Source organism: Lithobates pipiens, unplaced genomic scaffold, assembly GCF_037356315.1.
Source record: "Lithobates pipiens isolate NorthernLeopardFrog02 unplaced genomic scaffold, aLitPip1_a1.2 Scaffold_19, whole genome shotgun sequence".
In the NCBI taxonomy this organism is placed as follows: domain Eukaryota; kingdom Metazoa; phylum Chordata; class Amphibia; order Anura; family Ranidae; genus Lithobates; species Lithobates pipiens.
In genome coordinates, this window is record NW_027507764.1 from 180,931,174 (window position 1) to 181,501,293 (window position 570,120).

The window sequence follows — 570,120 nt, forward strand, 5'->3', positions numbered from 1 at the left end:
GGGGCGGGGACATTTGCCTGCTATAATCGGATGTGGATGTACCACTAGCAGAGTTCCCGGAAGCACTTGGCTGTGACACACCTAATTCTACACCTTCATTCCTCTCAGAGCAGGTTTCAGAGAGGACTGAAGGTCTAGTGGGGTTAGAGATGCCAGCTGATGAGGAGCAAGGAGAGGTCCGCTTTGTTCTTTGGTGTGGGTCTTTCAGGTACGCTTGCCAACGAGCTGCATGGCAGGTCAACATATGTCTGGTCAAGCATGTGGTGCCCAAGCGGCTGATGTTTTGGCCACATGAGATACGCTTGAGACATATGTTGCAAATAGCAGCGGTGCGATCTGATGCACTCGTCTCAAAAAAGGCCCACACCAAAGAACTTTTAGAATAACGCGCAGAGGAAGCGCTCTGCGCAGGCGGAGCTCTGCGGTGTGATTCCGTCGGTGTGCTGCCCCTAAGCTGGCCCCCGGAGGGCATCCTGCCTCGTTGGACATGTGCCTCCTCCTCCTCCTCCTCCCTCCTTCCAGGCACCCACGTGGAGTCAGTGCCCTCATCATCCCCTCCCTCTTCATCGCTGTAGCAAACCTGGCAGTATGCTGCAGCTTGTGGAACATGACTACCAGATTGCTGTGCTTCTTGAGCATCCTCTCTCTCTGCGCTCACGCTACTGCCTTCCTCTAGCTGAGTGTCATCATCAGAGCCCACCAAACACTGGGCATCCTCCTGGAGCATGTACCCAACACTGTGCTCAAAGAGTTCAGGAGACTCCTCAGGAGGACGTGGTGGGTCTAGGGAAGGAGTCACTGATGATGACATTGAGAGGAGGGACGACGATGTGTTGGCAGCTGCTTTTCTACTACCCTGAGACTGGGTGAGAGAGGATGAGGAGGATGAAGAGGGCTTGGTCATCCACTCTACCAAGTCGTTGGCATGTTGCGGTTCAACATGTCCAGCTGCAGAAAAGAAGGACAAGCATGTCCCATGGCCACGTGCTGATGACAATGCACCGCGTCCACGACCAGCACTGTTGTCTCTAGACACAGAGCCTGCTTGCCCTCTTTTATCGGCTCGCGCCTGTCTGCCTCTCCTTGCTGGCCTTCCAGACATGGTAATGGCCTGAAGGGAGTTGGGTAAAACAGTGGTTGGGTAGTTTATATTGTGCTGGAGGCACACAACACCCACTAACTCCTGCAGATGCCTTTTTTATAGAACAGCAGAGTTAAAGGGGTATATACAGATGTATACTGTGCTGTGCTGGAGGCACACACAACTTCCAATAACTCCCGCAGATGACAATCGGGCCCAAATAGAGAACAGCTATGTAGGTGGATAATAGCGGTATGTACTGGGTACAGAGCACGCACACAGCACGCACTATCTCCTGAGTGACACTACTGACTGCAAGCTCTATTGTTAAAGATGGACCACTAGCTATATAGGTGAGGTGAATATCACGGTGTATACTGCGGTCAGGGCACGCAGACAATAACCAGAAAACAGCAGAGTTAAAGGGGTATATACAGATGTATACTGTGCTGTGCTGGAGGCACACACAACTTCCAATAACTCCCGCAGATGACAATCGGGCCCAAATAGAGAACAGCTATGTAGGTGGATTATAGCGGTATGTACTGGGTACAGAGCACGCACACAGCACGCACTATCTCCTGAGTGACACTACTGACTGCAAGCTCTATTGTTAAAGATGGACCACTAGCTATATAGGTGAGGTGAATATCACGGTGTATACTGCGGTCAGGGCACGCAGACAATAACCAGAAAACAGCAGAGTTAAAGGGGTATATACAGATGTATACTGTGCTGTGCTGGAGGCACACACAACTTCCAATAACTCCCGCAGATGACAATCGGGCCCAAATAGAGAACAGCTATGTAGGTGGATTATAGCGGTATGTACTGGGTACAGAGCACGCACACAGCACGCACTATTTCCTGAGTGACACTACTGACTGCAAGCTCTATTGTTAAAGATGGACCACTAACTATATAGGTGAGGTGAATATCACGGTGTATACTGCGGTCAGGGCACGCAGACAATAACCAGAAAACAGCAGAGTTAAAGGGGTATATACAGATGTATACTGTGCTGTGCTGGAGGCACACACAACTTCCAATAACTCCCGCAGATGACAATCGGGCCCAAATAGAGAACAGCTATGTAGGTGGATTATAGCGGTATGTACTGGGTACAGAGCACGCACACAGCACGCACTATCTCCTGAGTGACACTACTGACTGCAAGCTCTATTGTTAAAGATGGACCACTAGCTATATAGGTGAGGTGAATATCACGGTGTATACTGCGGTCAGGGCACGCAGACAATAACCAGAAAACAGCAGAGTTAAAGGGGTATATACAGATGTATACTGTGCTGTGCTGGAGGCACACACAACTTCCAATAACTCCCGCAGATGACAATCGGGCCCAAATAGAGAACAGCTATGTAGGTGGATTATAGCGGTATGTACTGGGTACAGAGCACGCACACAGCACGCACTATCTCCTGAGTGACACTACTGACTGCAAGCTCTATTGTTAAAGATGGACCACTAGCTATATAGGTGAGGTGAATATCACGGTGTATACTGCGGTCAGGGCACGCAGACAATAACCAGAAAACAGCAGAGTTAAAGGGGTATATACAGATGTATACTGTGCTGTGCTGGAGGCACACACAACTTCCAATAACTCCCGCAGATGACAATCGGGCCCAAATAGAGAACAGCTATGTAGGTGGATTATAGTGGTATGTACTGGGTACAGAGCACGCACACAGCACGCACTATCTCCTGAGTGACACTACTGACTGCAAGCTCTATTGTTGAAGATGGACCACTAGCTATATAGGTGAGGTGAATATCACGGTGTATACTGCGGTCAGGGCACGCAGACAATAACCAGAAAACAGCAGAGTTAAAGGGGTATATACAGATGTATACTGTGCTGTGCTGGAGGCACACACAACTTCCAATAACTCCCGCAGATGACAATCGGGCCCAAATAGAGAACAGCTATGTAGGTGGATAATAGCGGTATGTACTGGGTACAGAGCACGCACACAGCACGCACTATCTCCTGAGTGACACTACTGACTGCAAGCTCTATTGTTAAAGATGGACCACTAGCTATATAGGTGAGGTGAATATCACGGTGTATACTGCGGTCAGGGCACGCAGACAATAACCAGAAAACAGCAGAGTTAAAGGGGTATATACAGATGTATACTGTGCTGTGCTGGAAGCACAGCACAACTTCCAATAACTCCAGCAGATGACAATCGGGCTCAAATAGAGAACAGCTATGTAGGTGTATATAGTGGTATGTACTGGGTACAGAGCACGCAGACAGCACGCACTAACACTACTGACTGCAAGCTCTATTATTAAAGCTAGATCACTAGCTATATAGGTGAGGTGAATATAGTGGTGTATACTGCGGTCAGGGCACAGACAGTAACCACTACACAAGAGCAAAATAGTAAATCAGCCAAAAACGATTGGTGTGTAACTGTGTTGAAGGTACACAGAACACCCACTGCTTCAGATGCTAGCAAGCACTACACGAGGCCGCCTGAAAGGCGGCTTTATATAGTGTGGGGCGTGCACTACACAGGCTGAGCTATGATTGGCCACAGGCAGGATGCCTGTGTCCAACCATTGCTCTCCTCGCTGCTGGCGCTGCGATTGGCCAAGCATGCGGGGTCACAGTGCATGCTTGGCCAATCGTGAGACAGCAATGCATTGCGCCATCGCAGTGCATTGTGGGCCACACAAATTTTGCCGCGAACGGCCCAAACGTTCGGAATTCGGCGAACGCACGAACGACCGATGTTCGAGTCGAACATGCGTTCGACTCGAACATGCGTTCGACTCGAACACGAAGCTCATCCCTACTAAACACAAAAGGTTGCTTGCTCTGCATGAGTTTTATTCAGAGAACACTTTGAATTTTTTCAATGAATGCAAAGTGTTTTCTGACAAGTGGAGCTTGTGACGTCACCTCACCAACTCTCCACCTTGTCCAGTCAGAGAACGCTTTGCATTCACTAGGAATATGCATTTTCTGAATGTGCTCATGCCAAATGAGCAACCACCTCTGTTCACTAAGCAGGAGAGCAGCCACTCGGCACGGGACACAGAAGCTAGTGAGGATCACTGGAGTAGTGATGCCTACTACAGTGATTTCCAGCTTTTGCAGGGATCGGGCAGGCATGGCACATACATAATTACACTGGTCCAAGCTGGACCAATGTAAGGCCTCATTCACATGGGGTGACGACACAGCCGCTGCTCCCAATGACACCCCTGTGGGTGCACAGCCCCAAATGCACCCAGGGTGATGTTCTGGGATAGACATGATGGGGACTGCTGGCACGGGGATGCATGCATGCAATGTACGCCCGTGCCTGTAAAATAAGGCCCTGCCCAGGGCACCGATGTACAGTAATTGCCCATGTGAACAAGGCCTAGATAGAAATTGCCATACCTGAACTTCAGCTTTAACAAGTATACAGCACTAGATACAGCAATACTATAAATATTACAAAATTTATTACAGTGAACAACAGTTTGATGGCAGAGGAATGACAAAGTTGTTGCTGCCACAAGCAGACGAATAAATTCTGAAAGGTAAAGAGCAAGAATCTCATAAAACACCCAAGCAATGATTTTTTCCTATGAAAGGTTTGGCTATTTATCAAAGGTACGGCAGACATAAAAAGCAATTTCCGAGAACATTTATATAGAAAGCCTTGATTTTGCATGTAGAGTTAGTATTTCTTGCTCTGATATGTCACCGCAGATTGTGACAAAGAAGCTCAGGTATAATCAGCTCAGACATACACCAGGAATTTAATCACACCTTCAATCTGCAGCCTTCCAGCTCGGCTTTCTGCTGGGGTCAGGCAGGCCACTTCGACATCCATGTTTCATACGATTACTTGTCAGACCTCTGGCCCGGTATTATTTTCTCCTTTCTGCTCTGGAGTTACTTCAGCTATGAGTGTTAATGTGATTCATGAGGCAGAGATAGGTGTTTATAGGTTTAGGCAATTCACAGATTTCAGATCCATTAAAGGAAGCAAGTTATCAGGCCCAGTGTAAAGCTGTCTGCGCAGGTGTGCGTGGCGTAGATTGGGAGCCATTTTTATTTTATTCACAGTAGATTTATTTGTTTTACTTAGACTTAATACATTAGGTATGACAAGGCGTTTACCTCTTTTTCTGTAGTGAAAAGAGTTGCACTCCTCATATCTATATCCCAAGGGCTCCTTCACAACAGGGGGTGCGCTTTGATGCGATGTTACAACATATTGTATTGCTTCCTTTATTTCTCTTTTCTTTTTTTTAAACTTAATTCTATGGGCTGAACAAAAATGAAGCACATCTACATTGTTCCTTAGCACATATCAACACACTGCTTTGGAGTGAACAGGACACATTGAAAGCAATAGCGTTTGCTGTGTCCTTACCTTGAGCAACTCAGACCAACGCAGGTCAAGGTCCTGACGAGGGCGCTATTTTTTTCGTAACGTTAAATTGCCTGAAGCCACAATTGGTCTTCAGGATTATTTCTCTAAATTTCTGGTTTCAGTACCAGTCCAGTTGGGTTGCACTGGGTTCTCCTTGACTGCAGGTGTCACTGTCACCGCCGGCAAGAGTAGAAACGCAGTCTAGCTGAATGCATTGAATGCCACTTATCTCTCGGAACCAGCCCAGTGGGAGTGTTTTCCTGCTGTGCATTCTGGGGCGTGATATTTAAGGTACCGACGCCATGTTAGAGGGGGATTACTTTCTGCCCGTTTGGTTCTGGTGGTCCTCCTGACCAGGGCTGGACTGGCCTACCGCTGAACACAGAGCCAATCAGCTCTGTGTGATCCATAGGAGGAGATGCCGCCCGTACAGCCCGCCCTGTGTGCCACAGTGCCTGGATAGGAGGATCGAGGAGGGGGGGGCTGCATATAGAGGAAATGAGCTTTCTATATTTCTCCATGCAGTCGCTGAATGCTTGCAGGAGTGAGAGGAGGAGAATCAAGCATTCAGCAGCTGCATGGAGGAATACAGAAGGCTCATCTCCTCTATATGCAGCCCCCCTGCCAATCCCCCTATCCAACTTTTTTTCACTGCCCCCCATGTTCACCTTGTGCTCGCTGCCCCCCCCAGTGCTCTTCTCCCCCACCACACTCTCCTGCCCCCCCCCACAGTTCTCTCCTCCCCTGTTCTGTCTGCCCCCCCTGCTCTCCAGCTCTCCCCATCCTTCTCTAGCCACCATCCCTGTGCTCTCCCCCCCCCCCCCCCAGTGCTCTCCACTTCACCTGTGCTCTCCCCACCATGTTCTTCCCCCCCCCCAGTGCTCTCCAGCTCTCCCCATCACTCTCCAGCCCCCCATTCTCCCCACCCCTGTTCTTTCTGGCCCCCTGGTGCTCTCAAGCTCCGCCCATCGCTCTCCAGACCCCCAGTTCTCTCTACCCCCCCGTGCTCTCCACCTCTGTTCTTTTTGCCCCCCCCCCCCCAACACTCTCCACTCCCCCCTACATTTTGCCTCCACCCATGTGCTCTCCAGTCCCCCGTGTTTTCCACCCCTGTTCTTTCTGGCCCCCACTGGTGCTCTCAAGCTCCCCCTCATTGCTCTCCACTCCCCCCTGCTTTTTGTACCCCCCAGTACTCTCCATCCACTGTGCTCTTGTGTTTTTCTGCCCCCCCAGTGCTCTTCGCCACCGACACTCTTAGCCCCCCCAGTGCTCTCAGCCTACCGTGCTCTCCACCCCTGTTCTTTTTGGCCCCCCCAGTGCTCTCAAGTTCCCCCCCAGCGCTCTCCACTCCCCACCCATGATCTCCACTCCCCCCTGCTCTTTGCCCCACCCATGTGTTCTCCAACCCTGCCAGTACTCTCTGCTCCCTCTTCTCTCCAGCTCCCACCCAGTGCTCTCCACTTTCCCAAGACCAGAGGACAGGCTGACTGGGGCCAGAAAATGAGGACGGCTGAAGGTGCAGGTGGCCAGGGACCACTTCATCTCACAGCAAGCAGATCCTCCGGAAGGAGCACCTTCCCCATCCAAAACGAGAACAGACCCTGCCTGCTGCTGGCCGTCATGGATATCCTGCTAGCATGCAAGGTACCGTACAGAACATCAACAACACACCTTCCCACAGACAGGGACTGCAAACAGGGACATGGGGCACAGGAGGGGCTGCATTCATGGGCACAGTGAGACTGCATTCACGGCACAGTGAGGCTGCATTAATGGGCACAGTGAGGCTGCATTTGTGGGCACAGTGAGACTGCATTCACAGGCAGAGTAAAGCTGCATTTGGTGGGCACAGTGAGGCTGAATTGATGGGGGCACTGAGGCTGCATTTAAAGGGCACTGGTGAGGCTCCGGTATTATGTCTGCAGTCTATGAGGGAGTCTGGAGAGGAGTCAAGAGTGGGAGCGCCGCCGGGATGGGGGTTATGGGAGAAGTCAGACTTGTGTGGACTGTGGAGAAGAGACTATAGAATAAAATCAGAGCCACCAAGTTGGAGCCAACTGACTGAGCCCTGCACAGTGCATCTGAGAGAAGGTCAGTGACAGCAGCGCCAGGCCAGTCGGGGGGGGGGGGGGCACTGATGTAAGTGGGGAGTGAATACGATAATGTAAGGGGGCACTGATATAAAGGGTTTTCCCCTTATATTAGTAACCCATCCCCCCTTACCTTAGTGTATTCTTTCTGGGGAAGGTGGTCCCCCCCACGTTCTGAGTTCCTGGGGTCCCCCTTGATGATTGACCACTTTTAACTGGAATTTGCATATAAAGAAAGCCCTATGTGATTTAATATCTATATATAATACACTCTTCTTCGAAAGGGCTTTAAAATGTATGGTTTTCCCTTTCATGAACATGAAAATACTGACGTTATGCTGTTGGGCTGGTATGAATTTTTTTTCCAGGGCTGGTTTTTATTCCCAGTCTGGTCCTGCTCCTGGCCCAGCCCCATGGCCCTCCTGGCCTGGGGTGCGGAAATATGCATCCTGTGTCTCAGGGCCGGCTGGCCCGAGGCGACGCAACTGAAGGGATAGGACCAAGCGAATTCCGGGGCCTACTGATCCAGGGATGGTCCGGTGCTGTCTCATCATAAGGGAGAGGCCCAGCAAATGCAGAACCCCAGGGGAGGACTCTTTCAGGAGAAGACCGTGCGCAAGGCTGGTTTCTCTGTAGGAGCCTAGAGACTTAGTTGAAGGACGCAAAATGGATCAACACTCATACGGTATCGCCGGATCAGCTGAGAGAAACTGGTACCATATGTCAGTTCTTTAAATTTATCCACATCCCTCAGTAACGCTCAAGTGTACCTCACAAGTCTGTGGCAGAGACTTTACAGAGCATCCCACCGGTTGCTAGGCCTAGTGAGAGAGGTCTATCCGGGGGTTGTTGAATCCAGTTGTGAAACTGTTTTATTTTTTTGGATTCTCTCAATACTTTCACCTTACAATCTAAGTGTCTAAACTCACCCCTAACCCTCTACCCGAGACTTTGTTCTAAATAAATAACCCAAAAGAGGATTCAGTGTCAGTTTCAACATTCTTTGGGCCATTTACCACGGGATTCCCAAAACGGAGAAGCAAGCAGGTGAGGTAATGGTAAGCCTAATTCAAACCAGCAGCTCCTTCTGGGTTTAGTGCTACATGTGGGGTCTCGTCCGGGATTTGCCGTTACCTCTCGCAACTAAAGAGAACTGTTTGTGTGGAATTTACACGGTAGAGGTTTTTTTTTGGACTGCGCCATTTTTACAAGGGGTGAATTGCGGGCCACTGCCTTGCACGTAGACTGTGGGCGGAGTTGAGAAAAGCCTGCGAGTTGCGTGAACGAGGAACCAGTGGGAGGAGTCTTGCCTGTTCTTTTCCTGCACGAGGCACTGCGTGAGTGTGTCGAAGGAGAAAGAAGGAAGAGTCTGATTCTTTTCTTTGCTAAAGAAAAATCTTCTGGATGCCAGGAACACTGTCCATCATGGGACGAATTAATTGTTTAGATTGTAAAGCTGGGTACACACTTTTATTTTTATTCAGCCATCAGCACAAACAAGTTGGATGAAGGATTTCCCCCCACGGAGACATTTTATTCTGCAGCCACTGATCGAAAAACGTTTTCCAGCTTGTCACCTTGGGGAGCGGGGGCTGCTACATTGGGACAGTTCAGCAGGGATCAGTGCATGGCCAGTTTTAGGTGGTTGTTAGTTAATCTGAACGTGAGCATAAAATCAGATTGTAATATTAACGCACAACCTGTGATGCTAATTGAAAGACAGGAACCACAGAAATGTGAAGACAACACTCGAGTAACCAATGCAGGAATATGTCTCTTCCTCTAGTCAGTCCTATCCCCTCACACACACACACATTTAACCCCTTGATCGCCCCCTAGTGTTAACCTCTTCACTACCAGTGACATTTACACAGTAAACAGTGCATTTTTATAGCACTGATCGCTGCATAAATGTCAATGGTTCCAAAAATGTATCAAAAGTGTGCAATCTGTCCGCCGCAATGTCGAAGTACTGCTAAAACTGCCATAAATCTTTCCCATAGTTTGTAGACGCTATAACTTTTGCGCAAACCAGTCAATATACGCTTATTGAGTTTTTGTTTTTTTTAACCAAAAATATGTAGAGGAATATATATTGGCTTAAACTGAGGAAGAAATTATTTTTTTACAAACATTTTGGGGATATTTATTATAGCAAAAAGTAAAAAATATTTTTTTTTCAAAATTGTCGCTCTTTTTTGTTTATAGCGCAAAAAAAAAAAAAAAAAAAAAGCAGAGGTGATAAAATACCACCAAAAGAAAGCTATATTTGTGGGGAAAAAAAAAAGACATCAAATTTGTTTGGGTACAGCATCGCACAACTGCGCATTTTTCAGTTAAAGCAGCGCAGCGATGTATTGCAAAAAAATGGCCTGTCATTAAGCAGCCTAAACTTGCACCGTTTAGGAGATATTTACTATATACACCACTGCTGACGTCATCGGTGTGTGCGCTCTGAAGGAACAGCTAGTATGTGATGCATACTAGCCCATTATGCCTTTTTCTTACAGGTTTATTTTTTATGGTTAACAACCTCTTTAACATCAGGGTCAATCAAAGGGTTAAGTGTGCTCCTAGGGAGTGGGGGGGTGGCTTAAAGTGATTGTAAGGGTTAATTTTTTTTAAATAAAAATATACCTCCACTGTGCAACTCGTTTTGCACAGAGTGGACCCGAACCTGCTCTGCTGGGGTCCCCTGGCAGCTCTCTTGGCTCCTCCCCGCCACTGAAGGTATGACTCGTCCCGCCCCCCGGTGCCCCTGTCATTGGATTTGAGTGACGGCAACGGGAGCCAATGGCTGCGCTGCTATCAATCTATCCAATCAAGAGCCGAAAACCCCGGGAAAAGAGACAGCTTGTCCCCATCGGTTCAAGTTTCAGGGCTCAGGTGGTTAAAACGTGGGGGCTGGGGGGGGGGGGGGGGGGCGTCAGTGACTGCCAGTTTTTTTTTTCATAGGATGCATTAAGGTGAAAAAACACGAAATGTTTACGATCCCTTTAACTGGAAGAAAACAGAGATCCGTGTTTCTGCTTAGCAGAAACACAAGATCTCCATTTTCCTCCCTGACCGACCGCCGCTCTGCCTCTCCTATTAACAATCAGCGAGTCCTGGTGGACCCGCTGATTGGCTCCTGCTGTGTCCAATCACAGCAGGAACGGGTGGCCAGTGGCGGGCTCCCCAGATCCAGAAGAAGAGACAATGTACAGGTACGTTGTTTCACGCAACTGGGCCGCCCTCGCGCAGTAAAGATGCGGTGGGCGGTCCGGAAGCGGTTAAATCAGTTTTAAACTCAAATGTTTTTTTCACTTTAATGTATTATCTGCATGATGGTAAAAAAAAAACCTTCCCATATTTGTTCCCTCCCTATACACTTACCTAAGGCCTCTCACACTCCAGTGCTGCTCTCTCTTCCTGGAATCACATGATACACTGGGAGCAAGGGGAGCCACAGGCTCCTGCTGCTGTCAGTAGAATCCTGTAAGGAGGCCGAGCCTCGCTGTGTGTCAATGGACCCAAACAGCCAGACTCGGTAGCATGCCGCACAGGTGCCCCCATAGCACACGGCTTGCTATGTGGGCACCTGCAAGAAAAAAAAAGAGCAGGGGGGGGGGACGACTCCAGAAGTGTAAGAATTTTTTTTTATTATAAATGACGCTTAAAATTAATATTGGCTGTGCAAGGAGGATTACTAGTAATATTGTCTACTCAGCTGGATACTATTTGAGAAAGTACAGTAACAAGTGACAGAGTTTATTACATTTATTCCTGTGCAGCACTACCAGATAGTTTAGTAATGCCTACAGTGGTTACTCCGTTTCAACATCCACCAGCATAAATTATTACATTAGGAGTGGATTTATTTCTCATGCTTTTGGGATGGTTAGTGACTTTTATACATCTTTGCCCACACCGATTGTGTTTCTTTTTTTATACTTTGGCTTCCATTTAATCTTCTAAAAAAAAAAAAAAGTTGTTTTTCTAAAACCAGAAAATGTAACAATTTTTTTTTTAACAAAACAGTTTTATTGATACTATAAAATTACATTAGCACACAAAAAAATATACATAAATACATAAATCAGCAAAACTGTAATGCTCTTTTGCAGTAAATTATATATTCCAGGAGGTTATTTCGTAGATTAATGCTTTAAGTTGTCTGGATTCATAAGTGACTGTATTCTTGCCGATGTGCATTCTCTTCTCTTCCAGTGGTTGTTCAATTAAAGCCGTAATATTTTTACCATAAACTGAAAATACAAAATATTAACATGTACAAATTCCCAGTATGCGGGGAAAAAAAAGTCTAGATTAAAACAACTCATTCACAGGATTTGGAAAATACAGCTAATCTGTCTAACCACATTAACCATGAGTTATGGTGACAGGAGATTGTGACTGGTTCCCTATGAAGCCGGTTCACATAGCTCCATTGCGGCTGCAAAGCGGCTTGCACAGGTGTCCTGTGCATCTTTGGCTCAGTTTCAGGGCCAATGTCAGGCAAAGATTCGGGCCCGATTCATCCCTAAAACGGAGAACAGGGATGTTCCAGACCCCTGCTGTGAGCCTCATCCATCGGGGGTGTGAACCCAGCTTAATACCTTGTACACACGGTCGGAAATTCCGACGGGAAAAGTCAGATCGGATTATGTTGTCGGAAAATCCGATCTGTGTGGGTTCTAGCGGGCTTTTTTTGACGGAAAAAAATTTGAGAGCAGGACCTAAAATTTTCTGACAACAAAATCCAATCGGACTTTTTCTGATCGTGTGTATAGAATTCCGACGCACAAAGTGCCACGCATGCTCAGAATACATTTTGGGACAAAATCTATGGCTACTGGCCTCTACGTAGTCCCGACGTTTTGTACGTCACCTCGTTCGGATCGATCAGATTTTCCAACAACTTTATGCGACAGTGTGTATGCAACACAAGTTTCGGCCAAAAACGATCAGAAAAAATCTGACGGATTTTGTGGTCAGAATGTCCGACCGTGTGTACGAGGCATAAGGCTGCAGAAGCAGAAAAAACAACTCAGGTTAGCCCATATTAACTTTCTTTATTTATTACTCTAAGGCAGGCAGGCTGCATATACAGTATCTCACAAAGTACACCTCTTACATTTTTGTAAATATTTTATTACCGGTATATCTTTTCATGTGACAACACTGAGGCTCGGTTCACACAAGGGCGACTTGTCCAGGCGACTTCGCCGCCTGACAAGTCGCCCCCGTTCTGTACTACGGAACCGTTCTAATAGGAGCGACTCGAGTCGCTCCAACTTAGAAAAAAGGTTCCTGTACTACTTTTGCGGCGACTTCGGGCGACTTGCATTGACTTCTATACAAAAGTCGTTTTGCAAGTCGCCGCTGAGGTCGCGGCAGGCCACGGTGCTGCAAGTCGTGCCGCGTCCTGTGTGAACCGAGCCTGAAGAAATGACACTTTGCTACAATGTAAAGTAGTGAGTGTACAGCTTGTATAACAGTGTAAATTTGCTGTCCCCTCAAAATAACTCAACACAGCCATTAATATCTAAACCGCTGGAAACAAAAGTGAGTACACCCCTAAGTGAAAATGTCCAAATTGGGCCCAATTAGCAATTTTTCCTCCCCGATGTCATGTGACTCGTTAGTGTTGCAAGGTCTCAGGTGTAAAAGGGGAGCAGGTGTGTTAAATTTGGGGTTATCGCTCTCACTCTCTCATACTGGTCACTGGAAGTTCAACATGGCACCTCATGGCAAAAAACTCTGTGGATCTGAAAAAATGAATTTTTGCCCTTCATAAAAATGGCCTAGGCCATAAGAAGATTGCCAAGACCCTGAAACTGAGCGGCAGCACGGTGGCCAAGACCATACAGTGCTTTAAAGTGGAGTTCCACCCAAAAATGGAACTTCCGCTTTAAGGGAGGTGACCCCGACATGCCACATTTGGCATGTAATTTTTTTTGGGGGGGGGGGCCAGGTTCCCTCTTTTTAGGGATTCAGCTTCCACTTCCTCCCGGCGCACCGCGGCACTGGAAGGGAGATTACCTCTGCCCCCTCCATCTCGGCAATCATCTGTAACATATCACAGGTCTCAGATGATTGCCCAGCCTGTCACGGCTTGCGCATGCGCAGTGGGTGCCTGGCTGTTACAATGCTGGCGCCACAGAGAAGAGGGGGGGGGGACGAGCGAGGCTTCGTTCCCCCGCATCGCTGGATCCTGGGACAGATAAGTGTCTGATTATTAAAAGCAAGCAGCTGCAGTATTTGTAGCTCCTGACTTAAAGCGGGAGTCCGCCGGGAGTTCCGCCGTTTTTTTTTTTTTTAAAAGCCAGCAGCTACAAATACTGCAGCTGCTGACTTTTAAAATAATGACACTTACCCGCCCAGCGCGCCCGCGATGTCGGCACCCGAAGCCGATCTTTCGATCGTCTCTCGGGTGCTGCCGCCGCCATCTTGGGTATGGGAATTAGGAAGTGGACCCTTACGGCTTCATTTCCCGGTTCCCTACTGCGCATGCGCGAGTCGCGCTGCGCAATAAGGATGGTCCCCGCTGTCTCTGGGATCCGTGCGTTTCCCAGCAGGCAGCTGGGACTTTTGGAAAGGGGCGTAGATTCTGCGGAAAGGGGCGTACCTTCTGCAGAATCTACGCCGGAAGTGGGTGCAGATACCTGTACTGTACAGGTATCATCACCCCCCCCCTGAAAGGTGCCAATTGTGGCGCTGGAGGGGGGGAGGATTCCAATGAGCGGAAGGTCCACTTTAGGGTGGACCTCCGCTTTTTTAAGCAGAACTCAGCTTTAACAGTACAGGTTCCAATGAGAACAGGCCTCGCCAATTTCGACCAAAGAAGTTGAGGGGTGTACTAACCTTTTTGAGACACTGTACAGTAAGCCCTGATTCACACTACCGCAACTTTGAATCCGACATCCTTGCGTGACTTGACCGTGGCTTGCATATAAATTCTTTTAACAGAATTCAATGCAAGTCATGTTGAAGTTGCACCAAAATTAGTGCAGGGACCTTTTAATAAGTTGGAACGACTTGAGTCGCACCGATTAGAACGGTTCCATTGCCGTTAATGGGGTGCGACTTGTCATGTGACTTTGAATTCACAGGTCGCATGACAAGTTGCCACTGTGTGAACCAGGGCTAATACTTGTTTATGTTATTTCTTTTTACTTACCGTGTGCCACACCAAAGGTTAAAAATGACATGTACAGTAGTATATGCAATACATTTGTAATATTTAACTTTTTGCACCAGTCTACCCAGATTTTCCATTGCTTAACAAAAGTGTCATGTTTAGAGGATGTAGGAGAAAGTAGGTATTTGTCTTTTTTTTTTTAGTATAATACTACTTGCTGCCAGAAAGATATGTGTGACAACATTGCGGTATGGGGTATAATACCAACAATTTGTTACTTTTTGCATTAGTTCCCAATGATTGACACAGTGTGTCGCTTTGTATATAGAATATACAGCTTTTTTGTAAAAATTTAAAATTTAGATTGTAAGCTCTAATGAGCAGGGCCCTCCGATTCCTACTGTATTAAATTGCATTGTAATTGTACTGTCTGCCCTTATTTTGTACAGCGTTGCATAAACTGTTAGCGCTATATAAATCCTGTATAATAACAAACTTATAAATGGGCCAGTCTCCACTAATATAAGGGAGCACTTTTCCACTAACAACCTATGATCATTTTGTACTTTGTGTTTCTTTTCTGGACATTATTTTTTGATTTCATTGTTATTACTGGAAACTATTTAGTTACATAGTAGGCGAGCTTGAAAAAAGACACATGTCCATCAAGTCCAACCTGTGTGTGTGATTATATGTCAGTATTACATTGTATATCCCTGTGTGTTGCGGTCCTTCCGGTGATTATCTAACAGTTTCTTGAAACGATCGATGCTTCCCGCTGAGAACACCGCCTGTGGAAGGAAATTCCACATCCTTGCCGGTCTTACAGTAAAGAACTCTCTATGTAGTTTAAGGTTAAACCTCTTTTCTTCTAATTTTAATGAGTGGCCCCGAGTCTTGTTAAACTCCCTTTTGCGAAAAAGTTTTATCCCTATTGTGGGGTCACCAGTATGGTATTTGTATATTGAAATCATATCCCCTCTCAAGCGTCTCTTCTCCAGAAAGAATGAGTTCAGTGCTCGCAACCTTTCCTCATAACTAATATCCTCCAGACCCTTTATTAGGTTTGTTGCCCTTCTTTGTACTCGCTCCATTTCCAGTACATCCTTCCTGAGGACTGGTGCCCAGAACTGGAATACTCTAGGTGCAGCCGGACCAGAGTCTTGTATAGTGGGAGAATTATCGCTTTATCTCTGGAGTTGATCCCCTTTTTAATACATGCCAATATTCTGTTTGTTTTTTTTTCGCAAAGAACAGCCCTGGTTATCAAACTATTGCAAAGTGTGCCTCTTTAATTTGTGCCTCTTTCTATTCTTAAATCTCAACTCACGCTTTACTCTAATGTACCGTTACTTGTAGACATAATTATTAGCAGGGGTTCCCTGAGACCCTAAAGCTATTGCAAGGGTTCTTGTTCCTGTTAAAAGAAACACTTATGCGAATGGTTGAATACATATGTGAACTTTTGATTTACCAAAGGATTTGTAATTCTGTTTGGCCAGTCATGTAATGCAGGCACAGTAAAGCCAGGTCAGTGATCCCACTTTTTTCACAGCGGAAAGCAATACAGTTTGGTCACTGGGCAATAAAGGGGCAGCAAGTTACTGGTGAAGTCATCACTTGCTTTCTACTCCTGCTAACAAGCTCTGAGTTGTTTAACTTGCATCACTGAGCAATGCAGACAAGCCTGACAGGCAGTTCTGCTCATCTCTCTTTCACCCTTACTTCTGCAATACAGGTATATTATAAGAAACTAACAGGTCCTTGTACTAGTATTGTAAACACATTGAGGGATTTTTTCTTTTTAATTGAATGCATAGACAATAGTTCTGTATCTGCTTGGAGTTCAACTTTTAACATACAATATTTCAAGCCATGCATGGTTATCTCGTTGCCCGGAAACTTACTTTCACAATGTTCCAGAAATTGAATGCACTCATAGACGACACCGTCCTGGAGCATGATCATGTGCTTTGCCATATTTTCTAGCAAGGAGAGGAAACATCGCTTTGCATAATACCATGTGTCTGTTCCAAGCTGAAAACCAATAAATACAATAATTGATTAAATTACAATCCCTACCAGTCACAGACAAACACACATCAGGGCTAGTTTAGTGGAAGATGATTGGTTTTGGATTCTAGAAAAAAAATTAAATCCGTGGAAAAAATCCCCCCCAAAAAAAAGACGTTTGAGAGATTATATATATATATATATATATATATATATATATATATATATATATATATTTATTTTTTTGCTTTTAAGTGTAAATGGGAGATCCAAGGTCTTTTTGACCACAGATCTCACATTATAGAGGTCCTGTCACACTTTTGTTTTATTACAAGGGATGTTTACATTCCTTGTAATAGGAATAAAAGTAATCCAATTTATTATTATAAAAAAAAAAAAAAAAAGAAGAGCAGTGTAAAAAAAAAAAAAAAAAAAGAAGTAAAAGTCACACCCACATATAAAAACGGTGTTCAAACCACACATATGACTCAAGGGATTTGGTAACTGGAGTAGGAGCGGCCTCCGGTACCTCTCGCAGCTGTATAGTGGATGGGTACTGAAGTCCTTCATGGAACTACAGGCTGAGTTTGACATCCCACGTAGGGATTTTTTTAAATACTTACAGTTACGTCATGCGCTACAGACACAGGCACGAAGTGTGCAGCTTTCCCTAACGGATCATCCTGTGGTACAGGGGATATTCATGCAGACTGAACGTAAAGGTATGATTTCTAGGGGATATGCTGTGCTTCTTGACGCAGTGCAGGACCCGGCACGTCTTCCATGTCGGCAGAAGTGGGAGGCGGACCTGGGGCCCTTGGACGCGGAGACCTGGAACCTTTGTTTATCCTCCGCTCCGTTGGTGTCGGTGTCGGCCTCCCATAGGCTCTCCCATCTATACTTGCTACATAGGACTTATAGGACACCAGTTAAACTGCACAGTTGGGGTGTTAGGGGGTCTCCCCTTTGCCCTAAATGTATGCGGGACCATGGGGATCTCATGCATATGTTCTGGAGGTGCCAGAAACTCAAACGGTATTGGGATGGAATCCTTGACACTATATCTTCTGTGTTCTCTGTTGGTATTCCGCGGTGTCCGTTGGTCTGCCTGTTGGGGGCCCTGGATGAAGAATCGTTGACGCCCTCGGTTCATACGGCCATTATTAGGCTGCTATACGTAGCCAGGAAATTAATAGCGCGATTGTGGATAACACACAGGGTTCCCACCAGGCAGCAATGGACGGAACAGGTGAACCAGATGCTGATCAGGGAAAAGATAACATACCAACACAGAAATGCACCGCACAAATTTAACGCTATGTGGGGGGGATGGCTCGAGGTTCCGGGACTAGCTCCCCACCAACTTATACAGGACAGACTTTGACAGGGTTGACTGAAGGTCCAAGGACATGTGCATGGAGGTATATAAACACTTGTGATCTCGGTAAGGGGCTAATTCTATGTCTATCCCTCACCCGGTATTTGTAGGGGGTGTAGGGAGACACCAGTGGGACTGGGTGGAGGGATGCTGGCCGCAGTGCATAATTCGGGTACTTATGTGGTTGTCTCCTGGTGCGGTGTGGTCTCTGAGAGAATGTTACTTTTGTTTTTATTCTTGGTTCCTTTTTCTAACTTTTTTTTTAGTTTCATTGACATTTTCCATGTCTCAGCGGTCTACAAACCGAGCCTATTTGTACTTTGTGTTTCCTGTATACCTTTGGATGTAAAAACCAATGCAGCTGTACGACTGTACTTTACTCCTATGTTTGGTTTGTACCATATGTGTTTTGCAATAAAAACTTATTTGATAAAAAAAAAAAAAAAACACACATATGAAATATCACCACGATTGCTAGAGCGAGAGCAATAATTGTAGCACTAGACCTCCTCTGCAACTCAAAACTGGTAACCTGTAGAAATTTTGAAACGCTGCCTATGGAGGTTTTTAAGTGCCAAAGTTTGTCACCATTCCACGAGCGGGGCACAATTTTGAAGCATGACATGTTGGGTATTAAATTACTCGGTGTAACATTATCTTTCATAATAAAGAAAAAATTGTGCTAACTTTACCGGTTTCTTATTTAAAAAAAAAAATAAAATGTTTGTAAGGCCACTGCGCCAATATGGTGTGACAAAGTATTGCAAAGATCGCCATTTTATTCTCTAAGGTGTCTGAAAAAATATATATAATGTTTAGGGGCTCCAAGTAATTTTCTAGCAAAAAAACCCCTGCTTTTAACTTGTAAACAAGTGTGAAAAATAGGCTTGGTCCTTAAAGCGGAGTTCCACACATTGTTTAGTTTATTAAAAGTTAGCAGCTACAAAAAGTGTAGCTGCTGACTTAATAAAACAGACACTCACCTGTCCCACAGTCCAGCGATGTGGCCGCCCGAAGCATCGCTCCTCTTCCTCTCCTCTCCGCTGGCACCGTCATGGCCACTGTGGGCACCCGGACGTGACAGCTTTTGGCTTCACGGCAGGGCGGGGCACTGCACTCTGCTAATGCCCAGGCAATCTTCTGGGACCTGTCACGTGTCACAGAAGATTGCTAGCAGGGAGGGGCCACCTAGGGGAGAGGAGGAGTCGCCTAGGCTGCAAAGAGCAGGAAGAAGGAAGTGGGATAGGAAGTCCCACTGTAAACGAAGTACCCACCCACCCCCCCCAAAAAAAGGTGACATGCCAAATGTGGCATGTCAAGGGGGGAGGAGTGCTGAAAGCGGAAGTTACACTTTTGGGTGGAACTCTGCTTTAAGTGGTTAAAACTTTAAATACTTTAAATAAAGATAAATAAATCATAAGTGAATGGTACAGAGTTACGCATTTAGTTACATACCATATTCTACAACTTATGGTGGGCAGGGCTGGGCTTGAAAAGCTCTGCATCTCTCTGGAGTTGTTGGGAGCTTTGCCATACATATGAGGCTGTAATCTCCAGTAGATTTACATAAAATCTCTTTTGGTTTTACAGTTACTGCCCCTTTATTAATACTATTGATACTAAACTGTTGCATTATATGTCTAGTTAAGTATTCTATAAGCAAGTATTTTACATTTAGCACAATAGAGTAAGGATTGACCAGACAGCAGTCACTTTGACTCAGCTGGCCAGCTTGATCATGTATTGCAATATACAGTATGTGAACCAAGAATCAGTTTTTTTGCAAGTTTGCTAAAAATATATATAGGGGGTATAGCAATGTACAAAGCGTTATTTCAGTATCTTCAGCGTCATAATGTGGCCACATCGCTTTAGCCCCTAATGTGTTTTATATCTATGCAAGTTATTTAAGGTTTGAGCACAAAACATATTTGTTTGCACTGCACCAATACTATACACAACTTATACTTGCCTTTTTATTGTATGGTTCAAGGCTTTTGATGACTCGGGAAATACCAAATTCATAGTTTCCTTTAGCACAATAAAGAGTCCTGTTAAAAAGTAGCAAAAATAAAATATTCAGTGTAAGTATCAGTATTAAGCTGGCCATACAGCTTTTTTTTTTTGCTTAGCCTGTGGGGTGAATGAAAAAAATATCACCAATTCCTCCATCCTTGCTTTACAGCATGGATGGACGAATCTTGCCGACTGTCAAAATACCCAAACAATCTGATTGGATACAGCCACTCTTCGGCCAACAACTTTCTGCCCAAGTGAGAAGTGGCTGACAGGGCCACCCAACTAGGCAAATTCATCAGGAACCAGACAAAATTCACATTGTGTATGTCCAGCTTTATTATAAATATCAGAAAAAAGATAAAACTGACCAAAGGTAAACCATGTACCTATTCTATGCCAGTGGCGGCCCGTGCATTGTGGGGGCACGGGAACCGCACCCTATCCCTGCTGCCACCTCCCTTTCAGGATGCTGGGTGCATGAATTTCTATGGCGGGGGTGTTTCCTTTTGAAGCACCTGATTAGAGCCAGAGGCTCTGATAGGCTTCAAAAAATGGTGGGTCCGGGGTGATGTCAGTGGTACCACAAGTGGGGGTGAGGGGATGATGTCAGTGCCACAGCACTATCTGGAATGCTGGGCTATAAACACTACCTGTATTTCTGGGATATATACACTATCTGTATTTCTGGGCTATATATGCACACTATTTGTATTTCTGAGCTATACACATACACACACACACACACACACACACACACACAATCTGTATTGCTGGGCTATATACACACACACTATCTGTATTGCTGCTCTCTATACACATCCGGGGTGGGTGATCCACCCTTGGACCTCTGGCAACTTCATATGCTGGGTAAGATGGGTGTTTCGGGGGTACGCATAGCAGATACTCTTTTTCATATTAAATCAAACTTCAGCATGTTTATTATAAATATTGTTATCAGTTTTTTGTTTAACTAATGTATGTCTCCTTCATCTCATAGTTACATAATAATTGTCTCTTAAAAACTTCATGTATGTACACTAAATCTCTTGAAGAAGCGGTGAATGTGACCCGCAAAACATGTTGAGCAATTAATATACAGATGATGTAAATCTAGTTGCAACACCCTAATGTGATTTCAGAATTAAGAGTTTTTGTTGATAATCATTGGAGTTTTAATATTTAAGCGTTATATATATATATATATATACACACACACACACACACACACACACACACACACACACACATATATATATATATATATATATATATATACACACACACACACTTCTATTTGTAATAAAAACCATTAGTCCATTATAGCCACTCCCTCTCTGACCCTTTTTCTGTAAAAATGGAAATGACTGGGATTGAAGGTTGGGACCTCATGGAGAGCACTTAGATGGAGCTTCATTTATAGGTTCACTTTAAGATACATTGAGCATCATTTAAGGGTGCAGAAGCACTTATCAGAACTGGAAAAGTTTAGTACAGGGCCTCATGTTGTACTATTTTTCTTCAAGCAAACAAAACAAAAAAAAACACTTACCCAATAACCAAGTTAACTATGCAGAGATGATAGATTTTCTTATCAGGGTAATCATAAGCAATCTGTTCCTCCTCTTTTTCAATTTTTCTCATTAATTCTTCTGCCTAGCAAGGACATATGTAAAGGAATATGTAGAAAAAAGTGCAGCGCTAAAATACACGAAGAAAGTTGTTGGGCACAACTTACAAAAAAGTGCAAATCACTGACCATATAATGTGAACAGTGTTACCATAAATCACATATAAAACAAGAAAATGCTAAAAACTGCCAAAAACTTGCATATAAAAACAAGAAAATGCTGAATACTGCCAATAAGTAAAACTAGCATAAATCAAGAAAAACTGAGACCAAGACCAAAAGATCATACATATATGTATATACACACATATACACACACACACACATTATATATGTGGAGAGTGCTATAATAAAAGTGCAAAAAATATGGTGAAAATAATATATAGTAAATATCATAAAAAAAGTTCATAAAAGTGACAAAAAAAATCTTCATATGAATATGTGACTTGATGTGATTGTTTAATAGGTGAACAAAATGAGCTGCGCTAAAAACAAAAAATTATATACCTAAAACCTAATCCAGAACTATACCGATAGATATAGAAAAGAACAATATTAAGTGACGAAATTATAATTAGTAAACAGTATACATAAATGTTATCATATCATCATATAAGTGAATATAGTGTATACTAGATCTAAAATGAAGTCAACATAAATCCTAAAGAAACCCCCCCCCCCCCCACAAAAATTAATGTATATTAAAACAAAAATTGTGTGTGCTAAATCTAAACCAATAAAATTAGCAAAAATAGTATTTCAAAAGCAATAAAGAGTTCATATATAATGAAGAAAAAATTGTCCAAAAAGTATTGTTGATTCCTCAAAAATGATATTAAGGTGCAAAAATATCCACAAATGTGTGTACATAGAAAATAATCAAAACAATCCTCCACCAGTGAGAAGAGGGGCCGCTTACCAGAGTTTTAGATCCCAGTGTTAGTGAGATCAGTAAGGCAACAGCACAGAGGTTTCTGGATAAACCGTCACAGGCACCACACCATTTGCATCTCCAATACGAAGGTTCCAATCGGGAAACGAAGGTATCGTAAATTGCTGACACCACGCTGCTTCTATCTCCAATACGAAGCCTCCAGTCAGGAAACGAGGGTATCGTGGATCATGTATAAAAAATCAAAGGCACTCGCATAGCGTAAAACCACTTGGTTTAATGAAATAGAATAAAAAAATTTACACTCACATATGTATAGAAAAAACGATCACATAAAAAGCGAGCCGGCCGGACTCGTGTGTCGCCCGCACTTCCTGGTTGGGCGTAGAACGCCGTCCCGCATCCCGTGAACACGTCCGTTCGTGACGAAACGCGCGTAGGGAGATAGGCGTTCTGACGTCTCCGCGTTCTACGCCCAACCAGGAAGTGCGGGCGGCACACGAGTCCGGCCGGCTCGCTTTTTATGTGATCGTTTTTTCTATACATATGTGAGTGTAAATTTTTTTTATTCTATTTCATTAAACCAAGTGGTTTTACGCTATGCGAGTGCCTTTGATTTTTTATACATGATCCACGATACCCTCGTTTCCTGACTGGAGGCTTCGTATTGGAGATAGAAGCAGCGTGGTGTCAGCAATTTACGATACCTAAATCATTAAACCAAGTGGTTTTACGCTATGCGAGTGCCTTTGATTTTTTATACATGATCCACGATACCCTCGTTTCCTGACTGGAGGCTTCGTATTGGAGATAGAAGCAGCGTGGTGTCAGCAATTTACGATACCTTCGTTTCCCGATTGGAACCTTCGTATTGGAGATGCAAATGGTGTGGTGCCTGTGACGGTTTATCCAGAAACCTCTGTGCTGTTGCCTTACTGATCTCACTAACACTGGGATCTAAAACTCTGGTAAGCGGCCCCTCTTCTCACTGGTGGAGGATTGTTTTGATTATTTTCTATATACACACATTTGTGGATATTTTTGCACCTTAATATCATTTTTGAGGAATCAACAATACTTTTTGGACAATTTTTTCTTCATTATATATGAACTCTTTATTGCTTTTGAAATACTATTTTTGCTAATTTTATTGGTTTAGATTTAGCACACACAATTTTTGTTTTAATATACATTAATTTTTGTGGGGGGGGGGGGGGGTTTTCTTTAGGATTTATGTTGACTTCATTTTAGATCTAGTATACACTATATTCACTTATATGATGATATGATAACATTTATGTATACTGTTTACTAATTATAATTTCGTCACTTAATATTGTTCTTTTCTATATCTATTGGTATAGTTCTGGATTAGGTTTTAGGTATATAATTTTTTGTTTTTAGCGCAGCTCATTTTGTTCACCTATTTAGCTTGATATCGGAGTATTACGATTAGGGTTGCTACTTATAGGTTACTTTCTTTTGCTGTTTGAGTAGCGCGGTTTACCCTTTGTACCGTGATGTGATTGTTTGACCTCGCGATACCCGTCACCGCTAGTAAAAGGAAGGCTTACAGGACCGTCAGCGACCCAATTTAAAGGAATGGTTTAAAAGACTCCGTGATGAAGATGGGAACCCTAAATTACATTACAACTTTTAAGGTTTTTTTCCCCACTTAATAGTGGTTTAATTTTACTGCAATTCTAGGTACTATAGTGTGGCACCGAGGTACCAAAGAGGAAGACCCCACTGAATTTAAATCTCCACAAAAGGGCAACCAATCTAAAAACACTTTCAGCAACTCTCACATCAACAGCTGTATTATTGCTGTTAGTAATGTGATCTTTATGGCTTTGTATAAAAAACACTTTCAACATTACCGAAAGTGCAAAATAATTGTTCCATGGAATGCTTAAGTAGATCTATAAAATAATTATTTATTACAACATTATTCTGTCTGATTCTAAAATTTGTGCGCTCATGTTTGAGCAAGGAACAAAATGTTGTTGTGATGCATATCCTATGCTTAGAGCTTCTTGTGTAAAGGCCTTTTTACCTCTACAACTTCAAGGATGCACGTGAAAAACAGGTTAATGGATCACACTAATCCACACACTACCAGTTTCACCAATTTTTTGGAGGTTCACATACACATAAGCTAATACACTAATGAATAAACTCCTCATAGTGTCATTGTGCAAAACAAAATCAAATGAAGAAGTGAGTGAGAGAGTGATACTTTGCACAGGGCCATCATGAAAACAGATAAATAAAATAAATAACTGTAGGCTTTGAGACTTTGTGTTCAAAAAGTAAAAGAGAACTTTGGACCTGTAACTATTTGTGTGGAGTATTATGCGCACAATGGCCATGGCTAATGAAGCCATTTGGCCATGGCTCCTGATGAAGCCATTTGGCCAGATGTGTTAGAAAAGCAAATGAATATTTGCTTTTCTATCACTGAATCACCTCTCTGCCAATCAGGTAGCGCGGGTATGTCACGCAGTTCCCGAATGGCTGAAAGCTTAGGTTATCCTATTGGATGCTTAGGAGAAGGGGAGGAGAGGCACTGCGGAAGCCACCATGATCTCTGATGAAGATGCCATTCTGCTGCAGCCTGTCTCCCCCTGCCCGATGATCCAAGCCGATCGGGTAAGTGCTGGTGGAGTGGCAAACAGTGGGGGGTGAGGTGCCTCGGGGGGGCGTTTGCCACCCCCTCAAACAAAAAACCATCACCAGCCACTAGATCCAATACGAAATGCAAGTAGAAGGTCCTCTGTACCAAAAGCTGTATAGAAATATGTAAAATACTGGCAGTTTAGAATCAAAACATAATGACAGTTATAAATACTACTAATGAAAAAAAAATAATAATGATCACAAAAAAAAGCATACCAGATCATTTTGACTTGTCATGATGTAGGAAACACACAAGTTTGCAAGAACAATTGCACTGACATTCAAGATCTGAAAAAAGGCAAAATAAGGATACTTAATTAGAACTTATGTTACATTATTATTAGGAAATAGTATGTATACAAAAGATATCATGTAGACAAAAACAATGAACATGCTATTGCATGAAGGGCACTCACAAAGCTAGTGTTTCATCTTAAATTAGTAATACACTAAATACAAATAATAAATAACACAACATTATAGATTAGAAAATACATCAATTTGAATCTCATATGTGTATGAACACAAAGCCAGGATTTATGTTTCTACATTCTGGCGGCAATATGTTGCCACTGCAGTCACTGATATCTTATTTCTACAGATGTTACATTGATACACTGAGAACTCCCTCTAGTGGATATTATACAGCTCTTTATTTTTACCAATAAGAATCTTAAAAAAGTAAACCTGGAAATGTGTAACTCATATACAGATTGCATGTAAAGTTGTTTAAGGCCTTATACACATCTTTGCAAGTGCAGGATTCGCAGCGATACCCGCATCCACCTGTATTCAAAACGCGTGGGGCTGCCATTCATTCTTAATGTCCTCTCATGCATCTACAGTGAATTTGTGGGTGTGGGGACTCCTGGGAAAACACCATGGTGTAAAAGCACCATACGATTTCCTGGCTGCTACATTTTTAAAATGCTGCATGCACCTATTTCTGCTGGAAACACTGGCATGGCAGCCCATTCAAATAAATGGGTTGTGCCATACCCCCGCAAACCCACATAGATGTGACTAAGGCCTAAGAGGTAGTCCAGAAAAATGAAGAAGGAACAGTCGTGTGTGAGAGAAAGAGCAGGACACTTGAGTGTGCAGGGTGGACTAGCTTGGGACTAAGATTGCTGAACTGTAAAAATCACCTCTTTGGGACTCCTGAAGCAGACAGGAAACCTCAGACCCCCGTGTGGGAGCAGTATAGTGCCGGAGAGCCATACTCCTCTTTTCCATTTTACCAGTTATAAACTATTTTGTGTTTGCTTGCTGAAGAAAGTGGTTTTGTTTGCAAGCTCAATAAAAACGGTCACTTTCACAAGCGGGTAGCAGTGCTTCTGAGCCCCGTATCACAATATTTATCTATCTATATATATATATATATATATATATATATATATATATATATATATATATATATATATATATATATATATCTCAAATTACTGTTTTCTTAGAATGGAAGCGCATGTCCCATTCTATCACATATCTTAAAATAAGAGAATTATTCCCCAATTCAAATTCAGGACAGTGGGTAGAGTCGTATGGTGCATAGTGCACGTATAGCCTAATATTAGAGCCATTTATTCCAAATTGCATAAAGCTGTTTTCTGACCATCATCAGTACACTGAATGCACACTAATGCATCTATGGATTTGGGCTTGGGACCCAATGAGACAGGAAAACCAAAACGGTCACAGTGGGAAGAAACTTAGGCCTCACACTGCCAAAGAAGGCCTGTACAGCGTGGAGAGGAGTGACAGTTGTTTGCATACTACTGCTGAACAAATCAATGACAAGCTGCGACTGTATGCATGTCGTTGTACATTCATCAGATGTGCCATGACTCGCGTACAGTCAATAATGAAAATAAGGTAGGTGGGGTTATAGGACGTCATCACAACCAGAAGTCAGAGGTCGCCATATTACTGGTATCTCTCCCATTGATGTTTATCCTTAGGGGGGCAATGTTTGGAAACTTAAGAGGGCGCTTCCTCTTGTGCACTGAGTTTCAGTGCAGTCTTTGTGAGTGGATATTTTATTAATGTGGGAATACTACACAATGAGAATTTTTTTTATCTCTTCTCTCTTGCTTAGTGGGCTGGATCCTGGGTGAATGGTGACTAAGCTCTTGAGCCTTCAGATGGATTGACCCCAGTTTTCACTGGGAATGCGCATGGTGACCTTACCTGTGTCTAGGCCTGTCAGAAACCATGAATCAGACCGAGACAGAAGTACAGTTAAATCACACTTGTTTAATAATAAAGGTAAATAGAACAAATGTAGTCAAAACACAGCCAAAGTTCAGTAACCGGAACAGATAGTCAGACAAGTCTGGAAGCCAGAAATTAGCATAGTGGAACAGCAAGCAGGATCTGGAGCCAGAAGGAATGTCAGCCAAGCAAGTCTTTAACAGGAGCGCAGGAGAAAGTCTCTGTGACGTTGACCAAGGTGAAGGCAGAGATCATCTGGGCTGGACGGCTTATGTAAGCAGGACTGACGAGCAGGATATCATCAACAGGTGAGTCACTGTGGAGAGATAGGAGCTGGCAATTAGCCGACAGCTGAGCAGCCAGCTCAGAGAAAGAAAGGCCAAGCCCAGCCCTGACAGTACCTAATCCTCACTGACCCCTCCCCCTTGGAGGACCACCAGGCTTGAGGGGAAAACGTCTAGGGAAATCACAGAGGAGGACATGGGCATGTACGTTCGAGGATGAGACCCAAGAGTGTTCCTCCAGACCGTACCCTTTCCAATGCAGGAGGTACTGTATGCATCCACAGGATCTACGGGAGTCAACAATGGACTGTACTTCATACTCCTCATGGTTCTTAACCTGTACGGGATGAGGACGTGGCACTGAGGTGGTAAAGCCTTTGCAGACCAGGTTTTAATAAGGAGACATGAAATACATTTGAGATACGCATATTAGAAGGAAGGTCTAATGCGTAAGCCACTGGGTTAATCCTGCGAAGAATATGGAAAGGCCCAATAAACCGATGTGTGAACTTCGGAGCGGGAACACGAAGTTGGAGGTTGCGAGATGACAGCCAGACCCTGTCCCCAGCCAGGTAGGAAGGCGCAGGCAGGTGTCTGCGGTCCGCATGGAGTCTGTACCTATCATTAGCATGTCGCAAAGCCTCCTGGACCTAAGCCCAAGTGGAACAAAGACCACAGAGATGCTCTTCTAACGCAGGAATACTCTGTGGAACAAATGAATCAGGCAACATGGAAGGTTGGAAACCATAGTTCACCATAAACGGAGACAATCAGGAAGCAGAATTAAAGGCACTATTGTCAGAAAACTCTGCCTATGGCAAGAGGTTTGACCAGTTGTTATGATGGTCAGATATATAACATAGGAACTGCTCCAAGGACAGATTGGCTCATTCTGCGGCCCCATTAGTCTGCGGGTGATACGCAGAGGAGAAAGCAAGCTGAATACCCAACTGTGCACAAAAGGCTCACCAGAACCGGGACACAGACTGACTACCCTGTCCGAGACAATCACCTTGGGTAGCCCTTGTAAGCGAAAGATCTCCTGAGCAAACATGGAAGCCAGTTCCTTAGAAGTGGGCAACTTCTTAAGTGAAATACAATGAGACATTTTCAAGAACTGTTCAACCACCATAAGGATAACTGTGTTGCCCTGGGAGTTGGGTAACTCCACAATGAAATCCATATACAGGTGGGTCCAGGGCCTCTCTCCATTGGGTATGGGTTGTAGGAGGCCCACTGGAAGGTGTCGTGGAGTCTTACTCTGAGCACACACAGAACAGACAGCTATGAAGGCCTGTAGAGAATGGTAAGTCCGGAGCATGGCAGTACGGAGACTCTCTGGGGCAAAGCCGTGGTCATAAGGTTTCTCAGGAGGAGCATGGACCTGAGTGGCAAGAATTTTGTCACCCAAAGGAGAAGTGAGACTGGTGCGAACCGTAGCCAGAATACGATCAGGAGGAATCACAGGAACCGAAACAGAATCCATGTTGGAAGTGGAGGAAAAGTGGAGGCAAATTGTTGCGACAAAGCATCAGCCCTTACATTCTTAGTACCGGGTAAGAATGAGACAATGTAATTGAAACTTGACAAGAAAAGAGCCCATCGCGCCATTCTGGGAGAGAGTCGCTTAGCCTCAAACAAGAATGTTAGATTCTTATGGTCAGTAAGAATGAGAACAGACACAGTGGTACCTTCAAGGAGATGTCTCCATTCTTTCAGGTCTAAAATGTTCGCTAACAGCTCTCTGTCCCCAATTTTGTAATTGCACTCCGCAGGTGACAATTTCTTGGAAAAATAGCCAAAACGATGCATAGCGCTTTCAGAGGTAGGATGTTGAGACAAAAGCGTGCCAACTCCAGTCTCAGAAGCATCAACCTCAAGGATCAGGATGTGCCAACATAGGAGCAGAAACAAAGGCAGCCTTGAGACTCTCAAAGTCCTTAATGGACTCCGGAAACCAACTCTGTGGGGTACCGTCCTTTCTGGTCATATCAGTATTTTTGCTATAATACGGTACATATCCCAAGAAATATAAAAAACTACATTTATCCATCAGTTTAGGCCGATATATATTCTTCACAATAGGCGTAGATTGAATAGACAAAAAAAAAATTGTAATAGGTGCAAAAGTTATAGCGTCTACAAAATAGGGGATAGATTTATGGCATTTTTATTATTTTTATTTTTTTACTAGTAATGGCGGTGACCTGCGATTTTTAGCGGGACTTAGCCACTGAATACTGTGTAAATGTCAGGCAGGGAAGGGGTTAACACTAGGGGGCAATCAAAGGGTTAAATGTGTTCCCCAAGTGTGTTCTAACTGTAGGGGGGGATGGGCTTACTGGAACATGACAGAGATCACAGTTCCTGATCACTGGGAACAATAGATCCCTGTCATGTCACCTGTGAGAATGGGGAATCGCCTTTGTTTACAAAGGCAGTTCCCGTTCTGCCTCTGTAACGGGCGATCGTGGGTCGTCTGTGAACATCAAGTCCGCCCGACCCACGGGCATGCTCCCGCAGTGTGCAGCGGGTGGGAGACCACTATCGCACCTGCACGAGCCATTGTACAGCTACAGTGATTTGTGCAGGAGAGTCTACCTGCCACCGTATAACGACAGCGGCTGGTCGGCAAGCGGTTAACTTTGGATAGTAAAACTTTTTTTTTCTGCCAGTAAATACCTTATACAGCCCACTTCCTCTTTCTTGTCTAGTTATTAGCCTAGGCTTATGTTATCAGTCATAGCTCTCTCTCTCACTCTCGCAAGAGTTTGCCAGGAAGGGGGGGGGGGAGGGGTGAGTCATAAGAATGAGAGCTGCAGAGCTGATGGTGTGCCTCTGTGTGTCTGTGTAAATCCAGGAAGTGAAGAGTAGCAGCTTTAGCTGCCCACAGTTAAAATGGCTGCAGCCAGACTTAGTGGAGGGAGATTTATGCAGCATATTTGGCAAGTACAGAATCACAGCATATATAAAATATTATGCAAAGTGGTTGGAGGGAAGCTTCAGAATGGCAAAGATTTTTTTTATTACAAATTATGTCAGAAAACTACAGTTCCTCTTTAAGCTCTGTTTTTCTTTTTTATTTATGCTTTCTACATTTTTACGTAAACACTTTTTTAGACCAGAATAGGTTCAGTTTAAAGCTGTTCTAGAAAGAACCAAAAGCTCCTGGGATAGCAGAAGTAATTCAAACGGTTCATACCTTTTTTCCCCTCATCTACAGGGAACTATGAAGCAGTCTCGAATTTGTGGACACCCTGGCTCAAATGGTACTCGGAAGGCTATAGCTTTTAATCCCATATATATGAGCTGCTAGTTGTGGTCTTGAATTATTACTGAATAAGTATAAGGAGAGTATAGCAAGCTTATTATGATGCAATAGGACTCACAATGTCTTATTTATAATTATCATCTTTCTGGCTTTTATGTTTATCTTATGTTATTCTATTTTATCTTATTTTAGTTTTATTATTTTTAATTTTCATTTATGTTTCCACTCTGGTACATGAATTCTAAGAGCTACATGATTTGTATGTCTAGTCAGGCTTGTACTTTGTATATATGTGTATATATATATATATATATATATATATATATATATATATATATATATATATATATATATATATATATATATATATATACACACACACACACACACATACACACACATACACACATACACACATACATACATACACACACACACAAAAGTTTTCCAAAACACAGCTCCTCTAAACCACAAAAGAGATCATGAGTTGGCCTAACAAATAATCTTTCATTATACTACACAATTTTTTCCTCTTTGAAGCGTAGCACAACCAGAAATATATAATTATCTTATAAATCGTTGTTTGCTAAATATAACTGTAGTGCACCACTATGTTGTATTGTATTTTGTTCACCCTTTCCCTTTTGTCCGATGAGAAATTCAAATAAAAATTATTGAAACAAAAAAAAAAAAAAAAATAGTAATGTGCTTTCTCTGTTGAAAAGAAAAAAAAAAAAAACTAGCGCTGACCATTTTGTTTGCAGATAGCAAATAACGTACAAAAAGAATAAACCATAATGTGTCTTGTTTCATTTTTGTTCGAACAAAAAAAAAAAAAAAAAAAAAAAAGAAGAAGAAGAGGGCTGATCTTCAGTTCTGTATATTTTATGGGGAAGAGTGCATTTAAAGTAGAACTAAAGGCAAAACTTTTTTTCTAATTTTGGACAGAGCAAAAGAGGACTATCAGACTTGGTTCACACTGGGGCAACTTGTCAGGCGACTTAGCTGCCTGACAAGTCACGCTCCATTCTGTACAATGGAACCGTTCTAATAGGAAAAAAGGTTCCTGTACTACTTTTGGGGCGACTTCAGGTGACTTGCATTGACTTCTACACAGAAGTCATTTTGCAAGCCACCGCTGAAGTCGGATGCAGGTCGGATGCAAGTCGTGCTGTCACAGTGTGAACCGACCCTAACCCTTGTTGTTTTTTTGTCATCTGCGTACCATAATGCCACGTACACACGACCAGACTTTTTGACAGAAAAGGCCCAACGGAACGAGTCCGTCGGACAATTCAATCGTGTGTGGGCTCCATTGGACCTTTGCCTGCCAAAAATCCAGCAGACTTTAGAAATAGAACATGTTTTAAATTTTACCACCGGAACTCCGCTGGACTGAGAAATCCGTTCGTGTGTATGCTAGTCCGATGGACAAAAACCGACGCTCGGGCAGCTATTGGCTACTGGCTATGAACTTCCTTATTCTAGTCTGGTCGTACGTCATCACGTGTGTGTGGCCAAGTCCGTTTATTCAGAAAGTCTGTCGGAACTCCGCCGAAAGTCCGTCGGAAAAACAGTCGGACTTAGTCCCTCGAAAAGTCCAGTCGTCTGTACGCGGCATTAGAGATATTTTTATTCATTTTCTGTCTCATAGCAAAAATGAAGTGAGAGAAAATCCCTCCAAAGTGAGGAAATCCCTGGCTGTCACCGGAACAATTGCCCCTATTGGAAGATTTCTTCTCTATTCCAGTTCTGGTGGCAACCCAAAACATGAGATCTTCACTTTTATTCTCGGTGAGAACAGTAAACAGAGAGGGTGAACCTTTGTGACAGGGGCACAGACGATCTGACAAGTGTTCTAATCCCTCTCGACTCCAAAACTGGGGAAAAAAGTTTTGTCTTTATTTATACTTTAAGTACCGGTAACAAAGGAGTGTTTTTTATGAGACCAAATGCAACACCCTTACAAGCAGCATAGGCAGGGCCAGATTAAGAGTATCATGGGCCTGGTGCTGAGGATTTTGATGGGCCTTTTTATGGAAATAAATAAAATGAAAAATTGACACTGTATGCGCAAGAGAATGAGTCCTTAATTTTTTTAAATTATTTATTACATTTTTTCTTCATTATTATTTGTTGGAGTTTTTTTATATTTTTTTCACAATACTTTTTTGGGAGAATGGAGCAGTGGAAGGTGCCAATACTGCATACACAGGGGGAGCCCAGAGCAGGGGGAATCTAATGGACAGTCTGGGGTGATCAGTACGGGGGGGGGGCGCAATTAGAAGCACTGATCTCCCTCTAGAGGAGGTGGAGTGGCTTTCAGCTGCTTCATGGAGAGTCATAGAGGGACGGTGATGGTGTCGTGGTGATGGTGCATGTGATTGCCCGCCGCAGCGATCACCCCCGACTTTGAGATTCCCCTTGCTGCAGGAGGTACAAGGAGCGTCTCATGCAGTGCAGTATCCAAATGGTCAGTCCGTCCCTGCTGGGCCTATATTAAGGTAGGGGCCTGGAGCTGCAGCTCCAATAGCCCCTACGTTAATCTGGCCCTGATAGGTAAGGCAAGTAAATTAAACTGTTCATGAAAAATTGACTTACTATACCTTCCATCCTAAGAAAAAAAAAATGCATATTATCTATACAGTAACACAGTCATTATACAAGTCCACTATGAGAACCATTTATACAGATGACACCAGGCTGTGATAGACAAAGTGCATACTTGCAAGCCTGAGAAATAGCAGCACACAGTACAGAGACAAGCACTCTGAAAAGCCATGCAACCAAAGCAAAGGAGAAAATATTAAAACAAAAACGACAAACGCTCAGTTTACCGAAACTTTTCTCTTGCAAGGACATTCTTCAATGTTACACTGTCCCAGCTGAGATGCACAGGAGAAAAATTGTGCAAAGATAATGCATATGCTTCAGTAAACAGTAATAGAAAGAGAGCATTTGCCAAAGGTTGAGTTAAGCAACGGATCAATCTCCAAATATATGGTAAGCATTAAATCTGATCTTCAATTGTTTGGTTTAAAAAATGGTTGAGAGTAATGAAAGAAGACAGCAAAATGCTAATGAATCAGAACATGGCCTGTGTACCCTTTTACTTTAAAATGTGAGCAGAAACATCTTAAAACTAAACTTCAGACCAACAGCACACATGAACCCACCACAGAGTTGTATGGTGCCCATTCATTCCTTTAAGTGGAGCGCCACCCAAAAGGGGAAGTTCCACTTTAAGCATTCCACCCCTTTCCAATGCCACATTTGGCATGTTATTTATTTAAATTTTTTTGGGGGGGGGGGCAGGTACCCAGTTTTGACAGGTACCTGCTCACAATTCCACTTGGGCATCCTAGGCAACTCAAACAGAAGTTTTCCTCTCCCGCTCCCATCTTCTGGGACACGTCACAGGTCCCAGAAGATTGTACGACCATAAAGGAGGTGCAGTGCGCACCCGGTTGTGAGGCCGCAATCTGTCACAGCCAGGTGCCCATACTTGTAATGCCAGTGTTGGGGAGAGAAGTGAGGGTACGGGCTGCCACATCGATGGATCCTGGGACAGGTGAGTGTGAGTGTGTTTATTAAAAACCAGCAGCTACAGTTTTTGTAGCTGCTGACTTTTAATAAACACAAAAACGTCTGGAACTCCGCATAAAGCCTTGTACACACTACTAGTTTTTTTTTTTTTTTTCGTTCAACCCAGAGGCTAAAAATCCAAACAAAAAAAAACTGACAACTTGGGGAGGAGCCGCTGTACTAACAATGGAATATTAGTATAGCAATCTCCCCCGCTGAGCTATTGAGCATACACGCACACACATATTTTAGTGTCTATATAAATTAGGATATTTTAAAGAAATATAGCAAAAAAGTGCAAGTGAGTTAGGCTTGGTATTCTAGTTCTGTTTAAAGTGGCAACTTATCTTACACATAAAATCTGTTTGCAAATTCATAGTAGTAAGCCTGAAAGTTACAGGCACAAGTACACGTGCAACTAAACTGTGAAATACATTTTTTCTTCCCACCAGATTTGCCAACGTCCTTTGAGGGCTCATTCAGATGCAGTGGGATGCACTGACTGCCAATTCCAGGTTATCCTATGGGCATAGTTCACACTATTGTAATGCAGTGAAAAAAGTACAGCATGTTGCATTTTTCTACACTTAAAATGTACAGAAATACAAGCAAATTCATAGAAATACAAGCAAATGCATGTAAATGCACAAAATTGCACTGCAATACAGTGAAAGGCACATAAAAGCCCAAAGAAGATGAAAACATAAGTGACCTCACAGGAAATGCAAGCTTCGGTAAAAAGCATCGCAAATGCACGCAAATGTGCATAAAAATGCATGTCCAATGGACATCACTTTGCATGCAAAAATGCGCAGTAAGCGCACAGTTTCTGGTGTGAATGGGCCCTAATTCAAATGTTTAAAGGATACCCTCAATAAATGGCTACTCAACCAGTTGGATGCTCTTGCAGTGGTATGGAGGCTGCTCCAGTCATGGGGTGGAGACAGCTCTTGCTCTTGGGAGGATCCTGCTTGTGGTTTATGTTGAGGTGGAGACATCTTTTGCAAAGGGGTATGCTTTTTAATGTTTTATCCATTTATGCTACACCCTTCCTAATGGTAACCAGCCTAGCACTTATTTAGATTTGCTTAGGGTGAGAATTTATCTTGTAGACACCGCTATTTTATTTTGCTACATTTAAAATAATGATAGGTTATGCTTAAAAATTGGTTGTCTCTAATTTACTCAGAGGAGATATGGAACAGGTAGTCTATAGAAAAGTTGGCCACACACATAAATGTCTACACACACAAAGCTACCTTATTTTAATCAGCTTAAAACAGTGCAACAAAGAGATTTTTTAATTACAATTACAGTTTTTAATTGCTAATTGATCAAAAACTTCTGCCCAAAATTCCCCCCCCCCCAAAAAAAAAAAATCACATAAAAGATAATAGCCCAAGTATTTCAGTTAATACATTTTGTATGCCATACATATTCTATTGACCTGTAATGGTTTAAGAAAAATCATTATTTTGTTCCAAATGAGACAGAAGTTTATAAGTAGTTACTAATATTCATACCTGCCCAATAGTTAAAGTGGTATTAAACTCTAATTTTACACTTTACCCTGCAGGCAAGCTTATAAAGCTTATCTGTAGGGACCTTGGAAATGGCCTAAAGTTGTATTGTTTAGTTGAGATTCACATTGGCTATAGCCGATGATGTCACTGGCGCATGCGCAGTACACTCAGCATTATCAGCACACTGAGCCTGCCGTGACTGCAGAGCTGCCTCGATGGCGACTTCTAATGTGAATGTCCGACCATTAAAGTGGCTGGAGAGCATGAATTTGGAAGGAAGAACAGGCGAAGATGGAAGCGTCGGGAGCAGTGACAGCTCAGGGCTAGAGGGCTCTGTTTCAGAGGTAAGTCTGTCATAATGTGGTATATGCTCTGCATACAATTACATTAGGGCATAACCACCTGGGTATCAGTTATAGAAAAAAAAAAAAAAAGTTAAATATCACTTTAATAGCTGTGGAAAATGGGGGAAAAAAATCTAATTAAAAAGCAGATACGGTAATACTTACATTGTCATAGTGCTTTTTAACAATTGGCTCATAGAAACCAATCGCTTCTTTATACTTATTTTCCTGCATAAACAGAACATGAGCCACATTCAGCTTCCACACATCATGCTCATTGCAGAACTCCACTGATTTACGGAAAGTTTGTTCCACCTCCTGGTAGTTCTCCATGTTCCAGTAAATTTTTGCCTGGGCCATCAAAACAGGTATATATCTAGAATAAACATTAACAAGAAAATATCAAAACACTGTTCCAATTGCATCACATTGTTAAAGAGGAAGTAAAGGCAAAAAAAAAAAATCTAAAAATAAAAAACACACCCTATAAGGCAAAGGCATAACGAGCTAGTATGCATAGCATACTAGCTCATTATGAATAACTTACCTGAGAACGAACCCCCCGAAGCAGTCCTCCGTCTTCCTCTTCGCCGCTGCCATGTATCCCGGAGCGACTTCCAGGTCTCGCTGCTGTGGCGTTGTGATTCGCCAGAGCCGCGAAGATGTCACTCCCGCGCATGAGCACGGGAGCAGACACTCAGGGCATATCGCCGCGATCTGCGGCCTGCCCAGTGCGCCTGCGCGCCGCTGTCTACGGTGCATGCGCCGTAGACAGCGGTGGTTGTCTTCGGGTAAATATCTCCTAAACCGTATAGATTTAGGAGATATTTCTTGGACCTAGATCAAAGTGGTTTGTAAGGGTTTACAACCACTTTAAACTTTGTAGTTTCCAGGGGAAGAACAAATTAAAATGGAACTAAAGCCATTGATTTAATGTCCTAAAAAGTTATATTCAAAGCATGCCGTGAATGATAACTGTCACAGTTGCTTAAGCTCTTAACTGAACTGCCAAACCACCAAATGGCTGGTGTCATAAATGATCACATGTGCATCACATGGCAACTGTAGATCAGAGGCCAAGACAGCAGCTACATACTGCATAGTGAGAACCACTCAAGGGGGCACTTACGAGACTACGAGAAGCTACCATTTTGTTCACCACCTCTCTAATCAGTTACAAAAAAGCAAGAATGTCAGTCGCTCTGCTCTGTTTGCAGCTAGACATGGAAAGAGTTTTTTTTTTGCTGGCTAGATTGAAAGTGTGCTAGTACCTTTGTACCGTTATATCTTCAGTTAGGTCCCCTTACATCTACTGGTTACATAGTTACATAGTTAGTAAGGTTGAATAAAGACACCAGTCCATCCAGTTCAACCTGAGTGAGTGTCTACAATTATCCCTATCCCTGCACATTGCACACTCACATCAGTCCCTACCCTCAAGGAGCCCACAATCCAAGGTCCCCATTCATATACTAGGGCCAATTTTGGACAGAAGCCAATTAACCTACCTGCATGTCTTTGGAGTGTGGGAGGAAACCAGAGTACCTGGAGGAAACCCACGCAAGCACAGGGAGAACATGCAAACTTCAGGCAGGTAGTGTCGTGGTTGGGATTTGAACCAGCGACCCTTCTTACTGCTAGGTGAGAGTGCTAACCACTACACCACTGTGCCTGGTTGATAGAGTCTCCCCCATATTTAGTGATGGTGGGGTGAAGAGCACAGGAAATGGTATCAGGCACTCTCACTCTTCCAGAGGATTTAGGCTCAGTTCACACGGCTGTGACATGGGATCCGACTTGTGAGACTCCAAATCGCGTGACATGTCAAATTCGACGTTTCCCTATGAGAGCCGTCTTAACTGATACTACACAAGTCGCTTTGGCTTTAGAAAAGGTTCCTGCACTACCTTGGTCTGACTTGGGTGCGATTTCAGCCCTTGTACAGGCTCCTATATAGCGTCCAAGTCAGATCAAGATGGAAGGAAGTCGCAGGAAAAGTCATACAACTTTGCCATCGCAGCAGTGGTAACCGAGCATAAGTGCCATCAATCAGTGTACAGTCCCTAGCTGCTCTACACTCTATAGTTCTTTTATTACAGAGAAATGTTAAAATTAATGATTTACACAAATCAATGTTTTTTCTTCAATCTAATAATCTTCCTCTATTAAAGGAAATGGTATTCTCCATAAACAATGAGTTTTGGGCTCAACTGGGCACATTGTGGGAAAGCAGATACTTTTGGCGTTTTTTTAGAGCCATCCACTTTGCATCAAGATGTCTCTTCTGCCTTCAGAAATCGCAGGAACACCAAGCAAGCTGGTTCATAAAAACAGTACTGAGCATATATGTATATATACACATATATACACACACACACACACACACACACACACACACACACACACACACACACACACACACTATCTCACAAAAGTGAGTACACCCCTCACATTTTTCTAAATATTTTATTATATCTTTTCATATGACAACACTGAAGAAATTACACTTTGCTACAATGTAAAGTAGTGAGTGTACAGCTTGTATAACAGTGTAAATGTGCTGTCCCCTCAAAATAACTCAACACACAGCCATTAATGTCTAAACCACTGGCAATAAAAGTGAGTAAATGAAAAGAAACAAAACCGCGCTATGGTAATTATACTACACTAAGGTTGCTGCCGCCCCTATACTACACACCTCCCGAAAGAGATAGTGAACTACAACTGCTATAAAAAGATATATATCAAGGGGTCCAGGAGCTACCTATAATAGATGTATTTAAAGCAGGTGAATCCTAGATAGCTAGAGTGATCTAGGTTATGGTTAGCTCCTTGTTGCTGATGTTCCTTACATAAGAGAGAGAAAAATGTGCCCCATATCATTGGCAAAAACAAACAAGAAGGGGTGGTCACAACCTATATATGTAGGCCACTATGGGGGTACGCTATATTAAAATTCTATGTTCCCAGGCCTAAGTAGGTTGCCTGCTGCCCTCTACTTAGTATATATGTAAGTATTCACCTGTGGGTGTACTATATGAAGATAAGAAGCTCAGACTTGATACAGTATCACGTATAAGGCCAAAATCAATATCTAACCCCCATTAGGAGCCGAATATAGAGGGTCTGCATGACTGTCATCCCAGAAGGAAGCCTCTTCTAAAGATAATGCACAAGAAAGCTAGTTATCTGAAGACAAACAGACCAAGGACATGGATTACTGGAACCACGTCCTGTGGTCTGATGAGACCAAGATAAACTTATTTGGTTCAGATGGTGTGAAGCGTGTGTGGTGGCAGCCAGGTGAGGAGTACAAAGACACGTGTGTCTTGACTACAGTCAAGCAAGGTGGTGGGAATGTCATGATTTGGGGCTGCATGAGTGCTGCTGGCACTGGGGAGCTACAGTTCATTGAGGAAACCATGAATGTCAACATGTGACATACTGAAGCAGAGCATGATCCCCTCCCTTCGGAGACTGGGCCGCAGGGCAGTATTTCAACATAACAACCCCAAACACACCTCCAAGACAACCACTGCCTTGATAAAGAAGCCAAGGGTAAAGGCGATGGACTGGCTAAGCACGTCTCCAGACCTAAACCCTACTGAGCATCTGTGGGGCATCCTCAAACAGAAGGTGGGGTAGTGCAAGGTCTCTAACATCCACCAGCTCTGTGATGTTGTCATGGTGGAGTGGAAGAGGACTCCAGTGGCAACCTGTGACGCTATGGTGAACACCATGCCCAAGAGGGTTAAGGCAGTGCTGGAAAATAATGGTGGCCACACAAAACATTGACACTTTGGACCCAATTTGGACATTTTCACTTAGGGGTTTACTCAATTTTGTTGCCAGTGGTTTAGCCATTAATGGCTGTGGGTCGAGTTATTTTGAGGGGACAGCAGATTTACACTGTTATACAAGCTGTACACTCCCTACTTGCATTGTAGAAAAGTGTAATTTCTTCAGTGTTGTCACATGAAAAGATATAATAAAACATTTACAAAAAAGTGAGGGGTGTACTCACTTTTGTGAGATACTGTATAATAAATAATTTGGCATTAATATTAAGGCTTATTTAATAAAATATCAGGCATATTTAATAAGATATAACAACTATAGGTATAGTGTTCAATAAATTAATTGTAATAGTTGATTGTAAGGGACATGGATTAAAACCGAAAACATCAATTGCGCAGAATTCAGGCTTTAGCCAGATAAAAGGGTAAAATAATTAGCTGTAGTCTGCATTATATTAAATCTACACGTACACATGATATCAGTTACTATGAAGCAAATTTCAGTTTTCCTCCAAGCGCTATAGATAGACAGCTCAATTCTAAGTGTTTTTATGGGTCACTGGGCAATATTGCAATTTGTATGATGCAGTAAAATAAATGGAATTATTTGCCAAAGTAAGCATCAACACCAAGGCGATGTAACCCATAGGTTAAATATCAGGGGTCTTTACAAAATTAGCAGAGGCTACAAACTGGGCAGTGTGTATTTTTTTTAATATAATAGTTTCATTGGGGTAGGCAGAATTTCATAAGTCAAAAGGTATATAACATACACTACAAGGATGATGACCGAGAGGAAATAAAACAAACTAGTGATCCAGAGACACAACTCCTTATCTGGTCCTTCATAAACCACAGCGCATACAGCATACAAATGAATTCATCAGTGAAATATATATAAAAGTGAAAAAATTTATCCTTTACGTATAAAGTCCATATAAGGTGAAAATATATATTTCATAAACAAATCCACTCCGTGATATAATTCTTAAAATATGTCCCAAAATAATGAAGTCCTCACTGGACCTTCTTAATCTAAAGTTCTCCGTGCTCAACTATAGACCAACAAAGTGCTGTAGTGCTCCAAAAAAAAAAAAAAAAAAAAAAAAAAAATCACACTGTGAAAAGTGCCACTCACCCCTTTTGTACCCCTACTCACCAGAAGGCAAGGACCCTCAGCTTTTCAGCCTAAAATCCAACACGCTCACTCTGGTGAGGTGGTGCTGGGCAGCTCTTCTTTTTTTATATTTCTTTATTTTTGATATTTTCCAAAATATACAAACAACTATAATTCATATAAAACCCATTTCACATACCGTATATACTCGAGTATAAGCCGAGATTTTCAGCCTCTTTTTTGAGGCTGAAAGTGCCCCCCTCGGCTTATACTCGAGTCATCGCTGTCTGCCCGCTCGATCAGCGTGTCGAGCAGACAGACAGCGGCCATTCTATCATTCAAAAGCCGCGCCTCCGGCTCCGCCTTCGCCTGTGATAGGCGGAACACTGAATTTCCCAGCAGCCTGTGTTCCGCCTATCACGGACATCGTATCATCCTCGTACTACGGACGAGGATGATACGATGTCCGTGATAGGCGGAACACAGGCTGCTGGGAAATTCAGTGTTCCGCCTATCACAGGCGAAGGCGGAGGCTTTTGAATTTTACAATGGCCGCCGAGGCGCTGACGAAGAGGGCACGGGACGGAGGCAAGGCAAGGCACGGCACGGGACGGGACGGGACGGAGGCAAGGCAAGGCACGACACGGGACGGAGGCAAGGCACGGCGGCAAGGCATGGCACGGGACGGAGGCAAGGAGGCAAGGCACGGGACGGAGGCTCGGGACAAAGGCTCGGGACACAGGTAGGCTGGACACACACACACACACACACACACACACACACACACGGATGGAGACACACACACACAGGGATGGATGGATGGATGGAGACACACACACACAGGGATGGATGGATGGATGGATGGAGACACACACACACAGGGATGGATGGATGGAGACACACACACACAGGGATGGATGGATGGATGGAGACACACACACACAGGGATGGATGGATGGATGGACACACACACACACAGGGATGGATGGACGGACACACAGGGATGGACGGACAAACAGGGATGGACGGACACACAGGGATGGACGGACACACACACAGGGATGGACAGGCATGTCTCACCCTCGGCTTATACACGAGTCAATAAGTTTGCCAGTTTTTTTGGGGGTAAATTGGGGGCCTTGGCTTATATTCGGGTCGGCCTATACTCGAGTATATACGGTAATAAAAAAAATACATCATCATTTCTTATAAAGGTTGTCTTTCTTTTCCCTCCCCTCCCCCCCCCGCCCACCCCTCTCTCACTCGGTCCTACTCCATGGGAATCCTTTTAACTAACTTTCCACCATCTTCAAATAGTTTTCAGTTTTACCAAATAGTAGCCAAAGACGCCATTTATTCTGGTACCTTTCCTCTATATTATCCAGTTTGTACATTGACTCCTCAATAATTCGTATCCTTTCTAATCTTTCTACCCACTCCCTCATCGAGGGAGGCTCAGACCTTTTCCATTTTAGCGGTATCAATGATTAAGCAGCATTTAATAAACAGGGGATTAAGGAATACCCATACTCCCTCTCTCCTTTTTCTATATCATGGAATAGGCATACCCATGGATCCCTCCTAATCCTTTCCCCTGTTACTTCAAAGATAGTTTCTATTACTTTATCCCAAAATGTCTGTATCTTAGGACAAAGCCACCATATATGGGCAAATGACCCCGTCCCCAAACAGCCTCTCCAGCATAACCGGGGGGTCGCGCTACATATTTTATTTCCTTGTTGTGGAGTTATGTACCATCTTGTCAAAAGTTTATATGACATCTCTCGTGTTTGTGAGTCTATGGCAACCGAATAAGTTCGTCTAATTATCCTATTTCTATGATAGTCATTACTTAAGGGCCCAATTTCCCTTTCCCACTTTTCAAGATAGGGGGGGTAGTTTTGCTCTATTCTTTCTATTAAGATTTTATAAAGTTTTGAAATCCTTTTTTCAAGGCACTGACGATTCGCTAATAACTTCTCCAATGGTCTAAATTGTTCCTTACCCCGTAATGGCTGTGGTAAAGCCTGAGTAAAATAATATAATTGATAATATCTCCATTTATCTAATGGTTTGTGACCCCATTTCCCTATAATTTCCTCATATGTGCACATCCTATTACCTTCCATCACCTCCAATAACTTAATGTTATCTTTCTTAACCCATCTACTATAATATAAATATTCCTCATGACCTGGGATGAAAAATGTAGTGTCCAATAGTGGCATTAATGGTGAGTTGTGATCCCAGTTATGTCTCTTATTTATTGTGTCCCATATCTGAAGTGAGTTTTTTGTCAGTGTGTTTGTGTTAAGGCCTAATTCCCTATATTTTGCAGGTATCCATACTATTTCCCCTAATTCCCTTCTACTTAACTTAATTTCTAATTCAACCCAATCCTTACCCTTTTTATTGTGTATCCAATCCGGTATTCGTGAGATTACTATAGCCTCATAATACTTTTGAAGATCCGGCATTGCCAGCCCTCCCCTCTCTTTACTTCTTATCAGGATATTCCGTGCCACCCTCGCCACTTTTTTTTTTCCATATAAATCTATTAATCAAAATTTTGAGTTTATTTAAGTAAACCTGTGGTAACACTATTGGGATCATTTGGCATGTATAGGTGAAAATTGGTAAAATAAACATTTTAACTACGTTTATTCTACCTGTCCATGATAGAGCTTTATGTTGACACCTTTCCAGATGTTGTTTAATTTTATTTAGTATGGGTATATAGTTGGCATCAAACAGATCCCTCATCTCCGATGTCAACCTTATTCCCAAATAGGCCAATTCCCTCTCACACCATCTAAAGGGGAATTTAGATTGAAGGATGCTCTGCTCTGTTATTGGGGTATTTAAGTTCAAAATTTCAGATTTAGATATATTAACCTTGAAGTTAGAGACCTTCCCATAATCTGATAATTCTTCCATTATTACTGGTATGGAAGACCCGGGGTTGGAAATATAGAGCAAGAGGTCGTTCGCAAATGCTGCGACCTTAAACTCCCTCTCAGCGGCCCATATCCCATGAATGTTTTGGTTCATCCTAATGGACATCAATAGGGGTTCAAGCGACAATATAAATAATAATGGGGATAACGGGCAGCCCTGTCTTGTCCCGTTAAACAACTCAAGGGGGCAAGACAGGGCCCCATTTATTCTTATTTTAGCTTTAGGGTGGGTGTATAGGGCTTCTATCCAGCCCCTCATCCGCTCCCCCAATCCATACCTTACCAGCACTTCAAACAGGAATCCCCACCCCACTCTGTCAAATGCCTTTTCCGCATCTATTGACATGAGTACCGTGGGGGCACCACATCTTACAGCTTCTTGGCATAACATAATAGTCTTTAGTGTGTTATCCCGACCTTCTCTCCCTTCAATAAATCCAACCTGATCCTGCAGTATCCACTCTGGCACATGTGGTCTCAATCTTTCAGCCATAATTTTTGCAAACAATTTAATATCTGAGTTTAGCAAGGAAATTGGCCTATAGCTTTCTACTGCAGTTGGGTCCTTGCCCTCTTTCAAGATCAGGACCACATGTGTCAAGAGTGCCTTTCCCCACTGCATTAAAATAATCGCATAATTTTGGGACTAGCTGTTTTTGGAATTGCCTGTAATATGAGATCGGGAAACCATCGGGTCCCGGGCAACCTCCCTTAGCTGTATTTTTAATCGCCATCTCAACCTCCCCCCTTGTTATTGGAGCTTCTAGTACTTCCATTTCTAATTGCTTGCCCCTGGGGATATCTATCCGATTTAAATAATCCTTTATTTCCTCCCCTACTCGATTCTCTACCTTATCCTGTTGCCCGATATTATAGAGGCCCTGGTAATATGTAAAAAATGTATTCACAATATCATCTGGCATATTTTGTAAATCCCCCGCAGCATTTCTTACTTTTGGGATGAAAGTTCTATTTTTCTTTTCCTTCACCCTCCTAGCCAACCATTTACCTGATTTATTCCCCCATTGGTACCTTTCTCTTCCCAGAATATGGTAGGCCATTCTCCTATCCTGCTCCAAATACTCTTCCAACTCTCGTTTTTTTATTATCAAATCCTGGGTGTCCCGCAGCCCCCATGGTCTCCTCGTCTGTTCTAATCTCTGAATTTCCTCATATAGTAGGGTTTTCTTCCTCACCCTCTCTCTCTTTTTCCCTGCACCGATCCCTATTAATACCCCTCTTATAACTGCCTTGTGTGCTTCCCATAATACAGGGCTGGAGGTTTCCAGTGTGTCGTTCAAACTAAAAAATTGTGCAATCTCCTGCTCAATCCTTTCTACTGTATCTTTATCCTGTAATAGAGATTCATTCAGTCTCCAATTCATCCTCGGTCCATGGTCCCCCCCAATCTCCAGCTGGATCCACACAGGTGCATGATCTGAGACTGTTCTTGTCTTTATTTCCGCCTTCTTAAGTGACCCTAAAAATGAGTGTTCCAGAAAAATATAATCTATTCGGGAGAAAGAACCATGGACCGAGGAGAAACATGTATAATCCCTATCTTTTGGATGCAGTGTTCTCCAAGTATCGTATAATTGATATAACTGAGAAACCTTCTCTGTTTATGTTCCGATATCCTAGGGCCCGCCCCTGTGGTATCTATTTTAGGGTTCATACTCCAATTGAAATCTCCTGCCAGGATTAATTTCCCTTCTTTAAAGTCTTCAATTTTATTCAATACTTTCTTCAGGAATCTCCCCGTATTCTTGTTTGGGGCATAGATATTAACAATTGTACATTTAAAATTGAACAGCCTACCTTTTAGGCACAGGTAACGACCCTCCGGATCCACCAATCGCTCAACTAAGTTAAATGTAGTTGTTCTACTAAACCCTATCGCATCCCCTCTCGAGTAGGGGGATGGGGAGTCCCCATAGAACCACACCGGAAAATTGGCCGAATTCAATCTAATCCCAGAAGTACATGTTATATGCGTCTCTTGAAGACATACTATATTTGCATCCATGTATTGCAGTTCGTCATTTATCCTATATCTTTTCCTTTTTGAATTTAAACCCCTTACATTATAAGTGGTAACATTAAGGACTACCATACCTCTCAGTCCGGGGTAATTCCCCCTCTATCTTTTTTTTTCCCTTTTTTTTTTTCCTTTCCTTTTCCTTCCCTTAAGCGTCTGGTGGGTCCGGTGTTACCTGTCCCCGCCAGCCCCATGGGAGGACCGAGTGAGAGCCCCAAAAACCAACAAAAAACCACCCCCCTCCCTCTCCCTCCCTCCCCCCTCCCCCCTCGTCCTATAACGGCACGTCTCGTAAGACTGGGTAGGATATCCCCCTTCCCGTTAAGCCTATGGCATTGGTGGGCCGATATTTGTGTTCGCCTCACCCCCATAGTGTCCCTGGGGCTCATACCCTTATCTGCCCGAGGCCTCCCTCGCCTTCACTCCCCCCCTCCCCCCCTCCCCCCATCTCCCCTCCCCCCACACTCCTCCGCTCTCAGCGTGGCCTATTAATCCATCTCACTTCCAAAAATCTACTTTCGACTCCAACTGTTCGGTCGACCATGCCTTTTCCTCCCCTGGGTGCTGTTCCCCTCCCCCCCTAATACATCTTCACCCCCCCATTCTATCTGAGGGGCGGGGTATATGCCTAACTGCTCACAAAATTCTGGGAGGTCTTCAGGGTAGCGCAGAACTGCAGATCGACCCTCTTTCTTCCCTATGAGGCATGCTGGAAATCCCCATTGATATGGGATGTCCGCCGCTCTCAGTAATTCAGTGAGTGGTTTTAAGCATATCCTCCTTCCCAATGTTTCACCCGCTAAATCAGGGTAAATCTGCAGTTCCGCGCCCTCATGGACCACCCCAGGCTGAATTCTCCCTCTTCTCATTATCTGCATTTTTTCTGCTACATTATGAAATCTCACTATGACGTCTCGAGGTGCTTCTGTTCTAATCCCCCGGGGTCGAGTCATTCTATGTATTCTATCAATTTTCAATGGGGCTGTAACTTCCTTGTCCAATAAGGGATTAAAAATCTGTTGAGCTATCTCTCCCAGGGCGGACCCACCATATGTCTCGGGGAGACCTTTTATCCGTATGTTCTTCCTCCTACTTCTATTTTCTTGGTCCTCCAACTTATATCTAATTGTTCTATTTGATCTCCGGAGGGCTGTTATCTGCTCTAAGATTCCATCCATCTTACGCTCTTGGGTCTCGACTCTGTTTTCTAACTCCTCAACTCTCCCCAATACCAAACCTATATCGCTTCTTATTGTTGCGATATCCGCCCTTAGAGAGATCTCCATTCTCGAGAACATCTCAGAGAGCATCTCCCTAATTTGTGGGGGTTGGGGGGTTTCATTATGGCTATCCGGAACCATTTCTTCTGCCTCTCTGTTAACCACCTCCCCCTCTCCCCGGGGGTTATTCTGGTCTACTTCTACATTCTGTGGGTTTACTCCGCTTTTTTTTTTAAGCTCACTTGACTTTATGGCAGGATTTTTTTACCCCCCTACCCTCTTCCCCCTTCCCCCTTCTGTCTACTTGGGCCCGAGCGGATAGGTTTTTCTGTTCTGGGGCTATCGGACCCTTCATCCTCTCTTATATTAGAATTTGCAGCCAGATATTTTTGAATCCCGACCGGACTTGTAGCCGGGGTGACTGTCTTGTTGACTTTACTTGTCTTTCCCCTCATTTTGGCAGGACTGAAAACCCTCCTCCCTTTATCTAACACTCACCAGGTGTTCCTTTTTACTATCAACCCCCTCTCTTTTCCTTCCTTCCCCCTCTTCCCCCCTATCTCTAATATACCTCCCTCCGAACCACTGAAAATCTCCCAGAGGCCTAGAACCACCCACAATGAGGTACGATTAAATCAGGGGTAACATCAGCAACGGCTAGCTTACTCTCAACCCCCAAAAAAAAAAAAAAAAAAGGGGGGGTGAGACCTAGTTCAGCTGCTTTCCACGCCGCAGATATATCCTCTATCAGAGTCCATACCGTCTAACTCAACGGTATACCTATAATGTAATAGGCTAAGCAGCGAAAAGTTATTGATATTAATATTATTACAGCTGTTATACTGAGTTCGTCTTACATTGATGACAAATTTTCCCACCCTAAAATCAAAAAAGCAAAAAACAATATCAAATATATCCAGTCCTTTAACTGTTAAATGGAGGCAGTCAAAACAGTCACACAGCCAGAAAAGGTTTTAGATGAGTTTTTCCTGCAAAAGAAACTCTTGCGTCAGATATCAAAACATCGAGATGCATCCAACCTCAATTGTTCACAACAGCGCAAACTTCATCCTTTGGTTATATACATACTCGTTCAGTTGTAATTTTGTGATCAAACAAAAGAGGGTTTAGCAGATAAAGCGAGTTCCAGTAGCAAGCAGATTATTATTCTTCCTCTTATTATAGCTTCCCCTTCTCCTCTCCACGTACACTTATAATCTAGCAGCGGCAGGTTTAGGGTATGCAAAGAAACACTGTCCTTCGAGGGTAGACCTTCCAAGACATTCAATAACAGCCTTCTTATGCCATTAAAGGGAGGGGGGAGGGGGGGTACTCACAGGTGAGCCCAAGCTATAACCAGGGGGAAAGGACCCTTCCTATCAGGTATACTGTCTTTAGCCACCTCCAGCTTTGGGCTGCCCCCCTCCCCTTCTGACCGCTTGTCTTACCGCTGTCCTGTCATCATAGACCGACCGCCAGACACCGACAGGCACAGACACAGCTCCTTGAGTACACGGCTCCTCTCCTGACACCAGGTTTCGGATACAGCTGTCTGCTAGTCAGGGGGTCTTCATCACTGAGGGGTAGGCATCCGCCAGATCTTCCGCCGATTCGCCGAGCAAAGGGTGGCTGTCAGTGTTTGCACAGTCCGCGCATATGCCAAGATCACGGGAGCCGCCGCAGCTTGGTTCGAGTCAGCGCGGCGTTGCTGGAGCTCTCCGTGGGCCAAGAGAGTTGCGCACCGCCCAGCATCGAGAGCGTGACGAGGGGGAGACAGAGTGAGGATCTCGGGAGATCCGGCGTGCGGCCGCTCCTACGTCATGACGCTCCGCCCCCCAAAAGTCGGGCAGCTATTCTTTATCCGCCTAAGTAGCCCACAAACTTGTACCATGAGACAGGTGGCTTTCCATGTAGCGGTCACTCATATTTCACCCAGATCGATACAGGGAGAAAAGCTTTCATAGTGTAGTAATTCTGATTTCTTTTTAAACGTGTATAAAAAACACACTTACAATAAAGTAGACTTAAGAAGGCAAAATAATCAATCATCAGTGACCTATGCATGTCTTCCGGGTTTGCCTAAGCTCCGCGTGCATTCCACAGACACAGGATGTGATGTAGTATGACGTATGGAACCGGAAATTCAGTCGACACCTTTCGCCCCTCCCACAGGGCGTTATTAAATGGTACAAGTTTGTGGGCTACTTAGGAAATATTTTTAGGATTATATCATGGAGTGGATTTGTTTATGAACTATATAATTTTCACCTTATATGGACTTTACACGTAAATGATTAATTCATTTTTTCATTTATATAATTCATTGATTATTTAATTTGTATACTGTATGTGCTGTGGTTTATGAAAGATTGGTGAGGTGTTGGCACTTTGAGCAGCAGCAACAGAATTTGAGCAGAATTCCTTAGCATGAGTTTTCATGATTTCTGACACCTCTAAATGAACTCTAAAAAAAAAACATAACTCACAAACCCTAAGCCAGTGATGGCGAACCTTGGCACCCCAGATGTTTTGGAACTACATTTCCCATGATGCTCATGCAATCTGCAGTGTAGTTGAGCACCATGGGAAATTTAGTTCCAAAACATCTGGGGTGCCAAGGTTCCCCGTCACTGCCCTAAGCCATGAAAATGCTTAAAACCACTAAAATAACACCCACTTTATAGGGGCCTTAACCCTCAATGATTCAATTATTATTTCAAAGTGGGGTCAGACAATCTTCAACAGAGAAAGGCACCCATGCCTATCATCAAAACAGCAACATCTAATAAAGGAAGTAGTAAACTAACCAAAAAAACTAAAAAATTACATATTAAATCTCATGTAATAATAAAGAATGTGTCAGGTGCACAGTGAAAGTAAAAGCAGTTAACTGTCATTGGTCCCTAGTGGAGGGAAAAAAAATGAACCAAAGAGTAATGGACTAAAGGAAAAAATAAAATAAGAACTAAAGAAATAAACAACAAATCATTATGTCTACCAAAACATCATAAAAAATGTAATTAAACCCAATGCGACAGCCAGTGGGGGACAGCAGGTAAGTGGAGGTAGGGAAGGCATGTATGACTGCTTCATCAGGAGACAAATTATTGGTTTGTAGTCAGAACTACAATTTGCAGTGGAATTGAACATTATACAAACACTTTATCTATTGTCTGTATCCCTAGGTGCCAAGCATTTCTATGTTAAAATAAAGTTCAGAAAACAAACTGCCGTGTATAACAAGTGTAAATATACATAGAGGCATAGAGTAATTGTATGTATACTATAGTTTAGTGTACGGTGCAAAAATCATTAGTGATACAGTTGCAAAAATTCTCCATGAGTTATGTTTCCAGAGATCCTTATCAACACAAATGTAGATACATTCTATAACTTACTTTTCTAGGACTTCATCATAGTCATTCACAGCCTTTTTAACTGCCTCATCATCACGGTTATGCCTTGCTTCTTGCACCTTTACAAACAAATTAGCAAATGTTTGAACTGCATGTATAGCCATTATTTGAGTAGAAAATAGTTAAAATCAGTATCAAGTTAAGTGAACAATGAGTGTTTCTTTTCATCAATAACACAAAGAACACACAATTCTAAGCACCGCACAATTACTCTATTTTGGAGTACTTTTTGCACTGCTTAGGATGTTTGAATTGGCATTGCTGCAGGCATCATGGTGTGCTTCCAAGTGGGCTGATACTCAAGTAATCACACATTTCCTAAACGCCCTGATCACTTGGATGAGTGCAGTATCCTACTGTTATGAGAATTGCAAAAGAGTCAGTCATCATCCTATATGGCATGGCCAGGGATAAGGCCAAGGCTAAGGTTGAAGTAGTATAAAACCCTCTACTTTTTTTAAACTTACCGGTACATTACCCAGTACATTTTTACTTAATATGTGTCCCCAAAAAAATAAGGTACCCCACTGCTCACCGCTGCCAGCCCCAGGTCCTCAGTGCTGCTTCCCCTGAACTTCTGAACTGCAGAGGCATGGTAAAGTAGAGACAGCGTAGGCTCCAGCCTCTGTCAATTAGCAGTTAGAAGGAGGAGCAAGGGTATGGCTTGATACTAGTCAGGGTTCCATCCCCTAGGCCTATGTGGGTACTGGGATCTGGCTGTACCATGAAGCCTAGGTTTCTTTGTTGTTTACTTTTAACATAAACCTGTGGCCAGGCTATGGATTTTTTTTAAAGCATTTATCTATTTTAGCAAGCGATAAATTTGTTTTAAAAACAAGCTGTGATTAGCTGCAGGTACCATGGAGTTATTCATCCTCAAAGATTACAACAGAGACTCTGAAGTTTACCTGCAGTCCATTTCTCAACAGTTTACAGCAGGGATATGCAATTAGCGGACCTCCAGCTGTTGCAGAACTACAAGTCCCATGAGGCATAGCAAGACTCTGACAGCCACATCCATGACAGCCAGAGGCAGAGGCATGATAGGACTTGTAGTTTTGCAACAGCTGGAGGTCACCTAATTGCATATCCCTGGTTTACCGCATCTTTACATTTGAAGGCTGGCAGACTGACCAATCCCGAGCGGAAAACTCAATGCCTCTGCTGTAAAATTTAAGGATGAATTTCTCTACAGTGACTGCAACTACACCAGGTCAGCAAGGGCTTATTTTAAAGCTCATTTACTACTACTGCCAAGAATATCTAGAAATGTTAACGTGATCCCAGCTTGGCTAGAGGTTCACTTGAAGTCCCATCATTCCCAGCACTAAGTTGTTAACCTAAACAGTAAAAACTCTGGCATCTGACAGTTGAATGACATTGTGCAGGCTTAGTGTCAAGAGGAAGCAACATTTATTCTCATCTTGGAAAATAGTTGAAGCACTTTAAGGGACTTCAAGGGCATACAGGGATCACTTGATGACTAAAACACTACCACTGTGTTAGTGTGAAGCTAAAAAGCAAAGTAATAATATAATACTAATATTTTGATAAAATTTTAAATGTGTACAGTATATATTATCACACTAATCAAAAATTAGTTTAGCATTTTTAAGATTTCTTATACGCAGCTGGTTTCAGTGGTATGTTATAGAAAATGTAAGAATATTTCCAGTTCTTACCTGTTTTGTTAATTTTCTTAGCTGTTCTGTGAGCATTCCAGCCAGTTGTTCAAGCTTGGCATAAGCCTAAAGGACAAAGTAATGAGATATATTATCATTATAATATAATAAGAAGCTGCAGTTAAATCATACTGTACATTTAAGATTTAAAAAAAAATCAGCTTCATAATAACCAAGAAAAATGTATAGTATCCGGATAGTTTTACAGGAAATTTATTGCAAACTTCTAATTACATGTTGAGCTTGAAGGAAAGCTCCACTTTTTACCATATTTACCATTAACAGCTTTTCCATTTTTTTTTTAAACATATTTAAAGTGTCGCTAAATCCTTATCATAGAATACTATCAATAAGTCACTATGAGATTTGTTTTCTGAATTCTGCAATAAACCTGGATCATCCTACTGCACCCTATCTCCCCCTTCTGTACATGTCCCCAATTCAGCTAGGGATTTTGCAGCTGTAGTGGCAACTCTGCACATGCTCAGTTTTTTGAGTGAGTTTCTATTCTGAGCATTTCCTTCCTATCTCTGAGCAGTCAAACATATGAGTGTATACAGAGTGGGCTCCTTGAGGGTAGGGACCGATCTGAGTGTGCAATGTACAGGGATAGGGACAATTGTAGACACTCACTCAGGTTGAACTGGATGGACTGGTGTCTTTATTCAACCTTACTATGTAACTATGTAACAGTGGTAAATGAGAGCCCACTCCCTTACCACCCCCCCCCCCCTCCTCAATGCCCACTAACCAGCTAAACACAATGGGGGTGGGATATTACATGTAAATTAGTCGAGGCTTTGCCTCCCTCTTATTCTTATTCTAAGACACAGGATAGCAGGGCATGACACATGACACTGGCAGAAATCCGCCCACACCATGTTACTGGCAAAAAATAATAAAGATATAATTCCAATATATATATATATATATATTTATATATATATATGTGTGTGTGTGTGTGTGTGTGTGTGTGTGTGTGTGTGTGTGTGTGTGTGTGTGTGTGTGTATATGATGACAATTTAAAACAGTTTACTTATATCATTTATTTATTTTTACTCTGTATTCCAAAGGCTGTTTTTTTAACATGTGACCAGCAGCAGAGGACTAGAAGCTCCTAATGCTTATGTTTCCCTGCAGATAGGCTGAGAAAGAGCTGGGTCATGCGACAGCTGTATATCGATTAGGGAAAAGGTACTTAGATGTTTTTTTTTTATAATTACAATGCCATCATTCACATAGAGAAAGAGAGGGAGCAATGGAAATTAAACAGTGTGTGTTTAGTATCACTTTAAATTACAGATATCCTCTTATTTCTCAAGTGAAGTATAATAGGCCAAGCAGCCTATGAAATAGGTTTAAATTTAACATTAACAAAATCGCCCCTGGACTTTAAATAAGGTGAATGCAGTTAGCCAACAATTGACAGAGTAAATGCAGTCTCAAAATGTATTAAAATTGTCATGCAAACATAAACAACATAAACAACATGAATCATGCGTTTGCGGAGCGGCCCCATTCAGTTGAATAGGTGATACTCGACTATAGTACTGCACGTTGAAGTATAAAACTTTTGCTGTGCCGCACCACAACTGTGGCAGAATGAACTAACATTCAGATTTGGTAAAAACTGAGGCTTGACCACCTATTTTTACCACAGGTGGTACGGAAGGAAGCTGGGATAAAATGTTTTCTGGTCATGAAAGGTAGCAGCAGGCACTTTTGAGGCATGACTTATTTTGAAAAAGTTTTAAAGGTTTGCTTTATCCCCAAATACTAAAGAAAGATGGATGAGAAATGTGACCCTGTGCCTTCCAGCCAACAGAGAAAAAAAAAAAACTGACAAAAAGCGCTACATCACTTTATGTTGTATGATAAGCATGAAATGTATGTGACATACCTCTTCAGGTGATGTTTGGCATACAAGTATTGCATCCAGAAAACTGTATAAGTACTGTAATGAAAAGAGAGAAAAAAAAGTTATGAAACATTTTTTTTAATATTGCCAGTTTTTTTGCAAACGGTACTGAAGTAGTAAGCAAATTGCTAGGGTTGCCATGCAAACAACTAAGTCTATAACATGTTCAATAAAAAAGACTTGCACAAAATTGCTTATGAGAGTTTAAAAAAAGCTATAAACAAATATATTATACACTTTACCCAAAGCAGAACTTAACTCCCAATATTCGTTTCTGTTTCCATCACAAATATCTTTTTTTTTTTTATTTAAGGATTTTTTTTTTGTTTTTTGTTTTTTACTCTGGCCCTGTCCCTTATTACTATTCTGATCTAGGCCAGAATGGCATGTTCCTGGTCTTGCAGCCTCCTGGGATATGAAATTAACATCTCCAAGGAGGCTGCAGGACCAGGAACATAGAGTGGCTATGGTGGGTGGGCCCAGCATGTCATTGGGAGTTTGCTGTGTGAAGAGGCCAAGATGGAAGCGTGGGAAGTGGGCCTTGTCACTCAAAAAAGTTGATTACAGCAGGACAGTATAAATATATGTTTGGAAGATAACCTGGAAATACAGGTGAGGGTAGAAAAAAAAAAAAAATGGGGGGGGGGGGCGGATTAAGTTTTGCTTTAGCCACTTTCAGACCGGACCATTTTGCTGGCTTATTACTGATTATTACTGACAATTGCGCGGTCGTGCGACGTGGCTCCCAAACAAAATTGATGTCTTTTTTTTCCCCACAAATAGAGCTTTCTTTTGGTGGTATTTGATTACCTCTGCGGTTTTTATTTTTTGCACTATAAACAAAAATAGAGCAACAATTTTGAAAAAAAACGCATTATTTTTTACTTTTTGTTATAAAAATCCCCCAAATCCCCCCAAAAAAAAAAAAAATATATATATATATATATATATATATATATATATATATATATATATATAAAAAAATTCCCTCAGTTTAGGCTGATACGTTTTCTTCTACATATTTTTGGTATAAAATAAATAAATAAATAATCGCAATAATCGATTATTGATTGGTTTGCGCAAAAGTTATAGCGTTTACAAAATAGGGGATAGTTTTATGCCATTTTTATTAAAAAAAAAAAATTTCACTAGTAATGGCGGGAATCAGCGATTTTTATTGTGACTGCGACATTGTGGCAAACACATCGGACATTTTTGACACATTTTTAGGACCACTGTCATTTATACAGCAATCAATGCTATACAAATGCAGTGATTCCTGTGTAAATGACACTGGCAGTGAAGGGGTTAACCAGGGGGTAGCAGTGTAGGGGTTAAGTGTTCCTAGGGGCGTGTTACTAATTGTGGGGGGCTGGGCTTTGTGTTAATGAACACTGATCTCTGCTCCAATCACATGCTACCATTTGGTTTGTACAATGAAAAAACATTTTATTATATCAATTAGACCCCTTTCATACTGGGGCGTTTTTCAGGCGTTTTTCATGCGCTTTAGCGTTAAAAACTGCAATCCCAATGTAAAAGCCCGAGCGCTTTCACACCGAGATCCCTTTCACACTGGGGCGTTTTTCAGGCGCTTTAGCGTTAAAAAAAGCGCCTGAAAGAAGCTGCAACTGCAATCCCAATGTAAAAGCCGGAGTGCTTTCACACTGAGGCGCTGCGCTGGCAGGGCGTCAAAAAAAGTCCTGCAAGCAGCTTCTTTGCAGCGCTTTTGGAGTGGTGAATACAACGCTCCTAAAGCGCCCCTTCCCATTGAAATCAATGGGAAGCGCCTGTAAAACGCCTGAAAAACACTATTGGCAGCAGCGTTTTGTGGGCGCTTTTAACCCTTTATTTGGCCACTAGCAGGGGTTAAAAGCGCCCCAATAACGCTCGAAAAATGCTGGTAAAGCGCTGCTAGTTTAAGCAGCGCTTTTAGAGCGTTTTTCGGGCACTGACATTGTGAAAGGGCTCTTAAAGCAATTGGGCTTTCACATTGGGACTGCAGATGAGGCTTCTTTCAAGCGCTTTACAGGCGCTTTTTTTAACGCTAAAGCGCTTGAAAAACGCCTGAAAAACGCCCCAGTGTGAAAGGGGTCTTAGGGAACAGAAAATAAACAAAAACAAAAAAAATAAAATAAAATCAAAATCAGTTTTGAATACTTTTAAGATGAGGATATATGTTAAAGTGTGCAGAGTTCATTTTTTAAATGCCCTTTCCTGTAGCATCAGTAATGCAGTGAGTGATGTGCTGGGTCAGTGGCTCAAATATTATGACAACATGGTAAACACAGGTAGCATTTTCAGGAGCAGAGCTTACCCTGTTTCCCCCGAAAATAAGACCTAGCATGATTGTCGGTGATGGCTGCAATATAAGCCCTACCCCCCAAATAAGCCCTACCCTGCTTCCCCAAAAATAAGCCCTGCCCTGAAAATAATACCTACAAGAACTTTAACTAGGGCTTATTTGGGGGGTAGGGCTTATATTGCAGCCATCACCGACAATCACGATAGGTCTTATTTTCGGGGAAACAGGGTAGTAATGGTATACTCCAAGTTTCACTCTTAAAAGGTTTCCTTTAATTTAAAAAATATTCCCCTACTCATAATTTAACAAAAGGTCCCGGTTAACAACTGGGGATGCCTGGGCAAGTTGAGCAAATATGAATACAAAGTGACTTAATTTACCACACTGTTAAAGAAATACTTACCGGAGTTAGAAACTTGTATGTCAGATGGGCATTTTCAGCCAGTACGTCTGCTGCAAGATCAAAGTACTAGAAAGAAATCAAATATCAATGCATTATAAGTAATTTACTAACAGATTTTGGGCTTGTGTTCATGGCATCAGTTTGTCACACTTCTAAGATTATTCAGGATCCACTGACGGGTATATGTGACTGCATTTGACCTGCTTTAAACGTTAAGTTCACCTTTTTTTTTTTCGTCTAAATTCCAGCTCCCCTATGCACCAATATACCATTCATGTACTTTTTTGGCAAAAATATCAAAGCTTTCCATAAAATCTACAGACACGTACTTTACTGTCCTCCATCCATGATTCCAAACATATCTATTGCTTCTGTCTTACGCCCTTACAGACTGTAGGTTATGACACAGGAAGCAGTTGACCAGCTGACCTCATTAGCACAACCCTGTATCATCCACCCTCCCATTTCCAGCTGCACAGTTTTTAAATGAAATGCAATCAATGATCACCCTTCTCACTAAATACACAATCAGATTGCATAGTGTATGACCATCTTTATACAAGTAGATAGGAGGGAGTGGACAGAAACACTCAGCTGTCAAGCCCCGTTCACATCTCTGCATAGCGGGAACTTGCTTAGATCCGCCTGAAAAATGGACAGGTGGATCCGAGCAGGCCGATCGTGTGAAAGGGGCCTTAGGATAAAGGTTTTACATGAATAAATAAAAGCTGATCATTTAAAACACCCCTGCTAGTGTAAAATGGTTTGCTCATCCTTGTAAACTGATACAATCGGCAAGAGAGCTTATTCTTTTTAAAAAAGGAAAAAACAAAAAACAAAAAAAAATGGATTGACTCACTAAATGAAAATAGAAGAAAAAAAGCCTAAAAAAGAAAATGAATGCAGCCACACATCTAAGAACTGGTAAGCTGCAAAAATAAATAATAAATGTCTGCTTTTGGATTTAATACTGCTTTAACATCATTGCTAAAATTACTACTTATAAGTACAAGTACGCAGTCATCTATAAACATTCCAATTTCATTGTAAACCCATAAGTGGTAAATAACATTAGTAGGTGACTCTCTGAATCTTTGTTAAAAATGTTTAATTAAAATGAATGAAAATGAGGCATTTGGTACTTCAGGTTTGAGTGCTATCACATTGGCAGCTTACTCACTGTGCAGTGAGCACACTCACCACAAAAAGCCTTGTCACCCATATACGTAAAGCTGCGGCATGTGGGAGTTAAAGCCCACCCTTGTTGCAGCCGCACATATACATTACGTGGGCAGTAAGAGTTGAAAGTGGCTGTAAACCTAATTCATGAAATCTGACTTGGGCACATAAATCTGTAGTGTTTTCTTATCTCTCTCCAAAGACCTAAGTCTTGTGTCTTTCTGCTGCTCCGTTCCTCGGTTATCAGCATGATAAATTCTGACAAGTTCCCCGACACAGATAGAGATAAAAGCAGCTGGAAATTTGTGTCAGGGAGCTTAGAGACAGATAAGCAGAGAGCTTGTCTATTCACAGCACAGCTCTGCAAGTATCTTTGTCCCTCTGCCTATGTAGAAGGGGGAGGGGATGTGCCTTTCCTCCAATCAGCTCTCGCACAGTGTTTGCCCAGACTCCCCTCCCACTGTTGAAACAGTAAGAACATTTTCTAACACAATGTGCACTTTCTAAAGAGTCTAGAAAGATGAAGACTGCAGATATATATGTAAAACTCATGTACGGAGATTTGTTTCATCTCTGTGTATCATCTGAGGCTATTCACTTCACCAGTATATGTGAGGGTTTACATCCACTTTAAGCCAAAAGATACTATTGGTAAATTAGGTTTTGTTACTCATTGCTCTATAAAAGAAACAGTACCTGAATCTATTATCTTTCAAATAGTTATGTCCAGCTCTTTGTATAGGGAATCAAACTTGCACCATAATGTTTTAAAAAAATAAAAAAAATAAAAAAATTAGGATAAAAATAAAATTTTAAACCTACATAAGTTCAGGTTATACCTGCTTCATATCTTAGGCTCCATTCACACCTTGGAAATTTGAATCGTGTCGCTACGATTCTGTACATGATTCCAGAATCGTGGCAAAATGTGGAAAGCATTTGCAATGCCATTACTTGGTAATAGCGCCCCAATCGCGTTGCGATAAATCACGCTGCAATCCTAGCAAAATTGCACCGCTGTCACCCAAAAAGAAGCTCCTGCTCCTTTTTGGGCAATGAGCTCTGCACATTGCGATTTTGCTGCAATTTTTATCACTTTTTTTTTAAAATCAATTTTATTAAACACCAACCGTGGCAAAATTTCACCGTGATTGGAGTGTCTTTAACAAGTAATGGCATTGCAAATGCCTCCCGCATTTTGCCGCGATTCTGGAATAGTGGGCAGAATCGCCGGCGATTCCACCCACAGTTCAAATTGGCCAGTTGTGAATGGAGCCTTACAGTTTCTATGTAATTAGAGGTTTATTTTCCAAACTAAGCTGATAGCTAATCACCAGCACGGATTTTGAATGCGTCAGCTGTGCCTCAGTCTACTCATATTTATATGGTGAGGTCTACATTAGTAGCAGACAGGTGTTATCTTGAACATATATACATATACATGAGAGATATAGATATATATATATATATATATATATATATATATATATATATATATATATATATATATATATATATATATATATATATATATATATGGACATTATAAAAAAAGTGAATACCTAATGAAAAAAAAAGTAGTAGTAATCAGGATGCACAGCCTTTCCACAGTAAAGCAATACAGTTACATCAACCAATCAAATAAGCAGCAAAGGTTAAATATATCAATGGTTTATCAAAATTAAAGAGGAAGTAAACCCTGCAAAGGTAAAGCATAATGGACTACTATGCATCACATAGTAGTCCATTATGTGTCACTTACCTGACACAGGAGCCAGCGAAGCCTTAATCTTTTACCTGTAGGTCAAAGTGGTTTGTAAGGGTTTACAACCACGTTAAAGAAAAATGCAAAGCAACCCCCATATTAATATGGTTGTAATTTCAGCACCTCACATTACCTCATATTTGCAGTATAATAGTAAGAGATTGCCAAATGTTTCAGGAGGAAAGAGGTTTTGCTGCAACAAAAATTGCAGTTTTTCGAAGCCATCAGTAGGCTTAGTATCCATATTCATCAGTGCCTGATTATGAAGAGTGACCGGGTCCAGTTCCTGAAAAAGAAACAATGCTTTACTACTACACACAGGTTTTGGAGCAGATAAGCCTTTTACAGATACAGAAAATCAACTTTTACACCAAAGATTTACAATGTATCGACAAGAGTAAAATCAGAGCTTTAAAATGAGGCCTTTTGAGTAAGGCCCCTTTCAGAAGGGGGACCAATCAGGTCTGCCTGTCAGCTTTTTATTTTTTTATTTTTAGGACGACCTGCTCAGAACATCCATTGCCCTCTATGAAGCGGCAGGTGTCAACGGACTTTTGTTCGTTGACACCCGTCGACATCTGATCCAATCCTATCCGCTAAAAACAGACAGATGGGGGAGATCCGTTCCCCATCCTCCTGGCGGATCAGATGACCATTGGATGTAAACGGATAGGTGGTCTGTTTCCATCCAACCATCCATAGAGAAGAGCAAGCTGTGTCCATGTCTGCTCTGCTCTGCATCAGCGGAGTGGACACCAACCTGTCTTTTGCCTGCTCAGTGGGGATCAGCGGAGAGCTGTGCAGGCAGATCCGCTGGCGGACTCTGCCAGTGTGAAAAGGGGCTAAGTGTGATCCAAAGGTATACAGAATTTCACAAGATAGAGCACAATTCTTTTTTTTTTTTTTTTAAGTATATGTAAATCCTCACTTTGTAAAACAACTCACTCAGTTTAAAGAAATGAAAGGAAAAACATTTGTGTATAGAAATATATATAAAAAAAAAAACAAACAAAAAAAAAAACACACACACATTATAATTTTCACATACCCCCTGTTGCCTCTGTTCTCAGCTGCATAAGGAACTCAGCCAGTTAGGGGTGGAAAAACAGCAGCTCTATTGTCTTAACAGTAATTGCCTGTGCAGGGGTTGGGGGTGGGACTTTTCAACACAAGTTTGATTATTGGAGGAGAGCAGTGAGTTCCCAGCACAGCTAGAGAACTGACCATGCTGTGCTCTCATGCATAGTGTGGTCAGTTTTTAATAGAAAAACAGAGGAACTGGCAGGAACACCAGTGGTTTCACACAAAGGAAGCAATACAAACAGAAAAGGATACCTTTTCAATCAAGTAAATGGTACAGCAGGCACATAATCGGGAATAAGAAATGGGTTTACATACTCTCAATGTACAATTTGAGGCTACCAAGTCTTAAAAATTTAAATCCAGTCAAATAACTAAATACATAATTAAAATGTATATTTACGAACTGTTTTGTGAGTGACATTATTTGTATGTAATTCAGTTTAGCCCCTCTTGAGATTCACTCATCCCCTCCCAGACACCACCTCACTTTTCCCAACTGAATTTAAATCAATACAGCTTTGTTAAGGACTCATTTTAGACTGCAAGAGGGTGCTGAAGGAGAAGCAGCACACAAAAAAGGACATCACTTTGCTCTCCCCTCCTTCCAGAGGAGTCCAATATAAAAAATAAATTGATCTATATAAAAATTCATTTAAAGGACAACTGTATTTTCATATTAGACTCTTCTGATCCACACCCCCTAGTAATATAGTCTGCACTAACATTGCCCACCGCACATTTTGCTGCAATGTTTTCTTCTACTTGGGCAGAAGACTTGCATGGGGCAGTTGTGGGCACCTGGTCAGCCCTATACAAGTCTATGAGGGCACAGCCTGCAATCTCTTATACTGTCCATGTTTTCAAGCATACTTGTCTCATGGAATTCATATTGACTTTCCATTTATATATATAAAAAAAATGTGCTTCTAAAAATTGCAATATTAGAAAAATTACTATTAAAAAAGATGCTTCTAAAAACTGCAATATTAACAATATACCAATCACACTAAGATCCCCATGAAAGTCCAAAAGCAATGTCAAATTTAGTATAGAAATCACATTGTGCCAGCATCTTAAAAGTTTACAACATTTTCATACCATGGGCAGGAGATCTCTGGCATCTTCTGCACAATGACAATTCTTTAAGGCATCTTTAGAGTAATTACTTACTTACTGGGGTGAGATATGTTCTATATACAATGTTAATTGTATGTGAGCAAAATGAACATTTTAAGAGCCGTTCATCTCACTGTTCTTGGTGTATTTTTTCTATTTCGCCTTGTTGGTACTATGCTATTTTCAACAGAAAATTACAAGAGATCTGATATTTTATGTTTACAAACCATAGTATTCAACAGGGGAAAATTTCAGCTACGTTTTACCAGTTCAAAAAATTCCTAACCAGATAGTGGTAGGATTAGTAATTCTTGTCCTGTTGCAAAGTTGTTTTATTTTCCCGCAGGTCTTACACATACAAGAAGATATAGTGGAAGCCTAAATTAATATCTTTTAGGGCTCCCAAAAGGGCAAATTAATGTGAGGCATATGAGTCAGGTCAGTGTCTGAGGACTTCTGGTCACTTCCTGGTTAGAGTCCCTTTGGAGCTCCCCCATAGTGGCTGGCAGCCATCTATCTCCCTGTCCTTGCTGGATGTTTGACTGGAGATCAGCACACTACATTTTCTCTCAGCTTGATAACTATCCATTACTACCTGGGATTACTGCTTGGCACCATGTATGGTTTATTTGCTAACTTCAATAAAACTTGACATCTTTCTTGGGCATTATTGTTTTATGTGGAACTTTCTTTAGCCCAAGACTGTGTGGACATCCTTTGAGCCCAGCTATTACATTTCCTATATACAACAGTTTTCTGTTTTTTTTATTTATATATATATATATATATATATATATATATATATATATATATATATATATATATATATATATATATATATATATATATTTTTTTTTACACTGTTTAGTGTTCTTTCTTGCCATTTATATGTTCCTCTAACCTAGTGGCCACTTTCAAGGCTGCCCGAAGCTACCCATGCACCTGGCTTTGTACTTGGCTGCAGTTATTGTCCAGAGGAATATGAGGGCTATTCTAATTTCATCCTAGCATGTTTTTCAAACCCTCTAAAATCCCTTTAAAATTATTTATAAGCTTGTTAAGTTAGTAAATGTATTGCGTGGTATCCATTAGGGTTGCACCAATATGATACTAATATCAGTGCCGATACCGAGCATTTGTACGAGTACTTGTACGAGTGCAAATGCTCCAATGCTTGACCCAATACCTGAACAGTCAGGGACGATCGGTGCGGCGGAGGAGGGAGTTACAATCACTGATCTCCCTGTGTGGCTTTCAGTAAAGCAGCTGACAACCGCTTCTCCTCCACTCCCTCCTGCGGCTGTCAGATGCTTTATTGAAAGCCACACAGGGAGATCAGTAATTGTAACTCCCTCCCGCACCACACTGATCGTCCCTGACTTTCCAGGTATCGGGTCAATGTGATTGTAACTCCCTCCACCGATTGTCCCCCTCTGTGTCCTCCGCTTGCTCCCCCCGTGTTCTCCTCCCTTTGATCCTCTGTGTCCTCCTCTGGTCCCCCTCCATGTCCTCCTCCGTGTGCTCCTTTGGTGCCCCCTCCTCTCTCCATTCATAACTGAGCATGTTTATGATGCTTCAGTTTATAATTGGAGAGCAGCGGCTGTCTCCTGTTCATTCATCTTCAGTGCAGCTGAGGCTGCAGAGAAAGGGACTGGGGAACCTGTGTCCTCAGTCCCTTTTCCCTAACTCAAAGGGGAGATATCAGGGGTCTGTTTAGACCCCTGACATCTCACCGAAGCCCCCCCACCCCCCCCCCACAGGGTAGATTAAAAACAAAAATAAAAAAAGGAAACAATGTAATAAATAAATATTTAAAATTAAAATTGTAAAAATAATATGAAATCAAAAAAAACACTGACCCCCAAAAAAGAAAAGCATTCTAAAAGAATATATATATATATGTATATATATATATATATATATATATATATATATACACACACACACACACACATATATATATATATATATATATATATATAAATTTTAAAAAATAATAAAAAAAATAAAATAAAAATAGAAAACACTGACACAGTCCACACCTCATCAGTACCACCTATCAGTGCTGCATATTAGTGCCACTGTCACATGACATTTAAAAAAAAGTATCGGTAAAAGGCGAGTTCTTGAAAAAAGTATTGGTACTTGTACTCTGTCTTATAAAATTGGTATCGGTGCAACCCTAGTATCCATACTGGGGCGAAAGACATATAATAACCGAATTATAATAATAAACTTAACTCTCCCAACTAATGCAATTAGTAGCTTACATCATAAGAGGTATATAGGTGTCTATATTCATAGGCATGTTTATACGAAAGTACAAAAAACTTAATCTAAGAGATATTTAATACAGAGAGAAGTGTATGTCGGGAGGCTTGTGGGGACTTCTATTGATCTTTGGTCAACATGATAACTGTACCTCTTCAGATCGTGGCGGCATATCTGTTAGCGCTTCCTGTGCCGCGTCATCTAGGGAACAATTCAATGAAAATTTTTTATTTCTACGCAAATTATGATACACAACAGAAAAACTGTTTTATAAATATAATATGAGAATGAATGATAATGTACTGTCCCTATTTACTACAGTAAAAATTATTCCATCAACTATGACTAAAATGCTTACATTATATATACTAAATAATTAATTTGCTATAAGGCTGCTTAGTTTAGCAAGCATTCCTGTGTCATGCTTTCACTCTTTTCAGCAAAAAAATAAATATTTTATAATTTATGTTTAACATCTGAAAGTTCAAGGGCCAAAGCCTGCAAACTGAAAAGCACTGTGTTATAGTATAGATCTAGTTAAACTTACATGCAACAGGATCACATCTGACCTTATATACAAAGTGAACGTCAAAATTGAACAGGGTGATTTGAGCAGATGTTTTGCTCTGCACACACAAAATTCTTGAAGTTCAGAAAACGAAACCACACTTTTCCAGTACCATTGGGAAACGTTCCAGGTACGAAGGAAAAAGGTTCCCGTTCACCCTTAGTTGATTGTTCAAGTTTTGAGTCAACGTGCTGACTGCCATGATCTCTGGCTAGAGATCGGTTCAGCCTTGAAGTATGTCAATGTTCAAGTTGTTGGGTATCAACCCTGGGAACCCCTAGACGTGGAAGAGCAGGCCAGGAGAAGGTAACTGGTAAGCCCAATAAGTCAAAGCCGCCCTGCGGGTTTGTGGCCGCTACACTGGATTATCATTATCAAAAATAGGTATTGTTTGTATTGCTTTTACAACGCTGATGTAATAAAATAAAAAAAGGGTATGCTGTGACCATAGAACTCATTTAATGTACAGTTGTATTTACATCTCAGGGCTGTTCAAGCTGCTAATTCTCCAGTGGTGTAAAGAACCCTATCAATTGCCCTTTGAACAAAAAGTGCCATGGTGTCTTCTGGACATCTTTTTATAAATTTTTTTATAAAGGTGCCATGAAACTTACTTATGTATTTAATAAAATGTTATTATTATATACCTACTGCAAGCAGATATATTCTTTATATTCTGTCCACAGTAATATGGCTAACAGGTCTGGCTACTGCACAGACAACTCTGCTGACCGCAAAATTTAGAGGTGGAAGTCTCTCAACATATACAGAGCATTGGTGGTGTAACCACAATGTTTATGGAGTGTGGCTAATGGTGTCTGTGGTTTATTTTGTGCTTAAAACGATAATCAATAAACACTAGTCTTTCATCAAAATTTACTGGACTTACTATTTTTTAACTGGTATTCAATGCCAGCTTTGAGGTTAAAGGCTTCAATTAACGCAGTTTCATGCAGCACCAGGGTGTTTCCAACACTGCGCACATCAATGCCTTCTGTTGTCATGCCAACCCCGAGCTCTGGAGGGAAATACAAAGAACTACATTTCTAGATGCACAATAGAAAAAAAATGATAAATGAAAAAGACAACAATAAAGCTGAACATTTCCATTGGAGATTTAGCACATAAAAAAAAAGAAAAGAAAAAGGAAGGGGTAGAGAAGGCATGTGTAAACATTATGATCATTATACAAGAAGGATACAAAAGATGACTTGCCTTCAATCTGGAGCAAAAACATACCACTCCACCAATATACAATACAATGTATGTGGACATACCGAGAAGCAAAACACATTGCATTTTGAATCAAGAGAGGAAAATACTCTGACTCCACCCAAACAGAACTGCTGGAAAGCATTTCCCAAATACAATGATCAGTGTTGTGGGCTAGAGCTGGCAGCGCTGCTCATTCGGGAAATACACAACAGGATGATTATTCCTATCGATCAACTTCCAACTCCTCACCCAGCCCCCCGAGTGGTTAGCAGGTAAAAGCAGCCTCAGCTCGATTAATTCAGACCACAACTCCAACCCAAGTTATGGTCTAGATGAATCGAGCTGAGGCTTCTTTACCTGCTAACCACTCGGGCCGGGTGAGGTGTGCGGCAGCCAGGCTATCCCTGCCTCTTTCTGCAGTACACTTTGGATTTGGATGGACCTTCCTTCAGCCTGCACCCTCACTAGTCTACGCATCCAACTCGTTGGACCTTGAGGAGAGGAGAGGAAGGGAGGGAGAGGAGAGGAAGGGAGGGAGGGGGGGAGAGAGAGAGAGAGAGAGAGAGAGAGAGAGAGAGAGAGAGAGAGAACATACATACAGTGCTTTGCGAAAGTATTCGCCCCCCTTGAACTTTTAAACCTTTTGCCACATTTCAGGCTTCAAACATAAACATATAACATTTTTATTTTTTGTGAAGAATCACCAACAAGTGGGACACAATTGTGAAATGGAACGAAATCTATTGGATTTTTGAAACTTTTTTAACTAATAAAAAAATGAAAAGTGGGGCGTGCAAAATTATTCGGCCCCCTTGTGTTAATACTTTGTAGAGCCACCTTTTGCTGCGATTACAGCTGCAAGTCGCTTGGGGTATGTCTCTATCAGTTTTGCACATCGAGAGACTGAAATTCTTGCCCATTCTTCCTTGCAAAACAGCTCGAGCTCAGTGAGGTTGGATGGAGAGCGTTTGTGAACAGCAGTTTTCAGCTCTTTCCACAGATTCTCGATTGGATTCAGGTCTGGACTTTGCCATTCTAACAGCTGGATACGTTTATTTGTGAACCATTCCTTTGTAGATTTTGCTGTATGTTTGGGATCATTGTCTTGTTGGAAGATAAATCTCCGTCCCAGTTTCAGATCTTTTGCAGACTCCAACAGGTTTTCATCCAGAATGGTCCTGTATTTGGCTGCATCCATCTTCCCCTCAATTTTAACCATCTTCCCTGTCCCTGCTGAAGAAAAGCAGGCCCAAACCATGATGCTGCCACCACCATGTTTGACAGTGGGGATGGTGTGTTGAGGGTGATGAGCTGTGTTGCTTTTACGCCAAACATATCGTTTTGCATTGTGGGCAAAAAGTTGGATTTTGGTTTCATCTGACCAGAGCACCTTCTTCCACATGTTTGGTGTGTCTCCCAGGTGGCTTGTAGCAAACTTTAGACGAGACTTTTTATGGATATCTTTGAGAAATGGCTTTCTTCTTGCCACTCTTCCATAAAGGCCAGATTTGTGCAGTGTACGACTGATTGTTGTCCTATGGACAGACTCTCCCACCTCAGCTGTAGTTCTCTGCAGTTCATCCAGAGTGATCATGGGCCTCTTGGCTGCATCTCTGATCAGTCTTCTCCTTGTCTGAGCTGAAAGTTTAGAGGGACGGCCAGGTCTTGGTAGATTTGCAGTGGTCTGATAATCCTTCCATTTCAAAATGATCGCTTGCACAGTGCTCCTTGGGATGTTTAAAGCTTGGGAAATCTTTTTGTATCCAAATCCGGCTTTAAACTTCTCCACAACAGTATTACGGACCTGCCTGGTGTGTTCCTTGGTCTTCATGATGCTCTCTGCGCTTTCAACAGAACCCTGAGACTATCACAGAGCAGGTGCATTTATACAGAGACTTGACTACACACAGGTGGATTCTATTTATCACCATCAGTCATTTAGGACAACATTGGATTATTCAGAGATCCTCGCTGAACTTCTGGAGTGAGTTTGCTGCACTGAAAGTAAAGGGGCCGAATAATTTTGCACGCACCACTTTTCAGTTTTTTATTTGCTAAAAAAGTTTAAAATATCCAATAGATTTCGTTCCACTTCACAATTGTGTCCCACTTGTTGGTGATTCTTCACAAAAAATTACAATTTTATATCTTTATATTTGAAGCCTGAAATGTGGCAAAAGGTTGAAAAGTTCAAGGGGGCCGAATACTTTTGCAAGGCACTGTGTATTATTTATATATATATATATATATATATATATATATATATATATATTCTCTCTTTCTCTATATATATATATATATATATATATATATATATATATATATATATATATTTTAAAATACTCTTTTCCCTCTTTTTTATAAGTGATCACATTCCCTCTGTTCTCAGCTGCATAAGAGGGGAAGGAGAAGCAGCAGTACACTGAGCTTGCCAGTGAATGGTTGTGCAGCGGGGGCATGTCAGGACAAGTCTGATCACTGGTGGAGAGTAGAGCACACCGAGTTCCCAGCATAGCTAAAGAACTGACCACACGGTGTTCACCTGCTTAGTGTGGTCAGTTTATAATAGGAAAGCAAGGGGACTAGCAGGAACACCAGGGATTTCACATAAACAAAGCAATACAAAGAGAACTGGATACTTTCTCATACAACTACATGGTACAGCAGGCACATATCAGGTACCGTATATACTCGAGTATAGGCCGACCCGAATATAAGCCGAGGCCCCCAATTTACCCCCAAAAAACTGGAAAACTTATTGACTCGTGTATAAGCCGAGGGAGACATGGCTGTCCATCCCTGTGTGTCCGTCCATCCCTGTGTGTGTGTCCGTCCATCCATCCCTGTGTGTGTGTCCATCCATCCATCCATCCATCCATCCCTGTGTGTCCGTCCATCCATCCCTGTGTGTGTATCCATCCATCCCTGTGTGTGTGTGTGTGTGTGTGTGTGTGTGTGTGTATTCATCCATCCATCCATCCCTGCGTGTGTGTGTGTGTGTATCCATCCATCCATCCATCCATCCCTGTGTGTGTGTGTGTGTGTGTGTGTGTGTGTGTGTGTGTGTGTGTCCGTGCAGCCTTGTGTGTGTGTCCAGCCTACCTGTGTCCCAAGCCTCCGTCCCGAGCCGCCGTCGTCCCGAGCCTCCTCTGTCCCGTGCCTCCTCTGTCCCGTGCCTCCTCTGTCCCGTGCCTCCTCTGTCCCGTGCCTCCTCTGTCCCGTGCCTCCTCCGTCCCGTGCCTCCTCCGTCCCGTGTCGTGCCGATGGATCGCCGCTCTTCTCGGCGGCCATTCTACGATTCAAAAGCTGCGCCTCCGTCCTCCGCCTGTGATAGGCGGAACACTCAATTTCCCAGCAGCCTGTGTTCCGCCTATCACGGACATCCTCTCATACTCGTCTGTAGTATGAGAATGAACGGATGTCCGTGATAGGCGGAACACTGACTGCTGGGAAATTCAGTGTTCCGCCTATCACAGGCGGAGGCGGAGAAGGAGGCGCGGCTTTTGAATTTTAATGTCCGCCGTCTGTCTGCTCGATACGCTGATCGAGCAGTCAGACAGCGGTGACTCGAGTATAAGCCGAGGGGGCACTTTCAGCCTCAAAAAAGAGGCTGAAAATCTCGGCTTATACTCGAGTATATACGGTATATGAAGCTTTGGGGTAACAAACGCTTTATAGTTTACCAAGAAATTATGATAGGGGCCTTCACTGGAGATGAATGCAGCATTCTTATGCACTGACTTTGATGTTATTATAAACTTAATAAAAATAGATTTTATCTTCAGTGGAGGTGCTATACATTTTTTTTTAATGTACCTTGTATCATGGCGCACTGATCACAGTGGAGGGAACAAACACATTTTGGATGAGCTGGATTGACTTGTTCTAGTATTCCACAATTATTTCTGTCTAAACATTTGCTGGAAAGGGTGTTCCCTTACTATTGTTCTTGCAGAATTTTGAGAATTTTTTTTTACTAGTCTTTCAGAGCATTTAGCTTTTTTTCTGCCAAAAAACTGCTCTCAAAAATGCAGAACATGATGTTTTTTTTATCTGCCTCTAAATGCTGAGCTTAAAATATGCCTCTAAATGACTTAATGTGCATGGACATATAGGATAACATTAGTTCCTTCTACAGACAAAACGCTAAACTCCTTTAGGAGCAGCATTTTTTTAAGCCAGTGTGCATGGACTCGTAGAAGGAAGGGAAACAGAAAGCTCTCATTAGTAAGCACAGTTAGAACATTGGAGTCTACATATTGAGATTCTTCAGTTAAAGAAATTTAGATAAGACAGTTCTTTAAAATGGATAGCTGAATTTCATATTTAATATATACTGTATTTATCGGTGTATAACATGCATTTTTTTCCCCCTGAAAATCAGGTGTAAATCGTGTGTGCATGTTATACGCCGATCCCTACTACTCGGAGTGGAAGGAGGGGACGAGAGCCACTAGATGACACAGAGCTGCGATCTCCTGTGTATTAGGCGCTGTCACACACAGTCTCACCCCCCTGGCCCGGCATTGGACCACTGCTCTGTCCATCATATGAGCCAGGACTGTGAGTGACTAAGCACCAGATACATAGGAGATTGTGGATCTGTGTCATCCAGCACTAGTGTGACTGCAATCATCTGCAAAGGTGAGTCTGCAGATGTATACTAAACAGGCTGCAATTATGGGCATGTTAGAGGCTGCAATAATGGGCACGTTAGAAGCTGCAGATGGGATCTAAACAGGCTGCAATAATTGGCATATTAGAGGCTGCAGATGGGCATAGATCAGGTTGCATTGATGGGCACTGGTGAGGCTTCAGAGCACTGACCCTTATTTCAAAATGTAAGGTTTTTTTTCTGAAACTTCCCTCCTAAAGTTAAGGTACGTGTTAATAGCCGATAAATACTGTACTAAGCTTTAACTTTAAACCGCTGCCTTACCTGAATTTCTTTATTTAGAAATGTTTTCATATTAACACTGGCATAGACAAGCAGCTTAAGGGTTTGTAATGCATAAAAATCACAGAGATAAGATAAGAACATCTTATACAGGTGGTTTAGCAATAATTATGTGGAATATGAGAAAGTTATGTACAGTACATTAATTAAGTTTGACAGGGTCAAACAAAGGTCTGCTTGTGCCCTCATTAAAACTGTTAAAATACATTTTAACACTGATATGTGTGTGTATTAAAAAAAAAATATATATTTTTTTTTATGTAAATAATACAGTACTTTTGCACATAGAAGTGTATAGTGAGAAACGTTAAGACATAACACATTTAGTGGGGTTATTGAAAGTTAAATTCTCCTGAAGTCTTAAATCTGTCTTATCAGGACAAGGAGGGTTTGATTTAACACAGTTGGGTGCCATAATGTCTCTATACAGGTGTTTTAAATTTGACAAAATGAGTTATAAATCACTTTAATGAACATATAGGAATTCTGGGAATGAATACGTTTGTGTGGTTGTAGAACAGGTGTCAGATTTATGGTAAAATTGACATAAATCTTAGCGACCAATCATATCTAGGTGAGATGGCTAAGATAAGGCTCGTAAAAGGGTATATCAATTCAAGTTCTACAATTGTTAGACAGACAAGTCAGATAAGAGCTCATAAGGCTGAACTCTATGTATGCTGCCCTATCGCACGAGTCATAGAGGTAAGAACCAGTGGGCAATTATCTGTTCAGATAGGCGTCTATCAGGTTGACTGTTTGTCTATGCAGCCCTATTGCACGGGTGACAGGTAGTCAGAACCAATAGGCAAATATCTGTCCTTTTGTTGTAACTTGTCTCCTTGTACGAGTAAAATAAAGAAAAACTTCTTAACTTGATCCAGAGTATGGTCTCAGGTGAATTTTGCTCACACCCTGTAGGGGCTGCTGAATGTTGTCGTACTTCTGTCACCCTGCCCAACCAGGCGCACACTTTTCAAGCATCCAGGGACGTAAAAGCAGTCCTTGCACTTTTTTTTTGTATGTTATTGGAGGGGAATTTAACTTGGATGGGGATAGGAAACTTATGAGATGCCCAGGTAACTGACAATCAAAATTGTCAGACTGGGGAGCTCCCTCATACGCCTCGACAGCCTAACACTCCATCTCCATCTTCCACCCGATATAACTCCTCCCCCGCTGGACTGACCCTGGGTATTTAAGGGGGCCTGCCCCCTGCCAATCCAGATTGAGGATTGGTCAGGGCTCCGCAGAACACCGCAGGCAGCTCCACCTCTCCTCTCCACCTCTCTTTCCAAAAAACACCAGAACATTCTGGAAAGAAGTAGGAGGCCCGGGTGATGCTGCGAGTCACCCAGCACTACCCCGAGTCACTTCCAGCCCAGCCTGGAAATTTTACCTACTCAAAGCACAAAAAACAAACTGTACTATTCACTAGAGGGTGCTACATGTGGAATGCCACAAAGAACTTATTCCCTACACATGGAGTAGTTTTTCAAACAAATCTGTATAACGTAAGAAATCTGTATAAAGTAAGATTTCAGGAATCCTCATCACTGTTTGCAGCCTTTCAGTTATTGTGATCTACTGGCCATGAGTAGAAAATGATGTAATCTCTAATTACACTGCGACTGATCATTTGTTAATAGGAGACAGACACTCCTACATGAGGACGTTATTAATGTTTCTGTATCGACAGAACACAAGCATGTAAATCAGGTGCAATGACATTTGCTAAAATCTTAGCAATGGATGTAATGTACCTGGGGATTATTTTTTAAATAAATAAAAATAAAAAACAGTCTGGAACATCTATTACTTTTAATTATACAAAAGTTAGTAAATTTACCTGGGTGCTCTCTGATGCCATGTTCTATTATATCTGCAATGTGCTTTAAAGCTGGTGCATATTGTTTCATACTATAGTAACACAAAGCAATGTTGTAAGACAAATCTGTCCAAATAGGAAAAAAAAACAAAAAGAGAAATTTAATTAAACAATAGATCAGTCACCGTTCTTCAATTGCCTAACACATTCTAAATCAACTGCTGCAAAACCACAATACAAGAATATTGAAAACAAGGTAAAATGGATTTGGGCTCCAGATGCAGAAGTAAGTTAAAGTGATTGTAAAGTCTTTTTTTTTTTTTTTTAAACAAACATGTTATACTTACCTGCTCTGTGCAGTGGTTTTGCAAAGGGCAGCCCAGATCCTGCTCTCCTTGGGTTCCTCTTCGGCTCTCCTGGCCCCTCCCTCCTGGTGAGTGCCCCCACAGCAAGCAGCTTGCTATGGGGGCACCTGAGCCGAGTCACAACTTCCTGTGTCCATTCAGACATAGAGCTGCCATTTGGCCTCACCCCCTCTCTCCCGTAACTAACTTGGATAGACAGCTGCGGGAGCCATTGGCACTGCTGCTGTGTCTCAGCCATACAGGAGGGGGGAGACCCAGATGGCCGAGGGACCTGTGGACATCGCTGGAGATGGGGCTCAAGTAAGTAATTAGGAGGTGCTGGGGGGGCTCCTACACAAAAAAAAAAAAAACTATCACATAAGCGATTTAAGAGAGGAGCTTTTGGGCAGATAAAACAGTTGATGTCAGACTGATTCCATAAAAAAGTTACTTTTTTGTGGCCATAAGGGCCAAAGTGTATGTATATCCAAAACTTTTGCTTTGCATAGAGTGGAATAGGTGTGCAGCCTCCCCAAATGCTATTGCAGTTTGTTCCCCTATTGGGTCCATTCACCTTCTCGGTCTGTCCTGCTGATCATTCTCACCGTAAAAAGAAAGTGATGGGAAATCCCCAAATTTTACAATTGTCAAACAGAAGAGGAGATGAGGGGCAATCTACATAACAAGGCACCACAAAAAATAAGTCAGGGTTTTCAACAACCCCCTATGCTATAAAAAACAAAAAAGCTAAAAGTTTTGGTAAGAAATCACTTTAAAGTGATACAAAACTTAAAAAAGCATTGCTTGCATTAAGGTAAAAAACGTTTTCAGTTTCCCTGTGCCCCCCTTACTTGTGTGAAGGGGAAGAGAGGGGAAGAGGGGGGAAGAGATCAGCGCTGAGTGTGGCTTCATCTATTCTTCCCTCTCTCCCTCTTCACACAGCATTCAAGTAGCAGCAGGAGAAATTGCCTCTTGCTGCTGTCAATCAAATGCAGTAAAGTGGAAGTGGGGGGCGGGCCTAAGTCTTGCCATGTAAGCCTATAAAGTGTGGCTCCATAGACACATAGGTTAGGAGTGAACACACACCATGTGTCCCCATAGCTAACAGCTTGCTATGGGGACACACAAAGAAAAGGAGGAGCCAAGATCGCCGCTGGGGATTCAAGAACAGGAGGATCTGGCTGCTCTAAGCAATACCACTTCACAGAGCAGGTGAGTATAACATGTTTGTTCTTTTAATTTGAAGAAAAATGAAGACTTTAGTAACACTTTTTTTTTTAAAAGGTGTTTATTTTAAAATATTTTTGAACATACATACAGCATATAAGGCAAACAGTACACAAGTCAAAGAGTCTCCCTCCAGAGGTGAATACAGAGGCATCAATAAAGACGCCTCGTTGGAGTAAACCAAACTGCTACCATTATATGCAAAAACACAGAAAAACCCCAACAAAACAAAGATACAACAACAGACATACCAACATTCGCACACACACACCCATCACACTCACACCTGTCACCGTCCCCCTATGCAGTATCATTTCAACATAAATAGCTGCCACATAAGGTCATACAGTAGCAGATTACCACCTCGTTTGGTCCCCCCCCCCCCCCATACCCGGGACTACCATCCACAAAGCCCGAACCTCCGGCCCTACCCCCACAGCCCCCCCAGGGGGTCCTGCGAGGATAGGACCGTCCCCCAAAATGAACCAGAGACATCCAACCATGGCTGCCACACCTTATGAAACTTTTTCAAGCAAGCTCTGTGTTTATACACTATTTTAAAGACTTTAGTAACACTTTAATGTGCACAGGCACACAGACAGAAGCAAGTCAAAAGCAGCATGCTTTTAGGTTGGTGAAATGTTTCAGATGTATTTTAAAGTAGTTGTAAACTTCAGACATGAACAAAGCATAAACCTCTATACTTGTCTCAGTTAAGCTCTCCATACCCCTTTTTCTGAACAATCAGAAAAGCTTTAAAAATGTAGCACTTTGAACGGATTTAGAGAAGAGTTGGCCGCAGATAAACAAGTACAACTTATGTAGGAGAATTGGTTTCACCTCTGTGTATCACCCGAGGCAAGTTACTTCACTGGGTGTGAGGGTTTACAACCACTTTAATGGATTTAGCATGCTTTCACATTGACTACTGACTTCAGGAGTCTCCCACTGGCACCTACCACTCCTCCTTCCTCCAGGTGCTCCCGTACATGTGTGCTTGCAAGCCAGGCTGTGTACATCCATAGACACACATATAGCCGCTAAGCCACGCTCCACTTTTTCCTTACAGGAGTTTGACTGACAGTGTCTCCTGTGAAACCAAGAAGTGAGTGGAGCGGTCGCTGAAGCCTGGTAGGTGTTTAGGGATTGGGGGGAGGGCAGAGGGACAAGTAGTGGGGAGCTTTTTTCCCCAATAATGCATAGAATAAAAAAAACTCTGAGTTTAGGACCACGTTAAGTCCCGGAAGTTGCGAGGTGGGGTCTCCATGGATTGGACTTGTTTTTACTGCACATCCCACAGATGCTCATTTAGATTGAGATCTAGAAAACTTGGAGGCCAAGACAATGCCTCATAAGCAAACATCCATAACCTTAACAAGCACATTTATTAAGACGATGAAAAGAAAGTGATGATGTGTACTATTTCAGGAGCCATGGCAACAAATCAATTTTACTTCAGTAAGTATTAAGCTGAAAGCGATTTTTCATTCTTCTGTTGTGATGCTGTATTATGTATTAATAAATAGCTCCATCAATATTTATTTGCCAATTACATCACCTGCTCCTTAAATGCTGTCCCTACTAGTAAAAACATGTTTTTAAAGTCAAATCATTTCTTCTTACCGTACCTTGTTTATATCCTACAACTTGCATGGCGGTGAGGAATTTTTTGCAAGCCTCGTCATATTGTCCTTCTTTGTAGAGCAGGCAGCCCAAATTTATCTCGCTATCTGGATCATCAGAAGGCATCTGTTCTACTAAGCTCTGAAAGGAACCCAAAAACTTAAAATGTAGGCTTCGAAAAGGAAAAACAGAACTGCCTGATGTAAACCTTTTGTTTTTTTTAAATACCCAAACACTTGATATTAACCACTCGCTTACTGGGCATTTATGCCCCCTTCCTGTCCAGGCTAATTTTCAGCATTCAGCGCTGTCACACTTTGACTGACAATTGCGCGGTCATGAAACACTGTACCCAAATTACATTTTTATCATTTTTTGAGACAATAGAGCTTTCATTTGCTGGTATTATATACACTTGTACTATATTATATATAGTATACTTATACACTTTTTAGCAGAGACCCTAGAGAACAAAAAGCGGTTGTTGCAATTTTTTAGGTCACATGGGATTTATGAAAAAAACGCAATTTATAACCCAATTTTTTGGAAAAATATAAAAGATGATATAACGAGTAGATACTCAACATGTCACGTTTTAAAAAAAATTGCGTACACTAAACTATGGTACTTAAAAATCTCCATAGGCGATGCTTTAAATTGTTTTTACAGGTTACCAGTTTAGAGTTACAGAGGAGGTCTAGCGCTAGAATTGTTGCTCTCGCTATAATGCTTGTGGCTATAATTTACACGTGTGGTGTGAACACCGTTTACATTTGCGGGCTCGAGCTACGTATTCGTTTTCTTTTGCATGCAAGCACGAGGGGACAGTAGCGCTTTAAAAAAATATATATATTTTTTTACTTATTTTATTTTTACACTGTCTCTTTCATTTTTTTTGTTCACTTTTATTCCTTTCACAAGAAATGTAAACATCCGTTGTGATAGAAATAAGGCATAAAGGCATGACATCTTTATGGAGAGATTTGGGGTCTACACCCCAGGTATCTCCTCTATCGTTAAACGCATTAGATAAAAAAAAAAAACAACAAACACACACTACACACTGCTTGTAAAAGCAATCCAGCGGCTAATCAGCATCTCTTAATACATTTTTTGTCCATTGCCTTTTTTTAATACTACACTGAGAGCAATACTCTTGCTCCCTCTCCTCTTTCTTATCATTTTATATCCATTGGGGTATTCTTAAAAAGCCACAATTCCATTTATGTCTCCACTGAACATATGGATATGCTGTGTTTTATCCATGTGCATGTGTGAGTGCAACACTTACCATCCATTTTTTTAATGGATTTTCTTAATACTACTACGCTTAGACAGTGGTACTCTCTCTCCCCCTTCCTGTTGTCCGTTTTTACAGGTGGACTTGGAGTGCTCTGATGAGAAAAGCTGCAGGGTCTGCATCCCTGTAGATGTGATTCATCCCTGTACATGTGATGTATCTTTCCAGAAATTAAATTTTTGTTGCAGAGGATGCCTAACACTTGACTTGCATCTTGTGCAGAGTTCCTCACACAAGCAGGTAGTGACATTTCTGGGGGCATTCTGTACACCAACTGTGTATGGAACACCTCCAGGAGCCATATTGCATCAACTTTATAGAATGTAAAAGAACGATTTTTATTAACAATAAATTACAATATGACTTGTGTATAAATTTGTATGTTGCTATATTATTTATTTATTTTACTCGCTATATTTTTTTCCTTGAAAGTAGAGGTACCCTTTATACAGTTTATTTGAAACTTGTATTAGGTCATATCATGGTAACTAGACCGCTGAAACTTATTTCAGACTTGTTACGATACTAAAAACAGGTCCACTCACATCAGATCCATAAGAGACCCTTTTGGGGCCCCATACAACAGACCACTGCCTTTCATTTTGCCTCGTTTCTTCAGTCTATATCCAATAGACATGTGTTAACGCCCAGCCCCATGTCTTTTGAGAACTTACTAAAGCAACTCCCCTCCAGAGCACTCCATTTCCCAATTATATTCTATCCTGTAAGCTTTCTCAAATCCCAACCTCCCTACATTACATCCCCCTATTAAAAGCATCTGGAAATCTATTTTACCTATTTACTTTAGAGTGACAAGAACAAGAGCCCAAACAATCCAAACAATTACTCATTTATCTATGATGTCTGGAGATAAAATCTGCCAAATAAAAAATCTGCCTCTTTTCAACCTTTTCCTCATTCCTCACCATTGGCAATTTCCTTGGACCCCACTTCAGATGAAAGGGCATTGCAATTGGATTTTGTCATAGTTCTAGAACATCTTTTGACAGCAGAATGGCTGGGCCAACACACAGTCACGTGGGCGTCTAGACAGTATTCTGTTACTCTCAAGTATTTTAAAACATGGTGTCCTTAAAATTTAATTCCTCCATGTACTGATCATGATGGACTGGGGGCAGGGGAGACTACCTTCCTTCATTCCTGAGAATTCTATCTGCCCCATCAGTCTCCCTATCACCCACCTCAATCTCCCACTCAAACGTTCCTCTTGCTCTCTCTGACCCTAATTACTCACCCCTCTTTCTGTATAGCTTTCCACACTTCCTCTCCTTTTTCAGGAGTATCCTACTACAGACACTAGATGATCCCTTGAGGAGATAAACTGGCAAACCACTAAGGATTTTTGTGCTGGTGGAAGATATGGAGAACCCATACCATACTACTATTAAACAGCTGAAATTATTCCACTTTGTAAATCTGCTAATGACTGAACTACCTGCACTTGAATATATGTGCCTGCGTATACTATACTCTACAGCGTTCACCAATATGTGACTGTTGAGAATGCCTCGATTGTCTTTCTTGTACTGTCTTCAAATATAAACCTAATAGACCAAGATTGAGAAAAAACAACTATCACAAAAGGAGTTTTGAGTGTTTATCTATATAAAAATGTAATAAAATAGAGTTAAAAAAATGAAAAAAAGTTTACCTTAGCTGCCGACAGCTCCTCTTCCCCATATTTAATGCAAGCTTGTAGTTTCAACACCTAAGAAAAACAAGAAAAGCCATCAAGCATGCTTGTTTATATACGCAAACACTATCGGCATTGCATGCCATTCAGGATTGCAAATGGCTAGCAACAAAAGAACTACAGGCTTGGGACACTGTACTAGCCTTACCAACCTTATACTCTACATTCCTAAAACAAACGTGACTACCGAACACATGACAATAAAACTGTATATTTATGATAATTATTTAATATCTGCCTATTGCACATCATCTACACTTTTGCTTTTTGTTTTTGATCTAATAGGAAAGACGTTGAGATACATCCTTCATCATTACCTTGCTTTGGTAGGCAGGGTTATCCAACAGAAATGTGGCTCTCATTGCCTCTGGATACATGCATGCCTTGTACAAAGACTGAGCATAATACAGTTTATACTCATCCACTTCAGGGTTGATTTGCATAAGCTGTTCATAGCAGTCAGCAGCATTCACAAAGTCTTGCATCTGAAAATAACAGTAACCCAAGAGAGACAGACCAGCCCTAGACTAGGGGGAAAAAAAAGGAGAGATTATAATTTGGGACATAATATTACAGTGCTAGTCCAGGGTAAAGTAGGTTATTTTAAGACAACAAGGCACAATTTGGTAATGTAATAATTAGGTTTAATTGACAGCCCGTCCCTTTGCTGCTGATTTTATTTTTTAGCTATTCTGTTTCTGTTGTACTTACCTCCTATGCACAGTTAGTTTTGACCAGAGCAGCCCCAATCCTCCTCTTCTTGGGTGCCTCTTTGCTGCTCATGGCCCCTCCCTCCTTTGAGTGCCCACTCAGCCAGCAGCTTGCTACAGGTTGTCTCCCAAGCCGAGTCAGAGCTCTGTGTATCCATTCAGACACAAAGCCCCGACCTGGCCCCGTCCCCGCACTCCCCTGATTGGCTGACTGACAGCTGTAGGAGCTAATAGCGCCGCTGCTCTGTCTCAGCCAATTAGAACGAGTGTATTGGATAACTGATGGAATCGCGGACATTGCTGGGGAGAGAAAGAGTTCAGGTAGGTAATTGGGGGTGCTGGGGAGGCTGCTACACACAGAAGGTTTATCATCTTAATGAATAGAATGCATTACAATAAAAAACCTTCTGCCTCCCTTTACAACTCCTTTAAAGTGTATCAGACCCTTATCTGAGCATGCAGCCTGGCGGCTTGGGAAAAAGGGGGGGGGGGAAGCGAGTGCCCCACCCCCCCTCCTTGACCATACCAGGCCACATGCCCTCAACCTGGGGGGGGGGGGTGGTTTGGGGGTTCTGCTCCACCCTAAAGCCCCTTGTCCCTATGTTGTTGGGTAAAGGGCCTCTTCCCAACAACCCTGGTTTGTGGTTGCTTGGGTATGCGGCTCATTGGAATCTGGAAGCCCCCAGATCCCCCCCCCCCCCATGTGAATGAGTATGGGGTGGAAGTGTCGTGTTATACAAAACAAGAGACCATTTTTGACAATCCTTTATTAAAAATGAAAAATGTCCCCTGTCGTAGCTCGAAGAAAAGGAATTGTTTTAATTGGTCAAAGGACAAGTCGCAATCATCTCAAAGTCGGATACCGTTCATTGAAGTCACATTAAAGTTGCATGGGAGCCGGACATGAAGTCACAGGGCAAAGTCAGATTGGAAGTCTTATGACTTCAGTGTTGGAGCAGTTTGAGCCCAGCCTCAAAGCAAAACATTTTTTGGATAGAGTGGAGAGGGATTAGAACTGTCAGTACCCTCTCCATTTGTCCTGTTTACCATTATCATTGAAAGTAAAAGAAAATCACAAATTTTGGGTTGTCCCCAGGAAGGTAATAGAGGGAAAATCATCCAAGGGGGACACTAGTTCTGGTGAGCTGGGGGTCCCCAAGGAATTAGCTATGGGACAGGAGGTGAAGGAAAATCTTTGCAATGGGACACAGATGGTGAAAAAAGTATCTGACAGGGGTTATAATCCTCTGCTCTATTCAAAATAAAATAAAAAAGATTTTGCCAATAGCTCTACTTTAAGTTGTTTCCCCTATATTGTTTAGCTTTTATTTTATCCATCCCCAAACCATTGTTGCAGATGGCTTGCGTTTCATGTGCTTTTTTTTTTTTTTTAAGAGACTTTTTTTGGTCAGTTAGGTTGTGATCTGTAGTGAATCAATTCTAATGCCGCGTACACACAATCTGACTTTCCGGCAGACTTGGTCCGGCGGACCAGAATCCGTCGGACAATTCAGTCATGCGTGGGCTCCAGCGGACTTTTTTTTCCCCAAAAGTCCAACGGACCTAGAAATAAAACATGTTTCAAATCTATCGTCAACGGACTAAAAATGGGGAAAACCGCTCGTCTGTGTGCTAGTCCGACGGACCAAATACGATGCAAGGGCAGCTATTGGCTACTGGCTATTGAACTTTCTTGTTTAGTCCCGTTTACGTCATCACGTTCAAAATGAACGGACTTTCGAACAGACTTAGTCTGGTCGTGTGTGGCCAAGTCCATTTCATTCAGAAAGCCCATCGGACCTCCACCAAAAGTCAGTCGGGAAGACAGTCGGACCTAGTCTGTCAAAAAAGTCTGGTCGTGTGTACGCGGTATTAGGGTTTCTCTGACAGCGGTCCCTTGGACAAACACACGTTCACAAGATTTTTGAAAATCCTTTGCCCATTAGTTCTCCATCATAATCTCATTTTATGCTTTTGCTTTGATCTTTACAGGATTGCCACTACTAAGGAAAGTGGCATCAGCATAGTATCTCCTCCTTTAATTGTAGATGGTTTGTCCTAGTGTGGACTGATGAATACTCTGCATTTTGGAAAATCTCTCGGCAATCCTATAAAGACCATGTGAACTTTGTTTAGACTAGGACATGGTTCATACTCTACTATCACATTATTCTTTAGAGAAGTATACTTATAGAGTTATCAAACTGTGAGGGCTGGCTTAGCCCTTCCTCCTCTGGGCTGGCCGCTCAGCTGTCAGCTAATTGCCAGCTCTCTTCTCTTTCCACAGTTACCAGCTGTTCCCAATGATGCTCGTCTGACCTGCCTATTTAAAGCCTTCCTGCTCACTTTTTCATTTGCCTTCGCGTTGGTCACATCACAGGGAACCATCTCCTGCTGTTTGTTTCAAGACTGGCTTGCTGACATCCCACCTGGCTTCTTATCCTGCTTGCAGTTGCTCTCCTTGGATCCTTGACTTTCGGCCTGGCTGATCTGGTTAATGAACTTTGGACTGGCTGACTACCCGATCTGGCTACAGGACTCTGGCTATGCTTGACTACGATTTTTTCTATTTACCTTTTTATTTTTATTAATAAACAAGTGTGATTTGATTGTACTTCTGTCTCAGTCTGTTTCTTGGTTTCTGACACAAACCTAAGCTGGCCATAGAAGCATCAAAGTTTGTCTGGTTCAGCAGAGAATGACCAAATTTCGATCCATATGTGGCTGTCCCTGTTCTGCGGAAGTCAGTTGTTGGATCAACTTCTGTCAAAATGGAAATGTTGGAAAACTTTTGTAAATCAGCAGCTGCAGCCACTGTATTTGGACGGTGGAGAGTCCCGCTGTCAAAATACAATTATACAGTTATCTCACTGGGCGGGAGATTTCTTCATCTACCTCATTTGTATGGATGGAGGAATCTTTTTTTTTTGCCAGCAGGCAGGAAAAAAAATACCAAAGGACTAGTCTATGGCCAGCTTTAAATGTGTCTGCTGGTTATCATTAACCAGCTCCCATCTGGCCTATGGGCAGATGACGCCTGTATAAACCCCTCCTCGATATGTCATATGATGTCCTCCTGGATCGCGGGGCCACGCAGTGGCGCGGTCTGTCACCGTCTGTCTTTGACTGATCACACGGGCCATGGAAAAACGCTCAAGAGTGAATGCAACCTAACAGTGAGACATGAGCGGTCAAACGTTAAGGGGAGTACTACAAGGCTTACCTGAGCTGTAAACGCACAAGAGAAACCACTTAGATGTGAATGAGCCCAAAGTGTCCCAGTTCACACATCTACATAATAGAAGGGATCCAGTGCAGTGAACATGGCCTGGCACATTCATACATCTTCCCCTAAAGTGCTACTATTGTTTTTAAATGATTTAACCTGCTTTAGGAATAGAATTTTAACAAGATAATATCTTACCCGATACTGTTTCTGCAGTTCAATGCTAAGTATATGGACTGCTTCTGTATACCTTCCTTCTTTAATCTAAACAAGAAAAAAAAAAAGAAGTTTTTTTTATTTTTTTTTATATAAATTAAAATGCATTGTATGTATTCCAGTAATAGACAACATTCATAATACTCCACCTTGTCACTGGGCTGAAATATATATTCAAATTTCAAGAAAATTATATATTCAACTCAGTAAATAAAATATAAACTCTGGTTGGTTGTGATGCATTTCGCACTTTGGCTTATATGAGTTTATATACATTTCATATTAAAAGGGGAGAAATGTATGTGCCATTTCTAAGCGCCATCTGAAAATGTTTTCTGTCTCCAATTTCAATACTACCTGAGCCCCAAACTGACTTAAAGTGATTGTAAAGTCTGTTTTTTTTTTTTTAATTAACAAATATGTTACACTTACCTGCTCTGTGCAATGATATTGCACAGAGCAGCCTGAACCTCCTCTTCTGGGGTCCCTCGCTGGTACTCTGGGCTTCTTCTCTTCTTGGTGCACCCCCATGGGAAGCCGCTTCCTATGGAGGTGCGTCTGCAGGCTTGCTCTCGCTCCGGGCTGTGTGCGTCCACTGACACACACACACACACACACACACACACACACACACACACACACACAAAGCAACTTGGCCCCACCTTGCTCCCGCCTCACTGGATTTGACTGACAGCAGCGGGAGCCAATGGCTACAGCTGCTGCCTGTCAGCCCTTGAGGGAAGACTGCAGCTGGGCACAGCGCTGGGTCGAACCAGGAGTCAGTTAAGTGTTTAGAGGGGTAATGGGGCACAGCATGTCTTAAAAACTATTTTATTTTAACGTAGGGAATGCATTAAGGTAAACATGTTTTAGCTGTAGAACCACTTTAATTCAGGACTTAAAGAGGAGTTTCCCCTAAAAAAAATAAAAAAATAAAAAAATAAAATGTAAAGTCAGCAGCTACAAATACTGCAGCTGCTGACTTTTAATAATCAGACACTTACCTGTTCCAGGGTCCAGCGATGCGGGGGAACGAAGCCCCGCTTGTCCCACCCCCTCTCGGTGGCGCCGGCATTGCAATGGTGGGCGCATGCGTGAGCGGCGCGATTGGCTACGCAGTCATCTGGGACCTGTCACGTGTCCCAGGTGACTGGCAGGAGGGAGGGGGCGGAGCTGAGCTCTTCCTGCACCAAGGGGAAGTGACGTCAGGTGCCCAGGCACTGAAGGAGGCAGACTACGAGGGACCCCCTAGCAACAGGCATTTAGAGGTGAGTTAAAAAATAATTTTCCAAATGTTTTTTATTTTATTTTATTTTTTTTAAGAATTTTAAGCATTTTTTTTTTTGTAGGTGGAACATCACTTTCAGCAGCATATTTGTCCTGGTCACAGACACAGAAAGCACTGAAGCTAAAGGGTCAGTATGACATCAATGCAACTAGCAGAATGAGCAGCCAACATTTCTTTTAAAGAGACTCTTTTTGCTACTGAAAGAAATGACAAAGAATTTCCAGTTAAAGAACCCAGTAAACACTTACCTGTCTTGCTGCCCGTGCCATTGGTCTTCACCCTCTACTGCTACCAAAGAATGTTCTACACCTGACACACTTGGAGGTGTTTCAAATAGGAAATAAAAAAATAAAAATAAAAAAAAAATGGCACACCAACCAAAGCTGATCATTATTGTTAAGCTGGCCATAGACAACTGTGGGTTTCCCTGTAGGCACCACCTGGCTTAACAAAAAATAGACTCAAGATTTACTAAGCTAGGTGGAAACAATGGCTGAATAGTGGCTGCATCCAATCAATATAATAGCCAGCAGTGCCGATTCCTCCATCCACACGGCTGAGTGGAGGAATCTGGTGATTTTTTCTCATTCAGCCCACTGACTAAATAAGATAAATCTTGCAGTGTCTGGCTATACTAAAGCCTTGTACACACGATCGGATTTTTGGCAGACAAAGTGCCAGACTTTTGCCCGAAGGGCGTGTGCCTGGATTTTGTCTTGCATACTAACAGCACACAATTGTCGGTCAACAAACACGAACGCAGTGACGTACAACACGTACCACTGGACTAGAAAAAGGAAGTTCAATCGCCAGTAGCCAATAGCTTCTGTCTCGTAGTTGAACCTGAGCATGCGTAATTTTTGGCGTGTCGGAATTGCATGCACACGATCGGAATTTCCGATAGAAAGTTTTTCCGTTGGGAAAATTGAGAACATGCTATCAATATTTGTCTGGCGGAAATTCGGACAGCTAAATTCCGATGGAGCATACACACGGTCACATTTTCCGATGAAAAGCTCTCATTTGTCTTTTTCTGGCTTGAATTCCGATTGTGTGTACGCTACATTAGTCAGTAGGGTTCAATATTGAACTAGCCCACCCTTTGCAGCTACAACTCTTCTGGGAAGGCTGTCCACAGGGTTTAGGAGTGTGTCTATGGGAATGTTTGACCATTCTTCCAGAAGCGCATTTGTGAGGTCAGGCACTGAAGTGGACGATAAGCCCTGGCTCGCAGTCTGCGCTCTAATTCATTACAAAGGTGTTCTATTGGGTTGAGGTCAGGACTCTGTGCAGGCCAGTCAAGTTCCTCCACCCCAAACATGCTCATCCATGTCTTTATGGACCTTGATTTGGGGAATGGTCCAAATCATTTGGTGGAGGGGGGATTATGGTGTGGGGTTGGTTTTCAGGGGTTGGACTTGGTCCCTTAGTTCCAGTGAAGAGAACTCTTAATGTGTCAGCATACTAAGACATTTCGGGCAATTTCATGCTCCCAACTTTATGGGAACAGTTTGGGGATGGCCCCTACATGTTTCAACATGACTAAGCACCAGTGCACAAAGCAAGATCCATAAAGATAGGAAGGAGCGAGTTTGGGATGGTCTACACAGGGTCCTCATCTCAACTCTATAGAACACTTTGGGATAAATTATAGCGGAACTGGGAGCCAGGCCTTCTCATCCAACATCAGTGCCTGACCTCACAAATGCACATCTGGAAGAAAGATCAAACATTCCCATAGACACACTCCTAAACCTTGTGGACAGCCTTCCCAGAAGAGTTGAAGCTGTTATAGCTGCAAAGGGTGGGCCAATTCAATATTGAACCCTACGGCTGCCATTAAAGTTCATGTGCATGTAAAAGCAGGCACCCCAATACTTTTGGTAAAATAGTGTATGTTTATTGGGATTTTTGTTTTGCCAAAAACTTGTTGCAGAATACATATTGGGCTAAATTTATGAAAAAAAAAAATTTTTTTTTCAGTTTTTTTCTTTTATTGGAAAAATTGTATAGCATAAAAGTAAATATTTTTTTTTTTTTCAGAATGTCTGTCTTTTTTGTTTATAGCGCAAAAAAAAAAAAAAAAAAAAAAAAAAAAAGCAGGTTGACCCCTTTCAAACTGGGGCAGGGGCGGTGTCGGCGGTAAAACACGGCTATTTTTAGCAGCACTTTACCCGTCATTTTTGCAGTGCTATTTGGCCGCTAGCGGGGCGCTTTTACCCCCGCTAGTGGCCGAGAAAGGGTTAAGACCACCGCAAAGCGCTGCTACAGCAGCGCTATGCCAGCGGTATAGCCGCACTGCCCCACTGATTTCAATGAGCAGGAGTGGTGTATACACCGCTCCAAAGATGCTGCTTGCAGGACTTTTTTTACCGTCCTGCCAGCGCACCGCTCCAGTGTGAAAGCCCTCGAGGCTTTCACATTGGACACACAGCAGCAGCTCTTTCAGGGCGCTTTGCAAGCGCTATTTTTAGCGATGTAGCGCCTGCAAAGCGCCCCAGTATGAAAGGGGTCTTAGTGAGAAAAAAGGACATTAATTTTATTTAACCACTTGACAACTGGGCACTTAAACCCCCCTCGTGACCAGACCAATTTTCAGCTTTCGGTGCTCTCACACTTTGAATGACAATTACTCAGTCATGCAACACTGTACCCAAATGGTTTTTTTTGTCCTTTTTTCATATAAATAGAGCATTCTTTTGGTGGTATTCGATCACCTCTGGGTTTTTTATTTTTTGCGCTATAAATGAAAAAAAATACTCCGTTTCTGTGATAACATTTTGCAAATTATTAATTTGTCGTCATACATTTTGGCCACAATTTATACTGCTACATATATTTGGTAAAAATAACCCAAATGAGTGGATATTTGGTCATTGTGAAAGTTAGCGAGTCTACAAGCTGTGGTGCAAATCATAAAAAATTGATCACACCTGATGTACTGGTGGCCTATCTCATTTCTTGTGACCCGAACAAGTCAGGAAAGTACAAATAGCCCCCAAATGACCCCTTTTTTTGAAAGTAGACATTCCAAGGTATTTAGTAAGAGGCATGGTGAGGTTTTTGATTTTGTCATTTTTTTCCCACAATTATTTTCAAAATGAAGATTTTATTTTTTATTTTTAACAAAATTGTCATTGTAATAGGTTATTTCTTTCACATGTGTATACCACAAAGACACATAGAGAGGCCCAACATGCAGGGAGCACCATCACGTGTTCTAGGAGCATAAATGACACATCTAACTTCTTGACAACCTATTAGGCTTTTGAAGGCCCTGGAGCACCAGGACAATGACACGTGACACCGACGTGGCTGATGACAGATGGCACTGATACATGGCACTGATGACACGTGACATTGATGACAGATGGCATGTGACACTGACAGGTGGCACTGATAACAGATGGCACGTGACACTGATGACAGATGCCACTAATATGTGGCACTGATGACAGATGATACTAATCCGTGGCACTGATGACAGATGGCACTAATACATGGCACTGATGACATGTGACACTGATGACAGATGGGACTGATAAGTGGCACTGATGACAGATGACACTGATAAGTGGCACTGATGACAGATGACACTGATATGTGGCACTGATGACAGATGACACTGATGACAGATGGCACTGATACGTGGCACTGATGACATGTGACACTGACAACAGATGGCACTAATACGTGGCACTGATGACAGATGGCACTTATACGTGGCACTAGGGACAGATGGCACTGACATCTGCTGTAGGCACTTTATTTTCCCTTTTTTTTTTTTTACTCACTGACGCTGCAGCCATTCGTTATCCCTCCTCACGCTGTCTGTGTGAGAAGGGAGAACCGGCGATGAGAGCCATTGGACACTGCGATCGACTGCTAAATGGCCACAGTGATTGCCCATTTAGCACGATCTGTGATTGGTTGTGTCCAAGGGACACGGCCAACACAGAACTTTCCCGATGCATGCTCGCGGCAGAGCGCATTGGGGAAGTAAACAGTAGGACGTCCAGGGATGTCCTCCCAGCAATTGGAGTCTGCGCTGTAGCCGTCTTTTGGCTATAGCGTGGATGCCTAGTGGTTAAACATGCAGAGCCAGCACCTGTTTCCATCAGCAGGTAGGATGCATTGAGATGTCTGCCTAGACAGGTCTTCTTTTATTGTATACATTTTATTTGGGTACAGTGTTGCATGAGCGCACAATTGTCAATTAAAGTAACGCAGTGCTGTATCGCAAAAAATGGCCTGGTCATAAAAGGGGGTAAATCTTCCAGAGGTCAAGTGGTTAATCTGTTATTTTTAAACTTCCTTAAGGCCCCTTGCCCACGGGTGCCATAATTTACTGATGTTTACTCAGCAACTTGTGACGCCTGTCTGCAAGGGGCCAAAAAACTGAGTGTAAATACCCGAGTACAGTAATGTTGTGTATAGGGCGAGTAAATGTGTGCAAGCATATAGATTAGTAAAACTCTTCTTCATTGCCAGTATTGTAATATACTCACTCAGGCTCAGTTCACACTGGTGCGATGCTAGAACCCATGTGAATCCAGCATGGGTTCCCGCATCGCACCCGACTCGCACACTGCCATATGCAACCCGCTGTGGGTGTCAATACAAAGTTAAATGACACCCTCAGATCAATTTCATATATTGCAGTGCGAACTGTCAGTTCAAACATGAATCAGGTCACATGGGAATGAACGCCAATTCTGGTGCAGACCAAAAAAAGGGTCCTACGCGACTTTGGCCCGAATGCGACGCAAATTCAGCCATAAAATCTGTATGGCTGAATTTGCATTGCACAAAAAATCGCATACGATTCATGTGAAAAAATCTCGCACAACGCACCAGTGCGAACCGAGCCTTAGGCTGTGTGAACACCCATGCGATGCGATCCGATCCATGTCTGAACTCACAGTTTGCACTGTGATATGCGAGCCGATCTGGAGGTGTCATTAACTTTGTATTGACACTCCCAGCGGTTCGCATAGGGCAGTGTAAAATGCCTGCGAGTCGGTGTGATGCGGGAACCTGTGCTGGATTTGCATGGGTTCTCGCATCGCACTAGTGTGAACTGAGCCTTATAGTGATGTAATTATGCTGAAAGAGGAGTAAACACACATGTTAGAGCTGCACAATTAATCGTCAAGAATCAACGCAATCTTGACTAAAATCTTTCACAATTCTTTCTATGCAAAGAATTCTCTCTGCTCTTCTGAAGCCACTGTAGTGTCACAGTTTGCTGCCTATCACAGGATGCTGCGGAAGTGACGTTGTTGTGTACTGCGCATGCGCGATGCGTTCCAAACACTCGCGCCGTGCGTTCCAACATAGTTTCGGCAATACAGTTCAGCGAAACCATCACATAATGTTACGGAAGTGATGTTACACACAACACAAACACTGGGCCGTTCGTTACAACACTAATACTTCCCTTGTTACCTAGTAGGTTTTGCATTGCTGGGACTTGTAGTGCCTATCCTGAGCTACATGCTTCAATGTTCAGTGTCCTCATCCTTATCCCCGAGCTTCAATGTTCAGTGTCCATCCTTATCCCCCAGCTTCAATGTTCAGTGTCCATCCTTATCCCCGTGCTTCAATGTTCAGTGTCCTCATCCTTATCCCTGTGCTTCAATGTTCAGTGTCCTCATCCTTATCCCCGATCTTCAATGTTCAGTGTCCTCATCCTTATCCCTGTGCTTCAATGTTCAGTGTCCTCATCCTTATCCCCCTGCTTCGATGAGGACACTGAACATCGAAGCATGGGGATAAGGATGAGGACACTGAACATTGAAGCTCGGGGATAAGGATGAGGACACTGAACATTGAAGCATGGGGATAGGGATGAGGACACTGAACATTGAAGCATGTAGCTCAGGATAGGCACTACAAGTCCCAGCAATGCAAAACCTACTAGGTAACAAGGGAAGTATTAGTGTTGTAACGAATGGCCCAGTGTTTGTGTTGTGTGTAACATCACTTCCGTAACATTATGTGATGGTTTCGCTGAACTGTATTGCCGAAACTATGTTGGAACGCACAGCGCGAGTGTTTGGAACGCATCGCGCATGCGCAGTACACAACAACGTCACTTCCGCAGCATCCTGTGATAGGCAGCAAAATGTGACACTACACCACAGCCCTCAAAGGAAAGGAAGAGAGAAACTGAGCAGTCTGCCAAGAATCAAAACATTCTTTATCAGTTGAACTTAATTATAAACATTGTAACAATTTGTCAATGGAATAGACTTTGCGTGTAAGGCCTCATGCACACGAGACGCAGTTAAACGCGCGTTCAGATGCAGTTGGACAGTTTTTTCAACTGCCCCTGAACTCATTCAATGTTATCCTATGTGTCCATGCACACAGTCTCGTTTTTTTCCGTTTTTATGCAGTTGCGTTTAATCTCGTTTTTCCAGAAGCAAAAAAATGCGTTCAGAAGCAAAAATTTCCACGTTTCAGACGCAAAACGCGGCAAAACGCGGCAAAACGTCGCTACCGCGTTTAGCCGCGTTTGCGTTTATATGCGTTTTTAAAGGTGACCTTTTTTTTTACATTAAAAATCTCAAAAATGATTGCAAATGATGAAAAACCATTAGAAAAATATTTTAAACAATTGCAATTGCAAGTGGACAATCCACAACTTGTGGCAAGTGACGTGGCAAGTGGACAATCCACAACTTGTGGCAAGTGACATGGCAGGTGGCAAGTGATGTGGCAAGTGGACAATCCACAACTTGTGGCAAGTGACGTGGCAGGTGAAGTGGCAAGTGACGTGGAAAGTGGACAATCCACAACTTGTGGCAAGTGAACTGGCAGGTGACGCGGCAAGTGACCTGGCAGGTGACGTGGCAAGTGGAAAATCAAAAACTTGTGGCAGGTGACTGGCATGTGACGTGGCAAGTGGACAATCCATAACTTGTGGCAGGTGACGTGGCAGGTGACGTGGCAAGTGGACAATCCACTTGTGGCAGGGGACGTGGCAAGTGACGTGGCAAGTGGACAATCCACTTGTGGCAGGGGATGTGGCAAGTGACGTGGCGAGTGGACAATCCACAACTTGTGTCAGGTGACGTGGCAAGTGGACAATCCACAACTTGTGGCAGGTGATGTGGCAAGTGATGTGGCAAGTGGACAATCCACTTGTGGCAGGTGACGTGGCAGGGGACGTGGCAAGGGACGTGGCAAGTGGACAATCCACAACTTGTGGCAGGTGACGTGGCAGGTGACGTGGAAAGTGATGTGGCAAGTGGACAATCCACAACTTGTGGCAGGTGATGTGGCTGGTGACGTGGCAAGTGGACAATCCACATCTTGTGGCAGGTGACGTGGCAGGTGACGTGGCACGTGACGTGGAAAGTGGTGTGGCAAGTGGAAAATCCACAACTTGTGGCAGGTGATGTGGCAGGTGATGTGGCTGGTGACGTGGCAAGTGGACAATCCACAACTTGTGGCAGGTGGCATGGCAGGTGACGTGGAAAGTGGACAATCCACATCTTGTGGCAAGTGACGTGGCAGGTGATGTGGCAAGTGACATGGCAAGTGGACAATCCACAACTTGTGGCAGGTGATGTGGCAAGTGATGTGGCAGGTGATGTGACAAGTGGACAATCTACATAGTTTCATAGTTATAGTTTCATAGTTAGCAAGGTTGAATAAAGACACCAGTCCATCCAGTTCAACCTGAGTGAGTGTCTACAATTATCCCTATCCCTGTACATTGCACACTCACATTGGTCCTACCCTCAAGAAGCCCACAATCCAAGGTCCCCATTCTTATACTAGGGCCAATTTTGGACAGAAGCCAATTAACCTACCTGCATGTCTTTGGAGTGTGGGAGGAAACCGGAGTACCCGGAGGAAACCCACGCAGGCACAGGGAGAACATGCAAACTCCAGGCAGGTAGTGTCGTGGTTGGGATTTGAACCAGCGACCCTTCTTACTGCTAGGTGAGAGTGCTAACCACTACACCACTGTGGCAAGTGACGTGGCAAGTGACGTGGCAGCTGACGTGGCAAGTGACGTGGCAGCTGACGTGGCAAGTGACGTGGCAAGTGGACAATCCAAAACTTGTGGCAGGTGACGTGGCAAGTGATGTGGCAGGTGACGTGGCAAGTGACGTGGCAAGTGGACAATCCACATCTCGTGGCAAGTGACGTGGCAGGTGATGTGGCAAGTGACGTGGCAAGTGGATAATCCACAACTTGTGGCAGGTGACGTGGCAGGTGATGTGGCAAGTGATGTGGCAGGTGATGTGACAAGTGGACAATCCACATCTTGTGGCAAGTGACGTGGCAGCTGACGTGGCAAGTGACGTGGCAAGTGGACAATCCAAAACTTGTGGCAGGTGATGTGGCAGGTGACGTGGCAAGTGACGTGGCAAGTGGACAATCCACATCTCGTGGCAGGTGATGTGGCAAGTGACGTGGCAAGTGGACAATCCACAACTTGTGGCAGGTGACGTGGCAGGTGATGTGGCAAGTGATGTGGCAGGTGATGTGACAAGTGGACAATCCACATCTTGTGGCAAGTGACGTGGCAAGTGACGTGGCAAGTGGACAATCCAAAACTTGTGGCAGGTGACGTGGCAGGTGACGTGGCAAGTGGACAATCCACATCTCGTGGCAAGTGACGTGGCAGGTGATGTGGCAAGTGACGTGGCAAGTGGACAATCCACAACTTGTGGCAGGTGATGTGGCAGGTGATGTGGCAAGTGATGTGGCAGGTGATGTGACAAGTGGACAATCCACATCTTGTGGCAAGTGACGTGGCAGCTGACGTGGCAAGTGATGTGGCAAGTGGACAATCCAAAACTTGTGGCAGGTGACGTGGCAAGTGACGTGGCAGGTGACGTGGCAAGTGACGTGGCAAGTGGACAATCCACAGCTTGTGGCAAGTGACATGGCAGGTGGCAAGTGATGTGGCAAGTGGACAATCCACAACTTGTGACAGGTGACGTGGCAGGTGATGTGGCAAGTGGACAATCCCCAACTTGTGGCAAGTGACGTGGCAAGTGACGTGGCAAGTGGACAATCCAAAACTTGTGGCAGGTGACGTGGCAAGTGACGTGGCAGGTGATGTGGCAAGTCACGTGGCAAGTGGACAATCCACAACTTGTGGCAGGTGACGTGGCAGTTGGACAATCCACAACTTGTGGCAGATGACATGGCAAGTGACGTGGCAGGTGATGTGGCAAGTGACGTGGCAAGTGGACAATCCACAACTTGTGGCAGGTGACGTGGCAGGTGATGTGGCAAATGATGTGGCAGGTGATGTGACAAGTGGACAATCCACATCTTGTGGCAAGTGACGTGGCAGCTGACGTGGCAAGTGACGTGGCAAGTGGACAATCCAAAACTTGTGGCAGGTGACGTGGCAAGTGACGTGGCAGGTGACGTGGCAAGTGACGTGGCAAGTGACGTGGCAAGTGGACAATCCACATCTCGTGGCAAGTGACGTGGCAGGTGATGTGGCAAGTGACGTGGCAAGTGATGTGACAAGTGGACAATCCACATCTTGTGGCAAGTGACGTGGCAGCTGACGTGGCAAGTGATGTGGCAAGTGGACAATCCAAAACTTGTGGCAGGTGACGTGGCAGTTGGACAATCCACAACTTGTGGCAGATGACATGGCAAGTGACGTGGCAGGTGATGTGGCAAGTCACGTGGCAAGTGGACAATCCACAACTTGTGGCAGGTGCCGTGGCAAGTGACACGCTAAATACAAGTACACTGCAGCTCTCACAGCTGCTGCTACTCACTCTGGTCTCACAAAATTGCTGAAATAGTTAATTTTTGAGCTGGGGAGGGTCTATAATGTTAGCTTAACTAAACGCTTCTAGACGCAAACGCGGTAAAACGCGGTAAAACGCCGCTAAATCGCGGTAAAAATCGCGGCAAAACGCGTGTTTCTAAACGCCGGTTTCAACATGTGTCCAGCAGCGTTTGCATCTGCGTCTCGTGTGCATGAAGCCTAAGTGAAAAAAAGTTTAACCACTGTTGGTTTGAAGTTAACATCGTTTTTTTTTCTAGAAAATTACTTAGAACCCCCAAACACATACACACACACACACACACACATTTTTAGTAGACACCCTAGAGACTAAAATGGTGGTTGTTGCAATATTTTATGTCACAATGTATTTGCGCAGCGGCCTTTCAAATGCATTTAAAAAAATATATATATATATGACTTTAACCACTTAACAGCCGCCCTATAGCCGAATGATGGCTACAGGGCGGTTTCTTAACTCTGGGAGGCCGTCATATGACGTCCTCCCAGAATTCCGCTCTCGTGCGCCCCCTGGGGCGCGCACTCGAGAGCATCCATGACCGCTGGGCTTCACGGATCACGGTAAACGGCCGCTCATAGCGGCCGTTTACCACGTGATAGCTCCGTCAAATGACGGAGTGATCACTTGTAAACAAACCGGCGTCATGTTATGACGCCGGTTCCTCCCTCCCCCTCTCTGTACCGATCGGAACAGCGGAGGGGGAAGAGATCGGTGTCAGCAGCGATGTGGGCTGCATCTGCAGTGCCCACATCGCTGCTCACCGAAAATTAACCCCTCAATTCCCTGCAAATACTCTGCAATACCCTGCAATATCCTGCATTACCCTGCATTACCCTGCAATACCCTGCAATACCCTGCAATACCATTACTCTGCATTACTCTGCATTACCCTGCAATACCCTGCAATACCCTGCAACGCTCTGCAACACTCTGCAACACCCGCCAATTCCGTGCAACACTCTGCAATGCTCTGCAACACCCTCCAATATCCTGCAATGCTCTGCAACGCAATACTCTGCAACGCCATACTCTGAGATACCCAGCCATACTCTTAGATACCCAGCCATACCCAGCCATAGTCGGTGATACCCTGCAATACCCAGCCATAGACACCCCCCCCCCTCCCGCCACCCTCCGGTGCTTCTACCGACTCGCCAATACAATCAAATCCAGAATCTTTTTTTTTTTTCAGGCTTCCCAGCTTAGAGGTGAGATGCGGGGTCTTATTGACCCCATATCTCACTGTAAAGAGGACCTGTCATGCCATATTCCTATTACAAGGGATGTTTACATTCCTTGTAATAGGAATAAAAGTGATCAAAAAATTTATTTTTGGGGAACAAAATGTCAAACTAAAATAAATAAAGTAAAATGAACAATACATTTTTTTTTTTTTTAAAGCGCCCCTGTCCCCATGTGCTCGCATGCAGAAGCAAACGCATACGCAAGTCCCGCCCACATATGAAAACGGTGTTCAAACCACACATGTGAGGTATCGCTGCGAACGTTAGAGCGAGAGCAATAATTCTAGCCCTAGACCTCCTCTGTAACTCAAAACATATAACCAGTAAAAAAAAAAAAAAATCGTCGCCTATGGGGATTTTTAAGTAGCGACGTTTGGCGCCATTCCACGAGCCTGTGCAATTTTAAAGAGTGACATGTTAGGTATCGATTTACTCGGTGTAACTTCATCTTTCACATTATGCAAAAATTGGGCTAACTTTACTGTGTTTTTTTTTTTTTTAAAGTACAAAACTGTTTTTTTTCCCAAAAAAAGCATTCGAAAAAGTGCTGCGCAAATACCGTGCGAGATAAAAAGTTGCAACGACCACCATTGTATTCTCCAGGGTGTTTGCTAAAAAAACATATATAATGTTTTGGGATTCGATGTAATTTTCTAGCAAATAAATGATGATTTTTACATGTAGGAGAGAAATGTCAGAATTGTCCTGGGTGCTACAGAACGCCTGATGGCGCTCCCTGCATGTTGGGCCTCTGTATGAGGCCACACTATGTAAAAGTCTCACACATGTGGTATCACCATACTCGGGAGTAATAGCAGAATGTGTTTTGGGGTGTAATTTGTGGTATGCATATGCTGTGTGAGAAATAAACTGATAATATGACAATTTTGTGAAAAAAAAAAAAAAAGTAAAAAAAATCTTGATTTTGAAAAGAATTGTGGGAAAAAATTACAACTTCAAAAAACTCATCATGCCTCTTACTAAATACCTTGGAATGTCTTCTTTCCAAAAAGGGGTCATTTGGGGGGTATTTGTACTTTTCTGGCATGTTAGGGTCTCAAGAATTGAAATAGGCCGTCAGTACTTCAGGTGTGATCAATTTTCAGATATTGGCACCATAGTTTGTGGACTCTATAACTTTCACAAAGACCAAATAATATCCACCAATTTGTACTTATTTTTATCAAAGATATGCAGTAGTATAAATTTTGGCCAAAATTTATGAAGAAAAAATTACTAATCTGCTAAATTTTATAACAGAAACGAAGAAAAATTCATTTTTTTACAGAATTTTCTGTATTTTTTCTTTTATAGCACAAAAAATAAAAAATCCAGCGGTGATTAAATACCACCAAAAGAAAGCTCCATTTGTGTGAAAAAAAGGACAAAAATTTCATATAGGTCCAGTGTTGCATGACTGAGTAATTGTCATTCAAAATGTGAGAGCACCGAAAGCTGAAAATTGGTCTGGTTATTAAGGGTGTTTAAAGCGGGACTCCGCATTTTTTTTTTTTTTAAAAGCCAGCAGCTACAAATACTGCAGCTGCTGACTTTTAAAATAGTGACACTTACCTGTCCAGCGCGCCCGCGATGTCGGCACCCGAAGCCGATCTGTAGATCATTTCTCGGGTGCTGCCGCCGCCATCTTGGGTATGGGAATCAGGAAATGGAGCCTTTCGGGTTCATTTCCCGGTTCCCTACTGCGCATGCGCGAGATGCGCTGCGCAATAAGGACGGTCCCCGCTGCCTCTGGGATCTGTGTGTTTTCCCAGCAGGCAGCGGGGCACTTGCAGAAAGGGGCGGGCACTTGCAGAAAGGGGCGTAATCTACGCCCCTTTCCGCAGAGAGCTATCCTGGAAGTGGGTGCATTTACCTGGATTATCCAGGTACCTGCACCCCCCCTCCCCCCTGAAAGGTGCCAATTGTGGCGCCGGAGGGGGGGAGGATTCCGATGAGCGGAAGGTCCATTTTAGGGTGGACCTCCGCTTTAAGTGCCCAGTGGTCAAGTGGTTAATGAATCAAAAAGATAAATAAGAAAAAAATAAAAAACTAACCAGTAAAGTTAGCCCATTTTTTTTTTTTTTTTGTATAATATGAAAGATTTTCTGTTGCGAAATTTGTCATCTTTTTATTCTAAGTAAAAAAAAAAATCGTGATTCTCATTTTGGCCAGAATCGTGCAGCTCTAAGCCCTTGTACACACGGTCGGACATTCCGACCACAAAATCCGTCGAATTTTTTCCGACAGATTTTGTCCGAAACCGGTGTTGCATACACACGGTCGGACAAAGTATTCGGAAAATTTGTTAGTTCGGAACGTGATGATGTTCGTTAGTTACCACGGGTTTACGTTCAGGCTAATAGCCAATAGCTTTGGTCTTCTAATTTGATCTGAGCATGCGTGGCAGTTTGTCAGATCGGAATTCTCTACAAACGATCGGACTTTGTCCGATCGGATCCTGCTGTCGGAAAATGTTATATCCAGCTCTCAAACTTTGTTGGTCGGACATTCCGATGGAAAAAGTCTGATGGAGCCCACACACAGTCAGATTATGCGACAGCGCGGTCCGATCGGACATTTTCCGTCTGAATTTCCGACCGTGTGTACAAGGGTTAACACGTATGAGAGTAAATGACTGCACTCAAATGAAACATTTTCTATTTTTGTTTTACTGCACTGTACTCAACGTTGTATTACTGATCTTTAGTCAGCTGTTCCATAGCAATACATCTCATTTCAAATCAGTTAAAAAAACTCATAATTTCTTTTCCTGTGTGCAAATGGAACTTAAACCTCCTATTGTTTTCAGTCAAGGAAGCAGCCACCTTGGCCTCTGCTAGATCTGCAACTGCCGTGGTGCTGCACATGTGATCAGTTATGACACCAGCCATTGATGATTTGACAGTTTAGTTGAGAGCACAATCGATGCGTCAGTTATTATTTCCAGAATGTAACTTTTTTTTTAAACTGTTAAATTGATGGGTTTAGTTTCGCAGAGAAAGTGGCAGTTAGCCGGAAAAAAACTTTTACTCATTTGTGTAAAGCTTTTTTCCCCATATATAAAAAAAATATACAGTTACTGTAACCGCTTGGGGCCTCATGCACACGGGGTGTTTACTTTACTCTTCAGAATGCCTAAACTCCTGGCAAGAGAAAATCTGCTTTAAAAAACGCGCATAAAGCCGCATAATGCACTTAGGCGTGTATAAGCACAGCAAGTGCTTGAGCATTAATGGATTCCATTGGCCAGAATATTAATTTATTCTGGCCAATGGAATGCATTAACGGTCAAACATGTTTAGACGCTTTTAGCATTTTTCAGCCTGTAAAAGCACCTCTATGTTAACGTATGTGCCCAAAAAAAAAAAAAAGAAAAGCATAATAATATTATTCTTCATATCACTAGAAAAAAAAGCCTTTAAAAATTAGTTTGCAATAACTCCATCAGTATCACCAGCAAAGCAGCTTCATTATTATGTCATTAAAGAAGAAGAAAATTGTGCGCTGAATTTTGAGATTTCGTAATTTGCCACGTCACAAATATTAATTCACCATTATGAACGCTAGTTTACAAGACTGACCGCTTCTGGCTCGTCCTTGCTTCCGAGCATGCGTGTTTGTACTTTAAACTTTTGTCCAACCAACTTGTGTACACATGATCGGAAAATCCGACAGCAGATATTTGTCCGCTGAAAATTTATAAGCCCTCCATCCAACATTTGCGGAAAATCCGAGAAGAATTATCCGATGGAGCGCACACACGGTCGGATTTTCCGCCAACAGCCTGTCATCAAACATCCGACCGTGCGTACAAGGCTTAAGGCTCTGTCAGTGGATGACCCAGCCCCCAACATGCAGCAGAGGACGCTTGTCCCAATAACAAATGACAGATGTGGGGTCTTCACTTCCTGCTGTATCTCTGGTGACAGGAAGTGCAGGGAAATCTCCCTTACTGGGACACAGCAATAATAACCTTTCCGATTCTGGTGTAACACCAGCACACTCTTCTCCAAACTACACTAGATATGTTTAACAAGGTGAAGATGCCATGATCGGCTTGTGTTTTTAATGGAAGCGCCGTGTCTCACCATTTTATAGATGGTTGCAGTGTACTCCCCGTCTTTAATCTGCAGAGCGGCCATGTCGGCGGTTATTCTAAGCTTCGAGGGATAAGATTCCTCAAGAATGTCTCGGTGTTCTCTCCCGCGGACGGTTACCAAGGCCGCTCACACCTCTCCATAGCAACCACCCGGAACTGGACATTCCAACCACGCCTATTCTGCCAAAAGAGTTGTCCCCTTTTCCTTTTTTTTCTTCAATAAGATAAACTTTATTGTTTCAAAGCAATGCTGACATTGACTTGCCAACAGTGTTGATGAGTCTTCCCTCTCCGTGGCAACCAGACAGTAAGTTATTTACTTTTTTCCCTGGGGCAACAGGGTGCAGTGATGGTGGTTTGTAAGCTGCTGATAGACTTTATCATTGTAGATAACGGTTCATGGAACTTCCAAGCTCACGCTGACTAGTAAGTGAATGTTCCAGAAGTGCCAATTGTCCTGATTTCCTGCCACAAGTCTTGGGTTGAGGGGCTTCTGATTCCAGCATTGATCTTCCTCTAAATACATCTCCTATCATGTGACAGTTTTAAAAAAAATCTTTATATTCATATTTTTTTTTTATTTTCTTCTTCTTCTTTAAAGTATATCTTTAGTCAAAAAATGAAGTCCTTCGGGCTGCCCCCCCCCCCCCCCCCCCAAAAAAAAACAATATTGAAAATGTCTGTACTGTTTAAACTCTTGATTTGCGGAAGATTTACCCCCCTCCTTTATGACCAGACCATTGTTAGCGATACGGCACTAAGTTACTTTAAGACCTCTTTCACACTGGGGACGCCCGTGCGCTCGTGGTAAAGCTTCGCTCGTTTCAGCGACGCTTTACCGATGTTTAAGCAGCGATTTTTAACTGCTAGCGGGGCATTTTTAACCCCAAAAAAGGGGTTAAAAATCTCACGTTTTGTGGCACTTTCAAAGCACTTTAAAATCGCTGCCCATTCATTCCAATGGGCAGGTGCTCCCAAAGCACCCTAAAGATTTTTTCCATCTCGCAAGCGCACCACCCCAATGTGAAAAGGCACACTGGTAATGAATGGGAGGTGGTTTTCAGGTGCTTAGCAGAGGCTATTTCTAGCGCTAAAGCACCTGAAATGCACCCCAGTGTGAAAGAGGTCTTATGCCGCACACACACGTTCCCGCATCGAATCTCTCTCTTCACACTGCCCTCTGCAAACCGTTGCGGGTGTCAATACAATGTTAATGACACCCCCAGTTCGCACTGCGATCTGTGAACTCGCACAGGAATCAGATCGCATGGGTGAGAACACCCATGTGATTTGATTCCAGTGCGGGACAAAAAAAAAGTTCCTGCACTATTTTTGTGCAAATCCAAGGCGAGTTCAGCCATGTATGGCTGAACTTGCGATGCACAGACATCACATGCAATCGATGCCACAGTGCAGGTGCGAATCACATGCGTGCCCCCCCCCCCCCCCCCCATCGTTTTTCACAGATCGCAGTGCAAACTGCATTTGGACAGGAATCAGACCGCATATATGCGTGTTACCGTCAACAGCCCCCCCCCCCCCCTCCTCAGTGTGAAAGCAGCCTTGCAGCCAAGGAAGCTGCTTCTGTTTTAACTGCAACTGCCATGGTGCTGCACATGTGATCAGTTATGACACCAGGCATTTCATGGTATGACAGTTTGGTTGAGGACACAATCAAATGTGGCAGTTTGCATTTCCAACATTCCAGGAATGTAACTGTTTTTTGAAACCGGTAAATCTATGGGTTTAGTTCCGCTTTATGATTTTCTGCTGTTGAGGGGCTGTGGGCTTCAGAAAAATGGCAGCCTCAAGCAAGAAGAGACAGGAGCAATGCTGGAGACAATTTACATACAGCACATACTCATTTGGTAGCATTATTATTAATATGGAATGTATGTTTCTTGCTAAAGAACATTATTTTTTTAAGTTGTTATGGGTAAAGTTCCACTTTAAAGCAGTATGAAACCCAGAAGCAAACATTTTATTATATTGCGGCTTACTGATTCTTAGATGTGATGGCTGCATCAGTTTTCTTTCTAAGCTTTCTTTCTGTTTTGATCTGGTGCTCTAGTCACCAAGTCTGTTGTTTTTCAACAGAACAAGCTCTCTTGCCAATGTAGCAGTTTACAGGGATGAGATAGACCATTTCCTACTGACAAGGGGTGCTTACAATGACCAGCTTTTATTATTTATTATGCCTGTGTCCCCATTAGGAAATTTAATCTCACTATTTATCTGGGAAGCCATTGATCCCCAGAATAGATGGTAAAGGAAATTCACAAAGTTGTCACTAATAGTAAAGGGTTTATCTTCCAAGAGAGACATCATTTCTGGCGACAACTGCCAGAGGCAGAATTTCCTCTTATTTTGTAGATATTTTCACATACTTCCTGTTTTTCTTCTGCAGGGAAATCTGCTAGATGGTGACCTTGGTTCTGATTAAGGTGGGCCATAGATCAGTCCCATTTTTTTTTTTTGTTCAACCAGCAGGTTAAACAGAAAGACCTGACCCTCATACCTCATCCACACATTCAAGGTGAATCCCCCGCATCCACACAACGCACCCCCCCCCCCCCCCGCTGTCTTTCAAATTTCCCCCAAAATCGCAGTGAAATGTGGTGTTTGAAATCATGCCTCCAATGTGCTCAGTCACATTTTTTGCCAAGGCCCCTTTCACACTGGCGGCACCCAGGCGTCAGCGGGAAATGTAGCTATTTTTATCACCATTTTACCGTCGTTTTAGTGGTGCTATTGGGCCACTAGCGGGGCGGTTTTACCCCCTCTAGCAGCTGAGAAAGGGTTAAAAACCACCACAAAGTGCTGCTTCAGCAGCGCTATGTTGGCGGTTTAGTCAAGCTGCCCCATTGATTTCAATGGACAGGAGCAATGTATATATGGCTCCTTCACCACTCCAAAGATGCTGCTAGCAGGACTTTTTTGAGCGTCCTGCCAGCGCACCGCTCCAGTGTGAAAGCTCTCGGGGCTTTCACATTGCAGACACAGCAGCGGCTGTTTCAGGGTGCTTTGTAGGTGCTATTTTTAGTGCTGTAGCGCCTGCAAAGTGCCCCAGTGTGAAAGGGGTCTTAGACAAAACTGAAAAAATGAATACAGATTCAGACTAAATCAGGTTACATTAGTTTGCAAGGCCGCTTTCAGTTCAGCTTACATCCAAGTTTTTTTTAATTTAGACCCCTTTCACACTGAGGCATTTTTCAGACTATACAGCACTAAAGATAGTGCCTGCATAGCGCCTGAAAAATGCCTCAGCTGCAAACTCAGTGTGAAAGGGCACTGCACTAGCAGGTCATAACAAAAAATCCTGCCAGCAGCTTCTTTGCATCAGTGTAGGAGCAGTGAATACGCCACTCCTCCCCATTGAAAACAGCAATGGGGCAGCGCTGCTATACCGCCGGCAAAGTGGCGCTAGCGGCGAAATAGCACCGCTAAAACGACGGTAAAGCAGCACTAAAAATAGCACTGCTTTACCGCTGATGCCGAGGGCAGCTCAGTGTGAAAGGGGTCTTAGGCCCCTTTCACATGGGGTGGACAGTGGCTGCAATCCGCTTGCTCAGCAGGAGATCTGTTCGCTGATTCTCGCTGAGCAGGCGGATGACAGGTCTGTGCCTCCTTTACATAAGCTCGCTTTCTTCTATGGGCGGTCGAATGTAAACAGACCAACTGTCATTACATCTGATCCAATGGACGGAAGGGGAAGGGGATCCTCATCTGTCTCTTTTTGGCAGATCGGATCGGATTGAATGTCGTCGGGTGTAAATGGACACATGTCCGCTTACACCCGCCACTCCATAGAGAAGAAAGGGAGTTCTGATGGGGTCTGCCAGAAAAACTGACTGGTGGACCTGATCAGAACGTTTTTGTGAAAGGGGCCTTAGTTGTTGCAGAAACCAATCATAGATAAATGTTTGTAGAATAGGTAACACATAGATGTGAGTTGTTGAAGCTGCGCACCCCAATTCATTGAATTGAATAGAAATTCCCTCTTGGGGGGGGGGGGTTTAGCAGCAAGGAGGTATTAAGACAAGCAATAATGATTTTTTTTTTTTAAAGTAGTATTTCTTTATAATGGATGTAGTAACAAAAAGGACATATAATGCATTAATGCACAGGAGTCATAAAGGCAATTCTGGTCTTGACATCAAAAACACATATCTCGTCAATATTGGAAAAAAACACACATATGAACTCATTCTGTGTATAGTAACAAACAACTTAACAAGCGTTTCACACGATAACCCTACACGTTTCGACCTATATATGTAACGGTCTTCTTCGGGGGGGTTTATTCTATGCGAGAAAGAAAAACTTTGAATTGTATTATCTATAAATATATCATTTATTTTCCATAATCATTTTATATTGGTTATAGCAGAGTTAAGTGTGTATATTTACCGCTTCTTGACGAGAAAGCTACATTTCATAGTCAGATAAAGTGCCATTCTTCTAATTCAATTCATAAAAGCATCTCCAGGCCAGGGGATCCCAGTATGTTCCCGAAAACAGTCCCTCGCTCTTGATAGGGGCAGAGACCCCCCCACCTCCACACAACTTGCAACTTGCCTAAACATGACATCCATATGGCATCCATTCAGATAAAAAATAAAATAAAAAATAACGGACCTGAAACACAGATAAAGGCAGATGTAAACAAGTGATTATCCGTTTACACCTGTCAGCCCATAGGAATGTATTGCTGTCCGTTTTTCATCCAAAAACAGACAGATGAAAAACGAGGAGCTGCTCCACTCCAGTAAACAGGGGATCCATGAGCAGACCCCCTGCTGAATTAGAGCTGAATGGGCCAGATGTTAGTTTTTTTTTTTACATCTATGCCTGTCCTGTTTGTGTCCGAAATTAGCACCTCGGACCTGTGGTGGTTCCATGAGCAACTGGACTTGTGCCTAATTACATTAGCCTACCTGCAATCTGGAACATTTAAGTCCAGGTTTTTTTTTTCCTTTACCTGGATGAGCTCAGATGAGGTGGGTATAAACAGACACAAGTCCATTTACATCCACCTGTCCATATAGCTGCCTAAAACTTCCGAGCAGGTCCACCTGAAAAACTGACAGGCCGACCTGATTGGAAGGCCTGTGTGAAAGGGCCCTTAGGATGAGCTTGAATACACGTGACTGTGGGGCGAGGAATGCTTCAGCCGCTTATGATTGGTGGTCTTCAGTGACTGCTTTCTAGCGGGTTAGCTCAGGCATGTTTGAACTAACACTGGAACACGCCTAAACTCATCCCTAGTTCTGACCTTTTCACTACTCTTTACCAAACTAAAGAAGAAAAAAAAAACATAAATTGCCTGGTGTTATGGTAGACCACATTACTCACAATCATCCACCCTCAAGCATAATTACATAGAAACATAGAAAAGTGACAGCAGAAAAAGTCTGAGTAGTCCATCAAGTCTGTGTATCTTTTATTTATTTATTTTTGACTGTAGATCTATGTTTATCCCAAGCATGTTTGATGCCATTTACTGTTGACTGTCTTGCTACCTCTGTTGGTAGTTTATTTCAATTATCATGTGCCTCTGATCCTGCCAGAGACAGTCCCAGGATTTTGGGCACTGTCCTGTGAGTTTTTCTGCAAGGTTCAAGACACCTGACATTAGGTAGAGTGGGGTACCAGGTGCTGGAATGTTCTATGTGTTCCAATACCTGTCACTGAAAGAATGATGGTATTGTCAGGTGGAGTGATCTCTACTCGACAAAAGTATTTCCTCAACCGGACATCATGGGTAGATAAAGGGAGAGAGAGCAGTGCAAGAGCATTTGATCAGTGAAGCAACCACAAATGGTTGAACACCACTGCCACTGAACACCAATTGAAGGGGGGGAGTAAATTCTACTGCCACTGAATACCAATGCAGGGAGGTTAAATATCACTAACATTCATCAACATTGCAGGGGGTTAAATATCTCTGCCACTGACCACTATTGAAAGGGGTTAAATGCCTCTGACCACCAATGCAGGGGGTTAAATATCTTTGCCAACGACCACCAACGAATTGGGTTAAATATCTCTGCCACTGACCACCAATGAAGGGGGTTAAATATCTTTGCCACTGACTACAAATGCAGAGGTTAAATATCTCTGCCTCCTGAAGCGGGTTAAATGCCACTGACCACCGATGCAGGGGGGTTAAATATTTCTGGCACAAACCACCAATAAAGGGGGTTAAGTGCCACTGGCCACCAATGAAGGGGGGTAAATATCACTGCCACTGACCACCAATGAAGGGGTTGAAATACCTTTGCACACCAATGGAGGCTGGCAGGGATGTTTAATAGTACTGCCAATGAGGGTTATAATAATTGCAGCTACTGACCCCTATCCTGGAGATTATTATTGCAGCCATTGATACCAGTGCTGGCAGTAATATTTATGGCCACTGACACCAAAGCCACAGGTTATTACTGAGGTCACTAACATCAATGCTGGGGGCTGTTCTCTGACACAAATGCTGGTGGTTATAGTTGCTGCCACTGACAACAGTGCTGGAAATGACTATTGCTGCCGCTGACATCAATGCTGGGGACTGCAGTGCATGTGATAACGAGTTGCCATATAATATGTACAATTATATGTTACTGCAAAGCACAGGTCTAAACAGAGTTTTAAGCAAATTAATTAGTTTTTCTTGGGTAACATTGTACAATATAAATTTAGGGATGCACCGAATGGGTTTTTTGGTGCCGAAACCGATACCGAAAATGAAAAATACACTAGGCCGAAAACCGAAACCGATACCGAAACAGCACCGAAACCGAAAATGGCTTTTTTTATATATTAAAAAAATATATATATATAAAATTGCCTTATATAGTATTATTCATTATAGTATTCATATTCAACTGAATCATTAATTTTATGAATAAAAGAATAGTCCAGTAATGGAAAATAACAGTACTTTAATAAAGCAACCCAAATAAATTGGACAGTGGACACAGAAGATAAAATCATAAAATAAAATAAAATACAAAATTAAATGATAAATTACTACCGCATATCCTGCAGTGTAGACTGCAGTCAGTGCACATTGAACCATAACAACAAAATAAATAAAAAAAAATGAAATAAAATAATATAAAAATAAAACGACTAAGACTAAGTCTAAGAAGACTTAATGTCTTAGACTTTATTAATTTTCAACTTAAACCAGAAGAACTAGTAGTAATTCAGTTATCTCTCCCTAAGGTGTCAGCGGCTGCATGTGCGATAAAAGTGTATGTATGTAGCTGCGGGTTACACACACAGTCATACAGTAGACCACACTGTTTTCCGGCCCCCGGGTATGAGCAGAGACAGCCTGGAACACAGTCTACAGTCTGGTCTACAGCAGCGGTGCTCGGGCAATCACAGCAAGCAATGTAGACTAGTCTGTTTCTGGAAGTCTCTGCCCATATCTGGAACACAGTGTGGTATAGTGTATAGTACTGGAATATGTAGACAGCCACAGATACAGGACATACAGTTTTGCACATGCAGCGGGCTGAAAGCTTAGGGAGAGAGAGATATAGTTTGGCCCAACAGCAACAAACTATGTATGATGTGTGTGACTGTGTGCAGTACTAAAACTGGAGATCTCTTAAATTGAAGAAGTGCAAAAACTGTAGAACTACTACAATGAACAAACAACTAATGGCAGTATGGCACAACTAGACAACTGGAACATACTGGTAGTCAGTCATACTATGTTGTATGTTCCAATTGTCCAATAGCACAGTCCAATGCCAATTCATTTACTATGTTCAATAACATGGTAAAGGAATTAGTCTATGCTACGGATTTATAAATCTATTTCAGTATAAGTGGCAGATTTAGCTTTAAGAACAAAAGTTGCTCCGCTTTCTCACAGGAGAGACGGTTTCTCTTCTCGTCAAGAATATGAGATGCTAGACTGAATAGTCTCTCACTCTCTGTACTGGTGCTTGGGGCAGATAAATATCTGCGTGCAATCTGTGCAAGCAAAGGAAAACGTTGTTTGTTGATGCGCCAGTACACAAGGGAATTGTCACTTCTGGCGATAGGCTGTTCAGCTAAATAAATGTCCAGCTGTTGGGTAGCTGCACTTGTTGTTGCACTGCTATGGACCGGGGTGCATTCATGTAAAATTCCTTCAAACATATCAGATATGGAGGGAGCGTGTTCCTCTTCACTTGTATGCAACCGTTTCTTCTCACTTTCCTCTGTGCTACACCTCAAAACTCCTTCACCGGATGCTTCCACCACCTCCATTTGTGCCTGTATCATTTCCCGTGCACGCTGCTTTTTCTCAACATTAAAATAATGCTCTTTAAATCGAGGATCTAGAACTGTTGCAATGCAGTACAGAGGGTTGGACTCGGTGTCTTGAAACCGGTTGGTAACAGCCTCCAGTAGAGTGGTTTTAGCCGTTTTTACGCCATGGTCTGTTTCTATCTCTTTTCCTAGCAGACGCTTCAGTGCGGCAATCAAGGGAATAACTTCAGAAATGGAAGCATTAGTTGAGCTTATTTCTTTTGTTAACTGTTCAAATGGAGATAGAAGAGACAAACTATTTTCAACTAACATCCACTGATGTGCACTCAGTGTTGCCGGCAGCTCGTAATCTGCAATGTATGCAGCTAAGACACGCTTTTGTTCAAAAAGACTTTGCAGCATATAGTAGGTGCTGTTCCAACGAGTGGCTACATCTTGCTGCAGTCGTTTCGGTGGCATTCCAAACTGTATCTGCAAAGCTTGTAATCTGGAATAAGCAAGTGGAGAATGCTTAAAGTGACCCACAATTTTTCTTCCTTTTGATACAATATCAGATATGGTGCGCTGACTCAGCAATCCTTTATTCACAGCCAATTGCAGCGTGTGTGCCATACACGGTATGCTTTTAAGTTCACTGTCCTCCATTGCCTTTGCCATGTTCCGCGCATTATCTCGTACAATCAAATGCACTTTAGACTTCTTAATGTGCCAAGTGTCAAGCATGGATTTTAAAGTGTCAGCTATTGCTGCTGCAGTATGTGATCCAACAAACTCACGTGCGTTAAGTAGGATGTTTTGCAATTTAAATTTGTCATCTATCCACTGCGCTGTCAGGCTAAGCATGCTCGTTGGACTGACGTCTGAAGTCCAAATGTCGGTAGTAAAAATGATTGCTATGATGTCGGTAGTCATGAGCTCTTGAACGTGTTTTCTAACACTGCAAAACAATTCAGGTAGACAGGTATCTGCAAAGTAGCGTCTGCTTGGTAGTGAGTAACACGGCTCAATATGTTGCATAAGCCTACGGAATCCAATGTCCTCCACAACAGAGAATGGCTGGTCGTCTAATGCAATAAATTCCATAATTTTATCTGTTATGGCACGAGCTTTGGGACTGTCACTTGCAAATTTTTTAACCTTTTCAAAGACCGTGGCCACAGATGGTGTTGAGCCTGAGTCACTTTTTGGAAGTGGCACTGTTTTCTTGTAATCTGAATGCTGAACTGGATGTCGTGTTTTCAGATGGTGTATCAAACCTGTTGTTGAAAAATGCCTTGGCACTGTACCCCCTCTTGAAATTTCTGCTGAGCAAAGACTACAGATTGCAAATTTGGGGTCTTTATCAGAAACTTTAAAATATTTCCACACTGCAGACATGGTCCACCTTTGCTGGTAGCGCAGAATAATAGCATAGAATGATCTATAGTGGGAGTGAAATCTGAGGGGGAAAAGAAAAAAAAGGACGAAATTAATTTTAAAGCTAAACCCCAGGAGGCAGCTTTAAAAAAATAACAAACTATCACTTTTTTTTTTAAACGCTGCAGCTCTTGCCATGCAAGGTAGTTACTAATATGTCTGCACTGCAGTACATCTCCCGACTTGTACCAAAAGATAATATAATTGCACTGATTAAATTTCATTGCAAATGGAATGGATTGCTTGCATGTAAATTGCATGCTATATTTAATTTTTTTGGCGCTATTCTGCAGTATAATATAATACTATAACTTCATGTGCTTGTTGTTGTACAATAAAATATACAATATATATATATAGTTGTTAAATATAATAATATATTATATTGCCTGCTGTCATGTTTTAAAAAAATCATGTCATGTCAGTGTGCTATACTATACCAAATGAATAATTCAATGACAACAAGGGCATACATTTTATAGTATACTAGTACTACAGAGTAAATAGCATGCCATTCCATTTCAAATCAGTTTACATTTTTATTTTTTTTGCTACATCACGATGTACTGTAAGACATTTAATTAATACCATACTGCATGGCACAAAAGGCACAAAGGCGTAAGTAATACATGTTGTTTGACTGCTATGACAGTTTCAGTAGTATAGTAAAATAAATTAGTTGGATTGTTTGGCAGTTTAAGGCAAAAAGGCAATGCATTGCTCACCGGCGAATAGTAGTAATGGTAGCCATCCAGGAGGGACAGTGCCCACTGTTGTACTTCAGTATGTGCAGCCCTCTATGAAGCCGTCTCGGGTCCCAGCAGCGTCTCTCGGGTCCCAGCAGCGTCTCACAAGCACGAGGAGCGTCCGCGGGGAAGGTGCCAGCGTCTCAGCAGGGAACGTGCTTACGAGTGCGGCGTCTTATCCGCGAGGAACGTGCAAGCCGCCCACAGAACGAGTGATGTCATTCGAAGTTTCTCCCACCGCTACTGCGCATGCGCGATTTTCGGCGCCATTATCGGCAAGAATTCTCTTTCGGCAAAATGCCGAAAAGGCCATTTTCGGGCGATATGTTTCGGTGGCCGAAATTTCAGTGCATCCCTAATATAAATACTAGGTCTAAAAAAAAATATTAATAATAATGTAACATTACTACAAAGTGGCTTTATTTTACTCAGCTTACCAGTGTCTAGATTAAAGGGGCACTGTCAGAAAAAATAAAATAAAAAACTGTGTAAGAGGGCACTAATGGATGCAGCTATAATTTGACTATGCTCTATTCATTCCTAAGCAGTGACGCGGTGTATTGATCTAGCTTCACTGGTTTAGAAATAGTATGTGGTGTATAAAGAGGGATTTGCAGCTTCCATCAGAACCTTCTCACACAGGTGTTTTGCTTTGTGGCAGATTAATAAGGCCCCTTGCACACTGCCGCGACTTGAAATTTGCGTGATTTTGACACGATTTCAGGGAATGCCTGTGTAAACTTGAGGTCTATTGACCTCAACTCGCATCAAAGTCAGACCAAAGTAGTACAGGGACTACTTTGGAGTTGGTGCGACTTGATGACGCACAGATATGAATGGTTATCATTGGGAATCATGGGGTACAACTTTTCATGTGACTCTGATGTCCAAAGTCGCAGGAAAAGCGACTTCCCATGTTTTTCCACCTCCTTTTATAAAATCTGTATGTAGAGAAAAGTACCCATTGATCCTGCCACAAATACAGTGATCGCCTGACTTCCCGTTGTTGGCTGAAATCCAAAGCAGTGGGATATAATAGTACATAAAGCAGTGATCCGTAAAAATTGATAATTTTGTATAATTGTGTCTTCCAGAATTCACAATGATGGAGAGGTAGCAGTGTTTCCCAAATCTTTACAAATCTCATCATGGGGACAGCATCGTCCATGGTCAGCCCTGGAGAAGTGATTGAAGATACATATGGCGGTGGAGGGGGAGAAGCTTGTGAGATTCCGGTGGAGGTAAAGCCCAAGGCACGCCTTCTACGCAGTTCTTTCAGACGTGGACCAAGGGTGATTGGGGCTAGTTTTAAATCCACTGCATCAGTGGACCTTGAGTATGCTGCTGAATATGAACGCTTGAAGAAGGAATATGAGATCTTTCGGGTCAGCAAGAATAATGAGATTGCTTCTATGCAGAAGAAAGAGGTGAAACTGGATGAGGAAAATAAAAGACTGAGAGCAGAGCTACAGGTATGACAACAAATAGTTCATATTTTGGATAGAGTGGGGTATCTGGGAACAATAGACCTTACTTTTTGGGTTGACATTACAGCCTCAGAAGACATAGGACTTGTACTCTTCCTATTTCCATGCTCATGGTCCTCTCAATGGTTCTACATTTAGTCCTACTTACAATATGTGCAAGCCTCCCCTGAAAGAATAGCTGCTGTCTATGGCCGCGTACACACGGGCGGATTCTCTGCCCAACTTAGTCCGCTGAACCGTGTTTCAGCGGACAATCCGATCGTGTGTGGGCTTCAGCGGACTTTTTCAGCGGACAGTCTGACGGACTAAGTCTTTCGGAATTTCCGTAATTTTGTCCGTCCAAACTTGGTTTCAGCGGACAGTCCGCTCGTGTGTAGGCAAGTTGGACGGACTAAGTATGGCGCATGCTCGGAAAGGATTTACACGCCGAAGGTTGCATTGCAGTGTATTGGACGTCGTATTTCTAGTCCCGTCGTACGTGCTGTACACGTCATCGCGCAAGCTTTCAGCGGACTGTCTGTTCATCGTGTGTGGTCAAGTCTGTCCATTTAAAAGTTGGACGGACTGTCTGTCGGATTGTCTGACGAACTTAGTTGGGCAGACAATCCGCCCGTGTGTACGCGGCCTATGGTGCATGCAGTTAGCCATACACATGGACACTTTTCTGGTGCATTTAGGTGTGTGGAGTGCTTAATGTCTATAAGCATTGAATAACTATATTTAAGACAAAATGGTAGCAGGAATAAGAGGGGTAGTAGTTCTAGCTGTGTAGTTCTAGTATGTATATAAAGGTCTTGAATGTAAGGAAGTGGTCAACCTCCACTGCAAGCAACAATACAACCTTTTAACCACTTTCAGACCGGACCATTTTGCTGGTCAATGAACAGAGGTCTTTTTACAATTTGGCACTGCGCTGCTTTAACTGGTAATTGCGCGGTCATGCAATGTTGTACCCAAACAAAATTTGCGTCCTTTTCTTCCCACAAATAGAGCTTTCTTTTGATGGTATTTGATTGCCTCTGCGATTTTTATTTTTTGCGATATAAACGTAAAAAGACCGCAAATTTTGAAAAAAATGATACTTTCTACTTTTTGTTATTAGAAAAATCCAATAAACTGAATTTTAGTCATACATTTAGGCCAAAATGTATTCAGCCACATGTCTTTGGTAAAAAAAAAGTCAATAACTGTATATTTATTGGTTTGCGCAAAAGTTGTCACATCTACAAACTAAGGTAAGTTTTCTGGAATTTACGCAGCTTTTAGTTTACGACTGCCTATCTCATTTCTTGAGGTGCTAAAATGGCAGGGCAGTACAAAACCCCCCCAAATGACCCCATTTTGGAAAGTAGACCTCCTAAGGAAATTGATAAGTGGCATGTTGAGCCCATTGAATATTTTATTTTTTTGCCTCAAGCGATTGAATAATGACAAAAAATTTTTTTTTTTTTTTTTTACACAAAGTTGTCACTAAATGATATATTGCTCACACATGCTATGGGCATATGTGAAATGACACCCCAAAATAAATTCTGCTGCTTCTCCTGAGTACGGGGATACCACATATGTGGTACTTTTTGGGAGCCTAGCCGCGTACGGGGCCCCGAAAACCAAGCACCGCCTTCAGGCTTTCTAAGGGCGTAAATTTTTGATTTCACTTCTCACTACCTATTACAGTTTTGAAGGCCATAAAATGCCAAGATGGCACAAAACCCCCACAAATGACCCCATTTTAGAAAGTAGACACCCCAAGCTATTTGCTGAGAGGCATGTTGAGTCCATGGAATATTTTATATTTTGCCACAAGTTGCGGGAAAATTACAAAATGTTTTATTTTATTTTTTCACAAAGTTGTCACTAAATGATATATTGCTCACGCATGCCATGGGCATATGTGAAATGACACCCCAAAATAAATTTTGCTGCTTCTCCTGAGTACGGGGATACCACATATGTGGGACTTTTTGGGAGCCTAGCCGCGTACGGGGCCCCGAAAACCAAGCACCGCCTTCAGGCTTTCTAAGGGCGTTACAGTTTTGAAGGCCATAAAATGCCAAGATGGTACAAACCCCCCCCCCCAAATGACCCCATTTTGGAAAGTAGACACCCCTAAATTTAGGGGTACACTAGTGAGACTAGGTAATAAATGGCGGGTGCCCTGAAACTATAAAAAAATAACTAACCAACCAGCGTCACCTGTAACAGTTATATGGTGATCACTGGTGAAAGGGTTAACTAGGGGGCAATCAGGGGGCTTTATGCGGTAGTATATGGGGGTCCCTGGCGCTATAAAAAGCTGCGGCGAACCTAAATACCTACCTGCCTAACTAGCGTCACCTGTGACACTAATACAGCGATCAGAAAAATGAGCGCTTATTAGGCTGGGTTCACACTGGAGCGATGCAGGTACGCCACGAATCCGCGGCGGGTTCCCGCATCGCATGCCTCCCGGCGGCAGTTCACACTGCCCTATGCAAACTGCTGGGAGTGTCAGTGAAATGTTACTGACACCCCCAGATCAGTTCGCATATCGCAGTGCGATCTGCAAACTCGGATCGCATGGTATGAACACCCATGCGATCCGATTCTGCTGCGGACCAAAAAAAGGATCCCGTGCGAATTTCCGGCGTGTGCGGCGGGTGCGGCGAATGGCTGAACTCGAATCGCACAGAGATCGGATGTGATTTGCACTGCAGTGCGGTGCGAATCACATCCGTTCTCATAAACCGCTGCAATGTGAACCCAGCCTTAGTGACACTGGCGACGGGGGGTGATCACGGGGTTATATCTTTATTGGGGGGGTTAGGGGGGTACATTAGAACTAAAGGGGGCTAACCCTAACTGCCCTAACAGTTATTACAGTCACAAATGACACCAATGCAAAAAATAAATAAAATGCAATTGGTGTCACTGTGACTGGGGGGGCAGGGGTAATTGGGGGGTGATCGGGGGGTAAAGGGGGGTGTGAGTGTGCCTGGCATGTTCTACTGTGAAGTGTCGTGTTGGTGCAACTCACCGATCCTCTCTCCTCGGTGCCGGAACGAAAAATACCGACACGGAGGAGAGATTACATCACTTCCTCTCCTGTGTTTACATTACAGGAGAGGAAGTGATGCAATGCTTCACTCCCATTCGTCAGGAGCGATCGCGAGGGGGTGGCCATGAATGAATGGCCGCCCCCTCATCCCGGATCGCTCCTGCACGGATACCGACCGCCGCTGGCACCGGGGGGGGCCCGATCGGGCCCCCCACCCGCGGGAAGGCAGGGATGTACAGGTACGCCCATATGCCTGCCCGTGCCATTCTGTCGACGTACATTGTCGTGCGGCGGTCGGCAAGTGGTTAAGTAAGGTGCAGAGGTCAGTTCGCAATGAGATTCCTTTGGTATTAAGTCAGCTAAAGTAACCAGGATATCGGAGGCTTTCTTTCTTAGATATTGTGAGACAACTTTAAATAAGGAAATATGCAATTTTGCCATCCAAAGAGAGAGGTCAGAAGCATAGCGTTTTGAGAGGGAGGTAATAGGCTGTGTGTGTGTGTGTGTGTGTGTGTGTGTATGTATATATATATATATATATATATATATATATATATATATATAGGCACCCTGCTGACACCCTTCTGAACTCTCTCTTGCGATATTGCATATATAATATATATATATATATATATATATATATATATATATATATATATATATTATTATGGATTTAATTATGAAGTAGGAGACATGGAGATTTGACTTACTAAAGGCAATTAGACTGTGCACTTTGCAAATGCAGCTGTACTCTGCAAGAGCATTTGCTCCAGAGCTTAGTAAATGAGGGTAAGCTTTGCTGGCTTCCATCACCCAATCATGTGCAAGTAAAATTGCTTTTTCTTCTTACATTTTTCTTTGCATGTGATTGGGTATGTAAGGCATGAAGTATAAAAGATGAAGATAGTAGGAAAAAGTATAATGGAAAAGATCTAGCAGTTGGAGCATGGAAAGGGTGGTAGTTGGCAGGGAGCTGTCAATATGGCAGATAGAATGTGGAATATATGGAGTATTGTAGGGTTTGGAGTATGACAGATTAAGGTAGGAGTATGAAGGAGGAACAAAGAAGAGAAATACAAGGCATCGTGGAAGTAAGGGTTAGTAGTCATTAGGGATGAGCCGAACACCCCTCCGATTCGGTTCGCAGCAGAACATGCGAACAGACAAAAAAATTTGTGTCAACAAGCAAACGCTGTTAAATCCTATGGGACACAAACGTGAAAAATCAAAAGTGCTAATTTTAAAGGCTTATTTGCAAGTTATTGGCATAAAAAGTGTATGGGGACCCGGGTCCTGCCACAGGGGACATGTATCAATGGCAAACAAAAAATGTCATATAAAATTGCTTGCGGCTGCAATGTATTGCCCGATCCCGGCAATATACATAAAAAATCATTGAAAAACTGGCGTGAGTCGTCCGTCCCCCCCAGTCCATTACCACGCCCTTCAGGTCTTGTATGTATAAGGGGAACCTCGCACCAAAATTAAAATTATTTTAATTTAATTAAAAAAATGGTGTGGGCCCCCCCCCCCAAAATCCATACTAGACCCTTATCCGAGCAGGCAACGTGGTAGGCCGCAGGAAAAGGGGGGGCGAGAGAGCGCCCCCCCCCCCCTTCTCCTGAACCATACCAGGCCACATGCCCTCAACATGGGGAGGGTGCTTTGGGGTCCGCCCTCAAAGCACCTTGTCCCTATGTTAATGGGGACAAGGGCCTCATCCCCACAACCCTTGCCTGGTGGTTGTGGGGGTCTGTGGGCGGGGGGCTTATCAGAATCTGGAAGCCCCCTTTAGCAAGGGCCCATCCCCATATGAATGGGTATGGGGTACATTGTACTCCTACTCATTCACCAAAAAAAGTGTCAAAAAGGTAAAAATGACAGGAGACAGTTTTGGACAATCCCTTTAATTAAAAAATTAAAAGTGTCCTGCGATGTCTATCCATCTTTAATTCCGGCGCTGATGGTCCCAAAAAACCCCCCAGAAAACTCTTCCCATGGCAGGCAACCCCACGGCTGCTGTTTTTTTTTGCTTTGACAGCTGTTATATAGTCAAGGGCGGGGTCACTCAGTGATGTAAATGGGTGACCCCCCCCCTCCGACATCAGTGGGTGGCCCCGCCCATGGCTATATATATATATATATATATATATATATATATATATATATATATATATATATATATATATATATATATATATATATATATATACACACACACACACACACACACACACACACACACACACACACACACACACACACACACACACACACACACACACACACACACACACACACACACATTTTTTATAAAGGAATTGGCCAAAACTGTCTAACACTTTTTTGGGGGTAAATGGTACCCCTACCCATTCACATGGGGGGGCAGGATCTGGGGGCCCCCTTATTAAAGGGTGCTTCCAGATTCCTACCTGCAAACCCCCACAGCCACCAGGCAAGGGTTGTGGGGATGAGGCCCTTGTTGAGGGCATGTGGGGGTTCGGGGGGGTGGGTTTGGGCGAGAGAGCCTCTTTTCCTGTGGCCTGCCAGGTTACATGCTTGGATAAGGATCTGGTATGGATTTTGAGTGGAACCCCCCACAATATTTTTTTTAAAACAAATTGGGTGCAGGGTTCCCCTTAAAATCCATTCCAGGCCTGAAGGGCCTGGTATGGATTTTCTGGGGGGACTCCTATGCCATTTTATTTTTTATTTTGGCGCAGGGTTTCCCTTAACCATATATAAATTAGGCTGTATTTATATATCAAATACAATGCCTGTACGCCACTAACTAAGCTGTCTCGCAGTGCATTATGAGGCATTCCCCATAATGTTCTAAATACAGTGAACGGGCGAACTCCTGAAGTTCAAGTCGAACTTACTTTTTGACTCGAACATTGGGCTCATCCCTAGTAGTCATTGAGCAGGGTGCATTAAACAAAAGTAGGAAGCACAGAATATGCAAGAGAGGATTGTATGGTAAGGAGAATGCTGTATGAACGACCGCAGGATATGGAAGGGGGTATGAGGCATAGACTGTAAAGAGGTGGTTAGAAGGCAGAAAGCAAGTATGAAAAAGTGTGAGTGTGAAAGACAGAAATAGGAGACACAGGGAGATTTACTTCTTCAATCTCCTTCTTTAATCGGCCTCTAGCTCCAGCGTGTTTTGGCGTGATTTTACATGCAATTTCACATGTCAAATCGCATGTCAAATCTGAACCCATTCCTGGTGTTCTGTCAAAAGAGCCAACTTGTCAAAATCTCCAATTATGCCTCTTCGTGTGACTCTCCAACAACAGTAATTGCAGATTTGGACGACTTAGCTGTTTTCCCAGACCACCGGCAGCGTATACACTATGGTTCACGATGAATTGGCTGTTTTGACAGAACACCGGCTAAGGAGTAAAAAAGTTGTCACCAACAAGAGTCGGCCATGTTGTTGGTTACTAGCGGGCAGACTAACAATGTCCACTCATTATATCATGTACTTGTGGTCGTCTAAATCTGCAATTACTGCTGCTGGAGAATCACTGGGAGTGACGTAATTGGAGATTTTGATGAGTTGGCTCTTTTCACAGAATCCCGGTAATAGGAGTGTCCCAATCGTAGATTTCCAAAAGTAGTTCCTGCACTACTTTAGGCAACTTCTGGGCCAATTCCAATAGATATCTGTGCATGAACCCGCACAGATGTCTTTCTGATTTTGGACTGAAAAGCAGCTTTGAAAACGTGCAAGTTCTGATAAACTGGCACAATTCCAAAGCCGTGTTCAGTGTGAACCACGGCTAAAACCTAGAAAATGATTGGTCACTATGTACAGCTGCACCAGGTTCTGTGTGCACCAGCTTTAGTAAATCTCCTGCAGACTGTAAAAGAGGTGGTTAGAATGCATAGAATTCCAAGGCATGGAATGCGAAACAGAGATGTAATGACGTTTTTTTTTAGGAAATTTCACCTACATGATATTTCTGACGCCTTCAGTATTGTTGTTGGGTAATGATAGGCAAGGTAGGGAGTAGATTGGAAATCTGATTATTGGAATAATGTTTGCAGCAGGTAAGAAACGACTTTGTTGGATGGGAATTAAAAATGTGAACTATCCTAAAATGTGTTTGATAGATGAGAATCAGGACAACCACTTCCATGAAAATCAGTATTGCTAACAACTGTTTTTTTTATTTTTATTTTTATCATTACTATTATTATGAGCAGAGGGCTACAATAGCTGTATTTGGTAAATATGATATATTAGAACATTACATAACTTTTCAAACTTATTGATGAAATGTTTCTACAGATGAGGGTCCTTTTTAAGCATGACTATAACACTGAATGTACAAATGTGGGCAAAACTTGTGATACATCTCATGTGGGTTGTGCAGTTTCTAAGGTACAGTAACTTTTGAAATATGCCAGTGACTTGTAAGTTCTTAAAGCGGAACTAAAGTCACCGATTTTAATTGTTTTAAAAATAGTTACATGCCAGGAATGCTAACTGTCACATTTTGTTTGTACGCTTAACCAAACTGCCAAACCATCAAATGACTGGAGTCATAACTAATCACATTCGTAGGTCCATGGCCATTGCAGATCAAACAGAGGCTAAGATGGCAGCTTCTTTGGCTGAAAAGAATAGGAGGGTTTAGTTCCTATTTAACTTTTAACTACATTACTTTAAGTGATCAAATATGCAATGGCCTAGAGTCAGATGTAATATATATATATATATATATATATATATATATATATATATATATATATACACACTCATTGCTTGCTAATATTGGGTTGGACCCCTTTTGCCTATAGAACTGCCTTTACTTCTTCGTAGCATAGATTCAACCAGGTGTTGGAAACATTCCTCAGAGATGTTGGTCCATATGACATGATGGCATCACGCAGTTGTTGCAGATTTGTTGGCTGCACATACATGATGCGAATCTCCCATTTTACCACATCCCAAAGGTGCTCTATTGGATTGAGATCTGGTGACTGTGGAGGCCATTGGAGTACAGTGACCTCATTGTCATGTTCAAGAAACCAGTTTAAGTTTATTTGAGCTTTGTGACTTGGTGCACTGTCCTGCTGGAAGGAGCCATCTGAAGTTGGGTACACTGTAGTCATAAAGGGATGGACATGGTCAGCAACAATACTCAGGTAGGCCATGGCGTTTAAATGATGTCAGTTGGTACTAATGTGGCAAGAAAATATCCCCCACACCATTACACCACCACCAGTCTGAACCATTGATATAAGGCAGGATGGATCCATGCTTTCATGTTGTTTACACCAAATTCTGACCCTATCATCTGAATGTCGCAGTTGAAATCGAGAGTCGTGAGACCAGGCAACGAATTTTCCAATCTTCTATTGTCAAATTTTGAGCCTGTGTGAATTGCCTCAGTTTTCTGTTCTTAGCTGACAGAAATGGCACCCGGTGTGGTCTTTTGTTGCTGTAGCCCATCTACTTCAAGGTTCAATGTATTGTGCGTTCAGAGATGGTATTCTGAGCACCTTGGTTGTAGCAAGTTACTGTTGCCTTTCTATCATCTCAAACTAGTCTGTTCATTCTCCTCTGACATCAACAAGGCATTTTTTTCGTCCACACAACTGCCGCTCACTGTATATTTTCTCTTTTTTTGGACCATTCTTTGTAAACCGTTGAGATGGTTGTGTGTGAAATCCCAGTAGATCAGCAGTTTTTGAAATACTCAGGCCAGCCTGCCACATTCAAAGTCACTTAAATCCTCCTTCTTCCCCATTCTGATGCTTGGTTTGAACTTCAGCATATCGTCTTCACCACATCTAGATGCCTAAATAAATGCATTGAGTTGCTGCTGCTGTTTATGTTACCAAGAAATTGAACAGGTGATGTGTATGTGTGTGTGTATATATATATATATATATATATATATATATATATATATATATATAATTTGCTGTAGAAAAGTTTTAGGCAGGTGTGAAAAAAATGCTGTAAAAGAAAGTTTTCTGAAATAGAAGTGTTAAAGGAGAAGTATGGCCAAATCTTTTTTGGCCCTATTTCTCCTATGTATCACAGGAGTTCAGTTCATTCTGCACTCCTGTGACCTGTTTTCAGCCAACAGCGGGCAGAAGTCTGCTGTCAGCTGATGCCACTCAGTGGGTCCAGGCTCTGGCTCTATCCCAATTTTACAGTCGTGAGCAACCTTGATACCTGGAGCGGCAGCTGGCTCAGCCTCTTACCGCCGTTGAGAACCTGAGACAGCCGTTTCCACCCCCTCCAGCGCAGTGCTCTAGTGACAGTCACTGCTCTCTGCTCAGAGCGGAGGGGAGAACTAAATGATCAGCGGTATTTGATCGCTCATTTCTTAGTGCAGAGGTGGCGGGCGACAGATGCAGCATTGCACCAATGCTTTATTCACCTAGGTTAGGATATTTTTTTATTTTTTTTATTTGCATAAACCCATACTTTTCTTTTAATAGTTTATTTTTATTAATTAACAAAATGAGTAAAAAAATAAAAATTAAACAAAAAGGAAATGAACAGAAGAGAAATCCACATCAAATCAAAACAATATTTGATGTCATCACCCTTTGTCTTTAAAACAGCATCAATTCTTCTAGGTACACTTAGCCCTGGTACACACGGTTGGACATTCCGATGGACAATGTCCGATAGGACCGTGTTGTCGGATAATCCGACAGTGTGTATCTGACGAACCAAGTTTTCCAGCTGGGCTATAAAATTTTCCGTCAACATGCTCCGATCGGACATACTCCGATCATGTGTAGAGAATTCCGATTGGACAAAGTGCCACGCATGCTCAGATCAAATTACTAGACCAAAGCTATTGGCTACTAGCCTGAACGTAGTCCCGTCCTAACAAAATAACGTCATCACGTTAAGTACGATCGGATTTTCTGACAACTTTGTCCGACTGTGTGTATGCCACAGTTTCGGACAAAATCCGTCGCACAAAATCCGACGGATTTGGTTGTCGGAATGTCCGACCGTGTGTACAAGGGCTAACACACAGTTTTTGAAGGAACTCAGCACGCAGGTTGTTACAAACATCTTGGAGAACTAACTACAGATCTTCTGTGGATGTAGGCTGCCTCAAATCCTTCTGTCTCTTAATGTAATCCCAGCCACGTCTGATGATATTGAGATCAGGGCTGTATTGGGGCCAAACCATCACTTCCAGGACTCCTTGTTCTTATTTACGCTGAGGACAGTTCTTAATGACAATTTCTGTATGTTTGTGATCATTGTCCTGTTGCAGAATAAATTTGGGGCCAATCACATGCCTCCCTGATGGTATGGCATGATGGATAAGTATCTGTCTGTATTTCTCAGCATTGAGGACACCATTGACAGATTCTACAATTTCATTTGCAGAAATGCAGCCCCAAACTTGTAAGGAACCTCCACCATGCTTTGTTGTTGGCTGCAGACACTCATTATTGTACTGCTCTAAGGCACATCATTTTACTGCACCTCAGTTCCTATGTTTTTGTGTATAGTTGGGTCACTTAGCCCTGTTTCCATGTTAGAGGTATGGCATTTTGGCTGCAACTTTTTCATGCAGACCACTTCTGGCTAGATTTCCCCAGACAGTAGATGGGTGTACCTGGGTCCCACTGGTTTCCGCCAGTGCTGATGGCTCTGCTGGACATGTTCCGATGTTGAGAGGAATCTAGCATGATGTGTCTTTCATCTGCTGCATTGAGTTTTACTTGGCCGACCTGACCACTGCCTCTACAGCTCTCAGCGTTGTCCAATTATTTGTGCTTCTTTAAAAGAGCTTAAATGGCACATCTTGAAACCCTAGTCTGCTTTGAAATCTTTACCTGGGAGAGACCTTACTGATGCAGGATAAATACCTTGTGTGCTCAGTCTTGTTATGGTGTATGACCTGTGACATGAAACTGTATTCCACAACCTCACCTTAGTAGCAGAGTTTGGCTGTTCCTCACCCAGTTTCAAACCTCCAACACAGATGTTTCCTTTATTGACTGTGTTTCAGTCTACATATGAAATTTTGATCATAAGCAGCGGCTTGGTAGAATTGGTTAATTGGTTCATCATACTCCTGACTCTAATCCTACAAAATATCAGACTTTGTGCAAGTGTAAGAATTTAGGCTGGTATGAAGCTAAAGGGTACTTAGATTTATCTTCTGTCCACTCACTTTGCATTTTGTAAATTGATAAAAAATAAACAATTAAAATATATATTTCTGAAAGCCTTTTTACTTTACATTTCTTTTGCACCAATATATATATATATATATATATATATATATATATATATTATAAAATTATTATTATTTTTTTTTCTACGAACAAAATATGTAATGTAAACTTTACTCTTTATTTGTTGTTTGATTTACTGTAGGCTCTTCAGAAGACATATCAGAAGATCCTCAGAGAGAAGGAGAGTGCAGTTGAAGCTAAATATCAAGCTATGGAGAGAGCTGCTACTTTTGAACATGATAGAGATAAAGTGAAAAGACAGTTTAAGGTATAAGCCCTACCAATGAATTGCTGATGCTGACTGTACATACAGATCATTTTGTAAAAGTACAGTGCGTTGAAAAATTATTTATACTCCTTGAAATTTTCCAAATTTTGTCAATGTTACAACCAAAAACTTTAATGCATTTTATTGGGATTTTATGTGATAGACCAACACAAAGTGACAAGTTACAAATAAATATCTGAAAAGTGTGTTTGTACTCAGCCCCCCTGAGTCAATACTTTTGTAGAACCAGCTTCCGCTGCAATTACAGCTGCAGGTGTTTTTAGGTATGTCTCTATCAGCTTTGCACAGCTAGAGAGAGTGTAATTTTTGCCCATTCTTTGCAAAATAGCTCAAGCTCTGTCAGATTTGATGGAGAGCATCTGTGAACAGCAATTTTCAAGTCTTGCCACAGACTCTCAATTGGATTTAGGTCTGGACCTTGACTAGGCCAGTCTAACACATGAATATGCTTTGATCTAAACCATTCCATTGTAGCTCGGGCTGTATGTTTATGGTCATTGTCATTGTCCTGCTGGAAGAAGAACTTTTGCCCCAGTCTCAAGTCTTTCGTAGCCTCTAAGCCCTTGTACACACGGTCGGACATTCCGACAACAAAATCTGTCGGATTTTTTCAGACGGATTTTGTCCGAAACTGGTGTTGCATACACACTGTCAGATAAAGTTGTCGGAAATTCTGATCGTTCGTAACGTGATGACATTTTTTGGTTAGGACGGGACTATGTTCAGGCTAGTAGCCAATAGCTTTGGTCTAGGAATTTGATCTGAGCATGCGTGGTACTTTGTCTGATCGGAAGTCTCTACAAACTATCGGACGAAGTCCGATCGGATCATGTTGTCGGAAAATTTTATATCCAGCTCTCAAACTTTTGGTCGGACTTTCCGACGGAAAAAGTCTGATGAAGCCCACACACGGTCGGATTATCCGACAACACGGTCCGATCAGACATTTTCCGTCTGAATGTCCGACCGTGTGTACAAGGGCTAACAGGTTTTCTTCTAAGATTGCCCTGTATTGGGCTCCATCCATCTCATCAACTCTGACCAGCTTCCCTGTCCCTGCTGAAGAAAAGCATCCCCACAACATAATGCTGCCACCACCATGTTTCACAATGGTGTGTTCAGGGTGATGTGCAGTGTTAAGCCCCATACACACTATCAGATTTTCTGCTGATTTTTTTTTTTTCCTTCAGATTTACCAAAACCATATAATATGAGGTCAAACCTTAGGAGTTTCAATGTGTATGCAATCAGGCAGGCCCTTGCACTACATGGTTTTAGTAAATCTGAAGACAAAAATCAGCAGAAAATCTGATAGTGTGTATGGGGCGTTAGTTTTCTGCCATATATAGCATTTTGCTTTTAGGCAAAAAAGTAAAATTTTGCTCTTATCTGACCAGAGCACCTTCTTTCACGTTTGCTGTATCCCCCAAATGGCTTCTCGTAAACTGCAAATAGGACTTCTTATGGCTTTCTTTCAAAAATGGCTTTCTTCTTCCCAATCCTGTATAAAGACCAGATTTGTGGAGTGCACGACTAATAGTTGTCCTGTGGAGAGATTTTCCCACCTGAGCTGTGGATCTCTGCAGCTCCTCCAGAGTAACCATGGGCCTCTTGGCTGCTTCTCTGATTAATGCTCTCGTTGCCTGGCCTGTCAGTTTAGGTGGACGGCCATGTCTTGGTAGGTTTGCAGTTGTGCCATACTCTTTACATTTTTGGATGATGGATTGAACAGTGCTTCATGAGATGGTCAAAACTTGGGATATTTTTTTATATTCTAACCCTGCTTTAAACTTCTCCACAACTTTTATCCCTGACCTGCCTGGTGTGTTCCTTGGCCTTCATGATGCTGTTTGTTCACTTATGTTCTGTAACAAACTGCTGAGGACTTCACATGACAGCTGCATTTATACTGAAATTAAATTACACACAGGTGGACTCTATTTACTAATTAGGTGACTTCTGAAGGCAATAGGTTCCACTAGATTTTAGTTAGGGGTATCAGAGTAAAGGGGGCTGAATACAAATGCACGCCACACTTTTCACATATTTATTTGTAAAAATATTTGAAAACCGTTTATCATTTTCTTTCCATTTCACAATTATGTGGAAAATTTCAAGGGGTGTGAATACTTTTTCAAATCACTGTAACTGGCTACATTTTATCAGTGATATATGCGTGCAAAAAGTCATTTAAAAAAAAAATAGAAATTCTTTAGAGAACCTGATTAATGGAAATATAAGAACCGTCATGCTGACTTTATATTTTTTTAAGGATAATGGATCTAGGGTGCTCCTCCTTATTCTGGATTACTGTCTAGTTATTTATTGACCTGGGAAAAATATGCAGGGCAGGAGACCAGGTTAAGGTTAGTGATTTAATATATTTAAGATGAGGGTGACTTCCTGAGAGCCTGTCTCTATGAAAAGAAGTCAAAAGTGTCTGATCCCATATTTTTTTTAATAATTTTAAATATGTCTAAAGCTTCCCAAAGAAAAGGCACAATCCCATCCCCTTCAGGGCAGCAAACCTTCTGAATGTTCTATAAATTGGTAGAGTCAGTTCTTCTGTAAGGTTATATCTCCAAATAGGTGTGGGGAAGAAGACAAGCACCACAGGCCCGAAACAGCTTATCTCAGTGAACAACTGTAATATTCAGGGCAGGTTTTCTAAAGCTTTCCATACACTAATGGATTTCTAATAGCATCTACCGTATATACTCGAGTATAAGCCGAGATTTTCAGCCTCTTTTTTGAGGCTGAAAGTGCCCCCCTCGGCTTATACTCGAGTCATCGCTGTCTGCCCGCTCGATCAGCGTGTCGAGCAGACAGACAGCGGCCATTCTGATTCAAAAGCCGCGCCTCCGGCTCCGCCTTCGCCTGTGATAGGCGGAACACTGAATTTCCCAGCAGCCTGTGTTCCGCCTATCACGGGCATCTTCTCATCCTCGTACTACGGACGAGGATGATACGACGTCCATGATAGGCGGAACACAGGCTGCTGGGAAATTCAGTGTTCCGCCTATCACAGGCGAAGGAGGAGGCGCGGCTTTTGAATTTTACAATGGCCGCCGACGAAGAGGGCACGGGACGGAGGCAAGGCAAGGCACGGCACGGCACGGGACAGGACAGGACAGGACGGGACGGGACGGGACGAAGGCAAGGCACGACACGGGACGGAGGCTCGGGACAAAGGCGAACACAGGTAGGCTGGACACACACACACACACACACACACACACACACACACACACGGATGGAGACACACACACACGGATGGATGGATGGATGGAGACACACACACACACACACACACACACACGGATGGAGACACACACACACGGATGGATGGATGGATGGATACACACACACACAGGGATGGATGGGTGGATGGAGACACACACACACAGGGATGGATGGATGGATGGATGGATGGAGACACACACACACAGGGATGGATGGATGGATGGATGGAGACACACACACACAGGGATGGATGGATGGATGGACACACACACACACAGGGATGGATGGACGGACACACAGGGATGGACGGACACACAGGGATGGACGGACACACAGGGATGGACGGACACACACACAGGGATGGACAGGCATGTCTCACCCTCGGCTTATACACGAGTCAATAAGTTTGCCAGTTTTTTTGGGGGTAAATTGGGGGCCTCGGCTTATATTCGGGTCGGCCTATACTCGAGTATATACGGTAATAGATTATTTTACTTTAACCACGTTAACAGTGCAGATGACTGTCATGGTGCACGTTGCCACCAATGACAAAGTCAGAGGAAGATGGAGTGTCCTAAAAAAACTATTTTAGGGACTTAGGAGCTAAATTGAGGAAAAGGACCTCCAATGTAGTATTCTTAGAAATACTGCCAGTACCTTGAGCCACACCAGAAAGGCAGAGGGAGATTAGGGAAGTAAACCAGTGGCTGAGGAGCTGGTGTAGAAAGGAGGGGTTTGGGTTCCTGGAGAACTCGACCGACTTCTCAGTCGGTTACCAGCTCTATAGAAGGGATGGACTGCACCTAAATGAGAAGGTTGCAGATCTGCTGGGAGTGAAGATGGCTGAAATGTTAGAGGGGCTTTTAAACTAGGTGACGAGGGGGAGGGTCAAGAGGTAGAGATAGTCCAGAGGGTAGTATTGGGGGCATTAATGATAGGTTGATTAAAGTGCCTAAACCTGAGGTAAATATAGTAACAAGTCCTATTTGCAACCTCAGAACACCCAATAAGGAGATAGTATGCGACTGGTCTAAACTACATGGCATGTTCACCAATGCCAGAAGTCTGGCGGAAAAGACGGGAGAACTAGAGCTACTGTTTTTCAGAGACTTGGTTCAACAGCTCTCATGATTGGCTGGAAACCATGCAAGGGTATTCCCTATATTGCAGTGATAGAGAGGGTAAAAAAGGAGGAGGGGTATGCCTGTATATCAAAAATGATATACAAGTGAATGACATCACTAAGGGAGCAAGGAAGGAGGTGGAATCCCTATGGGTAGAGCTACAAAGGGGGGAAAACTAAGGGGAAAGTAATACTGGGATGTTATAGGTCCCCTAACCAGTGGGTGGAGGCTGAGACAGACCTCCTATGACAATGTGGATTAGTGGCAGAGGATGGGAAGTGTCATCATAATGAGGGATTTTAATTATCCAGGCATAGACTGGGTGGAAGCAACAGGGAATTCATTTAAGGCTTGTCAGTTCCTAAATGTCTTACAGGACAATTTCATGGGTCATATGGTAAACGCACCAACTAGAAACAAAGCGTTACTAGACCTACTGATTACCAACAATACAGACCTGATCACGGTTGTGGAAATTTAGAAAACCGCAATCACCGGTCAGTTAGTTTCAGTATAAATCGCACAAATAGAAAACATAAGAGGAATACAAAGACACTGAATTTGGATATGGAAACCTTGCAAGAAGATCTAAACAAATTAATAGGGCAGCATTTGGGTGGCAAAAATATGAATGCAATCTACTTATTTGGGGAGAACCTCTGGGGGAATCGAGGATGGAAAATGACCTAGGGGTCCTAGTAGATGACAGGCTCAGCAATGGCATGCAATGCCAAGCTGCTGCCAGCAAAGCAAACAGAACATCGGCATGCATTAAAAAGGGGATTAGCTCCAGAGATAAAACAATAATTTTCCCACTCTACAAGACTCTGGCCCTGCTTCACCTAGAGTATGCTGTCCAGTTCTGGGTACCAGTCCTCGGGAAGGATATGCTGGAACTGGAGAGAGTCCAGAGAAGGGCAACAAAACTAATAAAGGGACTGGAGGACATTAGTTCTGAGGAAAGGTTATGGGCACTGAACTTGTTCTCTCTGGAGAAGAGACGCTTGAGAGGGGATATGATTTCAATGTACAAATACCGTACTTGTGACCTCACAATGGGGATAAAACTTTTCCGTGAAAGGGAATTTAATTTAAATTTAAACATTTTTAATTTAAGACACGTGCCCATTCACTGAAATTAGAAGAAAAGCAGTTTAACCTTAAGCTGTGTAGAGCGTTCTTTACTGTAAAAGCGGTAAGGATGTAGAATTCTCTTTCACAGGCAGTTGTTTTTTGAGCATCGATAATGTCAAAAAACTATTAGATAAGCACCCGAACGACCAATATTAACATAAAATCACACACATAGGTTGGACTTGATGGACTTGTGTCTTTTTTCAATCTCGCCAACTATGTAACTATGAATACCCCATGATGGACTATTGTATTGTGACAGCTGATGTCAGAGGCAGTCTGAATATCTGAACAGTGACTTCAACTAATTGGCTCCAGTCACTGTTCGGTTGACATTTTTCTAACAGGCTCCTTCAACAAAAAGTTAATAAAATCGACTTTTGCTAAACACTGTTTGAATTTCAGCCAAACCAGGAGGAATTAACTAGAACTTGAGTAGTGTATGGCCAGCTTAAAATTGGGTACACACTATAAGAAAGTCGGGCAAACGGTCATTCAGTTTTGCTCGATGTTTCACAGAAAGTCGAACCCGGGGATGGTACTAATTTTACAAAAATTTAGTTTGACGTAAAAACGTTGTAGCGTAGATTATTGTTGTTTATTGTTTCTGATCATGCGCAGTCTTTCGTATCTGATTTTTCTTGTGCGAAAACAGTACACATTAAATGAAAAATCATTAGTTCTATTCAAATACGATAAAAATTTGGAGTTCGTCCCTTTGGAAAAAGTCACCATAGGGTCTCTCAATTCAGCCGAAACAGCTGTTCACCCAGAGTGTTTAGTGACCCCGTGTCCAGGTCCAAACAGCAAGATAGTACAAGTGAGTAACTTATTTATGTGAACTTACATTGACTTTCTTCAATGATCTTCCTAATCAGTCTTCTTGATTTAAGAGTATAAGGCTTTTAATGCGTTAAGGAAAGGACCCATGAAGCCATAATGGGAAAGGGTCAATCTTCTTGATTCTCTTTCTGTGATACTCGCAGCTCCAGGTTTTGGTTGCACAATGGCTGCCCTGCCCATAGCGGATTGTACAGATAATGCCAGTACAGGTCAGGCAGCCTGGTGCTAGTCGGGCACAGACTTTTCCTGATCGACTCTTTGTAACTTGAATCCTCAGAGGAATTGCAACAAGATAATACATTTTCTCTCTGTGGTCAAGTGCAATGTTAATCCTGAATTACGATCAGACCCATTTATCAATGGTCCTTTTGTGTTTAGTAAGCTTTTGTTGAATTCATTTGTAGCTTTGTGAATAATAATAAACTTTTTCAAAAAAAGATCTTTAGAGAAACAAAGGAAAAAGAGATCCAGGATTTGCTTAGAGCCAAGCGAGACCTTGAAACCAAACTTCAGAGACTACAAGCTCAGGGGATACAGGTGTTCGATCCAGGAGAGTCAGATTCTGATGACAATGACACAGATGTGACAGGTAACTTTAATGGAAGAAGATTAGAATTCCAAATTATAAGGAAACTTTGAATACAGATATGCCCACGCAGCTGTGTTAGGTGCTGTACAGATATGGGAACATTGGACAATCTATTGTTTGGAGCCCTTTCACACTGCTCAGTTGAAAAAAAACACAGAAGAAATTCATATGTGTTTTCTGTGCGTTTTCTGATTGCCTGACTTCGATCATGCACCTATGAAACATAGAAATGTAATTAAAAACGTGCATTAAAAAGGCAATCTTGGTGCGTTTTTGATGTGTTTTTTATTTATTTCAATGGGAGGTGCATTTTTTTAAGCATGCACCAAAAATGCAGTATACAGGACTTTTAAAAATGCACCACACCCGCAGCGTATTGGTGTGAGTAGTTTCATAGGATTAAAAGCCCATTCACACCAGATGCAGTTAGATGCGTTTTTGACTGTATTCCAACTGCATAGACAGTCCAAAATGCAGGTTTTTCTATGGGCAGAGTTCACACCTTTTACAGTGCACTGTAGTGGACAAAAAGTACAGTAAGCTGCATTTTTCTGCACCACAAATGTGCATGTAAACGTGCACAAGCGCATGTAAATGTAGACAAATGCACCGCAATGCATTGCAGTGCAAATAAGCACCTAAAGAAAGAAAGAATGAAGTGACGCACAGTTTCTGGTATGAATGGGCCCTTAAAGGGATACATTTTCCATGCATTTTTGTTTCGCTTTCAAAAAAATCTAAAGTGCATCAAAAACTGATCAGTGTGAAAGTGCCCTCATAAGGAAACAAGTGTTATGCCGCGTACACACGGCCGGACTTTTCGTCCGCAAGGTCCGACGGAACGAATCTGTCTGACAATTTGACCGTGTGTGGGCTTCATCGGACCTTTACTGTCGAAAAATCAGATGGACTTTAGATTTAGAACATGTTTCAAATCTTTCCGACGGACTTGAGTCCAGTCGAAAAATCAGTTTGTCTGTATGCTAGTCTGACAGATGAAAACCAACGCTACGGCAGCTACTGGCTATGAACTTCCTTATGCTAGTCCGGTTGTACGTCATCACGGTCAAATCTGTCGGACTTTGGTGTGATTGTGTGTGGCCAAGTCCGTTCGTTCGGAAAATCCGTCAGAAGTGAAAAGTCAGTCGGGAAGACCGTCAGACCTAGTCTGCCGGAAAGTCCGGTCGTGTGTACACAGCATTAGTCAAATGCTAAATTCTACATTTATTTAAAGGGTTAGTTCATCTTTACCAATAAACTTCCTATACAGATAAGGGGCATGTGTGGATAAAAACAAACTGCAGCTTTGACTAAAGTTGAATAATACCCTCCCTATAGGGAGCTTGAAGCCTGACCTGAAAACTCCCAGAACTAATTACTCTTCACTTCCACCATCACAGGAGTGCGCCTTTTCTCTGATTCGAACCCCTCACCTGCGTGTTTTTCTCTCCTGATGCAATAACTCTGAGCTCAGGGTTTGAGAGCTCACTCATGTAATGGTGGAGGTGAACGGTATCGGCCAGGCCTTGCTTATCAACATCCTAGCAATGTCCAGGGAGTTTTCCAGTCAGGAAAACATGAGGTATGTAAATGGCCTACACCCACAACAAGGGCATTATTCAACTTTAGTTAGAGCTGCACAGTCTTTTTTATCTACAGATGCTCATTATCTGCATAGGCAGTTTTTAGGTAAAGGTGACCCTTTAGGCTAGGTTCACACATGTCCAGTGCGAATTTCCCCTCTGTTTCCACGGCAAATTTCATAAGCGGATGTTGAGCGGTTCAGTTGCAAATTGAGATGCACTCCAAGCGCAAATATTTGGAGCCAGTGACCACCGGTGTCTTTAACCCTAGCTTGTTGTTAAGGAATGGGTCTGGAAGCTGACTGCCACATCCTTGACAATGGATGACTCATCAGCTGTTAACGGGATTCCCCGCTGACAGCTGAATGTAAAAAAACAACATTGCCAGCAATAACAAAAATGTGAAAAAACAGCGTGGGGTTCCCCCCAAATTTCATACCAGACCCTTATCCAAGCATGCTGCCTGGAAAGCTAGGAAAAGGGGAGGGGGCACTGTTTTTTTTTTTTTTTTTTTTTGGATCAACTTCTTGTTCAAAACTCATTATGATGTGCAATTCAGATGCATTCCCATAGAAGTTGTTAATTGTATATCTGTTGTGTTAAGTTCCTGGCACACAGTGTGACTATTGGACAAGTGGAGCCTTAGGAAGTGAGCCCTCCATGGGCAGCATGATGCAGCTTCAGCAGTCTTTTCGGGGACCAGAATTTGCTCACAGTTCTATTGATGTTGAAGGACCATTTGCTAATGTAAACAGAGGTAAGCTTGTGCCTATTGTACCTGGAGACTACATATATTGTGGCAGATTTTTCTAATGTGTCTTGCATGTTGCTTGTGGCTTCATTATTCAGTTTAAAATTAATAATTTACAACATTACATTCCAATGCAAGTATTAAAGCGGGAGTTCTGCCGTTTTTTTTTGTTTTTTTTTTTAAGTCAGCAGCTACAAATACTGCAGCTGCTGACTTTTTTAAAATATGGACACTTACCTGTCCAACGTGCCCGCAATGTTGGCACCCGAAGCCGATCTGTCGCTCGCCTCTCGGGTACTGCCGCCGCCATCTTTGCTATGGAAATCAGGAAGTGAGGCCTTGCGGTGGGTGCAAATACCTGTATTATTCAGGTATCTGCACCCCCCCCCTCCCCCCTGAAAGGTACCAATTGTTAAAGGACAAGTCCACCTAAAACCTAAAAATTTATATTTTAGTGTTTTAAGTTAAACCATTCAATGGTTTCACATATCTCTTGCGTATGTGTGGGCAAGATAGGAAAAAATCGGCACATCTTTCCCTTACATGCCACACGTTGTTCCTTTAAAACTGCTGTGATTAATAAAATATACCTGATGATCCTGCCAGAAATATAATCTACTCCCAATTCCCTGTAATTACCTGGCAACGCTCCCACTGCTGCATATCCTGAGCAGCATTGTCACAGCCCTTCCTGAGTTTTCCTCTGCTGGACTACAGACAGGCTCCATGCACACTGGAGCTCATAAACTGCAGTTTATTGGAGTTTGGGCGTTTTTTTTTTAAAAGCCCATAAACTCCACTCTGTTAGCCTATGTGTCCATGCACACATGGATGTTTTTTAGCTTTAATGAGCAGTGGAGTTTATGGGCTTTTTTCTGAACGCCAGAAATTTGCTTTCAAAGTACCGTTTTTCACCTCCAAAACACGTCAAACGCCGTTAAACGCTCATAAACACGCGTTAATTAGCATTTGGTGTTCTATTTTTTCAATGCATTGTGGGATTTTGGAATGTACTGTGGGATTTTTGGAGTTTCCTCTTTTATTTATTTATTTATTTATTAAAAATGCCCATAAACGCTAACACTCATAAATGCTAGTACAAAACGCTCTTAAAAGCAGGTTTTTCAACCAGCGTTTTCTGCCAGCAATCTGGCATCCAGAAAAAGCTTTTTTTTGAGCTTCAGTGTGTATGGAGCCTTATGTGCTGTCAACATCTGCTCCTTGTTTGTGAGAATGATCACTCTCCCCCTCCTATGCCAACTCCCTGCTGTTTCACTGCCCTTCCTACAATTCCACACTCTGCTGTGCATCTAGAGTGTGTATTTATAAAGTGATCGACAATACTGATTTTTTTTTTCCCCAGATGAAATTTTAACGAAAGAAGCTTTTTTTAATATTTAGTTTTTTTTGTGGTGTCTTTTTGTTCTCTTTTGGAGAATGCGATTTATTTAAAATTTTGCTAGATTTTTTTTTTTATTCAGGTTTTATTTGTATAACAAATAGACAAAAATAAAATACAAAACAAAAAAAAAAAGGAAGAGAAAAAACAAACAAATAACAGCATCAATACGTTTATAATAATACATCAAGTTTTTCCAATTTGTGCAAAGATATTTAGAAATATCCAAAAATATTCTGAAACATATTCCAGAGCAACTAGGGTGTTATATTAATAATATATGGGAACTTTCTATGACAGGCCATCCAAATCTACAAGGACATACCCAGTTAAAGTGATACTAAACACACACTGTTTAATTTACATTGTCCCTTCTATTCCTGTATGTGGATGATGGCAATGTCGTTATGTTAAGTAAAAAAATCTAAGCACCTTTTTTCCTACTCAATATACAATTGTCACATGATCCAGCTTTTTCCCAGCCTGTCTGCAGGGAAACATAAGCAGGAGTGTCTTCTAGTCTTTGGAATGACCAGCTTAATATTACTGTAATGACATATACATTGCTGCACAGTCATCTTTAGGGGGGAGGGGGGTTAGGGAAGGGAAATTGAAAGATTTGTTCTTTTATTTTTTTTTCTTCCTTCTCACAATGGTCTTGGCACATCTGTGTATTTGTAATATAGAGTAGACCCCAGCCCTTGTATCTTCAATACAAGCCAGTGGGACTGGATATATAGCACGTACAGTTGTTTTACAAAAATGGTCATCTATTGATCCTCCAACCCATAAACAATGGGAAAATAATTAACATATAAGCATTGAGGTATACCCCAGAGGTTTGGTAAAATATGATCATGCTGGATGGAACCTAGCAAACAACTATGGGATGGGTTACTTAGTGGAGAGGAGTGAAGGTAGAGGAGATAGATGGGAGAAAAAAGTAGAAGTAGAAGAGTGAGGAGTAGAAGAGAAGAAATTAGCACGTAAAAGAAAGATAGTTTGATGCTGCACAGAGGAAGTTGCCATAGTCTGATAGTTGATATTAGAGGTGATCAATTCGATGTGTAAAAACCCATGCTCCTATTATGTTTTGTTTATTATATGCTAAGCTATTTTAGTCCGAAAGGTGCGAGGTTTGTTTGGTTTGTGCGTTTTCCTATTTTTTGATAATTTATGGATTAATTTGACATGTTATTTGTTTGTATGTTTAATAATAAAAATAAAAATAATTATTCGATTTAAAAAAACAAGCCAGTGGCTTGGTCGGTCTGGATAAATGGTCATGTCCGGCTGATCTTAGATATCCTGGGTCATTTGGAAGGGATCATTAGCTTAAATTCTGATATATACTTTGCTGAGTCGTACAAATAATATACATATTTATACCATTTATTTTATAAGGTTGTTCCCCCTTGGTGTCTCGGTATGGGGCATCCCCTTTAGGTATACATTTAGGGCCAGTTCACACCACATGCAGTCCATTGCGTTGTTTTTCTGCATCAAAAACACATAGAAAGTAGGTTATATGGTTTTCAATGGCATAGTTCACACCAGTGCTTACAGTTCCAGTGTGTTCTAGTTCCAGAAAAAAAAGTAGAACATGCTGCATTTTTCTTGCACTGGACTGTACTGGAATGCTGTAAAAAGCATCAAAAACGCACTGGGACACCCATGTTCTTATTTAAGGTTAAGGGAAAAAAAGGGGGAAAAAATGCACTGGACTGCATCAAAAACGCATCATAACCGCAATGGAACGCATCAAAAACACGCTTGGAGCTCATCCAGACTGCGTTTCTATAGTGTGAACTGGCACTTACCACCTCGTAGGTACACCAGCCCTCTGGTAGGGTCTGGTAAAATATTTTTTGGGGATAAATTCCATTCCAATTTACCCTTTACCTATTGTTGTAGTTTTTGGCCCTGGGTAGCCCCGGGCCTAGAGAGAGTTTTATTTTTATTTTTTTATTTTTTTCCTTTCCTTTGCATCTAGGAGATGGCTCCAGATCCATCATTGTCCCTCCCTGTGAAGCTTTGCACTTACGATGTTAAAAGTCTCAATAATTAATCAAAGACTGGCCAGATCCTATTTACCCTTCATAAATTGAGGGTAGACATTGTACTCTTTCAAGAGACCCATTTTCGTACTGATTGTTTTCCTGCATGTTCTTACAGATATTACTCTAGATGGGTCTAGTACTGTATCCATGTCTAAGGCCATGGGAGTCTCTATTGCCATCCACAGCCAGCACTTACCTGTACACTCATTGGAACATGTAGCTGATCCCAGTGGCCTGTATCTTTTCCCTAAATTTAGGCTTTGGGAAAAACGTTTTATGGTTGCTAATTTTTATAACCCAAATCAAGATCAAACTTAAGTAGTGTCCCGTTATCTTGGCCTTTAGCTGATTTTGCAGAAAGCATCATTCTTGTGGGAAGGGATTTTAATTTCGTATTAGAGCTTCTATTGGACGCCTCATCCCAGCGATTGGACATCTCTTATAGCCGTCTTAGGGTTCTTAAAAAACAATTATTTGACGATCGATTACTTCACCTGTGGCGGACTTTATATATTAAAGACTGCAACTAAACATATTTTTCCTCAGCACATCAATCATATAGTAGATTAGATTATTTATTGGTGGGCCCCAAGGTATTAGAGTGGAATTCTACCGTGGACATAGGGTCCTTTTTTTTTTTTGTTGGTCCGATTCACTCTTTTTTTTTAACAATATATCCGCCACAGACAAGGTGCACTAATTGAAGATGGCATTTGAATGAAACTCACATTCCTTACATGAAGCTTTCCATGATTATTTTTCAGTCTTATATAACCTTGCTTTACCACCATCTTCTGAGGACCCTGGGGCTTTTGCAAGCCGTATTGAGAAATATGTGAAGGAAACTGCTGTACCAACACTAGATGGTGATGTTAGGGGCACTTTGAAAACTCCCTTCTCAAATGAGGATAATTAATAACACACCATCTGGCCCTGATGGGTTTACATCAAAATTCTATAAGAAATACAAGTATATACAGTGGGGACAGAAAGTATTCAGATCCTCTTAAATTTTTCACTCTTTGTTATATAGCAGCCATTTGTTAAAATCATTTTGAGTTCATTTTTTTCCTCATTAATGTACACACAGCACTCCATATTGACAGAAAAACACAGAATTGTTGACATTTTTGCAGGTTTATTAAAAAAGAAAAACTGAAATATCACATGGTCCTAAGTATTCAGACCCTTTGCTGTGACACTCATATATTTAACTCCAGTGCAGTCCATTTCTTCTGATCATCCTTGAGATGGTTCTACACCTTCATTTGAGTCCAGCTGTGTTTGATTATACTGATTGGACTTGATTAGGAAAGCCACACACCTGTCTATATACAGTAAGTCCTTACAGCTCACAGTGCATGTCAGAGCAAATGAGAATCATGAAGGTCAAAGGAACTGCCTGAAGAGCTCAGAGACAGAATTGTGGCAAGGCACAGATCTGGCCAAGGTTACAAAACAAATCTGCACGTAAGGTTCCTAAGAGCACAGTGGCCTCCATAATCCTTAAATGGAAGACGTTTGGGACGACCAGAACCCTTCCTAGGCCAAACTGAGCTATCGGGGGAGAAGAGCCTTGGTGAGAGAGGTAAAGAAGAACCCAAAGATCACTGTGGCTGAGCTCCAGAGATGCAGTCGGGAGATGGGAGAAAGTTGTAGAAAGTCAACCATCACTGCAGCCCTCCACCAGTCGGGGTTTTATGGTAGAGTGGCCAGACGGAAGCCTCTCCTTAGTGCAAGACACATGAAAGCCTGCATGGAGTTTGCTAAAAAAACACCTGAAGGACTCCAAGATGGTGAGAAATAAGATTCTCTGGTCTGATGAGACCAAGATAGAACTTTTTGGACTTAATTCTAAGTGGTATGTGTGGAGAAAACCAGGCACTGCTCATCACCTGTTCAGTACAGTCCCAACAGTGAAGCACGTGGTGGCATGGGGTGTTTTTCAGCTGCAGGGACAGGATTAGTGATGGACGAACTTCCGACGGGACGTTTCGCGAACGCGAAACGCGAACGGGCACAAACGTTCGCGAAAACGACCGTTCGCCGCGGGCTCCATTGACTTCAATGGGAGGCGAATTTCGCAAACCTTTAGGTCGAATTTGCGGCCACGGGGTAATTATTAGGGGGTAGCACGTAGTCCCACCACCTGGACAATAGCATAATACATGTATGAGGTGAATTTGGGATCGATAACTACAAGCATTTTTTTTTTATTTGGGAAATTGTTCTGACAATTCAGGACTATGGAGCTAATGAAGGCAATGGAGGAGAGGGAAGGTCAGGGACCAGGGTAGGCAAACAAGAGGGTGCAGGAGATACAGAGCACTGACAGCAGCACCGTAATACAGAGCACTGACATCAGCACCGTGACATACAGCGCTGACAGCAGCTCCGTGACATACAGCGCTGACAGCAGCTCCGTGACATACAGCGCTGACAGCAGCTCCGTGACATACAGCGCTGACAGCAGCTCCGTGACATACAGCGCTGACAGCAGCTCCGTGACATACAGCGCTGACAGCAGCACCGTGACATACAGCGCTGACAGCAGCTCCGTGACATACAGCGCTGACAGCAGCTCCGTGACATACAGCGCTGACAGCAGCTCCGTGACATACAGCGCTGACAGCAGCTCCGTGACATACAGCGCTGACAGCAGCTCCGTGACATACAGCGCTGACAGCAGCACCGTGACATACAGCGCTGACAGCAGCTCCGTGACATACAGCGCTGACAGCAGCTCCGTGACATACAGCGCTGACAGCAGCTCCGTGACATACAGCGCTGACAGCAGCTCCGTGACATACAGCGCTGACAGCAGCTCCGTGACATACAGCGCTGACAGCAGCTCCGTGACATACAGCGCTGACAGCAGCTCCGTGACATACAGCGCTGACAGCAGCTCCGTGACATACAGCGCTGACAGCAGCTCCGTGACATACAGCGCTGACAGCAGCTCCGTGACATACAGCGCTGACAGCAGCTCCGTGACATACAGCGCTGACAGCAGCACCGTAAGCAGCCCCAGGAGGAAGTCAGCACAGCACAGGGATGGTGTGATCCCCTCATAATAAGAACCCCCAGGAGGAAGTCAGCACAGCACAGGGATGGTGGGAGCCCCTCATAATAAGAACACCCAGGAGGAAGTCAGCACAGCACAGGGATGGTGGGAACCCCTCATAATAAGCAGCCCCAGTAGAAATATGACACCGCTCAACCTCTTCAAAGAGGAGGGTAGGGGCATATAGTACGGTGTGCTTTTTTGGGTCAGGGAAGTGAGCCAAATGAATTAAGAAGGTCTGTGTGCTTGATTCCAAAAATTGTTTATAGACATATACATGGTCTACTGATCACATGTGTTGAATTCCTCCGAGATCCATGCCTCATTCATTTTTAGAAATGTGAGGTAGTTAACACTGTGGTGAGCTAGGCGAGTACGCTTATCGGTCACAATCCCCCCTGCTGCGCTGAACGTCCTTTCGGACAGGACACTGGATGAGGGGCAAGCCAACAGTTCGATTGCAAATTGGGCAAGCTCTGGCCAGAGGTCAAGCCTGCCCACCCAGTAGTCTAGGGGTTCATCACTCCTCAGAGCGTCCACATCGGCCGTTAACCCAATGTAGTCGGACACCTGACGGTCTAGGCGTTCCCTGATGCTGGATCCGGATGACACCTGTCGATGGGTCGGCTGAAAGAATGACCTCATATCCGAAGTCACCAACACATCTTCAAACCGGCCTCTTCTTGCAGGCGCTGTTGGATTGGTACCCGCAAATCCTTCTCTGGGAGTGGGAATTGCTCCTCTGCCAGCGCACGCAAAAGCAGAATGCAGCATTTCTCGAAGCAAGGCCTGGAAGTGCTGCATTCTGACAGCCCTCTGCGACGGCGGTAACATTTCCGCCATTTTGTGTTTGTACCGGGGGTCTAAGTACGTTGCCACCCAGTACTGGTCCTTGACCCTCATGCTTTTTATACGGGGGTCCCTATTAAAACACTGGAGCATGAAGGCCCCCATTTGCACTAAAGTGGAAGCGGTGTGGTGGCCTGGCTCCTGCTCATCATCCAGGATAATGTCGTCCTCTTCATTCTCCTCTCCCCATCCTCGCACAACAGGGATCCCAGAAAGGTTTAAAGCATGCTCTTCTTGCTCCTGCTCATCCGCCCCGGCACCATCCTCCTCTGACTCCTCATCAGACTCCTGTTGTTGACTTGTCTCAGATAGAGTAGCCCCCCCTGGGAATTCATCCAGCATTGCGACTTCCTCATCTTCCCGCTCCTGCTCCTCCACAGCCTGATCAATGACACGACGCAATGCACGCTCCAGAAAGAAGGCATAAGGTACCATGTCACTGATGGCGCCATGGCTGCGACTGACCAGTTTGGTGATCTCCTCAAATGGCCGCAGAAGTCTGCATGTGTCGCGCATGAGCAGCCACTGGCGCGGTGAAAAAAAACCCAGCTCCCCAGAACCGTTTCTTTCGCAGAGTTCATACAGGTAGACGTTAACTGCACGTTTCTGCTGGAGCAGCCTATCAAGCATATAGAAGGTTGAGTTCCATCGCGTCGGGCAATCGCAAATAAGACGTCTGACCGGCAGATGGTGTCGCCGCTGAATGTCAGCAAGGCGAGCCATGGCCGTGTAAGATCTTCTGAAATGGGCCGAGATTTTCCTTGCCTGCCGCAAGATGTCCTGGACCCCAGGGTATTTGACAAGGAATCGCTGCACGACCAAGTTTAAGACGTGTGCCATGCACGGCACGTGCGTGATTTTGCCCTGTTTCAATGCGCTAAGCAGATTGGCACCGTTGTCACACACCACTTTACCAACTGTCAAATTGAGCGGTGTTAGCCACTCATCTGCCTGTGAACGCAAAGCTGAAAGGAGTGCCGGGCCAGTGTGGCTCTTTGCTTCCAGGCACAACAGACGCAGCACGGCATGGCAACGTCTCACCTGGCATGTGGAATAGGTTCTGGGGAGCTTGGGCGGTGCAGTGGAAGAGACGCTAGCAGCGGAAAAGGAGGAGGCAGCTGAGGAGGAGAGGGAGGAGGATGGAGTAGGAGGAGGAGAAGAAGAGTCAGGCCTGCATGCAATCCGTGGCGGTAAAACCAAATCTACACGGGTGCCACGGGTTACATGCTTGACGGCCGTCAGAAGGTTCACCCAGTGGGCAGTAAAACTGATATACCTTCCCTGCCCGTGTTTGCTAGACCACGTGTCTGTGGTCAGATGTATCTTGGCACCGACACTGTGTGCCAGAGATACATTCACTTGCCGCTGAACATGGCCATATAGCTCTGGGATGCCCTTCTCTGAGAAATACTTCCTTCCTGGGACCTTCCATTGTGGTGTTCCAATGGCCACAAATTTGCGAAAGGCCTCCGAGTCCACCAGTTTATATGGCAGTAGTTGGCGGGCTATGAGTTCTGACAAGCCAGCCGCCAACCGTTGGGCAAGAGGGTTATCCGGCATCATCATTTTTTTACGCTCAAACATTAGGCCCACGGAAGCCTGCCTTTTTGCAGAAAAATGTGAGCTTGGCGTGATGGAAGGTGGAGTGGAGGACAATTGTGAGGAGAGAGGAGAAGGAGAAGTAGAAGACGAGGCTGGACGGTGAGAGCCTGCAGTGTGGCTTTGTGTGTTCCGTTGCTCCCACTGGGCTCGGTGATGGCTGCTCATGTGCCTTCTTAAGGCGGTCGTCCCTAGGTGAGTATTGGGCTTACCGCGACTAACGCGTTGACTGCAAAGATTGCAGATGGCAACGCTATTGTCAGCAGCGGACACGTTAAAAAAAGCCCACACTGCGGAGCCATGTGCCGGTGTCCTGGGAGCGCCAGATGTGACCGTACATGGTCGATGACTCGCTCCTGATACATTTGCAGTCTGCTTTGTCCCTGCTGTGCAATGTAAGTCATTGCTGCTTCTCCTCCCTATCTGCTGGTCCATATCTCCCTCTGAACTCCCCTCCTCTTCCTCTCTTGTGGGCACCCACGTGACATCACTAGACACGTCATCATCAACGTCACCTTCCCCACCGCTATAAGTAGAGTAGGCAGCAACACCGGGGACCAACCTCCTCCTTGGGCTGATCTGGGTACTGGCGTCAGACTGCTGAGTAGCGCTTGTTGCTACCTCCTCTTCCTGATCCAATACCAAGAGTGGCTGCGCATCAGAAATGTCCTCTTGATATGGATCGGAAAATAATTCCAGTGACTCAAGCGGAAGGTATGTGGTGGTGGTGGTGGTGGTCGTGTTGTTGGTGGTAGTGTCTTTGGGGGTGCACATAGCAGAGAGTGAAGAAGAGGGTGCAGATCGAGAGGATGAGGAGGGTGCAGAAGAGTAAGGCTGAGCGAGCCACTCAACCAAGTCTGGTGCATCCTTTAAAGTAATTGAACGCACCTTCTGCAACTTCCCACTTTGGCTCAAGCCTGTTGCTCCTGCCCTACCCCTACCACCCCTGCGGAAGGGCCTGCCTCTTCCTCTGCATGTCATTTTTTAAATGACCCTGTGACAAAACTCTTAGTCCCTATACCGCTGAAGGACTGCTGCAGTATAGGTGAGCGGTCAGCAGTGGTGCACGTCAACCCTATCTATTGTGGACCTATAGCGGTCCTTACAGAACAGCAGACTGTACCGCACTCAAGCCTATGTACCGTAGCACCCTATACCAAGTTACCAGTCCTTATAAGAACTTTTGTGGACCAAGCAGGTTGTGTATTAGTGTTTAGCAGACTGTACGTCAGTCCCTATACCGCTGAAGGACTGCTGCAGTATAGGGCAGCGGTCAGCAGTGGTGCACGTCAACCCTATCTATTGTGGACCTATAGCGGTCCTTACAGAACAGCAGACTGTACCGCACTCAAGCCTATGTACCGTAGCACCCTATACCAAGTTACCAGTCCTTATAAGAACTTTTGTGGACCAAGCAGGTTGTGTATTAGTGTTTAGCAGACTGTACGTCAGTCCCTATACCGCTGAAGGACTGCTGCAGTATAGGGCAGCGGTCAGCAGTGGTGCACGTCAACCCTATCTATTGTGGACCGATAGCGGTCCTTACAGAACAGCAGACTGTACCGCACTCAAGCCTATGTACCGTAGCACCCTATACCAAGTTACCAGTCCTTATAAGAACTTTTGTGGAACAAGCAGGTTGTGTGTTAGTGATTAGCAGACTGTACGTCAGTCCCTATACCAATGAAGGACTGCTGCAGTATAGGGCAGCGGTCAGCAGTAGTGCACGGCAACCCTATGTATTGTGGACCGATAGCGGTCCTTACAGAACAGCAGACTGTAACGCACTCAGGCCTATGTACCGTAGCACCCTATACCAAGTTACCAGTCCTTATAAGAACTTTTGTGGAACAAGCAGGTTGTGTGTTAGTGATTAGCAGACTGTACGTCAGTCCCTATACCAATGAAGGACTGCTGCAGTATAGGGCAGCGGTCAGCAGTAGTGCACGGCAACCCTATGTATTGTGGACCGATAGCGGTCCTTACAGAACAGCAGACTGTAACGCACTCAGGCCTATGTACCGTAGCACCCTATACCAAGTTACCAGTCCTTATAAGAACTTTTGTGGACCAAGCAGGTTGTGTGTTAGTGATTAGCAGACTGTACGTCAGTCCCTATACCAATGAAGGACTGCTGCAGTATAGGGCAGCGGTCAGCAGTAGTGCACGGCAACCCTATGTATTGTGGACCGATAGCGGTCCTTACAGAACAGCAGACTGTAACGCACTCAGGCCTATGTACCGTAGCACCCTATACCAAGTTACCAGTCCTTATAAGAACTTTTGTGGACCAAGCAGGTTGTGTGTTAGTGATTAGCAGACTGTACGTCAGTCCCTATACCAATGAAGGACTGCTGCAGTATAGGGCAGCGGTCAGCAGTAGTGCACGGCAACCCTATGTATTGTGGACCGATAGCGGTCCTTACAGAACAGCAGACTGTACTGCACTCAGGCCTATGTACCGTAGCACCCTATACCAAGTTACCAGTCCTTATAAAAACTTTTGTGGACCAAGCAGGTTGTGTGTTAGTGTTTAGCAGACTGTGCGTCAGTCCCTATACCGCTGAAGGACTGCTGCAGTATAGGGCAGCGGTCAGCAGTAGTGCACGGCAACCCTATGTATTGTGGACCGATAGCGGTCCTTACAGAACAGCAGACTGTAACGCACTCAGGCCTATGTACCGTAGCACCCTATACCAAGTTACCAGTCCTTATAAGAACTTTTGTGGACCAAGCAGGTTGTGTGTTAGTGATTAGCAGACTGTACGTCAGTCCCTATACCAATGAAGGACTGCTGCAGTATAGGGCAGCGGTCAGCAGTAGTGCACGGCAACCCTATGTATTGTGGACCGATAGCGGTCCTTACAGAACAGCAGACTGTAACGCACTCAGGCCTATGTACCGTAGCACCCTATACCAAGTTACCAGTCCTTATAAGAACTTTTGTGGACCAAGCAGGTTGTGTGTTAGTGATTAGCAGACTGTACGTCAGTCCCTATACCAATGAAGGACTGCTGCAGTATAGGGCAGCGGTCAGCAGTAGTGCACGGCAACCCTATGTATTGTGGACCGATAGCGGTCCTTACAGAACAGCAGACTGTAACGCACTCAGGCCTATGTACCGTAGCACCCTATACCAAGTTACCAGTCCTTATAAGAACTTTTGTGGACCAAGCAGGTTGTGTGTTAGTGATTAGCAGACTGTACGTCAGTCCCTATACCAATGAAGGACTGCTGCAGTATAGGGCAGCGGTCAGCAGTAGTGCACGGCAACCCTATGTATTGTGGACCGATAGCGGTCCTTACAGAACAGCAGACTGTACTGCACTCAGGCCTATGTACCGTAGCACCCTATACCAAGTTACCAGTCCTTATAAAAACTTTTGTGGACCAAGCAGGTTGTGTGTTAGTGTTTAGCAGACTGTGCGTCAGTCCCTATACCGCTGAAGGACTGCTGCAGTATAGGGCAGCGGTCAGCAGTAGTGCACGGCAACCCTATGTATTGTGGACCGATAGCGGTCCTTACAGAACAGCAGACTGTAACGCACTCAGGCCTATGTACCGTAGCACCCTATACCAAGTTACCAGTCCTTATAAGAACTTTTGTGGACCAAGCAGGTTGTGTGTTAGTGATTAGCAGACTGTACGTCAGTCCCTATACCAATGAAGGACTGCTGCAGTATAGGGCAGCGGTCAGCAGTAGTGCACGGCAACCCTATGTATTGTGGACCGATAGCGGTCCTTACAGAACAGCAGACTGTAACGCACTCAGGCCTATGTACCGTAGCACCCTATACCAAGTTACCAGTCCTTATAAGAACTTTTGTGGACCAAGCAGGTTGTGTGTTAGTGATTAGCAGACTGTACGTCAGTCCCTATACCAATGAAGGACTGCTGCAGTATAGGGCAGCGGTCAGCAGTAGTGCACGGCAACCCTATGTATTGTGGACCGATAGCGGTCCTTACAGAACAGCAGACTGTAACGCACTCAGGCCTATGTACCGTAGCACCCTATACCAAGTTACCAGTCCTTATAAGAACTTTTGTGGACCAAGCAGGTTGTGTGTTAGTGATTAGCAGACTGTACGTCAGTCCCTATACCAATGAAGGACTGCTGCAGTATAGGGCAGCGGTCAGCAGTAGTGCACGGCAACCCTATGTATTGTGGACCGATAGCGGTCCTTACAGAACAGCAGACTGTACTGCACTCAGGCCTATGTACCGTAGCACCCTATACCAAGTTACCAGTCCTTATAAGAACTTTTGTGGAACAAGCAGGTTGTGTGTTAGTGATTAGCAGACTGTACGTCAGTCCCTATACCAATGAAGGACTGCTGCAGTATAGGGCAGCGGTCAGCAGTAGTGCACGGCAACCCTATGTATTGTGGACCGATAGCGGTCCTTACAGAACAGCAGACTGTAACGCACTCAGGCCTATGTACCGTAGCACCCTATACCAAGTTACCAGTCCTTATAAGAACTTTTGTGGACCAAGCAGGTTGTGTGTTAGTGATTAGCAGACTGTACGTCAGTCCCTATACCAATGAAGGACTGCTGCAGTATAGGGCAGCGGTCAGCAGTAGTGCACGGCAACCCTATGTATTGTGGACCGATAGCGGTCCTTACAGAACAGCAGACTGTAACGCACTCAGGCCTATGTACCGTAGCACCCTATACCAAGTTACCAGTCCTTATAAGAACTTTTGTGGACCAAGCAGGTTGTGTGTTAGTGATTAGCAGACTGTACGTCAGTCCCTATACCAATGAAGGACTGCTGCAGTATAGGGCAGCGGTCAGCAGTAGTGCACGGCAACCCTATGTATTGTGGACCGATAGCGGTCCTTACAGAACAGCAGACTGTACTGCACTCAGGCCTATGTACCGTAGCACCCTATACCAAGTTACCAGTCCTTATAAAAACTTTTGTGGACCAAGCAGGTTGTGTGTTAGTGTTTAGCAGACTGTGCGTCAGTCCCTATACCGCTGAAGGACTGCTGCAGTATAGGGCAGCGGTCAGCAGTAGTGCACGGCAACCCTATGTATTGTGGACCGATAGCGGTCCTTACAGAACAGCAGACTGTAACGCACTCAGGCCTATGTACCGTAGCACCCTATACCAAGTTACCAGTCCTTATAAGAACTTTTGTGGACCAAGCAGGTTGTGTGTTAGTGATTAGCAGACTGTACGTCAGTCCCTATACCAATGAAGGACTGCTGCAGTATAGGGCAGCGGTCAGCAGTAGTGCACGGCAACCCTATGTATTGTGGACCGATAGCGGTCCTTACAGAACAGCAGACTGTAACGCACTCAGGCCTATGTACCGTAGCACCCTATACCAAGTTACCAGTCCTTATAAGAACTTTTGTGGACCAAGCAGGTTGTGTGTTAGTGATTAGCAGACTGTACGTCAGTCCCTATACCAATGAAGGACTGCTGCAGTATAGGGCAGCGGTCAGCAGTAGTGCACGGCAACCCTATGTATTGTGGACCGATAGCGGTCCTTACAGAACAGCAGACTGTAACGCACTCAGGCCTATGTACCGTAGCACCCTATACCAAGTTACCAGTCCTTATAAGAACTTTTGTGGACCAAGCAGGTTGTGTGTTAGTGATTAGCAGACTGTACGTCAGTCCCTATACCAATGAAGGACTGCTGCAGTATAGGGCAGCGGTCAGCAGTAGTGCACGGCAACCCTATGTATTGTGGACCGATAGCGGTCCTTACAGAACAGCAGACTGTACCGCACCCAAGCCTATGTACCGTAGCACCCTAGACAGACCAAGTTACCAGTCCTGATAAAGAGCTTTGTGGAACAAGTGAGTTGTGAATGATTAGCAGACTGCAGCAGAAGGGCAGCAGTCAAGTATAATATTCTTTCTATATTTGGAAGAAAGAATATTATACGTGTACAAGCCTATTACCGTACCACTGATACCAGTCCTGAAAAGAACCTTTGTGGAACTAATAGTAACAGCAAGTCTTTAAAATTATCCTCACTGCCTGACACACTGCTTCCTGCCTGTCCCTATACAAATTGGCAAAAAAGAGTAGGCTGGAACGATTAGCTGGAACAGCTCTTTTGTGGACCTGATAGTAACAGCTAATGATGATGATGATGATGATGATGAAGAAAGACTAATCTGGCTGAGCTGTCCCTAAAATAGCAGCATACAGCGCTCTGTCCCTTTATCTAAACTGACAAAAGAAACTCAGGCTGCTGACCTAACACCTATACCAGTCCTGAAAAGAACTTTTGTGTACCAAATAGCTAGCGTTTTCTCTGTCCCTACTCCACACAGGATCCTTTCCCTACAGTGACAGAAGAAAGAATGTAAAATGGCCACCGGATCGGGTGTATTTATAGGTTAGGGGGAATGTCCAAGTGTCCATGAGCTGTCATGTCTCAATTGGTTGTCCTGTAACACATGATAAACGTGTCACGAAAGGTTAAAGTTCTTGTATACATTAAACACGTAAGTCCGCCGGGGCGAACGACGGAAAAAGGCGTTCGAACCCGCGGACGGCGAAAGTCGGAAATTCGCCGCGAAACGACCGCCGGGCGAACCGTTCGGCCATCACTAGACAGGATGACTGGTTGCAATCGAGGGAAAGATGAATGCGGCCAAGTACAGGGATATCCTGGACAAAAACCTTCTCCAGAGTGCTCAGGACCTCAGACTGGGCCGAAGGTTTACCTTCCAACAAGACAATGACCCTAAGCACACAGCTAAAATAATGAAGGATTGGCTTCACAACAACTCCGTGACTGTTCTTGAATGGCCCAGCCAGAGCCCTGACTTAAACCCAATTGAGTATCTCTGGAGAGACCTAAAAATGTCTGTCCAGCAACGTTTACCATCCACCCTGCCAGAACTGGAGAGGATCTGCAAGGAGGAATGGCAGAGGATCCCCAAATCCAGGTGTGAAAAACTTGTTGCATCTTTTCCAAAACTACTCATGGCTGTATTAGATCAAAAGGGTGCTTCTACTAAATACTAAGCAAAGGGTCTGAAAACTTAGGACCATGTGATATTTCAGTTTTTCTTTTTTAATAAATCTGTAAAAATGTCAACGTTTCTGTGTTTTTCTGCCAATATGGGGTGCTGTGTGTACATTAATGAGGAAAAAAATGAACTTTAAATGATTTTAGCAAATGGCTGCAATATAACAAACAGTGAAAAATTTAAGAGGGTCTGAATAATTTCCATCCCCACTGTATCTCCATTTATGCTTTGAGTATTTAATTGTATATCTGCTTCCAATAAATTTTGGCCTCAGACACTGGAAGCACATATCGCCTAGCTTCCAAAATAAGGACCCAACAATTTTGTTCCAGTTACCGTCCTATATATTTAATTGAAGTGGATGTAAAAATATATGCAAAATTAATTGCGACGTGTCTTCAATCCCTCCTTCCAACTTTGATACATACAGACCAGTTTGATATTGTTCAGTGGAGAGAAGTGCGTGATAATACGCATAAATCTTTTTATGAGACAAGCCCAAACAGCAAAAATACCAGCATGCCTTCTCTATTGACGCAAAGGGCTTTTGATCATGTTGGTGGGCCTTTTCTTGAACATGCATTTGGCGCAGTTAGGGCTGGGTCCAGTTCTATTGCACAACATCCTAGCATTTTACTGTAAACATAATGCAAGAATAAAGATTAATGCATCATTAACTGCCATCTTCTCTATTCCAAGCGGCGCTCACCAGGGATGTTGTATGTCGTCCTATTGTATGTTTTAGTAATGGAACATCTGGCAATAGCCCTTAGACAAAATTCTTCTATTATTGGTATTTAGATAGACCAACAGGAGTTGAAACTTGCTTTATTTGCTGACGATTTGTTAGTTTATGTTAGCAATCCACATGTTTCCATGCCCTCTATCCTACATGAATTTCAGCGTTTTGGAGCTTTTGAGTAATTTTAAGGTTAAATTATCTAATTCAGAAATTCTTAACCTGTCCCTCTCACCACATCAATTTCAGGCCCTTAATAATCATTTTCTGTTTAAACTCTGCTCATCCTTACTTAAATATTTAGTATTAGAATCCCTTATGATCTCGCCCATTTATATTTGGAGAACTATCTTCCCCTTATGCAACATACATGGCAAGATCTTGAAAAGTATAAGGCTTTATATTCGTGGTTTGGGAGGATTAATATATTGAAAATGGACATAAAACTGTGTTTGTTTTCTTTTTCTTTTCCAGACTATACTTATTGAGGTCCCCCAATCTTTTTTTACTATCTTAGAATCTGCCTTTACAAGGTTAATTTGGGGACATAGTAGCCCTACTACATAGAAGAATTCTATCCCTACCTAAAATGAGAGGAGGTGTAGGGTCACCGAATTTATACTTTACCATACTGTGGTGGTCCTAAAAAGGCTAGTGAACTGATAGAGCAATCAATTACTCCTTATGATCTTAAGGCTCTCCCTTGGATAGACCCATCTTTCCATGGTCCACCCACATCTATATCATTTCTTACATCTCATCTATTGAAAATTTGGGATAAATTGTTATCCTGAATGGGGCTCTTCTCACAAGTAGGCCCGAGTAGGCCTCTGTTTGGCAATCCACAATTTCCACCTGCGGCGACCCGGACATGTTTTTTAGCTTGGAATAAAGAGTTGCATCGAAGACTGAGTCAAATTCTTTGTCAGGGGACTCTGCCACCCATATCAAATTAGATTTTTATACAGCAGCTCTTATTAACGCATTGGCTGGAATATTGGCAACTCTTGTCATTCATTTCCTTTTTTTATCTAACTGACTCTTTTACTAGGGACTTAGATCCTTTTAAGACCCTTCTTTTGCAAGATCATACACCAAACCATGTTCTTCCAATGGTTTATAAGATCTTTCTGGGGAAACGTCATCCTGACCTCCCAGAATATACAACTAAATGCATCTTTCATTCAGTGCTGCACTGACGTTTCTGGATTCTGAGTCATGGGGAAAGCAAAAAAATTGTCAAAGGATCTGAGGGAAAAGGTAGTTGAATTTTATAAAACAGGAAAGGGATATAAAAAGATATCCAAGGAATTGAGAATGCCAATCAGCAGTGTTCAAACTGTAAGAAGTGGAAAATGAGGGGTCCTGTTGAAACCAAACCACGGTCAGGTATCTTTCTGCAGTGTAATCCTTCTCCAAATCCTTCTGCAGTCTATCCAAACCTAAAAAAAAAAAAAAAAAAAGAAAAAGTTTTTGAGTTTGTACACACTTTGGGCATAATGTCGGCCTGGTGCGTAAAGACTAACCAGTTTTACGTTCTCATATTTTACAGATGATTGGGATGTAGCAGTAGCTAGCTTGCTACAAGTCACCCCTCTTTTTTCTCAGGCAGTGTGGAGCAACACTGTACGATGTTATCTAATCAACTCTAAGGATACTCAGCCTGAAGTAGACATTTTCTTAAGGGTAAGAATCAAACTACATATCGCCTGTATACATCACTCTCTTGTGATCTAGAATGAGCACCTGTTACATCTTACATGTACTTGTAGGAATACTCTCCAAAGCTGCAGAGGATGTGTGAAAGTTTGGGCTATTTCTTTCAAGTTGTCCATTTCCCTGAAGAATGTGAGAACCATTACACTGCTGTACGGAAGTGGGAAATTGAAAAGAGTTCTCTTGTCCTATTTTTTATTTGTTCCTCCTTGCCCAGGTTTGTCTTTATTATGTGGATGTTTCATAGTCTGTATCCGTGTAATCTTGTCTCACCCAGAATTAGTAGCATATAGAAACTATTTAATATCCGTTCTGTAAAGTATTAAAAGGAAAACTGATATATTGACTTGAGAATTGAATCACATGTAATTGATTCATAGAATAGTCCAATAATATGTAAATCTTGCCTATTTAAATAACTTGGTGCAGAGAGCAATACTATGAAATTAGTCATGTCATTTACATATCTTGTTTGTCTGTTTAGTGTAATTAAGAACATTAAAAACTGACTTGCAGTTGGTTGCTTACTTTTGAAGTTATAACTTTTCTCTTTGCATTATACAGTAATGTTGAAAAGCCAAATCCCAGGTAGGTCCACCCTTGCCTGCATTACTCCTAGGTGAACTCCCAGCTTATGATTGATATATAGCGTTTAATTATTAAATAACCAGCAGTTTCCAAAAAATACTTTTTTATTTGTACAAATCCATAAAAGAAGTACAGACATACTTAAAGAGGGGCACTGTCCTCACCCGGGCCGATTCTTTGTTGGTCTTCGGGTCCCCAGTGCTGGCATTTTAACTATGGGAGGCCAGCTGTGACACCTTGCGGTTTAACAGCTGGCTTCCCCTTTTGGGTGAAGTTCCACTTTAAGTAAGACAGACTGCCAACGTGGTCACTTTTTGGCTGGAGAACAAAACCCCCCCCCCAAAAAACCTGCATTCAGGAGGTGGCAGGATCACCACCTGAACATGTAGAGGTCACTGCCCTGCTGCTCCTTTAAAAGCACTGCAGATCACTTTTCAGAGTGGCAGAAAATGTTGCCCATGTGCAAAAAGGCCTAACTAATAATAATTCAGAGTCAGTGCCTGCATATAAAATAATAAGCTGACTTATTCATCATCCTCATCATTTAATTTATTACCTTTATGCACATGGGCTTTTCTGGGCCAATGGAGATCCATAAGGCACATCTTAAACAGAATTGCAATGATAGTGTTTATTAAAATGAAGTAAACTCTCAGCAGGTTGACAAAGGTGAATAGTATGTTTCATGATTAATTGCAGCAACATGCATTTTTACAGCACCACCATAGCCACTCTATTGGTAGATATTGATTTGAGCTGGATTAAAAACAGCTTGCTTCACAGATGCCTGTATACTGTATACAAGCCCCGATGGACTGAATTTGAATTTAATTAATGTTGTTTCAAAACTTTATTGCAGCTCATTGTGGGAAGACTGTAAGGAAGCATTCTTGAAGAATACTGAGGCAAAACCTCGGATTGTGTATCACAAAATAGAGGACAGCAACAGTGGTCTAGATCACATGCAGCAGTTATTAGAGCAAGACCAAAATAAATCAAACAAGGTTAAGGTAGGAACTGAGACTGGCTTTCAACACTATGGACAGATATGTGAATGTGACCTTATATTTGATGGTTCTCAAGTTTTTTTTTTTTTTTAATGCTCCAGAGAGCATAGGTGTCACAAGAACGGGAAGCAAGGAAAAATCTCCCAAATTGCGTCACATACAGAAAAAACAATGTGGTATAATATAAATCCAATAAATAAAACAGCACTTTGTGTAAAAGTAAATAAAGAATAAATTAAACAACTCTCAGGTGTGCATGTTACATATGAAAATAAATATATCTGTGCAATGATAAAAATGTGCAAACATATAATAAATAAAATAATATCTTTGAACTCTTGTATGTTTTCATATTTTTTTATATTTGCACAGATTTATTTATTCAGATGTGATATGTGCACAAATTAGACAATTTCAGAATTTCCACGTGAGATGACACGCCAAGTATTCTTTGTAGACAACCTAGCAAGCCTATACCTCCCTTCAGTTTTGGTAGCGTAAGTATGTCATAGCTAATTCTAGGACGTTTCCGACCCCAGATGAAGAGAGTGCAAAAGAGTTCTTTATTTTTTATTTTGTTTATATTTTTTTTGCACTAAGTGCTGTTTCCATTTGTAGTTTTATTTATTAGTACTCCTACGATGATAGTGGACAAGCCAGCTCAGTAAGGTCCAGACATTGGGGGGCATGGCTGACCGCACATTTGAGATAAAGCATTTAGCGGAGTTCCAGTGCTCCCTCCTACTTTTATCCTGCCAAGGAACCTGCTTATTTGGCACCCATTCCCACTGACTTTTTCTGCTTGCTTTGCGACCTACGCTGCTGCCTCGTGCATGCTTTCCTCTCTTCCCCCACCATGACCAGATGAAACAGTGAAGCAGGCCTTGCTAAACATAGCATTTAAGATGGTGCTGGCAGTGCACAGACACATCATGGCAGACTGCCAGCTAAAGAGGAAGCAAAGGAGGCAGCTGCCACTCGCCTAGAGAAGTTTGCCCAGTACCCTAGTCTGGTCCAGGAGACATATCTTTTATCTTGGCCCCTGAGTAAGAAGGTGCAAAACCTCCACTGAATAAACCAGACTTAGCAGTGTCCTTTCCGACAACCAGGCACGAATTGAGAGGCGAACCAGCATTTACTGTATGTACAACTGCTGCACTCCCTAATCCGCTCAGGGACCTCATTATTAAAGGAAAGAACTCAGAGCCCACACTGAGGGATGTATTCACTTCAGTACGGCAGTGCAATGCCTCTCTGCATAGTCTGACCAGGTCCACAGGGTCTTGTCACTTTTTTGCCATGACCTAGAAGATGTGTGAATGTTTCTCAGCCCTCGAGGGCCACATGAGTGACCTAGAAGACATTGTGCACCCTCTCAGGACAAACGTGAAGATTGTTCTGCATGAGCCAATGCTATTCAAAAGTCAGAAAGTCCAGACCGCTGCTGGAGGGTTACAAAGATTGCACTATTCTTTCTCACCATAATGCTGCTGGGGACATTATGGGTATGCAGCACTTTTATTAAAAAATAAAAATACAAATTGTCCTATATGCAGCTTCACTTCAATGGGACATTTCAAAATAAAGCCACAGTTGCCTTTTAACTTTAAAGCAGTTGTAAAGGCAAATGTTTTTCTCTAAATTAAAATGGTATTGCACCGAGCAATCCTCCACTACAAAGTGTTTTTATACTGTAAATGCCGTGTGTATGTTCCAGATCATTGACCACAGCGGGGATCCTGATGAAGGACTTTATAAGACCTATTGTCAAGTAGAAAAGGTCATAAAACAGGTATGTAGGCTCGTTGGTTGTTGTGTTTTTTTTTTCATATTTTAATGTTTTGTTGCTCTGCACCTTCTTAATAACATTTGTTTTAAGTCATGAAGCCGCATTTTTCATGGCTGCATAAAACAAAAGAAAAATAGTTTAGTTTCTATATTTTATCTAGATGTTTTGATAAAGAATTTGTGTGTAAAGGAAAATAAATGTTTTGTTTTTTAAAGGGTAGACCCTCTGCAAAGTTTTATTGTGGTCTGTGTCCTTGCTGGGAATATTCACCCATGTATTTGTCCTCATTGTCAATGAGGGGAAATCCAAAATTTAGAGTTGTCATGAAAACAAGAGATGCAGAGAAATCTTCCAATGGACAAATGTTCTGGTGACAACTGTCTAAGGCAGTGATGGCGAACATTGGCACCCCAGATGTTTTGGAACTACATTTCCCATGATGCTCATGCACTCTGAAGTGTAGTTGAGCATCATGGGAGATGTAGTTCCAAAACATCTGGGGTGCCAAGGTTCGCCATCACTGGTCTAAGGTGTGAATTCCTCTCAGTTTTGGGAGATTTCTTCTAACTTTTTGTTGCGTCTCCAAGACAAGAAGTGAAGGGAAATCTCCCTGACTGAATTAATACCACAACAAATAAACTAGCAGTTTTAACCCTTACCTGCTCCATGGAAAGATAAAAATAAAAATTGGCTAAACCTATACTTTAATGAAAATGAAACTCTGAATTAAACCCACATCTCCTACCTTGGTATTTCCAACTGTACAGTGTATGGGAGTTTAGCATTTTTCTCTACCTTCTATTCATATTGACTGTAGTTTTACAATTCAAATAGAAGATGTGACTTCTCTCTGCAGGATTTGTTGGCCGCTGAGATATCGGACCCTGAATCCAAGGATGATACAGCAATCCAGGAAGATGATGATTTTGGAGATGTCCTGTGGGATGTTCATGATGAGCAGGAGCAGATGGAGGCTTTTCAGCATGCATCTCATTCAACATGTGAGCTTGGGTTTGACAAAGTGAGTTTAGGTTGCTCAGCCTGTTTAAATCATCCAAACCTCTCTGAAGAATAAATGAGAGGTCTCTTTTGATGCAACCAATTTTTATTTGGTGGTGTAATTTTGCCTCCCACTTGCAGGAGCGCTTGGCGGTGAAATTCTGCATAGTTGCTGCTCCATTTCATTATAATGAGCCTCTAAAGCTTGCCATTCATGGTTTTTTTTGTTTGTTTTGTTTTTTGTTCAGCCAATGGGCTGAAATACAAAAATCTAGCAGATTGCTTTATCCAGACAAAAAAAGTTGGTGGAAGAATCCTCCCCCCACCAGGACATTATATTCTTCCATGGGTGGCCACTGCTGTCAGAATACTTTATTCGGTGGCTACAGTTGATTGGTGGCAGCTGCTGATCACTGGAAGATTTTCTGACATGTCCCTCCCTTCAACAGAAGCCAATTAAATAATTGACTTCCATCATGCTGGGGAGGCTGCACACTGATGCATGCCAGCGCGTGTGCGTTATGTACAAGATAACTTGTGTGAACAGTTTTGAACGTCAATCAGTGTATGTCCAGCCCAAGGGCATGTTCACACTATAGCGGTAGGCTATGCGTGTACACATGTCTAATATCTTAATGTTTAAATCTAGGCAATTTTTTTTTCTTTTTTTTTGGTTTTATAAGATTGGATAAAGATTAGAGCACTTGTCAGTTTTTTTTTTTTTTTTGCTGTCCATTGCCCTGTTAGGAGATCCATCCTCTCTATTTGTCCTGGTGACTGTGATCAATGAAAGAAAAAATAAAAGAAAACCCCAAGAGAACAGAAATAGAGGGAAAATTTCCTAATGTGTACGTTGGCTCTGGTGACTACCAGGGATTTCCCTCTTTGGAGGGATTTTTTTCTCCTTTCTGTTGTAGCTTTGAGAAATTAAGTAAAGGGTTATCGCTTCAATGGGACACAGATGGCAACAAAAAACTTGACAGCGGTTATAACCCTCCCATACTCTATCCAAAATGAGTAAGCCCTTGTACACACGGTCGGAGATTCCGTCGGAATGTGTCCGATCGGAGCGGTTTGACGGATATTCCGACTGTGTGTGGTATGCATCGGTCTGTTTCCGTCGGAATATCCGTCGGACCAAATTTTCCAACTTGCTGGAAATATTTTCCGACAAACTGCTCCGATCGGACATACTCTGATCATGTGTAGAGAATTCCGATCTGACAAAGTGCTCAAATTCCTACATCAAAACTATTGGCTACTAGCCTGAACGTAGTCCCATCGTAACAAAATGACGTCATCACGTTCTGAAAGATCGGATTTTCCGACAACTTTGTCCGACCGTGTGTATGCAACAGTTTCGGACAAGATCCGTCGGACAAAATCCGACGGATTTGGTTGTCGGAAACTCCGACCGTGTGTACAAGGGCTAAAAGTGTTTCATTCAGTTCTACTTTATTCTATATTTATGAAGTACTGATTTGTTACATTTTGGATTTTTTTTTAAATTTTTACTCTGATTCATGTTTTTAATTAAAGTACAGTTCTGTCCCAGTTGATTTGATTTTAGAATTAATGTTTCTTTTTTTTTTCCTCACAATGTATAACTATGTATTTTTTTTATGCTAGTATTATGATCGTTTGAATGATTTGGTGGCCGCTCCAGCTCCTATTCCACCTCTCCTTATAACAGGGGGACCAGGCTCAGGGAAATCTCTTCTCCTATCAAAGTGGTATGTTGTTTTTTTGCTCAATACAGTTTGAAGATTTTTGTAGGTAACAGATAATGTTGCAGTAAATTATCGAAAATATAGCAGTGGTATTTCTGAATTACCCAATTTTAAAACTTCTTGCTGTTTAGTCCAATTCCATCCAAAACAATTATCGATGGGTAGATTAGAGAAGGGTTGACTTTTATTGCTGTCTGTAGTCCTATTGAGATTCCCCCTATGTTTCTGTTCAGAGAGGAAATGATGGGAAACTCCTCTAATAGGGACAAGAACAAATACACATTTTTTGTAGAGTTTGTACAGTTCGGATTCAAGAAATGTGTTATCATACTAGGATACAAGATTATAAAAAGAAATGAAATTGTAGCCCCTTTTGCCAAATCTACACATAAGAAAAAAAGAGCAGAAATAATAAAAAAAAACACTAAAACTACAACTAGTAATAAACAAAGTTAATAAATCATACAAGCACCCCCCATAACCCTATATCCCTTAATTAATTAATACCAATTATTATTATAATATAGGATTTATAAAGCACCAACAGTTTGCACTGCGCTTTACCAAATGTGCTACCAATTTACTATAAAAATTACAACTTTTTAATAACAACACATGCCAACATACAGAATATTAATATCCTCTGAAATACAATAAAGTATAACATACAGCATTAGAACATTCACAGGGTTTCTTTTGCTGTCCATGCTTTCTTGTCCCAACGACAACCATCCCCATATTCATTATGCAAGTTACAAGAAAAGAATGTGAGGGAAAATCTCCCAAATGGGTTCACAGACAGAAATAAAAACATGCCAGAAATTATAACTCTTTGGTGATCTATCCTAAACTAAAACAAAATCAGCTGTAGTAAGACAGTAATCCTCAAACATAGACTTTCGTAACATAAATGTCTGTGAAGACTTTGTTTTATTGTTATAATGCATATCCATGGTTATAATGATTCACTTTTTTAACCTTTTTTAACATTCCTTCTTTTATTAATTATTTTTTTAAAGAACATGTCTTTTATATTTAGTTTTTTTTTCCGACAGGACAGTAGCTATTGATTTTTATATATTTATTTGCTATATAGTGCAAAGGGTTATAAATTACTGACCTGGATGTAAACGTGTTGTAGCTTAGCATTCTTCTTTTTTTTAATGCATCCAAAATATTCCTCTGATGCAAGCACTTTTACAAAATGCCACTGTGATTTTTTGCTTTGTGTTTTTTTCTATAGCATCAGTATGAACAATGATCAGGTCAGCAGTTTAAGCTCCCAGTGACTAGCTGTGTTTTCTATGTACAGGATTCAGCTTCAGCAGAAGCATTCACCAAACACTCTGATGTTGTATCACTTTGTTGGAAAACCAATGTCTACCAGCTCAGAACCAGCACTCATCATAAAAAGACTGACCCTTAAGGTAATATTCTTTTTATCAACTGGTCATTGTAAATGGCAGGAGGTATGAAAACAGGGTTATACCATAAAAACCATATCCAAACTTTATTATTGCTGGTGCACAAATGTTGTTTGTAAGAGTTTCTACCGGAAAGACTTAGCATGTCTAAATCCAGAACTAAAATTGTAAAGTATTGCAGCATAACAATCCACTTCCTAACCAACTCTTGTACATTTACGGCGGCGGTTGGCTCCCTGCGCGAATCGCCATACCTGTATGTCGGCTCCTTTAAGAGCCATGGCAGGCACACGCGCACGCTGCTGCACAGCGGTGGGTACCCGATGTGCGTGACCCGGCGGGCGCAATGTCCGCCGGCCACCTACGATCTTGGGTATGAGAGCCAGAACGGGGATTTGTGTGTGTAAACACGCAAATCCTCGTTCTGACAGGAGATGAGAGACATTATAGGAAAAAAAGTAAAAAATATTGTTTTTTTTTTTTTTCAAAATTGTTGCTCTTTTTTTGTTTATAGCGCAAAAAATAAACGCAGAGGTGATCAAATCCCACCAAAAGAAAGCTCTATTTGTGGGAAAAAAAGGACATCAGTTCTGTTTGGGTACAGTGTCTCATGATTGTGCAACTGTCAGTTAAAGCGAAGAGGTGCCGTATCGCAAAAAATGGCCTGGTCATTAAAGGGGCAAATTCTTCTGGGGCTGAAATGGTTAAATGTGATGGCTGCATTCATTTTGTTTTTTGTTTTTTTTACCTGGTAATCTGGTCAGTAGATCTGTTATTTTTCAACTTCCTGGACAGACCAAGCTTCTCCTCTGCTGTTTATTTTGGATCTCTTAGGATCTGCAAACAGTGATTTCTGTACTGACCCCGCCTCCTGAAATTCCTCTGTAGTTCAGAAGGTAGGCTCTATGAAATGAGTAACATAGCAGTGCCTACTAACAGGGCAAAGTGAATATGTTTTACAAGAAAAAGAAAGTAAATAGAAAAGAAAAGGAAAAGAAAGTAAATATGTGAGGATCTTTACAATGTAAGTTTACAAATTTCAAGATCATTTATATTAATAAAAATTTAATAGATGAATTTCAATATGAAAAAGAATATAATGATTTTACATTTTGACCATAGATGCAGTTAAAGCGGAGTCCCAACCAAAATGGGAACCCTGCTTGTCTGCCTCCCCCCCCCCCCCCCCACACACACTTTCTCTGCTGCCACATTGCAGCGCACTGAGATGCACGTCCGGGCCCCCCTCCTTCCCCCACTTAACAGTTCCCAGAAGACTGCAGCCTATTCGCAATGCACAGTGGGCTTCACGCATGCACAGTAGGCACCCGACTTCACTACCAGGTTCCCTTAGTCAGAATGGCGGTGCCAGCACCCAATAGCTAATTGAAGAATCAGCTCGGACAAGGATTTTGCTGGATTTCTGGACAGGTAAGTGCTCTAATATTAAAAGTCAACAGCTACAGTATTTGTAGCTGCTGACCTTTAGCTTTATGTGGGGACCCTGGAGCTCCACTTTAAACTATTTTTTGGAGGCTACTTTAAAGTAGTTCAATGATCACTTCATACAATTTTAGTTCATACAGCGGCAAAAATTATTTGATCCCCTGCAGATTTTGTACATTTTTCCCACTCACAATGAAATGCAGGGTCTAGAATTGTTAGCATAGGTGTATTTTAAATGATAGAAACAGAATATCAACCAAAAATCCATAAAAACACATGATCCAAATGTTATAAATTGAGTTGCAGGTCAGTTTTTGATCCCTTACCAACCAACAATGTAATAATTTTGGCTCCCACAGACTGGCTACAGTATGTGCTCATGTGGTATGCAGATTAGTCCTGTCAATTTAAAGCGGGAGTCCACCGGGACTCCGCGTTTTTTTTTTTTTTTAAAGCCAGCAGCTACAAATACTGCAGCTGCTGACTTTTAAAATAGTGACACTTACCTGTCCAGCGCGCCCGCGATGTCGGCACCCGAAGCCGATCTCTAGGTCGTCTGTCGGGTCCTGCCGCCGCCATCTTGGGTATGGGAATCAGGAAATGGAGCCTTTCGGCTTCATTTCCCGGTTCCCTACTGCGCATGCGCGAATCGCGCTGCGCAATAAGGACGTTCCCCGCTGCCTCTGGGATCTGTGTGTTTCCCAGCAGGCAGCGGGGCACTTGCGGGAAGGGGCGGGCACTTGCGGAAAGGGGCGTAAGTTACGCCCCTTTCCGCAGAGAGCTATCCCGGAAGTGGGTGCAGTTACCTGGATTATCCAGGTAACTGCACCCCCCCCCCCCCCTGAAAGGTGCCGATTGTGGCACCGGAGGGGGGGAGGGTTCCGATGAGCGGAAGGTCCACTTTAGGGTGGACCTCCGCTTTAAGAAGGTGCTCCTAATGACAACTTGTTATGTGTATAAAAGACACCTGTCCACAGAATATCTTTCCTCAGTTCAAACCTCATCATCATGGGCAAGACCAAAGAGCTGTCAAAGGACATCAGGGACAATATTGTAGACCTACACAATGCTGGAATGGGCTACAAGAACATCGGCAAGAAGTTTGGTGAGAAGGCAACAACTGTTGGAGTTATTATTCCCAAATGGAATAAATCCAAAATGACCATTAATTGCCCTCGGTCTGGAGCTCCATGCAGGATTTCGCCTCATGGGGGTAAGGATAAGAAAAATGAGGGATTAGCCCAGAACTACACAGGAGAAACTTGTGAATGATCTCAGGTCAATTGGGACCACAGTCAACAAACAGTACACTGCCATGGATTGAAATCTTGCAGTGCCCGCAAGGTCCCCCTTCTCAAGAAGGCACATGTACAGGCCTGTCTGAAGTTTGCCAATGAACATCTAAATGGTTCAGAGAAGGATTGGGAGAAAGCGCTGTGGTCACATGAGACCAAAATTGGACTCTTTGGCATTAATTTGACATGTTTTGGAGGAAGAAAAATGCTGATCCTAAGAAAATAAATACAAAAATAATACTGCGTATGTGAAAAGATAATTCAGTGTGAAATCGGGGAAGTTTTGTGTTTGCCATGTCCCCCGGAGACAGGCAAACACAGAACGCTGCAAGCGGCCAATCACCACGGTCATTTACAGCGCGATCAGCGTGTCCAATGTGAGATGATCTCATATGTAAACATATGAGATCATCTCTCAGCGCCGCTCTCCCTCCTCACACAGACAGCGTGTGAGAGGGGAGAGATGAACGGCTGCAGCGGCCGTAAGTGGGGGAAAAAAAAAAGTGCCATCCGCCCCAGTGCCATGCTCCCCCAGTGCCATCCTCCCCCAGTGCTACCTGCCCCCAGTGCCACCTGTTAGTGCTATCTGTCCCCAGTGCCACCCGTTGTCAGTGCCATTTGTCCCCAGTGCCATCTGTCATCAGTGCCACGTGTCATCAGTGCCACATAGTGTCATCAGTGCCACATATTAGTGCCATTTGTCATCAGTGCCACCTGTCAGTGTCACGTGCCATCTGTTGTCAGTGTCACGTGTCATCAATGCCACTTATCAGTGCCATCTGTCATCAGTGTCACGCGCCATCGGTGCCACGTATTAGTGCCACGTATTAGTGCCATCTGTCATCAGTGCCACGTATTAGTGCCATCTTTCATCAGTGCCACGTATCAGTGCCACGTATAAGTCCCATCTGTCATCAGTGCCACATATTAGTGCCATCTGTCATCATTGCCACGTATCAGTGCCATCTGTCATCAGTGTCGCGTGTCATTGTCCTGGTGCTCCAGGGCCTTCAAAAGTGTAATGGTAGTCAACAAGTTATGCCGCCTACACACGTAGCGGACTATCCGGCGGACTTAGTCTGGCGGACTTCCCGGCGGAATTTCCGAACGGGCTACTTGCCCACACACGGCACTTTTTCAGCAGACTAATACGGCGTACTAAGTCCGCCGTACTATCCGCCCTACTTTTGAAATGAACGGACTCGCCCACACTCGCCCACACACGCGGAGGAAAGTCCGCTCATTTCGAGCGCGTCTCCATGTAGGCGGGGCCCGCGAAGGAGACGTCGCTGGCCCCGTCACCTGGTATGGACTTAAAGGGGAACCCCAACGCCGCCACCTGGTATGGACTTAAAGGGGTCCCCCCCAGGTCCACATCAGACCCTTGTCCGAGCACGCTACCCGACCGGCCAGGAAAGGGGGAGGGGACGAGGGAGCACCCCCCCTCCTGAGCCATACCAGGCCACATGCCCTCAACGTGGGGGGCGCCTTGGGGAAGGGGGGCCGCGCGGCCCCCCCACCCCAAAGCACCTTGTCCCCATGTTGATGAGGACAAGGGCCTCTTCCCGACAACCCTGGTCGTTGGTTGTCGGGGTCTGCGGACGGGGGGCTTATGGGAATCCGGGAGCCCCCTTTAATAAGGGGGCCCCCGGATACCGGCCCCCCACCCTATGTGAATGAGTATGGGGTACAATGTACCCCTACCCATTCACTTGTAAAATAAAGTACAAAAAAACACAACACACAAGATAAAATAGTTTATTGCACAGCTCCGGGGGTCTTCCGTCTTCGGGGGTCTTCTCACCGGACTCCTCCACTATCTTCTTCTAGCTCTTTTACTAGCGGAGGAGTCCGGCTTTCTTCCTCGCCGCCGCCCTCTTCTTCCGACTTCGGGGGTCTTGTCCCCCTCTTCGGTTCTTCTGCCGGGCCATCGCACCTTCTTCTAGCTCTTTTACAGGCGGTGGCCCGGCCTTCTGTCGCCGCTGTCGTCGCTGCCTTCTGTTCTTCTGTTCTTCTCCCTTCCCCAAGGCACCCCCCATGTTGAGGGCACGCGGCCTGGTACGGCTCAGGAGGGGGGGGGGTGCTTGCTCGTCCCCCCCCCCTTTCCTGGCCGGCCGGGCAAGGGTCTGATGTGGACCTGGGGGGGACCCCCGCGCCGATTTTTTTTCGGCGTTGGGGTTCCCCTTCAAGTCCATAAGTCCATACCAGGTGGCGGGGCCAGCGACGCATCCTTCGCGGGCCCCGCCTACCTGGAGACGTGCTCAAAATGAGCGGACTTTTCTCCGGCGGGAAAAGTTTGTTCATTTCAAAAGTACGGCAGACTGGCATACGCACAACCGGATTGTCCGCCGAAATGCAAGTCCGGCGGGAAGATTGGAGTGCAAAACTACTTTCCAAGTCCGCCGTACTTTCAGGTCAAAAAAGTCCGCCGGAGGCTACACACGGTGGGATTGTCCGGCGGACTTGAGTTTGCCGGCCTTTTCCACCCGATTGATCGTGTGTACGCGGCATTAGATGTATAATTTATGCTCCTAGAACACCTGATGGCGCTCCCTGCATGTTGGGCCTCTCTATGTGGCCAGGCTGTGAAAAAGTCCCACAGATGTGGTATTGTAATACTCAGGAGGAGTAGCAGAATTTTTTTGGGGGTGTCATTTGTGGTATACACATGCCATGTGAGAGAAATAACCTATTACAATGACAATTTTGTGGAAAAAATAAAAAAAAATGAAAAATCTTAATTTTGCAAAGAATTGTGGGAAAAAAATGACAACATCAAAAAGCTCACTATGCCTCTTACTAAATACCTTGGAATGTCTACTTTCCAAAAAGGGGTCATTTGGGGGGTATTTGTACTTTCTTGGCTTGTTCGGGTCACATGAAGTGAGATAGGCCACCAGTACATCAGATGTGATCAATTTTGTGCGATTCGCACCACAGCTTGTAGACTCTCTAACTTTCACAAAGACCAAATAATATCTACTAATTTGGGTTATTTTTACAAAAAATATGTAGCAGTATAAATTGTGGCCAAAATTTCTGAAGAAAAATTTATAATTTGCATAATTTTGTCACAGAAACAAAGAAATATGCGTTTTTTTTTCAAAATTTTCGGTCTTTTTTCATTTATAGCGCAAAAAATAAAAACCCCAGAGGTAATCAAATACCACCAAAAGAAAGCTCTATTTGTGGGAAAAAAAGGACAAAAAATTAATTTGGTTACAGTGTTGCATGACTGAGTAATTGTCATTCAAAGTGTGAGAGCACCGAAAGCTGAAAATTGGTCTGGGCAGGAGGGGTGTTTAAGTGCCCAGTAAGCAAGTAGTTAAAATATTAGTGAAAAAACCCATAAGTGAAAAATTTGTCAGCGTGCTGGCAAATAGTAAACTGATAGTAGTGAAACACAAAAAATCCAAAAAAATCCCGAAAATACTAGGTGAAACTAAAGATGTTGTGTGTATTCAACCTATGAGAAAAAATAAAAAATAAAAATAAAATAAAAGGTGCTGCTCTAAGTGCCTAGGTCACTATAAATATCATGTATACAGTGCTTAAATTAATATTTGAACAAATCAAGAAACATACTCCTGAATGAAATTAATAAATAAAGTTCATAAACACAAAGTGATGATAACATTAAAAAATGACAATAAGTGAAAGTCCCGCACTTGAAAATAAACAAAAGTGGATAGTGCACAAAAAATTATGGTTTTCTTTATGAAACAAAAGCTTCTCCCGGTGCGCTTCACAGTGAATAGTAATGTGATTACCCTCACCAGAAATCTTACCCCTATTGGGGTGGATCAGCCTCCACAGTATGAGCCACTGTGCTGCTCTCTGGCATTGGCTTGATGTTGTCCTGGGAGACGCCTGCTCTTCCGCTGGTATTGTGTCCGCGTTATGTATAATAAGGAAAATACAAATCCATGGTGTAGTATGTATTGACAGTTGATTTATTAAAAAGAAAGCTACTCACATAACAATGATCACAGATCGCTTTGTTAAAATACCGCTGGCCGCTGCCGTCTATGTAGAAAGTGCACGTTGTATGGCCACACCCTATGTGTTTCGTCACAGTGACGTCATCTGGAGCTCCATCATGTTGCTGTTTATAATCTAAGCGCCACACACAGTTTGCAAAAAGAACCTTCTTACTTGATAGGATAAACTTGTGAATGCTCCGGGTTATATGCAGCTGCCGCCATTGCAACTCCTGTCTTCTGTGTCTCAGCAATAATTTATTTCCATCCTCACTCTGTCTCAGTGGCCATAATCTCGTGAGTGCATGTTATGTCCCGCAGCCAAGCCTCATTTCCGGTTCAGTTTACTATGGCAACCGTGTACAGCCAATAGGAGCTGATCTTGCAGCTGCCCAACTTCTCAATGGGGAAGGAGTGTCGGGGCTGACGCCGACATCAGAAAATGACGCCGCCCCAGCATATACACAGTATTTTTCCAGCACATATAGCTTGCCAGAAAAATAGGGCTAACAGCGCATGCGCCGGTGACATCATTAAAAAGAAAACAAAGGATTATAGAGAAGGCATGCAGGTGGGAAGCCAAAAAAAAGTACAATAGGTTACATTGATTATATTTAAAGAAACATGCTTGAATGGGTATACAGCCGCTTTAAGAGGTTTTACACTATACAGCATCTTATTTGGGTCTGACTACACAATTGTCATTTGGGTGGAGTCCCCTGGATGCTCTGGAGCTGTTCCTGACGTGGGTTTTTTTGTACATCCCCTGCTGAGGACCCCTACTGGGACATATTCATCAAGCCTGTTTGACCCTTTGTAATAAAGGGTCCAGGCTATCTGGTAAGAGTCCAACCTATTGTGGTGGTGGCATGTTCAGTTGGTGAAGGGACTGGATAACCATATCCACAGTCGAATAATAGAGTTTGCCATTTGACCATATGGTCCATTTGAGAGACTGATTTTTCTGGACTGTCTATTTTATACATTTATTTTTTTCAGTATTTTTAATATCAATCACTGTAGCACAACACACCTTTATTGTTTGACCCTAAGAACACCATCTCTACAGTCAAGCACGGAAGTGGAAAAATTATGCTTTGGGGCTGTTTCTCTGCTAAAGGTACAGGCCGACTTTTCCGCATTGAGGGGCCAGTTGACAGGGCTGTGTATTGTAAAATCTTGGATGAGAACCTTCTTCTCTCAGCTAGAACACTGAAGATGGGTCTTCTAGCATGACAATGACATATCACCAAAGCAACAATGGAGTGACTCAAGAAGGAGCACATTAAGGTCATGGAGGGGCCTAGCCAGTCTCCAGATCTTAATCCCATAGAAAATGTATGTCGGGAGCTGAAACTTTGAGTTGCCAAGGGACAGCCAAGAAACCTTAAAGGGTTTGTTAACCCATATAACTCAAATCTGCCAGACTCTCTATTAGAGCCTGGCAGAGCACACTGTACCTTTCTTATAGAAAAACGAGCGTTGTAAATACTGATTTAGAGCTGTGGAGCCGAGAGTCACCTGACTGGCCTGCAGACAGCGCTAAAACTTCATTTACAGCTCTTGTTTTTCTAAAAGAACGGTACAGTGTGCTCTGCCAGGATATTGAAAGAGTATCTGGCAGGGAGGAAAAAAGATTTGTAATTTTATTAGAATCGGCAGGGCAGTTGGGGCAGAGATGGAGACAGGAGCTGAGATGCAGGAAGGAGGGAGGTGAGGGGGAAGACAGGAGAGCAGAGGGGACAGCAGCGTATGACGGAGACCTGCAATTAGACCATGGTGATCCGGGGGGAGGTGCCCTGATTTTCGTGATCTAATTAGAGGGTGGATACAGGAAGTGCCAGATTCATTTTTTTTTTTTATAGTTTAGAGGTGGGCAGATTACACAGCACATGCACTGTGCTATTTAATCTGCTTTAAGGTACCAAAAAAATCTATATTATTTTTGTTTTGGGGGGTTAACAAACACTTTAAGATTTAGAGAAGGTCTGTAAAGAACAGTGGACCAAAATCACTCCTGACGTGTGCAAACTTGATAACCAACTACAAGAAACATCTTCCCTCTGTGCTTGCCAACAAGAGTTTCTCCACCAAGTACTGGATGCACAAAAAATTATTGGTTAAACCAGAAGTGTTTTTTTTTTCTCCATTATTACTTAAACAATATGCATCACAGAATTCAAGAAAGTAAATGTGCTTCCCAAAGTAAGTTTAAGACCATTCAGATTAATAGGCTACAAATAATTAAAATACAACATGAAAAACAAAACAAAATTAATTTTCTATTTTGACAATAGATATGCTTAAAGGACAGCTGTGCCTTTGTTTTCAGTTGAGCCTAGAACACACTTATTAAATCTGCAATATAAATTTCCCACATAATGTAAGATTTTCCCATGCTCGGCCTAACTTAAAGCGGAGTTCAACCCAAAAGGGAAACTTCTGCTTTAAGGCCTCCTCCCTGACTCCTGTTTGGGAAACCGAGCTTTTGGGGAGGAGGGGGCAGGTAGCCGATTTTGGTAGGTACCTGCTCCCACTTATGTTCCGGTCAGCTACGCGATCAGAATCAGAAGTTTTCCTTCCTGCAGTATTCTGGGACACATGACAGGTCCTAGAAGACTTTGGGGCCAGTCACAAATTGCAGCGCCGCTCGAGCATGTGCAGGCGGCACCCGGCTGTGAAGCCGCAAGCTGTCACAGCCGGGTGCCCATAGTAGAGATGCCAGGAGGACACGGGGAGAACACGGCTGTGGTGAGTACACAGCTGGACCGTGGGACAGGTGAGTGCCTGTTTATTAAAAGTCAGCAGCTACACTTTTTGTAGCTGCTGACTTTTAATAAACAAACAAATGACTGAAACTAAAATTAACCAAAATAGTTGCTACTTACATCATTACTAAGTGATCATCCAGGCTTCTTAAGCGTTACTCCTGGGTTCAATAAAAAGCAGCCGACATTCGGCCCGTATGTAAGGCACTTGGTTTCACAGAAGCCAGCTGTTTGCCTGGCTTCTGTCAGATGAGCATGCTGGAAAACCAGCAGCCGACCGGCTCCCGATCAGTGCTTTCAGCCTATGGCAGAGAGCGCTGATTGGAGTGTTCTGGCACGGGGGCGAGGCGTCCCCCTGTCAGAACACAACAGCTCAGTCGGGGAGATCGATGTTCTACCGTTAGACCGGAGCTGTCAGGTTTTTTTTTTTTCGTTCAACCCAAAAAAAAACTAGTAGTATATACCAGCCTTTAGTAATACCATGGCAAAATATTAGTTTATGTGGAAAAAAGATGTAACATTTATATTGCTAAATCAATAAGTGTGCTATGTGTGCGAGGCACATTACTCCATTAAGTTAGAAAAAAAAAAAAAAAAAAAAGTGCGCTTGTCCTTAAGCCCCAGTTCACACAGGAGCATGTTGCATATTCCTGTTTGATTCACATGTGATTTAGTGCAGTGCGATTTGAGCCTATTCATTTTGAATGGGCTCAGATCGCACTACATTGCAGCAAAAGTGGGTCTGCGTTTGGGGTGCCATTACCTTAACATTAATACCTGCTGTGGGTTTCCTGCACTCCGTTCTAGTGTGCACCTAGTCTTAAAGTGGTTTTAAAGGCTCAAGGTTTTTTACCTTCATACATTCTATGCATGAAGGTGAAAAATTTGTGTGCAGGAGCCCCTCCCCCCAAATACGTACCTAAGCTCCATCATGATCCAGCAATGTGCACGAGAGACTTGTCTCTCTTGGGACTCTCACTCCCCGTTGTCTCCTGCTGCTGTCAATCGCATTCAGTGAGCCAATGATGAAAGAAAGGGGGTGGGGCTGAGCTGCAATGCTGTGTGTGAATGGACATGCCCAAGCAGGCTCGGGAGTGAGCCAGCTTGGGTGCCCCCATTGCAAGCTGCTTGCTTTGGGAACTCTCGGCAGGAGGGAGGGGCCAGGAGCGCCAGCGAGGGACCCATGAAGAGAAGGATCAGGGCTGCTCTGTGCAAAACCACTGCACAGAGCAAGTAACTATAACATGTTTGTTAGTTTAACCACTTGCCGCCCGCCCTATAGGCAATTGACGGTGGCAAAGTGGTGTCATAATCCTGATCGGACGTCATATGACGTGATCAGGATTTTAAGCCGTTGCGCGCCCCCGGGGGCACGCATCGCAGCAATCGTTGTTGCGGGGTGTCAGTCTGACACCCTGCAACTACGATCTCGGTAAAGAGTCTCAGACGGAGACTCTTTACCACGTGATCAGCCGTGTCCAATCACGGCTGATCACAGTGTAAATAGGAAAAGCCGGTGATTGGCTTTTCCTCACTCGCGTCTTTCAGACGCGAGTAGAGAAGAGCCGATCGGCTGCTCCTCTGACAGGGGGGGGTCTGTGCTGTTCGTTATCAGCGCAGCCCCCCCCCCCCCCCCCGAGGATGCCCACACTGGACCACCAGGGATGCCACCAGACCACCAGGGATGCCCAGGACAAGGTAATCCTCCCTAGACCACCAGGGATGCCAGTCAGTGCCCACAATGGATGCCAATCGGTGCCCACAATCGGCATCACTGATTGGCATTCATTATTGTTTGGCACTGATTGGCATCCATTAGTACAGTACAACATAATACAATGCCGCCTATCAGTGCCCACCTGTGCCGCCTATCAGTGCCCACCTGTGCCGCCTATCCATGCCCATCTGTGCCACCCATCTATGCCCATCTGTGCCGCCCATCCATGCAAATCCGTGCCAATCAGTGCCAATTTGTGCCACCTATCAGTGCCCATCCGTGTCGCCCATCAGTGCCACCTATCAGTGCCACATATCAGTGTCCATCAATGCCACCTCATCAGTGCCACTTCATTGGTGCCACATCATTGGTGCCCATCAGTGCCGCCTTATCAGTGCCCATCAGTGAAGGAGAAAACGTACTTATTTACAAAGTTTTGAAACTGAAAAAAAAAAAAAATAATAATAATTTTCGGTATTTTTTTATTTGTTTAGCAAAAAATAAAAACCGTAGAGGTGATCAAATACCACCAAAAGAAAGCTCCATTTGTGGGAAAAAAATGATAAAAATGTAATTTGGGTACATTGTAGCATGACCGCGCAATTGTCATTCAAAGTGCGACAGTGCTGAAAGCTCAAAATTGGTCTGGGCAGGAAGGTGTTTAAGTGCCCGGTATTGAAGTGGTTAAGTAAAAAAAATGGCTATAATATCACTTTAATGTATTCCATACTGGATGCTTGCCTGTCTATTGCCACATGTGTAAATTTCCTTAACTAAATTAGTAGTGAAATATGAAGCTAACAATAATGCTTGTGTAGCTAAGACATAAATTGCATGAATATAAGGTTTTTAGCTATATGCTTCTATGCCTGAGACGTGTAGACTTAGATTACAGTTTGATATACAATAATACACTAAAGCATTTACTGGTCTGACACTTGGGGGTCTACTGAAAAAGCAGTCATGTGGTCGCAGTATGTGTTTCCTTGTGGAGTGTAATGATAGTGATATTTGCTGGCCGTTAAGGATGAGCTCCGGCATGTTTGCAACTCCACGTGCCCGTAGCTGACACTCCGCAGCGCTAATCACAGGTAGTGAGACATTTCCCGATCTGTGCAGCCACGGAACGGGAAACGTCTCACTGCCTGTGATTAGAGTGTCAGCTCCCTGGCGGGCACGTGGAGTTGCGAACACGCCTGAGCTCATCCTTGCTGTCAGTTATAAAGCTGCCCGTTAGGGGTCCATTAAAAAGCAATAGCATATCCTTTCCACTCCCTGATAAAAAAATAAAAATAAAAAATACATATACAAACACATATAGGGGTTGATTTACTAAAGCTGGAAAGTGCAAAATCTGGTGCAGCTGTGCATGGTAGCAAATCCGCTTCTATCTTCAGCTTGTTCAAGTGTTAATAAAAAAACAAAAAACAAACCTGGAAGCTGATTTGATTTCTATGCGGAGCTGCACCAGATGTTTCACTCTCCAGTTTTACTACATCAACCCCATAGTGTTCTAGATTTGTGGATTCCTTGTTTGGGCAAAATCCTCTGTGTATTTTTTTTCCCCAAATAATTTATACATGTAGGAATAATTACAGTCGCTAATGAAAAATTGGGCCTTTCTTTGTTTTATTACACTTCAGACTGTCACACCTCAAAACCCTTTTTCAGTTGTAAAATGATAACGTGGAACTCTGGCTAAGCAGATTCAGCTGCCTTGTCATTGGATAATGAATAATGTCAGCACCTATTGTCCAATGAGCAGGCTGCAGGGGAAGCTGCAATCTGAACCAAGAAATGTTAGTGTCACCTGCATGGCTGTGTAGTGTGGTAGAAGTGTGTGAGTCACAAGACTGGCTGAACAGCGTTATTACTCATTTGGCAGGTAACAATTGACATACTGTGTATGTGTTTCTGTTGTGTATTTAGCTGTTGCCTGGGCTTCCTATCCGTTTTGATTTCATAACCGTATAACAAAATTGGCGTTAGCCCTTTTGTGGCTGGGAGTTTTTATCTCTACAACTTCTGTGGTGATTATTTGCCTCGTAATTTAACATAACAAATTCTACCAAACAGGGAATCGCAACAGAAAAAAAATCCTAAGGTGCTGCAGGCTCGTTTAATCAGTGTTATTGTCTAAGGCTGGATTCACACTAATGCAGATTTGCACTACAGCCCATTTAACATGGTTTCCTATGGAACACGTTCTGTAGTGCAAATCTGCAAAATGCAAAAAGCACTAAAAATACATAAGTGTGAATCCAGCCTAATATCTATTTTGTGTTCCCACCAACAAAATAACTGCTATGATCACCATATATTGATCTACTCCTGATTAGAGGATGCTAAGTACTTAACCAACCAAAAAAGAACATAATCAGGATCCCTGGGACTTACATAACCAGAAACAAGCTTCCCAGGTACAGTCGTGAACCCTGTAAGACGATTGTTTTCTAGCATAAGCATGGTGGAAAGGAAAGCCTCAGAGAAACTTCCATCTCCAGGCCATTCATTTAACGTGGTTGTAAACCTCAGACATAAAATATGAACAAAGCATATCCCTCTATAGTGTGTACTTGTCTCAATAAAAAACACATAGCCCTTGTACACACGGTTGGAGATTCCGACGGAATGTGTCCTATCGGACCGTTTTGTCAGATATTCCGACTGTGTGTGGTCTCCATCGGACTGTTTCTGTCGGAATATCCGATGGACCAACTTTTCCAACTTGCCGGTAAAATTTTCCGACAAAATGCTCCGATCGGACATACTCCGATCATGTGTAGCCTACTCCGATGGAAAAAGTGCCACGCATGCTCAGATCAAATTCCTAGCCCAAAGCTATTGGCTACTAGCCTGAACTTAGTCCCGTCGTAACGAAATAACGTCATCACGTTATGTACAATCGGATTTTCCGTCAACTTAGTCCGACCGTGTGTATGCAACATCACTTCCGGACCTCTTCCGGAATTAATCATTAAACATAGTACAGGTTTATTAAGTATATGCCAGCAATAACACTGGAAAAAGGTGTCATGATGACAAACAGTTGGCCCAAATATACAAATCCATTACATGGTTACATACAGTAATCAAATAGTCCATGGTAAGTGTGTCATAGCATCTATGGTGAGCCAACACATTTCATGAGTTCAGTCTCACTCTTCAGGGGTTGATGCATAGACATAATCTATAAAGATATAACATAGTAATGAACATGGAAATGTATCAGGTAGATTGAAATGTGGGAATCAAACTAAGGGATCCATACTCACAGAGATGCAGGACGCCTCATGCCAAAGTCTCACCAGAGGCGTCTGACCCCTGGAGCTGTGGGTAAAGGATCCAAAATGGTCCGCCAGAGCAAAACAAGACAGATGGAAAAATGGGCAAACAGAACCGTCCAGCATGGCCTGCAAGGATTGTGGCTAGAAAAAAGAGTGTGCACTAATAAATTAGAAAAAAATAAAGGATGAAAAAATAAAAAATTGGTGAGAAAATAATCAAATAATGATTAAATAGCCAAGAGCAACCTTATGGTACAATTGTGAATGGTAAAGGTAACCTGCACAGCTGAATTAAATTAGAGTTAGGCTTGTGCAATTTGTTTCGTAACGAATCAAAATTCGGCCGAATTTTGCATCTTTCGGATGCATCCGAATGTCTGAATAAAAAAATAACTAATAACAACGAATATGAAAGAAATATAACGAATTAATTCAAATGAATTCGACATGATTCAGTAATTCTTTAATCATCTAATGAAACAGAAGGTCAGCTCAAAGTAAATCTTATAGTCCAATCAGCTAATTAATTTTGTGCCGAAGGATGGATTACTGGCAAAGTGCATTCCTGAGAACTGAGTTAGAAGGGTGTTGTATTGTATTTGAGGTGAGGAGAAGAGACGTTGTCATTGTGTGTGTTAAAAGATTCAATAAACAAACGACTTTCCAAACTACGAATCATTATCATGAATGTCTATACATACATAAATAGCGAATTTCAACGAATACGAACGAATGAATTCTACACTCTATGAATAATAACGAATTATCCGAAAACGTATTAACGTAACATAACGAATATAACAGAACAAAATGATGTATTTTACGAATGACAACGAACCGAAACAAAACGAAATTTTCCATTGTGCACAAGTCTAATTAGAGTCCACATGTGAAACTAACTATATGCAGCTTGGTGAGGCAGTGCCATCAGTGCGTGGGAGTACCCCAGTAATGCAATGTCAAAAAAGTAAATATGTAGTGACAAATGTGAGAAGGGAAGGGTTAGTACCTACCAGGATCAAGATAATGCTGACCAAAAATAAAGTGTGTCCAACAACCTGGGAGGCATTGCATAACTGGTGTCTGAGCCCTGCAATTTATAGCCCCGCAGGCCCCTCAAAGGATCCCTCCCAATGCTGGGTGGACAATGCCTGGGGGGAAGGCGGGACTGTAAATTAACCCCACCAGCCCTGGTTGTCGTAGGGGAAAGGACAACACAGGACTGTGACACCCTCCACAGCATCACGTGACAAAAGCTTCATGATCCAGCATCGTGACATGTCGGAGGCACCGGTGCCATGCATCGGGCGCTGTACCCGACACGATGCATCTCACTGGCGCCACCCATCCAGGAACGGGACGAGCGGGGTACAATGGATGATGGATCGGCATTGCAGCTCCTGGGAAAGAAAAGACCAGAACAGCCACTGGGGGGGAGCAAGACATACAGCACACCTACAAGTGAGCAATTCCACATAATGCAAAGCAGACATGAATAAAATAATGTCCTAATAAAAGGACTGGGTACAGCCAACCAAAAGTGGGCAGCAGGTGTCTTCCACCTAATAATCACTAAAAAAAATGAATTCCTCTGCTATTTCCATCATCAATCACTTCTGACAAGTTTTCTTGACAGCCAAGAGAAAAAAGGTTCCTGTGTGCTGTGTGAAGGGGGTGGGGGTGGGGGGGCGCCCTCCAATCAGCTCTCAGAGCTCTCCTCACTGATGTAACTTCAGTTCTCTGCCCCCTGCTTTTCAGAGCTGAGAGATCCTGTTTAAATTCTGCACTTTGAATGGGTGTAGGGGAAAGACGGCTGTAGATAAAAAGGCACAACATATGTAGGAGGATTTTTTTCATCCCTGTGTATCACCTGAGGCCAGCCTTTTTACAGGCTATATGTAAGGGTTTACAGCCACGTTATTGGCAGCTACTGAGAAGTACATTGCAGAATCAAGGGTCTGCAATGGAATGTTTGTTTGGTGTGGCAGATACCACTGGACTACATGCAAAGTCCAAATCCAGCAGAGCTCTAGAACGATGTCCTACCTGCTCATAAAACTATGCTAAACTGAGGTCTTGAGCGGGTGTAGAAGCATATCCACAGAAGCTGGCCCCTTTTTAGATTTGGTGTGCTGTGTCCTCCAATGGATCTAGGAGGAAGGGATTTAAAGTGTCACTAAACCGTGCATTCACTATATCTGGTCTCCCACAAAACATAGAAATTTTAGTAAATATAAACTGCTAAATACCTTTTCTCATCAGCAGTATATAGCACTCTTGTGACTTCTGTCAGTGTCAACAGTCCAGCTGAGCACTGGTTAAAACTTATAGCAGGAGTTTTCATTCTCCTCTGACTGTCCTATGAGGCTGCATGACCCCTGACCCTCTGTCTGGGCAGTGCTGATTGGCCCTGTGCTGATCACATGCACCCCCCCCCCCCCAAAAAAACAAAAAAACTCTCTAGCAATACACACCAAATTAAGCATGCGCAGAGTTTCTCCTGGGGCTCTGTTCTATCGGGATATGGATTGGGGACTGTGAAAGAAGGGGAGGATCAGAGAAGACAGGATCAAACAGCCTTTTTACACAATGCGGAGGATAAACCCCTTAGGTTGCACAGCAATTAGAACAAGCTTGCTTTACTGCATATAGAGACTGATTTTACTGTTGCGGGTTTAGTAACACTTTTAGGATGAGTACAAAAAAAATTCACTGTTCTTAGTACATCACAAATAAAACCACATGTATTTCTCTCTTCAGCTAATGCAACATTCCTGGTCAGTCTCATCGCTCTCAATGGATCCTGGAAAGTTCTTAGAAGAATTTCCTCACTGGCTTGAAAAACTTTCCATTCGCTACCAGGGGAACATCATCGTCATTATTGACTCCATTGACCAAATAGAGGTAAGAATACGTTGTTTTACAAAGTTGTATTATTTTAGTTTACAAGCATTGCACACCATGATAAAAATGGAAATTATATTGGATCTCTAATAAGAACCCAGGTATTAGCTCTACAATTATTTTTTTATTTTTTTTTGGTGACATTGTGTCGTAGAAGAAAATACCATCCTTTTTATGTACAATCAATAGTGTATTTAGGTTTTGTGCTGCCCTAGGCCTGACTAAACTCGTATACCCCATAATTTAAATATGACCCACCCCCCTCCTGTCAAGGCCACACCCATTACTGTTTAAGACTTGCCTTGAAATTTTCGAGTGGGGACACTAGTTCTATGGGGGGGCAATGGAGATTCCCTTAATTTGCATTTTTCCTCTCACTTCCTGTTTGGCTATGGGGCAGGAAGTGAAGGGAAATCTCTGCAATGGGATGGTAAATAATAAACTGACAGGGGCTATAACCCTCCCTTATTCTAACCAAAATGAAAAAAAAAAAAAAAAAAGCGTTGCCAATAGTTCTACTTTAAGCACAAATTTCTGATAGTTTTATGGAGAGGACTAAGAAGATATAACAATGCCAATGGTGCAGTAGAAAACATAGCACAGCGAGGAAGGTTTGTGGTCCAGGATGATAGGACAGTCAAAATTAGAAGTGGCGTCCACCCCCCCCCCCCACAGTTGCGGAATGCCGCCCGCATACCAGAAGAACTGTGGCCGCTTTATGGGGGCGCTAGACTAATTTGCCTCTCAGTCCAGTCCACCCAATAAGACTGCTGCTACACTAACAGTGTAGCGCAAGCCGGCACGGACTCTTTCCGTGCTGCCCTAGGCCTGGGCCTTGTCCGCCTAGGCCAGGATACAGCGCTGTCTTCTATAATAAAAGGGTTTGTTTAAATAAGCTGTATAATAATGTTTAAATAGTATGCAAAGGCTACTAACCCATCATTTCTTTTATTCACAGCAACCAGAAAAGCATATGAAATGGCTCATTGATCCTTTACCAGTGAATGTTCGAGTAATTGTCTCAGTGAATGTGGAAACTTGTCCTCAGGCATGGAGGTGAGTAAAGTCACTAATAACTCCTAAGCAATATCTTTGGTGAGCAAACTACTAAGTATCTGTTGGCATATTGTAATTCTTGCCTCTGGTATTCTCCAAAGGAATATCATATTTTTAAGATGGTAGGCTCACCCTGCAATAGGTTACTGCTTATACCCCAACACTTTATATACCATATTTAAAAATGAAATAAAAAAATGAGATTCTATCTACTGTATATATTTATCCTCTTCTCTGTCATTGGCTGACTTAGATGTGCCACTCCATTTGGTTTAGTGACATTTCTTAATTTTCACAAGCACCAATCAAACACACATTAGAGAATAAAAAATAAATAATAAACCCTTCACACCCTCCAAACTGCAAACCACTTTGAAGCTGCAGCCTGTTCTGTGCCCATCTGCAGCCTGTTCTGTGCCCATCTGCAGCCTGTTCTGTCCCCATCCGCAGCCTGTTCTGTCCCCATCCGCAGCCTGTTCTGTCCCCATCCGCAGCCTGTTCTGTCCCCATCCGCAGCCTGTTCTCTCTCCATCCGCAGCCTGTCCTCTCCCCATCCGCAGCCTGTTCTCTCCCCATCCGCAGCCTGTTCTCTCCCTGTTCTCTCCCCATCCGCAGCCTGTTCTCTCCCCATCCGCAGCCTGTTCTCTCCCCATCCGCAGCCTGTTCTCTCCCCATCCGCAGCCTGTTCTCTCCCTGTTCTCTCCCCATCCGCAGCCTGTTCTCTCCCTGTTCTCTCCCCATCCGCAGCCTGTTCTCTCTCCATCCGCAGCCTGTTCTCTCTCCATCCGCAGCCTGTTCTCTCCCCATCCGCAGCCTGTTCTCTCCCCATCCGCAGCCTGTTCTCTCCCTGTTCTCTCCCCATCCGCAGCCTGTTCTCTCCCCATCCGCAGCCTGTTCTCTCCCCATCCGCAGCCTGTTCTCTCCCCATCCGCAGCCTGTTCTCTCCCTGTTCTCTCCCCATCCGCAGCCTGTTCTCTCCCTGTTCTCTCCCCATCCGCAGCCTGTTCTCTCCCTGTTCTCTCCCCATCCGCAGCCTGTTCTCTTCCCATCCGCAGCCTGTTCTCTCCCCATCCCCAACCTGTTCTTTCCCCATCTGCAACCTGTTTTGTGCTCATCTGCAGCCTGTTTTGTGCCCATCTCCCCCATCAATGCAGCTCACTATCTCATATGAAATCACAGAGACATCATCTGTTTCCTCGGCTCTCAGTCAGCAGTGACACACACAGTCCCGCCTCTGCTATCGGCATTGGACCAGCTCCTGTGATAGACAGAACACTGGTCCAATGCCGGTGGCGAAGGTGGGACTGTGTGTGTGACGTGAGAGCCGAGCGGAGAGGAGATGACGGCTTGGTGATTTCCGGCGGTACTTGTCCCCCCCCCCCCCTTCAAGTTACGCTGTCAGCGTATAACACGCACCCACGATTTTCTCCCTATTTTCAAGGGAAAAAAGTGCATGTTATACGGCAAAATGATTTTATACATCCACAATACTCCTAGAAAAGTTGTTCTTAATCGGGCTTTATTTTTAGTCAGCTCGCTGATCCCCCGCTGTTCAGAGAAGAGCAGGCAGATGACACATCAGTGTCCACTTTACTCTAGGAGTAAACAGACACCGCTGTCCATTTACACCAAACTACCCTCCGATCCAATCTGTCTAAACGGAAGAGGACGGCTCTCCTTCCATTTTTATTAGTGTACCAGGTCAGACCCAGAGGTAGGCGGGTGTAAATAGACGCAAGAAAAACTGACAGACGGACATGAACGGATTACCCACGTGAAAGGGGTAACTTTCAACTACTTAAATCTGCACAATTTCAACTGTTACATTTAGTAAAATTTTACATCTAGGTTTAAAATTGCACGCACTGCTAAAAACCAAGGTTAAATAGAAAATAGATGACACATGCTAGAAATGCTTTGTACTTTAACCACTTAATGACTGCCTGTATTGTATTGCGGACGGGTGGCCGCTGATGTACTGCTACATTGCTGCCTAGTTCTGGGTTTAGAGTGCGCTCATGCGTGCCCCACACTGGCTTTTGCTGTGATTGAACACAGAGGGAGCCTGTCAGCAAGTCCCGGCCAATGATTCAGAGCCAGGACGTGCTGATCAGTGGTGTACATTCACAGCTGAGAGCTCTGTGTTAAAATTCAACACAGGGCTCTGTTCCCAGGGAGCGATCTGTCAGGTTTCTCATACCTGCTTTGCTTTGAAATTGAGAGATCATTAGTAAAAAGCAGCACAATGTACACATGTTACACAGTTAGGCACATACTTCACCCCTAGATGTTAACTCCCTCCCAGCCAGTGTCTTAAGTACAGTGACAGTGCATATTTTTAGCACTGATCACTGTAATACTGCCACTGGTGATGTCAGTGGCAGTTAGTCAATTTATGAACACTTGCTTTTTTTTCAGAAATAATATAATCAACATTTGATGGAATTTTTGTTGTGGCTAGACCATGCTAATAGAACAGTGTTTTTCAAAATAACCAAAGCACAATGACTGCTGACATCCTTTAGAGCTGTAAGTGGCTGGGCAGTGATTCATTCAGTTGTTGCCTACGCCTGGAAAAGCCACAGGTTTGTTTTAATGTATGAAGCTTAGTAGTTTAGTATAAGTATGTCCATGGGTCCATTAGGGATTTGTTTTTGGGTTTCTATTTTTCATTCACTGATATCAAGGTGGGTGATTCCGAGAAGACAGTAGAAAGCCTTTTTTTGATAAATATTATGCAGAATACCTATTTTTAGTTTTTGCAATTTTTCTTTAATTTACAGGTTGTGGCCAACTCTTCATCTCGATCCATTAAGCTCTAATTATGTTAAAGCGCTTTTAAATCTTGAATGCAGTGGAGCCAGTATTGTATTGACCAAAGATCAGGTTAATTGCTTTACTCTTTTTATGCGTTTCTGTTCTATTGTTGCTGCTTATGTACATAAGTCTGTTTACAGCTCTGATGTGTTTAACTGTATTTAGGCCTTGTTTACACAGGGGTCTCTTTAACCACTTACCGACCGGCTCCTGTACATATACGTCGGCACTTTGAAGAGGGATATCTCGGTAACGGCAGCAGCTGCATCTACAACCGAGATATCAATCTTTTCAGGAGCCGGTCCTGTTTACGATAATGGTGGTCTCCACGGCACATTCGCCACAAGATCATCGTTCTCGGCGGCTGGAGAGGTGCCACCCCCCTCCCGCTGCTCTCCCGCACCCTCTGCTGCTTAACGGAGCCGTCGGCAGTGATCGGGTCCTTTTCTGTGGTGGGTATGGAGACGAGTGAAGCTAAGATGGCCCCCACTCGTCTCTATACCATAGGTGGGCGGAAGTGACCTCAAAACATCACTTCCGCCCATACCTCCTAAAGGAACATTTTTCTGTTGCCATTTTTTCAAATTATAATTTTTTATTTTTGCATTTTAGTCCAAATATGAGATCTGAGGACTTTTTGACCCCAGATCTCATATTTAAGAGGACCTGTCATGTTTTTTTCTATTACAAGGGATGTTTACATTCCTTGTAATAGGAATAAAAGTGACCCAATTTTTTTTTTTTTTTTTAAAGTGAAAAAATAAATAAAATAAAGTAAAATAAATAAGAAAAAATATATAAAAAAATTTTTAAAGCGCCCGTCCCAACGATTTTGCGCGCAGAAGCGAACACATACACGAGTAGCGCCTGCATGTGAAAATGGTGATCAAATCACACATGTGAGGTATCGCCGTGATCGCCGTGATCGGTAGAGCGAGAGCAATAATTCTAGCCCTAGATCTCCTCTGTAACGCAAAACATGCATCCTGTAGAATTTTTTAAACGTCGCCTATGGAGATTTTTAAGCGTAAAAGTTTGACGCCATTCGACGAACGGGTGCAATTTTGAAGTGTGACATGTTGGGTATCAATTTACTCGTCGTAAAATTATCTTTCACAATATAAAAAAAAGTTGAACTAAATTTACTGCTGTCTTATTTTTTTATTTAAAAAAGTGCATTTAAAAAAAAAAAAGTGCGCTTGTAAGACTGCTGCGCAAATACAGTGTGAAAATAAGTATTGCAACAATCACCATTTTATTCTCTAGGGTGTTAGAACCCCCAAACATTATAATTGTTTTTTTTTTCTAAGTAATTTTCTAGCAAAAAAAACTGTTTTAATCATGTAAAAGCCTACATTCCAAAACGAGGCTGGTCCTTGAGTGGTTAAAAATAGGCATTTAAACTGCCAACCCCCCCCCCCCCCCCCAACAGTTCAGCTGCAAGTTAACATGGCCCCTGGTTAATGGCAGGACACACTACAATCAGCAAGGCAGTTTTGCTGTAAAACACACTTCAAGTAAATAGGACTGTGCTGCGACATCTTTGTAAGTGTTTGCAATGCATGCAGTGTTGCGATGGAGGCTTTTAAAGGTTAAAACAGAAGTTTAGTAGGCAACCTATTGCCTTGGAGCAGCCTGTAAATTCTTCTGAAAAGTGATCCACCACAGATTGCTTTTCAGCTGGAAGGTAATGATGGCCACGAGCCCTAATGAAAATATTAGAAATGAAAAAGTTAGATAAGTCCGAGTGGATTTGCCAGACTTGTTGCTACTTGAGCTTTCTCTGTGGGCTGCTTAAAGTGGAACTTCACTCTAGACAATCAACATTGGCTATTTGTAATCCTTACATTGATAGAATTATTAAATGCGTAGGAAAGTATATCATATTTACTTGTTTTAAACTTTTGTTTTCCATTTCTTCAGTTACATCCTGGTTTCCAATCCTAGACAGATGATGTCATACGTCCCAGGAGTTTTCAGGAAGGGGGGATGGGCTTTCTCAGATAATCACATCCTCCTGCATGCATGCCTGAACTAAGGGCAGGTGGATTACAGGAAGTAAATGTTACACGAATCAACTGCCCTTATTCAAGATGGCCACATCCGTAAATGCTAGGGGGTGTTTTTCTAAGCAAAATAAAGCATGAAGACATTGCTTTGAATATTAAAAAGGATTTAAAAGCGTTTTTGTTTTCTGGAACTTAGTAGCAGTGTAGTTATGCTAATAGTCTGTCTGCTGTCGGTGAGTGAATCTGACTAGCATGCTGGAATGCTTAGTGAGCACCAGAATTTACTTTGCGTGACCTGTTCTCAGGGAGGTCACCAAACATGGTACCGTGATGTCGGTGATGGACCTTTTTTAGCATACAGGAGCATTGAATGGAAATTCCTTTGATCTTTTATGAGTGCATTGTGTTTTGTACCGTTTTTTACAGGAGAGAAAACTGGAAAAGCACTGTCGGTCTGCCACACCCTGCAATCCCTTATATGTTACTTTGCTGGCTAGATTTCTCATTTGGTATGTTAAAGAGGACTTTGGTCACTTCACTGATCTCTTTCTACCTAATTGGTCTTTTTAGACACAAGCAACATGTGCAAAGAACTGAAACTTCAAATTCTAGGCATAATTTGAACACCTTACATAAAAGCACAGTTCAGATTTGATCTTAAGGCGAATAACTGTCAGAAGAGGCTAATGTATGATGAGGCTAATTTACTAATGGGTATTTTGCTATTAAAATTGGTTGCACTAAAATATATAATCCTTTGGATTTCAGTATTATCTGTATGCAAATGATACCCAAAGTGATCTTTCTGCTGGTATCTTGTGCTTTATTCTGAAAAACGTGACTGCATGCCTTACTGCTGTTTTTGATTGTATGTCCTCTTGCTGCTTAAAATGTAAAGTGGATAATACTAAAGTGGTTATCATTCCTATTTTTCTCAACTCCTCAGGCTTGCTGCTTGGGGAATCATTTTGGCACTGAAGTCTCATTCTCTCCACTCATTCATGCTTTAACAACTGCCTTTCATCTTTGGCTAAGGAATATCCGATCTGCTCTTTTTCTCATGCATGATACATCTAAAGTACTGGTGCATGTTCTAATTTTTTGCCATCTTGACTAATGCAGTACTTTCTTTTCGTCTCTTATCTAATAAATGGATTGGACTCATTTCAGTATGTTTGGAACACTTCAGACCAGCTCAGCAACTGCTGTTTTCACTCAGTGTTTTCTGCTTCTTTCTTTAGTTTCTGCACTGGCTCTCCACTGTCCACATAGTACAATTAGTAATCCCTCATCTATTATATAAAGCCCCCTGGTCTTTCTTTTTTTTCAAGTATAAAGGCATTCAGAATGTCTGCTGGACTGACAAGCTTCTTTCTTGCTTCCTGGTCACTTACACCTCCAGGTCCTCTTACTTGGAGCTCCCCTTCTTCCTTGGTCATCAGTCATTCACCATCTTTCCAAATCCTTTAAATGCATTCATATTTTCCTAAAGAAATATAACCTTAATCTACAATGACATCATCCCCCTTCCAAAATCTATTCTTTGATAGAAAAAACCCGTGTATATAGAAAACTCCTTACCTGCTTCTGACCTTCTTGTTTTCTTCAAGCTGCTTTTTCAGTCCCATTTGCCTTACCTTCTATAGGGGAAAAAGCAGTTCTCATGCAAACAAGCACCCATGTTCACAATGACGTTGCAATATAAAGCTTGAATCTGACTAAATGTTGTACTGGCTCAGCTTACACAGTTGTACTCTTTTCTCTCCATTTTATCCCAAAAAATTGTGCAGCAGAATGTTGATGTCCAGCTATGTTGTAGTATCTAAAGTCAGCACTGATAGCCCAACTAAGACTCATTCCTGATTGGCTTAACCCAAGCGAGGCTAATGCATGAATAAGGCCACGTACACACGGGCGGATTGTCTGCCCAACTAAGTTCGTCAGACAATCCGACAGACAGTCCGTTCAAATTTTGAATGAACGGACTTGACCACACACGATGAACAGACAGTCCGCTGAAAACTTGCGCGATGACGTGTACAGCACGTACGACGGGACTAGAAAAACGACGTCCAATACACTGCAATGCAACCTTCGGCCGTGTAAATCCTTTCTGAGCATGCGCCATACTTGGTCCGTCCAACTTGCCTACACACGAGCGGACTGTCCGCTGAAACCAAGTTTGGACGGACAAAACCAAGTTTCAGCGGACAAAATTACGGAAATTCCGAAAGACAAAGTCCGCCAGACTGTCCGCTGAAAAAGTCCGCTGAAGCCCACACACGAGCGGATTGTCCGCTGAAACACGTTTCAGCGGACTAAGTTGGACAGACAGTCCGCCTGTGTGTACGCGGCCTAAGGCTTGTACAGCAACAGGTGCAGCAGGTATATCCTTGTTTGAGCCCTAAATCCGTGTACATACGGCCGGACTTTTCAACAGCAAAGGTCCAACGGAATGAATCTGCCGGACAATTCGATCGAGTGCGGGCTTCGTCGGACCTTTGCTGTCTAAAAATCGGACAGACTTTAGATTTAGAACATGTTTCAAATCTTTCCGACGGACTCGAGTCCGGTGGAAAAATCCGCTCGTCTGTATGCTAGTCCGACAGACGAAAACCGACGCTAGGGCAGCTATTGGCTACTAGCTATGAACTTTCTTATTCTAGTCTGGTCATACGTCATCACGTTCGAATCCGTCGGACTTTGGTGTGATTGTGTGTGGCCAAGTCCGTTCATTCGGAAAGTCCGTCGGAAGTGCGGCGAAAGTCCGTCAGGAAGACCGTCAAACCTAGTCTGCCGGAAAGTCCGTTTGTGTGTACACGGGATTACACAACGCTGTCTACAGACAAACTAAGGGATATATATACTGGTAACCTCCCTCACAAAAATCTCTCTGAAGACCCTTCAGTATGTTAACTCATGTATTTATAACACTGACTGGGCCTTTTCCATTAACAACCCTGTATGGGGTAATTCCCGACTTCCTGAATTCCTTGCAATACCCAGCGTGGACTATTGGTCCTCCAGGAGTCTGAAGTTTTTGCATAAATTATTTCAGAAGGGCCAAATGAAAGATTTTCCTATAACAGTGTTTGGGGTTCCAACAGAAACAATCCAACAGACCCCCTTAGAAAAACTGTTACTAGCCTCAGCGGCGACCAAACAAATATCTGGGTACTATTTGGAATCTCTTAGAAAAAGGTTGATATCTTTCCCCAGTGGTAGATCTAAATGACATAAAATAATTCCTCGGCTCTCTGAAGAAGAATGGGAAGATTTTGATGAAACATATACTGTATGACTTCAGAAATAAGGATAGGCTTATACAACTTAAGCTGTTTAATCAAATATATTATACGCCCTAACAAATGTATATCCTAGGGATTAGACACATTCCTCTCTGTTTTCGCTTATATGGTCAAGACTTCTTTCATGCCTTGTGGTTGTATCCCTGAATACAATGATTTTGGTCACAAGTATGTGAATTTCTCAAGTCAGCTGTAGGTCTCCAAAATGCTCATTGTCCTAAGGTCTGTCTGATGGGGCTGGTGGAGGACATACCAGTTAGCTTTCCTACCAAAAAAGCTACTGCATATACTGACCTTTTGCACCAAAAAGAGTATTTTAACCACCTCCAGTCCAGCATTTTATAATAATACAGCTGAGTAGGAGCACCATTATCCTGGGTGTACGTCATTTGATGTCCTCCCACTTGCGCGGCCTTGTGCGCACCCTTTCATTTTGGACTTCAGAAATCAATGTGATATGCTTGTATGTATTCAAGACAACTTTCCTGATATGCTCAGGTAATTTTGAATAATAATAAAAAAAAAACATCAGTAAAGTACACATAATGTGAAATACTGTTTTTTGCTGTGGACATGTTATGTGTTGGATGCTGTTGCTCTGGAGTGAGGCTATTTTCACTGCATGTTGACTATTCAAAATGTATACAGCCAAAGATGTTGTATCGGCTTAGTGTACTTATTCAGCAAGTTCAGACAGTGGTGTCATTATTTTACTTTACTTTCATGTAAGCAGTATTTTATAGTTTGGTTTTTGCACTTTGCAAAGCATCCTTATTCTATGCTTTATAGCACTGCATAACGCATGAAGGAGATTATAAGCACAAGCTTGCTGGATGAGTAGAGGGTTCAAGGGGAACAGAAGCACATTAAATGGAAGAAGGGCCTGGAGAAGGTTTGGATAAGAAGGAAGAGTAGGTACAGTGAAGCCTTTATCTATAATATCCATTATAAATGAAGGCTTTATCTACGGTAAGTGTTCAAGAATTAGCACAGTTTTATTTTTTTTTCCTCATTTCTAACATTGTTAATATTGAAGCTTTAAATATGTGTTTTTTTTTCTTTTTTCTCTTGCTGCACAATGCTTGAAATGTGTCTTGAAATGTAGATATTATTTTTATGCAGGGCTGGGATTATGGGAAACATTACGGACACTTTGCAGCAATGTTTGCAGTGCCAGGATACAGTGTCACTATACAGACTTGGGCTTCGATCTGTGCAAGAGTTTATGTCAAGTGCAAAAGAGAAGAACTACATGAGAGAGGTAAGATCATAAAGGATTACAGGTAAACTACAGTATCTCACAAAAGTGAGTACACCCCTCACATTTTTGTAAATATTTTATTATATCTTTTTATGTGGCAGCACAAAAGAAGTTACACTTTACTACAATGTAAAGTAGTGAGTGTAGAGCTGGTATAACAATGTAGATTTGCTGTCCCCTCAAAATAACACAACACACAGCCATTAATGTCTAAACTGCTGGCAACAAAAGTGATTACACCCCTAAGGGAAAATGTCCAAATTGGGTCCAATTAGCCATTTTCCCTCTCTGGTATCATGTGATTCGCTAGTGTTACAAGGTCTCAGGTGTGAATGGGGAAGAGGTGTGTTAAATTTGGTGTTATCACCATAACGCTCTCATACTGGTCACCCGGAGCTACCGGTTGCCTTACCGGTTACTTTACCAATCCCATCATGACTCTTCCAGCGACTGTGTAATTTTATCCTCACAGGTCCAGTGAGGCCATAGGTCTTGCAGGCAATACCATATTAATTATTGTTTATATCCATTTTCTTTGAGGTGAACCAAGGAATTTAATGTGTGCATACCATGAGAGATTACCATTAACTTTAATGTTAGTATCTTGTTCATTGCATATTATTGTTGTATTGCCTTCCTTTATTCATCCTAGTACTCTCTTGCTGCCCAGTGCTTCATACAAAGTCCCACCCCTCTTGTAAATATAACCTCTTCTCTCCATTGGAAGATATCAGATCGTATATTTTATAAATATTGTTAGAAGTCCACCATTTGAATTGTAGGGGTTCATGGAAACTCACTAGAAACATTGAGTTACGTATAAAGGGTTCCAATAAATTTGCAAGTATCCCATAGTGTATACTTATCCTTGTTATGGAAAGAATGTATATAAAAGCAAATCACTAACAAGAGCAAGATAACCTATTTAGGCAAATAGCCATTATTGTAGCAAGGTCCCAATACCTTCTAATGTCCTCAGTATTGTGCAAACAAAGTCCCGTTAGAGAGCTAGTACTTGGTAGGCTTCCTAAACAATTATTATATTGTATAGTACTGTGCATGCTGTGTTACTTGCGCCAATCCTTTGTTTATAGGTGGCTGTAGACCTAGTATTAGTTTCGGTACTTGTGTCAATGGGTATTGTCAGAGAATACCAGCATTCCTCATCAACCAGTATGAGAGGAAACATCAGTGGGCTGTAGAAAATCCGTTCAGCCAACTACTGTAATATGGAGGCTACTGTTACTGACTTTTTTCTGAAATAGTTCCTTATAGTCATATCTGGTGTACCGGCTTCAGTACTTTCTAAGCCATTGACCTGGAATATGCCAGTGATACATAGGAAGTGACGCAAAAGTGTTTTAAACCACTTAAATAAGTGAGTTACTCTTTTTAGATGTTATATTTCTGTATGTCTATGTGTGTAGGATGGACTTTTGTAACTTCTCATTTTCTTTCTGGTCCATTGAGGGATACAGATGGATTGTATCTCCACCTACAGGATGTATGGACACTGGCAAACAGAACAATTTAAGCCAGCCCCTGTATAGCCCCACCTTTACTCAGCATCCCTTGTATTTTCCTAGTGTCTTTGGAGAGTGGATGCCTTTTTGTTTCAGCTGTGCTTAAAAAAGTCAGACTATTTTTTGCAAGCCTTCTTTATTTAATGAAATTGGTTTCACTGTGGCGTGGCTTCAGTCAAGATTTCTTGCTGCACTTCTGCTTGAGCTGGTCTCTATATAAAGGCGTTTCCTCAGCCTAATTTCGAGGCTGTACCCAGACCTCACTGAAATGTTTGTGCTGGGCTAGCCTTGAATGTGTCCAGAGCCATGGCACAGACCAAGGTTTGACCGGATTCAGGTGGAAAGCCAGCAATTGATTCACAGATTGCCCAGCAGACGCCAGTAAGCTACACAGTGGCTTATACTGTGAATGCTCAACAACCCTGGGGGGGGGGGGTAAAACCATCTGGAACGATCCTGTTTGCCTAACAACGATTTGCTAAAAAGGAGTACCACCGGTGGAAAAAAGAACACCATCAGAGCACTAAGCTAACAGCTGGGAGGTGGAACCATCAGAGGCAAGGCGCACAGTGGTGGAGAGTTCATATGCCCATAACCCCTTAGGGGGGATAAGGATCTGGTGAGTGGGGATCCAAAAGGGGCACAGAAGTCACTGGATATATGCAATCACGAAAGTCACCATTTTTTCTTCTTTTGGAATTCTGAGTACCGTTGAAGCTTATAAGATTTTTTTGAACTTGATTATATTGCACTGAGCACTTTTTTGGACTAATGATTTTTGTTTTGTTTTTTATTATATTGTTTTTAATATTTTTGTGAGAGGAATATTGAGCATATATACAACCTGATGCGATCATTGGTTTAGTTTATAGTCCTTATGTATTGTATGGTTCTTGTACGGCACACTGTATGTTTTCATGTATGAGGGTTTTGATTGTTGACGGTGGAGCCCATTAGTAGAATACTTCACAGTATAATTTTGCACTTTGTAATACTTACTGTAACACTTATGCACTTTGAGTTTATCACTTACATATATTTTTTATGCACTGATGGATTTTACCAGTTTATAATTCTCTCACATACGTGGGGAGAGTTGTATTATTAGCACTAAGTTTGGAGGTCAGAAACCTCCCTGTACACACAACATAGTGTAATAGGGAACGAGTGATTTTTTTTTTTTAGGAAGGTATATTATATACATATATAGGGGTGTTCTGCTCCTCTTTTCCTCTCCCTTCTTTTGGTGTTGTATTTATTTGTTTTCCCTCTCTTTGGGATCATTACTCTACTTTAATAATCAGGACATAAATAGATGATATAGAGAGGCATATGTACCAGCTTTATCGTTTTTTTTATCATTTTTTCATAAAGAAACGCCTGTCAAATAAGGCTGGGTCACCTGATGGAAGGAATAGGTAATAGAATAGAGGTAGCGCCACTAGCCCAGTTTTAGATTTATATAACCATAGACCACAGACTCCCATTAGAGGCTGAGGTATCAAAGGGCGGCAGCAACCTTAACGTCCCTCTCTCCCCCCTCTTTTTCTTGTGTTCTTTCTTTGCTTTTTCACTTCCCCCTTTTCTCTCTGTCCTTCTTCCCCTTCCTAAGCGCGGTCATATACATATATATTTTACTAGAAAAAAGACACAAGTCTATGAAGTCCAACCTATGTGTGTGATTATATGTCAGTATTACATTGTATATCCCTGTATGTTGAGGTCGTTAGGGGCTTATCTGATAGTTTTTTGAAACTATCGATGCTCCCCTCTGAGACCACTGCCTGTGGAAGGGAATTCCACATTTTTGCTGCTCTTACAGTAAAGAACCCACTATGTAGTTTAAGGTTAAACCTCTTTTCTTCTCATTTCAATGAGTGGCCATGTGTCTTGGTAAACTCCCTTCTGTGAAAAAGTTTTCTCCCTATTGTGGGGTCACCAGTATGGTATTTATAAATTGAAATCATATCCCCTCTCAAGTGTCTCTTCTCCAGAGACAATAAGTTCAGTGCTCGCAACCTTTCCTCATAACTAATATCTTTCAGACCCTTTATTAGCTTTGTTGCCCTTCTTTGTACTCGCTCCATTTCCAGTACATCCTTCCTGAGGACTAATGCCCAGAACTGGACAGCATACTCCAGGTGCGGCCGGAGCAGAGTCTTGTAGAGTGGGAGAATTACCATTTTATCTCTGGTGTTGATCCCCTTTTTAATGCATGCCAATATTATTATTATTATTATTCAGGATTTATATAGCGTCAACAATTTACACAGCGCTTTACAATATATACAATACAATAAAATACAAGAGGATTAAGAGGGCCCTGCTCAGAAGAGCTTACAATCTAATAGGGTGGGGCAGGTGGTACAAAAGGTTATAACTGTAAGGAATGAGCTAATGGAAGTGGTAGGAGATTAGTTGGAGACATGATAGATGAAGAGATGAGTTTTCAGGGATCGCCTGAAGGTAGCAAGGGGGGATAGCCAGACTAGTAGGGGTAGCGAGTTCCAGAGGATGGGAGAGGCTCTGGAGAAATCCTGGAGACGAGCATGGGAGGAGGAGACGAGAGAGCTTGACAGTAGGAGGTCTTAAGAAGAGCGGAGGGGACGATTTGGGTGATATTTGGGGACAAGATTGGTGATGTAGCTCGGGGCAGAGTTGTGAATGGCTTTGTATGTTGTGGTTAGTATTTTGAATTTAATTCGCTGGGTGATTGGGAACCAGTGTAGGAATTGGAGAGGTTTGGCAGACACTGAGCGGTTGGTAAGGTGGATAAGTCTGGCAGCAGCATTCATGATGGACTGAAGAGTGGATAGCCTATGGAGAGGCAGGCCAATGAGAAGGGAGTTGTAATAGTCAAGCGAGAGATAACAAGGGAGGGATTCTGTTTGCTCTGTGCTCTTTTCCACCATTTAGTCTAGAGGAAGCACCACTCAGCCTGCTGATCAGAAGGAACCAGCGCTTGTAGAACCTGAGAACCCTATTATTAAAGGGTTGTTGTTATTGGAGCCTTCCTCAGCCATATTGGTTGAGGCCGAGTCCTCCCTCATGTTCATGGGACATGTCAGGACTTTTTGGCCATGTGTGCTCATTTATTGGGGCACTCTGGTATGTGGTGACTTCCTTTTTTCTGCACCTAGTCTGAGAGAGGGAAAGCTTCAGCAACCGTGGTTTAAATGGCAGAAGAAAGAAGCAGCTTGGGGCAGAGTATTTCATATTTAACCTTTCCACTACACTCGCTATTTGAGCAAATGTCTGGGGCCTTGCGCATCTAATGCCTCGTACACACGTTCCGATTATCGTACGACCGATCGTTCACATTTTGTTGCATACAACTAAGATCGAATACAACAGTGCAAAATGTGTGTAAGATTTTTGTCGTACGATTCTGGAACAATCTTCCGTCGTGCGTAGCTACGTATTTTAAATGATGTCAAATACGTGTGACCTGTGTGTCCTTCTGGTTTATTTTCGTGCTTCCGATCATGCGTGGTGTTTGTCGAATGACATTTATCGGACGCATACTGTACTGGCTATACGATTGTCGTACGACGGGCTGTCATCCGACCAAAGTTTTCCTGTTTGTCCCTTCGGATTTGGTTGGACGGACTGTCGCGATCGGCTGTCGAAAGCTGCGTACTAACGATCAGATTATCGCACGATCTGTCCGAAAGCGACTTTTGTGGTCCGATAATCGGAACGTGTGTACGAGGCATAAGTCTTTGCCATGCATGCAATCTGGCTGGGTTTTGGGATGCTGCTAATGCAACCAAGCAGTATCTGAATTAATGAACCTTTGAAGGATGTTGTCCCTGCTCCTGACACTGTGATTAGCAATTGCCACAGGTGGACAGAATGTGCATCTGCCTCAATGCAATAGTTCTTGCAGAAGGGTTGGAAGAATCTTGCCCTTCTCCATCTACTTCAGCAGTAGGTTCTTGTAAGCCTTCAGGGCTTGACTTCCACCGAGACCTAAGGGTTTGATGCTAGAGCTCTGCTAACTTCTCTAAATTAAGGTGCACATCCACTTAAATGAGTAGAGCATTGAGTGTGCATCTGGGTGGGTGATCCTGATTTGCAGAAAGTTCCCAGTTCCTACTTGTGGACGTTTCAGTGGCTGTTGCTCAACCCTCACTTGGACTGCTTTAGGAGGTCCTGACTGTACCTGAATTCCCATGTCAGTCAGTGGACAAGAAATAAGATATAATTTTTGTACACAGCCATGCAGTGTGAGTGCTGACAAGTATTTTTTGCTATGTATGAACATTTCTTTATGCTGTGTATGCTGGACTTTATATTCTCCTGTGTCTTTTCTACAGATTCTTTGCCTTATCAGTGTCAGCCACAATGGTGTGAGTGAATGTGAACTGACAGAGCTGTGCTCAGGATTAACATGGCCGGTATTAAGTTTTCTGGTGTACCACCTTCATAAAATGGTTGTGTTAAGATACAGCTGTGGTCTGCTCCAGTTTCAGCACTTACAGGTAATGAATGTACATAGTTTTTGTTTGCTAGAATGGAGTTAAAATATAATTTAATAACGCTATATAGAAGCAACATTTTATCTAACTAGGATTTTAGGGCATATTTAAATTACATTTTGTCCATTAAAATGTTTGTTAACCCAACAAAAAAAATATACAGATCACGGTCCCTTAAAGCAGATTACACAACACAGTGCTTGTGTTGTGTAATCTTCCCCCCTCTAAACTGTAAAAAAAAAACTCCCTGAACCTGGCACTTCCTGTATCCATTCTCTATACTGACAACGAAAATCAGGGCTTCTCAGCCTTGACCACCGTGGTCAGAGTACGTCCCTGCATCATACGCTGCTGTCCACTCTTCTCTCCTCTCTCATCCCTATCATCTCCCTCTCTGTGTCTGTCGGTACAATTGTCACTGCCCGCCCCTCTATTAGAGGCTGTTATAGCACAATTACATAGTACATGTAAGTAGTTTTCAAAAAAGAGCATTCTAAATACCGAATTTGAGCTGTCTTCAGGCCGATCTCGTGACTTGTGGCCACTTTACAGCTACAAGACGAGTGGCCACATGATCTCCATGGCTGACATCAGAGGGAGGTCACGGCTCCTCCCGCAGAAGACATCCATCGGAGATGTAAAGCGTCCACGAGTCACGTCAACAGCCTGAAGACGACTCAAATTCGGAATTTAGAATGTTCGTTTTTGAAAACCACTTTCGTAGTGTGCTATGCCATTGAGGGGCTGGCAGTGACAATTGTACTTTTTCTTTTTTTTAAAGAATAGTGGCGTGGGGGTGGGGCGGGGTGGAGACAGACACAGAGAGGGAGAAGACAGGCAAGAAGGAGGGGTAAGGGGGGAGAGAGGAGAGCAGAGTGGACAGCAGTGTATGATGCAGGGACGTACTCTGACCATGGTAGTCAGGGCTGAGCAGCCCTGATTTTTGTGGTCAGTATAGAGAGTGGATACAGGAAGTGCCAGGTTCAGGGAGGTTTTTTTACAGTTTAGAGGGAGGGGGGGGGGCAGATTACACAGCACAAGCACTGTGCTGTGTAATCTGCTTTAAGGGACCAGGATCTGTATCTTGTCTTGTATAAATGGGTTAACACACCCTTTAACCCTAGTATTCCTCATAAAAATTAACTTGGATGTGGTTTGCATATTCTGTGGGGCCAAAATCATGCTGGAATTGCACCACACTAGTACAGGAACCTTTGAGTTGCATTGTTGTGAACAGGCACTATTGAAAACAATGTGATTTCCGTTGTCATGCGATTCTGTGCGACTCAAGTCACATCTAAAATCACACTAGTGAATGGAGCCTATAAAGAAGCTATATTTGCTCATTGACACAAGTTCATAGATTGCCAGCACAGAAAAGAACCCTCCTTCAACACCCTTAACAGAGTGTAACTGGCAGCCCTCAGCTGAAGCAGGGCACAGGTCAGTCTCCATAAAGTCAGATACTGGGCTGACATTTCTGCTCTGACAGGGTTACAGCTGTATGCTGACAAATCACACACAGGCTAACTAAATTGGATAAAATAGTTAGTAGTGTGCAACCATAGTCCAAGATGAGATAAGGCATGTTTGAATATATATCTAAAGGAATTTAGAGCTGACAGTGCATCATACTTTGTTTTGTCTCTAGGCAGGAGAGGCTGTGAGAATGGAGTATATGCAAGGAGGTCAAAATATTGTTTCAGAGTACAGAGAGAAACTTGTGCAATACTTCACTGTACAACTAAGGTATTGTCTATCTACCCACTTTACTTTAAAGTTTTTATTTTTTGTGTATGCAGGATATTTTTTTCATTTTAAATCCTTGTATTATGTCTTTACCCCTTTGAAACTGCATTACTGAGGTGTGTTTATGAATGTAGTGAGAACGTGGTTTATTAAAAGTCAGCAGCTACAATAAGTGTAGCTGCTGACTTTTAATAAACAGCCACTTACCTGTCCCATGATCCAGTGTGCACTCGCCTGCGATGTGTTCTCCCAGTGTCATCCCTCAGTGGCGCCGGTATCTCTACTATGGGCACCCGGCTGGGACAGCTGCTTCACAGGCGGGTGCCCACTGCGCATGCGCAAGCGGCGCTGCACTTGTGACTGGTCCTGAAGTCTTCTAGGACCTGTCATATGTCCCAGAAGACTCCGGGAGGGAGAACTTCTGCTTTCGGTCGCCTATGGCGACTGGAACAGAAGTAGGTATCTGTCAAAATCGGGTACCTGCCCCCCCCCCCCCTTTATCCCCAAAAGATTTGTTTTACAGACCGGAGCTGGGAGGAGGCTTTAAAGCGGAAGTTCCACTTTTGGGTGGAACTCCGCTTTAGGCTGGTAATAAATAGTTTGAATCTTGGCAGATTCAGCAAACACTGTCGACAGACTTGGGTACAACCAGCATGTCGGATTTCTAGCATGCGATTATTGGCAATGGCTATACCAGCTAGCAATAATCATTATGTTGTTCCCATAATGGTTTTAAGGATAAAGCACCAGGTTGGTGTGCCCTTTCTTCCTCTTGTGGTTTCAGAATATCTGACTCCCCAGTCTTTAGAGGCAGCAAGACGTGGGTTTTCAGAGATATAACACACTAATTTTGGATGGGCTCACTCCCAAGCGCAGGAGAGTTTGTGTCTGTCACTATTTGTGGGGAAGAGGCCCTTGTCCCAATCCACATGGGGACATGGTGCTTTGGGGTAGGGGAGTCAGAGTCCAAATGTCCTAGATTCACTGGATTTGAAGCGAGTCCCGGCACTTGATTCTAGAGACTTGCTCTGCAGGAGCGTACTAGTGCAGACACCAGTTATTAAATCCTTTATTTATGCAAGAGACAAATTCCATGGCATCAGAATGGCAATAAGAAAAGATGTATAGTAGGATACAAAATAACTTCAGGCTAGATACAAAATCACACATAACCAAAGATATTATCTGCACAATAAGTGCTCCATCAATTCAAAATTAGAATTGAACACTCTGTCGGTCCATCACCTTAGGGGTGCAAAGAATCCAGTTTATAAAGAAGCATGGCAAGCATCAGGAATTGTCTAGAGCGGTTTTACACTTTCAGGGTAGATATAAAGAGAACAAGACGAAGAAAGAGACTGAAAAAAAAGAGCGAGTAGAGAAAAGTAGAGGATGGGAGAGGGGAATGGAAAAAAAGGGGAGGGAGGGGGGAGGGGGAAGGGTTCAGTCGGAGTCATACTCAGTGCCTGTCCCTCTTCAGAGAGGACAAACATATTCCATAAAGTCCAGGTTTTCTGGTATCGTTCATGTTGGTGCCTAGGTGATAGGATAAGGTCTTCTATTTTATTTCTAATTTTTTAAGCCAGAGGCCAATGGTCGGGGCTTTTCCAATTGAGGGGAGTGCATGTTTTGTTGGCGTCAAGGAGGTGGCAGATTACAGATTTCTTGTAGATTTTTTGGCTAGAATATTGGAGGCATGAAGAAGGAAAAAGGCTGAATGATCTGGAGTCACCCGTTCCGTGAATTTTTTAATAGTTTTTCGAACCTCACTCCAAAATTGTTAGTTTGAGGCATGACCAAAAAATATGCAGAAGCGTACCTCGCTCCCCCTGGCATCTCCAACAGCGATCAGAAGTCCCAGAAAATAATCTATGTAACTGAGATGGTGTATGATACCACCTTGTCAGGATTTTAAAGTTGGTTTCTGGTAGCCTTGTACATATAGAAGATTTATATATGAAACAAAGGATGTGGTTTCGTTGGTGAACAGAGAAAGTGCAATTTAGATCTTGTTCCCATTTTACTAGACAAGGTGGCTGGAAATTATCCGGTGCTGTGATCAGTAATTTATAGGTAAGAGAGACGTGTGGTAATGTTCCAACTTCCGTACAGTACTCCTCCAGTGTAGTAAGTGGTTGGCGATAGTTAGTCTGGGGAGGCAAGGAATGCAAATAGTGGTGGAGTTGGAGAGCTGTCCAGAAATCTAACTTAAAAAGACCTGAAGGATTCATAAGGGTAGTCACTGATGGCCACCCTCCCAACATCAGAAAATGGGAAGCTAGATATTGTCCTGAATTCAAGCATATTGGGGATGATTCTATCCTGATACCCTAGCATGAATTGCGGGTTCCCCAATATCAGGAATAGTGGAGAGCTTGAAGAAAAGGCGGCATGTGTAAAACGTTGCAAGAAAATTCTTGTTGTGGAACCAATAAGGGGGTGGCAATGATTGGCAGCACCAGGGTGCCCTATGAAGAGGTATGACACGTTGAGCTTGCTCCAATTGAGGCCACAGTTTAATGTTCTGGTGCTGACACCAATCAATAAGCCTAGCAAGATGTGTTGCCTGATAGTATCTGTGTAGATCAGGAACAGTCAAACGCCTTTTTGGCATCAGTTTCTAAAAAAGTGCACGGAGTGTGGGTCATGTTGGCTATGTGTAACAAATTAAGGAATTTAGCAGTGTTCTTTCTGGCTTCACGGGATGGTACAAAACCTATCTGATCCGAATGGATTCAATCTGGTAGGGGGTGTTGAATTCTAGATGCTATTTATTTTGGTAAATAATTTGAGATCAACATTCAATAGTGAGATTGGCCTGTAACTGCCACAGGAAGAGTCCTTACCTTCCTTAGGGATTATCAATATATGCGCTTGGAATGATTTGTGGGGGAGAAGATATATGCTCACCCCACTAAGGGTGGGGTGAGGCTCTTACGATGGAAGAAGGGGTTGGATATGAAATCTGTCCCCCCCCACAAACACAAGTCCTCTCCCCTCCCAAAGTGCCCCCTAGCACATATGCCCCCCCACCCCCCCAAATCAAAGAGATTCTGGCTGAGGGGATGATCTTGGTTCCTTGGACACCCTGCAAGAGATGCTGGGTAATTGCCTCAGGTGCCCAACCTAGTGACTCCCTGACAGGCAACTTGATTTGGGACTAATCCACACTGTGAATTGCACAGGAACGCGCTGTGCATTCCTGTGCGATTTACATGCGATCCGGGTGCAGTTCAGTTTCAGCCAATTAATTTAAATGAGCTGAAATGGTGCCAGACCGCACCGAAAGTAGTGCATGAACTACTTTAAAAAACACACAGCAAATAGATCAGGTGATATTACTGTACCATGTGATCTGGTGCAGGCAAACCTACGTTTGGGGTGTTAAGTTAACATTGACACTCGCTGCAGATCACAACTGCAGTGCATTTTAAATGCAGTGTGGGAAACTTGCATAGAACATGGGTTTCCCACAGCTCGTTATGGTGTGAACGGGCCCTTAATTCAGATTTGCAGGATTTTGTTAATATCTGGGGAAGATCCCACCAAAACTTGGACAGTGGGGAAGTATTAATTTATATTACAATGAAATAAAATTTGTGTGTTTTTAGGGTCTGTACTGGGAGGGAGGATTTGTGATATAACTGGGGAGAAGACTGCTAGCATGAGGGGGAAAGATAATTTGTGCTGGGGAGAATGAAGGGGCGTGGATGTTCTGGAAGGGAAGACTCGGGGAAGATGATCTGTGCTATAAATGGGGAGAGGGTTTTTGCTGGGAGGAGGGTTAGAGATGGGGGGGGGGGGGTGTCCTTGAGAGTTTTGAAGAGGTTTGTACTGGGATGGAGGGGTGGCTTTGTGTTAGTCCCTGTACACACGGTCGGAGATTCTGCCAACCAAATCCGTCGGATTTTGTCCGTCAGATTTAGTCTGACGGATTGTGTCCGAAACTGTTGCATACACACGGTCGGACTAAGTTGTCGAAAAATCCGATCTTTCAGAACGTGATGACGTAATTTCGTTACGATGGGACTAGATTCAGGCTATTCAGGCAATAGCTTTGATGTAGGAATTTGATCTGAGCATGCGTGGCACTTGGTCCGATCAAAATTCTCTACACATGATCGGATTACGTCTGACCAGCCCAGTTGGTTGGGAAATATTTCCAACTTGTTGGAAAATTGGGTCGGACGGAGATTCGGACGGAAAATCAGTCCGATGCATACCACACACAGTCGGATTATCTGACGACACAGTCCGAAAAGACGCATTCCGACGGATTCTCCGACCGTGTGTACGCGGCTTTAGAAGGGGGGAGAGGATTTGTCTTGGGGGAGGGATTTGGGGTTGGGGTATTTGTGCCGATATAAGCAGTTTTGCTGGAAAGGGGAATTTGTAGGATGGAAAAAGATCTGTGCTGGGAGGGGGGTGTCAGATACCTTTTCTAAGGCCAAGATGCTGAGAGAGGCTCCCCTTGCGGCTAAGCACAGTATACCCCTGAAGGGGGTAAAGGAGGTATAGGGCTCAAAGATGCATGGGTTGCCAGCAGGTTGAGAAGGCTTGAGCTGATGATTACTGGGGACTTTGCTTGAGAAGACGACAAGGGGTAATCCGGACACTAGTGAAAGCCTGGCTGAGGATAGAACACAGGAGAGCAGATTGGAGGCAGTGGTGAGGCCAGCTGAGGGTTAATCACAGGTAAGTGATAAGCCAAGCAGGGTTCAAACACAGGTAATCAGGCAAGTGCAAGTATTGTAAAGTCCGTGAGCAAAGCCGGGGGTCAAACACTGGTAATCAGGCAGGTGCAAGAATAGCAAAGTCTGTGAGCAAAGCCGGGGGTCAAATACTGGTAATCAGGCAGATGCAAATATATAGCAGAGTCCGTGAGCCAAGCTAGGGGTCAGACACTGGAGAGGAAATCAGAGCAGGTCAGGAGGCAATCTGAAGTCACAACAGGAATGATTTGAAAGTATAAGCCCTTGTACACAGGGTCGGACATTCTGACAACCAAATCCGTTGTCGGAAAATCCGATTGTACATAACGTGATGACGTTATTTCGTTACGATGGGACTACGTTCAGGCTAGTAGCCAATAGCTTTGGTCTAGGAATTTGATCTGAGCATGCGTGGCACTTTGTCTGTCGGAGTAGGCTACACATGATCAGAGTATGTCCGATCGGAGCATTTTGTCAGAAAATTGGAAAGTTGGAAAACTTGGTCCGCTGGATACTCCGACGGAAACAGTCCGATGGAGACCACACACAGTCGGATTATCCGACAAAACGGTTCAATAGGACACATTCCGTCGGAATCTCCGACCGTGTGTGCAAGGGCTAACACAGGTTTAGGAACAGGGAAGAGCTGTAGACAATCCAGCAACTTAGGTCAGACAGAGGCAGCCTTTTATAGGCCAGCAGGGGGAACCATTTGTCACATGATGCACTTATGGCGCCTATTTCTTCTACTGGCAAGATTGCCAGTACTTCCACGGCCTATTCTCTGAACACTATTTCTCTGACGGGGGGGGGGGGAGATGATTTGTGTTAGAAGTAGAGAAAAGAATTATGCTGGGAGGAGCAGGATCTGTGCTAGAAAAGGGATTGGGGGGTGGGGGGATTTGTGCTTAAAGGGGGGGAGAGAATTTTTTCTGGGAGATGAAATTTGGGGGGGGATTTGTCATGTTGGAATGGGAGATGGGGAGGGAGATTTGAAGAGGGGGAATTGGGTGGGATTTGTACTAGAATGGAGTGTTGTGCTGGGACAGAGTATTTGGAGGGGGGAAGTGGATTTATTCTGAGAGAGGTACTGGGGGAGGAGGATTTGTGCTGTGACGATTTGTACCTGGGGGAGGGGGTGAGTGTGCAAATTAGACCTGGATTCTTTTATTTTTTTTGGAGGGGAGGGAGTGTGGATCTTTTACTGAAAGGATAAAAGGTAATGTTGGGGAGAGTATTGCTTGCGTGGGGGGGTGGGGGGGATTTTGCTTTCTCTCTCTACCCCTACACTGTGCATTGCACACACCTGACTCCTGCACTGTTTTTGTTTTGTACTCCTGACTGACTCTTACTATTCATTACACACTCCTTTACCCTGAATTATGTGCATTACATATTCCTGTTCCCTACAATTTGTGTGTCATGTATTCCTAAACTCAGCACTGACTACAGCCCCCTGTGCATTACATACTCCTGATCCTTGAACACACCCTGTACCACTGGAGTCTGTGTTATGTATCCTAAACATGACACCGACTGCAGCATTCCCCAACCCCCTGTGCTCTGCCTTACACACTCCTGCACTATATACAAAACTGTACTTTATATACTACTTTCCAAACTGTTAATTGTCTGAACAGTTGCTGGTTTCTATGCAGCCCCTGATTATGCTAATGAAGTGCTTCTTTAAGGCAGGCTCAGACAAAGCAATCAAAGCTTATTTTATAGGTACAAGACAGCTTGGGTTTTGTTTAACCACGTTCTTTAAGCCTCTTCCATTGTTAAGAGTTTGGCCACACCCACATTTTGCCATGGCGCACCACAGGTCACTTACTACCTCATGTGTCACCTCATTCTGAAGTTCAGATGGTACAGCAGCCCTCAAATTTTCCACCCGCCTATTCTCATTTTGAGTGGAAAATGAGGACTGGCGAGCATGGGCTGCCTCGGAAGGGGGAGAGTGAGCACCGCCGGCATGCAGGGTTGAATGGGAGCCATTCTCCCAGGGATCACCCAAGGGGGAAGAGAGCATGGAGGAAGAGGATTGCTGGCTGATCTTCATAGGGCGGGAATAGCCTGCTGTAACGGCTTACATTAGAATTGCTGTTCGCTCGCAGTCACACACAGTCCCGCCTTCTGACCTGATGCCTGTGACAGACAGAAGTCCAATACTTGGATGTGATCTGTCTATCACAGGCATCGGGTCAGGAAGTGAGGCTGTGTGTGAAAGCGAGTGGAGGCAATTCAAATGTAAGCTGTTACAGCGGGCTATCCCCACTCTGTGATCTTGTCAGTAATCCTCTTCCTCCATGCTCTCTTCCCCTGTGATGATCCGGCTGCCCTCTCCATTCCTCTGCACAGGTCACACTGCAATGGTGGTTACAGGTGAGGCTGCAATGGTGGGGACAGGTGAGGCTGCAATGGTGGGGACAGGTGAGGCTGCAATGGTGGGGACAGGTGAGGCTGCAATGGTGGGGACAGGTGAGGCTGCAATGGTGGGGACAGGTGAGGCTGCAATGGTGGGACATGTGAGGCTGCAATGGTGGGGACATGTGAGGCTGCAATGGTGGGACATGTGAGGCTGCAATGGTGGTTACAGGTGAGGCTGCAATGGTGGGACATGTGAGGCTGCAATGGTGGTTACAGGTGAGGCTGCAATGGTGGGCACAGGTGAAGCTGCAATGTTGGGCACAGATCACGCTGCAATGTTGGGCACAGGTGAGGCTGCAATGGTGGGCACAGGTGAGGCTGCAATGATGGGCACAGGTCACGCTGCATTGATGGGCACAGGTGAGGCTGCATTGATGGGCACTTGTGAGGCTGCACTGATAAAGTTGTTGTTGATATTTTATGTTTGTAACTTACTGTAATTCTGCATAAAACATTTAAGTGTAATTTCATGAGATAATTTATGAGGGCGTAATTAGGGGCGGTTCAGGGTAGGAATTGGGTGGGGCACCTGGTGGTGAGTAACCCTTAAGACTTGGCTAGTAGCTCAGGACTTGAAATTTTGAGCCCTGCGGTATAGTATGTGAGCTGCTAATCTCTATAACTGACAATTTACAACACAATTACAATAAACTGTACAGCATGTGAAAAGAAGCCTAGAGCGCCTCCGGCTGGCTGGATAAAACACTTTATGATAATTGTTATCTTTAATTTTTACATGTTTTTTTTATAGCCATGACCATTCCAAAAAAATAAGTAAAATAATAGATGGCAGAGACGTGCTGGATAACAGTCAAGCTGCTGGAATATCTTAATTATAGTACACTATACTTCAGATCATTAATTTTTCAACAGGCTGTTTAGCAAAACAATACAAGTCCGTGTAGGACAACTTGTGCGTTGCAATGCACAGCGTTGTGTTGTGAATTTCAGCCCTTAGTTCAGGGTTTAAATTCCACCCAGACATCTATCCTAATAGAGTTTACATTTTATTCCTGTGTTTTATCCTGGATTTCCACCAAACAATTCAAAGACATGTTGGTAGGTTGATTAACTCCCTCCCAGATTAGCCCTAGTGTGTATTGGTTCTAAGAGCCATTGTCATCTGCTGTGTAATACGGCGAGGGGGAGTCACAACTGGAGCAGACAGAAACTGGAGCAGTTATCCATAGCGATCGATAAACTTCTAGCGAATTCAGTTAGGCTTTGAAAGTGAAAGCTAGAAGCTGATTGGTTGCCATACACAGCTACACCTGATTCTGTCTGCTCCAGTCTCAGTAAATTTCCTTCTATATGTCTAATGCAGGCCATACACGGTCGAATTTCGAACGAATTTTCTTTTCAAAATCAGAAAATTTGTTTTTTTTGTGATCCGATGATGCCACCATTGATTTTCGAAATTCGGCCGACAAAGCCTTCAATTTCACCTCATGTTGCTACAGAAAAGAATTTTCTTGGCTGGGAATCTTCTTTTCTCTCAGTACATTTTCTTTTATCTCCGTACATTTTCTTTTCTTATTACGTTTATCGCACGATTCTCCCATCATTGATTAGAAAATCGTTCGTTTTTCTAAAAATTTCCAACATGTCCGATTCCTCAAATTTTATTTCCTGCAAGAAAATCGGCTGTTGCTGCAGCCCACTAATGGTGCGAAATTCATACGAAAATTCTTAGATACGATTTTCGAAAGAAAATTCTTTCGAAATTCGAACCGTGTATGGCCGGCATTAGTTATGTAATCATTGGAAATAATAATACAAATGAATATTACACTCTCCTCCAGCATAAGTTTGTATCTACCAATATGACCATTTTAAGTTGTGTTCGATTTATGTAAATTAACTGTGTTTTTTTTAACTAATTGATAAAAATAATTGTTGAATTGAATTAAACTAGCTATCCTGTTGTCACAAATACTGACAATTTTTGTTATTTCAGCCATGACCGTGTGACATGGAGGAGTGCAGACGAGCTCACTTGGTTATACCAGCAACAGGGAGAGAAACAGAAGCTACACAGATGTTTAATGAACCTCTTTGTATCCCAGAATCTCTATAAAAGGTCTGTGTTTAAAAGTTACCAGAACTTTTCAAGATTTGCTGAAACGTAGCAAGAAAATATGTGTTAATGTTAAAGATCAAATAGTTGTAATAGCCACACTAAATTGGCATCGGCAATATGCTTGACTGTGTTTATTGAATGGGAAGGAATTTTACTCACTATGTTCTTTTGTTATTAGGGGACATTTTGCGGAGTTGCTCAACTATTGGCAGCTTGTGGGTAAGGACAAAACAGCGATGGCTACAGAATACATTGACGCTTTGAAGCAGCAGGAGAAATTGTATGAAGGAGAGGAGAGCATGACCTGCTTGGCAGACCTCTATGAAACACTTGGAAGATTTCTCAAGGACCTTGGTCTCCTCAATCAGGTAAGTTGAACTCTTTAATTTGGTTCTAAGGTTATAGGTTTTTCTAAAAAGGACCTATAGTAAAAAATGAACACTGCTGTTTTATAGCAGGAATGTCTTGTAAGGTTAATTGTGGTTAACAAATGTCCTGCAAATCTTTCTTTGCACTTAATTCCTGATGAAAATGTGCAGTGCACTTCCTGACATGAGACTAAGCACTCCTAACCTGTAGCCTCAATAATGTGAGAATATTAAAGGCAGGGCTTTTTTTCAGCGGGAACACGGGGGGGGGGGGGGGGGTTCCGGTACCTCCAGCACTGAATGTGGCAAGGTATGCTGGAGGGTCTATTGATGTTGGCTGCCAGGGGGTCTATAGTTGCTGGAGGGGGATCTGTTATTGCTGGGGGGTGGGTCTTATGTTGCTGGCGGGATCTACTGCTGAGGGAGGGGTCTGTTGAAGCTGGCTGCTGGAGGGTCTATTGATGCTGACTGTTGGGAGTCCATTGTTGCTTGGGGTTCTATTGTTACTGGGATAGATCTATTGTTGCTGGGGTGGATATATTGTTGGTAGCTACAGGGGATCTATTTGACTACTTGTCTTGTTATCATTAACAAATTCCATACCCATTACTTAGCACCACAAAATAATACTTGGTTCTGTATTTTCTAAAAGGGGTAGTACTGGTAGGTGGGTTGTGGGTGGAACCAAGGGATGGTGCTCGGAGGTGGGTAGAGGGCAGAGCCAAGGGGTGACTTGGAAGAGAGGAGTTCCTGCACCAATTCTCTGAGAAAAAAGGCCCTGATTAAAGGCATATCCAACCCTCTCTTGCCTCTCATGACTGCTGTTCTCTAAAGATTCGAAGTGTCTTCCTGAACACTGTAGTGACAGTTGGCAATGTCACCACTGTACTTCCCATTGTTCGCCTGTAGGAGAGGAAGCTGTGCCTGAGGACCTGCAGTGCAAGGCTCTCCAACGTACTTCTGTAGTCATTCTGTGACTCCAACACCTATTCTGCTGGCTCTGCTGCTTTTGTTGTATCTGTGACTGCTCTACTTCTCTTGCTTGCCTATTGATCATGCCCCGTCCCCCCACCCTCCTCCAGGCATTTGTTTTAAGTACATTACAATCAACAGTCATCAGAGGTGGGTCTGAAATGAGAAAGCAAAGTCCTGCTCTTCCACCACATAGAGAGGCAGCATGGAAGAGGAACTGTTGAGCTTCGGGTAAAGATTCTGACACTATAGTATAGGTTCTCTTTAACAGAACATGCTAAATGTATTTTTGTTGATCATATCAGCAGAGCTTTTCAATGTACTCGTAGGAATAAGATGACTGTAGAATGATCTAGCATAGTGGTCAGATTAAAAGAAATATCATATACTTATAGGCAGGCCCCTACATGTGTCTGCACTTTCAGGTGATCCGATCTCAAGGGTCCATCAATGGTAACATTTACCAGGCATTTACTTTCATTCCCATAAAATAAGGCTGATGCCCAGAGCAGAAGTGTAGTGTCATACAGACTTTCATGGCACTTGCCATGGAGTTACATTATCCTGGCACCCAGCTCTATTCTTTCCACCTTAAAGATTCTAGGAATGATTTTAGCGTGTACACTGCGGGATGCATGCACCTCAGGAAGTGTATACACAAAAAAAATTGTTCACAGGTAAAAAGGTTTTTAAGGAAACATTAAGTTTCTTCTCATACAAAGTCGAGACTACTAGCAATTACACCCCACTTTAATTCCACTTTAAGATTACATTAGCCATACTTAACTGACTTAGATTCAAGCTGTAAGCACGAATACAAATACAGTTGTGGCTTTCCAAGTCCTAGAGTGCAGCCACAATTAACCAGTAATAATAAAAGCTCCTGTAGATATAAAAGTTCCTGTAGATATATTTTATTTCTGAGATGACCTACTTTGCCTAATTGTAGTGAATTTAGCTGGACAACATATATGATGCAATGCTCCATTTGTGTAAAGTTTGTCTAAGGCTGGCCATAGATGGAGCAAATTTCTTTCCTGCAACCATGGGTGACAGTGTTGACAGGAGAATCCCTCCCCCATTGTGTTCTCTTGGCGGGCAGGCGAGGGAAGCCATCCCCACCAGGAGAAGATATCGATAATAGCCCCTTGCAATAATCACATGTAAAATTCTGTCCACCTGGTTGTACCCAAGTTGATCAATTGTTCAGCTTGGGTACATTCAGGCTGCCTATGCATGGTTCGCATCTCGGCCAGGTCCTACTGAATCAGGCTGAGGTTCGAACCATTTATGGCTGGCTTAAGGCACCTAGGCTCAGGATTTATCATCTCTCTAGATTGTCATATGTTATCCTGCTTGTGTGTCAATCATAATCACAATTTAGAGAGCATCTTAATGCTTACATATAGCATCTATATGTACTTCTCGGAGTACCCATGCAGATCCACAGGTACTTTAGTGGCAAACAGCTAACTGGCATTTTCAAAAGGAGAAAATGATACATCTATCCATTACTAATCCAGATTTTGGTCAGGATCATTCATTACTCCAATTATTTGTCCTTTCATTAGGCTGTGACACCTCTTCAGCGCTCACTGGAGATCCGAGAAACTGCTCTAGACCCTGACCACCCCAGTGTAGCTCAGTCTCTACACCAGCTTGCAGGTGTCTATGTGCAGTCCAAAAAGTTTGGGAATGCTGAGCAGCTGTATAAGCAGGCTCTGGAGATAAGCGAGAATGCCTACGGCAGTGAACACCTGAGAGTGGCTTGGGAACTGGATGCTCTGGCTGTACTTTATCAGAAGCAGAATAAGTAAGAATTACCAGCAACAGGAACACAATACAAATATTTTGTATGAATAATTTGACGTTCACAAATTCATCTTTGATTGCTTTATTTCTAATATGTTTTTTTGTTTATTTCTGTGTTTCAAAGATATGAACAAGCAGAGCAGCTGAGAAAAAGGTCATTAAGGATTCGACAGAAAGCAGCAAGAAGAAAAGGCAGTATGGTATGACCAGGACATGTTTGCACAAACACTTTGGCTATATATACATACTCCTTGACAGCAACTTTACTTCTCTGTGCAGCTGTACAGGGGCTTAGCAAGCTGATCTGTGAAATGAATCTTGCAGAATCATATTTTTGATAAATACACCCACTTTCTCTCAGCTAAGGCATAATCAGTGGGTTTTTACGGTCTTTGGGACCCATGTGTCATTGCCCTGTTTGCAATAGTTACATAATCAGGAAGAGGAAATTTTGCCAAACGCACTGTCCCAGTCTGGGACTGCTGTAGAAGTTACACACCACTTTATTCTGCATGCTGCTGGCCTTGAAAACGGTGGTTGACTTTATAAAGTGGACAAATTATTGGAAAATGTTTTTTGTTTTTTTAATATTTTCTACTACAGCTAGAGCTGGGTACCATTTTAATAAGTCCTGGAGGCCAACTCTGTTTTTTGACAGCCCCCCATTCTCAGTTACTCCCCCCCCCCATCCTCCCTTTGAGGTCCCCCAAAAAAAGGTCTGAGGTCTGACAAAAAAAATGCAGATTTTTACATGTATGCGAGAAGTATCAGAATTGGCCTGGAGGTCAAGTGGTTAAAGTAAAGTCTAGTATAGTGGCTTTAAAGTTCAACTACACCAGCCAGACACAAGTGAAGGTATAATTTTAATTGGACTCTTGACAGTTGTTGAAGAAAATTTGTCATGAATGAAGAAGGGAGATTGCCATGCCAGGCCTGTACGTCTGAATTGCTGAATATGCCAGTAGTCTGGCTGTCATGCTAACCTTTTGCATAAATACTTGGCTTTTTTTTAAAGCTGTATTAAACCCCGAAACAAAACAAAAATGTAATAATCCAACCACCACATCCAAGGATTGGTAAGTTGAAAGTTGTACTGAAGTCGATTTATTGATCTTCAGTACAACCAGCATGTCTGTTTTTTTTTCTCCTGATCACTGCCAGCTTTAGTTGCTGGCAGTGATCATTGTGTTTTGCTGGTGGGCTCCTTGCTGCAGAGCACAATAGCGCAGGGGGAGGGACTCCTCCATCAACACTGACTGTGTTGATGGGGGAATCGAGTAATTTTCTTTCCTTGAACTCATGGCTGAAAGACAGAAAATTGCATAATGTATGACTTCAGCTCAATAGTACTCAGTGGAAAGTGCTTTTCTTTCCTAGATCTCCAACACTTGTTCTTTTTTTACTCTTCAGTATGGGTTTGCATTGTTAAGACGTCGTGCTCTTCAGCTGGAGGAACTAACGCTGGGCAAAGACACTGCTGACAATGCTCGAACACTGAATGAACTTGGCGTTTTGTATTACTTACAGAATAACCTTGAGTAAGTATTGATTCTTAACACGAGGAAGTCATTTTGGCCTGCTTAAAATTCAGCAAATGACTCTTTACTATCTGTCACCTTAATTTTGGTGCATTTCAGCAGCCTGATAATTTTTTGTTGATCAAGTGTAAAATCGTTTCAGAATAGAGATGTGTGGCAAAGAAAAGATAGCAACAACAAATATAGGAATTGGCGGGGTATGCCAGAAATCATGTATTCGAAGTACTAATATGTTGTAGTGAATCTACCACAATTCACCTATGAAAAAAATATATATTATTGTTCCATTAAGACTCCATTCACACAGGGGCAACTTTGGATCCGACTTCAAGTCGCCCCAAGTCAGCCCTAGTCGCCTCAAGTTGCGCAACATGTAAAAATCATTGTAAGTTAATGAGAGCTGTCTTAATGCACACTACTGAAGTCGTTCCGACTTCAGAAAAGGTTCCTGTACTACTTCAATCTGACTTCTAGGCGACTTGTACCCATTAATTTCAATGGAAGTCGCCTCCAAGTCTGATCTCCATCTCTATTGAAGCGACAATGTCGCCTCTCTCACAGAATAATCAGCTCTCAAGGGGGAACTCCACGCCAAATTTTAAATGAAAAATCGGCATGGGTTCCCCCTCTGGTAGCATACCAGGCCCTTAGGTCTGGTATGGATTTTAACGGGAACCCCCCTACGCCGAAAAAACGGCGTGGCAGTCCCCCCAAAATCCATACCAGACCCTTATCCGAGCATGCAGCCTGGCCGGTCAGGAAAGGCGGTAGGGACGAGCGAGCGCCCCCCCCTCCTGAACCACACCAGTTGGTTGTTAGCTGTTGGTTGTCGGGGTATGCAGGCGGGGGGGGCTTATCGGAATCCAGGAGCCCCCTTTAATAAGGGGCCCCCAGATCCTGGCCCCCCACCCTATGTGAATGAGTAAGGGGCATCGTACCCCTACCCATTCACCTGGGGAAAAAAGTGTCAATAAAAAAAAAACACAACAGGTTTTTAAAGTAATATATTAATCAGCTCCGGGGGTCTTCTTCCGACTTAGGGGGTCTTCTTTCGACTTCTCCCGCTCTCCGGCCTCTTCTCCTGCTCTCCTGCGTCTTCTCCTGGGCTATCTTCTCCGCTATCTTCTTGCAACTCTTTTACTAGCGGAGGAGCCTGGTCTCCTCCATCCTTCTTCCCTCTTATTTCTTCTTTCTTCTGCCGATGTTGACACAACACTCTCTCCCACTGAAATTACTTGTGCGACGTACGTGGCGACTTATACAGGTATGGGGTGTGGTCACCGAGTGATGCCACACGGTGACCCCGCCCATTATGATGTCAAGTCCCGGGGCATGCTGGGACGGTGATGTCATAAGGGGCGGTGTCAACGTGTGACATCACCCGGGGACCACACCCCATACCTATATAAGTCACTGTGCACGTTTGCACACTGCATTTCAGCGAGAGAACGCACCGTGTCAACATCGAAAGAAGAGGGAAGAAGGAAGAAGGACGGAGGAGACCAGGCTCCTCCGCTAGTAAAAGAGCTGCAAGAAGATAGCGGAGGAGCCTGGGAGAAGACGCTGCAGAACGGAAGACGACGCTGGAGAGAGAGAGAGAAGAGGCCAGACACTGGGAGAAGTCGGCAGAAGACCCCCGAAGTCGGAAGAAGACCTCCGGAGCTGATTAATAGATTACTTTAAAAACCTGTGTTGTGACACTTTTTTTTCTCCAGGTGAATGGGTAGGGGTACGATATACCCCTTACTCATTCACATAGGGTTGGGGGGGCCGGGATCTGGGGGCCCCTTATTAAAGGGGGCCCCCGGATTCCGATAAGCCCCCCACCTGCAGACCCCGATAACCAATGGCCAGGGTTGTCGGGAAGAGACCCTTGTCCTCCTCAACATGGGAACAAGGTACTTTGGGGTGGGGGTGCCGCAGGGCGCCCCCCTTCCCCAAACCACCCCCCATGTTGAGGGCTTGCGGCCTGGTACGGTTCGGGGGGGGTGCGCTCGCTAGTCTCCACCCTCTTTCCTGACCGGCCAGGCTGCATGCTCGGATAAGGGTCTGGTATGGATTTTGGGGGGACCCCCCACGCCTTTTTTCCGGCGTAGGGGGTTTCCCCTTAAAATCCATACCAGACCTAAGGGCCTGGTATGATCCCAGAAGGGGAACCCATGCCGGTTTTTTATTTAAAATTTGGCGTGGCCAAAGTCGCCTGCCATCCAAGTCGCGCTGTTATTCATACTCAAGTTGTGTCCAAGTTGCCTCCAAAAGTCACGCTGGAAGTCGTGTTGCCCATATAAATGGACTCTAAAGGTGCAGAATGTTAAAAGGAGCATAAAAGGTGTTAAAGATTGGACCTACAAGTAACATTGCAGTGCCTTAATAAACATAGATCTTAATGGGCAGCCAACAATACAGCTGCTTGAAACATCATACAAGATACAAGTACTTTTTTGAGTGTAGAAAACCAAATAACTTTTAGAGAAGAACGAGATTCTGTGTACACCAATGATACTTGAAAAAAATTATATTTACATACATAGAGTTGTCAAAGTGTCTCTTTCTCCAGTCGTCTATCCAGGACAGCACCTGAATGAGAATGTGTGACTCTACCCATTGGAGGCAGGAAACACAATAACTATAGGCCTTAAATAGCTGTCCTAAGAGACAGCCAGTTATTGGGTTTCCTCCTCTGGGTGGAACATTTCTGTTGGAACTCAGATCTGAGGTAGGCTCACAGGGGTGCTGTCCTCCAGCACTTTAATACTTTTTTTCTCCTGGGGTTGATTTTTCCTGTTGGCAGGTGATGCTTCCCCACGACCAACCTAGAGATGGGTGAGGGTGCTGCCTGGGGCCCCCTCCTCAGTTCTATGCTCAGCAAGAGCCAGGACCTTCTCAGACACTGTCCCCCTAAGGGAGTCAGATTCATTAGCTATATTTTCAATCCAGCATACAGTGTTTCCCCATGGCCGAAGAAACCAGGTGTCTTTTTCAGTGGGTGCGGAGTTGGGGATAGGTGAGAGTCATTAATTTTGGGCTTTGGAATGCATGGAGTGGAGGTGGATGTCCAGCTGGCTACTTTCTGGTACAGGGAATGCAGAAACTGGGACAGTTAGCTTATAGTGCTAGGTTACCCCGCAGTACCCTCTGCAAAATAGATCCAGGACAGCAAATTGCATTGGTTGTTGCAGGTATTAGTGGCACATGCTCTTTACAGGTAAGTAGTGACTTTGCTTATGCCTGTTCCTTGCTTATTTATGGTGTGTCATGTTTATTTTTTTTTATCCTGCAGGACTCTTGGAACTTTTTAGTGGCCCCTTGCAGTCCTTTGTCTCAGACAAGGTTGCACTAGGATGTTTGCTTTTTAGAGTTGCTGTGCAAAATGTGTTCTATTCCAGACCAAAGCTCCAGATACAGTGCATCCGGAAAGTATTCACAGCGCTTCTTTTTTTCCACTTTTTTTTATGTTACAGCCTTATTCCAAAATTGATTAAATTCATTATTTTCCTCAAAATTCTACAAACAATACTCCATAATGACAATGTGAAGGAAGGTTGAAATCTTTGCAAATTTATTTTAATAATCACATTACATCCCCACAGCATGATGCTGCCACCACCATGCTTCACTGTAGCAATGGTATTGACCAGGTGATGAGCGGTGCCTGATTTCCTCCAGACATGACGCTTGCCATTCAGGCCAAAAAATTCAATCTTTCTTTCATCAGACCAGAGAATTTTGTTTCTCATGGTCTGAGAGTCCTTCAGGTGCCTTTTGGCAAACTCCAGGCAAGATGTTTCAGTTGGAGTGTATAGTGATGCTATCTCCCCACTAGAAGTGAAAATGCATCATTTTGCATTCAAATTGGATAAAAGATGTATATTCCAAGTCCATAAAATGATCACAGAATCCATAAAAAAAGAGTGGCTTGATCAAGAAGCCTATCTTTTTTTAAGAACATGATATGCAATGTTCCTTTTGGTGATGATCCTGCCCATCTTTGAAACAAGAATCCTAGACTTGACACAGACGAAGTCTACTGACCTGTCCTTTTTTGGCATGGGAATGCTTATGGACCGCATAGATAAAAGGATGGATGTGGTTGTAAAGTGAGAATGAGAGTCCATATTTACTAACCTCAAGCTGCCACTACGTGTGTGACAGTAATCTTGAATAATTGCTTACACAAATGCAAACACATCTGAAAATGGGTCCGCCAAGAGAGAAAAGATGTTGGAATCTTTTACCACCCTTATCAAAGTGGAGGCATTTATTGCTGATGCCTCAGCAGAGTTGAGATGGCCGAACTTGGATTGAAATTCAACCAGTTCAGCAGCGACTGACTGAATTTTGATGTGTATGGTCACTGTGGCTGAACATATTCTCACTATAGCCAATTCCACTTATAGCGCCGCTCAAGAAATATAAGGGTGCAGGCTGTCCTGTCTTATGCTTAATCCAGAAAGCAGGGAAATGTGATGGTATTAGAGATGCCGCACACCCTTAGCTCAACAGGTGAAAAGAAATGTGAATGGTTTCAGCCTTGACCTCCTACTGAGCTCCATACTGATACATTTCGCCCCAATGGGCGGGGCGAAAGGCATCGGAGACAGGGCTCAGGAGGAGCTCAAGGCTGAGACTGTTCACATTTCTTTTCACCGATTGAGCTAGTGGTTTGTGGCGTCTCTCTCTTACCCTCACACTGTGGCTGAACAGAAGTTGATCTACTGATGGACTTCTGTTCAACCACTTTTTGGGATTTTAGCGGCTCGATGAGTGCTGCAGGGAACAGGCGCACACACTTTTATTTCTCTAATAACCCAAAGGGGTATATAGAAAGTCCATATATCATGAAGATATGTAGTCCATATACTGAGGTCTGCCACCTACGTAGAAATAGAAGCCGAATTCCAGCACAGCTGAAAGTAAGCAAGGGAAGAGGCGTCTCTAAGTGTAAGAGTAAAAACAATTTATTAAAAAACATCTAAATGGCAACTCGCATGTTAATGGAATATAAAAGGCACGTCTGTGATATAGAGATATATCATAAGATATATAGAGATATATCATAAGATATATATATATATATATATATATATATATATATATATATATATATATATATATATATATATATATATAAAGACTGCTTGAAAAAGGAGCGCGGCTGCCATAACACACACAGCGCACATGCTCTGAAACGAGTCGCACTCCAGTGACGTCCTTGCCCCACGCCGCTCTGCCATCTGCGCACCAAGCCTTGTTTTGGGATCATCCACTGCACGGCCGCTCCTTCCACCTAGAGGAGTATCTTCCCTTGTTTAATTTCAGAATATAAAGACATAGTAGGGAGGATTCCTCCATCCTTGAATATTTGGTTGGGGGAAACCGATTCAGTTTTTTCATTCAAATCGCTGGATTCATATAGTTATATAGTCAATAGTCATCTAGTTCTAGCTTTAGTAAGTGGAACATATAGCTGATACAAGGAGACCTTTCCCATCAAAAAGAAAAAATCTTCACTCAACCATTTTTTTCATAACTCAAAAACCAAAGGCAGACTTCTCAAGAGTCAGGCCAAAAAAAAAAAAAACATGGCCAGGACAAAAACAAAAATCAAAAGGAGGGTGTTTTATTCATCCCAATGACTTGCTGGTAGTAGTAAGGTTGGGGCCCTTCCTATCACAATGGCAAAAGCAAAGTTTTACCCCAATATTCACATTTGGAGGCTCATAGGAAAAGGCTACCTTCTAGAGTTTTCAAATATGCCACCTTCAAGGTTTTGTTTCTGACAACTTCTAAAAATATATTGCTACTATGGGAACTAATGTATGAGAAAGCCTTGATTCCTATATCAATATAGGAATATTCCAATGGCAATACTCTGTGAAAGAAGATACGGCACTTCCAGTTCATAGCTCTTCCTTTTGGTCTATTCTGGACACTCAAAATACTCATCAAAGTGATGGCTGAGGCCTTGGCACCCTGGAGACTTCACAGGACTTCTGTAATTCCATACCTAGACAATCTTCTCTTCTTTGCCATCTTGGAGAATCAATTGAAGAAGGATCTGCCAACAGCCCTGACCTATCTTGAGGGTTTAGGTTTGATTATAAATTTGGAAAAAGACATGTCTGTCTCAAAGGAAAAGATTGTGTATTCAACTTTTGGCTATGGCAGATTTACAAAATATCCTTCTGGTCTACGTATGCACTGCAATGTTGGTAGTAGGTCTGATTTAATCTTCTGTTGCAGTAGTCCAAACCGTGAAATCCCATCTGTGGATTTTCCAGTGCTTCTTTCTGAAGGTATGGGACTAAAATCTATACAGCCTGATTATTCTTCCTTCAAGAGTGAAAAGTTTAATCTAATGATGGAGTGAGAGACCAAATGTCTTGGAGGGACTTCTGTGGTCCTTTCCTGTGTTCTAGAGACTTACAACAGATTCATGGGGCTGGATGCACACCAAGAAGGGAAATTAGCTGAGGGCTCCTGGTCCAAACCAAGTGCAGGAGGTCCTCCAAATGGAGAGAGTTGAGAGCAGTTTTGGAAGCTCTACAAACCTTTCAACAAGATCTTAGGGGACAACATCCTTTAGGTTCTGCCCACCAATGCAAAAACTGCGGCATTCCCAAACAAGAAGGTAGCCTACCCTTGTGTTATATGGCAAACAAGATAACTGGACAGAGTTGTATGTTCTGTCTTCTGTTTGATTTGTCCTCAAGTTCAGAAATCAAGGAGAATTTTGAATCCAAAAGTATTCCTTATGGTGGTGGAGAGGTGGGGGGTTCCGCCAAATTGATCTGTTTGACAATCAGTTTAATGCAAAAGTGGAGAATTTCTCTTCCCTGAGCAGGGAGGTTGCTCTTCATATAGATGTGTTAGCACAACCTTGGGGGTTTTATCTTTGCTTTGCATTCTTTATTTTCAAGCTCCTGTTGCGGATTCTGAAAAAAATTGAGAAGGTGAATACCACTCTGATGCAGTTGTCCCCCCTTTGGCCAATGAGGCCATGGTTCATCACCCACTTTTGCAACAGCGGCTCCTCATCTGAGTTCTTTAACCCACAGTTAAAACTCTTAAGATTGTTTTTTGTCTGAACTGTTAAAGAACAAAAGTCTATCAGACAGGGTTGTATGAACCCTTCTTTACAGCAGGAATAAAGAATACTCTGCCTGGTGTCAGTAGATGAGTTTATAGGAATTCCTTTCACCTTAGAATTTCTTCAGGATGCTGCAGATCGAGGACTTGTTGTAAGTATCCTTAAAGTACAGGTTGCGTCGCTATGCGTTTTTTCTGGAGAGAAGATTAGCCACACAATCTTTATTGGAAAAAGTTGAGAGTTCCATTAAACATGTCTGAGCTGGTATTTGGAGAGGATACAGCTGATTTACCAAAGAAAGCCAATACCGTCTATACCATCTATGGCTATAGGAATACTTTGTTTTGATGAAGTGTGATTATATAAACTAGACTTTGATGATAGAAATGTACATCTAGTGTCTTTTTAATGTCATTATGATGCAAGGTCTTTGTCATTGTTTCATGCTTGTGTCTCCTACCTAATATAGAACAGCGGAAATGTTTCTTGAGCGCTCACTGGAAATGAGGGAGCGGGTTTTAGGTCCAGATCATCCAGACTGTGCCCAGTCTCTCAATAATCTGGCTGCTTTATATAATGAGAAGAAGCAATATGATAAGGCGGAGGAGTTGTATGAGAGAGCATTAGACATAAGGAAGAGAGCTTTGTCTCCAGACCACCCATCATTGGCTTATACAGTGAAACATTTAGCTGTGCTTTATAAAAGAAAAGTAAGTAAACCTTGTATCTTTTCCACAAGTCTAAAGCCCCAGCATATAGAGAATATAATATGCTTTGTGATTTAACTGCGACAAACACAGAGTTGATAAAAAAAAATAAGAGGAATTAGCAGTGATAATGTGCAACCTTAACAACTGCTCCGCTTCATGGTAATGAAAGTCACACCAGTGAAAGTCGATTTAGAATTTTTTGTACTTCTGGATTGCCTGGGGAGTTAGCTCTTTTTTCAAGTTTTAATTGCTATCTGAGATTTCCCCTTAGCATCCAAGACCAGTATAACTGAATGGTAAAAACTCCCCCATGATAATGTACAGATTAGTAGGATATATATATATATATATATATATATATATATATATATATATATATATATATATAACACACACACACACACAGTGCTGTGAAAAAGTATTTGCCCCTTCCTGATTTTTATTTTTTTGTAAATTTCTTACACTTAAATGTTTCAGATCATCAAACAAATTTTAATATTACATAAAGATAACCCAAGTAAATCCAAGATGCAGTTTTTAAATTATTATTTAATTTATTAAAGTGAAGTTCCACCCAAAAGTGTACTCCTTGCCCACTCCAATGCCACATTTTTTGTTGCACCTTTCGGGAAGGAGGGGGACAGGATACCTGTATTTGACAGGTATCCTGTCCTCACTTCCGGGAGCCTCAGCTGCGGATATTTGCGTCACCGCCCGGGCTCCCTCCTCCTTCCCCAGCCACTGGGCCAGTAGGAGAGAGGAGCGGCGCCCCGTGAATGCGCACTAGGGTTCACTGCATGAAGCTGTAAGGCTACACTGCTGGGTTTCCTTGCAATGGAGCCGGCAGCACCCGACAGCTGATGGAAACCTCAGCTGCAGTGCCGACATCACTGGACTCCAGCACAGGTAAGTGTCCTATTATTAAAAGTCAGCAGCTGCTGGCTTTTAATTTTTGCAGCGGTGGGCAGACCTCCGCTTTAAGGGAAAAAAGCTATGGGTGGACTCCCAGTCAATGGAGTCGTTAGCGCGAGCAGACAGCCCTCTGCGGGGTTCTTTTGCGTGTAATCCGTTCCGTTATGGTACTAAACGTATAGATGTGGATCATTCGGAAGTGATCGACATAGGTTACGACAATTCCGTACGTCCTACTTCCCTTCTCGAACACCGTAGGCAGTGGTAATCCGATCTCTCTGTGCGTCTGGAGTTTGTTTATAGCTCCCCAGCGAATCCTCCAATGTCAGGGTTTTACAATACGCAAACCTGTGGTAAAACACAAACTACTCGGGCCTCTCGGCCACGAGTAGAAGGAAGGGGAAAACAAAGAAGGACTCCGATCGTGAAAGTACCGTTTGGCAAGCGACAATTTTATTAAAAATGTAAAAAAGTTTTTTTGAACATACAGCAGACCAATGACCGAATTGGACTTTTCACTTTCATTTTTCATGTGTCTTTAGCGCAACTTTATATATAATTTTTTTGAGTTTCTTCATATCTTGATATTAGATGGTTATAGTTGCAGCTTTTAGGTTTACCCCAAGCGCGATATTTTTCTTTTGTTTTTTAGAAAAAAAATGAGAGCTAAGAAACCTGTAGGAGCCCCTTCTTTGAGCTGCAGTGTGCATGAGCCCTTAACCACTTGACGCTCGCCCACCGTCAAATGACGGCTGGGTGGTGCGGCTCTCGTCCTGGGTGGACGTCATATGACAGCCTCCCAGAAGGACCGCTCTAGTGCACTGAATGCAGCCATGCCATGTTGCTGGGACGTGGCATGACCCCGATCTGTGTAAAGAGCCACGACTCTTTAAACGTGATCGGCTGTGTCCAATCACAGTCACATGTAAACACGGAGATGCCGGTAATTGGTCCTCCTTGCCTCACACTGACAGAGTGTGAGGAGAGGAGAGCCGATTAGTGGCATCTCCTCACAGGGGACAGCTAAGTATGTAATCAGGGCACTGATCATCAGTGCTCTGATTACAATTAAGTGCCCACCAGTGCCAGCAATGATTGCCCACAATTGCCACCAATCTGTGCCCACAAGTGTCAGCAATCAGTGGTCATTAGTGATGCCAGTCAGTGCTGCCTATCAGTAATGCTCATCACTGCTGCCGATCAATGCCCACCAGTGCCGCCTATCTGTGCCCACCATTGCCACCTATCTGTGCCCACTAGTGTGGCATATTCGTGCCTCCTCATCAGTGCCCATAAGGCCCACCTCATCAGTGCAGTCTATCAGTGTCCATCAGTGCTGCCTCATCAGTGCCCATCAGTGAAGGAGAAAAGTTACTTATTTAGAAAATTTACTGACAGAAGCTAAGAAAAACTTTTTTTTCAAAATTGTTGGTCTTTTTTCCTAAAAACAAAAACAAAAAGACCCCTCCAAAAACCCCAAGAGTGATTAAATACCAGGAAAAGAAAGGTCTATTTGTGTGAAGAAAATGATAACAATTTCACATGGTTACAGTGTAGCATGACTGCGCAATTGTCATTCAAAATGTGACAGTGCTGAAAACGGAAAAATGGCCTGGGCAGGAAGGGGGTGTAGGTGCCCATTATTGAAGTGTTTAAAGAGGTTAGTAGTGTCCTGAATCTAGTTTTGAGATATAGTCTACTCAACTATGCTAGTGATACTATACCAGATTAGTGTTAGGCTGCCCAGGGATTCCATTCTTTTGTAGTTTGGACATCCATGTAAAATGCTCCCATGCTGAGGTTGTTTGTTATCAACACATTGATGTGAAATGGTTCTGAACAGAGTCCACTTAATAGCTGTTTCAGTTTCTTTGTGTATTGTGTGACAGATTTATAGCATGTTGTGTTGAAATCTGTTTTCTCTTGAATACAACAGGATCAATAACAACCGCTGCACCTTTTCGTCTTTGTCTTATGGTTTATTATGTTTTTATTATTTTTGAGAGCTTTTTGTACAATTAGGATAGGAAAGCTGTTAAGTGCTCCCAGTTAATGTTTCCTATTATTGTTCTGCCATCTAGTGGTAAACTTTATAATGACAGCTTTTATTAGTACTGTGTATGTTTCATACTAAGGCTTTACTACCATCTTAATCTGTATGGTTATAATGTTCCATTGAGCCCCAAATCTTCATAGAAGCCATGGTTTCTATAGACTGCACTGATGATGGCCAGAATAACCTGAAACATCTGTATGCAGGCTTGGAACATGATATTAGGCTATATTTTCACTAAACAGCAGCAGTTCTGGATGTGCATTTGACCGGAGGGACACACACTTTACGTGTGTGTGTGTGTGTGTGTGTGTGTGTGTGTGTATATATGTATATATGTGTATATATATATATATATATATATATATATATATATAAATAATTTTTTTTTTTTTATATATATATTAACCAAACTGCCATTGAAGTGAACCTGTGCTTTGCTTTGCCCTATGCAGCGCAAACTACAGATTCCAAAACTGTCACCCTCCCCAGCTGCAAATACCAACTTTCTGCCCTTTGGCCACCAGAAGTAGAGAGAGATACCTGGTACTGTTGAGTATGGGAGAGCATCTGGATTACTTCTTTCACATGAGAGCAGTGTGGTGCTGAAAGATTGCCAGCTCAGGGATCCAGCTCTGTTCCAGTGGGGCAGGAAGAAGGTCCTCAGACCTTGTGACTTGGGAGTTTATACAGGGCTCCCTGTCCCAAGAACAACTAGGAAGCAAAAGCAAGATCAGTATGTGCATCCAGTATGTTTGGAGCAAGTTGGTCCAAACAAATGATTTACTTCACTTAAGCAGCCCATAGATTTAAGGATTTATAATATAAATTACTCGATTACCCATCAACATAGTGTTGAAGAGGGAATCCCTCCCACAGCACTATAGTGGTCTGCTGTTAGGGAGCCTTCCCTGCCAGTAGAACACAATGGTCACTGCTGGCAGCTACACCTGTCGGCAGTGATTGCATGAAAATAATCCGATAGGCTGGTGGTACTGTTTTTTCTACTATTTGTGGAAAAAAAGGACATCATTTTTTGGTTGAGTACAATGTTGTACGACCGTGCAATTGTCAGTTATAGCAACGCAGTGCTGTATCGTCAAAAAAGGCCTGGTCATTAAGGGAGCAAATCCTTATGGTCCTTACATGGTTAAAGTGGGAGTAAACTCCCTTTAATGATTTTTACTTATAGGTAAGCCTATAATAAGGCTTACCTATAGGTATAGTAAAGATCTCCTAAACCTGCACCCTGTAGGAGATATTTACTTTAGATGCAGCCAGTGACATCGCCGGCGCATGCACTCTGAAGGAACGGCATGCCTGTGACTCCTGCGCATGCTCGGGAGTGACATCATCGTTGGCGCAGTCATTCACGGGCTTCGCCGAAGCCCGTGAACCCAGAAGAAAGACCAGATGAAGATTGAAGCGCCTTCAGCGGTGACGGCACACCGCTGGAGGGCTTTGTTTTTAGGTAAGCCTGTCATAATGTGCTAGTATGTGATGCCCGGTGCCTTTTTTTTTTTTTTTTTAATGCGGTTTACTGCCGCTTTAAGGAATACACAACTGCATTAAATATTATTTATTATATCTGTCTAAAGTTCATCTTCATCTAAAGTTTATCTTCAGAAGAACGTTTTCAAAATCGCATAGCCTAAATTATGCCAGCTGGTGAAATTGGAAATAATCTTCATTGGCTTGGATGTCTTTGGATTGTCTATGGCAAATGTAGATGTCCGTAAATACTGCCAGCTCAGATGATTCTCTCTACTATCCTCACTTGTGTAAATGCTTTGTGAATGTTTCCTAGGGAAAGCTGGACAAAGCTGTGCCTCTGTATGAACTCACTGTAGAAATCCGACAGAAGTCATTTGGTCCCAAACACCCGAGTGTCGCTACTGCCTTGGTGAATCTTGCAGTATTGTACTGTCAGATGGTAAGAATGATCTAGTGCTTGGAGGCCACATTTTTGTGTATACAGTTTATGAATGTAATTTGTAAGTAATTCATTTGGTAACCCTATAATTCAGGGAATTTTTTTTTATGTTCTCAATGATAATTTATGTTTTAATAAATCCAATTACCAGATAATGGTTTCAATTTACATTTACGTTTATAGTTTTTAGCCTTTTTTTTATTTTTTAATTGCATACAGACTTTATATTACAGGTGAATAGTTACCCATGCCACTGGTTTTGCAGGGTATTCTGGGCCCTCATATTACTATCATGAACAGGTCTGAAGTCTTAAACCTTTTCTGTGATCAGATTTACTAATGCCACGTATACACGACCGGAAATTCCACCAGCAAAAGTTTGATGAGAGCTTTTGGTTGAAAAATGCGACCGTGTGTATGCTCCATTGGACTTTTGCTGGTGGAATTCCAGCCAGCAAAATATTGAGAGCAGGTTCTCAATTTTTCGGTCTGAAAAAGTTCAGATCGGAAATTCTGATCGTCTGTAGCAATACAGACGTGCAAAATTCCTACGCATGCTCGGAAACAATTCAACGCATGCTGGGAATCATTGAACTTCATTCTCTTGGCTCGTCGTGGTGTTGTACGTCACCGCGTTCTTGACGGTCGAAAGTTCAGCGAACTTTTGTGTGACCGTGTGTATGCAAGCCAAGCTTGAGTGGAAATCCGTCGGAAAAACCATCCAAGATTTTTCCGATGGAAAATTCGCTCGTGTGTAAGCAGCATAGGATGTATTGGTGTTAGGGAGGTGCTGTCATAGATGGTCACGTTCATACTAGACGAGTCCCTTCCCTTCACCAATGCCTTTAAAGATCAGATGTATTTAGATATCTCAGTTGTTAGGGGAAGGTAATACTATAGATATTTGTTCATTTTTATTAGTAGCTGTGGCAATACCTTCCACAAACATATCTTAAAGGATAAAGTTCTTTTTAAAAAAAAATAATAATAAATGCAAATTTTTTTGTAGGTAAAAAAAAATTTGAATTTTTTTTTTTTTTTATAGTAGGAGCCTCTAAAGCATTGCACCAGCAATCAGCAGATCTCTGATGCTATGCAGGTTTCATGCAAACTGTAAATGTACACTATATCATAAGTATTGGGACGGCTGCCTTTACATGAACTTTAATGCATCCCAGTCTTAGTCCGTAGGGTTCAGTATTGAGTTGGCCCACCCTTTGCAGCTTGTAGCAGCTTCAACTCTTCTGGGAAGGCTGTCCACAAGTTTTAGGAGTGCGTCTATGGGAATGTTTTACCATTCTTCCAAAAATTGCATTTGTGAGGTCAGGCACTGATGTGGACGAGAAGGACTGGCTCGCAGTTTGCACTCTAATTCATTCCAAAGGTGTTCGGACTCCGTGCATTTCAGTCAAGTTCCTCCACCCCAAACTCGCTCATCCATGTCTTTATGGGCCTTGCTTTGTGGACTGGTACAAATCATTTGGTGTAGGGGGGATTATGGTGTGGAGTTGTTTTTCAGGGGTTGGGCTCGGCCCCTTAGTTCCAGTGAAGGGAATTCATAAGGCATCAGCATATCAATATATTTTGGACAATTTCATGCTCCCAACTTTGTGGGAACAGTTTGGGGGAGGGCCCCTTCCTGTTCCAAAATTACTGCACACCAGTGCACAAAGCAGGGTCCATAAAGACATGGATGAGCGAGTTTGGGATGGAGGAACTTGACTGTCCTGACCTCAACCCAATAGAACACCTTTGGGATGAATTAGAGCAGAGACTGTGAGCCAGGCCTTCTCTTCCACATCAGTGCCTGACCTCACAAAGGCTCTTCTGGAAGAATGGTCAAACATTCCCATAGACGCACTCCTAAACCTTGTGGACAGCCTTCCCAGAAGAGTTGAAGCTGTTATAGCTGCAAAGGGTGGTCAACTCAGTATTGAACCCTACGGACTAATGCCCCGTACACACGTTCCGATTATCGTAAGACCGATCGTTCACATTTTGTTGTATACAACTAAGATTGAATACAACAGTGCAAAATGTGTGTAAGACTTTTGTCGTACGATTCTGGAAAAATCTTCCGTCGTGCGTAGCTACGTATTTTAAATGATGTCAAAAACGTGTGACCTGTGTGTCCTTCTGGTTTATTTTCATGTTTCCGATCATGCGTGGTGTTTGTCTAATGACTTTTATCGGACGCATACTGTACTGACAACACGACTGTCGTACGATGGGCTGTCATCCGACCAAAGTTTTCCTGTTTGTTCCTTCGGATTTAGTTGGACGGACTGTCGTGATCGGCTGTCGAAAGCTGCGTACTAACGATCAGATTATCGAACGATCTGTCCGAAAGCGACTTTTGTGGTCCGATAATCGGAACGTGTGTACGGGGCATAAGACTGGGATGCCCTTAAAGTTCATGTGCCTGTAAAGGCAGGCATCCCAATACTCTTGACAATATAGTGTATCTGCTTGCCTGTACATCCTGTACAGGTAAGCCGATACTCCCTAACAGGAAGAATCAATAAACTTCCACAACGCCATGGTAGTTCATTGAGAACTATAAGCCAAGAGCCGCTAAGGATGTTGGGGTTTGTAGTTTATTCAGACACACAGAGCTGCACATATGAATGACTGTGTAGAAGTATGGCTGTGTTGCCTTCAAACAGTGACAGCTAGTACGGGGAACTTTAACATGTACTGCTGCATGGGGGGGGGTGTCGGATAACGGGGCGGCGGCTGAAGCCCTGATGGCATGTTATATGTTCTACCCTAGAATCAGGTGGAACATGTAAAGGTGAAGTTATCCTTTAATATAAGATGTTAACTTAAAAGAGTAACTCCACTTTGTTTATCATGTCTTTTAGATACTGATTCTAAATGGGAGGGTGTGAATCATTAAAATTAGCTGGTTCGCACTCTGTGTTCTGATAAAATAAAATAAAAAAGCTACACTGTTGGCTTCTCTTTCGAAGTATCCAACCGTTGTAGAGTATCTCACCAAAACACAAGTTTTTGTAGCAGAGGATGCCCAAAATCTGACTTGTATCTTAGTGCAGACTTCTGGGAGAATTGTTGAACCAATCACAAAAGCAGGAAATGACATTTCTGGGGGCGTTCCTTACACCAATTATACAGAATGCCTCCAGGCTGTCATATTTTATAGAATTTTACAGAAAATGATAGCTGCTGCAGATTGAAAATAAAAGGTAATTTCTAATAATACATTACAATATGGTTTGTGTAGCACATAATGGAAAACCAGAGTTTAATGAATCAAGACACATTGCTTCTCCTAGTTACTGAATTCTGATCTGAATGTTTTGTCTCTAGAAAAAACAAGTGGAGGCTTTACCTCTGTATGACCGAGCCATGAAGATTTATGAGGACAGCTTGGGACGAATGCACCCCAGAGTTGGAGAAACATTAAAGAACTTGGCTGTATTAAGGTAATCTTCAACACAGAGCACTGGGCTGTGATTGTACACATCAGCAGGTCCCAGCCATGAATCATTGAAGGGGACTTTCTGATAGACTCCCGCTATGTACAGTGACAGTGGGTGGTGCCTGGGGGACGCACCCTAAATCTGGACATAGGGAGCCACGTATGGGTACCTTACTTTGCCTTCACAGTTTGCCCATCCGCAGTACATTGGCGGGTGGGCGGGAAGTGGTTAAGTAGTACATAAGCACAAAAGAGGAATTTACTAAGACTTAAGGATCTTGTAATAGCAACTAATTGGCCTCCAGCTTTCGTTTTCAAAGCTTAACCAATTCAAGATTGGTCTATTTCACCCCTTTTCTTCCCAGTTCCGTTTTCAGCACTGTCACACTTTGAAAGACAATTACTCAGTCATGCAACACTGTACCCAAATTAAATTTTTATCATTTTTTGAGACAGATGAAGACTTCTTTTGGTGGTATTTAATCACAACTGGGATTTTTTTATTTTGTGCTATATAAAGTAAAACATTTTTGAAAAAAAAGTTTTCTTAGCTACTGTTATTTATTTTATTTTTTTCTTCAGATTTAACAGACATAACAAACAAAAAAAACACCAAAAACAAAGTTCCAAACAGTAACAGCATCAATATATTGAATGCGTCGACATCTAAGTTATCCCACCCTGTTCACAAATACTTAAAAATATTGATAAACATTCAGAAATCTTCAGAAGCACTCAGAAATCTTCAAAAAAACACTCCAGAACAGATAGTATATAATATATATACACACACACACAGTATCTCACAAAAGTGAGTACACCCCTCACATTTTTGTAAGTATTTTATTATATCTTTTCATGTGACAACACTGAAGAAATGACACTTTGCTACAATGTAAAGTAGTGAGTGTACAGCTTGTATAACAGTGTAAATTTGCTGCCCTCTCAAAATAACTCAACACACAGCCATTAATGTCTAAACCGCTGGCAACAAAAGTGAGTACACCCCTAAGTGAAAATGTCCAAATTGGGCCCAATTAGCCATTTAACCTCCCCGGTGTCATGTGACTCATTCGTGTTACAAGGCCTCAGGTATGAATGGAGAGCAGATGTCTTAATGGTGTTATCGCTCTCACTCTCCCATACGGGTCACCGGACGTTCAACATGGCACCTCATGGCAAAGAACACTCTAAGGATCTGAAAAAAGAATTGTTGCTCTACATCAAGATGGCCTAGGCTATAAGAAGATTGCCAAGACCCTGAAACTGAGCTGTAGCACGGTGGCCAAGACCAAACAGCAGTTTAACAGGACAAGTTCCACTCAGAATAGGCCTCACCATCATATGCAGAGGTTGTCTTTGGAAAATAGACGTATGAGTGCTGCCAGCATTGCTGCAGAGGCTGAAAGGGTGGGGGGGGGGGTCAGCCTGTCAGTGCTCAGACCATACACCACACACTGCATCAAATTGGTCTGCATGGCTGTTGTCCCAGAAGAAAGTCTCTTCTAAAGATGATGCACAAAGAAAGCCCACAAGCCTCTAAACAGTTTGCTGAAGACAAGCAGACTAAGGACATGGATTACTGGAACCATGTCCTATGGTCTGATGAGACCAAGATAAACATATTTGGTTCAGATGGTGTCAAGCGTGTGTGGCAGCAACCAGGTGAGGAGTACAAAGACAAGTGTGTCTTGCCTACAGTCCAGCATGGTGGTGGGAGTGTCATGGTCTGGGGCTGCATGAGGGCTGCCGGCACTGGGGAGCTACAGGTCATTGAGGGAACCATAAAAGCCAACTTGTACTGGGGCATACTGAAGCAGAGCATGACACCCCCTTTTGGAGACTAGGCCACAGGGCAGTATTCCAGCATAACGACCCCAAATACACCACCAAGATGCCCACTGCCTTGCTAAAGAAGCAGAGGGTAAAGGTGATGGGCTGACCAAGCATGTCTCCAGACCTAAACCCTATTGAGCATCTGTGGGAAATCCTCAGAAGGTGGAAGGTGGAGGAGCACAAGGTCTGCAACATCCACCAGCTCTGTGATATCATCATGGAAGAGTAGAAGAGGACTCCAGTGGCAACCTGTGAAGCTCTGGTGAACTCCATGCCGAAGAGGGTTAAGTAAAAATAATGGTGGCCACACAAAATATTGACACCTTGGAAATTTTCACTTAGGGGTGTACTCCCTTTTGTTGCCAGTGGTTTAGACATTAATGGCTGTGTGTTGAGTTATTTTGAGAGGACAGCAAATTTTCACTGTTATACAAGCTGTACACTCACTACTTTACATTGTAGCAAAGTGTAATTTATTCATTGTTGTCACATGAAAAGATAGAATAAAATATTTACAAAAATGTGAGGGGTGTACTCACTTTTGTGAGATACTGTGTATATGTATCTCTCTTTTGATAGGTCCTCCCCCCCTTGGTATTTATATACTAATAATAATAATCTTCAATGTATTCTGCTACATGTCTTTGGTAAAAAGTAAACCAAACCAGTGTATATTATTTAGTCTGTAGGAAAGTTATAAGGTCTACAAACCATGGTATGTGTATGCAATCCCAATTTCAAAAAAAAGTTGGAACGCTGTGTAAAATCTACATAAAAATAGAATGCAACAATTTCCAAATCTCATAAACCCATATTTTATTCACAATAGAAAATAGAAAGCATATCAAATGTTTAAATGGACCATTTTAAGAAAAACATAAGATAATAGAAATTGATGGAAGCAACGTGTCTTTTGCAAGTGCAGTTGCACTCATTTTCTCCAGAGCTTAGTGAATGTGGTGAAGCTCTGCTGATTTCTATCATACCATCATATGCAAGAAAAAATGCGTTTTTTTGTATTTTCCTTGCACCTGATTGGGTATTCTTTGATTAGGGAAAATTAGCTCAATTGCACTTGTCAAGTGCACACTCGTTTAGTAAATCAATCCCGTAGTATGTTACTTCTGTAATGAAGTGCTACCTGCTCACAAATTTGAAATGTAAGGTTTAGTTCTGTTTTAACTGAATTGGTTTTCATGCACAGCTGCTCCAGATTCTGTCTGCTCCAAAGTTAGCATCTTCTCCCCAAAATATTGTGTGGAGAAACAATCTTAGTAGCGGCACGAATTTTCTTACTCATATCAGAGAAGCACAGCAGTGACATCACCAAATCTCCTTGGACTAGCTATCAAAGGCAGCAGTGCCGTTGATCTCACACTGCAGATATGCAGCTGAAGTTATAGGTTTGAAGTCAACAGGAAAAGCATCAAAAATGCACAAAAACACAGCCAGGGTTCCTCTTTAGGTTTGTTTTTGGGGTCACCTGACAAAAATATGATTGTTGTTGAGTAAATTAGTGGTTGCGCAGTGCTAGCTTCCCTAAAAAAAAAATCAGTGGGGATGTAAACAATGTTCCCCTGCACAGGCTCCTGTCTCCTTGGTGGTCATTAGTAGCTCAATCCCACCTTCTCCCCTCATGTCCATAAGACACGCAGAGAGCATGGCCTGGGCCCACCCCCTCCTGCGATTGACAGCAGCGAGAGCCAATGGCTGTGTCTTAGCCAATGAGGAGGGAGAGACCCGGGAGAGCAGTCGTGCACATTTTTGGGTTGGGCTCGGGTAAGTATGGGGGGGGGGCGTGGGGCAGGGGTTAACTTTCATGCATACAATGAATAGCTGGTTGTTAAGGAGTCAGCCCTGGTAGCATCCTTCACCAGTTATTCACATGCGTGCTGCATGCCACACATTTAAAATGCGCTATGCATGTTATACGCGCTGCAGTGTGAGAGCAGCCTTAAATTTAATTCCATTTACCGGTAACGAAAGAAACTCACTTGTAATAATTCTAATATGGTCCATCTTGATTTCCCAGGTACGAAGAAGGTGACTTTGAAAGAGCAGCAGAGCTGTACAAAAGAGCAATGGAAATTAAAGAAGCAGAGACATCTGTGTTAGGGGCTAAAGCTTCCTCTGGGCACTCCTCTAGTGGGGGAGACACACATAGTCTCAGGAACACTTTACCAGTCAATATCCTGACTGAATGACAACATGAAAATCTGGAGTCGATGTGCAAATCTACCAAACCTACTTAAGAGATCTGTAGACGATATAACAATGCAAAATGCCCTTATTTTAAACCCTACTCTAGCGTGATAGCAGAACAGCATTTTATTTACAGCCGGAAATACTGACTTCACCAAATGGTACCAGTTGACAGTTGTTAATTTCCTACACAATGTCTGAAATAATTAAAAATTGAATACCTACCTTTCCGTAATTTTCCTTTCCTGTTGCCTATCCATGGCAGCATACACATAGTTGGTTGCTTTGCTCATATTCAAGTGTATGCTGCCATGGAGGCAACAGGAAAATTGAACACTTACCTTTCCGTAATTTTCCTTTCCTGGTACCTATCCATGGCAGCTTACACTTAGTTGTGGGCAGAGCAACCAACCATGTGTATGCTGCCATGGACGCACCAGGAAAGTAATATTCAGTCTATAATCTAATATCCTGGACAATATTGTGTTTTTTGTTTTTGCCCACATCCGCGACTGACATCAACTTGTTTCGCACCATAGCAAATGAAAGTAGAAAATGCTATTTGCACTCACAAGTACAGAACTTTTTTTTCTGAATCAAGTTTGCCTGGTTCTTACAAGATAAGTAAGAAGGTCCTAATTATTTGAGTTCAGCTACATACACCTGTTAGGTCTCATTCACGTGGTCAAATAAGCAGCGATTCTAAGTGGTTAGCACTTCCACCTAGCAGTACTAATGTCGTCAGTTCATATCACAACGACGACACTACCTGCTGGGAATTTGCATGTTTTCCCTGTGCCTGCATGGGTTTCCTCCCACACTCCAAAAACATGCTGGTAGGTTCATTGACTTCGGTCTAAACTGGCCCTAGTATGTGCATATATGAATGTGAGTTAGAGACCTTCGATTGTAACCTCCTTGAGGGTTAGGGACTGATATGAATGTACAATATATGTAAAGTGCTGTGTAAAGTGACAGCGCTGTAAAAGTACCTATAATAAATAAATGCGACAAGCATGTTGTGAAAAACCTACAAAGCAATGAAAGGTTGACAACAGTTGCAGCTGGATTTCAGATAGATAATCACACAGGAGACAATTACCTGCATTTAAGCCCCTTTCACACTGAGGTGGTTTTCAGGCACTACAGCGCCAAAAATAGCGCCTGAAAAAAAATGGCCCCTTTCACTCCAGTGTGAAAGCCGGAGAGCTTTCACACTGGAGTGGTGCGCTAGCAGGAGAAGGGAAAAACGTCCTGCTAGCAGCATCTTTGGAGCGGTGTATTCACCGCTCCTAAACCGCTCCTACTCATTGAAATCAATGGGGCAGCACGGCTATACCACCGGCAAAGCGCCGCTGCAGTGGCAATTTGCGGGCGGTTTTAACCCTTTTTCGTCCGCTAGCGGGGGTTAAAACTGCCCTGCTAGCGACCGAATACCGTCAGTAAAACGGCGCTAAAAATAGTGCCACTTTACTGCCGACGCTGCTCCCGCCCCAGTGTGAAAGGGGCCTAAGAGACAGATGATCAACTCTGCACACAATTGGCCTGGGCTTGGGTCCAGGAACGAGCATCTGTTTCAAAGACCCCTTTCGCACTGAGGCAGTTTTTAGGAGTTTTAGCACCAGAAATAGCGCCTGAAAACTGCCTCGCATTCTCTGCAGTGTGTGCTTTCACACTGAGGAGGTGCGCTTGTGGGACAAGCAGCATCATTGAAATGAATGGGGCAGTGCTTCCGAAGTGCCGCAAAATGGGTCTTTTTTTTTTTTTTAAGGTCACGTTGTCACGTGACCTTAAAAGAAAGGCCCGCTAGCACCCTAAAAGTGCAGAAAAAATTTGCTGAGATTTTATCACTAATGGCATGGTGCTTCAGTGTGAAAGTAGCCTAAGACCCCTTTCACACTGAGACGCTAAAGTGCTAAAAATAGCATCTGCAAAGTGCACTGAAACAGCCACTCAATTGACTCCAATGTGAAAGCCCCGAGGGCTGCTTGCAGGACGGTCAAAAAAGTCCGGCAAGCCGCATCTTTCGAGCGCTGTAGGAACGATGTATTCACTGCTCCTAAAGTGCCCCTTCCCATTGAAAACAATGAGGCAGCGCTGCAAACCCGCTGGCAAAGTGCCGCTGCAGCGGCGCTTTGCCGGCGGTTTTAACCCTTTTTCGGTTGCTGGCAGGGGATAAACCGACGGTATAGCGCCGATTTACCGCCAGCGCCTGCCTCAGTGTGAAAGTAGCCTAACTGCAGGTAATCCCTGGCTGTGAGATTACATTCGGACAGCTGTGGTCGCTGTCAGACAGTCATTGCTTTGTATAGGCTCCCCAGTCATGGCTGTCCACATACACCTAATCTTCAGGGTACAGTTTTTCACAACATCCTTGCTGTACCACAGCCAGTTAGACATATGAATGACACCTTAGGCCGCGTACACACGGGCGAAATGTTCGCCCAACTTTGTTCGTCAAACAATCCGACAAACAGTCCGCTCAAAATTTGCATGAACGGACTTGACCACACACGATGAACGAACAGTCCGCTGAAAGCGTGCGCGATGACGTGAACGGCACGTACGACGGGACGAAAAATTCGACGTCCAATACACTGCAATGCAACCTTCGCCGTGTAAATCCTTTCTGAGCATGCGCGAAACTTAGTTTGTCGAACAAGCCTACACACGAGCGGACTGTCCGCTGAAACCAAGTTTCAGCGGACTGTCTTACGGGAATTCCGAAAAACTTTGTTCGTCAGACTGTCCGCTGAAACTGTCCGCTGAAGCCCACACACGAGCGGACTGTCCGCTGAAACACTGTTCAGCGGACAAAGTTGGGCGAACAGTCCGCCCGTGTGTACGCGGTCTTAGAGGTACAGGAAGAGTTTTTCTGAATCTGCACTGAAATTGTTATGTGGCCAGTTTATCAGAATTCTTTTTTTCAAGCTGAACTATAGCCAAAAAGAAGTACTTAGTTCAAAGTAAACTATTTTACCTGTCAAGATCTTTGATTCGGTTTCTGTACATATAAGCAATACAGCAAGGTTAATTCCTTGTTACAGCAGCCACAGCAGCCACCAATTCCTTGTTACAGCAGCCACTCACTCCATGTGCTTTTCCCTCTTCTCTTAACGAACTCCGTGTTTTACAGCGCCAGATTGGCTTATAGTTCTGGTCCTCCCTCTCTCTTCAAGCCTTTATGAGTATGGGGGTTGCTGAAAGCTAATCTAGACAGATATTAGGTACTGATATTTGTATAAGGCACCCAGTAGTATGTTAATATATTGTGCAATATTTATGGTTATATTTAACCGCTTCAGCCCCGGAAGATTTTACCCCCTTCCTGACCAAAGCACTTTTTGCGATTCGGCACTGCGTCGCTTTAACTGACAATTGCGCAGTCGTGCAATGTTGCACCCAAACTAAATTGACGTCCTTTTTTCCCACAAATAGAGCTTTCTTTTGGTGGTATTTGATCATCTCTGCGGTTTTTTATTTTTTGTGCTATAAACACAAAAAGAACATACATTTTGAAAAAAAGGCAATATATTTAACTTTTTGCTATAATAAATATCAACCAAAAATATATACAAAAACATTTTTTTCCTCAGTTTAGGCCGATATGTATTCTACATATTTTTTTGGGTAAAAAAAATAAAAATCGCAATAAGCATATATTGATTGGTTTGCACACAATTTATAGCATCTACAAAATAAGGGCTAGATTTATGGAATTTTTATTATTTTTTTTTTTACTAGTAATGGTGGTGGTCTGTTATTTTTATCAGGACTGTGACATTATGGCAGACACATCGGGACACTTTTTTGGGACCATTGGCATTTATACAGCGATCAGTGCTATAAAAATGCACTGATTTCTGTAAAAATGTCACTGGCAGGAAGGGATTAACCACTAGGGGGCGATCAAGGGGTTAATTGTGTTCCCTCTCTGTGCTCTAACTGAAGGGGGGATGGGACTGTCTAGGGGAGATGACAGATCGCTGTTCATACATTGTATGAACAGACAATCGGTCACGTCTCCTCTCACACACACAGATCTCGGTTCTCTGTGTCAGCAGCGATCGCGGGAGCCCAGCAGTGATCATGACCACCAGGCACTCGCATCAGCTCCGGGGGCCTGCACGCCCCTAGTGGCCACAGGGCAAAGCGACGTTACATAACGTCATTTTCACCAAGCCGTGCCATTCTGCCGTAGTAAAACTGTGGCGGCTGGTCGGCAAGTTGTATAAAGTACAACTAAAATCAAATCTTTTTATTTTTTTACTTTTGGATAGATTGGAGATGCATTAGAACACCTGTGAGTTTTATTGCGGTCTGTGTCCCCCCGTTCATTCACCCTCTCTATTTGTCCTGTTTACCATTATCACTGAGTAAAAGAAAATCCCAAATTTTGAGTTCCCCAGAAAAGTAATAAGGGATCTTGCAATGGGGACATGAGTTCTGGTGATCTTGGGTTCTCCAAGGGATTCCCTCCCACTTCCTGTTTTTTCTATGGGACAGGAAGTGAAGGGAAATCTCCCCAATGGGACACAGATGGGAAAAAAAATAAGCTCACAGGGGTTATGACCCACCCTTACGCTTTCCAAAATGGGAAAAAAAAACTTTTGCTTATAGTTCTACTTTTTTAATATCCACATCTTCATATACTGGCATACCATTTTTATGTACAGATGTACTCTCAGAACAATGCACGTTTGTCAAAATGCCTCGAACTTTTTGTACCCATAAACCACACCCCCAAATCCGCAAGACAAGCATAGTAAATCCAGGACAACTAGCATGTACGGTATAGTGTTCTAAAAAAAAAAAGGTGTCGCTTAAAGGTACACTTTTTATATACATTTTTTTTTTTTACTTTTATAGCTCCCAGTATTTTAGTACAGTACAAGTTCTATAAACTGAAATGCATATGTTACTATATGATCATGTTATTTATCATGTTATGGGCACCCCATTCAGACCAAAAGGTTGGGATATTTTTGAGACTTATGAGAAGATGCTTGAAGCCAAATGTGAAACATTCCATATACTTGAAACTGCACTGTTTTTCTGTACTATTAGTATTCATCAGCATAACTACTATCACTAGTGAAAATCTTTTTTTATGTCACTTTATGCAGTATATGACAACATATTTATTTTTGTAATATGTTCTATGTTATTAAAATTTTAAAACCGTATTAGTCTGTGTTTTGTAGTATACCTCTCTCTATACACACACAGTATCTCAAAAGTGAGTACACCCCTCACATTTTTGTAAATATTTTATTATACCGTTTCTTGTGACAACAGTGAAGAAATTACACTTTGCTACAAAGTAAAGTAGTGAGTGTACAGCTTATATAACAGTGTGAATTTGCTGTCCCCTCAAAATAACACACAACCATTAATGTCTAAACTGCTGGCAACAAAAGTGAAAATGTCCAAATTGGGCCCAATTAGCCATTTTTCCCTCCCCGGTGTCATGCGACTCATTAGTGTTTCAAGGTCTAAGGTGTGAATGGGGAGCAGGTGTGTTAAATTTGGTGTTATCGCTCTCATACGGGTTAGGGGAAGTTCAACATGGCCCCTCATGAGGATCTGAAAAAAAGATTTGTTGCTCTACATAAAGATGATATAGGCCAGTAATGGGGAACCTTGGCACCTCAGATGTTTTGGCACTACATTTTCCATGATGCTCATGCACTCAGCAGTGTAGTTGAGCATCATGGCAAATGTAGTTCCAAAACATCTGAGGTGTCAAGGTTTGCCATCACTGGCCTAGGCTATAAGAAGATTGTCAAGACCCTGAAACTGAGCTGCAGCACGGTGGCCAAGACCATACAGCTGTTTAACAGGAGAGGGTTAAATCAGAACAGGCCTCACCATGGTTGACCAAAGAAGTTGAGTACACATGCTCGGCGTCCTATCCAGAGGTCGTCTTTGGGAAATAGACATATGAGTGATGCCAGCACTGCTTCAGAGGTTAAAGCGGGAGTCCACCGGGACTGCGCGTTTTTTTTTTTTTAAAAGCCAGCAGCTACAAATACTGCAGCTGCTGACTTTTAAAATAGTGACACTTACCTGTCCAGCGCGCCCGCGATGTCGGCACCTGAAGCCGATCTCTAGATCGTCTCGAGTGCTGCCGCCGCCATCTTGGGTATGAGAATCAGGAAATGGAGCCTTTCGGCTTCATTTCCCGGTTCCCTACTGCGCATGCGCGAGTCGCGCTGTGCAATAAGGACGGTCCCCGCTGCCTCTGGGATCTGTGTGTTTCCCAGCAGGCAGCGGGGCACTTGCGGAAAGGGGCGTAATATACCCCCCTTTCCGCAGAGAGCTATCCCGGAAGTGGGTGCAGAATACCTGTACTGTACAGGTATCTGCACCCCCCCTCCCCCCTGAAAGGTGCCAATTGTGGCGCCGGAGGGGGGGAGGGTTCCGATGAGCGGAGGTCCACTTTAGGGTGGACCTCCGCTTTAAAGGGGTGGGTCAGCCTGTCGGTGCTCAGACGATATGTCGCACACTGCATCAAATTGGTCTGCATGGCTGTCATCCCAGAAGGAAGCCTCTTTTAAAGATGATACACAAAAAAGCCCAAACAGTTTTCTGAAGACAAGCAGACTAAGGACATGGATTACTGGAACCATGCCCTGTGGTCTGATGAGACCAAGATAAACTTATTTGGTTTAGATAGTGTCAAGAGTGTGTGGTGGCAACCAGGTGAGGGGCACAAAGACAAGTGTGTCTTGCCTACAGTCAAGCATGGTGGTGGGAGTGTCATGGTCTGGGACTGCATGAGTGCTGCCAGCACTGGGGAGCTACATTTCGTTAAGGGAAACATGAATGTCAACATGTACTGTGATATACTGAAGCAGAGCATGATCCCCTCCCTTCGGAGACTGGGCCACAGGGCAGTATTCAAACATAACAACCTCAAACACACCTCCAAGATGACCAATGCCTTGATAAAGAAGCCAAGGGTAAAGGTGATGGACTGGCCAAACGTGTCCCCAGACCTAAACGCTATTGAGCATCTGTGGGGGATCCTCAAAAAGGAAGGTGTCGTAGTGGAAGAGGACGCCAGTGGCAACCTGTGAACTCCATGCTCACAATGGTGGCCACACAAAATATTGACACTTTCGGCCCATATATAATCGGGGACAAAGTATTCAGACCCCCTTAAATGTTTCACTCTGTTATATTGCAGCCATTTGCTAAAATCATTTAAGTTCATTTTTTTCCTCATTAATGTACACATAGCACCCCATATTGACAGAAAAACACAGAATTGTTGACATTTTTGCAGATTTATAAAAAAACGAAAAACTGAAATATCACATGGCCCTAAGTATTCAGACCCTTTGCTGTGACACTCATATTTACCGTATTCATTGGCGTATAACACGCACCCCAAGTTTAGGAGGAAAGTTTAAGGAAAATAAAATTTAGATTTAAATGCCCATCAATGCAGCCTTGTCATTGTAGCCTTGCTGTTCAAAAATGGCACCGCCAAGATACACAGGACATCCGCTCTGTATCTTGGTGGCTTTCGACGGCTCACACGGGACTGCTAGAGAGGGCGAAAGCCACCGAGAGGCTCACAACTGGCGTATAACACGAACCCACAATTTCCCCCTGATTTTAAGGGGAAAAAGGTACACGTTATACGCCAATAAATATGGTAACCATTTCTTCTGATCATCCTTGAGATGGTTCTACACCTTCATTTGAGTCCAGCAGTGTTTGATTATACTGATTGCACTTGATTAGCAAAGCCACACACCTGTCTATATAAGACCTTACAGCTCACAGCGCATGTCAGAGCAAATGAGAATCATGAGGTCAAAGGAACTGCCCGAAGAGCTCAGAGACAGAATTGTGGCAAGGCACAGATCTGGCCAAGGTTACAAAAAAAATTCTGCTGCACTTAAGGTTCCTAAGAGCACAGTGGCCTCCATAATCCTTAAATGGAAGACGTTTGGGACGACCAGAACCCTTCTTAAAGCTGGCCGTCTGGCCAAACTGAGATATCGGGGGAGAAGAGCCTTGGTGAGAGAGGTAAAGAAGAACCCAAAGATCACTGTGGCTGAGCTCCAGAGATGCAGTCGGGAGATGGGAGAAAGTTCTAGAAAGTCAACCATCACTGCAGCCATCCACCAGTCAGGGCTTTATGGCAGAGTGACCCGATGGAAGCCTCTCCTCAGTGCAAGATACATGAAAGCCTGCATGGAGTTTGCTAGAAAAAAAAAAAACACCCGAAGGACTCCAAGATGGTGAGAAATAAGAGTCTCTGGTCTGATGAGACCAAGATAGAACTTTTTGACCTTAAAGTGGAAGTAAACTCCCCTATCGTTTTCAGCCAAGGAAGCTGCCATCTTTGCCTCGGTTTAATCTTCAACTGCTATGGTGCTGCACATGTGATTCGTTATGACACCAGCCATTGGATGGTTTGATAGTTTGGCTGAGAGCACAGCCAATGTGCAGTTAGCATTCCCGACATGCCTTTTTTTTTTTAACTGTTTAAATCGATGGGTTTACTTCCACTTTAATTCTAAGTGGTATGTGTGGAGAAAATAAGGCACTGCTCATCACCTGTCCAATACAGTCCCAACAGTGAAGCATGGTGTTGGCAGCATCATGCTGTGGGACTGTTTTTCTGATGCAAGGACAGGACGACTGGTTGCAATCGAGGGAAAGATTAATGTGGCCAAGTACAGGGATATCCTGGATGAAAACATTCTCCAGAGTGCTCAGGACCTCAGACTGGGCCGAAGGTTTACCTTCCAACAAGACAATGACCCTAAGCACACAGCTAAAATGACGAAGGAGTGGCTTCACAACAACTCCGTGACTGTTCTTGAATGGCCCAGCCAGAGCCCTGACTTAAACCCAATTGAGCATCTCTGGAGAGACCTAAAAATGGCTGTCCACCAACCTGACAGAACTGGAGAGGATCTGCAAGGAGGAATGGCAGAGAATCCCCAAATGCAGGTGTGAAATTTTTTTTGCATCTTTCCCAAAAAGACTCATGGCTGTATTAGATCAAAACAAAAGGGTGCTTCTACTAAATACGGAGCAAAGGGTCTGAATACTTAGGACCATGTGATATTTCAGTCTTTCTTTTTTTAAATAAATCTGCAACAATTCTGTGTTTTTCTGTCAATATGGGGTGCTGTGTGTACATTAATGAGGAAAAAAATGTACTTAAATGATTTTAGCAAATGGCTGCAATATAACAAAGAGTGAAAAATTGAAGGTGATCTGAATACTTTCCGTCCCCACTGTACACACATACATATATCAGGAACCATTAATATCCATGCATTTTTTCTGGTGATGCAACAATTTATTTTTTCTATCACAGGTAAATTTGAGGATACTGTAAATAAATGAATTCACAAGTATGTAGGCTGTTCAGAAGGAAACAAAAGTTACATATCTCCTGCAGAAATAAATAGTAGCACATCAAAAGGAATTCTACATATTTTTTTTTGGGATGGAATTCAAAAGAGTTAGCACCTCTGTCAGTTTTTACTGCAGTCTGTTTGTCCAATAAGGGGGATTTTCCTCACTTTCTGTCCTGCTAAGAATCTGCCATGGGACAAGAAGTGTGGTGAAATCTTCAAGAGAGCAATAAATATGCTCTGTTTTAGTAGAGTAGGGATGCTAAATGAACACATTTTAAAGGTTCTGTGCTGTTGAAGATTTTCTACTCACTTACAAAAGAGGTGTTGGACAGGAGTAAAAAGAACAGACAGAGGTTATTCTCTTGCCCATTCTATCCAAAACAAAAATAGTGAAGGAATAGCCCTTTATCCACACATCAGTTGCTATTAAAACATAGAATAATTACTATAGAAATATTTATCCCCCCATTTGATTGGGTGCAGAGAACTAGACCCTGCCTAAAGGCATATTGATTATATAGTCCATCAGCCTACACCGTCTCTAAGCCCTTGTACACACGGTCGGACATTCCGACCACAAAATCCATCTGATTTTTCCCGAAACTGGTGTTGTATACACACGGTCGGACAAAGTTGTCGGAAAATCCAATCATTCGGACCGTGATGACGTTCGTTCGTTCCGACGGGACTACGTTGCGGCTAGTAGCCAATAGCTTTGGTCTCGTAATTTGATCTGAGCATGTGTGGCACTTTGTCCCATCGGAATTCTCTACAAACGATTGGACAAAGTCCGATCGGATCATGTTGTCGGAAAATTTTATATCCAGCTCTCAAACTTTGTTGGTCGGACATTCCGACGGAAAAAGTCCGATGGAGCCCACACACGGTCGGATTATTTGAAAACACTGTCCGATCGGACATTTTCCGTCAGAATGTCCAACCGTGTGTACAAGGGCTAAAAGGCTGGTTCTGGTCAGTCTTATAAATTTTTGGATTATTTTTCCATAGTGTGTTGTCAATACAATGTGGTACTTATTAAGAGCCCAAGTCTGCTTAAAAATTAAAGAAGCTTTATTACAAAATGTAAAAAAAAAAAAAAAAAATCACAAAAAAGACTATACGTGGAAAAGCATCTATATTGATCTTAAAAACACAGCTCCAGGTTTCTTGCAACTTTAATTAGTTAATTTGGAACAAGCCGGTCCAAACAAACTACCGGTATTTGGTTTACTAACACATGCTCCTGCTGGGTGCACTGTATAAATTATGTAATATCAGCTGCATACAGGGCTGCATTTCAGCAGCAGGATAGGGACTTTGCCCCCGTTCACATTGGGCCAAATTGCATCCCACTTCAGAACCTATTGCCAGCAACGGAACCATCCGAATCGGTGCGACACTGACTTTGCGGCACCGCACAGATTCCCAAAACTACTTTTGGCGACTTCAGGGGCGATTTCAATAGACATCTGTGTATGAACCTGCACAGATGTCTCTAAAATCGCCCCTGAATTCGGACTGAAATGTCGAGCTAAACTCACACAAATTTCAAACCCACAATCAGTGTGAACCTAGGCTTCATGTCCCTCACTCAAAAAAAAAAAAAAAAAGATATCAAGTTGAGCTGAGGCTGCTCTTTCTACAATTTATATTGAATGCCTGAATGTGTTAATGAGGACTAAGCAGACCTCCAGACACTATAGTAATTGAAGTGGTGGCCAGGATAGTTACTATTTACTGAACCCAATTCCATTCTGTTTAGAAATAAAGCATGGTAATACAGACAAATAAATACACTTAACATTTAAATATAGCTTAACAATTTATTAGTAATAGCAACCTAACAGGCTATGAGGACTGACAATTTCACAAATGCTGTGGTGATTCAGTATATCCAAAAGTATTTGCGAACACTTACTGTCTCAGTGGGCCGCAGATACTGCAAAGCTATAAATCACAATATCTTCTTCACGCTGACACAGTAAACATGCAAATATGTGAAAGTAGAGTCACCCTGGAGTCTTTATATACATAGATGGAAACAATCCTTTATGTATCTCTACAAACCTGTCATGATGGAAACATCTACTGTAAATTTTCTAGTTACCTGGCTGTCATTGACCATCTTGCTTCTATGACACAGAACAAGTAGTCAGATAAGGGTGTACGACTTTCATTATCTGTTTACTTGTTCTGTGTCAGTGACTCAAAGTGTTGGGGCCAAGTAGGTCAGTACAACAACCAGGCAACTAGAATTGTAGGAGAAGGCTGGCAATAGCAGCTCCCTTACTCCTCTCTTGAAAGGTTTACTCCAATGGTCTTTTTATAAGCGTCTTTAAAAACTATGCTGTCCAAAACTAACCAAGCAGATTCAAGCCAAGGGATATAGCAGTTGGAATCTGGAAGGGTGAACTTGATTGAATGTCGGGGGACAATGCAGTGCTTTTGTCAGACTTTATTAAATGAGGACTAATGTGATGACAAAGTAAATAAGAAGCATGTTCTCTGTAGAATGGAGAATCGCTTGTTGCTTGATGAACTGGCAAGTTACATGTTCTTCATCTGAGCCATGAGCTCCTCCAGACTCTGCTCCGACTCCTCCACAGTAACTCCTGATGTGGGTTTCTGAAGACAGAATCAAAAATATTCATAAATAACACCATCCACACTTTGCACATTTCCATGACTTCTAGATAGTATTAAGAATATTGATGAGGGGGCTCAAAGAAATGAATAACCAAAAAATTTCAACTCTGACCGAGGACCTTGTCCGATAATGAGATCCTCTATTCAATAATTTACCATTAGTTACTGGGACTGATTTTCCGGCTAAAAACAGCACCTGCAAAGCACCCTGAAAGAGCTGCTGCTGTGTCTCCAGTGTGAAAGCCCCGAGGGCTTTCACACTGGAGCAGTGCGTTGGCAGGACGGTTAAAAAATGTCCCGTTAGCAGCATCTTCGGATCGGTGTATACACCACTCCTGCCCATTGAAATCAATGAGGCGGGGCAGCTTAGCTATACTGCTGGCATAGCGCTGCTGCAGCAGCGCTTTGTGGTGGTTTTAACTCTTTCTTGGCCGCTAGCGGGGGTAAAAGCAGCTCGCTAGCAGCTAAATAATGCTGCGAAATTGGGGGCAAAGCGCCGCTAAATATAGCCGCCCCTACCCCAGTCTGAAAGGGGTCTTCGTGTGAAATTATGAAATCACTTGGCTACTTACTAGAGGGAAAAGCATACAGCCTAAAAATAGTAAAAAAAAAAAAAAATAAAAAAAAATAAACTATATTGCTGAAAGTTCATATATAGTATCTGTGACTGATTGAAGTGAATAAAAAAAAAAAAAAAAAAATCAATACATCAACGGTGCAAAAATCCAAAATGCTTGTACTTTCCTCCAGTCTCACAGGCTGCTCACCTCACATCTGATTTAAATCAGCAATGTTCCCCTCCAGGGATAAATACTAGAAAGGGCTGGCATGGTGCTGGTAATCACTTACATGGGATAAAAACCCTTGATTATCTCACCAAATATGATGGATATGCAAAAGAAGGAAGGCAGAATCTAGTGCTCTCCGTATCTCTATCTCTCGCTAATATATATATATATATATTTTACACACACACACACACACACTAAAAGAGTGAATCTGGTAAATATCATCCGATTCAAGAGATCATTTTTTTTTTTATTTAAAAAACAATGTCTTTGGGCCAGCTGGAGGATGACATCCCTCCCCTCCAGATCTCCACCGAACGACTGCAGCACCAGCTCACTGCTGTCCTGTGCAAACAGGACGAACTCGAGAACAGGATGCGACACTGTAACCTTCGCTTTGTGGGGTTGCCTGAGAAAGCAGAGGGCTCCGACCCCCCCGCATTCCTTGAACGCCTGCTAATTGCTAACTTTGGTCGCGAGGCCTTCTCATCCACCTTCACTGTCAAGCGCGCCCATCGCCTGGCCTCAAGACCTCCGCCTCCAGGCGCCCCACCGCGCACATTCATCGCAAAGATGCTCAATTACCGCGATCGGGACGCGGTCCTGCGCCTCACCAGGGAGAAGGGTAATATCCCCTACGATGGCAAACGTATTGCGGTGTTCCCGGACTTCTCCGCAGAGATTCAGAAGAAGAGGGCCCAGTTCACGGAAGTCAAGCGCCAACTCCGCATCCGTCATCTAGTATATGCAAAGATGTTCCCTGCTCGGCTCCGCGTGGTGCGTGATGGCAAGGCTCACTTTTTTGAAGATCCTTCGGCTGCTCTTTCCTGGCTGGAGCAGCGTCCGGACGATGCCCCTGCCTGACCCTGTTGATCTCTGTGTGACATCTATGTGGCCCTGCCTTTGTGCCTTCTCCATGACAGTCAACCGTGCCACTAGCCGTGAGTACCTTTGATCCCTTGTCACCTTCCCCTGGTATGCTGGGCCCCCCTTCTTCCCTGTTACTTTAAAGAGCCTGCGTGCCTCTGATTGTACTCTGCATGCCCCTGCATGTGCTGCATGTCGCTCTGATTTTGCTTTCCCTGGGTCCCCTCGTCCCATAAACATTATTGCAGCCGGGAACATGGACACCGTATTTGGCAAAGACTCTTCCATGCCGAACCCCCATACCGGGCCGCACTGCACAGTTGACTTCTGTTCGCCCCCACTCCCGGCTGGGAATGTGCCTAGTCACGTATGCTCTACGCTCCTGGATGTTTCTCCTGCTGTCCATGGTGGCCGGGCGCACTCCCCACTGCCATTTCAAGAAATGTTTCCCTGGCCGGCCTCAGTTCCCCTGTGTTTTGTGGGTTACTGTGTATTTAGTTTGCCCTGCCGGTCCAGTGTAGGCACTGTTCTGTTGTTCCTTGCTATTTTCAGTTCCTGTTTGATGCTAACACACCATGTCTTTTTACTGTCTGAACTTACCAATCCATGTCTGACAGATACTCTGCTACTTGTTCATATATCTCAAGTATTGCCTGTGTTACCTCTGGTTTATGTTTGTGTTCTGGGGGTAGCCCCTGTGATGGGTGGCGGTGGCGCTCCCACCCTGTACGCCGCCCCTCGCGGGGGCTCTCTGAGGTGGGTGGCTGGGTCAGTCTGGTTACTATTTGTTTCATTGATCCTGCACTGTGCCTTCCATTTGCTATGGCGACCCTTAAGGTAGTCACGTGGAACGTGCGTGGCCTGCGGGAGAGATCTAAGAGGGTTGCGGTGCTCTCCCACCTTAAACAGCTACGGGCTGATGTAATGGTTCTGACTGAGACGCATGTCACGGGCCAGCTGCAGTTATCCCTTAAAAAACCGTGGGTGGGGTGGATGTATCATGCCCCCTATACTAATAATTCTAGTGGTGTTGCTGTCCTGGTGGCCAAATCCGTCCAATTCCGCCTACATGATTTGCAATCCGATAGACGGGGTCGCTATCCATTTCTGCATGTCACGGTCGGGGGTCTTGAATTTTTGTTGTTAGCCTTTTACATTCCCCCACCCTTTCAGTTTGAGGCCCTCCAGCAGGGAATTGATTTTATGCTGCAGCATCCCTCCCTGCCGGCTCTATGGCTGGGCGATTTTAATTCTGTAGTGTCCCCTGTCCTGGATAGACTTACCCGTTCCCCTGGTCCCTCTTCTCCCTCGGGTCGGACTAGATTCGGCAATTTTCTTGCCGAGTTTGCTTTGACAGACGTGTGGAGGTATAGCTATCCTACCCGTAGGGAGTACTCCTGCTTCACGCCAGCGCATGATGCAATGTCCAGGATAGACCTGATTCTGTGTTCCCCTACCCTGCTTCCATGCCTTTTGGATGCTGGGATCGGGACTAGGGTCTTGTCTGATCACTCGCCTTGCTGGGCCCGGTTTCGTCTGCCCTCCGCTCCGATGTCCCGCCTGTGGAGGTTGAACCCGTTCTGGCTGACGGTTCTCCCTGATCTGGAGGCCGTTCAGAGGGAGTAGATTCATTATTTTCGGACTAATATGGACTCTGCACCGTTTGGGCTGGTCTGGGAAGCTTTTAAATTGCATGCCCGCATGTTTATGTCTATTCGTGTCAACCAGTTTAAGAAATCCTCGGGGCTGGCGGTACAACAGGCCGAGGAGTTGCTGGGGGAGCTGGAGAGCGCGTTTCTTGCGCATCCCACTCCCTCCAACTCCTCTAAACTGAGACTACAGTCTAGACTCACCGATCAGTTGCACCTAGCTGGGGCGGAGAGGAAGGTCTTTTTCAGTAAGCAAAGAGTTTACGAATACGGGGAGAGGGCTGGGAAACTGCTGGCCTACATGGCTCATCTGGATCACAGCCCTCCGGTTGTGGTACAGCTCTTGTCTGTGACGGGAGTCACGCTGTCGGATCCACAGGAGGTGGTTCAGGAATTTCGGCGCTTTTATGCCGAACTATACACCTCTGAAGCCGCCGGCTCCTTGGACGACTTGCGTGCCCTGCTGCAGACGGTTGACTTCCCGGTTCTCACGGACTCCCAGGTGGAGCTTTTGGAGGCTCCCATCACAGAGGAATGTATAGCAGAGGCGATAGCTTGCTTGCCACCTTCTAAGGCCCCAGGTTCAGATGGCCTTCCTCGGGAGTTTTATACCCAGTTTCAGGAGGCCCTGATCCCCAAGCTCCATCTGCTATACACCCACATATTCGATACCGGCGTACTCCCTCGCTCCATGAATGAAGCGCTGCTTGTTCTCATTCCTAAGCCGGGTAAGGACCCCCTCTCCCCCGAATCATACAGACCCATCTCGCTTCTGCAGCTGGACGTTAAAATCTTGGCCAAAATCCTCGCCCTCAGACTCAACAAGGTAATACTCCATCTCATACACACAGATCAGACGGGCTTTATGCCCAGGAAAAATACGGCCTTTAACCTAAGACGACTGTTTATGAACCTACAGGCCTCTCATGACAATATTGGTTCTAGGGTTGTTGTTAGTTTGGATGCTGCCAAGGCATTCGACTCGGTGGAGTGGGGGTATTTGTGGGAATGCTTGCACAGTTTTGGTTTTGGCCCTAAATTTGTGCGTTGGATACAGCTTCTTTACCAGGCCCCCACTGCCCGAGTTCTTGTCAATGGCCAGATCTCCAGCCCCTTTTCCCTGGCGAGAGGCACGCGTCAGGGCTGCCCCATTTCGCCCATGTTGTATGCATTGGCGGTGGAGCCCCTGGCAATTGCCATCAGAGCGCATCCGGGTATCCGTGGCCTCCGTGTGGGTCAGCTGTCGGAGGTTATCAGCCTCTATGCGGATGACATGTTGTTATACTTGGAGGATGCCGGCCCCTCTCTAGCGGCGGTTTTGGAGGTGGTTCGCCGTTTTGGTGCTTTTTCGGGTCTCCGCATCAATTGGTCCAAGTTCCAAATTCTCCCCATCGATATCACCGCCCCCACGAGGGCGCAGGCCTTATTGCCTCTCGAGTGCACGGACCGCATCAAATACCTTGGTATACACTGCTCTCGCTCCCCCGCGGACTACATCGGCCTTAACCTCGAGCCCCTTTACCCCCTTTTGAAACGGAAGACCCAGGTGTGGTCCAGGCTCCCCCTCGGAGCCATGGGCCGCCTGGGTCTCGTTAAAATGATTCTACTCCCCAAACTCCTCTACATTTTTTGGCATGCCCCACTTCATGTACCGTCGCGACTGTTCCGTGATATGGAATCGATTCTCAACTCCTTCGTTTGGGGCTCTTCCAGGCATAAGCTGGCCTGGCAGACCCTCAAGTGCCCGGTTCGTCTCGGTGGCGCTGCCCTCCCCGACTTGGAGATGTATTACTTGGCCTCCCAGCTTTCCCATTTTTATTATTTGAACACGTATGACAAACTAAGGTACTCCCTCCTGGTGTGTGCCTTGATTACAGATGCCATTGCGCATCCCTTCCAAATACTCTTTTGCAGGCATAGAGCTGTCCCCTACCCGTCTTATAAGCATACTATGATTGCGCACCACTGCCGATTGTGGCGGGTGGTGCAGTCTAGATCTGGGGCCCCCTCCTTGCATGCACATACACCTCTCTGGGACAACCTTGACATCCCGGAGTTGCTGGGTATACCGGACTACAAAATATGGGTATGTAGAGGGGTCATATATTTGTCTCAATTTTATACGACTCATGGTGTTAAGACTTTCCAGGCTCTTAAGGATGAGTTTGGCCTCCCGAATCATGTGTTTTTCCGCTACCTGCAGGTCCGCCATGCACTGCAAGCTCAGTTTGGTACTGCGCCTCCGATTCTGGTGCGTGCCCCCCTGGCGAGCCTGGTTTTTGGCAGTGATTCTCATAAGCTCACTTCCACCATTTACGCACACCTCCTCACCCCTCGGGCTACGGCCCATGCTTATAGTCTCAAACCTAGATGGGAGGCTGACAATGGACCGATAGAGGACGAGCACTGGGGTGAGATGCTGTCGGTGTCGACGGAGGTCTCCCCCAGGCTGTCGGATAGGCTGACTCACCTGTATATACTCCATCGTTCCTATGTCACCCCGGGACGGTTAGCTAAGTACAAACCCGGACTTGACCCTGCATGCCCCCGCTGCGGCGACCCAGCTGGCACGTTTTATCATCTCATTTGGACTTGTCCCCCCATCCAGAGGTACTGGGCTCAGATAATCCAATTCCTGCATGACCATATGGGGTCCCCCCTCACACTTTGCCCACGCCAGTGTATTCTCGGCCTCCTCCCCCTTCAGGACGAAAGTAAATATCTTAGGATACTCTTACAAGAGACTCTCTTCGCTGCCAGGATGCAGATAGCTCGACTGTGGCTCAGACCAGACCCCCCGACGTTCCAGCAGTGGAAGAGAGCTGTTAACCAGACTATACCCTACAAAAGACTTATTTATTCCAACCGAGGGTGCCCTACCAAATTCCATAAAATATGGGATGGGTGGCTGGATACTCCCCATAGCTGCATGGGGTAGATGATGTATATAGGGGACTGGCAACAATCCTCTCTACCAACTCTGTCTGGGCGCTCTATTGTGTGTATACATGTATTACCCGTATTCATGATTTTTGTTTACGCTGTGTTTCTTTACCCGTCATTTTGGACATGGACTGTATCCCTTTTTATGGTGTGCGGCGCCTGTTGCGCCTACTTTTTGTTTGAGTATTGTTATGTCATCTTTTTTCCTTATATGCTCAATAAACTTTACTCTGGTTAAAAAAAACAATGTCTTCCTTCTTAAAATTACTTTTTTTTTTTAATGTTTGTTCGATTTTCTAATCATTAGTGGGGCCAATTTGATGTTCATTTTCAACCACAGTGACGGAAATTTTAGAAATAGAAAACTTCTTGGTCAAAGGAATTTTCAGACAGTGTATGTGGTCTTAGTTCAGAAATTACATTCATTTTAAAAACAGAATGTAAAAAAAAGTGGAAATTTAAAACAACAACATTCTTTCATTCAGAAAATTTACAAAGATTTTTCGTCCGAATATTCTCCTTTGAAAATTGATCTGTGTGGCCAGATTAAGGCTCGGTACACACAAAGTTTGGTTTTAATCTGTTTCTGCAGTGCTTTTTGCGCACGTGATTTAGCATTTTTTTTTTTGGCCAATTTGTTGTTGGGCATATTAAAAAACACAAATTTTCTGGTTCAATATACTTCAATGGAGAAGCTGCAAAAAAGCATGTAATGCTTTTTCGCAGCTTCTCCATTGAAGTATATTGAACCAGAAAATAACAGTTTTGTGTTAAAAAAAAAAGTCCCAGACCCTTTCCAAATATGCAGCGGCTGAAAAAAGCATAGATGTGAACTTGTCCCATAGGAAACCATGTAAATGAACTGGAGTGCGTTTCTACCAAAAGCACCAAAAAAGACACATACATGTGAACCAGGTCTAAGACATTTAGCAACATAATGAGGCTAAAAAAAAAAAAAAAAAAAAATAAAAAGAACTAAAAAAGGTAGCCCTTTATAGTAGAAGAAAAAAAAAAACACAAGCAGATAATCACGACTGTGAGGGGTAGAACTGTGAAAGTAATATTTACAGTAACGATTATTTGCTCTTTTTGTACAATAAAGGGCTCGTTTTAGTTTTTTTAACCCTATTATGTTACTGGCCGATTAATTGATTACGAAAATAGTAATTGATTAATTTCATAATCGATTGGTTATCGATTCATTGTTTCAGACACACACAGGCCCAATTCCCAGCAACATTTAAAATGTTTTTACTGGTTGTCTTGGCATAACCTTTAGTAATACTTTGTACTACAAAAAAAGTTAACATTTATCCACAACCAACACTGGCACATTTGTACCTGGGTAGCAGAAGCACCTGACAATCCTATCACACTTTGACATGAGTTGCACCACCTCTATATCTGCTGATACTTAAAGTACACCTGTCAATGAACTAATATGGGGGCTACCATGGCTAATGTTATTCTGAATATATGAGTAACCTGCCATCTCTGGTTTTAATACTTCCAAGACACAAACCCAGCACTAATATGCAGCAAATAGTTGACAGAATTCATACTTGCTGCAGGTCAATGATTATTTCATCAAATCAACAACATGACAGCCAGGCAACTAGCAGTTTTAGAAAAGGTTAGTATTGCAATCTACATATTCCTTTCATATTAGGCTACGCTTAATGATGCATTAAGTTACTGTGATCAACTAGAAAGCCTAGGGCAGTGATGGCGAACAAGTCAACATCAGTTGCAATTGGGTGTATCTGAATACTGTATTCTGATAAATGATTATACTCCTATTTGGTTTTAACTACTTGGCCGTTTTTTCTTTTTCTTTTTTTTACTTAACCGCAATCTGATTATTCATCATGAGAGTTAGAATCTAACAGTTGCCGCCCTGTTTGCTTGATCTTATACATTGTTTCCCAGCTTCTAACTGTACACAACATCCAAAAAAGGAGTTGCTTGCTTATTTTCTTTACCATGTGGCTCTGTTATTTAATTCTGCCATGTAATCTTAGGAAATGAGGGAGAGTTTGTGAGATCAGGCAACAACTGTCAGACTCCGTGATCTCTGACTCTCAAGCTAAACAAAGCCAACTCAGCTAAAGTAAACCTAAAGCTTTCATAAGCACAGAATCACATTTATAATAACAAAGTGGAATTCCAGACTAGCTCACAAAGTAGTTAGAATAGGATTTAGAAGGAGGTGGGAGCAGGTTTAAGCATAGGCAATGGCCAGGTTGGGAGCAGGTTTAAGCATAGTTAGGCAATTGCCTGGAATTCCACTTTAACAACGAATATTTGGACTCCATAAAAATTATAGTAATGACCAGTTGCCTTCACAAAGAATGCCAAAATGGTTTAGTCGTTTTAAGTTTGGCAAGTTTTCATTTAAAATCAAGCTAAAAGTGCAACAATATTGTTCCCATTGTCTTTGTATTTAGCCTTTTAAAGTCCACATTTTTCAATGAGTTAGCGTGACTCAAAATGTGCACTACCAAGCGGTGGAGCAGAATGTTAAAGGGTTAAAAAGTGTCTTTAAAGCAATGAATAATCATACCGTAACAGGAATTGTGTATGCCACAGAGATTCCCTCTGGTAGATCGGGGACAGGTCCAGAAGCCTCCTTTAACTCTTCCTCGGAAACCTCAGACACTAGCTCAATCCCTAGAAGTCAGATCATAGTTCACTGTATTAGAAATTGTGGTTTCTGCTTGAGTGAGATCACTGGCAGACCTGGTAAATTCATACACTAATAAAAGTTTTTATATACAAAAATGTACACATCTTACAGCTATCATACAAAATAAATGTGGAATAGCTACAAACTATCTTTTAGTAAATCATCTATCTTCACACTATTCAGAATATAGTCCATGTGTCAGGTCAAAGCAACACTATCAGTTTAGGAATCAAAATCAGCCCTGGAGAATATGAGGAGTGTTGGATGTCTGTGCTCCTTCCTCCCACCCCTACACCACTGTTGAATCTTGTCATGATGTAGAGTGTCAGAGGATGCTTTAGAGTGAACAGGTACACTAAACTTCTTCCCTCCCCAACAGCACTTACCTTTCCTTCACTTTCCTGCCTGAGAGAAATACTTGGTGCTTCCAGGTATGCAGGGCTGTTTGGCGATGTAACTGCATTCTTACCATGGGGGGTGTGCAAGAGTCCCTAGCCCTGGGGTAAGCTTTAGGTGGCGTTTATAAAACCTTAAAAATGGTTGTAAAGTGTAATTGAAAAAAAAATATATATATATCAGGCTTATACTCACCTTCTCTGTTCTGCCTCTTCTGTGGTCCTATGCCGACGATCTCCGCTCCGCCACTTCTGCATGTGTCCCCATAGTAAGCCACTTGCTATGGGGGCAAATGTGCAAGCGCTTTCCCTAGCTGGGAAGTGTGTCCACAGACACACAGCTCAGCTCAGGCCCACTCCCCCACTCCCCCACTCCCTGCTTACAAAATTTGACTGACAGGTTCCACGCAGCATACTTAAAAAACAAGGAGGTTGATAAAGCCGATTTATATACAAGTGTAGTTGAGGGGAGTCAAGTGAACTTGTTTCTTTTCCCTACACAGAAAATAACAGGTTCATTAATAAGGATGAGCTCAGGCATGTTTGTAACTAGCATGTGCAGAGCCCGTCAGGAAGTCGGCACTGCACACCACTAATCACAGGCAGTGTAGCTGCAGATCGCAAAAATGTGCCGACTTCCTGGCGGGCTCTGCATGTGTGGCTACGAACATGCCTGAGCTTATCCTTTTTCATTAACATAAATGTATATAACACTTGGTTTAGGTTATTACCCCAATTGTTTTCCTCATGTACAACAGGTTTTTCTTCTTCCACTACAACTTCAGGTTTAGGCTTCACAGCTTCTTTTAACTGGATAAGGAAAAGTTTTACCAAACATTAGAGAAAAGAAAAGAAATGTCTATACACGAAAAAGAGCAATGTAAAAGCAAATTTTTTTTTTTTTGTGTATACAGTAGCTATAATCACACACATACACAAAAAAAAGGCTTTGATAAGAAAATTCAGTTATTTTTGAAAGAACTAAAACACAGCAAATAGTAATAAAAAGTCTGCAGTTTTGAAGAGGTGGGGGGGGGGGGGGTTGATGCTGCCATCTGGATTATAGTCCTAGTTGAAGATAAGAGACTTGTATCGGAATGCAAAACCCATTTAAAGCTGAACAAAAGCACACTGACTGGCAGGAGCTTTTAAAGCTGGCCAGATATAGATTGGTTCAGCAGGGTCCAGCCAAATTTAAATCCATGTGTGGCCAATGTGGTTGAACAGAAGTCAATCTACAGACAAACTTCTGTTTAACCCCCCTGTCAGATAAAACTGTCTTGATTGGCACTGCAGGCATTAGGCTGTAGTGCTGAACTGTGTATTCAGCAGCGGATTGCATTGTATTCTGGCAGCGGGGGGGGATGTCCACCTCAAAAGGTATGTAAGGGGGAATGTATGGCTGATCACTCAGATTATATACTGTATAATGGATCAGCAGAACTCCACATCAGATGAACACTACCTGGCTTCTTCTTTTGAACTTAGCAGGACTGTACTGTATGTCATGGAAAACACATATCTTTTGTGAGATATTATGCTAAAATTATTTAAAGCATAACACGTCAGCATGACTACATTTGACACATTTAAATGATCACAACAACATGCCTACCTTGAATTCTTCCTGCCGTTGCATACAGTATCTATCGCTGCAGGATGGGTTTGGCTTCATGGACATAGTTGGGAAGTAGTCCTGCATTGCATTGTATCCCAGGTAGAAGCTCACTGTGCCGAAGTTTAGGAGATACCTACAGAAAAAAAGAGCAGGCGATTGAGATCCGACAGACAAGAAATGTAGTATCCAACTACAACACTAAATGGCCGAGTATCATCCCTTACTAAATTAGCTTTTTAGGTGTAAAGAACAATAACGTGAATCCTTTAGCATACCTTGGAGGCAGACTGTCTTGGCAAGGCAGCTAATCACAGCCATTCAGATCTGTATTCCCCCCCCCCCACCCCCCAAATAGATTTTTTTTTATTTAAATCAGATTTTTTTGATTTTTATCAAATTTATTTTAATAAAATACTTTTGAAGTAAAAATCTAACCATAGTTTTCTATTTACATTACTAATTTAGTTTACTCAGCATGAAATGGAGCTTAGTTATGTAGCATGTGGCTGTATATTCTGCAATATTTACATTTTTGGTAAACTCATTCAATGAATCCAATCTCTGTAAAGCTGAGATAAGATGCACTGCATAGATGCATTCACACAATTTCACAGTAACCATGAGATAAAACAAAGTTCAGGAATATTTATTTATCCCATTGTTTTGCAAATCTATGTACATTACAAACTGTATGATTGAATCGGTTCGGATATCGATGATATTATTCTAAATAAGAAATCTCATTTTGTTTGCAAATATTAAGATTCTAACTACCAGCCTACCAGCAAGAATAAGTCCTTATAATCAAAGAGCACCTGTCATTTCAGATCCATCATGGCAGCGCCTGTTAAAAGGCATCCACTCCCCTGCTGCCTCCACGTCCCTCACCTTGTTGTGTCACTGCCGCATCACCAGCCGTCCCATTAAAGTGAATGAGACTGTCGGGTCAGAGGGCTCGCTGCTAGACAGAGTTGACAGTTGCTTTTTAAAAATTATGATTAAAATCGAGTTGACTTAAATCAAGCCTTTTTACTAGCAATTTAAATCAACTTGATTTAAATCAAATCCACCCTGCAGGGCAGTATACAAAACAATACAAACAGGGTCCCCAACACCCTTTCAAGCTAGACCTGCAGTTAGTAAATTACCTTTACTTTTGGATCACTATTACCGGTGGACGTGGATTCTTAGATTTTTTTATTCTATCGATGTACAATTTGAGTAACACGATCGAATCTGCAAACAATCGAATAGTCATAACTTTCCTTTCGATTGATTTAGATTCAATTTTGAATGAAACTGGATCAGTCAGGGCAGAATATTAGTAAATCATTTTGTATCAGTCAGCAGTAGTGAGAGTCTTTGTTCAAGAATACATTAGTATTTTGATTAATTGTATTACAAGATTACATGGTGGAAACAGAGATGGAATCAATTTACAAATTTGTAAATTAGGACAATATCTTAAAGCAGAATAGATCGCTCTGAAATCCTTGCTTAGGCGAGGATGACGTCTCTTGCCCTGCAAGAAGCCACACATATCCTCTTTAGCTATCAATTGTATTCCATTTCCCCCACGGGTGGTACACTGAGTAAATGGGTTGCCGACTATAATCGTCTGGAAAAGAAGTTGATCATTTATCGCAAAGAGTATGGCCATTATAAAAGGAGTTTAGTTTAAATTACCACGTGCAAGAATTCACATATTTTTCCCCAATACATGCAGAGTGTAGCTGCCCATTATTTTCCTAATAACACAGTGGGAGTTATTTATGAAAGGCAAATCCACTTTGCACTACAAGTGAATGAATGAATGAAAATATTTGTAAAGCGCACAACGCGAACTGAATCGCCTCAAGGCGCTGTGAAGAGCTTAGCTGTCATCAACTAGAAGAGGAAGGTCTTGAGTTTTTTCCTAAAGGCCTGGTGGTTTTCTTCCAGACGGATGTTGGTTGGTAGAGCGTTCCATAGCCGAGGTCCTTGGACAGCAAATCTCCGATCCCCCTTCGATTTGTACCGTGCTTTGGGAACGAGGAGGAGATTTTTGTTAGATGATCGTAGACAGCGGTTTGGTGTGTAATGATTTATTTTCTCAATTAGGTTTTGGAGGAGCGTCTTTATGCACGCATTTGTGGGTGAGGCAGAGGGTCTTGAATGTGATCCGATTCTTTACGGTTAGCCAACGTAGGTTCCTTAGCGAAGGAGAGATGGATTCCCAGGTTTTTTTTTTTCCTGTTATCAGCCTTGCCGCCGTGTTTTGGATAAGTTGTAATCGCGCAAGTTGATATTGTGGTAATCCTATATAAAGTGAGTTTGCGTAGTCCAGTCGTGAATTAATGATTGTTCCAACTACCACTGCTTTGTCATTCTGTGGGATGAACGGGATTAGTCTGCATAGCAGGCGTAGCAGATGGTGAGCACCACTGACTACTGCTCCTATTTGTGCATCCATTGACATTTGTGAGTCCAAAATGACCCCGAGACTCTTGGCCTTGGTCTTTGGGGAGATGGTTTGCCCAAAGATGGCGGGTGGTGTCCAGGAGGACTTGGTTTACGGAGTTATGGTTTGAGTGTAGGATAAGAAGCTCTGTTTTTGATTCCTTGAGTTTGAGCGAGTTAGTGGTCATCCAGTCTTCTATGAAATTGAGGCAATTTTCTAGTTGGTGATGGTCTCTTTGTCCGGTGATACGGAAGTAAAGTTGCGTGTCGTCAGCGTACGAGTGGAAGCAGAGGTCTGAAACTCTGATGATTTGGAGGAGTTGGCGGATGTATATGTTGAAGAGGACTGGCGACAAAGGCGATCCTTGACTTGCAATTGCACTGAAAGTGCAGTCACTGTAAATCTAAGGGGTAGATCTGAAATGAGGGGAAGCTCTGCTGATTTCATTATCCAATCATGTGCAAGCTAAAATGCTGTTTATTTTCCTTGCATGTTGCCCTCGGTTCTACAGCGACTACTTCCAAGCGCACTTTGTACTTGTAGTGCAAAATGAATTTACCTTTCGTAAATAACCCCCATTTTCTCTTACACATATCACCCTCCTTTCCTGGAGCGCCTACAAAAGGAAAGGATTAGTACTTTTACATATACACACACACACACACACACACACACGTGTACACACATTATAGTATGTATACACACATACACACACACACACACACACACACGCACGCAAGATGTCATCTACATATAAATTTAATGAATATGGCCCATTCACATTATTGTGAATGTGCGCATCACTGCAACACACACGAAGTGTGATGGCATTCATTCTGAAAGGCACCAAAACGCACCTTGCTGACAAGACATTTATTGTGGCAATCCACTACCATGCGTTGGGTTGCACTGACAAAAATGATTAATGCATCTTTTGTGGAGCGCTTAGCAGCCCATTCAAATTAATGGGCTGCTATAACCACTTCAAAACCGCAACACATACACACACGCGCACACGTAGCGGCTTCAAAGTGGTTTACCGGGGTTATGACTGAAGCCGTAACCCCGGTATTTTCTTTTTTCAGCCGGCGATTCTCTTCCTTTCCTTTTTGATCTTTTTCTTTCAAAAAGGTAGGAGGAGAGATATAGGGTCTTATAGAACCCAGATATTGCCACAAATGTTAACGCGAGAGCAATAATTCTAGTGCTAGACCTCCTCTGTAATGCTAAACTGATAACCTGTAAAAAAAAAATGTAAAGAGTTGTCTATGGAGATTAAGTATCATAGTTTGTAAATTTTAAAGCGTGACATATTCGGAATCTATTTACTTTTTTATATATTTTACCCAAAAATTATATGTTGTGATTTTTGCATTTAAAATTCATTAGAGTGTATTTTTTTCAAAAGAATTGTGTTTGAGAAATCGCTGCACAAATATCATGTGACATAAAAATCATCGCCATTTTATTCTCTAGGGTCTCTGCTAAAAAAAAAAATGTTTGGGGGTTCTATGTAAATTTCTAGCAAAAAAAATACAGATTTTTACTTGTAACAAAAAAAGTGCTTGTGCAACAAAACGCTCATTAATGTGTATGTGCTTTTCCAACAGTTTAGCTTTACCGCTCCTTGTGCCAATGCAAACCTGTAAATGGTCGTTGCAAAACTACACATCCCATGAGGCATTGTGCAGCTCTGACATTCCCAGACATGACTAGGCTTGATGGGAATTGTAGTTCCTGAACAACTGGAGGGCCGTAGTTTGAAGACCCATGATCTAGAATCTAAAATCGGAAAGTCCTCTATTAAGCACTTCAGCCTCAGAAGGTTTTACCCCCTTCCTGACCAGAGCACTTTTTCACAATTTGGCACTGCGTCGCTTTAACTGGTAATTGCTCGGTCTTGCAATGCTGTACCCAAAGTTAAAATTTGAGTCCTTTTTTCCCAACAAATAGGAGCTTTCTTTTGGAGGTGATGCTATTTAATCACCTCTGGGGATTTTTTGAACTATACACAAAAAAAGAGCCACAATTTTGAAAAAAAATTATATTTTTTACTTTTTACTATAATAAATATCCCCAAAAAAAGTTTTTAAAAAACAAAATTTCTTCATCAGTTTAGGCCAATATATATTCTTCTTCATTTTTTTTTTTTTTACCAAAAATAAGCGTATATTGATTTGCTTGCCTAAAAGTTTTAGTGTCTGCAAACTATGGGAAAGATTTATGGCATTTTTATTATTTTCTTTTTACTAGTAATGCTGGTGTTCTGTGATTTTTAGTGGTACTGCGACAGACAGATCGGACACTTGTCACATTTTCGGGACTATTGACATTTATACAGTGATCAGTGCTATAAAAATGCACCGATTACTGTGTACATGACACTGGTAGAGAAGGGGTTAACACTAGGGGGCGAACAAGGGGTTAATTGTGTGTTCCCACTGTATGGGGATTGGACTGAATAGGCGAGGAGACATAATCGCTGTTCCTACTTACTAGGAACAAACGACATGTCTCCTCTCCTCTGACAGCACAGGGATGTGTGTGTTTACAGCAGGCACGCACCCTCTGGCGCTCTTAAAAGGAACCCCGTACCTGTATGGGGTTTCACACAGGGGAGCCATTCTGCCCCCATAAATAGACGTGAGCCAGTCAGAAACTGGTTTAGGTGTTACTAAACCCAGGACCCTGCATTCACTATATCTGGTCTCCCACAGTATACAGAACATGGAAATGCAATTATTTTAGTAACTATAAACTGTTAAATACCTTTTCTTATCAGTAGTATATAGCACTCTTGTGATTTCTATCAGTTTGGTTAAAGCTAGTAGGAGGCGTTTGCATTCTACTCTGACTGTCCTATGATGCTGCATGACCCTTGGCCCTCTGTCTGGACAGTGGCGATTTTCCATGTGCCAATTACATGCACCCTCCCAAGAGGAAAAAAAAAAAAAAAAAAAAAAAAAACCCTCTCTAGCAATACACACTAAACTGAGCATGTGCACAGTGACTCCAAAAGGCTCCATCTTACCAGGAAATAGATTGGGGATAGTGGAAGAAGGGAAGGATCAGAGACGATAGGATTAAGGGGTTAATCCCGTGGAGGATTAACCCCTTAGGTTCTACAGTGAGTATAACAAAAATGCTTTACTGCATATACAGACTGATTTTACAGTTGTGGGATTAGTAAGAGTTTAAGTTAGTAACATTTAACCTCACAGCTGCTAAAAAGGGTGCTAGCTCAGGTATGGAAGACTTCAATCTTTTTTGTAGAGGTTCTTCTCTAGTTATGTTTTATAAAAATATTACAGAACAATAACATTTTACTATGGCTATAGTCCAAAGAGTATGAACCCCATGGATCAAGAATTGCAATTCTCCTAACTTTCACCTATATACAGTATGACTCTTTGTTCTACTGGGTAAGCTTTATTGCAAGACCCCCTATCATGCTTAAATAAGCATGCTGAAACAGACCATAACAATTGCTCTCTTTCTGGAGAAAAAAAAAACAAAAAACAAAAAAAAACCATCAAACAACCCACTGTGTACACTCCCTTATGCCACCCCCTTCTTTCCTTTCTACTTTTCCTCCTCTACTGGCCTCCTTCACAGTATCGAATGCCTGACCTTCATAACTGTTTTTATTGTGTACTTGCTGAGAAAAAAAACAAGGCTATAAATTCTTATTGTTACCATGCATGTATTTTTTCATGGTTGCACACTAACTTTTCAGTCCCTCCAAAGGGTGCGTTTATAAAAAAAAAAAAATATGCAGAGCTATTTGTCCTACAAAACTGCATGTACATTCATTCTGTGTGAAAGCAAAATTGAGCATTACTAGGCTATTTTCTCTCTAGGTCAGATGTGCTTCATTCATAAAGCCCACGTGAATCAGTAAATACCGCATTTTGGCCACTAGATGGAGCTTATGATCATAGGAGATAAATACATGTTTACCAAGAAGAACAGCAAAACTATTCAAAAAGGTAAACACTGAGATTATAACTCAAACAAATACGTATTCATTGAGAGTAATTTATTTTTATAACAAACCTAACCTCTAGGAGATCTTTCTTGGTTGCTGTGCAAGTGAAGGTGTATGATAAAAAGTTATGTCCAGTTCTAAGAAGTGACTTACTTGAGAACATTCTGCACAAGTATTCCAGCTACAACTCCCATTGTGGTGGGCAGACTGGCCGCACACACACCAGCACGCTTCAAAGTCTTTTCATCAATGTTTGCTGCAACTACTAATGGAGGTGCGCACTGAGGAAGAGAATGGGTCACGATTTATCAGATCATACAAATTAATGATGCTTATTAATGTATAGTAGACTGAGCACAAAATCTGCAGCACAATATTCATTACTACAGTGTGACCTGTTTTGGTACAATCTTTGGAATATTAAAAAAAAAAAAAAAAAAAAAAAAAAAACAAACTACTGGAACCAATACATCTTTTCTCACTGTATCATAAACTTCATGAAAAAAAAAAAAAAAAAAAAAAATTCTACAAAAAAATTCTACTAATTCTACAAAAAAAAAAAAAAAAAAAAAAAAAAGAAGACCTGATACGAGGAGCTGACAATTGAATTGGAACTAAACCCATCAATTTAACCATTTCTCAAAACATTTACATACAAAGCATTAGAACCTGTGCAAATGATGCAGATATTGCGCATAACCTCAAAAGGCTAAAATAAAAATATGCAAGTATAAAAAATTTGTGATCACTATTTGATTTTGCAGCATTCCCTTTTGTATAAGCACGTTTCCCTTTTATTAGCGCAGAAGTCCCTTCACGGTTAGATGTCTACATACAAAGTATGCTATGATTGATAATGGTCACAGGTGCCATCAAATGGCTGGTGTCACAACTGATCACAAGTGCAGAACTATGGCAACTGCAGAACAAACAGAGGACAAGATGGCAGCTTCCTTGGATGTAAACAATAGGAGGGTTTAGTTTCACTGCCCGTTGTCAGGAATCTATGCTTAATCCCTATGACTAATTTGACATCAGGTCTGAGAACTAGGAACACACACTGTTGCCTTTCTAAATTCTCTGCCAGATTATGGTTCTCTTTTCCCGATATGTAGCAAAAGCTATGATTTATTGTAGAATTGAAATTTGATTTTCAAGAAAAAAAAAAAAAAAGTCTGAGCAGACATTTAGCAATATACAGTAGTAGTGTGAATGACCCTTATTGGGGTTTTATAATAAAACTTTGTGTATATAACAGGAAAGATGTTTTCATGAAAGCTTTAGCCAAAGATGAGGAATGAAGAAAGAAAAGCAGATGAAAGAGGAAAAGACTGGAGGAAAATAAAGATGGAGGGTAACATGGAGGGTTGATGGCAATCACAAGGTTAAAATACATGTTATCCATTAATATGTGATCAGGGCAAATGTGAGATAAAAAGGGTCACGATGAGACATATTCCCCCTCCAGAGTGAAGAGCGGATAATGTTCATTAATATCAACCCCTTAGACGAGAGAAATGTATTCTTAATTCTTCTCATTAACATAATAAGAAATATGTGCCACATACTGCAAAACAGGCCGTTTCTCCGGGTTTAATAAGCTGGATGTGTCCGGACACCGCATTTTCACTGACTCCAGATTCCATCCAGATCTGTCCCAGTTCATTGCATGCCTACATGAAAGAAAGGTCACAATCCATTGTATTACAACTCACACTAAGCAATGAATTATTATGAGTTTTGTGTCTGTGCTCTGCAAGTTATGAATAAATGTAAAATGCAGCTGCAGTGTGGACTATGTAATGTCCTTAGTTTTGCCATTTATATAGGATATTACAGTAGTAAAATGCATTGATGCATACACCAATATAAAGCAGCAGATGCAGTACAAAATATTTGTCTATTTATGAGAACAGAAGTAGTTCTTACCGTGTTAATTGCCATACGTGCTTCAAAGTTGTCGACACAACTTAATACAAGGTCTACTGGTTCCCCTTCTTTTAATCCACCTTTGCTAAGAAAAAAAAAAGGAGGAAGAAGTAGTTTAAACATTTTTCTTGTGTGTTAAAATTAAATGCCAACAGTAAAGCCCCATTTGTTTGCAGCCAAAGTAGCTCGTGCAGTTTTTTTTTGGGGCAATAAGCTTCACATAATTTTTTTTTGCGTATTTTGTCACACGACTGCTACCCACTTTTGGGATGCCATTAAGAAATAATGCCACTGCAAATGCAATACAGAGTTTGGTGCATTTTCCACACATTTCGGGAAACACATTTGTGCGTGCGTTCCTGGAATGCAAATGTGTGAACGGGGCCTAATCTGTCAATGCACATAACTTAGATCTCTAGTTTCTACATAATATGACAGCCAGTCATTAAGGTCCAAATGCAACAGTAAAATCAACTTTCTAAGGCTTTATGTACACTGCGGCTGACACGTCTAGGAGCAGTTGGGCGTTTTTTTCAGCTGCCTCCTCTGTTATCTTATCAGTACATGTACACAGGGTTGTTTATAGTGGTTTCTAGGCAGTTGAGTTTAGAAGCATTTTAAGTGTTTAGGACAGATGTTAGGAGGCATTTGAAATGCCAAATGCCTGTAACAGCTTGTACACGCAGTAACTTGCGTTTAGCCACATTTTGTTTACAGGCGTTTTTAATGGAGATAGATTTTTGACTATTTGAGAAAAGAAAAAAAATGCCTCTAAAAAACGCAAACATGGCATTTAAATGTGGCAAAACTGACGTTTTTAAGCATTGGTTACTATCCGTCAAGTTAAAACGTTCAGGGAGAGGTTTTGAAATGCCCCGCGTGCATTAGGCCTAAAAAGTTAATAAAAAAAATACATTTTTTGATAGATAAATAAAACCAAAAAATCCAAAACACAACTGTGTCCCACTTGTTGGTGATTCTTCACAAAAAATAAAAAAATGTTATATCTTTATGTTTGAAGCCTGAAATGTGGCAAAAGGTTGAAAAGTTCAAGGGGGTCGAATACTTTCGCAAGGCACTGTATAAAATAGTGCCATGCACATATCTATGTCAATTAGCAACTTTTTATCTTTTTGATCACTTTATATAAATTGTTAAATAAATCCAGTTCAATTTAATGAACATTCAGTAAGACAAAAAGCAAAGCACCGATTTGTGAATACCTTATTGCATAAGTTCATGAATGAGATAAGTCACAGCATGTGGAATTCACATGTGTACTTCTATAAACATGATCTAGTTGCTTGTTGCACGTCACCTCTCTATTTTACTACATTAACTTATATGTCCATTCTACAAGTGATGAAGAAGCGCGCGCACACACACACACACACACACACACACACACACACACACACACACACACACACACACACACACACACACACACACACACACACACACACACACACACACACACAGGATCCTTACCTTATCCTATCCATGAAATGCTGGAAATTGTCCATGGTTGTTATGTTGTAGTTGTGAACTTCAAATCGGACATCGGGGTTAATGTTCCTATGGAAAAAAAATAAAAAAAATAAAAAAGGAGTAAAAATGTACCCTTGTTTACCACTAAACATGCAAATGGATTCAAATCAGAAATCGCTGCCCTTATGCTTTTGCTTTAGAAAGTTGTACATCGTCTACTGGTTCCCCTTCTGTTAATCCACATTTGCCAATTAAAAAATAAAAAAATAAAAATAAAAATTATGTTTAAAACTTTTTTCCCGTGTATTAAAATAATTTAAATTAAATACCAACAGTAAAGCCCCATTTATTTGTTGCCAAAATAGCTTCACCACCTTCTTTTGGCAGTGAGCCTCACACATTAGTAATTGATGAAGTAAAATTATAAGTACCATCAAGGCAATAATCTAGAACATTGACAATAAAAATATTTGCAAGAAGGGTGGTATATTTCAAGCATTTCTTTCATTTCATTTTGACAATTATGGCTTACAGCTAGTAAAAAAAAAAAAAAAAAAAAAAAAAGAAGATTTTTAATACAGAAATGTTGGCTTACTGAAAAGTATGTCCATGTACAGTATAGTATGCACTCAATACTTGGTCGGGGTTCTTTTTGCATTAATTACTGCATCAATGTGGCGTGCCATGGCGGCGATCAGCCTGTGGCACTGCTGAGGTGTTATAGAAGCCCAGGTTGCTTTGATAGCAGCCTTCAGCTTGTCTGCATTGTTAGGGCTGGTGCCTCATCTTCCTCTTGACAATAACCCACAGATTCTTTATGGGGTTTAGGTCAGGCGAGCTTGCTAGCCAATCAAGCATGATCATTAAACCAGGTATTGGTACTTTTGGCAGTGTGGGCAGGTGCCAAGCCCTGCTGAAAAATTAAATCAGCATCTCCATGAAGCTGGTCACCAGAGGGAAGCATGAGGTGCTCTAGAATTTCCTGGTAGAGGGTTGCCCTGACTTTGGACTTGACAAAACACAGCGGACCAACACCAGCAGATGACATGGCTCCCCAAATCATCACTGACTATGGAAACTTCAGACTGGACCTCATGCAACTTTGTTTGGATTCTGTAACCTCCCCACTCTTCCTCCAGACTGGGTCCTTGATTTCCAAACGAAATGCAACATTTTCCACAGTCAGTGATGATTTGGGGAGCCATGTCATCTGCTGGTGTTGGTCCACTGTGTTTTATCAAGTCCAAAGTCAATGCAGCCCTCCAGCAGGAAATTCTAGAGCACTTCATGTTTCCCTCTGCTGACCAGCTTTATAGAGCATTTTTTTCAGCAGGACTTGGCACCTGCCCACACTGCCAAAAGTACCAATACCTGGTTTAATGATAATAATGGTATCACTGTGCTTGATTGGCCAGCAAACTTGCCTGGCCTAAACCACATAGAGACTCTGTGGGGTATTGTCAAGAGGAAGATGCAGATAAGCTGCAGGTCGCTATCAAAGCAAGTTGGGCTTCCATAACGCCTCATCAGTGCCACAGGCTGACTGCCGCCATGGCACGCCACATTGATGCAGTAATTCATGCAAAAGGAGTCTCGACCAAGTATTGAGTGCATACTATACTGAACACTGACATACTTAACAGTAAGCCAACATTTCTGTATTAAAAATCATTTTTTTTATTTATTGGTCTAATGTAGTATTCGGAGATACTGAATTTTGGGTTTTCACTGGCTGTAAGCCATAATTATCAAACTTAAAAAGAAAGAAAGAAATGCATCACTGCGTGTAACCCATCTATATAAAATATGAGTTTTACTTTACTGAATTAGTGAAATAAATTAACTAACTAACTTTTTGATGATATTCTAAATCATATATGAGGTGTATGTGTGTTGCTGATCTAGTTCAAAAGTCTTTATTTTCTTTTTTTAATCAAAATGTTATCGCACATTCCTACCCACTGCCACTGTGTGTGTGGGGTTCTCCTGATAAAGCCACTTGATTGGCCCCCACATGTTAAAACAGAAAAACTGCTAAGTGAGACAGATTCAAGGAAAATAAGAGATATCCACAGAGTATGAGCTGCAGCTGTGCTACACATGGCAATTTACAGCACAGGGAGGTGACCTCCATTTTGTGGGTTTTACCTGATAGGTAAGAAATAAACAGGAGCCCATGTGCTATGCCTTTCCCCATGTAGTGTACAATCTTGTAAAAGTACATTTGAAATCCGTGGTTTGCATACACTGCATGGAAGATGATGACCAAGCCAGAAAACAGTTGTATATAGTTTGGTTAAAAAAAAAAAAAAAAAAAAAAAAAAAAGGCTGTATAATATTGGACTGCATTTCAACTATATACCACTGGTTCTAGATATACAACTAGCCAACAGGGCACCACCCATTGTCCTCAAATAAAAGAATAAGCCTCTTATTCTTTAGATATGTGAGGGAAATGTTTAGACATAAGTAACATCTATTTTTAAGAAGGCTTTACTGTGCCATGCATTGAATTGTACACTCTCAGAAATCTGATATAATAGTGTAGTGGCGAGGTGGAGCACAGCAGAAGTCCAATCACAGACACCTCTCATCCGCAGCCCTTTTACTATGGCAAGTACAAGCTGGAAACTCGACAGCTTCCTCAAAAAACGTTTATTTGAGCATTATAGCAGTAACACAAGCCAAAATTCTAATGTGTTTCAGCCTAAGCCTTCATCATAGCATCATGCTGCTATAATGAAGGCTTAGGCCGAAACGCGTCAGGTTTCGGATTACGTTACTGCTTTAATTCTCAAATAAACGTTTTTCAACGAGGAAGCTGGCAAGTTGCCGGATTGTACTTGCTAAGGATTTACTGCGAATTTAATTAGCTAGAGCACTGACTAGTCTGCACACGTATTTGCACTATACGGTAGAGCTTGGGTGAGTTTGCTTGTCACTTCTACTACAGGAGGAAACACACTTACATTAGCACTTTTTAGCTTCTTTACTGCTAGCAATGTGAGAGCAGATAATCTTCAGTCTAGCACCTCAAAATGACTTATGTACCTGCCCTTACACCCCATTATTTGAACAGCACACATGAATAGTATGATATTAAAGTGGGGTTATATTATAGTTGCCATTTTAGTTTACCTGGCCGATCCCTGTGTAAGCTGGAAATCACTGTATGCGTGACTTCTACAGTTATTGCAGGCCCAGTGTTAAGTGGCTGCCATACTGCATTGTGAATGCAGGAGGTCACTCAGTTGGCATGGGCCCCATTCCCAGAATGCCTTGCATTTCTCTCAATTAATACAAAGCTTGGTCAAGGTGGAGATGGTGACATCACTGCTCAGTTTCTTTCCCTTGTCCAATTTGAGAATGGTTTGCACTGAATGAGAAAATGCACAGTGTTTTCTGAATGGAGACTGTGCTAAGTCAGCGACCCCCGCTTACTATGGAACATTGCAGCCACTCAGCGCGGGACCCAGAAGTTACGGGTGATCACTGTAGTATCGAGGTTTACTACAGCATTTTTTAAATTCCACAGGGGTAAATTTACACAAACCTTTATGTGCAATATTTGTACATAATTTTCAAACCACACACACCCACCCATTTAGGGTCGGTTCACACTGGGGCGACTTGTCAGGCGATTTAGCTGCCTGCCAAGTCGCGTCCTGTTCTGTACAATGTAACCATTCTAATCGGAGCGACACAAGTCGCTCCGACTTAGAAAAAGGTTCCTGTACGACTTTGGGGGCGACTTGAGGCAACTTGTATTGACTTCTATAGAGAAGTCGTTTTGCAAGTCACCGCAGCGGTCGTGTCCAGGTCGGCTGAGGCAGTCGCGCTGACTCAGTGTGAACAGACACTTAAACAAATGTTTGTGACCTCCGCATGCACTTAGATCTTTTATTTAGATAAACTAGAAAAAGTTTGGTCCTCCACTTTTTTTCAGCTCACTACAGTTGAAAGTAATTGTCATTTTATACCCATCAACTGTTAAAAAAAAAAAAAAAAAAGAAATTTAGAAAATGATCATTTCTGGTGAAAACTGAACCGTATATGGCTAGTGTTGACCCATACAGTATATGCCACCCCAACAGCCAATACAGAGACTAAGTATTAGGTACGTTCTACAAAGTCAGAAAATGTTCACTGTAAGCCTGGGTTCACACTATAGCGAACACAGACATTGCATGTGATTCACCCCCGCACTGCTGTGCTGATCACATGCAATGCGAGTTCAGCCATGCAAAATGTATGGCTGAACTCACATTGGATTCGCACAAAAAAGTGCAATGACTGTCCGAATCCACAGTTCACACTGTGATCTGTGAACCGATCTGGGGGTGTCATTAACATTGTATTGACACACACAGCATTTCACAGAAGGCGGCGTGAACTGCCTGTGGGAGAGATGCAATGCGGCACCCGGAGCTGGAATCACTAGCGCTGGTTCACGCATTGCTACAGTGTGAACCCAGGCTAAAACAACCACTGTAAGGGAAGATACCTCAATGTGTGCTCCGCGGCTTCCACTTTGCTGAGACCTGCCTGGTGTGGCTGGAAAAAGAGTCTGTTCATATTTGCCAACTCTACCTTGTCATAATCAAACAGCAGCAGCTGCAATGAAATCCAGAACAAACATCAAGAAGGCTGGAAATTTAACACCATGAATAAAATGCACGAGAGTTTACAGTAAAATGTAACAAAATAAATAAATCTTAGACTCAATATTAAAGTGGAATTCCAGGAAGGTTAACAGCAGCTGCTATTGTTAAAATATTGCACCACTCGCTTGTCCATTTTGCACCATTTCTATTATAGTCCCACAATGCATTGCCTTCTGTGAATGGAAGAGGATATGTTGAAATACAGGATCTCTTTCGCCAATTCACAGACCACGATGCATAATCCAAGCAATGTGGAGAAGGAAGAAGGGGTCAGGTGGGCAGTGAAACTTTTCTCAGTAGCAGCAGCTGTTGTTCGCCTTCACAATGCCAGAAGACAGCTGAACAGTGCTTAGTATCCAGGCTCTGTGAAAGACATTATTTGGTGCTGTATCCCCCCATAAAAAAAAAAAATGTATTTGTAGAACATGTATGTTTTTTCACCTTCCGACATCTAAAGTGTTAAATAAGTCTTCTTCTTTAATAATTAAATAGGTCCAGGGGCCACTCGGGCACTGCCCGAGGGCCCCATGCCACTAGGGGGCCCCATCAAGGTTGCCAGCCTCAGTAAACCAGGGAAAGTATGTAAAAATCAGTTTTTTTTTTACATCTGTCTCTGAAATGTCCCTTACTGACATCCTTTTGGTCTAAAAATCCTGAGATTATAGCTGCCCCACCTCTCCAGTACCTTCTTAGCCAATAGAAACATGTCTGTATACTGTGTGGCCCCATAATCCCTGATTGCATGGGGGCCCCATAATCTCCTATTGCCCGGGGGCCCCATGAGTGGTCAGTCCGCCCCTGAATAGGTCTCAAGAGTAATAAAAGCTTACCCGCTGGTCCAGCGATTCATGTAAAAAAAAAAAAGGATTCACAAATGATATGCAGAAACATTTGACAGAAAAGCACTTCTTTAGGTCTTGTATTTCTGGCTGTGACTCCCACCCCTGTATGAAGCCCAATTTATGGGTGTTCCTATGGGGATGTTCCAGAAAAGCCCAGTAGTTATCGCTCCCCTCTGCTATGCCCTCCTGCTATCATTACTCTATTTCCATCTCCCACTGACAATCTCAGTCTTCTTCTCTTCTCTCTCTGAAATTTTATTTGGTCTCCTTGCCTCCACCAGTCATTGTTTTCCCCCTCCTCCCACTACCAATTTCTTTCTCCTCTTCCTGTCATCCCTCCTGCATAACTACTGACAGCTCTTCTCTCAACCACACTTCTGCTGTCCAAGAAAAGCATGGTCGCTAAAGCCTGCCATAGACGGCTCAAATCTCGGCCGGTTCAGCAGGAAACTGGCAGAAAATAGAAACAAAATTATGGAGCAGGCTAAATGTACCCAAGTTGATCAAAATTGATCAACTTGGGTACAACAAGCCTGTTGGATTTTAAATGCGATTATTGCTAGCGGTTGATATAGCTGCTAGCAATAATCACTGTGTTCTCCTGATGGGGATGGCTTCTCCCACTGAAAGAATCTAGCAATTTTCATTCCTGCAACCATGGGTTGAGGAAAGAAAATTGTTCCGTCTATGGCTAGCTTAGGAACTAATTAAATATTCATCTTCTTGTCAACAGCATGCTTGAACAAGAGAGAAGGGAATTTCTTGCTGACCATACTAGTTTAGGATCTGGAACACCTAAAAGGACAGGGGATAATAATAAAGCCCCATACACACTATCAGATTTTCTGCTGATTTTTTTCCTTCAGATTTACCAAAACCATGTAGTAGAAGGGCCTGCCTGATTACATACACATTGGAAATCCTACAGTGCCTTGAGAAAGTATTCGGCCCCCTTGAACTTTTCAAACTTTTGCCACATTTCAGGCTTCAAACATAAAGATATAAAATTTTTATTTTTTTTGAAGAATCACCAACAAGTGGGACACAATTGTGAAGTGGAACGAAATCTATTGGATATTTTAAACTTTTTTAGCAAATAAAAAACTGAAAAGTGGTGCGTGCAAAATTATTCGGCCCCTTTACTTTCAGTGCAGCAAACTCACTCCAGAAATTCAGCGAGGATCTCTGAATGATCCAATGTTGTCCTAAATGACTGATGGTGATAAATAGAATCCACCTGTGTGTAATCAAGTCTCTGTATAAATGCACCTGCTCTGTGATAGTCTCAGGGTTCTGTTGAAAGCGCAGAGAGCATCATGAAGACCAAGGAACACACCAGGCAGGTCCGTAATACTGTTGTGGAGAAGTTTAAAGCCGGATTTGGATACAAAAAGATTTCTCAAGCTTTAAACATCCCAAGGAGCACTGTGCAAGCGATCATTTTGAAATGGAAGGAGTATCAGACCACTGCAAATCTACCAAGACCTGGCTGTCCCTCTAAACTTTCAGCTCAGACAAGGAGAAGACTGATCAGAGATGCAGCCAAGAGGCCCATGATCACTCTGGATGAACTGCAGAGAACTACAGCTGAGGTGAGAGAGTCTGTCCATAGGACAACAATCAGTCGTACACTGCACAAATCTGCCCTTTATGGAAGAGTGGCAAGAAGAAAGCCATTTCTCAAAGATATCCATAAAAAGTCTCGTCTAAAGTTTGCCACAAGCCACCTGGGAGACACACCAAAGATGTGGAAGAAGGTGCTCTGGTCAGATGAAACCAAAATCCAACTTTTTGTCCACAATGCAAAACAATATGTTTGGTGTAAAAGCAACACAGCTCATCACCCTCAACACACCATCCCCACTGTCAAACATGGTGGTGGCAGCATCATCATGGTTTGGGCCTGCTTTTCTTCAGCAGGGACAGGGAAGATGGTTAAAATTGAGGGGGAAGATGGATGCAGCCAAATACAGGACCATTCTGGATGAAAACCTGTTGGAGTCTGCAAAAGACCTGAAACTGGGACGGAGATTTATCTTCCAACAAGACAATGATCCCAAACATACAGCAAAATCTACAAAGGAATGGTTCACAAATAAACGTATCCAGGTGTTAGAATGGCCAAGTCAAAGTCCAGACCTGAATCCAATCGAGAATCTGTGGAAAGAGCTGAAAACTGCTGTTCACAAACGCTCTCCATCCAACCTCACTGAGCTCGAGCTGTTTTGCAAGGAAGAATGGGCAAGAATTTCAGTCTCTCGATGTGCAAAACTGATAGACACATACCCCAAGCGACTTGCAGCTGTAATCGCAGCAAAAGGTGGCTCTACAAAGTATTAACACAAGGGGGGCGAATAATTTTGCACGCCCCACTTTTCATTTTTTTTATTAGTTAAAAAAAGTTTCAAAAATCCAATAGATTTCGTTCTACTTCACAATTGTGTCCCACTTGTTGGTGATTCTTCACAAAATATAAAAAAGTTATATCTTTATGTTTGAAGCCAGAAATGTGGCAAAAGGTTGAAAAGTTCAAGGGGGCCGAATACTTTTGCAAGGCACTGTAAGGTTTGACCTCATATTATATGGTTTTGGTAAATCTGATGAAAGAAATCAGCAGAAAATCTGATAGTGTGTATGAGGCTTTACAATGCAAAACTTCGGTGAGACTTTATTTCACTAAAATGAATAGAGAACTTAAAAAAAAAAAAAAAAAAAAAAGTTAAAAATCAAATCAGTATTACCTTACCAATGCCACATCTTGTTAGCATTTCTGCAGTGACACTGCCAACTCCACCAACGCCAACTACAGCCACCGTGTAACTGCGAATTTTCTAGGAAAGAAATGGCTGAGATGAAAAAAAATCTACTTGTTGAGATCGTCATCATCACAACCCAGATATTATAAAAAAGAAAACATCATCTACATAACCCAGATATGATTATGATACAGAAAACATCATCTGTATAACCCAGATAGGATTACAGGAAACAGTCAGATTACACTTTATTATTCAGTGTTCTTCCCTACCTCATAATCTTCCACAATTCCCATCCGTTTCAGAGCCATTAAACGACTGAAAAAACAGAAAACAAAGAAACAATTTAAGTAAATAAATAAAAAACAAACAACAAAAAAAAAAAAAGAACACAGTGCTGACTCCTGAATCAAAAAGGATCGGAAAGGATCTCAGGGTAAAAAACAAAACAAAAACAAAAAAAACAGGGTGATTTTTGGGTGAGAGATAGAAACTAGGGTGACCCCCCCCATCTGAGGATGGGAGGATAAAAACCAGGGTGAGAGGGGTAAAATAACAGGGCGATCTCAGGGTGAGAGGGGTAAAATTATAGGGTGATCTCAGGGTGAGAGGGGTAAAATAACAGGGTGACCCCAGGATCTCAGGGTGATGTGAGCTGGTGGTGTCCCTGTGTTATTATAGGATGTACAGCCCATATGGTCCTTGTACCTGTATGGGTTGGAGTCCACCACCTCAGCACTCATCTTGTCTATCTTGCTCCTGTGTGTGTCCGGCTTGCTCTGCACTCTCCTCAGCTCCTCTTCCAGCTCTCTGATCCGGATCCGCAGCTCCTCCACCTCCCTGTTGGAAGCCATCTCTACTCACTTCTCCTCCACACTCTGCTGGGCTCTGTAGTTCACTGCCAGGTGATGCTGTGTGTCAGACTACATCTGTTTCCTAAAGACACGTCTGCATCCAGGAAGAGGAGTTCCAGGGAGTGCGCACTGCTCCTCTCCTCCGTCTGAGGCACCAGTCACTTCTACTTCCTGTCTGAGGGAACACAGACGCTCAGTCATTCATATGTATTACCACTTAATGCAACTGCTGCTATTACGCCAAACACCACAACTAATAATACGTGTTATTATGAATGACTGAAATAACAGGCAGCTACCAGCTTCCAATATGGCCGCCTAAGCCTCCTCCCTCTGCACTGGTATAATCGCGTTATTTACGTGCATTTTTTTTCAGTGAGCTTTATTGACAGCCCAAGTAAAGTTACATATGTGTCAAAGGTAAAGATTACAATAGCAGTGATCAGAAAAGGACTTTACCCTGAACTTAGTTGAGGAGTGAGATGGCGGAGCTAGAGGCTGACACCAGTGAAGTGAGAGCTAAACACAGGTTTGATGAGCAGAGATTGGATGAATACCTGAGCACCCACCTGCCAGGCTTCAGCTCCAGACCAGGGGAAGCCCTCACTGTCAGGCAGTACAGGTAAGAACGAGGGGAGGTGTAAGGACCTGCTCCTTGTACCCCAGGACTGATCAGTCTGTCATAGAATGGGGCAAATTCTGCACATAAGTGTGTCAGTTCATTAATAGAGAGGCTGGAGATCAGCAGAATACAGTATTCATCCCCCACAATGAAGTCCTTCAAGAACTCTTAATCCTACACACCCTGTTTCTTCCAGCCATTCTTTATCTTCACATTCTGCCCTCCAGCAATTCTTCATCCCCCTCATTCTGTCCTCCAGCAACTCTTCACCCCCCTCATTCTGTCCTCCAGCAATTCTTCATGCCCACATCCTGCCTTCCAGCAACTCTTCATCCCCACATTCTGCCCTCCAGCAACTCTTCATCCCCACATTCTGCCCTCCAGCAACTCTTCATCCCCACATTCAGTCCTCCAGCAACTCTTCATCCCCACATTTTGCCTTCCAGCAGTCCTTCATCCCCACATTTTGCCTTCCAGCAGTCCTTCATCCCCACATTTTGCCTTCCAGCAATCCTTCATCCCCCACATTCTGTCCTCCAGCAATCCCCCATCCCCCACATTCGGTCCTCCAGCAATCCTTCATCGACCACATTCTGTCCTCCAGCAATCCTTCATCCCCCACATTCTGTCCTCTAGCAAACCTTCATCCCCCACATTCTGTTCTCTAGCAATCCTTCATCCCCCACATTCTGTCCTCCAGCAATCCTTCATCCCCCACATTCTGTCCTCTAGCAAACCTTCATCCCCCACATTCTGTTCTCTAGCAATCCATCATCCCCACATTCTGCCTTCCAGCAATCCTTCACCCCCCACATTCTGTCCTCCAGCAATCCTTCACCCCCCACATTCTGTCCTCCAGCAATTATTCATCCCCACATTCTGCCTTCCAGCAATCCTTCATCCCCACATTCTGTCCTCCAGCAGCTCTTCATCCCCACATTTTGCCTTCCAGCAGTCCTTCATCCCCACATTTTGCCTTCCAGTAATCCTTCATCCCCCACATTCTGCCTAATCCTTCATCCCCCACATTCTGTCCTCCAGCAATCCTTCATCCCCCACATTCTGTCCTCCAGCAATCCATCATCCCCCACATTCTGTCCTCTAGCAAACCTTCATCCCCCACATTCTCTTCTCTAGCAATCCTTCATCCCCACATTCTGCCTTCCAGCAATCCTTCATCCCCACATTCTGTTTTCCAGCAATCCTTCACCCCCCACATTCTGTTTTCCAGCAATCCTTGACCCCCCACACTCTGTCCTCCAGCAATTATTCATCCCCTCATTCTGCCTTCCAGCAATCCTTCATCCCCACATTCTGTCCTCCAGCAGCTCTTCATCCCCACATTCTGCCCTTCAGCAATTCTTCATCCCCACATTCTGCCTTCCAGCAATCCTTCATCCCCACATTCTGCCTTCCAGCAATCCATCACCCCCCCCCCCCCCCCACACACATTCTGTCCTCCAGCAATCCTTCACCCCCCACATTCTGTCCTCCAGCAATCCTTCACCCCCCACATTCTGTCCTCCAGCAATTATTCATCCCCTCATTCTGCCTTCCAGCAATCCTTCATCCCCACATTCTGTCCTCCAGCAGCTCTTCATCCCCACATTCTGCCCTTCAGCAATTCTTCATCCCCCACAGTCTGCCTTCCAGCAATCCTTCATCCCCCACATTCTTTCCTCTAGCAATCCTTCATCCCCCACATTCTGTTCTCTAGCAATCCTTCATCCCCACATTCTGCCTTCCAGCAATCCTTCATCCCCCACATTCTGTCCTCCAGCAATCCTTCATCCCCCACTTTCTGTCCTCCAGCAATCCTTCATCCCCCACATTCTGTCCTCCAGCAATTCTTCGTCCCCACATTCTACCTCCCAGCAATCCTTCATCACCCACATTCTGCCCTTCAGCAATTCTTCATCCCCACATTCTGCCATCCAGCAACTCTTCATCCCCCACATTTTACCCTCCTGTAGTTCTTCATCCCCCCTGTCCTTCAGTAACTCTTCATCTCCACATTCCACCCTCCAACAAATGTCCATCCCCATACAAGGAAGGGTGTTAACCGATAAATTCCTAGATTACAAATGCAGATCTAGCAATAATGTTAATGTTTTCCTTGTACATATTGTGCTGAGGAAATTACTGAGCTGCTTGTTTAGACACTTCTGTTATGGAGAAACAACTGCCTTCCATACTGTATGTCCTCCTGTGTTGTCACCCTGTCACATGTGCTCCTGATGAAGACTGCCAGCTACCATGCCAACAGAATCTGCCCAAACATTGTGCATCATTCTCCTGATCTGTAAACTGGTCAAGAGCAGTGATGTGCAGGTGATACTGGGGCAAGTGCTTGAAGATAGAAAGTCATTGAAGGATGATTATGAAGGAGATCACCAGTACTGATATGGAAAAGAAAGGATAGAAAAAAATTGTAACAAAAAAAAAAAAAAAACAGTTTATGATGGACACCCAGTTAAATTTTTAGATCTATTTTAAGTTTTAAATTGGTTGTAAACCCTCACAGTTTTTCACCTATATGCATTAAGGTGAACCCCCCCCCCCCTTTTTCTATTACCTGAGCCTGATCATTCCAGCAACAGGGACGAGCACAGCAGCTCCAGCCGCTGTTTTGGGTCCTCATTGGATAGATTGATAACAACAGGAGCTACTGGCTCCTGCTGCTGTCAATCAAATCCAGTGACACGGGATCCGGGGATGGGGCTGAGTCCTGCTGTCTGTGTCAATGGATTCAGCAGCAAGACTTGGGAGTGCACCCGCATGAGTGCCCCCTTGGAATGGGGCTTTCTGATAGGGTACTCGAATACGAGGAGCCAGGAGCACCGCGGGGGCGGGGACCCCAGAAAAGGAGGATCGGGCCACTTTGTGCAAAACCCTTACACAGAGGAGGTAAGTATAATATGTTTGTTATTATAAAAAAACAAAAAAAACACCCCTTGCCGACCGGCTCACGCCGATATACGTTGGTGGAAGGGCACATACAGGCACATTAACGTACCTGTACGTTGCCCTTTAAGACGTTTGATTGTGGGCACATGCCCGCCGCAAGCTCTGTGAGTGTGATCGCGGGTCCCACAGACTCGATGTTTGCGGGGATACCCACGATCATCTCACGGAGAGGAAGAACGGGGGAAATGCTGATGTAAACAAGCATTTCCCCATTCTTCCTAGTGACAGGACACTGATCAGTGTCATGTCACACATAGCCCAGCCCCCCCACAGTTAGAATCACTCCCTAAGACACACTTACCCCCTGCAGCGCCCCTAGTGGTTAACCCCATTCACTGCCAGTCACATTTACACAGTAATAATCTGCATTTTTAAACGCATTGATTACTATATAAATGTTAATGGTCCCAAAATAGCGCCAAAAGTGTCTGATCTGTCCGCCATAATGTCGCAGTCATGATAAAAATCGCAGAGTGCCGCCATTACTAGTAAAAAAAAATTATTAATGAAAATGCCATAAATCTATCCCCTATTTTGTAGACGCTATAACTTTTGCACAAACCAATCAATAAACACTTATTGTGATTTTTTTTTTCCTACCAAACATATGTAGAAGAATACGTATTGGCCTAAACTGAGGAATAAAAATACTTTTTTATATATTTTTGGGGGATATTTATTATAGCAAAAAGTAAAAAATATTGAGTTTTTTTTTCAAAATTGACGCTCTTTTCTTGTTAATAACACAAAAAATAAAAGCCGCAGAGGTGATCAAATTCCACCAAAAGAAATCTCTATTTGTGGGGGAAAAAAGGCTGTCAATTTTGTTTGGGAGCCATGTTGCACGACCGTGCAATTGTCAGTTAAAGCGACGCACATACAGTACACACAAATAAAGTGTTGCCAAGCAGATATATAACTAAAGTTTTTATGTGTTATTTAGCATGCTTCATTATGTGAATAGAGATGATCTTGTGTGCGTTCAGATGTTCTTCAGAACCCACATTGAGGAGTCCAGCAGGAAGCTGGCATCTGTAATGTCCCAGTCATCTGTGGTGGAGGTGTTCTGAAAAAAAGTGTCCGCCTATCGATTAGTGTCCGGGCCGTACTGCGTAGGCGCAGTGCTTGCGCAGTACGGAGGAGAAGGAGACTCTGAAAGCCTCCACGCTGAGTCCAGGTTGAAGCTCCACCATCCAAGTGGACATACGGTTGCTCATAGTAACAGGGCCCCTCGCGGGCTCGCTTCGCTCGGCTATTTTGTATTCTAACTCTATGTCCACTTGGATGGTGGGGCTTGAACCCGGACTCACGGCTCAAGCGCCGTTTATCTTCGGAGATGTTTGGCTTCTCCTTGTCCCTCGTACTGCGCAAGCGCAGTACAGGGCGGACACTATGTGATGGGGGACACTATCTGATACATCAGGGGCATTCCTCATCCCCTAGCCTCATGATTCTTGGCGGGCTCGGCCAAAAAATTTTGGGAGAGCATCAGGACACGCCCAAGCTCATCTGTAACAATGAATACCAGCAGTGGCTCACATCTTGTTTTTTTGGAAAACACTGCCATGCACTATGAATAATAAATGAGAAACGTTTCATTTCTTTTATAGATCAGGCCAGTCCAATCCTACGTTTTTTCTGCAGAAAGGTCCAAATAAATTTGTTCTTAGAAAGAAACCTCATGGCCCACTTCTGCCAGGAGCTCACCGGGTACGATAGCATATTTAGATGTTTGCACCTATTATAATCTATGTACTTAAATTGATAGTAGACTTGTTTTTATCTCCAATCACACTAAGCTTTTTATTACGATTACTTACAGTTTAATATTAGAGGCAGGCCTTTTAAAGTGGTGTCAATTTATGCAGCGCTTTACATTCTGTACTCACAGGCATACACCCATACACGTACTAGGGCCAATTTAGACAGGAGCCAATGGGAAAATGTACTGCATTTTGGCCACTAGATGGAGCTGACGATCATAGTAAATAAAGTGGTTCTAAAGCCAGTGTATTTTTTTCTCTTAAAGTGGATGTAAACCTGATTCATGAAATTTGAGCTGGGCGCATACAATATCTCACAAAAGTGAGTACACCCCTCACGTTTTTGTAAACCATTTTTTATATCTTTTTATGTGACAACACTGAAGAAATTATACTTTGCTACAATGTAAAGTAGTGAGTGTACAGCTTGTATAACAGTGTAAATTTGCTGTCCCCTCAAAATAACTCAACACAGCCATTAATGTCTAAACCTCTGGCAACAAAAGCGGGCATGGAGTTCACCAGAGCTTCATAGGTTGCCACTGGAGTCCTCGTCCACTCCTCCATAACAAGATCACCGAGCTGGTGAATGTTAGAGACATTGCACTCCTCCACCTTCCATTTGAGGATGCTCTGCAGATGCTCAATAGGGTTTAGGTCTGGATACATGCTTGGCCAGTCCATCACCTTTACCCTCAGCTTCTTTTGCAAGGCAGTGGTCGTATTGGAGGTGTGTTTGAGGTCGTTATCATGTTGGAACACTGCCCTGCGGCCCAGTCTCCGAAGGGAGGGGATCGTGCTCTGCTTCAGTATGTCACAGTACATGTTGGCATTCATGGTTCCCTCAATGAACTGTAGCTCCCCAATGCTGGCAGCACTCATGCAGCCCCAGACCATGACACTCCCACCGCCATGCTTGACTGTAGACACACTTGTCTTTGTACTCCTCACCTGGTTGCCACCACACATGCTTGACACCATCTGAACCAAATTGATTTATCTTGGTCTCATCAGACCACAGGACATGGTTTCAGTAATCCATGCCCTTAGTCTGCTTATCTTCAGCTAACTGTTTGCAGGCTTTCCTGTGCATCATCTTTAGAAGAGGCTTCTTTCTGGGACGACAGCCATGCAGACCAATTTGATGCATTGTGCGGTGTATGGTCTGAGCACTGACAGGCTGACCCACCCCTTCAACCTCTGCAGCAATATTGGCAGCACTCATACGTCTAATTCCCCAAAACATCTTCTGGATATGATGCTGAGCACGTGCACACAACTTCTTTGGTCGACCATGGTGAGGCTTGTTCTGAGTGGAACCTGTCCTGTTATACCGCTGTATGGTCTTGGCCACCGTGCTGCAGCTTAGTTTCAAGGTCTTGGCAATCTTCTTATAACTTTTGTTGCCTGTGGTTTAGCCATTGATGGCTGTGTGTTGAGTTATTTTGAGGGGACAGCAAATTTACACTGTTATGCAAGCTGTACACTCACTACTTTACATTGTAGCAAAGTGTAATTTCTTCAGTGTTGTCACATAAAAAGAATAAAATATTTACAAAAATGTGAGATACTGTAAATCTGTAGTGTTTTGTTATCTCTCTTTAAAGCCCTAAGTCCCGTAGCTGTCTCCTGCTCCTTTTGTCTGTTATAATTAGGGCACTTTCACATTGACTCATTCCATTGCAGGCATTATGATTTTTTTTAAATGTAATATAATATACATGGGCTATGTGGGTTATTATTGATAATGATAACAATACCTCAATACTGCAGTTTGGTCACAGTGCAGGTGTAGCGCAGGGTACCTGCGGTTTTCATGTTCTTTCTCATAAACTTATATTGTATAGTACATTTTTGGTACCTTTTCTGAAAGCACACAAAAAATTAGGGACATAATAGAAGTTTGTAGGAAACGCACATGAAAAACGCAGGTACCCTGCGCTACACCTGCACTGAGTTCAAACTGCAGTATTGAAGTATAGTTATCATTATCAATCCTAATGTTGTAAAGCGCTGCGTAAACTGTCGGCGCTATATAAATCCTGTATAATAAAATAATAACCCACCCCCATGTATATTATATTACATAAAAAAAAAATCACCATGCCTGCAATGGAATGAGTCAATGTGAAAGTGCCCTAATTATAACAAGTGTTATGTCGGTTTTTTGATTCATATAAACACCATGCCTGCAATTAAAACTATTACACATTGAAAAATCACAGGTACAAATACTGTACCAGTGTCTCCTCACTGTTTTGTCTCCTCACTGTTCTTTCAACTTTACTCGCGTTCTTCTCCTCCCCTCAGGGAAAAGCGTGCCAGCGTCACTCTGGCACCCCTGGCTCATACGTCAGAGAGAGCAGTGCGTACACCCGACCCTCCCATAGCAACCAATAACGTAATTGGTCGGCAAGACGCGGTTGGGAGCCCCGTGCAGCCCGCACAGCTTCTGAGTGCATGTGGCAGCGGGAAGTGAGCTTTACACAGTGATAACAAAGCTTAACTGAGTGGCCAGCAGTAGTTGAGACATCAGATAGCTGCCTATATTGGGGGTCATTTTGCCAAGGCACACATTTTGCCATGACACACTGGTTGAGAAACGCTGGCCTAGGGAACCAGGGCCATCTTTAAAATTGACTGGACCCGGGGCAAACATTTTCTTGGGCCCCCTCTTTCATGCAATTTTGCTCTCCACATGCTTTGAGACATACAATAAATAGCAGCTAGACTCAAAATGAGTTTACTGAATCAGATCAGGCAGTGATTGCGATTGGTTGCCAGAGGTTACAGTGTATCATTACCGCTCACTGACTGGCTGCTAGAGATTACAGCACACATTATGGCTCACTGTTATTTTCTAGAGGTTACAGCACATGACTTCTGCTTGTTGATTGGTTACTAGAGATTACTGTATATCAATACTGCTCACTGATTGAATGCTAGAGGTTACTGAACATCTATATCACTCACTAATTGGTTGTTAGAGGTTACGGCTCATTATTACTGCTCACTAATTGGTTGCAAGAGGTTAGTGCATAGCATTACTGCTCACTGATTGGCTGCTAAAGATTACAGCACATAATCTCCTTACTGCCTGCCTGCATATTCACATGCACCAAAATTTAGGGTGCTGTGGCACCATGTTATTTTGAAGAATCCACCTCCAATTTGCTTACTTTTGCAAAACATAATGTTAATCTTAATGACCACAATTGTAGGCAGGACAAATATGCTCCTTTACCTCCCCAGTGGTCAGTATTCAGCAGAAGTGATGGTGGATGTGACCTCAGGGGGACTGCCGCCTCTATTTAAATATCAATGCCACGGTCCACGACTATTTACATATTAATGCTGCCACTATTTACATATCAATGCAGGTTATTTACATGTAAACGCAGGGTCTGCAGGTGAGGCATCTGCACATGGCAATAGGGCAGAGCTGGGCAGCAGCAGCAGAAGTTTACACTGGGATATCGGGACACAGCACGGGACTAAAACTTCAAGGGATAAGGGAATTTAAACTGGGATAGTTGGCAAGTATTAGGCAGCTGCTTTGGGCCCCACTATAATGATGGGGCCCAGGGCAGCTGCCCATTTTGCCCTACCTTAAAAACGGTCCTGTAGGGAACAGTAAAGCCCCATACACACTATCTGTAGTGTGAGAGCTAAGGCACGGCCTCATGAAATCTGCTGATATTACTACTGTGTTGTGCACTGTTCTCTTTTCTGGTGACTCTGATAATGAGGAAACAAAACTCTTCCTCTACACAGATATACAGTGCAGAACAAGGCATTGTAGGCCAGTAATGGGGAAAATGAGCTGCATGGAGACCACACACAATACCAGTGATTAGTCCTTTGCCTGTTTTTTGGACACCACTTACAGAGATCAGTTCCTCTAAGATAATGTCATGCTGCCTGTATATGTTCTCACTGTCCTGCTGCTGTAAATGATTGTGCTAATGATTTTGCATTAAAACAAGAGTGACATTTTATTTTTTATTTATTTAGATTGAACGTGAATATGATGTACAAAAATCGCTATTTGCCGCTGGATTCCCGGTACCGAAGACTTTATTATACTGTAATGATATGACAGTGATTGGAACGGAATTCTATGTGATGGCACATGTGGAGGTTAGCCAAGTCACACAAGTATAAGATTATGCAGCTGTACCTGATTTCACAACGTGCTACTATTATTAAGTGAATCTCTCTTTTTTTTTCTATCAGTAAAATTTTTGCAACTTATTAAAACTAGTATTACTTTTCCTTTTACAGGGTCGCATTTTCCGAGATACCACTCTCGCCAATGTCCTCCCTGCAGAGAGATCAGCGCTGTATGTTGCTCTCATTGAAACACTCTCCAGGCTCCATTCATATAATATACACAAGCTAAATCTTACAGGGTATGGCAAAGGAAAAGGATACTGCCAAAGACAGGTGAGGAAAACTTACCTAAATGTATGCTATAAGGGCCCTCACACCTTTGCAAATGTCATTAATGTGGTATACGTCCATTATAATTCATTCTGAATGGCACCCTAACACATATATATGGTGCAAAGAAAGGCAACTGAACAAATATGAATGCATTGTGCCGTGGGCTACTGGTACAGTATGCTTTTTTTTTTTTTCTGGCACTGAGGCTTTTTAAGGACCTATTTGAAAAAAAATGCATAGGTGTGAATAGGGACAGTGGTTTTGGGTCAATTTTAATATTTCTGTTACTCTTAAAAGTTTTTTAATGGATTTCTTATACTCATTTATATAACTTTGTGTATTAAAAGTAAACATGCAATACAAAATGCACTTAGGACACTTAGAGCATTGAAAAAAAAAAGTTTTCTTTGAGTCTCTCTCTCTCTCTCTCTCTCTCTCTCTCTCCTGAGAAATGAAAAGTATTGAGGGAGTAGGATTCATTCCTTCAACTCATACAGTAGTGCTTGTAGCAAAGCGTTTAAAGGTAGTCAGGTACCTAGAACTCCATCTGCTGGCTCAAAATAGTAAATATGATTTACTATTTAGATGATATTTAATATGATGATATTTAATTTTTTTTAATCCAACACATTATTGAGATTAACAAAGGAGCAGAAGCCATTTTTTACTCATATGCCGCGTACACACGATCAGACTATCTGGCGGACTTAGTCTGGCGGACAAACCGCCGTAAAGTCCGCTGGACTGTCCAAACGAGCGGACCTGCCCACACACATGACTTTTCCAGCGGACTAAATGAATGAACTTGCCCACACACACGGAGTTAAGTCCGTTCATTTTGAGCGTGGCTCCAGGTAGCCGGGACTAGCGAAGGAAGCGTCGCTGGCCCCATCACTTGGTATGGAGTTAAAGGGGAAGCCCTATGCCGAAAAAACGGTCCATATCAGACCCTTATCCGAGCACGTTACCCGGCCGGCCAGGAAAGGGGGTGGGGACGAGCGAGCGCCCGCCCCCTCCTCTGGGACTGTGACATCGTAATGGATGGGGACATCATCCGGCGATGTCCCTATATAAGTTGCCGCACGCCGTGTGCCTGTGATTGTGGACATAGACAGCGACGAGGCAACAGTTCAAGAAGAGAAGAACAGAAAAACAGAAGGCGGTGACGACGACGAAGACAGCGGCGACAGAAAACCGGGCCACCGCTTGTAAAAGAGCTAGAAAAAGGCGTGGAGGCCCGGCAAGAAGAACCGAAGAGGGGGACAAGACCCCCGAAGAGGGGGACAAGACCCCCGAAGTCGGAAGAAGACCCCCGGATGGCGGCGAAGAAGAAAGCCGGGTTCCTCCGCTAGTAAAAGAGCAGAAGATAGCGGAGGAGTCTGGCAAGAAGACCCCCCAAGACGGAAGAAGACCCCCGGAGCTGTGCAATAAACTATTTTTAACCCTTGTGTGTTGTGTTTTATTTACATTTTTTTCACAGGTGAATGGGTAGGGTACATTGTACCCCATACTCATTCACATAGGGTGGGGGGGCCGGTATCCAGGGTCCCCCTTATTAAAGGGGGCTCCTGGATTCCGATAAGCCCCCCGCCCGCAGACACCCCGACAACCAACGGCCAGGGTTGTCGGGAAGAGGCCCTTGTCCTCATCAACATGGGGACAAGGTGCTTTGGGGTGGGGGGGCCGCGCGGGCCCCCTTCCCCAAAGCACCCCCCCATGTTGAGGGCACACGGCCTGCTACGGCTCAGGAGGGGGAGGGGCGCTCGCTCGTCCCCACCCCCTTTCCTGACCGGCCGGGTTGTGTGCTCGGATAAGGGTCTGATAAGGACCTAGGGGGGGGACCACCACGCCGTTTTCTTCGGCGTAGGGCTTCCCCTTTAAGACCATACCAGGTGACGGGGCCAGCGATGCCTCATTCGCTGGTCCCGGTCACCTGGAGCCACGCTCAAAATGAACAGACTTTTCTCTGTGCGGGAAAAGTCAGTTCATTTCAAAAGTACGGCGGACTAGCACACACATGGCCATATTTTGGTGCAAAACTACTTTCTTAGTCCGCCGGACTTTTCCACCGGATTGTTTGATCGTGTGTACGCGGCATTACAGTATGTAATTTGATGCTGAGCTATGAAATCCTATAAATAATGTTTTTTTTCATCAAAGCAACTAAAGATAGTTAAGCACACATGTGAAAATGAAGTGCTCTATTACTTATTGTTGTAAGGAGGTGAGTGTAAGGAGGTGGGTGTAAGGAGGTGGGTTAATACAGAGTATTACTGATGTTACTGCAGTCTTCCTCTCTGTGGGTTCTGGTAATGATGACTATTCACTGAAGTCACTTTTTGTGCCAGTCTTCCACTGGTCTTTTTGCCACCCTTCTAGGACCTGTAATCAGTGCAGGACTAGTGGCCATGTCATCAGGATGAAATTTGGCTGCCAGTAAGAAATGCCCACCCACATTCCATCGAATGGATCGCCTGCTGTCTAGGGACTGTGAAGTAATGTGATTATTATTGTGTTGCCGAAGTAGTTCACAGCTTATGGGGGAAGAGGGGCCTTTTCACCTTGGGTCCTTGTCTTGACATTGGGGGAAGTTAAAAAGGTGAATCCCTCCAGGTGGTGAACTTAAAGTGATGCCCTCCTCAGTGTGGAAGTAACAAGTGCTGGCTCAGCACAAACAATAATGAAGAAATAAATCTGGACGGCTTCACTCCAATAAAAGCCTTTATTGTAGCAGATAATCAAAGTTCATGTAACATTAGAAGCAGGGTAAGATAACTGACGCGTTTCATAACATCATCGTTACTTAATCATAGCTAGCATTAAGCAACTGTGATGTTGTGAAATGCGTCAGTTATCTTACCCTGCTTCTGCTGTTACATCAACTTTGATTGTCTGCTTCAATAAAGGCTTATATTGGAGTGAGGCTGTCCAGATTGCTTTCTTCATTATTGGGGGGAGTTAGGCTTTAACAGTTCTGTTTAAAAGCTTGCACTTTGCTCATCACTTTACTCTTATTTTATACCTGATCTCAACATTCAGCAAATGCATTATTTCAATAGCTGGAGTAACTCTATTGCATGTCACAGTGAAAGATTTACTTTCTGTAAATCCATTTCAGGTAACCACATGGAAGAAGCAGTATGACCGGTCTGCACACACTGATATCCCAGCAATGAACCAGTTAGCTGAATGGCTTATGAATAATTTGCCAAGCAATGACAATGAAGAGTGTCTTGTCCATGGTGATTTTAGGATCGACAATATCATATTCCATCCCACTGAGGTAAATACTTTTGTAAACCAAAAAAAAAAGATATTGTAATCTTGAATCTGAGTATGTAAAAAATGCATGCATAATATGTGTATGAATAAAACTTCTCAACCTTTCATCACAATGGCATGACAGTCCACCAATCATTACTTGTAGTAAAAAGAGCCCTGTACCAGGGTATTACATACTAGTACATAGTTAGGTATTTATTCACACTGTAGTGCATGTCTTCTCAAATAGTGCCGTTATGCACTGCACCACACTGTGTTGCAGCTTTTTTTTTTCTTTTTTTTTTTATTCATGTATATTGTACATATAGTATGCATTTCTATGTGCCTCAGGTCTTTGCATTATAGAGTGTCGGTCTCAATGCATTGTACAAAATTGCAACTTGTCCTATTGCGCTTCAACAAAGCACATATGTGAACTGTAGCAATAGGAAATACGGCTGTTATACCTTGCCCTTGCATTGGCACTGCAAATGTAATATTAATCTCCAGCTCCTCTTTAATAAGTGCCTCCTCTTTTGTTGTTCTTGTTTATTCCAGTGGTGTTATTACACCTTACAGGGGAAGCTGGTGGGCATCACTGCTGTTTATGTATTTATTGATTGTTTAGCATACCTTTGTAATATTAATTGGGGTAACATCAAAACATTTTGATAAAGTTTACATGTCATTGTAAAGGGAAAGTATAGGAGTTTTGTAAAAAAAAAAAATATATATATATATATATATATATATATATATATATATATATATATATATATATATATATATATACACATACAGTGAGAGCGGGAAAGTATTCAGACCCCCTTAAATTTTTCACTCTTTGTTATATTGCAGCCATTTGATAAAATAATTTAAGTTAATTTTTTTCCTCATTAATGTACACACAGCACCCTATATTGTCAGAAAAACACAGAATTGTTGACATTTTTGCAGATTTATTAAAAAAGAAAAACTGAAATATCACATGGTCCTAAGTAATCAGACCCTTTGCTCAGTATTAAGTAGAAGCACCCTTTTGATCTAATACAGCCATGAGTCTTTTTGGGACACCTGGATTTGGGGATCCTCTGCCATTCCTCCTTGCAGATCCTCTCCAGTTCTGTCAGGTTGGATGGTAAACATTGGTGGACAGCCATTTTTAGGTCTCTCCAGAGATGCTCAATTGGGTTTAAGTCAGGGCTCTGGCTGGGCCATTCAAGAACAGTCACAGAGTTGTTGTGAAGCCACTCCTTCGTTATTTAGCTGTGTGCTTAGGGTCATTGTCTTGTTGGAGGGTAAACCTTTGGCCCAGTCTGAGTTCCTGAGCACTCTGGAAAAGGTTTTCATCCAGGATATCCCTGTACTTGGCCGCATTCATCTTTCCCTCGATTGCAACCAATCGTCCTGTCCCTGCAGCTGAAAAACACCCCCACAGCATGATGCTGCCACCACCATGCTTCACTGTTGGGACTGTATTGGACAGGTGATGAGCAATGCCTGGTTTTCTCCACACATATCGCTTAGAATTAAGGCCAAAAGGTTATATCTTGGTCTCATCAGACCAGAGAATCTTATTTTTCACCATCTTGCAGTCCTTCAGGTGTTTTTTTTAGCAAACTCCATGCGGGCTTTCATGTGTCTTGCACTGAGGAGAGGCTTCCGTCGGGCCACTCTGCCATAAGGCCCCGACTGGTGGAGGGCTGCAGTGATGGTTGACTTGTTACAACTTTCTCCCATCTCCTGACTGCATCTCTGGAGCTCAGCCACAGTGATCTTTGGGTTCTTCTTTACCTCTGTCACGGAGGCTCTTCTCCCCCTATAGCTCAGTTTGGCTGGACGGCCAGCTCTAGAAAGGGTTCTGGTCATCCCAAACATCTTCCATTTAAGGATTATGGAGGCCACTGTGCTCTTAGGAACCTTAAGTGCAGCAAAAAAAATTTGTAACCTTTGCCAGATCTGTGCCTTGCCACAATTCTGTCTCTTCAGGCAGTTCCTTTGACCTCATGATTCTCATTTGCTCTGACATGCACTGTAAGCTGTAAGGTCTTATATAGACAGGTGTGTGGCTTTCCTAATCAAGTTCAATCAGTATAATCAAACACAGCTGGACTCAAATGAAGGTGTACAACCATCTCAACGATGATCAGAAGAAATGGACAGCACCTGAGTTCAGGGGCGTACCTAGAGCATTTGGCACCCGGGGCGGATCCTATGCCTGGCACCCCCCCCCCCACCTTAAAGCGGAGGTCCACCCTAAAGTGGACCTTCCGCTCATCGGAACCCTCCCCCCCTCCGGTGCCACAATCGGCACCTTTCAGGGGGGAGGGGGGGTGCAGTTACCTGGATAATCCAGGTAACTGCACCCACTTCCGGGATAGCTCTCTGCGGAAAGGGGCGTAACTTACGCCCCTTTCCGCAAGTGCTCGCCCCTTCCCGCAAGTGCCCCGCTGCCTGCTGGGAAACACACAGATCCCAGAGGCAGCGGGGAGCGTCCTTATTGCGCAGCGCGATTCGCGCATGCGCAGTAGGGAACCGGGAAATGAAGCCGAAAGGCTCCATTTCCTGATTCCCATACCCAAGATGGCGGCGGCAGGACCCGACAGGCGACCTAGAGATCGGCTTCGGGTGCCGACATCGCGGGCACGCTGGACAAGTAAGTGTCACTATTTTAAAAGTCAGCAGCTGCAGTATTTGTAGCTGCTGGCTTTTAAAAAAAAAAAAAACGCGGAGTCCCGGTGGACTCCCGCTTTAAAATGTAAAAACACCTCACTTTGCCCCCTGCATACCTCTGCATCCTTCAATATCTTTTTGTCACTACTTTGTACCCCCCCTCTCCACAACTGCACCTCTGGACCCCTTTACATTACACAGCACCCTGCACCTCTGCATCCCTTTACATTACACAGCCCCTCACAGCTCTGGACCCCCTGCATGTTACACAGACCCCCTACAGTAAAGACCCCCCTCCCTACCGTACAGACCCCCCATCTTCAGTGTAGACCCCACCAAATAAGAGGACTACATTACCCAGCATGCAAGGCTGCAATGCACTACAGAGGAGGGCTACAAGTCCCAGCACGCACTGTACTACAGAGGAGGGCCACAAATCCCAGCATGCAAGGCAGCACTGCACTATAGAGGACTACAAGTCCCAGCATGCAAGGCTGCACTGCATTACCAAGGAGGACCACAAGTCCCAGCATGCAAGGCTACTCTGCGCTATAGAGGACCACAGGTCCCAGCATGCAAGGCTGCACTGCACTATAGATGACTACGTGTCCCAGCATGCAAGGCCTCCACTAGATTACAGAGGAGGACCACAGGTCCCAGCATGCAAGGCTACTCTGCACTATAGAGGGCCACAGGTCCCATCATGCAAGGCTGCACTGCACTATAGAAGGGGACTACAAGTCCCAGTATGCAAGGCTGCACTGCATTACAGAGGAGGACTACAAGTCCCAGCATGCACTGTACTACTGAGGAGGACCACACTTCCCAGCATGTAAGGCTGCACTGCACTACAGAAGATGACTACAAGTCCCAGCATGCAGAGCTGCACTGCGCTACAGAAGAGGACTGCAAGTCCCAGCAAGCAAGGCTGCACTGCATTACAGAGGACTACAAGTCCCAGCATGCAAGGCTGCACTGTACTACAGAGAAGGCCTACAAGTCCCAGCATGCAATGCTGCACTGTACTACAGAGGAGGCCTACAAGTCCCAGCATGCAAGGCTGCACTATGGAGGACATACAAAGCTGCTATGCTCAGCAGAGGAGAACTGTAAGCCCACACAGCCCTGTATGTTGGGACTTGTAGTCCTCCTCAGCTGCATCTTGCGGTTACATAATAAGAGCCGAAGAGAATCTCTTCACACACCCCCCCTCCCCCTCCCCCTCCTCAGTCTCTCTCTGTATGACCAGCACTGACCTGTACCGGGAGGACACAGAGCCAGTGACACCTGTCGGCAGTGATCCGGGACCCGGTGCAACAATCCCCTTCTCTGTGGTTGCTTTGCGCCGTTCTGATCAGTCTCGGGCAGCGGCTGTCACTCACATCCGAGCAGAGTGAAGCCGCCTCCCCCTCCTCTTGTATGTCTACACAGTGCTGTGCATGGAGGGGGAGGCGGCTTCACTCTGCTCGGCTGTGAGAGACAGCCGCTGCCCGAGACTGATCAGAACGGCGCGACGCAACCACAGAGAAGGGGATTATTGCGCCGGGTCCTGGATCACTGCCGGCAGATGTCACTCCACTCGGGTGCTGCTCGCACCTCCCCCTGCAATGCCGCCCGCAGCTCTCTGTGTGGTCAGTCTAACCCGCGGCGCTGTCTCTTCAGTCGGAGGGGGAGGGCGCTGGCCTGGCACCCCCCCCAGGGTGTGGCACCCGGGGCGGCCCGCACCCCCCGCCCCACACTTAGTACGCCACTGCCTGAGTTAAATATATGAGTGTCACAGCAAAGGGTCTGAATACTTAGGACCATGTTTTAATAAATCTGCAAAAATGTCAACAATTCTGTGTTTTTCTGTCAATATGGGGTTCTGTGTGTACATTAACCACTTTCAGACCGGACCAATTTGCTGGTCAAAGACCAGACCACTTTTTGCGATTCGCCACTGCGTCGCTTTAACTGACAATTGTGCGGTCGTGCGACGTGGCTCCCAAACAAAATTGACGTCCTTTTTTTCCCCACAAATAGAGCTTTCTTTTGGTGGTATTTGATCACCCCTGCGGTTTTTATTTTTTGCGCTATAAACAAAAATAGAGCGATAATTTTGAAAAAAACGCATTATTTTTTACTTTTTGTAATAATAAATATCCCCCAAAAATATATAAAAAAACATTTTTTTCCCTCAGTTTAGGCCGATACGTATTCTTCTACATATTTTTGGTAAAAAAAATCGCAATAAGCGATTATTGATTGGTTTGCGCAAAAGTTATAGCGTTTTATCGGACATTTTTGACACATTTTTGGGACCATTGTCATTTATACAGTAATCACTGCTATATAAATGCAGTGATTCCTGTGTAAATGACACTGGCAGTGAAGGGGTTAACCAGTGGGTGGCAGTGTAGGGGTTAAGTGTTCCTAGGGGTGTGTTACTAACTGTGGGGGGGTTGGGCTTTCATTTAGTGAACACTGATCTCTGCTCCAATCACATGGAGCAGAGATCAGCGTCACTAGTTGCTAGGCAGAATGGAGAAATGCTGTTTACAACAGCATTTCTTCATTTGGCCGCTCCGTGAGAAGATCGCGGGTATGCCCGCGGCGATCGAGTCCGCGGGTCCCGCGACCGGACTCACGGGGGTCCCGACCAGCGCGGGAGCGCACCGCCGACAGCGCGCTCCCGATGGCAGGGCGGCAAATTTAAAGGGACATACATGTACGCCCATTTGCCGGCCCGTGCCATTCTGTCGACGTACATCGGCGTGTGCTGGTCGGCAAGTGGTTAATGAGGAAAACAATGAATTTAAATGATTTTAGCAAATGGCTGCAATATAACAAAGAGTGAAAAATTTAAGGGGGTCTGAATATTTTACGCCCCCACTGTGTGTGTATATATGTGTGTGTATATATATATATATATATATATATATATATATATATATATATATATATATATATATATATATATATGTATGTGTATGTATATATATATATATATATATATATCAAATAGGCACAGAGTACAGGGCTCAGGAGTGCATTTTCTGCTGGGTTCAGTAGTGTGTATCGGTCAGAGCCCAGAAGTGCATTGCACACAGAGAGCAGGGCTGCGGATTGAGTATTGTGCAGTGCTGTGGATTGAATATCGTGCAGAGCTCAGGAGTGCATATCAGAGAGGGTGCAGAAGCGTGTTTGGTGCAGGGCTCAGGAGTGCGTATTGCATATGATGCATTACTCAGGAGTGTGTTTCACACTTGGTGGAGGGCTCAGTACATATTGTGAAGTTTTCAGGAATGCATATCGCACAGGGTGCAGGGCTCAGGAGTATATATTGTGCAGTTTTCAGGAATTCATATCATACAGGGTGCAGGGCTCAGGAGTACATATCACACAGGACATAGACAGCTGTAGACTCTTTTTACTTTAACTGTGTGGATTAAAGCAGTTAATCTACCTTTCTTCCTACATTATTTTTCACTTGCTGTTTTCTCCATGCTTTATTAGTGGGGTATTAACTGATTTATGCTATGTAAATAGATAAACAGATATTTCTACCTATAAGAAACTAGTTGAACATATAAAAAAAAAGGGTTGCACATATGTTCAGCTGTGCTAAACAATATTTAGCACAGACTACAAACATCTCATTTACTTTATGTTTTTCTAGCACGTTTCTTGATGTTTCTTTATGTTTTTTTTAGGCTCGTGTGATCGCTGTCCTGGACTGGGAACTGTCCACAATTGGAAATCCTATATCTGACTTGGCTTACTTTATTATACCTTATTTTTGGCCTCGAGAAGTACACTTTTTTGGACATGTTGGTGACAAATCCTTTACTGATATTGAAGGTAAGAATTATAGACCACCATTTAAAATGCTAGTTGCCTGGCTGCCTGTGGTTCCAATACTTTGAAACACAAACCAAAATACAGATTGATGCATACAGTATATGACCAGCACACCATTGATCTTCAAAATAATGTCCAAACGTTTATTGACGTGATCACATCACAGCAGTAATGTGACATCACATACTTGATGAAAGGGTCCAGCATGACCCCAAGAGTTGCACCTTTACCGCTGTGGTTAGATCATTTTAATAAACGTTTAGCCGTTATTTTAAAGGTCCATGGTGTACTGGCGATATATAGTGTCACCTGCCAGTTTTACAGCACTGTGTTGCAGTGGTGTGTTGGCGTTGTGTGTGCTGAAAAAAAGTACTGCATGCAATACCTTTTTTCGGCACATTGCAGTGTGAGGCAATCCAGTGCCTAACACCACGCGGCCAGCAAGTGAACTTTATGAGATGTCTGTGAGAACAACAAAGAAACAGTGCATTGCGTCAAGATTGATGCATGATCAATGCACTGATCTCAGCTGGACTACACCACAAAGCAGCCGCTGCTTTACAATGCAGTGGCTTGTGTGAACATACCCTAGGACATGGCATTTTTTAATTTTTAAATATGATTATTTTTTTATTTTATAAATGAAAGTGCTTATTAAATATTTAACCACTAGCCGCCGTTTTAGTTTTACTGCGATAGAATGTCACGGCTGGGCGAAACAACATTATGTTACAGGGCATTATAGCCCTCCCTTACCCTGTCCAACATGGAAAAATAGTTTTGCCTATAGTTCTACTTTAAAGTGGTTAAACCCCAGACTTGAAATATGAACAAAGCATATCTCTCTATAATGTGTACTTGTCGCAATTAGGAGCTCATTTCTGTCTGCTGCTTTGTTCCTCTGCTATCTGCATGAGTCACTTCTGACAAGTTTTCCTGAAACCAAGAGAAAAATGGTGGCAGGGGAGGGAACTTTACCAGATTGACAGCCTCATCTCTGTTCCTGTGTGCTGTGTGAAGGGGGTGTGCCCCTTCCATCCAATCAGCTCTCAGAGCTCTCCTCACTGAACTTTTTCTGAACTCTCAGACAAGCTGTATACATTTAGTACTTTGAATGGCTGTAGTGAAGAGAATAATGCAGATGAAGAGGTAAAACTCTAGAAGGGTTTGGTTCATCTCTGTGTATCACCTGAGACCAGTCACTTTACTGGGAATATGTAAGGGTTTTCAACCACTTAGGTAGTAAGGTCAAATAAATCTGACTTTAGAACCACTTTAGGGTGAGGACACTAACTGCACGGAGTTTGCCTATTTTCCATGTGCCTATAAAGAGGGGTGGGCTCCCCCCAGGCAAACCTGACCTTAATCTATCCATTGCTATATATCAGTGATGGCGAACCTTGGCACCCCAGATGTTTTGGAACTACATTTCCCATGATGCTCAGCTACACTTCTGAGTGCATAATCATCATGGGAAATGTAGTTCCAAAACATCTGGAGTGCCAAGGTTCGCCATCACTGCTATATATGATCTTAGCACTTTAGAGTTAGGATTGCAGTATACGGAGGAGCCTTGGCGAGGCACTGTGGCTTCCGCATATATATTTGCATATGTGAACAGACTAAACCCTGAATTGTGAAGTGTTAGGTCATTTTGGTTGTTTTGCAGGCTAGCTGGTAAGTGTGCTGGGAAATTTTTGTGATATATGCTGCCCTTCCACGTGCACCTTACTTTATTGCCACTTGTTTGTTCAGTTTGCATATTCTCCCTGTGTGTGTGAGTTTCCTCTTGGTATTGTAGTTTCCTCCCACACTCCAAAGACAAGCTGGTAGGTTAATTGTATCCTTTCTAATTTGGACCTAGTATGTGAGTGTATGTATGTGAGGTGGGGATGTCACATTGTAAACTCCTTGAGGGCAGGGACTGATGTGAATGTACAATATATATAAAGCACTGCATAAATTGTTAGCATTATATAGTTACCTGTAATAAATAATAATAATAAACCTTTCTTAACCACTTTCAGACCGGACCAATTTGCTGGTCAAAGACCAGACCACTTTTTGCGATTCGGCACTGCGTCGCTTTAACTGACAATTGCACGGTCGTGCGACGTGGCTCCCAAACAAAATTAACGTCCTTTTTTTCCCACAAATAGAGCTTTCTTTTGGTGGTATTTGATCACCCCTGCGGTTTTTATTTTTTGCGCTATAAACAAAAATAGAGCGATAATTTTGAAAAAAACGCATTATTTTTTACTTTTTGTAATAATAAATATCCCCCAAAAATATATAAAAAAAATTTTTTTCCCTCAGTTTAGGCCGATACGTATTCTTCTACATATTTTTGGTAAAAAAAATCGCAATAAGCGATTATTGATTGGTTTGCGCAAAAGTTATAGCGTTTACAAAATAGGGATAGTTTTTTTTTTACTAGTAATGGCGGCGATCAGCGATTTTTATTGTGACTGCGACATTGTGGGGGACCCATCGGACATTTTTGACACATTTTTGGGACCATTGTCATTTATACAGTAATCACTGCTATATAAATGCAGTGATTCCTGTGTAAATGACACTGGCAGTGAAAGGGTTAACCAGTGGGTGGCAGTGTAGGGGTTAAGTGTTCCTAGGGGTGTGTTACTAACTGTGGGGGGGTTGGGCTTTCATTTAGTGTACACTGATCTCTGCTCCAATCACATGGAGCAGAGATCAGCGTCACTAGTTGCTAGGCAGAATGGAAAAATGTTGTTTATACAGCATTTCCTCCATTCGGCCGCTCCGTGAGACGATCGCGGGGATGCCCGCGGCGATCGAGTCCACGGGTCCCGCGACCGGACTCACGGGGGTCCCGACCAGCGCGGGAGCGCGCCGCCGGCGGCGCGCTCCCGATGGCACGGCGGCAACGAATATTGGACGTACATGTACGCCAATATGCCTGCCCGTGCCATTCTGTCGACGTACATCGTCGTGCGCTGGTCGGGAAGTGGTTAAGAAAACATCTTAACTTTGTAACTGGACATCAGATCAAAACAATGTGTCCCCCCAGTGGAGAAAAAAGAATTAGAGTACAAAAAATTCCTTACCCCATACCTGCTGGCTTAGGTGCCCCCATAGCAAGCTGCTTGTTGTGGGGGCACTCAACAGGAGGGAGGAGCCAGAAGCACCGAAGAGTGACCCAAGAAGAGGAGGATCTGGCTGCTCTGTGCAAAACTATTTCACAGAGCAGGTAAGTAAAGAAAATTAAATGAGACTTTAATCACTTTAAGGAACTTTTATGCAACGTACACACAACCGGACTTTCCAGCAGAAAAGGTCCGATGGACTTTTGACAGAGTTACGACGGTCTTCTGAACGAACTGACTTGCCCACACACGAACGGACTAAAGTCCGTTCGAAAGACCATTAGTTTTGAACGTGATGACGTACGAAGGGACTAGAAAAGGAACATCAATAGCTAGTAGCCAATAGCTGCCCCTGTGTCGTATTTGGTCTGTTGGACCAGCATACAGACAAACGTTTTTTCCCATAGGATTTGAGTCAGTCGGACAGATTTGAAACATGTTCTATTTCTAGGTCTGAAGGATTTTTTTTTAAGAAACTATTGGATTATCCCGCATACGATTGGAATGTCTGATGGACTGATTCCATTGGACCTAGTCTGCCGGAAAGTCCGGTCGTGTGTATGCGGCATTACTTTCTATAGCTTGGCTATGGACTATGGGCTATGGGAAATCTCCCAATGGGACACAGATGACAAAAAAAATAAACTGACAGAGGTTATAACCCTCCCTTACTCTATCCAAAAGTAAAAAAAAAAAAAAAAAAAAAACATTTTGCCTAAAGTCAGCTAAATGATTGTTTGTTTATTTTACCAGCTGGTTACAAATCCCAAACTCTCAATCAAATGCACATAGTTGTTCTTGTGTGAAAAGTGGGCTGTAATCCTAAGTGGCTGCATGTGTTCTTTGTTTGTTAGGCATGCCAGCCTATGAGGATCTGATGAGCATTTATAGCCGGCGTCGAGGTGTGGATTCGCCTGTGCATGACTGGAATTTTTTTCTTGCACTTAACTTTTTTAAGCTTGCTGGAATAGTACAGGTAACAGATCTCTAGAATGTGTGAAACATTTTATCTCCTATGTGTTTTAAGGTAAGAAATTTTTAGAAGGGTAGAGTCCATTCAAACACGCCCCCATCGTACAACACAAGCGCACTGGCGTGGGACATGAAGGGTGGTGCTACACGTTGTTAAAAAGCCTTGCACTGTTTTCTCTCTTTTTATTTTTTCCCTTTTTTTTAAATGTCACAAAATTATTCTGCAATAGATGACCTGACGTGCCATGCATTGCACTGATAAAAAAAAAAAATCAGAAATATCCAGAACCTCCCCTTGACGAGGCCATTGTTGTTACTTTGCTTAACTCACACCAAACTCCATACACTCTATTAGGCATTTAACTTAGGCGCAGACCTTACTTATGCATAAACCCCCCCCCCCCTTTTTTTTTCTTTCTTCCCTCCCCCCTTTTACACCCCCCCTTTTTTCTGCCATCCCTTCACCTTTCCTTCTTGGGATAGCTTTTCTTTTTCACCTCTGATTCTACTCCCCTTATCCTTATGACCTCTCCTTTGCCAAATCCCGCTAGTTTCCCTCCAACACTTAGCTAAACATTATAGGCAGTGTAATTGCTGGTCACCTGCATTCCCAAATTGGCTAATTCCTCTATAACAGGATCGACCTAAGCTCTGCCGAACTTCGGCTCCTGATCATAATTTACTGCCATAGACTTCAGTAGGTAACAAAATATTGAAGAGGTGAATTTGCTGCAGAGCAAGTACTGCTACGTGTTTGTCAAAATCCCGACCTTTATTTTTATAACGTGTTGTTTACACCTGAACAATGATATAACTTGTGTATAATTAACACCCATGTATTCTTTTCTTTTCTCATTGCATTCCATAGTTACATGATAATATATAACCTGTGTAACGCATGATATTTAAATTTTGTTATTGTCACCCAGCTGACATTCTGTATTCTTTATTCCTACTGTATCAATACATTTTTGTTTGGGAAAATAAAAATTCAGACTTCCTGCTTTTGCAGTGCACCCCAAAGCAATGTTATGTTGGGAACAGGGCACATAAAAAAAACTATTGCTTTCTATGTAACCCTGCATTAAAGCTTGCTTTTGTTCTATGCAGATCAAGGCAGCTCATTGGACATGGTGGAAACAAGCCCTAAAACTGAATCACTTGTGCAATTGTTTCTGAATTGCCGTGGTCAGCAGATTCCAAAATCTGCTTGTGGAAATTATGTAATGTAGGGATGAGTGAAAAAAAAAAAAGTTAAAGGACAGTTGAAAAGGATTAATGTATATTGGCAAGTTCAAAAAATGTAGTATATGGCTTTGCCTTTGTTTACATTTTTACAGGTAAAGTTTATCTTCTTATTGGAATCAGTATATCCAGAGTTATAGTGAGCTGAAAATATATGCCAATCTTGACTTTTCCTCTTAAAAGTTGGCCTGACTTCTCCCCTTTGTAGCCTCCTTATTGCTCTTTTAATGTGACAAGAGACCTCATTGACCAATAGGGAGGTGGGAGGGTCTGGTCAGGTTGGATTTTACATAACAAGTCTAAATTTTGCATATTACTTCACCATTCTATATCTCTGGATCTTGCAGTTTTCAGTAAAAGTAAACTACGTTTAGCTTGTTCAGGTTTACTTTATTCAAATATCAAAACAAGAAATGTGGCGCTAAAAACACTGTGTGTTAAGTGTGAATATAAAAACACATCATACATGCACAATAAAATAATGGCCTATATACATAAACCAATAAAGCATAAATGATCAATGTGATAAATATAAGCGAATAATGGGTAGTGAACCACACTAGTCCAAAATAAATATCCACATATAGTGTGCAATCAATGAAAGACTTAATCTTCGCTCGCTGAAATAGAGAGCATGTACTCAAGTGAAAAGCGTATGGTCTGGTTGGCCAAGGAATACACGACAAACAGAAGGAATATTCAGATAGAAGGGTGAGTACTCTTACCAATCCGGGTAATATATGCCCCAGTTGAAGACTATTCAGTCGTAATGCATCGGGCCAGCATTTCCTGCTTCCCATATTGTTTTTTTGTGATCACTTTTATATATATCCTACATGATTGTATGATATTTTTGTCTCCAATGGATCATTATTGGATGATCTGCGCCATGTGGAGCATCCCCCTTTTTTTCTTTTTTCTCCATGTTTGAGTACTGACGAGTACCATTAGATTACCACCAGTCCCTTTGCATTGAGCCTGTGTGTCAGGTCACCTTGAGGCGAGGTGACAGATGCACACCGTAGGGATCAGGAGTGCACCGCAAGGTTGTGGACCCTACGGCTGACTGCTGCAGACGGGGGACAGATCCCACTGGGGTTAGAGCGTAAGATTCCCTGGGGCGCGGAGTCTAAGAGCCAGCAGGTGTTCACCAGCGCCTCTAGTGGTGAGGATGGACTTGGCTGCAACTGGCTCCAGGTCGCTACCCCCAGGGTCCCCCAGCTCACACCCACAGTAGGCAACAGGAGGATAGGGATGGTGAGGGACCAAGCCAAGGTCGGGGCCACAAGCAGACAAGAATAGTCGGGGACACGCCAAAAGGTCAGGTTTACAGGCAAACAGGGATAGTCAAAAACACGCCAAAGTCAGTAACGGAAAACAGTAGAAGAGCGCACGGCAGGAAACAGGAAGTTAACACACAAAGGTATACACAATGGTTGATCAGCACTGATGGCCTGCAGTGCACAGGTTAATATAGGACTCCCTGATAGGGCCTGGGGTGGAGCCATGCTTAGAGGAGAGGTTATAAAAACCACCAGGTGGAAGTGGCTGGCCTCTAGTCTGAACACATGAGGGGAGGTAAGCAAACACAGGAAGATCACTGCATAACCATGACACTGTGGTTGTGTGCTGATGGTTTTCGAACCACCATCTTGGAACCATCTTGGAGCTTCCATCTGTGCCTTGAGAGGATTCGGAATTCCAGTTACTGTGTGACCATCCCGGCCGGCATCATTTACAACATCAGAAGTCCTCCATTCCAAGCCTTACAGACGCACTGCCATATGGTATGTGCGTCCACCCGGATTGGTAAGAGTACCCACCCTTCTATCTGAATATTCCTTCGGTTTGTCAGTGTATTCCTTGGCCATCCAGACCATACGCTTTTCACTTGAGTACATGCTCTCTATTTCAGTGAGTGAAGAGAAAGTCTTCTATTGATTGGATGCTATATGTGGATATTTATTTTGGACTACTGTGGTTCACTAACCATTATTCACTTATATTTATCACATAGATCATTTATGCTTTGTTTATTGGTTTATGTATATAGTGAGATGTTTTTGTATTCACACTTAACACACTTAACACAGTGTTTTTAGCACTACACTTCTTGTTTGATATTGCTATTTTGACTTAGTTTGTTTGTATGTTAGCAGCTTAGCATTCATACATTTTTCATTCTATTTTTCTACACGTTTGGGTTTAGCGCAGTATTTTACCTCCTTTTTTCCATACTTTATTCAAATAACTTCTTCACGAAAACTGATATTTATGTATGTAGCTTTCAACATAACTGTTTTGTTATATAGGGGATTCATGCAAGGTTTCTTCTTGGGAATTCCAGTGGGGAGAATGCCAGCATCTTTGCTGATATGGTTAAACCTCTGGCTGAAAATGGACTCAGATTAGCTAAACGGTAAGATTCCTACTTGCATTACAATAAGCCAGAATAGTATTTAACCACTTAAGCCCCGGACCAATTTGCAGCCAAAGGACCAAGCCCCTTTTTGCGATTCGGCACTGCGTCGCTTTAACTGACAATTGCGTGGTCGTGCGACGTGGCTCCCAAACAAAATTGGCGTCCTTTTTTTCCCACAAATAGAGCTTTCTTTTGGTGGTATTTGATCACCTCTGCGTTTTTTATTTTTTGCGCTATAAACAAAAATAGAGTGACAATTTTGAAAAAAATTCAATATTTTTTACTTTTTGCTATAATCAATATCCCCAAAAAAATATAAAAAAAAATTTTTTTTCCTTAGTTTAGGCTGATATGTATTCTTCTACATATTTTTGGTAAAAAAAAAACGCAATTAGCGATTATTGATTGGTTTGCGCAAAAGTGATAGCATTTACAAAATAGGGGATAGTTTTATAGCATTTTTATTAATATATTGTTTTTTTACTAGTAATGGCGGCGATCACCGATTTTTTTTTTTTTTTTTTACTGTGACTACGACATTATGGCAGACACATCGGACATTTTTGACACATTTTTGGAACCATTGCCATTTATACAGCAATCAGTGCTATTTAAATGCACTGATTACTGTGTAAATGACACTGGCAGTGAAGGAGTTAACCACTAGGGGCAGTGTAGGTGTTATGTATGACGTTATGTGTTTTTTTTATTGTAGGGGGGCATGGCCTGGCATGTGACATCACTGATCGTCCTTCCCTATAAAAGGGAACAGACGATCGGTGACAGCCACACAGGGAAGCATGGGGAGAGGTTTGTTTACACAGACCTTTCCTTGTTCTTCAACTCTGTGACCCGATCGCCTGACACCAGCGGCGATCGGGTCCGCTCATCTCGCTGCCATGGTCACGGAGCTCAGGACCCACGGCTGGGCACTTAAAAAGCAATGTACAGGTATGTGCTTGTGCCCAGCCGTGCCATTCTGCTGATGTATATCGATGTGAGGCGGTCCTTAAGTGGTTAAAGCATTTTAAAAGGCAAATTATTAAATTAAAATAATAAAACATCCAATAAAAAAACAAAAGAATAACTTGAGCTTGATGTTACAGTCACCAATGAGACTGCAGCAACTTCTACTTGAATACAAGATATGTGTAAACAATATAAACCCAAAAGGTGCTCTATCTCTTTAAATAATCTCAAAAAGTGACCATGGGCAATAAATACACAATTCATATATATGCAGCTTTTTTACAATAAATATTGAAATTCATGCATAATAAAAATTCCTCAAACATAAAGTGCTGCTTTGTGCAATGATTCAAAAATCATATAAAGTGCATTGTGCATGTAAAATCATAGAACATAAATTTCATAAAATGCAAAACGAATCAGTGTCCATAAATAAATAAATACAGTATGTGGAGTGGAGTCGATCCACTGCAAAAATTATGAGGTAGACCAATGTTGAGATCTCTACTTTAAGCTGCACCTCCTTTGTGAATGATCACCACCACCCATTCAGAACTCTTACCAAAGAGTCAACCTCCAAATCATAAGAGGTTAACCAAGCTTATGTATCCAGCAATCCTCAGCCAACAGTCTGCACCTCCACTGGATGGAAACGCCTAGGGTAGGGCTATTCGTGACACCATTGTGAGCGCTTCTGTCCCTGTGAGTAGACGGAGAGAGAAGAAAAGATACGCAGCCGAGCACAGCACTTGATCGATTGAGGACTCGGGTAAGTATTTAAGGAGGTGGAGAGCATAGTAAATTGTAAAATCTTTTTTTTACCTTAATGCAGGGAATGCGTTAAGGTGAAAAATGTTTCATTGTTAGTATCACTTTAATTTGTAGAACTGGCCATAGATGTTTTGTTTTTGTTTTGATCAGCCAAGCGACTGATCAAAGAAAAAAACAGATTCCCCCACATTTGAGGTGAATGCAAGTATCCTCCCTGCTTTGTCATTGTATTCTGAATTGTATTTTTGGACTGCCAGAATACACTGATCAGCGCTGCAGCCATTTGGCTGCAGTGCTGATCAAACACAGGTTTTCCAGCAGTCCCGCTCAAGAAAAGTTGATCACGGATGGGAGCAGCCTTAGATGGATCAAAATTTGGCCAGCCCATGCTGAGAAGGCTGAATTTTGATCTAGCTATAGCCAGCTTAATAAGTACTCAAGAATGCACAAAATATAGGACTTATTTATGGCCAAGGCTTGGGGCAAAGGTGGAGAAGAGTGGAGACAGAAACAGCAGTTTACTGTCACAAATTTCTGACCAAGTTGCACAGCAAAAAAACTCACTTTCATTCAATGGTGAGATAAAGCACACACTCCCCCATACTTTTCCTTGAAGTGCCCCACAAGCTGAACAAGAGAAATCTATTGATTCCCCCCCATCCACGCTAAGCAGCATGGGGGGAGGAATCTTCCCTGCCGGTGATTGTATTCTGCACTTGTGGATGTCAGGCTACCAGAACAGTGGCTGCATCTATTTATATGCAGCTGTTGTTCAGCCAACAATTTTCTCCCCGACTCCTTTTGATCTTTAGGAATGTCAGGCAGTAGGGTGCTGACAGGGCCACCTCTGGCACAAATTTTGTCTGGTTTATCAAGAACTATCCAAAATCCATTTTGTGTATTGCCTATTCTTAATGAATATAGGGGAGGATGGCGCAGGTACTTTAACTATTAAAGTGATTGTAAAGGTTTATTTATTTTTTGTTTTAAAAAAAAATAATAAATATGCCTATACTTAACTCCACTGTGCATGATTTTTCACAGAGTGGCCACAATTCTCCTCTTCTGGGGTCCCCCACAGCACTCCTGGCTCCTCCTCTTCTCAAGTGCCCCCATGGAGAGCCACTCACCCTGGTGGCACTTGTGCGGGCACGCTCGCGAGGCCAGCTGCTGCGTCCATTGACACAGACAGCAGGACTCGGCCCCGCCTCCCAGCTCCCATGTCACTGGATTTGATTGACAGCAGTTGGTGCCAATGGCTCCCGCTGCTATCATTCTATCCAATGAGGACCTGAGACAGTGGTTGGAGCTGCTGTGCTTGTCCCTGTCACTGGAAAGATCGGGTTCAGATAAGTAAAAGGGGGGTTCTGTGGGGCAACTGCATCACCAAAGGTTTTTTACATGTTCGTCACATTAATATTGCTCTGAATTTATGTGCTGCTACTATTACTAATCAAATAATATTATTATTATTATTATTATTATTATTAATAATAAATAATATCAGAAATCTTACTGAATTTCACTTGAGGAACTGATTTTTAGCATTTTCTGATTTGGTTTATTTAAACATTGTCCATTTTGTTGATGTTGACTATTGGTTTTAATTTTAGAGAGAACAATATAGTAGAGTTATCTGTAGCCCCCGGTGAACTGTTCTTGCTTAGTGCCAAAGGTCAGAAGGTTCTGCAGCAAGTGAAACATTTTATGAAACAACATATTTTTCCAGCACAAGAGGTAGGTGCTCCTTGGATAAGGCATTTTATTTTATCTCAATCATGCTTCCTATTTTCCATAATTTTTTTGGTCATTAAACAGTAAAAAAACTGTTGGATTGGAAATACTGTATAGTTATAACTGTAGCCATTGACACTGTGGTAAATCCCCTTTTAGACAGTTTAAAGATTTCCTCTCTATTCCTATTCCTATTCTGGTGTCGGCTCATAATTTTGGATTTACCAGAGTTTACAATCCCAGTGACAATGGACTGATAGGGAGGTGACTCTCTCCAGCAGAGACACCAACACCGATAACAACATGACTGGGGTTCTAATTCCTCATCACTTTATCCAAAACAAACTAAAACATATTTAGACACACTTTAATGAGAGATCTCCCTTATAAACAACGGGAAAACACTGTGTAAACACTGCATAATCTTGAAGTTAACAGATGCTCTATCTACAAAGGAAGCCATTGTTGTCACTCATGCTGAACTACAAACATATCTTCTTGATTACATAGAGGGTGGATTCATAGTACACAAGGCAGATAAGTTTGTTTGTATCCAGAGGAAGCGAAAAAGGACAATGTATTGCAAGATCAACGGTTATTTTCTGGACTTGCTAAAAATGTTCTTAGACTACAGAAAACTAAAAACAAATGCAGTCTTATGTAAGGACTGGGAAGCTAAATTATATTACATTTTTGTTTTTGTATTTAGTTAGTCTTTCACCAGCAACCAAGGTAGTACTTTGTACTGTGGCTGTGATAACTGTATGTGCACTATATTGTTTTTATGTCCTGAGCATTATCTTTTGTGTTTGCCCTTAAGAGTCCAAAGAGAACGCAAAAGAGTATTTGTGAGATCAGGTATTGATGTTGGATGAGAAGACATGGCATACAACCAGCAATCCCTTCATCCCAAAAGTGTTGAGTAGGTTTGAGGTTAGAGTTGTGTTCAGTAGGTTTGAGGTTAGAGTTGTGTTCAGTAGGTTTGAGGTTAGGGTTGTGTTCAGTAGGTTTGAAGTTAGGGTTGTGTTCAGTAGGGTTGAGGTTAGGGTTGTGTTTAGTAGGGTTGAGGTTAGGGTTGTTTTCAGCGGAGTTGAAGTTAGGGTCGTGTTCAGTAAGGTTGAGGTTAGGGTCGTGTTGTAAGCCACTCATGTTTCTCCACACCAAGCTCAACCAAACCATGACAATTTTTTGAGCTAGCTATGTGCACAGGGGCACAATCATTCTGGAACATAAAAGGATGTTCCCTAATCTATTGCACAGCCGAAAATTTTAAACAAGTCCAAAATTGTTTAAAATGTCTTTATATGCCATAGCATTACCAGTACCTCTTCACTGGACTGAACACCCGACTTCAAAAACTTGGAGGGTGTCCACTTATTTTAAGCTATATAGTATAGGTGTGATAGTTGTTCACAAACTTTTTGGCTATATATTGTATTTTAGGTTGCCTTTGCCCATAAAAATTATGTATGCACATGTTTATCTCTTTCTTTTTATTTAGCAAACTGAATTGATTTTTCCATTATAGGAGTTTTTGGAGTATTATATTAAAAATGAAAACTCTCCTCTGAGATGGAAGAAGCCTGCCATCTTGGAAAAGCTCAAGGTACATCACCACTTATTGTTTTATATTGTAGCATTACATATTGCAGACCTGCATGTTTTGGTACTACACTATTGTTTGGTTAGAAGTCTGATTCTTTTAAAGTGATTGCAATTCCTTAATTCTTTTTTTTTTTAAATAACAAACATGTTGTACTTATCTGCTTTGTGCAACAGTCTTGCACAGAGCAGCCATGATCCTTATCTTCTCTGGTCCCCTACCGGTACTCTGACATTCTCCCACTGCCGAGTGCCCACCATAGCAATTTGCTTGCTATGAGGGCACTTGTGTTGGCTCCTTCTGAGCCTGCTCGGTGTGTCAATAGACACACAGAGTGTGGCTCGGCCCCGCCCCCGCTCGCTCCTCACTGCCTGTGATTGACAGCAGCTGTCTCTGAGCCTATGAGGAGGGAGAGAGCTGAGAGAGTCACTGCCCTTGTGCACAGCTCTGGACTGAGATTAGGCTCTGGTAATTTTAAGGGAGTGTCGTGGGGGAACTGCATTCAGAAGATTTTTTTTACGATAATGCAGAGAATGCATTAAGGTAAAAAAAACATGATCCTTTAGAACCACATTGAGGATTTTATGCTTTTAGTTTTGTATAAAAACATAATGACACAAAACTGGAGCAGTTGTGCAAGGCAACCATTAAGCGTCAATTTTTCATTTTTAAAGTTTGACTGAACAAGCTGAATATTTTAATTTATTTTATTTATTACAGGTATTTATATATCGCCAACAATTTACACAGCACTTTACATCTATATTGTACATTTACAACAATTCCTGTCCTCAATGAGCTTACAATATAAGGTCCCTAACTCACATACACACACATACTAGGGCCTCATTGGACAGGAGCCAATTAACCTACCAGCATGTCTTTGGAGTGTGGAAGGAAACCAGAGTACCCGGAGGAAATTCACTCCAGGGAGCACATGCAAACTCCAGGCAGGTAGCGCTGTGGCTGGGATTTGATCCAGCACTCCTACTGCTGCCTGGCAGAAGTGGTAACCACTTAGCCATTGTGCTGAGAAGCTAATTGATTGCCACGCAAGATTTTGATCCTGTGATCTTCTATTAACAGCCAGCTGGGTGACAGGCTGGATAATATAGGTCCTTGTAGTCTCCCCAGCCTGGCCATCGAGCGTGAGCAGGCCCTAGCTATGTGCTGGGTCAGCCACGACATGCCCCTTCTGCTCCAGGGGCTGCCGGTGAGCTATATGCTCTGGGGCACACATATGACCGGGCTACTGCTGTCCGTGTCATAGTGTGCCCTGGCCAGCACCCACCCCGTAATGCTCGGGTGATGGGTCTGTGATGGAATGCCAGATATTCCGACTGGACGGGTAAGTACCGCTCTCCCTGCCTTTCTTCTCTCCCTATCCCTGTTTTCCCTCCTTCCCCTGTGGGGGACTCTGCATGACTGGGCATGAGGTGCGAAGCGTGTTCCTGGGCCTTGACAGGGGCTGCACTGGCTGTTTGGGTCCATGTGCTGTGTTTTTTTTACCTGTGTCTGCAGTGCCTGTGAGAATTTTTCCCCTGAATGTGCTGGTGCCATTTTCTGGTGGCCGCCGCCATTTTCCCTTAGTTTTCTTGTAGAGCATGGCTGTCAGCCATTTCCTTGAGGTCTGGTGGCCATTTTCCTGTTATTTTTTGTATCAGAACGGCTGGCGGCCATTTTCTTGTAGCCTCAGAGCGGTTTTGCCTCCAGTGCTGGGTCATTTCATCTCAGAACAGTGCGGTTTTCCTCTCTGGGCACCTGTGACAAGGCACAGTACACAGCGGTCAGCGGCAGCACTCGGTCAGGGTGGTGAGTCCTGCGGTGGGGCCCCTCAGTCTGTGAGCAGCTAGGCGGGTGGGATTGCATACCTTCTCCTAAGTCCCCAAGTGTGGCAGACGAGATGCGTCAGCATGGTGTCAGAGGCTGGCGCTTCTTCTTCTTAATTGATGAAGAAATAATGAAGGAGTAGCCCACACCTGTCCACGAAACAGCTTTTGATTTAATTGTCCAATTACTTTTGGTCCCTTGAAAAAGGGGGGGTGGCTATTCTTAAGAGCTGTAATTCCTAAATGCTTCCACTGGTTTGGATGTACATATCCTCAATTAAACCTGAGATTGTGCACTTTCAGCCCATATCCATCATATAACTATAGCTTGTATATATTTTGGTAAATACCTGAAAAATCGAAAATTGTGCCCGTGTACATATATATATGGACCTAACTGTATATACAGAATTTCTTTTTGCATGAACCAATAAATGTAAAGTTCCATTCCAGTTGCCTGTTGTTTTAACAGTTTATTTATTTGTTTTCGGTATTGTGTTTTCATTCTTCAAGTTAGAGCATGTTTTATATAGCATTATTAGACATTGAAGACCACATTGCGGCACTGACTAACCGAATATTTCACAGATGGACAGTAACCTATTTTGATGTCTCCAAATCGTCTTTATTCTACTTCTAGGTATTGGCTAAATCTGAAGGCTTGTGGAACCTGTTCCTTCCATCTGTAAGTGGTCTAAGCCAGACTGATTATGCCTTTATTGCAGAGGAATCTGGAAAATGTTTCTTTGCCCCGGAAGTTTTTAACTGCCAAGCACCAGGTAATCATTATAACAGTATATCGCTGCAGTAATTGCCTTTAGACTAATGTAAAACATATATGACAGACTGTAAATTGTTAGATTATATTTTTTACACTTTTTTTTTTTATATCTGTAGATATGCTATGCAGGGTACAGTATGTCCCCTTACATTTAGTACACTTCATTTTTTTAAAAGGCTGACAAATATAAAAAAAAACAAAAAACAATATTTTAGACAATTACAGTATTAAACTGCAAGCCTAAAGCGTGGTTGCTAAATTAAGCCCTTAGCTTGCATGTGATCCCTATGTCATTGCTAACTTAGTGCTTACATGTTTGGGAATGACTCTAATTGGTTCCCAATCTTTAGTTGGGAGTAAATATTTCAAAGACAGCTGAGTTAGAACATTGTAAATAAGTGACATTTCTCTGTTAATTCATTGTTATACGTGTGATTTTTTTTTGCAGTGCTAAGTAAATGTTTATATCCTGCGTATTATTACAGCTGTGTGAACTCACTGATTACATGAGACTGGTGATATTAAAGTGTTACTAAACCCACAACAGTAAAATCAGTCTGTATATGCAGTAAAGCATACTTGTTATACTCACTGTGGAACCTAAGGGGTTAATCATCTGAATATATAAAAACAACCACGCTTAGGCAAAAAAGGGCAATAGGTATGCAGCCTACCCTCCTAGGTCCCCCCAAAGGGACTAGAATGTAAAAAAATATATAACAAAGAGTAATCCGGCGCTCCCTATATATAGTGAGAAATGACAGTCCTATCAATTAAATATAATGATGTAGCTAAACCAAATAAATGTGTGTACCATGTGACATACCAAATATTAACAATGTGATAATAAGCCATGTAGAGCTGCCACGACAAGTCGACGTAATCGATTACGTCGACTACAAAAATACATCGACGTGCATGCAGGGCGTCGATGCATCACAGTGCTCAGTATCTCTCATTATCTCCTGCTCTCCTCCGTGCTGCCATCCCCCTCTCTTCTCCCCCTCCGTGCCGCTGTCCCTAGGGGTGCAACGGATCGTCACCGATCCGCGATCCGAACGGGTCACCCCGCTCAGATCGGCACATGCCGCGATCCACGGAGCGCTCCACGGTCTCGGCCTTAGGAAAAGCCACGGCTTCGGCCTAGCTCCGAAGCGGCGGCCATCTTTCTACACCCAAGCTGTTTACACTGTGATCGCTCCAACGGAGCGATCACTTGTAAACAAACTGGCGTCATGTCATGACACCGGTTCCTCTCTCCCCTCTCTGTACTAATCTGTACAGTGGAGGGGAGAGATCGGATGGAAGCTGCCATCCCTTCATACCCTGAAGTACCCAGTAATACCCTGCCTGCCAATACTCTGCCATACCCTGCCTGCCCATACTTTGCCATACCCTGCCTGCCCATACTTTGCCATACCCTGCCTGCCCATACTCTGCCATACCCTGCCAGCCCATACTCTGCCATACCCTGCCAGCCTACACTCTGCCATACCCTGCCAGCCCATACTCTGCCGTACTCAGCCATACTCAGCCAATATTACAGTGGGGGGAGATTGTGGATATTACAGTGGGGACTATATGGTGGTGGAATTTTCACAGGTTTTTGCAAATTAAATGATTATTTGCTGATCCAACAAATGATCTGATCCGTGACTCTGATCCGAGGAACGATCCGATCCATGAGTTTTTTGATCCGTTGCACCCCTAGCTGTCCTCCTCTCTTCTCCCCCACTGTGCATCTGTCCCCCTCCGTGCCGCCGTCCCCCTCTCTTCTCCCCCTCCGTGCATCCGTCCCCCTCCGTGCCACCATCCCCCTCTCTTCTCCCCCTCCGTGCTGCCGCCCCCCTCTGTCTTCTCTGTGTCCCCCTCCGTGCTGCCGTCCCCCTCTCTCTTCTCCCCCTCCGTGCTGTCGTCCCCCTCTCTCTTCTCCCCCTCTGTGCTGCCGCCCCCCTCTCTTCTCCCCCTCCGTGCTGACGCCCTTCTTGGTATCTCAGGAAGGAGAGCGGAGGTAAATCCGGCTCCTTCGTTTTCAGAATGGACACAGTCAGTAACCACTGACTCTGTCCATTCACATAACTGAAGCATTGTAACCTCCTGTGATTACGATGTCTCAGTTAATGAATGGAGAGAAGTCGCTGTCTTCTCTCCATTCATTATCAGTGCAGCAGAGGCTGCAGAGAAAGGGACTGGGGAATCTGTCTCCAGTCCCTTTCCCTGTCTCAAATGGGAGATGTCAGAGGTCTGTTAAGACCCCTGATATCTCACCATAGCCCCCCCCCCCCCCCTCCCAACAGGGCTGATAAAAAAATTGCAATAAATAAAATAAAAAATGTGTAAAAAATTATAAAAACAAAAGAAAACGCACTGACACTGTACCCACACACCCCCCCCCTTAAAAAAAGAAAACATTGCAAAAAATGAATTATAAACATTCATGAACTTCTGAACAGAAAATATAAAGTTAAGATAAAATAATATAAATAAATATATATATATATATATATATATATATATATATATATATATATATATATATATATATATATATTTATCTTAACTTTACAAAAAATAAGTACATACTTATATATAATATATATATGTATGTACTAGTTATATTCTTTTATCTTACTTTTTTTTTTTATGTATTTATTTTTTGTAAGGTTAGCCAAAGGATTAATTAGCTGATCAAAAAAAAACAAAACACTAGATTCATTAAAAAAAAATAAAAAAAAATAATAATCGGATAGTGGTTGACTAATCGAAAAAATAATCAATAGATGTCGACAGACAAATTAATCATTAGTTGCAGCTCTAAAGCCATGATATTTATACAGTGGTAGAAGTAACACCAATAAATCACATAATAAAATCTCATAAAAAATAAAATGAGTAGATAAATTATAAAATATCTGCAAATATGAGATAAATAAATTAACCAAGTCCATATTATAATGTCCAAAACCATGCAATGCTAGCAAAACCAAAGTCTTTGGTGATTATAAAGTGCTCAGTGACTTCCTATTGTAGTGAACACAGTCAAAATATCCAGGTGGCTTTTGGTGTTCCCCCTTGTGGTTCCCCACTCACCAGCTGCAGTAACCCCTGCAGGGGTATTACTCATGTAAGTAGGGTTGGTGCCCAGATGATGTTATAATCCTAAGCATCCGATATTCCGCTGTTATAGATCATCCAAGGGTATCTCGCTCCTGGATCCGTTAGGATACACCTGATGTGCTCAGGGGGCAGATCTCCCAGCTGTAGTAGTATCCAACTCTTTGCTCTCACCACTCTCTGATGCAGCCAAGGGTATGCATACGAGAAAAAATTTATTAATCATTTTCATTGTGTAAAAAGGCTGTTTGACCTTGTATTCTCTGACACTCCCCTTCTTCCACAGTCCTCATTCCATCTGATAGAACAGAGGCATTCTGCACATGCTCAGTGTGGTGTGTATTGCTAGAGAGTTTAGTTTTTTACTTTGGGACGGTACATGTGATCGGCACAGGCCAATCAGCACTGTCCAGACGGAGGGCTAGGGATCATGCAGCCTCATAGGACAGTCAGAGGAGAATGAAAACTCCTCCTAAAAGCTCTAACCAGAGCTCAGCCAGGTACTGATAGAAGTCACAAGACAGCTATGTGCTGCTGATGAGAAAAGGTAGTTAGCAGTTTATATTTACAAAAAAAGAATTGCATTTCTATGTTCTGTGAACTGTGGGAGACCAGATATAGTGAATTCAGGGTCCTGGACTTAGTAACACTTTAGGGCAATGTCTGATACCAATAAAGTTGTGATACCTTTTCTGTTAGTATGCGGATAAGTAATTTGTTCATTCAATGTTTTCAGAATTTTGTATTTCGTAAATGATTACAATTGTCATCTACAGATACAGGCAACATGGAGGTGCTTCACATGTATGGTACTGAGGAGCAGAAGAAGCAGTGGTTGGAACCTCTTCTTGCTGGAGAAATCCAGTCTTGTTTCTGCATGACAGGTATGAGCGTTTTAGACCAGGCTGCGCTGAAGCATGGTCTCCTTTCCTCATCAAATTAAGTAAATACTTCTCTATAAATGCTTGCAAAAAGATGAATGAGTCTTTTTCATATACATGTCACATTTATTTTTTTCACTGACACTGATGGACAAGCAACTTTATTAAAATATTTCTTAGCCCCTGTACACACGGTCGGAGATTTCGACAACCAAATCCGTCAGATTTTGTCCGTCGGATTTTGTCCGTCGGATTTGGCTCGTCGGATCTTGTCCAAAACTGTTGCATACACAGGGTTGGACTAAGTTGTCGAAAAATCCGATCATTTAGAACATGATGACGTAATTTCGTTACGATGGGACTATGTTCAGGCTAGTAGCCAATAGCTTTGATGTAGGAATTTGATCTGAGCATGAGTGGCACTTGGTCCGATCAAAATTCTCTACACATGATCGGAGTATGTCCGATCGAACCAGTTGGTCGGAAAATATTTCCAACAAGTTGGAAAATTGGGTCCGACGGATATTGCGACGGAATCAGTCCGATGCATACCACACACAGTCGGATTATCCGACAACACGGTCGGATAGGACACATTCTGACGGATTCTCCGACCGTGTGTACAAGGGCTTATTCTAAGCTAGCTGTTATGTATGGATGCACTCGTTAGTTTCCCAGGGCATGTCTGAATTATTGGTAAATTGGTAATAGACAGTAAGCACTAAATGTTTTTGAAATGGCTGGATGAATCCTGTGGTCTAGGAAACTTTTTTATAGAGCCTAAAGTTAAAGTGTTTGTAACCCTAGAAAAAAATGGATCATGTTCCTTTAAAGCATGTTATACAGCACAGTGTTTGTACGGTGTCATTTGGCCCTTTCTATCACTTGAAATACCTGGCTGATCTTGCCTGGTTGTGCTCCCCCTGTAAACTGACCACAGTTTGTCATGGCTGCTGAGCCCTAACACCGTGGTCAGTTTACAGTATGTGCCTCCATCACTCACTGTCTCTCCTCTGTCCTCTCTCCCCCCTCCCCGCCTGTCAGCTAGTGACAGTGCCCACCCCTCCCCTCCTGCTGCTCAAATAACTGTGTAAAGTACATACAATCCCCTCTGTTATAAAATATTCTATGCTCCAGTGTATGTTCCTTGTAAAAAAAAAAATGCCAATTTCTACCTGATTTCATAGCACCTCTCGGCGCTCACGTGACTTCTCACTTCTCTCCTCCCCTCCTCTCGACTGACGTCAGCGGGGGGATTCTCAGCCCCTCCTGCTGTAGCTGTCAGATTGGGAGAGGCAGCATTGAGCAGTCACGTGAACGCCAAGCAGCGCTATGAAATAAGGTCAAAATCTTCATATTTTTTACAAAGAACATGCACTGCAGCATTGAACGTTTTATAACAGAGGGGATTGTATGTACTTTACAAAGTGGCTTTACAACCACTTGATCTTGGCAGTAAAAATGTGGGGTCAGCCTATTAGATCCAATTCTCCTCCCTCATAAATATCGCTGCGCGGTGGACCAGTGTCTTTTTTCAACAATACAGCCGTGGCCAAAAGTTTTGAGAATTACACGAATATAAATTTTCACAAAGTCTGCTGCTTTTTAGATCATTTTGTCAGATGTTACTATGGTATACCGAAGTATAATTACAAGCATTTCATAAATGTCAAAGGCTTTTATTGACAACTACATTAAAGTGATTGTAAGGGTTATTTTTTTTATTACACTTACCTCCACTTTGTAGCTCGTTTTGTGGCCCTGAACCTGCTCTTCTGGGGTCCCCTGGCGGCTCTCACGGCTACTCCCCACATCAGATAATCCCCTAAGAGAAGCACTTCCCCGAACGGGTTACCATGCGGTCGCGCTTCTGAGTCCAGCATTCGGCGGCCCCGCCCCCTGGCACCCACGTCATTGGATTTGATTGACAGCAGCGGCTGCGTTGCTATCTATCCAATCAAGAGCCGAGAACCCTGGGCAGAGAGACAGCGCGTCCCCGGCGGGTCAAGTTCCAGGGCTCAGGTAAGTAAAATAAGGGGGCTGGGGGCTTGGTCACTGCCAGGTGTTTTTTCACCTTAATGCATTAAGGTGAAAAAACATGAAAGGTTTACAACCCCTTTAAGTTTATGCAAACAGTCAATATTTTCAGTATTGACCCTTCTTTTTCAAGGCCTATGCAATTTGCCCTGGCATGCTGTCAATCAACTTCTGGGTCACATCCTGACGAGGGATGGGCCGAACGGACCCCTGTTTGGTTCGCACCAGAACTTTCGAACACTGTGAAAGTTCAGACCTGAATAATGAACGCCTTTAAAGTCAATAGGACCCGAACGTCAAAAATCAAAAGTGCCCATTTCGAAATCTTATATGCAAGTAATTGGACATACAATGGTTATAGGGGTCCGGGTCCTGCCCTGGGGGGAATGTATCAATAAGAATTTTTTTAAAAAAAAACGTAATTTTTAAATGAGCAGTGATTTTTTTGATTTTTAAAGTGAAAGCATAAAAATGAAAAGCTCCTTCCAATATAGTGCCTGGGGGGGTCCCCTTAGTCTACCTGTAAAGTGGCAGATCTGTACCATATTTATAATCTGCTGCAGCAGTAATTGCATTTATAAAACCCAAAAAAAGAAGACATTTTCCCTGCAACCTGCCTTCATTTTGCTCAGCGACAGCTGGGGAGCCAGTGTGTATGATGAGGCCACAATGTAGTGCACTGGGAACAAGATTAGAAATTTTTTGGATACATTCTGGTGTCACGGGTGTGTAAAAATTGGTCTTTGGGTGTCGGTGGTGCCTTTCCACCATAACACTATAGAGGTTATCTTGATGAAAGCAAGAAATTGCAATGATATGCACCTGTCAAACCGGTGCTGAAAAATTGGTCTTTGGGTGTTAATTGTGCCCATGAAACCTATACCAAAAACATTCTTCCAGATGAAATGATTGAACACCTTGAAAACTAGGCAGCCTCAAAGTCCTGCAGAGATTCCACATCCCAAAAAGACTTAATCAGTGACATCGGCATCAGGGGCTTCATAGCTGGTAATCCAGCACTGATTCATTTTTCATAAAAGTCGAACGGTCCACAGAGTCTGTGGACAGACACGTTCTATGATCAGTAACAAAACCTCCTGCAGCACTGAATGCCTGTTCTGAAAGCACCCTTAATGCAGGGCAGCCCACCAACTCAGTAGCATACTGGGAAATTTCTGGCCAGTGGTCTATACTCATGACCCAGTAAGTCAGTGGATCATCAGCCTGAAAGCTCTCCATCTCTGTTTTGGCCCTGAGGTAATTGTCCACCATGTGATGCAGACACTGCCGATGGGATGTGGAAGCTGACCGCCCTGGGCGGCGAGGACTACAAAGGTTCTGCAATGCCTCACTTAGGCGGATACCTTCTCTAATGCTCCTGTTTTTACCAACAGAAGACTCAAAACTACATTTTCCACGACACCGTAACCTACTGGAGTCAGGAAAAACGTTCAATAAAATCCTCTTTAATGTGTCCTCAAGAGATTTTATCTTCTGCACTCACTCTGGGGATGGGATGAGTTCTGAGACCTTCCCCTTATAACGGTGGTCAAGGAGGGTTGCCAACCAGTAATCATCCTTCTCCTTTATGCCACGTATTCTTGGGTCCATTAGCAGGCTTTGAAGCATGAGGTTGCCCACGCGCCTCAAATTTGTTGATGCTTGAGAAGCAGACTCCTTGGGGTCACTCAGGATGACAGTATCTGGAACTTCCTCCTACCAGCCATGTACTACTCCCAAGGGTCCTGGGGTTGGAAAGCGATCGCTTACAGATTGATGCATGTTTTCCTCTTCGAAGCCTATGAAAGTGCCAGAATCCTCCTCCTCATCCACCTCCCCTCTCTCTTCCTGTGTGTTCTGACATAGGAATGATGGTGTCTGGATAAAGTGGGCCTTGAGAGAAAAGGAAGTCCTCCACTTCCTCCTGCTGCTCTGCCTCCAGTGCCCTGTCCATAATGCCACACGGAGTCTGCTCCAGCAGGAACACAAGGATTGTGTCACTGATGCATGCACTGTCACTGCTCAACATCCTTGTGGCCTCCTCAAATGGTGACAATACAGTACATGCATCCTTAATGATCAGCCATTGACGTGGGGGGAAAAAAGCAGAGGCGGCCTGAGTCTGTCGTCGTGCCGTACTGGCACAGATACTTATTGACAGCCCTCTGCTGCATGTATAGCCACTGCAGCATTTCCAAAGTTGAGTTCCACCTGATGGGCACGTCATAAATCAGGCAGTTTACGGGCAGGTGGAATTCCCTCTGAATTTTAGCCAACTGAGCACTGTCTGTATGACCGCCTAAAATGGCTACAGACTCTTCTGGCCTGCTTTAGTACATCTTGCAACCTTGGGTACGTACTTAGGAAACACTGCACCACCAAATCGAGGACATGTGCCAGGCATGGGACATATGTCAACTTTCCCTGTCTAAGGGCAGACAGGAGGTTTGAGCCATTATTGGACACCACCATTCCTGGCTCCAACTGGTGTGGTGTGAACCGCCTCTGTGCCTGTCCCTGCAGAGCTGCAAGAATCTCTGCTCTGGTGTGGTTCATGTCCCCTAAAGACACCAGCTGAAGCACTGCATGGCACCTTTTAGCCTGACTCTGAGAATAGCCCTTTGAACGCTTAGGGGGTACCTGATGTTCATAGGACAATTCAGCAGAGAAGGGCATGGAGGTGGCGGAGGAGGAGGTTGTAGAGCTCACAGGTCTGGCATCATCACCACCAACTGTACGGAGACGTGGGGGCACAACAAGCTGCAGCATCGAGCCCTGTCCTGAATCCTTTCGAATTACAAGCAGCGTTACCCAGTGTGCTGTGAACGAAATATATTGTCCCTGCCCATGCTTGCTGGACCACATGTAGGCTGCATCTGACATGCACATGTAGGCTGCATCTGACATGCACAGGCAGGCTGCATCTGACGGGCACAGGCAGGCTGCATCTGACGGGCACATGTAGGCTGCATCTGAAATGCACAGGCAGGCTGCATCTGACGGGCACAGGCAGGCTGCATCTGACGGGCACAGGCAGGCTGCATCTGACGGGCACAGGCAGGCTGCATCTGACGGGCACAGGCAGGCTGCATCTGACGGGCACAGGCATGCTGCATCTGACAGGCACTGGTGAGGCTGCATTTGATGGACACGGTGAGGCTGCATTGATCTCTTGTATCATGTCTGCAGTCTCTGACCATCTCCAGTATCATGTCTGCTAGAGGTGCACCGAACTTAAACACACTGCTAATACTATTAGCAGTGTGTTTAAGTTTAAGTAAGAGATTGCAGACATGATACAAGAGATGATCAGAGACTGAGGCCATGATACAAGAGATGGTTAGAGACTGAGGACATGATACAAGAGATGGTTAGAGACTGTGGACATGATACAAGAGATGGTTAGAGACTGTGGATATGATACAAGAGATGGTTAGAGACTGCAGACTATGCTTTTTCTTGACCTTTCTTGCACTAAAGGTGCCAATAATGGCCAACAATAAATTCATATGAATTTAAATTGGTGATATTAATTAAAAAGTCGAATATAATACAATTATATATAAAAATATAATTAGTTTTTTTAAAACAGCCGGTTTTGGGCAAAGTGCATCCTGCATTTTCGGTTTCCATTCGGTGCAACCATAATTTTACTGCAAGGTCCACTTTAAGCATTTTCTATTGTTGTTACAAGAATATATATATTTAAAAATATATGCAGGATCCTAGATTCAAACACACCAAACATCTTACAAGCTGAATACATTGTAACTAATAACAACATTTCATTTAAGGGCCGGTTCACACGGCGAGGCGAGGCGACACGGCTCGCCTCGCCTCGCTCCCGCAAGTCGCCCCCGTTCTGTACAATGGAACCGTTCTGAGAGGAGCGACTCAAGTCGCTCCGACTCAGAAAAAAGGTTCCTGTACTACTTCGGGGCGACTTCGGGGGCGACTTGCATTGACTTCTATACAGAAGTCCTCTGCAAGTCGCCGCTGAGCTCCCCGCAGGTCGCGGCGAGGTAAGTCGGAGACACCTCGCTGTGTGAACCGGCCCTAATTCTCCTATGTTTTCAGACATCTTTTCACACACTCCCACTGAAGATTCATGTGAAGTAATGTACAGATCATTTTTACTGAGCGACACCTTGGGGTTAATTTACTAAAACTGGAGAGTGCCAAATCTGGTGCATCTCTGCATAGAATCCAATCAGCTTCCAGTTTTTTTTGTTTTGTTTTTTCTGTGAAAGCTTTTAATTTTTTTATTTTTACAAATCAGGAGTTCTTTATTTCAAAACAAATACAGTACAGAATAAACAATCTCATAGAGGATACATTACCATACATAACTGACCATTAAGAACAGGCTAAAAAAGACCCAAACATGCAATGCAATAGAGCATATACCACATACGCTTACAAAAAAGAACAGTCTTAGCACTAATGCATGGGACACAGAATAAAACCTGGTGAAGTTCCGTAGCAAAAATGACCAACTGAGTAGGGGATTGGGGGTAGAAAAAACAAAAATACAAGAGGTATCAAAAAATAAAAGGAGAATGGGAAAGAAGAGGGAGAGGGGGGGGGGGAGGAGAGAAGAACTAGAAGAAGAGGGAAGAATAGCTGTGTGAATCTTAAAGTGGAGGTGTGCCCACGCCACGAAAAATTAAAGGTCAGCAGCTACAAATACTTTAGCTGCTGACTTTTAATACATGGACACTTACCTGTCCAGGGAGCCCACAATGTTGGCACCGCAGCAGATCTTAGGATTGGCTGTCGAATACAGCCATTGCCAGTAAGGAAACCCGGCAATGAAGCCTTTCGGGTTCAAGCCCAGTTCCCCAATGAGAATTCGTGAAGAGCGCCGCGCACTCCAGTTGGTCTGGCGGCTACAGTATCTCACAAAAGTGAGTGCACACCTTATATTTTTGTAAATATTTTATTATATCTTTTCATGTGACAACAATAAAGAAAATATACTTTACTACAATGTAAAGTAGTGAAAGTGCAGTTTGTATAACAGTGTAAATTTGCTGTCCCCTCAAAATAACTCAACACACAGCCATTAAGGTCTAAACCGCTGGCAAAAAAAGTGAGTACACCCCTTAGTGAAAATGTCCAAGTTGGGCCCAGTCGCCCCCCCCATCATGTGACTCGTTAATGTTACAAGGTTTCAGGTTTAAATGGGAAGCAGGTGTGTTAAATGTGGTGTTATCGCTCTCACTCTCTCATATTGGTCACTGGAAGTTCAACATGGCACTTCATGGCAAAGAACTCTCTAAGGATCTGAAAAAAAGAATTGTTGCTCTACATAAAGATGGCCTAGGCTATAAGAAGATTGCCAAGACCCTGAAACTGCAGAATTCTGGCCAAGACCATGCAGTGGTTTAACAGGACATGTTCCACTCAGAACAGGCCTCGCCATGGTCATCCTAAGAAGTTGAGTGCACATGCTCAGTGTCATATCCAGAGGTTGTCTTTGGGAAATAGACATATGAGTGCTGCCAGCTTTGCTGTAGAGGTTGAAGGGGTGGGGGGGTCAGCCTGTCTTCCTCAAGACAACAAACTGGTTAAAGCGTTTGTTAACCCAAAAAAAAAACTTGATCCTGTTCCTTTAAAGCATGTTATACAGCACAGTGCTTGTGCTGTGTCATTTGGCCCCCTTTATACCCTAAAAAAACCTGGCTGATCCTGCCTAGCTTTACCCTCCCTCCTGCAAACAGACCACAATAATCATGGCTGCTGAACCTCTGACATCGTGGTCTATTTGTGTGATTCTGTCAGCTGCAGTTCTCCTGTCTGCAACTCTCCCTGTGTCCTCTGTCTGCCCCCCACCCCCACCCCCCGCTCATAGCTGCGCCCGCCCCCCCTGCTCCTGCTCCTCTCGTATCTGATCATTAATCTTTTTATCTCCTCTGTAGCATTAGAACATGTGTCCCTGTGTCTGTGCAGGACGGCTCGGCCCCACCCACTTCAGCTCTGAGCTGGAGAAACAAGGGAGCCGACAAGTCAACTGAGTGCTCGGAATGCAGTTTATACAGGTACAGATCTGCAGTTTTTTTACATTACACACACAGAGGGACAATTGTTATTACGATACAGAGGGAATAACACTATTTTAGTACAAATGTGCAAATTCCTCTTGCATAAATGCTGAGAGTGGTTAGGAGCAACTCCAACCCTGACGCTGCAGCAATACAATTGGATGGCATGGTCCAGCGATTCACTGAATGTGGATACTCCAGGGAGGCACTAGTGAACCATAAACAGCTACTGATACTAACCAGCAAAGGGAAAAGAACCTCCAGGACCAAGTATTTTCTCCCACTCAGTATTCAAGTGGTAGCAGGCTGATAAAAGGTGCTGTGACTGCACATTGGCCTATCATTTCTAATGATGCCATCTTAATCGATAGCCTAGTCACCCCCACCAATTATCAGCTATTGCAGGGGGAGAAATTTCAAGGACTTGTGGGTAAAACCATTACTCCCTTTAGAGACCGTTTTATTAATCATCGTTCAGCTATACAAAGGGCCTTGTCTTCAAGAGCCTCCACACAAGCGGGTGCATGTCATTTCCTTGAACTAAACCCTCCACTACGCACCCTTAAATGCATGGTAATTGACCACTTTTCCTCACTGACCATCGGTGGAGATCACCTGTTACTGTAATGTGAATGTCGCTGGATCTATGACTTACAAACCATGGGACCAAATAGCCAGAGTCCATTCACACAGAGGCAACTTTGGATCCGACTTGGAGTTGTCCCAAGTTGCCTGAAGTAGCGCAACATGATAAAATCAATGCAAGTGAATGGAGTCGTCTTAATGTACACTACTGAAGTCGCTCCGACTTCAGAAAAGGTTCCTGTACTACTTCTATCCGACTTCTAGGCAACTTGTACCCATTGATTTCAATGGAAGTTGCCTCCAAGTCTGATCCCCTGTCTTAACTGAAGCAACTTTCCAGGAAGTAAAAATAGTTTTCTAGGCAAACCCCTACCTCTCACAGAGCTGATTATTATGTGATTGGCCACTGGCAAAGTCCCCTGTCCTGGAAGCAACTTCAAGTTGCCTTGTAAGTTGCCTCAAGTCGTGCTGTGATTCATACTCCAGTCGTGTCCAAGTTGCATCCTAAAGTCTCACTGGAAGTCTTGTTGCCCCTGTGTGAATGGACTCTAAATGAGCAATGAGTTACAACTGCTTCCTGTGTTATATCTCATCACAACAAGATTCGGCATCATATGATTGACTGACTGCCTCTTTGAATTGCAACTATTCAGGGGTATGACTCAATCATCTGGGTTGATTCAGGTGTCTTTTTGAGGCACTCTGGATACAAAGTCTAATGTAAAGATCCAGAAAGATTCTCTTGCCACTATTTTCCAGAACTGCAGGACTTAATTTTCTGACTAAAGTTCCAGTATATATATATATATATATATATATATATATATATATATATATATATATATATATATATATATATATAGAGGCAAGGCGGCTCTCCTGTGCAGAATCACGTACTTGTACATGATTCTGCACTTCTGGGTCTGGAGCTTGCAGGACCGCCGCCGGTGACCCGTTCCAGCTTTGATTGGACACAGAGGGAGCCAATCACCTGGTCCGGCGGACCCGCCAATCTTTCCCGAGAGAGGCAGAATAGCGGTCTGCCGATATAAACAAAGCAAATCGCTGTCCTATGAGAAGGGGAGGTAGAGATCCTGTGTTTCTGCTAAGCAGAAACACGGATCTCTGTATTCCCACAGTAAAAGCACATCCCATACAGTTAGTAATCACTCCCTAGGGACACATTTACCCCTTTGGTGCCCCTGATGTTAACTCCTTCCCACACAGTGTCATTAGTATAGTGATAGTGCATATTTAAAGCACTGTATTAGTGTCACTGGTCCCCAAAAAAGTGTCAGTTAGTGTGCAGTTCCTCACAGTTCCGCTATAAGTCACTGCTCGCCATCAATACTAGTAAAAAAAAATTTAAAAAAAAATTCCGTATATCTATCTAATAGTTTGTAGATGCTATATCTTTTGAGCAAAACCAAATCAATATATGCTTAATGGGATTTTTTTTTATCAAAAATATGTAGCAGAATACATATTGGCTTAAATTGATGAAGATATTATATTTTTTCCATTTTTTTTATTGAATTTGTTTTGTAGCAGAAAGTAAAATATTGTTTTTTTTTATTTTTTTTTATTATCTGTGTTTTTTTGTTTAATAGCGCAAAAAAAAAAAAAAAAAGAGGTGATCAAATACCACCAAAAAAAACTCTATTTGTGGGGAAAAAAAGGACATACATTTTATTTGGGTATAGCGTTGCACAACCGCACAATTGTCAGTTAAAGTAACCCAGGGCCATATCGCAAAAAATGGACTGGTCATGAAGGTGGGTAAACCTTCTGGTGATCAAGTGGTTAATGGTGAAGAGACTGCAGCATGCACAGAAGCCCATGACTTGTAGTACAGCTGTTACTAAGGTCCTGAAATCTATTGTAAATGTCCCTCATAAGATACCAGGTCCTGTTTTAAAAGTGCACTTTTATTGTTGCAGAACCTGATGTAGCTTCCAGTGATGCCACCAACATGGAGTGCAGTATCCAGAGAGATGGAGATAGCTACCTAGTTAATGGTAAAAAGTGGTGGAGCAGTGGTGAGTAAAATACCTTTCAGTGCATTTTTCTTTTATTTAACACATTTTCAAATGCTGCTATTTATAAGACTTATAAGACTTGATTCATAGAGGGGTCCCCAAACTCTTTAGTCTATCAACCCCTTTACAAAGTTTCAGGTTGTTCATCGACTCCCTTCATCAAGCCTCTATATAATAAACTATGGATTCGTTTATACATAAATTACACAATAAGTCAAAATGCGATGTTCATATAAAGCACAGACAACAGTAAGTAGTATGTATACATTGGATGCAGTAGTTAGGCCCAGAGTGGTCAAAAAAACCTTGGTGGATAAACAAAAAGTAATAATAAAAGGGATTTTTTGCCCAAATAAATAATTATGGGTGTGAACAGAGTCATTAAAATCTTAATATTCCATGAATAGGGAGAAATGGTGATAATTAAAGGCTCTAATCGTTTCACGATGTTGCAACAGCTCATCAGGAGCATGCATCGTCAAATTATTCTAAAAAAATATGAGAAGGAGAAAGAGTAAATGAATAGACAGGAAATGAAGGAAATATATAAAAATTATTTATTTATATAGAATTTATTTAAAGAGGGATTCCACCAAAAAAAAAAATATTAAAAGCCAGCAGCTATAAATACTACAGCTGCTGACTTTTAATAAATGGACACTCACCTGTCCCGTGTTCCAGCGATGCCGGCAGCCGAGGCCGATCGATCGCTCGGCTCTCGGCTGCTGCAGTCACCATTCTAGGTGAGGGAATCAGGAAGTGAAGCGAATCGGCTTCACTTCCCAGTTCCCTACTGCGCATGCGCGAGCCGCGCCGCGCAATAGGAAATCTCCGCGCTGTCACTGGGACCCGTGTGTGTCCCAGCAGACAGCGCGGCAGGGCAGGAAATGGCGTAGACTCCCACGGGAGTCTATGCCCGGAAGTGGGTGAAAATACCTGTCTTTGACAGGTATCTCCACCCCCCTCCCCCCTGAAAGGTGTCAATTGTGACACCGGAGGGGGGAGGGATCCGATCAGCGGAGGTTCCACTTTAGGGTGGAATCCCGCTTTAAGGCTGTGCGTCCAAACTCACAACTGCATCCGCGATACAGTTAAACAGCATCCAAGATCGCAAAAAGAGCTGCAGAGCAACGCCGCCAAGCGCTAGGGTGATCAGCAGGAATTATGACGACCGCCACAGGCACATCTAAAGTGGGTGGGTGTAATTTGTGTATGATGCGAACATGCAAGTGGGAAGCCTGAATGGAAAAAAACATATGTGTCTATTAAATAATGTATGAGAAAGGTGTAAAAATGAAGTGATTTAATGAAAAGCATGAGGAAGGAAAGAGGAAGGAAAGAAAGTTTAACTTGAAATTGTAAAATAAAACTGAAAGAGAAACAAAAACCAAGAGAAAACACAAACAAAAAAAGAGGAAGAGAGCAAGTGAAGAGAAAGAAATTGAGAAGAGATGTATTACCTAATGAGCACAGTGAATAGACATAGTCTATACATGAGTTATTAAATACTACATTAACTAATACTGAGAATACTTTTAGATAATAATGACTTTGTAAAAAATAGGTAATATTTAAAATATTAAAAATATCTTATTGCTAGAAGTTTTGAGAATATACTAGCTTGCTCGCCATCAAAGTTTGATATGGCAGAGTATGCTCAGTATATTAAAGTAGAAGTCCAGTCGAATACTAACTATACTTAAACTTGCTCCCACCCCCATTCTATGTCTATTATTATTAACCTGTAAAGGAAAGATGTCTATACATACCTATTCTGAGGGTGGACCAATCAGGTCACATAATCTCCCCAGCAACTGGCTTCAGTTAATAGGAGAGATTGTCGACAATGGCTGCAATGCCTATGTAGTGATATCACCTATAGGCTTACTATGGGACATCCATTGTCGGCTGCCCCTCCTCCACACTAAAGCCCGCACTGAGAGCCGATCATGTGACCGGACCTCCCTCAGAATGGGTAAGTATAGACATCTTTCCTTTTACAGGTTAGTTAGAGTAGGCCTAGAATGGGAGTGGGAGCAGGTTTAAATATAGTTATTGTTTGAATGGACTTCCACTTTTAAAGAGAAGCTCCAGTCTCCCCAAAAAAATTAACTTTGGGGACCAAAATTACGCTCAGATAGCGCAGCAATCTGACCGGAAGTGGGAGCGCGCACCCGTCAAAATGTAAAGAGGAATACTACACACATGTATAGCTTTTACCAGAAGGGGAGGGGGCGAAGGTCACTGACACACAGAGCATACTGGTAAATAAGGCCAAAGGCCAAAAAAGGAGGCAGAGGACTCAGGAGTAGTCATCCTTTCCTTTGGTCTCCTTTGCAGATCTTTTACACTATTAGTAACCTACCATAATGTGTTCCGAGTCATACAAAGAAAAGCATCCTGGCACAATCCAGAGACCATCATGTGTAACAAGATATGGTCTGCTCACATACATACTATGTCATGGCCTGATGGAGCCTTTTGCACAATGGAAAACAAAATAAGTTACAATAAATAGTTAGGACTCTACTCCAATCTGGAGGGGCAAATCCCTATATAGAAAGAATGGAAGAATGGTTCTTAATTACAATATGCTTTTTTTGATTGTTGCAATCATAGTTATTAAATTAGGCAATTAATATTTAGGAACCATATGGCTATTTCTATACAAGCCTTTGCTCCTTAGGTTGGTGGAGAGCACTCTCCGTTTGCTGTACCATATTTTGTTCTGTACTCTATCTCTGTGTGGGGCAACCATATTGGTAGCAGTGCTTACTACAGTGATTTACAGCTTCCATGGAGGTCCCATCGGTATGGCACACATATTTAGGTTGGCCCAAGCTGGACCAATATAACTGTAATAATTGTCATACCAGGAATTCAACTTTAAGTTAAAAGCACTGCCTAGGTACAATTACCATCTCTATATGTTTGCTATAAGAGTCTATATGTTTGCTATAAGATAGCAAATATTCTTTTACTTGTTCTGGAATTATAGGCATTAGGGGAAGTAATTCCATCTTAATCCTTGTTACCATTCTTTATATCATTTGAAGCCACAGCTATGTGCTTTGTCCCTCTGATCTCTTTTTATCAAGCTTATTGAGTCTTCTAGAATATGATAAGAATGTGCAGCTGCAGAATAATGGTGAAAGCACAGTGTACCAGACAATTGCTTTTATGTACTACTGAGACAGGAAATAGGACGGCATGTGAAATGTAATAGAATACTGGCCTTAAACAGCAATTTCAAGTAACAGGTGAAACCAATCACTGTCCTTCTAATGCTAGGGAAGAAACAGAAATGTTAATTTAGTTTACCAGAGTTGCTGCTGATCTCTTAGAAGGTAACATTTTATCCAGCTCATCAAACTCATCACGTTGGTGACCTAGGGCCAACCTTTATATTCTTGCAGTAAAACAGAGAATGGTGCAACTGATCAAAGATGCGCATCTATCTGCCTGTCACTTCACGAGATAGGATCCACTTGTAGGTAGGCAGTTGGTGTCTGAGGCTGGGTTCACACTGGTACGACAGGACTGTGAATCTGACTTTGCCCTGTGACTTAAAGTCCGAATTCCATCTGACTTCAGTGAACAGGATCAGACTTTGATCCCAACAATACCAGGCCCTTCATGAAGGGGAACCTCACGCCAAAATAAAAAAATTAAAAATTAAAAACGGCATAGGGTACCCCCTACAAGACTATACCAGACCTTTTCGTGTGGTATGGATTTAAGGGGAACCCCCACGCCAAAAAAAGTGGCAAAATGCCATGGGCCCCCCCCAAATCCATACCAGACCCTTATCCGAGCATGCAACCCAGCGGGTCAGAAAAGGGGGTGTGGACAAGCGAATGCACCCACCCCCCTCCTGCACCATACCAGTCTATATGCCCTCGACATGGGCACATGGCAGACCTAGCATTACAGTGGGAGAGGACAGCAGAGAGAGGAGATCCGGCACAGGGAGAAGACAGCAGAGAGAGGAGAACCTGCAGCGGAAGAAGACATCAGCGGAGAGAGGAGACGAGAAATTGGAAGCAGAAGAGATGCCAGAGCTGCTTTAATAAATTACTTTGTAATGCATTTTTTATTTTTGACACTTTTTTTGGGGGACGAATGGTTAGGGGCACAATGTACCCCATACTCATTCACATAGTGTGGTGGGCTGGGATCTGGAGAGCCCCCTGTTAAAGGGGGCTTCCAGATTCCAATAAGCCCCCCACCTGCATACCCAACAACCACTGGCCAGGCTTGTCGGGAAGAGGCCCTTGTCCCCATCAAAATGGGTGGGGGCGCTTTTTCTTTTTTGCCGTGGTGTTCCCCTTCAAGATCATTAGAGCACAAGTGGCATGCCAAAGTCAGATCAGTTAAGATAATGACCCGGCTTTGATCCGACCTCATTGATATTCACTTGGGGGGTTGGGGGATTCACGTGGACCACTTAAAGTGATTGTAAAGCTTTGATTATTTAAATAAATAAAAATAACACACATGTCATACTTAACTCCACTGTGCAACTCGTTTTGCACAGAGTGGCCCCAAACATCTTCTTCTGGGGTCCCTCAGGCAGCTCTCACGGCTCCTGCCTGCATCAGATAACCCCCTAGGAGAAGCGCAATCCCGGGGGGGTTACCTTGCGGCATTGGATGCATTAATGTGAAAAAACACAAGGATTTACAACCCATTTTGCACTCCTGTGACCCATTTTAGCAGAGAACAGTCTGAAGTCCGCTCTCTGTTGACATCACAGGAATCAGTCCAGGCACCACGTCATCATGACAATACAGTAAAGTCTGGATCTGCCAGGTGCATGGACTGATACCCGTCTTAGCCTCTCATGCTACTTTAGCACAATTTCAAAACCGCACAGTAGTCTGATTTACCTCCAGTAATGAAAATCCAGCTTCCTAACTATATGCTTAACAGCAGTGAGCAAAATTGGTTTGCCAACCTGGCAATGCAACGATGCAGAGATACTTGAATCAAAAGACAAGTCACATTCTTTGGCAGGTAAAACATTTTACATAACAACTTACCTTGTCTTTTAATGCAAGCATTCCTGCTACTCTGCATATCATGGTTGGTGACCTCAGTTTTTCTCATTGTTGTAAAAGCCCCAATCTTGGGAAAACATAAAATGTTCCCTTGTGGTGCAGGGGATTGTTTATGTCAGTAAAAACTGTTTTACTTACCTGATTCTCTAGTAGACGATACTCCCCCAAGCTCTGGCAGTGGACTGTTCCTTGACATTCTCATGGGCAGAGAAGGGTTATTTATTCTATTATATATTACAGCAGGGGTGTTCAAACTTTTTTCAAAGAGGGAAAGATTTGATGAAGTGAACATGTGTGAGGGTCGACCATTTTGCCTGACATTCTTTGCACCATTAAACTTAGATGCAAATTAACTAATACACTGCCCAACAAGAATTCTCTTCCCTTTTGTGGCTGTGTGTGGTGAAGAGTCTAAGGATGAGCTTGGGTGTGTTATTTGGATATACCATATTTATTGGCGTATAACACGCACCTTCACTTTAAAGCCCTGTAATCACGATCTGATTTTCCAATGGGAATTGCGTGTTGACAGACTGTTGGCGGAAAATCCTACCATTTGCACGCTCCATCGCACAATTGTTGTCGGATGTTGGGTGGCAGGCTTTAAAGTTTTCTGCGTACAGCGGTCTGTTGTAAAAACACACACACAAATAGAAAACCTCTATATGCACTATCCTATAGCCACTGTTGATCCAGAGGAAGGCAAAACAACAACAAAAAAATTATAATAATTTGCTCCAGTGGAAAAAATAAAATTCCTTCCTGATCCCCCAACAGGCAATTGGATAGTCCCTGGATCAACTTTACCTATAAATATTAGTACCCAGTTATACAGTTATGTACATTTAGGAAAGAATCCAGGACTTTTTTAAAACAATCTTTTAAGTTGGCCAGAACAAGCTCTTCAGTGAGTCTATGCCACATTTTCACAGCTCTTACTTTAATGAAGCCTTTCCATATTTGGAGATGAAATCCCTTTTCCTTGAAACAAAATGAGTGCCACCTTGTCCTCTGTGATGACATTAAAGTGGTTGTAAACCCTTACATATACCCAGTTACTGGCCTCAGGGGATACACAGAGATTAAATGAATCCTCCTACGTCAGTTGTACCTGTTTATCTATGGCCGTCCTTCCCCTACAGCCATTCAAAGTGCAGATTTTATACAAGATCTCTCAGCTCTGGAAACAGGGGGTGGAGGGCTGAAGTTACCTTGGTGAGGAAAACTCTGAGCGCTGATTGGAGGGAAAGGAAACCCCCCCCCCCTTCATATAACACACAGAAGCAGAGGCTCTTGAGGCTGTCAATCATCTGGAGGTCGCTCCCTATAACCATTTTTCTCTTGGTGTCAGGAAAACTCATTACAAGTGATTCATGCTGATAGTAGAGGAAGGAGGCAGTGGACAGAAATGACACTTATGCCCCATACACACGGTCGGAAATTCCAACAGAAAAAGTTTGATAAGATTATGTTGTCGGAAAATCCAATCGTGTAAAATCCAATCGTGTATGGGCTCTATCAGACTTTTTCTGTTGGAAATTTTTGACGGAAAAAGTTTGAGAGCTGGATCTAAAATTTTCCGACAACAAAATCTGATCAGACTATTTCCGATCGTGTGTAGAGAATTCCTTGCATGCTCAGAAAAAAATTTGGAGACAAAAGATATTGGCCTCTACGTAGTCCCGTCGTATGTTATGAACGTCGCCTCGTTCCGAACAATCGGATTTTCCGACAACTTTGTGCGACTGTGTGTATGCAAGACTAGTTTCGGCCAGATTTTGTGGTCGGAATGTCCGACCATGTGTATGGGGCATTAGTTCTCTGGATTGAGACAAGTACACACTATGGAGGGGTATGCTCTGTTCATATTTCACATCTGAGGTTTAAAACCACTTTAAGGTTAACGCTACACCAAGTTCACTATATGGACCCCTTATATATTTATACATGTTGATCATATCCCCCCTTAATCTTCTCTTCTCAAGAGTGAATAAATTCAGTTACTCTAATTTTTCCTCATAGCAGAGCTCCTCCATTTCCCCTTTCTTTGTGTAGTGGTTTGTATAGTTGATAAACTGCTTTAAATATTAAGAAGATCCTATGCTATCCCCAATAATACATTCTACCAGTAATTTTGCCTAAAATATTCACAAGACAGAGGGGGGTGCTTGTACAACTGGGCATTGTAATGTAGGTGTACCAAGGGCAGTTCCTAACCTACCCCTAGCCTGCTGTTTGGACATGGAAGGGGCTGGCCAGCGCTCTGCTCTTTCCTCTAGGCAGCAGACTCTCTGTGTTAGATTGATAGTTCTGTGTTGTGTAAAAGAGCTTGACAGGCTCATTGCTGCCCCCTGCAGGAGCCCTGATAATAGGATATTAACACAAAGATGGAATGGCGGTGCTGTGTTGATGATAACCTTAAAACATTTTTATTTTTTAACATCAATCTAAATCCTTAAATTGAACCTGTAATAAGAGAAACATGGATGCTGCTTTTGCTGACCCCCTACTGGAAGAGCTAGTTGCCTGGCTGTCATGTTAATTCCCTGGCTTCAGTATTTTGAGCCACTGAATGGAACATGCATGCAGACCAGGACTTTTATCTAACTATTTCTAGGCCAGTGATTGAGAAAATGCTCAGCACAACAGAACTGGAATTTTCCACAATGGGTTAGCAATGACAGCATTATTGTGTAATGTAAGTCTTTGGGGTTCCCTTGTTTAGTTATTACCATGGTGAACTTTTACCACTGCATATGTTTATATGCACAAGTTTCCACTTTCCATTGTGACATCTGTTTCAAATCAGAAGAACCTAATAAATATTCCTTGCTTTCCTTTCGAAATGTCAGATAACAGTGTTTATGGGTTGAGTCATACAGAAAATCAGCTTAATAGAGAGCTATGGTGCTTCAACTGATTACAACAGGCCATGGATTACTGCATAAAATACCATGGGAGGCCCAAAGTAATAATCCAGTTATAGCCAAGAGGACCATTATAGCCATGTCCACACGTGAGGTAATAAAAAACAATGCACATATGGTCATTTGCTAATGGGAGTATTATCAGGCTAATACTTTCTCTTCTGTTATTTTGGCTGCCAAGAATGTGAATATTTGCCAAAAAATTGGCAGATTTAAAAAAAAGGCTATTATGAGAGAAGTATGGAGGCAACCATTGCTGACATCACTCTAAGCCCTTGTACACACGGTCGGAGATTCCGACAACCAAATCCGTCTGAGTATTTCCGACGGATTAATTCCGGAAGAGGTCCGGAAGTGATGTTGCATACACACAGTCGGACAAAGTTGTCGGAAAATCCGATTGTACATAACGTGATGACGTTATTTCGTTACGACGGGACTATGTTCAGGCTAGTAGCCAATTGCTTTGGTCTAGGAATTTGATCTGAGTATGCGTGGCACTTTGTCCATCGGCGTAGGCTACACATGGTCGGAGTATGTCCGATCGGAGCATTTTGTCTGAAAATTTTACCGGCAAGTTGGAAAGTTGGTCCGTCGGATATTCCGACGCAAACAGTCTGGTGCAGACTACACACAGTCGGAAAATATCAGATATATCCGATAGGACACATTCCGTCAGAATCTCCGACTGTGTGTACAAGGGCTAAGAATGCTGGTTGTCTGAGTATATTTCACAAGTTTCTGAATTATGACCTTAAAGATGCAGCAAGTTGCACAGTGAAATCTGAACTTCTGATCTGCATGTTTGCTCCAAGCCAGTGGCTTGGAAGGTACTAAAGACATCAATTTGACAGCCAGTAGCTCAGCATTTTCAAAAGGATAGTATAGTAATGGCATATTTCTTTAGTACATGTTCCCTTCCATCTGGCTGTAAGCATATATACAGTATATGTCAGCACAGACTGGGCCTTATGCCATGCTGCCTTATATATGTTTACTGTTGTTTGTGCTGGGAGCATTCTTAAAGTGGAAGTAAACCCTCCTATCGGTTTCAGCCAAGGAAGCTGCCATCTTGGCCTCCATTTAATATTTAACTGCCATGAAGCTGCACATGTGATCAGTCATGACACCAGCCATTGGATAGTTTAAAAGTTAGGTTGAGAGTACAACCAATGTGACTGTTAGCATTTCCAGCATGCCGGGAATGTAACTGTTTTTTCAAACTGTTAGATCGATGGGTTTACATCCGCTTTAATTGTATGCCCCCAGCATGGAGACCAAACTGTCAAAGACAGCTCCTGGTCTCAGAGTAATGATTGGGAGACGATGGAACCAGTTCCAGATCACATGATCACTGTGATAGCCAATCACAGTGATCAATAGTGAGAGGTGCCTCCCCTCTATCTCTTTCTCCTCTGTGAGAAGAGAAACATACATTTATACTAGCAGAGATTGTCTAGAAGAGAAAAAGTAAAACAAAGGATACGGATAAAATAGATCAGGGCTTAGCTAGCTAGTATTAATGTTGGTGTCAGTAGGTAGGATAAATACTTATAAAAAAGCAAAAAATATGCCACTATTGCTTTTTGGCCCTGCTATGGGTACAAACAACAAATAATGCACATATACTGTATGTGGTATCTGCATGCATACTATGAATTAAATACAGTATCTCACAAAAGTGAGTACACTCCTCACATTTTTGTAAATATTTTATTATATCTTTTCATGTGACAACACTGAAGAAATGACACTTTGCTACAATGTAATGTAGTGAGTGTACAGCTTGTATAATAGTGCAAATTTGCTGTCCCCTCAAAATAACACAACACACAGCCATTAAGGTCTAAACCGCTGGCCACAAAAGTGAGTACACCCCTAAGTGAAAATGTCCAAATTGGGCCCAATTAGCTATTTTCCCTTCCCGGTGTCATGTGACTCAGAGTTACAAGGTCTCAGGTGTGAATGGGGAGCAGGTGTGTTAAATTTGGTGTTATCGCTCTCATTTTCTCATACTGGTCACTGGAAGTTCAACATGGCACCTCATGGCAAAGAACTCTATGGGGATCTGAAAAAAATAATTGTTGCTCTACATAAAGATAGCCTAGGCTATAAGAAGATTGCCAAGACCCTGAAACTGAGCTGTAGCACTGTGACCAAGACCATACAGTGGTTTAACAGGACAGGTTTCACTCAAAACAGGCCTTGCCATGGTCGACAAAAGAAGTTGGGTGCACATGCTCAGCATCATATCCAGAGGTTGTCTTTAGGAAATAGGTGTATGAATGCTGCCACCATTGCTGCAGAGGTTGAAGGGGTGGGGGGTCAGCTTGTCAGTGCTTGGACCATATGCCGCACGCTGCATCAAATTGGTCTGCATGGCTGCCGTCCCAGAAGGAAGTTGCTTCTAAAGATAATGCACAACAAAGCCTGTAAACAGTTTGCTGAAGACAAGCAGACTAAGGACATGAATTACTGGAACCATGTCCTGTGGTCTGATGAGACCAAGATAAACATATTTGGTTCAGATGGTGTCAAGTGTATGTGGAGGCAACCAGGTGAGGAGTCCAAAGACAAGTTTGTCTTGCCTACAGTCAAGCATGATGGTGGGAGTGTCATGGTCTGGGGCTGCATGAGTGCTGCTGACACTGGGGAGCTACAGGTTATTGAGGGAGCCATGAATGCCAATATGTACTGTGACATACTGAAGCAGAGCATGATCCCCTTCCTTCAGAGACTGGGCCGCAGGGCAGTATTCCAACATGATAACGACCTCAAACACACCTCCAAGATGACCACTGCCTTGCTAAAGAAGCTGAGGGTAAAGGTGATGGTCTGGCCAAGCGTGTGCCCAGACCTAAACCCTATTGAGCATCTGTGGGGCATCCTGAAACGGAAGATGGAGGAGCACAAGGTCTCTAACCTCCAACAGCTCTGTGATGTTGTCATGAAGGAGTGGAAGAGGACTCCAGGGGCAACCTGTGAAGCTCTGGTGAACTCCATGCCTAGGGGAGTTAAGGCAGTGCTGGAAATTAATGGTGGCAACACAAAATATCAGCACTTTGGGCCCAATTTGGACATTTTCACTTAGGGGTGTACTCACTTTTGTTGCCAGTGGTTTAGACCTTAATGGCTGTGTGTTGAGTTATTTTGAGGGGACAGCAAATTTACACTGTTATACAAGCTGTACACTCACTACTTTACATTGTAGCAAAGTGTCATTTCTTCAGTGTTGTCACATGAAAGACAGAATAAAATATTTACAAAAATGTGAGGGGTGTACTCAATTTTTTGAGATACTGTAATTTATTTTGGGTTGTTTTTTGGTGGTGGATACATACAATACATCTAAAGTTTAAAAATATATATAATTGTATACCATATCGGGCCACTTTCCCTTTGATAATAAAAAAAAAAGAAAAAAGGCAATATCAATATAAAGGAGACTTATGGAAATACGCCCCTCAATTCTGATGCTGCAGCTGTCCCACATCAACTCTACGCCAGGATACTGAGCGATCACATGACTACTAATTTCTCAGTTCTCCATCTGTTTGGAGCAGAGAGTGATAACTGTCACTCACTGCTCTCAACTCTGCCTCTTCAGCGCCTACTGGAGCACCGTTCTGGAGAGGGGGTGGGTGCTGCTTGCTTCGGCTCTCAGCCACACACACGCCAGCTGTCAGTTGGCTGGCTGGAACCCGACGGTATAATTGGGAGTCACTCCAGAGCCTGGAGCATCTCTGTGATGTTAGCATTAGCTGATTCTTAGTCATAGGAATGCAAATGTAAGTGCACCCCTGTGACTCAGAAGAGAAGTATGGCCAAAAAAATCTTTGGCCATACGTCTCTTTTAACATTTACCACCAATGAAGGTGCAGTTTTCCCTGAACAAAGGAAGTTGTAAGTCACACTGCAAAGATCTGCAGTTCTACGCACTCATGCCAAAGCAGCAGAACTGGGTTTGTTTTACCTTCCTCGTTAAGGAGTTGAGGAGTGCATCCACTTTTAATCAGTATCCTCTATTCTTGCATTACCTTGCATCCTGATCAAATTAGTCAGTTGTAAGGGATACCTGTTTTGCTAATATGTGGGTGTTTTAGACAGTAAACCTTCAACCTGGAAGTAATGTGCATACATGGTTCTGTTCCTGTAACAAATGCTCAAGACCACCATTGGCAGGAGCTAAGGTATAGAAGAGACATAGGCTATGTTTTGGGATGAATGAACAGTTGATCCCTCTTCTTTTTTTGACTCCCTCTACTGGTAGTCAGGAACAGCTGCTGCAGAAGAAATAATAATTCCAGGATAGAGATCTCTGCATCTGAAACTCCTTGTTGTCAGCAAAGCTGGTAGCCTTTACAATTTAGTTTTTCAAGCAGGCAGAGAAAAAAAGAATAAATAATGTACTAAAAAAATGCTGACCATTTATGGGTCAGTTTGGCTTGGATTGCATCTATTAATGTTGGCAAATGGGACCGTGTGGCTACCATGAGCCAGATGAGAGAAAGCCAGTCAACTAGCATTTTCAAAAAGATAGGCCAGCAGTGACATTTTCATGGGGTTAATTTACTGTATATACCATATTTATTTAGACAGTGTAAGGAAGGTGAAATGACTGTCTACATTTTTAGTTTACATTCATAAAGACAGACATGTTTGACATTTGTGCTCTTTTTACTATAAAATCAATGGAATTGCCTCAGATTTTCTAAAATGTTTTCAGATTTTTGGACTTTTTTTGGACTTATAACAATGCATTCATTTTTATGGCAGATGTTTTAGGATCATAGGTCTTTCAAACTTTAACATTTTTCAATTTTGTGATATTAGGTATAGAAACACTTTAGTGTTAATAAATGTATCCTTCCCCATTTTGCACACAGATTTAGGTATGGAATATATACATGTCGCCTCTTGCTATAGATGTCAGTTTTCCTTAAAATGTACCTCTTCTATGGCTATTTTAGCAGAGAAACAACTAATAAATACAGTTAATCTGCAGTTGATATGGCCAGTTCCAAAACAGCAAACAAGGAATGGTGGTCTGTGATTGATTGGTCACTGTTGTGGGTTTCAGAACATACATATGCAGCCTATACCTTGACTGTTGTTATTCTTACTGTCTATACTTACTAGCTTTTCGCAAATTGCATGATGTTTTCTCTATACCAGCCTTTCCTCAACCTTTTAACACTGAGAAACTCGTGAAATTACTTTCCTGTCTCAAAGAACCTCTGCTAATAGTTACTATATCTCCAGCTCACTGATTATTGGCTTGCTGGTCAGATGGAAGAATGCTCCTTACACTTTGAAATCAGTGGAAAGAGCAACCCCCCTGCCCAGATAGCTAAAGAAGATCATTGGTCAGTTGTAGCTTAACTGAGAGAGAGAAATTGCTCTTTGCTCAATGAACCCATAGCAAACTCTGGAGGAACCGTACAGTACCATACAACCCAATTTGAGAAAGGAAGCTCTATACTATGTATGGTATTAATAGCTGACAAATATACATATGTATTTGTAGCTTATGCTATGGTTGCCAGTTTCTACGTTCTATAACCACTAGTACAAACAAGCTGGTGATATTTAGATGGAGAAGCTGCTGGTTTCTTCAACATGGCTTTCAGAATACATGGCATACTCCTCCACACTTTCACTTCTTTGTTTTCTCCAAGAGCTAAATCTTTTTACAGTTTTAGTTATGTACGTTTTAAATGTAGTCCCCATATATGCATACAATAGTGGGTTGAGGCAGCAGTGGAACAAGGCCATGCTCCCTGTCACTTGCATCATTAGGTCAATGGTTCTGCTGGTCTCACATCTTGTAATCAGTCCATATATGATATCCAAGGCTCTCCATAACTTGGTTATGTTGTATGGCAGCTGGGTGATCATAAAGACTACTACTACTGTCAGTAATACCTTGAGGGACCTTGACCTTTTAATGTTTGGAGTCTTTAGAAGAACCTTGGCCATTGCTGTGTAGCAAAACAACATGATGACAAAAGGTATTACGAAGCAGAAGACAATCTCAAGAATTTGAATTAAGGCTGTAACTTCTTTTACTGAATCTTTGGGATATATTGGAAGACATGCATGTTTGCCGTTGTGTTCCCTCACTTCACTGAAATATAAATCAGTGATGCTCAGCATCAGGGAAGTGATCCAGACAAAAATACAGATTGCCCAGCATCGTTTTTGGAAATTTTGTTGGCTTGATACTTTGGTCACTGCAAAGAATCTGTCCAAGCTGATGCAAGCCAGGAATTGCATTCCTGAGCTGAAGTTTATAGTATACAAAGCTGCAGTTATCTTGCACATTGCATTTCCCAACTTCCATCCAATTGATGCATCCACAGCCCAGAAGGGAAGGGTGAAGAGTAGCAAAAGATCTGCCACTGCTAGGTTCAGTAGATACACATCAGTCTTGGTTTTCATCTTTTTATAGTAGGCATATATGCCAACTACTAAAGAATTGCCGGCAACGCCAATAACAAATGCCACTGAATAGAAAGCTGGGAGGAAAACCTCAGCAAACCTCCGGATGTCATGCTTTACACAGAGCTCTTCATAATGGTCATAATCAAAAGTTGTGTCTTTGTATTCCTCATAGATTTCTGTTGTTGTCATTAGCGTTGTGTTAATTTGTTCCTTCATTCTGAAGCTTCTGAAAGGAAAAAAAGGGTTTATTTGAGTGACGTGACCAAACAAGTACATTCCTACACAAAACAGCATACTACTATAGTTACGGTATTAGACATAACACCTGACATTTCATCATTGTTGCCAATTTCAATTACGGTACAAAAATAAAATCTTGCACCTTTTTCATGATTAGTAAAAGATCTTTAGAGCCAATTTAAACAAGTGTATCTACTGTCCTTCCTGTCCCATGAGAAATGACCATTCAGATATGACCCAGAAAGTAATTTTAATTCCATATATTTATTTCCTTATACATGTTTTGGGGTTAACTAGATCCAATCAAGACTTCACTTTTAAATAGCCTCAAAAGATACAATATTCATATGTTTCCGTAATTAAATAAATGAATGGGTAACCTTTGCCATATGTGTTTCTTGAATGAATAACCTGTTGGAAAGCCAGACTTTCTATATTTTTGTGGTAATACAGTCACTGTTGGGTTTTTCTTTTAATGTGGAACTACTTGCATAATTGATAAGATATAATTATTGTTTAGATCTAGTGGGCATATCAAGCATGAATTGCCCATCGCTGTCCCAACACACTTGGTGTGAATGGGCAATTCTGCCTTTTATACCTTGTTTTATACCACATCCATATTTATGATGTAACAAGGAACCATTCTGCAGCCACCCACTTTCAAACTGCCCCCCCCCCCCCCCCCATTATGAATTCTCGGGATTGTTTCTCTGTATCATTCTGTGCATTTTTTAATTTAGTTCTGTGGGGGCCGTCACCCAACAAGCCATGTCCTCCATTTATAGATCCTGCAAATACTGAAGTAAAAGTCCCATCTGCCACTATCTCCGCATGCATGGTCCATTGATTACTTCCTTCATCTCTATAACTGAAGGTCTGTATCTATATACAGGCATGGGACTGGAGGAATAGTCTGCAGGACCCTGTGCATTGCAGTATGCACATTTTTATTTTTTTGCAGTATGGGTACATTTAATAATATTTTACAAAAAGTGGTATATGCCTTTGAAGCAGACCTTTAGCTGTATTAAACCCCCAAAATACGAAATTATATTGTTGCTCATCAATTCTTAGATGCGATGGCTGCAGTTGTTTCCCCTTTTTTTAGACATATTCCGCTATTTTCACCTGGTGATCTGGCCAATAATTCTGTTATTTTTCAGCATTAGCAAACAAAGTAACAGAGGGTTTTGACAAACCATTTAACACTAATAGGGGGTGCTTAGAATGATGAGCTTTTATTGATTATGTAAAGCCTTTATTCCAAAAGGACATTTTTTTTTTTTTGCTGTAACTGCTTAACATTTTTTAGATGGAGTTAAACTTTCATTTGTTAGTCGAGTCCACCTAAATCTGCCAGTTTAACACTACCCTGTGCACAGACTGACAATGATGCTGTTCAAAAGTACCTCTGTTGCAGCTCCAGCCTCCACATTTAGGCCTGTTCACACGGGGCACACTAAGGCCTGATTCACACCTATGCATTTTTAGTGCTTTTTGCATTTTGCAGATTTGCACTACAGTCCATTTAACATGGTTTCCTATGGAACACGTTCTGTAGTGCAAATCTGCAAAATGCAAAAAGCACTAAAAATGCATAGGTGTGAATCCAGCCTAAAGCCTACACCCATGGAAGGCCACGTTTACCTGCAGAGAGTTTCCTATGCTTGCCTTGCCTCCCCATGCAGGCAGTACCACTGATGTCATTTAGCAGCAGCGGCTGCACAGACACAATCAATGCTGCCAATATAACATCCACGCAGTTGTGAGTTCAGGGACACGCACCCTCACCCACCCAGATGTCAAATTGGGAGCAACAGCTGTGTCCATGCATCCCAACTAACATCAATGCCTGCATGGGGATGCACAGAACACCTCTGCATGTGGGGAAACACAGCCCTCCGCAGGTGTACGCTTTAGTACAAGGTGTTAATCGCTTGCTGACTGTATACTATGTATATTCAGCAGCAAGGCAGCTCTCCTGTGCAAAATCGCATACCTGTACGTGATTTCGCACTTCTGGGTCTGGGGAGTGCCGCCAGCGATCCGCTCCTTCTGTGATTGGACACAGCAAGGGCCAATCAGCGGATCACGTTGATCTTTTGAGACACAGGCAGAATGGCGGTCTGCCTATATAAACAAGGCAGATCGCCGTTCTGTGAGAAGGGAAGGTTGTGATCCTTTGTTCCTACAAAGTAGGAACACGGATCTCTGCATTATCATAGTACAAAGACCCCCGCACTCCCTAGGCACACATTTAATCCTTTGATTGCCCCTGATGTTAACCCCTTCCCTGTCAGTGTCATTAGTACAGTGTATTAGTGTCACTGGTCCCCAAAAAGTGTCACTTAGTGTCCCATTTGTCCGCTGCAATGTCGCATTCCCAGTATAAGTCTCTGATCGCTGCCATTATTAGTAAAAATAAATAAATAAATAAACAGTAAAACTATCCCATAGTTTGTAGACACTATAACTTTTGCGCAAACCAATCAATATTTGCTTATTGTTTTTTTTTTGTTTTTTTTTTTCTACCAAAAACATGTAGCAGAAAACATATTGGCCTAAATTGATGAAGAAATTCGATTTTTTCCATTTTCTTTTTATTGGATTTGTTTTGAGACCCCTTTCACACCAGGGCATTTTGCAGGCGCTATATCGTTATAAATAGCGCCTGCAATCCGCCCTAAAAAAGTTGCACCATTGTTTGTAGTGTGAAAGCCTGAGGGCTTTCAGACTACAGCGGTGCGCTGGCAGAACGTCAGGGAAAAGTCTTGCCAGCAGCTTCTTTGGAGCGGTGAAGGAGCAGTGTGTTTTCCGCTCCTCCACCGCTGCTCCCCATTGAAATCAGTGGGGCAGCGCTGTAATACCGCCGGCAAAATGCCGCTATTGCGTCATATTGCCGGCGGTTTTAAACCTTTTCTTGGCCGCTAGCGGGGGGTAAAAGCGGCCGAAATGCGCCACAAATCCACATAATACGCAAAAATAGCAGCATTTTACCGCCCACGCTATGGGGGGTGTGGTGTGAAAGGGGTCTCATAGCATAAAGTACAAAATATATATATTTTTTTTCAAAATATTTTTTGGTTTATAGCGCAAAAAAAGGACATCAATTTTATTTAGGTACATCATCACACAATTGCGCAATTGTCAGTTAAAGTAACACAGTGCCATATTGCAATGAAGGGGGGGTAAACCTTCCAGAGGGCAAGTGGTTAAGGGTTGACATACTGTAATAATAAAATAAAAAAATTAGTTTTTGGGTTTACTACCACTTTAACTGTAGTTTCACTACCTCTCTTGTGGACTCTCTAGTCCAGGGTTTCTCAGCCAGGGTTCCTCCAGAGGTTACTAGGGGCTCCTTAAAGAGGAAGTAAACCCTGATGGGTTTACTTCCTCTTTTTTTCCCTGCAAAGGTAAAGCATAATGGACTACTATGCATCGCATAGTAGCTCATTATGTGTCACTTACCTGACACAGGAGCCAGCGAAGTCGCCGCTGTCACCTGTAGTCCGCCGCATCCATCTTGGTTGTGGCGTCTCTCGCAGCTCCGACGAATGACAGCGGAGAAGCCGCGATGACGTCACTCCCGCGCATGCGCACGGGAGTCGCGTCTCGGAGCTCCGACGCTGCCATTCGCCGGAGCCGCGATGACGTCACTCCCGCGCATGCGCACGGGAGTAGACAAATTTGGCAAATCCATTCTTGGACTTGCCGCATTTAGTGCGCCTGCGCGCCGCTGTCTACGGCGCATGCGCCGTAGACAGCGGTGCCCATTTTCGGGCAAATATCTCCTAAACCATATAGGTTTAGGAGATATTACTTGGACCTACAGGTAAGCCTTAATCTAGGCTTACCTGTAGGTCAAAGTTGTTTGGAAGGGTTTACTTCCATTTTAAGCATTGAGCAGATTCTGTATCTTATGCCCTGTACACATATTTTCTGTCGGAAAAAACTTGGATGGTTTTTCCGATGGAATTCCGCTCAAGCTTGGCCTGCATACACACGGTTGCACTTAAGTTCCCTGAACTTTCGACCATTAAGAAACGCAGTGATGTACAACACTATGACGAGCCGAGAAAATTAATTTAAATGCTTCCGAGCATGCGTCAAATTGTTTCCGAGCATGCGTAGAAATTTTCCGCTTCGGAATTTGTAGAGACGATCGGAATTTCCGATCTGAACGTTTTCCGACCGAAAAAAAGAGAACATGCTCTCAAACTTTTGCTGGCTGGAATTCTGCCAGCAAAAGTCCGATGGAGCATACACGTGGTCAATGCTTTTTCTGCCAGAATTTATGATCGTGCGTATGGGGCTTTAGATATGTTTCCACTGGCACCATTGATCTCTTTAAACTTAAACATTTGTAAGGGGTTACTTCTTCCCAATGGCCACAGGTATAAGGAGCATTCTTCCCACTGACCATCACACTAATGTATCATGAATTGTAAATATATTGAGTTAAAGCATGGGTTCCCTGAAACCATAAAGATATTTTAAGGGTTCCTCCATGTTGAAAAGTTTGAAAACGCCTGCTCTAGTCTGTAGGAATTTATAGAAGTTCTGGGAAGTTTGACTCAGAAGTGTGACTAAGACATTGCTGATACATCAGGATTGGTAGTCAGGGAGATATTCATTCTTACAACAGTAAACTCTTCACAGAGATCCAAACACTTCTTCCGTTTCTTTTATTACCATGGCATCTCCAATTCTTATGATCTTATATTAAAACAGCGATATTCTGCTTTTAATGGTTTTACAATGTATACAGTGGGCTTATTAGTGTTTGCATAGCTTTCTTCTTTGCTTTGTCTTCTGGCATGAAAACTGCAGGAGTACCCTGGCTGTATGCTGCACCGTGCAGATTTTAGAAAGCACTATAGACAAGGGTTGAGCATATCAAGCTCAAAATGAATATTTGGTAAACTAGTCAGTGTGTCAAGGGAAAAGGAAAGGGCAACAAATATGATGCAATTTTGGCACATCTCTTGAATACACAAATACTTGCTTCTATAACACTTCCAACAAAGTTTACTCCCTGAATCATTTTCTTTCATTTTGTAGCCTTTGCTACAATGTATCGTTCAAGAATGACCTTCATAACATATCATGATTTTGAGAACAAATAGATACATAAGGAATTCCTAATTGCTATGAATTATATTTTTTGTGATTGATAATTTAAATGCATTTTTGGGAATGCAATCTTTCATGTACAGTATATGTAAAGTCTTGTGTGGCTGGTGGATGATCTTTCAGAGCGCATTTGACAGGAAGTGAGGGGGAGATATGTCGAGTTATTTAAAGTCATTGTAAACGTTAATTTAATTTTTTTTTTAAAATAATAAATATGTCATATTTACCTGCTCTGTGGAATGGTTTTGCACACAGCAACCCTGATCCTAATCTTTTGGGGTCCCCCACCAGAACTCCTCGCTCCTCCTCTTTGACATGTGCCACACTATGAAGCCTTTTTCTAGTGGGGGCACTCATGCAGGCTCCATACTAAGATGTCCTGTATGCATCTATACACACAAACAGTGCAGCTCGACCCCACCCCCTGCACCCCCTCACAGGATTTGATTGACAGCAGTAGGAGCCAGTAGCTGCTGCTGCTATCAATCTGCCAGAAAACTGCTGCTCTCGGCACAGCGCTGGATCGAGATTGGGCTCAGGTAAGTATAAGGGGATTGGGGGGGGGGGGCACAGAAGGTTTGTAACCTTAAAGCGGAGCTCTATCCAAAAGTGGAACTTCCCCTTATCTGTTCCCGCCCTCCGTGGCACGTTTTGGGGGAGTGAGCGGGTACCTGTTTTTTACAGGTACCCTGTCCCCAATTCCAAGAGACCTGGTCACGCCGAATTACGTCAGCAGACATCAGTTTTTTTATGGAAAAAGGGAGGGTTATAACCCTTGTAAGTTTTATTTTTCTGCAATCTGTGTCCTGTTAGAGAGATTTCCATTCAAACAGGAACAGAGAGAAGAAATCCCTCCAAAGTGAGGGAATACCTGGTTGTCCTCTCTATTCCTGTTCTGGTGACAATGTGAAATATTTTCTTTAACGTCTGTTTCAGTGATAATGGTAAACAGGACCAATAGAGCGAGGGCACACACAGCAATAAAAAACTGACAGGTGTTCTAATCCTTCCCTGCTCTATCCAATTAAAAAAATAAAGTTTGCCTTCAGTCATATTTTAAAGTGACACCGATGTATCTTCTATTACTCTCAGCTTCCTCCAAATATCCAAATCCCTTTTTTTGTTTTGTTTTTTATTTGTTGCTGTAATCCAACTTTTTTTTATCATTAAAGAATTTGTATGGAAATTTCCATACAAATAACAGAAAAATTAAAGGCACTTGGTTCTGGTAAATAACAATCCAGTATAGCTGTAAAACATTTACATACAAATTTCAATCAAAGTAAAGGGCAGTAGTCATACAAATGATCAAATAAAACATACATAAAATGTATAGTAAAATCCCTGTTTATACCATTGGGTTCTAGCTGTAAACAGGCTCTAGCTAATCTAATGACAACATTTTCATGGACAATTCAAATAATTAGAAAAGGAGAGAACTGTCAAACCTTCATATTACTCCTAGAATAAGAACTGCAGGTCACAATTTTGAGTAAGGTAGATGCTCTAGGGCATGGGTGCTCAACCTGTTGCCCTCCAGCTGTTGGCGGACTACAATTCCCATTATGCTTCTGCTTGGAACTATCAGCTTTACAATGCCTCATGGGACTTGTAGTTCTGCAACAGCTGGAGGGCCACAGGTTTAGCACCCATGCTCTAGGGCAGGGGTCTCCAAACGCTCCAAACAAAGGGCCAGTTTTAATGTCCTTCAGACTTTAGAGGGGCTGGACTGTGGCCATTGGGAGTAGAAAATGTTTCAGTGACAGTGGGGGTAAACAATGCCCTATCATTGGTTTGGGTGGCAGGAATAGTTCCTTATTGTTGATATTAGTGGGAGGACTAGCACCCCATCCTTGTAGTTAGTGGGAGAAATAGTGCCCCATCATTGTTATCCGTCATGGATGGACTAGAGCTCCAAGAGCTGGAGGAGACAAGCAGAGGGCCACATCCGGCCCCAGGGCCACAGGTTTGGAGGCCGCTGCTCTAGGGTGACTAGTCCACATTTGCCATAGCTTCTCACTGTGATCCAACTTTCTGTTAGAGGGTGGCCACGCTCATTCTCCATGGTTTTGCTGTATGTAGGAATGTAGCCACCTTCTCTTGCTCGCTCCCCAAGAAGGAATAAAAACTAGGGATGCACCAATACCATTTTTTTTTTACAACGAGTAGTTTTTTTGTGTTCGCCGATACCAATTACTGATACCTACCGCAACTGTTTTGTTTACACTTCAGCTGTCCGCAATGACACAAAGCATTGAAAAGTCATTTACAAATTAAATAAATAGATTTTGTTTTAATTTTGCGCTTTTTTAATGTGTAAACATATGTTAATATATATGTGGGAAAATATGCACTAACAAAGCAAACAAAAAATGTTTTAATTGTTTATCGTTTATAAAATAGACGTGAAAAAAAAAAAAAAAAGCAGGGAGTTAGTTAAGGCTGATTAGAGTAAATTAAGGGTTAATAAGGGTTTAAACAGAGGAACATTTGTTCATCCCCACTGACCGCTCAAAGAACCGAGGCTGAAAGTATCCGTGCATTTGCACGAGTATCGATACTTGTGCAAATACTCGGTATCGGCACCGATACCGGTGCATCCCTACTAGGAACTGTGGGACTTGTAGTGTGCATAGAGCAATGTACGTGACTGCAACTAACGTGCACTGCTTGTTCCAAACAAATGGAACCGAGGGGGAAAAAAAGAGGTTTGCTAGCTCATGGGGGACATTACAAGAAGGCAGAAAAAACACAGTAAGAAATGATTTCATGAAGATAGGTTACAAGCATATTAAGTAGTAGATGTGAAATTTGGAGAACAGGGATATTGTTTAGTGGCACTTCAAGTACTATGGGCTAATTTAGTACAGAAACACTCTCTACAAGATACAGCATTAGCGATTGGAATTCCTCTTTTGCCTGATCTGACTATAATACAATGACATTTAATTGGGCACTATAGATTACTGCCTGTGTGTTGCTTTGTGTTCTATTGAATTAAACATGATAATATTGTATTTTAGTCTTTTAGCTGCACTACGCAATGTTATCCCCTGTCTACAATTATCCTTAAAATTGAGTCATATTTTTTACAGGAAAAAAAGGAACTAAAAGCAACATATTTAATAGTTAGGACAGTGAAAGAAGAAGCATCCTATTTAAAATGCAGGAGAATGAAAGAACAAGGAACATTTTAAGACAATAAGACTGAAACGTTGCAGAACAGCCACTCACCTCTTGATTGTCCAATTTTTAGTACTGTGTATACGTACAGACCCTACAGTGGATTCTTTAAAAGCTAGACAAGTCCCATCCCATGTTGTCACCCAGCCAGTACTCCTCCCAGCATTCTGGGGAAATTCAGATAAGCAGTGAGCTTGTGTTCTTTGAGAATGCAGTTCCAGGAAATTTATACAGGAGTAGAGGGCAGGCACGTTTTACTATGCATTTCACATGTTCACTCCGTTTCACTTGGAACCGTTATAGCGAAATTTCTCACTGGTTTAAAGTTTTTTCTTTTTTTTTTCTTTTTTTTTTTAGTGTAGGCTATTCTAGACCCTGTCCATGATATCTGATAAAGGCTTCTTCGCCATGTTTAATGCCAATTTACATTTTTTCAGTCTTTTTTTAAATAAAGAATACCTTTTTTTTCCTGTCATAAAGGTCATAGTTCAGTCACTTCCTCTTATGGAGTAACACATCTCTGGCAGTTGTGCTCCTGTATTGTCACCCTGTCATATGCACCTCTGATGGAAGCCACAAGTGGCCCTGTCAACACCCACTTGCACAGACATGATCTGCAATTGCTACAATCATGAAGTCAGTCCAGAGCAATGATGTGCAGCCAGTTCTGGAATGAGTACATGTGCACAGGAAATGGCTGCAGGAGATGAGTAGCACTGGGATGAAATGTGAAAACAAGATTTAAAAAAAAATGTAATTTGTTTAAGATGCATGTACTATATATATATATATATATATATATATATATATATATATATATATATATATATATATATATATGTGTGTGTGTGTGTGTGTGTGTGTGTGTGTGTGTGTGTGTGTGTGTGTGTGTGTGTGTGTGTGCATGTGTATGTACAGTACATGCATATGTGTGTGTGTTCTGTGCACAGAACTGTGCAAAAGCAGCGTGTCTGAGACTGCTTTCATGACGAGACATCGGCGGTATTTTTAGCGGCACTTTATTTTTTGCAGAGGTTTTCAGCCGTGCTTTTAAACCCCGCTAGTGGCCGAAAAAGGGTTAAAATGACCCGCAAAGCTCCGCTGAACCGCCGGCAAAGCGCCGTTGCAGCGGTAGTTTAGGAGTGGTGTGTACACCGCTCCTTCACTGCTCCAAAGATGCTGCTTGCAGGAGTTTTTTAGACTGTTTTCACAATGAGGCGCTTTAAAGGAGCTACAGCGCTAAAAATAGCGTCTGCATAGCACCTGTAAAGAGCCTCTCCTCTCACTCCAGTGTGACAGCCCGAGTGCTTTCACACTGGACTGGTGCGCTTGCAGGACGGTAAAAAAAAGTCCGGCAAGCAGCTTGTTCAGCGGCGTAGGAGCGGTGTATACACCACTCCTAAAGCACCCCTGCCCATTTAAATCAATGGGGCAGTGCCGCTGCAGCGCTGCTTTGCGAGCTGTCTTACCGTATATACTCGAGTATAGGCCGACCCGAATATAAGCCGAGGCCCCCAATTTACCCCCAAAAAACTGGAAAAAATTATTGACTCGTGTATAAGCCGAGGGTGAGACATGCCTGTCCATCCCTGTGTGTCCGTCCATCCCTGTGGGTCCATCCATCCCTGTGTGTGTGTCCATGCATCCGTGTGTGTGTGTGTGTGTGTCCATGCATGTGTGTGTGTGTGTGTGTGTGTGTGTGTGTGTGTGTGTGTCCGTGCAGCCTACCTGTGTCCAGCCTGCCTGTGTCCGTCCAGCCTGCGTCCCGTCCAGCCTGCGTCCCGTCCAGCCTGCGTCCCGTCCCGGCCCGGCCCGTCCCGGCCCGGCCCGTCCCGTCCCGAGCCGAGCCTCCGTCCTTCAGCTCTTCGTCGGCGGCCATTCTAGGATTCAAAAGCCGCGCCTCCGTCGGTGATAGGCGGAACACTCAATTTCCCACTGACTGCTGTTCCGCCTATCGGATGTCCGTGATAGGCGGAACACTGAATTTCCCAGCAGCCTGTGTTCCGCCTATCACGGGCATCGTCTCATCCTCGTCCGTAGTACGAGGATGAGACGATGCCCGTGATAGGCGGAACACAGGCTGCTGGGAAATTCAGTGTTCCGCCTATCACAGGCGAAGGCGGAGCCGGAGGCGCGGCTTTTGAATTCTAGAATGGCCGCTGTCTGTCTGCTCGACACGCTGATCGAGCGGGCAGACAGCGATGACTCGAGTATAAGCCGAGGGGGGCACTTTCAGCCTCAAAAAAGAGGCTGAAAATCTCGGCTTATACTCGAGTATATACGGTAACCATTTTTTCAGCCGCTAGCGAGCGGGAGTTAAAAGTGCCCCCCTAGCGGCCGAATAGCGCTTCTAAAACGACAGTAAAGCACTGCTAAAAATAGCGGGGCTTTACCGCCGATGCCTCTGTGTGAAAGCACCCTTAACATCCTGCCAGCGCATCGCCTCAGTGTGAAAGCACTCGGGCTTTCACACTGAGACTGCAGGGAAGCCATTTTTCAGGCGCTTTGCGGGTGCTATTTTTAGCCCAAAAGCGCCTGAAAAATGCCTCAGTGTGAAAGGTGTCTTAAGCAGGTGTGAAAAAATGCTGTAAATTAGGAAATTGTGCATTAAGAATGCTTTCAGAAATAGAAGAGCTTATAGTTTTATTTTTTGAAGTTAACAAAATGGAAAGTAAATTAACAAAAGGGGAATCCATATCAAATGAATATTTGGCATGACCAGGGCTTTTTTTCAGCAGGAACGCAGTTCCAGTACCACACTAAATGTATTTTATAGTAAGGTGTGCTGGAAGGTCTCTTGACGATGGCTGCTGGGGGATCTATTGTCGATGGTGGGGGTCCATGGTTGTTGGGTAGGTTTATTGTTCTTGGCCAGAGAGTATTATGTTTCTGGGGGGGGGGTCAATTGTTGCTGGGAGGGATCTACTGTTGAGGGAGAGGTCTAATGTTGATGGGTGCTGTGGATCTATTGTTGTTGGGGTGGTATTTTGTTGCTGGGGAGAGATCTATTGTTGCTGTGGTGGGGTCTGCTATTGCTTGGGGGGCTACTGTTGATGAGGTGGGGTCTATATTCAATACAAATTAGCATCGCTTTTCGGCCGCTAGCAGGGCGCTTTTAACCCCCGCTAGCGGCTGAAGAAGGTGTTAATAGCACCTGTGTTGCGGCGCTTTCAAAGTGCTTTTCAGCCACTTCGGAAGCGCTGCCCATTTATTTAAATGGGCAGGGGTGGTTTAGGAGCACTGTATACTGAGCTCCCACACCTCCCCAAAGATGCTGCTTTTTTCCCATCCCTCAAGCTAAAAGGGGGATTGGGGGGTGGGGCAAAAGACAGTACTCAGAGGTGGCTAGGTGGGCAGAGACAAGGGGTGACTCATAAATGGGGAGATCCTACACCTATTATCTGAGAAAAAAAGCCCTGGGCGTGACCACCCTTTGCCTTCAAAACAGCATACATAATTTCAAGGTACACTTGCACACCGTTTTTGAAGGAACTTGGCAGGTACGTTGTTCCAAACATCTTGAAGAACTAACCACAGATCTTCTGTGAATTTAGCCTGCCTCAAATACTTCTCTCTCTTCATGTAATCTCAGACAGACTTGATGATGGGGCTCTGAGATCAGGGCAATGTGGTTGGCCATCTCTTCCAGGACCCCTTAGTCTTATTTATACTGAAGATAGGACCTAATGATATTGGCTGCATGTTTGGGGTCATTCTCCTGCTGCAGAATAAATTTGGGACCAGCCACATGCCTCCCTGTTGGTATGGCATGATGGGTAAGTATCTGCCTGTATTTCCATGCATTGAGGAGTGCCAGCTGCAAGAGACCTCCACGTGCTTTACAGTTTCCTGCAGACCCTCCTTATTGTGCCAATCTCCAGTCCTTTGGCAAATAAACTGCCCTTTTCTACAGCCAAAGATTTCAAATATTGATGCCTCAGTACAGAGTACTGGCTGCCCTTTTACTGCACCCCTGTTCCTATGTTTTTGTGCATAATTGAGTCACTGTTTCCTTGTTCTATGCAGGAAAACATTGGTACTGGGGTGCAGAAAAAGGTAGCTAGTGTTCTGGACTGATGGGTCAAAATGTGAAAAACTTGGCTGTAGCAGGAGGCAGTTTGTTCATGAAGGGCTGGAGAACGATACAATAATGAGTCTCTGCAGGCAACACTGAAGCATGGTGGAGGTTCCTTGCAACAGAAATCTGGTGGATTTTTGTTACTGTATAGTTTTTTCAACCTCCATGTGTGCCACAAATACTTTTAACAGGTAAATAACTTCTACTTAAAGATTTTAATTGAAGAGAGCATGCGTTTGAGATATTATTCTAGTATTCTCCAGATGTTTACATTTTTTAGCAATTTATAGACTGACCACTAGAGGGAGCAAATCATTCATTTTGCATACTCCATGTGCAATCACTTTGCCTCCCTAAGTTAACCTGTTATAATAAACTATCTGCCAGAAAGGAAATGCATTGTTTTTAGTATGTGACTGGTTCACACACTTGCATTATGAAAAGGAACAGTAAATCACAGCAATTGTGTTGCACTGTAAAGAAAGCAGAACTTGTGTATGTAATGTAAGCAAATTGATGTTTTCCACATATATTTACCAAATAAACACAGAAAAAAAGTTGATTAAAACATTGACAAACACTAATAAAATGTTTATATCAAGTAGATCTTTTTTACTGTTTTATGAAAAATATAATGTAAAAGATTGTAAATTCACTTTACATTAATTTCAGAATGGTGAATTGTTATTTTGGGAAATAACGAATATTACAAAAACATTCCAGCAAGGAGAATTTTATAATTTAAATGTTTATTAGAAATAGGTATATATACTTAAAAAAGGTTCTGACATTTTTGATTGTCCTTTAACTCCTTTGTTACTGATGGTAAAACTAATGTTAAGGGTTAAACGAAATTTTGCAACTTTGCCATGTGTTAGTAAATCTGTACATATCATCACAACTACTTTGTTTATCCAGGTGAATTATACCTTGTTTTTTGGACAAATTGGGCTTTCTTATGGTGGTAAATGGTAACGGATATCTCCTGATTTTTTTTATTATCAAAAGAAAACTGGCACAAAATAGTAAAAAACAAAAAAAACAATTACTATTATTCACCACCAAAAAATAACCCCAAATAAATTCTCCTGCTCCTGATGATTGCAGCGATACCACATACGTGTATGTTAGTTGTTGTTTGTACCCATAGTAGTGCCCAGAAACAATGGTCCACATTTTCCTTTTTTTTCTTACTACCTAAAATACACTCATAATAATAATAAAAAAAAAAAATGCTTATTTAACCAGTTAACCACTTAAGCCCCAGACCATTTTGCTGGCCAAAGACCAATTTTACATCCTTTTTTTCCCACAAGTAGAGCTTTCTCTGCGTTTTTTATTTTTTGCGCTATAAACAAAAATAGAGCGTCAATTTTGAAAAAAAAAAGTTTTTTTCTTTTTGCTATAATAAATATCCCCAAAAAATATATAAAAAAAACATTTTTTTTCCTAAGTTTAAGCCAATACGTATTCTTCTACATATTTTTGGTAAAAAAAATGGCAATAAGCTTTTATTCATTGGTTTGCGCAAAAGTTATAGCGTCTACAAAATAGGGGTTAGTTTTATGGCATTTTTATTAATATATATTTTTTTACTAGTAATGGCGGCGATCTGCGATTTTTATCGTGACTGTGACATTATGGCGGACACATCGACAATTTTAACACATTTTTGGGACCATTGGCATTAATACAGCGATCAATGCTAAAAAACTTAATTGATTACTGTAAAAATGGCACTGGCAGTGAGGGGGTTAACCACTAGGGGGGTATGGAGGAGTTAAGTATGTACTGGGGAGTGATTCTAACTGTAAGGGGGCATGGCTACGAATGACACTTCACTGATCATAGCTCCCAATCACAGGGAGCTATGATCAGTGACACTGTCACTAGGCAGAACGGGGAGATGCTTGTTTACATTAGCATCTCCCCATCCTTTAGCTCCGTGAGACGATCTCGGGATCCGTGATCCTACTCAAGGAGCTCCCGGCAGGGTCACATGTGTGTCCGGCAGCGCGCACGTGACCACATGGCGGCAAATTTAAAGGGACATACCTGTACACCCATTTGCCCAGCCGTGCCATTCTGCCGACGTATATATACATGTAGCGGTCGGCAAGTGGTTAAGGACCAGCCAACACAGTTATATTGTTGCAGGTTGGCTCCCCTGGGCAAATTGCCGTAGCTGTATGTCGGTCGCTTTAAGAGCTCTAGGGGGACGACGGAGCCGATGCGTGTGCCCGGCGGCCATAATGTCCACCGGGCACCTGTGATAGCTCCTGAGAGAGACAGAATGGAGATCTGTCAATGTAAACAGACAGATCTCCGTTTTGTCAGGAGAGAGGAGACAGATCTGCTATTCATACTGATTATGAACAGTGATCAGTCTCCTCCTCCTGGCTATCCCATTCCCCCACAGTTAGAAACACTCCCTAAGACACACTTTTACCCCCTTGATCGCACTCTAGTGTTAACCCTTTCCCTGCCAATTACATTTATACAGTAATCAGTGGCTATTTTTAGCTCTGATCGCTGTATAGATGTCAATGGTGCCAAAAAAGTGTCAAATCTGTCCGCTGCAATGTTGCAGTCCAGCTAAAATCGCAGGTCACCGCCATTACTAGTAAAACAAAAAAAAATGAATAATAAAAATGCCATAAATCTATGCCTTATTTTGTAGACACTATAACTTTTGCGCAAATCAATCTATATACGCTTATTGCGATTTTTTTTTTTTTTTTACCAAAAATATGTAAAAAAAATACATATCGGAGTAAACTGAGGAAGAAATGATTTTTTTTTTTTGGGAGGATATTTATTACAGCAAAAAGTAAAAAATATTGTTTTTATTTTCAAAATTGTTTTGTTTATAGCGCAAAAATAAAAACCACAGAGATTATCAAATACCACCAAAAGAAAGCTCTATTTGTGGGAAGAAAAACATAAATTTTGTTCAGGTACAACGTCACACGATCGTGCAATTGTCAGTTAAAGCAACACAGTGCCGTATTGCAAAAAATGGCCTGGTCATTAGGGGGCAAATCCTTCCGGTCCTTAACCTCCCTGGCGGTGATCCCGAGTCTGACTCGGGTTGGGATTTTAGTTCCACGAGCGGTAACCCCGAGTCAGACTCAGAATCACATCGCTGGATACAGGGAGAGGTTACTTACCTTGTCCCCTGGATCCAGCGATGTCCTCCGCTTGATTCACACAGGGCCCGAGTGCCGCCGAGCTCCGTTCCCTGCGACGTTACGGCGCACGGGAGCGGAGATCGGCGCCAAATTCAAAAAAGTAAAAACACACAAAACATACACAGTACTGTAATCTTACAGAAAAAATACACACCCCCCTTTGTCCCTAGTGGTCTGTGCAGTGCCCTGCATGCACTTTTATATTATCAATACTGTTTTTTCTGCCTGGAATTTGGAGATTGCCCATAGCAACCAAAAACTGTCCCTTTATGTCAAAAGTGATTTTAGGCCAACTAGAAAACAGCGATAATAAATTATAATCACTTGCAGAATTGAGTGATAGCGATTTGTGGGGAAATTCGTCATCAAACACTAAATCTAATGACAGCGACAATTCTGCAAATTAGCAAATTTCTGTGTTTTTGGATTTGATTACATTATTGAATAATTTTTATTATTATTTATTATATTATAAACTTTATCATACCGGGGATGTCTGCTAGACTCTGGTTTGAACAGATTTAAGAGAGTTATTCCTAAGAATTACAGGTCTACAATATAAAACGCCAAATTTCCATGCAAAATAATTGTACCGCTTTCAGCACCTAAAACCAGAACTAATCATACCACCAAGGAGGTTAAGTGGTTAAAAAAACAAATCTATCAAAAATATACTGACCCTGACCTTTGACCTCATATCCTGAACCCCAACCTTGACCTTTGACCATTGCCTTAACCATTGCACTGCCCTACATCTAACCTTGATCTATCTATTTTTTCTTTCTTTTTACATTTTTATTATTATTATTTTTATTTTTTTCTACACACTTTTTATTTACCTCTCTATTCAGAAGAGGAAGTAAACAAAGGGGCAGGCTCACAGTGACTGATCAAGCCAATGTCCGATGTGTCCACCATAATGTCGCAGTCACAATAAAAATCGCTGATCGCCGCCATTACTAGTAAAAAAGAAATATTAATAAAAACGCTCTAAAACTATCCCCTATTTTGTAAACGCTATAACTTTTGCGCAAACCAATCAATAATTGCTAATTGCATTTTTTTTTTTACCAAAAATATGTAGAAGAATACGTATCGACCTAAACTGAGGAAAAAAAACGTTTTTTTATATATTTTTTGGGGATATTTATTATAGCAAAAAGGTCTATTTTTGTTTATAGCGCAAAAAATAAAAACCACAGAGGTGATCAAATACCACCAAAAGAAAGCTCTATTTGTGGGGAAAAAAAAGAATTTTTTTTATTTGGGAGCCATGTCGCACGACCACGCAATTGTCAGTTAAAGCGACGCAGTGCCGAATCGCAAAAAGGGTCCTGGTCCTTTGGCTGCAAATTGGTCCAGGGCTTAAGTGGCTAAGGTCGCGTGGTCACATGACCTAAAAAAACGGCCTGCTAGCGGACAAAAAGCACTGCAAAAACAAGCTGTGCTGTAGCTCTAACGGCAGGTGGCTGCCAGTGCGAAAGGGGTCTTCATTGTCTAATAACAGACTGGGTTGGGAGTCAAGCTGAATTGTATAGCCATAGTAGAAAATAAAAAAGTCATTAACCTGGCTCTATTGTTCATTAACCACTTAACAACCGCCCATTGCCGATTAACGGCATCAGGGCGGTTGTTTAACTCTAAGAGGCCGTTAATTAACGGCCTCCCAGAATTCTGCTCTCGCGCGCCCCCTGGGGCGCGCACACGAGAGCATCCGTGACCGCTGGGTCCAGTGGACCCGGCGCATCACGAATCACGGTAAACGGCCGCTCATCGCGGCCGTTTACCACGTGATCGCTCCGTCAAATGACGGAGTGATCACTTGTAAACAAGCCGGCGTCATGTTATGACGCCGGTTCCTCCCTCCCCCTCTCTGTACCGATCGGTACAGCGGAGGGGGAAGAGATCGGTGTCAGCAGCGATGTGGGCTGCATCTGCAGTGCCCACATCGCTGCTCACCGAAAATTAACCCCTCAAATCCCTGCAAATACTCTGCATTACTCTGCAATTCCCTGCAAATACTCTGCATTACTCTGCAATTCCCTGCAAATACTCTGCATTACTCTGCAATTCCCTGCAAATACTCTGCAATTCCCTGCAACACTCTGCATTGCCCTGCAACACTCTGCATTGCCCTGCAACACTCCGCAATGCCCTGCAACACTCCGCAATGCCCTGCAACACTCCGCAATGCCCTGCAACACTCTGCAATGCCCTGCAACACTCTGCAATGCCCTGCAACACTCCGCAATGCCCTGCAACACTCCGCAACGCTCTGCAATACCCTGCAACACTCTGCAACACCCGCCAATACCCTGCAACACTCTGCAATGCTCTGCAACCCCCGCCGATACCCTGCAACACTCTGCAATGCTCTGCAACCCCCGCCGATACCCTGCAACACTCTGCAATGCTCTGCAACCCCCGCCGATACCCTGCAACACTCTGCAATGCTCTGCAACCCCCGCCGATACCCTGCAACACTCTGCAATGCTCTGCAACACCCGCCAATACCCTGCAACACTCTGCAATGCTCTGCAACACCCGCCAATACCCTGCAATGCTCTGCAATGCAGTACTCTGCAACACCATGCTCTGAGATACCCAGCCATAGTCGGTGATACCCTGCAATACCCAGCCATAGACATCTCCCGCCGCCCTCCGCCCTCCGGTGCTTCTACCGAATCGCTAATACGATCAAAGCCAGAATCTTTTTTTTTTCAGGCTTCCCAGCTTAGAGGTGAGATGTGGGTCTTATTGACCCCACATCTCACTGTAAAGAGGACCTGTCATGCCATATTCCTATTACAAGGGATGTTTACATTCCTTGTAATAGGAATAAAAGTGATCAAAAAAATTATTTTTGGGGAAAAAAATGTCAAACTAAAATAAATAAAGTAAAATGAACAATAAAAAAAAATGTTTTTTTTAAAGCGCCCCTGTCCCCATGTGCTCGCATGCAGAAGCGAACGCATGCGTAAGTCCCGCCCACATATGAAAACGGTGTTCAAACCACACATGTGAGGTATCGCTGCGAACGTTAGAGCGAGAGAAATAATTCTAGCCCTAGACCTCCTCTGTAACTCAAAACATATAACCAGTAAAAAAAATGTAAATCGTCGCCTATGGGGATTTTTAAGTAGCGACGTTTGCCGCCATTCCACGAGCGTGTGCAATTTTTAAGAGTGACATATTAGGTATCTATTTACTCAGCGTAACTTCATCTTTCACATTATGCAAAAATTGGGCTAACTTTACTGTGTTTTTTTTTTTTTTTAAGCACAAAACAGTTTTTTTTCCAAAAAAAAGCATTCGAAAAATTACTGCGCAAATACCGTGCGAGATAAAAAGTTGCAAAGACCACCATTGTATTCTCCAGGGTGTTTGCTAAAAAAACATATATAATGTTTTGGGGTTCTATGTAATTTTCTAGCAAATAAATTATGATTTTTACATGTAGGAGAGAAATGTCAGAATTGTCCTGGGTGCTCCAGAACACCTGATGGCGCTCCATGCATGTTGGGCCTCTGTATGTGGCCACGCTGTGTAAAAGTCTCACACATGTGGTATCACCATACTCGGGAGTAATAGCAGAATGTGTTTTGGGGTGTAATTTGTGGTATGCATATGCTGTGTGTGAGAAATAACCTGATAATATGACAATTTTGTGGAAAAAAAAAAAAAAGTAAAAAGAATCTTGATTTTGCAAAGAATTGTGGGAAAAAATGACAACTTCAAAAAACTCATCATGCCTCTTACTAAATACCTTGGAATGTCTTCTTTCCAAAAAGGGGTCATTTGGGGGGTATTTGTACTTTTCTGGCATGTTAGGGTCTCAAGAATTGAAATAGGCCGTCAGTCCTTCAGGTGTGATCAATTTTCAGATATTGGCACCATAGCTTGTGGACTCTATAACTTTCACAAAGACCAAATAATATCCACCAATTTGTACTTATTTTTACCAAAGATATGTAGTAGTATAAATTTTGGCCAAAATTTATGAAGAAAAAATTTCTAATCTGCTAAATTTTCTAACAGAAACAAAGAAAAATTCGTTTTTTTACAGAATTTTCGGTATTTTTTCTTTTATAGCACAAAAAAAAAAAAACCCAGCGGTGATTAAATACCACCAAAAGAAAGCTCTATTTGTGTGAAAAAAAGGACAAAAATTTCATATAGGTCCAGTGTTGCATGACTGAGTAATTGTCATTCAAAATGCGAGAGCACCGAAAGCTGAAAATTGGTCTGGTTATTAAGGGTGTTTAAGTGCCCAGTGGTCAAGTGGTTAAGGTTGAATAAAAAGCTAATTACTGGAACAACAAATATACAAATCTTTTGAAAAGTAAAACAATTTACATATATGCATTTTAACCATGTATTTAGCTATTTTCCTTCCCTTTTGATAAATACGTTAAATGAAAACTCCACTTTCTTTAAAACATTAATATAAGTATATAATTTGCTACAAAATCCAATTTGTAATTTACTGTATTAAAAAATAAATAAATAAAAAAGCAGCAGTAGTTGAGTTACACTTTAAAGAGGGGTTCCCCTTAAAAAAAAATTATTAAAAGTCAGCAGCTACAAATACTGCAGCTGCTGACTTTTAATAATCAGACACTTACCTGTCTCAGGGTCCAGTGATGCGGGGTAATGAAGCCCCACTCGTCCCCCTCTCCGCTCGGCGGCGCCAGCATTGCAACTATGGGCACCCTAGTGTGGCTTCACAGCCGGGCACCCGCTGCGCATACCGTGATTGGCCGTGCTGAGCTCTTCCTGCGCAAAGGGGAAGTGATGTCACCAGCCCAGGCACTGAAGGAGGCAGACTACGAGGGATCCCCTAGCAACAGGCATTTAGAGGTGAGTTAAAAAAAAATCCAAATGTTTTATTTTTTATTTTTTTAGGAATTTTAATAATTTTTTTTTTGTTTGGAACACCACTTTAAAGTTGAACAACTCTCTTCAAGTGCTCTAGTGGCTGAAGAATTTTCAGAATCCGATACACTACAACATGTCTCGGAAGCTTGATTCTTTGCTGTGCTTTAGGGATTGTCCCTATGGCTCTTACATTACCACTGCATCACTGTGTAAATCCAGCTACCCCCTGGGAACCTGTTTAGGCACCCTACATGGCAAAGAAACAAAGCCACAAACACTCAATCAACTTGCAGCTAACAAAAAAAAAATTTAATATAAAATCCCCCAGCGTTTAATCCTGTTAGCCAAGAAAAGAAACCAAAACACATTGACACATTCAGTATTTCGGTAAGCTGCAGAAGTCTCTGTTTGTATGCATTTGTATTTTGCTATGTTATCTAGTAGATTAAATGAATCCCTGATTTACATCACCAGATCATAAAACATTTATACATTTACTAAATACATAACTAAACAAAACATAAAAATGTGTTTTCATGTACATTTATCACTGAAACATTCTTTGGCAGCCATGAATGCAGAATTGCAGCCAAATGTGGCGTAGTCTTCAATTGTGTTTTGACAAGTTTTTAGTATGAAATCATAGTATTAGGTATTTCCTTCCTGCTGTCAAACCGCTTCCATTATGAATAAATTCAGTTACTCCGAAAGAAAAGAACAAGGGTCCATTTATTATAAAGTGTAGAAGCACCTTTTTTTTTGGCTTGACTGATGAGTCTTATAAGCTTGCTCACATATGATAAGGTTCACCTTATAAAATATTATTGGGTTCATTTACGAAAGACAGATAGGCTGTTTACTTTGCAAGGAAATTTTTCCCCTAGGTGAGAGAATGAGGTGCAATGTGCAATGCAAGTGATTAGGTATTTTTTGCAAAGTACATTTTCATTACATTCATTGAGCTAAGCAAAAATTCCCTTGCAAAGTGAACAGCTTATTTGCCTTTAGTGGACTGACCCCTATGTCTGTACACCACCTGCACCCCAGCTGATGACTCCTTGCCAAGCTTACTAGGGGAAGAATTGATCCGCCATATTGATTTTCCATGTTTGCAGTGGCGGTCATAACCAACACGCGTTTCCTGTGTGAAAACAGTTGATTGAGTGCTTATTCAACTGCTGCCCTAGTACAAACACTTATTCATTTTGGAGATAGATTGATACAGAATAAAAGTAGCCATAGTGATACTCTAAATTTTCTCATGGTTCATAGCAGGCAGTTAGAGAAAGGACGACCCTTTCACTCCTTTCATTTCCAGTACATATGGTATCAGGAGGAAATGGGGGGAATAATTTGGGAATAATTCTGCTTGTTTCCATGCCAGTAAAACAAAGGGATGAGCTCCATGCGGCTCAACACTACTTGGGCATTAAAAAACCAGCATCATGATTGGACCATTACACCTCTCCTAGAAGAGAGCAGTTTTTAGTTCTACATATCAGTGGGAGGGATTCCCAGCATACACATTTATTATAAACAGACCTCTGGATTCCAGAAGATCCTTATGCAGCTGCACAGTTTGAACAATTGGCATGACTTGCCAACTTTGAAAACCAAGCCAACTTGCTTCTACAGAATTTTAAAGCTTCACATTTCTGTAGATAGCAATTTAACCTTGGTGGCAGCAACGGGGCTGTAAACTCACTCCTGGTTACTGAGTGGTGTTCACACTCCTAGTCACTAAATATTAATATAAAGTGAAAAAAGACGTTTCAGGGAAATCTATTTTGAGAAAAATACAGAACTGTTATTGCTCATTGAATTCAATACGTTCTCACAGACTAAGAATAAGTATGTAAACTAGAATGTCAGACTAACATTACTCCGAATTTGCATATGTGTTCCAGTTCAGTGCCTCTGAGTGTTTTGAAGTCATTGTGGTTACTAAATAAAGGTAAACAGGCTGTTTACTTTGCAAGGGGGTTACTGAATGTGGTAAAAATTCACTTTGCAAAGAATCCCGAAACATGTGCTAGGAAATGAAAAAAAACCCATATCTTAACAGCCTCTATATTCTCTCAATACAGTCTTATAATAACGGTCTTAAAGTATCATTAATTTATTTAGTAATGTGTTTATCAGTAACTGACAGTTATTTCTTTTTTTGCATAATAACCACTTCAAGGCCGCAATACAAAAATATACATTGCCATTTTGAAGCGGCTTACTGGGGCTATGGCTGCAGCTGTCAGTCATAACCCCAGTATTATTATTTTTTTTGCAGCCAGGGATACTCGTTCTGATAAAACTGATCCAAATGGCTAAATAATAATGAAAAAAAATAAAAAAATAAACACCCCTGTCCTCTGGAAAACCCATATGTAATTTGCGCAAATGGTGTTCTTAATACTACTATGAGGTTTCATCGCGAACATTATAGAAAGTGCAATAATTTTGGTGCTAGACAAGCAAAAGCAAAAATGTTGGCGCTAGATATCCTCTGTAACACTAAACTCCCCTATAGATCTGGAGGATTGGAGTAACACACTTGAAGCAACATACAAAGTCCTATTCTGATGGTACTGGGTCCCTGCTCGAATAGCCCACGCTTACCCTGGGAGTAGTGACATATGTTTCTGTAATTGCAGACAACAGGGGGAAACACCCTGCATATCTGGTAGTCCTACCCAAGGGTTCTGGTCCAGTGTTTTCGGCTTACCCCAGACCCTTTTCCATATTAAGATCAATAGGGAGGCAAGGCTGCCCAATTCCTAGCTTATACTCATCACAGCATAAATTGACCACATATCTCTTTATCTCAGCCAAACGGGCCATAGCCCATGCGTTGCCTTCCAGGGGGTGAAGATGTGCCTGACCTCAATGATGCTTCATGAATAAATGTCCAGCATTGTGAATGATTCAGATGCCAGATTTCTCTGGGAACCATGGATCTCTTATGAGTTCCCTTCACTCCAACCAAGATGTTAAGGTCTTGTTTGACCACTCTCCTTGGCAGGCCTTCGATTCCAAAACACCCCCCCCCCCCCACCCCCACACCTTCCCTCTTGTCTGTGCTCTTTTTTCTGTCCCTTACTTATTATTTCTAAATTTTCTTGGTCTTGCTCATGTAGTCGTCGTCAGGTGTGGTTGGTTGCAGGAGAAGAACCTTCCACCAGGTGACTGTGAGTAGACTTTGGGGACATGGCATTTTTGGTGTATTATTATCATCCCTATGTTTCAGAATTCCTTAACCTTCATTGACATGATTATATTCTATCGCTATTTGTTATAATTAACCATTATTGGGTGATTCCTATGCTTACTTGAATCTTTATGCTCATATTTAAAATAAACTTGTTGCAACAGAAAGTGTTGCCCATGGAGATTTTTAAGAATCTTAGTTTTTTGCCATTCCACGAGAGTGTACAATTATTAAGCGTGACAAGTTAGGTATCTATTTTCTCGGTATAACATCATCTTTTATATATTACTATTACCAAAAAATTTAGTTATATCTTGTGTTTTTTGCATTATTTTTTCCATAAAGTTGCGTTTAAAAAAAACTCTGCACAAATACATTGTGACAAAAAAAAAAAAAAATATATATATATATATATATATATATATATATATATATATATATATATATATATATAGATATATATATATATATATATATATATATATATATAGATAGATATATAGAGAGAGAGAGAGAGAGAGGGAGAACAAGTGTTGAAGGTGAAGTGCACACAATCCAGATGTAACAGTGCTAATCAATCAGACCCTTCCACAGGTCATATGTAGAAATAACGATCAGATGGGATTTGTCACACCTAAATGACTCAGATCATCACACAAATTTCATTATTACACAAAGATAACCTGAGTAAACATAAAATGCAGTTTTTAAATGATGGTTTAATTTATTAACACAAAAAAGCTGTCCAAACCGGCCTGGCTTTATGTGAAAAAGTAATTGCCCCCCAAACCTAATAACTGGTTGTGCCACCCTTGGCGGAAACAACTCCAATCAAGTGTGTGTGATAACTGGCAATGAGTCTTTCACAATTTTGCCCCACTCTTCTTTGCAGAATTGTTTTAATTCAGCCACATTGGAGGGTTTTCCAGCATGAATGGCCTGGGTAAGGTCATGCTACAGCATATCAATTGGATTTAAGTCCGGGCTTTGACTAGGCCACCCCAAAACCTAAATTTTGCTTTGTTTGAACCATTTGGAGGTGGCCTTGCTGGTGTGTTTCAGATCATTGTCCTGCTGCTTAACCCAAGTGGACTTAAGCTTGAGGTCACAAACTGATTTCCAGACATTCTCCTTAAGGATTTTCTGGTAGAGCTCAGAATTTATGGTTCCATCAATTATCGTAAGTGGTCCTGGTTCGTAAGTCGTCCCCAGATCATCACGCTACCACCACCATGTCTGACTGTTGGTATGATGTTCTTGTTATGAAATGCTGAATTCATTTTATGCCAGATGTAATGAGACACACACTTCCAAAAAGTTACATTTTTGTCTCATCAGTCCACAGAATATTTGCCTAAAAGTCTTGGGGATAATCAAGATGTTTTTTTGGTAAATGTGAGATGAGCCTTTGTGTTCTTTTTGGTCAGCAGTGGCTTTGGCCTTGGAACTCTCCCATGCACACCATTTTTGCTCAGTCTCTTTCTTATTGTTGAATCATGATCTTACCTGAGGCCAGTTAGGCCTGCAGCTCTTTAGATGTTGTTCTGGGTTCTTTTATGACCTCCTGAATGAGTCGTCGTCATGCACTTGGAGTAATTTTTTTCTGGGAAGGTTCACCACTGTTCCAAGTTATCTCCATTTGTGGATAATGGCTCTCCCCATGGTTCACTGGAGTGCCAAAGCCTTAGAAATGGCTTTGAAACTCTTCCTAGACTGATAGATGTACATTACTTTGTTTCTAATCTGTTCTTGATTTTTTTTTTTAGATTGTGGCATGATGAATGGCTTTTTGTGATCTGTTAGCGTGCTTCACTTTGTCAGACAGCTTCTGTTTATGTGATTTCTTGATTCAACAGGTCTGGCAGTAATCAGGCCTGGGTGTGGCAAGTGAAATTAAACTCAGCTTTCCAAATAATTGTGGTTAATCACAGTTCATTCATGATTCAGCATGGGAGGGAGCAATTACTTTTTCACATTGGGCCAGGCAGGATTGAACAGCTTTTTTTCCTTAATAAATGAAATAATAATTTAAAAACTGCATCTTGGATTTACTTGGGTTATCTATGTGTAATATTAAAATTTGATGATCTGAATCAGTTCAGTGTGAAAAATATGCAAAAACATAAAAAATCAGGAAGGGGCAAATAATTTTTCACACAATTGTACATATAAAGTAGAAAGAACTGCTTGAGGAAAACACTGAAAAGCACAAAGACAAGGTGTCGTAACTCAAGACAACAAATAAAATCGCAGTTTACAGCTATAAACTCTACTTCCTTTGCCTAAATCCACTTTGTGTTGTGTACATGACTTCACTTAGTGGATGCAGTTTCTCTACCATAAATTTTAACAAAGATCTTAAATTTGATGTGACTTTCCTTTTAACCTTCCTCCCCACCCATAGGCCTTCCATAGCACCAGGACAAATGATATGAAAGAGACACATTGGATTAATGTACTATTTAGAATCAAAGCTGCTTAGTGTCTTTTGGAAGTTTTACAATGTTTACATTTTAAAATAATCTAAGGGATTTGCCCATCTGATATAATTGATGTTTTCTTTAGTTTGGGAAAAACGCACATTTATTATTAGGTATTTGTACTGGAAAGATCATTCTAAGTTACTTTAAACACTGAGGACCTGATGAAGAAAAAGTGGAAGAAGAGATTCTGTGTTTATTTAACAATGTGCATGAGCCATAAAAAATCCTGACCTTTTCTTTTTTATTTCGTCAAACTTTTCCATCAGGTACTTTGAATATACTTTAGTAAAATGTTTAAAATTATAAACTATACTTTATATGTAAAAGTTTTTCTTGTAATGGCTTTTGTTTAAAATGGAAAACTATGTGTATCGCTGTATGTATTCTAATGCCGCATACACACAACCGTTTTTTCCGTTAGAATAAACTTTGACGGTCTTTCCGACAGAGTTTTGCTGAAATAGACTTGTCAACACATGATCACACCAAAGTCCATTAGTTTAGAATGCGATGACGTATGATGGGACTAGAGAAAGGAAGTTCAATAGCCAGCAGCCAATAGCTGCCCTTGTGTCATTTTTTGGTCCATCGGAATAGCATACAGACGAACGGTTTTCCCGATCGGAATTGTTTCCATCTGAAAGATTTAAAACATGTTCAGTTTCTAGGTCTGTCAGAATTTTTGAAAAAAAAAAAGGCAGATGAAGCCCACACACGATCAGAATATCTGATGAAATTATTCCATCTGACCTTTTCTGATGGAAAGTCCGGTCGTGTGTATGCGGCATAATAGTATATGTTTACAAGTCTATGTTGTACTAGTTAATATAATTTATTCAGTGCTGGTGGTTTTTTTCCAGTTCTGGTGTAATTTCTCTTTAGATCCAGAATAGAAAATAACCTTTTCTTCCATTACAATGAGCAGTAAAATCTTGTTCCAAATAATCCCCTAGCTATATCCAGCTGTTTTCAAAGAAAGGAATGCCAGGCAGTGTGAATGACAAATGGAATCACTTAGAAAAAAAATGAGAATTCTGCTTTGCTGACAAGACGGCCAGGAAACCCATTGAGAAACACACCCAGATAGTAACTTCTGGTGAATTATTTTCATGTTGGTGCCTTCAATGACACTGAATTGATTTTTCTGTGTAGTTTTGGGTAACACTGTATCAACGATGCTCCCATGATGTTACTGCCCAAGACTCAATTGTGAATTGTGCACCAAGTCTGTTTTCCCCTGGCTACATGGTAAAGGAGACAAGTTGCACAAATCTTCATGCTAAGTGACCAAAGGTTAAATTACCAAAGCTAACCGACCGAGGAAAAGATCCTTAATTTTCAAAGAAATATGAAAATTTCAGTCACATGGCATCTTCTGTGATGCCACATATGTATTACTCCCTAAAACGCCAACACCCTTGATATACCCAGACAACATTTAGTCTTAGTTTAATTAATGGGGGCACTCACAGTGGACCATAAAAAGGCATTCATGCCGACACACAGAAAAATTCAAATGAAAACTTTTAATAATTTTTGCTGTTTGCTTCAAGTTAGGAAATAAAACAAAATACATACATACAATAACATATTTAACTTAATCTGGCATTCAATTTCCAGCCAGATATGAATGTGCAAAGTGACAGCGCCCCTTAAATGGCGAAGCTGCTCTAGAGAGGTGACTTCTAGAATATAGTTAGAACACGATAGCCTCGCCAGAATAAAAGGTTTATTAAATATATTTCTTTTCTATTTATTTTTGGTAAAGTGTAGGGTTCTGTCGGCACTTTGTACAGCTAAGAACGATTTGTTTTATTGCAATAATTATATACACTTAAAAAGAATAACAAATTAGAATGTAGTATTGTAGATTTTTCCTGTAATTTTGCACACAATTAAAAATATGCTTGATAATGTTGAAAAATTGAAAAGCACTACCATGGGAAAAACGATTGCTTGTCTTTTATATTTTTAAGGCATCAGGCCCATTGTGACTAAGACCCCTTTCACACTGAGGCTGCCCAAGTGCTAGCGGTAAAACGCTGCTAGTTTTTGTGGCACTTTACTGCTGTTTACACAGTCGCTTTTTAACCCCTTCTTTGGCTAATAGCGGGGGGTCAAAAGCTCTCCGCTAGAGGCCAAAGAATGGGTTAAAAGCGCCCCTGTTGCGGTGCTTCTGAATCAATTTTCAGGCGCTTTGGAAGTGCTACCCATTCATTTCAATGGGCAGGGTGTTTTGGGAGCGCTTTATCACCCCAAAGATGCTGCTTGCAGGATTTTTCCTAACGTCCCGCAAGCACACCACCCCAGTGTGAAAAGTCACACTGAAATGAATGGGAGGTGGTTTTCAGGCACTTTACAGATGCTATTTCTAGTGCTAAAACACCTAAAAACCACCTCAGTTTGAAAGGGCTCTTACTGTTATCTCAACCCAAAAACTGGAGGTATTATATGACTTATGCATGTAACGTGGTAAACATACCTGCTTACTTAACTTAATTAATACTGGCACTTGCACCCGCCGCATGCACAGCTATCAGTGTACAGTTAAAAAAAAAAAGTAGCTAGCAGGCAAATGGAAATATTTTATTGTAGAAGAGAAATGCAGAGTTTCTTCTACCATAATTATTAGTTGACAGTTTAGTTTTTTTTAATTGCAAATTTAGCAATTTAAGCAATTTCCTAGTAAATGTATAGTCTTGATGATGGCTATGCCACAATTGTTGTTTTTGCTGTATACTGGTACTCTAGCAGTGGTTGGTTCCTATGGGTTATTTCATTTTACACCCATCAAAGTGTATTCATGGTCAACATTTTAAATCCTATATTAATTTACACATTGCTTTTTAATGGTTTTCCAAACTACTCCTATTATTCTCAATGCTCTTGACATTTTAAAGCTTAATTTTTAAAGAATTTCACATATTTACTTCCTTGAAATCTTGACACATATTCACTGGGGCAGATTTACTAAAGCTAGAGAGTGCAAAATCTGGTGCACTTCTGCAGAGAAACCAATCAGCTTCCAGGTTTTATTGTAAAAATTTTACTGAACAAGTTGAAGTTTGAAGCCGATTGGTTACCATGCACAGCTGCACCAGATTCAATGTGTACCAGCCTTAATAAATCTCCCCCACTGTGTCCTGTGAGTAGCCTCTGTGTCTGAATGGACACACAGAGCAGTGGCTCGGCTCAGGTGCCCCCACAGCAAGCTGCTTGATGTGGGGGTACTCGACAGGAGGGAGGGGCCAGGAGTGCCGTTGTGGGACCCGAGAAGAGGGGGATCTGAGCTGCTTTTTGCAAAACCACTGCACAGAGGAGGCAAGTATAACATGTTTGTTATTTTTAAACAAGAAACAACAAGACTTTAGTATCACTTTAAATATCAGTATATTGATAACACAGACTCTTGATGTTTTTGGTTATATTTTCAACCATAAATTTAACAATTTTGCAGGTGCTGGAAATCCAAATTGTAAAGTTGCAATCGTAATGGGTAAAACAACAAATGCTTCATCTTCCAGGTATGTTTACTAAACAAGTTGATAAATGAGATTAGCCAAGTTCAGATCCTGAGTTATTTATAGGACACTAATGCCACGTACACCCGACCGTTTTTTCTGTCAGAATAAACGCTGAGTTCCGCTGAAACGGACTTGCATACACACAATCACAAAGTCTGATAGTTTAGAACGCAGTGACGTACACACGTACAACGGGACTAGAAAAAGGAAGTTAAATAGCCAGTAACCAATAGCTGCCCTTGCGTAATTTTTGGTCCGTCGGAATAGCATACAGACAAACGGTTTTCCTGATAATTGATTCCATCGGAAATATTTAAAACATGTTCAATTTCTAGATCCGGCAGAATTTTCGAAAGAAAAAGTCAGATGAAGCCCACACATGATTGTAATATCCAATGAAATGATTCCGTCTGACCTTTTCTGCCAGAAAGTCTGGTCGTGTGTACGCGGCATTACAGCGCTAAATAATGTGTGAAAAAAAATAAATGTATGACAATTTTATTTTATTGCAGGTACCTATATAGAAATATCAATTTATGCAGCCATTTACAGTACATATACAGTATATTGTACATTTACATCAGTCCCTGCCGTCAAGGAGCTTACGATCGAATCACATTCATACACACACACACACATACTTGGGCCAATTTAGACAGGATCCAATTAACCTACCACCATGTCTTTGGAGTGTGGGAGGAAATCGGTGTACCTGGAGAAAACCCACTCAGTAAAGTTCAATTAATCTCCTTCACAGCAATAAACAATATGTGTCACACCTTGTGATAAGTACTGGTGATTCTCCCCAAAAGGAATAAAAAAAAACTCTTAACCAGTTCAAAGTTTCCAAATAAGTGTCAATGAGAAGTGCAACAAAAACATGTTTTATCAAATTGTATTGTATATATAAGGAACCAAAGGAAAAGTGGGGGACTTTAAGGGCAATCTCTTATGGAGACTATATAGACTATATAGTAAAACAGAAAAATTTTATTATTATTTAAAGTTTAAAAATAGTAATAGTGCAAAACATCACCATACAAGATATACAGTAAATCATATACATAAAGTACCACGCTTTTAAAGAGTCTCCTGTAGCCCTAGACTGTCATACAACAAGACTGTCCTTGTTGTACAACCCTGGAGTAATATTCAATAAGTAGACATCATTTTCTGATGAAGCAGCTAGTAGAACAAATATGTACATTTCAGAAAAAAAAAAGTTAGAACTTTTACTGATATTTAATGAATGCATTATATCTAGTATATAAATGACATAAAATGAAGAAGTTTGATTTAATATCTCTTGACATACCTATGCAGGAAAATAACCTAAATGTTCTATTTTAACAGAATTCCATAGGTTACTCTGGTTGTATGACTTTATACTATTGAACGAACAGGCCATATTAATATGGCTTGTGTCTACTGGCCACTGTTTATTGTAGCTTTAAGCTTTTTCCTGCCCAAAAAGTAATTGGGTTAAGAAAAAAACTGAAACATTATTTATAATTAATTAGGCACAAATTAAATCAGATTCAATGATAATCATATAAAGCCTAATGCCGCGTACACACGATCGGAATTCCGGCCAGAAAAAGACCGATGAGAGCTTTTTATTGGAAAATGCGAACTTGTGTATGCTCCATCGGAATTTAAAGAAAACTCTCAACCAAAACACTGCGCTATTCTTATAAAAAATACAAAAAACAAAAAAGTGAGCTGCTAACACACCACCAGGGTATAAAGTGTAAGGCCGCGTACACACGGGCGGACTGTTCGCCCAACTTTGTCCGCTGAACAGTGTTTGGGCGGACAGTCCGCTCGTGTGTGGGCTTTCAGCGGACAGTTTCAGCGGACAGTTGGATGGACAAGGTTTTTCAGAATTTCCGAAAAACTGTCCGCTGAAACCTTGTTTGAGCGAACAGTCCGCCCGTGTGTAGGCTTGTTCGTCAAACAAAGTTGCGCGCATGCTCAGAAAGGATTTTCACGCCGAAAGCTATAATGCAGTGTATAGGACGTCGTATTTTTCGTCCCGTCGTACGTGCCGTTCACGTCATCGCGCACGGTTTCAGCAAACTGTTCGTCCGTCGTGTGTGGCCATGTCCGTCCATGCTAAGTTTGAGCGGACTGTTTGCCGAAACTGTTGGGCGAACAGTCCGCGCGTGTGTACGCGGCCTAACATGATAAATGCTATATAAAAGTGTAGCGCTTCAAAAACATGGCATATTTATACCATCCTTACAAAAATATCTTATATATATACATTCAGTGAATATTCACAATGTGAAATAGTGCACATAACATATAAAGTTTTACTATAAATCACATATAGATATTACTTGCTATATATAGATATATAGCTATAACTATAGAATGATTCTATAAAAGAATTCAAACGAAAGAAAAAATCCAAGAACAAGAGAATCCAAACATAAAAATGCAAAAGTCTTTTGTATATAATATCTGTGTATAGTCCACAAGTGTGCAGGAAAAATCATACACCTCCTTCATAAAAAATCATGCAGTCACCACGTGGTATTCCCTTCACCAAACGAAATGGACGCTTACCGGATTTATTGGATCCACACAAATTTACATTTGGGGGATCACATAAGCTCATACATATATATGCAGATTCCTTCAACAGTGCATTTTCCAGGGGGATTTCAAATGTAGCTATTCCATTCGTGTACTAGGAGGTAAATTATCTCCAGCCATACAAATCCATAGGAGTAGTTGAACACATATAAAGGAAAGCAGGGACCAAAATAGTGTAATTCAGTTTTATATAAAAAATTTAATAAAAAAGTAGTAAACTCACATGTGTACAGTAGGTTAAGTGCTTTTCAGTATAAAACACGGCTGCAGTGAATTTCCGACGCGTTTCGTCATAGAAGACGTCATCTGGGGTACTACTCCACTGCAGCCCTCTTACTTATATAGCTAGACCCCCAATTAGGCACAGATTCAGTCCATCCGTGTCACCGCATCTTACTTCCGGTATCACAACATGGCCGCCGGCGTGCGTTCTACACCTCGTTGTGATATTATTCTTTTGAAAAGGGACTAATCCTAAAACAATGTATTGTGTGTTGGTCTCTAATGAATAATAATGCTGGACCCCATTTAAAATCCTTACCATTCTGACTTATTGGGCGCCTGTCTCATCAAAAAGACTTCACAGGACCGCGCTCTACCAGAAAAACAGAAAACCACTTCCGGGTTGTGTCATGGAATGTATCCAATCCAGGGAGAGGAAAGGGAGTCTGGCGCGAACATTATTGCGCCTGCTCTAATAGTCGTCCAGCCAATCGGTGCCTGGATACGGCGCTGATCAGCAAGAGGATCATCCTCCATCGACGGAAGTGAGGCAAATGTAATTACATCACTTCCGAAATCCGTGGAGCACAAATAAACGTTGAGTGGAACGTACCGCCTACAAAGGGTATTATTCAGATCAAATAACTTTATTTAAACACGGAAGTGACACGAATACACTCGCGTCACCTCCGAGGATCAATGAATCGCACTCAAACACTTAATGGACCGCATATGTCACTGGATACATCACCATAGATGGATACATATATTGTAAAGAGTGCCTACGTGAGCAAATATTCGTCTAGTCTAAATCCTCAACAAAAGCAGAAGATAAACATTATTACAAGAAACTGCAAAAATTAAGTTACTTTTAAAAAAGAGTGTATCGCTTCCAATCTTTATGCAAGAGATTAAACCCCATATATTTTCAGAAAATAACTGATATATATTGTGCTAGAAATTTTATTAAACATACATATCTGTTTAAACTATAGTGGAGCGGCTCAAATGGAGCCGATCCTCCATAGTTATGATATTTTAAATTCAACATCGTCCTCATATTGTTGATTCAGTGGTTTATTAAAGTTAGACCCAACTAGGCACCCAAGAATGCTACCGTGCCCCAATCTCGGAAGTGACAAGGATTTAACCCATGCGTTGACACACAAGATGGACAAAATCCAAACCACAGGGGGTAATAACAAAATAACAGTAACAGATACCGGGCAAAATATAGTAATGACCTAAACATTAATTCTGACAAAAAAGGTGTAATAAATTCATTCAAACATAAATATCCCCACCTTACCCGTCATTAATAAACGCATTAATATCCCACTCCACATTCAAACCAAACGGGGAGTGGTATTTAATCGTGTATATCCAGTAGGTCTCTAATCTGGAAACGCCCCTAGTCATGGCACCCCCCCCTCCATGGTGGTGTATATTTATCAATAACCAGAAACTGCGTTCCAGTAGGATCACTATTGTGACACTCTTTGTAGTGTGTCGGGACCGTATGTTTCGAGTCCCTGCTTTTTATCAGGGCTATATGTTCTCCTACTCTAATTGCGAATGTTCTGGTTGTCCTCCCTACATACTGCATACTGCATCTCTTGCATAAAGATTGGAAGTGATACACTCTTTTTAAAAGTAACGTAATTTTTGCAGTTTCTTGTAATAATGTTTATCTTCTCCTTTTGTTGAGGATTTAGACTAGACGAATATTTGCTCACGTAGGCACTCTTTACAATATATGTATCCATCTATGGTGATGTATCCAGTGACATATGCGGTCCATTAAGTGTTTGAGTGCGGTTCATTGATCCTTGGAGGTGACGCGAGTGTATTCGTGTCACTTCCGTGTTTAAATAAAGTTATTTGATCTGAATAATACCCTTTGTAGGCGGTGCGTTCCACACGACGTTTATTTGCGCTCCACGGATTTCGGAAGTGATGTAAATACATTTGCCTCACTTCCGTCGATGGAGGATGATCCTCTTGCTGACCGGCACCGTATCCAGGCGCCGATTGGCTGGACGACTGTTAGAGCAGGCGCAATAATGTTCGCGCCAGACTCCCTTTCCTCTCCCTGGATTGGATACATTCCATGATACAACCTGGAAGTGGTTTTCTGATTTTCTGGTAGAGCGCGGTCCTGTGAAGTCTTTTTGATGAGACAGGCGCCCAATAAGTCAGAATGGTAAGGATTTTAAATGGGGTCCAGCATTATTATTCTTTAGAGACCAACACACAATACATTGTTTTTAGGATTAGTCCCTTTTCCAAAGAATAATATCACAACGAGGTGTGGAACGCACGCCGGCGGCCATGTTGTGATACCGGAAGTAAGATGCGGTGACACGGATGGACTGAATCTGTGCCTAATTGGGGGTCTAGCTATATAAGTAAGAGGGCTGCGGTGGAGTAGTACCCCAGATGACGTCTTCTATGACGAAACGCGTCGGGACTTCACTGCAGCCATGTTTTATACTGAAAAGCGCTTAACCTACTGTACACATGTGAGTTTACTACTTTTTTATTACATTTTTTATATAAAACAGAATTACACTATTTTGGTCCCTGCTTTCCTTTATATGTGTTCAACTACTCCTATGGATTTGTATGGCTGGAGATAATTTACCTCCTAGTACACGAATGGAATAGCTACATTTGAAATCCCCCTGGAAAATGCACTGTTAAAGGAATCTGCATATATATATGTATGAGCTTATGTGATCCCCAAATGTAAATTTGTGTGGATCCAATAAATCCGGTAAGCGTCCATTGGTGAAGGGAATACCACGTGGTGACTGCATGATTTTTTATGAAGGAGATGTATGATTTTTCCTGCACACTTGTGGACTATACACGGATATTATATACAAAAGACTTTTGCATCTTTATGTTTGGATTCTCTTGTTCTTGGATTTTTTCTTTCGTTTGAATCCTTTTATAGAATCATTCTATAGTTATAGCTATATATCTATATATAGCAAGTAATATCTATATGTGATTTATAGTAAAACTTTATATGTTATGTGCACTATTTCACATTGTGAATATTCACTGAATGTATATATATAAGATATTTTTGTAAGGATGGTATAAATATGCCATGTTTTTGAAGCGCTACACTTTTATATAGCATCCATCGGAATTTAGCTGTCCGAATTTCCACCAGCCAAAAATTGATAGCATGTTCTTAATTTTCCCGACAGAAAAACTTGGTAATTCCGATCGTGTGTATGCTTTTCTGACACGCCAAAAATCACGCATGCTCAGATTCAACTATGAGACAGAAGCTATTGGCTACTGGCTATTGAGCTTCCTTTTTCTAGTCACATCATACGTGTTGTACGTCACCATGTTATAAATGATCGGAATTTGATGTGACCGTGTGTAGGCAAGACAGCTTGAGCCGAAATCCGTTGGAATTCCGTCTGGAAAACCATCAGAGCTTTTTCCGACGGGAATTCCGATCGTGTGTACGCGGCATAACTCTAGCCAACATGTTTTCTGTTTTGGATAGACTTGGGAATAGTCAAGGCTTTAATGAAACCAGGTGCGTTGTCACAGTCTGCAAGCACACGGGTGATTTCAGGACAGAAAGTGACAAGCTAACTTTCCTTTTCAGGATCACAAATAAATTCCATCCAACATTCTATCTCTTCACCAGCCTGTTCAAAACTTAAACAAGGTTTTGGGTGTAGCTGGGCTTTAATAAAAACCAATACAGAAAATGAAAACTTGTTGCTTACTTTTATGTGACTAAATATCTGAATGGTTTGTATTTATCCCATGAATTATATTGTTTGTAACATCTTCCCATTTCTCTTGTGTTGCCCAGATACAAACAGCATAGTATGATCATTGTACCCATGGACACCAAAGGTGTGGAACGTGTGAGAACTCTGAAAGTTTTTGGATATGAAGGTAAATGCTTTATTCACATGATATATTATTTACCCATATCCAGTGTTTAATACATCAAACTCTAATTTTAAGTCTTTTGTTTCATTTTTGTTTAATTTTTTGAAATAAAATTAATATTATTCAATTTTATACAGAAAATGGATCCTTTTTTTTAATCTAGATATTTAGCCATCTTTCACATGGGTGGACTGATCGGATCTGTATGTCAGTGTTTCAGGCGGACCCGATCAGACCACCCATTGCTCTATATGCAGTGGTGGATGTCAACGGACATTGGGAGTGGGAAATATCTCTTCGTCCCCTTTCACACTGGCAGAGTCCACCAGCACAGCAAATCCGCCTGTTCTCCAATCCTATCCACTAAAAAGAGATGGATGGGGAGTTTCCCGTCCGTCTGGCGAATCGGATTGGATGGTAGTTGAGTGTAAACAGACAGGTGGTTCGTTTACATCCGACTGCCCATAGAAGAGAGTGGACTGTGTCTGTGTCCACTCTGCATAAGCGGAGTGGTCACGGACATGTCATTCACCTGCTCAGTGGGGATCAGTGGAGAGATCCCCCGTTGAGCAGGCAGATCTGCTGGCAAACTCTGCCAATGTGAAAGGGGTCAAAGAGATATTTCTGGTTTACTTTGAATGGCTAGTTTCCTAGTGTGTCTACTTGCTGGCCTGACTGATCTACATCTCGTTGTTGGTAGCATAGATATGAAACAAGATTCATTGGCATAAATAGAATACTTTATTTTATTGACTCTGTGCAATTTTTTAAATTACTCTAGCAATTGCGTTAAAAAAATATATAAGTAGACATTTAGTCACCCCTTCCAACAGCAAGCTCCCACTGTATACAGCTTTCTTAAATATATTTCTTACCATAAAGCACGATGTAGTGAGAGTGGCTGATTGGAGACAATTATTATGCTAATGGTGTCTAGGTGGTTGTGATAATACCAACAATTAAAAAAGGACAGCCTGCTGCTCTGGGTTCAGGTAACAGTGGAAAGCCACATCAAGAAAAATCTTCTTTATAAATAGTTTTATTTTCCCCTATGTTCAAAACCACAACTTTTGTAACCCATGTTTATCATCCATTGGTTGAAGGGTGGCTCATAGAAGAAAACCAGGTTCCAGTTGAAGAAACTTTGTGCCTATTCTTCCCCTTTACAGCTTAATTTCAATAATGCATTGCATAAGTTCTCTCTACAATGTATTACTAATATCACACAATCATTTGTGGACATGCTGCTGCAATATCAAGAGAGGGTGAATGAAAGGTCCTCCTCCTCCATTCACAGTTCCCTTTTCAGTGGTGTAAGCTATAGAACAGCTTCTATGAATGAAGGAGGGGGCTGGAAAAGGTGGGCAGCTGATGCAATTTAGTGTCACTTGAGTGAGAGCACAGAGTCTGCCGGGGCTGCTCACATCCAAGATGGCCATGCCCAGCAGCATTCTTAGGCCTTTTGGATATCTAAACAGCATGTATAAGTCAGCGCTTAATTTAATATGTAAATAAATAGCAGCGTGCAGATAGGCATAGATTTATATTATACCCAAAAAACTGAAAACATAAAAATGCAGGGCTATAAATCAAGCATAAAAAAATCAGCACAGGGCCAATCAGCACTGTCCAGACAGAGGGTCAGGGGTCTTTCAGTCTCATAGGATAGTCAGAAAACGCCTCCTACAAGCTTTAACCAGTGCTTAGCTGGTCACTGATATAAGTCACAAGACTACTATATACTGCTGATGAGAAAAAGGTGTTTATCCGTTTGTATTTACTAAAATAAATGCATTTTCATGTACTGTGGGAGACCAGATATAGTGAATGCAGGGTCCTGGGTTTAGTAACACTTTAAGTGTCTTTAATAAACATTGATTATTTTTCAGATACTCATCACGGAGGACATTTAGAAGTACACTTTAAGAATGTGCGGGTCCCAGCCTCGAACCTTATCCTAGGTAAGTGAAAACGCAAAACAGTCACTTCAGTCAGTGAGTATTTTCATTAGTGTGACTTTCTTATTCTGTGTAAAGAGCGGTCTATACTAAGGCCTCATTTACACTGGCGCACCTGCACAGTTACAAATTGGGACAAGTGGCTGCAATCCCGATAGACACAAATGGGCTGCCTGCGTGCAGCACCTGGAGGCTGAAGCCGCTAAACCAGGATGCTCATTCTCTGGGTATGGGTGTCAGAATAATACCTTAGTAAAATGCCTTTGTCCCTTTTAAAAAAAAAAACATAATGTTTACTAGTAATCCATACTGTAAGATTAGTCAAGGTCCATTTAGTTTCTTTATTTTGAAGCAAGAGCAGCTAATGTTACAAAGTTGCATAACCACTTCTGAAAATTTCCCCTCTACAGACTGGAGAGGAAACAAGGGCGAGGCTTCAAAGTGTTGGCATTTTAATTGCTTCTATCTGGATTCCACTGTAGAAAATAGCCAGAGCTTGTTTTTCATTATGGGAACTTTCTAAATAATAGGAAATATTATCTATAAAGAAGACTTGAAAAATCTTTCAGTCATATTCTAGAGAGAACAGTAGCTTTAATTATTTTATTCAGATAAAAAGACACAGAAATAAAATTGGGCCAACAACTAAATAAATGTGTTCCTCTGCGCTAATGGCTCATTTACTTCAAAATAATATGTGATGCTGCTATTTAACACAAACAGAATAAAATAAAATAAATCTATAAATCTCCAATGCAGAAACACAAATCGATAATTCATAATAGTGCAAAACATATATCAGAGCTCCTTAATATCATAAGGCAAAATTAACAAATATAAAATAATAATAATAATCAAGTGAGTCCGTGAAGTGAAACAAGTCCAAATGAAAAGTGTTAATTATCCGTGTGGTGTTCTATTAAAAGGTAGGATTAATGCACCATACATCCACCACCAGAGTGCTTGATGGGATCCCCTTCAGCTTATGGAGTAAAAACTCACCAGACCAATATGCCTCGCATTCTCATGAGAGGCAATATCGCATTAATCAGTGGGGTAATCTCTGTTTGATAGGAATCTATCTCCCTCTGCCTATGCAAACAGGTCTTGTCTCACCGTGTGTCATTCCAAAAAAATAAAAAACAGAGGGGGGGGGGCAGGTACCAGTTTTAGACCGTTTCCCACTTTCGTTCTGAGAGCCACGGTGGTCAGAAACAGAAGTTATCCTCCCTCCCTCCACCCTGCAGTCTTAGGGGATATTTGACATGTCCCAGAAGACTGCATGCACCATGCACAGTGGGCACCCGACTGTGAAGCTGCAAGCTTGTCACAGCCAGGTGCCCATAGTGAAGATGTTGGCACCGGGGACCGAAGACAGTGGGTGAGGCTGATTGGGGTGAGCACACTGCTGGAGTGTGGGACAGGTGAGTGGCTGTTTTTTCAAAGTCAGCAGCTACAGTTTTTATAGCCGCTGACATTTATTTTTTCTACAGGAGACGAAATCTCCGCTTTAATCACTGAGATGTGTCATAACAACGCACTGCTGCACATGTGCATAACACAACACCATGGCTTGCATTATGTGCACCATAACGCACACAGGTGTAATCTGGTCCTTAGTGTTTTGGTGCAATGCAGCACATCAACACACAAATTTTGCAGTGCGCATTTGTACTTTGTGTATGTCATTTGTGTAAGTGGGGGATGTTATAACCAGTTCCCGCAGGCCCTAGGCATATATGTGGTGGCAGGGTGGGTGAGCTTTAACACAGAACTGCCACCCTTATACATCACTTTAAACACTGAGATGTATCATAACAACACACTGCTGCACATGTGCATAACACAATACCATCGCTTGCATTATGTGCACCATAACACACACAGGTATGAACTGGTCCTTAGTGTTTTGGTGCAATGCAGCGCATCAACACACAAATTGTGCAGTGTGCATGTGTACTTTGTGTATGTAGTTTGTGTAAGTGGGGGATGTTTAAGCAGTTCCCACAGGCCCCAGGCATATATGTGGTGGCAGGGTGGGTGAGCTTTAACACAGAGCTGCCACACTTATACATCGGTGGGGGAACTGCTGTTCTGTGCAATGATTTCACTGCATGCTCCTAGTACAGTGATGGAGCCTTCACTTACAACTCCCAGTCGTTGTTTATGGTCAGGAGCCAATCACAGTGGTCACATGATTGGGAAGCCCACCTCCACCCTGTGTTTAGAACCTCTTGAAGGGCTGCCCAGTGGTGGTGGTAAGGTAATTCTAAAGTAAAACCGTAATAATGTAAATTTTATCGTCAAGTAATGTATATCTAAAGACATGTCATTGTGGTATGCTGCACATAAACAATGTCATGCACATTCCCACATTGCACAATAGGGGAATTTTTTGGAGGACAGAGTCGTCAATATATTTCTATTTTGCAGCTGCACTCACTACACTGAACAGGAAGTGTTATGTGCAAAGTGCTTCCTGTGCATTCACAAAAGAAACAATAGTAAATAGGTATGCTCAGTTATGTTTACTATCTCAGCATTTATGAATGAACTCTAGTTGATAATCCTGGTTGTTCCAGGGACAAAATTCAGTTTTCTGCTGGTGCCCAGTGGTAAGGGTCCATGTCAGCAGAGTGGTGGGTCTCTGTGGTAGTGGCAGAGGATAGGAACATTGGAGCTGTCTTTGTGGAATTGCTGTTAAAGGCACAGGCCTTAGAGCTTTCATGCTTATCTCTGCTTACTACTTAGTGAACTATCCAATATGAACATGCTTGTTCCAAGTAAAAAAGTAAAGGAAGGAGTATCGCAAACTTAACGTGGATCATGTTGAACAAAAAAACAGTGGGTGTTCTACGCGACAAGTAATCCCTTTTCAATAAAATATGGTCCCCCTAAAAACGACCTAGAATAAGCTATGATCAACTAACTGTTCCGAAATTCAAAGAAGGGATAGGCCTCCCTGACATCTGTATCGAGCTTGCATCCTTGCAAGGACAATATACTGGAATATCCACTCAGATGTCAAGGATTGGGTCCAGCTGGAACACATTTTCATCCTAACTCTTATATCAACTCCCTTGGACAGCTCAGAAACACATACCACCACAGTGCAAATCTCATCCCTTAATAGGCACCACCTTACATATCTTTAAAGAAGCATGTCTCAAATACAAGCTCTTCTCAGTACCAGGACCTCTGACCCCCATATGCCATAACCCTCTCTTCTCCCCTGGTTTAACCAATACCTTCCTAACTGAGGCCTGGCCACATGACAACGTTTGCGCAGAACATTTCTTCCACAAGCAGCACAAGAAGCAATTTGTGACCCTTCATTCACTCTCCTCGCGCATGACAACACATACATTCCCATTTTGGACATATGTCCAAATCTGACACTTCCTAAATAAGATCTTATCCCACTATGGTCTTGCCCAAAAAAACACCATTCGAAGCGATCTGTTGCAAACAGGACCCACAAAGACATCTAATATCAGGCATATATCCCATGCTATTCTCCAAGCACAACCCTAAGTCCAACTAAATCAATCACAAATGGGAACAAGAACTTTCCCTAGATCTAACAGAGGAGCAATGGGAAAACATATTCACGTGCATACACAAAGGAACAGTTAATGTCTCAACGCAGGAAAATGGATTTAAAATCCTTTCAAGGTGGTACAGGACTGCCCTGAAATTACACAAAATATACCCCACTGTCTCACCCTGATGTCAGCGATGCAGTGCTGCCGAAGGCTCACTATTACACATCTGGTGGATGTGCCCACAAATCCAACCATTTTGGAAGGAAGTCCACCGCCTGATCAATCAGATCAAGACATTTTCCTTAGACTTCTCCCCAGCACAATTCCCGCTACACCACTCCTTCATCTCACTGCATATGATAAATGCGGCTAAAATGTGCATACCACTCTGCTGGCATAACCCCAAATCCGCCCATGATAACAGAGTGGCTTCAGCGTATACAGAAAACTGCAGAGATGGAGGAGCTTGTTCATCTAGCTAAAGAGACGCAATCCAAATTCAATATGGTCATGCCGGCACCGCTTTGTAACAACGGACGAATTTGTGTGACTCTCGGCCTAAATAGTGAAATCGGACCTCCCAAAACCACCATGGCAGAGGAGCATGGAGTCCCTACTTCCAGTCCCCTTCCCCCCACATCTTTTTCTCTCTTCCCTCGGTCATCACCCATAGGGTTGACCAATGTGTTACAGGATGTACAGATTTACAGTTAGTGTTAGGTTAACGGAGCTCATATGCTCCATTACAGTCCACAACTAGAGACAACGCTGGTAAAGAATGAGGGAGGGGAGGGAAGGGATGGGGGGGGCAGTCTACACCCTTGACATAGTCTGATCCCACATGGGGTAACTGGGGGGGTACTGGACTGTGCTCCTAACCTTCCCCATAGCTATCAGTCTATCAGCTATTTATGGGTTTTTCCTTTGCATCCCGAACAATTTTCCTGGCAGTTGTGGCTGAAATTTTAGTTGGTCTACTTGACCGTGGTTTGGTTTCAACAGAACCCCTTATTTTTAACTTCTTCATTAGATTTTGAACACTGCTGATTTTCATTCTCATTTGCTTGGATATCTTTTTATATCCCTTTCCTATTACATATAGTTCAACTACCCTTCCCCGCAGATCCTTTGACAATTCTTTTGCTTTCCCCATGACTCAAAATCCAGAAACGTCAGTGCAGCACTGAATGAAAGATGCAAGGGTCTGTCAGGAGTTCAGAAACTCATTGACCCTTTTATACACACACACTAATTACAAGCAAACAGATCACAGATGAGGATGGTTACGTTTACTAGCCATTCAAACCCCTTTGTGTCAACTTGTGTGTATGTTGTCAGGCCAAAATCACCAGGGTATGTAAACTTTTGATCAGGGTCATTTGGGTAGTTTCTGTTGGCATTATGATTTAAAAAGAGTAAACACAGTTGATTGATAATGCATGGCTTCAGCGAAAAACTAACCGTGATTAAAAGAAAAGTTTTTGTGTTATCATTCATATTCTCTGAAAAATGGCCAAGGAATCATGAATTCTGCTAGGGTATGTAAACTTATGAGTACAACTGTATATCTAAATCGGACACTTTATTTGGATAAAGTATGAGAAGTGTAAAAACTCTTGTTATTTTTTTTCTGCTGTGTGTACTATTGGGGAGATTTCCATTTATTTCCTGTGCAAAAGACACATGAAGCCAGAAAAAAATTGAGGGAGAAAGAAAATGCCCTCATTGTAAGATACACACTCACATACGTTCTGATCCCAAATGTAAATGTTTGGATTTTCCATATTTTTTTTATCCTGGTAGCAATGGTCACTAGGAAAAATACAGAGTCTGAATATACCCAGTGGGCACACAGATAAATAAAACTAGGACAGCTTATTATGCCTAAAACCTAAAAAAAAAAGAAAAAGCTTTACATATAAACATCTAACATGACAGAGGATTTACAGATCTCTATGTGCTACCTAAACACAAAGAACAGCTGCAGTGCTGTGCTCTGTTTCTCCCGGCTGGCCTTATCGGATTGAAACTTTTGACTGAGCCATCTATTGAGGGATGAATCCATGGTTGTTCTGTGTCTAAATCACAGCTTTACCTACAGAGCTCTCTATACATATCACAAAGCCTACAAACTGCATGTCTTTGGGAGACATGTAAAAAAAAATTAGATTATTAATATGCAGCAAATCATATTTAAAGAACAAAATAAAAATAATGCTTTAAATAAATATATCATATATTTTTTTTAAGGTTTATTACCAGACATATACAATTTACGTACAGTGGCCCAGTGGTGCATTAAATGGGTCCATACGCTTACACTGATACCCAAAACACAGTGCTTGTTTATCAAAATATAATTTGTGCATAATAAAATGACCACTAAATGTACTCTCCCAATACCCACTTTTAGTAGCAGTATAGCACTAAGCCTGGTAAATACCATTTTCCCCATTTTCTCCCACCCCCTTCCAAACCAAAAAGATGGCAATGACTTGCCTTAACCATGGAACAAAGGACAAAAACAAAACAAGGAAAACACCATCCCCCACCCAAGGTCCTTCAGGTGTGCAAAACAAACCCACAATATCAAGTGTCCCAATTCGTCCCTTCACATTGATCTTCAAATATCCACCTCCCCCTCTAAAGTGTCAGTGGAATCCACCCAACTAAATCAAATCGTCCTGAATTTTTAAGGGGATACCCTGGCTTCTTATGTCATCCGATAAAGCAGAATGTCCACTTTAACTATTTTCAGCCACATCCCTTAAAGTGGAAGTAAACGCCCCTATCGTTTTCAGCCAAGGGAGCTGCCATCTTTGCCTCTGTTTAATCTTCAACTGCTATGGTGCTGCACATGTGATTCGTTATGACACCAGCCATTGGATGGTTTAATAGTTTGGCTGAGAGCGCAGCCAATGTGCAGTTAGCATTCCCGACATGCCTCTTTTTTTTTTTTAACTGTTTCAATCGATGGGTTTACTTCCACTTTAAGTCAGGTTTTCATATATATCCACCTCCTCACTGTGGGCTTATGAACTGAAAAGAAAAGAAGTCTAGGGAATCGTTTTGTAGCCACATCCATCTCCTCATCTTCAATAACTCCTAAGAGACATAGCAAGGGAGTGCATACATTAGGGAGACCAATTATCAGCGATGAACTCCAAAGACCACAATGACCTTACCTTAGAACATTCCCACACCATGTGAAGGAAGCTACCCTCTCTTAACAGACCTTTATGACATAATGCAGAGCCCTTCTTGTGAATGCGAAATAAACGCACAGGGGTGTAGTGCACTTGATGTAAGTATCTTAAATGGATCATCCGATCCATAGATGCAATAACAGTGGTGAGGTACATATCTAACACCTCCATTCACAAAGCCTCCGATAACTCCAGTGCAACAACTACCCAATGGGCCCTTGCTTGTTCCAATAGTCTGGCATCCCCAGTGCCCAAAACCCCTATAGACAATATTAAGACAATATTAAGCAAGGCCTCAAACAAAATGGCGACCACCGCAATCGTCGCATTGGGAATCTGAGAGGAAAACCGCCAAAGAAGAAAAATCAGTTGAGAAGCAAGATAATAATACCTTAAATTTGGCATCGCCAGTTCCCCCTTGGCCAAAGGAAGTATCAGAATAGCCAGTGATAGTCTGGGAGTACAAGAACCCCATAGAAAATGTAACACTATTGAGTCTATAGTCTGAAAGACCCATTTTGACACATACAGAATATATACAGTATACAGAAATTTAGGGAGGAAAATCATTTTAAATAAATTAATTCTCCCCATCAGGGTGTCAGAAACCATGAATCAGACCAAGATAAAAGTATGATTAAATCACACTTGTTTATTAAATAAAAATAAAAAGGTAAATAGAAAAAGCGTAGTCAAAGCATAGCCAGAGTCCAGTAACTGTATCCAGTAGTCAGCCAGGCCAGAGTTCAATAATCAGATTGGGTAATCAGCCAGGCCAGAAGTCAGGGATCCAAGTAGAGCAACAGTAAGCAGGATAAGGAGCCCGAAGGGATGTCCGCAAGCCAGTCTTTTAACAGAACCGCAGGAGATGGTTTCTTGTGATGTGGCCAAGGCAAAGGCAGAGGTGAAGTGAGCTGGACAGCTTTAAGTAGGCAGGTCAGGCGAGCATGATCAGGAACAGCTGGTAACTGTGGTGAGAGATGAGAGCTAGCAATTAGCCGACAGCTGAGCAGCCAGCCCAGAGAAGGAAGGGCTAAGCCAGCCCTGACATAGGGTAAGTGGTAAGGTCTGCCACCTTCGTGCATTCTCGCGGAAACCCCCACCACCGGTGACAGATTATTGTCCAGGAATTTAGAGATCGGTAGTTGGATTTGAACTCCCAAATATCGAAAGGAGGGCAATGGAACGGGGCAAATCCCTAGGTAACTATGAAATGTCCTCAGTGGGGAAGAGGGATGAATTCGACCAACTTATATGAAACCCAGAATAGTCGCCAAATTCCTGAATCAGGGCAAAGGCAGCAGATAGAGAGGGCCCTGGATCTTGTAAGTACAACAGCATTCCATCTGCATACAATGACACACGTTCTTCCAGCTGACCCAAATGCAAACCAGAGAATGAAATATCTGCTCTCAACTTAGCAGCCAACAGCTTGATGGCCAGAGCAAATAGGAGAGGAGATAGAGGGCACCCCTGTGTAGTTCCCCCCAAAAAATAGGAAAGGGATCAGAAATACTACCATTAATATGTAGCCTCAATACGGGATCCGTATATATGAGCTTAACCCATGATACAAAAGTAAGCCCAAAGCCATAAAGTTTGAGCAGAGAAAATACCCGCCAAAATCTTAGCAAGGATCTTTTTGTCAACATCCAACAGCTGGATCGGACGCTACCCTCTTTTCTCACTAATTTAAACACCCATATTAAATGAGGGGTCTGCATTATCCTGAAAGTCCTGCACCACTCCAAATGCAGGCCATCCAGACACTGTGATTTAAGAGTAGCAAAGGAGGCAATAGCCAACTCGACTCCTTCAAGTGTTATATCCTTTTCAAGCAGTTTCTGATCATCCTCTGACAAGACAGGGGGGTCAATCTCTGCTGAATAAAGGGATAGAGCACCCTGGTTCAGAAAGGCACGAGACAAATAGAGATCCTTATAAAAATGGACAAAGGCCTCCAAAATGTCCATCATCTCAGTCACTTCCCCATTTTGTGTGCCACGAATAGTAGTTATATGGACAGGAACATAGTTAGATTGAGCCAGATAGGCCAGCAAGTAATCAAACCATTCTTGTCCCCAAATTTAAAAATAGGCCTTCGCTGGGCCAAAGATTCTTTGCAGATCTTAGCTGTCAGAATAGAATGGTGTTCAACGGTGTGTCGCCTCATGCCATTCCACTAACCTACCCTAGATAGGCTCCTGGATGTACGCAGCCTCAGCAGTAGAAACCACCGTGTCTTTCTCAGCCATTGTGGAACCAAGCTGGCGCTTTAAGCTGGACACCTCCATGATAAACACCTCCTCAAAGTAGCTTTAGACACTTCCCATTGAAGCAGACTAGAACCACTAGCTCCATTTTCCATCCAATAATGACCAATAGCTTGCGTGCATTTGATCTTCACATACTCTTGTAACCAACTAACCTCCATTCGCCATTGACGGATACCATGCCTGACCCCCAAATTAAGATAGAGACATAGCGGAATGGTCAGAAAGAACTCTGGGCAAATTTGGGATGAATCAACCAGACTCAACCCCCCTCTATGTAAATTTTTCGTAATCCTCCTGACCAGAATTAAGAACAAAGGAAAGCAAGATAGCATATACAAAGCAATTCCATACTTTCTTTGGGTGTCATTTAAGGTTTTTACTGAAAGAATTTTATTTTCAACCAACATAATTTGACATTTATGCTGAAACTTGTAAACTCTCATTATTATTTTTGGCTGCTCACTCTTTGCAGTAGCTCCCTAATATACGCACATGGAAAAAGGTCAATGTAGAAAAAGTTATACAGCTGTAGCTAACACCAAGCTGAGTAATAAAATCTGGATGAAAGAGACAAATACAGTGGTGTGAAAAAGTGTTTGCCCCCTTCCTCATTTCCTGTTCCTTTGCATGTTTGTCACACTAAAGTGTTTCGGAACATCAAACCAATTTAAACAATAGTCAAGGACAACACAAGTAAACACAAAATGCAATTTGTAAATGAAGGTGTTTATTATTAAAGGTGAAAAAAAATCCAAACCATCATGGCCCTGTGTGAAAAAGTGATTGCCCCCTAAACCTAATAACTGGTTGGGCCACCCTTAGCAGCAACAACTGCAACCAAGCGTTTGCGATAACGTGCAATGAGGCTTTTACAGCGTCCTGGAGGAATTTTGGCCCACTCATCTTTGCAGAATTGTCCTAATTCAGTTACATTAGAGGGTTTTGAGCATGAACGGCCTTTTTAAGGTCATACCACAACATCTCAATAGGATTCAGGTCAGGACTTTGGCTAGGCCACTCCAAAGTCTTCATTTTGTTTTTCTTCAGCCATTCGGTGGTGGACTTGCTGGTGTGTTTAGGATCATTGTCCTGCTGCAGAACCCAAGTTCGTTTCAGCTTGAGTACACGAACAGATGGTCGGACATTCTCCTTCAGGATCTCTTGGTAGACAGCAGAATTCATAGTTCCTTTTATCACGGCAAGTCTTCCAGGTCCTGAAGCAGCAAAACAGCCCCAGACCATCACACTACCACCACCATATTTTACTGTTGGTATAATGTTCTTTTTATGAAATGCAGTGTTCCTTCTACGCCAGATATACTTGGACACACACCTTCCAAAGAGTTCCACTTTTGTCTCATCGGTCCACAGAATGTTGTCCCAAAAGTGTTGGGGATCATCAAGATGTGTTGTGGAGAAATTGAGACGAGCTTTGATGTTCTTTTTGCTCAGCAGTGGTTTTCTCCTTGGAACTCTGCCATGCAGGCCATTTTTGCCCAGTCTTTTCCTGATGGTGGAGGCATGAACGCTGACCTTAACTGAGGCAAGTGAGGCCTGCAGTTCCTTGGACGTTGTTGTGGGGTCTTTTGTGACCTCTTGGATGAGTCGTCGCTGCGCTCTTGGGGTAATTTTGGGCGGCCGGCCACTCCTGGGAAGGTTCACCACTGTTCCATGTCTTCGCCATTTGTGGATAATGGCTCTCACTGTGGTTCGCTGGATTCCCAAAGCTTTGGAAATGGCTTTATAACCCTTTCCAGACTGATAGATCTCAATTACTTTCTTTCTCAATTGTTCCTGAATTTCTTTGGGTCTTGGCATGATGTGTAGCTTTTAAGGATCTTCTGGTGGACCTTACTGTGTCAAGCAGCTCCTATTTAAGTGATGCCTTGATTGTGAACAGGTGTGGCAATAATCAGGCCTGGGTGTGGCTCGAGAAATTGAACTCAGGTGTGGACAACCACAGTTATAGTATGTTTTAACAAGGGGGGCAATCACTTTTTCACACAGGGCCATGATGGTTTGGATTTTTTTTCACCTTTAATAATAAACACCTTCATTTACAAATTGCATTTTGTGTTTACTTGTGTTGTCCTTGACTATTGTTTAAATTGGTTTGATGTTCCGAAACACTTAAGTGTGACAAACATGCAAAGGAACAGGAAATGAGGAAGGAGGCAAACACTTTTTCACACCACTGTAAGCTCTATTTTTCAGTTGTTTTTTTATTCCAGTATCATCTAGTTGTTATGGTTCTCATTTACTTTTGTTTTAGCCTTTGGTAAAGTGACATTAAAGGCTCTTATTTGATAAAACAGATAATATTACTTTCTAAATATAAGGAGCCGCACTAATAAGTGAAAGCAAATTATTCTTTTGAATAATAGCTAAAATAAATAAATTGGTTACTTGTGCAATATACCAATCAAAAAAATCTAAAATATTACAATAATAAATCACCAAAATGTTTTCTTTAATATATTGATTACTCCCCAATTCAATAGAACATAATCCTTAGTGAAAAAAAATCAACATAATAACTATGCAATAATAAACTAATTAAAAATTACACAATATTAAATTAATCCTTAGTGAAAAAAAATCAACATAAAAAATATGCAATAATAAATTAATTAGCTAAAATAAATAAATTGGTTACCTGTGCAATATACCAATCCAAAATATCTAAAATATTACAATAATAAATCACCTACACCCTGATAGTGTTATAAACTAGAAAATAAAAACCCCAGTTTCATACAGAATAATAATTTGTGAAAAAAAAAAATTCTTTAATATATTGATTACTCCCCAATTAAATAGAACATAATCCTTAGTGAAAAAAATCAACATAATAACTATGCAATAATAAATTAATTAAAAATTACGCAATATTAAATTAATCCTTAGTGAAAAAAAAATCAACATAAAAACTATGCAATAATACATTAATTTAAAATTATTTAATTCATTTGTGAAAAAATTGATTATTAGCAAGTCCAAACAAATTAAAGTCTATATAAAGATAATATTACTTGTATGTATTTTTTTTTTTTTTTTTAGAAAAACAGCAAGCAATTTTCCTCTGCATTTTCTTCTTTGTCCGCATCCACGCTGACACTTTGCCTGTTCTATATGTTTCCTATCTGCTGCTGGACCTATGGAGTCATGTAGGGGCCCCTTTATGTGCACGTTCCCATTCTGTACTATAACTGTACATGTGGTGTCCTAAGCAGCAGAAACACGGACCGTGCGAGAGGGACCAGTGGAAAACATTTAATCATCCACTTGCTGCCTAGTACAATGGCAAGGGGATTGCCTTCTGCCAGCATGGCTATGAAAGACAAATTACCATTGCCATCAATATCTATACATCCCCATGAAAAATAAATGGAGGACAGGTCATGCAATGTCTTCCCATAATTGGGTTGTCTATAAGAATATATGAAAAATTTACCAGAGAACAATATAGACAAAAATCTGAACTTGTTCTGACACAGCTGTCCAAGCAAAAAGCTGAACCCCAGTATGCACTAGTTTTTTTATACCCTCATAAAATTAGAGAGTATTAGGAAGTCACATGACCACCTTTGCTTTTTTTTTGTGATGCACTGACTGATGTGAGGAGTCAGTTGCAGCCAGCGCGTCAAATGCAGTAATTGCCACAGCAACTGTGATTGACATTTGACAGACAACATGCCTGTCTAATCCAATACACAAAGCCTTACCTAAATGTGAACTGTATCAAACGGTGAACCAAGAGTAAACACATATATGTGGTGACCTTCATATTGCATAGAAGGAGGACTCACTCAAAGAGGACTCATCCCTATACATATATCAGACACCACAAAATAGTGGGACTTTGCATATGCCTCCAATAGTAATGCCAACATATTTGAAAGAGAAAACATAACATTTTATTAAATATATACATTAAAAAACATTCTGACAGATATTAAAAGAATCCATTAGTATATATAGTCATGATCAAATCAACAACCAATCCCTGAAAAACCCATATGGGGTGTCAAGTCTCTTTGATGGGGTCAGTGCATTTCACGGGAACACCCGCTTCCTCAGGACCTTAGAGACCTCATAAATATTCTCATATCACTACAATGCCATATAGTAAACTAAACATAAAAAACAACAAGTAAATATAATAACAATATTTCCTACCAAAAAATAAAAATAGAATTAATGACAAAATGATAAATAGAAGTACCACCTCACAGGAAAATAATACAGCCAGTTCAGATAATAAAAAATCTATATCACCTCCAAAATGCCATAGAAGTTGTTGTTCACATTAACAGGTAAAACATGGTGTCCCAGTTAAGCTATGGGTGGCCCATTGGAGATAAATGGAGCCAAACAAGTGATCATAGGTTTATCACAAATATTCCCAACAAGGTATATTTGTTGAGAATATTTGTGATATATCTAGCACTCACTAGGAAGCAACAATACATTCCCACATACAGAGAGCAACAGAACAGAATGGGATTCAGTGTGCACAGGGAAAGGCAGGCTATGCATCTAACCCTGTCTAGATGAAACTGTCTCTATAAAGTTGTGTGAATAAAAGCTGATGGAATAGTTGACATGTGAGATGTAGGACAGTGAGTGCCAAACAGAAAGCATGTCTGCTGCAATGCCTTTCAATGAAAATTCAGAAAAATGCCATCATGAATCTGCAATAATACTTTCATGCCCTCTCTGTCTGCTTACCTCCGGTTGTACATCAGACTTAGGGCCTGCACTCTCACACCTGCATGGGTAAGTAATCTTTCCCCAGCGTGGCTCCACCCTAGCCTCTAACAGCATACACTACTTAAAGTGGAGTTCCACCCACTTTTAGAACTTTATCTTAAAGGAATGGCAACCCCTCCACCACTCAATTTTGGATATTATTTTTTTCCTTACTTACCTATTAAACTCCGCTTTAACTCCATGCTCTCCAAGCCTGCCTTGCCCGAGCAATTTTGTGTGTTTGACTTCCTGTGTGCTTCTTGCTGTGTTGCTTGTTCTTGACTATCTTTGTCTGCTTCATACCCTGACCTTTGGCATGTTCTTTGACTATCGCTGTCTGCTTGTTTCCCCAACCTTTTGGCTCATCTCCTGACTAACCCTTGTTGCCCCAGTCTTCTGCCTGCTCTCTATCCTCCAGTAGCCTACCGTGAGCATGAGCTAGGAGACCCTGGGGGCTACGGCCTGGAGCCAGTTGCAGCAAAGTTCACCCCCACCATCATGGGCCCTGGTGAACGCCTGCTGGCTCTTAGATTCAGCGCCCTGGGGAATCTCAGGCTCTAGCTCCCAGTGTGATCCGTGTTGGTGCTCCTGGAGACCTGCTTTCCTGAACCATCCAGCGTTCCATCCGCAGCAGTCAGCCATAGGGTCCACTACCTTAGCGGTGCACTCCGGACCCCAATGGCGTGCATCTGTCACCTAGTCCCAGGTGACCTGACACATGCAGTGGAGAGGGGCAGGGGAGAATTTAATTTTAATAGGCAGAACAGTTCTCACCAAGTATATGAAGCAGAAGTGGATGGAACAGAAACAGGTGAGACTGGAGTTTTGTCTTTAAAGTAAATTTGAGCCATTTTCCATAGAAAAACAAGAATAGCGAATTCAATTATTTTTAGCAAACCCAAAGATTTTCCTGTAACAGTTTTCTCTATGCCTACCCACATGTTATGAATATCCAGAACTCTGTGTACTTTCAAAATGTTATCTGGCCATACACAAGTGACTTGTTTACGTCTTTCTTCCTTCTTGTTTGAATGTATAATTATAGCGCACAAGGATTATATCCTATCTCACACCCTGTCAGAATAACATTTCTTTCCTTACGCATACAGTTTTGTTTTCCTCTAAATCAATGCATCTAGTTGCATGGTTACACCCAAAGTCTTGACACCATACTTACAAACATGTTATCCACAGCTGCACTTACTTGTCATCTGGTCATACACAAGTATCTTGTTTACACCTTTCTGCCTTTTTTTGGTATGCATAATTAAAGTGCACAAATCTAATTTACTACCTCGCACCCTGCCAGAATAACATTTGTTTCCATTTCTTCTGAAGTTTTCTTTTCCTCTAAATTAGCTGATCTAACAGAACTAGTTGCTTGGTTACACCAAATTTCTTTCAGCCTTAACAATGAGTTGCCACTCCTGCCCTTAGTTTACTGGAAAGGGACTGAAAGAGAAAGAACTCCCTTTGTTGACCTATATATTGATAGAATAGTACACAGCTGTTTACCTTATACTGTATATATCATTTCTGGGGTTATTGTTATAGCATGATCAAAAAGAGACAGCAAAGGCACAAACAATTTCATATTTAAAGACAATTTAGAATCCGCTTTATTTGGCCATATATGTACACAATACATCTTACAAGGACTAGGTTTCCGGTTTAAAAAGATAACTCTCAAAGTACTTACACATAAATAAAATATTCCCCATGTCAAAGAACATATACATTCACACCCCCACATACCCCATGACACATTGATCCATTATTTACACATCCAGTAATCAAATTAACACTTTACAATTTTTTTTGAAACATACGAGTAATTTGTTACAACGCAACACTAAATGTATTTTGTGGATCCTGTCCATTTCTCCCAGGACCAGAAAAAGTGTTCTTTCCACATAGATTCTAATGTCTCAAAGCTAGAAGAACCTGCAAATACACAAATTGATGCCTTATTTAGAAAAATCATTCAGAAGCATTGACATCTTACAGAGTGGTAATACTCCCAGTATTACATACAAAAAAATGACACCACCCTGGGATAGGTTAGTGCATATTCAAATTTCCTCCTATAATTTATCATAGGGATGTAAGTGCAGCAACAGTAATTGAATGGTTAACATTTATTTCCTTTGTTTTGTTTTTTTTCCTGAAATCCACTATAATCGCCACAGTCTTAGGTTCCATGCACACTGGACTTAAAAATCATTGATTCTACAGGCGTTTGACATTTTTTTTCACCTGCCTTTAGAAGCACTTCTATGGTGTTTGCACATTATGACTACTACAGGTGTTTTCTGTCAGGGATGTTCAGAGACAGGAAAAAAAAAAACCTTCTCTATCATTTTTCTGGAGAAGATAAGGAGCTGTAAAAAGGTCAGTCTCTCCTAAACTCTTCTTATCTCTTCTGAACATCAAGTTTCAATGTTTTTTTAGTAAAAAAAAAAAAAAAGGTGTGTTGTCAGTATACAGCATTTCCTGGCTTTTGCAGAGGGGCATGTAGTGCAAAAAATGCCTATAAACAAAATGCTCTTAAACTTTTATAGACTCGCCTAAACTTTGTACAACATGCTTTACATTTTTTTCTTTTATGGCACATTTTTAAGCTAAAAACATTGAACTTTTTTCTGCTCCTAGCATTAAAGTGTTACTAAACCCACAACAGTAAAATCAGTCTTTATATGCAGTAAAGCATGCTTGTTATACTCACTGTGGAAGGGGTTAATCCTCTGCATTGTGAAAAAGGCTTGAGTGCCGGTTCACACTAGCGCGATGCCAGACATCGTATGTAATTCGCAGCGCACGGTTGTTCACATTACATGCGATGTCTGTGCGGGTGCGATGTCAGCCATACAGATAGTATGGCTGATATCGCACCGCATTCGGTCCAAACGCGCACAGGACCCTTTTTTCTGTTCGGACCAGAATCGGATCGCATGTGTGTTCACACATATGCGATCTGATTCATGTCCGAACTGTCAGTTCGCAGTGCGATATGCGAACTGAAATGGGGGTGTCGTTAACATATAATGACATTCCCCATCAGATCGCATATGGCAGTATGAACTGCCGTGCGTGTCAAGTGCGATGCGGGAACCCGCAGTTGATTCGCAGGGTTCTCGCATCGCACTAGTGTGAACCCGGCACTTAAGCTCTTAAGTTGTTTCAACTGCACCACTGAGCCAACAAATCCACTTCACCTCTTTATAATGAGTTGTTATCATCTTGAATGAGACCAGTGTTGTATCATCTGCATATTTTATCACTTTAACAGATTGATCACCAAATGTTCAGTCATTAATATAAAGGGAGAGCAGTAGTGACGAAAAAAAACACATTTATTGCAAATTGTTTTCATACTTAAAGTGGTTGTAAACTGGTATAATCACTTGCTGCTGATGCTGTATACAGTCATGCTCAAAAGTTTGCATACCCTGGCAGAAATTGTGAAACTTTGGCATTAATATTGAAAATATGACTGATCATGCCAAAAAACGTTTTGTTTAAACTCTTTTATTTAAGAATAGAAATCACATGACGCCATTTATTAATTATCACATTTTTTGGATCCTTTTTAAATCATAATGATAAACAGAAATCACCCGAATGGCCCTGATCAAAAGTTTACAAGACACAGAAGGTGGCACATGTGTCTGTGTATAAATAGTCAATGAGTTATCTCTCACATGGATGCACTAAGCAGGCTAGACATTGAGCCATGAGGAGGTAGAAAATAATAGTCAAAAGACCTGCGTAACAAGGTAATAAAACTTTACAAAGATGGAACAAAAGATATCCAAATCCTTGAATATCCCAGTCAGTACTGTTTAATCACTTATTAAGAAGTGGAAAATTTGGGGATTTCTTGATACCAAGCCAAGGTCAGGTAGATCAAGATAAAGATTTCAGCCACAACTGTCACAGGAACTGTTCGGAATACAAAAAAAAAAAACACAGGTAACCTCAAAATAAATACAGGCTGCTCTGGAAAAAGATGGTGTGGTTGTTTTTAAGGAACATAATATGATGATACTTGAACAAAAAAGGTTTGGTTTGGTGAAGGTTTGCACAACACTGCCCGCCGTGATGGTTGAAGGACAGGTGAAGATAATCCTATATATTACATATTGGGGATTTCTTCTATGAGTAGTTGTATGTCTTACCAGGTTTCTGTCACTAAAGGGAGTAAGAGGCAAACCTGGAGTATACTTACATGCCATTCAGGATACACACTCAGTGAAGTTGGTTTGTCAAGCCGCTCACCTCCTCCGCTGCAGGCTCTGTCACATCTCCATATAAAAGGGGGTTCCACGTAGTCTCACGGTTACAAGAAAGGCCGGAAAGCACCTCTGGGTGGTCTTCTTCTCCCTCCCTGGTTCCCTGCCGCCGCCATGACAGTCCTGCGGGAGATACGGCGTGCTGACGTCACCACGTTCTACGCCAGACCCGGAAGTGCGGGCGGCAAACGAGAGCCGGCCGGCTCGTTTTTACTATACATCTTATTTAGTCTATGTACATGTGAGTGCGTTAAGTTTCATTAAAATAAGGTTTTTTTTACGCTATGCGAGTGCCCTTTCTTTCACTGGTGGAGGTGGCTCTCTGGACCCGTTTTTAAACATGAAGTTATGTGGGTGTCTGCTTTATATCCTCACCTTGGATGAATTATCACCAGCTGCTGAATGCTCTTTTTTTGGGACTCTGACTGACTTTTATTTTAGTTTTTTTTCTCTCACTGTATATTTTTGAATTTGTTTTTGTATTTTTCACACTATATCTTATTTTTTATGTGTTTTTGCACATTAGGGATATACACACCCTGTGACAGTGTTGGTATTATTATGTTTGGGGGATTCCAGTTGGGGTTGTCATATGGGATCTGATATTGTCTTTTTTGATTTAATATTGTCGTCTACTTTTTGATTTCCACCTATTTATTTAGGACACTATTCACTTATATATATTTACAATATTTTTTGAGTAATCAATATTTGTTCACTAACTTTTTAGGGATTGTAGACCCTTCAATATATGTGTTTTTTGAGCCCTTTTTTATTTTTATTTTTGGGGTTATTGGTTTTAGTTTTTTTAGTTTATATATTTTTTTAGTTTATATTTTTTTAGCGCAGCTCACCTTTACACTTGTGTTTGCTATATCGGAGTATTACGATTGGAGTTGCTGCTTGTAGGGGTAATTGTTTTCTTGTAATAGCGCGGTTTACTTGCATTTAGTCCTGCGTATAACTTACCCTCAGCCTAGACGGCCGGAGCCTCTGTCTCCTCCTTGCGGTTTTTTCTTAAAATTCCCATAAGCTTCTTGTACCTGTCCAAGTCCCTCATCACTACAAAATCCTCATACAGGTGCTTGCTTATAAACTAGCCAAAACGCACAACTGCTATTATGCCTACAGCCACATCACCCTGAAAGAGCCCGATCTCATCTGATCTCAGAAGCTAAGCAGGGTCAGGCCTGGTTAATACCTGTATAGGAGATCACCTGGGTTACCAGGTACTGTACAAGGTTTTGTGAACATTGTTGCTATCAAAAAACAGCTAAACGCATGACGCGGGAGCGCACATTAAGCGGAGGGCAAACTTCTTTTTATCAGTCCATTTTGCATAAATTACCTGAGTATTGGAAGGTATAACATGCATGTGGCAGAACATGTAAATATGTAATACATAGAGATGCATGTTTTTTTGATGTTTATGGTGGACTTGCATAGACGCACAAGAATGTGCCTAAAAATTGCATGAATGCCTAAGATCGCATAATTGCCTAAAAAACGCATGAATACCTGTCGCACAAGAGTGATTAACCTCACAAAAGTGCTTGCTTACCCGGAGGTACCTGCTAACGCAGAAAGGCTTTTTTCATAATGCCTAAATCACATAAGAATGCTTGGGTGCATAATATTGTGGGGTCACACAAGGGGGTTTGATCTCAGGAGTCCTTGATTATCCAAGGATACTTGGTCACACGGAGAGGCTTATTTTACACAAATGGTTAAAAAACGCATTGAGATGCTTGACTGCATAAAGATAATGGATCACACAAGGGTGCTTGATCTCACAAGGATCCTTGTTCTCACAAGGGTATTTGTCCGCACAATAGTGCTTATAATGCGCAGAATGTTTAGCTGAATCGCATAAGAATGCATGGGAAATATAAGAGAGAACTTGAAAAGATTGTGGATAGAGGCTTTCAAAAGGGCATTCTCAATGAAAAAGAGAAGCTTTTTTTTGATACCCAGTGCCCCCGTACACCAGTGATCTACTATCTTCCTAAGTTGCATAAGAATCAGGTTTGCCCCCTGGGACGCCCAATAGTCAGTGGTATTGACTCAGTGATGTCCCAGATGGGCAAATATATAGATCACTTTCTACAGCCCTTAGTTCAAACGGTTCCTTCATATGTTAAGGACACAAAGCAAATCATTCATCTCTTGTCTGGCATCACTCCAAAAGAGGGTCTTTGGTTAGTTACCGCGGATGTTAATTCGCTGTATACCATTATTCCCCATCATCTGGGTTTGGAAGCAGTGAGAACTTATTTGGTGAGGGGTCAGGGCTAGCTGTGTCTCAGATTGAGTTCATAATGGAACTTTTGGAATATCCCGCAGGGCATAATTAGTTTTGGTTTAACCATCAATTTTATCACCAGGACAGGGGTGTGGCTATGGGGGCTAAATATGCCCCCAGTTTGGCCAAGCTGTTCATGGCCAAGTGAGAGGAGGACGTCATCGATGCCTCCAGGAGATCTGAGATAGCCCTGTGGGCCAGATACATCGATGACATCCTCCTCCTATGGGATGGCACTCAGTCCAACCTACACACCGTTATGGGCACTTTAAATGAAAATGAAAGAGGAATTAGATTAAGGTTTTGAGGCTAGCTTGGAGGAAATACATTTTCTCGACTTGAAAATCCGAATAGTGGAGAACAAATTTGTGACATCTACTTACTTTAAGACCAAAGACAGGAACTCGTACATTCCTCTTGACAGTTGTCATTTTCAACCATGGCTGAGAGCAGTTCCCCAGGGACAGTTTACGCGCCTCAGATGGAACTGCACTGATATTGAAACGTTTGATGATCAAGCATCGGTACTTACTAGTAGGTTTTTGGAAAAGGGATATGACCCCACTTTTCTCTACGAAGCAGTGAAAACTGCACGTGAGAAGGATAGGTAAGCATTATTGCTTGATAGACAAGGTGCCAGAACAAAAAACCAAGGTACACTACCATTTATCACCACCTTTTCGGTACAACATCGGAATGTTAGAGACCTGATTCAAAAACACCCGTTGACCAGTGATCAGGTTCTTAGCACTGTTTTGCCTACTAAACCACAGATTGTTTTCAAAGGGGCATTCTCTCTGGGTAGTAAAATTGCCCCAAGTGTGCAGGATCCACCTAAGGCCAATAGGTGTTTTTTTTCAAAATCTGCCGGGTTATTATAGGTGCAATAACTGTCAAGTTTGTACCCTGAATAATTTTAGGGGGTCGAAGATTTCTAACTTCATGTCCACTAGTACCAGGAAAAGTTATGAGGTGGAACCTTTCATTACCTGCTCTTCAGAAGCAGTAGTTTACCTCATGCAATGTCCCTGTGGCCTACAATATATTGGGAGGACCAAAAGGGCACTTCGGGTCAGATTAAATGAACACATTAACAATATTAGACAAGGTTTTGATAAACATCCCGTTTCAAGACATTATGACCAGATGCATAAAAGAGATCCGTCAGATACTTTGTTTGTAGGCATTGACAAGTATAAACCTCATTGGAGGGGTGGGTCATTGGTCAGGGAAATTTCCAAATTGGAAATGGCTTGGATCCATAGACTTAAAACATATGTTCCTTTGGCCTTAACGTAGAAACAGACGTTAACACCTTCATCAACAATTCATGATTATGTATGTACTATTTGGGAGTGAATTCCTATGCCCCAATCACTTTAGATGTTGGCTAATGAGATTAATATGTGAGGGACCATGTATGGAGGAATTTATTGGATATACATTCTATAAACATCACTTGTATGATTATATGTACCTTGGTTTTAAACTATTGCAATCATGTTTGTAATATCTTTTTTAAGATTAAATTTGTGGTCTTTTGTTCTGGGACTGCTTGCCATCTAGGAAGATGGACTATGTGAGGAATATTTTTTTCAAATGCTTGCAAATAATATGTTCAGACATTAAGTTAGGCACCGCTTTTTATTCAGAGATCTGTCGTTTTATGTGGTTCCTATGTCCAAAGTTGCAATTTATATTTTTATTTATTTTTTCCTATACCCCTTTGGGACGTATATTTATATGCATCTTTGGCTGTGACAAGTCAGTGTCCCAGATTGGGTTTTTGAGATGCAGCTGTATTCTGTAAAGATGCAGCCTTGATAATCTATATTACATTTTATCCTAAATGTATTTTAGAATTAAAGAGGGATTCCACCTACAAAAAAAATATTAAAAGCCAGCAGCTATAAATACTACAGCTGCTGACTTTTAACTTCCCTGGCGGTATGATTATTTCAGATTTTAGGTGCTGAAAGCGGTACAATTATTTTGCATGAAAATTTGGCGTTTTATATTGTAGGCCTATAATTCTTAGGAATAACTCACTTAAATCTGTCCAAACCAGAGTCTAGCAGACATCCCGGGTATGATAAAGTTTGAAAAAGGAAATCATAAATTATAATATAATAAATAACTATAAATAATTATACCAAATAATAATATAACAATAATAAAAATTATTCAATAATGTAATCAAATCAAAATCACTGAAATTTGCTCAGTTGCAGAATTGTCACTGTCATTACTTTTCAATATTTGATGATGGATCTGCCCACAAATTGCTATCGCTCAATTCTGCGAGTGATTCCAATTTATTATCGCATTTTTCTAGCTGGTCTAAAATAATTTTTGATGTAAAAGGACAGTTTTGGTTGCTATGGACAATCTCCAGTTTCCTGGCATAAAGAACAGTTTTTATAATATAAAACTGCATGCAGGACACTCGGCAGAACACTAGGGACAAAGGGGATGTGAAATAATTACATACAGCAATGTAATCTGTAAGATTACATTATACTGTATGTATACTGTGTGTTTCACTTTTTGAATTTGGTGCCGATCTCTGTCCCCGTGCGTCGCAACGCTCACAGGGAACAGAGATCGATTCCGTGATGAATCGAGCGGAGGACAAGCTGCTCGTACAGTGCAGGGACATCGCTGGATCCTCCTGCATTCAGCGATGCGGTCCCGAGTCTGGCTCGGGGTTACTGCTTTTGGTATAAAACTTCCACCCCGAGCCAGACTCGGGAATACCACCAGAGGGGTTAATAAATAGATATTCACCTGTCCCAGGGTCCAGCGATGTCGGCAGCCGAGACCAATCGATCGCTCGGGTCTCGGCTGTTGCCGCCGCCATTCTGGGTGAGGGAATCAGGAAGTGAAGCGATGCGGCTTCACTTCCCGGTTCCCTACTACACATACGCGAGTCACGCAGCGCACTAGGAATGGTCCGCGCTGTCTCTGGGACCCGTGTGTGTCCCAGCAGACAGCATTGCGGAACAGGAAACGGCATAGACTCCCACGGGAGTCTATGCCCGGAAGTGGGCGCAAATACCTGTCTTAGACAGGTATCTGCACCCCCCTCCCCCCTGAAAGGTGCCAAATGTGACACCGGAGGGGGGGGGGGGGTTACGATGACCGGAAGTTCCACTTTAAGGTCCAAATCTCGGCCTTGTCTGTATTTTTTCAGAAGCCACTTGCCTCACATTCCCTGGTCAGGGCCTTTGTTCAGGGGGCGCTGCACTTAAATCTACCAGTCAAACCTCCTGTGTGCCCATGGGATCTGAATTTGGTTTTGTCCGCATTACAGGGACAACCTTTTGAACCATTGCTCCATACTTCTTTCATTGTTTTAACTAAGAAGTTGGTCTTTCTGGTAGCCATATCTTCTACTAGGAGGGTATAAATATTAGCGGCTTTTTCTTGTAAAGAACCATATTTGATTATTCACTAAGACAGGGTGGTGCTGCGTCCTCACCGGACCTTTTTACCCAAGGTGGTTTCAGGATTCCATTTGAATCAAGATGTAGTCCTACCATCCTTTTTTCCAGATCCGCAATCAGCGGAATAAGATTCTTTACACACTCTTGATGTTGTAAGAGCAGTCAGCATCTATCTGCAGGCGACTGCTCAGATACAAAAGACTGATTGTTTTGTTATCCTGCCAGAGGGCCCCAAGAAGGGCCAGGTAGCATCAAAGTCCACTATTTTTAGATGGATTTGACAAGTAATTTTTCAGGCTTATGGTGTAAAGGGAAGACTCCTCCTTTTCAGATTAAGGCGCACTCTACTAGGGCTGTTAGTGCTTCTTGGAAAGTTCATCACTAGGCCTCCATGGCTCAGATCTGCAAGGCTGCGACTTGGTTTTCAGTCCATACATTCACTAGATTTTATCAGGTGGATGTAAGAGGGCAAGAGGATGCCACCTTCGGGCGCAGTGTACTGCAGGCTGCAGTTTAGTTCCTCTGGTCCTTTTGCGATCTATGCTTTCTGATCTGTGTCTCTCTCCTCATTTGGGCATTGCTTTGGGATGTCCCACTATATAATGAAGGCTCTGTGTCCCGTGATGTATGAACAAGAAAATAGGATTTTTTAATACAGCTTACCTGTAAAATCCTTATCTTGGGAATACATCATGGGACACAGAGCACCCACCCCTCTACGGGTTTTATGTGGAGACTTATTGCTTTGCTACAAAACTGAGGTGTTCCCCATATGGGAGTGGTAATATAGAGGAGGAACTCTCTTTAATTAGGGTCAACCAGTGTCCAATCAGCACAGATGACTATCTAACCCACTCTATAATGAAGGCTCGGTGTCCCGTGATGTATTCCCAAGAAAAGGATTTTACAGGCAAGCTGTATTAAAAAATCAAATTTTTTGACTCAAAGCTGTAGCACTTAGCTGTAGGCAGATTTACAAATGATTTAAAAACACTTATTTATAATATTTTGTTTGTACTATTTTTTAACATGTGGAAGTGTAGTGTAGAATGTCGACTTTTTCTATGTAAAGATAATACTGTCTGGGGAATTCATTGGGTTAACACATGAGCATGGAGCGGCTCACAGCAGGAGTCTGGTGCATCCTCATTCACATTTTCAGGTTCAATTTCAGCCTGAATTCGGACCTGAAACAAACCAAAAGACACACAGGGCTCCTGATTAATCTCCTTCTGTGTGGATTGGATGCAGGGAAAACCAGCATCCAATTTGCGCTAGTGTGAACCCAGCATTAACAACACTTTTCTGGTGGTAGTTCCCCTTTAAAAATGTCTGCACTTAACTCAGGCAAGCTTTTGCGCCGCTTTTTGGTAACATTACTAATACTATATATGCAAGAGTGTCAACGAATGCAACAAATTCAGGTAGTTCTTACTACAGTCACGTTAAGGACCTGCCACTATGGCAGTTACAGATTCTTAAATAATTAACATCAGTTTTCATATTGGGAAACTGGCAGTAATTAACGCCTTCACGCCTAAGGGTAAAACAAATGTTAATGCCTAAGCACAATTTTGCAAATTGACATGTATTAGTAAAACCATTTTAACCACTTTCAGACCGGACCATTTTGCTGGTAAATGACCAGAGGTCTTTTTACACTTTGGCACTGCGCTGCTTTAACTGGTAATTGCGCGGTCATGCAATGTTGTACCCAAACAAAATTTGCGTCCTTTTCTTCCCACAAATAGAGCTTTCTTTTGATGGTATTTGATTGCCTCTGCGATTTTTATTTTTTGCGATATAAACGTAAAAAGACCGCAAATTTTGAAAAAAAATGATATTTTCTACTTTTTGTTATTAGAAAAATCCAATAAACTCAATTTTAGTCATACATTTAGGCCAAAATGTATTCAGCCACATGTCTTTGGTAAAAAAAAAGTCAATAATTGTATATTTATTGGTTTGCGCAAAAGTTGTCACATCTACAAACTAAGGTACGTTTTCTGGAATTTACGCAGCTTTTAGTTTACGACTGCCTATCTCATTTCTTGAGGTGCTAAAATGGCAGGGCAGTACAAAACCCCCCCAAATGACCCCATTTTGGAAAGTAGACCCCCTAAGGAAATTGATAAGAGGCATGTTGAGCCCATTGAATATTTTATTTTTTTGCCTCAAGCGATTGAATAATGACAAAAAAAATTTTTTTTTTTTTTTTTACACAAAGTTGTCACTAAATGATATATTGCTCACACATGCTATGGGCGTATGTGAAATGACACCCCAAAATAAATTCTGCTGCTTCTCCTGAGTATGGGGATACCACATATGTGGGACTTTTTGGGAGCCTAGCCGCGTACGGGGCCCCGAAAACCAAGCACCGCCTTCAGGCTTTCTAAGGGCGTAAATTTTTGAGTTCACTTCTCACTACCTATTACAGTTTTGAAGGCCATAAAATGCCAAGATGGCACAAAACCCCCACAAATGACCCCATTTTAGAAAGTAGACACCCCAAGCTATTTGCTGAGAGGCATGTTGAGTTCATGGAATATTTTATATTTTGCCACAAGTTGCGGGAAAATTACAAACTTTTTTTTTTTTTTTTTTTTTTAACAAAGTTGTCACTAAATGATATATTGCTCATGCATGCCATGGGCATATGTGAAATGACACCCCAAAATAAATTCTGCTGCTTCTCCTGAGTACGGGGATACCACATATGTGGGACTTTTTGGGAGCCTAGCCGCGTACGGGGCCCCGAAAACCAAGCACCGCCTTCAGGCTTTCTAAGGGCGTAAATTTTTGAGTTCACTTCTCACTACCTATTACAGTTTTGAAGGCCATAAAATGCCAAGATGGCACAAAACCCCCACAAATGACCCCATTTTAGAAAGTAGACACCCCAAGCTATTTGCTGAGAGGCATGTTGAGTCCATGGAATATTTTATATTTTGCCACAAGTTGCGGGAAAATTACAAACTTTTTTTTTTTTTTTTTTTTTTTCACAAAGTTGTCACTAAATGATATATTGCTCACGCATGCCATGGGCATATGTGAAATGACACCCAAAAATAAATTCTGCTGCTTCTCCTGAGTATGGGGATACCACATATGTGGGACTTTTTGGGAGCCTAGCCGCGTACGGGGCCCCGAAAACCAAGCACCGCCTTCAGGCTTTCTAAGGGCGTTACAGTTTTGAAGGCCATAAAATGCCAAGATGGCACAAACCCCCCCCAAATGACCCCATTTTGGAAAGTAGACACCCCTAAATTTAGGGGTACACTAGTGAGACTAGGTAATAAATGGCGGGTGCCCTGAAACTATAAAAAAATAACTAACCAACCAGCGTCACCTGTAACAGTTATATGGTGATCACTGGTGAAAGGGTTAACTAGGGGGCAATTAGGGGGCTTTATGCGGTAGTATATGGGGGTCCCTGGCGCTATAAAAAGCTGCAGCGAACCTAAATACCTACCTGCCTAACTAGCGTCACCTGTGACACTAATACAGCGATCAGAAAAACGATCGCTTATTAGGCTGGGTTCACACTGGAGCGATGCGGGAACGCCACGAATGCGCGGCGGGTTCCCGCATCGCATGCCTCCCGGCGGCAGTTCACACTGCCCTATGCGAACTGCTGGGAGTGTCAGTGAAATGTTACTGACACCCCCAGATCAGTTCGCATATCGCAGTGCGATCTGCAAACTCGGATCGCATGGTGTGAACACCCATGCGATCCGATTCTGCTGCGGGCCAAAAAAAGGGTCCCGTGCGAATTTGCGGCGGGTGCGGCGAATGGCTGAACTCGAATCGCACAGAGATCGGATGTGATTTGCACTGCAGTGCGGTGCGAATCACATCCGTTCTCATAAACCGCTGCAATGTGAACCCAGCCTTAGTGACACTGGCGACGGGGGGTGATCACGGGGTTAAACCTTTATTGGGGGGGTTAGGGGGGTACCTTAGAACTAAAGGGGGCTAACCCTAACTGCCCTAACAGTTATTAGTCACAAATGACACCCACCGGGTGATCAGGGGGTTAAACCTTTATTAGGTAATAAATGGCGGGTGCCCTGAAACTATAAAAAAATAACTAACCAACCAGCGTCACCTGTAACAGTTATATGGTGATCACTGGTGAAAGGGTTAACTAGGGGGCAATCAGGGGGCTTTATGCGGTAGTATATGGGGGTCCCTGGCGCTATAAAAAGCTGCGGCGAACCTAAATACCTACCTGCCTAACTAGCGTCACCTGTGACACTAATACGGCGATCAGAAAAATGATCGCTTATTAGGCTGGGTTCACACTGGAGCGATGCGGAAACGCCGCGAATCCGCGGCGGGTTCCCGCATCGCATGCCTCCCGGCGGCAGTTCACACTGCCCTATGCGAACTGCTGGGAGTGTCAGTGAAATGTTACTGACACCCCCAGATCAGTTCGCATATCGCAGTGCGATCTGCAAACTCGGATCGCATGGTGTGAACACCCATGCGATCCGATTCTGCTGCGGGCCAAAAAAAGGGTCCCGTGCGAATTTGCGGCGGGTGCGGCGGGTGTGGCGGGTGCGGCGGGTGCGGCGAATGGCTGAACTCGAATCGCACAGAGATCGGATGTGATTTGCACTGCAGTGCGGTGCGAATCACATTCGTTCTCATAAACCGCTGCAATGTGAACCCAGCCTTAGTGACACTGGCGACGGGGGGTGATCACGGGGTTAAACCTTTATTGGGGGGGTTAGGGGGGTACATTAGAACTAAAGGGGGCTAACTCTAACTGCCCTAACAGTTATTACAGTCACAAATGACACCAATGCAAAAAAAAATAAAAAAAAATAAAAAATGACATTGGTGTCACTGTGACTGGGGGGCATGGGTAATTGGGGGGGTGATCGGGGGGTAAAGGGGGGTGTGTGAGTGTGCCTGGCATGTTCTACTGTGTGTGTAGAGTGTTGGTGCAACTTACTGATCCGCTCTCCTCCGTGTCGGAACGAAAAATACCGACACGGAGGAGAGAATACATCACTTCCTCTCCTGTGTTTACATTACAGGAGAGGAAGTGATGTCACCGAGGATTTCTATTCGTCGGGAGCGATCGCGAGGGGGTGGCCATGAATGAATGGCCGTCCCCTCGTCCGGGATCGCTCCCGTACGAATACCGACCGCCGCAGGCACCGGGCGGGGGCCCGATCGGGCCCCCGACCCGCGGGAGGCAAGGGACGTACATGTATGTCCTTATGCCTGCCCGTGCCATTGTACCGACGTACATCGGCGTGCGGCGGTCGGCAACTGGTTAAGACAAACAGGGCTTTCATTTGGTGGTAAATGGAAATGGATATCTCCTGATTTTTGCCAAAGGTAGGGGTGAACATGTCTACACCTGGGGGACTGGTGGTAGAAAAAGCATGGTGCCCATCAATACAATGCTGATATTTTAAGCGAGGGCGCCTCCTTTTGATGTGCTATGAAAGTGCTGCAAGGCATTTAGTTGTATCATCATAGAAGGTGGTCTACACCTTCACTTTGTATGCCTTGAATGTTTGGGGTGCTGGTCTGGTATCTCTTATGAGGAGAAAGGGGGTGGCAACAGCAGCAGTGAAATAGCAGGAAAAATTAAAAGCCATTGTATGTTGTTTTATTTGTACTTTTTTCTCAATTTCAGGTGAGGGCAGGGGATTTGAGATCGCCCAGGGACGTCTAGGACCTGGTCGCATTCATCACTGCATGAGGTGCATTGGAGCTGCAGAGAATGCCCTCCAACTGATGTGTGCCAGAGCTGCCCAGAGGCAGACCTTTGGGAAAAAGCTGTATCATCATGTAAGTATGTGTGGTGTATGTGTCATTGTTTGAAGTGATGTCAATACTCTTTCTGCTTAAAAAAGATTGATGTAATTTCTTGGCATATACCCAGAATGAATACATCCTGTTTATTGCATTTGCCAGACAAGTTATTGTGAATATTATTTCCTGTTTCCAACCCACAAAGGGAGAATTCCAGCCATGATAAAATCTACCACTTATCCTAAACAATAATATTATTATGGATATTTGTATAGTGTCTTCAATTTTTACATTGCTTTTCATACTGTACATTGACATCAGTCTATATTCCCAAGGGGCTTACAAAAAAAGGTCTCTATTTCATGTGCAAATATACAAGGACCAATTTAGGTAGGAACCAATTACCCTACCAGAATGTCTTTGGGGTGTGGGAGTGAACCAGAGAACCTGATCAGAACATGGCAAGGACACGCATATGTGTGCTGGTTTAGATTCAGTCCAAGGGTCCGAGTACTGCTGGCACAAGTGCTAACCACTAAGGCATTGTGCTGCCCAATATCAGGTGATGAACACCATTTTGCTTGTGGGTTAAGACTGGGGCATATTCTGTCACACTTGGAAAATCGCAAACTAAAAAACCTTTTCTCACCATATACATGTAGAGTATCTCACAAAAGTGAGTACACCCCTCACAGTTTTGTACATATGTTATTATATCTTTTCATGTGACAACACTGAAGAAAGTATTGCTACAATGTAAAGTAGGTAGTGTACAGCTTGTATAAAAGTGTAAATTAGCTGTCCCCTCAAAATAACTCAACACAGCCATTAATGTCCAAACCACTGGCAACCAAAGTGAGTACACCCCTAAGTGAAAATGTCCAAATTGGGCCCAAAGTGTCAATATTTTGTGTGGCCACCATTATTTTCCAGCACTGCCTTAACCCTATTAAAGCCCATACACACTATTAGATTTTCTGCAGATTTTTGTCTTCAGATTAAAAAGGAAGGTTTGAACATATTTACTGGGTCTAAAGAGGCTGCACACCCTGAAAATGTATATAGAAAAAAATGTGGGAACAACTCCCCATGGGGTTTTTTAGCAGCTAATTGAGAGACATCAATGAAAAATTCAAAAATATTTTCTATTTTTTAATACTAAATGATGAATACATCACAATGGGTGAGTGAACATAATTAAAACATGAGCTCTTGTGTAACAGGAAGATCTACAAACCTCCCTATAATATTACAAAACCATATAATATGGTCACACCTTGAGTTTCAATTTGTATGCAATCAGACAAGCCTTTGCACTACATGGTTTTGGTAAATATGAAGACAAAAATCTGCAGAAAATTGAATAGTGTGTATGTGGCCTTAGGCATGGAGTTCACCAGAGCTTCACAGGTTGCCACTGGTGTCCTCTTCCACTCCTCCATGACGACATCAGGCAGCTGGTGGATTTTAGAGACCTTGCACTCCTCCACCTTCCATTTGAGGATGCCCCACAGATGCTTAATAGGTTTTAGGTCTGGAGACATGCTTGGCCAGTCCATCACCTTTTTTCCTCAGCTTCTTTAGCAAGGCAGTGGTCATCTTGGAGGTGTGTTTGGGGTCATTATGTTGGAATACTGCGCTGTGGCCCAGTCTCCGAAGGAAGGGGATCATGCCCTGCTTCAGTATGTCACAGTACATGTTAGCATTCATGGTTCCCTAAATGAACTGTAACTCCCCAGTGCTGACAGCACTCATGCAGGCCCATACCACGACACTCCCACCACCATGCTTTACTGTAGACAAGATGCACTTGTCTTTGTACTCCTCACCTGGTTGCTGCCCCACACGCTTGACACCATCTGAACCAAATAAGTTTATCTTGGTCTCATCAGCAAACTGTTTGCAGGCTTTCTTGTGCATCGTCTTTAGAAGAGACTTCCTTCTGGGATGACAGCCATGTAGACCTATTTGATGCAGTGTGCGGCGTATGGTCTCAGAACTGACAGGCTGACCCCCCCCCACCCCTTCACCCTCTGCAGCAATGCTGGCAGCACTCATACGTCTATTTCCCAAAGGCAACCTCTGGATTTGACGGTGAACATGTGTACTCAGCTTCTTTGGTCAACCATGGCAAGTGCCCTGTTCGGAGTGGAACCTGCTCTATTAAACTGCTGTATGGTCTTGGCCACTGTGCTGCATCTCAGTTTCAGGGTCTTGGCAAGCATCTTAAAGCAAAGGCCATCTTTTTTCTTTTCTTACATCAGGAGACACAGAGCCATAGTAATAACTATGTGGGTTATATCGGCATATCAGGTGCTGGACACTGGCATTATTCGATCCGGAGTGCGGCTATCCGGAGTTCTTCTGTTTTTTATCCACATGTCTGTGTGACCACTGGAGGCTGTATTGAGCACTCACAGCAGAAGCTCCACTCTCCTCTCCGTTCAAGCCAGCTCAGACCCTCAGGTATGAAGGGGGGTCTAATCACTTCCTGGGCCCCCAGATTGGCTATTTTGATCTATTTGAATGCCAGCCAGCTGCCTCTTTTTCTTTATAAAAAAAAAAAAGTTTTTTTTGGGCAAGTCGCAGCCGCTCGCTGAGCAGAGGATTTATTTACCCCCCCCCCCCGCCGCCGCCGCCCGCCATGATGCCGGCGCTCACGTGGGAGATTTGCTTCCCTGTTTGAAACAGGAAAGGGGGCGTTTTTGCGTGGGGGGCATGGCTAGACAGCATCAGATGCCGGCCAGTAGTAGAAGTAGTTAGAGCTCTGCAAGAGAAGCTACTGCCTGGCAGTGGACTGACAGAGCAGAGTGGTTGCTGGTCAGGTTTGGTGACACAGGCATTTTCCTTTTGGCAACATTGGACTGTATAGCTAGGATTAATAGCAGTTATTGTACTGTACTATAGCCTAGCAAGTGAAACATTCTTTTGCGGGAGAATGTCTTCCTCCCCGAGAGGTAAAAAGAAAAATACGGCCAGTCAGATGAGCTGTCAATGGTAGAACACTTCTGTCCCTGTGTATTTCATACAAACAGGTTTTTCTTCTACCATTTATTGCTATGATCTCTCCATAGTAGGACTAAACATAGCAGATTCCCATCTAGTCCTCTGGGCCCTTTTGTTGAGGTGCAGGAGGCTGGAGATCAGGTAGATTTTCCCAAATATTGGAAGATACTTAGTTTTCCTCTTCGGAGGATTCTAACAGGGAGGGAGTAGCCGCACACGTTAGGTGTTTGTCTACTCCCTTACTTAACCCTTTTGTTGCCTGCCACAGGCTCTTGAGGTATCTACCTCTAATGGGGTTCATTTGAACCTCCCCCACCTGGGGATGTTTTTTTCCTATTCATGCATAGCTTATGTATTCTGAATGGGAACATTTCTATGAAGGAAATGGGGGGTTCCAGCTATCAATGCTGCAATCACCTTAGTGAGCAGAGTCTCACATGTCCAGTGGATAATGCACTGATGTTAAAGGATCCAGCAAGTTAAGGTTGGATTTTCCTTTTAAAGACAAGATGTCTTTTGCAGTTCTGGCTGCGATTGGAGTAGCTCAGTCCATTAACCCTTTAACGTCTGTGCCACTATTTTGATGGAACACATTTTGAGTCACGCCAATGCATTGGAATGTGGACTCCAAGGGGTTAAGGAACAGGTGTGAGATACCTGAAAGTTCTGCCTGATCAGCAGGCCCGGCACTGTGTCTCACAGATGCTTTGAAGGACTCAATCGTTTAAGCCCCATGGCTTATACTTGGACTAGTGCATTTTTGCAGAGGTCCATGGCTGAGAGATTGATCAGTCAAAGCACCAGGTGAAAACCCTCAGCCAGTCTGTGTCCCTTCCTGGGGTATGACTATTTAGAGTGGATAAGCACATCCAAAAGGGGTAAAAATCTCTTTACCAATAAAGGAGGTTCAAATAGTTCTCCTTTAATCATACAGCCTCTCCTAATGCCTGGGGTATCTGCCTTTAGGCGGTCTCAACAGGGGCAGCACCAGGATCTTGGGGCAGAAAGCCCATGAAGCAGAATGCTAAGGCCTTCTCATGAAGGAGCACCCCCACTCGTTTGATTGAGGGGAAAGGTCCTGTGATTCTCAAGGTCTTGCAGGAACAATGTTAAGAGCAGAGTGATTTCTGTGATTTTTTTTCTCTAGGTCACATCTAGAGTTTCAAGAGCCCGAATGGCCCAGTCAGCTTTCGATCTAAGGGTCTGGGGTTCGGGTCCTGTTTGGGTGCTGCCTGTGGGGTCCTTGGGGCTGCTGATGTGGCAGTCTTTATGCAAGAGTGTCCGTCTCCTCAAAGAATGCTCCTAAGGTTCCAGAGAAAAAAAAAAGAAAGAAGAGAAGTGTCTCTTTCTGGTCTCTGGATCAGCTGTTATCCCAGTCGGTGATATCAGAGATTCCCTTAGTGGAACAGGGGTTTTTGGCTAAAACCTTTTAAGGTCCCAGAGCCAAGCAGAGAGGTAAGACCCACTCTAGATCTCGGAAATCTGAATCGGCACTTAAACATCCAATCCTTTCATAATTCGATCAGCTGTGTCCATCCTGCAAGTAGGGGAGTTGCATATCTCCATGTGCCAAAGTTTCCCACTTACCAGAAAACTCTGCGGTTTGAAATATAAAATAATTTTTATCAATCGTGGCACTGCCATTCGGCTAAGCCACAGCACTACGAGTGTTCTGAAAGATTCTGGCACCTCCTTTAGCCAGGTTAAAGGCTCAAGGCATAGCCGTCCTAGCCTATTATAAGATTTACTTTGAATAGATCATTCAGTATCAGGTCTAAAACCAGTCTGATCTCAGCTGTAGATAGCTGAAATCTCTAGGTTGGATTCTCAGCCTAGGAAGATTCTCCTTAAAACCATCAAGGAGGTTACTTGGGGGCTGGTTATAGATACCATACAGAAGAAGGTATTCTTACCCCCGACATGAATCAGTTCCATTGTAGGACTAATTCAACTTATCAGGAAAGGAAAATTCCTTCATTTTGGCTGCAGGAGATTTTTAGGGGAAATGGTGGCCTCCTTCAAGGCCGTCCCTTACACGCAGTTTTATTCAAAGACTGCTTCAAGACACCATCCTGTCGGTCTGGAATAAAGAAGATTCAGGCCTTGTTCGTTATCAATACGCTTAGGACATAGGTCAGAGCCTAAATTGGTGGTTGTTATCCAGCAGGAGGGAAAATATTTATCCTGCAAGGTATTAACAACAGATGCCAGCATTTTAGGCTGGGGAGCAGCCCTGGAAGAATATTCTGTCCAGGGGAGATGGTCCAGGTTAGAGGACCTTGCCTATCAACTTTGTTGGAAGCTTTCAGGCAGTACAGCTGGCCATAGAATCTTGGTGGTCAGATTACGGGACTGTCCTGACAGGATTCAGTCTGACAGAGCCACGGCGGTGGCTTACATCAATCACCAGGGGAGGCACGGGAAGTCGTGCAACCCAAAAAAGAGGTGAATAAGGTTCTAGTCTTGGCAGAACATAACACTCCTTGCCTATCGGCAATTTTAATATTTCAGGCATACTATTGAGACGCCAACAATTATTTGTGGGAGAATGATCTCTTCCCAGCAATATGTCAGATGGGGTACTCCGGACATAGACCTATTCACGTCCAGATTCATTAAGAAGGTCAACAACTTTATGTCAAACAAGGGGTCTGCTAGCAGGCGGAACAGACGCATTAGTCTGCCCAGGGGATCAGTTTTCACTGATCTATGCTTTTTCTCCAGTTCTGCTACTTCCGCGCGTTCTCCGCAGGATTAAGCAGGAACAGAAGGAGGTGATTCTGGTGGCCCCAGCCGGGTCCCAAAAGTCCTTGGACTCTGCCATTATAGAATCTGGAAGGCCTAGGTTTCTTGGTATGGATCCAGGGGTTGGCACCCCAGGAAGTATGTCAATAGGCAGGATTCCTAATTCCTTCATATGGGATCTGAAATGAAGCTGGCCTTGACTTTTATCAAGAGCCAGATCCAGGCCGTGTCAATGTCTTTTCCTACGGCCTCTTGCTTCCCACTCTTGGTGCGTAGCTTATTCAGGGGGTAACACAGTTTATTCCCCCTATCAAGGCACCTCTAAATCCTTAGGATTTAAAATTGGTCTTGTCGGCTTTCTTAAATCAGCCTTTTGAACCTCACGAGAAATTCTCTTGGTTCTTTGACAAGAAAGATAATCTTTCTGGTTGCCATTTCTTCTGCTAGAAGAGTATTGGAACTAATGGCTCTGTCTTGTAAGAGCCATATTTCATCATGCATAAGGACGAGGTGGTTTGATGTCCTCATCCTGAATTCTTACCAAAAGTGGTAACAGGTTTTCATTTAAACCAAGATATTATTCTTCCTTCTTTCTCCCCAGAAGCCTTAATCTGGGGAAGAGAAAGCACTACAGTCTCTTGATGTAGTAAGAGCGATCAGAATCTATTTAAGGGTGACTGCTCAGGTTCGCAAAACACAGGTTTTGTTTGTACTGCCAGAGGGTCCTAGACATGGACAGGCAGCGCCAAGATCCACTATTTTCCAAATGGATTTGTCAAGTGATTGATCAAGCTTCTGCTTCTGCTTAAAGAAGAAAATTCTTCCTTCTCATATTAAGAGCACATTCATCCAGGGCGATTAGTGCCTCTTGGGTGGTGCATCATCAGGCCTCTATGGCTCAGATCTGTAAGACCACAACATTGGTCTTTGGTTCAGATGTTTATCCGATTTTTTTTTCAAATCGATATTAAAGGCCATGGGGATATTGCCTTTGGGCACAGCATACACTGCAGGCTGCAGTATGAGTCCTTTGGCCTCCTGTTTCCTTGATTCTGTCTCCTCCCTTCAGTTGCCATTGCTATGGGACATCCCACATAGTTATTACTATGGCTCTGTGTCCCCTGATGTAAGAAAAGAAAATAGGATTTTTAAAACAGCTTACCTGTAAAATCCTTTTCTTTGATGTACATCAGGGGACACAGAGGTCCCTCCTTTCTTCTTCCTATACACTTTGATTGCTTGGCTACAAAACGGAGGACTCCCAGTAATGGGAGGGGTTATATGGGAGAAGTTCACGCCTTAAGGGGCGTGCCAGTGTCCAGCACCTGATATGCCGATATAACCCATATAGTTATTACTATGGCTCTGTGTCCCCTGATGTACATCAAAGAAAATGATTTTACAAGTAAGCTATTTTAAAAATCCTATTTTTCAGATCCTCAGAGAGTTCTTTGTCATGAGGTGCCATGTTGAACTTCCAGTGACCAGTATGAGAGAGTGAGAGCGATAACACCAAAATGTACACCTGCTGCCAATTCACACCTGAGATCTTGTGACACTGAGTCACATGACACTGGGGAGGAAAATGGCTAATTGAGCCCAATTTGGACATTTTCACTTAGGGTTGTACTTGCTTTGTTGCCGGTGGTTTAAAGGGGAGGGCCACCCTGAAAAACCAAAAAATGTTAAAAATTACAAAAAATCTAAAAAAAAAAAAATGAAAAAATTTTTTTTTTTTTACTTACCAGAAATGCCTGTTGCTAGGCACTTTCTCCTAATCTTCCTCTTCCTCCTCCGCGGAGATCTTCTGTCTTCTGTCTTCGTCGCGGCGTCTTCTGGGTAATGAGTCGCGCTGTGTTCTGGGAACTGTGTGTTCCAGAACACAGCGCGTCCCATTCAGAAAGCGCTGCGGGACTCGCGCATGCGCAGTAGCTGCGGGACTCGCGCATGCGCAGTAGCTGCGGGACTCGCGCATGCGCAGTAGGAAACGGGCAGTGAAGCCATAAGGCTCCGCTGCCTGTTTCCCTTACAAGGGATGGCGGCGCCGGGACCCGAGAGCCGAGGGACGGGTCGGCCTCGGGCGGCCGACATCGCGGGCGCCCTGGACAGGTGAGTGTGTTTATTATTTTTTTTTTTTTATAACTGGCCCTCCACTTTAAACATTAATGGCTGTGTGTTTAGTTATTTTGAGGGGACAGCAAATGTACACTGTTATACAAGCTGTACACTTACCACTTTACATTGTATCAAAATGTAATTTCTTCAGTGTTGTCACATGAAAAGATAATAAAATAGTTACAAAAATGTGAGGGGTGTATTCACTTTTGTGAGATACTGTGCATATACTCTGTGCTGGCATCAGTTACCATATTAGGGTATAATGGCTGATACTTGTACTTCAGCAGTTGCTCTCTCTTCATAATCTCCCAGAACTGAATTTTAAAGAGATTTGCAGATGAAATGTTATGAGTGTAGAACTAAAATATATCTGAGTACAACAAACTGAAAAGGCTATTTAATTAATTTCCAATATTCAAAGCAAAGCATACTCACTCATTCATGTCTCAATGCTTTATTTTGAAAGAGAATAATATTGAGAAACACCCCGTAGCATTTCTAGCTGCAGCCATCTTGATTAAGGGTAGATGATTCATGTTGGATTTACTTCCTGGAATCCATCTGCCCTTAGCTCAGGCATGCACGCAGTAGGGTGTGCTTAGCTGAAAAAGCCCCCCTTCTCCTCCAGATAAAAGAAAAAAATGCCCATGAAGACTCCTGGGATGTATGACATCATTTTTTGCCTATCCCAGAAACCAGAAACCAGCTGAAAAAAAAAGGTAAAACAAGTACATGAGTTTAGTTCCATTTTAAGGAATTTGGATGCACCTCTTCCTACTTATAATCTTATTCTAGTTTTAGAGTCTTAAAACTTGCATTATATACTCATTCTGGGCACACAAAAAAAAAGCTTTGATAAGTTAAAGCTTTTTATTTAAATAACAGAGCTGATATATGTACTTTACATCTTTTGATTTCTCAATACCAGCTTTTCTAAACCTTTTCAACACAGAGGAACCCTTGACTATATCTACAACTCGTGATACCTTAGTATGATGGTCATTGGGAAAAATTACCCTCCTATAGATAGCAAAAAAGATCAATGCTGTCAGTGGGACCTTTTTTGAGAGGCAGAAATTCCTCATTGCTCAAGGAACCCCTAGCAACCTCTGGAGGAACCCTAGTTGAGAAATCCTGCAATAGACTATCCACCAAGCATTTTTGACACCTGGTAGGATATCTAGAAGGCTAAGGCCCCTTTCACAGAGGCAATTTGATTGGGTCAGTTTTTCAGGCGGACCTGATCGGATGGTCTATGGACCAGTGGGTGTAAACGGACTTGTGTGTGTTTACACTCGCCAACTCTAATCCAATCTGCTAAAATAAACGGAAGAGGATCCATCCTCCTCCATGCACGTGGATCAGATTGGAGGTACCGTATATACTCGAGTATAAGCCGAGATTTTCAGCCTCTTTTTTGAGGCTGAAAGTGCCCCCCTCGGCTTATACTCGAGTCACCGCTGTCTGACTGCCCGAACAGCATGTCGAGCAGACAGACAGCGGCCATTCTACCTTTCAAAAGCCGCGCCTCCGGCTCCGCCTCCGCCTGTGATAGGCGGAACACTCAATTTCCCAGCAGTCAGTGTTCCGCCTATCACGGACATCGGCTCATCCTCGTACTACGGACGAGGATGAGACGATGTCTGTGATAGGCGGAACACAGACTGCTGGGAAATTGAGTGTTCCGCCTATCACAGGCGGAGGCGGGAGGCGCGGCTTTTGAACAGGGGAATGGCCGCCAGGGCGCCGACGAAGAGCGGCGATCCTGGCATGGGACGACACGGAGGCTCGGGACGGGACGACACGGAGGCTCGGGACGGGACGACACGGAGGCTCGGGACGGGACGACACGGAGGCTCGGGACGGGACCGGACGGAGGCTTGGGACACAGGTAGGCTGGACACACAAGGCTGCACGGACACACACACACACACACACACACACACACACACACACACACACACACAGGGAGGGATGGATGGATGGACACACACACACACACAGGGATGGATGGATGGATGGACACACACACACACAGGGATGGATGGATGGATGGACACACACACACACACACACACACACAGGGATGGATGGATGGATGGACGCACACACACACACACAGGGATGGATGGATGGACGGACACACAGGGATGGACGGACACACAGGGATGGACGGACACACAGGGATGGACGGACACACACAGGGATGGACAGGCATATCTCACCCTCGGCTTATACACGAGTCAATAGGTTTCCCAGTTTTTTGGGGGTAAATTGGGGGCCTCGGCTTATACTCGGGTCGGCCTATACTCGAGTATATACGGTAGTTGGATGCAAACCAACAGCCGGTCCGTTTACACCCGACCACTAATAGAGCAGAGCGGGCTCAGGCCATGTCTGCTTTGCATAAACTGAGTGAACACAAACCTGTCATCTGCCTACTCTGCTTTTCTCATCAGGGGATCAGTGAGCAGATCCCCTGCGGAGCAAAGTGGATGCATCCCGTTTGAAATGAGGCCTAATAGAGTTTGATATACCTGTATATTTTTCTCATCAGAATTTAAGATACATTAAAAAAGATGCTGACTTATGGCATGTTTGGCAATGCCCCTCTATATCAGCATATTAAAAGACAATTATTGACTTACTATCTACAGTAATTTGCTACAACCCATGGTACCAGCTACTCCTTTGATATGGCAAAGGAGGATACAGGGCAGACTTGTAAATTATGGGGTATCATGTGCAAACTCAAAGTCACAGATCTTTAACAATACATGAGCCCTGTTAGGTATAATGTAGTCATACTTTCTAGCTTAGTAGACTTCTCAGACAAGGATGCCCCAGTGTTTTTCTCAGACTCTGCAAATTATACAGCACTTGTACTATTAGTAACCTGAATGTAATTAAACGGCTAAAAATTGTCAATTACTATTATTTGCAACAAAAAAAGCAGTGATATTATGACAAATGTTATAACCTATAGCACCCAAAAAATAAAATGGTTTTTACTTTTTTGCTACAGTAGGTGTACGTCTGTTTTTTTTTACTTTTTTTGCTGCCTTATTGATGAGCTCATATTTCTGCTCATATTTCTGCTTTTTCACACTTTTTGCTTTATTGATAAGAATATTTTTCTGCTCAGCTCAGTCATAGTCTAGGATGGAGGCAGCATCCATGCTTTCAAGATACGGGTTGGCAGTACAAAAGGCTGTTTCTGCTTATCTCTTCTTCCTTGTGTTACTGAGCACATTATATTGTAGTTACTGATAAAAATGTGTGCTTTGTGTGTACAGAAATGTCTGTTGTTTGTTCGTTTTTTAAGTCTTCGAATGTAAAATAAACATTACTTCGTTTTAGAGAAGCTCCCATGATTTTGCGCTTCCTGGAAATGTTTGATATCAATGCAAACTACTCTATTTCTTAGAAAACTTTATTTAGGATTCCATAAGAAAAACACATGTCACAGTGTGATGAAGGAAGCTAAACAGACAACTTAGAGGGGTTCAGTTTCCTGCTAGGAACAATTTATTGTTCTTCCACCCTATCATTACAGGATAACCATGTATCCATATAAACATTTGTGGTTTCTTTTCTTTACCCAGGAAGTGGTCGCACACTGGATAGCCGAAAGCCGCATTGCTATCGAGCAAGCTAGATTGCTGACACTGAGAGCAGCCAAAGCCATAGACACAGTCGGCAGTGCCCGGGCACGAAAAGAGGTACAAAACCTAAATATTTGATTCAGCTTCAGATGCATAAAACACCAGAATTAATTCACATTTTTTTAAATAATAACTATTTCAGATATCTGTTTATTATTTTATTTTTTTATTAACATTCTGCAGAATTTATATTGTGCCAACAGTTTGCACAGTGCTTTTCATAATTTAGGGAGACAGTACTGTTACAATACAGTTCAAAACAAATAGAGTTAGGAGGCTCCTGTTTGTGAGAGCTTACAATTTAAAGTTTATCATTAGGTGTTTAACATTTAAATCTGAATTTGACTTCCTCTCTTTTTTTCCCCCCTGACCTGGACTAATTTCAATCAATCCATGGCCAGTTTTACAGAAAAGGAAAAAGATTTTTATTCAAAACAATAAATACTTTCTAAAAATGTTACAGTCCTTGCTACCTGAATCCTGGCCTAGGCAAGGATGATGTAAGTTGCGTGATCTCACGCTTGCGCAAACATGCCACAAGACCTGGCAGAGACCCTCAATGTTTCTGCACATGTGCAAAATTCTTCTAAAACCCCCATGTACGTGCAGAAACCAGCAGGTGTCTGTCAACCTATAGGACCTGGTAGATACCTGCAGCATCCCTGCACAGTGGGATTTCAAGGATGCATAGACATGTCATAAGGTGTTTGTCAGGTCCTATAGCTCCGGTGGTATGTCTGTGCGGGTGTAGGATATCTGTCAGAGTTGGTGGTGCAAAAGCAGAGCCACAGAGGAGGACTTTGGACTGGAAAGAGGGAAACACTCCACTCCACTATGGACTAATAAGTATATATTATTTTATTTACATATAGGAATGATTAATGTGCATTAAAATACAACTTTTACTGGTGAGGGTGGATTTTCTCTTGAGCAGCTGTGCTCATCAGTAGCCCCAGCCAAGATTTTAGAACCACTCCATGTAGTTTAGAGGTTACAGTCTCCAAGAGCTTTCTAAAAGCCTAGAACATACGGGGTGAATATCGGGTGGCATTCAGCAGGTGTGTACGGCAGCCGGTCCGACAGAAGACTTCTGTAGAAGGTGCATGACCGAAAAAAGGTCTGCTGATTGTCATCCAATCTGCGTTCTCAGCCAATGGCTGAGAGTGCTGACCGATGCGTTCTGGCAGGGAGCATTCCCCCTGTCAGAACACAACAGCACAGCAAGGGGAGATTGCTATACTAACAATGCATAATTAGTACAGCAGATCCTTCTAGGCTGTCGGTTCTTTTTCGTTCAGCCCACTGGGTTGAATGAAAAAAAATAGTAGTGTGTACTAGGCTGCAGTGCCTGATGGAAGTCTAGGTGGTTCAGAGCTATGACATTCCATTATTGCCATAATAACACAAATGAAATGCTAAAAGTTATAATAAAATTCCAGTAAAAATTAACAAATGCTCACATAGGAGGCCTTTCTGTATTATAACGCCAGGTAGCTCAAATAACTGAGAAAATTATCCCTTTTTATGGACTATCCCTTTAAATTGCAACTGTGCTTTGCCCGTGGCAAATGGCCATAGGCAAAGCAATAATTTCTCTTTAATGGCAGCCCCTTCCTGCATATACTTGCTTCAGGGAGAAATACTGCTACTTCCAAGTATAGGGGATTAGCTGAGTATAGGGGAGCATATTAGTTCTCCTACCTCCCACATGACTTCACTGGTGCTTTCTGTTTGGCTGCTTAGGCACCTGGGCCATTACATGGGCAGGAAGAGAGTGCTTAGGTTTGTGAAAACGAACTAGTATGAACTTGGAGCTTACACTTTTAAGCCCCATACACACTATCAGATTGTCTGCTGATTTTTTCCATCAGATTTACCAAAACTATATAATATGAGTTCAAACCTTAAGAGTATCAATTTGTATGCAATCAGGCAGGCCCTTGCACTACATGTTTTGGTAAATCTGAAGACAAAAATCTGCAGAAAATCTAAGAGGGTGTATGGGGTCTTAGGCTGGCCATGCATGGATCGAATTCCGAAATAGTTTTTCTTTTTCTAAAATCTTTTCTACAAATTTTTGTTCAAATTTTGCACCATTAGTGGGGCTGCAGCAACAGACGATTTTCGTGTGGTCATTGAATTTGAGTGATTAGACATGTTGTAAATTTTTTGAAAAACAAACGATTTTCTAATCGATAATGGAAGAATCACAAGAGAAATATAATCGAAAAAGAAATGCGCATGAGCACAAGAAGAAAAAAAGAAGAAGATTCCCAGCCACGAAAAATTATTTTCTGTAGCAACATGAGGTGAAATCGAAGGCTTGGTTAGTTGAATTTCAAATGGCACCATCAGATTACAAAACGCATGAAGTTTCTGATTTTCGAAAGAAAATTCATTCTGAATTCGACCCATGTATGCCCTGTATTTAGTTTTCTGCCCCCTACTTTTCAGAGCTTAGAGATCCTGTGTAAAGTCTGTACTTTGGATGTAGGGGAAAGACAATTGTAGATAAACAGGCACAATTGATGTAGGAGGATTTGTTTCATCGCTGTGTATCACCTGAGGCCAGTCACTTCACTGGGTATATGAAAGGGTTTACAACCACTTACATTTTTGGAATGCTTTTTTTTTTTTTTAGGGTAGTTTTATTGAATTTTTCAAGCATCACAACTGTAATCATAGACAAAGCATCTGAAAGGTTCAGCAGCCCAAACATGGCAGTACATCGAGATACAGTTCAGAAAAAAGTAGTAGTAACAGGAATATCTTCAGTTGTCCATACAATATCATCCAAAAATAAAGGGGGACCAAGAAGTGATGTAGATAAAGCTCAACAAACATCTGTACAGAAATTAGAATCACACATATGCACATAACATCTCTTAATCAATAGCAACACACTTGCCTGGGCATGCTGGCACAATGCATTATTCCGGAGCAATCATATCTTTGGAATCTAACCAGAGGGACCACACTTTAATGTTGTATGCTTTAAAACGACGTATCCATTTCAGGCAATAAAACCATGTTACAGGGGGGCTCGTGCATGTATGTATGTGTATTTTTAATGGGGTCTAGATGTCTTTGAAACTAGAAAGAATTGCAAACTTGATTCAGTGGAATGTAAGGAGAGTACACTCAGCAGCTGTTTACACATATGGACTCAGGAGCACTAGTGTGGCACACCAGAGCACATTTTTCAGTGTGACCCACACAGGTGCTCCAGTGGATACTTGGGGTGTCTCCATGTGTGAAACTTGTCCAAAAAAGGGAAGTATTTCAGCTTGGTTAAAAGGGAATTAATCACGTCTTCAACTTGGAACTCTGCCCAAACAGACAATTGTACACCACTTCCAAGCAATGTTTCACATTCATATCTCATATCGCAAAAAATAAAAATCGCAGAGGCAATCAAATACCATCAAAAGAAAGCTCTATTTGTGGGAAGAAAAGGACGCAAATTTTGTTTGGGTACAACATTGCATGACCGCGCAATTACCAGTTAAAGCAGCGCAGTGCCAAAGTGTAAAAAGACCTCTGGTCATTTACCAGCAAAATGGTCCGGTCTGAAAGTGGTTACAATGCTAGAAGAATGGAGTAATTTTTCTGCTCATATTCACACAGAGTTCTCACAAACTTATTTCTTCATTATTTCTCCTGATCTCATGAATAATCTTTTTTGTTTTTAAAGCCAGATCTCCATAATAATGTTTGCATTTTTTTCTGTGTGTTTTTTTATTTTCTAGTCATCTCCATCACTTTTTTTTGTGTGTCAAGTTTACACAACATTATTATCTTGTGTTTTTAAAGCTCAAGGAGGTTGGTTGGTGTCCCTTGTTAATTTGACATTGTATTTTTGAAATGTACCTGTCTACTCACAAACAAACTGTCCTATTTGAAGAAAAACACATAGGAAAGTATTTAAAAAAAAAAAAAATCTCCATTCATTCTGGCTGATAACAAAATAAAGAAGGCAAGGCTGGAGAAACTGCTGGAATTTGCGAAGGGCACACATCAACTATTTGGAAAAGAAAATTAGTAGCCTGAGAAGTCCATATAATGGGGAGCACAATCTGGTCTAGGACTCCCAGAGATCATGAACAGCAGCAGATGTCCCCATGCTGTGGTACTACAATAGCCTGCGTCTTCTGTCAGACCAGACCATCACTTTCTTTTCTTCCTTGCAGCCTTCCCTTCAGCCTTCCTTGGAGGCTGTGGCTCTGGAGGTAGACATACATACGTGCATGTTATCACTTATTTGGCCACTCAGCCCCTTCTGAATGGCCTCAAAAACAAATTTCTCACTCCTGAGGCATCGGCCCTCCTCCATTTGCTGCAATTTAGCAGCTACATAGCAGCCATAAGCCTCTTCAGCGTTGGGGGGCCTTTCAGGGCCACATTAGTGTTCTTAATGAGGCCTAGTGCTGCCTCCTCCACATTACTCCCCTTCTTGGCCCTTTTTGTTGGAAGGCGGAGGGGTGGCACCTGGGATTGGGTGAGGCTACAGGGCCCTGCCACCTCCTGGCTGCCACTTACCCCCATCTCCTCCTGGCTGCCACTAACCCCGCCTCCTCCTGTCTGCCACATTCCAGAGCCTCGTCCTGGCTGAGGTCTTCCTGTGTATGAAAAAGGGACATACTTTTAGTTTTTGGTTCAGCAATCACACCCAAATTTCAGTTCATGACTGTTGCAAATTGAATGTTAATAAATAGAAAAGACTATCATTCTATCCCCAGCACTTAACATTCTTGTCACACTAATTTTTGGCCGCTACTGTCAATTGATATGTCAAACACTTTTTGTTAAATCATTCATTTGTTAGCAAGAATAAAATCTAGTTAACAACAATCATTTTTAGACAATAAATATATTAAAAAATACTATACCTGGCTCCAGCTGAGTTCCTCAACTTCTTACAGGATGGAAGGCCCAGGTTGGTCCTCGGAAGCCTCAGCTGGGGTTGAGGGAAGGGTGGAAGGAAGTGTAGAAAGTGATTATCTGGCTTCCACCTGGTCTTCCAGAAACCACATCCTACTGTAGTACCACAGACTGGGTACATACACATCTTCTGCTGCAGCTCCTGATCTCATGGAAGCCAGGACCTTATTAAGCGTCTTCCTATATGTGCTTCTCAAGCTACCAATTTTCTTCTCCACAAACTCGATGTCTGCATCAGGGACCTGCATCTTCACATATTCCAGCAGTTTCTCCAGCGATGCCTTCCTAGCTGGTTTATTTCGATATAAGGGGTTTTTAACCTCTCGCAAATTTCGCATATCCCTGTATTGATCTATGAAGTGGCCCATGAAGTCAGGGTCTTTGAATTGTTTCATATTTGCTGCAAGACAAAACACAAGACAAAAACACTAAACTCTCCTAAACTTATCCCAATATAGGCCACAATCTTAAATCGGTATAGGCCACTGATGTACCAAAGTTAGGATGTTACCTTAGTTAGAACATTCATCCTCCTTCCTCAGCATAACGAATGTATGTACGACACACGCATCTAAACTTTATATACACTGCGCATGCGTGAAACTCCGCCTGCGTTTCCCGCCCCAGGCGTTCTTTCTCAAAGATTTCCCGCCCTGTCTCTTTCATCGCAGTGAGAGAGGAACGTGGCGGAGACACAGCAGGTGACTACTACTAGTAGTATCGAGGATGAAAGCCCAGAGGCTGAAACATCCCGATCCAGGAGGAGTTTTAAGGCCTCCAATATGTCCTTTGAGGAGATGGTCCACATATTGAAGAGGGCCGACTATGATGGAAAGAATGGGCCATACCCAAACCCCAATCTGCGAAAGCCCAAAATCATGATGAAAGTGGTGAAGAGTCTGTGGCAGAAATTTGGGATACGACGATCCAAGGAGCAATTAAGGAAACGCTAGTCAGACCTAAAATTAAGGGAGCAGGATCAGTACAGAAGGATAAAGAAAGTGCTTCAAAAAAGTAAGTACTTGTCGTGTGTTCCTATTATGATTATTAACTTGCATGCTGCTCCATGTGCTTTTCTTTACTGTTGTACAGTATTAAATGGCTACTTTCATGTTTGTGGGCACAGTAATCGTTCGTAAGAAACATTGTTTGCCTACTAAATACGATGTTTTTAGCTGATACAGGGTTAGCTACATTTGGTCATGCTAATTTGTATTAAAAGAAGTTTAGGACATTCTTGTCTAGATGTCTTTGAAACTAGAAAGAATTGCAAACTTGATTCAGTGGAATGTAAGGAGAGTACACTCAGCAGCTGTTTACACATATGGACTCAGGAGCACTAGTGTGGCACACCAGAGCACATTTTTCAGTGTGACCCACACAGGTGCTCCAGTGGATACTTGGGGTGTCTCCATGTGTGAAACTTGTCCAAAAAAGGGAAGTATTTCAGCTTGGTTAAAAGGGAATTAATCACGTCTTCAACTTGGAACTCTGCCCAAACAGACAATTGTACACCACTTCCAAGCAATGTTTCACATTCATATCTCTGGCCACAAATATCTGTGTGCTAAGTATACCTTTTGTTTAATTTTCATAGGGGAAAAAAAAGACTCGCTCCATTGGAGGACAACATGAACCCTCCACCTCCTCAAGAAGGGGAGCAGAGTAGTGTGGTACCGCAAAATGTGGAGGAAGGAGAAGTGGAAGAAGTGCTGGAATTTGGCACCACAACAGGTCAGTGTCGGACACCACAGTTTCAGGTAATAGATGCTTGCCTGCATATTTTTAATACATGGTGTGTATTTTTATATTAGGTGATGTTCAGGTTGTGGTACCAAAATCCAGTCATTTCACCAGTGACAGTGAAGAGTGGCTTATCCAGGAAATCATACCTTGTAGTCTGGATTTGGACCTTATCAAAGAAAAAACCAAGGAGATTGAATAAAAACTGAAGAACATGATTGATGTACTGGGGAGAATATAAATCCTAAAAAGATTCCTGTTTTTTTTTTTTTTTTGCTAAAAATTTTATCGAAAGTTTTAATACCGTTTAAAAGCCAAATTTGGAAGATGCAAACAGTGTGTCAACATGTGCTATCTGCCTAAAAAGAAATAAATGACCTCATAAATTATACCATCTAGATATATTGATAAGGTGTACCATCATCCAAAATTATGTAGGATGTAAACTGGGAGATCTGGTCCCCAAACCAGAGCTGCCAAAAACAAAAAAGAGCTTTCGGACTATTGCGGTACATGTTGAAGAATAATACAATACTATAAACCAAAATTAAAATATAAAAAAAAATTAATACAATAAAACCATTTGACAATTCACAAACTGGTACAGGTGGTGAAGTATTTCTACTAGTTTCGCTATAACTTAGCTTCTTCAGGAAATACATACATCCCACTCAATGTACCATCAAGGTGCCTAGGGAACCCAGGAGAGCCTCCCCCGGCGATTGGGGGAGAAGTTCAATTAGGCAGGCCGGTGTCATATACGTTGTAGAAACAAAACTTGGATTTAGACCCGGAGGAAGGGATTCAGCAGGAGTCTTCCAAATAAAAGAGTTTCTTGGGTATAATATAAGCCCAAGGTTCCAAATTATACCCCAGGTAAAAGGCCACAGATAAGAGACCTCATAGGTAAGGGCATGAGAACCCTTAGCAATTGCCATTTCCAATACACTGCCAGACACTCCTCCGGGTCAGTTACCGGCCTATGTGCTGTCTGCCATTAAGGGATTTCAATGTAAGTGTTTTGTGAGTGCAACCCCTTCCTCCCAACTCTAGTAGGTGAGAGGAAGTGGTTGCACCCCCAAAACACGTCCATTGATCCCCCATGATGGGAGATAGCATATGTTGACATTAAGTATGGGATCAGAAAGGAAATCCCCATTTTGACTCACAATTTGTGTGCATCTTCTAAATTTGGCTTTTACAGGTGTTGACTTCACCCCATCTGATGAAGGCAAGATAAAGACCTTTTTCACACTATAAAATGTCTGATATTGCCTTCTTTTTTGCAATGTTGAACTTTGTAAGTTCCAGAGTTGTGTATGTTATGTTTGGAAACATGCCTGTTTCTGTATTTGTTAAAAAATGTCAAGGTAAAACTTTGGGGGAAAAAAAAGTGTTTTTTGTTTTTTTTTACCACCAAATGTTTTATAAAATGCACATGTGAATGTGCACGGAGTAAAATGTGTGGCTTCTTCTTTCAATGCTTAATAACACTTTTTGTATTAAGTTGGTGTTTACAGTGACAATGGGTGTTATTTAAATAATGTGAAAACCACTTGGCACTACAAGTGCACTAGGAGAGCCTAGGAGACAAATAAACCCAAGCAGTAAACTCAAATCAAGATTTTATCAGATTAATTTTTTTTAATTAAAAGAATATTTACAAATTAGCTGGCATAGCAATGGCCTCCCTACCCCTAAAGCATAGCAGCATAAAGCAATGTGGTTCAGTTTGTACTCCGCCAGGTTGTTTGCCGTTAGATATAGACAGAACCGGCTGGCCAGTATCCCAAAGGTATTCTTCACAATTTTTCGGGCTCTAATTAAAAACCCTCTTCTCCGGGGTAAGGGTCCTCTGGGGGAATGGCATCATCACGTGATTGCTCAAACCAAATGCTTTGTCAGCAAGAAAAACAAACAGAAGTCCTTCCGCAGGTGGCAATCCCAAGCCACCGCTCTGGAGACGTCCGTAGAACTCGGTCTGGGCAAAGACTCCACCATCCGACATCTGCCCATTCTTCCCCACGTCCACATATAGAAACTCCTATGTCGCCGACACCACTGCCATCAACACGATACTATGAAACCCCATATAGTTAAAATAGTATGACCCCGAATGGAGTGGTGGGACAATGTGGACGTGCTTCCCATCTATTGCCCATTGTTGGGAAAGTCCCAACGATGGGCAAAGTGGGATGCCACAATCTGCCATTCCCGTGGCATTGAAGGAAACTGTGGAGTAAAAACAGCAAAAAAAAAAATAGTAATTTTGCACGTAAACATTGCAAGCAGACACAAACATTCTTGGCCAACATCAGTATAACATTGATTTTAATGCATATTTAAAGACAAAAAACTAAGGTCCACTTATCAGATTCCTCACCCTCTCTGATGGCCCTTTGTCCAAATTTTAGGGGGGGTTCTAAATGAGTTTGTGAGCCCAAAAAAAGCCTCTGACACTCTGCATGAATTTAAGGACAAAAATAACATTTGTACACATTATGGGGGTATTGAGGGTAAATCACTACAATGGAGCTGACAAAATACATTGTTAAGTGACTAGGCTAGGTGTGTATGGGCCCAGGATAGCATGCTGGGAAAGTTAATGAAAGCAAATATGCATGTAGGCCAAAAAAGGAGCATTAAAAGATTCAAGCATGCATGAGGACAAAGAGGACATTCACAGCATATTACAATCAGGGTAATTATGGAATGATGAAATAAATACAAAACATTAGAAAACATTAAATAGAATGTGATGTTATAGGATAAAACTTACCCTAATATAGTCCTTCTGCAGGACCTTAATAATGGCAGAACAGGTCTCTGGAATAATGATCCCCAGAGCCTGGGGGAGGTGCCTGTAGAGAACTTGAGGTCCTGTAAACTTCTCCCAGTCATCGCTTACCGCAAGGTGGTGACTAGCCTCTGCTCCGGCAGGTGTCCTGCCTGCTAATATAAGGGGTGAGTAAAGCCAACAAACAGTGAATAATGGGGTCTGGCATCTGGAGAAAATTCCTAAAATCATCAGGGTTATTCTCCTGGATCTCACACAGCAGAGGCATATGAGAGAATTGGTCACGCTAGAGTAACCAATTCTTGGTCCATGAACTCCTTCTCGCCCTGTTAATGGACTGGGCTTCTGTCACAGTAACAACCCCAACATCAAGCCACCATATAGCATGACCTCTACGATGAGTACATACCCGCAACATGGCTTCAAAATGGTCGGCTGTTCAGAACGAACTAACCGAACGCACTGAAGAACAGCAAGGCCTGTGAAGAGCGAGCTGAAAATCAGAAACGAGCGGACAAGAACGCACTGAAAAACAGATATGAACTGACTACACGCACTGAAAACCAGATACAAACACAAGCACAAACTGAGCAGGAGTAAAACGATCAGAATAAGCATGAATCTGAAAAGCGCGAATTGTCTCTCACAAAACTTCGACTAACACGAGATTAGCAGAAGGAGCCCAAAGGGTGGCGCACTGGGTCTTGAACTTCCTTTTTCTAGTCCCGTCATACGTGTTGTACATTACCCCGTTCTTGACGGTCGGAATTTGGTGTGACCGTGTGTATGCAAGACAGCTTGAGCGAAATCCCATCGGAAATTCCGTAGAAAAACCATCAGAGTTTTTTCCAACCAAAATTCCGATTGTGTGTACGTGGCATTAAAGTGTTACTAAACCCACAACAGTAAAATCTGTCTGTATATGCAGAATAGCATGCTTGTTATACTCACTGTGGAACTTTAGGGGTTAATCTTCTGCATTGTATAAAAAGGCTGTTTTATCCTGTATGCACAGATCCTCCCCTTCCTGCAATGCCTACCTTGGAAAGAACTGGCAAGGTAGCCAACCTAACCCAGCACATGCTCAGTAGTGTCTTATACTGGAGAGAACAGTTTCTTGTTCTCAGAGATAGCCAGGTCACATGATATTGACATTACACATGTTGGGCATGTATACAGGCTGAAAATCTCCACTGTAGAAACTGTGCAGTTTATGCAACTGTGGTATACAGATCATTCAATAGGTAGTGGCAATATTTTAATGTAAAAAGAAGATTTATAAGCTGTGGACACTGTGGGAGGGGGCAGATGAACTATTTTCATATTGCTGGGTTTAGCAACACTTTAGAGTTATGCTAAAGTCTTGTTCATTGGTGTTTAAAAATAATAAACATGTCATACTTACCTTCTCTGTGTAATTATTTTGCACAGAGGAGCCCAGATCCTCTTCTTCTCAGGTCCCTCTTTGGTGCTCCTTACCATTCCCTCCTGCCGAGTGCCACCAAAGCAAGCAGCTTGCTAAAGGGGCACCCAAGCCGAGCTGCAGCTCTCTTTGTCCATTCTGACATGGAGCCGTGACTAGGCTCCGCACCCTCTTTCTCCTCATTGGCTCACTGACTGATTGAAAGCAGCGGGAGCCAATGGCACTCCGCTGCTGTCTTAGCCAATTAGGAGGGAAAGTCAAGGTTAGCCATGTCTCTCCTGCAACATTGATAGATAAAGATGGGCTCAGGTAAGTACTCGGGGGGGGGGGGGGGGGCAGCTGCTGCACACAGGTTTTTTTATGTTTTTAGGGCTCTTGCACACAGGCTGATTTAGCAAGTACAGCATGACTGAAGCTGGATTTCCTCCACTTAGTCAGCCCAGGTACAGTGTACAGCCTGAAATTCTATTTTTTGCAGACACTTATACACTGTACTGGTATTTACGATATTATCATATACACACGTGCAGCGGCACTCAATTTAACCACTTGCCGCCCGCCCTATTACAAAAAGACGGCGGCAAAGTGGTTTGATAATCCTGACCGGACGTCATATGACGTCCTCAGGATTATGAGCCGCTGCGCTCCCCCGGGGGCGCGCATCGCGGCGATCGTTGTTGCGGGGTGTCACGGCTGATCACAGTGTAAATGGGAAGAGCCGGTGATCGGCTTTTCCTCACTCGCGTCTGTGAGACGCGAGTAGAGGAGAGCCGATCGGCTGCTCCTCTGACAGGGGGGGTCTGTGCTGATCGATTATCAGCACAGCCCCCCCGAGGATGCCCACACTGGACCACCAGGGACACCACCAGGGAAAAGGTAATCCTCCCTAGACCACCAGGGATGCCAATGGTCAGCACAATGGATGCCAATCAGTGCCCATAATGGATGCCAATCAGTGCCCACAATGGGCATCACTGATTGGCATGCATTATTGTTTGGCACTGATTGGCATCCATTAGTACAGTATAACACCAATGCCGCCTATGAGTGCCCACCTGTGCCACCTATGAGTGCCCACCTGTTATGAGTGCCCACTTGTGCCGCCTATGAGTGCCCACATGTGCCGCCTATGAGTGCCCACCTGTGCCACCTATCAGTGCCCACCCATGCCCATCTGTGCCGCCTATCCATGCCCATCTGTGCCGCCTATCCATGCCCATCTGTGCCGCCTATCCATGCCCATCTCTGCCGCCCATCCATGCCAATCCGTGCCAGCTATCAGTGCCAATTTGTGCCACCTATCAGTGTCCATCCATGTCGCCCATCCGTGTCGCCCATCCGTGTCGCCCATCCGTGTCGCCTATCAGTGCCGCCTATCAGTGTCCATCAATGCCACCTCATCAGTGCCACTTCATTGGTGCCCATCAGTGCCGCCTTATCAGTGCCCATCAGTGTAGCCCCATCAGTGCCCATCAGTGAAGGAGAAAACATACTTATTTACAAAGTTTTGAAACTGAAACAAAAAAAAACATTTTTTTTTTTCAAAATTTTCGGTATTTTTTTATTTGTAGCGCAAAAAATAAAAACTGTAGAGGTGATCAAATACCACCAAAAGAAAGCTCTATTTGTGGGAAAAAAATGATAAAAATTTCATTTGGGTACAGTGTAGCATGACCGCGCAATTGTCATTCAAAGTGCGACAGCACTGAAAGCTCAAAATTGGTCTGGGCAGGAAGGTGTTTAAGTGCCCTGTATTGAAGTGGTTAAAGTGTAAGTTCACCTTTAAAAAAAAAACACTTTTTTTTGCAGGTTAAAAGCCGTTCATTTACAATTTTGTTTGTAGAAGCCTGGAAAGCATTGCACCGGCGATCAGCAGATCGCTCATTCCATGCAGACCTCCTGCAGACTGTCAGTGTAAGCTCTCTGCCAGTACATCATATGAGCAGGCAGTTTCACACTGACAGGCAGAATCAATGAACTACCATAGCACTTAAAAGTGCTGTGGTAGAGGCTCATGCACGGCAGCTTCCAAGATGGGCGCGACCTTCTAGAGCTCTGAGACACTCCAGTCAACTACAGCCTTCAGGACACCCCCCAACACCACCCTGGGACGCAACAGCAGGGGAACATACCGGGAACACTCTGATGAGCACAGCTTCGGCCAGGAGAAACCTCTTTCGCCAGATGAATTTCGCCGCTGGCCCGCTCAGCTATGCCAAAATGGCGGCCACCTCTGCACGAGGGAGAAACACTGACGCTGAGGCAGTTGAATCCATAGTTGACCAGGATGCAGCTCCTCCATCCATGCCAAGTACATTGAGTCTTCCACACATGGTGGCCCTCTCCCCCACATCCACTGAATTGCTGATAGGGAGGTCAAAGGATGGGCTCCAGTGACTCCTATGAATGATCCTTTAACAGGCCTAATTACTTGTGAGGGAGATACCTGTAACACAGCTCTAGTACCCAGTGACTTTCCCTCTATGATGACAGCCTTCTCCCAGATGCTATCCATAACTCTTGCACTAAATGCTGCTCAAATCATTTAATCCATCCACTCAGACCTGCAGCAATTGGGTATGAGGATTGAAGTCATTAAAAAAAAGCAGATCAATCTGTAGCCAGAATCAATCACAATTCGGCCAGAATTCAAGACATATAGGAACAACTAGAATCCACACTATCTAAGGTCAATGACCTGGAGAATAGGTTCAGACGTTACAACTTCAAGATAAGGGGTCTCCCTGAATCTGTGCAAGATATCCAGCCAGCAGTTAGGGCCCTCATCAAAGGGCTCATTCTGTGGACATTTCTGAACACTAAAAACATAAAAAACTTGACATAGCCCATAGAGCCTTACAGCCTCCCGCTCAGATGGCCTCCCCAGGGACATTATAGTTAAACCTAATTTTTTCTGTGTCAAGGTGGAAGCGATGAGAAGATTGAAAATGGCTGATATCCTCACTACACAGGGTCATACAGTTCAGGTCTTTGCCGACCTTTCACCCTACATGGTACAGAAACGAAGATCGCTACTCCAAATCCTACAACAGAAAGAGATAACATACAAATGGTCATTCCCTCTCCGCCTGAGCTTTGCCTATCGCAATGAAGGATATGGATTTTCATCTTTTGTGGAGGGTGAGTGCCTACTGCTCCACCTGGGCCTACTCTCACAAGAGCTCCAACCACCTCCACTCAACAAGGGAAAAGCCCGTCATCAAACATCCATCTCCACTAAGCCCCCTGCAACCCACCTGGCTGACGCAACACTCCAAGAGGTCCAAGGAGACACAACCACCATGATTTGACTGCTTGGTCTATTAAACCAGGGCCCTGGTTTGGGTCATTCTTTTCCCATTTGAACCAGGTTTTTCCCCATTCCCATGTTTTACCACAGTATTTTTCCCTCCAGAATCCTAGCCTTTGCCTTGACCAGTTCCTCCTCCCTTACCGTTACAGGGAGATGGATCTGTTGGGCCTTCTGGGGGGTGGGCAGGGTAGAAGGGACATGGAATAATTTTGTTTATCAAAATCAAATAAGTGGTGCTGCCCTCCCTTAAAATAAGTAAATTAATTAATCTAAAGTGCCTGGTGCTTACTATTAATTGCATACAAAATTGCATATAACTAAACAGTAGTGTAACCCAACTATCGTGACCAAGCGTAATCCGTGAATAAAGTGTCAAGTGCTAAAATAAAAATAAACATACAATATATGTGCAATATTAGAGTGTCCAGTGCTTCATGAATTCACAGTCACATAAACCAGTGAGGGTATATAATGCAAGCAGACTTATACCTCAAACACACAGTTGGTATAGCAAACTGTATCAATAATGACATAAATGTGAATAAAACATATATAAAGTGCCACGTGATTCGTAAAGTGCTTCTCCAGGTATAGGGTGCCAGAAAACACAGTGTGTACACGCTCTTGTGCCTCTTCAGTGTTCCACACACATCAAGTGAAGTGGCCCCTTACCTTACTGCTGTAAGGTAAACAGCAGAGAAAACAGGATCTCAAACAATCCAGGCGGTGTACCCCTACTCCCAGATTATGGATCTTGTCCCCACATCAATTGTTAGAATGACAGGATCTCGTAAAAAGGAAAGGGAAGGCTCCAATGGTGAAGTACATATATACTTTTTATTATTAAAACCAAGAAAGTGGAGAGGTACTCACAAACGATCGATAAGTAATTCACAAAAAACACAGCCAAGCGTTCCGTTCGTGTCTCGGACGTTACTTCCGGTGTCCTGATTCCTCCTATTGCTAGCATTTAGTCAGATTATATACAATAGCACGGGGATACTCTAACTCTATGGCCGCGTACACACGGGCGGACTGTCCGCCCAACTAGGTTCGTCAAACAGTTTGACAAACAGTCCGTTCAAAATTTGCATGAGCGGACTTGACCACACACGACGAACGAACAGTCCGCTGAAAACTTGCGCGATGACGTGAACGGCACGTACGACGGGACGAGAAATTCGGCGTCCGATACACTGCAATGCAACCTTCGCCGTGTAAATCCTTTCTGAGCATGCGCGGAACTTAGTTTGACGAACAAGCCTACACATGAGCGGACTGTCCGCTCAAACCAAGTTTCAGCGGACAGTCTTACAGAAATTCCGAAAAACTTTGTTCGTCAGACTGTCTGCTGAAACTGTCCACTGAAGCCCACACACGAGCGGACTGTCCGCTGAAACACTGTTCAGCGGACAAATTTGGACGAACAGTCCGCCCGTGTGTACGCGGCCTTAGGAATAATTTTGTTTCACTGTTTTGCACTAGTTGTCAAACCTTTAATCGTCTCTTATTACTTTACAATCTCAATACATTATGGTACATTCTATCAGATATGGAGCCATTTAAAGGCCATAGTGTATTGCAGTACAGGCAACTTGTATATTTCAGGTGACCTTGAATCCTGCCATGCTGATGGGTGATATACGGCTGTCAGCCGAATCTAATGGAATTAGTTCCCCCCTGCTGTAGGCCTTGGGAGGGGCCCCTTCGTCGTTTCTCCAGGGGGTCTTCGTGAACAGCGGAGGCTGCTTGGGTGGGGGGCTGGTTCAGATGGAGGGTCCCGGTTTGGTTTTCTTATCCATAAATTACTTATTCAATTGGTGTTCTGTTCAATTTATGCTGTTAATGTTTTTCACAGAAGGAGGACCGTAGTGGACACAGTATGCCTCCTCTAGTCTCGTAGGTCAGTGAGTTTGCCTCTCAGAGACGATACGGAGACTCTAACTCAGGATGACTCTGATACAGAGACACTGACTCAGCACTACTCACAATTCTTCCTAGCATCTGCAGATAACAAAACAAAAGGGGTAGCCATCTGCTTCTGCAAACAGGTAGTCACAGACCCCCTAGGCTGCTACATCTTAGTGTCAAGCAACATAGGGAGACCTACACCTTTATCGTTTATTACTCCCCAAACAAGGGCCAAGCAAAGTTTTTTGATTCACTATCGCACGCACTGCAGTGACATTTAAAAGGAACGGTCATTATTGGAGGTGTTGCCTTTTATTTCTCCACGGACAAAATGGCCGTAGGGGAGTCTAGACACACATTCACCACAAAACTGAAAATTGCACACCTTCTGCATTCGGCAGAACTAATAGATATCTGGAGAGAACTCAACCCCCATACAAAGGATTATAACCACTTCTCATCGCCCCACAATTCATATGCCAGGATAGACCACATTTTTGCACAGTCAGCATCTATCCCATTGGCTCTAATGTGTAGAATTAAGGATACCCAACTTTTGGATCACTCCATTGTGACTTTAGTCACACAACGGACTTCGGGCTTCACAGGTCCTTTCAAATGGGGACTTAATGAGGCACTACTAACTGACCCAATGCAGTGTACACTCCTAGAACAAACCATGAAAGAATACTTTCTTGAAAATGATAATAACTCAGTGTCCCCCGCGACTCTGTGGGCTGCCCACAAAACAGTGTTAAGAGGAAAGCTCACCCAGCTCTCCTCTAATCTTAAGAGGGAACATAGAGCAGACCTACAGAGGCACACAGAGGAATACCGATCTCTAGCTAAGGCCCATAAACGAAAACCCCACGCCTGAAACATTAGCCCAGCTTGATATAGCCCAAACTCACCTCAATCTTTCCCTCATGATTGCTGCTGAGAAACATCTCAGGTGGTCTGGTGCTAGATTCTATTCCCAAAAAGATAGAGATAGAATTGGCTCCAAACTTGCCACGAAATTGAGTCCCAAACAACGCACTTTAGCCTTCCCGAAAATTTGATCCCCAGCAGGCGACCTGACCCAGTACCCAACTAAAATAATGGATGCTTTCCTGGAGTTTTACACTAACCTATACAAAGCCGAACCTCTGCCCTCTCCTGAAATCAAGAACGCTTTCCTCACTAATCTCCCTATCCCTCAATAGCCCAATGTCACAAGAATCTTCTAGAAGGCCCTTTCACCTCTGAGGAGGTCATATGCCTCATTTCCACTGAGTGGATCGGTTTGGGTCGGTACAGTTTGGATGGGTTAGACTTATTCGGCCTATTCAGGTGAGCATTTATACTGCAAGTCGGACCACCAGGGGTCATTTGGGGTTTAGAAAAAATGCCTAATGTGACCTCACACTGATTGGCAGATGTTTTTCTGTCCGCCAATCAGTGGAATGTATCGTAGCTCTGCCCTAACCCTACCGGACCATTTTCTATGGCCCCACATCTGAAGCAGGACTCTGAATGGTGTGGTATGGTTCGGTTGTATGGGCTGCTTTCATAATGGAAACACTCAAAATAGCGTACCGTACCGAACCAATCCACTCAGTGGAAACGAGGCATTAGAAACCATCAAATCCCTTAAACTAGGCTCCTCCCTTGGGCCTGATGGCTTCTCTACAGGATAATACAAAAAGTTTGGTACCTTTCTAACACCTTATCTGATGCGGTTCTTCAGCTCTCTCAGGGATGGAGCCCCCTTAGGTAGAGACCTCAACTCTGTATATATCTCTATCATCCCCAAACCAGGGAAAGACGCGAGTGAGGTCAGCAACTAACGCCCAATCTTATCAATAACGATCTAAAGATAATGACTAAAAGTACTAGCAAATAGACTTGCAAGTATCATAGCTACATACATCCACAAAGACCAGGTGGGCTTCATCCCTGGGAGACGGGACCCAGATCAGATCAGGAGAGCGGTTGATGTTATTTCATTGCTCACCTCCTAATGGGATGGAGGTCCTCCCCAGTGGGGTTTCTTCCTCTTGATAGACCTGCATAAGGCCCTTGACTCAGTATCCTGGCCATACATCTATGAAATTCTGGATAGATGGGACTTTGGGCCTAGCTTTCTGGGTATCGTCCGTTCTCTTTATTCATCACCTAATTGGCAAAGGAACCAGACAGGGATGCCCGCTTTCCCCCTTGCTTTTCGCGTTAGCCATAGAAACCCTGGCTATCCCGATAAGGACCAACAATGTCATCAAAGGGGTTCTTTGCAGAGGAGAAAAAAAATTACCAACCGCCAAAGGAGACAGCAAAGGAAGCAAAGGCCAGAGAACACCACCACTGTTGGAGGCAAGGTCAAAGGCTAAAACATGTATATGAAATATATTTTTGAAACACAGTGGCTGGTGGTGACAGCAGGCCAGTTTTTGGGATAAATGGGTGACTCCCACCCAGGTTCAATAGAAGCAAAATAAATAAAAGGTCTTCAGTCACCAGTGATACACCTCCATCCCTATATACATATACAAAAAAAAGAGAGAGTTGCCCTGGGACTTTAAATAAGGTGGTCACAGTTGCTTTGTGGAGTGGCCACCGGCATATCGGCGCCATGCTCCTACACCCATTGGGTGGCTTCCGCGGTTGCGCTGTCACCCAGTGGCAGTGCAGTTTGTCATCTTGGATGGATGGGAGTTCACTGCGCATGCGTACTCCCATTGGCACCTGACGCCTTGGTGTCGGTGCACCAATCCATCCTTGCATGGCGTTGGGGGCAGAGCGGACCGGACCCCTTCGGGGATAAAAGTCAGGGGTGAGACATGGCTGAGATCACTTCCTTCACTGGCCAATACTATGCACACCAGAGATTTCCATTGTTCTTCAGCTGTTTGTATATCAAGGTAAGCACACTCTCCCCAGCCTAGCACTCACCTGGTGCTTCATCTGCATTCCCTGCACTTTTTTGTTTCATTTAAAACACAGTTTTTTACACAACCTTTTTCCTCTTTTCTTACTATAGGGGTTGATTTCCCAGACAAACACATTATTTCCAGATTTACTTTCTTACCCATGGTCTCTATGTCTGCTCCATTATTGGATCAGGTTAGTTCACATATGTTTCTGTACAAATAATTGTACAACTTTTGTCTTTGCTTATTTAGTAAGGCTTGACATATATACTTATGTTAGAGTATACATGCTCTCATGCAAAAATATTACATTATACAATTTGATGTTCATCTTACTAAATTTGGCAAATCATTGAATCGTATACATCTATATTTACACCTGATATCTATCAAGTTACATACTGAGACAATTAGGACCATTCACCTATGCCATGTCTGCCGCCTGGCACCCCCCTGGGGATACCCGTGTCCGTCTTCTCCCCCTCAGCTCCCATGCCATGCACTGGCTGCTGGGCCATTGGGAGTTCAGAGATGGAAACTCAGGTTTTGTTCATTGGTAAGTATTGGGTCGTTTTGCTCTGGCCCATTCTGCCATTGTTCTTACATTTACCGCTGTGTCTATTTAGATATATCTCATCCGCATCCATCCCTGATGAGTGAGCAACAATCTCGCAAAATGAGCATTGGGTTTTCTGATGAGTGCATTTGTATATACTGCATTGTATAATGTTTGTATCAACTTTATTTATTCTCTTCATTATGTGCAAATTCATTGGTTGAGAAAATATGCTATATTATCCATGTATATACATCCATTTTAATAAACATTTATACTGCTGTTACTCTTGTTACTCAGTGGCTAACTGGGACCACCTCATTTAAAGTCCCAGGGCGACTTCCTCTTTTTTTTCACTCCACAAACACAACATACACTTGTCTCTCCCTGTCAGGAACGGTGTTGTTGCTGGGATCGCCTGCTGGTGTCACTGTTTATTTTGCCATCAAAGGTTGCAGTTCTGGTGGTCACCAGCGGGTGTCTCCCAGCAAACAGACATTCTAATAATCCAGCTGCACCTGAAGTGGTATGGCTTGGAAGTATATAAGCCCGCCCTTCACTGAGGCTCATTGCTTCAGAATCCTTCCTGCTAGCCTTGTCCCTGCCTGACCTGTTGCCTGAGACCTGTTCCTGATTTGCTTCCTGTCCTGGACTCTGTTCCCTATACCTGTGACTTGTCCCCTGATCCCTGCCTTGGCTCCGCTTCCTCCACCTGGCCTCCTGTTCCCCTTGTCTCTCATCCCTGCCTTGTTATATATGTGTTCCCTTTCCATGTATATAGTTAGTTAGTTAGTTAGTTTAGGGTTTTGGGGTTTGCTGTGTATTATTTGTGTTCTTGCTTGTTTATGGTTTGCTGTGTTTGTTTGGTTTGCAGGTGTGCCTTTTTCCTTAATAAATATTTATATTTTCACTTACCTTTCGAGCCTCATTCCTCAGTGCAGCCCATTGATCTGTTTATTCTGTGCTGGATGCCTGTGTTAGGCATCCCTTCCGTGACAGAATTCTGAAGCCATACTAACAGATCGGCTGCACTTGGGAATAGGATCTGGACACTTGCTATTGGCAAGAAAAATGCATCTGGATGATATCCTGTATCTTTCGCTTCTGGCAACAGATGACAGAGATTTTTGTCGTCAGACATTAGGTGAATACACTAGAGAGCAACTGCTGGAATGTATCCGTATAGCCCATGTTTTTGTTGATCAGGGCAGTTTTCTGTTTGAGGATGTGCAACCATTGATTTGGATCTGTACAGAGTTGGCTCTGTCTGATGCCTCTAGTGGAGGTGATGACTATACACCCCCTTTTAGTGCAGCTCAGGTAGAGTCTTTGGTGTGGCTGTTGGAAGATGACTCACCTTTTTTCTTTGAGCAATACTCAGCTTGTCCTAAACAGGTGCTTGCAGCATGTATTGATTCAGTGCAGTCTCTGGTCAGACAAACCGTGTGCAAACCAGATTTTGTGCAACCATTATTACAGGCCTGGTCAAGCTTGTTGTACTCAGCTTCTGTCAGCTCCCAACCACCCATTTCTGTGTCCAGATACCAGCCTGCTGGGATATCTTCCTCTCTATTACCCCCAACAACCACAATTTCTGACCCATACACCCTGCTACCAATGAAGTACCAGTACCCTGTTTCCTCCTGCTGTACCTACCCAGCCTTTAACCCCTCTGCTACTTCTCAGCTGCCTTCATCAGTTCCATTGAATCTCCCCTCAAGTTCTGCTCCCTCTGTTTTACCATCCTTCCACTCTTCGCTCTTACCAGCTGCATCCACTACCTACAGCCCTGTACCCACATACAAATCTTCAGTTGCTAAAACCAAAAAGAAACGGAAGTTTTTCCCAACCCATACCATTCTGTCATCCCCCACTTCTGCCTCCGCGCCTGATGTTCCAATGCCTGCTGTTCAGCCTGTTGTGCCAGTGTCTCTGCCTGCTGTCCAGCCTGCTGCCCCGGCCTACCAGCCTGACGCCTTCCAGCCTGCTGCCCCGGCCTACCAGCCTGACGCCTTCCAGCCTGCTGCCCCGGCCTACCAGCCTGACGCCTTCCAGCCTGCTGCCCCGGCCTTCCAGCCTGACGCCTTCCAGCCTGCTGCCCCGGCCTTCCAGCCTGACGCCTTCCAGCCTGCTGCCCCGGCCTTCCAGCCTGACGCCTTCCAGCCTGCTGCCCCGGCCTTCCAGCCTGACGCCTTCCAGCCTGCTGCCCCGGCCTTCCAGCCTGACGCCTTCCAGCCTGCTGCCCCGGCCTTCCAGCCTGACGCCTTCCAGCCTGCTGCCCCGGCCTTCCAGCCTGACGCCTTCCAGCCTGCTGCCCCGGCCTTCCAGCCTGCTGCCCCGGCCTTCCAGCCTGACGCCTTCCAGCCTGCTGCCCCGGCCTTCCAGCCTGACGCCTTCCAGCCTGCTGCCCCGGCCTTCCAGCCTGACGCCTTCCAGCCTGCTGCCCCGGCCTTCCAGCCTGACGCCTTCCAGCCTGCTGCCCCGGCCTTCCAGCCTGACGCCTTCCAGCCTGCTGCCCCGGCCTTCCAGCCTGACGCCTTCCAGCCTGCTGCCCCGGCCTTCCAGCCTGACGCCTTCCAGCCTGCTGCCCCGGCCTTCCAGCCTGACGCCTTCCAGCCTGCTGCCCCGGCCTTCCAGCCTGACGCCTTCCAGCCTGCTGCCCCGGCCTTCCAGCCTGACGCCTTCCAGCCTGCTGCCCCGGCCTTCCAGCCTGACGCCTTCCAGCCTGCTGCCCCGGCCTTCCAGCCTGACGCCTTCCAGCCTGCTGCCCCGGCCTTCCAGCCTGACGCCTTCCAGCCTGCTGCCCCGGCCTTCCAGCCTGACGCCTTCCAGCCTGCTGCCCCGGCCTTCCAGCCTGACGCCTTCCAGCCTGCTGCCCCGGCCTTCCAGCCTGACGCCTTCCAGCCTGATGTCCCGGCCTTGCAGTCTGATGCCCTGCAGTCTGATGCCTTGCAGTCTGATGTCCCGGCCTTGCAGTCTGATGCCTTGCAGTCTGATGTCCCGGCCTTGCAGTCTGATGCCTTGCAGTCTGATGTCCCGGCCTTGCAGTCTGATGCCTTGCAGTCTGATGTCCCGGCCTTGCAGTCTGATGCCTTGCAGTCTGATGTCCCGGCCTTGCAGTCTGATGCCTTGCAGTCTGATGTCCCGGCCTTGCAGTCTGATGCCTTGCAGTCTGATGTCCCGGCCTTCCAGTCTGATGCCTTGCAGTCTGATGTCCCGGCCTTGCAGTCTGATGCCTTGCAGTCTGATGTCCCGGCCTTGCAGTCTGATGCCTTGCAGTCTGATGTCCCGGCCTTCCAGTCTGATGCCTTGCAGTCTGATGTCCCGGCCTTCCAGTCTGATGCCTTGCAGTCTGATGTCCCGGCCTTCCAGTCTGATGCCTTGCAGTCTGATGTCCCGGCCTTCCAGTCTGATGCCTTGCAGTCTGATGTCCCGGCCTTCCAGTCTGATGCCTTTCAGTCTGATGTCCCGGCCTTCCAGTCTGATGCCTTGCAGTCTGATGTCCCGGCCTTCCAGTCTGATGCCTTGCAGTCTGATGTCCCGGCCTTCCAGTCCGATGCCTTGCAGTCTGATGTCCCGGCCTTCCAGTCCGATGCCTTGCAGTCTGATGTCCCGGCCTTCCAGTCTGATGCCTTGCAGTCTGATGTCCCGGCCTTCCAGTCTGATGCCTTGCAGTCTGATGTCCCGGCCTTCCAGCCTGATGACCCGGAGCTCGCTGCCCAGCCTGATGACCCGGAGCTCGCTGCCAAGCCTAATGCCCAGGCTGATGACCCAGTGTTTGCTGCCCAGCCTGATGACCCGTTGCTTTCTACCAAGCCTACTGCCCAGCCTGATGACCCGGTGCTTGCTGCCAAGTCTACTGCCCAGCCTGATGACCCGGTGTTTACTGCCCAGCCTGATGATCCGATGCTTGCTGCCCAGCCTGATGATCCGATGCTTGCTGCCCAGCCTGATGATCCGATGCTTGCTGCCCAGCCTGATGATCCGATGCTTGCTGCCCAGCCTGATGATCCGATGCTTGCTGCCCAGCCTGATGACCCGATGCTTGCTGCCCAGCCTGATGACCCGATGCTTGCTGCCCAGCCTGATGACCCGATGCTTGCTGCCCAGCCTGATGACCCGATGCTTGCTGCCCAGCCTGATGACCCGATGCTTGCTGCCCAGCCTGATGACCCGATGCTTGCTGCCCAGCCTGATGACCCGATGCTTGCTGCCCAGCCTGATGACCCGATGCTTGCTGCCCAGCCTGATGACCCGATGCTTGCTGCCCAGCCTGATGACCCGATGCTTGCTGCCCAGCCTGATGACCCGATGCTTGCTGCCCAGCCTGATGACCCGATGCTTGCTGCCCAGCCTGATGACCCGATGCTTGCTGCCCAGCCTGATGACCCGATGCTTGCTGCCCAGCCTGATGACCCGATGCTTGCTGCCCAGCCTGATGACCCGATGCTTGCTGCCCAGCCTGATGACCCGATGCTTGCTGCCCAGCCTGATGACCCGATGCTTGCTGCCCAGCCTGATGACCCGATGCTTGCTGCCCAGCCTGATGACCCGATGCTTGCTGCCCAGCCCGATGACCCGAAGCACGTTGCCCAGCCTATTTTTATTTCCAGATCTAAACTTCCAGACCCTGGTGGTGGGATACATGTTCCATTGTCGGACTTGGGTGGCATGCCTCCCAGTTGGTTAAGAGACTCTGGCCGGAGAGCGCAAGGAAGTCCGCAGTCACAGGGGAGACTTTTCTGGACTTTTCCCCATTTACATGTACTGTCAGGTCAAGGGCAGAATGGAGTGTCCGGAGGCCACTCCTTAGGGGGGGGAACTGTCAGGAACGGTGTTGTTGCTGGGATCGCCTGCTGGTGTCACTGTTTATTTTGCCATCAAAGGTTGCAGTTCTGGTGGTCACCAGCGGGTGTCTCCCAGCAAACAGACATTCTAATAATCCAGCTGCACCTGAAGTGGTATGGCTTGGAAGTATATAAGCCCGCCCTTCACTGAGGCTCATTGCTTCAGAATCCTTCCTGCTAGCCTTGTCCCTGCCTGACCTGTTGCCTGAGACCTGTTCCTGATTTGCTTCCTGTCCTGGACTCTGTTCCCTATACCTGTGACTTGTCCCCTGATCCCTGCCTTGGCTCCGCTTCCTCCACCTGGCCTCCTGTTCCCCTTGTCTCTCATCCCTGCCTTGTTATATATGTGTTCCCTTTCCATGTATATAGTTAGTTAGTTAGTTAGTTTAGGGTTTTGGGGTTTGCTGTGTATTATTTGTGTTCTTGCTTGTTTATGGTTTGCTGTGTTTGTTTGGTTTGCAGGTGTGCCTTTTTCCTTAATAAATATTTATATTTTCACTTACCTTTCGAGCCTCATTCCTCAGTGCAGCCCATTGATCTGTTTATTCTGTGCTGGATGCCTGTGTTAGGCATCCCTTCCGTGACACTCCCACACGTCCACTGTCGCACATTTTTCACAATCCGGCTTTCCCCCCAGGCATGGACATCCAAACGTTCTGCTGGTGGATAAACAAAGGCCTATTTCGCATTGGTCACTACTTCACCTCGACAGGTCCCATTAGTCTAAAACACTGTGGACTAAACTAGAAATGCCCAACTCAGAGATATTCCGACTCTCCCAAATTGTTCACTTCCTTAACTATCTGGACTGATAGGAATGAGCCACACCGTATGAACAATGGAGTTCTAACATTATGGGTCAGAAGGGAGGTATCTCGTTGATCTACTTTTCCTTGGCATGTAAGGAAGGTATCCCACCGTACGCCCAGGCATGGGAGACAGACATGGGGCACTCATGGGATCCAGCTATATGGTCCCAAGCTTTCCAACATTCCTATAAAGGTATCCTAAATGTCTCAATGATTGAAGATAATGTTAAGAACATAACGAGGTGGTACTATGGGATGTAGTACCACTGGGTTGGCAATGATCTACCCACAGGCTTCCCCCCTGTGTTTCAGGGGATGTGAACTGGAGGGCACAATGTTCCACATCTGGTGGACCTGTCCCTGCATTAGGTCCTACTGGAACAAGATATTTCATACGTTGAGGAAGATAACAGGCCTTACGATCTCACCAGATCCCACCATAGCTCTTTTAAATTGCAAAATACCAATGATTCATAAACACATGCAAGCTCTAACTTTTTACATCCTCCTGGGAGCTAAGATTAGATCGCAAAGGGCTTGTAAAAATCCCACCTCATCATTCAAGGCAGCTAAGAGGAAATTATTCTGGATTATGTCTCAAGAACACCTACGAAACTACATGATAAACTTGAAAAATTTGAAGCTGAGAACCCTGGGCATCTTATTGTACTATTTCCCTCTGCCCGAGCATCCCTAACAGATGAGCGAATCCTCCTGGTCTCCTACCTGCCTCTCTTTTCTTACCCTCTCTTTACTCTCAGTCTCAGGGACACTCTGTTCCCACTCTTCTCTATATAACGGGAAATTCACACCCCTCACATGTGAAGTGGAAAATGCTCCAAGTAGGCTGGTTTGCTAAGAATATGTTAGAAATTCTGTTTTCAAACCATCTTACCAGGTTGTACCCCTAAATTGTATGCAACTGTGACGGCCCGGACTTGCAATATAGTCACTATAGGCACCAGAGTTGGACTTGTGCAATTTTTATTATTACTATTTCTTTGCTATACAGTGGTGTGAAAAAGTGTTTGCCCCCTTCCTCATTTCCTGTTCCTTTGCATGTTTGTCACACTTAAGTGTTTCGGAACATCAAACCAATTTAAACAATAGTCGAGGACAACACAAGTAAACACAAAATGCAATTTGTAAATGAAGGTGTTTATTATTAAAGGTGAAAAAAAATCCAAACCATCATGGCCCTGTGTGAAAAAGTGATTGCCCCCTAAACCTAATAACTGGTTGGGCCACCCTTAGCAGCAACAACTGCAACCAAGCGTTTGCGATAACGTGCAATGAGGCTTTTACAGCGTCCTGGAGGAATTTTGGCCCACTCATCTTTGCAGAATTGTCCTATTTCAGTTACATTAGAGGCTTTTCGAGCATGAACGGCCTTTTTAAGGTCATACCACAACATCTCAATAGGATTCAGGTCAGGACTTTGGCTAGGCCACTCCAAAGTCTTCATTTTTGTTTTTCTTCAGCCATTCGGTGGTGGACTTGCTGGTGTGTTTAGGATCATTGTCCTGCTGCAGAACCCAAGTTCGTTTCAGTTTGAGTACACGAACAGATGGTCGGACATTCTCCTTCAGGATCTCTTGGTAGACAGCAGAATTCATAGTTCCTTTTATCACGGCAAGTCTTCCAGGTCCTGAAGCAGCAAAACAGCCCCAGACCATCACACTACCACCACCATATTTTACTGTTGGTATAATGTTCTTTTTATGAAATGCAGTGTTCCTTCTACGCCAGATATACTTGGACACACACCTTCCAAAGAGTTCCACTTTTGTCTCATCGGTCCACAGAATGTTGTCCCAAAAGTCTTGGGGATCATCAAGATGTGTTGTGGAGAAATTGAGACGAGCTTTGATGTTCTTTTTGCTCAGCAGTGGTTTTCTCCTTGGAACTCTGCCATGCAGGCCATTTTTGCCCAGTCTTTTCCTGATGGTGGAGGCATGAACGCTGACCTTAACTGAGGCAAGTGAGGCCTGCAGTTCCTTGGACGTTGTTGTGGGGTCTTTTGTGACCTCTTGGATGAGTCGTCGCTGCGCTCTTGGGGTAATTTTGGGCGGCCGGCCACTCCTGGGAAGGTTCACCACTGTTCCATGTCTTCGCCATTTGTGGATAATGGCTCTTACTGTGGTTCGCTGGATTCCCAAAGCTTTGGAAATGGCTTTATAACCCTTTCCAGACTGATAGATCTCAATTACTTTCTTTCTCAATTGTTCCTGAATTTCTTTGGGTCTCGGCATGATGTGTAGCTTTTAAGGATCTTCTGGTGGACCTTACTGTGTCAAGCAGCTCCTATTTAAGTGATGCCTTGATTGTGAACAGGTGTGGCAATGATCAGGCCTGGGTGTGGCTATAGAAATTGAACTCAGGTGTGGACAACCACAGTTATAGTATGTTTTAACAAGGGGGCAATCACTTTTTCACACAGGGCCATGATGGTTTGGATTTTTTTTCACCTTTAATAATAAACACCTTCATTTACCAATTGCATTTTTTGTTTACTTGTGTTGTCCTTGACTATTGTTTAAATTGGTTTGATGTTCCGAACACTTAAGTGTGACAAACATGCAAAGGAACAGGAAATGAGGAAGGGGGCAAACACTTTTTCACACCACTGTATGGTCAGCCTGCCACAGGGTTAGAGATGGGGGGGGGGGGGGGGGGCAGGCTTGAGGTCCAGGAGGGGGATTGGCACAACCACAGTGAGCTCCCATAGGGGTGGTGTGCTGGCCAACTCCTGGGGCAGGCAGCTTTCGCAGCCCAGCTGCAAACAGGGCACGGACCGGAAACCAGTCTGCACTCCAGGGTTGGGAACCCCCGCTTTAAAGTATATGTAAACCCTCAGCTTGTAAAGTAACCCATTTAGTTGAACCCTTTCATGACTAAGCCTATTTTTGACATTTGGTGTTTACAAGTTAAAATCCATATTTTTTGCTAGAAAATTACTTGGAACCCCCAAACATTATATATATATATTTTTTAGCAGAGACTCTAGAGAATAAAACGGCGATTGTTGCAATATTGTCACACGGTATTTGCACAGCGTTGTTTAAAATGTCACTTTTTGGGAAAAGGGACACTTTTATGAATTAAAAAAAAAAAACGAAACAGTAAAATTAGCCCAATTTTTTTGCATAATGTGAAAAATAATGTTACGCAGAGTAAATAGATACCAAACATGTCACACTTTATAATTGCACGCACTCGTGGAATGACGACAAGCTACGGTACCAATCTCAATAGGTGACGCTTTAAAAAAAATTTAAGTTTACCATGTTAGAGTTACAGAGGAGGTCTAGTGCTAGAATTATTGCTCTCGCTCTGACGATCGCGGCAATACCTCACATGTGTAATTTGTACACCGTTCACATATGCTGGCGTGACTTCCGTATGCGTTTTCTTTGCTGCACGAGATCGCGGCGACGGGGGGGGGCGCTTTACATTTTTTTTTATTATTTATGTTATTTATTTTAAAATTAATAAATTGTTTTTAAAAAATAAATAAAATTTTGATCACTTTTATTGCTGTCACAAGGAATGTAAACATCCCTTGTGACAGTAATAGGTGGTGACAGGTACTCTTTATGGAGGGATCTAAAAGACTCCTTTACACTTCAAAGTATTCAGATTGCCGTTTTCGGCGATTCTGAATAGTGTATATATTTTTAAATCCGGTGCCATTGGCAGCCGAGTAAACCGGAAGTGACGTCATGACGTCTCTTCAGTTTTTAGAATTAGGAGACTGGAATGAAGCCGCTTACGGTTATACTCGGCTTCCCGGTATAACCCCCGGAAGCCGAGTATGCACATCTGCGTACGATCGGCGGCAAGGGGTAAAATAGAAATGAAAGGAAAAATATTTGTGTATAGATATATAAAAAAAACAAAAGACATGAAATACCTTTTTTTCCCCTTTCTTATAAGTGATCACATGACCTCTGTTCTCAGCTGAATAAGAGCTAGTACCTGCCTAGTGTGATCAGTTTTTGAGCAAAGCAAAGGGACTGTCAGGAACACAAGGAAGCAATACAAAGAGAACAGGATACTTTTTCATACAAGTACATGGTACAGCAGCTACATTTCAGGAATATTAAATATTTTGGGTTTACATGTTTTTTAATGACAGGCTGTACACAGTGGTGCATTTTGGTTTTGTGCTGCCCTAGGTAAAACTGAAATCAGACCCTCATCTAAATTTGTCTTACACCTTCCTTCTCAAGTGGCTATCTAGGGTCTCTTGTGGCTGTGGGGGGTCTCTTGTGGCTATGTGGGGTCCTTGGTTGCTATACAGGGTCTCTGGTGGCTATGCGGGGTTCTCTGGTTGACCCCGCCCCCCGCTAGTCTGCCACACTGCTCCCACCAATCCCCCTCTGCTAGCCTACCACAGTACCTCCTACCCCTGCTAGGAGAAGTTATAGGAATAGGAAGGCGATAGAGATGGGGGGCATGGAAAGGGAAAGAAAAGGATTATGGAGAAAGATGTGGGGGGGGGGCAGAGGGAGCAAGGGTGAGAGAGACATCCCCAGTGCCCACAGTTACCTCATACACCCCCGGTGCCCACACTTACATCTCTCTAGAGCAATGTTTCTCAACTCCAGTCCTCAAGGCACACCAACAGGTCATGTTTTCAGGCTCTCCCTCAGATGAAATGGCTGTGTAATTACTAAGGCAGTGAAACTGATTAAATCACCTGTGCAAAATAATGGGAAGCCTGAAAACATGACCTGTTGAGGCGCTTTGAGGACTGGAGTTGAGAAACACTGCTCTAGAGGACAACTGTCAGCTGGGTGATGTGTTTGGCCTACAAAAGGTGCATATCAGCCATCTTCCATAGCACCCAGCAATATCTCTGCAGTGGGGTCTGGGGCTGATAGATAGTAGGTGCCCAGTGTCTAGGCTATGTCCCCCCCACCCTGGCTCTCCTGCACTCCCTTCCAGGTATGAATCGGGAAGCATGCAGCAAATGGCTGTGAATCCGCAAGCCTCTCCTCCTGCTTCCTCCTCCTCCCTCCTTAAGGCTGTGGCCACAGGTTAGGAAGAAGGATGCGGCTGTAGAAGAGGAAGGAGGGGGTGCTGCAGCCGTGCCCAATCCCAGTGCGAGGCAGGGACAGTGCGGGGAAGGAGGGCAGGGTCTCAGGTAGCACCAGCGATGATTGACAGTTCCACTCAGTTTGCTGTCAGATGCCGCGCCTAGTCAGCAGTGAACAAAGTTGTGAATGTTGCATGGGTGGCAAGGGGGCGACGCCACCCCTCCTAAAAAAATGCCACTTAAGGCAAACGCCTTGTTTGTCTTGTGGTAGATACGCCCCTGGCTATATGCTGAACCTGGGTTGCCCGAGTGCAGGAAATACGGCTTTGTTTATGCTGAATAGGCTCAGGCGGCCCATATGCTGGAGCTCTTAGCCCGTGTACAAGAGGCCTCATGGCTTGTCCATTGTTCTAGTTTAGGAAAAAGCAGGTATGAGCTATTAGCAGTAAAGTTAAATCCTGGAAAACAGAAGTTTTATATGAACTGTGACACAATATATATAACACTTTTCATTCTTGATAAGGATACTCTATGGATGTACAAATCGTATAAAAAAAATATATACATTCCTATAGCATATTAAATCTTCTTGACTATTCTATAAACATAAATAGTGTCTTCTATCTGCACTGAGTAATATTTAAAAATGGAAGTACCTGGGTGGCCTTATGCCGCGTACACACGGTCGAACTGTATGATGTACTTAGTCTGGCGTACTTTCCGCCAGACTGTCCGTCGGACTTTCCGAACGGGCTACTTGCCCACACACTGCACTTTTCCAGCGGACTAATACGGCGTACTAAGTCCGCCGTACTATCCGCCCTACTTTTGAAATGAACGGACTCGCCCACACACGCGGAGGAAAGTCCGCTCATTTCGAGCGCGTCTCCAGGTAGGCGGGGCCCGCGAAGGAGACGTGGCTGGCCCCGCCGCCTGGAATGGACTTAAAGGGGAACCCCCAACGCCGAAAAAAATCGGCGTGGTGGTACCCCCCAAGTCCACAGCAGACCCTTGTCCGAGCACGCTACCCGGCCGGCCAGGAAAGGGGGGGCGAGCGAGCGCCCCCCCTCCTGAGTCGTACCAGGCCGCGTGCCCTCAACATGGGGGGTGCCTTGGGGAAGGGGGGCCGCGCGGCCCCCCCACCCCAAAGCACCTTGTCCCCATGTTGATGAGGACAAGGGCCTCTTCCCGACAACCCTGGCCGTTGGTTGTCGGGGTCTGCGGGCGGGGGGCTTATCGGAATCCGGGAGCCCCCTTTAATAAGGGGGCCCCCGGATACCGGCCCCCCACCCTATGTGAATGAGTATGGGGTACAATATACCCCTACCCATTCACCTGTAAAATAAAAGTACAAAAAAAAACACAACACACGAGATAAAATACTTTATTGCACAGCTCCGGGGGTCTTCCGTCTTCGGGGGTCTTCTCGCCGGACTCCTCCGCTATCTTCTTGTAGCTCTTTTGCTAGCGGAGGAGTCCGGCTTTCTTCCGCACCGCCGGCCTCTTCTCCCGACTTCGGGGGTCTTGTCCCCCTCTTCTGTTCTTCTGCCGGGCCACCGCGCCTTCTTATAGCTCTTTTACAGGCGGTGGCCCGGGCTTCTGTCGCCGCCGCCGCCGCCTTCCGTTCTTCTTCTTCTTCTTCTCCTTCTTCTCCAGGAGATGTTGACTCGACGCTCTCTCCGGCCACAATGCCAGGGACGCGCTGCGCGGCCACTTATATAGGGACAAGGGGCGGTGTCACATGGCTTTATGTCACATGTGTTGGTGTCACATGGTGACCCCGCCCCCTTACGATGTCATAGTCCCCATGTGACATCAACCCATGTGACCAACCCATGTGACATAAAGCCATGTGACACCGCCCCTTGTCCCTATATAAGTGGCTGCGCAGTGCGTCCCTGGCATTGTGGCCGGAGAGAGCGTCGAGTCAACATCTCCTGGAGAAGAAGAAGAAGAACGGAAGGCGGCGGCGGCGACAGAAGACCGGGCCACCGCCTGTAAAAGAGCTATAAGAAGGCACGGTGGCCCGGCAGAAGAACCGAAGAGGGGGACAAGACCCCCGAAGTCAGGAGAAGAGGCCGGCAGCGCGGAAGAAAGCCGGACTCCTCCGCTAGCAAAAGAGCTACAAGAAGATAGCGGAGGAGTCCGGCGAGAAGACCCCCGAAGACGGAAGACCCCCGGAGCTGTGCAATAAACTATTTTATCTCGTGTGTTGTGTTTTTTTTTGTACTTTTATTTTACAGGTGAATGGGTAGGGGTATATTGTACCCCATACTCATTCACATAGGGTCGGGGGCCCCCTTATTAAAGGGGGCTCCCGGATTCCGATAAGCCCGCAGACCCCGACAACCAACGGCCAGGGTTGTCGGGAAGAGGCCCTTGTCCTCATCAACATGGGGACAAGGTGCTTTGGGGTGGGGGGGCCGCGCGGCCCCCCCTTCCCCAAGGCACCCCCCATGTTGAGGGCACGCGGCCTGGTACGGCTCAGGAGGGGGGGGCGCTCGCTCGCCCCCCCTTTCCTGGCCGGCCGGGTAGCGTGCTCTGACAAGGGTCTGTTGTGGACTTGGGGGGGACCCCCACGCCGATTTTTTTCGGCGTTGGGGTTCCCCTTTAATTCCATACCAGGCGGTGGGGCCAGCGACGTCTCCTTTGCGGGCCCCGCCTACCTGGATACCCGCTCGAAATGAGCGGACTTTTCTCCGGGCGGGAAAAGTCCGCTCATTTCAAAAGTACGGCGGACTGGCATACACACGGCCGGATTGTCCGCCGAAATGCGAGTACGACGGACAGAATTTCGAAAAAAACGAAATTCTTAGTACGCCGGACTGCACGCTGAAAAAGTCAGCTGAAGCCCACACACGAGCGGACTGTCCGCTGAAATGTGTTTCGGCGGACTAAGTACGCCATACAGTCCGCCTGTGTGTACGCGGCATTAGATTTCATAGAAGTGCCAGATGGGAGCTTTCATATATTTGTTTTACAGAAATATGCAGATCTTTTCACCTCTGGTGTGTTAATGTATGCCTGTAATTGTCTGCTGTTATTCAGTTGCTGACAGCAATCTTTTTCTCTTTTATAGTTTGAAGATACACTTGTTCAATGCAATTAAAATACTTAAAACTAAGTTTCTGTTTCTGTGCTATCTCTCATTCAAATGCAGTAATACATACTATGGCCATGGAGTTCAGATACAAATATCTAAAGCCAAAATGCTTTTTTTTAATAGAGTAGGGAAGTGTTTAAACCTTTGTCAGATTTTATTTAACTGTCCATGCCCTCACTTGGGAAACTGACCTTCTCTGTTTGTTCTGGTGACCCTTATCACTGACATAGAAATCCTACATTTTATGGATGTCATTAGAACAGGAGTAGAAGGTGAATCTTCCTATAGACACATCTGTTTTGGGGGCTTTCCACTCACTTTGGACAGATTTCCTCCTATACTATCCTATTGTGTCTTCAGGACAATAAAGGGAAGTATCCAGAATGGGACACAGACAGAAAAAATAAAATCTTACAGGGGATGTAATCCTTCCCCACTCTAACCTAAAATAAAAAAGCTTGGATTTTGGATAAAGTTTAAGCAGTTTTGTTTGAAGATTTTGACCTATTTGCCACCCGTTTATTTTATGGGTTTTATGTAAAAAGTAGGCTCATGTTCTCTACCTCTGAGTAAAGCTATTTTGTTTTATACACTAGATATATTTGTTTTTTTATCCTAATGCTTTAAACTAAGAGGATGTTTGGATTGGTTTGTCTGGTCAGTAATATTTTGATGGATTAATTCTAATAAAACCCCAAATTTAAGCCGAAAGGTCTCAATAATGCCACGTACACACGATTGGACTATCTGGCGGACTTAGACCGGCAGACAATCCGACAGACTTTGCAGCTGAGGTCCGCTGGACTTTCAAGCGAACGGAATTGGCCACACACAATCACTCCAAAAGTCTGGCGGATTCTAACGTGATGACGTAGAATAAGGAAGTTCATAGCCAGTAGCCAATAGCTGCCCTAGCGTCGGTTTTAGTCCAGCGAACTAGCACACAGACAAACGGATTGTCCGCTAAAAGCTGAGTCCAGCGGACAATTTTGAAGCAAGTCTTATTTCTACATCCGCCGGACTTTTGGGAAGAAAAAGTCTGCTGGAGCTCACACGTGATCGAATTCCGCCGGTTAGTCCGATTGTGTGTACGCGGCATTAAACTACATAGGGAACATCAGAAAGATTAGACCTCTAGTGGAAGAGGAGATCAGTTACCACATAGCATCTATAGAAATATTTTTAATTTAAGTAAAAAAAAAAACACTTCTGGGTTCATTCACATGGGTGCAGGGGGTGGTACAGTGCGCAAAAAAGCCATTTGTTTGTATTCAGAGTGGCAAGGAGCTGTGTGCAGGTTGCCTATGTTAGCAATGGAGACTCAGCGGTAGTACAGACTTGCCTAAACATTCGAGTTTGACAGACATGCAAAGATGGGTGTACAGCTTTGAAAGCACAACTTGTCTGCATTTAGGGCAGCGATCCCACCCGTAAAACATTTGTCACATTCTGATGTGTGGGTGAATCTCTAAAGCTGATTCACCTTCATTGACTAACATGGGCTGCATGCAACTCCACTCTTCTCCAAATGCATAAAGGAACAGCTTTTAGATGCTGTATGGATTTCTGCGCCTGTGTGAATGAGCTCTTAAAGTAGATTTGCAACAGAAATGTTTCCATTTCTCTGTATGTTCCAAAATGTAATATCATTTTTGAGATTGGGTAAAGCCAAATTTAAACACTTCCCATCTCACTGCAGTGTTCTTTTTAATATTTTTTTTTTAAATCACAGACTGCACTAAATACCAAATAAAAAATAAATAAATAAAAGGTGGCAAAATCTCTCTAAAATCTCGTTCACGTGTGCTTTTTCCATTTGTCAGATGATGAGCAATGTATTACCTCCTCACCACCTACTTTAACTCCTTGTACCCTGCACTAGTGCACCACAACTGCATTTATTGAACTTAATTGCAGAGCGGCCCCATTCCCTCAAAAGTGACAGATGGTATAATACCTGCCGTGGATGCATTGCTTCCGCAGCATGTTTTTACCAACCCCCCCCCCCCCAACCTCACATGTGGTCATCTTTACTGTAAGTTAAGAGTAATAAATAAAGAGCAATAAAGTGATATCTACTAGTGCAAATTCCTTAATTTGAGAGTTCTCTATACAATCTGTGTAATATTTATCTATATTGTTTGTACTTTTTTGTAGATTGCAATGATCAAAGTGGTGGCTCCTAGAATGGCTTGTCAGGTGCTAGATCGTGCAATTCAAGTCTTTGGAGGAGCTGGAGTTTCCCAGGATTTCCCTCTGGCTTTCATGTGAGTTTGTCTGTGTGGTCACAGTGGCTTGTTAAAACTGATAAAGAAATGTAAAGGTTTACCAAAATCCTCTTTCCATATGATTAATATTCCTATCCATAATGCAGAGACAATAGTATGGAAGCTATATCATTTAGGGTTGCACCTATACCAAGCATTTGCATGAGTATCGGTACTCGTGCAAATGCACCAATACCTGAAACTGATTCGTTCAGGCCTCGGTTCTTTCAGCCGTCGGTGGGATTCCCCCACTGACAGCTGAAATGTTAAAAAAAAAAAAAAAAAAAAAGTGGTAATTATCAGTTGTTAAGGAGCTGGGCTGCCGTGTCCTTAACAACCGATGACTCATTCAGCTGTCAGTGAGGTTCCCCTGTTGACAGCTGAAGTATTAAAGAAGTCCTGCAATTGGAGCTGTCAAAAAAAAAAAAGCAGCAATATTTATCAACAGCCGCTGAAACACTAAGGCTGGGTTCACACTGGTACGACACGACTGTTGTACTACTGCCATCCTAGTTTGCCTTGCTACATCTGTCCTACATCAGTCCTACTTCGGGCTTACTTCCATTCGACTTGAACCACCAGCAAACGCCTCCGCCGCTGCTGGTGGCTCTAGTAAGCACCAGAGAGCGGCAGAAGGGAGACAGGGCCCTCTCCTGCCGCCAATAAAAGTGATCTTGCGCCTAATTCGCTGCAGAGACCACTTTTATCTTGAAGCGGACCGCCCACTGAAGAAGAGGATACTGGGGTTATGGCAGCTATCTACTACCTTAACAATGATATCCCTCTTAAAAATACTGGCGTAAAACGACAGCAGGCAGTCCTGAAGTGGTCAATAGGTTTGTGCAAAAGTTATAGCGTCTACAAACTACGGGATATATTTATGGAATTTTTATTTATTTTGGTATTTTTACTAGTAGTGGTGACAATCAGTGATTTTTAGCAGGACTGTGACATTGCGACAGACAAATCAGACACTAAGTGACACTTTTTGGGGACCAGTGACACCAATACAGTGATCAGTGCTAAAAAAAATGTACTAATGACACTGGTAGGGAACAGGTTAACATCAGGGGAGATCAAAGGGTTAAATGTGGTCTTAGTGGGTGCTTTCTAACTGTAGGCGAGGGGGGTGCTTTGACTTGGGGGAAAAAAAGAGATACGCGTTTCTGCTTAGCACAAGATCTCCATCTTCCCCTCTCACAGACCACTGTTCTGCCTCTCCGGAGAACAATTGGCGGGTCCCGGCAGACATCAGGTCCACTGGACCTGTTGATTGACTCTTGCTGTGTCAAATCACAGCAAAAGCAGGTCGCTAATGGCACACGTGCGCGCCCCAGACCCAGTGCAAAAAATTACATACGGGTACGTGATTTTGCGCAGGAGGGCTGCCCTGCCACAGTATATTTGCGTGGGGCGGTCCTTAAGGGGTTATTAAATGTTCCTTTGTTTAACCCCTTAATAGCCCTTAATTTACTCTAGTTAGCCTTAATGAACGCCCTATTCGCCTCTATTTAATTAGTTACAATTCTATTTTAAAAACTATTAACAATTTTTTTAAAAATCTTGTTTGCTTTGTTCGTTAATATTTTTACACCTTTAACGTTTATTTACACGTTTCACAGAAATTATTTTTATTTAGTTTGTAAATAACTTTTCAATGCTTTGTACCATTGCTGACTGCTGAAGTGTAAACAAAACAGTTGTGGTAGGTATTCAAAAAAAAAAGTATCGGTACTCGTACTTGTAAAAAGATTGTATTGGTGCATCCAGAATATCATTTGTTTTATGAGCTTGCTTGAGCTCCTGCATGATTGTTCTGCTATAGATAGACTTGGAAAGAGAAAATACTTCTGCCAAGTTGTTAGTGCTCTCTGTAAGCTTTTTGGGAGATTCTCCTTCACTTTCTAAAATATGGGAAACAGTTGTTGAGTGAACAAGAAGATAAAGACCGTAATAATAACCGGACAGAGATTTTAACACTTCTCCATTTTTCAAAACAAAACGTTTTTGTTGTAGTCGTTATTCCAGCTGGTAAAATTTACCATTGCTTCCTGTTTTGACAGGAAGTGAGGGAGAACTGTCCCATGAGGATACAGATCTCAAATAACAGCAGATAAAAAATGCTTTGAATCCCCAGAGAGAAAAGGAATATAGGAAAAAAAACTATAGAAAAAAACAGAGGTTCTAACCATTCCTGATGTTGCTACAAAATAAAAAACACTTTGACTGTAGTTGTGCTTTAATTTTAGTTAGCCCTATTGTAATATTAGGTAAACATTTCTAGACCAGCCACATAGTCCATGGTACCACCAGCATCAATAGCTTGGCAACTTGGCATAATTATATATTGCATTTAGTTTTTTGGCAATGTGCCAAAAGAAGATGACTCAAACACAAAGAAAAAAAATTGTTATATAGGAAAAGAAAAACAACTTACCTGAAGTTAATTCTACTATAGACAGAGGAGTCGTGCCACTTAACCCATTATCAGTGACCTTTGAGCATGTACTGAACAATCCTGGCAATGAGGCCATAGATAATGTGAGCATTGCCCCTGTCCTACTTTTATAAGAAACTTGTACCGTACATCCTTAACCAATCAAAGCTGATACAAACAAGGTTCTTAACTATCCACGTCCGGTAAAGAAAGCTGGTTGTATAACGTATACAGCTTGAACAGTAGACATGTGCATTCATTTTCGTCCGAATGCATTTTCATCCAAATTTCAGGTATTTTCGTTATCATTTTAACCATTTCAGCCCCGGACCATTTTGCTGGTCAAAGACCAGACCACTTTTTGCGATTCGGCACTGCGTCGCTTTAACTGACAATTGCGCGGTAATGCGACCTGGCTCCCAAACAAAATTGACATCCTTTTTTTCCCACAAATAGAGCTTTCTTTTGGTGCTATTTGATCACCCCTGCGGTTTTTATTTTTTGCGCTATAAACAAAAATAGAGCGACAATTTTGAAAAAAATGCATTATTTTTTACTTTTTGTTATAATAAATATCCCCAAAAATATTTAAAAAAAACATTTTTTTCCCTCAGTTTAGGCCGATACGTATTCTTATACATATTTTTGGTAAAAAAAAAATCGCAATAAGCGATTATTGATTGGTTTGCGCAAATGTTATAGCGTTTACAAAATAGGGGGTAGTTTTATGGCATTTTTATTAATATTTTTTTTTACTAGTAATGGCGGTGATCAGCGATTTTTATTGTGACTGCGACATTATGGCGGACACATCGGACATTTTTGACACATTTTTGGGACCATTGTCATTTATACAGCAATCACTGCTATATAAATGCAGTGATTCCTGTGTAAATGACACTGGCAGTGAAGGGGTTAACCAGGGGGTGGCAGTGTAGGGGTTAAGTGTTCCTAGGGGTGTGTTACTAACTGTAGGGGGCTGGACTTTAATTTAGTGAACACTGATCTCTGCTCCAATCACATGGAGCAGAGATCAGCATCACTAGTTGCTAGGCAGAACGGGAAAATGCTGTTTACAACGGCATTTCCTCGTTCAGCCGCCCCGTGAGACGATCTCGGGTATGCCCGCGGCGATTGAGTCCACGGGACCCGTGACCAGACTCACGGGGGTCCCGACCAGCACGCGAGCGCGATGGCAGGGCGGCATTAAAGATTGGACGTACCTGTACGCCAATATGCCTGCCCGTGCCATTCTGCCGACGTACATCGGCATGCGCTGGTCGGGAACCGGTTAACAAACGATAACGAAAGTACAGAATCTGAAAATCGAAAGATCCGACATAATGCTTTATTTTCATTTTCGTTGTGACAACAGTTCGATATAGATAGGAGATTCGACATGACGCTGACAATAACAATCTGTGTCTATCGAACCTGTGGTCGAATGTGCCTAACCTTAACTCTATTAGTCCAGGATTATTCTACATAAAGAGAAAAGATTCGACATAGAGAGAAAAGATCGCTGCTGGAATTGGGTGGGAGAAGTAAAATGGGATTTTTATATACAGCTTACCTGTAAAATCCTTTTCTTGAGAGTACATCACGGGACACAGGAGCTTCATTACATAGTGGGTTATATAGGCACCTCTGGTGATTGGACACTGGTTGACCCTAATTAAAGAGAATTCCTCCCCTATATAACCCCTCCCATTTGGGAGGCACCTCAGTTTTGTAGCAAAGCAATAAGAAACCACGTAAAACCCAAGAGGGGCGGGAGCCCTGTGTCCCGTGATGTACTCTCAAGAAAAGGATTTTACAGGTAAGCTGTATATAAAAATCCCATTTTCTTGATCATACATCACGGGACACAGGAGCTTCATTACATAGTGGGATGTCCCATAGCAATGCTCAGGTTGAGGGGAGGGAGACACAGATCATAAACATAGACCGCCAGGGACCTGAGGACCTAAACTGCAGCCTGCAGTACACTGCGCCCGAAGGCGATATCCTCTTGCCCTCTGACATCCTCCTGATAGAATCTGGTGAATGTGTGGACTGATGACCAAGTCGCAGCCTTACAGATCTGAGCCAGGGAGGCCTGGTGATGCACTGCCCAAGAAGCACTGACAGCCCTAGTAGAGTGCGCTTTCACCTGAAAAGGAGGAATCTTCCCCTTTAAGCTATAGGCCTGAGAAATAACTTGTCTGATCCACCTTGAGAGAGTGGACTTTGACGCTGCCTGACCCCTTCTAGGGCCTTCTGGCAGAATAAATAAACAGTCAGTCTTTCTTATCTGAGCAGTTGCCTGAAGATAAAGACTGATTGCTCTAACCACATCTAAAGTGTGTAAAGACTCTTTCTCTATGGACTGAGGATTTGGAAAAAAGGATGGTAGGATTATATCCTGATTCAGATGGAAACCCGAAACCACCTTAGGTAGAAAGGACCCGTTGGGACGCATAACCACCCGGTCCTTATGGATAATTAAATAGGGCTCTTTACAGGAAAGAGCTGCCAATTCTGATACTCTTCTAGCCGTGGATATGGCTACTAAGAAGACCAGCTTTTTAGTCAAGAGAGCTAAAGAAGCCAGCTGCAAAGGTTCAAATGGTTGGGCCTCTAAGGCCGAGAGAACCAAATTCAGATCCCATGGGCATACCGGAGGTTTAACTGGCGGTTTTATCCGCATAGCCCCCTGGATAAAAGCCCGTACTAGGGAGTGTGATGCAAGAGGTCTTTGAAAAAATACCGACAGGGCCGAAATCTGCACCTTGATGGTGCTTATGGCCAAATTCATTTCTAGGCCTGACTGGAGAAAGGCCAAGATTCTGCTAATGACATACTTTCTAGGATGCCATCTCCTGAGTTCACACCAGGAAACATATGCCCTCCAGATCTTGTAATAGATACGCCTGGAGGCCGGCTTTCTGGCATTGACCAGAGTGGAAAGGACTGGCCCCGAAAGGCCACGGTCTCTCAGAATGTGGGTCTCAGCAGCCAGACCGTCAAATTCAGACTGCGTAAAGCAGGATGGTAGATTGGACCCTGTGAGAGCAGATCTGGCCGGAGAGGGAGGGTCCATGGCCCGCCCACTGCCAACTTCATGATTTCTGCAAACCATGGTCGCCTGGGCCAAGCTGAGGCCACTAAAAGGACCGACTTCGACTCCCTCTTGACCCTTCCCAGGAACCGCGATAGCAGCGGGCTCGGGGGGAAGGCATAGATCAGATTGTACTGATCCCAGGGAACCGTCAGAGCATCTGACCCCTGAGCAAGTGCATCTCTTGTCCTTGACACAAACTTGTCCAGTTTCCTGTTGAATCTGGATGCAAACAGATCCACGTCTGGAGTGCCCCACTTGTAACATATGTTCTGAAATACATCGGGGTGCAGAGCCCATTCTCCTGGGCACAACTGCTGGCGGCTGAGAAAATCCGCCTGCCAATTCTCCACCCCTGGGATGAAGACTGCAGAGAGACACGGAACATGCTCTTCTGCCCAGACAAGTATGCGATTCACCTCCTTTTGGGCCACCAGACTTCTGGTACCGCCCTGGTGATTGATGTAAGCCACTGCAGTGGCATTGTCGGACTGAATCCGAACTGGGAAACCTCGCAGTCTGTAAGACCACTCTATGAGTGCCATGTAAACTGCCCGAATCTCCAAGATCTTTATGGGCAGCAGACCTTCGGTCGCAGACCATTTTCCCTGCGAGCACGTTCCCTCCAATACGGCTCCCCAGCCTGTCAGGCTGGCATCCGTTGTGACAATCTTCCATGAGAGGGGAAGAAAAGTTTTGCCTTTCAGCAAATTCCTGGTTTGTAACCACCAGACAAGACTTTTGCGTGCCCGGGGAGATAAACGCATAGGAAGATCCAGGGATTGGGGCTTCCTGTTCCAAGCCGCAAGGATGCATCTTTGCAGAGGCCTTGAGTGGAACTGGGCGAATGGGACGGCCTCGAATGAGGCGACCATCTTTCCCAATAGTCTCATACATAGCCGAATGGAGGAAGATCTTCCGCCCAGAATCAGGCGCACCAGATCTCCAATGGCCAAGGCCATTGGCCTTGGAAGAAACACCCTGCCCTGAGCGGTGTCGATAATCAAACCCAGGTAATCCAACCTGGTGGTCGGTTGCAAGGACGACTTTTCTAGGTTTATAATCCAACCTAGGCGCTCTAGATGTTCTAGCGTCCTGATGACGCTGCGACTTAGGCACGCTGCAGTTCTCTCTACGAGACGCAAGTCGTCTAGGTAAGCCATGACGGCTATGCCCTGAACTCTTAAGATTGCTAAGAGAAGGGTCCAGAATCTTCGTGAAGACTCGAGGGGCCGTAGCTAGCCCGAACGGCAGGGCCACAAATTGAAAATGGCGCCGCTCTACCGTGAACCTTAGAAACTTCTGGTGTGCGGGAAATATTGGCACATGGAGATATGCATCTTTGATATCTATTGATGCCATGAATTCTCCCCCTTGCAGAGAGGAGACCACAGTGCGTATTGACTGCATCCGGAAGGTCTGGATGTGTAAAAACCGGTTTAAGTCTCTCAGATCCAAGATAGGTCTGACACCTCCGTTTGGTTTTGGAACGGTGAAGAGATTCGAATAAAAACCTGAACCCTGATCTTTCGGGCTCACTTCTACTATCACACCCTGGGATAGTAACTGATCTAAGGCCAGGAATAGCGGTTTCTGCTTTACTGGATCCTTGGGGATCCTTGACCTTAGAAAACGAGAAGGTGGAATCTTCTGAAACTCTAGCCTGTAGCCCAGAGATACTTGTCCTGAATCTCTTCCCGCCAGGCGCCTGCAAACTGCAGGAGCCTTCCCCCCACTCTGCCGAGCGGGGGCGCCCCTTCACAAGGAGGTCTTGGGGGTCTGCTTGGCAGGCTTTCGCCCCCAAGTCTTCTTCTGTCCCTGGGCTCGGCCCTGAGGCTTTCTAGCAGAGGAGGGCTGGGAAGGCCGTCGCCACTGTTTAGAGCTTGATGCTTCGGGAGAGAGAGTACGCCTGAATGAAGGACGTTTGCTCCTTTTGACTGGAAGGAGAGTAGACTTACCTCCCGAAATATTTTGGACGAATTTATCTAATTCTTCCCCAAACAAACGCTCCCCTTTAAACGGGAACCCAGTCAAATGCTTTTTGCATGACATCTCAGCAGCCCAATTCTTTAGCCATAGAGCCCTACGCATGTGTACCAACATGAGGGATAAACGTGATGCTTGTTGGACAGAATCCAAAATCGCATCAATTATGAAACACAAGATGTGAGGCGTCTCTGCATATTTCTCTACTTCCTCACTGGGAAGGAGACCAAACATTTGTTTAACCTGTTCCTTGAGGAACTGACACAACCCCACGGCTGCGACTGTAGGTTGCACCACAGCGCCAGCCATGGAAAAGGAGGCTTTTAACAAGGTTTCCAGCCTTTTGTCAACTGGATCCTTAAATACCTGCGCATTATCCAAAGGACAAGTTAGGTTTTTATTCACACAAGAAACAGCCGCATCGACAGATGGGACCCCCCATTTCTTAGTGAAACTTTCCTCCACAGGATAATGCATAGAAAACCTCTTGGGAGGAGTAAACAGTTTATCGGGATGTCCCCAATCCTCATACATCAATTCACCCATTAAAGGATGAATTGGGAAGGAACAAGCAGTTTGTGGGGCTTTCCTGACTCCCAGGGAAGAGACAGAGGATGTAGCGACTTCAGCAGCAGGCATTCTGAATGTGGTACGCACCAATTCAGTATAATACTGCACCTGCTTTCTGAGTGCCTGGGAGGAGGGGACTAACTCCTCTTCCTCTGACTCATCCGACTGCTCATGATCCCTATCCAAAGATAGGGATCCCTCCTCATTTTCAGAGCAACTATCTGAGAGAGGGATTTCAGCAGAGGGAGGGGATCTACCCCTTTTCCTGCTATCTTTTAGGGAAGCAGAAATAAAATTCATGATCCTCCCTTCAAAACCCTCCAATGTAGCCCTAAGGGAGTCCTCAGTGACATAGACCGGGGCTGCGACATTGGGAGAGGCTGCAAAGCCTGAAAGGGGCACCGACTCGTCTTGAGAGGCAGGCTCCAGTCTTGCAGAGGGGGATGGTAATTTACAGGCACTTTTGGAACCCCTGGACCTAGGCGGTGACTTGCCAGTGCTTTTATTACCTGCCCCTGAAACCCTCTTACGAGGAGACATAGTACTAAGCTACAAAGCAGAGGTACTAGTACAAATGCAATCACTGTTGCGCTTAAAGTCTCACAATAAATCAATATATGCTTAAACTGCACAACCTGATGCTGAGTAGGTGTCTTAAGGTTTGCCTGGATCCAATCCCCACGGATGCTTACAGCCCACAGCTCCTGTGTCTCCAGTTACAGTCCCCTGACGCTCTGGGCTTTTTAAAACTGCCGCTTGGCACCTGCGCTACAGCGCCGTGCACACTAACGTGCACGGCTCGCAACCACACCCCCCCCCCTCCTCCATTAGGCCAGGAGCGCGCCCGGCGCGCGTGCACGAGGACCGCGGAATCCGGGGGGGGAGGAGAACCCAAAGGGAGCAACGTGGGACCCCTGACCTGCATGGGACCCCTTTTTACCTTTAATTGTGGCAAGAACTGTAAGGGAGACGTGAGTAGCTGGAAAACCAGGCTTTCACTGAGCGTGTTTGTATTGAAAGGCATGTAAGTATGCATCAGGCTGCTCTTACTCCCTCTAGTGGTGGAAACCAGGTAAGACATACAACTACTCACAATGAAGAAATCCATTCATATATTTAAAATATATAGAATGACTTCCCTTACCTGTCCCCGCCGCAGGAATTGCTGATAACAGACCAATTCCAGCCTTCATCCATCACGCCGGGTATTGTTAGCCAACCTTCAGGTATATCTGGGGCTCTTACGAAAAGATCCTCCCACCTGGGCCATGTAGAAAGCTCTGCCAGAAACTTACAGGGGCCCTGAGTAAACAGTACCCCAAGTCTGGTTGTCCCAGAGCCCAGTCTTCCAATGGAGAGGACTTACAGGCAAAACCTCGTTTCTTCGGCAGACGAGGCCCGGGTACCATACCATCATGGGAGTCAAATATCGGCCCGAGGTATGGATCCGGTTTGTTGTAGCCCTTCGGCCCTCGCCGGGGACCCGCATAGAGCTAAGTTTTACGTGACCATCGACCAGACACTGGCGAAAAAACTGAGGTGCCTCCCAAATGGGAGGGGTTATATAGGGGAGGAATTCTCTTTAATTAGGGTCAACCAGTGTCCAATCACCAGAGGTGCCTATATAACCCACTATGTAATGAAGCTCCTGTGTCCCGTGATGTATGATCAAGAAAATAAAAATAATGATGATGATGAACGTTATTGGCTGATTGTAATCAAAGAGGAGGAGCAGTAAAATAGCTAGAACTAAGTACACACACGTACAGCCAACTTATTTCACTTACGATTGCTAGCAGAGAGAGACACACACACTGAATCATTTCAGAAGACAGTCAATCTTAGCTGGTCCGTTTGTCAGAGAACCTAAATTCTTTAGCAATCAAGCATAAGCACAGCAGCAGAACAATAGTGAAGCAAGCTACAGTTCAACTTAACTTTTTCATAATAATTTGCTGCTATTGTGTTAGTGTTGTGAACCTGATAGTGATACTAGTGTTGCTAGTGTTGTGATAGCCTCAGAGGCTGCCCGTGTTGTGGGGAGGGGGGGATTTATTATTATAGATTCTATATTATAGATTGAGATTCTATATAGATTCTATATACCCTATCTTGTTACCTGTCTGATCAGTGATCACTATCACCGGTCCATTTTCTGTTTGAACTATATACATTCAACATGAACAATAAAGATTCGACAAAGCAGCAAAAAACATACAGACGTCAAATCTATACGGAGTCATACAGTTTAGCTGCTCTGTCGAATCTTCTTTGAACATTCGACAGACACCATCAGCCTTCAATGACAGATTCGACCTTAATTAATTTGGATTTTCAGACGAATTTCGGGAGTAACTAAATAAATGTATTTTCTCTTATATTCACTGACCAACACAGCTCCTCTCTTAGCCATTGGGTTGTTACGCCCACCTTTAGAAGAATACTAGCCATTATATGTTATGTAACACACAGAACTTTCCAGTTCTGCCCAGGGGTGGTCCCTCCAGCCTGCCATCAGTTTTATTTTGCCTAGTGAAGGAGAAGGACCTAGCAACCCTGACGGGCCCATCAGTCCGTGCTTTTTTTTCTGCAGAAGCTTGGCTTTTTGCCCAAAATGATAGATCCTGTGATATGAACAGCCGGCTGGATGACAGGCTGGATACCCTTATCCTTGTAGTCTCCCCAGTCCGGCCATCGAGTGTGTGCAGGCCAGAGCTCCGCTCTGGGTCCGCCATGACGAAACCTCAGCTCCAGAGGTGGTCAGTGAACTTTTATGCTCCAGAGCACACATATGACTGGGCTACTTACTGATGCCTGCGTCACAGTGTGCCGGGCCAGCAGCCACCCTGTACTGATCAGTGAGTGGGTCTGTAATGGAATGTCTCCCAGCTCTTCAGGACTGGTAAGTACAGCTCTCCCCGCCTCGGTGGGACTAAGCAGCTGGGCATTCCCTGGGAGGTCGATTCGGGGGTCCCTGACCTCCCTCTCTTCTCTCCCTGTTCCTTTCTCCCTCCCCCCTCCCTGTGGGGGATGCTGCAGAGCGGTGTGTCTGTGCAGGGGCTCTCACCTGGGGGGGGGGGGGTTGCTCTGGCTGGCTGTGTCCTGGGTCCTGTTTTTCATGTCCCTGGAGGTGCCTGTGAGGCTGTGCTTTTGTCCTGTGCAGCGCTGTTTCAACCGCCATTGTTTCTCTCTGTCCCTCATGGCTTTTGCATACAGCAGCCATCTTTGGTGTGGGCAAGGGAAAGCATGCTCTCCTGGGCTTCAGCGACTGTGATTTGTCCTTATACTGGATGTCAGCGGCCATTTTCTAGAAGCCTGAACATGGTTTTCAGTGTTCTCTAGTGGCAGCATGTGCTCCGGCGGACATTTTTCCTGTGTTTTATGTCCTTATGCTCAACGCTGGGCGGGCATTTTCCTTTGAGCCTGAGCACACTACAGAGTGGTTTCAGCGCCATTAGCAGCTGCTTCCATCGACACAGAGCTGTTTCCTCTGCACCTGGGAGCCAACAGAGACTACAGGCACTACCTGCTGGATAGCGCAGAACCCTCAGGGTGGTGAGTCCTGCGGGAAAGAGCCTCTCAGCCAGCAGCAGTAAGGAGGGTGGGACTGTCACTGTCCTAAGTCCACTTTGGGTGGCAGACAGGGTAGGGTCAGCATGGTCCCAGAAACTGGTGTTTCTTCCCCCAAAATCCAGGCAATTGCAACCGGGTCGCCTGCGGACTGGGCAGTGCCCTTGGACACCTTGTCGGCGGTCCTCAATTCATTCGTTGCCAAGATGGAGGCGGTGCGTGGGTGCAAAGGTGCTATAAAGCGGCCCCTGCCCCCCCCCCATCCTCTGGGGAGAGCTGTGATGCAGACTCGGGTCCCACTGAGACTGGTGACCCCTGCTCTGACGTTTCAGATGGCGCTGACCAGGACCATTCGGACAGTGAGGATGAGTCCCCGTCCCAGTACATGCGTGACAAATCGCTTGTTAGAGCACTTATCACAGCTGTGCGTGATACCCTGAAGATTCAGGAGCCAGCAGATTCCTTTGCTGAGGTAGTGGTCCCTTTTGAGTGCCGTAAGCCAGCCCGTTCACTTAAGGTGTTCCCGTATCTGACTTATTTTGACAAGTTAATTTACAAGGAATGGGGTCACCCGCAACTGACCTTTTTGGTACCCAAATACATGGCGGTGCGTTACCCCTTTGAGGAGAGCCTTCTCAAAAAATGGTCGGCTCCTCCGGTCGTGGACCCCCCAGTATCCAGGTTAAACAAAGTAACCACGATCCCGGTAGAGGGGACTCCTGCATTTAAGGATCCCATGGACAGGAAGCCCGAAGCAGTGGCTCGTTCCTTGTTTATGGTTATGGGGTCACCTGTGTGACCAGTACTGGCATCTGCACTTGTATCACAGACACTAACTGAGTGGGAAAACTGTTGCACCGCGAATTGGGAGAACAACAGGCTTCTCCTGTCTGCGCGCAAGGCCTTAAGTACGTTTGTGACGTAGCCCTGGATACTCTCCCTCTGTTATCCAGGACTTCAGTGTCAGCAGTGGTGCTGAGGTGCCTGATTTGATTTGATTTGATTCTACTTTGAATCCCGGGCAGTCGCTTGCGGAGTCCCACAAGGATCGCCTTTGTCGCCAGTCCTCTTCAACATATACATCTGTCCACTCCTCCAAATCATCAGAGTTTCAGACCTCTGCTTCCACTCGTACGCTGACAAACACAACTTTACTTCTGTATCACCGGACAAAGAGACCATCACCAACAACTAGAAAATTGCCTCAATTTAATAGTAGACTGGATGACCACCAACTTGCTCAAACTCAAGGAATCAAAAACAGAGCTTCTTATCCTACACTCAAACCATAACTCCGTAAACCAAGTCCTCCTGGACACCACCCACCATCTTTGGGCAAACCATCTCCCCAAAGACCAAGGCCAAGAGTCTCGGGGTCATTTTGGACTCACAAATGTCAATGGATGCACAAATAGGAGCAGTAGTTAGTGGTGCTCACCATCTGCTACGCAGACTATTCCTGTTCATCCCACAGAATGACAAAGCAGTGGTAGTTGGAACAGTCATTAATTCACGACTGGACTACGCAAACTCACTTTATATAGGATTACCCCAATATCAACTTGCGCGATTACAACTTATCCAAAACATGGCAGCAAGGCTGATAACAGGAAAAAAACCCTGGGAATCAATCTCCCCTTCCCTGAGGAACCTACATTGGCTAACCGTAAAGAATCGGATCACATTCAAAACCCTCTGCCTCACCCACAAATGCGTACATAAAGACGCTCCTCAATACCTAATTGAGAAAATAAATCATTACACACCAAACCGCTGTCTATGATCATCTAACAAAAATCTCCTCCTCGTTCCCAAAGCACGGTACAAATCGAAGGGGGATCGGAGATTCGCTGTCCAAGGACCTCGGCTATGGAACATTCTACCAACCAACATCCGCCTGGAAGAAAACCACCAGTCCTTTAGGAAAAAACTCAAGACCTTCCTCTTCTAGTTGATGACAGCTAAGCTCTTCACAGCGCCTTGAGGCGACTCAGTTCGCGTTGTGCACTTTACAAATATTTTCATTCATTCATTCATTTGGTTAAAATGCTGGTCTGCTGACCAGGCATCCAAAAAAGCTCTGACGGATCTTCCCTTGCTCTTTGGAGCCTCCTTCGATTACATTATTAAGAATGCCACAGGTGGTAAGGGTACTCTACTCTCACAGGCCAGGAAGGCTAAGGAGCCATACCGTAGGCAAGGGCCCTCTTTTTCCGCTCACAAAAAGCTTCTGCCCGGAGCTTCGGTTAAACGTCCCCAGTCCAACAGGACCACCACGGAAGGACAGAAACGTCCCTGGAACCGCAAGCTTAACAAGCCTGCAAACAAAAGTGCTACCGCATAAAGGTTTGACCCCACCCATGACTCGGGTGGGGGGTCGCCTTCGGGAGTGTGCAGCCTGGTGGGCCTCTCGACTGTCCGACCAATGGGTTTGCGATCGGATTTCCTTCGGCTACAAAATAGAGTTTCTCTCTTGGCCGCAAAACAGATTCTTCCCCCCCAGCATACCCGTTTCCCCGGCTCGCCGGGAGGCCCTCTTGGGGGCAGTAAGGGACCTGCTGAATCGCGGGGTGATTGTACCTTTTCCGGAATCGGAACATTTCCAGAGGTTCTACTCAAACCTGTTTGTAGTTCCCAAGAAGGAAGGGGTACGTCCAATCTTGGATCTAAAAGCCCTCAATCACTGTGAAAGTGCAGAGGTTCAGAATGGAATCAGTTCGCTCAGTAGTCGCTACACTTAAGGGGGCTCCCTGGCGTCCTTGGACATCCAGAATGTATACCTGCACATACCCATATGCCTCCGGCATCAACATTTTCTGCGGTTTGCAGTCGGGGAATCCCACTACCAGTTTGTGGCTCTCCCTTTTGGTTTGGCATCAGCCCCCCGAGTCTTTACCAAGGTATTGGCTCCAGTTTTGGCATTGCTGCGGCAACGTGGGATCGCGATCGTGGGATATCTAGACAATCTTCTCCTGAGAGTATTTTCCACAGCAGAATTAGAAGAGGATGTGGCGATCTCCATGCAGACCCTGCAAGAGTTTGGGTGGCTGTTAAACCTAAAGAAGAAGTCAGAGGTAGTAACGACCCAGCATTTGGAGTACCTAGGCTTGCTGCTGGACTCCAGGGAAGCGAGAGTTTTTCTCCCTTCAGACAAGCTGCAGACTCTCAGAGCCACGGTAAAACTGCTGATGAACAGCAAGTGGTCGTCAATTCGCTTCTGCATGCGAGTCCTGGGACTCATGGCGACCTCCTTCGAGGCAGTACCGTATGCCCAGTTCCACACCAGAGTTCTGCAGAAGGAAATTTTGACAAAGTGGGACAAATCTCCGTTGTCCCTGGATCGACAGATCCAGGTGAGCCCGTTAGTCAGAGATTCACTGATCTGGTGGCTGAGGTCCCCGGTGCTTCAGTCCGGGAAGTCGTTCCTACCTCTGAAATGGACAGTGATCACAACGGACGCCAGCCTATTCGGCTGAGGTGGAGTGATGGGGGTTCAGTCGGCTCAGGGCCTCAAGTCGATGGGAGGAATCCAAGTTGCCGATCAATCTGCTCGAACTGAGAGCGATCAGGCTATGCCTCTCCACATAGTCGATGAGACTGCAGGGGTGTCCGATCAGGATTCAGTCAGACAACTCCACGGCTGTGGCATACGTCAATCACCAAGAAGGAATAAGAAGCTCAGCCGCCACACGGGAGGTCACTCATATACTTCGGTGGGCAGAGCGACACGTACTGGCCCTGTCAGCCATTTACATCCCGGGAGTGGAGAACTGGCAGGCGGACTATCTAAGTCGCCAGATGCTGGACCCAGGAGAATGGGCGTTGCATCCGGAGGATTTCAGGCTACTGTGCCTGCGGTGGGGCACATCAGACGTGGATCTTCTGGCCTCCCGTCTCAATCGGAAGGTGCCGAGATTCATGTCCAGGACAAGAGATCTGTGGGCAGACTCGTCAGACGCGCTGGTGGCTCCGTGGGATCAGTACCAGCTGATCTACACCTTTGCTCCTCTGAAGCTGTTACCACGTCTGCTCCGCATGGTGGAGTCGAGGGGATCCCAGTAATTCTGGTCGCCCCAGATTGGCCTCAGCGGCCTTGGTACGCGGAACTAGTGCACCTGGTGGCAGACACCCCATGGCAACTGCCATTACGAGAGGACCTTTTGTCTCAAGGTCCGATTCTCCATCCTGCTTTACCATCGCTGGCTTTAACAGCATGGCTATTGAGAGCCAGATGTTGAGGAACCGGGGTCTGTCAGACTCGGCGATCCCCACTATGTTGAGAGCACAGAAATCTTCTCGGAAGACATATCATCGGACCTGGAAGGCTTACATCTCCATGTGTGAGGAGAAAGGATGGCATCCGCGCTCCTTTTCTATATCCAGGATCCTGCTGTTTCTTTAGCAAGGCGTAGGCCAGAAATTGGCGTTAAGCATCATTAAGGGGCAAATATCAGCCTTGGCTGTCTTTTTCAGTGACCCCTGGTGTCTCACTCATTAGTGAGTACCTTTGTTCAAGGGGTGCGACATGTAGCCCCTCCGGTGCGTCCACCGTTACCCCTGTGGGATCTGAACCTGGTGTTATCGGTGCTTCAAAAACCGCCATTTGAAAATATCAGGCGCCTGTCGCTCAAGTGTGTAAAGCGGTGACCTGGTCGTCTGTCCACACGTTTACCAAATTCTACAAGGTAGACATCAGTGCACCGGCTGATGCCTGGTTTGGCTGCAAAGTTTTGCAGGCGGCTGTATAAGTTGCAATTGAGTATGCAATATTTTTATTTTTTCCTGGTTTTTCAATAAAAACGCAGTACTGTTAAGTTAATGCACTGTTGCATTACATTCTGCAGGTTTTTGGTGCGGTTGTGGGTAGTCACTCATGTTGAGGGTACCCTGGTTTTGTGGTGGATTCTTCCACGCACTGTTGTTTTTTGTGGGTAAAGTTTCACTAGTTCCCACTTGCCATGGTGGATTAAATTTTTTTATGCTGTTTTCCCACCCCTCGTTTGGCACTGCTTGAGGACGCCCCAATGGCTAAGAGAGGAGCTGTGTCGGTTGGTGAATATAAGAGAAAATAGGATTTTTTTGTACTCACCGTAAAATCCTTTTCTCTTTAATTCACCGACTGACACAGCACCTGCCCCTCCTTTTTCTCTTTACGTTATACTGCTTGTTTACGTACTGATGACTGCATGGCAGGCTGGAGGGTTGTTACCTAAGGGACCGCCCCCTGGGCGGAACTGGAAAGTTCTGTGTGTTACAAAACATGTAATGCCTAGTATTCTCCTAAAGGTGGGCGTAAAAACCCAATGGCTAAGAGAGGAGCTGTGTCGGTCTGTGAATTACAGAGAAAAGGATTTTATGGTAAGTACAAAAAATCCTATTTTTCGGATGAAAACGAAATTCCGAAACAAAATATTTCAGTGTGCACATGTCTATTGAACAGTGCATGGCAGGGTAAAAAGATAACATATATTGTGTGACCATTGCATGGCAAGGCATTCTCTAAAAGTGTGCGCTTAGTATTCTTTAATTAGTATGACAAAAAAGCACTATTCTCCTGAAACAACTAGCAAAATAGCTTCTTGTGAAGCATTAAATCAATTCACTTCCAAAACATTGGCTGAAGCAAAGAAATGCTGTCTTGTGTCCATTATATACTAGAGCTGCATTTTAGCCCATGTCCAGGAGGTGTATATAATGGTATTTGAATGATGGTGTAGGATACATTCACATTTTGGTCCATGTCCAGCACTGCTCAGGTGTTATTAATGGTAACTGGAACACAATGGTGGAGAAGGATCTGGGGGTTTTGGTAGATCATAAGCTCAGTAATAGCATGCAATGCCAAGCTGCGGTTTCCAAAGCCAGCAGTCCTTTCTTGTATTAAGAGAGGTATGGACTCCAGAGGGAGAGAGATATAATTTTGCCCCTGTACAAATCATTAGTAAGACCTCATCTAGAATATGTAGTTCCGTTTTGGGCACCAGTTCTCAAAAAGGATATTGGGGAACTGGAGAAAGTATAGAGGACAACCAAACTGATAAGAGGCATGGAGGAGCTCAGCTATGAGGAAACACTAGAGGATCTGAATCTATTCCCTCTTGAGAAGAAGCGATTAAGGGGGAATATGATCAACATGTACAAATACATAAGTGGTCCATAGAGTGAACTTGGTGTTGAGCTATTCACTTTAAGGTCATCAGAGAGGACAAGGGGGCACTCTTTACGTCTAAAGGAAAAAAGATTTAATCTCAAAATACAGAAAGGTTTCTTTACAGTAAGAGCTGTGAGGATGTGGAATTGACTACCTCCAGAGGTGGTTCTGGCCAGCTCAGTAGATTGCTTTAAAAAAGGCCTAGATTCTTTCCTAAATGTACATAATATGACTGGGTACTAACATTTATAGGTAAAGTTGACCCAGGGAAAATCCGATTGCCTCTCAGGGGATCCCCTGCTGTAGCAAATTGGATCATGCTTTTCTGGGATTTTTTGCCTTCCTCTGGATCAACTATGGATATAGGATTGTGTATATGAGATTGTATTTTTTTTTTTTTTTGGTTGAACTAGATCAGGGGTGGCCAACCAGTGACCCGGGGGCCAGATGTGGCCCGCGACTTCCAAGCCCAGATTGCAGGTTTCCGACCCGTCATACCGAAGCACCAGTGTTGTGAATGAAGCTGGTGGTAGAACAAGAAAGTGGTTGAAGAGCAGAGCCCCATAAGCTGATGCTACCTGTACAGCGCCGGCTTTTGCCACAGGCAGAGTCTATGGCAAAGTTCAGTTAACCCACAGGATAGACACAGGTGCACTATGCTGCACCCGCGGTGTGGGTAAACCACAGCGCATCATTGTGAAAGCAGTTTAGGCCCTTTTCACACGATCCGCCCTACCCAATCGGACCCTCGATTCACCAATACAGAGCGGCAGATGTAAATAGACTTTTGTCCGTTTACTCCCGCCTGCCTCCAATCCGATAAAAAATAGAATTCGCCCCCCTCCATCTGGGTGGATTGGATCAGAGGGCCTATAGAGTAGCCGTGACCTGTCATCAACCTCATTGTGGCCCACGACTGGTTACTAAGTTGCTTAAATGGCCCTCGCTCTTAAAAAGGTTGAACACCCCTGAACTAGATTTACTTTTTTCAACCTAACTAACTATGTATCTATGTAACTGAATGATTGTGTATTATAGGGTCCAAGTATTTTAAAGTCTCTGTCTCTTCCAGGTATGTAGCAGCTCGAACTCTCCGTATTGCAGATGGCCCCGATGAAGTTCATCTCTCAGCCATAGCGAAAATGGAGCTTATGGAACAAGCAAAGCTATTTTCCAGAATGTAGATTTCTCAAGTTAGCCTTATCCACCTGCCTTAATCTTTTCAGAAAAATAACTGAGTCACGCAAAGTGATCAAATCTAGCTAATATTTTCTACTAATTTATGTGTAATGACAATGAACATGTTTTCTGAGATACTCCTTGTTTTTTCATGCAGTCTGATTTTTTTGGTAAGAGGATACTTATGATCTTTAGCAAAATTACTGCCAGCTATGTGGCGTATATTCCAGCATTTGTATAACCATATAAACGATTTGCTTGTTTGGAAGCAAAAACAGATTCCATCAAGCTTATTGAACTGGAAAATAAACACAGAAATACATAGAAGCCAATCAACAATATTTTTCCACTGATGTAAGTAAGATGTACCATAATTATTAATGATATTTTCTTACATACTTGTTTAAGGCCGCGTACACACGGGCGGACTGTTCGTCCAACTTTGTCCGCTGAACAGTGTTTCAGCGGACAGTCTGCTCGTGTGTGGGCTTCAGCGGACAGTTTCAGCGGACAGTCTGACGAACAAAGTTTTTCGGAATTTCCGTAAGACTGTCCGCTGAAACTTGGTTTGAGCGAACAGTCCGCTCGTGTGTAGGCTTGTTCGGCAAACTAAGTCTCGCGCATGCTCAGAAAGAATTTACACGGCGAAGGTTGCATTGCAGTGTATCGGACGCCGAATTTCTCGTCCCGTCGTACGTGCCGTTCACGTCATCGCGCATGTTTTCAGCGGACTGTTCGTCCGTCGTGTGTGGTCAAGTCCGCTCATGCAAATTTTGAACGGACTGTTTGTCAAACTGTTTGACGAACCTAGTTGGGCGGACAGTCCGCCCGTGTGTACGCGGCCTCAGGGTTCATATACACAGACTATTTTATGCGGTTGGAAAAAATGGCACTGGTGTATGTGATAGTAGATGCTATTGCAAAAGAAGCATTGGCATTTACAAGCTTATGGCCATGCGCGTCCATTCACTTGTATGGTAGGCTGAATGTGGCACATGCCTATCCTCGGGTGCAGGAAAGTGCTGGGAGTTTTACACTTGACATGACAAAATGCCTAAAATAATCCATGTGCATGAACACCAATTGTAATTAAACCTTTCTTATTGTTATTTTATTCATATTCATGTCATTAAATAATCAAGGAAGCTTTTCTAGCAAGAAAGTAATTGTAAATAAATTTAACTCACTAAAGTGTCATGGACTACATTTGTTGCATATTCTGTAGATATAATGGAAGTACAGTTATAATGGGGGAGCATTCAGTGCCTGTGTTTTATCCTTCTTCCGGTTCACACTGTTTATGCCCCCCTCCTACCCATTTCTCTATGAGGAAAACCATTGAAATGAATGGCCTAATGTAGCCTGGACGTTGCATTCACCATTCAAGATGATGCAGCACCATGATATCCTAGGAGAATGTGTATGTTTTCCGAGTGTATTCTTTTAGACTTAAAGTTTGTGGAGCACCCTGCAGATGTTAAGAATACAGTGCCTTGCAAAAGTATTCACCCCCCCCCCCCCCCCGGCATTTTTTTGTGTTTTGTTGCCTCATAACCTGGAATTAACCACTTCAATACAGGGCACTTTCGCCCCCTTCCTTCCCAGCCCAATTTTCAGCTTTCATCACTCTAGCGCTTTCAGTGACAATTGCGCGGTCATGCTACGCTGTACCCAAATTAAATTTTTATCATTTTGTTCGCACAAATAGAGCTTTATTTTGGTGGTATTTATTCACGACTCCATTTTTTATTTTTTGCAATATAAGCGCAAAAAAAGCGAAAATTTGGAAAAAAAATATATTAAAATATTTTCTTTTTTCTATTTTAAAAGAAATCCAATAAAATCAAATTTTGTCATAAATTTAAGCCAAAATGTATTCTGCTACATGTTTTTGGTAAAAAAAATTCCGTTAAGTGTATAATAATTGGTTTGTGTGATCACGGACATATGTACGCAAATGATCATGTACAGATGTGTGCAGGTGATCACGTACATATATGTGCAGATAATCATTGGGATATGTGATTTTAGTGGGACATATGTGGGGGACATGTTTTTATTATTAGGGACATGTGTATTTATTATTTGGGGACATGTATGTTTTGGGGACATGTGTGGGGACATTGTGTTTATACTGTGTGGTGTGTTTACACTGTGTGGTGATTTGTGTTTACACTAGACTGGTGATCAGTGAGTAAAAAGCTGTAAAAAACAGCTCATACTCACTGATCATCAGCCGGCTGCAGCGATCTGCTCTCCTCTCCTCAGCGATGACTTCTGTGTGAGGAGAGGAGGAGCCGATTGCCTAGCAACCGGCTGTTTGTTTACATCACATGACGGCCGTCATGTGATCAGGAGGGCCAATCACAGAGCCCTCCTGCCGATCTGAGATGCGCCGTGTCTGGGTGACACGGGCGCATCGGGATCGCGCCGTTGCGCGGGCATGCGCGCGTGCGATCCCGCTCCTTCTGATGGACGTTCCTGAACGTCCTATCAGAAGTAGACGGCTCCCACCCGGCCGTATATGTGCATTGGCCGGGTGGGAAGTGGTTAACATGGATTGTTTGAGGATTTGCATAATTTAATTTACAGAACATGCCCACAAATTTGAAGATTTTTTTTTAATTATTATTGTGAAGCAAACAACAAATAGGACAAAATAACAGAAAAAGTCAATGTGCATAACTATTCACCCCCCTAAAGTCAATACTTTGTAGAGCAACCCAACCTTTTGTGGCTATCACAGCTCGAAGTCACTTTGGATAAGTCTCTATTAGCTTGCCACATCTTACCACTGGGATTTCTGCCCATTCCTCCTTGCAAAACTTTTCTAGCGCCTTAAAGTTGGATGATTTGTACTTGTGAACAGCAATCTTTAACTCTGACCACAGATTTTGTATTGGATTGAGGTCTGGGCTTTGACTAGGCCATTCCAATACATTGAGAGTGTGGGGGGAAAAACACTGCGCTACTACAATAGAAGCAGCAGCTACCACTCTAACAAACAAAGTCAAACGAAATGTGAAACAAATAGTGTAGCGCTAAGGTTGTGTAAACAATTGTTGTGTATGAAAACAGATAAATAAAATATAAACAATAAATACTAAAGGGATATACAGTGCCTTGCGAAAGTATTCGGCCCCCTTGAACTTTTCAACCTTTTGCCACATTTCAGGCTTCAAACATTAAGATATAACATTTTTATTTTTTGTGAAGAATCACCAACAAGTGGGACACAATTGTGAAGTGGAACGAAATCTATTGGATAATTTAAACTTTTTTAACTAATAAAAAAATGAAAAGTGGGGCGTGCAAAATTATTCGGCCCCCTTGCGTTAATACTTTGTAGAGCCACCTTTTGCTGCGATTACAGCTGCAAGTCGCTTGGGGTATGTCTCTATCAGTTTTGCACATCGAGAGACTGAAATGCTTGCCTATTCTTCCTTGAAAAACAGCTTGAGCTCAGTGAGGTTGGATGGAGAGCGTTTGTGAACAGCAGTTTTCAGCTCTTTCCACAGATTCTCGATTGGATTCAGGTCTGGACTTTGACTTGGCCATTCTAACACCTGGATACGTTTATTTGTGAACCATTCCTTTGTAGATTTTGCTGTATGTTTGGGATCATTGTCTTGTTGGATGATAAATCTCCGTCCCAGTTTCAGGTCTTTTGCAGACTCCAACAGGTTTTCATCCAGAATGGTCCTGTATTTGGCTGCATCCATCTTCCCCTCAATTTTAACCATCTTCCCTGTCCCTGCTGAAGAAAAGCAGGCCCAAACCATGATGCTGCCACCACCATGTTTGACAGTGGGGATGGTGTGTTGAGGGTGATGAGCTGTGTTGCTTTTATGCCAAACATATCGTTTTGCATTGTGGGCAAAAAGTTCGATTTTGGTTTCATCTGACCAGAGCACCTTCTTCCACATGTTTGGTGTGTCTCCCAGGTGGCTTGTGGCAAACTTTAGACTAGACTTTTTATGGATATCTTTGAGAAATGGCTTTCTTCTTGCCACTCTTCCATAAAGGCCAGATTTGTGCAGTGTACGACTGATTGTTGTCCTATGGACAGACTCTCCCACCTCAGCTGTAGTTCTCTGCAGTTCATCCAGAGTGATCATGGGCCTCTTGGCTGCATCTCTGATCAGTCTTCTCCTTGTCTGAGCTGAAAGTTTAGAGGGACGGCCAGGTCTTGGTAGATTTGCAGTGGTCTGATACTCCTTCCATTTCAAAATGATCGCTTGCACAGTGCTCCTTGGGATGTTTAAAGCTTGGGAAATCTTTTTGTATCCAAATCCAGCTTTAAACTTCTGCACAACAGTATTACAGACCTGCCTGGTGTGTTCCTTGGTCTTCATGATGCTCTCTGCGCTTTCAACAGAACCCTGAGACTATCACAGAGCAGGTGCATTTATACAGAGACTTGATTACACACAGGTGGATTCTATTTATCACCATCAGTCATTTAGGACAACATTGGATCATTCAGAGATCCTCTCTGAACTTCTGGAGTGAGTTTGCTGCACTGAAAGTAAAGGGGCCGAATAATTTTGCACGCACCACTTTTCAGTTTTTTATTTGCTAAAAAAGTTTAAATTATCCAATAGATTTCGTTCCACTTCACAATTGTGTCCCACTTGTTGGTGATTCTTCACAAAAAAATTTAATTTTATATCTTTATGTTTGAAGCCTGAAATGTGGCAAAAGGTTGAAAAGTTCAAGGGGGCCGAATACTTTCGAAAGGCACTGTATAGTCCCACAATTATTGTGCAATATAGTGCAAATTAGGCTGCATATCATAAATGCTGGAAAAGAGCGTCTATCAGTTCCTCCAACTATAAACTGTCCTCCTATCATGCTGAATATAGAGGTAAGGGAAAAACCAATCTTCTCATCCAAAATGTAACGACCCCTGTCGAAGACCGATTGTGTCGAAAAGCGTCAGGAAGCATTTCTTGTACCCCACATTGCTTTTACATGTTTTATTTTGTGATCACTTTTTATTTTTGAGTCATTTGTACATCGTATATTTTTTCAATAAACCTACCGGTTTGCTTTTGATCTGCACCATCCGGAGCCTTTTTTTTTGCTTTTTCTTTTTCCCATATGCCATTTGTACGAGCTTCATTTGAAATTTGATTCTGGATACACCTGGTCCTTTAAACACCGTTTCCCCTGGAATTTGGAGACCGGCAGTGATTGTCGGGAGTGCCTATCTTCATCTGAGGTCCAGGATGGCAAAATGAGGATCGTACACCAGGATCCATCCTATTGAAGGCCCGAGTGTAACCTTCTGTGATTACAAGCCTTTCAGACCCACTGTCGTATGACAGGTGGGTCCAACATCATTGATAAGAGTACCCATCTTACACCTATAGAAGATTTTATGTAAACATCGCTTCAGTCAAATAGATCCTTGCTGTTGGTTTCATCCTCTCCTCTCGTTACATTTTGGGTGAGAAGATTGGTTTTTCCCTTACCTCTATATTCAGCATGATAAAAGGACAGTAAAGGTTGGATGAACTGATAGAGGTTCTTTTCCAGCATTTATGATATGCAGCCTAATTTGCACTATATTGCACAATAATTGTGGGACTATATATCCCTTTAGTATTTATTTATATTTTATTTATCTGTTTGCATACACAACAATTGTTTACACAACCTTAGCGCTACACTATTTGTTTCACATTCCAATACATTTACATATTTCCCATTAAACCACTCAAGTGTTGCTTTAGCAGTGTGTTTGGGGTCATTGCCCTGCTGGAAGGTGACCCTCCATCCTAGCCTCAAGTCACACACAGAGTGGTACAGGTTTTGCTCAAGAATATCCTTGTATTTAGCACCATCCATCTTTCCCTCAACTCTGACCAGTTTCCCAGTCCTGACTGCTGAAAAAAGTGTTCTTTGGGTGATGTGATGTGTTGGGTTTGCGCCAGACATAGCGTTTTCTTTGATTGCCAAAAAGTTCAATTTTAGTCTCACCAGACCAGAACACCTTCCTCCATACATTTTGGGAGTCTCCCACATGCCTTTCTGCAAACTCAAAATGTGCCATTTTGTTCCTTGCTGAAAATAATAGCTTTCTGCTGGCCACTCTGCCATAAAGCCCAACTCTATGGAGCATACGGCTTACTGTCATCCTATGTACAGATACTCCAGTCTTCTGTGGAACTCTGCAGCTCCTCCAGGGTTACCTTAGGTCTTTATGCTGCCTCTCTCATTAATGCCTTCCATGCCCGGTCCGTGAGTTTTGGTGTGTGGTCGTCTTTTGGCAGGTTTGCTGTTGTGCTATGTTCTTTCCCTTTGGTTATGATAGATTTGATGGTGCTCCTAGGGATCATCAAAGATTTGGATTTTTTTTTATAACTTAACCCTGAATTGTACTTAACAACATTGTCCCTTACTTGTTTGGAGAATTCCTTGGTCTTCATGGCAGTGTTTGGTTAGTGGTACCTCTTGTTTAGGTGTTGCAGCTTCTGGGGCCTTTCAATAAGGTGTGTATATGTAATGACAGATCATGTGGCACTTAGATTGCACACAGGTGACATAATTTCACTAATTATCTGACTTCTGAATGTAATTGGTTGCACCAGAGCTTTTTATGGGCTTCATAACAAAGGTGGTGAATGTATACGCACATGCCAATTATCAGTTTTTTATTTCTGAAAAATAGTTTTATGTATATATTTTTCTAATTTTACTTCACCAACTTAGACTATTGTGTTCTAATCCATTGCATATAATTCAGATTAAGAAAACATTGAACTAAAGGCTGTCATGTAACAAAATAGGTAAAAAGCCAAAGGGGTGGATACAATTGCAAGGCACTGTAGCTGCTATGCACCCCCTTTTCACATCTAAGGTATGTAAATACAGTCTTCATGTTTTTCTACTTGCTGTATTGTTCTACTATGTTTTTCTGTATGTGAGAAATGAGCACGGTGTTGCATAGAAACATATCCGTTGCAAGTTTTTTTTGCTAATCAAAGTATTGTGCATAATACAATACATCTAGTGGGAAAAAAAAGATGTTTAGAGATTAGCTATTTGGGACATTGCAGATTACTGAGATCATTAAGAGGTGATAAATGAAAGACAGCATTTCATAGCAATGTCAGTAATTATGTTGTTATACATAATGGTACACAAATGTAATTGAGGTTCTTTTTACCTTTATTAGGAAATCCCACGCTACTGAGAAGAATGGAAAAGGGTTTAGCCAGATTTGATATTGTTTGCCAATATTACAACATCAGTGTATGTATCCATGGAGCTTAATCAGACGGTTTTCATTTCATAGTAGATGCTAACAGGTCCTAAAACTACTGGGTTTCTTATACCTCCCGAAACCATTCAGTAACTTTAGCAGTCTGCATAAATACATTTTTGTCATGCCACAATATACAACAACAGTATAATTTTTCAAAATCAGTATTTTTTTCCATTCAAATGTGTCATGCTTACCCCTAACGCAGGTGGTCACCTATAGCAGCCCCTTTTTCCATAAGGCAAGCAGACAAATGGGCACTTGCAGTTGGCAGACAGGCAGAGTGGTTTAATGACAGTCCAGGTACAAGGCAGGCGAGTTTCATATAAGTCAGGGTCACATCTGTAGTCAAAAGGCAAGCAGAGTTCAGAGAGTAGTCAATTTGCAACCTGAGGTTGTCAATGAGGGAATCCAATCTAGCAGAGCAAGGCAGATAAACAGGGAACTTTAAGCATGTGTAACAAATGCAATATCACAAGCATGAGACTGCAAGCTTGGCTGGCTTAAATGAGATTAAATCAGATTTGGTCTCCACCCAGAGATTGGTCACATCAATCACCTTGCAGGTGAACAGAGAGGGATGCATCATAGCCAAAACATGGATGTTGGAATGAGACCAGCAGCTTTCAAAGAGCTCTTGACAAAAATAGTGCTTGAGCTCCACGAAAGTGACTTTGCCTAGACCAAAAAGATGTAATCTGTCTGCTGCAGTCAGGAGGACATTTTTCAGTCACTTCACCTAATGTTCAGCCTGCAACATTATATCTTTGTAAGATGTCACAAGGTGAGAGCTTGAAACTGTTCTCTCTGAGATGTGTACACAGCCAATAATTACAAAGCACTGTAATTTACATTATTGTGTCATCTCAGTCCAGGATGTAGAAGCTGACCCCAGGCACTTCAACAAAGATGGCTTCAACATTCAGGAATGAAAAGCAAATGAAGTCTTTGTCATTAGGAGTCCTGTGGTCTCAGAGTGTTCTGTGAGTGAGACGTCCAAGGTAGTATTCTCAGAAATCCTACAGGTATCTCGAGCCACGCTAGAGAGGCAGCGGGCGATCAGGGAAATTAACAAATGGCTGAGAAGCCGTTGTAGACCAAAACCCATGGTGCATGGTAAGTAAGTTGGCAAATCCAAATTGCAAACAAGCTCCATCTGTGAATGGTCACTAAATAATGAAACTATATATACCAATGTCAGTGCAAATGCAAACACCTCATATACACTTCTGTGCTAAAAATTATTAACAAAATAAATATATACTTTCATGCAAGGTTAAAAAAAAATTGTGCAGAAAAAAAGTCCATAAATGCTGTGCAGTCCTGAGTGTTGGGGTGCCGATTTCCCAGGGAACACCCTGTTGTTACTATTACACCTCGTGCAGATAAAATTAACACCACACACTCACCAGATGGCAATTACTCTCTTGCTATACAGCAAGGAAAGTCATAAAGGCATGTGGGTCCTTGGGGAGACCTATCCTGATGGTCCTAGTGGTTTCTCAATGTCAATCTTTACTTCTGATATCACTCCAGTGGATTCAGAAAGCAGGCGGTATAATTGGATGGGAAGAAGAAAAGAATTAGAATCCTCTCCCTCTGGGGGAATCTAGGATGGAAAAGGACCTGGGAGTCCTAGTAGATGGCATTGCGTGCCATTGCTGAGCCTGTCAAGTTGCTGCAAGCAAAGCCAACAGAATATTACATGCATTAAAAAGGGCATTCACTCCAGAGATAAAGTGATAATTCTCCCTCTCTACAAGACTCTGTTCTGGCCGCATCTTGAGTATGCCATCCAGTTCTGGGCACCAATCCTCAAGAAGGATGTGCTGGAACTGGAGAGAGTCTAGAGAAGAGCAACAAAGCTAATAGGGACTAGAAGATCTCAGTTATGGGGGAAGACTACAAGCATTGAACTTATTCTCTCTGGAGAAGAGACACTTGACAGGGGATATGATAGTGATGTACAAATACCGTACTGGTGACCTTAGCCTAGGGAAAAAACGTTTTCGTGAAAAGGAGTTTAAAAAGACACGTGACCATTCAGTGAAATTGGAAGAGAAGCAGTTTAACCTTAAACTCCTGAGAGTTCTTTACTGTCAGAGCAGTAAGGATGTGGAATTCTTTTCCACAAGCAGTGGTATCAGCAGGGAGCATGAATAGTTTAAAAAAAAACTATTAGATGGGTACCTTAATGATCACAACATACAGGGATATACAATGTACTATTGAGATAAACACAAGCACACTCGCACACCACAGGTTGAACTGGATGGACTGATGTATTTTTTCAGACTTGACAACTATGTAACTATGTAACCCACCATCAATGTGGGTTAAAATGATTCTTGGAAATATGAAAGTCCTTTCTTGTATTAAGAGAGGTATGGACTCCAGAGAGAGATAGAGAGAGAGATATCATGTTGCCCCTGTATAAATCATTACGAAGACCTCATCTGGAATATGCAGTTCAGTTTTGGGCACCAGTTCTCAAAAAGGATATCGGGAACTGGAGAAAGTGTAGAGAAGGGCAACCAAACTGATAAGAGGCATGGAGGAACTCAGCTACGGGGAGCTGAATTTATTCCCTCTTGAGAAGAGGAGATTAAGAGGGAATATGATCAACTTGTACAAATACATAAGTGGAACTTGGTGTTGCGTTATTCACTTTAAGGTCATCCCAGGGGACCAGGGGGCACTCTTTACATCTAGAGGAAAAAAGATTTAATCTCCAAATATGTAAAGGTTTCTTCACAGCAAGAGCTGTGAAACTGTGAAATAGACTCCCTCCAGAGGTGGTTCTGGCAAGCTCAGTAGGTTGCTATAAAAAAGGCCTGGATTCTTTCCTAAATGTACATACTAGAACTGGGTACTGACATTTATAGGTAAAGTTGATTGCCTCTCGGGGGGATCAGGTAGAAATTTTTTCCCCTGCTATAGCAAATTGGATATTGCTTTGCTGGGGTTTTACACCTTCCTATGGATGAACTGTGGGTATAGGATTGTGTATATGGGATTGCATTTTTTTTTTTGGTTGAACTAGATGGACTTGTGTCTTTTTTCAACCTGACTATTTAACTATGCAACTAAATTGCATAGAGATTGAGATGTGGAAAGAGTACAAATGAAAGTTTGTCTTATAGTCAGTCAGTCCAGTTGTTCTTCAAGTATCTGGTTATTTCATTAGCATGTGGATAGACATTTCAGTGTGCTGAGCATTTATGGCCTAATCTGAGGGCAGCTTTAATTTTCCATTTGCAGTTTGTAAAGCTAATTTAGTATTTTCATTTTCACCTAGCTCTTAAAAGAGGAGTTTCCATTATCTGGCTTAAATCATCCTGACATTGGGGATTTCCAAAGGAATTTTAAGGGAGTGAGGATGTGGACAGAGCATTTTTGCAGGAAATGAAAAATGTAATGAAAAATATTTTTGATAAATTATAAGGAGCCCCTTTTCATGTGTTATTGAAATTAAAAGATTAGATAGTTAACTTTTCACTCTATGTCTTTTAAAATACCAGATGGTAAAATTGAGCATCTTTGCCAACTGCCTGGGTTCTGGGCTGCTGATTTATCATGGAGTTATAGATAAACCTTTGTCCAATCCCAAAATTATTAAGTTCATTATAGTAGCTCTAAAATAAGGTGGTAGTAACATCAGCATATATACAAAACAATAATGTTGAACACCCTTTTTACTGCACCATCAATGCTTTTCTGTATTAATAATTACGCATATTTTTTGTAATTGTAAGCAGTGTAACTACCTAAATTTGATCTTTGCAGACTACTGTCCAGCAGAACTCAGACTTGGAGAGGATGAAATAGCTCAAAAAGCCAATCAGTTGTGCTGCGATGCTCATGGCATAATAATAATGAACACATTGACAGAGGAAGCAGAGCGACAGTAAGGATAGGCTCATCAGTGTGCCATTTTATGTGGTCCGTGCACCTAGGGACTTTTTTTTCAGCTGGATTGTGGCAGAACTCCCTTCCTCCACTGTACCTTGTCAACACAGAAACCTTTGGTGTTTACAAAGACACCTTTCCTATTGGAGGCTCTCACAGATCTCTGCCTGCCCTGCACTCACAGGAGGGACAAGGGAGATGCAGGTGCAATGGCAGTGTGGGATGGGGCATCAAATGGTAATCTGCACTGTGATACTCATCTGTGCCCAGGTGCAAAATGCCAACCAATGGTCTCCCAATGTGTGCAGAGGTGGGGAATTGGGGGGGGGGGAGTGGTGCAGAGGTCAGCTCTGAGGAGGGGTGGACGTGAGATGTGGACAGCCTGTGAAAGAGAGCTGAACCCTGCCCACTGTGCATAGCACGCACCTAAACCCTGCACTCTGCATGCAGTTCACTCCTCAACCCTGCACTCTGTACACAGCACATACCTGAATGCTGCACTCTGTGCACAGAATACCCCTGAAACTGCACTCTGTACTTGGCACACCCCTAAACCCTGCACTCGGTACACCCATGAACTCTGTACTATGTACATAGTTCACCCCTGAACTCTGCATAGGGCACCCCTTAAATTACACTCTGTACATATCGCACCCCTGAACTCTGCACTATGTACATAGTGTATCCCTGAACTTCGCACAACACACTCCTGATATTAATTGCCCCTTTAAGATCCTCCCACTGTTGCAGTTTAGCAACACCTAACATTTGATGCAGTTTGGTGGGGGGCCGTGGTCGAGTTCCTGCACATACTCTGAGGGGAAAAAAGCCCTGGATACATTTTTGTAGTCTTGTAGATACAACCGGCCTTTTCAGAGCAACCATAATGATGATTTGGCTCGCTATAATATTAAGTTTGACACCTCTGTTCTAAACTATACAGAACAGTTAGATGATCCTAACTTGATATTGCCTAAATAAGTACTCATGGACAATTATAGAACACATTCATTACATGGACCCCAGAGAAAAAGTCATATTAACAGGTTTAAACTTTTTGTCGATGTTGGACTATGTTTTGCTGAGTTTACACATGCTCAAAACCATAGTAGCCAAGTCCTGAGCAGGCACAAATGCCAGCAGGCTGTAAATCTAATGTGGATTATGAGTTTTTTGACAAACGGTACATCCAAACAAAAGGTATAGTCACAACAAAGCAGCTATTCTTATCAGTGTCTTATCAGTATCAGTGTGACAGAATAAAACCTGACCCTGACCACTTCTTAATTGTTCATGAGCTTTGAGTGAAAATCTGTTTCCAGTGATTAATTTTATGTAGATCTTTGTAAAACTGTCTCATTTAGCTTCCTCGGATTACAATGGCAAAGGACTTGCAAATACAACTGTTGAATATACTATGCAAAATAACATTATTTTTCAATAAAGATGCATCAAATGTTGTCACTAATTTGCTTATGCAGAATATGCAGTTGCCCAGAAGCCTCTGGGATCGTGTGTCCCTTGTTTTTTTTTTTTTTGTAGAACTCTTGGTGAATACATTCTTCTTGGAACACCCCTGTGGACTCCCATTTGCAAGTCCTCTAAAGTGGAGTGGTGGGGGACCACCTCCCATGTTTGACTGGCCTCATAAGCTGTCAATCAAAAAGTTGGCAGGTTGACAATATAATTCAGCATGCCAGGAGCATACTACAATGCAGAAATCCTAATGAATCATAAGCACAGCTCCTTTCTCCCTCTTCACTCACTTTTGAAGGTTTTTTTGGGTGGAGGGTAGCTTTGGCAGGTACCCGCTCTGTCAGGATTCAGCAGCTGGGAGACCAGATACAGTAGCTCACAAACGTTAGTACACCCCTCACTTTTTTGTAAATATTTCATTATATTTTTTCATGTGAAAACACTGAAGAAATTACACTTTCTACAATATAAAGTAGTGAGTGTACAGCTTGTATAACAGTGTAAATTTGCTTTCCCTTCAAAATAACTCAACAAAAAGCCATTAATGTCTAAAGTGAGTGTCATGTAAGCAGGTGTGTTCAATTTGGTGTTATCGCTCCCACTCTCTCATACTGATCACTGGAAGTTCAACACGGTACCTCATTACAAAGAACTCTATGAGGATCTGAAAAAAAGAATTGTTGCTCTGCATAAAGATGGCCTAGGTTATAAGAAGATTGCCAAGACCCTGAAACTGAGCTGTAGCATGGTGGCCAAGACCATACAGGGGTTTAACAGGACAGGTTGCACTCAGAACAGTCCTCGCCATGGTCGACCAAAGAAGTTAAGTACGCATGCTCAGCTAATATCCAGAGGTTGTCTTTGGAATATAGATTTACGAGTGCTGCCAGCATTGCTGCAGGGGTTGAAGGGGAGGGGGGGTCAGCCTGTCAGTGCTCAGACCATACACCGCACACTAATAAATGGAGTAGTGCTGCTCAAAAAAGGACAAAAGAGAGAGAGAGAACAAGGAAGGGTGGGGGGGGGGGGGGTTGAGGGGGAGAGGGAGGGATAAAAAGGGAGAGGCGAATGGGAAAGAAAGGAAAACTGAAAAGAAAAAAGGAATAAAAGAATGTGGGGATAAATGTGCCAAAACTTGAGGCTAACACACAAAAGTGTAGAAAACTCATCCAAATGGTGTAAGCATAGCATTCACTGCCTGTCTTAATACAAATAGGCTAATATAAAGTGCAAAAAAAGTGCAAATGCGTATGAAGTGCATAAAGAATATTGTGATCAAAGTAAACCCAAGTAAATTATTTTGTATACAGCTCAACACAAGTCTATATGAGCTAATATCATATAAAGTGCAACATAGTGGTTACAGATTATAAATCCATATAAAGTGCATGTGCCAAAAATTTCTGTGCAAAAACTACACACAATGTGCAAACTCCGCAATGCACTATTGTGAGTGTCCGTGCAAACAGCGTCATGATCCTTCAATATCTGAGATATTTCCAAATAAAGTGCTGGTGCTCCCAAGTGATACCACAGCAGAGAAGGGGGTGAAGGTGACAATCCTTTCCTTTTCCGTTCCTTTAGATAAATGGGTGTCCCCTTACCTTACTGCTGTAAGGTTACAGCATAAAGATAGATAAGAAGCTCTCGTGTATCACCAAACGGGGTATCCTAAAAGCAATCGCGCTGTTAACTGGTCATCTCTGGGTACACTTGGGATGGGAATGTAACCTCTCCTTTCTCATCAATATAATAGACAGGGCAAGAGGGATGCTTGATAGTGTAATATCATTTTGGTAAAAGAGTTTTATTCAAATAAATAACAGGGTACTCACATTTACAGTATTAAAAACAGCAAAACACAAACGAGTGGCGAGCTCGAAAACGTCACTTCCGGTATCTCAGTTCTCCGACGCGTGTTCGTCACGATCACGTGACTTCATCAGGGGCTTCTCTCCTCCCCCTACCCTTCCTCGTTCTCTCTCTCTCTCTTTTTTCCTTTTTTGCGCAGCACTATTCCATTTATTAGTTTCATTTTTGGGGTTGAATAACCTTTTTTCAGTGCATGCAGCAATACCCCTTTCCCCTCTCTTTCATTTAACCATCTGGTGCAGAGATACCACTATCTGATACACCGCACAGTGCAGCAAATTTGACTGCATGGCTGTCATCCCAGAAGGAAGCCTCTTCTAAAGATGATGCACAAGAAAGCCTGCAAACAGTTTTCTGAAGACAAACAGACTAAGGACATGAATTACTGGAACCATGTCCTGTGGTCTGATGAGACCAAGATAAACTTATTTGGTTCAGATGGTGTCAAGCATGTGTGGCAGCAACCAGGTGAGGAGTACAAAGACAAGTGTGTCTTGCCTACAGTCAAGCATGTTGGTGGGGGTGTCATGGTCTGGGGCTGTGTCATGGTTATGCAATAGAGTTGGTCTGCTTACCTGTTTCCATGTGTTCATCTCTAGAGATCAGCCGACCCTCACCTGACTGCTTTTGTAATCCATCCTCTGGCATGACTCCACCCTAGCTCCTATCAGAGAACTCTATATTAACCTGTGCACTGCAGGCCAACGCTGCTGATCAACCATTGTGTATTCCTTTGTGTGTTTAGCGTCCTGTTACCTGCCGTGTGCTCTTCTGTTGTTCCGTTACCGACTTTGGCGTGTCCTTGACTATCCCTGTTTGCCTGTGATCCTGACCTATTGGCGTGTCCCTGACTGTTCCTGTCTGCTTGTGGCCCCGACCTTGGCTTTATCCCTCACTATCCCTATCCTCCTGTTGCCTACTGTGGGTGTGAGCTGGGGGACCCTGGGGGTCACGACCTGGAGCCAGTTGCAGCCAAGTCCATCCTCACCACTAGTGGCGCTGGTGAACACCTGCTGGCTCTTAGACTCCGCGCCCCAGGGAATCTTACGCTCTAACCCCAGTGGGATCTGTCTCCCGTCCGCAGCACTCAGCCGTAGGGTCCACAACCTTGCGGTGCACTCCTGATCCCTATGGTGTGCACCTGTCACCTCGCCTCAAGATGACCTGACAGGCTGCATGAGTGCTGCTGGCACTGGGGAGCTATAGTTCATTGAGGGAACCATGAATGCCAACATGTACTGTGACATACTGAAGCAGAGCATGATCCCCTCCCTTAGGAGACTGGGCTGCAGGGCAGTATTCCAACATGATAACGACCCCAAACACACCTCCAAGATGACCACTGTCTAAAGAAGCTGAGGGTAAAGGTGATAGACTGGTCAAGCATGTCTCCAGACCTAAACCCTATTGAACATCTGTGGGGCATCCTCAAACGGAAGGTGGAGGAGCTCAAGTCTTCTAACATCCACCAACTCCGTGATGTCATCATGGAGGAGTGGAATAGGACTCCAGTGGCAACCTGTGAAGCTCTGGTGAACTCCATGCCCATGAGGGTTAAGGCAGTGCTGGAAAATAATGGTGGCCACACAAAATATTGACACTTTGGGCCCAATTTGGACATTTTCACTTAGGGGTGTACTCACTTTTGTTGCCAGCAGTTTAGACATTAGTGGCTGTGTGTTGAGGTATTTTGAGGGGACAGCAAATTTACACTGTTATACAAGCTGCACACTCACTGCTTTACATTGTAGTAAAGTGTAATTTCTTCAGTGTTGTCACATGAAAAGATATAATAAAATATTTAAAAAAAAATGTGAGGGGTTTACTCACTTTTGTGAGATACTGTATATGTAGCTACACACAGAAAACTGTGACCAAACAATGTATATATCTTTTAAGTAAGATTTATTTACAGTGAAACAAGAGACAAGCACACACCCCAGCAAACAGTAAACATGAACAAACCTCATTGGCACTATGCAAAATATACAGTATACACACGAGGGACATGGGTAGCAGGATATACCAGGAATGCAAGGAAGGAGAGAATCAAGATAGGGAGCAGGAGTAAGCAGGGTACATAATGCAAGGTTAGCTTAGGAGCAGGATACACAGGTAAAGGATCTGGAAGTAAGGAGGCAATCAAAAACAGTGATGCAAGGTGTATTAGGGTGCTATCACACTGAAAGTGCTGGCCATTCGCGCTAAAGCGCCACTCATTTTAGCAGCGATTTAGCAGTATTTTGGCGGCCCTTTAGCACTATTGCAGTGACGCTTTTGCACTGCTAGTGGGAAGATTTTAACCCCAAAAAAGGGGTGTTACGGCGTTTCCAAAGCAATTTTCAGGCACATCGGAAGTGCTGCTTATTCATTGCAATGGGCAGGGGCGTATTGGGAGAACTATATACAGCGCTCCCAACCTGCCCCAAAGATGTTGCTTGCAGGACTTTTCCGAACATCCTGCAAGCTCACCGCCCATGTGTGAAAGAACCCATTGCAGATAATGGGAGGCAGTTTTCAGGCACTTTACAGGCACTATTTATAGTGCTAAAACACCTGAAAACTGCCTCAGTGTGAAAGGGGTCTTAGTATGAGCAACCTTATATAAACACCTAGCAGCTGAAACTAGGTGGAGCTGATCACTGAAGACTGCTGGCTTCTAAGTGACACCTGCTGGTGGACACTGGAATTGCAGCAATCAGCCCAGAGCACCACAGTGCCACCAGCAGGCAAACTCAATTCTAACAGTTCCCCCCTTAAAGCGGGGTTCCGCTTAAAAAAATTAAGTAAAAAGTCAGCAGCTACAAATACTGCAGTTGCTGACTTTTAATAATTGGACACTTACCTGTCCCAGGGTCCAGCGATGTGGGGGTTTGAAGCCCCACTCGTCTCCCCCTCCGCTTGGTGGCGCCAGCATTTTAACTGTGGGGCCGGGCTGTGTCTTCACAGCCGGGCACCCACTGCACATGCACGTGATTGAGCGCGCAGTCATCTGGGACCTGTGATGGGTCCCAGATGATTGACAAGAGGGAGGGGGTAGAGCTGATCTCTTTTCCTGCGCTGAGGGAAGTGACGTCAAGAGCCCAAGCGCTGAAGGAGGCAGACTACAAGAGACCCCCTAGCAACAGGCATTTAGAGGTGAGTAAAAAAAAAACATTTCTCCAAGTGTTTTTTTTTTTATGTACATAAATTACTAAAACAAAAAACAAACTAAAAACAAAACCAATGTGGCTCACGGCCAAAGTTAAAAAAGCTATAAACTATAAGAGAAGAGCTTTTAAAAAATATAAAAATGAAGGATCACTAGTGTCATTTAAATGTTACAAAGAATTTAACAGAATATGTAAAAAGGAAATCAAGGATGCAAAAATTCAAAAGGAACGACAGATTGCAAAAGATAGTAGGACAAACCCCCAAAAATTCTTCAAATATATTAATAGTAAAAAGGTCAAGTCTGAGCATGTAGGCCCTTTACAAAATAATCTAGAGTGGGTGACTGGGGACAAAGAGAAGGCTAATTTATTAAATACTTTCTTCAGCTCTGTGTACACAAAAGAGCATGGGGGAGCGCATGTCCATAATGGGGGTGATAGTGACATAGCCCCAAATGATCCACAATGGCTCAAAAGTGATATGGTCCAGAAATATTTAGACAGAATAAAGGTGGATAAAGCACCACCCACGGATCCTAAAAGAATTGAGCTCTGTAATTTCAGAGCCATTGTATCTAATTTTTAGGGACTCATTAATGACGGGAATAGTCCCACTGGATTGGCGCAGGGCGAACGTGGTGCCTATATTTAAAAAAGGATCAAAGTCTTTACCAAGTAACTATAGACCTGTTAGCTTAACTTCTATAGCTGGGAAGATACTGGAGCGTTTAATAAAAGACCACATCAATGAGTTCTTGCTGAACAAAAACACTTTAAGCAACAGACAACATGGATTCATGAAAGACAGAAGTTGTCAGACAAATCTGATTTCTTTTTATGAGGAGGTAAGTAAAACCTTGGACAGAGGAGTGGCGGTGGACGTGGTATACTTGGATTTTGCAAAAGCGTTCGATACAGTTCCGCACACACGGCTCATGTGTAAGGTAAAGTCTACAGGTTTGGAAATATCAGTTTGTAAATGGATAGAAAATTGGCTAAAAGACAGAATTCAGAGCGTAGTGATTAATGATTCTTACTCTGATGGTCTAAGGTTATCAGTGGTGTACCCCAAGGTTCAGTGCTGGGACCCTTACTTTTTAACATCTTTATAAATGATATTGGGTCTGGGATCAAAAGTAACATTTCTGTCTTTGCAGATGACACCAAGATATGCAGTGGAATAACGTCCTTACAGGATGTCTCCAATTTACAAGCCAACCTCAATACACTGTCTAATTGGGCGACTATGTGGCAGATGAGGTTTAATGTTGATAAATGTAAAGTTATGCACTTGGGGGCTAAGAATATGCATGCATCATACATGCTAGGGGGAGTACACCTGGGGGAATCCATAGTGGAGAAGGATCTGGGGGTTTTGGTAGATCATAAGCTCAATAACAACATGCAATGCCAAGCTGCTGTTTCCAAAGCGAGCAAAGTCCTTTCCTGTATTAAGAGAGGTATGGACTCCAGAGAGAGAGATATAATTTTGCCCCTGTTCAAATCATTAGTAAGACCTCACCTGGAATATGCAGTTCAGTTTTGGGCACCAGTTCTCAAAAAGGATATCGGGGAACTGGAGAAAGTGCAGAGAAGCGCAATCAAACTGATAAGAGGCATGGAGGAGCTCAGCTATGAGGAGAGATTAGAGGAACTACATTTATTCACTCTTGAGGAGAATAAGGGGGGATATGATCAACATGTTCAAATATATTAGGGGTCCATATAGTGAACTTGATGTTGAGTTATTCTCTGTACGGCCAACCCAGAGGACACGGGGGCATTCTTTACGTCTAGAGGAAAAGAGATTTCATCTTCAAGTACGGAAAGGTTTCTTCACAGTTAGAGCTGTGAAAATGTGGAATAGACTCCTGCCAGAGGTGGTTCTGGCCAGCTCAGTAGATTGCTGTAAGAAAGGCCTGGATACTTTCCTGAATGTACATAATATAACTGGGTACTAACATGGGTAAAGTTGATCCAGGGAAAATCCGATTGCCTCTTGGGGGATCCGGAAGGAATTTTTTTCCCCTGCTGTAGCAAATTGGAGCATGCTCTGCTGGGGGGTTTTTTTTTCGCCTTCCTCTGGATCCATTGTGGGCATAAAATTGGGTATTTGGATTGGTAGATTATTTTTTATTGTATTTATTTGTTTTTAAGGTTGAACTGGATGGACTTGTGTCTTTTTTCAACCTGACTAACTATGTAACTATTACATTTTAGTTTTGGGTGGAACTCCACTTTAACCACTTAAGGACCGCCGCATGCCAATGTACATAATTGCAGTGGCATGTACAGGCACAAGCACGTACATGTACGTGCTTGGCTTCCAGCGGGTGGGGGGTCCGATCGGACCCCCTCCCGCTGGATGCGGAGGTCCGGTTCGCTTCAGGAGCGATCTGGGATGAGGGGATGGCCGTTGGTTTCTGGCCATCCCCTCTCGATCACTCCTGGCGAATGGGAAGCTTCCTCCCACTGTGTATTGTATACACAGGCAGGGAGGAAGTGATGTCATTCTCCTCCGGGCGGTCTTATTGACCGGACTACGAGGAGAGGACACAGTAAGTCTGCACCAAACACTACACTGACACTAACTAACACATAGGCACACAAACCCCCCCCCCCCGATCGCCCCCCGATGTCCCCCTGCCCCCCCCCCACCCCCCAGTCACAGTGTCACTGATTGCAGTGATCATTTATTTACTGATCACTGCATTCAGTGTCAGTTGTAAAAGTAAAAACTGTCAGGGCAGTTAGTGTTAGGTCCAGGGTAGCCCCCTACCACCCCCAATAAAGATTTAACCCCTGATTGCCCTTAGAGTTAACCCTTTCCCCCCCTTTTGCCAGTGTCACTAAGTGATCATTTTTCTGATCGCTGCATTAGTGTCGCTAGGTAGCTAGTTATTCTATTAGGTTCACCGCCAGGTTTTTATAGCGCTAGGTACCCCGATATACTACCCAACAATGGGTTTAACCCCCTGATTGCCCCTAATTAATCCTTTCACCCCCTTTTGCCAGTGTCACTAAGCAATCCTTTTTCTGATCGCTGCATTAGTGTCGCTAGGTATCTAGTTATTTTTTTAGGTTCACCGCCAGGTTTTTATAGCGCTAGGTACCCCGATATACTACCCAATAACGGTTTTAACCCCCTGATTGCCCCTAGTTAACCCTTTCACCCCCTTTTGCCAGTGTCACTAAGCGATCATTTTTCTGATCGCTGCATTAGTGTCGCAAGGTATATAGTTATTGTTTTAGGTTCAGCGCCAGGTTTTTATAGCGCTAGGTACCCCGATATACTACCCAATAATGGTTTTAACCCCCTGATTGCCCCTAGTTAACCCTTTCACCCCCTTTTGCCAGTGTCACTAAGCGATCATTTTTCTGATCGCTGCATTAGTGTCGCTAGTGTCGCAAGGTAGCTAGTTATTTTTTTAGGTTCAGCGCCAGGTTTTTATAGCGCTAGGTACCCCGATATACTACCCAATAATGGTTTTAACCCCCTGATTGCCCCTAGTTAACCCTTTCACCCCCTTTTGCCAGTGTCACTAAGCGATCATTTTTCTGATCGCTGCATTAGTGTCGCAAGGTAGCCAGTTAGTTATTTAGGTTCCCCATCAGGTTTTTATATAGCGCCAGGGACCCCCATATACTACCTAATAAAAATTTGAACCCCCTGATTGCCCCTAGTTAACCCTTTCACCAGTGATCACCGTATAAGTGTTACAGGTGACTCTGGTTAGTTTGCTTTTTATAGCATCAGGGCACTCACCATTTATTACCCAATAAAGGTTTAACCCCCTGATCACCCGGCGGGTGATATCAATTAGGTTTTAGGGTCAGGGTCTGCGTCGCCCCAGGCAGCGCTAGGTTAGTGCCAGTACCGCTAACACCCACACGCAAAGCATACACCTCCCGTAGTGGTATAGAATCTGAACAGATCAATATCTGATCTGATCAGATCTATACTAGCGTCCCCAGCAGTTTAGGGTTCCAAAAAAACGCATTGTTAGCGGGATCAGCCCAGATACCTGCTAGCACCTGCATTTTGCCCCTCCACCCAGCCCACCCAAGTGCAATAGTGATCGATCACTGTCACTTACAAAACACTAAACACATAACTACAGCGATCGCAGAGTCAGGCCTGATCCCTGCGATCGCTAACAGTTTTTTTGGTAGCGTTTTATATTTAAATCCGGAAGGCAGTACTTGGTTTTCGGGGTCCAGTACGTGGCTAGGCTCCCAAAAAGTCCCCCACATGTGGTATCCCCGTACTCGGGAGAAGCAGCAGAATTTATTTTGGGGTGTAATTTGACTTATGCCCATAGCATGTGTGAGCAATATATCATTTAGTGACAACTTTGTGCAAAAAAAAAAAATTGTAATATTCCTGCAACTTGTGGCAAAATATAAAATATTTCATGGACTCAACAGGCCTTTCAGTAAATAGCTTGGGGTGTCTACTTTCCAAAATGGGGTCATTTGAGGGGGTTTTGTGCTATTTTGGCATTTTATGGCCTTCGAAACTGTGATAGGTAGTAAGGAGTGAAATCAAAAATTTGCACCCTTAGAAACCCTGAAGGCAGTGATTGGTTTTCGGGGTGCCGTACGCAGCTAGACTCCCAAAAAGTCCCACATATGTGGTATCCTCGTACTCAGGAGAAGCAGCAGAATATATTTTGGGGTGCAATTCCACATATAACTATGGCATGTGTGAGCAATATATCATTTAGTGACAACTTTTTGTAAACTTTTTTTTTTTTGTCATTATTCAATCACTTGGGACAAAAAAAAATATTCAATGGGCTCAACATGCCTCTCCACAACTTCCTCGGGGTGTCTACTTTCCAAAATGGGGTCATTTAGGGGGTTTTGTACTGCCCTGCCATTTTAGCACCTCAAGAAATTAGATAGGCAGTCGTAAATTAAAAGCTGTGTAAATTCCAGAAAATGTACTCTAGTTTGTAGACGCTATAACTTTTGCGCAAACCAATAAATATACACTTATTGACATTTTTTTTACTAAAGACATGTGGCTGAATAAATTTTGCCCTAAATGTATGACTAAAATTGAGTTTATTCGATTTTTCTTATAACAAAAAGTAGAAAATATAATTTTTTCTCAAAATTTTTGGTCTTTTTCCATTTATATCGCAAAAAATAAAAATCGCAGAGGCAATCAAATACCATAAAAAGAAAGCTCTATTTGTGGGAAGAAAGGGACGCAAATTTCGTTTGGGTACAACATTGCATGACCGCGCAATTACCAGTTAAAGCAGTGCAGTGCGAAATTGTAAAAAGACCTCTGGTCCTTAGGCTGTTAATTGGTCCGGGGCTGAAGTGGTTAAACATTATTCTTATTCACTTTACATGCGTTTTTGGTTTCCTCTTTGCAGTCTATACAATCTGGTCACACCTGTTCATGACAGCCAGTCCTTAACCAGGAATAGGGAAGCTCACCAATCAGAGCAACGCTATGCCAACCAATGAGGCATCAGCCTGTAATGATATACAGACTAGATGGGAGGGAAACACACTTTTCTGGGAGAACAGCCATCAGAATGGAACTTTTGTACAAAGGTTAATTATGGGGAAAGGTATGCATTTTACTTATAACTAAATATGTTTGTAGATTAATGTTTTAAGGAATATACTCAGTATTCCTTCATGTAATTCTCTTACTTTAACCTAATTTTCTTCCTTGGTGTAGACTATACTCTAGATCAGTGATGGCGAACCTTGACACTCCAGATGTTTTGGAACTACATTTCCCATGATGCTCCACTACACTGCAGAGTGCCAGGGCATCATGGGAAATGTAGTTCCAAAACATCTGGGGTGCCAAGGTTCGCCATCACTGCTCTAGATAGATGGTTGTGTATTAGACTTTCAACTACTCATCAATAAATTTTGGTATTGTATTAAAGCTTTCACTTAATGGTCAAAGAACTCTCATTTAACCCAAATCATGTCTGAGAGATATTAAATCTCAAATATAGTATGCAGGAAGCAGACTGCATGGGAGGTCGTCAAATGTCTGGTCAAGCATGTGGTGCCCAAGCGGCTACTGTTCTGGCCACGCTTGATCCGCTTCAGACATAGGTTGCAAACAGCAACGGTACGATCTGCTGCACACATGTCAAAAAAGGCCCACACCAAGGAACTTTTTCAAAATCAGCAGGGAGTCAGCAGCGCCCTGCATCTGCGGAACTCTGAGGTGTGATGCAGTAGGATGGCTGCCCTTAAGCTGCCCCCTAGATGACATCCTGCCTCATTGGAGTTGTGCCTCCTCCTTCTCCTCTATTCTATCAGGCACCCAAGTAGAGTCAGTGACCTCATTATCCCCTTCCCTCCTCATCACTGGAGCAAACCTGGCACTATGCTGCAGCTGGGGGAACATGACTGCCAGTTTCTTGTCCTTCTTGGGCACCCCCTCTCTCTAGGCTCACGTTACTCCCTTCCTAAAACTGGGAACCAACATCGCACCCTTCAAATCGCTGCGCATCCTCCAGCAGCATGTACCCAACACTGTGGTCGAATAGTTCGGGGGACTCCTCCGTGCATGGTGGTGGGGCTACGGAAGGAGTGGTGGACAAGGAGCCGGTGGAATAAGCCACTTTGACAGCTTCATAGGAAGGCAAACTAGTCTGAGCCTGGGTGACAGAGGAGGAGGAGGACGGCTTTGTTATCCACTCCACCAACTCTCCTGCATGTTCTGGCTCAATAACACGGCCAGCAGCAGAGAAACAGGACAAGCGTGCCTCACGGGCACCTACAGAGGATGCACTATGTCCACGACCAGCACTGTTGACTGTAGACACAGAGCCTGCTTGCCCTCTTTTAGTGGCCTGTGAGCTTCTGCCTCTCCTTGATGGCCTTCTGGACGTGATGTATATTTTGTTTCGCAACAAAATATACATCAATGTACACCACCAGAAAAGTAGTAGCAACTGCACTAAGGCTGCACTGTATTGTGTACTGTGTACACCACCAGAAAAGTAATAGCAACTGCACTATGGCTGCACTGTATTGTAATTAACATTTTTGATCTAATATTTCACAGCAGGGCCTGTTGTTGCACCCAACAAGAGTATCTGTGAGGTGTTACAGTATTGTGCCACCACCACCACCACCCAAGGCCCAGCTTTTCTGCCACTGTTTAACAGGGGCATGTATTTACAATTTTTGATCTAATATTTCACAGCAGGGCCCATTCTTGCGCCCACCAAGAGTAACTGGGAGGACTTACAATGTTGTGGCTCCATCACCCAAGGCCAAATTTGTCTGAACCTGTTTAACACGGACATGTAATTACAATTTTTGAAATAATATTGAACAGCAGGGTCTGTTCCTGCGCCCAACAAGAGTAACTGTGGGGTTACAGTGTTCTGGTACCACCAACACCTAAGGCCCAATTTTCTGCGGAGTATATAGGGCAGGCCATATAGTATATATACACTTCTGTTCAGAGTATATAGTGCCTGGGGGCCCCCCATGCCATTTTTTTTTTTTGGGTGCGAGGATTTCCCTTAATATCCATACCAGACCCAAAGAGCCTGGTAATGGGCTCTTTGTTCCTCCCTCCCCCAGGGGGGGGAACGGGATCCATGCCGTTTTTCTCAATGATTTTCATCTATATTGCTGGGACCTGATAATACATTACAGCCGCAAGCAGTGATAGATGACTTTTTTCCTTCAGAAATGTAATTTTGCTGTGGTATTGTTCTAAAGCATACTATAGACACCTCCCAGGCATGCTATTTAAAGGAATATTTAATTTTTATTGTTTCACTGTAAGCATTCTTAAAATCACTGCTTCAGTTTTTAAAACTCTTTTTTTGCATTGATACATGTCCCCTGTGGCATGACACGGGTCCCTAAACACTTTTTACGGCAAAAACTTGCATATCAGCCTTTAAAATTATCACTTTTGATTTTTCACGTTCGTTTCCCACAGACTTTAATGGTGTTTGAATAAACCTTTTTGAATGTTCTGATGTTCTGGTGCGAACCGAACTGGGGGGGTGTTTGGCTCATCCCTAATTGTCATGTGTGATAGAAGTGTTGAGAAAGAGCTGCCTAATATTAATGTTGGCCCCTTTATCATAAATCCAATTTGATCAATACCGTTCAGGTCTTCAATCACCTGGGACAGCCGGTTGGCCTAGCTATTCACAAAGATCTTGGCATCAATATTATTTAATAGGGAGATAGACCTGTAGGATGAGCAGTCCTGGAAATCCTTGCCAGGCTTGGGGATCAACACAATTATAGCCTTGTTCATGGAGTCAAAGTCAATGAGTAGTGACGTCAGTTTAGGTGCAAGGAGTTCCATAAAAGCGGCGTAAAAGTCGGAAAGGTAGACGTCTGCCCCAGGGGCCTTCCCACCCTGAAGACTACCCATGGCCAGCTGCACCTCCTCCAGGGTGATGTCAGCCTCCAACCTCTCCCTGTCCTCCATAGCTAAGATGAGGAAGGACAGGGCATCTAGGAAAGAGGAGATATCAGATTTGGAATAGTCCACCCTGGAGGTGTACAACTCACTAAAAAAAATTCTGAAGCGGTCATTGATAGTGGAGGGTGATGTAAGTAGCGGGCCCTGTCCATCCCCAACCGAACCTATGGGAGTGGAAGGGACATTGCCTCTAGCTAACCATCCAGGAGTCTCCCATTTTTCCTCCCGAATTCAAACACCCACTGGGCCGAGTACAGAAGGGCCTTGTCTGTTTGGGCAACCCTAGCAGGGGAAAGTTCTCGCAGCGCCTGGTGCCAAACTTGATAGTGTCCATCATCCGGGTCAGAGACAAAATCCACCTCCAGTTTGGTTGCTTTCTCCTCCAGCTCCTCCAAAAACCGAGCCTTTTCCCTCTTAATACACAATTTTTTGGAGTAGAGATGTATTCCCCCCCACCCCCAGCCCAGGATTTAAGAGTCCCAGAGTACCATGGGGGGAGCTGAGAGGCAGAGGGGCACATGATCAGAGATCCCCCTGGGAAGTAGGGCTGCAAATAATGATTATTTTCATAATGGATTAGTTGGCCAATTTATTGTTTCGATTAATCCGTTAATAACCTTAAAAAAATTGTGGTGTATAATTTAGTTAATATGTAAAGTTTTAAAAAAAAAATATTCTTAAGTATCTCTAAATGGTAAATATAAATAACCAACTATATGGTTAGGGAGCAAAATATCTAATCCACTCTGAGAATAACAGACAGAAGAGATATATACTGTATATACTATTAAAAGGTGAATCTGGTAAATATCATCAGATTTAGAGATCACATTGTTTGTGTTTTAAATAAAAAAAAAATCTGTCTTCCTTCAAAAAAAAAGTCATTTTAAGAACGTTCATTCGATTTTCTAATCGTTAGTGGGGTCAAATCGGCGTTAATTTTCAACCACAGTGATGGGAAAATTTGGAAATAGAAAACTTCTTGGTCAAAGAAATTTTCAGACAGTGTATGCGGTTTTCGTTCAGAAATGACATTCATTTTAAAAACAGAATGTTAAAAGCAAGTGAAAATTTCAAACATTCTTTCATTCAGCGAATGTACAAAGATTTTGCATCTGAATATTCTTTTTTGAAAATTGTTCCGTGTGGCCAGCATGAGGCTTGTTACACATCTATGTAGTTTGCTTTTGATCTGTTTCTGCATTGCGTTTTGATTTTTGCGCACGTAAGATTTTGCTGCGATTTGCGTTTTTTCCATTTTTTTTGGCCAATTTGTTGTTGGGCCGATTAAAAAACACAAATTGCTGTAAAAATGCATTACATGCTTTTCTGTAGATTCTCCATTGAAATATATTGAACCCAAAAAGCACCGTTGTGCATTAAAAAAAAATCCCTGACCCTTTCCAAATACGCAGTGGCTGAAAAAAACGCATAGATGTGAACGTGTCCCATAGGAAACCATCTAAATGAACTGTAGTGCGTTTCTGCAAAAAGCACCAAAATACACATAGATGTGAACCAGGTCTAAGACATTTTAGTAACATAATGGGGTTAAAACTAAAATTAGCCCTTTTTTATAGTACAAACAAAGGAAATAATCACTACTATAAGGGGTTTATATATATATTTATTTATAAATTTATTTTTATTTTTTTACTGTAGAACTGTGAAAGTAATATTTACAGTAGCGATTATGTGCTCTTTTTATACTATAAAGGGCTCTTTTTTTTTAACCCCATTATGTTACTGGTTGATTAATCGATTCTGAAAATAGTAATTGATTAATGTCATAATCAATTAGTTTCAGCCCTACAGGGGAAGCATAGATACACCTTGAACACAGTGCAGTTCCGGGTTTGAGGCAAAAGCCAAATTAATTTTGGACAAGGTCCTATAAGTGGAAGAGTGGCAAGTATATTCCCTTACACCCCTTTCACACCAGGGCATTTTGCAGGCGCTATAGCGTTAGAAATAGCGCCTGCAATCCGCCCTAAAGAAGCTGCACCATTGTGTGTAGTGTGAACGCCCTCGGGCTTTCACACTACAGCGGTGCGCTGGCAGGACATCAGAAAAAAGTCCTGCCAGCAGCTTCTTTGGAGCGGTGAAGGATCGGTGTGTTTACCGCTCCTCCACCGCTGCTCCCCATTGAAATCAATGGGACAGAGCTGTAATACCGCCAGCAAAACGCCGCTATTGCGGCATATTGCCGGCGATTTTAACCCTTTCGCGGCCGCTAGCGGGGGGGTAAAAGCGCCCCGCTAGTGGCCGAAATGCGCCGCAAATCCAGGGGTAAAACGCCGCTAAAAATAGCGGCGTTTTACCGCCGACGCTATGGGCGGTGTGGTGTGAAAGGGGTCTTAGCATCAGGTGCATGTGTCGCCATACATTCATGAGGGAAAACAAGTCAGCCCAGTGGCAAAGGTCAGGAGAGTCACGAGCCGAGGCGCTCAGCCTATCCAGGTCTGCATATGGGACCATGTTTAAATCACCTAGCAGAAAAACTAGGTTGGTATCTAGCTGAACCACTGTTTACATAATCTCATGCAGGACCTGCGCCGAGGCTAGCACAATATTCCTATCATATATTAGCATGTATAATGATATACAGTGTCTACCTTCTCTGTCGGTCTTAACTTCTATAGGTCTGAACGTCAGGGATTTTCGGACCAGGATGCTGACCCCACAAGCATAGGTGGCATAGGTTGTGTGGTAGTTCATGCCCACCCATTTTTGTTAAGGTGGACTGTCTTGTGACCCTAGAGATGCATCTCCTGCAGTATGCAAATTTGTGGATTATGCTTTTGGAGGAAACTGAACACCAGGGAGTGCTTAACCGCTGAGTAATGCCCCATACACACTATCAGTTTTTCTGCTGGGTTTTTCCTTCAGATTTACCAAAACCATATAATATGAGGTCAAACCTTAGGAGTTTCTATTTGTATGCAATCAGGCAGGCCCTTGCACTACATGGTTTTGGTAAACCTGAAGGAAAAACTCAGCAGAAAAACTGATAGCGTGTATGGGGCTTTAAGGCCCCTAACATTCCACGATATTATTGTAAATGACATAGTTACATTGTAGGTGAGGTCAAAAACAGACACAAGTCCATTAAGTCCAACCTATGTGTGTGATTATATGTCAGTATTACCTTGTATATTCTTGTATGTTGTGGTCTTTCAGGTGCTTATCTAATAGTTTCTTGAAACTATCAACGCTCCCCACTGAGACCGCCGCCTGTGGAAGGGAATTCCACATCCTTGACGCTCTTACAGTAAATAACCCTCTATGTAGTTTAAGGTAAACCACTTTTCTTCTCATTTTTATGAGTGGCCACGAGTCTTGTTAAACTCCCTTTCTCAAAAAAGTTTTATCCCTATTGTGGGATCACCAGTACAGTACTTGTAAATTGAAATCATATCCCCTCTCAAGCATCTCTTCTTCAGAGAGAATAAGTTCAGTGCTTGCAACCTTTCCTCATAACTAATATCCTCCAGACCCTTTATTGGCTTTGTTGCCCTTTTTTGTGCTCCATTTCCAGTACATCCTTCCTGAGGACTGGTGCCCAGAACTGGACAGCATACTCTAGGTGCGGCCGAAACAGAATCTTGTAGAGCGGGAGAATTACCGTTTTATCTCTGGAATTAATCGCCTTTTTAATGAATGCCAATATGCTTTGTTAGCAGCAACTTGGCACTGCATACCATTGCTGAGCCTATCTAGATCTACTAGGACCCCCAGGTCCTTTTCCATCCTAGATTCTGCCAGATGTTCTACCCCCAGTGTATAGATTGCATTCATATTTTTTCCACCTAAATGCATTATTTTAAATTTTTCTACATTGAATCTCATTTGCCATGTAGTTGCCCACCCCATTAATTTGTTCAGATCTTTTTGCAAGGTTTCCACATCCTGCGGAGAAGTTATTGTCCCTCTTAGATTAGTATTGTCTGCAAATACAGAGATTGAACTGTTTACCCCATCCTCCAGGTCATTTATGAACAAATTAAACAGGATTGGTCCCAGCACAGAACCCTGGGGGACCCCACTACCCATCCCTGACCATTCTGTGTACTCCCCATTTATCACCACCCTTTGATCTCGCCCTTGTAGCCAGTTTTCAATCTATGTACTCACCCTATGGTCCATGCCAATGAGCCTTATTTCATACAGTAAACATTTATGGGGAACTGTGTCAATTGCTTTTGAAAAATCCAGATACAACACGTCTACGGGCCTTCCTTTATCTAGATGGCAACTCACCTCCTCATAGAAAGTTAATAGATTGATTTGGCAAGAACGAATCTTCATGAATCCATGCATCCAGACATCAGTTCTAAAATTGAGTATCAAGCCCTGCAGTTTCCTAGGTAGGCCACTAGAGTCCATTATTGGCCCAATAACCGAGCCAAGGGAGATGTTTCCAATATGGTTCTGCACTATTGTGGAGGCAAGGCAATCCTGAGTGTGGCAGAATATAAATGATGGTCAACCTTCCAAAAAAAGCTCACTATGTCAGTGCTGGCACCAACAGCAGGTGTGAAATAATCCCTAAAGTTCAGTTTGAAGAAATCTTGTGACATGAGTTCACCTGGGCATGCCAGGGGCACACAGCTTATAAACGTCACAAACAGGTAGTTCATAACAGGCACAACAGGTGCAACAATGAGAAAAACTTTTCCTGCTGGAGAAGTGGAGCCCCTCCAGTGGACCTCAATAGTACCATAACAGATACCCAGGAAGTCAAATAGCCAGCAGGGTAACATACAGCAGAAATAGAGCTAAGGACAGATAGGGCAACATCCTTCAGCGGTGTGGGTGTAGAGATTCCAGCCATGCAGATGCATCTCTGGGGGAGGTAAAGAACCTTGTGGTTTCACCATCTTGGACCTACAGACGTGCAGGGAAGAGAATACTGTATCTGATACCTTTAACCCATGTTGCAGCTTTAACTTGACCAAATGAGCATCTCAGCTTATGCATTTCAACAGAGTAATCTGTGAAAATTAGGATCCTGCTGTTCTGATGTGTCAGTTCCCCCTGCATCCTGGCTGCTCTAAGTACCTCATCTCTGTCTATGAAGTTCAGGAATTTAAGTATAAAGGTACGGGGTGGTGATCCCTGCGGCCCAGGATTCGGTGGTACACGATGGGCCCTTTCCACCACATAGAAGGGTGAGAACTAGGCTGTAAGTAGTTGGGTGTGCAGCATCTACTCAACAAATTCAGTCGGGTGCAGGCCCTCTACACCCTCTCCGCCAGGCCCACAATGCAGAGATTATTCCTCCTATTACGGTTCGCAACGTCCTCAGCCTTTGTAGTCCAGCGCCCTGATTTTAGTGTGCAGGGTGCAGAGGTCTGAATTATGGCTCTCCACTGTATCCTCCACACGGCCCAGGCACTGCTCAGCAGGGGAGAGCTGGGACCATATCGTGTCCATGTCCACCCTGATCAGCCCCACATCAAGCTGTACAGCATCCACCTTTTATGGTCAGGGACATTATGGATGCATGCAATTCGTTATGGTTGTCAGGATCTCAGCCCGACCTGTTTGGGGCAGTTGGAGCTGTTCCAATTGCTCCGTCTGGGATGCCATGTTATTGGTGGGGTGCACGTGGGTCTCCCTGCAGTCCCTTCCTTTCGGTGTGTGGGATGAGCAGCAGTGCATGTGGGTATCTTCTGCCAATTTAGGGACTGTCTGTGCCTGGAGAAGAGGTAAGAGCCAAGGATCGTGGCGGAGCCCGCTGCCAGACATCCTCTCAGTGTGCCATCTTAGTCACGCCCCACATGGATCTATTTACCTGCATGAATATGTACTGATTATTACAATATTTGTTTGTATTATCCACATGTGTGTGTGGCCAAAGATGGCGCCCTTATTAGCTATGTAAATCTGTCTAAAAATTAAACACCAGCAGATATGTTTTGACAAATTACTTGTACTCAGTTTCCCTATCAGTTCTATTTTATATGTGGTCTGAACGCTTAAAAATAAATGGATAATACCATATTGGTCAGTGAACTGCTATATTGGACATATAGTACCAAAAGTCTGTATAGTTTTTAATAATCCACCTGGGAGGGTAAGGAATTGGAAAAGGAGCATAGATTCCTCAGAAATAGATATACGCGAGGCGTCAGATGTAACTGAACCCATGTCATGTCCCCTGTCATGCGCTCCGCCCCATGTCATGTCCCCTGTCATGTGCTCTGCCCCCTGTCATGTCCCCTGTCCCATGTAATGCCCCCCATGTAATGTCCCCTGTCCCATGTAATGTGCCCCATGTAATGTGCCCCATCCCATGTAATGTCCCCTGTCCCATGTAATGTGCCCCATGTAATGTGCCCCGTCCCATGTAATGTCCCTTGTCATGTCCCCTGTCATGTGCTCTGCCCCATGTAATGTCCCCTGTCATGTGCTCTGCTCTATGTAATGTCCCCTGTCATGTGCTCTGCCCCATGTAATGTCCCCTGCCATGTGCTCTGCCCCATGTAATGTCCCCTGTCATGTCCCCTGCCCCATGTCATGTCCCCTGCCCCATGTCATGTGTTCTGCCCCATGTCATGTCCCCTGTCATGTGCTCTGCCCCATGTCATGTCCCCTGTCATGTGCTCTGCCCCATGTCATGTCCCCTGTCATGTGCCCTGCTCTGCCCCCTGTCATGTCCCCTGTCCCATGCTCTGCCCCATGTAATGTCATCAGAATGGATCAGCTCTGCAGGAAAAGAAAGCACAAGTTTCACATTAAATAGGTACATTTTAATATGTATTCTTTTATTTAATGCTATTTCTACAAATAATTTTTGTTATCAACAGCTCGCTGATCATACCAATGTTCCGTGAGCTGTAGATGTGAACATTATTTCAGGGGTTCCTCGGGATCTCAAACTTTTTGCCAGGGGTTCCTCCAAGGTAAAAAGGTTGAGAAACACTGGGTTAGGCAAATGATATTGGTGATACTTGTAGCAGAGCGTCCCAGAGAGAGCCAGGAAAAGTCCTGTTCGGGGTTTATTACGTCTCCCAGGCTCCTCTCGTACACATTCAGAAATCTCTGATCCATGGTCCAGTTTGGCTCTTGGTCCTCTTCCCCAGGCTAAGTTAAGCTCACCTGAGTAGAAAGACTTGGCTCTCTGCCTGGGACACACAGACAAAGTTGGACTGAAGAGAAAAAGGTTGGTAAAAGCTGTTACGCAGTTTATGTAGAGACTGACAATCGGTAGGCTTGTTCAGCCTGGTAGTGCGGGCCTGCATATTGTATAGTTAGAGCCGATACACGGCTAGGATTTGTGTTTTGTTATTTTTGTCCTTTATTTGTTTTCTGGAACACTGTACAGCACCTGTGTATGGACTTGTATATAACACAAATAAACACAGCACTGTTTGTCACTACATCACTGGATTTGGTATCTGTGCCTGAGCAACTGCTCATCCCAGGGAGCTTTGTACCTGCTACCTGTCCCCCAGGTTACATATGGTGGAGGCTGCGACCTGCTGTAGTAAGTTACTACTTAAAAGGCCAGTACCTAGAGTGATTAAACATGGAGGAAATCCTAAAACAATTGATGATATCCAATGCTGCACAACAGCAAGCAAACGCTGCACAGCAGAAAACAAACGCTGCACTCAACGCTGCACAACAGCAACAGTTTGAACAGCTAGCCACTGATGCCAAAGCAGATAGGAAAACCTTGACTGAGATTGTGGAGAAGCTAGCACAGTGGTCACCTGCTAAAGTTGATGTTGGAGACAAGCCCTCAGCCATCCATGTGGGTCGCTTTCTTTCTAAGATGACTACAGCTGATGATCCAGAGGCCTTTCTGCTAACGTTTGAGCGGACCGCTGAGAGGGAAGGTTGGCCTAAAACCCAGTGGGCAGGACTGGTCACCCCCTTGCTTTCTGGGGAATCGCAGAAGGCCTACTATGATTTGGAGTCAGCAGAAGCGGGAAACTATGAAAAGGTCAAATGGGAAATCCTGGCACGACTTGGTGTCACTTTGGCAGTTCCAGCACAGCGGGTTCACAGTTCGTTCTTCCAAGACGAGAAGCCCCCAAGATCACAGATGTTCGACCTAATTCACCTGGTGAGGAAATGGCTACAGCTGGAGTCCCTGTCTAGGCCACGAATAGTGGAGCGTGTGGTCATGGACCAGTTCCTGAGGTCACTACCAATTCCCCTGCAGGAGTGGGTGAGTCAAGGAGACCCCAATTCGGCAGACAGCCTGGTAGAACTCGTTGAAAGGTATTTTGCTGCAAAGAGTCTGGTCACCACCCCTACAGCCGCACAGACTTTCCATCCAAAGCCACGGTATCCCCAGGCAACTGGTAAGACTGTTCCAGGGGAGGTTGGTGGTAAATATGGCAAGGAAAGAGGGGGGAGGAAATTTGGCGCAAGGACTGAATTTTGGCGTCCCAAACAAGGGAAGCCACTGCCTGTCAGCAAACCGAACTGGGACATGTTGCAGCAAATTGTCCATTGACCAATGAACTGATACAGTGCGTTTTTTTTTCCTTTAGGAGACAGTCTATGTTTGCAGCTGTTTCATGTGCTGCAGTGCCAAATATGGGAAAACCAATGTGCCAAATGACTGTTAATGATAAGCCTATTACAGCTTTGCTGGACTCAGGAAGTCTAGTGACTTTGGTTACAGCTGAAATGATTGAACCTGTGAATTGTCATGCTAAAAAAATTGCTGTGATCTGTATACATGGGGATACCCGGGAGTATCCTATAACCACTGTTCAGTTTAAAACTGGCTTAGGTACGGTGACCCATCAGGTTGGACTTGTCCCCCACTTGGTGCACGAGGCCGTCATTGGTAGAGACTTCCCTAAGTTTTGGGAACTGTGGGATCATCCCGACCCGGTCGCAGTACCTGACTCAGTGGCAGAGCCAGAACTCCTGGTCACTACTGACCATGTGGGTACAGAGGATTCCTCTCAGGGCTCCCCGGGTTTTCCTCTATCGGTTATGGCAGGAAAACTGGAGGAGTCTGAAGAAGTACCCACCACCAGTAGAGCTGGACAGCCGTCTACTGAATCCGAGCCTACATTGGCGTTTGCTGACCTTAATGCGCACAAAGACAATTTTGGTACTGAGCAGAGAAAAGACCAGACCCTTGCCAGGGCCTGGGAAAATGTAATAGTGATTAATGAGGTACCTGTCGAACCAGGGGACAGGCCCTGTTTTCCTTATTTCAGCAGCAATCAGGATTTACTATATCATGTATGTAAAATGAATGATGAAGTGGTTGAGCAGTTGGTGGTCCCTAAGCCGTACAGACGGGTGGTGTTGGAACTCGCCCATGGGCACTTGCTAGGAGGCCATTTAAGGGTTGAAAAAACTACTGACAGGGTGTTGTGCAGGTTTTACTGGCCCGGGGTACAGAAAGATATTGAGAATTATTGTCAATCCTGTCCTGTGTGTCAGGTGTCAGCCCCACTACCCCACTTCCGAAGTCCTTTAGTGCCTTTGACTATTATTTAAGTGCCCTTTGAGAGGATTGCCATGGACCTTGTAGGTCCACTCCCCAAGTCTGCCCGGGGTCATCAGCATATCCTCATAATCATGGATTATGCTACCCATTAACCTGAAGCAGTTCCCTTACGCACCGCGCCTGCTAAAAACATTGCCAAAGAGCTGTTTATGGTGTTCAGTCGGGTGGGAATCCCTAAAGAAGTCCTTACAGACCAGGGCACCCCATCTATGTCTTGAATAACTAGGGAGCTGTGCAAGTTGTTTAAGGTGACACAGTTGCGAACCTCAGTGTACCACCCTCAAACGGATGGCTTGGTGGAACGCTTCAATAAGACGTTAAAGAGCATGTTAAAAAAGGTTGTTGACTAGGATGGGAAAAACTGGGACTTCCTGATACCATACTTGATGTTTGCCATCAGGGAGGTTCCCCAGTCCTCTACGGGGAACTCTCCATTTGAGTTGCTTTATGGGAGACACCCTCGGGGACTCTTAGACATAGCAAAAGAAACTTGGGAAGGGGAGCAGACACCCCATAAAAGTGTAATTGAGCACATCGCTCAAATGCAGGAGAGGATTGCAGCAATCATGCCGATGGTAAAAGAACACTTACTGCAGGCCCAGGCAGCCCAACAGAGAATATACAACAGGGGGGCCCAACTCCGGGTTTTCTCCTGTCCTGGTGACAGGGTCCTGGTGTTAGTTCCTACTATTGAGAGCAAGTTCCTGGCTAAGTGGCAGGGTCCCTTTGCAGTAATTGAAAGAGTTGGGGAAGTCAACTACAAGGTGTATCAACCAGGAAAAAGGAAGCCCGAGCAGGTTTACCATATAAACCTGTTAAAGCCCTGGAATTATAGACTGGCGTTAACTGCAAGGTCCCCCCCGGTAACGCTTAAGGGTACTGAGTATCCTCTGATCCCTGAGGTCATGATTCCAGACACCCTGTCATGTTCCCAAAAACAGGAAGTTAGAGAATTCCTGATAAGGAATAGAGAGAAATTTTCAGAGTTGCCTGGCGTGACTTCAGCAGTTCAGCATGATATTGTTACTGAACCCGGGGTACGTGTCAAGCTCAAACCATACAGAATTCCTGAAAGCGAGGAGAAAAGACATCAGCTATGAAGTTAAAAGAATGTTGGAGCTAGATGTTATTGAGGAATCCAATAGTGACTGGTCTAGCCCCATCGTGTTAGTCCCAAAACCGGAGGGTTCTGTAATGACTTCAGGAAGCTTAATGCAGTGACAAAGTTTGACACATACCCAATGCCCAGAGTAGACTAACTTATGGACTGACTTGGCAAAGCTCGCTATATTACCACATTAGACTTAACAAAAGGCAAATACCCCTGACTGGTAGCGCCAAAGAGAAAACTGCATGTGTGACCCCAGAGGGTTCATTTCAATATAAAAACAAATGCCTTTTGGGTTGCAAAATGCCCCCACGACATTTCAGAAAGCCTGGGATGCGCCAGTTTGAGGTAATAACTGACCATGCTCCCCTGAAATGGATGGCCCAAAAGAAGGAGACTAATAGACGGGTGAACCGGTGGTTTTTGGCTCTACAGGATTACTCCTTCACCGTTAAACACAGGCCAGGTGTTGAGATGGGAAATGTAGATGCCCTGTCCCGTGTTCATTCCTGTTGGGCCACAGGTGTTCCAACCCTGGGGTTGAAACAAGGGGGGAGGATATGTAGCATAGCGTCCCAGAGAGAGCCAGGAAAAGTCCTGTTCGGGGTTTATACGTCTCCCAGGCTCCTCTCGTACACATTCAGAAATCTCTGAGCCATGGTCCAGTTCGGGTCTTGGTCCTCTTCCCCAGCCTAATTTAAGCTCACCTGAGCAGACAGACTTGGGTCTCTGCCTGGGACACACAGACAAAGTTGGTCTGTGAAGAGAAAAAGGTTGGTAAAAGCTGTTATGCAGTTTATGTAGAGACTGAAAAGCGGTAGGCTTGTTCAGCCTGGTAGTGCGGGCCGGCATATTGTATAGTTAGAGCCGAGACATGGCTAGGATTTGTGTTTTGCTATTTTTGTCCTTTGTTTTCTGGAACACTGTACAGCGCCTGTGTATGGACTTGTGTATATAACACAAATAAACACAGTACTGTTTGTCACTACATCACTGGATTTGGTACCTGTGCCTGAGCAACTGCTCATCCCAGGGAGCTTTGTACCTGCTACCTGTCCCCCAGGTTACATACTACAAAACAGAGCTGCTCTAGATGTTAATCTTGCTACAAAAGAAGGGGTATGTGCCTTAATTGGGGATGAGCGTTGCTTCTATATTTCAGATAGCAGTGAAAACATTGGGGTTGATTTTACTAAAACTGTAGAGTTCAAAACTTGGCGCAGCTGTGTATAGAAACCAATCAGCTTCCATGTTTTATCTTCAAAGCTTAATTGAACAGGCTGAGGTTAGAAGCTGATTGGCTACCATGCACAGCTGTACCAGATTTTGCATGCACCAGTTTTAGTACATCAACCCCATTAAGTCAGAATTAAGGGTCCGTTCACACAGGGGCAACACGACTTTGAGCGAGACTTTGGGAGGCAACTTGGACACGACTTGAGTATGAATCACAGCACGACTTGAGGCAACTTACAAGGCAACTTGAAGTTGCTTCCAGGAGAGGAGACTTTACCAGTGGCCAATCACATAATAATCAGCTCTGTGGGAGGGAGGGGTTTGCCTAGAAAACTATTTTTACTTCCTGGAAAGTTGCTTCAGTTAAGACAGGGGATCAGACTTGGAGGCAACTTCTATTGAAATCAATGGGTACAAGTTGCCTAGAAGTTGGATTGAAGTAGTACAGGAACCTTTTCTGAAGTCGGAACGACTACAGTAGTGTACATTAAGACGGCTCTCATTCACTTACATTGATTTTATCATGTTGCGCGACTTGAGGCAACTTGGGAAGACTTCAAGTCGGATCCAAAGTGGCTCCTGTGTGAATCGACTCTAAGGGCCGGTTCACACAGGGGGCGATGCGAGGCGACACCGACTTGCCTCGCCGCGACCTGCCGCGACCTCAGCGGCGATTTGCAAATGACTTCTGTATAGAAGTCAATGCAAGTCGCCCCGAGGTCGCCCAAAAGTAGTACAGGAACCTTTTTTCTGAGTCGGAGCGACTCGAGTCGCTCCTCTCAGAACGGTTCCATTGTACAGAACGGGGGCGACTTGTCAGATCGCGGCGAGGCAAGTCGTGTCGCCTCGCATCGCCTGCAGTGTGAACCGGCCCTAGGAGAGGCCCAAAAAGCTGTTAGAATGAAGTTTACTATCTCGAATGATGGAATATTTGCTTGGCTTGGTCAATAGGGGCAACAAGTGGTTATGTTTATTGCATGGATTTTTATTAGCATTAGGGCCGGTTCACACAGGGGGCGACACGAGGCGACACGACTTGAGAAGGCAAGTCGGAGACGACTTGTATACGACTTAACAGCGCGACTTGGGGCGACTTACAAGTCGCCTCCAGGACAGGGAACTGTACAAGTGAGCTTTCACCCCTTGTGACATCATTCCTGTTCCTGTCTTCTTCCTTGTTCCTGTTCTTGCCTGTTGTTCTGTGTCCAAAATGCTCTCTGTGCGTTACCTTATGTCAGCTGTCCTAACAGCTGGTTTGGCAGTACTGATGGAAGAGGAAGAAGAAGAAATGAAGCGGAGGAGGAGGATGGGAAGAAGACGTCGCTACTGGATCCATCCAATCATTGCCAATCGACATAACAGAGGGCAGTTCTGGGCTATGTATGAGAACTTGCGTAGTTTTGATGACAAGTTTTTCAAGTATACATGGATGTCGATCACAAGGCAAGTACATATGCTGTATGTCATTGTCCACTTTCCACGTCACTTGCCACAAGTTTTGGATTGTCGACCTGCCACGTCCCTTGCCACATGTGCCATGTCACATGCCACGCAACGTGCCGCGCTTGGCACAAGACGTGCCACGAGACCTGCCACGGGTGCCACGAGACGTGCCACGGGACCTGCCACGGGTGCCACGTAACCTGCCACGGGTGCCACGGGTGCCACGGGACGTGCCACGGGTGCCACGGGACCTGCCACGGGTGCCACGAGACGTGCCACAGGTGCCACGGGACCTGCCACGGGTGCCACGGGACGTGCCACGGGTGCCACGGGACCTGCCACGGGTGCCACGTGACCTGCCACGGGTGCCACGGGACGTGCCACGGGTGCCACGGGACGTGCCACGGGTGCCACGAGACGTGCCACAGGTGCCACGGGACCTGCCACGGGTGCCACAGGACCTGCCACGGGTGCCACGGGATGTGCCACGGGACCTGCCACGGGTGCCACGTGACCTGCCACGGGTGCCACGGGACGTGCCACGGGTGCCACGGGACCTGCCAAGGGTGCCACGGGACCTGCCACGGGTGCCACGTGACCTGCCACGGGTGCCACGTGACTTGGCACAGATGGCACATGACATACCAGAAGTAGTGTGTTTGCTAGCAGTAAGTGTTCCCAAATATGTGGCGTTAAAGTCATGTTGCAAAAGCATTTTTCAGGAGTAAAATAGAGTAGTTTTCCCCTTCGACATTACCTGTCACAGGTGTCACACATTCCACACTTTGTGTATTGTCTACTTAACACATGACTTGCTACGTCACCTCACCCTAGCTAAATCCCTTCAATCGGATGATTTATATTTGGCATATTGTTGATGCGATAATGTGTGTGTGTGTAGATACCAGTGGTTTATATTTCTTATTTTCAACATAGATGATTAAAAAAAAAATTTTTCTTGCAGTTTTGACGAATTGCTTGGTCTGGTTGACATCCATCTTGAGCGACAGAACACAACATACAGGAAGAGTATCTCATCCATTGAAAGACTAATTATTACATTAAAGTAAACTGTCTTTCTGGTGCGCAATACACTTTGCATCCTCACAGCTCAGCGCTACAATTAGCGTGGAGGAGCAGAGCAGGATAGCTGTTGAGTGTCAGCAGCTCTCACATCTTGGAGGGGATAGAAGAGACCCATTGATGATGTTTGATTATTATTTTTTGTGTGAAGGAGCAGCAGATGAAGCTTTGCTCCAATGCTGCAGCCACCTAGGTAATTATTTTTGACATAAAAAAACATATCATATAATTAAATGTAATAAAATAACACTCAAACATACCACACATTAGCAAAACATAAACTTTTTTTAATATTAACATTTTTTTTCAAACTAGCAGCAAAAAACAGTAAAATTTTTTTTAACAAATAGCAGTATAACAAATTTTTTTAAACCAAAGAAAATAATTAAACAAATTACAAATTGTGATAAGTGGAAAAATAATTATCAGGTTCAGTCGAAGGCATGGGGGAAGGTGTGGGTGGGACAGCATCACGGGTGGCCATTGCAGGGGTTGGCAATGGATAGGGCATGGGGGCATTGGTGTTTTGGACAGTGTTGCCATATTCATCAGAATATGGCCTGTATCGAGGGGAATAGTAGGGGTGGGTTCTGGGTGGCGGGGGATTATGATAATTTGGGAAGGGTACTGATGGGGGTGGTGGTGGGGCAAACATTGGAGAGGGGGCAGTGGCGGCTGGCTGGTAGGCTATATTAGCCTCAAGGAGATCAATAATGTTTTTTTTGACATATCCCTGGCGCTCCTGTGGAACTTTTTTTAGCATTGCTGCCACCATTATTCCGAAGCCACTTTCGGCACTCTCCATTTCTGCCAATTTGTTGTTCATACGCTCCATCAGTGTGGCAAATCTGTCCATGTTGCTCTGATGTCGAATTGGTCTGCCCGATCTTCCCGGTAGAGCAGTACGCTCGGGTTCTTGTGAAAATTCCTGCTGCCCGACCTCAGCCATACTGTTATTGGCCGGCTGGGAATCCTCATCGAAGTTTGTCTCCATAGTGTTTTGTACAGTACTCTCGAGCAAAGACGGAGAAGGTGCCCCTTCCTCTTCGCCGGGAGCATTGCCCGCTGCAGCACATGGCGCAGATGCACCTGCCTGGTCAGGGTGCGGCATACTTGATTGTGTTCTGCATGAAAGATAGAATACAATTATTATAACCTTATACAACTGTATAGTATCACTGTCCTAATATGAAAAATATTATCTTACGCTCTAAGATCCATGAACGGCCTCAGGAACTCCATCTCTGACGCATGGATGTAGGGTACTACCCTTTTCCCCCGGAACCACTTCTTTGATTGGTGACTTTTTTTAAGTACCTGTTGAAACAGTACCTAAGGCCCTTCCACCTCGTTTGTAAGATGGTCACTGCAAAACATAAACAGGAACATAATCAATTCTTTTGTTTTTCAGATACCTTGCAACAGGTCATTCTATTGTAAGTCTACATTATGAGTTCATGGCTGGCAAGTCGACTATCAGCTATATCATCCGAGACACCTGCAAAGTTTTATGGGACGTGCTTAACACCATGGTGATGAAGAGGCCGACACCTGAAACGTGGCGTGATATAGCAAATCAATTTTGGAGTAGGTGCAATTTTCCCAATTGCATTGGAGCTATCGATGGGAAGCATGTACGTGTACAAAAGCCTGTGGGTAGCGGAAGTATGTACTTTAACTACAAAAAATATTGCTCCTTTGTACTGCTCGCCGTTACAGATTCCAACTACTGTTTCACATATGTAGACATTGGATCCTATGGAGGTAGCTGTGATGCAAGGATTTTTGGAAATTCATCCTTTGGTGAAAGACTACGGGAGAATCTACTTGATATTCCTGAAAATTGCCCTCTTCCTGGCACAGCTGAACCTGCGCTACCCTATGTGTTTGTTGCGGATGAGGCCTTTGCATTGGGTGAACACATGATGAGGCCTTACTCTAGTAGGCACCTGTCCACTCCTAAAAGGATTTTCAACTACCGGTTAACAAGGGCAAGAAGGGTGGTTGAGTGTAGTTTTGGAATTCTAGCCAATAAATGGCGCTTCCTACATACTACAATAAGCTTAAATATTGAAAATGCTATAACTGCTGTAAAAGCAGCATGCGTGCTGCACAATTTTGTCAGAGTCAGGGACGGATATTGTTTTGAGGATTCTCTAATACATGAAATGGAAAGTGCACACATCAGTGCTACAAGGGGATCCACTGATGGTGCCACAGTGCGCGATCAATTTAGCTCCTATTTCAATTCACCGGCTGGTGCAGTACCGTGGCAGATGGACGCCATTTCCTAATCAACTTCATAAATATTTTTACACAACTGTTTAGATTTCATATCCAGTATCTTTTTTTGAATTTTTGAGTACTGTTGTTAACATGTGATGATATTGATTATTGTTTTTTAAGTAAAGTTGTCTGCTATGTTTTTTGTTATTTGTTATTATATGTTCAATAAATTTAATATGTTAAAATTGTGTTGAACTTACTTTTGCTGTGGTTATATTGTTCAATCATTATTGGAATAAAATTATCATAGTGCTACACATCAGTGACAGACTTCACAAGGTTGCGCCGTAATCTTGCCCTAGAGTTAATAGGCACCATTAGGAACCCCAAGTGCCAGGTGACCTGTAATGAGTGCCATGTAAAATGTCACATGTGGCAGGTCCCGTGGCACCCATGGCACCCGTGGCACGTCTCGTGGCACCCGTGGCAGGTCCCGTGGCACCCGTGGCATGTCCCGTGGCACCCGTGGCACGTCCCGTGGCACCCGTGGCAGGTCCCGTGGCACCCGTGGCACCCGTGGCAGGTCACGTGGCACCCGTGGCAGGTCCCGTGGCACCCGTGGCAGGTCCCGTGGCACCTGTGGCACCCGTGGCACGTCTCGTGGTACGTGGCACCCGGGGCAGGTCACGTGGCACCCGTGGCAGGTCCCGTGGCACCCGTGGCACGTCCCGTAGCACCCGTGGCACGTCCCGTAGCACCCGTGGCAGGTCCCGGGGCACCCGTGGCACGTCCCGTGGCAGGTTACGTGGCACCCGTGGCAGGTTACGTGGCACCCGTGGCAGGTTACGTGGCACCCGTGGAAGGTCACGTGGCACCCGTGGCACGTCCCGTGGCACCCGTGGCAGGTCCCGTGGCACCCGTGGCACGTCTCGTGACACACGTGGCAGGTCCCGTGGCACCCGTGGCACGTCCCGTGGCACCCGTGGCAGGTCCCGTGGCACCCGTGGCACGTCTCGTGGCACCCGTGGCAGGCCCCGTGGCACCCGTGGCAGGTTACGTGGCACCCGTGGCATGTCCCATGGCACCCATGGCAGGTCACGTGGCACATCAAGCTGGTATTGAAACAATGCTTTTTTGAAGCAAAAACGTGGGGAATACAGTTCAGACACCATTAGAACAGTCAGTTCATCTAATGTTCATGTAATTGGATCTATTGTTGCTCGGGTGTTATATTTTTGATGACAGGGGGATCTAGGGGGAGGAACCAAGGAATGTTGTGAAAGGGGGCATTTATGCACCGATTCTCTGTGCAAAAGAAGACCTACAAGACCTATATTGAACTACAACAATCATGCATAGTGAAGGAGAAAAGACATATAAACTTACTTTTTGCAGAGCAGTCGGCCTGCGACAAGACATCCCAGTCTTCAAAAGAGAGGCGGCAGATCTCCAGCCAGGCACTTTCTCTTTTTTGGATCATTTGATAGGATTTATCTGTCTTAGCATAGAGGCACCTTCTCTCCCTAACATATCGGATCAGGGACTCGTTGTCGACAGGATCTCTCCTGTTCACTGCAGACATTTTGGTCAGTGGAGAGAGCTCTTGTTGTGTGTTCAAGATCAGGAGGAGGAAAACGAAAGTAAAATGTGTATGGGGAGGAGGGGCTGCCTGCAGCGGGGGCTGGGTGACTTCCTGTCAAGTAGCCTGCAAGTAGCCTGCAGATGAACAGGGGAGGCGACTTACATTGAAAAGAATGGGTACAAGTCGCCTAGAAGTCGTTTCAAAGTAGTACAGGAACCTTTTTTAAAAGTCGGAGCTACTGCAGTAGCGTCTATTAAGACAGCTCCATTGACTCTCATTGTTATTTCTGCAGCGCGACCTGGAGGCGACTTGAGGCGACCTAGAGCGACCTGAAGTCGGATCGCAGTTGCCCGCAGTGTGAACCGGCCCTTATGCATTTTTATTATAGTTAAAATCATTTTTGTCTGTATTAGTAAATGTACAACATCTACTATTGAGGCTTTAACTATAATGCTGAAGATTATGGCTAGGATCTAAGTTCATTGTAAACCAAGGGTGGAATGTAGTACGGTTCTATAATCATAATTGCTTTACAAAGAACTTGGTATTGCTTGTATTTACATACCTGTACATTTGATCTTTCTGACCTCAAAAATTGTCACATTGTCTGAAAGTCAGGGACGGATATTGTTTTGAGGATTCTCTAATACATGAAATGGAAAGTGCACACATCAGTGCTACAAGGGGATCCACTGATGGTGCCACAGTGCGCGATCAATTTAGCTCCTATTTCAATTCACCGGCTGGTGCAGTACCGTGGCAGATGGACGCCATTTCCTAATCAACTTCATAAATATTTTTACACAACTGTTTAGATTTCATATCCAGTATCTTTTTTTGAATTTTTGAGTACTGTTGTTAACATGTGATGATATTGATTATTGTTTTTTAAGTAAAGTTGTCTGCTATGTTTTTTGTTATTTGTTATTATATGTTCAATAAATTTAATATGTTAAAATTGTGTTGAACTTACTTTTGCTGTGGTTATATTGTTCAATCATTATTGGAATAAAATTATCATAGTGCTACACATCAGTGACAGACTTCACAAGGTTGCGCCGTAATCTTGCCCTAGAGTTAATAGGCACCATTAGGAACCCCAAGTGCCAGGTGACCTGTAATGAGTGCCATGTAAAATGTCACATGTGGCAGGTCCCGTGGCACCCGTGGCACGTCTCGTGGCACCCGTGGCAGGTCCCGTGGCACCCGTGGCATGTCCCGTGGCACCCGTGGCAGGTCCCGTGGCACCCGTGGCAGGTCCCGTGGCACCCGTGGCAGGTCACGTGGCACCCGTGGCAGGTCCCGTGGCACCCGTGGCAGGTCCCGTGGCACCCGTGGCACGTCCCGTGGCACCCGTGGCAGGTCCCGTGGCACCCGTGGCACGTCTCGTGACACACGTGGCAGGTCCCGTGGCACCCGTGGCACGTCCCGTGGCACCCGTGGCAGGTCCCGTGGCACGTCTCGTGGCACCCGTGGCAGGCCCCGTGGCACCCGTGGCAGGTTACGTGGCACCCGTGGCATGTCCCGTGGCAGGTCCCGTGGCACCCGTGGCAGGTCACGTGGCACATCAAGTTGGTATTGAAACAATGCTTTTTTGAAGCAAAAACGTGGGGAATACAGTTCAGACACCATTAGAACAGTCAGTTCATCTAATGTTCATGTAATTGGATCTATTGTTGCTCGGGTGTTATATTTTTGATGACAGGGGGATCTAGGGGGAGGAACCAAGGAATGTTGTGAAAGGGGGCATTTATGCACCGATTCTCTGTGCAAAAGAAGACCTACAAGACCTATATTGAACTACAACAATCATGCATAGTGAAGGAGAAAAGACATATAAACTTACTTTTTGCAGAGCAGTCGGCCTGCGACAAGACATCCCAGTCTTCAAAAGAGAGGCGGCAGATCTCCAGCCAGGCACTTTCTCTTTTTTGGATCATTTGATAGGATTTATCTGTCTTAGCATAGAGGCACCTTCTCTCCCTAACATATCGGATCAGGGACTCGTTGTCGACAGGATCTCTCCTGTTCACTGCAGACATTTTGGTCAGTGGAGAGAGCTCTTGTTGTGTGTTCAAGATCAGGAGGAGGAAAACGAAAGTAAAATGTGTATGGGAAGGAGGGGCTGCCTGCAGCGGGGGCTGGGTGACTTCCTGTCAAGTAGCCTGCAAGTAGCCTGCAGATGAACAGGGGAGGCGACTTACATTGAAAAGAATGGGTACAAGTCGCCTAGAAGTCGTTTCAAAGTAGTACAGGAACCTTTTTTAAAAGTCGGAGCTACTGCAGTAGCGTCTATTAAGACAGCTCCATTGACTCTCATTGTTATTTCTGCAGCGCGACCTGGAGGCGACTTGAGGCGACCTAGAGCGACCTGAAGTCGGATCGCAGTTGCCCACAGTGTGAACCGGCCCTTATGCATTTTTATTATAGTTAAAATCATTTTTGTCTGTATTAGTAAATGTACAACATCTACTATTGAGGCTTTAACTATAATGCTGAAGATTATGGCTAGGATCTAAGTTCATTGTAAACCAAGGGTGGAATGTAGTACGGTTCTATAATCATAATTGCTTTACAAAGAACTTGGTATTGCTTGTATTTACATACCTGTACATTTGATCTTTCTGACCTCAAAAATTGTCACATTGTCTGAAAGCCTTTTAGAAGCATTATTTTTTTTTTTAGAACTAGATGAAACCAGTTTGTTAGTGCCTTCTTTCACATGTGCCCAGACTTTGTAAGACTGTAATTTTTCAGGAATTTCAGATTTTAGCAGAAATTGCAGAACTCTCCTGAAATTGATGTGCAGCTGAATCTAACCTGTTTTAACATCTGTACTCCATCTTTAATTGAAGCAAAAAAAAGGGAAGCAAGGGGGACATTGGGACTTTACATGAAGTATGTGGTAGCAAGAGAGTACAAGGTGAACTAATAGGAATTTTATTAATCGTTGCAATTGGATTTACAAGAAATAAATACAATGATAGACAAAGTAATAAACAATACATGATAATGGTAATAGTGATAATAATAGTACAGCATGATAATAACATGAATATCACAAAGTATCATAATAAAACTCCAAAGTTCACCGCAGCAGGATTGAATAAAAGCATATGTAGCATAATGCCTGCCGGACCAAGGTCTTTTTGCATCAATTAGGGTAATGTATAGTAATGTCAGAATCTGAATGTATTCAAAAGAAGCACGGCATTTGATAGCTCTATGCACGTTTCGTGGCCTTTATACCACTCATCAGGAGAAGAGCACGTGTTCAATCTATAATAAAGAGTAATATGATATTCAGAAGTAAGGTAAATAAAAAATAAAAATAATAATAAAAACGCGTGAAAAAGGGTGGGGTAAACAAGTCACCCATACCTAATACATGCTTACTAACTTAGGTGAGTGCACTGATGGTCTAGTAGGTGGGTACCGCAAGCCGTCCGATATACACCCCCAACCGGGAGCCGTGGTGGGTAACTCAATGGAGGTAGCCACAAAAGGCCGCAGCACAAGCAGGCATGGAGTCACCACGAGGCACTTCTATAAAAAGTGAAAAATTAGAACCATTAGAAGATTTGCAAGATGTGAAGAGAGTGAAGGATTAAGAAAGATAATAAGGGGAGCTGAATGTTAAGAAGAAAAGGAAAATATAAAAGTGAGGGCTCACCGAGCAAAAAAGTGAGGGGACCAAACATAGCGCTGTTAGTGATAGGAATGCAGTGAAGGAGTGAGAGATTAAATTAAAAGGCTGCATGTGATCTGGTGTATAAAAAGCCTCGAGTAACCACACCCCCCAGAGAGCCGCCCCCATGAGTACCACCACAAGTCGTCCCACCACCGTCACGCCGCATGACGGAGTGGGGGGAAGGAGGGCTTCCGTCAGCCAGATAGTATGTATCTCCGGTCTGGCGGCTCCGAACTACCCCCATAATGCCAGTAGTGTGTAAAACTCAACTGCAAGGACGTAGCAGCAATAAAAGGACACTGCACATCCTGCACGAATTGCGTGACGTCGACGCACAGTGAGGCGCATCAACCCATCAGGCGTCCAATGACGCAAAGGATGGGGGGAGACTAGCAGTCTGCGTCATGGCTCCCGGAAGTGGAGATGGAAGCCGGACGGCATAGCAGCACATCCACACAAGGCACCAGCAGAGCAGCAGATAAGACTGGCTGGTCCAAAATGGAATATATGTTGCACATGATTTAAAACTATAAATATGGTAGTAAACAAAAAGAAAATTGATACAAAGGGTAAACAAGATAATTAAATATAAATGGAAGGAGCTGGCCAAGGTCAATAGTAGCAGAGAAATACTGATACTTAAGCTGATAGAGCATTACCACATACTTCCATCCCTGAATTAGTGTAATGCATAATGGACATTAATTGGGACTTTTAACGAAGCTGTGGCCTGGTAAGGTCATGTGCTTCCAAAAGCTACATATGCTTTTATTCAATCCTGCTGCGGTGAACTTTTGATTTTTGATATTCATGTTATTATCATGCTGTACTATTATTATCACTATTACCATTATCATGTATTGTTTATTACTATCATTATATTTATTTCTTGTAAATCCAATTGCAACGATTAATAAAATTCCTATTAGTTCACCTTGTACTCTCTTGCTACCACATACTTCATGTAAAGTCCCAATGTCCCCCTTGTTCCCACCTTTTTTTGAATACAATAGGGATGGAAACGCATGACCTTACCAGGCCATGGTTTCATTTAAAGTCCCGTGGGATGGAAGCACATGACCTTACCAGGCCACAGCTTTGTTAAAAGTCCCAATTAATGTCCATTATGCATCACTTTAATTGAAGCAAAGTGAATCTCTATTATTACTATACTACTTGTGTGTTGTTTTAACCACTTCAACACAGGGCACTTATACACCTTCCTGCCCAGAACAATGTTCAGCTTTCAGTGCTCTCACACTTTGAATGAGAATTACACAGTCATGCTACACTGTATCCAAACAAAATTTGTTGTTTTTTTTTTCTCACAAATAAAGCTTTCTTTTGGTGGTATTTAATCACCGCTGGGTTTTTTATTTTTTGCGATACAAGTGAAAAAAATCACAAAAATTTAACTTTTTTTTTTTTTTTTTTTTTGTTTCTATTATAAAAATTTGCAAATAAGTCATTTTTCTTCATAAATTTGGGCCAAAATTTATATTGCAACATATCTTTGGTAAAAATAACCCAAATTAGTGGATATTATTTAGTCTGTATGAAAGTTATAGGGTCTACAAGCTATGGTGCCAATCATTGAAAATTGATCACACCTGATCACAATTGATGTACTGACGGCCTCATTTCTTGAGACACTAACAAGCCAGGAAAGTACAAATATCCCCCAAACTACCCCTTTTTGGAAAGTAGACAGTCCATGGTGTTTAGTAAGAGGTGTGGTGAGTTTTTTGAAGTTGTAATTTTTTTCCCCACAATTCTTAGGAAATGTGTGTTTTTTTTTTTTACAAACTTGTTATATTAGATTATTTCTCACAGACCAAATTTGCATACTTGCAACTACACCCCAAAATACATTTTGCTAATCTTGAGTATGGCAATACCACCTGTGTGAGACTTTTACAAAGCCTGGCCACATACAGAGGCCCAACTTTGAAGTAGCACCTTCAGGCCTTCTCCGAGCATAAAATGCACATCTCATTTCTCAACCACCTATTACACTTTTGAAGGCCCTGGAGCACCAGGACACTGGAAATGCCCACAAAATTACCCTTTTGGAAAGCAAACACTCCAACGTATAATCTATGAGGCATAATGAGTCTTTTGTTTCAATTATTTTTATTCAAGATTTGTACGTACAATACATATTCATTACATTTAGTTATAGTTAACGTATAACAGGGTACAACTTATATTGATAACGTAAACAATATAAAACAGAGTTGACTAGCACGTAGTTTACCACCATTCCACCGTGGTCTAGCTGCTTATGATTGTCCCACACTGTAGTAATTAGTTTAGAAAGGAGAGTCCTCCCCCCAGACACCTCTTTGGGAACACATTGGGTCTTCAGAGGCAGGCTCCCCCCACTGCTTTTGATAAAATGTCCTGGCAGCAAAATTGCATATATCATTAAACAATCCCGGTCCGGTGGTTCTAAAGCCCCGTACACACGAGCGGACTTATGTCCAACAGACTTCCAAAGGAGTTCTGCCGGAGTTCTGCCGGAGTTTCGACAGAGTTCTGACGGACTTTTCGAATGAGCGGACTTGGCCACACACAATCACACCAAACTCCGACGGATTCGAACGTGATGACGTACGACTGGACTCGAATAAGGAAGTTCATAGCCAGTAGCCAATAGCTGCCCTAGCGTCGGTATTAGTCCGTCGGAATAGCATACACACGAGCAAATTTTTCGGTAGGAACTGGGTCCGGCGGAGTTCCGTCGGAAAAATTTGAAGCATGTTCCATTTTCTAAAGTCTGTCAGACTTTTGCGAATCAAAAGTCCGTTGCAGCCCACACACGATCGAAAAGTCTGACGGAATCATTCCGTCAGACTTTGGATGTCGAAAAGTCCGCTCGTGTGTACGGGGCTTAATTCTGGTAAAATGGACAATAGGGAAGAACTAAAATAAATTAACAAAAAGGTGCAGGAATAAATAGAAACCAATAGAAGGTAAATAACTGACCTCAGTGTCTACTATGTCTTAGCTCCCCTGGAGCTAGTTTTAGAAAAGGCTTCCCATGTGGACCAATTTGATGCGTATACTAGGTAAGTCCCATCTTTGTTAGCTAAGATTCTCTCGTATTTAGCGATCATGTTACCTCTACTTGATACCTCATTCACTGTGGGCGATTCACTGGATTTCCATCTGTTCACTATTGCCAATCGGGCTTCCAGCAGGATGTTTGTAGCTATAGACCTAATAGATCGGGAGTAATCTGTTATATTTAAATTCGAAATGGCCTGCTCTATATTTGGTTTAATGAAGACTCCGTCACTTTTGTTATCAATACAAATACAGCTAACCAAAATCTCCTAAGTTGGGGGCAGGCCCAAACCATGTATGCTAAGGATCCTACCTGTCTGCAGCCCCTCCAGCACAGATTGGAATTGTCTTTGGGGAATTTGGCTATAATGTAAGGAGTAAAATACCACCTCAGTAAAAGTTTCTGATTAAGTTCTTCATAGTTCGAGCATCTAGAATATTTGTAGGTGCAATTGATGGCCTTTTTCCATTTGAAGTTCTGAGAATTCCTTTCCCATTTCTTTCTCCCATTTTAGTAAGAGGTTATATTTGTTAAAAATGTCCTTCTAATTTAAGGAGTTGTATATCATAGTAATGCCTTTAGATTTGGGGTTGTTGGACTGGATGAACTTCCACACCTTTTCTAGGATGGGGATGTGTGTATGTTTTTAGGTTCTTGTAGACTGATATTATCTGTGTGTATGTGAAGGCCTCCGATTTTGGGATTTTGAATTTTTGTTGGATGAGTGCAAAGGGCATAATTTTGTCATTTTGTAGTTTATATCCATTAGGTTTAGTATCTTGTTTTCGTGCCATATATTTGGGACTATACATTGAACAGACTCCAATGGGATAGGGATGTTGACTATTGGGTAATTTGCACTTCCCTTTGTACTGATCTCAAGCCATGCCCTACACGCTGCCTGAATTATAGGATGGTCCTCAGGATGACTGTCCGCTGAAATGGCAGATGCCATAAGGTGAGAGAGTGGGGAGATTGTGCGGAGTCTAGCTAGCTCTAGTTGGAACCAGGGTTTGACTACCGGTTTAACAAACCATTGTTTAATTTGATCAATGACCACTGCTGTAAAGTAGGGATGAGCCGAACACCCCCCGGTTCGGTTCGCACCAGAACTTTCGAACGGACCCAAATTCGTACGAATGTTAGAACCCCATTGAAGTCTATGGGACTCAAACGTTCGAAATTAAAAGTGCAAATTTTAACTGCTAATATGCAAGATACTGTCCTAAAAAGGGTTTGGGGACCTGGCTCCTGCCCCAGGGGACATAGGTCAATGCCTAAAATGTTTTTAAAAATGGCCGTTTTGGCGGGAGCACTGATTATAATGACGATTAAAGTGAAAAAAACAGTGAAATTCCTTTAAATATCGTGCCTGGGGGGTGTCTATAGTATGCCTGTGAAGTGCCACGTGTTTCCCATGTTTAGAACAGTCCCTGCACAAAATGACATTTAACGGAAATAACGTCATTTAAAACTGCTTGCGGTTTTAATGTTATATCTGGTTCCTGCAATATGGTTGAAAATCATTGAGAAAAATGGCATGGGTAGCCCTCCTTGCCCTTTACCAGCCCCCTTGGGTCTTGTACGGATTTTAAGGGGGAACCCCGTACCCATATTAAAAAAAGGAAATACGTGTGGCCCCCAGGCCCTATATACTCAGAACAGCAGTATACAGGCGGTGCAAACAAGACAGGGACTGTGTAGGTTTGTTGTGTTAAGTAGAATCTGTTTGTAATTTTCAACTGGTACATTTTTAAAGTGTAGCTCCAGTCCAAAAATCTATTTTTAAGCTTTTTGGAAAACATAGGGAAGGGTTATCACCCCTGTATAATTTGTTTTGCCTTCCGTCTTTTTTCATCTCACTTGCTGTTGTCTCCTTCCGTTTGCAAGTAGGAGATGTTTGTAAGTTGGATGTTTGAAAGTAGGGGCCTGCCCTATATGCTCTGCAGAAATGGCGGAACAAGGTGTTGGTTTTGCCACAACATTGTAAGCCCTCAAAATGACTCTTTGCTGTGAACGATTATATCAAGAATTGTTATTATCTGCCATTGTTGAACAGTGGTAGAAAAATTGACCTTTGGTGGTTGTGGTGCTGGTGCCACAACACTATAAGTCCTCACAGTTACTCTGGGTGGGCACAGGAACGGGCCCTCCTGTGAAATATTATATCAAGAATTGTAATTACTAGTTCCTGTTAAACAGGGGCAGAAAAATTGGGCCTTAGGCACTGGTGCTGGTGCCACGACACTGCAACCTCTCCCATATACTCTTGTTTTACTGCAGGATTTAGCCCTGCTGCAAAGCATTGCATCAAAAATTGTAATTAAACACCCCTGTTCAACAGGGGCAGAAAAATTGGGCCTTAGGCACTGGTGCTGGTGCCACCACACTGCAACCTCTCCCATATACTCTAGTTTTATTGCAGGAATTAGCCCTGCTGCAAAGCATTGCATCAAAAATTGTAATTAAACGCCCCTGTTAATCAAGGGCAGAAAAATTGGGCCTTAGGCATCACCCAGAACCAGAAATGTTCTTCCAACATATCAGCGGAGGAGGAAGAGGATAGACAATCAACATAACAGGAGAGTCACTCAGCATCAGCATAGGCAGTCTTGAAGGGAAGTGATATTTCAAAAAAAATTATTCTGTTACATCAGCTTCAGGTGCTTGGTAGCTGTGGGTGATCCAAGACTGATTCATCTTGATGAAGGTCAGTCGATCAACTGATTCGGTGGACAGGCGCACCCTGTGATCGGTAACAAAGCCACCAGCAGCACTGAAGGTGCGTTCCGAAAGAACGCTGGATGCAGGACAGGCCAGTAGCTCAATTGCATACTGTGCAAGCGCTGGCCAGTGATCCATCCTCAAGACCCAGTAAGCCAGAGGATTTTCGGTGGGAAAGGTGTCCAAGTCTGACCTTGCCCCTAGGTATTCCTGCACCATGTAAATCAGACGCTGGCGATGGTTGCTGGAACCGATCATACCTTGGGGCTGCGGACTAAAAAATTGTCTGAAAGCATCAGTCAGACGGCCACCTTCTCCACCGCACCTTCTGACCGATGCCTCAGCAACACGTTGTCCAGGAGCAGGAGTTTGTAACCTCCCAGTCTCTGGGAACGCATTGCACAGACCTTTCTGCAAGGCGTCCCGGAGATGTCTCATCCTCTGCTCCCTCTGCGATGGCAAGATAAGGTCGGCAACCTTACCCTTGTACCATGGATCAAGGAGAGTGGCCAGCCAGTAATGGTCCCTCTCCTTGATCCGAAGAATACGAGGATCCTTCCGCAGGCTTTGCAGGATCAGGGAGGCCATGCAGCGTAGGTTAGCTGAGGCTTATTTGCATGACCTGATACGGATTGCTATTTTTTCTACAAATAGAGATACTTTAAGAATCTTTTTTGGATTGTGTTTTATATCTATTTTTACTTTTTTTTTTTTGTTTATTTATTTATTGGATCTTACTTTTATACAATTTTTTTAAACGTATATATTTTTTTCACTTGGATGCACTTTTATGGATTGAGACACATTTTGGATTGCACCCTCTTTTGGATTATTATTATTATTATCTGCGATTCCGCTACCTATTGTTTCACTTGCACTTTACTAGGAATACGTGTACTACTTGAATTTCTATACTGGTCACTTTATAAATGATACTAGGAATATGTGTACTACCTGAATATTTTACTGGTCACTTTATAATGATTTTATGTATATAGGGTATTGATACAGTTTAAATCAATTGTTTTGTGATAATCGCATAGGTGTGCTTTTTAGATTTTGTATGCGATTATTTATTCACTATTATTGGATTTAATTTAGTTTTTGTGTGGAGCGCAACACCATTCTTTATCATTATTATAATTTGAGGGGAGGGTTTGCACCTCTGTCGGTGTTTTGCTGCAACCATATTAGCTCTTTTGTTTAACCATTGTAGCGCGAGGATAACCAACAATTACAATATATCAAGAATTGTAATTACATGCCATTGTTTAACAGTGGTAGAAAAATTGACCTTTGGTGGTTGTGGTGCTGGTGCCACAACACTATAAGTTCTCATAGTTACTCTGGGTGGGCACAGGAACGGGCCCTCCTGTGAAATATTATATCAAGAATTGTAATTACATGCCCCTGTTAAACAGGGGCTGAAAAATTGGGCTGCTGGCACTGGTGCTGGTGCCACGACACTGCAACCTCTCCCATATACTCTAGTTGTAGTGCAGGAATGAGCCCTGCTGCAAAGCATTGCATCAAAAATTTTAATTAAACGCCCCTGTTAAACAGGGGCAGAAAAATTGGGCTGTGGCATCACCCAGAACCAGAAATGTTCTTCCAACATATCAGCGGAGGAGGAAGAGGATAGGCAATCAACATAACAGGACAGTCACTCAGCATCAGCATAGGCAGTCTTGAAGGGATGTGATATTTCTAAAAAAATAATTAGGTTACATCAGCTTCAGGTGCTTGGTAGCTGTGGGTGATCCAAGACTGATTCATCTTGATGAAGGTCAGTCGATCAACTGATTAGGTGGAAAGGCGCACCCTGTGATCGGTAACAAAGCCACCAGCAGCACTGAAGGTGCGTTCCGAAAGAACGCTGGATGCAGGACAGGCCAGTAGCTCAATTGCATACTGTGCAAGCTCTGGCCAGTGATCCATCCTCAAGACCCAGTAAGCCAGAGGATTTTCGGTGGGAAAGGTGTCCAAGTCTGACCTTGCCCCTAGGTATTCCTGCACCATGTAAATCAGACGCTGGCGATGGCTGCTGGAACCGATCATACCTTGGGGCTGTGGACTACAAAATTATCTGAAAGCATCGGTCAGATGGCCACCTTCTCCACCGCTCCTTCTGATCGATGCTCAGCAACACGTTGTCCAGGAGCAGGAGTTTGTAACCTCCCAGTCTCTGGGAAAGCGTTGCACAGACCTTTCTGCAAGGCCTCTCGGAGATGTCTCATCCTCTGCTCCCTCTGTGACCGCAAGATAAGGTCGGCGACCTTACCCTTGTACCGTGGATCAAGGAGAGTGGCCAGCCAGTAATGGTCCCTCTCCTTGATCCGAAGAATACGAGGATCCTTCCGCAGGCTTTGCAGGATCAGGGAGACCATGCAGCGTAGGTTAGCTGAGGCATTCGGTCCGGAGACCTCTGGGTCACTAAGGACAACATGATCCGCAGCTACCTCCTCCCAGCCACGTACAAGTCCACGGGTTTCTTGGGACTGTAAATCATCCCTACAAGACTGCTGCTGCTGCTGATGCTGAGTGCCAGCCTCCACCTCCATGCTGACACAATCATCCTCCTCCTCCTCATCCTCTTCCTGTGTGATGGGTGGCACAGCAGGAACACTGTCTGGATAAAGGGGGGCCTTGAGAGGCAAGGAAGTCCTCCTCATAATGCCTCGAGTGCCCTGTCCATTATTCCACGCAGCGTATGCTCCAAGAGGTACAGTGTCACTGATGCATGCACTGTCACTGCTCACCATCCTTGTGGCCTCCTCAAACGGTGACAGGACAGTGCATGCATCCCTGACCATGCCCCACTGGCGTGGTGAGAAAAAAACCGAGCTCCCCTGACCCTGTACTGGTGCCGTAGTCTCACAGGTACTCATTGATAGCCCTCTGCTGCGTGTGCAGCCGCTGCAGCATGGCCAACGTTGAGTTCCACCTGGTGGGCATGTCACATATAAGGCGGTTCTTGGGCAGGTTCAACTCCTTTTGGAGCTCAGCCAGCCGAGCACAAGCATTAAATGATTGGCGGAAATGCACACAGACTTTCCTGGCCTGCTTCAGGACATCCTGTAAGCCCGGGTACCTGCCCAAGAACCGCTGCACCACCAGGTTAAGGACGTGAGCCACACAGGGCACATGGGTCAGTTGTCCCTGTCAGGGGGCGGAGAGGAGGTTGGTGCCATTGTCGCAAACCACCATTCCTGGCTTAAGCTGGCGTGGCGTCAACCACCTCTCGGCCTGCCCCTGCAGAGCTGACAAAACATCCGCCCCAGTGTGGCTCCTGTCCCCCAAACAAACCAGCGCAAGCACAGCATGGCATAGTTTTGCCTGCGTACTTGCGTAGCCCCTGGAACGCCTACGGAGCACCGCTGGTTCTGAGGACAGAGCACTGGAAGAGGCCATGGAGGAAGAAGAAGAGGAGGGGGTGGAGGAGAGAGGTGTGTCACAACCAATAGTAGCATTTTGGAGGCGTGGTGGTGGAACAACCTCCAACACTACTGCACCTTGTCCTACATCCTTCCCAGCTGCCAGAAGAGTGACCCAATGGGCCGTGAAAGACAGGTAACATCCCTGTCCATGCCTGCTGGACCATGAGTCAGCGGTAATATGCACCTTACCGCTGACCACCCTGTCCAGCGAGGCAAGGACATTGCCTTCCACATGCCGGTAGAGAGCCGGAATCGCCTTCCGTGAGAAAAAGTGGCGTTTGGGGACCTGCCACCGAGGAACCGCACATTGTACAAACTCACGGAAGGAGGCCGAGTCTACCAACTGAAAAGGCAGCAGTTGAATTGCTAGCAATTTAGCCAAGCTAGCATTCAACCGCTGGGCATGTGGATGGCTGGGAGTGAACTTCTTTCGCCGGTCCAGCAGCTGGGGCAGGGACATTTGCCTGCTATAATCGGACGTGGGTGTACTGCAAGCAGAGTGCCCGGAAGCACTTGACTGTGACACACCTAATTCTACACCTTCATTCCTCTCAGAGCAGGTTTCAGAGAGGACTGAAGGTCTAGTGGGGTTGGAGATCCCAGCTGATGAGGAGCAAGGAGAGGTCCGCTTTGTTCTTTGGTGTGGGTTTTTGAGGTACGCTTGCCAACGAGCTGCATGGCAGGTCAACATATGTCTGGTCAAGCATGTGGTGCCCAAGCGGCTGATGTTTTGGCCACACGAGATACGCTTGAGACATATGTTGCAAATAGCAGTGGTGCGATCTGATGCACTCGTCTCAAAAAAGGCCCACACCAAAGAACTTTTAGAATAACGCGCAGAGGCAGCGCCCTGCACAGGCGGAGCTCTGTGGTGTGATTCAGTCGGTGTGCTGCCCCTAAGCTGGCCCCCGGAGGGCATCCTGCCTCATTGGACATGTGCCTCCTCCTCTCTCCTACCAGGCACCCATGTGGAGTCAGTGCCCTCATCATCCCCTCCCTCTTCATCGCTGGAGCAAACCTGGCAGTATGCTGCAGCTTGTGGAACATGACTGCCAGATTGCTGTCCTTCTTGAGCATCCCCTCTCTCTGCGCTCACGCTACTGCCTTCCTCTAGCTAGCTGAGTATCATCATCAGAGCCTACAAAACACTGGGCATCCTCCTGGAGCATGTACCCAACACTGTGCTCAAAGAGTTCAGGAGACTCCTCAGGAGGACGTGGTGGGTCTAGGGAAGGAGTCACTGATGATGACATTGAGAGGAGGGAAGACAATGCGTTGGCAGCTGCTTTGCTAGTACCCTGAGCCTGGGTGAGAGAGGATGAGGAGGATGAAGAGGGCTTGGTCATCCACTATACCAAGTCGTTGGCATGTTGCGGCTCAACATGTCCAGCTGCCGAAAAGAAGGACAAGCGTGTCCCATGGCCACGTGCTGATGATGACGATGCACCGCGTCCACGACCAGCACTGTTGTCTCTAGACACAGAGCCTGCTTGCCCTCTTTTATTGGCTCGCGCCTGTCTGCCTCTCCTTGCTGTCCTTCCAGACATGGTAATGGCCTGAAGGGAGATGGGAAAACCAGCAATTGGGTAGTGTATATTGTGCTGGAGGCACACACAACATCCACTAACTCCTGCAGATGGCAGATGGCTCAATTAGAGAAGAGCTATGTTGGTGGATATAACGGTGTATACTGGGTTCATGGCACGCAGACAGCACGCACAATCTCCTACAACTGACTGCAAGCTCTATTTAAAATGAGCAAGATAGCTAGCCATATAGATGGATATAGCGGTGTATACTGGGTCCAGAGCATGCAGACAGCACGCACAATCTCTTACAACTGACTGCAAGCTCTATTTAAAAAGAGCAAGATAGCTAGCTATATAGGTGGATATAGCGGTGTATACTGGGTTCAGAGCACGCAGAAAGCACACACAATCTCCTACAACTGACTACAAGCTCTATTTAAAACGAGCAAGATAGCTAGCTATATAGATGGATATAGCGGTGTATACTGGGTTCAGAGCACGCAGACAGCACGCACAATCTCCTACAACTGACTGCAAGCTCTATTTAAAAAGAGCAAGATAGTTAGCTATATAGGTGGATATAGCGGTGTATACTGGTTTCAGAGCACGCAGACAGCACGCACAATCTCCTACAACTGACTGCAAGCTCTATTTAAAAAGAGCAAGATAGTTAGATATATAGGTGGATATAGCGGTGTATACTGGGTTCAGAGCACGCAGAAAGCACACACAATCTCCTACAACTGACTGCAAGCTCTATTTAAAACGAGCAAGATAGCTAGCTATATAGATGGATATAGCGGTGTATACTGGGTTCAGAGCACGCAGACAGCAAGCACAATCTCCTACCACTGACTGCAAGCTCTATTAAAAAAGAGAAATATAGCTAGCTATATAGGTGAATATAGCGGTGTATACTGCAGTCAGGGCACGCAGACAACAACCACTACAGAAGCGCAAGAAAGCAAAATCGGCCGATAATGATCGGTGTATACTGTGTTGAAGGTACACAGTACACCCACTAACTCCTACAGATGCCAACACACTACACAAGGCCATCCCGCTGGCGGCCTTATATAGTGTGGGGCGTGTACTACACAGCCTGAGCTATGATTGGCCACAGGCATCCTGCCTGTGGCCAATCATGGCTCTCCTCGCTGCCGGTGCTGTGATTGGCCAAGCATGCGGGGTCACAGTGCATGCTTGGCCAATCATGAGCCAGCAATGCACTGCGATGGCGCAGTGCATTGTGGGCCATGAGCGTCACACGAATTTGTCGCAAACAGCCCATAACGTTCGGAATTCACCGAACGGGCGAACAGCCGATGTTCGAGTCGAATGTATGTTCGACTCGAACACGAAGCTCATCCCTACTGTAAAGTAAACCTTTGGTATCTGGATGCCCATACCCCCTGTAGATATGTGCTTGAATTTTATGTTAGGGGAACATCTCGCTCTGCTCCCCGCCCACACAAACCCTGACAGTTGTTTGTGCATTTTTTTGAAAAATATTGTGGGGATCTGTATTGGTAGGGCTCTAAAGATATATAATAGTTTTGGCAATATTAGCATATTATACCCTGCCAGGCGTCCGAACTATGAGAGAACATTTTTTTGGGGATTCTTGAAAGTTTTTTCTGGGTATCTTCAATAAGGGGTTCATAATTTACCTGATATAAGTTTGAGATAGGGGATTTGAGTTTAATACCTAAATACCCATGGACCACAACATCCATCATGTATGGGAGCTCTTTTTGTAAGTGCTTTTTAATGTTGTTGGCTATCGCATTACCCAGTATGCTTGCTTTGTTTGCATTTACTTTATAGTAGGATACTCTACTGAATAGTTGGAGAGTGTTGTGGGCTGCCGGTAGAGACTCGGTTGGGTTGGAGAGAGATAGGATGACGTAATCTGCAAATAGATAAATCTTATGTTGATGCGTTTGCAATATGATACCTGAAATGTTTGGGTCTGCTCTGATTTTTTTTTTTTCAGCTAAGGGCTCCATAATCAATGCAAAAATCTGTTGGGACATGGGGCACCCCTGCCTAGTGACACTTGTAATGTCAAATTTTTTGGAGAACATCCCCTCCGTGTACACATAGGCTGATGGTGACGAGTATAGTGCCAATATCGCGTTTCGTATCTGGCTGAAAAATCCATATTTGTCAAGCACTCCTCTGAGATGACCCCAATGAACTCTAACGAAAGCCTTCTCTGCGTCCAACGTAAGCAGCAGAGAAGGCTCTCCTTTTCTTTCCCCCATATGTAGAAGATCGATCATTCTCCTGGTAGCATCTATGGTTTGTCGGCCCGACACAAAACCCACCTGGTCGTAATTTATTAATTGGGGCAGTATGTTCATCAACCTGCATGCCAATAGCTTAGCATACAGCTTCACATCCACATTTAGTAGTGAAATGGGCCTGAAATTTTAAGGCAAATTAGGTTCCTGGTTTGGGAAGGGTAATAATTGTGGCGGTTAGCATTTTCGAGGGGGAAGCCTGCTGTGGCAGTTGCTTTTTCAAACACTCTTTGTAGGTGCAGTGTCAAACTAGTGCTGAATAATTGATAATACTCTGAGGAGTAGCTATCTGGCTTGTTAAGGGGGAGAGACTTTATTATTTTCTCTTGGGCCATTATCGGTTGGTTTAGTTGGTCTAGATCTGTGTGCGTTCTATTAGGTAGGTTAACGGATGTGAAGAAGCCAGTGATAATGCCCTCAGTTGATTGGATGATGTCAGAGTCATTTTTGAGATTATAAAGTGCTTCGTAGTAATCGCTAAACGTGTCTACAATTTCTTTGGGATTTGTGACTTTTACTCTAGTTTTGGTCTTCAGGATGTAAGAAATCTTCCGCTTGGCTATTTTTTTTTTTAGTTTCGCTAGCAGCCTCCCAGCTTTATTCCTGCACCTGTATGATTGGGCTTTCATTGAACGCAGCTATTGGGCTATCAAGTGAAGTCAAGTGTTTGTTGATATTTTCAAGTGACCTATTTTGGTCATTTAAGTCATTTAGCTTTGCTTCTTTCTGTCTTTTAAGTCTGGCGCTCATCTGTATGAGTAGACCCCTAATGTATACTTTGTGTGTATTCCACACTGTGAAGGGATCGTCCACCGATGGGGTGTTGATGCCGAAAAACTCCAAGTGCTGAGCGCATGATATCCGAGTTTGCAGGTTGTAACATTGAGTAAATGTCATTACGCCACCTATTTGCCCGTGCTTCAGTTCGACGGTCCCCCACAGCTATGGAAATTGGGGCATGGTCTGACCATGTTATACAATGTATATCTGATTTGAAAATATTTTGAAGTAAAAATTTTGTCTACTAAAAATAAGTCTATATGAGAATATGACTTGTGTACATTAGAAACGAATGTAAAGTCTCTCTCTGAGGCATGTTGACACCTCCACGCATCATATAAGCATGACAGAGATGAAGCGATCCAATGAGGCTCTTCTGTGGCATGTTCTAGTCCCACTAGACAAATCCATCTCCCTGTCAGGTACCACATTGAAATCACCACATAGAATAGTAACTCCCTGTCTCATTAAGGTAACCTTTTTTCCATATCTTATTCAGCTATTTTAATTGCTTTGTGTTGTGTGTTGACCACAGTGTATATAGTATTTTCCAGTTCGCACACTAATATTATATATCTGCCTGTGCTGTCTAAGTGTACATCCAGTTCTTTTAAATTGAAGAGAGTCTTTAATAGCTATTGCCACTTCCCCTTTTTTTTGAAGAACCACTGACTGTATATACATGGGGAACTTGTGGTGCCGAAAGGTGGGAGGCTTAAGAGGACTAAAGTGCGTTTCTTGAATACAGAAAATTTCACTATGTAGCCTGATAGCTTCCTTCCATGTCATCTGTCTCTTTTGGGGCTATTCAATCCCTTAACGTCAAGAGAAGAGATTGTGATGGGCATCCTGGACAATGCTGGGGGTCAACCTTACTGCGATCAATATTACTTAGAGAGGCGTATGCTACCTATTACTGAACAGTTGACTGAGTCCTCTCCGAATGCAAGGTCTTGGTAGGAGCTGGAATGTTGAGTGTTGAATCCGAAGTAGATCACTGAGGTATTTATTGGAGTAGTCTTGTGAAGATAGTTGCTTGTGAAAAGAATTCCAACAAAAAAAGAACACAAAAGAAAAAAATCGGAACAAGCAAACTGACAATAACTTTATAAGAAAATAACAGGTTGCGATTCTGTTCAGAATCTGATGCGGTAAAATAACCGCTCTGCTTAGGGGGTCAGGTAAGGGGACAATTTAAATCTGCCATCCCCTGGGCCAACAGAGATAAGTAATGGTGGTGCCAAAGCCTCATTGTTAGCCTGTTTCGACATCTGAATCCCTTCATGCTGCAACAGGTATTCCAGCTCGGATCTCCTCCTCTTCATCAGAAGGGATGATATGCCATTCCCGCATAAAACATATGCCTTCTCTGACATTGGATGTGGATGATCCAAGATTGATCATATCCGTTCCTCTCTGTCTGGTCCTTTGGCTCAAACTGTCCATTTAAACTGTTTTGTGCCCCGACAAATGGATCATTTACCAGAGGTGTCGTTGGAAGAGGTACAGGGTATTGTTAAGCAAATGAAGCCCACAACCTGTTCCTTGGATCCTTTTCCAACTCCACTGGTAAAAACTTATGTTTCAGTTTTAAGTCCATTGATTACTGCTGTTAATTACTCTTTTCGAACTGGCCATGTTCCTTCCATTTTAAAAAGTGCTGTTATTAGACCACTGCTTAAAAAATCCACTTTTGATCCGGAAGTCCTTTCTAATTATAGGCCTATTTCTAATCTTCCCTTTTTATCTAAGGTACTTGAGAAAGCAGTTGCAAGTCATCTTCAGGATCATCTCAAGCATAACAGCCTTTTTGAAAAATTTCAATCAGGCTTTCGTTTTGCTCATAGTACGGAGACCGCTCTTGTTCGGGTTACAAATGATCTTCTTATGTCATCTGATGCCGGTTCTCCGTCTTTACTTATTATGTTGGATTTGTCAGCTGCGTTCGACACTGTCGATCATGGCATTCTTTTAGATAGTCTTCGTTATAATGTTGGGCTAAAAAATTTAGCCTTCAGTTGGTTCGAGTCATATCTTACAGATAGGATTGAACAAACTACATTGGGTCATTTTAAATCTAAACCGCATATGGTTACCTGCGGAGTTCCCCAAGGGTCAGTGCTTGGCCCGATTTTATTTATTCTATATCTTACTCCCTTGGGCCATATTATAAATCGTTATAATATTTCTTTCCATTGTTATGCTGACGATACACAGCTTTATGTAAAAGCTGCAGCTGAAACTCCTTCAGTGCAGTCACCCCTATCAGTCCTTACCGCCTGTCTGGAGGAGATAAAGGAGTGGATGGAACAACATTTCTTGCAACTAAATAGCTCCAAAACTGAGTTTATTATGATTGGAACATCTCACCAGATTAAATCATCGCTGATAACAAGTATTGCCTTTTAGGCTCTAAAATTCCAGTTTCGTCTGTTGTCACTAATCTTGATGTAAAAATGGATTCCCAACTCACTTTTGAAGCTCATATAAATCAAGTATGCAAGACTTCTTTCTACCACCTTCGTAATATCTCTAAACTTCGTCCTATCCTTTCTTTTTTCGATGCTGAAAGGTTGATTCATGCCTTTGTCTCCTCCAGGCTGGATTATTGCAACGCACTTCTCATTGGGATTCCGAGAAAGAGCATGCAGAGGTTGCAATACGTTCAAAACTCTGCAGCGAGGATCCTAATGAGAGTGCGGAAGCATGAGCATATCACTCCAATTTTAAAATCTCTTCATTGGCTCCCGGTCTCTACAAGGATTGAGTATAAGGTCTCTCTTCTTGTCCATCAATGCATACATGGACAAGCTCCACCTTATCTTAAGGAACTTCTTAGATTGCAAAATCTACCGCGTTCCCTTCGCTCAACAAATTTGAATTGTTTAGAGGTTCCAAAAACTAGGTTGAAAACCATGGGAGATAGGGCCTTTTATGCTGCTGCCCCACGTCTGTGGAATGCTTTGCCTGATAGTCTGAGGGTTTCTCAGTCTACTGAAAATTTTAAAAAGGGGTTGAAGACTTTTCTTTTTAGCAAATGTTTTGTAAATTAAGTGGTTTGTTTGTTTTTATTGTAATTATGTAGCACTTTGAGGTCTTTTGATGGAAAGTGCATTATAAATAAAATTTATTATTATTATTATTATTATTAGTAATTATGTGATTGCTTCCATCTTTAGTTATTAGCAACCTTGCAGGGTAAATCCACCTGCATGCTACCTTTTGGTTGTTCAAAGGTTTTGTAATGCTAGCCAGCTGTCTGCGCTGTTGCATGGTGTATGCTGATAAATCAGTGTAGAAGGAAAGTTCCTGCATGTCAGAAGGTAAGTTGTCACGGTGCCGAACCGCCACCATGAATTGGTCTTTAGCGTGGCAGAAATGTATTCGGACTATAGTGTCCCTGGGCGAGTGAGAGGCAGTATGTTTTGGTTTGGCCTGTGAATGTGATCTACTATAAGATCTTCCAAAGGTGCATCCAGAATAACTGCCTTCATAACGCTCACAAAGTACTCTTTTAGGTCAGGAGGTTTGATTGTGTCAGGGATCCCCCTTATTTTGATATTATTCCTCCTCGACCTGTCTTCTAAATTTGCCAGCTTTAGAAGTCGGGCATTTTCCCTGGTCCCCTCACATCCTTTCTTTTGTGGGATGCCATCACAGGGGTCCGCTGTGTCCTGTAGTGCCACTCGTGTTGGAACGAGGCTTCTAGTCCCTCTGTATGTCTCTGTCGGCCCGTTGTGGAGAGCTGTTCTAGAAAGCAGCCATCCGCTCCGCTAGCTGGACACGCCCCCCAGGCATAATGAGTCTTTTGAATGGTTAACTTTTTTTTCAATACATTTTTGGAAAATTGGTAAAAAAAAATGTTTTTTGTTTTTTTTGTTTTTTTACACAAAGTTGTCCATTTTATAAGATATTTCCAACACCCAGCATGTACATAGCAAAAATGACACCCTGAAATACATTCTGCTACTCCTCCTGAGTATGGTGATACACATGTGAGACTTTTACACAGCCTGGTCATATACAGAGGCCCAACATCCAAGTAGCACCTCCAGGCGTTCTAGGAGCATTAACTACACAAATCATTTTCTGACTACCGATCATATTTTTGAAGGCTCTTCATATTTCTAACACATAGCATGTACATAGCAAACAACAAGAGATCACATGTGGTTTTAGTAGTTCAGTGGTCCACGAGGAGATCATCGGTCCAGGGAGCAGGCAGGGATGTGGTCAGCGAAAGCAAAAGCAGTCGTCCAGGCAGCAGGCCGGAATACTTTCCATAGTTTGTACGGGCTGAGCTACTGTCAGCACAGCCAAAGCATTGGTCCAGGTAGTAGACAGAAATACTGTCCATAGTAGAGGCAGCAGGCAGCGATATGGTCAACACAGCCAAAGTATTGGTCCAGTCAGCAGGAAGAAACATGGTCCATTAATTCCTGGGTCATTACAGGCAGTGATATGGTCAGCACAGCCAAAGTATTGGTGTTGTTTACCTGCCGGATGAGCCTGACTTGCAGTGAGAAGGCTTTCTCGTACAACCCCAGCTCAAGGGCCACAGTGGCCACAAGAGCTTGGCAGTGTATGGGTGCCTAGTTCATCTTTGTTCTTGTGCGTTCAGCTGGTGCAGCAGGAAGCAGGCTGGTAGGTGCAGGTCTGGGGAGAGACTGAATATGTAGTCAGACAAGCCAGGTTTGGTAACAGACGATTAGATGTAGATATAGACGTCAGGCAGAGAATGGTCAGGATACAGGCAACGTTCGGCAACAGGATATCAAGCAGTGTAGAGCTAAGCATGGCAAGGCAGGCCGGGGTCAGGATAACAGATCAATCGTAGTCAAAACAGGCCGGGTCAAACACAGGAAACAGATTGGATCATGGGAACAGGTATGAGCTGCAGATCAGACAGCAAAGACACAGTGCTGCTGAGGTGTTTAAAAAAGGCAGCGTGTTGCCAATCACTGAAATCAGTCTGCACTACTTTAACCCCTAGGTGGCAGATCCATGACATTTGGTCCTGGCAGCAGGAAGGACCATCAAGCTTAAGGCGAGGGGGACCGGGGTAGAGGCGTCTCCCACGCAAATCTCTTTGAAGCCTCCAAACAACAGACTCTGTTCTGGAATACAGAAAACCAAAAACTGATTCGCAATTCTGAAGCCCCTAACATATGTGAGACCCCTATGTACTAAAGTAGAAGGGCAAAAGATCAGCCCAAGTGGTAGGCAAAAACACAGTTGATTAAAAATCTGGGGTTTGTGCATGTGGAAGTCAGAAACGTGGTTTGAGAAGGCAGGCAAAGACAATCTTTAAACAAGCCAGGGTCAGTTACCATGGAAGGTAAATGCAAGGTAGCAGGCAAAAGATCCACACAGGTATTTGAAACTGCGAAATGGCAGTCTGTTAAAAATAATGGGAACTAATATCTAATGGATGTGTGATCATTTTTGAAGCAATCTCCGATGGACAGGCCAGATTGGGAGGGACATCGGGGGCAAGAATAACTGGTATCTCTTCTAACTCCTGCTCTGCTGCATACACAAGATTTCTTTTGGCGTCTTCTTCTGGATTCTGTGGGGGGAATTTTATAGGGAAAATGTTGCTTGTTAAGTCAACTCACACTATCAGAGCGAATGCTTCCTGGGGCTGGTCCTTGCTGATAAATTAGGGCAGTGACAATGATTTCAGAATATTTGAGGTAGGTGATGTGTTGGTTTTCAGTTGAATTTTGGTAGCAGACAAACAAATTAAATATGGCCATATAAAAGAGATGAAATGCAACTTTCTTATACCAGTATCAGGACTTCTGGATTGACAAATAAGGTTGTAGCATCTGATCATTTAAATCCTAGTTAAAGCTAGTATAATAATTGTCCACATATAAATGGTAACTGTAGCACCCCCCCCCGGGTATACTGAGAGCAAGGAGGGTACCTCCAGATACAGGGAGCGGACTTGCATTCACCCCAGGGCTGAGTCCATGGTTATAATGCAGGCATGTCCAAAGTCGGGACAATCGTGGTCCGCAGACCGGTTTTGAATGGCCTGCCTGGTTATCTAAACCAGCCTCTCTCAACCATTGTGGTGTGGGATCAGGGCTGTCGGATGAGCCCGATCTCCGGAACTGTGAGAAGCTCTGTCAGCTTCAAAAGTGAAAGTAAAGTGCAGGGGAGTGTGCTATGCTCTCTGCTTCCCCCTACAGTGCAGTGCCCGGCTGAATGAGGAAGCTGGAAAGGTACAGTACTGTGCTAAAAGCTAGATTAGTGTTAAAAGGGCTTTATTCATGTTTCTGCAGGTGTCTCTGTGCATGTATGTCTGTGTATGTATGTGTCTGTATGTGTGCGCGCATGTGTCTTGGCTCCCACTCTAACACATCTCATAAACTGATCATTCCAAGAAGGGATCGTTCCCAGCACCTTCAAACAAGGCATCGTCAAGCCTCTGCTAAAAAAAACTAACCTGGACCCTCAGGACCTTAACAACCTTAGGCCAATTACAAGCCTTAACACCATTTCGAAGATCATGGATAGTGATGGACGAACTTCCGACGGGACGTTTCGCGAATGCGGACCGCGAAGGCAATGGAGGAGAGGGAAGGTCAGGGACCAGGGTAGGCAAAGAAGAGGGTGCAGGAGATGATCACCAGCAGCGTGACCTACAGCAATGACACCTGCACCGTGATAGAGTCATCTGACACCAGCACCGTGATAGAGAGCACTGACATCAGCAGCGTGACATACAGCAATGACACCTGCACCATGATAGAGTGATCTGACAACAGCACCGTGATAGAGAGCACTGACATCAGCAGCATGACATAAAGCACTAACACCAGCACCGTGATATACATCACTGACAGCAGCACCGTGATAGAGAGCACTGACATCAGCAGCGTGACATACAGCAATGACACCTGCACCGTGATAGAATCATCTGACACCAGCACTGTGATAGAGAGCACTGACATCAGCAGCGTGACATAAAGCACTAACACCAGCACCGTGATATACAACACTGACAGCAGCACCATGATAGAGAGTACTGACATCAGCACCGTGATATACAGCACTGACACCTGCACCGTAAGCAGCCCCGGGAGGAAGTCAGCATAGCACAGGGATGGTGGGAGCCCCTCATAATAAGCAGCCCCAGGAGGAAGTCAGCATAGCACAGGGATGGTGGGAGCCCCTCATAGTAAGCAGCCCCAGGAGGATGTCAGCATAGCACAGGGATGGTGGGAGCCCCTCATAATAAGCAGCCCCAGGAGGATGTCAGCATAGCACAGGGATGGTGGGAGCTCCTCATAATAAGCATCCCCTGGAGGATGTCAGCATAGCACAGGGATGGTGGGAGCCCCTCATAATAAGCAGCCCCAGGAGGAAGTCAGCACAGCACAGGAATGGTGGGAGCCCCTCATGATGAGCATAGCACAGGCATGGTGGAAGCACCTCAAAATATGCACAGCAGAGGTACAGCCCCAGGAGGAAGTCAGCACAGCACAGGGATGGTGGGAGCCCCTCATAATATGCACAGCAGAGGTACAGCCCCAGGAGAATGTCAGCACAGCACAGGGATGGTGGGAGCCCCTCATAATAAGCAGCCCCAGTAGAAATATGACACCGCTCAACCTCTTCAAAGAGGAGGGTACGGGCATATAGTACGGTGTGCTTTTTTTGGACAAGGAAGTGAGCCAAATGAAGAAAGAAGGTCTCTGTGCTCGTTTAAAAAAATTGTTTATAGACATATACATGGTCTACTGGTCACATGTGTTGAATTCCTCCGAGATCCATGCCTCATTCATTTTTAGAAATGTGAGGTAGTTAACACTGTCGTGAGCTAGGCGAGTACGCTTATCGGTCACGATCCCCCCTGCTGCGCTGAACATCCTTTCGGACAGGACACTGGACGAGGGGCAAGCCAACAGTTCAATTGCAAATTGGGCAAGCTCTGGCCAGAGGTCAAGCCTGCCCACCCAGTAGTCCAGGGGTTCAACACTCCTCAGAGTCCACATCGGCCGTTAACCCGATGTAGTCGGACACCTGACGGTCTAGGCGTTCCCTGATGCTGGATCCGGATGACACCTGTCGATGGGTCGGCTGAAAGAATGACCTCATATCCGAAGTCACCAACACATCTTCAAACCGGCCTCTTCTTGCAGGTGCTGTTGGATTGGTACCCGCAACTCCTTCTCTGGGAGTGGGAATTGCGCACGCAAAGGCAGAATGCAGCATTTCTCGAAGCAAGGCCTGGAAGTGCTGCATTCTGCCAGCCCTCTGTGACGGCGGTAACATTTTTCCGCCATTTTGTGTTTGTACCGGGGGTCGAAGTACGTTGCCACCCAGTACTGGTCCTTGACCCTTATGCTTTTTATATGGGGGTCCCTATTAAAACACTGGAGCATGAAGGCCCCCATTTGCACTAAAGTGGAAGCGGTGTGGTGGTCTGGCTCCTGCTCATCATCCAGGATAATGTCGTCCTCTTCATTCTCCTCTCCCCATCCACGCACAACAGGGATCCCAGAAAGGTTTAAAGCATGCTCTTCTTGCTCCTCCTCATCCGCCCCGGCACCATCCTCCTCTGACTCCTCTTCAGACTCCTGTTGTTGACTTGTCTCAGATAGAGTAGCCCCCCCTGGGAATTCATCCAGCATTGCGACTTCCTCATCTTCCCGCTCCGGCTCCTCCACAGCTTGATCAATGACACGACGCAATGCACGCTCCATAAAGAAGGCATAAGGTACCATGTCACTGATGGCACCATGGCTGCGACTGACCAGTTTGGTGATCTCCTCAAATGGGCACAGAAGTCTGCATGCGTCACGCATGAGCAGCCACTGGCGAGGTGAAAAAAACGTTCATACAGGTAGACGTTAACTGCATGTTTCTGCTGGAGCAGCCTATCAAGCATATAGAAGGTTGAGTTCCATCGCGTCGGGCAATCGCAAATAAGACGTCTGACCGGCAGATTGTGTCACCGCTGAATGTCAGCAAGGTGAGCCATGGCCGTGTAAGATCTGAAATGGGCCGAGATTTTCCTTGCCTGCCGCAAGATGTCCTGGACCCCAGGGTATTTGACAAGGAATCGCTGCACGACCAAGTTTAAGACGTGTGCCATGCATGGCACGTGCGGGATTTTGCCCTGTTTCAATGCGCTAAGCAGATTGGCACCGTTGTCACACACCACTTTACCAACTGTCAAATTGAGCAGTGTTAGCCACTGATCTGTCTGTGAACGCAAAGCTGAAAGGAGTGCCGGGCCAGTGTGGCGCTTGGCTTCCAGGCACAACAGACGTCATGGCAACGTCTCACCTGGCATGTCGAATAGGTTCTGGGGAGCTTGGGCGGCGCAGCGGAAGAGACGCTAGCAGCGGAAAAGGAGGAGTCAGCCGAGGAGGAGAGGGAGGAGGATGGAGTAGGAGGAGGAGGAGAAGAAGAGCCAGGCCTGCATGCAATCCGTGGCGGTAAAACCAAATCTACACGGGTGCCACGGGTTACATGCTTGACGGCCGTCAGAAGGTTCACCCAGTGGGCAGTAAAAGTGATATACCTTCCCTGCCCGTGTTTGCTAGACCACGTGTCTGTGGTCAGATGTATCTTGGCACCGACACTGTGTTCACTTGCCGCTGAACATGGCCATATAGCTCTGGGATGCCCTTCTCTGAGAAATACTTCCTTCCTGGGACCTTCCATTGTGGTGTTCCAATGGCCACAAATTTGCGAAAGGCCTCTGAGTCCACCAGTTTATATGGCAGTAGTTGGCGGGCTATGAGTTCTGACAAGCCAGCCGTCAACCGTTGGGCAAGAGGGTTATCCGGCGTCATCATTTTTTTACGCTCGAACATTAGGCCCATGGTAGCCTGCCTTTTTGCAGAAAAACGTGAGCTTGGCGTGATGGAAGGTGGAGTGGAGGACAATTGTGAGGAGAGAGGAGAAGGAGAAGTAGAAGACGAGGCTGGACGGTGAGAGCCTGGAGTGTGGCTTTGTGTGTTCCGTTGCGCCCACTGGGCTCGGTGATGGCTGCTCATGTGCCTTCTTAAGGCGGTCATCCCTAGGTGAGTGTTGGGCTTACCGCGACTAATGCGTTGACTGCAAAGATTGCAGATGGCAACGCTATTGTCAGCAGCGGACACGTTAAAAAAAGCCCACACTGCAGAGCCATGTGCCGGTGTCCTGGGAGCGCCAGATGTGACTGTACATGGTCGATGACTCGCTCCTGATACATTTGCAGTCTGCTTTGTCCCTCCTGTGCAATGTAAGTTATTCCTGCTTCTCCTCCCTATCTGCTGGTCCATATCTCCCTCTGAACTCCCCTGCTCGTCCTCTCTTGTGAGCACCCACGTGACATCACTAGACACGTCATCATCGACGTCACCTTCCCCACCGCTATAAGTAGAGATCTCGGAGTAGGCAGCAACACCGGGGACCAACCTCCTCCTTGGGCTGATCTGGGTACTGTCGTCAGACTGCTGAGTAGCGTTTGTTGCTACCTCCTCTTCCTGATCCAATACCAAGAGTGGCTGCGCATCAGAAATGTCTTGATATGGATTGGAAAATAATTCCTGTGACTCAAGCGGAAGGTATGTGGTGGTGGTGGTGTTGTTGGTGGTAGTGTCTTTGGGGGTGCACATAGCAGAGAGTGAAGAAGAGGGTGCAGATCCAGAGGATGAGGAGGGTGCAGAAGAGTAAAGCTGAGTGAGCCACTCAACCAAGTCTGGTGCGTCCTTTAAAGTAATTGAACGCATCTTCTGCAACTTCCCACTTTGGCTCAAGCCTGTTGCTCCTGCCCTACCCCTACCACCCCTGTGGAAGGGCCTGCCTCTTCCTCTGCCTGTCATTTTTTAAATGACCCTGTGACAAAACTCTCAGTCCCTATACCGATGAAGGACTGCTGTAGTATAGGGCAGCGGTCAGCAGTAGTGCACCTCAACCCTATGTATTGTGGACCTATACCAGTCCTTATAGAATAGCAGACTGCACCTCACTCAACCCTATGTACTATAGCACGCTACACCAGTTTATTACCTTACCAGTCCTTATAAGGACCTTTGTGGAACAAGTAGGTTGTGACTGATTAGCAGACTGTACGTCAGTCCCTATACCGATGAAGGACTGCTGCAGTATAGGGCAGCGGTCAGCAGTAGTGCACCTCAACCCTATGTATTGTGGACCTATACCAGTCCTTATAGAATAGCAGACTGTACCTCACTCAACCCTATGTACTATAGCACCCTACACCAGTTTATTACCTTACCAGTCCTTATAAGGACCTTTGTGGAACAAGTAGGTTGTGACTGATTAGCAGACTGTACGTCAGTCCCTATACCGATGAAGGACTGCTGCAGTATAGGGCAGCGGTCAGCAGTAGTGCACCTCAACCCTATGTATTGTGGACCTATACCAGTCCTTATAGAATAGCAGACTGTACCTCACTCAACCCTATGTACTATAGCACCCTACACCAGTTTATTACCAGTCCTTATAAGGACCTTTGTGGAACAAGTAGGTTGTAACTGATTAGCAGACTGTACATCAGTCCCTATACCGATGAAGGACTGCTGCAGTATAGGGCAGCGGTCAGCAGTAGTGCACCTCAACCCTATGTATTGTGGACCTATACCAGTCCTTATAGAATAGCAGACTGTAAATTACTCAACCCTATGTACTATAGCACCCTACACCAGTTTATTACCAGTCCTTATAAGGACCTTTGTGGAACAAGTAGGTTGTGAATGATCAGCAGACTGCAGCAGAAGGGCAGCAGTCAAGTATAATATTCTTTCTATATTTGGAAAAAAGAATATTATACGTGTACAAGCCTATTACCATACCACTGATACCAGTCCTGAAAAGAACATTTGTGGACCTAATATAGTAACAGCTACTGATTAAACTGACCCTCACTGCCTCACACACTGCTTCCTGCCTGTCCCTATATAAACTGACAAAACAGAGGCTACTGGAACAATAACTGGAATAGCACTTTTGTGGACCTGATAGTAACAGCTAATGACTAAACTGACTGTCCCTACAGCAGACACCGTCCTGTCCCTTTCTCTAAACAACAATCAGTAGCACAGCAAATCTATATACACCTAACACCTATACCAGTCCTGAAAAGAACTTTTGTATACCAAATAGCTAGCGATTTGGGTCACTGCAATCTCTCCCTGCTCCACACAGCAACCTCTCCCTATTGTGACAGAAGAAAGAATGTAAAATGGCCGCCGGATCGTGTGTATTTATAAGTTAGGGGGAATGTCCAAGTGTCCATGTGCTGTAATGTCTCAATTGGCTGTCCTGTACCCCATGATGGATGTGTCATCATGGGTCAAAGTTCTTTTACACAGAAAACACGGAAGTCCGCCGGGCGAATGGCAGCAATAGTCCGCCGATCGGGCGAATCGCAAACAGCTGAAATTCCCCGCGAAACGACCGCCAGGCGAACCGTTCGGCCATCACTAATCATGGAGAAAGCTGTAGTACAACAATTACAACTCCACCTGGATACACACAAACTCCTGGACCCTTTGCAATCAGGCTTCCGCCCGGGTCATGGAACAGAAACGGCACTCCTTAAGATTTGGGACGACACCCTCCTAGGAAATCGTTCACAGACAGTGAAACTAGGAAAATTCTTCTCTGAATCCCAGGCAGTCACCTGCGGAGTCCCTCAAGGATCACCTTTGTCACCAGTTCTCTTCAACATTTACATCCGCCCACTCCTCCAAATCATCAGACGTTCAGACCTTTGCTTTCACTCATACGCTGACGACACGCAACTTTATTTCCGTATCGCTGGACAAAAAGATCACCACCAACAACTTGAAAACTGCCTCAATTCAGTAGAAGACTGGATGACCACCAACTCCCTCAAACTCAACGAATCAAAGACAGAGCTTATTATCCTACACCCAAATCATAATTCCGTAACCAAAACCTCCTGGACTCCACCCACCGTATTTGGGCAGACCATCTCCCCAAAGACCAAGGCCAAGAGTCTCAGGGTTATTTTAGACTCACAAATGTCAATGGATGCACAAATAGGAGCAGTAGTCAGTGGATATCACCATCTTCTATGCAGACTCATCCCTTTTATCCCAAAGAATGATAAAGCAGTGGTAGTTGGAACAATCATTAATTCACGACTGGACTACGCAAACTAGCTTTACATAGGATTACCACAATATCAACTTGCGCGATTACAACTGATCCAAAACACGGCAGCAAGGCTGATAACAGGAAAAAAACCCTGGGAATCAATCTCTCCTTCTCTGAGGAGCCTACATTGGCTAACTGTAAAAAATCGGATCACATTCAAGACCCTCTGCCTCACCCACAAATGCGTGCATAGAGAAGCTCCACAATACCTAGCTGAGAAAATAAATCATTACACACCAAACCGCAGTCTTCGATCAGCCAACAAAAACCTCCTCCTCTTGCCCAAAGCCCGGTACAAATCTAAGGGGGATTGGAGATTCGCTGTCCAAGGAACTCGGCTATGGCATGCTCTACCAATCAACATCCGCCTGGAAGAAAACCACCTGGCTTTTAGGAAAAAACTCAAGACCTTCCTCTTCTAGCTGATGATCAAAGCTCGACACAGCGCCTTGAGGCGATTCAGTTTGCGTTGTGCGCTATACAAATATCATTAATTCATTCATTCATGTATGTATGTGTGCATGTGTGTGCACCCAGAATGCACAGCAGCAGGAACCTCCTACTGGGCTGTTTCTGGAAAAAGAATATTTATTACAGCTTAACTAAGTTGTTGTTCTCACATTGTCCTGTGGTACCAGTGACACCTACTGGCAACAGTGGGAAATGCACAACACAGTCAAGATTAGAACAGAATCAAATAAAATATGTTTAATCAATCTGAGCTGGTTACAGCTCAGCCAAAAACTAAATTTACAATATAGCCCCATGTTTGGGAACAGGGGGCTACATAACCTTTTTTGAGTAGAGGGTATGCCAGCTCCTAGAAAAATTTTCCACTGGTTCCAATATATGTGGGGCACTCATGGGGCAGGAGCTGGGAGGCTTTTCCTTCAGGTGTACACGTATCCAGTGGCTTGTTCACACAGTTTATGTAATTTTAACCCGTACCTGGCTCACTTACTTGGGATATACTGCTTGAACTGCAATTGGCCAGTAAAGTATTCGTCCACGCAAATGTTTTGGTGTGGGATAAACACTTCAGCAAATTGCTGGGAAAATTGAATTTATTAGGGGGGCATATTTTGTATAATTTGTCGTGGTTGGGCTGAGCTTGGGGGGGGCACTGCGAATTGTCGTTAAAGTGTAGGAAACACATAATCGTGGCATAACGTGTCCTAGGCATGACAGCAGAATATGTAGGCATGCAGTTCGTTATTCTTTGTAAGGCCCATATTAAAATTAAGGTCCAAAAAAAATTTCATTAGTCTAGTGTGAGACGTCACCTTTGGAACATACAGGCGTAGGACAAATTGGGGTCTGAGGCAATAAATTGATCTGCATAGAGATTTGTTTGGTCAACCATGTACTGCAACTAATCTTTGAGGAAAAACAAATAAAAATAATCCAATTGTGAAAAATTAGGAGTGTTGGGCTGCATACCTGGCTGTGTTGTGAAAGGGGGGATTATAGCGGATCCTGAGCTGGTAGGCAACCATAAGGGGTTTGCCAGGGCATCGGGAAGGTAGGACTGGGCCTGGATTCTTTGGGCTGGGTGTGTAATTCCACTACTGGTACTGGGCTCCTCTTCCTGGGGTCTGACGCTGCTGGTGGTAGGCAGGTCTTCTGATCTTGGTGCTGATCTCCTTATTCTTTTAGGAGGGATGGTTTCCTCCGCTGACTTGGACTCCGATCGCTACCCTCTACTGGCTCATATTCCAAAACAAAATTGGATGATGGGAGCTCCCCTCTGCTCTCATCATCCGATGCCTCGCCACGATGACAGTAGTGATGGCGGGCCTGTGTGACAGTACTGCTGGTGGTACTGACTGGTCACGGATGGCGGGCCTTGGTGACTGTTCTGATGGCGGGCCTGTGTGATGGTACTGATGGCAATACTTATAGTGGGCCAGTGCGACGGTACTGTTGACAGTACTAATGCTGGGCCTGTGTGGTGGTACTGATGGCAGTACTTATGGCTGGCGTGTGCGACTGTTCTGCTGGCAGTACTAATGGTGGGCCTGTGTGGTTGTACTGATGGCAGTACTAATGGCAGGCCTTTGCGACAGTACTGATGGCAGTACTTATGGCGGGCCTGTGCGATGGTACTGATGGCAGTACTTATGGCGGGCCTGTGCGACGGTACTGATGGCAGTACTTATGGCGGGCCTGGGCGACATTACTGAAGGCAGTACTGATGGCAGTACTAATGGCAGGCCTGTGAGGCTGTACTGGTGGTGAGCCTGACAGATCCAGAGATACAGATGGACAGTGACAGATCGAGATGGGCTGTGACAGTTCTATGGTGACAGGTTTTCTGTATGGGGGTGGGGGCGTGTTGTGCATAGTAAAATACAATGACAATTGTCAGACAATGCACTGATCACTCACTGATCCCTGCTCTCTCCTCCACATGATCGGTGTGTGAGAGAAGGAATCAGATAGAAACCACTGTGATTGTTTACATTTGTGACCAGCTGTGATTGTACACAGCCGGTCACGTGGTGAACAGGCAATTTCGTTGGCTGTTTACCCTGATTGGGGATGGGCTATGTCCGAGACATGTGCCATCCCTGATCACCGCGGTGCACGCCCCCCGTGGGCTCAGGCTAGGGGGTTATCTAACTGGACATCATGAGGCCCAGTCAGGATAACGAAACCACTGCCTGGCTGTCATTCTGCTAGGGTGAATATATGAACCTGTCAATAGATGAATAACTGTAACACAGAATTTAACCCTTTGTTACACCTACTGAACCAGCTGAATTTCAGTCCATCTATGGCCAGCATACTACATACTCAAGAGTACACAAGATATAGTACTTATTTATGGCTGAGGCTTTGAGGAAAGTTGGAGAAGAGTGGAAATAGACACAACAGTCTACCGTCTCGAACAGAAAAAACAAGAGATTAAAGATCTCCTAAGCGGGCTAACATAGAACACTATGGTAAATACACAAAACTCGCTTTATTAATTACAAAAATTATTACCAACTACTTTAATGGAAAAAAAGGGGGAGAGGGGGTTCACAGGCTCATTAAAAGTATGACAACGTTGTCAAAACAATATAAAAACAAAGGAAGCCGCGGGTGCACACTTCACATTAACACCAGTCACCATAAATAGACATCTAATACTGAATTACTAATGTAATATCCAAGGGAACAGTTCCCAATAAATCCAATCAGTCAGTAAAGGTCATACACATGGTGTACTGGGTGCGTGAGTAGATGATTAGAGTGCTAATCATAAGAGTGAATATTTCATCACTTCAGCAAGGTCTTTACTAGCATGTTTCAGTCATTTCATTATATCAATTTTTGATCAAGCAGTAGGAGGTAACGAAGGGCAGCTTATTGTGAAATATTCCTGTTCATTAAAGGTGACACCACTGATGTATAAACAGTTCCTAATCAGGGGCGTACTTAAAGCGGAGAAAGCATTTTCAATTTAAATAAAAGTGCCTGGAGGAATATTGATACTCTCACCACCTCCCCTGTATCGAACATCCGTCCTTCAGACACATTCCTCTACCCCTAAGCGCTTCAGAACAAAAGCTGCGTCCCGTGCTGTTCGTGTCACCAATTGTCTGTTTACAAACAGAAAAAGAGTTTTCATACTATAAAGCCCAGACCTTCTGAATCAGCTTACACTTCCTCTGGAGGATGGTACGCAATCAGCTGTTTAGACTTCATGCAGACACTAAGAATCAAACATCGGTCCCGCTGTGACGTGCTGATGTCACGCTGCTGACGCGTTTCATCAACCAATAGCCGTTGGTTACTTCAGAGCTCTCTATTCTAGTGGAAAGGCTTTCTACAAAATTTTGGAGTGTTTGTGGATTATTTTTTTTTGCCCATTCAGGCAAAAGAGTATTAATGAGATCAGGTAACGATGTTGGATGAGAAGATGTAGTACATAATCAGCACTCCAGTTCATCCCAATAGTGTTCAGTAGGGTTGAGGTTGGGGTTGTGTTCAGTAGGGTTGAGGTTGGGGTTGTGTTCAGTAGGGTTGGGGTTGTGTTCAGTAGGGTTGATTGTAAGCCACTCATATTTCTCCACACCAAACTCCACCAAACTATGTATTTATTGAGCTAGCTTTGTGCAAAGGGGCACAATCGTTCTGGAACCGAAAAGGAACTTCCCTAAATTGTTGCACAAGGTTGTAAGTGCACAATTGTTTAAAATGTGTTTATATGCCATAGCATTACCAATACATCTTCACTGGTAACACCTGTGCTCAAAAACTTGGAGTGTCCACAACCTTTTGGCTATAAATCTGTATTGTATTTTAGGTTGGCTTGGCCCATAGGAAAAAGGTATGCACCTGTCTTATCATCTTACTTTTTTTTAGCAAGCTGTATTTAATTATTTTATTTTTATTTTTAGAGTATTGTATTAAAAATGAAAACTCTCCTTTGAGATGGAAGAAGCCTGCCATCTTGGAGAAGCTCAAGGTACAATACCACTTATTGTTTTTTATTATAGCTTTAGACATTGCAGACCTTCATGTTTTGGTAGTTCACTGTAGTTTTAATAAAAGTGTGATTCTAAGGGTTTTATACTCCAATCTTGACACAATCTTATCAATGGTTGCATGGCATTTTGAAAGCTTAACCATGCAAGCTGAAGATAGAAGCTGGTTGATAGCCACACACAGCTGCTCCAGATTCCATCTGCTCTGGTTTTGATCAATTCCCTCATGCTCATTAACATTTAATATGAGCTCCTTTTTTTTTTTTCTTTTTTTATGATATTGAAGGCAATGTAAAGCTATAATGTCTATGATCACACCATGGATGTGTTTTCAGATATGTAACACCATGCATTACTTCCATTTTGAAGGCTGTAGGTGCCCATAGAAGTCCAGATATCTCACTGAGAAGAGTTAATAATGAGAGAACCAGCTATCCCTGTCCTGATATCAGATCTGCAACATCATTTGGGACATGGACCCTTGCAGCATTTGCCTGTAGTGCATGAAGGAAAAAAACAATTGCGTATTTGTCGCAGTGATTATAAGAACATTTTGCAGGCAATAAGGAGCCTTACAGATTGTGTGCGCTGACTTTGTGGTTAACCCATACCCATACCTGATCTTTGCATTCAGTCTAAAGCTGGGTACACACGGGCTGAATGTCAAGAGACAGTGGCCGGTTAAAAAAAAAATGGCCGACATTCGGCCCATGTGTATGTTGGCCTGTCCAACGGAAGCCAGCCATTTGGATGTGCATGCTGGAAAACTAATGGCAGAGAGTGCTGATCAGAGTGTCCTGGCAGGGGGGCAGTCCCCCTGTCAGAAAACAGCTTAGCAGGGGAGATCGCTGTACTAATGTTGGATGGTTAGTACAACATCTCCAACTGGAGCTGACAGTTTTTTTCTCTTTTTATTTTTTAAAGTAAAAGCAGTAAGATATCAGTTTTTTGCTCATTTGTAGTTACAGTCAGTGGTTTTAACAAACCGAATTTACAGAAAAATCTCCAACGGCAAATTGGATGAAAAGCACCGACATAAAGACTTACTAGAATGCCAGCATTGTTTTGTGTTGATGAAATCATCCACTGTCATACTTTCTGGGAGTCTGGTTGTGTCATTGCTGATAATGCAGGTCAATTAAAATAATTAGGAATAAATGTCCAGAAAACAGCTATAAGGCATCTTTGTTCATTTCCTGTAATATTCCCATCCCTTTGCCCTGGCTAGCACAGGCTTTGCTCTACCATCAGAAACGTTTACCCACTTGAGTTCCAGCCTGTCATACTACTTCAGTTCCAGACCATTTTTCACTTTTTAGTGCTGTTATAGTTTGACAATTACTCGATGATGCAACATTGTCTCCTAATCAATATTATAGTATATTTTGAGACAGGTAAAACTTTCTTTTGTAAGTATTTAAAAATCACTAGGTTTTTATGTTTTACTATGAAAAGGAAAAATAACCAAAAATGTTGAAGCAAAAAACAACTTGTTTGCCTACTTTCCATTATAAAACATAGGGGAACAAAATGGCAATGACAGTCAACACACTAATGTCATTTAATTTTTTTTTGCACCAAAATTTTTAGAAAATGAAGAAACATTCTGGTATTGAGCTGGTTAAAGTGATTGTAAACCCAATGGCCGGCCTCAGGTGATGCACACAAATTAAAGAAATTCTCTTGCATAACTTGTATTACTTGTCTGTCTGCAGTCTTCTCTTTTCTACATCTATTCAAAGTAAAAATTTACACAGCTTGTCCAAGATTTTAGAAAGCAGGGGCCAGGGAGCTGAAGTTAAACTCCGTGCTGAGAGTTGTGTAAGTAAAAAGTGTAGTGCTAAAAACGAAGTGAACGTGGCACACCTTAAAAAAAGGAGCTATATAATCAAAAAGTATATGGTGATCTGTCTCTCATAGTGAAGAGCACGGAATAAATATAAAAGACCACATGCGATAGTGAGTCGCAAAGAAGTCAACACACTCTAATGGAATATATTAACGAAGATAATATAGTGACTGAATAGAACCTCAGTGTACAAGTGCTAAAAAAATATACTCATACTGTATGTGATCCAAAACATAAAAGTATTGACATAAAATTTTCAATAATAATGACCCACTAATAAAAACGCAATATCGTATGTAAAGGAGAAACAGGCCAATGTATAACCATAGGCATGTGATAAGGGGAGCAAACAATACTGATTTCAAATGTGAATGAAAACAGACATGCAGCATCAGAAGTAAACGGTGGCAAATGAAAACACACTGTTGCTAAAGATGTCCGACAGTCTCTTGAATAGATGTATGGACAATGGATAGATACACCCAGGAGTGTCTTCACCTTCCAGGAAATTGGGGAGAAAAAAGGGGTATCTTACCAGAAGTAGTGGACCCAGCTCACCGTACGATGGTGGATCTATCCAGCATGGAACCGGAGACGTGGAGTGAGGCTACCAGGATGAGCCATACAATTGCCCCCTCTGTAGGCCAATAGAAATTTAAGAGCCAGTAAATATGGAGATGAATCCCAGTAGGTTGCTTCTGTGCTTGTTTTTATGCCTTCTATTTTTTCCACCTTTCCTCCTTCTTTTTTTTTTTCCTATCCTCCCATTAATTTAATCCATCTTTTTTGATCCTGCCATAAATTGAATCCCTCTTTTTTAGATCCTGCCATATATTGCATGCCTCTTTTTTGATCCTGCCATAATTGAATCCCCTTTCTCTGATTCTGACATAAATTGAATCCCTCTTTTTTGATCTTGCCTTATATTGCACCCCTCCTTTTTTTGATCCTGCTATTAATTGAACCCCCCCCCCCCCCTTTTTTTTTCTGCCATTTATCTTGACTTTACTATGTGGTGTTACCACTAAGCATTTTACTTGAACATTAGTCTGCATTTTCACCTTCTTCTAAGGAATACATTTCTCCCTTGGAGTAATAAGGTCCTAATATCTCATGTAGCATTTTTTCTACACACTACTTTTTGGCTCAACAAAATAACCTTTTATATTGCCTTTCTTTCCTCTCCCCCTTCTCATGCAGGCTAAAAACAGGTGTATTCACTAACTACTTGAATAATTGGTGGTATCAATTAAATGTTAATTTTTTGTGACACTAACCTGATAAGCCAATGGAGTTTGCATATGCGTATATATATTTTTCCATATCTATTTCAAACTAGCTACGACTAAGGCTACTGCCGAAAATGCGTCAGTTTATTGTTTGATTGTCACTCTGATGTACAAATAAATGACACATTTCATGGATTAGTTTTGCCGGCTGTTCTTACTCGATGATACAACATTGTCTCCTGATCAATATTATAGTATATTTTTTTCTTTTGTATTTAAAAATCACTGGGTTTTATGTTTTACTTTGAAAAGGAAAAATAACCAAGCATTTTGAAAAAAAAAATAAACAACTTGTTTGCTTACTTTCCATTATAAAACATAGGGGAACAAAATGGCAATTATAGTCAACACACTGTCATTTAATTTTTTTGCACTAAAATTTTTATAAAATGAAGAAAAATTCTGGTATTGAGCTGGTTAAAGTGATTGTAAACCTTTACATAAATGGCCGGCCTCAGGTGATACACAAAAATTTAAAGAAATTCTCTTGCATAACTTGTATTACTTGTCTGTCTGCAGTCTTCTCTTCTCTACATCTATTCAAAGTAAACATTTACACAGCTTGTCCGAGATTTTAGAAAGCAGGGGCCAGGGAGCTGAAGTTAAACTCCGTGCTGAGAGTTGTGTAAGTAAAAAGTGTAGCGCTAAAAACTAAGCGAACGTGGCACACAAAGTCGAAAATATCACAATATCATATGTAAATGAAAAACAGACTAATGTATAACCATAGGTGAGCAAACAATACTGATTTCAAATGTGAATGAAAACTGACATGTGATGGTCCATAAAGCATCAGAAGTAAACAGTGGCAAATGAAAACACACTATTGCTAAAGATGTCCGACAGTCTCTTGAATAGATGTTTGGTCAATGGATAGATACACCCAGGAGTGCCTTCACCTTCCAGGAAATTGGGGTGAAAAAGAGGTACCTTACCAGAAGTAGTGGACCCAGCTCACCGTACTGTGGTGGATCTATCAGGCATGGAACCGGAGACATGGAGTGAGGCTACCGGGATGAACCTATACAATTGCCCCCTCTGTAGGCCGATGGAAATCTAAAGGGTTGTGGGGATGAGGCTCTTGTCCCCATCAACATGGGGACAAAGTGTTTTCCCCAGTGTGTACCCCAAAGCACCCTCCCTATGTTGAGGGCATGTGGCCTGGTATGGTTCAGGGGGGCACTCTCTTGTCCCCCCCTTTTCCTGTGGCCTGCCAGGTTGCGTGCTTGGATAAGGGTCTGGTATGGATTTTTTTGGGAAACCCCACACCATTTTTCATTTTGCCATTGGGTTCCCCTTAAAATCCATACCAGACCTGAAGGGTCTGGTATGGGTTTTGAGGGGGACCCCCACATAATTTTTTTTTCATTTTGGCGGTTCCCCTTAATATCCAGACCTGAAGGGCCTGGTATGGAATTTGGGGGGACCCCCACGCAATTTTTCCTTTTAAATTTTGATACGGGGTTCCCCTTAATATTCATACCAGACCCGGAGGACTGTGGGGGAATCCCATGATGTTTTTTTCAATGACTTTTATGTGTATTGCCGGGACTGACAATTAATTATAGCTGCGAGTATTTTTAAATGACTTTTTTTTCCTTTTAGAAATGTAATTTTGCTCTTGGACTGTTCTGAACATGGGAAATGTGCCACTTTACAGGCATACTATAGCCACCCCCCAGGTACGAAATTTAAAGGAATATTTCACTTTTATTTTTTCACTTTAAGCATTATTAAAATCACTGCAAAAAAAGGTTGTTTTTAAAACTTTGTTTTTCATTGATACATGTCCCCTGGGGCAGGACCCAGGTCCCCAAACAATTTTTATAACAACTTGCTTATAAGCCTTTAAAATTAGCACTTTTGATTTTTCATATTCCTGCCTTTAACTTAACGGTGTTTGCGTGTTCAAACAAATTTTTTTCTTCTGTTCGGCTGCAAACCGAATCGGGGGGTGGGTGGTTGTGTTCGGCTCATCCCTAGCCAGGTAGTAGTTGTAATAATTGTCCTGGCTAATTGTTATAAGATCCACTGATTCCTCTCTAATTCTGGAAGTGCTGCACCTTTTCTCTTCTGTCACTAGGTGGCACTGTGGCTGGTGGCATTAGATCGACAAAGGAGTAACAAGGTCCGATTTTGAATAGATGTGGTGTCTCAGCCAATTGGCAGGTTTTTTTTTAGTCCCTTGGCCTGCTGGGAAAGCCTATTTATTTGGGTGGAGTTAGCCGATGTTGCCCCAGGTTGCTAGGCTGGAAGCCAGAAGCCTATCCCAGGGACACCTGGTGGCTAGGCTGCCTGAGGCCTATCCAGAAGCAGGGAAAGCAGTGTAGGGATGGGACTGCAGGATTGGAGTTCAACTGAGTTGTGAAGGTTCATCCGGACGAGAAACCAGTTGTGGTCCAAGGTAAAGGGGAAACCCTCGTCGCCACTAAGGCACTATCCACCTTATTATCAGAGACTACTGTGAGTAAGCTTGGGCAAGTGCCAGAGCAGTCTTCTCACCAGCTGGGGATGAAGAAGTGGGAAAGCTTCAGCAAGTGCCAAGCCAGGGACCCAGCAGGTTAGCAGGGCAACACTTGAGGAGTATACAGTCAGTTAGCTGTGGAAGAGCTCAGGAGATCCGGTGAGGATTGGGACCTAGAAGTCTAGTGAGAGACTGGGAGCTCAGTGAATAAAGACCTGCAATGGGATACTGTGAGATCAGAGAAGAAGTATTCTGTGTTACCAAGAGTTATGTACAACTAGCTTTAGTGACTGTTACAAGTTCAGTTGCCATAGGAGACAGCGATCTTACGTATACAGATGTGGCATCTGGCTGGAGGACTTTCCCTGTATAGCTGTCTACCTATAGTGTCTCGGAGTCTGCCAATTAACATTGCATCTACCTAAATGTGTCCTGTCCCTAACCCGCTCTCCCACAGTTCTTGTTAAGAGACAATAAATTTCTTTTCATCTTGCATTACACCCACAATGCCTGTTAACCCACTCTACAAAGAAGTATGTCAGCTCTCTCTGACTCTTGAGGTCACCATCAGGCCCCTAAAGGTCTGGGAGGTCGCTACACCAGTATTTTCCACTCAATCTGTTGTAAAAGGAGGAAGAGGGATGAACAATGTAAACCATAGTGTGGCTACATCTGTGATTGGTCCTCACACTGACCACTTGGTACAGAGCCACTTGAATTGGTCTCTGGTGTGTCAAACATAAACTGCCACAATGACCTCCGCAGGTGATTTTTTTAATTTTTATTTTTTTAGTCCGCATTTATAAACAGCACTGGTAAACTAGCAGTCTATTATTTTGCCATTAAAAAACCTACAGTGGTAGTGTATCAGTTAAAAAAACCTATACTGTATATGCATTTGTAAACAGTATTGCGTCCCCTATACAACCTGCATAAATAGTGAACCAATAGTGGCGCTAAGAAATATTCAAGTGAAAAAGATGAAATTAATACATACAGTACACATATGTGACAAAACCCATGTGTACGTGGAGTCACACTTCTGAGTGTTCCCCACACCCTCAACAGGGTGATCAATGACAACCTTATTAATGACAATAATAAATGAAGTTTGTCAACAAACAATCAAAAAATAACAGACATTAAGTAGTGCTGAATTAATCTCCAATAATGCTCTACTAATATCACCCTGTGATAGGTGAAAAGACAGTCTTTAAGACAGTGAAAACAATGTCTTTGATGTGAGTAATTCCTGTGCACATAAAAAGTTCTTATAAAACAATCCAATGATGTGTATCCAGTAAATTTTCTCTTTTCATGCTTCCACCACACCTCTGTGCAAGTGATTTCGCTCCCCGTAGGAAACGCACTCACACGCACTCACACGCACTCACCAGCTACATGTGCCTCCCGCTCTCTCGTTTGGTTAAACCACAACACAAGGGGTTTATGATGATTCCGATCTCCAGCCGTGAATTTCCAAAATTACTCTGCATGTAAATAAAGTGCTCCACTAGTGTAATAACGTAAAAACAAATTTAATAAAAAAACTTAATCCAACACTATTGCACTCACATGAATCAAACGTAAACCAAGCAGAAATGTATCACAGCAAACTAAACTTCCATGCAAAGTGATGTACTGTGGTCTCGGTGGATCCAAGGTGTGCAGTGGCCAGATGATGCTCTCACCCACTCCTCAGACCCGAGCTTCCACTTCCTGGTGCGGCATCTCATGTCACAGCATATTACCTCACACTTTGTTGATTGCCATACAGCCACGCTCCAACATGTTTCGTCACATAGACTTAATTATGGGATTGGCTGTACAGCATGGCAATCAAACTATATCTAGACTTCCTGTCCACCACGGGCAGAAATTACTCCCCCGCGCATGCGCTCTCCTTGTGTCCCCATTACCACAATACAGCAATGTTACAGCTAATTACGGCGGATATGTATACTACATGAATTAAAAAAGGGAGAATTGGTGTCACTGTGTTAACCATTGGTTCTCACAACTGAACAGCGCAATCTGGAGATGTAAGCCAATGCCCATATCCACCAAGGTATCAAGTCACAACTGTATCAGCAATGATTAAGTTGGTTATGGTCAACCACTATGACCCAAAATGAATGGTTGGAAAAGGATAAAAATATATAAAAGCATGATTATTTAAATCACTAATTTTATTGAAGTGAAAAACATTAATTGTATTTAATATATTAAAATTAAATCAGATAGATAGATGAGATCTATCATGAAGTTATTTATTCATGAAACCAGATACATACAAGAACTACTATCTACCCTAATCACTACATCATGACCAGATGAAATGAGCTAGTATGCAGATCATACACAAAATACCCAATCTATACCATATAGGATCTACCAGATAAAAAATTATTGAATAAATGAGTACCGTATATGAATCAAATTAAACATCACTAATAAAACAATTGAGGTCTATTTCAATGTTCAACCCCCTAGGGGTAGACTTTTGAGCAAAAAGATCCACCGGGTTTCTCTCTGAGATAAATCTCTGTCCTGATTTGATCCTCTCCAAGATGAATAGACACAATAAATACCACAAAATTGCAGTAATCTAGGATCCTGGTTGTGTTTTAAAGTGAAGAGACACACTGTGATGTTTGAATCCAGTTTTTATATTTGCTCAATGTTCTGCGATTCGGACTTTCAAAAGCCTTTTTAGTTCGACCCACATAAAATAATCCACGTGGGCACCACAAGAGATGCACCACATGAGAGTAATTTGTATGTAATGAACTCCTTTATCTCAAAGGTTTCATTGTCAAGATTAATCATTTCGATTGTGCCCCTATTGCTGACATTTACTGTCCTACAGCAAATACATTTTCTACATGAAAATGAATCCTTTCAGATCTATTTTGATCATTTGTTGGCTTGGTGGGTCTAGGATCTTTTTAACCACCCGGTCACCAAAGTTAGGTGCTCGTCTAAAATTAAACAAACTTTGATCTGGTAGAATACCACACATCTATCTCTATGTAAAATATACCTTATACTTCTTAAAAATAGCCTAAATTTCCTTGTATTGGCAATGAAAATTCGATATAAAACCCCACTGATGTTGGTCATTTGGCATTGTATGCTCTTTTTTCTTCAAACATTGTTCTCTTAGAATATTGGCTTCTTGCTGAATTGTCACATTCAAATTCTCCTCCTTTTATCCCTTTTGTAAGAATCTTTCTTTAACCACTTCCCGACCGGTGCACACCGAAGTACGTCGGCAGAATGGCACGGCGTACAGGTACGTCCCTTTAAATTTGCCGCTGTGCCATTGTGTGTGCACTGGTCGGGACCACCATGAGTCTGATTGCGGGTCCCCTCGGACTCGATCGCTGCAGGGATACCCATGGCCGTCTCACGGGGAGATGCTAAAGTAAACAAGCATCTCCCTGTTCTGCCTAGCAACAGTGACACTGATCTCTGCTCCCTGTGATTGGAGCAGAGATCAGTGATGTGTAAAACACAGCCACGCCCCCCACAGTTAGAAACACGCCCCTAGGACACACTTAACCCCTACACTGCCACCTAGTGGTAAACCCTTTCACTGCCAGTGTCATTTACACAGAAAACAGTGCATTTGTATAGCAGTGATTGCTGTATAAATGACAATGGTCCCAAAAATGTGTCAAAAATGTCCGATGTGTCCACCATAATGTCGCAGTCACAATAAAAATCAAGACTATTTTTCAGAAGTATTGGTATATTTTACGTAGGGATAGACATTTGTGTGGTATTTTACCAGATCAACCAAAGTTTATTTATAGACGAGCACCTAACTTTGGCGACCGGGTGGTGAAAAAGATCCTAGACCCACCAAGCCAGCAAATGACCAAAAAAGATCTGAAAGGATTTTTTTCATGTAGAAAATGTATTTGCTGTAGGACAGTAAATGTCAGCAATAGTGGCACAACCGAAATGACTAATCTTGATAATGAAAGCTTTGAGATAATGGAGTTCATTACATACAAATTACTCTCATGTGGTGCATCTCTTGTGGTGTATATTGGAGTTCATTACATAATGGAGTTCCTTACATGCAATTCCTCTCTTGTGGTGTCCATGTGGATTATTTTTATGTGGGTCGAACTAAAAGGCTTTTGAAAGTCCGAATCGCAGAACATTTAGAAAATATAAAAATGGTTTCAAACATCACAGTGCATCTCTTCACTTTAAAGAAAAACACAACCAGGATCCTAGATTACTGCAATTTGTGGTATTGATTGTGTCTATTCACCTTGGAGAGGATTAAATTGGGTAAGAGATTTATCTCAGAGAGAAAGCTGGTGGATCTTTTTTGCTCAAGTCTTTTTCCTAAGGGGAGTTGAACATTGAATTAGACCTCAATTGTTTTATTAGTGATTTTTAATTTGATTCATGTACTCATTTATTAAAGAATTTTTTATCTGGTAGATACTATATGGTATAGATTGGGTATTTTGCGTATGAACTGCATACTAGCTCATTTCAGCTGGTCATGATGTAGTGATCAGGGTAGATAGTAGTACTTGTATGTATCTGGCTTTATAAATGAATACCATCATGAGAGATCTTATCTATGTATCTGATTTAATTTTAATATATATTTAAATACAATTAATGTTGTTCAATTCAATCAAATTAGTTATTTAAATAACCATGCTTTTATATATATTTATCGTTTTCCAACCATTAATTTTGGGTCATAGTGGTTGACAATAACCAACATAATCATTGATGATACAATTGTGACTTGGTAGCTGGGGTGGATATGGGCATTGGCTTACATCTCCAGATTGCGCTGTTCAGTTGTGAGAACCTCTGGTTAACACAGTGACACCAATTCTCCCTTTTTTAAATTTATGTAGTATACGTATCTGCCGGAATTGGCTGTAACATTGCTGTATTGCAGTAACAGGGACACAAGGAGAGCGCAAGCGTGGGGGAGTCATTTCCGCCTGTGTTGGACAGGAAGTGTATATATAGCTTGATTGCCGTGCCATACAGCCAATCCCATGATTAAGTCTATGTGACGGAACATGTTGGGGCATGGCTGTCTGGCAATAAACAACGTGTGACGTAATACGCTGTGACATGAGTCGCCGAACTAGGAATTAGAAGCTCGGGTCTGAGGAGTGGGTGAGAGCATCATCTGGCCACTGCACACCTTGGGTCCGCTGCGACCACAATACACCACTTTAAGATTGCATGGAAGTTTAGTTTGCTGTGATAAATTTTTGCTTGGTTTACATTTGATTCATGTGAGTGCAATAGTGTTGGATTAAGTTTTTTATAAAATTTTGGTTTTACGTTCTTACACTAGTGGAACACTTTTTTCTTTTCAATATTTTTATTGAGTATTAAAAGTGTACCTTGTACGGTAATCCGTGAACATTTAAATATAACAAAGTAATAAAGAACATCAACATAGTAGAAAACCAGGGGAGGGCAAGATGGTACAATATCTCAAGCGCTCTTTCTCGGTTTGTCCGGTTGGAGGCATGGGAGACAAAGTAGCCGAAGGAAGATCTCCAGTAGGGTAGCGGCCCCTAAAGGATGAGCATATATGGACATCAAAAACAACTTTAAAACAATAGACAGGGTTTCATGACCCCGACTGATCCCTTGGGTCACCAAGGGTCTAGAGCTTATAGGAGGGGGGTCATGTCCCCTTCTTGATCCGGAGAAACTTTACGAGTAAGAATATCTACATGGGTAGAGAGGTTCTCCTCGGTGGACATCCCAAGGCAAGTAAGTACCAGTGGGCTTAAGGTAGCTTCCCTCGGATAGCACAGGAAAGACCGACCCGCCCTTGTCTTGGGACTTGTCCTCTCTAGAGCCGCAGCACCGTTGGCACGTGACCCTTTAGTGTCAGTGTGAGGGGATAGAAAGCAGGTCTATAACCTCGGGATGATCTCCCCTGGTAGTTCCCAGGGGACACACTGAGGTTGTGACCCCCGAGTGTGAGTCTACGGGGCTCTCACTGGGACCCTCAGGCCAACATTGGGAAATTGTTTCCAACAACGGCTAATCCAGCTCGGTTCTGCAGTAGGTCCTGAGAAGAGCACACTGTCTAGTGTGGGATCTATTAGGTTAGTATCAGATGTTAGAAGTCATAAGCAAGAAAGAAGAAGAGGAGAGAGGCGAAGAAGAAGGGCAGGAGAAGGGTAGGTGGGTAGAGGGTGGTGGAGTACAGGAGACAGGACCGCGGTTTCATTGTCGAGGTCATTATGTTTGTAAATGACCTGGGTAGAGTGGGACCTTAATGTGCAGGGCCCATGTTTCCCAGATTGTCTCGAATCGCTGGACAGTGTCCCACAGTTTTGCCACTGTTTGTTGCTGTGCCATGATCCATGAAATTTTGTGCTTGGCAGCCAAGAAGGATACCTTGGAGGTTTTCCAAGCCCTTGTTAGCATGATCTTGGCTCCCAAGCACATGAAAAAAATTAGCTGTTGAGTGTGCTTAGGGATGTTCTGTATTCTGCGGTTCAGTAAAATGTATGAGGGGTCTTGAGGAACAGGGGTTCCAGTAACTTTCCGTAATAGATGCAGAAACCTGTTCCAATAATTTCTTATACGGGGGCATGTCCACCAAATGTGAAGCATCGTGCCTGTATGACTGCAGCCTCTGAAGCAAAGGGGCGGAACATCAGGGAACATTTTGGAGAGTCTCGCAGGGACATAGTACCATTTGGTGAGGATTTTAATATTGGCTTCAATCAAGGTTATGTTCAAGATACCTTTTATATGATCTCCTAAAAACTTGAAACCATGTATCCGGATCCAGCTGGATGCCTAAGTCATTCTCCCAGGATCGGGCATATGCTGGCTTGTCCATCCTATCTGACAGGGAAGAATAAATGAGGGATATTCCACCTTTTTGGAGACCTGTGTTTGCGCACCATTGTTCATACATCGTCGCCTTGTGAATGTTCTGTTTGTCTGATCCGAGTGATTGTAGAAAGTGCCTGATCTGCGCTAGCCTAAATTGTTCAGAAGCGGACATTTCTAATTTACCAAGGCAGTGGCCTAGTGATATGGGGCCGTTAGGTGTGAGGAAATGGCCGATTCTGAAAAGGCCTTTGTTCAGCCAACAGTGAAACGCATGAATGTTCATTCCTGGGGGGAAATCGGGGTTATGAAAGAGGTGTGTGAGAGGTTTCAGGGGGGATATCAGGTGGTTATTTTTATGTAGTTGATCACATAGCGCCAGGGAGCGAGATAGCGTGGGGGCTAAAATGGCGGGTCTGTGTTTCGCTGGTCTCCATACTAGAAAATCAAGTGTAAAGTGAGGTACCGCCTGTCTCTCGAAAGAGACCCAGTCGGGCCTGGAGGTTTTGCCATATATTGCTGAGAACTGGTTCGGTAGTCCTAGCCCTCCTTGGGTTGTCCGGCAAAACAGGGTATCCCGTGCTAAATGGTGGCCCCGCTTTCCCCAGACAAATCCAACCACCTTTGATTGGAAGTTAATAGGATAGACTTTTTAATGGGGATGGGAAGGGATCGGAAAAGGTACAATAGGTGAGGTAGTAAGCTCCTTTTGACTGCGTTCAGCCTGCCTAACCAGGATAAGCCTTCTTTTGACCATTTAGAGAGGTCCGCTTCTAAGGATCGGAAAGCGGGAGGATAATTGGCTTTGTGTAAGTCACTGACACACTTAGTTAAATGGATGCCCAGGTAGGAGATCTTGTCCATAGCCCAGGAGAAGGGAAAGTGATGTTTAACCACTTGCCGCCCGCCCTATAGGGCGCGCATCGCGGCGATCGTTGTTGCGGGGTGACAGTCTAACACCCGGCAACTACGATCTCGGTAAAGAGTCTCCGACGGAGACTCTTTACCATGTGATCAGCCGTGTCCAATCACGGCTGATCACAGTGTAAATGGGAAGAGCCGGTGATCGGCTTTCCCTCACTCGCGTCTGTCAGACGCGAGTAGAGGAGAGCCGATCGCTGCTCCTCTGACAGGGGGGGTCTGTGCTGATCGATTATCAGCACAGCCCCCCCGAGGATGCCCACACTGGACCACCAGGGACGCCACCAGACCACCAGGGAAAAGGTAATAAAGGTCATAATCCTCCCTAGACCACCAGGGATGCCAGTCAGCACAATGGGTGCCAATCAGTGCCCATAATGGATGCCAATCAGTGCCCACAATGGGCATCACTGATTGGCATGCATTATTGTTTACCACTGATTGGCATCCATTACTATAGTATAACACCGATGCCGCCTATGAGTGCCCACCTGTGCCGCCTATGAGTGCCCACCTGTGCCGCCTGAGTGCCCACCTGTGCCGCCTATGAGTGCCCACCTGTACCGCCTATGAGTGCCCACCTGTGCCGCCTATCCATGCCCACCTGTGCCGCCTATCCATGCCCACCTGTGCCGCCTATCCATGCCCATCCGTGCCCATCCGTGCCACCCATCCGTGCCGCCCATCCATGCCGCCCATCCGTGCCAGCTATCAGTGCCAATTTGTGCCACCTATCAGTGTCCGTCCGTGTCGCCCATCCGTGTCGCCCATCAGTGCCGCCTATCAGTGCCACTTCATGGGCGCCACATTGGTGCCCATCAGTGCCGCCTTATCAGTGCCCATCAGTGTAGCCCCATCAGTGCCCATCAGTGAAGGAGAAAACGTACTTATTTACAACGTTTTGAAACTGAAACAAAAAAAAACATTTTTTTTTTCAAAATTTTCGGTATTTTTTTATTTGTAGCGCAAAAAATAAAAACCGTAGAGGTGATCAAATACCACCAAAAGAAAGCTCTATTTGTGGGAAAAAAATGATAAAAATTTCATTTGGGTACAGTGTAGCATGACCGCGCAATTGTCATTCAAAGTGCGACAGCGCTGAAAGCTCAAAACTGGTCTGGGCAGAAAGGAGTTTAAGTTCCCTGTATTGAAGTGGTTAAGTTGGGCAATGGTTGGGGGGGGGGGACTGAAATGTTGAGGGCGACCGATTTTGTGGTTTTTACCTGGAGACCTCAAATGGTGCCAAAGTCCCGGAGCAGTTGGAGCAGATTGGGGGTGGAGATGAGTGGCGAGGTTTGAAACAATAACATGTCATCGGCAAAGAGGGCACATTTATGCTCCTCTGGACCGCAACGAATCCCTTGAATGTTTGTATCAGCTCTAATGGCTATGGCCAGTGTCTCGATTGCTATGGCGAAAATCAGGGGCGATAGGGGGCATCCCTGCCTTGTGCTCCTGCGGGTGGAACACTTTTTTATTTACATGTGGGGTAATTTTGGAAATTCATGGCTGGAGATCAGAATCATCATAAACCCCTTTGGTGTGGTTTAAAAGTGATTTAGCCAAACATGAGAGTGGGAGACATATGTATCTGGTGAGTGCATTTCCTACGTGGAGTGGAATCACTTGCACGGAGGTGTGGTGGAAGCATAATGCCGCGTACACACGAGAGGGATTAAGTCTGACAGACTTCCAACGGAGTTCTGCCGGAATTCCGACGGAGTTCCGACAGAGTTCTGGCGGACTTTTCGACCGAGCGGACTTGGCCACACACAATCACACTAAACTCCGACGGAGTCGAACGTGATGACGTACGACTGGATTCGACTAAGGAAGTTCATAGCCAGTAGCCAATAGCTGCCCTAGCGTCGGTTTTAGTCCGTCGGAGTAGCACACACACGAGCAAATTTTTCGAAGGGACCGGGTCCGGTGGAGTTCCGTGGGGAAAATTTGAAGCATGCTTCATTTCTAAAGTCCGTCAGACTTTAGCTAAGCTAAAGTCCGTTGCAGCCCACACACGATCGAATAGTCTGACGGACTCAGTCCCTCGGACTTTGGATGTTGAAAAGTCCGCTCGTGTGTACGGGGCTTAAGAAGAAAATTTACAGAGTGATGCTGACATCAATTGGGGGAGGTGAGAAGATATACTTAGAATACACCGATTGCAGAATCTTGGCAGCACACAGCACAATAATAGTCTTTTGATGTTGTTTCTTGTTTCTTTTATTTCTACGTTACACTTGAAGGAAGTTGCCTACATGTTGGAAAGTTGTTACAGGATTGGTAATTTATAAACAATGAGCGAGATATCATATGTACAAAATTAACACCAGTATAAGAAATGCATAGGATGCCTCCAATTTTGAAATACTATTTACTGTATGAGATAATTCTGCAACACGGTTAATGTATTATATGACTTGTATGTACATTTGGCAAATGAAAACCCTTTAAAAAAAAAAAAGAAAATTTACTGGATGCACATTATTGGATTTTTTGTTTTTTTAAGAACTTTTCATGTGCACAGGAATTACTCACGTCAAAGACTTTATTTTCACTGTCTTAAAGACCGTCTTTTCACCTATCATAGGGTGATATTAGTAAAGCATTATTGTAGATCAGGGGTGCCCAACCTTTTGAAGAGCGAGGGCCACTTAAGCGACTTGGTAACCGGTCGCGGGCCACAATGAGCAGAGCAAGCGGAAGACAGCTCCGTGCAGAACGGACACAACCCACTCTACTCTATGGGTCCTCCAATCCGCCCTGATGGACGGGGATTGATCCCCTTCTGTTTTTGTTTTTTTGTTAGTTTTTTTGCAAATCAGATTGGAGGTAGGCGGGTGTAAAATGACACACATCTGTTTTTACAGATGCCATTTCATAGAGGTGAATGGAGGGTCCGATTGAGTTATACCGATTATGTGAAAGGGCCTTTCACACTAATGCAGCACAGTGCACCTGTGTCTTTCCTGTGGGTTAGCTACACTTTGCCTTAGACTTCTATTATATCCTGCATGTGTGGTGCACTTTCTGAAAGCACGCAAAACCCGCAGGTAATAACAGAAGTCTATGTGCTCAGTGTAGGTAACCTGAAGGTGCACTGCACCTGCAGATCAGTTTGAGAGCAGCCCAGTAACCAATGCGCAGATATGACCATATATACACTGCAATTTTAGTAATAAACTGAACTTTAATAACAGTCTTCCATTCAGGTATCGCCTGCTGTTACTGTCCCTGGTAGACATGGGCGCCGTCAATAAATTTGTTTCGTTCTGTTCCGTTACGGTTCGTAATCCCCCTGGGGCTGCTTACTATGAGGGGCTCCCACCATCCCTGTGCTATGCTGACTTCCTCCTGGGGCTGTACCTCTGCTGTGTATATTATGAGGGGCTCCACCATCCCTGTGCTGTGCTAACTTCCTCCTGGGGCTGCTTACTATGAGGGGCTCCCACCATCCCTGTACTGTGCTAACTTCCTCCTGGGGCTGATTACTATAAGGGGCTCCCACCATCCCTGTGCTGTGCTGACTTCCTCCTGGGGCTGTACCTCTGCTGTGCATATTATGAGGGGCTCCCACCATCCCTGTGCTGTACTGACTTCCTCCTGGGGCTGTGCCTCTGCTGTGCATATTATGAGGGGCTCCCACCATCCCTATGCTGTGCTGACTTCCTCCTGGGGCTGTACCTCTGCTGTGCATATTATGAGGGGCTCCCACCATCCCTGTGCTGTGCTGACTTCCTCCTGGGGCTGCTTACTATGAGCAGAAGTCAGCACAGCACAGGGATGGTGGGAGTCCCTCATAATATGCACAGCAGAGGTACAGCCCCAGGAGGAAGTCAGCATAGCACAGGGATGGTGGGAGCCCCTCATAATAAGCATAATGACTGAGTCGTCGATGCGACGACAACTGATCCGAAATCCGAAATTCGTAAACAAAAGTTCGTATTGCGTACAGAATTCGGACGCATGGCAATTCGCATTTCGGTTCCTTCCGAATGTACGAATTTTGGGAAATTCGTACGAATTTTGGGAAATTCGTAGGAATTTGAGATTCGTACGAAATGAATCGTACATGTCTAGTCCCCGGCAGAGTGCATTTGGCATCACTCCGCCTGTGGCAAGAAACAATGCTATACAGGAAGCATCAGCTTTTACAGCTCTACTCCACAGCTGCTTGCTTTGCCGGTGTCTTGTCATATAACGTCCTCCATCCGATAGTGTCTGCTGCGTACTGCGCATGTGCAGTACACAGCAACACAGATTCCGAAAATTGCCGAGGATGAACAGCGCCTGCGCCGTGAGTCCAGGTTCCATCCCCACTATCCAAGTGGACATAGAGTAGGAATAAAAAAGAGCAAAGCGCAGCGAGGCCGAGCCCGAAGCGTGGCGAGCGAAGCTCGCCCGCGAGGGGCCCTCTAATATTCACAACCCTATGTCTGCTTGGATGGTGGGGCTACCACCTCCACTCACGGCGCAGCCGCCGTTCAGCTTCAGAAATTTTCAGAAGCTTCTTCTGCTCTGTACTGCGCAGGCGCAGTACGGCTCGGACACTATTTGGTGGCTGGACACTATACGGCAGAACACCGGCTTCATTAACAACACAAATGCTCTGGGCATGGCAGGTCTGCAACCCATGATCTGGGCTTGCCAATCTGCCATCCCACAGAAGGAGGTCGCGGGTCACTTCAGAGGGCTCAACGAGCCACATGTGGCCCCTGGGCCACTGGTTGGGCATCCCTGTTGTAGATCAATTCAGCCCTACTTAATGTCTGTTATTTTTTGATTGTTTGTTGACAAACTTCATTTATTATTGTCATTATTAAGGTTGTCATTGATCACCTTGTTGAGGGTGTGGGGAACACTCAGGAGTATGACTCCACATACACATGGGTTTTGTAACATATGTGTATGTATTGATTAATTTAATCTTTTTCACTTAAATATTTCATAGCATCATATCGGAGTGGTTGTAGTATATGTATAAGAGGGCTCAACTTGTTTACTATCAGTTTCTGCAACTATATATGCATTGACAAGCTGTAAAAATCATTTTTAACACCCTTAAGTAGGACAAAAAAGGATGTGTCTGGTATGTCCTTAATAGATAAGGCACCTCATCCCATTAAATAGGTACAATTTAGAGCAGCAAGGAGGGGATTATTGCGGTGCCACAGACAATTCAGCATGAACATGTATAAAAAGATAAAACAGAGGGGGGAGAGAAGTTTGGGACTTTAAATGAAGCACAACATGGTGCTTCCATCCCGATAATCAGTAAAAAATGTAAAGGGGATTTGGGACTTTTAGATGAAGCAATTGTATAGTATAGACAAACTGTAAATTAATGATATTTAAATATTTATTAAATTGAAGACATTCATCTAGAATCATAAAGAATATAATTTATTTCATATACATTTATACTGCACATAAGGCCTGAACATCATGAGTAAGATAATATAATCAAAACGATATAAGATCAAAGTCAAATAAATAAATAAATAAATAAAGAAGGAGAAAATAATACTAAAAAATGTATAATTGCTATGGCGAGAAAATGCCACAGCGACAGATCCAAAACTGGCATATGCACCCACAGGACCTATACAGATCTATTGACTAATCTAAGGACCATATCATGAAATGTTGCTAAAAGCTGGGTAGGGATCAATCCATATGGAATACAACTGTGTCATCAAGTATAGCTCGACGCGTTTCGTGGATTTTTCCACTCGTCAGGAGCAAATGTACCAGAGATTCCTATAAAAGTATATAAGATATGTCAATATATAAAATACAAATTATACCAGATATTATATGTCAATAGATGGCTCACCAAACACACTCACCAACCCAAACCGTATACGCAGCGCATGGTGACCGGCGCAGGGCAGGCCACGGATATACATCCCAACACGGGAGCTGAGGCGGCATAATATAGAGGTGCAGCATCAGATGAACAGAGGAAGTGTGCAGTGTGGATAGCCAATTTAGTATGGCCGGACGTGATGATATGTCATCAGTGGAACAGGGGTATCTGTGAACAGAATATTATGCTAATTATGTGTGTTGGTGCATAACAAAAGTGTAATATGAGTGAATTATTGGTGTGGTAAACTCAATGTGACTACACAAAGAGTAATTACCGTAATGTATGAAATAAGAATAAATAAATAAATAAAAAATTAGATGAGTAAAAAAGATGCAATAATGAAATGATTAGTGAAGAAATAGTAAAGTGTGAAAATAAATGGTGAAAATGTATGAATGTGGAGACATAAAAAACCACCAATGAAAAAAGGAAAGGCAAAAAGGTGAAAGTAAAAGACAGGGCATAAACAAAAAAAAAAAAAAAAAAAAAAAAAAAATGTATCTTTCTGCTGGTTGTGCTTCGGTGCAGCATCTCGGTATGGGGTTTTTTTTTTTTTTTTTTTTTTTTTTTTTTTTGTTTATGCCCTGTCTTTTACTTTCACCTTTTTGCCTTTCCTTTTTTCATTGGTGGTTTTTTATGTTTTTTTATGTTTTTTTATTTTCACACTTTACTATTTCTTCACTAATCATTTCATTATTGCATCTTTTTTACTCATCTAATTTTTTATTTATTTATTTATTCTTATTTCATACATTACGGTAATTACTCTTTGTGTAGTCACATTGAGTTTACCACACCAATAATTCACTCATATTACACTTTTGTTATGCACCCACACACATAATTAGCATAATATTCTGTTCACAGATACCCCTGTTCCACTGATGACATATCATCACGTCCGGCCATACTAAATTGGCTATCCACACTGCACACTTCCTCTGTTCATCTGATGCTGCACCTCTATATTATGCCGCCTCAGCTCCCGTGTTGGGATGTATATCCGTGGCCTGCCCTGCGCCGGTCACCATGCGCTGCGTATACGGTTTGGGTTGGTGAGTGTGTTTGGTGAGCCATCTATTGACATATAATATCTGGTATAATTTGTATTTTATATATTGACATATCTTATATACTTTTATAGGAATCTCTGGTACATTTGCTCCTGACGAGTGGAAAAATCCACGAAACGCGTCGAGCTATACTTGATGACACAGTTGTATTCCATATGGATTGATCCCTACCCAGCTTTTAGCAACATTTCATGATATGGTCCTTAGATTAGTCAATAGATCTGTATAGGTCCTGTGGGTGCATATGCCAGTTTTGGATCTGTCGCTGTGGCATTTTCTCGCCATAGCAATTATACATTTTTTAGTATTATTTTCTCCTTCTTTATTTATTTATTTATTTATTTGACTTTGATCTTATATCGTTTTGATTATATTATCTTACTCATGATGTTCAGGCCTTATGTGCAGTCTAAATGTATATGAAATAAATTATATTCTTTATGATTCTAGATGAATGTCTTCAATTTAATAAATATTTAAATATCATTAATTTACAGTTTGTCTATACTATACAATTGCTTCATCTAAAAGTCCCAAATCCCCTTTACATTTTTTACTGATTATCGGGATGGAAGCACCATGTTGTGCTTCATTTAAAGTCCCAAACTTCTCTCCCCCCTCTGTTTTACCTGAATTAGGGATGGAAGCAATTGTATAAAAGGGATCGGCAGTGTTCCCCTGCCGTCCCTGGGTCTGGTTTGTCTTTAATTATTGCATATTTTTTGCATATTTCTATTGTTTTTATATTTTTACATATTTATACAAATAAAAATTGGCTATGTACATGGTATATATAATTATGACAGACAGTATTTCTGACACTGGCCTATTGTTCCCACAGATTTGGCCCCCTTTTTTAGACATCCTATGCACGCTCCCCACCTGACTAGTTATATGCTTCATGTGGTTGCTCAGGCGCGGGTATTTGGCTTTGGTTTTTTCTCCCTTCGCGGGAGCTGCGATGCGATCGTTGGGTCCTCCCTTTACTATTTTTTTCGTTCGGGAGATCTGGGCGGATACCACTTTTCGCATCGGCGCCACGCTCGTCTAGCTATTCAGCTGTGGCGGCGGGCATGCCGCTCGTGTGACGCTTGTGATGACGTCACACGCCGGCGCCCAGCTTAAACACCTGGTGTCCCTATGGAGGAGTTTCCTTGCCGGTTACTGAGTGGTCATTCAGCTCCGGTGATGTCTCTCCTCCCCCCTATTGGTTCACCGCGTGGCGCTGGCGGCATATATATATCCCTCAT

General features: G+C 43.2%; 5 protein-coding genes across 7 annotated transcripts; 2 read left to right on the forward strand and 3 right to left on the reverse strand.

The window, feature by feature from the left end:
- Positions 1–11,577: 11,577 nt before the first annotated feature.
- LOC143996469 (intraflagellar transport protein 70A) lies at positions 11,578–100,324 on the reverse strand. Of its 2 annotated transcripts, XM_077491527.1 has the most exons (20): positions 100,145–100,324; positions 83,707–83,772; positions 79,890–80,099; positions 79,531–79,587; positions 76,564–76,699; positions 73,386–73,490; positions 66,254–66,382; positions 64,948–64,997; positions 60,460–60,612; positions 57,383–57,448; positions 54,657–54,710; positions 52,757–52,822; positions 51,057–51,133; positions 36,695–36,905; positions 33,915–33,962; positions 25,525–25,596; positions 21,660–21,763; positions 20,064–20,142; positions 16,608–16,737; positions 11,578–11,824 (listed from the first exon to the last, which is right to left on the reverse strand). In XM_077491527.1, the coding sequence occupies exons 1-20, from the start codon at positions 100,196–100,198 to the stop codon at positions 11,688–11,690; spliced, it is 2,004 nt and encodes a 667-aa protein (XP_077347653.1). In that variant the 5' UTR covers positions 100,199–100,324; the 3' UTR covers positions 11,578–11,687. The 2 variants fall into 2 exon arrangements, with proteins under 2 accessions (XP_077347653.1, XP_077347654.1); XM_077491528.1 differs by lacking the exon at positions 33,915–33,962.
- A 35-nt stretch (positions 100,325–100,359) lies between these two features.
- Positions 100,360–233,749, forward strand: NPHP3 (nephrocystin 3). The gene is made up of 28 exons (XM_077491526.1): positions 100,360–100,462; positions 111,680–112,057; positions 123,490–123,615; positions 130,419–130,569; positions 132,757–132,909; positions 151,172–151,305; positions 151,392–151,552; positions 152,783–152,933; positions 154,648–154,722; positions 155,576–155,740; positions 157,348–157,451; positions 158,761–158,875; positions 176,126–176,269; positions 177,228–177,325; positions 180,109–180,211; positions 182,578–182,660; positions 186,582–186,720; positions 192,563–192,727; positions 194,376–194,473; positions 203,573–203,695; positions 203,874–204,063; positions 206,607–206,848; positions 206,972–207,047; positions 208,258–208,385; positions 215,945–216,185; positions 220,958–221,083; positions 224,414–224,529; positions 228,394–233,749. Exons 2-28 carry the CDS (start codon positions 111,734–111,736, stop codon positions 228,563–228,565), a joined length of 3,903 nt encoding a protein of 1,300 aa, XP_077347652.1. The 5' UTR covers positions 100,360–100,462; positions 111,680–111,733; the 3' UTR covers positions 228,566–233,749.
- Positions 233,750–239,764: 6,015 nt separating this feature from the next.
- Positions 239,765–270,817, reverse strand: UBA5 (ubiquitin like modifier activating enzyme 5). Its single transcript, XM_077491530.1, has 12 exons — positions 270,366–270,817; positions 269,930–269,975; positions 269,643–269,732; positions 265,900–266,009; positions 261,396–261,482; positions 259,905–259,989; positions 259,544–259,648; positions 258,129–258,256; positions 251,545–251,680; positions 250,661–250,739; positions 249,412–249,518; positions 239,765–240,580 (listed from the first exon to the last, which is right to left on the reverse strand). Exons 1-12 carry the CDS (start codon positions 270,509–270,511, stop codon positions 240,503–240,505), a joined length of 1,197 nt encoding a protein of 398 aa, XP_077347656.1. The 5' UTR covers positions 270,512–270,817; the 3' UTR covers positions 239,765–240,502.
- A 91-nt stretch (positions 270,818–270,908) lies between these two features.
- Positions 270,909–470,272, forward strand: ACAD11 (acyl-CoA dehydrogenase family member 11). The gene is made up of 20 exons (XM_077491529.1): positions 270,909–271,133; positions 275,711–275,810; positions 279,878–280,003; positions 280,148–280,309; positions 283,428–283,592; positions 289,936–290,083; positions 294,063–294,184; positions 297,738–297,844; positions 301,201–301,324; positions 302,850–302,927; positions 305,394–305,532; positions 309,425–309,532; positions 320,136–320,234; positions 364,514–364,580; positions 371,254–371,339; positions 373,226–373,297; positions 402,773–402,927; positions 414,366–414,482; positions 449,976–450,085; positions 468,972–470,272. The coding sequence occupies exons 1-20, from the start codon at positions 270,994–270,996 to the stop codon at positions 469,081–469,083; spliced, it is 2,337 nt and encodes a 778-aa protein (XP_077347655.1). The 5' UTR covers positions 270,909–270,993; the 3' UTR covers positions 469,084–470,272.
- On the reverse strand, positions 332,770–343,440 carry ACKR4 (atypical chemokine receptor 4). 2 transcript variants are annotated; one of them, XM_077491531.1, is made up of 2 exons: positions 343,276–343,440; positions 332,770–334,891 (listed from the first exon to the last, which is right to left on the reverse strand). In XM_077491531.1, exon 2 carries the CDS (start codon positions 334,879–334,881, stop codon positions 333,811–333,813), a length of 1,071 nt encoding a protein of 356 aa, XP_077347657.1. In that variant the 5' UTR covers positions 334,882–334,891; positions 343,276–343,440; the 3' UTR covers positions 332,770–333,810. The 2 variants fall into 2 exon arrangements, with proteins under 2 accessions (XP_077347657.1, XP_077347658.1); XM_077491532.1 differs by having other exon boundaries at positions 332,770–334,888; positions 343,276–343,431.
- Positions 470,273–570,120: the final 99,848 nt, after the last annotated feature.

What these genes read in the sequence shown, in the direction of transcription:
- LOC143996469 (XM_077491527.1), bottom strand. Translation starts at nt 100,198, where the DNA reads ATGGCCGCTCTGCAGATTAAAGACGGGGAGTACACTGCAACCATCTAT. An exon ending in GCCAAACATCACCTGAAGAG is followed by an intron (nt 52,823 to 54,656) that starts GTATGTCACATA and finishes TTTGTCCTTTAG; the next exon opens with GCTTATGCCAAGCTTGAACA. An exon ending in TTAAAAAGCACTATGACAAT is followed by an intron (nt 33,963 to 36,694) that starts GTAAGTATTACC and finishes TGTGCATCTCAG; the next exon opens with CTGGGACAGTGTAACATTGA.
- NPHP3 (XM_077491526.1), top strand. Translation starts at nt 111,734, where the DNA reads ATGGGGACAGCATCGTCCATGGTCAGCCCTGGAGAAGTGATTGAAGAT. An exon ending in CTTTATCAGAAGCAGAATAA is followed by an intron (nt 206,849 to 206,971) that starts GTAAGAATTACC and finishes TGTGTTTCAAAG; the next exon opens with ATATGAACAAGCAGAGCAGC. An exon ending in AAGAACTTGGCTGTATTAAG is followed by an intron (nt 224,530 to 228,393) that starts GTAATCTTCAAC and finishes TTGATTTCCCAG; the next exon opens with GTACGAAGAAGGTGACTTTG.
- UBA5 (XM_077491530.1), bottom strand. Translation starts at nt 270,511, where the DNA reads ATGGCTTCCAACAGGGAGGTGGAGGAGCTGCGGATCCGGATCAGAGAG. An exon ending in GTGGACTCCAACCCATACAG is followed by an intron (nt 269,976 to 270,365) that starts GTACAAGGACCA and finishes CTGTTTTTTCAG; the next exon opens with TCGTTTAATGGCTCTGAAAC. An exon ending in GCCGCGGAGCACACATTGAG is followed by an intron (nt 261,483 to 265,899) that starts GTATCTTCCCTT and finishes TTTTTTCCATAG; the next exon opens with GAACATTAACCCCGATGTCC.
- ACAD11 (XM_077491529.1), top strand. Translation starts at nt 270,994, where the DNA reads ATGGCGGAGCTAGAGGCTGACACCAGTGAAGTGAGAGCTAAACACAGG. An exon ending in ATCCTTTACTGATATTGAAG is followed by an intron (nt 290,084 to 294,062) that starts GTAAGAATTATA and finishes TTTGTTTGTTAG; the next exon opens with GCATGCCAGCCTATGAGGAT. An exon ending in ACAAATGCTTCATCTTCCAG is followed by an intron (nt 364,581 to 371,253) that starts GTATGTTTACTA and finishes TGTGTTGCCCAG; the next exon opens with ATACAAACAGCATAGTATGA.
- ACKR4 (XM_077491531.1), bottom strand. Translation starts at nt 334,881, where the DNA reads ATGAAGGAACAAATTAACACAACGCTAATGACAACAACAGAAATCTAT.